The sequence below is a fragment of the Candoia aspera genome, chromosome 4 (genome assembly GCF_035149785.1).
Source record: "Candoia aspera isolate rCanAsp1 chromosome 4, rCanAsp1.hap2, whole genome shotgun sequence".
Taxonomy (NCBI): Eukaryota; Metazoa; Chordata; class Lepidosauria; order Squamata; family Boidae; genus Candoia; species Candoia aspera.
In genome coordinates this window covers 48,822,564-49,339,505 of record NC_086156.1, presented here as the reverse complement: position 1 = coordinate 49,339,505, position 516,942 = coordinate 48,822,564, and the positions used below count along the sequence as shown (strand labels likewise).

At 38.4% G+C, this 516,942-nt stretch overlaps 4 protein-coding genes, 1 non-coding gene and 1 pseudogene across 7 annotated transcripts; 3 read left to right on the top strand and 3 right to left on the bottom strand.

Moving 5' to 3' along the window:
* Nucleotides 1–15,461: 15,461 nt before the first annotated feature.
* On the bottom strand, nucleotides 15,462–15,653 carry LOC134498113 (U2 spliceosomal RNA). The gene has a single exon (XR_010067990.1). It is a non-coding gene; the product is annotated as a U2 spliceosomal RNA (small nuclear RNA).
* A 9,683-nt stretch (nucleotides 15,654–25,336) lies between these two features.
* LOC134496214 (VIP36-like protein) lies at nucleotides 25,337–26,078 on the top strand (annotated as a pseudogene).
* Nucleotides 26,079–100,499: 74,421 nt separating this feature from the next.
* Nucleotides 100,500–101,635, bottom strand: NEUROD6 (neuronal differentiation 6). The gene has a single exon (XM_063301950.1). It carries the CDS (start codon nucleotides 101,633–101,635, stop codon nucleotides 100,622–100,624), a length of 1,014 nt encoding a protein of 337 aa, XP_063158020.1. The 3' UTR covers nucleotides 100,500–100,621.
* A 94,317-nt stretch (nucleotides 101,636–195,952) lies between these two features.
* On the top strand, nucleotides 195,953–232,651 carry ITPRID1 (ITPR interacting domain containing 1). Its single transcript, XM_063302040.1, has 15 exons — nucleotides 195,953–196,103; nucleotides 197,738–197,786; nucleotides 199,469–199,515; nucleotides 201,712–201,763; nucleotides 203,413–203,499; nucleotides 205,787–205,989; nucleotides 207,393–207,955; nucleotides 209,473–209,527; nucleotides 222,931–223,013; nucleotides 224,437–224,929; nucleotides 225,098–225,906; nucleotides 228,136–228,263; nucleotides 228,841–228,952; nucleotides 230,314–230,652; nucleotides 232,595–232,651. Exons 1-15 carry the CDS (start codon nucleotides 195,953–195,955, stop codon nucleotides 232,649–232,651), a joined length of 3,228 nt encoding a protein of 1,075 aa, XP_063158110.1.
* A 14,132-nt stretch (nucleotides 232,652–246,783) lies between these two features.
* Nucleotides 246,784–350,194, top strand: PPP1R17 (protein phosphatase 1 regulatory subunit 17). Of its 3 annotated transcripts, none has more exons than XR_010067976.1 (5): nucleotides 246,784–246,867; nucleotides 247,991–248,143; nucleotides 249,735–249,875; nucleotides 260,558–261,122; nucleotides 350,159–350,194. XR_010067976.1 is itself a non-coding variant. In XM_063304071.1 (4 exons), exons 1-4 carry the CDS (start codon nucleotides 246,786–246,788, stop codon nucleotides 260,635–260,637), a joined length of 456 nt encoding a protein of 151 aa, XP_063160141.1. In that variant the 5' UTR covers nucleotides 246,784–246,785; the 3' UTR covers nucleotides 260,638–263,385. The 3 variants fall into 3 exon arrangements, 1 of the variants encoding a protein (XP_063160141.1); XR_010067977.1 differs by lacking the exon at nucleotides 246,784–246,867 and adding an exon at nucleotides 246,878–247,066; XM_063304071.1 differs by lacking the exon at nucleotides 350,159–350,194 and having other exon boundaries at nucleotides 260,558–263,385.
* Nucleotides 266,439–514,935, bottom strand: PDE1C (phosphodiesterase 1C). Its single transcript, XM_063304072.1, has 19 exons — nucleotides 514,791–514,935; nucleotides 464,789–464,839; nucleotides 462,834–463,005; nucleotides 351,359–351,472; nucleotides 349,199–349,381; nucleotides 348,096–348,162; nucleotides 342,424–342,540; nucleotides 334,484–334,624; nucleotides 328,771–328,871; nucleotides 321,826–321,954; nucleotides 319,525–319,626; nucleotides 316,819–316,939; nucleotides 311,865–311,946; nucleotides 306,110–306,230; nucleotides 304,579–304,754; nucleotides 300,075–300,386; nucleotides 296,359–296,421; nucleotides 276,459–276,521; nucleotides 266,439–266,772 (listed from the first exon to the last, which is right to left on the bottom strand). Exons 1-19 carry the CDS (start codon nucleotides 514,873–514,875, stop codon nucleotides 266,600–266,602), a joined length of 2,373 nt encoding a protein of 790 aa, XP_063160142.1. The 5' UTR covers nucleotides 514,876–514,935; the 3' UTR covers nucleotides 266,439–266,599.
* Between the last annotated feature and the right edge of the window lie 2,007 nt (nucleotides 514,936–516,942).

Sequence of the window (516,942 nt, the reverse complement as noted above, 5' to 3'; positions counted from 1 at the left end):
ATTATTAATATTATTTTTATTAGTTAATAATAACAACAATGTGGTTCCTTTAATAATGTACTCTTCATTCAGTTTGCAAAGCTGTGACCTAGGGTTTTTTTTTTTTAAGGTTTTCTGTATTGCCTTTGTATTGCTCCTCCTCTGCAGTTCTATGATTATTTTTACTTCCAATTATAATAAACAGCTTTGACACTGATATCTACCTGGATATATTAAAGAATACATAAATTCAGTTTTCATTAAACTTTCACAGTTTTTCATCCAGTACCAGGAACTTTTAATTAACACCAGTAGTAACACAGAGATGAGGTATAAGCACGGTGCCTTTAAACTAAGCAAAAAGCGTGGCTGAATTGCATGACTTGAGTCACACTTACTACAGCCTTTGCAGACAAGATTCAGCCAACTTGACAGGTGGGCTTCTTTGGGTGTGTTAATAGATAAATCAGTAGGATCAAGACCCAAGTGTATACTCTTAATATTCAACAATATAACTGAAGTCCATAATTTAATTAGGCACCAGTTATGAAATGTTTGCTTTGTCGTGGCTTACTCTATAATATATACACTTGTGAGTACCTAATTTAAAATTGCCTGATCTTAAACTGAGAATCAAGGAATTAATCAAGTACTGTTACTGCACAATTGTCTAACACGAACAGATACTGCAAGTTGTGTCAGAGTCTCTCCACCATTCATGTTAGAAATCCAAGTGAAAAGGACATTTAGCCCTGTGTTTGCCAGATGCAGCAAGAAAACTGACCATCACTGCTGGAAGTGCCAGATATGAATGGACCCACAGTGGGTCTTCCTAGGATTCCTATACCTCTTAAATCTAATTTGCTTTTCAGCTTTCATTTGCCCCCTTAGGGCTGCCCTTTGTGTATTTATGGTATACACATGCACCTGTACATAGGCATATACATGTATATGGAGTGGCCATGAGAGTCAAGTCAGGTCAAATTTAATGAGTGAACATATGTAGGATTGCTTTGTCAATCTTTTTTTTCCATAGGGAACCAATAAAACATGTTGGCTCTGTGTGATACTGCAGAATATGTCCATCCTTTTAGTAAAATTTCACATTAGAGCAAGAATCCAGAAAACACTGAATAGATTGATAACAGGTTTATTCATCCAGTGAACTATTTGCCTGCCATGTCTTCTTCTGGGAAGTCTTTTTTTAAAGAATTTTTCCAGAGAAACCCTAGAAAAGTAAGGGCACCATTATGTAAATTCCACTTCCATAACTATAATCAACGTTTGTTACACATCCATGTGATTACCGTATGTTTGAATATTCACATGTGTAAGTTCCTTTTCGTGGGGGTAACTGGGAATCATACTGTCTTTGGAACAGGATGTCTATGCGACTCAGCCATCAGACACAAAACGCCACGTGCAGTTTGAACAGAAGAGAGAAAGGAAGGACTGCACTGTATTACCTTTCTGCATTTTAATTAGCTTCCTAATAGAAGTGGATTTTACTGACTGGCAACTTAATAATGAACATTTAGTATTTCTTGAGGAAGGTGTTTGCTAGATTTACAAATAAAACCTATCATAAGAAATGTGAAATTTTCAATGCTCGGGTGAACAGTAATCCTTGGATGATAGTTGGGTTGCTTTTTAATGAAATGCTAAAGGACGTCACAACTTCACATTCGGATGTTTTGCCTTGGTTTGCTGCCCAACAGAGGCGGCATTGCACCGAGCAGGGAGGGCTCCGTATATAACTTAGGTTGCTGAAAACAACATGAAGCGTGTGAGAGCCTCGAGGCACATATTTGACTAAGGCAAGCCATCTGCCCCATTCTCTCTCACTTCAGAGTTCCCTCTCGTAGAAGGATCACCTTTTTTGTCTAGATGTATTTGTGAGGAAGAAGAATGTGTTGTCTGTTATTATCATTGTCACCTGTATTTACTGCCTGTTTGTGCACCTGTATTCTAATATACTTGCACTGTTTTGGAAGGTTCAGGTTTTAAAAGAAAAAGAAACCTTGAGTAAATAAAAAGACAAAAAAACTGTCAGAAATGGTTGAATGTTCTTTACCTTCGCCAAGCCAAAATCATTCTGGGATTGTATGGCTGGAAGAGCAATTCCCCACCGGGGACTATCCAGATTATTAGACCACTCATAGTTCTCACACTGGCTGGGACTGATGAGACCTGTAATTGGGGACAGCACCATTTAGAGGAAGGCTGGTAGATTAATGGAGGTTTTTGAGGCATGTAGGGAGATGGGGGGGGGGGACAAAAAAGGAGGGCTGCCCCATAGAAAAATAATGCAGTCTTGTAATGATGCAAGTCCCTGTCATTTGCTTCTGCTCAGCATTATTCTCAACCCCAGTTTGCTAATTGCTAGCATTATTCTGTTTGGGGATTGCTCAGTGCGGTATACAGAGTGTACCCAAAGTCAGGCCCCATAGACTATTTATTATATAAATTACATTAAATGTTTGAATTGGTTGCCATTTGCTTCTCAATATTTCCTTTCTCATTTGATGCATGTCCTTTGAATATTCTTAGGTAACATTTTTTTTCTGAAAACAATTAAAAAGTTAAAACATCTTGTGATTGGCCTATAAGGTTAAGCCACTGTCTGTGATGAATATTTTAGGGTATTGCTTATATGACAAATTTGGGGGGGTAGGGGAGTAGGTTATTCCTGAAGTCACGATCTTTGCTGGAAGCTCTAATCTGGGACAGATGGGAGGGCAAATTATTCCACGGGAAGGCAAATGGACCCATTAGAATGTAAAAAGTATTTTACCCATTTTATCTTGCACTCTAGGGCTTGATTTTTTTTTTACAAAATATGTTAACGTTCTTAGATTTTTAACTTTCATTGCTGAAAGAATGAGAAAATGGGTTCTTGTAGTAAAAACAATACTTTGATTTGTATGCTTTTATGGCCATCTATACTGTAATACCTTTTCCAATATGTGTTGGGTCAGTTACAGGAATGGAGCAGCATAACAGGATTTTTCATACAATTTTTCACACGACTTTGGGAAGAAAGAGAATATATCCTCTGACCAGAGACACCTTCTCATCCCTTACCAAAGCCTGCCGTTGTGCATGCATATCTGGCATCCATACATTCAGAGTTCGGCATTTGTGCAAAGCTTCTACATGTGACTAAGAACCCTGGCCAAACAGCTCACAGAGGGCTATATGCATATAAGCATTCTTTGGCACCAATGCTGGACAGGTAGCCACTGGTGAGTGCAGGGTACCTAATCCAGGGCCACAACTAGGGGGGGGGCAAGTGGGGTATGTGCCCCAGGTGCCGCACTGGGGAGGTGCCAAAATAGGTGCGGAATCCATGGTTGCCCTGGGTGACAGAGATCCTAGTTGCGGGCCTGGCCTAATCTATTCATCTCTGAACATACGGGAAGGAGGCAGTGTCGTGATAATCTTTTTGATAACTGGACAGATCTCATGCTAAAGAAGAGTGAATTGGAAACTTCTTTTTCTTTCGGTAACACAGTTAATACACAATACATTTTAGAAGCAAACAAACCCACAAAGTATTCCTAATAGATGGCAATACAATTGCCCAAGTAAATGGCTACGAGTGTCATTATCTAGCATCGATTCTAGGCCAAAAGAGTGTGTGAGTTTTGGGGATGAGGCTATACTGGACCTTTGAGTGGTATGCCATGGTGCTCACTCCAGAAAACTCTGTGCAGTCAGGACACATCTAAATTTGATTTTATGTTAATTGAGTTAAACACAGTAAATATGATTGCTCTATGCGTGCTTAATAATTCCCCTTTTGTCACCTGAAAAATTACTATTTGACAGCAACTTTTGAAGGGGCTCGGGGGGTGACACCCTTGTGGCCTTGATGCCATAAGTTGTGCATCCCTGACATCATGGATGTTGTACCTGGTGCATCATGTTGCAGTTCTTGAGAGAAATGTATGGAATGCTTTGGTTGACTATGAACCCCCCATGGTTTGAATAAATGGATTTCATGTCAGGTTGACATACTGTTTTTTGCTGATGCAATTTTTCTACAATGTTGAAAGCTTTAAAAATAAGAACCCCTCCTTCCTTTCCATATAGTCTATGAAATTTACCGCTCAATATTGTTGATAGTATAAGCTGTGCCACAGAAGGAAAGCCCTGTGACTCATTCTGTTCTGGTACTGGGAATGTGTTGGATGTCCCATGACTTCAGGCATGTAATAGGAACTTTGCCACATCATTGGCTCTGGTTAGGTGTCATGCTAGAACACAGAAGAGAAACTTATGCAAGAACTACTAAGGCAGGCAATCCATCATATCTTCTGGATTCTCCTCACAGACATTCATTGAACAGGGAGGTCTGAATGGGCCTTCTGTTGACGTTCAAGAAAACATAAATAATAGGACCCACCCAACACCCTTTGCTGCATAAGGAAAAGGACTAGATTGCACTCTCTCCCCATGCCATGTACATACATCAGGTGGACTGGCAATTGAACCTTTCATCAATTGGGGTAATGCCAGATACTTTGGACTACAATTCTCACTATCCCTCTCATTGGGCATTCTGACCAGGGCTGATTGGAATTAAAATCCAAAACAGCTGCAGGACTGAGTTGACAGTGCAATACCTTTCCCTATATTTGTGATGGAATATCCAAGTTTAGAGATCAGAAATATGCAGCATTCATGCCTAGCTCTGTTCTCAAACTGAAGCAATCAGAGTCCACTCCAATATCTGCCAGTTGAATTGATTGCCCCAGTTTACCCAATGGTAGGGCCAGCACTGCCAAGTAGATGCTCTTTTTAAACAAAGTTTCAGTGCAAGAAGGGGATGGATCCAGTGCCCACTGTTCTGTTCTCTTTCCACATGTTGCACTTCAATGCCTGGACAGGGCAGAGGACCATTGTGTTCCTCTCACATAATTCCCTAGTTCAATAATTGCCTTCTTCTAGAGTAGCTTTCTTCATCCTAGTATCCTCCAGATCTTTAAGACTGACTGCTGGTGTGAAATTCAGGGAATCACTGCACAAATAAATCTGGAGGGTGGTGGGTAGGGAGAAGGCTGCTCTGAAGATAGTTTTGACTACTCTAGTCATGGTCTATTTGAATAGCATTTGCGCGTTCCCTTGTTTTTAAAAATGAACTCTGAAATACCTTCCCAAATCTTGAACTAAGCAATTGACTGCAGTGAAGTTACAAACTGCATGTTAGTTATTGTTACACTTCAAACTATTGACCCCACCAGTCTATATATCTCCCTTCCTTTGTTTGCCAGCAGACTTGTTACCTTTTAAGGCTGTCTTATTCAGAACTTGTTATTCAAAAGCTGTGCACTCTTTTGAGGCACAAAAGATGACTTAAAACCTCACATCTGTTCTCAGTTTTGCCTTCAGTTCTTTAATTGTTAAAATCCTAGTTTGAACCCTAGTTCCTGGTTTGAACTGAGATATTTCACGATGCCCCTTCAGGTAAATTAGTGATCTCTTCCAGAATGCAAGGAGGAAGAATCCCATCACTAAGTGTTTTCTTTAAAAAAAAAAGTGTATCCAGAAAAAAGGATTGTTTGGCTATCTTCTTGATAATTTGATTTTCTATAAACAAGGAACAGATGAGATTGCAGTTAAAGGAAGACTGCACTGTATACCTTTTCTAGATACACACAAGAGCTTTGAATGTATTATTGTTTTTTAGAAACAATTTGTTCATTGTTTAGATTTTTTAATGTTTTTATATTTTACAGTATATTATGAAAAAATATTTTTATATTTCAAAAAAATCTAGAATGTATTAAAATTGCTTTCCTTAATCTGGTGCCCTCCAATTGTGTTGAAACCATATTTCCAAGAGTTCCCAGCCAGGTATTTCAGTGCTGCTTGGAAATGTTGGACGTTGCAGTTCCTACACATCTATAGAATGCCAAGTTAGTGGCATTCTACTTGATGTTTCACAAATGCATGTATATAACACACACACACACACAGTTAGGGATGAGGTGTGGCTTATTCAAGTCTTCTTTTGACTGTGGCTGCAACCATTCAGTGATCTGTGGAATATGAACTTGTTAGAGGTGGACTTTGTCCATCTTCAGCCATGGAAGATTTGGGCCAGTCGTATTATCTCTTAGCTCAATTTACAGGATGTAAAATGAGTAGTACTGTGATCACTTTCCTCATTCATTATTTGGTAATATATATGGTAGTCCAGCAACAGTCACTAGAACTCATAGACAATCATGGCATAATGAAAATGATACATTCTCTCAAAGTTTCTCTAGAGTGTCTGGTTTGACCAGTAGCCTTATCCTACCTTGTGCCTGCAAGAAAATCTCCAGCCACGTGGGGAAAGGATAGTTGCTCTGTCTTTCCTCTGGTGAACAAGCAAATCACTTTCCACTGAGCCAATTTGTGGGAAGAGCCAGATAAGATATTCTTCAAGGTTAAGCTGACATACCTCATTGAACCACAAACTAGCCATTCATATTTTAGAGTAGTATGTTGGGTGAACCCAGCCTATGGGGTTATTTATGGCTTAGTGTATTGTGAACACCAAGAATATTGGGTTAAGTGAGTTAAGTTAGCTATGTGTAAGCATGGCCTACACGGCCACTGAATGCAGTAAATATCTTGGAATTCCTTGGGTAGGGAGATGTCTTTGAAGAAGCCATCTCCTTTCTAAAAGTGTGTGAATAAATGGTTTAATAGGGCTTTTTGGCATTAGGTAAAATAAGACGCTTCAGTGATTTTTCCATCTATGATAAAAAGCTATTATTGTTCCTCTATGGATCTGCCATTTAATCATCAGAAGTGGCAACTGTGGAATTTAAAGGTGGTTTTCACAGGTATAAATAAAACCCAACCTTTAAGAGCCCTAGTCCTGTAAAAAGAGAATGCTGAGAGATCCTCTAATATCCATAATATTGCCAAAATAAGACCTCTTGGAAGTGCTTTCCCCACAAGCAGTAATGTTGGTTTATCTCATTTTGAAGCATGTAAGATAATACACTTTTTCATCTTAAAAGGCTGCCTCCTTCGCAGGATTACATTTAAAGTTATCTTATAGCCACACTTTTCAAACAGATAAAACACGTGCATCTAAGAAGCAAATTTGGTATATTTGAAAAGTACCTGAAACAGCTGCTCTTCTTTAACAGAACAGACTGACATCTAGCATGCTGAGGAATTTGTGCTGAAATCTGATTTATGTATTTCCACACCCAGAACTGATTGTATTAGCTCTTGAACTCACAGGAGACAAGAGAAAAGCACTGTCCTTCTTTAAAAGTATAACTCTTAGGCCTGCAATCTCATGTGTTCAAGCTGAAGTGTATTAATTGTTATTCACTGTTGGTCCACTGCAATCTGCTTTGCACAGGGCTGCCTGTGAAAAAGATTTGGAAGCTGTAGCTGGTCCAAATTTCAGCACAACTACTAATAGGCTGCTGCATTGATTGCCAGTAGGCATCTGAGCTCAAATCAAGGTGCTGGTTTTAACCTATCAAGCCATGTACTTACAGGATTCTCTTTTCCACCCAGACCTAGCCCATCCCATGCATTCATCTCTAGAGCTGCTCCTGAGGGTTCCCAGCCCAGGTGAGGCAAAAGGAGTAGAGGCCTGGAGGTGCATCTTCTCAGTGTCAGGCCCACTTTATGGAACACCTTGCCCCCTTGTGGTCTGGGAAGTATGAAATCCTTTTTGTAAATCTATAAAAACTATACTGTTCTAATGAGCTTTCAGCATGGATAGACTGCCTTTGTAATTTGTAGGTCATGGTTCTATTTTTGGTTCATTGCAGTTGGCTTTACCTTCCTTTGTACTGTAAATCACCCTGAGTTTTCTGAAATAAGGCAGTATACAAATGTTTGTAGGGGGGTGCAATGGCTCACTGGTTAAGATGCCAGGCTTGTCGATCAGAAGGTCGCAAGTTCGGTGGTTCGAGACCCTAGCCCTGAGTGACAGAGTGAGCTCCGGCACTCGCCCCAGCTCTTGCCAACCTAGCAATTCAAAAACAAGCAAATGCGAGTAGATACAATAAATAGTTACCACTTCGGCGGGATGGTAACAGTGTTCCATGCCTGTCATGCCAGCCACATGACCGCAGAAGCGTCTTCGGACAGTGCTGGCTTTTCAGCTAAGAAATGGAGATGAGCACCGCCCATAGAGTTGGACACAACTGTGCAGAGGAAACCTATTCTCTTCCTCCCTCATTGTCTCAATACCTACAAAATGCACTCAGGAATCTATATTAATTGTTCAGGACAAACCTTGATGTTGGGGATGTTTGTTTTCCAAGACAAGAATAGAAAACCCAACTCCCAAGAAGTAATGCACTTAAAGAGCCATTAATTACTGCCTAATTATGTCTATCAGTGTGGCATGGACAGAATAGTGCTCTGAGATGAAGTTGTCAATTAAAGTTGATAATTAAGAGGCCAGGTGCATGTTTAATTTAACAAGATAATATCTACCCAGATGCTGTGTGTCTGGTGGTTCATAATCGAGTAGGTTAGAAGGTTTTCAGGCATTTCACTAACCTGGTAATGATGTAACCTTGTTGCAGAAGAAAGCTATCTATGCCAGTGCATTAACTGAAAAATCATATTTTGCTGTAGAACTGAATCCAAGATGTACTCCCTTTTCTTTATAAAAAACTAATCCTCTGGATGTTGGTACCAGCACTTGCAACAATATTCACAAAAATGTGTCTTTCTTAGCCTTATTTTGATATCCAGACATTTTTGATAGGATCTCAATATTTTATGTCTGACATTCCATGATAATATTTTGTAATCTTCTTAGCTAAAATTGATGTAAGATTAGGAAGCAGATAACGTCGTCACTTTACCTATTCCTTCATATTTTTCCTATGTCCATTAAGTTTATTTAAGAGTGGTATTTAATGAGCAAGAGTCAGAACCTGCAGATTACATGAGATTTCCAGGTCTCTCTCTCTCTGTTTCCTCCATATTGTTTAAAAATAGCACGTTCAGTGTTGCCTGCAAGGAAACCGATTAGCAAGACATTAGTGTGATCATAATTCAGTAAATCATAGCAAGTAAGGAATTCCAAGGACAGAAGCTAACAGGCTTAAACCTGCCTGATCAACTTCTTGAATATGAACCCTTAACTCTATTAGGCAAAAAGGCACTGCTTGATCACATTTCATGTGAAAAACAAGGTTAAGGACCTGCAACAAAATGTGGCTACATGGAGCCTCATGCTCAGGATGCCAGTAATTCAGGCATTTTTTCCTAGGATACTCCATTAATTCCACTAAACATGCTTAATCCTCTCCTCTTTTTTATTTCTTCAAACCTTGGAGTTTTTCTGTGCCTATTGATTTCTCCCTCTTATGGATACCACCCTTTTGGATACTGAGACAACTCCCTTCCTAAATTTTAGTGGCTGACGCTATATGGCAAAAGGAGAGAAAGGAACTAGGAGTTGGAATGAAGCAAGAGGATCTGCCAGTGGTAGAACAGACCATCCAAGGAAAGGAAAGAGGAAAGAGGAAAGAAAGAGGAAAGAGGACAGGAAAGGAAAGGAACTTTGCTGAAATTATAGTTGGCAGGGGTATTTGGGAGGATGTAAAAAAGTCCCTTCCTGAGTGGATTACTGCAATGGAGCTTTCTTTGAAGATGATCTGGAAGCTCCAGTGGGTCCAGAATGCAGAGATTGGGCAGTTATGGGTGCACTTCAGTATGGCCAGATGACACCCCTGCTCCCAGCGTGCTTCTGCGTGGAATTCAAGGTACTAGTTGTAATTCATAATGCCCTTTATGGCATGGGACCAGGTTACTTGTAGGACTATCTCTTCTAGGTTGTTTCTTTGTGTTCCACCAGGTCCAACAGAGGGGCATATTCTGGGACCCCTCAATTAAAACATGCCATTTAATGGGACCTATGAAGCAGGCCTTTTCTGTTGCAGTGCCTACACGCTGCAACACCATATATCTCCCACCCAAGAGTAAATTGGCCGCAACCCTGCCAGCCTTTTACAAACTGTGTGATGACCATAGTGTGTCAATGTAAAAGGTAAGGAGGATGACCTTGACAGAAATATACAAGAACCATTACCTAGGAAAAAGGGGCTGCAACATTTTCTGAAACATAAATCCAGAGCAATAAGACAACATTCAGAAACAGCTTAGGCAGATGTCTACCTGATTCACTGGGGTAATAAGAAGTGGGAGGAGGTACAGCACAGACTTGCAAGATTCTGTTATTATAGCCAATCTCAATAAATGTAGTTTTAGCCTTCCTATGGAGCTGATTTTCTGGTCTGGTCTACCTAGTGGGGCTGACGGTCAACCATCCAGAAGACATCACTTACTATTGTGGATTGGGTCGAATGCTGAAACTAACTAGGAAACAAAATTGAAGGGGATCTCACTGTAAAAAAGAGCATATCAGGAATGTGGGCACATGAAAAGTATGGGTTATTGACAGAATGGAGTACTCTAGAAAAGTACAGGGTTGGCAGGCTGGAATTCTGCCTAGGACCACTGATCCATTTCTTCAGGGGACATTCAATAACAAGGCAAAACAAAGGTTGTGTGTTTTTCAAGGGGCTTCATAAAGTATGGCTTGACCCTTGAAGGATGCATAATTGAAGAAGTCCTTTGTTTTAAATACCTGGGATTTGTGCTACATTATACAGGGAATGTCTGTAGGTTGAGTCATGGCAACTGGATTTCTTTCTTTTTGGTTGAAACTTTTCGCTGCTTATCCAAGCAGCTTCTTCAGTCTGGGCAAAAGTTGGTAGGGGACCCCATATATGTCTTCCAAGGTGGAAGACATATATGGGGTCATTGTTCCTACACCTGAATGTTTTGTTAATTGTGCCATGGAGGTGTGGATTGTCTTTGGGATGTCTTACTCCTAAATCCCTCGCTCATCCCCAAGTGGATCGTTAAGTGTGGCCTTCCTAGTGAATTTGTGAAGTGGTCTTAATCTTCCTGGGGACTAATGAAAAAGCAGCATGAAAAAGGGAGGCAAGTTGTGTCTGAGGCCTCCGCCTCCATTGAGGGAAGGATTTTCTACTTTGGCATGAATGGATTCCTTAACCCCTCTCTCAAACATCAGGTATTGGTCTGCGTGTGGGTTTTCTGTAAATCTCTATTTCTAGGCTCTAAATCAAGGCTCAGGAGGTACAGGCTTTCACAGGCCATATAAATACCATAGATACAAACATTAGGTTCACCAGGGGAGACACCAAGGACAACAGGCTGGCATTCCTAGACTGTGAGGTTCTTATTGGAACCAGTGGCAAGCTAGAAATAGAGATTTACAGGAAACCCATACACACAGACCAATACCTGATGTTTGACTCCCACCATCCACTGCAGCACAAACTAAGAGTCATCAGGACATTACTTCACAGGGCAGAAACCATCCCCACCTCCATGGATGCCAAAAAGAAAGAAAACCAGCACCTGAGGACAGCTCTGAAGGCCTCTGGGTATCCAAATTGGGCCTTCATTAAATCTAAGTCTACCCCCAGACCCAAAACAACAGCAGACAGAGCTGAGACCCAGAGTCAATGGAAGAACCTGGTCATTCCTTACAAGGCTGGCATGTCAGAAAGGATAAAATGGGTATTTGGAAAACACCACATACCTGTATTTTTCAAACCCACTAACACACTGAGACAGAGGCTTGTACACCCTAAAAATCCAACACCGAAACATAAGAGGAGCAATGTAGTATATGCAATCCAGTGCAGTGAGGAGTGTTCTGAGCTCTACATTGGAGAAACCAAACAGCCTTTACAGAAGAGGGTGGCCCAACACAGGAGGAGCAACACCACAGGACCAGAATCAGCAGTTTACCTTCATCTAAAAGAAAAAGGACACTCATTTGAGGACAGTAATGTTCACATTTTGGACAGAGAAGATAGGTGGTTTTATCCTGTCAGATAATTATTAGACTGCTTGGAAAATCCAAATAATTGACAAATTACATAAATTGGGGTTCTCATACTGAATATACCATGGTGTCACTTAGAGGTGGGTGGTGAGTTTTTTTGGTGCCTTCAAGTCAGTGTTGACTCCTGGCAACTAATCCTAACCCTGCAGTTTTCCTGACAAGATTTCAGAAATGGTTTGCCACTGCTTTCTTCTTAGGGCTGAGAGAGGGTGACTGGCCCAAGGTGACCCAGCTGGCTTTGTGCCTAAGGCAGGACTAGAACTCACGGTCCCCTGGTTCCTAGCCTGATGCCTTAACCACTACTCCAAAGTGACTCTTTATAGCTCAGATGGGGCATAGCAAATTTCATTTTAAAGCAGCATTATATATCTGGCCCATGTTAAGAAATTCAGAGGGCCTTTACACTATTCTGCTTTAATATCTTACCATCAGCAGTATTGGAGGGTAAATACCACAAAATCCCCTGCACTGAAAGGCTTTGTCCCTGCAAAGATGGGAGCATTCAATCTTGGGATCACGGCCTGCTATACTGTCATTTTTACCAAGAGAACTGTAGTGAGCTACTGAGACCTCTCTTCTTAGCCCATTTCCAGGTCAGACAGAAGCATTCAATGTGCAGCTTCTTTTGGCAGATAGAGATCTCAAGACAACCCATGCTGTTGCAGACTTTACATTTGTAGTCTGTAGAATTTGTGTGTTGTTGACAGCTTAACTAGGTTATGCATGACTACAGGCCTTTTTATCAGGCATGTTACACTGTAATTTCTATTACATATCATATTTTTCATTTATTTATTTTAATGATCTCTGGTTCAGTGACCTGTAATAAAGTTGGACTTTACTAGACTTGACTCGATCAGATCAGTGAAAACAGCATCATTGAGTTTCAGACCCCATTTTTGCAAGCTGATGGCAAAGACTTTCTCTCATTTGAATCTGCTTCTTAATATTCTCCTTGAAAGTATGTTTTCCTCCAGGTATTCCCTGCCATTTTGATGCTTGAATGTTTGCCTTCATTATTTCCTGTTCCTTCTGGCATAACTCATAGTTCTTTGTTTCACTGTCAACTATTCTCCCAGCTTGTAACACACAACACATTTCTGTTCCTCACTGAACATATGTTGCTGTGGCAGAATCTCTCAAGCACCCCTGGAGGATACCTGTCCTTCAGTTGACAATCAACAATAACAGTAGTAATGAAATACCATGTGTGTGAGAGAGAAAGATTATTGCTTCAGTTCATCCATCTTTAAAACAGGAGTGAAATACACAACAGTTTTAGAGAAAACTGATGCAGACTGGGCAATATGACTGAATCAGGATGCGCCAATCTGGAGTTTAGATTTCAACAGGTTGAAGGGTTACACATACCTGACAGTACTTTTTACGTAGCCCAGTATGGCCAACTTCAGAATAAACACATGTGGGATTGCCTTGAGCATCAGTGTCCATGGGTAGGGATCAAAAAAATTGAGATGGTGATTTGTGGCATCACAATTGAAGCCCACACCTTATGTAGGTCTGGAGCAGGGCTTCTGTTGTAATGCTGCAACTGCCACCTTGACTTTTTGGACACTCTGCTCCTTACCCTCAGGGGCCACTGACATTGGTAGAAACTTCCTCTGCATGCAAAGGCCTTGGGGAAACTAGTTCAGCTGGTCTTCTTTAATTAGGTGCTCCTTCTTTATGAAGAATCTCTGCAGGAGCCAGGAATGAGAAATGCTTCTTCTGTTGATCGGTGCTTAGTAATGGAGTACTCCTTCTGTGGTATTCCTCTTTGAAACTGTTACCTCAGAAAGGACCTTCTTCCCAGTATAACTATACATCCTTTAAGATCACTTCTGAAGCACCACGTATGCAGATAGGAGAGTGACTCAACACCAACGCCACGGCTGTACTTCTCCAAAGTCACGGCTTTCCTCTTTTAGCATCTCTGAACCTGTCCTGCAATCTGCAAAGAGTGCCGGAAGTTTTAGCACAACGGCTGCATGGGTGAGGCTTCTGTGGGGCTGTTTTGCTTTTTTGCATTTTTTCCCCAATATTTCTTTCAGTTCTTTATTTCAGCAGCAGGGTATAAATAATAAACCAAATAATCAGAAGTAGTCTGCTCCAATCAATCACTTTCACTAAATGTAAGACATCAATCTAAAACACACAAACTTTCTTTTGCTTTGCAAAGGAAGAGCCAGTTTTACACGAAGAACACGAAAAAAAAGGATCCCTAGTCAAGTCAACAAGTAAAACAAGAAGCATTAAGAAACAAAATGGCTTTACAATCAGCAGTTGTAACACCACACGGTTAAGGAATCCACTCATTGGCATTCACATGACTCTTAAAGCAGCGGCACTTTTCTTTTCACAACTGCATGGAAGCCTGAAAAAAAAAAATTGGCTACAGGAGTAGCAGGGATATCTGAAGCCCTTGGATGGTCAGATCTGGTAATTGAACTTGGCGCTTGCAAATCAACATCATGCAGACATATCCATAATAAACAGTGGTGGCCTCAGAGCTCTTCCTCACATGTTGATTTGCTTCATTTGCCCTTGAGTCAGGAGGCAATCTATTGACATAAAGTGTGCTGCCCCCAGGCCAGGCAAATGGCTGCTTTTGCACAATTTAATCTGGAGTAGTTTCAGGGTAGCGATTGGTAGATTCCATGGCATCCTTTTCCTTGTCACCCAGCATCATCTACCAGCAGGAAACTGGCATCCAATCACTTTACTAAATTATAATAGGATGGGATAGAGGGTTCAAGCCTTAATCCACCTTTATTTATTTAGCCTTAATTTGTATTGTTTACTACAAATAGTAAATTGTCATGTGAAATAACCTCATTGGTGCTCCCATGTCCAGATTGTCCAGATGACTGCAGGTTGGAAAAAGGGTGCTGTCAGAGAAATACAAGCTCACCACTTCCAAACTGCACCAGCTGAAGATGGCTCTAGGCTGTCTCAGGAGTGGGCTAGGGATGAGTTGAAGGAATCTGTCAAAGTCAGTGGCCCTGTGGGGGAAGGAGGGGAGTATTCAAAAAGTCAAGATGGCTGTTTTGTGACATTTCTTCTCACATTTTTCACAATGTTTTATTTATTTTATTTTAATTTTATTTTTATCCTGCCTTTATTATTTTTATAACTAACTCAAGGCAGCGAACATACCTAATACTCCTTCCTCCTCCTATTTTCCCCACAACAACAACCCTGTGAGGTGAGTTGGGCTGAGAGAGAGGGCCTGGCCCAGGGTCACCCAGCTGGCTTTCATGCCTAAGACAGGGCTAGAACTCACAGTCTCCTGGTTTCTAGCCCAGCACCTTAACCACTAGATCAAACTGGCTATGAAATATTCAGCCACGCAATAAGAACATTTTTTTCCTGGAAAATTTTATTTGTCTACCTTTTAATTTAGGGCAAGCACAGTTAAGTATTTCATGCCAAATGAAATACTGGAAGTACAACCAATATCATACAAATGTTGAAGTGGCAATTTTATGTGTATAAAACAATGTCCACTAACAGAACAGATTTGAAGACATACAGTAAAAGAAATTTCTGCTTTTATTTAAACTTCCTCTACCAAGGCATAGTAGAGGAATGTTGATTTTTTTTCTTTTTGTCAAAAATCGAAACACAAATTAAAATATAGATATATTTCTCAAATGAAGTTTCATTTACACATTGCTTGGGTTGGTCTACATTAAACTGGTAAGAACAGATACTACACTTGATCTTAGCCAAAAGGCCAAGAAGCGATGGCCTACATTTGATATGGAATGAGTACATAAAGTACAGAATGAGCTGTCCAACATGATCAAAGATACAATTTTTCCATCACTTCACCTTGCCTGTAACATATTTTTAGTCTTGTGTGAATCAACCCTGATGAACCTCACCATGTACTTTGTCTCATGGAAGTGAAACACCATCTCCACAAGGCCTTGACATTGCTCCACTTCACTCTGAGAAGGGTGCCCAGAAGCCACATATGTCAAAGCCACATGTACTGGCTCAGCCGGGTAGCAGCTCATCTCAGCCTGGATATCCAGAATATTCCTTTGCAGCATTGCTCTGAAATGACTTTGAATAGCCTGGTAAGTTTGGACAGAAGAGTCTCAACTCAGCAGTTTGGAAAACACCAAATCAGAGGCTGGTCTGAATCTGAAGCAACATTCAGAAACCCAAACAAAATGGGATCAACTACATAGGCATGCTAGACCCTTCCAAGGGCCTGTCCAATTTGAGAGAAATAAATGCAGAGATTAAAAACCTAGACTACTTTAAATCCTGTGGTTTTTTAACTGCCTAAAACTTTCCAGAAAGGGGATTTAATAGGACTAACTTACATTTTTTAATTATGTGCCATCAAGTCATTGTTGACTCTTAGTGGCCACATAAAGTAGATAGATTTTCTCCACAACGATCTGTCCATAATCTGGTCTTTCAGGTCTCCCAACGGTGCACTCATTGCCACTGTAACTGAGTCCACCCACCCTGCTGCTGGTCGTCCTCTTCTTCTCTTGCCTTCCACCTTTCCCAGCATTAGAGTCTTCTCCAGAGAGCTGGGTCTTCACATAATGCGTCTGAAGTAGGATATAAACAATTTCATGACATCAGCATGCAACACATTTGCCACATTTTTCCTTGCAGTTTTAAACAGAGGTTCAAAGATTTAAAATGGTGTTCAAAGATTTAGAAATGTCTACCAAATATGCTACTGAAAGTTGAACCATTTTGTCTATAAATGCATGCTGTAACCCTTCTTTCTTCTGTTGCTTGAAGAAAATTTAATCTTTCATCTGAAATAAACTCAAAGGCATGATCCATTTGGAAAGCCATTCAGCCTCTATGTGAAACAGAATTGTTTCATGATGTACACCCATGAGGTGCTACAAAAATATTTTGTATTTAGAGCACTCTTCTTCCCAAAATTTGCAGCCCTGATGGCCAATTCAACAAATCACAGTGATCATTTGGAATTGTTTTAGTAGCCAAAATTTATCTGAGTATAACCACGAGTCATGATTGTAGCAGTTGTTTTCTTACACCAATGTAAGAAATTTAGCAAAGCATCATCAGCACACCTATGGACACACCAACCAGTTTTTCCCATGAAAGTTTATTCATTTTTTTCAAAGTCAGAAATCATTTTCATATCATCAGAAGTCTTTGATGTGGTCATTAATTCTTAATTTTTTTTAAAAAAAGCATTCCCCTCCACAAATTTCATCAAACATAAATAATTGACAACATTGTGCTACTTAGTAGAAGGAACTACTAAGGAGACAAACAATCAAGCAGAAAACAATTCCCTAATCAAGGAACTACCAAGGAGAAAACCACACCAAGATTGGCAGGGCAAGCTACTGTGTATAAACAGGGAGCAAATCCCACACTCACTCGCACTGATGTTATTTCCTAGTTGGGTAATGAAATGTCTGCAAGCAAACAACCAAGCTCAGGGAGCACCACCAAAAAAAGTTAAGCTCTAACTGTCTCCATAGCTTGAAATGTAAATTCTTCCAGCTGCTCATGGATCCAACCTTTCACTGACTATTCAGGAAATCAAATTTATGATAGTTCCTTTGTGCTTTTGGCCCCTAGCACAATATCAGCAGCTTTCAGCCAGCAAGGCTTCAGACGAGTTTTTTCTATATTGTTTTGTTTTTAAGTTTTACCAAGAAGCAATGATAGTTCATAAGACGCTTATACTACTTTGTCTGAAATTTGATGAAAAGTTCCAATAGAGTATTTCTAACTTCACGTCTTTCAAATTTTGAAGCTGAGCACCCAAAAAATTCCACTGGCTTATCTTTCAGTTTACTGTGGTTTATTGTCAAGTATTGCTCAAGTGACTAGGTTTCATGGCATTGCTAAGAACTAAGTAGCATAACATGCACTGAAGATGGTCAATCCTATTCTTTTCAATGACATAAAGCCATATATAATATATATTCCTTTTATCAATCAGGAAATAAATCAAATAAAGTAAATCTAGGCAGATGAGTGAAAGACGCAGATAATTTACAAGATCACAATACATGAAATGTATTTGAATGACTACTGTTGTGAAAACAGTCCAAACAAACAAAAAAACAAAAAACAAAAAACAAGACACTCAAAAAGCTGGACAATATTTAAGTTTAAGGCTATGCCTAGTGGATGGAGGACATGAGGACAAAAAGAAGGACATGTCCTGCTTTGAAGACATATGGTAACCCTCTACAAGCTAACTTACAAGTGCTGGTATTTGCATTTACTAGTATGAGTACTGTACATATACCTACTATCTTATATATCTTATTCCCCACCAACAATCATGAGGCAAAAACAAACAGTCCCAATTGCTTCCAAACATTCATAAAAGTGCTAGAAAAAAAGTTTAGAAAAAAAGAATGGTAACGTATATAACTTTCTGAATAGCAGCGTCTCCACCAATTGAACATCAAAAAAACAAAAAAATAAAGGCATTTGCAATTCATGGGATGTAATTTTAAAAATTATTCATATGGCGCTAATTTTTTTCTAAAAATTTCACCTCCTTGCAATGTCCCTTGGAATTTCTCTTCTACCCCCCCCCCAAGTCTGGGACTACTGTTCTAGAAGAAAAACTAAGAATGGAAATGGAGGTATTAAAAGTACATCGAAGATTGGTTGAAGAAACATTTGGAAGAATGAAGATTGGTGCATAAAAGGAGAAGAAATCAGAAACATTATGTATAACTAACCACAAATATCTTTTTTTACCCACCACATTCAAGAGCCAGCTCTTTTAATGTGATTAGTACAGCCACAAAAGAAAAGTGGAAAACAGCATGGAGAAATACATAATCTAACACTCAACCTTGTAGAACACCTGGTAAATCATTTCGCGTAATTAGAATAGAAATCTAACAGCCACTCAACCTTCTTCTTCTCCCTGCCATTTTCCATATATAGCCGTAGGAAGGGGAAAGTACAAATTTTGGCAGACATAATGTCTGTTTTTCAATAGCCCTCTGAAATACCAGACCACTCATGAAGTTTTGTGAAAGTTCCAGTTGGGTACTGCTTCCCTTGGAGGAAATCCAGCTTTATTCCAAAGAGTCCTACAATCTTTCCAAAGGACCCCACAATTCAGGATCCTGGCAAATCTGAGACATGTGCATGTATCCAAATAAATTTTCCTTTACATATCTGCAAACATATTTGATATCCAATAAACTTTCCCTCATTCAAATTCACTTATTCAAACCACTAGATATTTTGAGCTTATAGCCTTATGACCCTGCAAACAATATTTGACCCTGTAATGTTGGCTGGACTCAAATATTATGCTAAACCAAATGTAGATGGTTGCTTGTTTGTCACTTAGCATGATGTATGAACTCAGCCAATTTTGAAAAGCCTATTTTCCATAGAACACAACATTTATTCTAATAACATCTACTGAAAAAAAAGATGTTCTGGCTGGATTTTGCTCTTTCAGAATCCAAGATCTTAGTTTATATGACTACTCCAGAATGAGTTCAAAAATTCAAAATGAAGTTTACACGTGGCTCTCTATTAAATATGCTGGTCAGCACTGAACCATTAGTTAAAAATCATAAACAAAACAATCCTAGATGCGTCCACAGGAGCTAGTGCTTTTGTGAGAATGGTGAAAGCAGTGTCACGCCAACATGATACAAGCTCCACCCCTCTTATACATGCATGTGATGTCATTACATGATGACAGCACTGTTGCAGCCATTATCTTGATGTTTCTGCCCATACCCTGCAGTTGCCCTTGGAGCCCTCTGAATAGCTATCCTTGTTAAATGGGGTTGACTAAATGGGCCTTTTTATTTCTTTTTTTCCAGTATACAGCACTGGGTGATTTTCCTCCCCCATAGACCCCACCTATCCACAGACAAGACAGGAAACTTGACTTGAGGATACTGTCCATAAATGCAGATGATTGCCATCACAGAGGATCTGTCAGGATAAGTAAAGTAGTGTTCCCCAACACTGGCCTGCCTCATACAGTATGTCTGAATTTCAACTCTCAGAAATTCCTAACTATTTTCTTTAAGGGATTCCAGAAATGTTCAGGCAGCCACTTGGTTGTACTGTAGTTTTCACAAAAGAATGCCACCATTCCACTGCCAAAGGCAAAAGCCAGGATCCAAAGAGCAATCCGCAGACGTCTATACATATGCGAGGTCCTCTGCAGCTCCATTTATCCTTTCAAGTCCTGCTGGCAGGTTAGGACAGGAATGGTAGAGCAATATAGTGTAGTGGTTAAAGTACTGGGCTGACAGTAGAGAGATCCAGGTTCTACTCCACTCTCAGCTATAGGAGCTCACAGTGTGACTTGGGTTAGTCTCTCTCTCTCTCTCTCTTAGCCCAACCTACTCAGTTGCTGCTGTGGGGAAAAATGGGAGGCGGGAATATTGTGTATATCCCCTTGAATGAAATGTGGCAGAATTTTCACTTTTCCCCCAGATTTTTTTAAAATTGTAGAGCCTTTATTGTTCTTCATGAATTTCTCCCTCAAAAAGACTACATACATTAGTAATTGTTGCATTTTCTTGATGCCATTATGCACAGGTCATCATTTTGACATCATCATGGTTTGCTGCAGATGCTGCTGGCATTATCTTCAGTTTTACAGAATGTGGAGAATAATTGAAAGCCATCCTCTTTGGAAGGACTGACTATTGCCTTACCCAGTCAAGGAAGCTGTTCCATCTCTGATCTCCCAGGTCTAACTAGTAAATCAGAAATTATTTGTGGCTGAACCCACCTTCCTAGTGATTCTGTGCTGATGGTGGGAAACAATAAAAATGTATAGTAGTTTTTGCCAATTATGCCAGTTGTCTTAACATGATTTTATGGGGGAGGATTTTGAGAGACCTAAAACTGAATTCCATCTATTCAAGCCTCTCAAGAAAAGGTCCATTTATCTGAATATCTGATAAATGTCATATCAAAAAGTAGGAGATTGGCATATTTACAATAAGCCTGGGCAGCGCTTTATCAAGGGCATTCTCATAATAACTCCTCTGGCCATCAAGGCTTGAGAAAAATGTGAAAAAAGATGAAAAAATATTGCACTTACTACATTCTAAAATCTATGAGATTGCCAAGGGGTCTCTTCTATCTTTAAGTTTTAACATATTACATATTATAACATACTGAAATTCACTTCTGCTGGGTCCATGGTGGACTGCATGAAAGAGCCAGGACTCCCACAGTAAATGTCTCATGTTCAATCCCTGATTTATTAAAGAATTACCAGAACTAAATGTAGCCAATACTGTTCTAAAGTGACCTCTAGTGTTGCTGTAAGAAATTACCTATTTTTCTTCATCATGGCTGGAATGGAATTTCAGACTGCTGTCCTGAGTCACTTTATGAGCATGAGCATGGTTTTCAGAAAGCCATCATCCAATGCATCATCTGTAACATAAATAAAAATGACTGGGCTTAAAAGAAACCCAATAGAAACTTGTAAATTTTGGGCTAGAGAAATATCCAAGTGTCTGTTCTTCAGTGAAATGATTTGCCTATTGTTGAATTCTTTTAAGATTTAGAACATTTTCGATTTACTGTGTAATTTAATCTGTAATTTAAGGTCATTGATTTTGCAGTGGACCTGCCAGGTGGAACACTCATTCTTTCTCTCCTTCTCAAAAGGCTGAAAATTGTCAATACAGTAAAAGGCTAAGGGCAATGATGTTCTGCCATTTCTCAGTATAAATTATCTTCTTACCTTCATATCTCAGACATGGTTCTAATCTAGTTCTTCAGGTGCTGTATTGTGCTGGCAGACAGAAATAAGGCTTAAGCATGGGAAAGGTGAAAAAAGTACAATTCACCGATCCACTGGGACTGGTCACTACTAACCACTATAATACTAACACTTAATTTGTGTAGCGCTTATGAGCAGCCTATGCTAGCAAATTTCATTCAGCCTGGCCTAAATATGTATGATTTGAGCTTATGCAGACCATATTACAGAGAAGCCTTCTCCAGCCTGACACCATCCAGATGTGTTGGGAGTACAACTTATAGGTTGCTTAGCTGGTATGGCCATCAGACTAAGAATTCTGGCAGGTGTAGTTCTAACACATCTGGACTAGAGATCATCAGGCTGTTATAGGCCCTCAGCCAACCATGGATTTTGGGCCCTCTTTCTCAGTTATCACTCCATGGCAGTAACTGAGTACAGCTACAAGAAGATGTACTTATCCAACTGCTGGAACTAACAAATCTGCACAGTTTGAAACAGTATTCAAAAAGAGGCTCTATCTGTCTATGAATTCAGGCACCCTACTGTCATCCTGAATCTTTAAAATGGTGTTTCTCCTTGTCAGAAATGTGGATATCAATTTGTAAACCTTAAGCTGTTCTTGTTGTTTTACATTAGCACCAACAGCACTGGAGAGTATTCCCTTGCAAATTAATTTTAAAGCACATTCATGTGTGTTTTTGAGCAGAATAGTGACCAGATGTCTTGAAACGCCTGTAGCAATGCAGAATCACTTCCTTGACCCAGAAGAAATCTGGGCCAGGTTTCCAATATGCTCTGGTTTGTGATGGGTGGCTGATTTGCCAAACTGTTCAACTCCCTTTCTCTGCTGCTTCAATGAGCAAGGAAATCTCTCTTTCCCCTCCCCTTTTCCTTTCTGTTATTAATCTCAGTGTGGTGACCAGAAATACAGGGTCATGCAGCAAATTGCCACAGTCAGGGAATGATGGTAGAGACAGAAATAATATTATTTAAGAACAGGTTATATATTCAACTTTTCAGCCTTGGCTCCGTAAAATATAACAAAGTGGAGTAATTCACTCTTGCAAGCATGGACATTGAATAATAGATTGCCCTTGCTTGCTGGCTATAGCGGCTTCCACTGTTATGCTATACATCAAGGAGAAGAACTGATAAAGTCTTATGAGATTTTTTAGAGTTGTGGCTTATATTGCTTTATGTATATCCCAATATGCTCACTTGATCCTAAACTGGAAAACGAGTGAGTCTGCAAATCCAGTAAGGCTGTCTTCCCCAAAAGTCACTTCCAGTTTGCAGTCCAAGGGAAGCAGATGGATACTGGATCAAAAAACAAAACAAAATATTTTTTTTCCAGTATAGGAATATGAATTAGCTACTTGTTTCTTTAAAGTTTAAGACATATGATTCCAAATAGATAGGGTTTTTTTTAGATTGGCCGCTTCTTTGTTCAAAGAACTGTCCACAAATCGTTACCCCAAGCATGAATGACAAGAATGTCAGAATACTTCCTGCTTCTTGTGTAAGCTCTTTTTAAATAAAAGAATCATGATAAGTTGTTTCTAATAACACAGTTGCAAGCTAAGCTGAAGGTATATGGACATCTTTTTGCCTGGTGTTTTTCTTTTAATCTTACACACCATATGCAGGTAAGTCCTTTTGCAGTGGAAAATTGCACATTTTGTCTCTCTTTGGACCACAGATGCAAATGTTCTTTCTACCCCTAGAGGTCACTATGATCCAGCTTGTTTAATTAAATCAATCCTCTCTGGCAGACATCCAATGGAAAAGGAATATATTCCTGAGCACAAGGTAACTTCCTGTAGACTCTGTTTGGGTGTAAAATCTGCAGGCATTTTATAACTCGTCACATATTCCTAGCTTTGCTTCCCTGACTGTTCAAGCTTGCAATTAGGTCCCCAGCAGGTACTTTTCTCTTGTGTCCTGAAGCGATAAGGAGAGTGTTGGGGTGGAGATTTCTTGGCTGGGTTGTAGAATTGTAAAACTGTAGACACAATGATTGGAGCGGGGTGGGGGCACAGTTGATTTTTTAAAATAACCATTGTCTTGTACTGTTTTTTATGGAAGACCTTGTGACTTCTGTGTTGCCAAGAGAAGTGCAGGACCAAACAGGTTTGCATCAGATTTCTATATGTGAATGTATTTGTTAATTTATACTGTACTTGAATATACATCTCGCTGTGAGATGGGGAAGGCAGTAATAGCGTAACCTGCATGGCTGCACTAAAGCAGGATTTCCACTAGTGGCTTCTGGCCTCTAGAGCTATCCTGTACTCTTTCTACCTATATAAAAGTTAAGGAGGACAGGTGTCAAAAATGGTTGTGGGTGATGCCAGAAGACACTTGAAAATGCTGGAAGTCATTAGTGGGGAAATGGCCAACAAGCTGATGAGCAACTTCCCATCTTTTTTCCCCCTTTCTTTATCTATTCATTGTGGCACACCAGGACTCAAGGATGGCGTATAAAAAAATCATCTTTCTATGATAGTTTTCCCCAGCCAGTAACTCTCCTTGAGATTGTCTTTATACAATTATTATGATCATTGTAGAATTATTGCAAACTGCTCAGTATACAATATTTCAAACAAATGATAAATACATAATCAACTGCGTTTGAATGGAAGAATCCTTCAATGGAGGTCTTTTTGGAATGGCCGCTGTAACCAAAAGATCCTTTCCACCATTTTTAAACTCAGGTGAACCCTCAAATGGAAATAGGAGGGAAAATAATGGTGTCTAAACATTCAAATGAAAGTAATTTGACCTCCTTTTACTTCATCTTTGCAAACTACAGGATGTACTTTATCTCACTTCCAAGAATATCGTATTCCTTACTTTTTTTCCATCAGTAGGTTGGAAAATAGTGTTCTAAATTCTGTGTTAGATTTTTTTTATCTCCAAGGGATTTAATAATCCTGTATATACTGTATGTTTACATCTAAAATGCTTTTTGTTCCATTTACACTGCATTGTATGTGGGATTTAATTCCAGCCAAAGAAGGAAATGACTTCCCCTCAGAATAACATTGACTGGCCTCTTCTAGGGATGGGGTAAGTATTAAAAATACAAGGGTTTAAAAAAGCAAGTCTGCCCTGTTCAGATTTTGAGTTTGACCCAGTCCCCTCCAATTCAACCACCAGCATCCCATCTTCGACAATCCTTTATTTTCTGAAAGAAAAAAAAGGAGAAATGACATGTAATGGAAACAGGACAATAGAATAGGAAAGGCCTCAAACTTAAAAGGCCCCATACTTAAATTTCCATAGCATCCAATTTTCTAATGGATGCCATTTGCTTTATGACAAGGAATTACATGTGGAACATTTTATGTAGTGCTGAGAAGAAGGTTGCTTCAAGTGACATGTTCAGTCTAGAGTCCTACTGGAGATCATGGGGTTGTACTGAAGTGCAGAGAGAGGAAGATGGCAGCGGCGGTTCGACAAGCTGGTGGCAGGAATGCTGGGCTCTTGTGGTGGCTACTGCTGCTGCTGCTGCTGCTTTGGGGAATCTGGGCGGAACAGATGGAGGAGCACCTGAAGTGGGAGCACTCGCTCACCATGCCTTATCAGGGTGTTGGATCACCCAGTTTCTCCTTGTGGGAACTTGTGGGCAATGACCCAGTTTGTTTGTCTCAGTTCGGATATCCAAAGCAAAAGGGTGCTTTCTGGAATAGAGTGCCTTGTTACTTGAGAAACTTGGAGATGGAAGTGCATTTCAAAATTCATGGGCAAGGGAAAGAAAACCTCATTGGAGAGGCTTTGCCATCTGGTACACAAAGGATTGAATGCAGCCAGGGCCAGTCTTTGACAGCAAGGATAACTTCATAAGGCTGGGTGTATTTGTAGATACCTACCCAAACAAGGAGAAGCAGCAGGAACATGTGTTCCCATATGTCTTGGCAATGGGTTGCTTGCCTATGACAATGACAGGGATGAGAGGCCGACTGAACTTGGTGGTTACACAGCCATGGTGTGCAACCCGGACCACAACACTTTCCTGGTGGTCTGCTACGTGAAGAGGAGCCTTACCATCTTGCTTGATATTGACAGAAAGCATGAATGGAGAGATTGCATCAAATTCCTGGAGTCCATTTACCACATGGATACTTCTTTGGAATCTCTTCTGTCATGGGAGACTTGTCAGACAATCAAAACATAATTTCTCTGACATTGTACCAGCTGATGGTTGAATGGACACTGGAGAAAGAGAAGTGTGACAAAGAGGTCTTCCTTCCTGTGGTGGAGAACATGAAGCTCCCTGGGATGGAGATACCGATGGAACCCATGAGTGGCCTTGCTCTCTTCTTGATAGTCTTCTTTTCACTGGTGGCCATGGTCTTCTCCATCGTCACTGGCATTATCATTTACAACAGATGGCAAGAATAGAGCTGGAAACATTTCTACTGATCTGCAGGCCTTCTCTTTGATTCCTTGTGCCTTCTTCTGGACAGCCATCAGATTTTATCAGCAAGGGGTGGTCATGGAAACAGGCAGCTCATCTTGGGAAGCCCTGTCCAGTGGGCTTCTGGGTGTCTAGCTCCTAAACCTAACACTGGGCTGATGTTTAGATTGGTGGGCTCTTTGTGGTGGTGAGACACCATTATCTCTGCTCTTTCCTTTGTCTTCTTTCAACTAAATTCTTAGCACTGGCTTTCAGTGGGATGTGACAGGCTTTGTTAGTACCTCCCTGAAGATCTAGCACACAGTGGACTGTCATGTCACTGTTGATTCATTTGGGGGACATTTAATCAATGATTTGGAGCTGCCATCCTCTGTTCTCCTGGTAGAGTTTGTTGGAAGATGGGAACTGTGGTTTAGGGAATCTCAGGATAGCAGCTGCTGGTGCAGTGAAAAGGAAGCCAGGATATGGTAATCAGCAGTAATGAACTGAATGTTTTGGAATACTTTAAGTAGCATATCTTTGTCTGGATGACAAAGGCTGAACCCTTGCAGCTTAAAGAAAACCAAGGCCATTATCTTGTTCAGTAATGCAACACCACTCTTTTCTTCTGTTCTTTGTTGAACAGGGCAAGCATCACAGTGAAACCACTATCCTGCTGAATAAACCAATGTGAATCTGTTTGCTCCTTAAGCACAGCAACTCTCTCCTTCTTCATCTACTTTCTCCCCATATGCCCCTCCCATCTGTTCTCTTGACATTTTTGGCTGCCCCAACAGTCCTTGCTGTTCTTTCCCTGGGTGAAACAAGTTGGCCCTTGGTGAAGAGATGAAAGTGTGGTTTCTACTTTTGAAATAGACCAAAAACATGATCCTCTAGCTAAGGCAATTGTGGATAAATCCTTGAGGCACGGAGACAAGGCTTTACTTTTGGCTATATCAGCAAAACCTGAAAAGAAATGCTTGTTTGACAACAGGGTTGCATTTTCCAGGGTCAAAGTGATTGTTGAATGTTTGGGTCAACATTTGGAAAACTCTGAAGCTTGTTGGCAGCCGGTGGGATTTAGAGCAGGGAGTGTTGTTAGTTAGACTGCTTCAAAAGATGGCTTCACTAACCACGACTGATCATCCCTGCATCATTCAAGAATGAACAGTTCACAGAGAGTAATAGCAGAACCAGTAAGTGATGCCTTGGGCATTGAGCATAACCTCTAAAATCTCCCCAAATGGCATGCCTGGCCTCAGCAGTTGGGGCTGGCGAATCTCAAGGATGTCTCATGGGGGAAAGTTAGCCTGCAAACAGATGTGGCCCAACCTGAGATTTCCCTGATAACAAACACTTGTAAATTATTCTTCTAAGAAAAAAAATGCTGCTAACTGACTTTGCTGATGTTAGATTTTCTGAAGCCAGCTTTTCTGGCTGTTATTCAGAGGAATTTGGCCTCACTTCATCTCCCTGGCTACCTGATCCACCAATTCCTTTTAGTTAAATTCACTCCTGCCTCTGTGCTGGCAGGTTTCCTCCTCCTACAGATCAGATCCTCCCTCCCTCCCTCCCCACGATTTGCTGGTTGGAGGAAAAAAAGGGCAGAGTGATCCTGCTGAATCAATCCATTGCCATATTCTATTCAATTTCCTCCCATCCAATTCTGTTTTTCTTTCTCCATCCCCAGCATTTGATGACCACTGAGCACACCTCATTTTCTTTGGACAATATGGGTTTTGTTGACTTTACAGATTATTTCCAACCTAAAGATTTTTCATTGTTCTGCACTCCTTGGAATCCTTCAAGACCGCTGATCAGCATGGATATATGATGCTATATTAGCAATATAATGAGATGCATCACAAATAGAGGGAATTTATCAAAAAGATAACTGGGTGTTGGGAGAAGATGTCAGATGTTTTAATTGCCTAAAGCAAAAGGAAACATTTAAAAAATGTTTCTTGTGTAACTTTTCTTTTTTAGTAGTGCTTTGTCCACCTAGAATAAGTTTGACCGTGATTACCGTTATGACGTGAAAGTAGATTCAGAGATATTCTATTCTATTCTAGAGTTGTAATAGAAAAGCCAAAAATATTATTTAAACATCAGAACCTGGCTATTCCTCTGTTTCTATTAAGACTTAAATGGACCTTTTATTTTTGAAGGACAGTCATATGTTTTGCATGATATCAGTTATCTGGAATGCTCTCCCTGACCTAGTGCCTTCCAGATGTGCTTTGACTACAATACCCAGTATTCTGAACTGGCATGGGAGTAGCAGTACAAACTCACTGGAAGATGCCAATCATAGGCATCCAAGGATGAACAGAACTGTGAACTCAGGCAGCCTCCTACCAAGAGTAGGATATAGTGTCTCAACTTGAGGCAGAAACTGGAATTTGTAAAATGCAAATAAATAATATGAACTTTTAAAACATTAGACAGCCATGCCAAGTAACAACACACTCGTTAACATTTGTACTCCTAATTAACCTGATGTAGATCAGATTTCCAAATAAAACAATCTCAAATTATATACTGTATTGTCAATATGATTACCTTGTTAAATCTCATGTATCAGCTTATAATTGAAGATGCCATCAGATAACCAGCAGAGCACTTCCAGCATCTGAATATTTAAGAATTCCACAGCAAGGAGGATTCTTATAAAACTTACTTTCCTTTCAAAATCAGACTAATAATTTTGCTTTTCAGTTCTAGTGGAGGCCAGTTTCCATATCACTTCCACAAGCTGCAAACTGAAACAACTCTCAGACTAAAAGGAAGAACTCACCCAAGTGGTCAAGCATCATGTCATTTCTTATTCATGAAATATCTTTGATAACCAAATGTGATCTTTCAGGCCAACCTATCCCGCAATAAGTTTATTGTAGGAAATTATCTGGTGAATGAGCAGGAGGAATAAGGGAACTATTGCCTTCCCTGTTAACATTCTAGAAAGCTGTTATGACCTGCTTATTTAAAAGGCTTCAGCTGGGGAACTGTTGGGATGAGGGAGGACCCCTGCTACAGTATGTATGATAGTTGTTTATTTATTTGGCACAAAGATTACCATAAGTGCAATTTGTTGTTTCACTTTGGTTTTGCTGATGTTATTATTTTTCTATACTATTTTTAAGCCTCTTATGACTCTACGTCTCCATGGTTCAGAGCAGCATGTAAGGCAGCAATGTGCTTGAGCCTACTTGTATTGGGTTGAGAGCCCATCAGTGCCAGATTTAGGCTTGGTGACGCTTTAAGCTCTCTAAAGCTTGGAGGCCCCTTGTTAAAAAGTTACACCAGAAGGTCTCACTAAGGTATGTACCAAAACAGTACCTTGGGTCACCACAAAAAAAAATTGAAAACTTATATATGTTTTAATTATTTAATAGCAAGGTACTTAAATTGAAAAATACAAATTATTTTCAAATGAATGCATTTACTCATTACATATTTATCATTTGGCTGGCTTGATCTCTCTCATAGATTATAATATAGGAAACCCTGAGAACAATAGTTAAATGTAATTTTAAAAATAATTTTAAGATACATTAATATGTATACAAAATGCTGACAAAATAAGTAATCAGCATCACTTTTATTAATATACAGTTGTAATCGAAATTATTCAACCCCCGTTGCAAATCAGGGTGATTGTCAAAATGTACAGACTTTCAGCTGTTTGCAATGAACAAATCAAACAAAAGCAATCGAAATAACTCAACACACTGAATGCTTCAAGTGGTGTCCCCAAAGTCAACTGAAAATGCAACTTATGACTTCTCCAGTCTCAGAATTATTCAACCCCCTGAATAGAATCCATCACAACAGCACACATACAGTATGCAAAACAGGTGTTGTCTCAAGCACACCTGATGCAGCTAATCAAGGGCTTCATTAGTTGTGCCAGGTGTGCTTGAGCTGGAACACATGAAATACCTGAACTGGCTAGGGGTTTGTTGAGTGTCACGTTTGACTGCATGTTAGAAATACAGTATGGCTAAGTCAAAAGAATGGCCCAAAAAGGTAAGAGAAGAGATCATCGCCCTTCACAAACAAGAAACAGGATACAAAAAGATAGCGAAGGCACTGAATATTCTTAGAGACACCATTGGAAGCATAGTTCGCAAGTTCAAAGTTAAAGGAACAGTGGTTATACTACTTGGATGGGGCAGAAAAAGGAAGCTGTCAATGGCTGCAACCAGATTTCTGAAGAGGCAGGTTGAGAGAAACCCTCGAGTGACTGCAAAAGACCTGCAGCAAGACTTGGTGGCAACAGGCACTGAGATTTCAGTGAGCACAGTAAGGCCCATACTAAAGACAGAAGGTTTCCATGCCAGAACTCCAAGACGTACACCACTACTGACCCAAAAGCACAAGAAAAGTCAGCTCCAGTATGCTCAAAATCATATAAATAAGCCACAGAAATTTTGGGATTCTGTTCTGTGGAGCGATGAAACAAAACTGGAACTTTTCAGCCTGATGGATCAGTGGTATGTCTGGAGGAAGAAGAATGAAGCATACAGTTAAGCATGGTGGTGGCTCAGTGATGCTCTGGGGCTGCTTTGCATCCTCTGGCACTGGAAACCTGAAGCATATGGATGGCAAGATGGATTCATTGAAGTATCAGGAAATCCCAGGAGAAAATGTCATGCCGTCTATAAGGAAGCTGAAGCTTGGGCATCATTGGACCTTCCAACAGGACAATGATTCCAAGCATACCTCAAATTCCACTAAGGCTTGGATGCAGAAGAAGTCCTGGAAGATTCTACAGTGGCCATCACAGTGACCTGACTTGAACCCCATAGAAAATCTCTGGTGGGATTTGAAGAAGGCAGGTGCAGCACACAAACCCAAGAATATGACTGAACTAGAGGTCATTGCTTATGAGGAATGGGCTAAGATTCCTCAGGAACACTGCCAGAAGCTGTGTCTGGCTATGCATCTCATTTGCAGCAGGTCATAACAGCAAAAGGGTGCTCTACTAAGTACTGAAGATGGTTGCCATGAAGGGGTTGAATAATTTTGAGACTGGAGAAGTCATTATAAGTTGCATTTTCAGTTGACTTTGGGGACACCACTTGAAGCATTCAGTGTGTTGAGCTATTTCAATTGCTTTTGTTTGATTTGTTCATTGCAAACAGCTGAAAGTCTGTACATTTTGACAATCACCCTGATTTGCAATGGGGGTTGAGTAATTTTGATTACAACTGTAAGTAATAATGAACTCATTTGCCCAATCAGAAAATGGATATTCTGAAGTTTTGTGAGGTCCTGCGGATTGTGAGGTCATAAATTGTAGCTTGTTTAGCTTGTGCCTAAATTCTGCACTGGAGCTAATTGTTACATTTTCTGGAATTTTGTGAGGTGGTTGAAAGCAGAGATGAGCCACAAAATCTAGCATGCCAGTCAGCTGTTCAGTGGCTAGTGGCATGGCACGGTGGCAGCTATGGAGCTGGCAGAGCCAGTTGTTAAACATTTACCGGCACACCATTGATATAAGACCTAGTAAGTAGGTAAGTAAATACTTAAATAAGTAATACATCTGTAAAAAACCAAAGAGGAAAATACACAAAATGTTTAGAAAAGGAATGCATATAATACACTGTGGATACTTTGTTCCTTCATCAGTAATTTAGAGCAGGGATTCTCAACCAGGGCTCTGTGGCACCCTAGAGTTCCACAAGTGGTCAGTAGAAGTTCCCTGGGAGATCACGATTTATTTAAAAATTATTTCAAATTCGGGGACTTCCGGTGGGGACATGGTGGACTAAACAGCTGTGCCTGCAGGCTAAGCAGGCAGAACTAACAACGCAGCATTTTTTTCAGGCTCAGGCAGGTTTTTCCTAAAGCCCAAGAGTGTTTTTCTGGAAAAATGAAAACACCTGGAATCACCCCATCTGTCCTCCAGACAGCTGCTTGCAGCCAGAAGATTGCAAGCAGCGTTTGTGCTTGACTAATAACAGCAGCCTGGGATGTCACCATTTCCAAGCCATGCTATAGACTTAAAGGGACACTAAGACCAACCACCTCATTTCTAAATCACCCAATTTATATTTCTTTAAGTACACGTACCTTAAGAGAGGCTTTCTACAGCAAGGAGAAGCAGGTTCTCTTAGTGCTTCACTTATTTTGGGATCAGTTTTTAAAAAAATTCTTTTTAAGTTTTGGACTTTATTTTCCATCAAATATTAAGGAAGATTGAGAGTAAATAATTGTCTCCCTGTTATTATTTTTGTACTAAATTTGAAGTTATTAGCATTTTCCTACACATTGAATTGGCTGTTTTGAACTTTCAGTTTTCTGTTTCTACTTTCCCTGGGGAACTGTCTGCACATCTCACTTTCGCTTACGTAAACACATTTAGGAATTTTTTCATATCTTTGACTTTCACTGGTTAAGCTCCTGGGGGTGCCAGAATCTACTGCTTGAGACATGGAGGATTTTAAACAGACCTTCTCTGACTTCCAATGAGATTTTAAACAGATTCTTTCTGATTCTTACCAAGTTTTTATGCAAGGCATTCAGGACATTGTGGAAAACATGAGATCTAAAAGGTGTCATCTGGTTGGGGATGTCGTGGATGAAACAGGAATTTAACAGTGACAGAAATATGTCTTCTAAGAGTGAGATCAGGACTTCTGTTGAAATGCTGGATGAAGATTGGATAGTCGAGCTGAAGAAATTAAACGGAGAGATCAAGTTACAAGCCATAAGTGAAATTGATCTTCTGATGGAAAAGAAGGAGTTATTATATATGGGAGGTTTCGTGAAGAGAAGTCAGAGTTTTTGAGGGTGGCAGTTGGGCTGTTCGATTTTTCTAAGAAAAAAGCTCTGTGTACATTGTGGGGATATGTAAATGCTCTGATTTATTTTGAAGTGGGATAAGGGTTTAAGAATATTTATCTGGATTGCTTTTAGGGTTTGGCTGATTTCATTTATCTTTAATGATTTGGATTAAGATTATTACGGTTTAATAAAAATAATAAATGTCTGGTTTTGGGTTTAATATGATTAAGATTATTAAAACTGTTGTATTATCAAGTACAATGGCAGACAGTTTATATGTTTTTTAGTTTGATCTTTATTATTATAGACAGGAATGTATAGAATAGTAGTAGGAAGGAAATAAATAAATGTTATCTTTGGGGGGGAAGTTGATTAGGAGATTTATATTTTTTCTTTTCTTTCAATATAAGAGGAGGGAGCAACTGCATTTAGTGATTTTTATAATGTGCCAATGGAATGATTTACAGAAATAATGTGATTTTGGTTTAATAGAGAGTAAGGGATTGATTATGGAAAATTGTTGTATATCCTTGCTGTTAAAAGTCGGAAATCACCTCTTTTTGTAATTTTGAACATTTTCTTTTGTGGTTTTACACTTTTTTAGTTTTTTCTTTGTAGTTTTTTGTTTTTCTGTAGCTTTTATCTTTGCTTGAAACTTAATAAAATTCTTATTAAAATTATTTCAAATTTGGGCAACTTCCCATTAAAGATGTAAGTTTTATTCTTTATTTTTAGTTTAAGAATACTGTTAATGCATATATACAGGCCTACACATGAAACAAATAGAGTAATTTTGTAACTTCTGGCCTATATTTGAGCCTGAACATGCAGGGGTTCCACAAGTCCTGAAAAATATTTCAAGGGTTCCTCTGGGGTCAAAAGGTTGAGAAAGGCTGATTTAGAGGTATCATATATAATTGAGGATTGCAACCTGACCTTTTAGGGTGTGGAAATAAACTACTTAGAAGGTCATATTAGTATTATAAAACAGAGTATAAGTTAAACAAGCAAGTAATCTGCCTGACTGCTATACCATTGTTAGAGGAAGCCTCAAATGAATACAAGGGCTAGGATAAGGCGAAAACTTTTCAAGTGTCCTTCATTGCATCTAGCCTAACTTCACTGTCTTCCAGATGTTGCATGGCAAAGGCTCAGAACTACACATGGACACTTTGCAAAACTAGCAAAGCCAATTGTTACTAGATTTGAAAAGAACCTGGGTAGCACTATGGAATTTATCCAGGATAGTAATGACTGGATAAGCACTTGACATTACATGGAATGGCATGGACATCAATACATAGCCTATGATCCAAATAAAGGAACCAAGTGATCTTCATTTCTCTGGAATGATTCTAGGTCCAACAAGAGGCTCTGGAGAACACATGGCTCTCTGCCTCACACAATACTCCTCTTTGGTGGTTTTTTTTAAAATGTGTGTGTGTTTGTGTGAGTGTGTGTGTTAATTAAACAGGAGCCTAGCATCCATATTGGAGGGTCCCCTGAATCTGGCATATGCACTATTAAGTTGGGTGCTGACCAGGTCTGATTATTAGGATAGAGACCCTATTGAAAAAGCTACTATTACTACATTTTGGAGAAGGTATTCTTTAAGAGGGTAATTGGGCTTCAAACTTAGTGATTTCTTTATACCCCCCCCCCCCCACACACACATTTTATCCCAGAATAGCTCTGTAAAATAAGTTGCTCTCTTGGCTCAATCTTACCCTGTGAACTCTTTGGTTGAGAGAGGACTTGAATCTGGGTCCAACATATTAAACACTGCATTAACCCCAATTTAAATCCCTGGGAGCTTGTTCTTATAAGCCAGCCAGTTGTGAGAGATAGATAGATAGATAGATAGATAGATAGATAGATAGATAGATAGATAGATAGATAGATAGATAGATAGATGATAGATAAATAGATAGATAGATGATAGATAGATAGATGATAGATAGATAGAGATAATAAATTAAAACAAACATTTAAGAGCAAAACGGAAATATAAACTGAAATGGTCACCTATTTAGTAAGAACTATTGCCTTGGCCTGATTATTCCTAACAGTGATAGACTGGAAAGGAAGAAGTGGTGGTAGTAACTTACCTGTGAATGTTTCTTGCGTAGTGGAGAGAACTGTGTGATGTTGAATCCATAGGGAAGACACATACATGGATATGATAGGGATATTTAACACATTCTGTGAACCATACCTAAACAGATTGAAGATAAATTGACTTCCCATATCTGTGTGAACTTTTACAGCAACCCACAATTGCAGACATTATATGAGTCAGAATTCCTGCATGGAATTGAGAAGAGAGCTCTGTAATGGTAGAAGAAAAAGGAAACAAATATTCTGGAGCACTGGAGTACTTTTAGATTGATCCCCCCCCCCCCTCTTTATTCACATTCACATGTGAATGTGAGAATTATCTCTTTTTAAAAAATCATTATTCAGCTTTTCATTCATTTTTTGAAGGTAAATGAAAACATCCATTTTGATCAAAAACTGATGTCTGATCATTGGTAGCTGTGCTTGATCAAGGTATAGTCTGACAGCCAACATAACAATAGGGAGGGCATCCTGCAACATGTTAACTTTACATATGTGATGTAATGAACCACCTCCAAAATGAAAAGGAGTTCCCAGACAGTTTGATGATTCCCCAGCCCCCATTTCACAATAGCACAGTTCAGCTGAATAAGACAATATGAACATGCTTAGCTTCCTTCCTTCCTTCCTTCCTTCCTTCCTTCCTTCCTTCCTTCCTTCCTTCCTTCCTTCCTTCCCTTATCTTCAGTTTCTTACTTATTTCTTAGATTTATATATTAAATCCCCTGTCTATCAAGTTTGTGGGCTGATGTACAATAAAAATACTAATTAAGATTTATCATCAAACCAAGAATCCCAGAATCAAAGCATAATGCATAAAAGTGGGAAATGACACTAAAAGTAAAGAATGAGGAATCATAATACACTGCTTAAAACTCAGCAGTACAGAACAGTCTTTACTACCCTTCTAAAGTAGAGTAAGGAAGGACAACATTTCTATATAGTTCCCCATTGGTTCCTGAAGCCATTAGTGGACAGCTAGGATCACTGAATGGAGCAGAGCTTAACACAGCAAAAGATGCACACACAGAAAAAGAATATGATCTTAAATAGCATTAATGAGCACGTTAGAGAAATATAAGTTATTGATCTTACACACACAGCCCACCCAAGCATAAAGAATTACACACTTAGACGAAGTAGGTTCAAAAGTAAGTAAATGGAGTCTTACTGATTTATTTGGTCCAGTTACAGTCATTTAGAAGAAAAATGATGATTTTTGTTCTTCTTTCTTTTCCCTAAACTGAATTGACCCTCAGCCCTCATTGCTGCTGAAGGCTGCAAGGAGAAAGGGGAAAACTCCTGAATTCTAGGCCCACCGCATGGCCCAAGAGAGATGGAAGCCTCATGCTCCCTTCCCAGATGGTGAAGAAGGAGGAAGTGAGATAAGGAATATGGGAGGGACAACAAACAGCTTCCTCTAGAAGCACATAGAGAATTTGCATCCTAGAGCAAACTCATCCACATGCTAATGAGGCATGCTGATTTGCTGAGATCTCCAACAGTTCCAAAGAGATGTGCAAGTGACTGCAACCTAATAACTTTACTTCTAGTAAGGTAACCCAGGAAAGACTTTTGGCCACATTCTTGTGTAAACATGACTGATCTTGATGTTAAAGCTTGAGTGGTTTTCCTTTCAGGCTTTTCACCTTGAATCTTCCTGGAATCAGAACCCATTCAGGATCACATGAATGATCGGGATGAGAATCTTCTAGCTTTCAGGGAGGAAACAATCACATGCAGACTTCTAAGATAATTAGTTAATCAATTATTTTGGATGTACTGAAAGGCTTGCCTGATTTTTCTCATAACTATTTTTCTGTGAGGCTCAGTCTCCATTTTGGACAAGTTTACTTACTTTTCCTTTGTTTGCATGTTCTCTTTGAATTCAGTCCTTGTTTCCAAGCCAACACCCATCCATATTTCTCTTTGCTGTGGTGTTTTCTAATAAAATAAAAACTACTTTAAACAAACATTTTGGTGCCAGTTGTGTCCTGAGGATTGTAATCTGGTAATATGCCTCAGTTGGCCTAAGTCTTTGCAAATTAATTAACAATTGCTGGGCTTAAATTATTCATATATTTTTGTTTTCTTTTTTTCCCCAATTAACGACAAGGAGAAGGAATTTTTATTCTCTTGGCCTTGTTAAGTTGCTGGTTAAAATGGTGGGGGAAGGAGGTAGTAACAATAATGCCAATGGAGGAAATCCTTGCTACATTCATCTCAAAGGTATCCACAAGGGGGTTCAAAAAGACAAGATGGCAGCCAGAGCCATGTGATTGAAGCCCTAAATTTTTTTAATGGGTCATGCAAGCAAAACAGCAGGGGGGCTTTGATTGTGTGGTTCTGACTGTCATTTTGAAGTTTTTGACTTTCCATGGGTACCCCAATTCACCCCGGGCTATTATAATTGGGTTTGGCAGACCTGGTGGTGGTGGAAGAGGTGGATGAGAGAGACCAGCTGTCCCATCACACTATCTAGCAAGAGTATTCAACAACCAGGATGGGATTACCAAAAGGATAAGGGCCTGTAAATATTGCCTATCAGCTTCAGGGACAGCCAGCAAGAAATTTTAGGGTGGTTTTAAGAGGCCCCTTAACACGTTTTTATAAGAGAAAAACCTGCTTAATTTATGGGAATGTTTATGTTTTTAAATAAATACATTGGGTGTCTTAAGCTTTTGCAAAACCACCCAAAATGTAAAATGACCCCACCCCAAAAAGTTCAAGAACCTGGGTTGCAAATGAGTGGTAGGAAGGACCATGCAACACACCTCTGATCTAGTTTATGGAACATTTATCCAGATCTTTGATTATGATGAATGTAAATTACAAGCACATATAGAAAAAAGCAGGAGTGTGGTACTGTTAAATTTAGATGATAAGTCATAGGTCCAGGCCCCAGAGCAGAGGATCTCATGTTTAGCACATAACTGGGCAACACACAATGTGTTCTGCCCTCTCCTCTTCATTCCTTTCCCTGTTATGGAGGCTCTTTACAAAAATGTAGGGAGGAGGAAATGAAAACACACCAATCATTTAAATCATTTGAATATATAAAAATTGGAATACATACATTCCTATGTTTTTTTGTAAAATTTCCCTTATTATCCTGAAGTTTTAATGTACTAATACTGGAGGGCAAAACCATGGGGGAAAGATTAAGTATATGTTGTAATGCAAATGATGTGACTTACATTTTTCTGTTAAACATCAGAAAACTAGTACAAAAGGCAGGACTTCCGGTGGGGACATGGCTGACTGAACAGCTGTGTCCGTGAGCTCTGCAGACAGAACTGATAGCAGCAGTTCTTTTTTGGGCTCAAGCAGGCTTTTCTCTGAAGCTCAGGAGTGATTTCACGGACAAAGAAAATGCTCAGAATCATCCCGTCTGTCGTTTGGAACAGCAACTTGCAGCCTGAGAATTGCAAACAGCGTTCACGCTGATCGGGTAAGGGTTGCCAGGAGGCTGGGATGTCATCATTTCCAAGCCACACTGTAGCTTTAAGGGACATTAGGTTGAGCCACCCCATTTCTAAATCACACAATTTGTATATTTTTTTAAGTTATGTACTCTAAGAGAGACTTTCTACAGCAAGGAGGAATGATCTCTCCTGGTGTTTGTCATTATTTTTGGGATTAATTTTCAAAAATATTTTGAAGCTTTGGCTTGTTTTCCCATTTGGGTATTGAGGAGGATTGAGAATAAATAATTGTCTCCCTGCTATTATTTTTTATTGAATTTGAAGGATTTAACATTTTCCTACACATTGAATCTGTTTCAAATCTGTTTCACTTTCTCTGAGGGCTGCTTTTTAGCATACTTTCTCTTATATCAACAACTTTCAGAGATCTTCCATTAACTCATTAACTCCTACGTTCACCAGTCAAGTATCTAGGGAGTGCCATAATCTACTGCCTGAAACATGGAGGATTTCAAGGAGACTTTCTCAGAGTTCCATTGTGAGATTTGCTGTGAGTTTAAACAGATCTTTTATGATACCTGTCAAGCTATTCTGCACAATATTGCAGAAAATATCAGCTTCAAAATGTTTCATCTGGCTGAGGAGGTTGTAGAAGAAGTTGATTCTAGTGAGGATGGACATGTTTCTACTGACAGTGAAATTGAAGCTCTTGTTGTGCCAGATGACCAGATTTTGGTGTTGAAGGAGTTAAACGAGCAGACTGAATTGCAAATCACAAATGCAGTTGTTTTTTTGATGGAATGTTATGGGAAAGAAGAGGCTCTGTTCTGTGGGAGTTTTTTACTGAGAAGTCTGAGTTTCCAAGGGGGGCAATTGGGCTGCTTGATTTCTGTATGAAAAATGCCTTGTGTGTAATATGGAGATACTGTATGTAAATGTTTTGGTTTATTTTGAGGTGGGGTAGAGAATTAAGAATGTTTATTTGGATTGATATTAAGGCTTGTATGATTTCATCTTTCTTTAATGATTTGGATTAAGATTTATTGTATTGCTTTTAAGGTTCGTTTGATTTTTAAGATTTATAAGGTATAATAATAATTGCTTGGTTTTAGGTTTAATAGGGTTAAGATTGTTATAGTATTATTAATTATAAAAGTAAACAATTTAAATGTTTTTATAATTTGATTTTTATTATAGTGGATAGAAATATATAGAATAGTGGTAGGAAGGAAATAATTAAATAAATGTTCTTGGGGGGTTGATTTGGGGGTGTATATATATATGTGAAAGGTGAAAGGTCCCCTGTGCAAGCACCGAGTCATGTTTGACCCTTTGGGGGGATGCCGCTTTCGCGACATTTTCTTGGCCGATTATAGTGGGGTGGTTTGCCATTGCCTTCCCCAATTGTCACCTTCCCCAGCAAGTTGGGTACTCATTTTACCAACCTCGGAAGGATGGAAGGTTGAGTCGACCTGAGCTGGCTACCCAAGAATCCAGCTTCTGCTGGGATCAAACTCAGGTTGCGGGGAGAGTTCCGGTTGTAGTACTGCTGCCTATCACTCTGTGCCACACAAGGCATGCATATATACACACACACATACATGCACACACACACACAGTGTGTGTATGTATGTATGTGTATATATTTTAATGTAAGGGGAAGGAGCAATTGTGTTTAATGATTTTTATAATGTGCTAATGGAATAACTTATAGAAATAATGTGATCTTCTTTTGATATAGAGGAAGGGATTGATTATGGAATTTGCTGTATATTCTTGTTGATGATAGCCAGAAGTCACCTCTTTATGTAATCTTCAAAATACTTTTTTTCTTGTGTTTCACACTTTTTTAGTTTTTTCTTTGTTCTTTCTGTAGTTTTTTGCTTTTTTGTAGTTTTCGTCTGTTTTAAACTTAACAAAATTCTTGAAAAAAAAAGAAAAGAAAACTAGTACAAAAGGCGAGAGGCTGTAGCATGACATCACTATGTCTGTGGTTGGTTGTTGTTGTTTTTTGTCACTGTGATTTGTACTAGACACCTATGGGCAAAACCTAATTTTAATGAAGTATTAATGAACCACGTGGTACTGATTCATAGGTAGTTTACATAAATAGCAGACAAATCATATCATATCATATCATATCATATCATATCATATCATATCATATCATATCATATCATATCATATCATATCATATCATAGTGTGGTAAGGAACTCTGTAATAGAACAATTCTTTATTTCAAAATGATGAAAGCAGTGAGCATGCCTGTATATTAACAAAAGATGTCTAGAAATAGAGAGCTGTCCTTTTTGCTTCTGTGCAGAGATTTTTTTTTCCTTCTGAGTCTGCAGTCTTTCAGCTGCAGTCTGGTAGAATAAATCAGGGGCAATTTTATTGCACTTTATATCAGCTGAATTGAAGAAATGGGAACTAAATTATTTTTTGTACAGTTCTATGATCACTCCTTTGCATTTCAAGATTTTTTTTTCCCATGCAGATTCCCATGCAATTGTCATCAACCCATCATTTTTTATGAGAAAACAAAAGAACATTATTAACTACATGGGGAGTAACCTATTAATCAGATTTATTTAGTTTAGTATTAAATAATTTTAAATTAAAGCAACTTGAGTTTCGGTCTTAGCCCCATTCAATTTGCCAAATGTACCTCCCAGCATGTTATACAAAGGGCTTCAGTTCAAAAATAATAATGTAATTCTGCTTTTGTTCATTGTTACTTAATGGTTTTGGAAATTTCTGTAAAAGGAACAGTGAAAGGTTGGTAAGAAGCTGAGTTTTGGATTGGAGAAATGGAATGGCCATTGTTCTTAATTACAGTTCATTGATGGAGTTCCTTTGTATTTGTGGCAACTATTAATGAGAGCTTACAAAGTCTTAAGAACTGGTGACTGATTGAACTATGCCAGGCTAGATGAGCCAATAATCTGATTTGAAATAGCATCATTTCCCTATATCCAGACTCAAAGCCATAGAATCTGAATCCAGATTTCACTGCACCATCTGCTTCTTTCAGAGAAATATAATACAGAATTGAAAGCCATTTTTAATATACTTTAACCTGCAGTAAGCATATTTACAAAATGCATTTTGATAGGCCTTCTTCTGTCAGTTTCCACATTTCTTCTCTTACTATGGCAATAGAAAATGTGAACAGCTCGCCCAAGAATACCAGTATTTTAATGTTGCTTTCCTTATGTATTCTTTTTTCAATGAATTGCTATTTTTAATTGACATTATACTGCCAGGGCATATCCATTATCCAAAGTAATGCATTCTCTAATTGTTCTTTCTGAAAGCAAAGCTGTGAAATTTACCATCTCTTCTAGAGATTTAAATTTATAGCAGTTGCTAAATATCTAACATCAACAAAGATCCCAACATCGTTGCATTCCAATTTTGCTACTCTTTTGTCATCCAAGATGTGAGTGCCTATGCAAGAGTTTCCTTTTTAGCTTTTTATTGACTCTTTTGAATGGTATGTGAATGCTGTTAACCTCTATGTGCCGTTGATGGCCGACTTGACTGAGTGCCAAGCTTCCAGGAATTCCCTAGCATTTTTAGATTTGACTTGGTCTAGGATGCTCAGTTTCCCAGTTGAAAGTATGGTTGAGTCTGTCCATGTGTTGTGAGATTAAGGAGTTTTCATCGTGTCTTCTGACTACTAGTTGGTGTTCATGGATGCACTCTACTAGTCTTCTGCCTATCTGTCCTACATGGTGGCTGTTACAGTTCTTGTATTTATGTTGTAGTTGATACCTGTTTTTTCTTCTTGGGCTACTGGGTCTTTTGGTTTATGTAAGATGTTGAGGAGAGCTTTATTTGGTTTGTGTGCTATGGTGTTGCTGTGTGGTTGTAGCAGTCTGTGGGTTGCTTCTGAGATTTTTTGATGCATAGGAGTGTTATCCTTTGCATAGGTTGTACTAGCTTCAGTGGGATGCGTGGTCAGGCATTTTTTTGATAGTTGCGTGGGTATCCATTTTGCTGCAAGATGCTGTATAGAGGATCTGTTTCCTTTTTCTGGTGTTCTGGGTTGCTGCAGTGCATTTGTGCTCATCTTACACAGCTCCTCTTGTGGGAGTCTGGGTTGTTACTTTGGTAATGGAGCACTAGTTTAGTGTGGGTTCTTTTGGTAGATTTGTGTTTCTAATTTGCCATCACTTCCTCTACTGATGAAGATGTCCAAGAAGGGTAGTGTGCTGTTGTTTTCTTTGTCCCTTGTGAATTTTATTCCTTTGAAAATGTTGATTGTTTCATGTGTCTTCTCTAGTTGCTCCTTTTTTATTATGATGAAGGTGTCATCCACATACCAGATCCATACTTTTGGTTGTATGCGTGGGAGTGCTATAGGTTTTAGATGCTGCATTATGGTCTCTGCTATGAGTCCTGACAGTGATGATCCCATGGGCGTTCCTCTGATTTGTTGGTAACTTTGTCCATCAAATTGGAAGTAGGTGGTGAGGCACAGGTCGATGAGGTCCATGATTCTGGGCATTTCAATCTTAGTGTATTTGGTTAGGTCAGGTGTGTTGTGTAGAACTGCAGCAATGGATTCTTTCACTAGTGCTGGGTCTATGGATGTAAAGAGAGCTGTGACATCGAATGAAACCATAATTTCATCTTCATCTATTTTTAGGTCTTTGGTTTTCTGGAGGCACTATTGTGGGAAGTTGATAGAGTATTCGCTCCCCTCTGTGAGATGTCCAAGTTTTTTTGGAAGTTCTTTAGCTATGTTGTATGTGGGGATCCCTGGTAATGATACAATTGACGTACATCTAAACGCTTTGCCACAGATATTCTCTTCTAGAGAAAAAGTTCCACAATTAAATGGAATAGAAGAGCCGTCCCACTTGAAGTTTGGCAGACCTACTCTTCTGACATGCAGAAAGATTGCATGTGAAACCTCATCCAAGATGAAGAAGACCTTAGTTTTGGGGAGAGGAACAATTTAAGAGGAGAGTGAAGTGCGAGGAACAAGTACCCCAACCTGCAACTCCTACAGTCTTCCGCCTTGCTCAAAATCTCAGGAAGCTATGCCAACAATTTTCAGGCATAATCAACTCCCCTTTTGCAGAGGGGCTCTGGCATCTACAAAAAGAAGGGTGGGGAGGGTGGGGAGCTGCATATGGCATGTCTTACAACTGTCTGTATTTTCTGTATAAAGGTAGGGTGGAAGCCCCTACTATTATAGTAGATTTTGGTCCTGTTCCAAAAACAAAAGGAGGTCTCCCAGCCAAGGAAGGGAAAACATGTTTTTCTCTTCAGTCTTTGCCCAGAAAAAAGACTTGATGGAATAGAACAAAATAGCTGGATATTCTGCTAAAACTCAGTAGATTTTTATTCAATTGTAGCAGTATTCAATGGAATCTATTTTCTCACATCTACTGAACAAATGATACCCCCACCCCCAGTAAAGCCACAAGGTTTGTTTTTAAAGGGATAACTTCACTTAATATTGTAACTTTTTAAAAGCCTGCTGCTAACATTTAGCATTTCACAAACTCAACCCATATTCATTAAACCAAAGGGGACCATTTTCACTTTTTGGAAAGCAATTGTTTTGTCATTACCTGCCAAAATGCTACCCAGAGAATGGATGCTGTACCGAGTACCCAAATGGGGAGTAAATGTCTCTTCTTTTCTAGTACGTCATGACAGGAATATTAAAGAGAGGAATCTGCTCATAAATGGTTACATGATGTAGAAAGCATGATTTAAAAAAAACACCCACCCACCACTGTGTATGTATACAGATCTCCTTCTATGCTTATACATGTATTTGTGTGTGTATTTGGGTGTGTATACATTGTTCAGATACCATTCACATTTTACCCTCATTATTCCTGGTCAGAAGTAGTCAATCTGATGTTTTCCAGATACACTGGATCACTACTCCCATACTTCCTTGCTATTAGTCAAACTAACTGAAAATGATGGGAGATTATGGTTTACCTATCTAGAAGATACCAGACGGTCTATCCTTGTTTCTAAGTCACTTATGTTTTTCTTCAAAATATTTGGAATACAATGAATTAAATAGCTAATTGCTTTAACTAAACCAGGTGTGAGTATACACGTGTGTTTCAAATTATCTTAGTTCTGACAATACCATCTTAAGCTGCAATTAATAGAAAAGAAAAAAAATGACTTCTTTAATGTCTCGTTAATGATACAGGGATGCTCTGTGCACCAAAGTTTCAGTCAGTTACTAACAGCTGTTGCTGCAAGACTTTTTCCATGTTCCCATAATCACACACATCTGTTATACAGAGGAAGCAATACCCAAACTAAATGAACTTGGTGCAGTTCTAATATGTCAATTGATTTTGAACATCTGAAAATCAGAGGATGGTTTCTTAAGAAAATGAGTCCATGCTTCACTGGAATCTCTTCAGTACTTACCTTGCACTCATTATAGTAGCTCAGTCCTAAGTCATATAAGCCATCTACCATTCAGTTTACCCTGAATTGGGTTTGAAAAGCAATCAGCAATCAGTATAGTTGCTTCAATACAGGGGTTATGTGGGACATTCAGGAGGCACCACTCATCATGTCTGCTGTTGCCTTCGAGGAAAGCTGTAATTTCTGGACAATCTTCAAGGGCCATCCCATAAAAAAACACAATCTTCAATCTTGAGGTTATCAGTGTATGAGTCATTGAAGCCAGGTTTTCTTCTTCAGATAGGGATACAGCTGGTTTGCAACTAAGTTCAAATAAACATTCCCCAGAGTAGCCTGGAATATAGTAGGATCCCTCAGAAGGACCAATCTAGTCTGCCCCCATCCATGCAGATGGGAATATGCTTCAAACCTTATCAAGTAGTGGTTGGTCTATGGCTATACAGCAGTATCACTTCTGAACCCCTGTATATGGACTATTCCCATCCAGCACAAAAGGACTGAGGTTATGACCTGCCTCGTATACGTTCTGAAACAATCCATATGAAGCCATTGGAAACCATAAAATCCAGAGTTGTATCTGTTAAAGGAGTCTCAGTATGAATGTTTAAGTCCCCTAAGACCAAGATTTGGGGTAAATCTGAGCAGGTAAATCTGCTGCTATGGCTGCTGGTGAAGCTATAGACGCTACTGGGTCAGATTAGCATAGGAAACATATCATTTCTGCTTCACTGGGGGATCGTTGGAGGAAGGCACCCATAACACCATCTGGTATCATCTGTGGAACTTCAAAATACATAAACATTAATGAAAAATTGTACATGCCTGAAATCTCATGTGATTTTGATATTGTTATCATCTGAAATCTTGCAATGTTTTAGCTTTTACATGTGGGATCATGTGAGATCTTGGGTAAGTGTTTGCCAAAATCTCATGAGATCTGGTGGTCTTGCAAAATTTCAGCCAGATTTACAAATATGCATGTAAACATTATTTTAGTAAAATATTCTGTGTTGACAACGTTACCTGAAAATAATGTCCTCCCTAAAGGCCAGGATAAAGATATAACATGATGGTGTCATGACTGTTAATTGATTTTGGATGTGGAGGATTTAGAATGCAAATTTGCACTTAATATAAAGCTCTGAAAGGATGCAGTTGATCAAGTTCTTGCTTACCAGCTTAATTGAATTTGCAATGTTATCAGGAAAAAAAAGCTAGATGAATCTAAACTTGATTGGAACATTCCACCGTTCTGAGCTGCCAGTTACATGCACGCAGCCAGCTTCTGATATGAACTCAAGGTACTTAATGACATTGAAGGTACTTAGTGAATCTTTAACTGAAATAACACAAACCATCCTGCAAACTCAAAACAGTGTAGAAAACAGTCCGAAGAGCATACTTTTGCAAAAGAGTCTGCAAAGACAAATCTCAAGTTCAGAAAACTCCTTGTAACAATCCAGAGTCCCAGGTAATCCAACAACAGCATACAGAGAGAGCAATGGATAGGAATTGCCACAAAGAGCTGATCAATCTGTCTCTTTTTTGCAGCCCTGAACGGGGATGTCCTGATTGGGGCTATAAAATTCTCAGGGTGAGAACAAAAATGGACATTTCCAAAATAAGGTGAAACAAGAACATATGGATATTTTTTGTGTATTAAGTAAGCTATTAGTATCTTCCCCATTAAGTCAAGACGTAGTTAGAAAGAAGATCAAAGGCAATAGGGAGGACCTGTCTTAACATACTCACTGATAAATGAGGCCAAGATACACATACTCAGTTTCCAAGATTCTGTAACCTAATCCCTTTCTTGTTACAACAAATCTGCTTTCACTGAATCTGTAAGAATCTTGCTTTCTTGGTTGTGAGCTGTTATATAGGGCTAGACATGAGCTTTATCAGGTTTGTGAACAACTTACATTAGAAATGGTGAAGAGACAGAAGGAGGAATTTGAGATCTTCCTCTGTGGTTCAAGTGGGGAAACTAACCACAATATGGCTCTATGATCCTGGGACCATAGGCCAATGTCCCATTTTGCCTTACATACATTTTCTTCTTTGTGGGGGACATATCTAAAAATTGATTATGACCCAGTGCCTTTGAGGAACTTATAGTCTTGTGATCACAGCTGGGCAAGTGAAGAACCTATCTCTCAAATGTAGATGTCAGTACTGCATAGTTTGGTCACTTCCAGTTGTGGATGCCAGTATAAATAATATTAGCAAGTATTGATAATTTCTTGAACTATTTCACTCTAGACATATCAAGTATCCATAGGGGAAAATACACCTAAACTGGAATTTAGTATTGTATCAAAGAGAGGTCAAGGAGAAAATGGCAATTCTTGTCTGCTTGTAGGCTAGAAACCATTATGAATTTGTTCTTTTACTATGTAAAATTGTGCCTTCTCCAACAAATCAAACCTAATCTAGACCAAACATTCCCTACCCGATATTTCCAGATACGTTAACTGACATGACTTCCTGTCACCATGGACAATGAACACCCAGTTATGGGTAGTGTAATTCAGCAAATCTAGAGGGGATTTTAGTTGTGAAAATCTAATTGTGATTAGTATCATCTTATGTATGTATGTATGTATGTATTTATTGAGTCAATTTATATGGCTGCCCATTTCACAAATGCAACTCTGGGTGGCTAACAACATGCTACAACAATAAAAAAGAATATTAACAAAGGGTAAAAACTTACAGTGGTTGTTGAGGGTAAACCCAGACAAAACAATAGACAAAGACCTCTCAGTGGCCCATCTAACCTTCCAGCCCTCAGGCCCTGGAGCACATCTAAGTCTTCAACACTTTATGAAAGGCCAGTAGGGTCCGGGCCAATCTAATCTCAGGGGATATAGCCCCTTTGTAGGGTGTATGAGTCAGACTTTTCTTCTTGTTCTTGTTCTGTTTTGTTTTTGGTATCTTGTTTCAGGATTAAAGAAATTTACAACATATTACAAAATAAATGTAAATCTGAATCTCAGTGAGGATTATAGGCTTAAGGCTCCTATTTCACTGCTTAAACCCTTCTCAATCCTTCTTCTGTAGGTTGAGTCATGGCAACGGGATTTCTTTCTTTTTGGGAGAAACATTTCACTGCTTGTCCAAGCAGCTTCTTCAGTCTGGGCAAACCTTTGCCCAGACTGAAGAAGCTGCTTGGACAAGCAGAGAAACGTTTCTCCCAAAAAGAAAGAAATCCAGTTGCCATGACTCAACCTACAGACAATTCCACCAGGATGACTGAGAATCTTCATTGACATATTCTCAACCCTTCACTTCCCAAAAAATCAGTTCTTTTTCAGTGAGGAAAGAGCAAAATGGATGCTTTAAACCTAGAGGTTTAAGACACTTAATTTTCCTTTAACCCCACACCAAACCTTTCAAATATGGTTAAAAGAAAAGCACCTGCCCACTCTGATCATATTGTTGATGTTATTGGCAACATTTTATAGAGCCCTTTGAGGATAGCTAGCTAGCTTGTTAGTAAGAGAGTATGGTCCCCAACTGCAATAAAGCAGTTGGAGGTCTTAGAAAATCAACAAGTATTTCTCTTCCATTTACAGTATGCTTTCTTCTGGATTTTTTTTTTTAACTTCCCAGTCTGGCCTACAACTAAGGCAGTCTCTGGAGGTCTCCCATCTAAGTGGGCTGCTTAACTTCTGAGTCCAGAGAAGATCATCCAAGTGTAACTACCTTCTTAGAACCAAAGATACATGACTCCAAAAGTGACTCAAGACAGCCTGTCTTGAATTCTACAGCCTCCTAATCCTCTGCCTCAGGTTCAGGGTGAAGAAACCTGATCTAAGTCTCCATCTAGTGGAGCAGAACTGAACTCAGACAGCTCCTCTTTCCAAGCGATAACAATGAATGGACAAACCAAAATGTTAATTTCTCACAATGCTCTGAAGCAACTGACTTAGTATTATTCTGAAGCACTGTGGAAAATTCATGATGGCTGCTTACTCTCACTTATTGTAGAGGACCCAGAGAGGTCTGTAGACAACTGACCAAGAATGCTAGCTGCTAATTTTAGCTCTGTGCACACATTCACCGTTAAATTTCATTACTAACCAAGATTTCAGCATTAATTTCAAGAGAAGAGATGGGAAATGAAATATTTTTCTTTAAGGCAACAGCACTGGTTGTTATTGTCCTGTTCAGACTATGCACCAGACCGGTTCTCAGTAAAAACTCTTTATTAATTAACTGTTTACAATCAAATAGTCCTTGAAATACAAAGACTAGATGACCCAAGGTAAACTGGCACAGCAAGGCAGCGAAGGGGATCTTCCACTGGAGACAAGACTGGATTCAACTGAAACACAAGAGCTGGAGGCAACAGTTCTTGAACTGGAACAATACTGGAACAGCACAGACACTAGATGACTGGCTCACTTGGCCTGGAAGCAGGACTATGAGCAGCAGATAGGGATGCACTGAAGACTTGGAGCAGGACTTGAACTCAGAGCAAGGCTAGACTTGACTGAGGCCTCTGGACTAGGTTGTATTTTACTACACGAAGGCTGGAAAACAAGGCTTGGAACTTGAGCTAGGCTGGACTCAGCTGGAAGCCCCGGAATAGACTGGAAACTATGAACGGAAGACTTGGAGCAAGATTTGAAACTTGGAACTAGGCTGGACTCGGCTGGAAGCCCTGGACTAGGCTGGATTCTCTGGACAGGAGACTTGGAGCAAGGCTTGAAACTCGGAACTAGGCTGGACTCGGCTGGAAGGACTGTGTGTGCCACAAATCCAAATCCTGAACAAAGTAGGTGAAAATCTCCAAAACTCACTGGAGTCTGCGAAGTGTGGTTGCAGCGATCTGCAATCAAATGGCGGCATGGAAAATTCCCAACTTGGCCATGCCACTGAGGAGAACAAAGGCTTTCAAGGCTTGAAGCACAACACAGATTACTGGGCTCGGGTGACGCTGATTCCTCACATGCAGCAGGCACGAATTTCCCTTCTTCAGGCTGGAAGTCAGGTGCTGGTTCCTCCTCAACTACAGACGCTGCTTCTGATGCTGGTAGGAATTCTTCTTCCGAAGCTGCAGGCTTAGAGGATCAGTTGTCTCCGGCAGCTTGCTCTCAGCGCTGCTGCCATTTATCCCAGTCTTTGGCGCGCTTGGAATCTCCTGTAGCCAATTGGGCTGCCTTCTCCTTTGCGTGTTTTTCAGCCTGTCTCTGGTGTGCACTGACTGGCGCATTCAATTCCTCCTCCAGTTCTCACCCAATCAGCGTTACAACTTCTTCCCGCTCTGCTGAGTCATGCTGGAGTTTTGTTTCTCTGATTCCAGCCCAGTAAGTTTCCAATTCCTCCTCTGACTCAGAAAGTGAAACTAATTCTGAGTCAGAGGCAAGCTTGGTTCTGACAGTTATCCAAAGCCTTTAATATATTTAGTGTATTTCCCGGAGGGAGGGAAATAGGGAAGGGTGGCACCTTCAATCCAATTTCCATACCTTTCTCATTCAGTCTGACTACTTATATATAGTATACAAAATGACTGTTTTTTCTTGCTTTAAAAAGCTTTTCTTGCTTTTGGGCTTGCTTTAAAAAAAATCTTGATACAGTTGGCTTTTGTAACTTTCCCTAATTAAACCGTCTAAAGCAGATGGAATTGCAGAAATTACAATGTTTAAAATATCATCCTAATTGGTTTACGATCTTGGTGACACTACAGTGCCATTCAAGGCTGTGTAGAGTATTGCATATAGGATGCACAAAAGATAACTTTTTGCTAATTAATTCCTTAATTATCCCAATCTTTCTTACCTTTTGTAATCCTCTTCCCACTAGCTTTCTTTAATTGTATCTTACAATTCAAAAGGACAGTCTCTCCCATGTAAGCTTCTTGTGTGTTAGGGGAAGATATGTTTCTTGTAAGTGTTTCATCCCAAGGGAAATCATCTAGGTTATTTTACTGCCAATTGTGGTGCTTTCCATCAGGTTTGAAGAAGTTCTGGTTAAAAGTAGGGATATGTCATATGTTGAGCTCTGAATAAGACATCTAAACTTGAAGGGTTCCTCAAACATTTTTTGAGTTGGTTGTGTTCTAATGAAAGAAGTTTTGAAGTAGTTTGTCCCATGTTCTGTCAAAGTTTTCTAGCCATAGAAAACAAAGGGAACTAGGGATCAGTTGCTGGTCCCTTATTTATCATCCAGAGCCACAGCAGCAGGTAGGATGGCAATTAATGCTGACTGCTACCAGCTAGTCAGCGTGCAGAAAAATTGGCAAAAGAGGTTATGTAAAATTTTGAAAACATTAAAAGAAATCCCCATAGGAACATAGCTCTCTGTGCTAACTGATGGGAAAATTATTTTAAATTAGAATGTTCTCATACAGCTCTCTCAACAAATATTTTTAGCTCTTAAAGAAATTTTGAGACACCAAGCAACACATTAGCAGGACAAAAGGGTCAATCTTTTAAACATTCCTTTCAATTAACATCTGCCTTAACCTGAACAGGCAAGCAAGCAGGCAGAAATTGTACTTCCATTCTAATGCCATTTTCTTAATACTTAATAATAAAAAAAATCTCTTTGGCTAATTTGCCATAGTACTGCCATCCCACTTACTTAACTAGATCAAACAATAGTTGTAGTTTTTTTAAAGCAGCCTGCATGCCAGGAACAAACACAGCTATTACCACAGTAGCAACATGGAGGGGAGCTGTTGGCTAGAAGGAAGGAAGGAAGGAAGGAAGGAAGGAAGGAAGGAAGGAAGGAAGGAAGGAAGGAAGGAAGGAAGGAAGGAAGGAAGGAAGGAAGGAGCTTTTTAATTTAATGAATTACCTTATCATTACAAAAACAAGATACAAGAGTGTGCATAGTGTGTATCTACACACACATCAAATTATGCATAAAATGCACATTAAAAAGAAGCTTGACAAAGCAGCCCAAATCAACAATCTTTGCATTTTAAAATAGAACCTGAAATCAACAAGACACAAGAGCACACACCCACCAAAAACTCAACAAGCTAACACAACTGGTACTGTATGAGTAGTCTTTGCATTTACACAACTTCAACAGTATTAGCAACACTTGCATGTGAAGCACAGGAGCACATAAATGTCTATGCACATGCACATGCACACACACAACTTCATTGTCTGCCTGCAGAATAATGCAAAGCCAAGCCCACATGCAACCTTCCTGTATATATAAATTTCCCATTGCAAAACATTTTTTAAAAAGTATATTGGGAAATTGAAATGGCAGCTAAACCCAGTCTGATGCTACTTAGAGCTGTGGTCCAGGAAACTCTGTTTGACAGGACCTTCAGACAGGCATTGTGTAATGGAGACATTAAGGCCCTGACAACTATCCAAGGATGCTATATAATAACTCCGGGGAGTTGAAATTTCAAAATAAGGAAATCAAAAGGTTGCATTCTTGGGAGTTACAAAAACTAGGGAAGTCATATATTATGGTGATCTTCCTATGCTTGCTTCCCCTTCCTCCCTCCCTTCCTTCTTTCCTTCCTTCTTCCTTGCCCTTCTGTTTCTTCAAAGTATGTCATTGTGCCATTTAGATGCGATTTTAAACTCTGTGTTCCCTTTGGTTGCCATGGTAACCAGTTTTGGGCCTCATGGTGACAGAAAAGTCTTCCAGACCTTGTTCCTGTCTGCAAACATCTTGCATATGCCATAATATGCTCCAAGGCGGGAGAAGTCGAGGGAAAGACTTTCTTACCTTTTGTGGGGAAGCTAGGAAACTATTGGTGTTAAATAAAGTACAGATGGAGGGATACCTTCTAATGGGTTTCGATTTACCTCTGGGAGCTTTTCTGAATGGCATAGCTCATATGCTATGGCGGGGCAGCTTTTTATTCTCTTAGGTGACATTTTTGAAGTTAAACAAATATTTAAATGAAATGTATCATAAGAGATTCCGACAGAGCCAGCTGTAAGTCTCTTTTCCAGGATCACAGGGCTCAATTAAGAGAGCCAATCATTTTGTTTTTAAAACTAAAAAAAAGAGAGCGAAAGAGAGAGAGAAGAAGTAAAGAAAAAAAGTGGACAAAAAGTAATGTTAAATAGCATGGAGCATGACTAATGGCAGAAGCATGTTAAAATCATTGGGAAAATGTCCTTGGAAGACAAATGAATTTTCAGCAGAATAATTAACTTAATTAACAAATTTGCATGCATATTCATCAGGCTATTGAAGTCTTTCCAGCACAGCTTGATGAGCATTGGTGTAATAATTGTCTCATTTACATTCTGCAATCTACTACAATTTGGGGCATGCAAAAAAAAAAAAGGAAAGGAAAGGAAAGGAAAAGAAAGGAAAGGAAAGGAAAGGAAAGGAAAGGAAAGGAAAGGAAAGGAAAGGAAAGGAAAGGAAAGGAAAGGAAAGGAAATAAAGAAAGAAAGAGGAATTAAAAAGCCAGCCTCTTCTCTTTGACATTCTTTAAGACCTCAGTTCTTCTAATGCACACATGCAGACACCATGTCCATTCCCCTTCCATACTTTTCACACACCCTTTCTGTGGCTCTGACATCTTCCCTTCCCTTTTCCCTTTTCCCTTTTCCCCTTTCCCCTTCCCCCTTTTCCCCACCCCTCCTTGGCCCAGGTTTGCTGTTTTGCCTCTGCTTACTCTCCTGGGTAAATTTTGGCACCAGTTCTGACTTCAAATCTCCTGGGCCACCAGGCTGCATCATGTAAAAATTGCCATTTCCCTCTATCTCTGCAGGGCAATCTTTAAAGGCAGTAAGGTGTGACGCTCCAGACTGGCAGCTTGGCAAAAAAAAAAAAAAAGCTTATGGATACCAGCACACAGGAATCTGGAGAGCTCAATCTGACAACCAGTCTGTACTAAGAACAAAAGGATTTTTTTTTTTAATAGAGTAGGGTGGGGGAAGAACATGATGTATTTTTACATATTGCCGACATATGGCCACGAGACCAGCAGAAATAGATTTAATTACCAAATTCATGCATTAAGGAAAAAAAACACACTTAAAACAGCACTATAGACAGCAATATTCTCATTTAATTTTTCCCGTTAGTTAAATCCATTAGAGAAGTTCCAGTATATAGAATGAAAAAGATTCAAACAGGGAGGCACTTCTAAAGCTATCTAAGCTTGTCTCCTTTGTTGGTCCATTGAGGAAGTTGCCATTTGAAATAAATAAAATCTCCTTGCTGGAGTTTTTGGGCCTTGATGAAGATTTAAAATCAGAGTTTCTTAAGATACTTAAAGATAAAGGTAGATCTTCCCAGAAATGGCTATAATGGAAAAAGCTTTGTGTCATGTGAAGATAGTGCATGATGATCTGAAGTGTACAGCTCCTCTCTCTAAACTAATCCTTTGCTGTCTTATGCTCTGTCTTGGCCCCAGATCTTTGATGTTGCAAGAAATGCTGGACTTTGCACAAGGAGCTGGCAAGTCTGCAGAGCTGCTGCTTGGGATGCTTGTGAGTGCAGACCAGGAGTACAGAGTTAAATATTGCTGATCTAAAGTTCCCTGCAGCCCTACCTATATGATCAACACTGAGGGATGCTGGGGAGTGACTCTGACTCCAGTCATATACTTGGAGTTCTTTCAAAGGGTTTAAAAGATTGGCTGGTTTAAGGTAAAGGTAAAGGTTTCCCTTGACGTAAAGTCCAGTCGTGTCCGACTCTAGGGGGCGGTGCTCATCTCCGTTTCAAAGCCTTGGAGCCGGCGTTGTCCATAGGACACTTCCGGGTCATGTGGCCAGCATGACTCACGGAACGCCGTTACCTTCCCGCCGGTTGTTGTTGCAGGTCCTGTTGTTGCAGGTCCTGGGGCAGGGTGGTAGATAAACCCTTGTAAGATTGGTTTGGTATGGCTTTTTTTTTTCTGGATACTTATCATCTGTTTCTCTATATTTATTGTTCAGACTTTTTATTATGGAAAGCATCCAGAATCAGTTAGAGTTAGGGGTTCTCTAAATCTGTGAAACTAATTAATTAATTATGCACTTTGCCTTGGCTGAGGTCATCTTTCCTCTCTCTCTCTCTATTATGTCCATTTTTCCTTAAGATATGGCTGGTTTAGTGGCACACATATTTATGTATAATTTTTCCTACCTGTGTGACATCACTGCTCTGTGAGCTATGCTGCTTGCTGATTCATTTCTGGGTGCAATTCAAGGCTCTTTAAAGCCCTTCATGGCAAAAGGCCTTGCTGACTGAGAGACTGTCTATCTCCAATTGTTTCTGCACATCCGGGAAGATCTGGCAAATTGGGTGCACTTGGGTCCCCTCAAATAAACAATGTCATCTATTGGCATCTCAGAGGTGTTGCAGTGCTTGCTCTCCAGAGTAGCTTTCCCCCAGAGATCCACATGGGTCTCACTCTGAAAATGTTCCAAAAGATGGTGAAAACCTGGCTGTTGTTGCAGGTCCTGGGGCAGGGTGGTAGATAAACCCTTGTAAGATTGGTTTGGTATGGCTTTTTTTTTTCTGGATACTTATCATCTGTTTCTCTATATTTATTGTTCAGACTTTTTATTATGGAAAGCATCCAGAATCAGTTAGAGTTAGGGGTTCTCTAAATCTGTGAAACTAATTAATTAATTATGCACTTTGCCTTGGCTGAGGTCATCTTTCCTCTCTCTCTCTCTATTATGTCCATTTTTCCTTAAGATATGCATTTTTTTTTTAGTTGTGAACTGCCATGCAAAATGCTGAAAAATGTGGATTTCTACATACATGGTCTTTTTAGTTTGGTTGTACATGTAGATGCTTCAAGCCTGCTTGGGTGGAGGAGCTGAGCGGGTTCCTGACTTTGTCCTGAATGCCATGGTGTCAGGAAGAAAATCAGGACGGACATTTAGGAGATGTAAATTGCAAACTGTATAGGTAAAGGTAAAGGTTTCCCTTGACGTAGTCCAGTCGTGTCCGACTCTAGGGGGCGGTGCTCATCTCCGTTTCAAAGCCTTAGAGCCGGCGTTGTCCATAGGACACTTCCGGGTCATGTGGCCGGCATGACGACACGGAACGCCGTTACCTTCCCGCCGAAGCGGTACCTATTGATCTACTCATATTTGCATGTTTTCGAACTGCTAGGTGAGCAGGAGCTGGGACTAGCAACGGGAGCTCACCCCACCGCGTGGTTTCGAACCGCCGACCTTCCGATCGGCAGCTCAGCAGTTTAACCCACAGCGCCACCGCGTCCCCTTGCAAACTGTATACATTTATAGAAAAAAAAATCAGAGCATGTGTGCTTAGTAGGCAAATAGATCTTTGATCCATACTAATCATTAGAAAATTCATACCAGGCTGATATCTGACACTGTACACAGGCTCCTAAACGGAATTTCCTGATGAAGTCTAAACTAGTATAGTAGGCCATGCAGCATTTTAAATTTAAAGGCAAAAGGATGCTTGGAGCACATAGCACCTGCTAGCAATTCCTCATACCTTACATATCTTTTTCTAGCATCAGGCTGCAGCTGCATGAATTGCAGAGATGGGGGGTCATGTGGGGGATCCTGATCAAGTGAATAAAGTATTATGAGAGAGAGAGAGAGAGAGAGAGAAATGTATCCATATATACATATACCCATGGGAATTGGGGAAAGTAAAAGACATGGCAATGGTGTTAGAAAATGGAAAGCTAGAGAAGGAGATAGGTAATCATCTTTGCATTACCAATATTTCACTTTTTCTTATAACTGCTTTACTATTCTTCCCTCTCCAACAATGAGTATATGTGGATGTATATATTTTTGTTTATATCTATATTTACATTGACATCTACATCTACATTCATGAAAACGTGTCCCTAAAATTGAGCAAAAACGAGCCTTTGAAATTCTCCAACAAATCTGTGGACAGAGAAATTAGGTGAAGATGTTCTGCAATATACTCCATGAGAAAGACATATTTTATAAAAAGATCTATGCAACAGTGACAAAACATTGGCACAAAAAAAAAAAAAAGGAAACCTCCAGGAAGAGTTCCTTTGTTAGGTCTTCTCTCTGGATTTAACTGAAGCATTGAAAATGAGTGGAACTACAGACCACTGTTGAAATGAGCGTGCAATGAAACACAGGACATCAAACACACCCACCCACCCATCTCAGAACAAAGTAATAGCCAGAACACTATATTCCACTGCTCCACCCATGAGAATTTCTCCAAATTTGTCTTCTATCTTGAAAGAATATATAAAGCAAACTCTTTCTCCAAACTGAGTAAGAACTGGTTGAGAAAATTGCAGAATTTCTTGTCCAATGCTACCTATACCATAATAGATATATTCGTTCTTATTATGCCATGAGAGTGTGCTGGGATTTAGCTTATTTTTCTGCTGTGTGTGTGTGTGTGTGTGTGTGTATCTACGCATGGGTGTGTCTCTATGTGTCTATGGATAAACAGCCTACTTCATCAATAAAGTCAATAGTCATGTATTAGTTCCCCACCCACCCCACCCCATATAAGTAGACTGTAATTTAGGCTTAAAAAAAACTGTGTACAGTCAGCACAAGCTATTCCGATTTAACAGCTTGAGGTTTCAAGCTAAATTATCAAAATCAATTCCATAAAAGAACATTTATCAAATAAAAATAAAAATCAAGACTAGGCATAATCTCCATTCCATTAAAATGTCTTGCTCCATCTGTAATCACATGGTGATGATGCTGACCTTGAGCTTTTAGTGAAGTTTCTGTTATGCAGAGGTTTGGATAGAAAAGCTTGGCAGGGTGCTGTAAACGAAACACAGTCCAACTTTGCCTTCTGCCCCCAATTTCATACAAACTTTGCCTAAAACCCTCTCAGCTTTGGGTTGGGGGTAGCTTTGGGGACCACAGCTTCTGTTGCCTCTCTTTGCTCATGCTTCTCAGCCAGGTTCAATTTTTGATCTATCTATAGTTGAGAACATTTTGCACCGTCTGCAAACTGTTTCTCCAAATGCTTGCCTTGTTTGAAAGTGCATTAAAAAAAACCCCTATCTGTAGACAAAGATGGCAACAATAGAAAAATTAGCACATTCGGAGGGGGAGGATAATTTCTTTCTGCAGACACACATAACGAGAAAGAACAAACACCACCAACTGTCATGGCTTGTTAAGAAAATTAATGATACAGAAAATTCAGTTTTGTTTTGCTTTATTTTTTAAAAAATCCCTTACATATCTTTAGTGAGAAAAGAGAGAAAGAGAAAGGGAGGGAGGGAGGAGGAATCTAGATTTTGCAAGTTTTCTAGTTTGGCATTATGTAATTGGGAGAAAAGGTCTTAATGATTTGCTCTAGCTTCTAATAGTTCAAAGTTTTATAAAAGTGTCTCTCTGTGTGTGTGTGTGTGTGTTTTGTGAGTTCTTGTCAGCAGTTTTGAACATCAAGATCAGACTGACCAATGTTAGGGTAGGTATCAGTTTAATGTTCAGTATCAGCAGTGGCTGCAAGGAGGCAAATGACAAAAGCTACATGGGACTAATATGATGCAAGCTGTTATGCTTTTGTATATGTGTTGTGATGAGGAACATACATACAAAAAGGTTGTGTGACAACATAATCATGCTGCTTTCATCATTTTGACAAAAGAGGTGGATCCTGCAGATCTCTTTGCCCATTATTCTGACTATATCTGCTGGGGTCATTAGAAGGAACACTTGTCCATCAATCTGCTCATTTTCAACATCTTGCCATCCTCCTCATAACCTGGACACCTCTGTATGTACTCTGAGACCATATCTGTGCCCCTCTTGGAAACCTCTCTGGCCTGAATTGCAACCACCGTAGAACAGCTTACTCTCCTGTTTCAACTGCAGTGGAAATGTAGGAATTGTGGCTTGGTACATAAAATGACCAACTGAAGATGGGAACATTATTATGTACCATTAGATAAAATGATTATGTAACATTAGATATAGCTTTGGTTTCACTTAAAGACCCCCCCCCCCACACACACTTCTTTACATCCAACTTTCTCAACGAGTGTCAGCCCCACTAGGTAGATCAGACCAGGAAATCAACTCCACAGGAAGGCTAAAATGACCCTTACTGAGATTGGCTATAATAACAGAATCTTGCAAGTCTGGTTGTGCTGTACCTCCTCCTCCTTCTTATACTCCAGTGAATTAGGGAATAGCCTGAGCCATTATCTCGTTGTTCTGGACTTAAACAATGCTTCAGCCCCTTTTGCCTAGGAAGCAGTTCCTGCATATTTCTGTCAAGGTCATCTTCCTCATTCTCTACAACAAGTTCTTTGGCCTGCTCTCTCTTGCAGTTATTTTCTTACCCATTAGAGATTTTTTGTAGAGAAGTTTCACCCTCAAGTCTTCTTCCTTTGATGATGGTCTTCACAACAGTATGACTGGGACTGGAACATTTTCTGTTACAGTGTAATTGAATAACAATATGTAGCCTGCCTTGATTAATGAAAAGGCTGGCCTTTCATTTATTTCTGACATTCTGTTCCAGGGCATAGGTGTATTATTCAGAGGGTTCTGCCACTTCAACTGTCTAAAGAGTATGTTCTTACTTCAGGTTTATCTGAGAATATGGGCCGTTGACAGCACAGTAATGGCCCATATGCCTGGCTTTTTTTAAATGTGTCCAACTCTTCTGCTGCCTGAGATAGGGTGCCCTCTTTGTTTTAAAGCATCTATAACTCCAGTGGACTAAGATGGGGCTGAAGAGGATGTCCGATTTTCCCACACCAGCCCACAGGATGTCTGTCAGGACTGTCTGCATCAATCCAATAATCATAAACATTATCCCAGCCATCAAAATGGGCTTTAACTCTGTAGTCATCTCTATCAACCACAGTGGACCTCTGACAGGTCCAGGATTCCTCTTGTCAGTAACTTCATTTTTCATATTCTTTTGAAACCCATCAGAAAGTTTTACTTTAAGAGACCTAGTTCACACCAGTACTGAAAGCAACCTTCCCAGTTGTCAAATCAGTCAGGACATGACTGACCAGAACGTCGATTATTGTAGCCACAGACATGAATTCGGGGTTCTTTTTGTCTACTTCTTCTTATAGTCACTCAGGGTAGAATTTGTACCTTGACAATGACATTTACAATAACATTTGTAAAAATGTCATCTTACAATTTTACAGTAACAGTAAAATAACAGTAATAGCTAATACATTTATATTCATTCATTTATGCCTATTGTACTAGAGTTATCATTTAAGTAGCTTAAAACTGGAGTCACTATTGAATTGCAGTTTAAGTATTTTCTTCCTTTTGTTTGTAGTAATTGATAATTTGTTTAATAACTTTAATAATTTAGCAAATTCACTCTGGATATTTTAGTGACTTTACAATATTTTTAATGTCCTATTTTATTTATAATGATCCATATCTTTTTATCCTTACTGTTTTAAAACTGTATTTAATGTTGGTCCCTGATCATAATAACAAAGCTACTAATACACACACACACACACACACACACACACATAGACATTTCAGTCATTTCAGGATATATAAGATAATAAGATAGTGGAAGACATCAAGACCATTAACCGCCCCAGGTGGATAGTTTATGACAATTCAAAAGATAAGGTTAATCTTGAAATGTAATATTTATTCATTAATCTGAATGAATGAAATTTGTAACTTTTTAATTACAAAAATGTGGATCAAAGGAATTTATACTTCTTACATGACATATGGGTCATAAACATGATCAGAATTACGAGTTTGTAAAGTGCCCAATGTTTTTGTTATGAAGATGAGGTTATTACAATTTGCAGATCAATTATTTTTGCAATTTATATTTTATTTTTAATCAATGATTGGTGAAACACCAGGAGACTATTTCATCTCACAAATATAACAATTAGAGATAGTTAAATAATAAAATCCACTACATTGGAAAAATATTTCTTTTTAAAAAGTGGCTTCTTGTACCAGAACAGAACTGTGAATTGTGTGTGTTATATATATTGCCTTTGCAAAAATAACACTTCTTCCTTGACACTACTTCTTTTACAAAATAGCTTCAAATATATAAACAAGGCTATGAATCATAAATATTATTTGCATTCATAACTGTCTGGTGGAAGCCATGAGGATGTCAAGTACATCATGAAGCCACTGCACAAACAACACAAATTGCATAATTTGTATCATTTGCAGGATGTTATCATGACATGTGACATCACTTGCTCCCCTTGTCCCCTCCCCATGGATGCTAGTTATTGGGCCAAGATATATCATTATAACCAACTTGAATATTTTTAGCCTGAGCAAATTCAGATCTTATAAATTTAAGATCTTCTACACACTCTGACATTTCAAACCATCCTGAAAGATAGACAGCATTTATTTAATTTTTTCTTACTGTGCTATTTATACCACTGTATTTATACCACTGTAATCAAAAAATTGACGGCCATTTAAAATTGATGTGTTTTTTTTAAATCATCAGCCATTTAGGTTTTATTCACTCCCTAATGTGATTTCCAACAGCATTATCTTCTTTTAAAAATTGATGCTGTGCCCTCCCTTTTTAGAAATTCCAAATTTGTTGTAGACGGGGAAAAGTATAAAATGCTGCTATGTGTAGATGATGTATTATTTTTTTCAGATATAAACCTATATCTATTTCATTAGTACAAGAGTTTGATATCTTGCCTGGTTATTGGATAAATTAGGTAAATCAGGCTGATGTCGTTCAGTCTCAGTAAGAATTCCAAAATTGTTTAGGGCCTGTGGTTTTAAATGGGACTCTGCATCTTCTGATATACTGCAATGATTTCTAGAAAGTTTTCTCAGACTGTCAATTTGAATTTGAATTTATTTAAGTACAAATAAAACAAGATCTAGACAGGTGGCTCAAATTTAGTTTTTAAGTTTCAAGCTTTTATTTTTTTCAATTATTTTAAGTAGATTTATATACTTCTAAACAATTTCCGTATGACAGCCATCCTTTGGGTATTTCACTCTATGAATTCTTAGGCCTATCATTAGGTATTTGTTTAGCTCTGGTTGGTGGTTGGAAAAAGGAACTTCAAAATCCAGCTCCCTTCCAGCCTCAACTGGACAGTTACTGAAATTTTGTTAAGTTTTAGAAGAATTATTTTCAATACCTGCCCAAACTGCTGCAAGATACAGTATATAATATATAGGGAAAACGTGGGATCACAGACATAATTCTTATTCTTTAACTATGAAAATTGTACATTGCAGAATAATCTTGTGTTAAGGTTACTGTTTTTTAAAGTGATTTCTAGACTGTGCAGTGCTTTGTGTTACAAGGTAAAAAGTTTCTTCAGAGGGTAGGTGGGTGTGCACATAGCATCTGTGGGCAACTCTTTCAACCAAATGCATCTTTTCCTGGGATTGCACTGTGGCTTTGGAGGGCAACCACAATCCTAAGAAAAGACAGAACTGCCTTGAGGAGTTACCAGTGGGTGCTATGCGAGCAACCCATGTGCTCTGAAGCACCTATTCCCCTTCAAATCTAAATCACTGCCCAGCTGTAGTGAACTAAGCTTCCCATAACATTTTTCTCTTGGATTAGCTTAGCGCTATTTAAGCAGTCTTTAAAACTCTCGTATCACTTTTATAGGACTGAATTTAATTCATCACCTACTGCTTCTTGGTAGTTTATTCAAGTTAAGCATTTGCTATTTGGGCATTTTGTAGTTGATGCTCTTTCTGCTACTAAAGTTCTAAGGTTCTGGTAATCTCAGCTGAGGTTTCCAAGCCATGCATTTTTAGATGATGGAAGGAAGGAAATAAAAGCAATATTAATTGCTTATATAACCTTTGGGAAAAGAAGCTTGAAATGTCTTGTCCTCAAACTGGGCAGAGTGTTTCCATAATTTCTAGGGATCTTAAAATGTGGTTAACACAATGAGAAACATGTGCTAGAGACTGCAGAGGATATTCAACAAAGGCTGGCTATAATTGCTCTGCTACTAGAGATGCAGTTCAGGAGTTGGAATATTAACTCACATAATTTTGGCTTGTTCTGTTATTGCTGATGTTGGGACACAAATACAAAAGGGTGGGAGTTGTATCATGACATCACAACACATTTTCATCTTTATTCATTACTGTGACTAGCAGTGGATGGCTATGTATGGATACCACATTGCCAACTGCTACTCTGGATTTATTCTAAGCCACATTTTTTCAGATCACAGAGTGTGACTGTGAATACCTAAAAGCTGGTCAGTACTGATTTTTTTTTTTACCAAGATTGCTTCCCTGCTCCTGGGATCCTTAGTGTGCAGATGTTAGGTATAGGATTTGAAAAAAGTTTCCCAAAGTAGCATTGTAGAAGAAGTCTATGATAGATTATTTTATAACTTGAAATACTGTGATCTGCCAAAGCAGTCTGGCATGGTCTGGATGACAGTATGAATGGAGCCACCTGCCATCAATTGTTCCTGGCTAGAAAAGTTCGGAAAAATAATCATAGAGAAATAGTGTAAAATTCAATGTGTATTTGGAAATTGAAGCAAAACAGAATATGTTAGGCCTAAGTTGCATTTAAATAAACCTTATAGCAAGGAGAGTTATGTGGGAGAAATATTATAGTTGTGGAGTAGAAAAAAGTTGCGGAATATACATACAAATATAAATCCAAAGGTGGATGTTAGGAACATTTTTTAAAATGATTCTCTGAGAAGTTAGATGGAACAGCATGTGAGAACATGTGGCACTGACTTGGACCAGAGTCCCACTGATTTATGTAGCCTGATCCCGAAAACAGACATTCTGAAAGAAAAAACCTAACATAGAATTACACTATTAATGCCTGCATTGAGGACTTTACATTATTCAGCCTCACAAACTTGAATTTGTCAAAAAATTCAAGAGAGTGGCCACAACCATGAGATGTAACATAAAGGGCTGGGGCTTTGATAGCATGGTTGTGGCTACCATCTTGAATTTTTTGACCTTTGTGTGGATACCCCTGCCACTATGTATATTTGTGTATTTAGATCCTGTAGTGGCAATGTGGAAGACCATTGTTATTTCCAGGGGTTGAATTGACATATTTTGATTTTCTCCCTCACACGAAGAAGATTAGAGTTTATTTTGAGTTATGCTAATGTTTAGCTGGTTTGTTTTTTATTTCTGTTTGGAATGGGCAGGGAGATAAGAGAAAACCCCAAGATTGTTTCTGTTAAGCACTAACTTATCTGTATAGCTTTCCTGGCTCTTGGAAACAGGTGCTCCAGACCCTGGGAACTATCCCGTCAAGGTCATATCTTGCAACCATGGAAACAGGGTCCCGAGGTTTTAGGGCCAGACTTTGATAAAACCTTAGGAATTTTTTTTTGAGTTTGGGAGCTTTTGCTGTGGAAATTAAGCCATCTTGGGGTATCTCCACAGTCTTGGTCAAGAGGCTCCTGACAGCTTAAGGGGATAGTGTTTCAACTTGCTTTGTATGTAATGATTTTTCCTTTCTTTATGCTATGCTTTTTATGCTTTTGTTTAATCTGCCTAAACTATGTTTCTGGTTAAACTGTGTTTCTGTTTAAATTTGTTTGCTTAAGTTTATAATAAAGCTTAAACTCTCTTTATCCACGGGTGTGCTTATTGTCTCTGGATCTAAAAGAACCAATTGTCTGGGCACCTGATCACTGCTTGGTCACTTGGCAGAATAGATCCCTGCTCAGCAGGGAAAGCAGAACATTATTTGAATGTCTATTTTCATACTTTGGCAACATTACAGGAGCTGTGTTCATGTATGTCTATGGATATATGCAAAAGAAAATAGTAACTCCATCCTAAGCAAGTTGCAAATTCTATTTTCCAGAAATAAGATTGTGGTATATAGAATTAGGGAAAAGGATAGAACAATACAAGTGATTTGGGATGTTGTTTGGGGGCTTAAAGTTTGAAATTATCATATTTTATTCCCCTGGAATCAACCTCTAGACAATAAAATGCAAACAGTTATAATACCCAAAGCACTTTACAGCTGTAAACCAAGCAGCCTTATTACTTATTCAAATTTACTTTCCTGCACTATTTAGCTCATTTTAAGAGGGAGATCTATCCTAGCACAAAGTTAGTGCTGCATCTTCTTCCTTTTCCAAATGCTGCACTTTATCATTTATCATGAATGCCAGCCATTCAATAAACAGCAAATGTTTTACATCATAACTCCCTGATCTACCTTTTGACATGCAGCATAACGGCACCCCCTTACCTGTCACTCCAAAGCAGCTTAAAAGTGATCTGCTTGCACTGCTGCAGGTTCTGAAATGCAGGAAAAGTGCTGAGATTGCCACAAGCTACATGTGGGCTTCAACTCCCCGACTTTCCCAGCTAGCATGTCCAGCAATTCCATTTTCAGTACAGCAGGCTTTATCTGAACTATTTCTGGATGCACTGCATTGATAGGACTTCTGATTGTTTTGTCTGCAGGGACCATCCAAGGTGCAAGGAGCCAGGGGGCTTGAGGCTTTTTCCCACCAATAACTGCGATGCAGTGGAATGGCTCACTTGGGTCCAGAAGACAGGGAGAAGCAGTGGGGAAATGGACCACCCATCAGCTTCAATCCTGCAAAGGTAACAGCCAGTTTTGCTCTGGTTTCAAATAACCCACTTCAGAGGTAGGGACAAAACAACGCTGCCAACTCAGCTCTCGCAGTAAGGTGACATCATCTGATCAGACAGGCCCTGACACACAGTCTTTTGTGGAGATGTGCTTAGTGCAGTGGTGACACACTATGTGATGGAGCCAATAAATCTTTTTGGCAAGGTAGCATGGAGATTAGCAAGGAGAAGGCATGTACTGCATGTTAGGACTTTTTAAAGATGAAATGTTGTTTACTTTTTTAGGAACATCAGAAACTGTTGTTCCATCTAGCTAAATATTTGTTATAATGATTAGAAGCAGCTCCTCAGAATTTGGAGGTGCCAGAGACCAAACCTGGGAATTTCTCCATCTGTCCTATCATTGAAATTGAACTGCTACTCTTCACATGAGAATTCAGAGACTCCACAGAAACCTATCTGCACTTTACACAGATTATGCAAGTTAGATGGACACTCAGCTAGAGATCCTTTGTGATCATTTCAATAATTTATGTAAGCCCTAAGTAGCTGGAGACAAGCCTGCCTTTAATTTGCTAGAGATAAGGAAGGCTCAACTGTAGTCTTGTTAGGAGTCAACACTTTGGGAAGATGCCAAAGCCTTATTTGCTAGAAAGGTCAACTATTGCCTGGAACCAAGTGGGAATTGCACCTTGCTGTTCACTCACCTGTCTTCTCCAATTCCCCGAATATGAGATGCTAGCTACTATTTCTTTTCTTTGCCTTCTGTGCTCTAGCTCACTTCTCTATCAAGGAGGAGGAGGAGGAATCACTGTCATATCAGCGTAGGATCCCCCAACAGTGTATTTACCCATGAGCTGGTCAAAACCTGGAGTTGCCTCCATTCAACCAGCACAACATGGAAATTACAGAGTGTTCAGTCAGATGACAACTGCCTACAGAAAAGCACCATGGTCACATAACATGTTTAAATTCTTAAGACTTGGAAGTGATTTCTAGACTAGCCAAAAATGCAGCCATCTTTTGGCCAAGTCAGTATCTGACGAAGACGACCGGTAAAAGGAAATCAGTGTCTATCTGAAAACAAAGGAAAGCTACCTCATAAATCAATTGTTCGTTATAGTTGTTATCCTGTCATATCTTGCATCGGAATGCTTGTTTGTTCTTATTTGCAAGGAGATAAAGGATTTTGAATAAAGGTTAAGACTTCATGCTATGGATAGCATGCATGTTTAAGAATACACTTTGTTAACAGATACAGTCGCATTCATTCATCAGCTTGGCAATCTTCATATAGCTGTCATTAAGTAAGTTCTAATTACTGAACTCATTAATTGATAGCCTGTTTCCAGACTGATTTTCTCAATAAGCTTTTTGTCAGTCTTCCCTGATGGTTTTGTAACCTTTGATTCCTTGTATTAAAAGGATTAGGCCACCTCTTTTTCTTTTGCAGCTTTGTTTTTTTTCCCTTTTGACATTTAACTATATTATATGTGACCTTAAACAGGATCAGATTTGGTTAGTATTTCAATGCAAGGACAACAGAAAATCCCAGGGCTCTAAGTTATACAGGGAAGAAAAACAAATGGGTAGAAATGAATTACAAATTATTTCCATATCATTGCCAAGAAAACTACATGGACATGTCCAAGAAGTCACCAGAAATCAAGAAAGGTGGCTGCTGCAGTCCCCCTTCCTCCTCCTGCCCTCCTTTCCTCTTTCTTCTTTCCTTTTCTCCCTCCCCACTCCCCTTACCCTCTCCTGCTCCTGCTCCTGCTCCTTCCCTTTCCTGCCTATCTCAAACTGGCAACTCCGGGCAGCCAATATAGGATTAAAAATCCAAAGAAGTAATAATGAAAAAGCAACAGTGATTAGTAATAGAGTAATTACATCTGAGGCTAAACCCAAATCAAAGCATTAAAAAACCCACAGAATCTTATTGACAAACAGTCTATGCCTGAAGGAACATCCGGGTTTTCAAAGTCTTATGGAATACTAGCAGGGTGGGGCTGAACAAATAGTAGGGGGCCTGGTGTTTCAGGGGCCAGGTGCTGCAACCTTTACCTTTTTGCATAAAAATGTTTTGTTGGAATCAATATGGAAAGCCATACTGTGGTTTTCTTGGCAAGATTTCGGAAGTGGTTTGCCACTGCTGCCTCCTTCCTAGGGCAGAGAGAGTGGGACTGGCCTACGGTCACCCAGCTGGCTTTGTGCCTAAGGCACGACCAAAACTCATGGTCTCCCGGTTTCTAGACTGGTGCCTTTAGCCACCAAACTAAACTGGCTCCCAATGAATTGAGTACTGTATCATACATCTTTAATGTTCATCTTCACATTTGAAAGCACACAATATTCTCCTTGGCAAACATTATTTCTCTGATCTTTGATTTCCTTTAGTTCCCTAGTGACTTTGTCCTTTTCCCCATTTTATTCTTGCATTCACATTCACCCCATTACCATAATCTTAGGGGAAGGGAAACATTAGAAAGCTAAGATGCTCTCCCTTGAAAACAGAGGCAGACGGAGACCGCCCAATGTTTTTTAGGCGCCTGAATCAAAGTTTCAGAAATCCCAGCATTGTCATGAAGCATGGATTAGCACGGGAGAAACTGTTCTTCCACAGAACGAGATACAATTTTCAGACAACTAGAGTATTATGATGGGCTACCTCATACCAGTTTTTGCAGAAATAAGTTTTTAAAATCCATAGTCTCTTCTCTTAAAAAAATGCGTATAACATAATGAAATGTGCAATAATAACAATAGCTCCTTATAGGGTCTGCTTTTGCCAAATTTCAGGGAAAGAGATGTTTGTGCAAAAGAAAGTGGTGTTCATAACAGGGAGTTGATTGGGTATGTGATGGAAATAAAGTGGAGAAGCTCAGTGCCCTTTTACCTGAACATGTAACAGCTTTGGTTAGATCAGGTCAGCTAACTAAAATGGCTCAGAAATTGCTCAGAAGAAGAGAATGTTCAAGAATTACTATGGAGTAAAATGCAAAAGTCAAATCTCTCCACTTACCCTCCAGGCACAATCTCACCACTCAACCAGCATTTCATTTATTTATGTTGTTCGATTTGGTGTTGCCCAGCTCCAAAGTGACTCTGGGTGGCTAATGTGATCAAGACAAGAATTGGCAATCTGGACATGGAATGACTTCCCTCTGGTTTGAAGGTAGACCCATCAATCACCAAATACTTTGAGACTGAATATAATTCATACTAAGCATCAGGAAATAAGAACACCAAAGAATCTCATGACACTTTAAAGAATTCTTTTTTAGTCTTTGGAGTATTACATTTGGGACTTGTGCTGCAACAGTGGGCAGTGCCCGCAGGATCTTATTTATTTATTTATATAAACTCGCTAAACAAACAAACAAATAAATAAATAACTCTGATTTCCATGTGCCCCTGGATGCTGTTGGCAACAGACTAACATGACTACATTTCTGGAAAACAGGAGAGAATAGGTATACAAACACAAAAGCACCCCTATCCCTTTTCTCAAAGCACTGTAACACTCATAGTTAAATACTTTCCCTTAGAGAATGGAATTTTTCTGGGAGTGAGACAATGATCTAGTAGTGTGTTAGTAATTTTTCCACTCTTCATTCTTGCATCATTCCTTTGCTGATATAAATATGAGTACAGAGTTGTATAATGTTATGCTCTTTGTGCACATATATTCCTGTATTTGCATCTTAACAGAGCTTAAAACATTGATCACCAGATAACCATATTCTATGTCTTACATATCTCCCCCTTCCCCTTGCACACACTTTTGTTCACTAGCTATAAAATCAAACAACTGGTTCTCTTGGGCTTTGGCCTGGATCCCAAACTGAGCTAGATGTATCCATGCTTGGCTTTGTGCCCATAGATATAATACTCAGACGTGACTTGTCCTTAATTTTTGTTTGAATAAAGCCTTCCTATTTTATTTTCTAAAGGGACAAAGGTATCCAGTGGGACTCTACTAGAATCATTAAGCTCTAATAAAGACATCATATCTCTAGATTTCTTTAAGGCATTTTAAACTCCCTAGTTACTTAAGCTTGAAGCCAAAGTCTCTGTAAGTAAGAAATGTATATTTATTATAAAACCAGTGTGGAAAAGAGCTGTGGTCATATCATCCATTGGCACAAAGGACCCTGGTCTTAATATTGGTGATGAACCCACCCTAGGTACCCTCCTTCATGCCCACCATCACCTTTCCTTTCTCCCAAGGTTCAAAGCCCTGGGTGGAGCAGGAAGGGGCTGCAACTGAGGCAAAAATGGGCTCCCAATTTTCAGATATAAACCTTATAAATCCCCAAATCTTCAGGAGGATTCTGTGACTTACAATGTACAGGCTATTGTAAGAACTGACACTTTGGATCCCAATAATGATCTGACTCATGCACAATTGAAATATGCAGAATTCAGATTTATTGAGAATGTGTGCAGATAAGAAGATTCCTGCTTAAACTACCTAATTAAAAGTTAGTAGACACCCTGCTACCCCCTTACATCTCTTCCCCCCTAATTCCAACAGTCAGGCATGCCAAGCACATATGTCTCTGATGGTACAACCTTGACTTCCCCCCTTAGTCCAAACAGAATAGTTTCACAATCCTTGGTGTTCCCCCTCCCAACTGGTTCTTGACATGTGTTGACTCATCATGGCAGACGAACACGATCAGACGATTCATCAATCATTTGATTGTGGAGTATGACAGACTGCCCCTCCTGAAAAAAAAACACAATCTACACCAAAATTAATATCTCAACTTTAACCTTGATTAATTGAGATTGCAGAAAGGAATTTAAAGATTTGCAGAGAAAGGGAAGAGAGGAGTTAGTCTTTGGGTTTGTCAGGATATTTAGCATAGAATTTTTTAAAGAGTTCTGGAGCACAAACATGTTTACTATCCACTGATTCGTGCTCTGGAAAATGCTTCCAACTTATTAATTGTAATTTACTGTAATTTCCCTCTGGTTCTTTGAGCATCTAAGATCTCTTTCACTTCAAAATGTTGTTCCCCTTTGATCATCGTGGGCATGGGAGGAGGCTGTTCTGGGTGCCAGCAAAACAATTCTCACACATGTTTCAATAGGCTGCAGTGGAAAACAGGATGAATTCATTTCAAGTTTTTAGGGAGTTTTAGTTGCACAGTGACAGGGTTTATGATCTTCTCAATCTTGAACAGCCCCACAAATTACAGACCCAGCTTTTTAGATGGCTGCAGGGACCCTAAGAATTTTGTGGACAAATACACTTTTTCTCCCACCTTGGATTCCCATTCTGGAGACCTTTTGTAATCTGCATATTTTTTGTAACTTTCCTTAGCCTCAGTTAGTGCTTTTTGGATCACTGGCCAATTTGAACAAATTTGATCCATCCACTCACTGGCTGAGAGTGATTTGGATGTCCCCTGTGGCAGCTCGGGGATCGGCACAAACTCCTGGTCATACATTACTTGAAAAGGAGACACACCTGTGCTCTGGTGAACCGAATTATTATATGCAAATTCATCAAAGGGCAAAAGGTCTACCCAGTCGTCTTGTTGGTAATTTATATAACATCTTAAAAAATGTTTGAGGGTGGCATTCAGACGTTCCATCCCCCCAGCCGTCTGTGGATGGTTTGACGAACTGAGGGCTTGGGAGGCACCAATTAATTTTAAAAATGATTTCCAGAATTTAGAAGTATATTGGACACTGCAGTCACTGATCACCCTAGTAGGGACACTGTGTAATTTATAAATATGATGAATGAACAGTTTTGCAAGTTGGCTGGCCATGGGCATGCCGGCACACAGGATGAAATGGTCTTGCTTAGAGAAGAGATCTGTCACCACCCAAATTACCATTTTCTTTTTGCTTTCTGGTAGCTCTCCTGTAAAATCCATGGCAATCTCCTTCCAGGGTTGGGTTGGGTCAACTACTGGTTGCAGAAACCCTTGAAGTTTTCCCTCTTTTTTCTTTTCAGTGGCAGCTAGCCACATATTCCTTTACATCCTGCATGAGGTTTGGCCACCAAAACTGCCTATGCAGTAAATGCAGTCTTTACTAATCCAAAATGGCTGGCTGACTTGGCATCATGGCTACATGTTAAAATCTCTTTGCGTAAAGCCTCTGGAACATAAATTTTTCCTTCTGCCCACCACAGTCCATCCCTCTCCCTTAAGAAAGTTTTATTTTCCTGCAGCCAAGTGTTGTTTGGTAGCTCTCGGCTCAGCACTTGTTTTAAATCAGCCAAAGCTTCTGCTTTCTCTAACTTTCTCTGACTTCAAGTAACCACAGCCAGACCTAACTGTTGCTTTGGAAACACTGTATCCACTACCTCATCTCTCTGGCTAGTCTGTTGCAGTAAGCATGGCAAAGCATCAGCAAAAAAGTTCCTTCCCCCAGGCAGATACTTTAAAGTGAAATTGGAACGGCTAAAGAATTGAGCCCAGCAAATCTGCTTTGCATTCAACTTTTTCTGAGTTTTCAGTGACTCCAAATTCTTATGATCAGTCCAGACCTCAACAGGTTCTGAAGCCCCTTCTAACAAATGTCTCCACTTTAGCAAAGCCCACCTCACAGCAAACACCTCCTTTTCCCACACATGCCACCTGTGCTTAGTCTTGGTAAATGTTCGCGACAAGTAAGCACATGGGTGCAGTTTGCCATTTTAACCTTTTTGCAACAATACTTCCCTAATTGCCATATCCGAGGCATCAGTCTATATGATGAAGGATTTAGTGGGGTCTGGATGTTTTAAAATGGGCTCTGCCATGAACAGCCATTTCAAATGATTAAAAGCCTCCTGGCATTCTACTGTCTAGTTCAACACTGCACCGGGGCTCTTTGCTTTTTTTCAGTTCCCCTGTTCCCTTGGTTTTTAATAGATCTGTCAGGGGAAGTGCAATTTGAGCAAAATTTAGAATAAATTGCTGGTAGAAATTGGCGAAGCCCAAGAAACTCTGCAACTCCCTCCGGGTTTTAGGAGGTTCCCACACCACCACATCTTGCACCTTTCCCAGGTCCATTTCAATGCCACGGCTCGACACTCTGTAGCCTAAATAGTCCAACTGTTCTTTGTGGAATTCACACTTTGACAACTTAGCATACAGCTTTGCATCTCTGAGCTTTTTTAACACTTTGCATACCAGGCACATATGCTCCTTCTCATTTTCTGAGTAAATTAAAATATCATTGAGGTAGACTAACACTCCTTTGTACAAATGTTCATGTAAGACTTCATTGATCAACTGCATGAACACTCCCAGACTGCCTTTCAACCCAAAAGGTAAAACCAGGTACTCATAACTCCCAAGAGGGCAGTTAAAAGCCATTTTCCACTCATCCCCCTCACGAATGCGAACCCAAAAGTAACCTTCCCTCAAATCCAGTTTTGTAAAGACTTTCCCCTTTGACAGATGTGACAACATGTCTTTCATTAGGGGGAGAGGGTATTGGTTCATGGTGTATATAGCGTTTAACCCTTGGTAGTTGGTGCATAATCTCAATGAGCCACCTTTTTTTGTTCTAAAGAGTACTGGAGCAGCCATCAGGGAGTTGGGCCAAATGAAACCCCCAACCAAGTTTTTGTCTATAAACTCCTGTAATACCTCCTGCTCCTTCAACGACATGGAGTACAGTTTTGGTTTAGGAAGCTTCACCTCCAGTTCAATTTCAATAGCACAGTCTGTTTTGCGATGGTACGACCTTGACTTTCCCCCTTAGCCCAAACAGAATAGTTTCACACTCCTTGGTGTTCCCCCTCCCAACTGGTTCTTGACACATGTTGACTCATCATGGCAGATGAACACAATCAGACGATTCATCAATCATTAGATTGTGGACTCTGACACCATTAGAAATCTGGGATTTGCAGCCACAATCCTCAGTAAGAAAATGACAATGCTTTCTTCTTGTTGTTTCCTGTTCTGCCACATCTCATTTGTCTAATGTACATGTTTGGGGCTGCTATTTCTGTTTCAACAATGCAGTTGAGCCTTCTGACACAAATACGTTGACATTTTAACAAATGCTTTTATTCGATTAGAACAAGATTAGCATAAAGTTAACTCTGAATCAGCTTTGGGCTTGTCCTATTTGAGGCTGATTTGGGTCATGACAAACTACTTTGACAAGAATGCATTTGCTAGATCACCATGTTGTAGTGGTGTTATTAATGCAAATAAAGCTTAGCAGCAGTACCAATTAAATTGGTGTAAATAACTTATAATATGATTAAGCTTGACAAGTGAAAACATATGTGTTCTGCAAACAAAGAGAGGGCACACTCTGCATGTGAAGACTCAGATGCATGCTGAGATGTTATATTTTATAGAGCAAAGGGAGTTCTTTCAAACAGCTAGATGATAATACATTTCATTTAAAATATATATATCATGTTTAGTATTATAGTAGAAACCCCAGTAAGCAGTTCAGTCATTGGAGAAATTAATTTATCTTAATATTGAATTGGAATTAACCCAAGAGTCCCCAAAGTCTTTGTACCTGCTTTTGTTTTCTACTACTCTTCAGAATTGCTGTTTCAGCTTATTTTAAAATGGAAAGGTATTGTCATTGTTGTTTTCTGTCAAACTTGTTTCCATCACTCTGCAACTCCCCTGCTATTATGAAAGAGTGCCATAGGAGGAGTTCCCAAATTATGCCCTCCCTTGCAAAAAATATTTATGTGCAGGAAGATGAGCAACTGGAGAATAGGACAGTCTAGCATGCCCCTCAGCAGTGATGGCCAGGAGGGGTGGCGGTGGCAAGGTGGGATCTGATTAAAGCAGTGTCACAGGATTGAAAATGCCTTTTCTATGAGTGCTGTGACATCCCATAGCAGATGCTGCTGCCCCTCAATTACCTTATAGTAAAAGTAAGTGCCAGAACTGCACCCACCCACCCCCCAGCCAGCAAGAGATTTCTGCCAAAATGTCTTCTCTTGAAAAAAAAAACATTTTTTTTCCCTAACAAATTGAATGACTGTAATTTCAGAATGAAGAGAGCCAGTCTAGTGTAGTGGTTAAAGCATCAGGCTAGAAACCTGGAGACTGTGAGTTCTAATCCTGCCTTAGGCACAAAGCCAGTTGGGTGACCTTGGGCCAGTCACTCCCTCAGCCCTAGGAAGGAGGCAATGGCAAACCACTTCCGAAATCTTGCCAAGAAAACTGCAATATGGCTTTCTATATTGATTCCAACAAAACATTTTTATGCAAAAAGGTAAAGGTCGCAGCACCTGCCCTCTTGAACACCATGCCCCCTAAGATTTGTTGCTGACTTGAAGGCACAAATACAATACATACAATTTCAGAATAGCCTGATTTTCTCTTTTCTCTCTTTTTGGCTGTGTAAAAGAAATTTTCCATCTGAACTTTCTGGTTATATCTTGGACATTATCATTTGATGGATGCAAGTGATCCTTTACTATGCTTTTTAGTTAAATTTCTAATCATGTTTTATAACTTTCCCCCAGAAGATATTCTGATCTGTAGAGCTCATCCTTCTAGGTTTTATGGTATCACCTAGCAGTCTTTCATCTTTGACTAAGAAACATAAAAAAAGAATTAACTTCCCTAACTAGTTTGTCTTCAGCAGAATTTGTGCTCCCTTTGCTAGAGATAGTAAAACGGTTTAATAACAGTTAAATTGTTGGCAGGTGCCCATTGGAAGTACAGACATGAATAAACCAAAATAATCACTTATGGTATTAAAGCTTCATAAAAGAATGAGTATCACACAAAGAGATATAAACCAGTGCTGCGATGAAATGGGCTGGCAGTTTTGGAAAAAAACATGAGAAAGAATATCTTACCCCTCAATTTTACTTTTCAGGTAAGAAAAGACTAGGAAACTATTTGATTCTTTGATAGCTGACTGATTTGCCTATATGTCCTATGAGCACTGCCTGTTTGAATTATATCAGGGTGGAGTTAAATCTGAGAAGTCTCCTAGGGTTGTTACTACTTCTATTACATGATCAGTGAGTGAGCAGGATCACCCAAGAATAAAACCAGACATTTTAAACAAACATTTAAGGGAGAAAATACCAGATTCATAATTGTCTGAGAGTAGAACCATAAGCAAATGCATGAGTTATTTACTCTCCTTGAAAAGTACATGGGACATGGACCAGCCAAGAAGCCTTCCTGTTGGTGACCTCCCTTATTTATAACAGCCTCTCCCCACCAGCCCCTCCACTATCAGTGTTTTGTAAATTAGGTAAAACTGCGATTTCAGTGGACATTTAGTCCTTAGGGTAGTTTTAGTCACGGGTGCCCATAAGATTTTTCTTTATAGGGATTTTTAGGAATGCATATGTCCCATTATTTGTTTTTGTTTGCATCTCTGATTTTGTGGTGCCCCATCCAGGATCCTTGTCAATCAAGGTGGGCTATACTGTAAATATTGTAAAATTAAAAAAAAATAAAAATAAAGAAAAGCAGAATCCTTCTTCATCCACTCCACCTTTGAGTCAAGATGCACGTACCCCAAACTGCCCCAGTTATTTTAACATCTGAGAAGAAATGTCAACAACTGCAGTTCTGTAGGGTTACAGTCAAGTTCATGAGAGACCAAAACAGAGAAGCTTCTTGGATTTCTATGCTGTCAGTAAGAGCTTACAAAGGAACTCCTTTCATAGGGCTCTTTCAGTTCTGGAAGTGTGGGCAGCTGCAGAGTGAAAGATGTGTAGCAGGCAACAACTGTAACCTCCAAAATGATAACATCTGCTCCACAACATAGCTAAGAGGAAGTCCAAAATCACTCTACAGCACTCAAAGGATGAGGCAGAAAAACATATGTCTCTTTGCAAAGGAAGACAACCTTGGGGAATGAATTTTGGATTTGGAGCACTAATGGTAAAAATCCTGGTTTTAAAGAATGCCTGGTATATTATATTTCAGTAAACTAAAATAAAAAGAGAAGGTATTACACATAAGTGGAAAAGTTTTAAAAAGTTACTGCTAATGAAATATGCAATACATATTAAATTAACAATTAAAACTAAATTTATAGATCAAACTCACTCAGATAACGTTCATTCATCCCCAGTCTCCTGATGAAGATGTGAGAACTCCATCTTATCTTGAATTATCAATAGTAAAAGAAAACACCAGCAAATAATAATTCCAAAATTTATCATAGCATGTTCCTAGTGAATTTTGTTGCTCAGACAGAACTGTACAGTTCATCAGAAAGGAGAGGAAACAGCATGAATACGTTGATGACCAGGGGCCATTCTGAGTATTTTTTGAATGGGTCAAGAACCACAGTATGTAAGTGAGGACATGCTGCATGCATGTTGGATGAACTGGGTTTTTCTTTCTTTTGTGGAAAGGAGTTTAACAGTGTTAAGCCTGTTTTAGGATTCACCCTATAAAATGGCAGGAAATTGTGCAATTTTCATTAATTGCCAAATGAAATTTAACAGCACAGTTGGTTGAAGTTTGAGAGACTGACTGAGGTCTTTGGGCAACAGACAATCTATCCCTGACCAATGTCAAGTACAGGGAATATATATATATATTTTCTTTATGAGGTCTGTGTTCTCTTGGTCAAAGCTGGTTAGAGTCTACCTTTTAGCAGTGGGTAGGGCCAGAATCAAAAGCAGACAGAATCTCTAAAATTAATAAGGTTTAAAAGAAGGCCAAGAGCTGCATGTTGGGTTGAAGGGCTAAAATAAAATGCTGTGCTTTTGGGTTTTCAGCAGGGTTCAGTCCCTGTTTGGGTTCATTGGTGACTTTGGGCCTATCAATCTTTGCCTAAAAGGTGGTGGATATGGAAAAAAAGTCATAGGAGGCCTCACGGAAGGAGCTTGTAGCTCAAAGAAAGGCAGGATAGAAGTGCAGCAAACAAATAAATAAATTTTGCCCTTCAGCTCTGCTTCCAGTTAAAAGGCATTTTAAAACTACTTTATGTGTTGGGGTGGGGTGTCAAGGAAAACTAAGAAGAAATTATGAGAAAACACATGAGAATTATAAATGGAAGATGATGTTATTTGATCCTTCCATAAAATTCTTTGAACAAGTCAATGACTGGATTATAAAGCCACACTGGGAAGCAACTATGGTTTCTAACTTTTAGAACAACAACATCAACAACAGTAATAATTCCAGCGAACCTTTCAATTGAGGTAGATATGAAGTTTTTTTTTCTTTCAAAAAAATGATAATCCATAGTGGAATTCATTGTCATGTGGATTCTGCCCAAACATAGCTCTAAAGGTGTTATGTACAGTAAGGATACTTCAGGTTGAAAGGCTTTCATGGGTTCTTTTCCACAAGATTTGTTACTGCAATGGAGAAACTGTGTTACACTGTAACTACGAGCTTCTTTTATTTGTTTAAAAGTGTTAGTTAAAAAGTCAGATGTACTTAGATTCTAGCTGGTTTAAATTTTATTCATAGAAGTCTTCTTATTCAGAGTTGATGTGATTTGTAATTGCAAACCGTGTGTAGGTGGGTGCATCTGTGCACTTTCTTCTGTTCGGCTTGGGCAGGCCCAGGAAAACAAGGCTGTGGCTTGATCCAAAAGATCCAACCTAAATGAAACTCCATGTGACATTATGGCATGCAGTGTTTCAGGTTGCACAGAACTGTTCATTAAGAACAGAAAACGTTCACATTCCTGGTGCCAAGCAAGAGTGTAGGAGAAAGGGAGAGAAAAGAGGACAGCAGCATCCATCTTTATTAAGGGATATTCAGCTAATCGAAATACGTTGGTTTAGCTCTTACAGCTTGGGAATCAGCATGGCAGCAGCCATCTAATAGCAGAAATGGTACTGAGTGGAAGAAATGTTTAAAATACAGCTCTGCAAGTGTCTCTCAGCAAAAAGTTCTTGATGTAAAGAAAGTCACCAATTCACTGAGGAATTTGATTACCTCTATCCATTATACACACGCAGTGAGTGATCGTGCTACTAACCATCTGTCATCTATTTCATTTGCATCATCAACACCTGCCCTGTTTATCTGCTGCATTCTTCTCGTTGCTGAATTCTTACACTGCTTTAATAAAACACAGAAATGTTATTGTTAAAAACCAATTAATTTACAATCCTCCATAGGGATGGTATTACTTATAATTCAATTTAGCTTCTAATGACCTGCTTTCATGCAAAAATGACTTAATTCTTGTGTCAAAGATCAGTTATATTAGGTACTACCCTTCTGCACCTGTCATGCATGGTGGAAAGGTGGAACAATAGCTTCTTCTTTTCTTGAAATCATATTTTTTCCCTCTAAATTATTAAAGTTCCTGTATTTTCACCCTCCTCCACCTCTCATGCCATTTTGTTCTGTAGAATTTCCCCCTAGTTTATTTATAAATAATCTTTTGGGATCTTAGACTTCTATAAGACCTTAAAGGGAGACTGTCAGAACAACTTATTTTGTAGGCAGGACTATATGGACTGTCTCTTTCTCCTTCTAAAGGATGCAGTTTTTTCCTTTCAGCCAGTAAGATCTGGATTTCTTGTTTCTTATTTCAGAAATCTGAAAAGGAAAATAATTGGATTTTCCTCACAATTACAGCACTGGGGATACTTTCCCTTCTCATTACCAGAGCAGAATTATAAGCATATATCACAGAAGCCAAACCTGCACACGCATTCATAGTTTGGCAAAGCTCACAGTTTCCTCCTTAGCCTTAACAAAAGCTCAACATATGGCAGAATCCGGCAAATTCTAGAAACATCCGTTCATCCCACAGGCATTTGCAGAATGTCTTATCGTTGCAAATTGATTTAGTATTCAATATGTGAAATAGAATATATTTCTCATTGGCTTTGACCTAATTTTTATCTCACTGAGAAAACAGAACATTCTTTAGCACCATGTGGGTCATATTGTGGTAACTTTTGCTTGTTAACAATTTAAAGGGACTTGCTGAAATGGAATTATATTTTAAAAGGAAGACTATCAGTCAATGGCAGCAATCATGACTTTTACGTAACAAAGAAGAAGGACCCACCACAAAATGGTGCAGTTTGGAGTGCCCTTGTTTAGGGCTTCCAACAAGCAGCATTGTCCTCTTCAAGGATACGCTATTCTCCTTTACATTCCTTTCCTTTCCCATTTCCTTTTTGATTTTTTCTCAATAAACACTTCAATAGCTATTGTGATTGTTTAATTCTATTGGACTGTTTTAGGGGGAAAAGCCCCATGGGATTTTATTTATTATTTTTATCCCCTAAAGATTTTCTCCACCAGCACTTGACATTACCCTCAATACTGACATAGTTTCTATTTTGCTTAGTGTGGTGCAGTGGTCCCAATGTTGGACTGTGATTGTGGAGATCTAGGCTTAACATTTTACCACAAAGCTCACTGACTGAATCTGAGTCAATCACTATTTCCAGGCTAAACTTATTTCCTAAGATTATTGTCCAGATGAAGTGGGAGGACCCTACTTCCTTACCTGATTTTTATTATCTACTGTATGGAGTCCTGCCACATTCATGTAAAATGGAATATCTGAAAATAATAGCAGGCCTAGCAGAGGTAAGAAGGGAAAGATTTCCAATTAGGATGATTGTTTAAAAAGTATTACAGTAGTCCTCATTTAGCAACTGCCTCATTTAGTAACTGCTCACAGTTACAACTGTGATGAAAAATTAACTTTACAACCAATCCTTTACAACCTTTGCAGGTCTGTAAAGCAAAGGAAAGCTGAAGAAGGATCATAAGCACAGTCATGGTTTCACTTAGCTTAACGACTAAGTTGCTGGTCCCAGTTGTGATCTCTAACTGAGGACTACCTGCAGTTTGAAAAGAACCTTCTGCTTATAGTTCAGATTTTTCATCATCATCATCATCATCCCCACCAATTTTTGCAACAAATGAAGTTGTTAACAGGAACTAACATTTGCTTATTCTAAATTTGATCTAAATTCCTGTTTATACAGAAGATGTGCATGGCAGCCATGCTGGTGGGTGGAGGGAGGTTTGGTGAATATTTTTTTTTATGTCCTCAATTAAATCTATGCAGTTCAGAGCTCTTCCTTAGAAATGACTGTTCAACATATTAAACAGCGCAAGTGAGGTCTGCCAGTGATTCTGCCTGTACATAAAAGGAGCTTGCTGCTGGCTTTGCAATAGCTATGCAGAATAAATGAAGCTACATTTTAGGAAGTATGTCCTCTTGCACGCCGTCTTAAATCAGCTATAGTACGCTCTGACTTTCTGACAACTGTGTATGGGTTGCTGAAAGTCTATGATACGCTCATTATTTTTTCTAAAAGCACAAGAATTGGCTGTGCAGGGTGCTGCAATGAACCTTAAGCAGCTGTCTTCTAAAGAAGCATTCCCCCGCTCTAAAACACAATGAGACATTAAGGGAGATGTGAATAGTGCACCACACTCTGAAATAACAAGCATTCATATGGAATTGTCAAGCCTGGTTACAAGGCACCTAAGAATAACCTTGGGGATGGACGGCTGAATTGGAGGAAATAGTGTGCCGTTCTCACTTCCCTGCAAATATTTAAATCAGAAGGTTTTGTGCAGTTAATTTTGTCTGCACACTGAGGAAATAAAACATTTCCATTGCAGGGGGGAAGAATCTCTAGAAATTCCAACGTTTTCCTAGGCAGAAAATTGTAATAGACTTTGTTGGAGTATCATGACTTCATATGTACCAATATTCTGCAACGGATCTTAACATTTTTTAAAGGCATTATTTGTTCTGGTTTTATAGACAAAATTTTGAAGAGCCTGGAGAATATCTGCCATTTAGACAGAGCTTTCTTCTCTATATTAAAACATTTTTTTTCCTGGAAGTTTGTTATTAAGTATGAGGAAGGGGGCTAATGATTATTTATAGGTAAAATCTGCAGCAGAAAAATATTTGTGCATCTTTCCATTGCTCTAGAAGCTCAGGACAGCAAATTCAGATTCAAACTATTTATTTATGGTCCCTGACCAATAAAAGCAGCATAGATAATAATCCCTACTAGTCAAATTTTATCCACAGAACAACTGCTCTGAGGTAACTGGACTGCCAAAGCAGACAGGCAGGCAAGCAATAATAGCCATGTTGACTGTGAAAGAAAGAAAAAAAAATCAGAATACATAGAAACAATGATTTTACTAATAAAGTTTTAATCTAGAGAGTTCCTTAAAAAAATTGATGAAAAGTGACATTGTCTGATTAAGAGTTCCTGAAACACAAAAGCTTGTAGCAATTTTGTGTAATTTAAAAAACATGCCAAAAGAAGGCAATAGCAGGCCATTTTCATACCACTGCCAAGAAAACTACAGAAACATGTTCATGTAGTCACTAGGAGTCAAACTTAACCCAAGGGAATCTTAGCTTTTTTACTAGGCTGAATAAAACGATTGCCTCTATGGAGATTGGCTGGCTCGAACTTACTTGGTGAGTTTCCAATAGATTGAGTGCCAGGACTCTTGAGTCTTAGTCCAACACACCTAATTGCTATACCACTTTCCAGACTTGTTTCCCCCCATACAAAAGATGTTGCCCCCAAGTCCTAATCTACTTATTTGAATTTTAGCTACTTTACTCTCATTTATTCTACCAGCTGTTCTAATATAGTAGTCACCTACTTCTTTTAGAAGTCTCATTCCTGTTCATTTTGCTAGGCATTCTCATTTTTGCAGTCTTAAAACTGTTTTCCTTCCCCAAACTTCGACATTATCTTGGTTTGCAGACAGAAATGCAAAATCACCCAAGCAAGCTTCCATGCTGCCATGAACATTTTGGCTGTCTGCACTGGAGCTCTGAGGGTAGAAGAAACCAAAAATGAATGCATTATATATAGAACCTTCAGTTCTACAACATACTCTTAGAATAGGGGGGCATATTAGTCTTGCAGTTCTTGTACTTATCTTTCTTCTAGTGATCCTGCCCATCAAGATTCAGCAGCCCATCCACTCTGAATCTTCCCTTGTTTTTATTCTTTACATTGCTTTGCCTGGGTACAGCACATGCCACCCTGCATAGAAGTGAGTACCATTGAATTAAATGGAATAGGGCTGCACTGTCCAAGTGCAAGATACAGGCAGTTCGGTATGAAAATGTATATATCAGAACATTTCTATCCACCTGTGTTCTTTTAAGCAGCTTATCATTTATTGCCACATCAAACCATTTCAAAAGACCAAATCATTCACTGAAACGAATCCCCAGACAAGAACTATATAGGAAGATGTTCCCAAAAACAACGGAAAAGGAACTTGAAACAAAGTACTCAAAGAAGGATTTTTTGTGCATCTGAATGTGCACACTGAAGCAAAATCTAGTGTTCCCTGGCCCAGACATTGCATCCTTATATTCTGCAACTCATGACTGTTGACACTGGGGTGTCCTTAATGAACATATACATTACTTCGGGTAGAAGAAAGATAAAGGAAATGCAGTCCTCAGGATTGTTTCCAAATTGGAATTGGGTCCTCACTTTTGGTTCAGGCTTTTAAAAGCAATAACCAGCGTCTTGATTTAATCCCCAAAATAGATTATAAAACAGTGCAGCTAATGCATTAAAAAGATTGGTTCCAAATCACCTTCTCATCACTGAAATTTCTACAAACCTAAGGTTCCAAACAGTTTTCAAGGGCAACCTCATGTAGAGAGGTTAGCAGTAGTCTAAATCTTCGATGACCAGTACTTACATAAATGGATTTGGAAGAAATGTTGTCAAACTTAATGCAGCATAGGGCCTTTCTGCTATTTGTTAAAGCACCCTGAGTTTTTTCAGGCTTCTGCATGAGGCTGAGAAAAGGTTGCAGCTGTTTTAAAAGCCATACTGATAATTCCTGAAATGTAACTATGAGAAGATAAGATTCTGGTGAAAGAAAATGCTACTTTACTAGCTAAAATTCTATGGATAAACGTCTGACATGTATACCATCTGTGCAAGAAGCAAAAGCAAATCTATGAACATTTTGAAACTAGGGCTGGTGAGAGCACACTGCAAGGTCAGGTAACAAAAATTGTCCTTTTCCCAGTATGGCTGTGGATTTCACTACATCAGAGTTGAGAAATATTAGTGTAAAAAAATATGGACAGTGACATAGTCATTTTGTAATTCATCCGTCACACTGTAAGAATTTGAAGGAAATAAATTTCAGCTTCACTAAATGCACATAACTATTTAAGCATTCAGTTCAGGTCTGCAGTGAACTGTCTGCAGTGATGGCCACTGGCATCAAAATGGCAGCACAATTAGGTGATCAAAGCCCTTCCCCCTTTTCACATGCATCTAATGCAGTGCATACATGAAAAAAGAAGGGGATTACTTCTTCCTATTATTCGTATTGCCGCATTAAAACTTCACTGAACTCCTGTTTGCTATTCCACACCTTCAGACTTTCACAGATCTCAAGCACTGGTCCTGTGCTGCTCTCCTGCTCTCAGGAATGGTCTTTATGGTATTGCTGTTCTCATCACAGGTCTATGACTAACATTCATATCACAGTGCCTTCAAACAGATGTGCTGATAGCTCAGTGGATTACAGAAGCTCAACTCCTGAAAGGTTTCCCATCAGAGTTGAATGTGTTAGCATACACAGCTTTCACAAAACTACTCAAGTTACAAATAGCTTAGTATAAAGTTTGCTTATTATGAAATAGCAGGTATAGTGTAGTGGTGTGATACTTGGAATATAACTGAGTGTAGTAATATCATTAGAACTGCCCTTGCTAGGGAATCATCAAACAATGGGACTCACCTACAGAAATAGATTAGAGTCAATTTGGAAAAGACTGAGCTACAAATGTAGTTTGTATCTTATCTCTGCTATGAACTCATAAAACAGTCTCAGGGAAGTCACTCTCAATCTCAGTCTCCCCAGTTTGCAATATGGGGATCATATTAGGGTATGTCACAGGGCTGTATACAGTAAGTTGAAAAATTCTTCTGGAATGCTTTAAAAATCCTAGAGTGTAACCCATGCCAAATAGTTATTATGGTGCTAAATTTGGAAAGGAGTGGTGATGGTAGTGAAAAAAAAAAGGTGAAAAAGATTTCTTTACAGTATTTTCAAGAGAGATTGCGAAACTGGCAGATGGGGTTTTCAGCAGTGTTTTGTGAACAGACAGATGTGGATGCGATTAAACCGTTTGCAAAGCTAAGTGTGTCTATGTAAGGGTAAAGGAATGAAAAGAAAAGGAGATTTGTCTCCTTGAACATGCTCTATCATGTGGTAGCAAAAGTAAACTCACTGGAAATTCACTGGGTCTTAGGCCTAGGTAAATAGGAATCAACCTAATTTCTACATTACAAACCTAATGACAGAGCATCAGCTGGCAGAGCATAAGGAATGGGGAACTGACCACATGCAATGGGGAAACTAGGCAATTTTAACTCTGGATTTAAAGCTTGCAGGGGTGCTTATTAGATAGCTTTATATATTACCTACGAATAATACCTATGGAAAAACAGTATGGTCTTTTTAGTAGTATCTGTAATTATGCACATGAACTTCATCATTTGACTATGTTTTTTTAATATATACAATTACGGAAAGCTTCTGGACTTCCTTTGAACTCCTCCAAAACGCTCTGCTCTTGATTTGGAAGGAAGAGGGGCGGGACTTAGAATGGAGGAGTCAACAGCATTCGAAGCCATTGCCCATCTGCCTTTCTCATAGAGATGCACTGGGTGTCATGGCCAGCTCTGAGGAGGAGGAGGTTACCTCAGAAAGCAGAAGGGAGACACCTGAGGCTGATTTGGCTGCAGAGCCTGTGGAGCAGCTAGAAGCAGCAGAAGATGAGAGGTGTGATCCAGGACCTCCTCCCAGTCCTAAAGCATGTAGGGCTGAGTGAAGGGCAGAACAGAGGTCTGCATGGCTCCTGGTGAGGCAAGGGCATTCCCACCAGTGACTGCTTGCACCAAATGGGGCTCTATTTTGGAGCCACTGCTAGCAAGCCATCCTTTGTTGGGAACAATTGGTCTGTTTACTGGAGTCTGTCTGTGGCACCCTGAACTCCTGCTTCTGAAAAAGCACTCTGTGCCTTTGAACTTCGACTGGCTGATGACCTGTGATGCCTCTACGACCTCTGGACTGTGCCCTGACAATGCTTGTGCCTGCTGCTTGGAACTTTTGCTCACAGGGATCTTGCTTGTAAGTTTCCAAGGGATTTGGGACTGTTTGAAATCATGACTACATCTGCATATACCCCCCCACCTGCCACTGCTGTAATTACTCAAATTAAGTAAAGTCTTTGAACTGTACTTGTGTGTGTATGTCTCAGGCCTGGGACAGGACACTGGGGGATTTGCGGGGAGGAGGAATGTTTTTCTCCCAGTCCCCAACCTGATCAGAACCATTTTCAAATTCATCTTCGCTTCCTCAGCTTCACTTCTCCCCCATTCTGCCAAAAATTTGGGCTTATGTTATTCTGTTTTTGTCCTGCTAAAAGATAGGCAGGCAAAGTCTTGAGCTGCCATAATTTCTTTCTGATATTCCAAAACAAGAATGTTGGATGTTGGGATAAACAGGCCTCTTTGCTGCTACAAATATTTCTTCCCAGTGTCTGGCTGGTCATCTCCCTTTCCTGTGGGCTCCCTTTCCTAGTGATGCTGTTGACTACGCAAACTACTTAATGCTGTATTTGAGAAGCTATTTCTTTAGGGAGGATATTTTCTATGACACAGGCATGGACTTCTGACAGAAAGGCTGAAGGCAGAACTCAGTGGGTGAAATTATAACAGGGCCAAAGCCAGTCTTAAAATTTAATCTTGAAATTATCTCCTTTCATTTTAGTTGGTAAAAGTTCATGGCAGCTTTGGCAGCACCTCATCAACATCCGGGTTCGGATTTTTGCCAGCAATTCTTGCAATCTAATATGGAAATGAGCCACCAGCCTTGACAGTGTATCATTTCTTCTGAATGGGATCACCTGCACCCATCTATCTTGGGAGGACATTTCAAACAGAGTTAGCTCCTTAAACCTTCTAATTAAAATGAGAAATCCCCAGGCCTCCATGACTCAGTCTTGGAAAAAAAGATTATTAGGAATTTAATAGGGAAACTATTGCATCTCAGACCATCTGTGACCCAGTGCTCCATGAGAATTTAAAGAAAAACTGGAGGAGGGAGGAATATAACCAATGCATGCCTTAGGAGCACTTTGCTGGAGATGCAATAAATCAACATAGTTAGAGTACAGCCTTTTTCAGATTTAATTACTGTTACATAATTATTAGTAAAGCAGCCTCTGAAACTGTAAAACTCATTACATCAAAAATCCCCAAGCTCGGGAAGGAATTTATGAACTACTTACTTTCTTCTGACTCTGAGAAAAATAACAGGATATACACCCATTTTGCCTACCATGTTTTTTTTTCAAGTCATGATGAGATATTTGTGTGTGTTTATATATATGTCTCTGCATCTGTTTATTCATGTACATACATGGATAATGTATGGAATATTTATGAGTTAAACTAGAGTGTTAACTTGGCAGTCTGTGGCAGCTCCTTTGCTTGAAATAAATCTTCAGTGCTAATACAAGTAACTTCAGATGGAAGGCACCTCTCTTGCTCGCTCGCTCTCTCTCTCTCACACAACACACACATGCTCAAACCCATTGTACACACCCTTTCATACCTTTTCTGTCTTAATAGAGAAGCTATAGAGCAAGACAATGGATTCATCTCAAGAAGTCTTTTAAACCAGGTTGAGCAGTTTCGAAAACCTGCCTCAGGGGCCTGAGCTAGCCACACCAAAGAGAGTTATCTGGGAAGTTAGCCAAATTAGCATGTCACCTAGTAGTGCCAGTTACTTGCCGTTTGGATAGGTGCTCATGTTCTGAAATAGGATGGAAACCATGGGCAATTTGCCCTTATCTCATTCCTGGTTTTTTCCCTCTTGCTATCCTTGATGTTCAGCATGGAACTTAGTGGTACAAAGGGTAATGATATTAGCCTTTGTACCATTAATATTTACTTTTTCCATTGTATACAGGATAATTCTGGGATTCATTAATATGTCTATGTCTATAAAGTTGCACAGGCCATCTAAGTTTCTACTCTTATAGTAATGGATGTGGGCAGTGTGTTATGGCTGGTCCTTTACTCTACAGTGGTGTTTCTCAACCTCAGCAACTTTAAGATGGGTGGACTTCAATTCCTAGAATTCTGGGAGTTGAAGTTCATCCATTTTAAAGTTGCTGAGGTTGAGAAACACTGCTCTACCCTGTAGCCTGCATCCTTTTCCTGGTTTTCTATGCCCTTTTTGGTGTTTTGAGAAGTATACTCCTAAAAAATTATTCTTGGTCCTAGGCTTGTTGAACCTTGAAGGCTTCAGTCACACACCTAATGGTTGCCTTGCATTACAAGTAATACTGTCTTCAGACCTAAAGTAGGGCACATCTGAAGCCATGGGGGTCACAATTGCACCTGTTATCACCTAGAGTCTTACATCTCATGTAAGAGATTTAAGAGATGCATAAATACATGCATAAGTCACTCTGCCTAGCATTGTAAAAAAAAATCTACTTTATGCTGTGGGAAGCTTTCAGCAGCCTCCCTGAGTCAGATGTGTAGAGTCTTTAATTCCCAGAACTTGATCCTATGTTTGAAGGGTCTATAAAATGTTTACCATAGGACCCTTCCAGCATCTCTCCCTCAACCCCTACAAAACATTTTCAAGCTTCTCCAGTTGTTACCTTCATTATCACATTCAAAACAATGTGAAGAAGGGCCAGAGAACATAAAATTCTGCAGTAGATCCTGGAGTGGAAAAAAAAGAGTGCCCTTCGTTTTGACTTTACAGAAGAGGGAAATAAAAAAAAAAAGCTGGGTGGGGTGGAAGGCCAGTACCCTCCAGCTATATCCTTACTTCATGTTTTGTGTGCTTGCCTGGTCACAGTAAAAACAAAACACGAGCCGTTTAGGTGCAAATCCATCCAGTCATCATAGAAGGTGATTTTTCTGATGTGACTAAAGTGACCACTAAGGAGACTACCAGAAGGCAAGGCAAGGCAGGATTTCCCTGTGATGAGGGAGCAACCTACTGATACCTTACATAGAGTGTTGGTATTCCAGAGCATTAGAAAATAAAATAAAATAGTTTAACTACACTGCAACTTTCACCATTCATCTCTTGAATGTTGCCAGCATCATGGGATCAGGGAGACCGGAAGCAGTTTTCAAGCTACTGTAGTGCAGAATCCTCATTTTGAAAACTTTCTGAAATATTTTTCTTAAATGTGTATGGGTGTATTCCAGACACAAACATATACAGTATATGGACACATATATATTGTTGGATATGTGTTTGTGTATATATGTGCACGCACACACACACAAACCCTGTTTTAGATTTTTCCTTGATGTAAGCTTTTTAAAAAATGTAACTGTAAATGTTGTCTCAGAAATATGCAATATTATTTAGATGCATCTTTCACACACACACACACACACAATTTTGTATGCATGGACCAGAGAAAGACAGGCACTAGTGGACTCCATTTAAACTGTGTTGTCTATCATATGTGGAATCCATTCTGCTGGATCTCATAATTTCACTCCTATGGAAAGCAAAGAGCAATCGCAGGCAAAAGCAATATATAAACAGTATCTTTATCTTACCTTTTAAAAAAAAATCTTTTATTTTTCTTTTTTCTCTTACATTGTGAGCTACCCAGGGTCAGTCTGGAGTAAGGCAGCACCTAAATCAAATAAATCACATACATACATACATACATATAGCAAAGGCTAGAACCAAAGAGCTTGGTTTCCCCCAAAGTCAAGAGAATCACAGTCAAAATTTAAGCACTGCAGCCGAGCAAAGCAACTCCCACCAGCCCATGCTCTGGGGCTGGCAGTAACAGCTGTCTCTCACCATTATGCCCTTAGGAAGCGGTGGCATTTGCCAGCAACTCCTTCTGTGTCTAACTCATTTCCTGCATTCTCTGTGTTCATTTGCATAATCAACTGGTCCTTATGCCTCAAGAAAATTGAGGAGAGCATCTGAGGAATATGTTGCTAGAAATGAAGTTTTAAAAACATCACACCAGGAGATGCAGCCACGATGCCTCATTTTATTCCCTACAGGTCTGCACACTCACGAGAACACAGCAGACAAAGGAGAGGCTTGGAACAATCTCTTTGCGGCAGGGGAAACAGAGCACACATCTTCAGCAAATTCAGCATGCCTATAGTTCTACATCCTCCTTGCGCCTTAAAAAAGAATTACGTGTGGAGACTATTATAGGTGACAATTTGGGATTTTATTTTTATCTCCCTTTTCTCTTTTTCTCTTATTTTTCCTTCCTGCTGCTGTGTCTCTTGACAACTATGTTCACACAGCATTCACACAGGCAAACAGTGTTAGTTCCTCCTGCAAAAGTTAATCAGGGGTGTCTGTGTGTGAGTGGGTGAATATGCTCATACACCTTTCTCATGTGCTATTGTTGACGTTCTCCTTATGCTGAGGAAACTTGCAGTATGTACGTGCCTGGATGTTTTCCCTTTGTTGTCCCAAGCTGTTGTGAACAACACCATTTAGAGGTAATCTCAAGTGGTTTTCTGAAGTCAAATGTCCTTTAGAGAAGTTGGATTACAATTCCCATCATCCACCACCAGAATGCCAAATGGGGGTTGTGGGCAAATGCCAGGTTGGAGGGAGATTATCTAGAGGTTTTTGTTTTTTCCTGCTGCAAGGAATACAGTTGATTCCAATAGAAGAGAATATTTGTAGCTCAGGGTTGAACTCTGGAATCCTCGGTGCTCTCTGAGCCTTGTTGTTTTCTTGCAGACATTTCATTACTCAACTAGGTAACATCATCCATGTTAGTGAGTGTGGGGTTTGCTCCCTGTCCATATACAGTAGCTTGCCCTACCAGTGTTGGTGGGGGTATAGTTTTCTCCTTGGTAGTTCCTTGATTAGGGTATTGTTTCTGCTTGACTGCTTGTCTGGTATTAATCCCTGCTTATCTGGATGTTGGCTGCTAGAGAAGATGTATTCTGGTCTTTTTGTTTCCTTTTTGTATATGAACAGGGAGCAAACCCCACACTCACTAGCATGAATGATGTTACCTAGTCGGGTAATGAAACATCTGCAGGGAAACAACCAAGCTCAGAGAGCACCAAGGACTCCATGGATATGGTTAAGCTGAATCACAATTCTGTTTAAACAACTTGGTAAAAATGTTAGCAATTAAGAAGCCCAAGGGAGTTGTGGGTTTTTCAACTTAATGTACTTCAACTGGGCTCAACCCCAGTTCTGCTTTACTCTGCAGAATCACCAACAGAGATTAAAGAACAGAAATTGCAAGAACACTTTGCTAAATTGCATTTTGAGTTTATTGCTTAGCCAGTTCTTTTCTGGACAACTACTGTGGACATTTCTGGGCAGCACCACTGGTGTTCAGTAAGAATCTTGTGGCACCTTCAACAAATATATTTATTATGAGATACAGGATATATTGTCCTGAAATAGGAGTTCATATTAGAATATATATGAACTTTCTTAGCATAATGTTTCCATGCTACTACTGAGGAAATGGTCTATAGTGCAAAACACCACTGTAGGTAGAAGACACTTGATTAGTATAGCTCAAAGAGGACTCTACCTGATTATTTTTCATGGACCAATCCCTTATCTTGTGGTGAAAGCAACTTAAAGGAAGCGTTGTGGAGAAATCAGAAGGGAGAGGAATGTTTTAATAAGTCACCTATCCACTTTCCTCAGTCCTTTCTCCTCACGTTCAAATTAGCTCAGCAAATATCATTTTGGGAGTACACGCTGACCAGAGCAATCGATAGTTCTGCTTTAAGAACAGTCTTATCAATGCATGTGAACACTGTCAAATAAGCAAAGGAGAATGAGGTAACCCATGTGTATATGGGATTCTTTGGGTACCTCTGAGACTCATCTGCAAACTGGAGCTGTTGAATCACGGCAAAATGTAATTGAGAGCCATTGAGATCAGTGGGATAATTTATCAGTGAATCCAGCGGGAGTCGGATTAACTCCAGGATGTCTGCTGCAGTTCCCTCCAAAGTCAATAGAATTCCAACCACTTTGATCAATGGGTTCTCTACATACCACCTCAAATTTCTTTTCGTGGTTTGCAAACATTTATCTTACACCATATCTGCAATAATACTTCAAGCATGACCAAGCCTATTCTGCTGATGGCTCGGCAGAGTGACCAGGATTCTAAAACAGCAGCCATATGGAATCTTACTGTGCTTATTAAATTTTGTACAGCAGTGTTAACAGCGGTTTGATTTGCGGCTGCAAGTAATAAATGAATTATATTAATTTTGTAGCTTCAAGCTAATTTCTCCAGAATTACCTTTTAATAACCAGCATCATGTTCACTAGTAAGGTTTAAATACATTTAGAATCACATGTGTGTGTGTTTGTGCATGTGTGTATATATTATATAGGGGGGTGTACATAATTATCGTTTTAAGAGCTGAGATCTTACTTAATAATTCCCTCACTGTTGGAAAAAAAACAGGCTAAGATAAAATGTTTTACATTTGCTTGGAGACTTAAGGCTAAATTACCTCTGTGTATTGCGAAGAACAGAAGTAAACTATAACGGGAAAAGCTTGAAAAAAATAATATTCTCTGTATTATGAATTGCTGAGTCTTCCGTGATGCCACATTGACTCTAATTGTCCAGAACTAGGCTTTCCTAGAACTAACTTCTTACAGTATAAAAACTGTATTTGGCAGGATTGGTTATTGGTTCTCTATTCACACATTCTTCCTTCATGCAGCTACAATCAGAGGAAGGAAAACAGGGTCTCCATTCATTATTTCTTCTGTGGTCTTTCCATTAATCTACCCCTGGAATTCACAGGTTGGAAGGAAAAGCGTAGGCCAAAGATGAAGCAATTGCAAGAACTTCAGTGGTGCTGAGTTACAATTTCCAACTGGCCCAACCAACATAGTCAGTGATAAGAGATGCTGGATCTATTGTTCAGCGACACCGTTTCTGGTACAGACTTTTCCTTTAATGGAAAAGGTTAGTCAGCCTTTCAATTGTATGAGAACATAATGACTAGGCCATCTATCTAAATGTCCAGTGAATGAATTTACACAACTGTTTGTATGTTAAATTTTGTGCATAGGAAGAAATAGGGCATTTCTACACTGGGGCATTCTCTAAGGAGTTGTCCTTAAGTTTCTTGTTTAAAATGTCAAGAATTGGTAGATTTGTAGCCATTTCTTTTGTAACTTTTTCTAACTTTTCTTCTATTAAGAAGTTGCTTACTCTCAGTCCAAACTCAGAGGAACTTGTCAGGGCCTTTTATACCATGGCTGCCATTTTCTGAGGTTATACAAATATCCCAGTTTCAGCTTCACCTGGTATATCCTATCTGTGTGGTATAAAATGCTATACAGATATTAAATACATTGATTGTGATGGTATAAATGTTACAGCTCTGAGACTGTAACTTAATTTTAGACCTAGTATCTTTCTTTGTTGTTACACTGCATAAATAGTGAAGTTGCTTTTCTAGCAGCTACCAGGTTGAATGCAAACAGTTTAAATTTGTACACTGAATTATATAAGGAAGTTTCATTTTAAAGCCAGAACTAGGTTTTCCTTTCAAAAGTGTCCCCCTTTGGAGGAGATGGGAGGTGACAGAAATTTGAAATATAAAGAAAAAAAGAAAAAGAAAAGGGAAAAAGAAAAAGGGGAAGGATAATAGAAGTGAAAAATCAACCCAGTCTCAATGATGTTGCCATGTTTGAGGGGTTTCCTGGGTTTATCCTCCTTATTTCCTGACTAGACTCCCTGCTTCCTCCCCATCTCTCCAAACTTTTTATTTACTTGGGGCAACAGCCATGGCAATTGTTGTGCTGATTAATGTGGGGAAAAATCCATACCTAATATGTTCAGTTCTCATGTGCTCATTAGAACCAGCTAAAGGATGTGCAAATGTTCTTCAGAATGCTTTTGTTTTGCAATGTAATGTAAAAGCAAAGCAATAAGAGATGGAGCAGAAAAAAGAAAAACCAGTAGTCCATCTATTTCAAATGTGGATTCTTGCTGTTCAGTCTTGAGATGGAGGTTGTAGAGTTAATGTTGAGTTTGAGGAAACATTTGGAGAACTTGAAACTTTGCATCTATTTTACAGTGCTTTAGTTAGTTGTGAGATATGGACATTTACTTCCTTTGCGCTAGGTTTCATTGTAAAGAAAAGTGCTCCTTTCATTAACTAAAGCCACAAACCGTGTATTATTTTAATTTAAGGTATTTCCTCAAGTGGCAGTGAACTCAAATAATCAGATGCTTATGGTTCTTTGAGGCATGGATCCAATAAGAATACCAAGGAATCCAAAGGCCAGCCCCATGTAAGTTCTGGGAGTACTCATTAGTCACATATCCCCACAATTAATTCCTGATTTGTTCAACTTGTCCAGAAATCATAATCATAAGCAATATTTTCAGGCATTGTCCACTTAAGAAAGTCAAATAAAAGGGTGCATCAGTAGTAACTAGGTCCTTGGTTGCCCAGTAGCTATCAGAAAAACAACTCTTGTATCTTATTCAGCAAAGAAAAGGTGATTTGGAAAAAGTCTGGAGAGAGTATTTCTGTCCTAATTTGTTCCCTATGCCAAAAATAGTAACTATTTGTCCTGTGTTGATAACATTGCCATTTAACTAATTAATTGTAGAGTAATCATCTGTGTTTCAATACCATAATATTTTCAGGAACATTACAAATAATAATTTAAAATGTAGGTTGCTAACTATATAAGTGTGTTGCTGACTTCATAGATGACTTCTTGGAATGTGTAACAAATTGGGCCAGATTAAGGAATCAGTTGACACCAGAATACTGTTGTATAACAAGCAGCATATCTTCTAATTGTCCTGGGTAATCCAATCAGTTGTCCATGATAGCCTTATTTGAGGATTATTTTCACAAGGAAGCATCCTACAACCTCCATATTGAAGAAAGAACTCTTCCTGATTAGTTCTTCCAAGGATTATGCGCCCTCCCCACTGCCATTGAAGTCCCTGGCTCTGAGCAGGCTGTCCGCTTCAGGAAGCAAGATGAAGCGAATAGATGCAAAGAATCATCAGTTCCATTTGCAAATGATCAGGGGTTGGTATGAGTGATTTTCTCTGAGTACATTTGGCAGCTGGGGGACATGCCTGGAGAGGCCATCTGGGATCTTTTGCAAAGGAAACTTGTGCCCTGCTATAAAACTATAATCTGGACTCTGCAGGCTTTTTTATCCACTGGTTTGGATGTCGCTCTAGCAGGAGCCTTCAGTTTTCCTTTTTAATTTTCCTGACGCACAAAACATTGTCACATTGTTGGAGGTGATTTGAGTTCACAATCATAGATTTAAACCATAGGCTTTTAAAAAAAAACTAGTTCTCCATGATCTGCCAGTTATGCTTGCATAATAGCTTCATGGGGCAGATGTGAGCTGATTTGGGTTTTCCCCAAATTTTCTTCATTTTAGCAGACAGCTTTCAAATGGCCACCCTTTTTCATCTCCTTCCCCTTGCTGGCTTCACTTCTGGGAGTTGAAGTCCACACATCTTAAAGTTGCCAAGGTTGAGAAACACTATCCTAAACCTTTTCAATGAAGTTTAAAACATGCCTGGGACAGATCAAACCTCTTCTGACTATTTGCAGATTAATTTGAACAAGTCTATGTGAGCACATTCATGTCTATATATTTGCATATCTAGAGATTACAGAAAACCCATCAGCCAGTCAGTGCTGCTTGTTTCTGGGTAATAGCTAAGGTCAGGTAACTGTGGGCCAATCTATGTTCCTTTACTATTATTCCAAGCTGGCCAATAATTTGTTCTGTCCCTAAAAAACATCTGTTCCCCCTATTCATAAATAAGTAAGTAATTTGCTAGCATTTCTTTTCTTTTACGTCCCATTTAAACACATGCATTTGCAAATGTTTGTCCATTGCTTTGCAACAGATCTCAGAGGGGAAGCTGTGTGATGGAGATGTTGATTATTAAAAGAAATGATGAACAAATGTATTAAAAGCTCTCAAGCATTTTCTAACAATAATCCACTGTTGCCTTCTAAATTTCTATTACTTGTAATGCCACACTTTGGGGCATCTTTTCTTAATCATGCCAACATGTTGCTACAACAGGAGCCCAGGAGCTGGGAGACTGGGAGAGGCAAGAATCCCCATCAACAGGACCCCACTGGTGGGTCACCCCTTGAATCACAAGGCATTGGAATCTTGCTGTTTCTGAAGAGCTTTCTCTGTTCAAAGGTTAAAGAGCAGGTGGTAGCCATTCCTGGACTGGGAGGCTCTGCTCGCTGTCACTCATGCCCTCATGACCCCCCCATTTGGACTATGGCAATTGGCTCTACATGGGGCTGCCCTTGAAAAGCATTCAGAAGCTTCAGCTACAGAATGCAGCTGCACGGGTTGTAAACAGTGTCAGCTATTCGGCACACATAACACCACTGCTTTGGGGGCTACATTAGTGAGTTTCTGGGTGCAATTCAAGGTGCTGGTTTTCACCTTTAAAGCCCTTCATGGCTTGGGACTGGGTTACCTGAGGGACCATCTTATCCCAGTTGTTTCTACCCATCCAGTTTGGTACAGCAAGATAGGCACGCTCTGGGTCCTGTCAGCCAAGGAGTGTCAGCTGGTGGGGACTAGGAGGTGTGCCTTTTCTGCAATAGCCCTGCCCTCTGGAACATTCTTCCTCTAGAGCTTAGGATGACCTGACCCTGATGGCCTTTTGTAAGGCCTGGCTATGTGCCTGGGCCTGAGGTCCTGAGTGTGGGAAGGGCCCCATGCCCTGGCTATATTGACACAGATTGATTAGAAGGTCTCTTAGCTGCTATTTGTATTTAATTTCTTTTTTGTATTGTGTTTTAACTGTTCTTATTTTTTTTTAATGATTGTTCACTGCCTAGAATCACTGGTTTGAGATGGGTGGCTATACAAATTGACTAAATAAGTAAATAAAAGATAAGATGGTACTAGCACAAGGACAGGTCATGATTACAAGACCCCAGTAGCAACACTGTATGATTGGCCATACCAATCCACTGCCAGGGCACACTGTAACCTGAAAGGGAGAAAGAGGCTGAGAAAGAGAGCTTTTCTTTTTGTTACTGTTTCTGTTTAACAGTTGTTAAAAAAAAAAAAAGCAACCTTTGAAACTCACTGAAATATCAACTGGCAAATCAGATCAAATAAACAACAACTTTAAACAATACTGACAATATTTGACCAAGCAAATTGTCAACGTTTACAGGATGCTTAAGAAGCCCTCACTAACCATATTCTCCCTTTCTATATTCCAGACTCAAATAGTATCTTGGATGGACCATTCATCTCTTAGATCTTGTAAGCCAAATTATTTTAAATAAATAGCAAACTCTGGAGACAATGTGAAGGAGATCAGAATTGCAGAATGGAGGAAAGTCACTTTTGAGTCTTTGAACCTAAGGTACCTCCAATATAATGGGGGAGGGGCTAGAACAGTTATTTGCAGTTTTGAGGAAAGCTGTTATTGGTTCCAGTTAGACCTCTCATCTCATTGCAAGTGGGCTATATGCCATCCCAAATTATATCTTAGATCCTCTGCCATGCCACAGTAACAAGCCATCCCATCCCCCCTCATGCCAGAGATTTAATTTACATTGCACACACAAGGTTTGCTAAAATGAATAATGTCATATTCAGTTTGCCCCTGAAGCAGTGATTCACTGATTTATTTATTTATTTATATTTTGTACTGACAGAGTGGCAACTAAAACCACACTGAGAATAAGCATTATTGCAATGGTTATAACTTTGCCCAGAAAGCTGAAAGTGGAAAGACTGGAAAAAGAATATATCCAGTGCACTGGAACAACTCCAAATGGCTCAAAAAATTGTGGGTTAAAAGGGCTCTCTTTTTGACTGTTTTTCTCTTTTTCAGAGCTATGTCTCTGGAGATGGTCACAAATATAGAGAGCATTGAAATGAGACAAAGCAAATCCATGAAAGAGGCATCTATCAGTAGTGATTTGTCATGGTGTCTTATCATTAGTTCTGCACAAGATCCAGGCCAGCCTGCTCTTACGTCTGATGAATGTGTGAATGCATGTGTATATCTTTCTGTAGAAACTCAGCATACTTCTAGGCCAGTCATATGAAACTGTCTGTAATTCTTCATGAACGTACAGAGATCCAGATGAATGTATGGAGAGTCAGACTGGGAAGTTCTCCTTTCCTCAACCTCCACATATCCAAGTGGAGTCAGGAAGGAGATGTATATTTGCATTAGTCTGAATATGGTACACCTGTCTGTGTGTTCTCGAACCCTTCTTTAGTAGAGCTTTGGATTTTGCTGAGGGGTATGATCCAGGTGAAGGAAAGTAGGCCTCCTTTTCCACCCTCTGGCTGAATGTGTGAAGACTAGGAAGAGCAGGAACACAGATGCAGTTGTGTCCACAACCTAGCATGAAGTCCTACATGTGTTCAGTTGAATGCCCAAACAGGACTACAATATATTACTTGCTCTGAAGAGCAGTAGTAATTAGTGGTGGCTGAGAAATTCATTCTATGTCTATTTTTTTATATATATTTACTCAATTGGCACCCCTGAATCTTTGATATACTGTATAACATACATGTACACTGAAATTAACACTGTTCAGAATGTTACCAGTGGTTCACAAATAAAAGGAAAGCTTCTTCTGGTTCTTCTTATCTGATACTATTTTTCTCAAGCGATGTTAGTTATTGACCATTTCTCATATACATTATCCCTGATCCTATGAGCCAAGTTCCATGCAAGATTTCTCCAGTTTAAAAGATGTAGTTGTTAACACTTTTTCAGTACTATATTCTGCACATTAAAGTCCCTGTTAGCACTCATTTTCACCATATGTTAAGCACATCAAGGAGTGATTACCCTTACATTACTGATAGATGCTTTTCATCACCTCAAAAGTAATACTTTTTAATGGATTCTATCCAGATGTAATCAAGTTCAGAACTGACTCATTGAAATCAATTGGGCAAATAGGTCATGACTAACAAGTCATATTGACTTCCATATGAATATACTGTAGAAATGCTCAGACATTAAATGCTAGCCAGCCAAGTGTTGAGAAAGTACATAGTCTACATTTATGATGGAACCAAGTTTTAGAGGTACGTTTAGCTGATGACAACTAGCAGAGAAAACTGTTCTTTAAAGGGGGACAAAACCCTAATTCAAAGCACACTACTGAGCCATCATACAAGATGCTACAAACCAACTATGTATTTTAACCTTCAGGACGCCAGATAACTTCCTCCCCTAATTTGTGCTGACTTACAAAAAAAGCACCAAACAGAAATATATAGGGTTTTTCCTGGGTTGTATTCTGAGAGAAAATTCTGAATTTCCCTACTCTACACAAGGTTACTGAAAATGAGTCTCTTATATGGAAATGCAGCATCAAGTATTCTTTTTCAGAAAACACATTTGAGGAGTGCAAATGGTAACACTCAGCTCATCTTCCCAAATAACCCCGGTGAAATATCAAAAGCTGTGAGCTTGTGTTTATGTAAACACTTCTGTGGCATAAGAATTTTGACTGCTTTGAGATAAAGTGATATACTGCCAAAGTAGATAAAAGCCACTGACCCAGAGCACCCTTATCTGAAAGTGAAATCCCCTTTGGAAATCAATAGAAGGTTCTTAAAAGTAAGCAAGTTTTGATGATGGGACCAGGGTGTGCCACAAAACCTTAGATTTCAGATCCAAATACATTTGCTGGGACATGTACAACAGCATGTCCTCATGCTGCTTTTTATGCATGCTTACTTTTTTTTTTTTTACCTAATATCCAAAGGCTAGGTGTGGAAAGTATTTAGATTTCCCCCCACTGTTGCCCCTATTTCATTGATTGAAGCTTAAAGCCCTCAATCGTTTGGAAAAGGTGGGGGAGTACCTTTTCTCATATCAACCTGTCCAAGCTATAAGACCTCCCTCTAACTTTCTCTTTCATCAGAGGCACATTATATACCCACCATAGAAAGGGCTTTCTTAGCAGGACTACGTGCCTATACAATGCCACACTTGCCTACTGCCTCAGTTGCCATCTTTTTAAGATGACAAAAAACATATCTTGATTGATCCAAGTATTTTGATTAATTGTGAAATATTTGAATTTCACAATGAGGGATTAGGATTTTATTAACTCTTGATTTATTGTAATTCTAAAACTCTAATCTGCTGTAATCCCAATCATGCACTGAATCTCTATGCATAATTTACCATACTTAGTGCAAATCAAGTTTGCAGCAAGGATTATAAGAGCAGTCCTTGAAGAATTACATTCACAAGGACTTCTAGTCATCAGTCTGCTTTGTAGAGTTTACTTTTACTACCAAGCCTTGGCACTCTGATTTCAATGCTCTGACTTGATTCATTTATTTCATAGGAACTGACTTAACGGTTGATTTATATTAGTGGATATTAACGTTTTTTTTAGCCTGTGAATATAACCACCCCACAGAAAGAAGAAGGCAGCAATAGTCCACTGATATGACCATATGATATCAGTATGTCATAACTGACGTCATGATCAAAAACATTTAGGTTTTAATTGCATTTAAAGAAAGTCAAGAAAAACACAGTTGTACAAACTCTACATGTGAAGGCAGAATAATACAAAAGAAGTGCAGACGCTATGTGAGGTTTATATTAAAATGATGGATGCAAAACGAACAAAAAAATTCAAGAATTGTAAGTAGCCCCTGCCAGCAATTCTTTCAGATTTTAAGCTGAAGAACGGTAAGTGACTACCACTTATTTTATTTAGATGCACTTTCTTTAGATTTTTTTTGCATAGCTTAAAATATTGCTGCACCATCTCTACTGCATCTCATGATGCCTGCAACGGTTTTTCCTTGAACAAACCCCCCAAAAATTCAAGATAAAAATTTACTTCTTCCCCATTACATAATATATCATTTCTAATTGTTATAAATACATCATTTTAAACTCATCAGATCTGAGCAGCATGCATTTGTATAGTGACTGTACAATTAAAATACAGTTGCAGACTTTCTACGGTGTGTGTTTGATCAGCTCAACCATTTTATATCAACGCCCTGCTTGACAAAATCAAGCAAACAGTGGGGGAAGGGGAAAAAACAATTCTTAAAGGAAAAACAGTGGAAACAGAATTTCACAGTGCTTACCAGGATCCAAATTGGATTAAATATAAATCAGTAAAATTATTCTTCTTATTTATTCTTATTGGTATTACATAGAAATAAAAAAGGCCCACAACAGTTGACACACTTTTGAACCTAGCAAACACATTTTTAATAGAGTTGCATCAATTAACCAGGGCACAAGCATCTGCTTTATCTTAATTAGACAGAGAGGTGAATGACCACTGTTTATTTTCACTTTCCTCATTAATTATGAAAAACTGCATTTAATTCATCTTGCATGGTGAGTGACTGGCTGCGCAGATGTAGGTCGTAAGGGAAGTGACTCTCTGTAGGCAACCTGAATACAGAACTCTGCCCCAGGGGACCCCTGGGTGGCACTGCACAATAATGCATGCCATAATTGTAGTTTTTGCTATAGTCCAAACCTTCTTCTTGCTTGAGGGAAAATATCCCATTATAGTTAATTGGGGGAGGGCTTAAGGGGCCTTCGAACTGTGGGCTGGAACATTCAGGAGATGTGCTTTCATAGAAGGATTCATACGTGCTGCAATAATTGTAGGGTTTCATGGACTTGGAACTGTCAAGCGTTCCATGACCCGGGGGAGTGTTCAGCTCTGGGCTGTGATAGGGCGGGTAGAAAGTAGAGTAGGGAGATCTGGTATGATGGGCCGTTTCTCCTGTCTGACCCATTAAGAAACTTCTGGCATTCAGCTGTAGACATCCTGCCACCAAGTTTGTTGTTGGCTGGGAGAGACCTTTGCACAAGTTTTGCACAAATGACAGCAGGTCAGGCCTCTTGCCAATTCGTAAGATTTCTGAAAGAGCCCATATGTAATTTTTTGCCAGCCTCAAAGTTTCAATTTTAGACAGCTTTTGTGTTTTGGAATAACAAGGGACCACTTTCCTTAAATTATCCAGTGCATCATTCAGGCCATGCATTCTATTTCTTTCCCTGGCATTCGCTTCCTGGCGCCTGAATTTGACCCTATCCATTCTCATCTTGGTCATCTTTTTTTTCCGAAGAGTTCTCCTCCTGGGCAAACCATTTTCGTCCTCTTCCTCTCGGTCATCTTCCCCTTCCTCTTTTTCTGTGTCTTCTGCTGGAGATCTTTTAATACTTGTCCCTTGGTGCATGATCTGTTTTGCAAAGATTTCTGGCTTTTTTATTTGCTTGGGGTCATCGCTTTCTCTGGAAAAGTTTCTGCAGATCTGGGACTCTTGCATTACAACAGATTCGTCAAACGGTAATGTTAACATGATGTTATAATTTTATCTGACCTGAAAGAATGCCAACAGAAGGTTTTTAGAGTGTCTGTTTACATTTTAATACAAGTATTAAACACACACGTATGCACACACACACACTCCAATGCCCCCTCAATACAGAGCAATTTTAAAAGAGAAAATATTATTTCCTCTATTTGCATATTAATTTAATGCAAAGATATACATTCAAAATGCAATATAACAATCAGAACAAAACATGGACACTTTTAACACTTTTTAAAACTGAACTACTTCCCCCCCCTTTTAAAGTTTTTTTTTAACACAAAAGCTCAATATTTAAACAAGGTGGAATTCATTTAAAATAATAAGATAAAATGCATACATTTCAAGTATCTAAATGATTTTGAGTATCAAAAAAGACAATAATTTTAAAACTTAAAATATTTTAGATGATGAGAAAAAAATCAACTTTTATATAACAATGTTTTGCACATATTCTTCTACAAATCATCACAATAAATCTGAATTAATTGAAAGACTTAAAATGGAAAAGAAGGCAAATGAATCATTCAATGACTTAATGAAAGTGGAGAGGCATTTTCTAATGATCAGTATGAAAATGTGTGATACACCGATTATTTATTTTTTTTCTATTAAAGTAGGTCTGGAAAAGTAGCAAAAATATTCATAGAAAGCATTTGGCAATACATTTCTTGTTCCTTTTTTATTTTAAAACGATAGGCTGAACATCCTAAACAATTTTTTCCAATTCTAAAATAAAGGTATTTGGTGTTTTTTTTTTCCTTTATCAATTAAAATAAAAATAAAAAAGAGGCACGCCTAAACCCTTTCATACTTCACTGTAGCATCTGTCTTCTTCAAGGAACAGACGTTTCCCTCCAGCTAATATTTGACAGGATGGTTTCAGGATTCTGACTGCAATTGTGCACGTGTGTTCTGAATCCGGAATGAAAAGAAGGGGGAGAGAAATCCTCGTTACATTATTTCTGCCCCGAGGTCACTTTTTAAAGAGACTTTCAGGTTTGTCTAACGGATAAACACACAGATACAAATTCACAATCAAGTACGGAAGAAACCTTGACGCAGAGGCAGCTTTTTCAATTTAAAAAACTAAGCTAAACTAAGCCCACCATCAAAATACCAACTCTCAGTATTATCCACGACAGCCTCACAGTATTACATAACCGGTGAAAGTATGCAACATTTCAGAAACAGTGAAACAGAAGCAGCAACAAATAACAGCACTGATAAAACACAACCTTTACTTCTCCTGTATCTTTAAACTCTTCCATGCATGCTCAGCAGCACTACTTAAATACACAGACACACGCACACACAAATATTTATTTACTTGCATTACCTTGGCCTTAAAAAAATCTGATTCAATTAACAGATTTCATTTTTTTTTTTGGTGCCTTCCAAATCTTTTCAATCTGAATGTCGCATCGTCTCCTGGAGTCTAGCTCTGTGTATATCTGCACTATCTCATTGATCTCTAAAAAGTGACATTGATGCCAACTGCCAGAGCTGGTACCCATGCCATCTGCTGGTGACGTCACAGGGCAGAGAAAACCATGTGATCTTTTCTCCTGGGACCTTCATTCTGCACTGATCATCTGGCATCTCTCTAAGTGGGTACCAGCATTCATGTATCAACACAGAAGGTTAGGCTGATAGGGGAGACAGCGAGCAGGCGGGGGGGGGGGGGGGAGGGAATCTACACCCTCATTTCACATGCAGAGGTGAATTTCTGTGAGTTTTGTTGAACAGGCAGAAATGTCAACATTTCCCATTTATCTTTACCCACAGGTAACTCTCCTTTTTTACTTGATACTGGGCTGATTTGATCACAGAAAGGATTTTTGGCATGTTGGTGAGACAGTCATGTACTTATTTGCACTGGGTATCCTATTTTTTCAAAGAGGACCTGTAAAACTGAAGAGGAAGAACTGTGCCAAGGCTGACAGAGATGTCAGGGATATTAGAAATAGTTTCTGACCTCGCCTTGTTGGGAGAAATTTCTCAGTGTGAGAGCAAAAACAACTATTGATTCTGAATCACTGTATACTTATTTCCCTTCTGTACAGAAAAATTCCCGTTTCTTCTTAAGTGCCTCTGGGGCATTTCTGAAGGAGGGGAGAAAAAAGGGCTACTAAGACATTTCCCCAAATTAGTCTTTTTCTCAGTACACATATGCTGCCACTCTATAGTTTTTTCCCTTAAGACAACAACACGGTCCACATACCCAAACGGCTTTAATCTGTGTCGAGAGAGGCAAAGCAGTTTTTTCCTGGGGTTTATTTAGGACTCATCTTTTGAAACCATTAAAAAGTGGGCATTTCAGTTTTGCTTCTATTTATTCCAATATCCACAGTTTATCTATTTTTGGAATTTTTAGCTCTCTTTTTTTTTCTTCCTGCTCTTCACACAACCCGTGTTTGCTTTTGTTATTGCTAGCGACTTTTTCAGCGTTCTGTATTCTTCTCTAACTTTCTCCCCCTCTTTGCTTCATTAGATATAGCAGGCAAGAAACAGTTAATTCCGCCATCCAGCCAAACATGCCAGAGTGTTACTGGCAAACTCCACCTTGCTTTTTCATGAGGAACCATCGCCAAGAAGTCACATATAATCAATAGTTGACTTGCTGCTTTACACACACAGAAACGCACACCCAGAAAATAAATGAATATAAATATAATATATAAATATAATATATAAACATATATATGTTTATATATGTGTGTGTGTGTGTGTGTTTATATACAGTATATATCGAAAGCACTGTGAAATCTTGTCATTATTTCCCAATTATTTTGTCTAAAATGAAAAACAACATAATAGCATTTTGTTACAGGTCTGTGTCAGCATTTCCACTATGATTTCAATCATTTTCTCCCTACCAAATATTCATGATTCATTTTTAATTCACAGCGGACCCAAGTTTTACATTAGCATTCTTTGGCTCTGATGTTATTACCATTGCAATATACTATTTAAATTTGGACAGATATTTTAAAAGAAATCAGGGGGGAAAAAACAGTCGAGGCACCCTTTTCTAAACCTCTAATTTACGAATTCCAGATTCTCCACTTTTTTACTTCCGTGGAAAAATGCAGGCTATTATCTATAATCTAAATCAGGATTATGTGTTAGAAAGAAAGATACTGTATCTAAAAGAGGGAACAAGCTTTGGTTTTACCTGGCAAATTTAAATAAGGAATAACTTTATTCCTAGTCCCATTCCCACCAGGTTTGCTCAGACTGAATATTGTTTGTGTCTGCTGCTGGATACTTTTTTCCTAAGTAAGATGTTACAGACTATTCAATCATATTTATTAAAGAAAAAGAAATATGGAAAGGGTTATTTCTAGAAGGCCCTGGAATCAGCTGTTAATTTTTAAAACAGATCTATATTTAGTGTGTTACTAATGCATAGGATTGTAAGTTTACAAATCATTGAAAAATTAATGTTTTTAAGAGTTGTTCTAAAAAAAGCAGACATACTGTAGTATATAGTAAATCAATTACCAGGCTGGGGAGTGTAATGTTCCCAATCAATGTATGATCATTTTCCATCAACCTCTTTCTTTTCCTAAAGGATTTCCTCTACTAAGGTATCACATATCATATATCATCACATATCATATGTCTATGACCCACAAACATACGTATCTACATACCTACATACATATTCATATGTTATTTTTTCACAAAAAGGATATCAGTAAATCATAGAAAGCTCTATTAACGTTAATGTTCACAGTCTTTTAAAGCAATTGGCTTTTTAGCAATTTTCAAAGAAATTGCTGCAATGCAAAATAGCTGGAATGTCAAGATTTTAAAATCATCCACTCTGCACAGCTAATATTTTTGCCTATTGATTTTTCTTCATAAAACATATTCTGCACTACAACCCTATGATACTAACATGCATTCACAGTATTACAAACAATACAGGGCAGAAATATATTTAAAAGAATCAAACACAAAATATCAATTTTTTCTGAGGACTACGTGACCCACAGACATGGGGACAAATATGTGGTAAACTTAACCCATAAGAGTGGGCATGTGCATAAGACAAAGAAATTTTATGTGCAGCCGTCTTCTTTTGCCATAAGGCAGGCTGGTGTGATATTTGAGATAGCAAATATTTAGAAGAAGGCTATCCTTTAGCCCAACGTTTATCAATCTTAGCCATTTTAAGATGTGTGGACTTCAACTCCCAGAATTCCCCAGCCAGCTTGAGAAACATTGGTTGAGAAACATTGCTTTAGCAACTGCTTTGCCATTTTTCTTTACAAACTTTGTTTTCCCCCTGTCCAGGTTTAGAACCATCTTTGCAGCAAGCATGGAACTCCTTGCAGGATTCAGACAATTGTAGCTGGTGGAGTGGGAGCAATGAGGAACTCTGATGAAAGAGTTTTGGAAAGCCCTGATGAAGGTTAAGCAGATGAAGAACATGCATTTGACTTCCGGTAAAACAGCGCTAGCATGTTAAGGTTGAAAAAACAGGGCAGATTTTATAGTAGTAGCCTTCTTAGTAGTTGTGACTAGGGTGATCATTTACATGTTGCCCAAATATTGTAGAGGAAGTGCATCACCCCAAAACTTGATAGGAGTTTGCAAAACATCATTTTCATCTGGATTTATAAAGTCACTTTTGAAAATAAAGCAAAATATAAATAAAAATACCTCAGGCATGTATCTGATGATGGTGGGGAAGACTCTAGGTAACTTTGTGATTTTTTTTTTAAAAATCTGCACAATAATGTATAGGCTTGTTTGTGCTTCCTTTGCTAATAAACACTTTTTTTGCATACAGTTTTCCTTTTTTTTTTTTGCTAGCAATTTCCATTAATATATTTTTGTCATTACCCAAGCTTGTGTATACTTTTCTCTAAATCAAATATACCAGTTGTAAAATTAGGGGAAGGATGGACATCAGCATCTAATTCTGTTCCAATTCATGTAGAGGTTTTGGCAAAGAGAACTGGGTACATTAACATTAAAAATATAAATCAAATAAATCGATCCCCTATCTCTACTTTGAAAGCTGCATGACCATGACATCTTGGCCTTGTATTTTTATTTAGCTTTATCACTGGCTACCAAAACAGTTGGTTTTTTACCAGTATGGCAGGTGGACCATTTTAGACCTTGGTCATACAATTAATGGAAATAGGTGAGTTACTTTATTTATTCAACTAATCTTTTCCATATCACTGTTCCATGCTTTACATTTGCTTGCATATTTCTGTTGTATTAGAACAACAGCAAAACCACCACAACCTCCCTGCACAAAATACATCTATTGCCTCCGTATGCTGTTTAACGTTTTAAACTCATCTAAACTCACACCTAGTTTGACAGCCAGGTTGGCGGAGTGGTTAAAGGGAGTGTGCAAGAAATTGGGAGGTCGTGAGTTCTAGTTCCGGCCTTAGGCACAAAGCCAGCTGGGGACCTTGGGCCAGTCACTCTCTCTCAACCCTAGGAAGAAGGCAGCAACGGCAAACCACTTCCAAAAGAGTTCCCAAGCAAGTTGCATGGACGTGTCCCTGTAGGTGCCAGAAATCAAGGTTGACTCAAAGGCACAACCGCAAGCCCACTCACAGCAAGTGGCAGCAACTAATTACCTTAGCCAATCTTGAAAAAGCTAAGGAAAGTTAGACATGGTTAGTGGACCATTTGCATTTGATAAGGCAACAACATAATACAGGTGAATTAACTGCATTTATTAAGATCAACTTGCAGTCACTTCTGACCTAAACAGGTGACTTGAATCAACCAAGTCATTTAACATTTTGCAGGGAATATAGCATTCCTTCCCACAACACGGCAGGTCCAACATCTGGTAAATACCAACTTCCTCACAGTTAGTACTTGGATGAAAGACCACTACCAGGTTAGACTGGGAACACTCAGAACAGAAGAATGCAAAAGGAACAGGCAAGATATATGCTAAAATTGGAACGATAGCAAGTGGATCGGCATGGCAAAGAATATCATGGATAGTAAAGACACACATATACACATACAACCATGAAGTCCCCAGGAAGCTCAAGGCAGACATCATCTTTAAAATGTGAGTAAAGCTTTAAAATAGGCTATGCTTCTGCTGCTGCCCTAATATTAGAGACCTTTCCCTATAGTTTGCTACAGGAAAGGACATTATTTGTCATTATTTGGGTCAGGACACTTTAGGCTAGCTAATGGGCTTTGAACCTTGCTTCAAATTCACAAATACTCTGTTGATTCTTGAGTCCCTCATCAAGTTCAAGATCTGCACAACTGGGCAGGAATTGGGGCTGTTTTCTTGTGCTGAGAAGTTGACTTTTGCGGGAGGTATGGCAAACTGAAGATAGCTCTGTGAAAGCGGACCCAATGACCAGGGCCGCAACTGGGGGGCGGGGCAACCAGGGCATGTGCCCCCGGCGTCGCGCTGCGGGAGCCCCAAAATGAGTGCTGGAGGGGGGTGCCAAAATGGGCGTGGAATCCATGCTAGCCCCAGGTGACACAGACCCTAGTTGCAGCCCTGCCAATGACTGCAGCAACGACCAAGGAACCAGTGAGTAGACTGGTTCTTTGGAACCTCTCTGGATAAGAAGAGGATGGATAATTGCCCACATGTGTTCCAGATGGCTGCTCCCTGTGTAGAAACAACAGGACAGCATTTTTTTTTTTTGGGTGGGTTTGAGCACCAGGAGATGACAGGATTAGCCATCTTGCTTGTAACAGCAGAGACTTTTAAAGGACACTGTTTGCAAACCTCACTTTCTAATCACTTGCTGATTAACTACTTCTAAGCTATTAGAGACCTTAGGCTGACAAGTCTGAAAACTCTGGGTGAGTCTGCCTTCAATCCTGCATGAAATTTTTTTTAATTATAAGCTTAAGAATTTAAAGAATCTGAAATAAGCAGCAAAAAGCTAAATAAGGTTTTGATCTTAGAAAGTGATAAACGGACTAAGGATCCAGATAAAATTGGAATATTGAAACTTTTACAACAAGATTTCACAATAATTATAAAGTACAAACAGCTTCGTGTGGGAAATAGATCCTGTTTTGTTTTTTATAAGACACAACATAGAGAAGCAATTTTATGATTTCAAGAACTGGACACCAGAGGAAACTAAAGATTTTAGGTATAGGAAAGAGATTCAAGCCTATAAGATGATGCAAAATGTTATGACAATAAAAATATTGAAGAAGACTTTTGAAGAATGGAATCAGTAAATAGCCATAGTATCAACAATGTCAGTAATGAAGTCTGCTTCTATGGATAGACTATGTCCAAAAGATGTCATTGAAGAAATGTTGGATGTAGAACAAATTTTATCTGAAAAGACAGAGATGGTATTGCAAGTGGATTTAAAACTGACAGGCCAAGAGAATGACTTAGAAAAGGATGCTTCACTGGATATAGAAAAAAAACTGGCTGAGGTTTTAAAATTTAAAAAGGAAATACAAATGACAAACCAAGAGAGTGACCTGGATAATTTTTTTTCCTATTGGATTTACAGAAGAGGCTTGTTAAAGCCTTGAAGAACTCTGCGATGGGACAAAGAAGAAGTGAAGAGAAATCAAATCCTATGACAATATTTGAATGAACTAAAGATTAAGACTGTTAGAAGTAAAAAGAAGGAATATGAAGTTGGTTTATTTGATCAAGGTTAAAACAAGATATGTTGTTACTTCTGGCTACCCTTTATGCACTTTCTGCTAACACCAGGACTGAAAAGATGACGTTTTATGGATATGTTTATAAAGATGGGTTATGGGGCGAAGAGATAACTGTAACTGTTGAGAGGGTGAAGAGTTTCTTTGCACTTTTTAGTCCTCTCTATTCTCCTTTCTTTAAATTTAGTTTGTATTAGATTTTACTATTATAATAAAAATTCTCTCTCTCTCTCTATATATATATACAGTGTATGTATGTATGTGTGTATAATATATATATATATATATATACACACACACACTCACACACACATACACATACACATACTATATATATATATATATACACACCCTATATATACTATACAGTGTGTGTATGTATGTATGTATATATATATATACACACACTATATATATATACACTATATATACTATACAGTGTGTGTATGTATGTATGTATATATATACACACACACACACACACATGCATGCACACTATATATGTATATACTTTATATATACTTTACATATATAAATAAATAAATAAATAAATAAAAGTAGAAGTTGAGAAGTTCAGGACCTGATGCCTTCTGTTTTTTTTTCTGCTAGTTGTTATGCATGTGCTGATTTAATTTGTTTCTTAATGGACTAACCCCATATTATTCTTCAGTGAAGGATTCCCCACATATACTTTAATTGGGTACCAAGACTCTGTGTGACTATTTACAGACTTTCAGTGACCACACATTGTCCTTTGGTGTCTGCAAGAGTTCTGATTCTTTCAGGTCTGCGGGATTTGGCACAAAGACTACAACAGTATACAGAGAGTACATGCTGAGATGAACAGTTGGTTTCAAAGCACACAGCATGTTCTAAATTAAGTGTAAGGCACAAAGATATTGAGCAATTAAACTTAAGCTGCATTGGGAAAAAAAGAACAACAAATAAAATCACATCATGGCAGGACGCTTGGAAGATTTGAAAGCAAGTCCCTCTCTCTGCCCCTAAAACAGTGATGGAGTTTGGGAGTGGAAATAGTGCCCTTGTCTGAAATCTGCTAAATGTGAAACTATGTTTTGATGAGATCTTATTCAGTATACATCAGTATAACCATATTCTGGAGATGAACTGATTCTCAGTTGAGGAGTGAAAAAGACATTTGCCTAAGGACTGCTAGAGGAACTTGGTGTGTGTGTGTGTGTGTGTGTGTCTGTGTGTATGTCCCATAACTTTCATTGGATCAGGATAAAGAGACTATGTGAAAAGTTTGATTTCTGCCATGAGGAGTTAGAAGCCAGCATATATTCAGTATTTGCTTAAAAGGGAAGTAGAATATTTGCTGTCGTGGATAGTAAAGACACACACACACACACAAACAACCATTTATGCAGCTGGCTTGACTAAATAACCCTCTTGGCACCATCTAACATAATCATGTCCCCAGAAAATGTTTTACCTTGCAATACCTGAACAGTTTCTTAAAAATTCAGATTATTTGTGGCTTCTTCACATATTCACATATTCTTCTTCCCTGCAGACATTACAGTGGAAAGTAGAAAATTTAGTATAGTATAGTTTATTATTGATTAGCCATTAGGCCATATTAAAGTAGAAAATGTAGAAATGTATCTTTACACACACACAAACACACACATATACATACATATTTTAATTAATATAATACATTTTAATAACATATTAATAGAAATATAAGTATATATAAGTATAAATATTAATTATTGATTAATTATATGATTAATATATAAGTATATATATTAAATATATAGTCTGTTTTTTACTGAGAGTTACAATTATTAATGTACATTTATTTAGAGTAAATCCTTACATCTGTGAGCATTTCTAAAAGGAACCCTGTTTAGGATTGCCAAATCTGGGCTGCAAAAGTCCAGATGACCACTTAATGACTGCAAAGAGTAATGTTTTCTGCAGTCTGATCACTGTGAACTAATTATTTAAAGGAACTGTAAAACAGTAACAACAGCTCATAGATGGCTATGACCTGGGGGTGGAGGATAGAGATGGAAGGTAGAATATTTGAGTCAGAGAACAGCAGCCAAAGTGGACTTGGAGATTCAACAAAGGAATCCCTATTCTGGCATCCACGCATTTGATTTTGTGGGATTCCTTGGTGCTCTCTGAGCTTGGTTGTTTGCTTGCAAATGTTTCATTACCCAACTAGGTAACATCATCAGTGCGAGTGAGTGTGGGATCTGCTCCCTGTTTATGAGTAGCTTGCCCTGTCAATTTTGGTGGGGGTGTGGTTTTCTAGCATCTTGGACTGCACAATTCAACCCTGAGCTACAGATATTCTCTTCTATTGCATTTGATTTTTCCTACCCAGATGCAGGACCTTATACTTGTTACCTCTGAATATCATCCTGGATAGATAGATAGATAGATAGATAGATAGATAGATAGATAGATAGATAGATAGACAGACAGATAGATAGATATAAATAATGAACAGGATTTAATATCAATTCAATTTTAATTAAATTAAACAAAATTGAGTTACTGATGTGATGCCACCAACCCTCAGCCCACTGTTCAAAGGCCTCAATCTTAAATAAGGTTGCATACCCCTGACCCTACACCAGTATATATTGGGTGAAGAAGCAACCAAAACAATGAAAATATGAGTAAAATTAAAAAGTAATAGGTAATAAACATAATGCAGCCAACAGGGTAGGCATCCGCTCCTAATTGTGGTGATGAAAAACGAGATATTGAGGGTGACCTCACAATCTGAAGCCTGCACCTTCATCCTTGGTCACAGCTACAGAAGTCACAGGATTTTTGTTGTGATGTCACCCTGCATGTTTTATCTCTTTTGCTCCCATCCCCAACCCCATGGATGCCTATGACCAACAATAAACAGATACCTTTTCTTGAGCAGATGTCAATCATCATTTGTGTTACGGGCTACATATATATTTGGTGCACTTCTTTCATAAGGCAAGAAACTGCTTCTAAATGATTTTGATTCTTTGATTGATAAAAATGAACATATTTTGTCTATAAATGCTGACCAGAGAGTTATTCTTGATATCCTGTCTTGAAGTTTTGAAGAAACATTCCTTACAAAATAGCATATTTACATGAGGAACTAAAATTTTGCAATCAGTAAGCCAATAGTTTGCAAAAAGTGAGAAATGAGTAAATCCAAATACTCCTTTAAAGGTGTATATAATATAATTACATATTATATAATTATAACTATACTTATATAGTTCTTTGTGAAGTGGGCTTTTTAAAAATATGTATGATGCTTATAGATTCTAGGCATTTTATATTTAATGTTAGTTGTGCAAAGTTTAAATATGATAGTTTCAAAGAGATTGATCTCTTGATTTTTAATTTAATCTGGAAGAAATGGTCTGGTTAGGTTATCTTAGTACTGCGGGCTGAAAAAAACACATTTATTCCAAAAGTTTCATACGGGACATCTAACTTTCCAGTTTTCATAGTCCAACAGAACAAGGCTTTTAAATACATTTCAGTTTGAAAGTTCAGACTCCCTAAAATGACGAAATTGTACTTCAGGTTGTTGTTTATTTGTATTTCACTCATTACTTTTGTTTGTACTCTGCCTTTCTACTCAAGATTTAGTGCAAGTTTTATGGCCTGTAACTCCATTGCCTGATTGTTCAGAAAGAGATTACACTAAAATTAATCACAGATTTCTGAATACCACTCCAAGATGATTTTTTAAAATTTTTTTCCAGTAAAGACATTCCATTGATTTTTTTTTCAAAGAGGGAGGTGAAGGTAGTTAACTATTTAGTTACCTGGATATAAAACTGTTTACTTTGTGTGTATAATCTTTAATTATTCACCAATTACTATGAAATTCAATGTAAATATAGTCGAATTTCAGATTTTAGTTTTTGAGCCTCATGACATTCTTGAACTGTTAGTAAAAAGAATGTGCAAACTTTTTAGAAAGTTTCAATTCAGATTAGAAAATAATATCACAAATTTAGATGACTGTAGCATACTCAATAATTTGCAAGCAACATTTAAGTTAAAATTGCAATTCAATAGATTGTTAGAAGTTAATTATCTCTGAGACAATAATTCTGGCCTGATTAAACTTTCTGGGAAACTACAGTTTTATTTGATAGCCCTACATTTTTTTTCTTTAAGGCCCAGCTAGCACCATCATTTAGCTGGTGAAGCTGCCCTCTCCTGTTTAAAAAACCAAACCAAACCCAAAAACAGTATTATTATCAGTTCCCAAAAGCTCGCATTTTGGGACCATTGGGTGGTGCCATGTTATGGTAGATGGTGCAAAAAGATGACGGTATGTCTATCATCACATCTTACACTGCTGGCCATATTTTTGTGGCTGGTACAGAAGAAACAAGTAATATCGAGGCTGGCAAATCTGTGCAACTATTATTAAGGAGGAATTCCCTTCCTCGTACAATCAGAGAACATTAGAAGTGATAGTAAGAAACCATTTGCCTGAGATAGAGGGGCCTATGCCTGGTTTACACACACATACACAAATACACACACGGACGTAAGTGATTCCGTGGTGAGACATTAGTAAGAATAATACTAAGGGTTTTTTAAAAAATATATTGTTTCCTATTTTCCATTTGTAAAACCTTCATTTTTATTTTTTAGGGCTCTCAATATCTGGAAGACCAGTACATGGCAGAAGAGGATTAGGGATTTCCACACCCCTTTGCTGCCATCTGATGGCTGTCCAGATTTTTGCAGCTTTTATATGTTAGTCCTAGGCATATAAAACTACTCTACTACTCTACAATCCCTAAGAGAAGGGGTTCAGAGCAAGCCTACCCTTCCTGATCTTATTGGATGGGCAGAAATGACTGGGAGAAGGTAATAATCAGATAATGAGATCCTGATCCATGTAGGGGTTTAGAGATGACAACCAGCACCTTGAATTGTACCTGGAAGGAACTGGTAACCAGTGCAGCTGTCAGAGTAATGATGTTTTATGGGAGAACTTCATAATTTCCATCACTACTCAGGTAAGTGCATTCTGGACCAGTGGAAGCTTCTAGGTAGTTTTCAAGGGCAGCCCCATGTAAAGTGAATTGCAGCAATCCAATTCCAATCCAGTGATCCAGTAATTACTGTGGTGCTGCCTGAGGCATCAGGGAGAGCCTTCTGGTCAAGGAATCATCATAACAGGCACACCATATGTAATTATGCAAAAGTCTTTAAGCAGGGGCTACGAGTCCGGGAAGACTCTCAGGATATGAATCCATTCTGCAAGAGAAAGTGTGATCATGTTAAGAACCATAGATGAAATATTCTTGGAGTCAAAAGATTTCTGTACCCACAACCATCCCATCTTGCTGGGATTAACCCTAACCTGTTCTTCCACATCTAGACCATAACAGCCTCAAGGCACCAGGATAGGACCTTTATCACATCTCATGTTTAGCCTGGGGTCAAGATGTATAGCTGGGCATAATTTGCATATTGATGGTACCTGACCCCATACTGATGGATGACTTCACCAGTTTCAACTGGATGTTCAACAGGAAGGATGAGAGTCATGTGAAACAGAGGTCCCTGGGGTGCTTTCCCCCTGCTACTATCCTGATTGAAATCTCCCTCTCAGGAAGGAAGAGGAGCACTGCAAAACTCTGTCACTCCCAACTCTCAGAGGCCACCCAGTATGATACCATGATTGACGGTATCAAAAGCATTGAGAGATACAGGAGACCCAGGAGAATCATACTACCCCTATTCCAGTCATGCCATAGTAATCCACAAGAACAATCAGTATGGTTTTGGTACCATATCCAAGCCTGAAATCCAACTGAAAAGGTCCAGATAATCCATTTTTTAGGGTTTTCCATAGCTGCAAATCTATCCCCTTCTCAATATCTTTCCCTGAAAAGAGGGAAGGTTGAAGACAGAACAAAAGTTATCTAATATTGTTGGGTTGACTGACCCAAGAAGGGCAGGTATCTAAACTACAGGCAGCAGAACTAATCTCACAGAGAAATCTGTCAACTTCCTCAGGGCCACCAGATAATCTCACAAGACCTAGGCTCAGTCACCTCCACAGGATTTGTGGAGAGTTTTACCCTCTAGATGTCTTGACAGCTCTTCACACTGGCACACTAACTGTTCTTCCAGTCCATTCAACCCTAATAAGGTCTGGGTCATTTTTAACAATGCCAGGGCAACAATCTGCTGATACAATTAGAACAAATCTGTCATCTTGCTGGTCTTATAGCAATGTAAGTTCTTATCCATATCAGGTCAAATTCAGTCCTTGTCTTCTGCCAGCATTACTCTAAGCATCTCTCCTGCTTCTTCATTTCATGGAACTCCTCTGTTTATAAGGTTCAGTGAACAAGGGCAGTGTGCTTAGGCACAATTCCACCTAAGGCTATCATTGCCATAGCGTTTCAACTGGCAAGTGAAGCCTTTGAATAACTGCTCACCAGGATCTCAGGAATCTCCCCAGGCACCTTCTGGAAATCAACTGGCTCTATTAGACAGCTGGCATGTTCCGGAACAGGCCATATTTCCCTTTGCCCTTCACTTATTTCTTAATGCTGGAATGCCATGTCATAAGGAAGTGAATGCATCTTGAATAGATGGTTAGCAGATTGCTTGAATTACCAGATTGAAGTTATTCTGAAGCTAATGAGTGGAGAATGCAGGAAATTTTATTTCCTAAGTTTAAGGTTCAATAGATTCAAAGTAATAAGCTATTTTTAAAGAGAGATAGCTGAGAGCAGTTTGGGAAGGCCTTCAATGTAACAAAAAGTTAAATACTGCACACAACATGCTACGTCTTTCCTTGATTCTTCCAATCACTAGGCAATGTAGTATGTAGAGCTGCTAAAGAGCCAGTTTGGTCTAATGGTTAAGGGAACAGGGCTAGAAACCAGGAAGCTGTGAGTTCTAGTCCCGCCTTAGGTATGAAAGCCGGCTGTGTGACTTTTGGCCAGTCCGTCTCTCTCAGCCCAACCCACCTCACAGGGTTGTTGTGGGGAAAAGAGGAGGAGGAAGGAGTATTAGGTGTGTTCCCTGCCTTGAGTTATTTATAAAAAATAATAAAGGTGGGATAGGAATTAAATTAAATTAAATTAAATTAAATTAAATTAAATTAAATTAAATTAAATTAAATTAAATTAAATTACAGGAGACCTTTCTTTCAGAGTGGATTGATGGTGATACTGTTTTCCCTGTTTAACTTACCCATATAAAACAAGGCTCAGCAACTTTATAATGCAACATACATTACATTTCACACAAAATCAAGGATGTCAAAATCTTTTATGTTCAGATTTGGCTACCTCATGAAAATTTGGCTTATTTACACAAATCCTTGAAGTCTGTGGGTGCTTTTATATTGGGTTACTGACCCCAATATAAAAGATAGGCTCATGGCATAATTATTCCTAGATCTCTTGCTGTTACATATTAACATTTAGACTGCCAGATAACTAGACCATACATCAGTGCCTTTAACAACAATTTGATCTACAAAGACCAACAAGGAAAGCTTTTTACTACAAGAAGATACCTTGTATAGGCTTTCAAGATGCAATGGTTATAGCAAGTGCTGAAGGCACATGATCAGGGGCTTGGAAAATAGATGGTAATTCTAGCTAGTGTTCATCTTTCCACTCCCTTTAAAGGCTACTTTAACTCATTCTAGAGGGCTCTGACAACAACTTTGTGAGCTGATTATATACAGTACCTTGGCTCAAAAGCTGGCAGATTTCTCCATCCTCTAGCAACCACCCCCTGAAGGTTTGAGATTGTGTGAATGGTTGTACCCTAATGACCAATTTAGTCCTAATCACCAGTATAATTATAGAGATGAAGACTAAAGAGAATTGTCATCGGGACTCCATAAAGTTTGGATTAAAGAACACATCCAGTGATATAAAGGACTAAGGAACTAAGGAATATTTATCTATGTGTAATCAGTCCAAGGAACCACAGCAGCTCGTCTTCTGTATATTGAAGTCAAAGAGGTTCTGTGAAAGGCTGAAGCCTATTAACATCACTCCTAAACTTTAAGCTTGCTGTGGGCCAGAGATGTTAAAGAACACGGGGCTTTGTCTTTGTATAGTAGGCATGCTACAGTATGTCTGGTCTGCTACCATCTAGTGGATTTTTGGTAGCCCAGATACGGTATGTCTAGTATATAGTCAATGGTGTTTTATCCCATTTTTCTTCTCAAACCAGTTAAATAAATCTTCTGTCTTCTACTCTTCATAATTCCCATGAAGAGTCAAAAATAGGGTCTTTGGGATTTGGTTGAACTATATAATTAAGGATTGCATATCATTGCTTTAGTCAGCTTCCTCCAGATGCTTTTCTACTTCTGTTAACTTTCTCTACAATGGCCAAAGGACAGTATTATGGGATTCCTTTGATTCAAAGCAGGAAGGAAACTTGACTGGGGAAGCTTATTCTCTGCATTCCATCACACCAAATTTGGAAGTGAAATATCTCCAGGGAAAGGGAATTATCTAATCGGGTGAGGTGGGGAAAGGCAAGTAAGAAAATAAATCAGGATTTTTTTCTGGAAAATAAGGGCTGATTTGTATTGAATGAAACAGATTATATACACACACACACACACACACACTAAATCCTTTTGTCTTGTCCATGTAAAGACTGTCCAGAAGAGTGCAGCTAAGATACTACGCAGAACCCTCAAACTCCCAGGCCTCTGGTAGAGGACCCAAGGTTGAGGAAGACACATACCACCCATAGGGGTGAGAAGGGAATTTTTAAAATAAATCCTCAATTAATAGTTCTGTCCAATATAAAAAAACAAAACACCAGTGTGATGGAGGTTGTCAGAAATTATAGACGTGAAGAAAGGGTTAGTTGATACATGTTTTGGGTGGCTGCAGTTCAAGATTTTTCTGAAAGAGCAAGGAACAACACAGTTTAGTTCCAAAACTATCTTCTTCCTTTCCATGACAGTTGTGTAACTTACCTAAAGAATGGGGAGGGGGCACATTTCAATGAGCTGCATACATTCTCAGGGACCCTCCTAAACAAGATCTTGGGAAGAAGTAGAACACCCATTCTCATTTGTAACTGCAAAAATTGCAAAACAAATAAAAAGCAAGAATTATTTGATTATTTATTTATTTAAATATGCTGTGGCCAGCCATTCTGGGAACTCTGGGTGGCTTACAAAATCTAAACAAGCTCTTAAAACAGTTAAAAACATAAATCAAAATGGGCAGCCCAGACTGAAAACAGCCATAATAATAGCAATAAAACCCAACAGGACCCCACATACATATTAACCCCAGGCCCAGGAAGAGAGAGAAGTCCTAAGGGCTTTCTGGAACCCCAGGAGAATGGGTATCATCTGTATCTCTGGGGATTGGATGAACAGGCATGTGTCAAGAAATATATGCAGACAAAAGAGCAGAATGGAACAAAGGGAAAAAGCATGTGGGCAAATGCTAGAAATGCTTGCCCATTTTGGAAGAACAGATATTACTTCCAAAATTATTGGCCTCCTAATACAATTTGCCATACATCTGCCTGACATAAATGTAGAATGGGTTTTCTCCATTATGGGCTGTTCCTTGGACAGATAAGAGAATTCCAATGGAATTTCCAACTTTAAAGAATCATTTGTAAATCCCAGTGTATTGAATTCTACAATATGCTCTTGAAAAACAAAAGATTTGTTAAAAGCAGTGATTTCCATCCCGTTTTTCTGATGTTTTCTGGGGGCAGCTAACTTTTCTTGAAGGGTAAAATCTGCTATGTTTCAGTTTTTGCTTGGAGTGAGATTCTTGGGAAATTGAGTTATGAATGAGTACTGATAAGGATATAAATGTATACAAATCAATGTGTCCCGGTTTTTACCCTCGGACATCTGGTCCCCCTGTTTTAGGCCTAGTTAAAACTAGCAAAATGCCTGAACAAGGTTTCCCTGTATCCTGTATCCTAGGCTGTTCCTGCATTTTTCCTAAAGGCAGTTCTGAGGTTTATGTCAGGTTTTGTACTTAAAGTTAAACATGTGAAGAGTTCCAGTAGGACTGGCATTTGTGCATGTTGTGGTGGCTTTAATCTATGGGGGAAAAAATCCCTTTGTCAAAAATTTCTCTGGACAACTCATCTCTATTTATTTGAAAAGAACAAAACTGAGACATCTGAAACCTTTAAAGAAATCATTACAGCTCAGTAACAGTAAGTGAACCTTCCCAATCCTCCACCCCGACCATGTTTCCAAAGCTATTTTAACACATGCAATACAAAAGGAAAGATAGCCTTTGTTAAAAAGTTTAATGTCCTTAATTAGTAGAATTGTCAGACTAATTAGAATACCAATTAGGATTGGCAGGGCTATCGTTAATTTGGATGCGCTGTGGTCTAGTGTTAATTGCTATTCAACCTATGGTTGGTGAAAGAGCCGGAGTAAGTAGATAAATGCACATGCACACATAGACAAACTATTTTAATGTTAAGGGTCCATAACTATAATGATCTTCACGGTTGATATGTACTTAGAGATTCTTTAATTCAGGGAAATGTTGATGGAAAGTTAACAAATGCAAGTGCAAAAATCACAACCATTCCAAATGAATGCCTCAAACTTTATATGCTGATTTGGGGTTCATTTGGGTGGAGTTGTATCTATTCTAATAACTGGAGTCAGTGCCACACAGTTGAACGTTAACAACGATTGTACCCTGAATATCTCTCAGTAATGTTTCAAAGCCATTTAAAATAATGAGCTCAGAATTGTCAACCATCCTGATTTTATCCTTCAGTTTGGAAACGGTTTGGTGGTTGGGGATTATGGACATTGAAACCCAACATAACTGGACAATACTCAGTTGGGGAAGGCAATGAAAAGAGCATTGTAACATCATGGTGCAAGCTTCACCCTTGCATCTTGATACTGCAGGCAAATACATAAGGGACAGGGGTTGCATTACAACATCACAATGTGGATTTCATCCCGTACTTATGCCTGCTCTTATCAGTGTGTAGTCGAGTGGACCATACACTCCCTCACACACCCTAAAAACGTGAATGGTGAGGTTGTGTGATAATGCTGCTGAATGCATCTTCCTGCTAAGGTACACCCAAAAGTGATGTGTTCAGCAATTGCACAAAGGGCCCCTGTGCACATACTGATGAATATATACAGGCAACCCACATATGGTGGAAAATGCTGAATCTAGGCAAGAGCTAATGCTAGGATATATTTGGTCTTAGTAGCAGGAATGGGATAATCTCTTAATGCGTACTTTCAAGATGTCTGGTAGTCGAGTGAAAATCTTTGAATAATTCTACTAAGTCTCCTCTAGCCTATGTATCCCATGCTGTTGCTATTAGATAATTAGACAATCTCTAAAAAAGAAGGAAGGAAAAAGCTTTATAAGTGATGGATGGCAGGGGAGTATATCATGCAGTCCTTATGTTGATTACTCACCCTGCACTGATTTATAACTTTCCCCTTAACTGTGCAAATCTGCATATATTATTCCAAAGCAAGCTGCTATATAAACCCAGGCAGGTTGAATGAAGCACTAGCATCTCTAATCAGCTGGGCAACTTTTTAAGAGCATCAAGCTGGTGAAGGCCGGTGCAACATTTGGGACATGCTTGATTGGAGATACTCTGAGGCCACCCTTACTGCTTTCTTAGGTTGCATACATCTGTCTTAAGACATATATTGAAGGAAGAAGCTCTCAGTCATGTGCTAGCCCATTTGTAATTCTCATCATGGTGTTATGTTAGATTAACATTGTCCTTTGTCCTGCTTTGTTTGTGTATTTAAATGCTCTAGAAACAAAGATGGGATATAAACCAGAAGACCTCATGCTCCTGAGGCTTTTCAAATATTTGCCTTCAATGCTCGAAGAGCACAAATGCATCTCTAATCAATCCTTGATTGGAGAAAGAATTAATAATAAAGAACCCAGGAAAAGAAAATTTCTTTTAAGGAACTGCCTAAGAAAGTACGTTTGCACAGGGAACATCATCGCAGTCATTCCTGGCCACCCATAACTCTTATTTGTCTAGGACGGAAGCTCTCTTTCTCTTCTGATGTAATTTTAAAGATACAAGATTTGGACCCTGGTGGCCAGGAGATGGCAACCTAATCGTAGGTTAAGAGTGAGGGACTACCATTCTGTTCTGCTCCACCTTTAATCCTGGCAAACTACTTGGATTCAGTCCACAAGGCTGGTTATATATTGCATTAGTACAGAAGGGAAATAGATGTTACCACCAATTGTTTGAAAATATATTTCAGAAACCTAGTGTAGAAATAAAGATAGGGTGACAGATCACTATTCCCTGGAAAGATAAATATTCAGAGGATGCTCAGTGGCAGTTTTTTCCCCCTCCTCCAGAGACTGCACTGGTTGGATGAGATGGATCATCTCTCCTGGGAAGCTTCTGATCACAAAGCTGATTTATAGAGAAATGGGTTTTTCTGTTTTACTGCCATTTTCGCCAATCATTATATTTATTTTTTGCTTATGTAGTCTGTAGCAACCATTTCCCCCAACCCTTCTCATTCCACTGTTTGCCCTCAGGCTGTGTGTGAAAGGTTTTGTTTTGTTTTGTTTTTTTGCATATTTGCTTTTTCCTCTTCCAGTAGACATTTACTCCAACATGCACACATACACACACATATAGACACACACACCAGTTTGAGCATACATGTGTTTTAGAGAGAAAGAGAATATAAAAGGCTACCTCATTTTACTATTATTTAAGCACTACAGTATATTCAATAATAAGTTCGGCTGAATTGAAATTCAGGTGATGGAGGAAGGCTTGTTCTGGTCCAAAAACCTATGCTCTCTTATGGGAATTGTCAGCTGCCACCTCCTGGGTCGGACACCAACTCCCCCCCACCCCTGAAGTGTGCGGTTTGATTCCCTCTTGTGTTCTCAGAAGGTCCAGCAGCAAAAACTATCTGGTGGGGAGCTGGCATCTGATTCACCACCTTCTCCTCAGACTAAAAGGCAGCTTTTGCGCTGCTAGAGCCTTCTTTCCTGAAGAACCTGTCTATATATAACAAAAATATGGCTGCAGCCAAACCCTTGAGAAATACTTTTCATTTTATTGAAGCTTGTGGGATGATGTTCATAGCCAATTGACTACTAAGTTAACACTGTGACTAGGTAACATGTATCAGTTTCCCACCCAAATAAGCATGTGGTTCTTTCTTTATATTATTTATATACCAATTTTCTACCTGAGAGTAGGCCTCCAAAATAGCGGACAATACAAGAAAATTAAAACACAATAAAATAAAATAGATTTCAGTGCTGGGGAGATAATGATATGAAATGTCTTATTCTCAGAACTTCAGTGTTGCTGCTGTGTTCTCATGGCTGCTCTTCAGAGGTTTCACAACAGCCAGAGAAGTGGTTTTCCATCCTTCCCTGAAATGTAGGAAAAATTGATGTTTTGTGTCCAGAATAAAAAATTTGAAGACACATGGAATGCACCTAACTTTGTCAACAGAAATTATTAACTGAATGAATATATTTTTTAAGACTACAATTCAACAAATCAAATCAAATCTTTATTATGGTCAAGGACCAGCATAAGGAGGGTGGGGTACAGTCAGTTAAAAGCCTAGAAAATCATTAAAATCTAAGGAATAGAAAAGCTTTTATATACTGTATATATAGATATAGATATACATGATATAGATATAGATATCACAAAAGTCTAAAACAAAACAAAACAGAACAGAACTAAAAGGAGGGGTAGGAGCATTAGATGGGTGTAGGGGAGCATAAAGGTTAGTATGGCTATCGGTACAGAACACTCTAGTATGATGAATTAGATGCTCATTAAAACTAGTTTATGGCACCGGTCATCGTCACAAATTTTAAGCACTGCTGCGCAGAACCTGGTAACATTGTATGTCCTAGCAGGGTTGGAATCTGACAGCAGCAGGGAGGTGTAAAATTGTCCAGAGTGCCCTGGGTATTTATACAAGAATGGTAAGATGAAGCTAGTGTGCATGTCTCTGTGATACAGGCACTGGAAAAACACATGCTGTGTTGTCTCTATGTGACCAGAATCACAGGGGCCTTGTCTCTCCAGTAAGGCATCTTCCTGTATCGGCCTTCAAGGACAGCTGAGGGGAGGGCATGACATCGTGCCAGAGTAAAGGCCCTCCGATGGTTAGGTACCTCAGGTTTAGTTAAGTGTGTCATAGGGAGGCAGAATACCTGTTGGATTCACTGGCAATAAAGGTTGGGGACTTGGCTAAATCCAGTTGGTGCTCTGTGTCTGCTACACATTGTTTAATGAGTGCTTTGGCCTGTTCATATCCCATGCTGAGTAGATGACCTGGAGAGAAGCCCATGGATGAGATTTTAGTTGCCACTGCCTGTTTCCATGTGGACTGAAACTCATCCCACATAGTTAATGGCCAAGGGAAAAAAGGGGTAATCTAAGCCAATAGTTGAGTATGACCACCCACACCTTAGTCTCCACTTTCATGAGGCCTGTCTCTAGTCTCAGGGTGGCATTAGAGACACATTTTGGAACTTGAAGGGCCAATCTTAGAAATTTGGATTGTACAAGTTCTAATGGTGCAAAATTGGAGAAGGGGTCAAGCTGGGCATCATAAAGGAGTTGTGCTATTGGCTTGGCTTCAGATAATTTGAGTGCTGCAGGTATATAGTGGCGACCTCTTGACTTGAGGAATTTAAGAATGGCAGATGTGCTCCTCTGTGCAATTTCAGCAACATGATCCCCATGGGCTTTCCTACTGCTGGCAGAATGATGGATACAAACCCAGACTTTTAGAAACTCAACACATTACAAAAAGCTGTTAATTAAGTCAAATATAGATAATTTAATTGTTGACTATATAAAAAATCAAATGACATTGGAATCTAATGAAGGAATGAATCAGGGATTAAATAGGGAATAAATAAATGAATTAGGAATAAAGAGAGTAAATGGGATAAATAAAGGGCCATAAGTTTTTTCCAACTCAAAATATCTGGCCAGAGGTACCTGTCCTGTTCAGACTAAGCACCAGACAGGTTCTTAGAGAATAATCTTTATTAAATAACGATTTACAATAATGAAGTCCTTGATATTCGAGACTTGGTTAAAGACACCCAACTGGCCAACTGGAGGCAACAGTTCTTGACTGGAATAGTACTGAAGCTGAATCTCAGACTCACTGGACCTGGAACAGGACTACGAACAACAGACAGGGATGAACGGGAGACTTGGATCAGGACTCGAACTCAGAGCAAGGTTAGACTTGGCTGGGGGTTCTGGATTAGTCTGGGTACTCTGAACTGAAGACTTGAAGACAAGGCTTGAAACTGGAGCAGGACAGGACTCAGCTGGAAGCCCCGGACTAGGCTGGATCCTCTGCACTGGAAAATTGGAGCCAGGCTTGGAACTTGGAACTAGGCTGGACTCAGCTGGAAGGACTGTGTGTGCCATGAACTCAGGTGTGAAACTTTGAAACATGATGGAGTCTGCGAAGCGCGGTCGCATAGAACTGTGGACAAGTGGTGGCGCTGGAAAGCCAAGGCTTGCTCATGCTGCTGAGGGGATTGCGGAGACTCACGGCTGGAAACAGGGCAAAGGCTGCTGGGCACGTCTGACTCTGTTTCCTCACTGGCAGCAGATGCAGGATTTGATTTGTCTTCAGAGTGGGGCTCGAGAGCTGGTTCCTCTTTGGCCACAGACGCTGACTCTGATACCGGTAAGGACTCTTCTCCCGAAGCTGCAGGATTAGAGGATCATTTGTCTCCGGCAGCTCGCTTTCTGCATGGCTGCCTTTTATCCCAATTTTTGGCACGCTTGGAGTCTCCTGCAGCCAATCGGGCTGCCTTCTCCTTCGTGCGCTTTTCAGCCCATCTCTGCCGCGCACTGATTGGTGTATTCAAATCCTCCTCCGGATCTTGCCCAATCAGCATTGTAAGTTCTTCCCGCTCTGCTGAGTCATGCTGGAGTTTCCTTTTTCCAGTTCCAGCCCAGTAAGTTTCCAATCCAAGCCACCCAGAGTCACTGGTTGAGATTGGAGGCTATAGAAATTGAATAAATAAATAAATAAAAATAATAAATAAATAATTAAATAATTAAATTCTTCCTCTGACTCAGAAAGTGAAACTAATTCTGAGTCAGAGGCAAGCTTGGTTCTGACAGTACCTCATACATAATAGATTTATTATTATGGACAAGTTGACATCTATATTACCTATGTTCCTTTTAGGATGAAGCTATGAGGTTGATTAGTGAGCTTTCCCCAGATAAGATATAATAGATAATGTCTCATTTAGTAGTAATAATAATAACAACAATAAAAAACATTGTTTAGCACTGATATTTATGCATAACAATTTGTAGACTGCTTTTAATTAAAAATCATTCCAAAGCAGGATAGAAGAAAACATATTAAAATAAAACTATTCACAATTGAAAGGTTAAACCTATAGTAAATTACAAGAGTTAAAACCAAGGGAAAATACAAAAAACAAAAAAACCCCCAAAGACCATAAAAGAGTACTACAGTAGTTGAAATCCACTGTAAATTCAGCCCAAAGCCATGGTGAACTGCTGGCGGGTTTTTACTTGATGCTAGAAGCAAACTACTGTAGTTTTAGCGCCAGCTGAAATTTGCAAGGAGAAAGCATTCTGTAATTGGGCAGTGGAACTGAGGACACCTTCTTCCAGCTTGCCCCATCTTGACTGCCAGCTGAATGCAACACTCCCAAGAGATCATCCCCATTCACTTTCCACTGCTGGGCAGATATGAAAGTTTAAATGGCTAATATATCAGATGGCCCTATTCTTTTCTTACCTAATTGTTTATCCATTCAGATATGTGGCCACCCAAGTTCTGAAGAGACGGTTATTATCAGCTCCGAAATTCACCTTGATCTGAGGAAAGAGAGTGGTGGCAGTTGGAATGTGATATCGCTGGGGTGCACATGGTTGCCTCATAGCTGGCGTTCAAGATGTTGAAAAACTTTCTTTTTAAGTAGGGATTTGACACTTAGCACCATACTTGTGGGACTACCTTGTTGCTGCTCTTGTTATTGCTGATCTGTATTTTATTTTTATTTTAATCATGAAGTATTTATTTAATAACTTTTCTATTACTATTTGACATCACCCAGAATCACAGACAAGGTGAGCAGTATAAACATCATAGTAATACCTAGCTAAGTAACTAAATAAATGGTGAAGGAAACACGTTTTTTTTTTCCTGGAGCCATTAATAGCTACATTTTCACAGTTTCAATAACAAAAGATGTCATCTAATCCTGCAGAGGTAATCAATTATTGCATTCAATAAGTGGTTATATCTGCTGGATCTTTTGAAGAGTCTCAGCTCTTATTGCTTCTAGAATCAATGTCATGATAGCTTTATAGACTGAGGACAAAAGCTGATGTTAATAAAAAGAGTCTGGGGTGTTTGCTGCAAATTATATATTGTGCATGATTTCAGATGCAACTATTTATTTCAATTCAATAATTTAAAGCTGACTTCTAAAAATCACTTACAAAGTCCATTCCCCATTTAGGAGGTATGAATTATTTATCCAGAACCTATGGAGAATTGTCAAAACCCTTATTTAGCGGATGTGGTAAACCTGAAGTTTCTGAGGGAAAAATGTTTGCTAATAGCTGAGAAGGATCAGAATGCACGGGGGCAGTTAAAATTGGAGAACAGCTTGATCCCTAGTGGTGTTGGGCTCATAGATAAGTTATTTTGTCTTTTAAACATTAAAATGCTTATCTCAATACCTACATCCTTTGACTCATTAGTATCTTTTTCTCAGTTGCATTCAGATAAACCAATCAAGATGTAAGAGACCTAACATTCTGAATGATCTATAGATAAGGCAACTTTCATACAGATTAATTAATCTATAATAGCTGTGATTTGTAATTATTAGTAAATCAATTATTAGCCAATTTTATCTCTCTAGCTTTCTTCAAATATTCTTTCATAATTCTCTCTTTTGTATTTAGCTGAAAGAGCACATTAAGTCTGCACTGCATTCATTCACACAGAACCTGCATCTTTGCTATACCATTTCAGACATTTCAGAGGGTGTTCACATGACATGTTAAGCTTCAATGCACAGTAATCATTGATGAAATAGTAAACAGAGGCCATCCCCTGTTTACTAGCAGCCATTTTGCTCAGTATGTCGGTAAATGTTGTGGTGGCTCAATGACACCCCGCTCCCCCCATTTTTAATGTAACTGATTACTCAATTGAGATTGGAGTCATTGTGGATAAGATGAGAGAATGTTTACTAGAAGCCTACCACCTTTTTTCAACTCATTCAACTACAGTTTTTTTTTTAATAACAGCCACCAAAAATTGGAATATTTTCCAATTTGGATTATCTAGGGAATATCTGTCCCTAGAGAGAGGTTTGGCTGCAAACTTCCTTGCATTCTAGAAGTCACTGAAGTCCATCTTCTTTAAATGCCCTTTTGGTCCAGTATGATTGGGGTGACAATCAGTCATTTGTACTGCTGTATGGTATCATTTTATTGGAAGTAGGATGTTGTTGTGTTATTCTTATTTCCTGTGCACTGCCAGACCCTTGTAATTAGATTAGCAAGCAATTTTAAATACATATACAAATAAATGTCCAGTCACCTAACTCTGTTTCAGAAGTCAGCAAGTGAGGATTAAACCACAGATTAACCCTCCTGTCCATGGCCACTACAATTTGACCCATGCTCCAGGTTCAGACAACATACCAACACAGCAATCTAATAGTCCAGAATTGAATGAGCAAACCATCTTTTATCAAAATATATTTTATAAAAACCCATGGCTTTACCAGGAGCCAGAGCTGGCCTATTCACATAACTAATTTTCAAAGTCATAAAAATACTGCATATCTCTCTGACTCTGTCTCTGTCTCTGCCTCATCATCTATGTTTGTATTCATTCATTCATTCATTCATTTATTCATTCTTGCTGTCTTTTTATTTGACTGGAGAGGTCTGTGATAGGATATTTTTGCTTGAGATACCAAAATTACTTGGCCAGCTTTATTCTTGTGCAGCTCTACTTAAAATGAGTGGACTAGGGTGGCCTTTAAAATAACCTATTAAATGCTAAAAAAGGATGACATAATTGAAGAAAAGAAAGGATAAGTGATTTTAAAAAATTCTAAACTCACCTCCAACTATAACAATAAAGAATTATATGTACACTCATGAAACCTACACAGATTCTCCCCTCCCCAACCCACATTTTCTCTCTCATACAGAGATAACTTTCTCTTTTCTCCCTCCAACATATGTATGCACTTACACTCACACAAAAGCATATGTAAGTCAAATCAAATCAATTGTTCTACATTGGCAATTTAGGAGCTAGATAGGTAGGTCGCAATAATCTTGTTGCTGTTCCATCTATGGGCATTCGTTTTCAAATAGTTTTTAGTAAAATATTTTACATATATAATAAGAAGTACATTCAAAGAAAGAGATATAGTAAATGTGAAAGAGAAAAGAAAAGAAAGGAAAAAAGGGACAAAGAAAAAAGGAGATAGAAAAAAGAAAGAGAAAAGAACAGAACAGAACAAAACACATGAGAAGAAATACAAAGAAATTGCTTCCGATATTCCTCTTAGCAGTTATACATACAATTCTAATCAAACCTCTCTCTCTTAAGATTACATTATAATTCCCTTCTTTCTATAACCTATTCTTTCTAATCATCAAAACCGTAAGTCACAAAATCATTTTCTTTTTTATGCAAAAAGTCCATAAGGGGTTTCCAGTCATTGATGAATGTCAATAATGACCTTTCTCTAATTAAAGAAGTCAGTTTGGCCATCTCATCCAGTCCTGTCAATTTAACCAGACATTCCTCTATGGTGGGTAGTGCCAAATCTTTCCATCTTTGTGCATATAATAGTCTTGCTACAGTAATCATATACTGAAATAATCTTCCCCATCTATGGGCATTCTGATAGATTTCTAGGAGGAGTTGCTTTTTCTGTAGTACACGGAAGTAGTTGGCTGCACCAACTGCTTCTGGATGCCCTGTTGATGTTGAAGGAAAGGCTGCCAGAGTGCCAACGTGGCCAGCTCCTGCTGCAGCTTTAACTCCCTGATTGCCATGGAGGGTTTGCAGATCAAGGGCTTGCTGGAAGCGGTCCATCTTGACTGCAATGCCATTTAGCTGTTACAGTATAAAGATTAGGGATTCTGCAGGCAAAAGGGAGACCTCATGGAAAGGTTGAGTGATGTGGTTGTGGGGTAAGTAGGAGACTAGTTCCAGGAGGTTACCTCCGCTACTCTGGGGAGTGACTTGGACTGAAGATTTGGAGGGTCGGGGATGAGGCCTGTCTTGTTATTGGCTTCTGTGTTTTCATATTCTTTGGGGGTGAAGGGAATCCTGAAGCTGTACATCTGTTACTCACATTTTGTGTTGTCTCTGCGAGATGGGAGTCAATCCTCATCTCTTTCTCTGCTTTATTGGATTTATGGGCCTCAGTATCATTACCAGGCTGGTCTGGGTTCTTTTCTTGCCTCTGGATGGCATTTTTAGGCTGTAGGGACTGAGCCAGAAAGAGTGAGGCCAGTCACAAGCCTCACTCTGGTGAGGCTTGTGACTGGCCTTATTTTAGGAACTATTAGTTTGTTGCCATCTTGGCTCTTCCCCCCTACATGTAAGGTACATGGTTTTTTTATTGGCAGATCATGGCTGCATCAGTTGTCCTGGTACACCAATGGTGGGGGGGGGGAATAAAAAAAATATCCAGATGGCATGCACAACTGAACCCCACCTCTTTTGTATTCATATAAATGTCATATGAATTGATAAAGGGGCAGGACTTCAATTCAAACTTTTTAGATTGTACTGTCAGCAGCCAAGAGAAAGGACAAAGGCTCAAATGCTTCCTTCAAGGCTCAGCCATTTATTTTGCCCCTCCTAATTCCCTCTCCACCATGCAGACCTCTTGGAAGGGGCAGTCTCCTGCCTCCATGAACTTCGATTGCTCCAAATCCCATCCCTTGAGAAGTCAGGCTGCAAAAATCCAGATCACCACTAGTGGGCAGCAAAGAGTTATTGAAGATGCCAAACCTTTTGCTCCCATTTAGTGGTCATCCCAATTTTTGCACCCAGGTATGGTAGCTCTATAGGAGGGGAGATGGAAGCAGAATGGACAAAAACGGGCAGAGAAAAAGTGAATCTGCCAGAGGATGGAGCTCAATTAAGTGGAAACTTTAAACAACTCAGGCTGTCTGTTGTAATTCCAGACAACTGGCTACTCAGGGATGGAGGAGAAGAGGCATTTGCAGCTCTTCTTCAAGAAGCATCTGTTGAGATGGCCCTGTGTCATGGAGCAGGTTAGATAAACCCTCTTTCTGACTTGAAGGGTTTGGTGCATGTGGAAAATTTGTGTATGTGATGTTTAGCTATGTGAGCTCCTCTCTGAGTTTGAAGGTATAATTCTGTCAGCAGTGTACTTGCTCAAGGACAAGACCTAGTTCAGCCTTTCCCTGTTCTTCAGACATGCTGGATTTTATTTCCAGTAATCCTGTGTGTCACATTGGGGAAGAATGGCCTAATTAGTCTTATATATGCAATAGTTCACAAGCAGAAAGAAAGCAGACTGAGGAACAAAAACATTACAATGCCAAAAAGTTCATTCATTAACAAGCACTCTCGCAACAAGTGCTGATTTATATGTTGATGCTTCCATGAAGAAATGTATGCAATCAAATCTCTTCCTTCCTGTGTTATTAATTGATTATTTATTTGCAAACATTTTGTTCCAGTCTTTAGCTGTTTAAAAAGAGTTTTAATCATTAAATAATTAATCAGCTAACAATTAAAACTCAACAGTTTAACGATGTTCTCATTAAAGCAGGCTTCTCTACCCTTCATCCTCCAGTTTTGTCAGACTAAAACTCCTTTCATCCTTGCCAGCATAAAGCCAAACTTTTACACAGTGATATAAACACTGGCCATGTTAAGTCACAGATACATTCTAGAAAGGAGAAAAACACTATCACCATTTTGAAAGCCAGAGCAAGTTGAAAGGACCTTTATTGGCAGAATGTAGAGAGGGAATTCTACAGAGAATAGACATTTTTAGCTGATGACAGTTACCTTTAAATGAAGGTCTTGGGAATCTGAAATCCTTAAGAGCAGTATATTAGCATGAAGTACTAATTGTGTGTGAACAGCACATTCCACCCCACAGAAACAAGTTTTGAACATCATCATTTTTACCAAAGTGATAAAAAAGAGTTCTCTGGATCCCTGTGGAGTATCAGGATCTGCCACCATAAAAGGAGGAGTTATTTTTGTTTAGGAGAATGGGCATATAGCTTTTATTCCATCATATTGACTTGAGTAAGCATCATATTGGTATGACAGAGTAGTAGATTATATCTTTGCAATTATCATATTGGAATTAGTAAGATTGTCTTCCTAGACCTCATCGGCTATGAGTTGTTATTTTTGCTTCCTCATTCACAAGTGCTTTTGCTCATACAATTTATTTGTCTATTTCCAGATGGCTGATTCACCAGTAACACTTTGCACTTTGTCCTGTTTTTGATCACGTGCAGGGTTTTTTTAAGACTCCAGGAAGCTTGGGAACATTTAAGACCCCACCCCATTTTGTTTTTATTAGGCAGATATTTTATTCTTCCCCCCTCCTGTTTTTTTCCCCTCTATTTAAGTTATTGATCTGGAAAGTAGGAGTGTGAGAGAAATTCACAATACTGAAGCACTCTTGAAAAGATGCCCTTTTGTGCCTAGAATGAAAGGCCTCTATCTGATCCTTTCAAGTACTGATTTGTATTTGGATAGAGGCTCATCCATGTGTGAGGCCTGGGGCAACTGCCCACATTGCCTGTCCTAAAAAGACTTTAATTATCTGGTTAATCAGGATGAGGAGATACCCATTCTGCAACAGAAGTGGAGGCTTATGTTACATATTTGGAGGTTATATCTGTCACAATGCAATCTTTGGATGAGTCTAACATGGACATGTGCAGAACTATTGCAGTGTTATAACACCAATTTTACACATCACCAAAATGTGAGAAAATGAACAAAGTTTCCATTTATTAATAACTGATTAACCTGGATCCATAGCATTTTTTTTTAATTGTAGGGAGTAGTTCGCCATCTGGGTCTTCCACATTTGTATTCAGAACATTTAGAAGACTACTATAGCAAACAATTGCAACAACCACTTACCACACTTTGCTGCCACCTTACTTCCCTTTTTACTGCATTTTCATGGCATAAAACTTGATGTCTCTTGGAGCTGGATATCTGAAAAGCACCAGAGATAAAATGACAAAGGAATGTGCCCTGCATACCAGGATGAGGAAGGGCGGTCTTTATCTATTGGACTGGATTCCTAGCTGGTCACAACTCATGCAAACCCATTGCAATCCATATGGTCCCCAGTTTAAGAGAGTGCAATATTTTCTTCTGCCTATTCATCTTTTTGAGAAGTTTTGCAGGAAAATGTGTGAAGCCAGGGAGCTTGAAGTCACAGCCTGCAGCACAGCAAACTAGTTTTTTTTCTGAAGCCCATAATGTGATAATTAAATTGCTAACAGGCACCTTAGTGATGGCATTTGCTGAAGATGTAGAAGCCTCTTCACAATGGTGCCTACCTTAAGGAGCTCCGTCAGCTGGAGCACAGTGATCGGAATAGACTTTTAAAGAGATATTTTCTCCAATGAGTGCATTAAATTTTTATGTGGGGTGAAATGGGACAGGACTTGTTTCCTTTCCACTGCACAATGATTTATTACCCAAAAAGACCGCAGAACTAATTAGCAGAGTAATTAATTAATATAAATTTGCATATTTGCATTTGCAATTAGTGCAGCCGACTGATTAGTCTGAAAATGGGAAGTTTGACTCATTAGATGCTAGTATCTGCTGGACCGGAAAGCGGTTGCCAGATGAGGCGAAAAAGGATGGAATAAGCATGAGCATGTGTGTGTGTGTGTGTGTGTGTGTTCACTGTGTCTTCTTTGTTAGAAAAATGTATGATTAAAATATGTGTTTGTAGACCTCTGAGCTTGGTATAAAATTGGTTTTTCTTACATTGGGCCCACTTTGCTTTCTGTTCCCTTTTCCTTGCAATGGAATTCTAAGATATGAGTGTTTGCATGTTGGTCTGAATTTATATCCTGCTTTCAACACAATGGTGCCCAAGACAACTTAATAGCAGATAAAATATAATGTAACACAAATATTAAAAAAAAGAAAACATCTTGATAGCCCCTTCAAATTGAATTGTGGTATAAAAAAGAAAGCTCTCTACAAAAGGGGTGTACTGTATTTTACTCAGCCTTTAAAAAAAAGGTTTAAATTGTTGGTATGCATTTTATTCTCTCTTCCATTGTCTGCTTTCCAGCTGCATGTTCCATAGGGAAAAAAAGACGTGGTATCTATTTTCCTGACCATTATTAAAAGTAAAATCAATATCAAGTAAATTCTCATTGAGATCACTCATAAACTGTGTCAAAAATATTATTTCCATTTAATTACTGCCAACAGATAATCAAAGAAAAGAGTTCTTTGAACACATTTTGGTTTACTATCTTGCATTAAAGAGTAAAAATGACAAATTACTGTATTTTTAATCATAGCTTCTTGAGATCAGAGATGAAGGTAAGGCTATTTTTTTTAATATGAACCCCAGAGCAATGCAACTGCCAAAATTAAAAGCTCAGGGCAATATGAATATTATTGACAATTTATCTATAATAGGAGTTATACAAAAGTATGGTTGTATGCTTGCGCAAGTTCACTTAAACAATGTCCACTTCTAATACTAAGAAATTGTAACTCAGCTTTACCCAATCATGCATATTTGGCATGATGAAAGTTACAGTCTCATACATCTATAGGGCACTGAGTTGTAGAAGGCTGGGTTATGTTTATAATCAGATAAATAATGTGCTTTAAATACTTAGTAAGAAAACAATAGAAACCTTTACAGTTGGTAATTTGTTGGAAGAAAACATGCTAATTGTCGGTCCTGAATTATTCATTCAATTCTAATGAATGAATAGAAGTTTTTTCCAGGCATGAACTTCAAAATGATAAGTTAAATGAAATTACAACTATTGCTCAGTTTAAGTTTTTTTTAATTGATTGAAAACGCCTTTCATGGATATCTTTGTATAAGCTTCTGTTTTATTCCTAGAAATCTGCTCAAAATATGCAATTTAGTAGGTGAATTCCTTTCTACCTAGTTTGTTTCAAAAAGAAATACTGTCAGTTTGGCTGATACGTTCTAGACAAGATAACTCTCAGTAATTCTCTCAGCTGTATTGGGAGATACCAGGGCTTGAACTTGGGATTTTTTACACACAGAGATATAAATTAAAAAGGGCCAGGGCTTGAATCAATCATGGCAACTATTTCTTGAGCCCCCTCCCTCACCTCAAGATGCCCTGCAAACAAATCAGATGCTATACGACTGAGCTACATCATTTTGAGCTTCTAGTCATTCTTCTTTAAGTCAGCCATCCTAAGACAGATGTAGGATAGAGAATCTTGTCCTAGATATTTTTATATAGCTACTTGTATGATTTCAATATATTTTTGAGCAAGAATTTGTGAGATTCATTTGCCAGCATTAGGGAACATCTGACTCTTGCAACAGAATTTGCAAGTTCCATTTCCACAAAGCTGCTCAATTCCATCATCCAACTTTACCAACTTTACCAACATTAATCAGTAATTTCATATTAGAAGTATGTAAAAAGTAGTCTCATCTTTCCAAAATATGTCATAGTACAGAGTCCATCCCTTATATACTAGCATTCAGCATCCCAATGCAAGTAAAAGGACAGAGACATGATGTTGCAATGCAAGTTGTGTCATTATGGCTAGTTGTGGATGACTTGGCCCATAGATAATGATGGGGGTTCATCAGCAGTAGATATTAAGCAAGGATGATCACAATTCTACATTGCATTACATACAGTATGAGCTTTAGAACAGTGGAAGAGGGCTTCATGATAAGGACAACAGATCCCAAATGCTGCCATCTGGCGACTTTGACATCGTGGCATCATGAACTTCAGATGTGTACCTTTCAAATTAGAGTTACAGCATTATATTATTTGCTTTGCTCCCAGCTTTTCAACTTACTCCTAGATGAAAGATTCATCAAAATGTCAAGCTGATTAGAGATAACAGCTGCATTCACACAGAGTTGGAAATGTCCTCCACGCTCTTGGAAGAGCATTCCTCCATCAAAAGTAGTTTAGGCCACTGAAACAACAATTAAAGCAGGAAATTAATAGGTAACTATTCTAAAAGGTAGATAATTAGTTTCTTGTTGGAGCAGGGATGTGAAGGACTAAGTAAGTCTTATTCAAAGGTCCTTCTCTTCAAAATCAGGAGGAAGATTTCACTTCTTTGGTGACAATGCTGGCAAAGGCAAGCTCTCTGGGCAGATTCTTACAAATTGTCTATAATAAATTGTTGCTTTATGGAGTGCTTCTGTTTAGGGTTCCAGGATGCCCACTATGCTGTCATGGACTACATGAAGCGCAGCTGGTGCTCAGTATGGAGGGAGCACATTCCAAGGAGGGGGACAGGACAAGAGACAACATAGACTAGAGACAGAAGACGGGAAGACAGAGATTCAGATTAGCCCTGCCCTAGAGCCTCCCAGCTTATTTCCCTTAGGTTAAAGTACAGTAGATTTAGACTGGCAAGATTCTGTCTATACGGTATGATCAAATAAGGAACTGAAGTTTGGCTGGACTGATTCCTTGTCATTCTTGGGTTGAGCCTTGTCATTCTTGGGTTGAGCTCATGCCTTTTCAGGAGTTCTCATTCTATTGTGCCCTTTCCCCAGGAGTCATGCTTAAATCTGCATTAGGATGCTTTTCAGATTTGTGCCTTCTAAATATTTCTTTAGGGTTTTTTTTTACAAGCTTTCTGCTAATATATGTGTCTGCTGTCATTTTGGCTACTTTAGGAGCAACATATAAAATGGAAACTGGCATGCTAATGTATGAAGGAGGCAATCTCAGCAGGTGGTTGCACCAAGCTGACTTGGACCTGGTTAGTACTGGGGACACCATTAGGGAATTCCATGGCTGTAAAGGAATGGTAAGACTGGGAAGTCAAAAAACGTTTTCGAAGAAGGTCATGGCAAAGCATTTCTGCCTAAGTGCATTTTTTGCACTTAGCTGTGCTAGACATGATGATTGTGTGCTTCTAAGCCCTGAATGTATTTATTTTTTAAAAATGTCACTATGTAATAGTGTTCAGAGTTGCATTACCATTCCTTTTACTTAATGGAAGAACAAACTGCATATGTGCTATTTCCCAGCTTAATTACAAAAACTCTCCATGTAAAAACTGAAGACTGATGGAAGCAGCAGCAATGCAGAAAACTTTGTGTGGGTTGACACAAGCCACAAACTAGACAAGCACATTTTGTCTAGATGTTGTGTGAATACTGCCAGTGTGGTTAAATTTGTCGCTGAATGTGTCATATGCACCCAGGAAACTGAGTAAATCATGGTTGAATTAAATATCTATATTTGTAATGAAAACACTGAAGATTTGGGAAATTGGCTCCAATTCTAGTTTGAACATTTACATTGTAGGAGTGCTAGATTGTTTTTTATAATTCGGACGGTAGAATGTGTATAATGAAGGATCAGTGGTTAAGCTCCTGTTTTGCATGTATAAAATCCCAGGTTCACTTCTGACATCTCTTGGTAGAGTTGGGAAAACTGCTGCTGAAATCGTAGTGTTGCTTCCAGCCAGTGTTGGTAGTATGAGACTAAATGGACCAGTTAGTATTAGATAGTTTGACTCTGTTCATTTTCAGAAGTCTGTTCACTCAGATTTTTCTAGTTTAGCATACTAGGACTACTTCTAACTGAAGTTTCATTTACAATTCAAGCAGTCTCTCTTATAGATATGTAAAACAAACCTCTAAATTTTAGTGGCTGCCAAAAAACACTGACTCCCGAAATTGAGTCTCTTGTGGCACAGCAGGCAGTAAGGTATGGAGTTTGCTAACATCATCAATCTCTGCATAACCATTTGCACAAAAAGTGTACACAGGGGGAAGTGGAAGAGTGTATTTACCTATTAAAAAGTGTATATTAGGAGTAGGTGCATTAAAAATATGTATTAGAAATAGTTACATTTTTAAAAATGTATTTTTGTGTACATTGTGTACAAACATCCCTGAATGAATAGCATTTCTTTTTTAACTGTAAAACAATTGATGAAACTGAATAAATAAAACAGGTAGTTTGGACTGGATTTACATTGAATGGCATATCCTGACTAGCTACTCAGCCTAGACTTGGTTAAACACTGATTAAAAATTTAGACAGGCCTCCCCTTCAGAGTTTTTTGAACTAAAATCTCCTTCAACCTTATTTCCATTTTATGGAATATGAATAAATTTTACAGAAAACAAAATAGATATGTATTTATAAATCACAGAAGCGTCTGCAGGGTAGCTAAAAATGTCAAGAGGGTGGCTGTGAGAAATCCCACCCTGTTTTACGTGCACTATGATGCATGTAAAAATAGGATGGGGCTTCGACTGTGCACTTGCAGCTGCCATCTTGACTTTTTTGGCCCTCTCTGCAGACACACCTGATATCAGCCACTGATAAAAATGGAAAATTATATGAGAAGGAATTACTTTGCACATGATCAGACTTGGTGTATTCAAACAACAGTAGCTAAATTAGCTACTATCTTGGGAGGTAGTATTGGGCTGGAGTTGTAATAGTAAATCAAAACACTCTAGAAGCCCTCTGTTCTTTTGCTACAAAGGAGTATGAAATAAGAGAAATGGAATAATGTGTTCGTTCTGCCTCCGTTTTCATTTGACGTTTACCCCAAACAGCTCAAGAATGTATCTTTGCCTTTTCAGTTGGATAAGCTGTGGGAACTGGAAATGATCTGGCCTCCACCCCCAGAAATTACTTTTTTAGAATAGCTATAATACTAGTACTGCAATCAGTGTCTGAATTTTAGTTATGCCTGAAATACTGTTTTTTTTTTCAAAATAGAGATAACAAAAGTATTGTAAAAGATAAGAGATTTTGAAAATGTAAATGACGTCAACTGCTCTCAATGCTATCCATTCACATCACTGGTGTTTCTATTATATTATAGGACCAGATATTATATGCTAAGAGCCACAAAAAGTTATTCTTTGATAATTGAAACTCTACATCAAACAATCTTATGTTTCAGTATGCTAAAAGTACACAGAAGATAAAACTGCTGTAAAATCCAGACTGGAAAACCCCAGGCCAAGTCATATTCTTCAACACTGAAACCAATTTAAATTCCAAAAATAAGTAGCTGACAAAGATAATTTTCCTAGATTAACATTTTTCACCTGAGTTTTATATTTCTGGAAGAAATACACACCACATTGGTTATGCATTGATCAAACTTTTATTGTGCCAGCTGTACTTCACAGACCTGAAAAGTGATTCAAGCAAAACAAAAGAGAACATTAAAGCACAAATATAATGATTTTAAATCCCAAAGAGGCAATTACAAGTTTGATTCCTGTGATGCAGCTGGACTACAATGGAAAACTAAACACTTTACCCATATTAAGTAGATATGTAGGCTAAGACTCGGATTGTAAATAATGAATCGACTCTGCAATTATATTGGCAAAGTGCAACCCTTTTAATAAGTTGGGAAAATATGACAGCAAAATTGACATGTATTTGCATGGGAGAGATAGTTTCAGATGGGCTAAAAGAGCTCATCCACTGCTTGATAAATAATGTTACTTGTAAGACAATGACAAATATATAATTGAGAAAAGAGAAAATTCTTTACTTAGAATAATTCAAAATATAACAGATTTTAATTCAAATATTGGGTGTCTGACACGAAATACTACACAAGTGAACAAGCAGGATTTTGAAAAGATGGAGAACAGAATATTCCTAATTCTCATCCCTGACAATTCATTATTTGACTTTCCATGTAGGCCTTACTGTTCATGGAACAGAATTTGGCCCCAGAACATCCAGAAGCACAACTTTAGGGGAACTTTCCGTGTGTGTGTGTGTAGGAAAAAAGTCAAGATGGCAGCTGCGACTATGTGTGAGAAGCCCTGCTCCCCTTTTATAAATGTCACACATAAATTCTGACTTTTTTCATCCTCTCCACCCACGGATGCCCTTGCATAGCTTTGTCTAGGCTTGGAAACAAAATTCATCCATAAGCCTCAGTCTTGAAAAAGGAGTTTGATCTAGCTGATGTTTGAAACAAAAGACATTTGGGAGGAAAGGAAGAAAATATGCACCCGGCAACATACAGAACCTTCTTTTGAATCCAGATCAGCCACCCGTTGTATCCAACTGTGTAAATTAAATCAAGATCATCAGTTAAAAAGAAAAGGTTGAGGTGATTCAAACAGAAATCAATATACCCATTTTTTTCTGAACCATCAGCCAAGCAATACAAATTAATTGCACAGAAAGGTAAATTGAGGCCAGCAAAATTTACTTTTAAGATCCTGAGTGCAAAATGAGTTTGTGTGCTGAACTGTATATTTTAAAAATCCTTCTACCATTTGGAGATACAATTTTCTGCCCAGCAACTGAGCGATGCAACCATGGAAAATAAGCTGAGACAAGACAAGACAAGCTGAGACAGCTTTTAAGATCCTAAAGGGTGCCATAGTTTCTGACCTCAAAACCATCTGGGAGCAGCCTAGCTCCTGGGCTTTTCAATGACTTCGTATTTCCCTCTTCTCTCTTCATCATTCTAATATTAGCAGCTCTTGAACTAGCTTCTGTAGATTGCCTTTTAAAAGGTGCTTGTTATGCAGCAATTGATAACTGATATTATTTAGCTGCATGAACTAATTTCTCTTGCTAAAGCATCGGCAGATGGCCCAGAGGATGATTCTGTGTGGTGATAGCAGCAAGACGTATCCTCAGGAATCTAAGTTGCCTGGTATATCGCTTCTAATTGAATGTAATGGAGGTAGCGCTTTGCTCCCTTTACGACTTTCCTCCCACCTAGCTGATCAGTAATCTCGCATGTGCATGCATGTACATACATATACATCTATCTTTCCATTCGACTTGGTGTCACAGTGGCCCTGCCAGAAGAGAAAAAGATTCCTAATCCCACTAAGCAAACTATGAAAATGAGAGAGAAAGCAGCCCCCACCTCCTTTATCTGCTGCTGTAGTTGAGCTGTTCTTGGAGGAAGGGACAAGTAACCTGAAATTAATTTGCCTTTGCATAACAAGCTACACCTGAGTGGGAAAGCAATATCAGAGAAAACGGGCTGCCTTTCCAATCCTCCAGTACATTCTTCTTCTCACAATCTTAAGACCCAGCTGCTGTTGAAAAAGGTTGGCTTTGGTCCTTGTTGCCTCCAGTGAAGTGGCTGGTTGCATTCTTCGGCTCTGCGCATGGGCTGAACATCTGGCCATTTGGATAAAGCTGATTGGCCAAAAGTGGTTTCCCCTGATCACCATACTCCTCTCTTACCATTGGGGAAGCAGCTATGTCTGAAGCAAGGGGAAGTGAACATAAATCGCCACTTTATTCCATATATGGTATTTCAGAGTATTCAGGGTTCTGGGCAGCCTACGTCTTCCACAGACATAAAGAGCTTGCTCCTTCTGCTCCTCAGTTGAGAAAAATAGCTTCTGAAGCCCTGAAAACACTGTGGATAGGAGCAGGTGTAAGCAGCAAGAAGCAGCAACACTGCTGCTGACAGCAAGAACACCATCTTTTCCTTGGTATGAAATAGTGCACAGTTCATTAGTAGCAGAAGGGGTTGCAGAACTAACAAGCAAGCTTGTTCTGAGGACACAGCCAGATAGCTGTGTTAGCACCACCCTGTAGTCTGTAAGCTGGCAGATAAATTGAGCTACCCTTATTACCAGTCCCTATTCTGCCTGAGTAAAAGGCTAGCAAGTGGTATTGTCCATACTGGTTTAATGAGGGACAGGTTAAGGAAAGTGAGCAGTGAATTTCCCTGACTTCATTTCTCCTGCAAAACATTACCTTCCAGTAAGAAAAACAGCCACAAAACCAAGCACTAATTGCTCCCCATAATATATGGTGGAGTGAGGCTAGTGATGGTAGATGGGTGCTTAGGATGACTGGAACTTGTCAAGTGGCTTGGCTAATATGACACAAGTGCTCCAGACCTGTAAACTTTCACTTGGGCTATTTTGGCAATATGGGTCTAGCGTTCCTCTAAAAGAGCACTAAATGGACATTCAAAAATAGCCTGGCTGATAAGGTAAAACAGGAGGGAGCCATCAGTAAACGCGGAGGGTCAGCCGCTATTGGAACTACAGATGAATTGCAGTGCTGGGAGCAAGTGGCGTGGTTGGCAACACCCAGAGGTAGCCCACTGAATAGGTACAATGATGCCAATCCCTCCCCCAAAGTATTAAATTCAGTAAAAATACAGCAAACGCTTTGTTGGCAGAAGCTGCACTCACAGGTTTCAGAATCAGCAACACATGGCTGTTTACATTGACTTTCTGTCAGAGAGGACTTAGTACTATATCAAGAACACTAGTCCTGTTTGGCTCTTGTGCTCTTTCAGAAGAGTGCTGAACCTGTGTTTAAAACTGGGTCTAGTGCTCTTTCAGAAGAGCGCTAGAATTGTGTACAGATGCAGCCCATATAATGCTTCAGAAGGTGTTGGTCAGGCATTATGCAGACGGATGCCTCTGCAGATGTTAGATGTCTGTTTCTGCTCCAGATGGAGCAGAAACACTGGAGAGGAGGATGAGAGGATAGAAATGCCCACAAGAGCCTAAAGGGCAGCTCCCAATCATGCCATTCTGCTCACCACTGATGAAGAATGCTACATTATGTCACGAGCAAAAAATTTGTCAGGAGAAAGGGAAAACATATTTAGGAGGTTTATATGAACTTTTTTTTCTTTATTTTAATATAGGTCGGAGGAGTAACTGTACTTAGTGATTTTTATCATGTGTTAAAGTAGAATGACTTGTAGAAATAATGTGGTGTTTTGGTTTAATATAAAGTCAGAGATTGATTATGGAAATTTTTGTATATCCTTGCTGTTAAAAGTCAGAAGCCACATCTTTTTGTAAATTTGAAATTTTTTTCTCTTGCGTTTCCACACTTTTTTTAGTTTTGTTTTCTTTCTTTGTAGTTTTTTGTTTGTTTGTTTGTTTGTTTTTGTAGTTTTTATTCTTCTCTTGAAACCTAGTAAAATTTACTATTAAAAAAAGAGAAAGGGAAAACATGACTTTAAACTAGAACAGCTAATATGACTTTCAGCTATGGGCTGGAAATTTGATGAAGGAGGCCATGGCCTAAAAAATGGTTACCAGGGCATATTTTTGCTGCAATTAGAGGAATGTGAAGAAAGCCCCAAGACTTGGGAAGAATGGTTGGGAATGGAGTGGGGTAGCTGGAGTTCCAAATGTAATTTTGGTGCAGGATCTTATTTGTTCCTTGTTCCTGAAGCTGGAGCCAAACTCCCATCTGTACACACAGAAAACATACCATTTTGTAAATATGCAAAAAAAAGGGGGGGAGGGGGAATTACACTGTCTTCCCACACACCCATGACTCAATGGACTGGAGTATCAGCAAATGGGGTGAGCAGGGAAACAGAATGAAGTGCCACCCCTCCACCCCCAATAGAGAGGAAGAGATGTACAGTAAGGATAAGAATATAAGAACAAACCAGGGCAGCATTTGTTTCTCATAGTAGCCAACCAGGGCTATCATAAGCAGAAGATGGAGGCATATCCCTCTCCCACCATTGTTTCCTTGCTGCCCCCAATCCAAAGGTAAGAGGTAATCTTCACGAGCAAAACTCTTTCACAGGCCTGCTCTCCATGCATCTATCCAATCTCCTTTGAAAGCCATCCAAGTTAGGGGCCATCACCACATCTTTTAGCAATGAATTCCACAGGTGAATTATGTACTGTGTGAAGATGTGTTTACTTTGGTCTGTTCTAAATCTCCTTCCAAGCAGCTTTATTTGATTATTTCCAGTCCTAATGTTCTGAGAGAGGGGGAAAACCTTTTCTTTGTTCCCTTGTACACCATGCATGATTGTAAACACCTTGAACGTGTCACTATTCAGTAGCTCTTTCTTCTAAGTTAGTGTCCCAAATGTTCTCGCCTTTGCTCATAAAGAAGGCTTTTACACCCACTGATCTTTCTGGATGCCGCCCTCTGCATCTTTTCCAGCTCTGTTCTAACCTTTTTCATGTATGGCAATCAGAACTGTGCATAGAACCTCAGATGCAGACATGCCATAAGCACCACCGAGCCTTACAATTTTGGAAGTTTTATTTTCAGTTCCTTTCCTGTTGACCCTAGCATAGAATCTGTCTTTTTCAAAACTACCCCAGATTGAGCTGACATCATCATTGGTCCTTCCACTGTGACCTCAAGATCTGTTTCCTAGTTTAATTATAGACAACTCAGACCCTATCAATGCAGTTGAAGGTGGGGGTACCTCAATGTCCTTCACTTTACACTTTGAAAGTCTGCTCTTACATACAGCAAGTCAGTAATGACTAAACAGGTTCACTGTACACAGAACACCAAGGGGCATGGAATTGCTGTTACCTGAAGGCACAGCACACAGCTGAGGGTTTTGTTGTATGACCCTCTTGTACCTAAAAGCCATTAGACAGAGAAAATGAGGCAGACAGAGATTGTATGAATCTCCTTCTTTATAAGATCTGAATCCAAACAAGCATTTTAATTTTATAATTCTTGAGACATCATACATGCTATGTAGTAGTGTGACTTCTTTCGTTTGGCAGAATTGAAAAGAGTCCCCTCATGGTTTCTGGCAAGACAATAAAACCAATGTGATGTATCTTTTGTGGATTGCTGGGAACACTCTATGAATTTTTGGTTCTCTTCTGTCCCCTGCTGCTCAAATGTTGCAAATTATTTCAATCTGCAATAGGAAATACAGTGCTGTAGACATAATTGGCATTAGGGTCAGTGACTGATCATTTGTCAGCTTATAGAGGAAGAGGCATTTGAGAGGCCATTCATTAAGAAAGCTGTTAAACTGTCCTCCTTTTTCATATGAAAACAATATTAGTTATATGAAAAATGTTTCACAGTAATTACTGCATCCCAAGATGGTCCCACGGCTGAAGCTAGAGAATTGGATTTGGTCAGTGTTGGAAGGGGGAAACATTTGGAAGCTTTAGATGTCTTGAGTTTTGTAATAGTCGAATTAAATTAAGCCAAATTAAATTAAATTGCAGCAACCCTTTGTTGATCATTCCCACCAATATCTCTGTATCACTGCAATGAACTTATTTATTCAATATTTCATTTCATTTCTACACACCAGATCAAAAGACTCAGAGCAGATTACAATAATGTAAATTAACAACAATAAAAACAGAAGTCAAAGGAACAATAGCAGTTGAAATTTACAGATAGCAGAAGCATCAGACCCCCAAGGTGTGATGAAAAAGTATGTTCTTCCTTGCTTTTCTAAAGACAAAGCATGAGAGGGCCATCTGAACCTCAGATGGCAAGCTGTTCCATGAGACTGTGGCAGTCTCAGTTGGAGCACATCGCTTAGCCCTTCAGCCTGGTTTTTCCTGATTAACTCTCCATTCCATTCCTTTCTTCACAAATGTGTCTTACTTTTATGCTGTAAACTTGTAATCTGGGCTGGGTTTATTGTTCATGTTATGTTATTAAAGCTTGGAGTGTCACTGACATTTCTGTTGCATAATACACTAAATAATGAAGTATTTAGGTGTGCATCTTTTGTATGAACATCACTTAAACCATTCCTGCCATTGGTAGGTTCCTGTTTCATAATGCCTTCTTCCTGAAGAAAAACTTGGTCAGCTAAAGTAGCACACTTCTTCAGCTTTTTGGAGAAATGAAACTTGCCCCAAGCTCCTATCAGAAGCAAATCAAGCAGAACGTTATAGATTGAGGATGGGGATGGGGACTGGATATTAGAAAGGGTTGTGTTGTTCTTATTCCTTCCCCTAACCTTCAGATTTTTTTTTTAATTGTATGGCATAGCAGTTTGATGTTCATGCTGCTTTTGCTTGCTGGGAAATCCTTGTGAGGTCTAGCAGCCAGATGTGTAGACTATTTAGCTGTGACAAGTCATGTTGCCTGGGGTGCACCAAGAGGAGGCTAGTCTACATTGCACTGAGTTGCACCTTCAGATAGCTGTCCTGAAAAGAATTAGATTTTAAAATATTATTTACAATTTATGAAAAATGACACAAAGCAGTTGTACATGAGCAGCAAAATTGTATACAGATCTTTTCTTTGGATAGGAGAGCATGATATAAAACAGTATACAAATACTTACATAAAAACAGGGGTGTCTGACAGTGTGGTCAAAAAAGTCAAAATGGCAGCTGTGAGTGCAATTGAAACTCTTCCTGTTTTTAAAGTGTCACTTTGCACTGTCATGGGCACCATGTTGACTTTTTTGACCATACCCTGTGGACACCTCTGTATAAAAGTAAATATTTGTGGTTCTCTAGCTTACAGTATATATGAACCTTTTCATTCCTTAACCTGTTTATGGATCTCTTGGAAGGAAAAACTAGAGACTAGTATTTTGAATCTATGCTTCTCTCAAACAGGAAAGTAATTAAATAATAAAAAAAAAGAAACAATTTTACAAAGTACCTTTGTCCTAAGGAGTTACCAAAGCTTAATTTTATGTTTATCCACTTTCTGGTGCACTCTGTGAGTTAGCTACAGTTTCTCTATCAAGGTACCATGAGTTGATAACAAGGAGACCTGTGGGAGTTAATGCTGCCATCATCATGATATATTTTATTATTAGCTATTCTGTTTAGTGGTATGGTTTGGTGCTTGAACAACATAAAAAAACTCACTGAGATGTGGGTATCACTGTTATATGCACTGTTATGTATATAAAACAGAAACAGGGTGCTCCCTTATAAATGTAAGTAAATTGAAGGAAATCTTACTGCAGTGATTTTATACCATCTATGCAGCGACTCCTTATACAAATGATGCAAATTGACCCAAATGAAATCAGAGGCAACATTTGCCCAATAACATCACATAAAGGACATTGGTTGCAGTGGAATTTGGTCTTCTGTAGGTCAAGGCTGTTGCTCTGAGGTCTGAAAAATCAAGGTTTCACTTCAAAAGAAGCATTAAGCATATGTTTAACCATTTCACTAAAAACACTAAAATATAAATGTACATGACCTTGACCATGTCATGCAGAAATAAAACTGTAAGCCATTTCATTCAAAGACAACTATTCTCTATTTGAACCACTAGATGTAAGTTTGACCTTGAAACCATGAGGTCTTTAGTCCATGAGATTAGCCTTTATTTCTTGGGGCCAATATCATACCCATTTCTCCTTAAACAAAGAAAGAAAGAAAGAAAGAAAGAAAGAAAGAAAGAAAGAAAGAAAGAAAGAAAGAAAGAAAGAAAGAAAGAAAATGGATGCCCCTGCAGAATCAAGTGCAGAATTTATCAGCCCCCATTACAAAGCATTTTAGTTATAAGGGAAAGTATACTTTTGACATACTCTATATTAAAGTATTTGTGCTGCTGCTGTTATCTGGAAAACTATTACGTCTGGTACCATTGTTGCATTTTGTGGCATGTTGCATTGTGTTGGCTAGTATTGCTTTGGCAAAGAAAAGGGTCTTGTGTGTTAGAAATCTCTTCAAATGCTTCTTCAAATCTCTTGTTGTTTGGTAACAAGGTGTGTTGGCTATTGCTTCTACCCTGTGATTGAATAGAATTTTTATTCTCAAGAAATATTGATTTCAATGGCAGACACAAATATATGGGGCCTTTTCTGGCACATAAAAATCTACACTTTCCACTGAGGTGAGTCAACAATTCTATATGAACTATCACATCACAGTGTTCAGAAGCCAGGATACTATATATTGTCTTAACAAAAGACAACTTGGCTCAACCTTATTATAAAATTACAAAATTTTAAGGGACTGTTCCCTGATCTGAAGCCAGACATCATTCCAACCAGGTCTGTTTTAAATTGATTCATGAAATGCACACAGAACAATCATGCCTCTGAAGGAGGCCACAATTATTCCATCACTGTTTTAGGCAAAAGTGCCCCAGTTGGGTAAGACTGCAGAAATGGGCTTGAAATGAATGAGAATAAAAGTGGCATTACATATGATCTTCAACATACGCTCTTCAGTTTTCCATACTTTGTGAGTGGAGTTAGTAAGCAAGGTGTGTCAACAGTACTTAAGTAAAACTGAGGCCTAAAGCAATTAAATTACAAGCTAAAAAGATCTGGAATCGTAAAAGCCGACACATTTTAATTGAACATAATTCTATTGAAGACTATTAAATTACCTCAGTGGAATAGCAGCACAAAACACATGCTAATGAGACACCGAGTGAAATTTTTAAATGGGTAAACTGAAAAATTACAGGTACCCCAGTGTAAGACATGCCGAATGCTGATGATAGGAAATATGAATAATTTATGTCTTCTTTAAATGTGGAATGTAAATTTGTTTGGAATTAATTTCTGTGGGGAAATCAGTACACAATAAACATGTCTGTCTCTTAGGGTAGCATTTTTCACCCTACAAAATATTATTATTGTTGTTGTTGCTATTGTTGTTGTTTTATGGTGCCATTTGGGCAAAAGAGGGAAATGACCCTGGCAAGACCAATGAACAATTACGCTAGGGAGATGCTAAAAAGCAAAATAGATTTATTTCTTGGCTAAATGCATTAAATTCTGGATAAATTGGAGCCAGATTCTCAGCATAGCTTGGCATGTTTAGATCATGTTGAAAACATAAAACCATCACCAAAATGCCAAGTCTCCTCAGATGCTATAAGAACTGGCATAGTTTCATCGTTCTGTTACCTTCCAATTTCCCTAAAGAGCAGCTGCTGCAATGAAAAAGCAAATATTTATAGCTTAAAGAAAAAAAAAAGATTGGCCTCCAACACACACATACACACCTATCTATGATATAATTCCATTTAATGATAAGCAACATTAGGAGAGCACATAAAAAAAAATCAGAAATAGCCAGCCAAAGAAATTTGAGGCCTGATATATGAAAAAAAAAAAAAGACAATAGTTCAAAAGAGTATACATCAGCACTGTTCATTATATTTCTCCTTCCCTTTCTATCTTTGTAAAGCATTGGTGCTTCCACCATATCGGTCCACTGCTTCATACAATTCTTTTTGTTCTTTAAACTTCTTATAGCTGCCTTTGGAGGATCTCATCTATTCTAGCCAACCACTATGTTTTTGTTCTTCCCCCTTCTTCACTCTTCATTCATATATTTGTGTTGCAGTTTGATCTACGTTCTTTCTCTTTTTATGATCAAACCACTTGAGTGTCCTTCTTTTAAACTGACCACTCATTGTCCATTTTATTCATTCATTCAGCACTCGTTGATTTTTTTAATCCTTTCTTGTTTTACCACATACACTACTTAAGGAGAAACCCACATTTCTCCTGGCACACCCAACCCAACTCTCATTTCCATATAACAAAGCAGATTGAAGCACACTCTTATGCACAGCCTTTTTGGTTCTCTTGACAAACATTCATTCCTCACACCACCATAGACCTCCACCAGCTTTGTGTGTCTTAACGCTTCTCTGTTTTCCCATCTTTGGTGAACATTCTACCAAGGTGCACACATTTATTTCCTTTAGTGTTTTGCCATTTCTGTATGGCTAGCAATTCTTACTCAATTTTCCCTGTAGAACACAATTGTCTTGGTATCTGCTTTATTAATTTTCAGATCCGTACTCCTCACTGCATAATACAATCTAGCGTTCATTGCATCATTGGTGTTCTCAGCCAGTATTGCATTGCATCTTCTGCATATAAAAGACATGATATGAATAAATGTGTACTTTTGTAAACAAAATATACATGGACTAAGGTATTCATTGTACAAGCATAGCTTATTCATTCATCATAGATGTATTAAACATCCAAGGGACATCACATATTCTTCTCTTACTCTTTGCTCAGAGTCGAACCACTCTCTAAGTATTCTGTTTATTCTTACATACTGTATGCTTTACTTCCATCATATGCTACATCCCAGCCTAAAGTCACACTGCAATTCCCAAATTTTGCTCATTGTCTCCCTTTTCCCCTTTAAGTCTAAATTCTGCCGATTGCCTTCCCAGATGCACTTAAACTAATTCCTGTGTAGTTTTTGCATTCACGCTTGTTACCTTTTACTTTCACTATCCACCTTTCACTAGTGGGACTATAGCAACATTCTTCTGTCAGGCAAAGATGCAGTCTTCACACACATGTGAAATAAGTGGCACAGCCACTCTGTTAGGAAATTGCATCCATATTTTAACATTTTTCCAGTTACACCAACAGCCTTACGATTTTTCAGCATACTTGAAATATTTATGACTTCTTTTTCATTGTTTTTTCTTGGACACTAACATTTGTGGGTAAGGCAACGGGCTAGAAACCAGGAGACCGGGAGTTCTAGTCCTGCCTCAGGCATGAAAGCCGGCTGGGTGACCCTGGGCCAGTCACTCTCTCTCAGCCCAACTCACCTCACAGGGTTGTTGTGGTGGGGAAAATAGGAGGAGGAAGGAGTATTAGGTATGTTCGCCGCCTTGAGTTATTTATAAAAAGCAAATAAATAAATAAATAAGTAAATAAATTTATAGCATTTTCTCCAATTCCATTATTTAACTTATCACTATCATTCCCATACAAATCTCTAAAATTCTAGGCTGTTTTTTGAAGATCTAGCATTTTAAAGGTTTTTATTATGATGATTTTTATTATCTTTCAATTCTTGAGTCCATTTTCTTTACGAAGGTGGACTTATTTTCTGCATATGTTGCAACGACGACTGTTAATGCTGATAGAAATATTAGAAAATGTTAATATTTACTATCACATTTGAAGATAAGTAAATGCCTTTCGTAAAACGTCTACTTCCATCATTTTATTATTTATTAATATCTTTTCCTTACACAATAAACAGTTTTAAAAAGCAGCCATTTAATGGCATATTGTTTGCCAGTGCTGATTGCTAGATGTTCTACAAGCATGTCTGACATTTATCTGCTCAGTTTTGTGCTACCATCTGCATGATACGCCACAACATTACTTAGGTTTAAAATTTCTTAAAATAGTATTTTATTTTGATTTATTTTAGAAGTTTTATTAATGAATTTGAGATCCTATCTTACTGTTTTTCTGATAAATAGATATATTACTATTATTACTAGATATCTTGATTGTATCTGGCCTTAGGGCTGTAATAAACTTGATTTGATTTGAATTTATCTGAAAGATAAATAAAAGAAACAATGTTAACACTAGTTTTTAACTTTCAGCACTAAGGGTTGCTATTTATCATGGCTCTTTTCTAAATACCCGATATATATAAAGCAACACAAATATTTCTCACATTGATTGATAAACTGCACTGTCGGACTAATAAAGATCAGATGCCATAGTCATTTTCACAATTTTTATCAATAATAATCTTAACTACCATTGGCATGTAAATATTAAAAGCAAGCCTAGTAACCTGTTCATGACATATAGCATTTCTCTTTTGTTTTCTGATAAAAGAAACCAGACCATGGGTTCTAGTCCTGCCCTAGGCACTAAGCCAGCTGGGTGATTTGGGGTCAGTCACTCTCTCTGGCTAATCACTTCTGAAAAATGTTGCCAAGAAACATTTATATGTATGGATGGATGGATGTACTGTATGTATGCACAGTGTGTATATGTGTGTATGTGTGTGTGTGTATACACACACACATGCATATATACATATATTTGTGCCGTTGAGTTAGCATTAACTTCTGGCAACTGCCTAGACAAGTCCCTGCAGTTTTCTTGGCCACATTTTTCAGAAGTGGTTTGCCATTGCCTTCTTCCTAGGGCTGAGAGACTGCCCAAAGGTCCCTCAGCTGGCTTTGTGCCTAACGTAGGACTAGAACTCATAGTCTCCTGGATTCTAGCCCAGTGCCTTAACCACTGCACCATACTGACTCTCAATATACATATACAGTCTTACGGAATTGCAATAAGTATTTCTCTGTCATATCCATCCATCCATCCATCATCTTTTGTCACACGAGTTTTCCGTAGATAAAAAACAATTCCATGGAGCTATCTTCTAAAACAAGACAAACCTGAAGACCATTATGGTGAGACCACACAGTTCCAGATTCCAGCTATGTTGGGCCACAGTAACGCTACACAGCAATATAAAGATCCTGATACTTTTATCTTCTAAGCTATGTACAGTGAACATATTTTCTTGGAAAAAATAAAAGACAAACCTGAGAACAGAGCAAATCTGAAAGAGGGTCATAAGGATAAAAACAAAATTAATTGTTTACGTTTATAACTTTGATTTACAAAGGAAAATTCAAGAGCATGGGCAAGAAAACAAATAATTAAATTAAATAAATCTAGTGGACAGCTTTCTGAAATAAAGGTCTGTCCTTTATAATAAAGGCTGTATGATCACTATACCTATTAGATACTTAGTCTTCTGGGTTAGAAATCTAAAACAATAGGCAAGATTAGTCCTAGTCATGGGCAACTTGCTTGAAGGGTAGAAAAGACAGGATTCCTTGCACAGATGAACAACCACATAGCACCAATACATTTCCTTTGTGTTTCCTCCAGAGTCTCTTGTGACCACTAATGCAAAAAGTAATGGCACGCTTTCCCACCATTTTGAGCTAGGAAACAGGAAATTTTAAGTACAGTGCAAACCTTAAAATAGACTGAATGTAGTTTAGAGACAGAGACTCTTAAACTTGGTTTAAAAATAAAAGCAAACATTGTAGCCCTACCCGTTTTGTGTCCTTGCTATTCCCTATGTTTATAGTACCCAAAATATGTTTGTTATGGCTTTCAGCAAAAAAAAAAAAAAATCACCCCTTGGCCATGAAATCTGCCTTTGCTCCTTCCTCTAATAAGAGAGGGTGTTCAGTGAAATTTTCTAATTCTCACTGAAAAATTGCTAATTCTCAGTATATGGCATGGTATCTTCTTATTGGGGAAACATTCCACCATTCAGATCTTTGACTGAAATATAAACTGGTACCATCCAGAAATAAATTACGAGCTAACATACTATTTAGGGGAACCAAGCTACAGAAAATAAATTGCAGCTGTTGGTGAGAGCGTCTGTTACTCAATTTTCATATTTTAAAATTCTTCATTCTTATAGTTTTACATATGCTTGACAAACATTAATGCATTTTTTTTACCCCAAACCCACGATTTGTCATTCTTGAATATCTGACAGCAAAGAATGGTTGAGCACAAAGACGTTTCCCCCTTGTTCTTTATTATTTTGGAACAACCACTTCCCCATTTTCTGCTGTTTTCTTTTCATGGACCATTAGCAGCTTTCAAAGGCAATATCCTTTCACTGTCACACTATGCCATAGGGTGCCATTTGAACAACTTCAGACGAGGGCATTAAGTACAATTCTGGAAGGGAGTCAGAGCATAACCAAATAGAAATAATAAAAGAAAGCTTGTGTGAGCAATTTGGAATGCTGTCCCGGACTGAATTCATTTGCAGTGTAGCAGAGAGCTACCAATAACTGATGATCAGCACTATTCTCCCAACTCTGTAGCACCTCACTTAATTGTAAAACACTTTATCTCCTATGAAGGCTTGCAGTTTGTTTGATGTTCCTTTTCTGGTGTATGTCTGAACTGAAAGCTGAGCCCACTAACCAGTAGGAGGGGAAGACAAATCATGGTTCAGTGCAGACAGAAGTAGGTAATCTCCTCCTTGCCCTCCTCATAATAGGGCTGGAGTAGCTTGCTGCTTAGGGTTGCTGCAGTACAGGGACATCCAGAACAGGGCGATCCTAACAATAAAAAAACTCAACACTCATTAAAAGAGAGGAGAGTGAAATCTTAGAATTTTATCCTGAACTGAGCCAGGATTCCACCTATTTATTGGATAATCTCTTGCTAGGAAGGAAGAAACAGAATGTATACTTCTGACTCACTCAATAGCAAAATTTGAGAAGAAGCCCTGTTTGACAATGTTGCTATCAGAGAGACAAATATATATTCAAATTAGAGGTTGTCCTTGTTTAGTGATTGCCTAAGTAAGCAACTGTTTGCAGTTATGACAGTGATCAAAAAGTAACTTTACAACCAATCCTTGCATTTATGACCTTTGCAGGTCTGTAAAGCAAAGGAAAGCTAAAGTAAAATCATAAGCACAGTCATGGTTTCACTTAGCGATCACTTCACTTAACAACCGAGTTGCCGGTCCCAGTTGTGGTCACTAAACGAGGACTACGAGTACTGCTGGTATATTTGATTCTGGCTGGTTTGCATCAACATATGTTTTATTTCTTATATTAAAATGTTTAATACTTTTAATGGACGAAGTGTGTACTGTATGTGTGTGTGCAGATAGGTAGCATATTATCAATCTGGAGTAAATATGAAAATATAGACAAGAATAGCTACATTTCCAGTACCATTTATACATTTGCTCCAGAGAAAAGATTTCCAACAATTTTCAGTGACCAGATTCTCCCTTGAATGGTATCATTAGCGCTACTAATGAGAAAACCTTCCTTGTGATCATTCTTGAGCATTAGTGTGGAGATAGGAAGCCAGAGAGGCTGCAGACAACGAGAGAGATGACTGTTCCATGAAAGACAAACATGGTAAGTGGGAATTCTAGTCTAATTCTAAGACCCCAATTCCAGCACATATGGAAGATATTACGCTGTAGATGGATGTTTTAGAAGAAAATGTCATCTACTGAGAAAGGACAATGAAAATATAATTTCAGAGAGTCCAAGTAATAGAAGTGGTTCTTGAAAACAATAGGATGCTTTTGTGAGGTTCTGTAAGACTGATACTGCATTTGAATTCTTTAGCTCATAGCTACAAATGTAACATTAGCATGTGTTGCTGCCCCAAATTCTTAAACTTTAACTTCTGATTTTACTTGTATTATTATATGATTTTAAAGCTTGTTTTACACTAATCAGTTCTGACTCTTTTGTTTTCTTTTGCTGGTCCATGGCCAAAATTAAATGGCTGACTGACATGTTTGGCTGCTTACTGATCCCACATGTCTAAGTTATGGTGCTGTGCTTTAAGTATGCTTTGAGGATTAGCAAGCTGCCTTCTTAATAGACTGACTTTTAGTACACCTACAGTATATTCATCTCTTTTGTTGTTGTTTATTCGTTTAGTCGCTTCCGACTCTTCGTGACTTCATGGACCAGCCCACGCCAGAGCTTCCTGTCAGTCGTCAACACCCCCAGCTCCCCCAGGGACGAGTCCCTCACCTCTAGAATATCATCCATCCACCTTGCCCTTGGTCGGCCCTTCTTCCTTTTGCCTTCCACTCTCCCTAGCATCAGCATCTTCTCCAGGGTGTCCTGTCTTCTCATTATGTGGCCAAAGTATTTCAGTTTTGCCTTTAATATCATTCCCGCAAGTGAGCAGTCTGGCTTTATTTCCTGGAGGATGGACTGGTTTGATCTGCTTGCAGTCCAAGGCACTCTCAGAATTTTCCTCCAACACCACAGCTCAAAAGGATCTATCTTCCTTCTCTCAGCCTTCCTTATGGTCCAGCTCTCGCAGCCATATGTTACTACGGGGAACACCATTGCTTTAACTATGCGGACCTTTGTTGTCAGTGTGATGTCTCTGCTCTTAACTATTTTATCGAGATTTGTCTTAACTATTTTATCGAGATTTGTCATTGCTCTTCTCCCAAGGATTAAGCATCTTCTGATTTCCTGACTGCAGTCAGCATCTGCAGTAATCTTCGCACCTAGAAATACAAAGACTTTCACTGCTTGGATTCCTCAAGCCCAGCATGTTGCATGATGTGTTCTGCATACAAGTTGAATAGATAGGGTGAGAGTACACAGCCCTGCTGTACTCCTTTCCCAATCTTAGACCAGTCCGTTGTTCCGTGGTCTGTTCTTACTGTTGCTACTTGGTCGTTATACAGATTCCTCAGGAGGCAAACGAGATGACTTGGTATCCCCATACCACTAAGAACTTGCCACAATTTGTTATGGTCCACACAGTCAAAGGCTTTAGAATAGTCAATAAAACAGAAATAGATGTTTTTCTGAAACTCCCTGGCTTTTTCCATTATCCAGTGGATATTGGCAATTTGGTCCCTAGTTCCTCGGCCTTTTCTAAACCCAGCTTGTACATCTGGCAATTCTTGCTCCATGAATTGCTGGAGTCTACCTTGCAGGATCTTGAGCATTACCTTACTGGCATGTGAAATGAGTGCCACTGTTCGATAGTTTGAACATTCTTTAGTGTTTCCCTTTTTTGGTATGGGGATATAAGTTGATTTTTTCCAATCTGATGGCCATTCTTGTGTTTTCCAAATTTGCTGGCATATAGCTTGCATTACCTTGACAGCATGATCTTGCAAGCTTTTGAACAGTTCAGCTGGGATGCTGTCGTCTCCTGCTGCCTTGTTATTAGCGATGCTTCTTAAGGTCCATTCAACCTCACTCTTCAGGATGCCTGGCTCTAGCTCACTGACCACACCGTCAAAGCTATCCCCGATATTGTTATCCTTCCTATTCAGGTCTTCTGTATATTCTTGCCACCTTTTCTTGATCTCTTCTTCTTCTGTTAGGTCCTTGCCATTTTTGTTTTTGATCATACCCATTTTTGCTTGGAATTTACCTTCGATGTTTCTAATTTTCTGGAAGAGGTCTCTTGTCCTTCCTATTCTATTGTCTTCTTCCACTTCCACACATTGCTTGTTTAAAAATAATTCCTTATCTCTTCTGGCTAACCTCTGGAATTTTGCATTTAATTGGGCATATCTCCCCCTGTCGCTGTTGCCTTTTGTTTTCCTTCTTTCTTGGGCTACTTCTAGTGTCTCAGCAGACAGCCATCTTGCCTTCTTGGTTTTCTGTTTCTTTGGGATGTATTTTGTTGCCGCCTCCTGAACAATGTTGCGAACTTCTGTCCAGAGTTCTTCCCGAACCCTATCTACTAAGTCCAGTCCCTTAAATCTATTCTTCACCTCCACTGCATATTCCTTAGGAATATTAGTGAGCTCATATCTAGCTGATCTGTGGGTCTTCCCTAATATCTTTAGACTGATCCTAAGTTGTGCAAGAAGAAGTTCGTGATCTGAACTACAGTCAGCTCCAGGTCTTGTTTTTACCGACTGTATAGATGTCCGCCACCTTTGGCTGCAAAGGATGTAGTCAATCTGGTTTCGGTGTTGTCCATCTGGGGAAGTCCAAGTATAAAGCCATCTCTTAGGTTGTTGGAAGAGAGTGTTTGTTATGCAGAGTGAGTTGTCTTGGCAAAATTCTATCAGCCTATGTCCTGCTTCATTTTGTTCTCCCAGGCCATACTTACCTGTAATTCCAGGTGTCATTTGACTGCCCATCTTAGCATTCCAGTCTCCCGTGATGAAAATAACATCTCTTTTAGGTGTGTTGTCCAGTAGGTGCTGCAGATCCTCATAGAACTGCTCTACTTCAGCTTCTTCAGCATCTGTGATTGGGGCGTATATTTGGATCACTGTGATGTTAGATGGCTTCCCCTGAATTCGAATTGAGATCATTTTATCATTTTTTGGATTGTAGCCGAGCACTGCTTTAGCCACTTTACTATTAATTATGAAGGCTACTCCATTTCTTCTGTGGTCCTCTTGTCCACAGTAGTAGATCTGATGGTCATTTGATATGAAGTGGCCCATTCCAGTCCATTTCAGTTCACTGATGCCCAAAATGTCTATCTTTAATCTTGACATCTCACCAATAACCACATCCAATTTACCCTGGCTCATAGATCTTACATTCCAGGTTCCAATGGTGTGTTGATCCTTAGAACATGGGATTCGTCCTTTCGGCTTTGAGCTAGCCGCGTCATCACATCTTGGGCTAGTTGAACTCATCCTCTGTTCCTCCCCAGTAGTATTTTGACATCTTCCGACCTGGGGGTCTTCCGATGGTATACCGACATATCTCTGGTTGTACTGATCCATTTAGTTTTCACGGCAAGAATACTGGGGTGGGTTGCCGTTACCTTCCCCAGGGATAGCATTTAGTCTGACCGCTCTGTCATGACCTTCCGGTCTTGGGTGGCCCTTCACGGTTTAGCTCATGGCATCATTGAGGTGCTCAAGCTCCAGCACCACGACAAGGTAATGATCCTTTGCTGAAGATTCACCTCTTTAGCTACAACTAAAGGTACTGATAATATAGTTTGCAATAAAGACAAATCTACACCTCTTAAAAACCTCTTTGCACTGGCTACTCCTTTGTGACTGGTTCACAACATGTTAAACTATGATTTCTTAACCATGGTTTGTTGAATAAACCATAATTGGATGGGTTTTCACATTGCTCTATGCCTTAACCAGGTAAACCAAATTCTGGATTAATATGATGTATTAATCCAGCATGTACCTTCCCCAGAGAGCTAGATTTGATTGCTATTGTCTGTGTCCTCTTGCAAAGCGTCTTGGCCCAAATCTGCTTTTTAGTTTTGTTTCAGAAGATAAATTGAAGTTGGCTGCTGCAATCAACAAATTAAATGGTCATTTCATACATAACTTCTACATTCACATAGACAAGCACCTCCAGCCTTCAATTCAACTACCATAGATTGCCTTAAGCTTGCAAACAGGAACACTTTCTCCAGTTATGATCTTATCAAACATCATTGTACTTTTTATTTGGCTACAGGAACACTAAGGAGCAAAGGCCTACAGGCCAAGTACTACCAAATGTACTAAGAAAAATTGTGTAATGTTCTACATTGTTCATCAGGGACCAAGCAATCACTTCCTTTTTGCACACCTAGAAATCACCCCTTTAAGGATCACCATTCCATATAGCAAAACTGTTGTTTCCAATTTTTCTAGCTCATTCTGAGTGACAAAGTCCCTCCTTGATCACCCCACTTATTTTATTTTCTTCCTAAGTTTGTGCTTACGTTCTTAAAATTCTCAATCCCCAGAATCTTGCTTCCCCTTCCTTAAGTTTGTGAGTAGCTGAATGTCCATTATCTTGAATCGCAGACCTCTTCTCTACAGTTCAGACAGAACCTTGGCTTGCTTGATATTCCCTTTGTTCTTTCTTCCATTCCTAGAGCACTTCCAGATGGTGAGTTTTTCAGTCTTTCAATTCTTCTGAAACCATTTTTGAACACCTGAGATTGATCTGAACTATTTTGATTTTTTTCAGATCTATTCAATTAAGATGCGTTCAGGTGGGCATGTTTCCATTTTTCTTACTTTGTAGAGTTCACAGAGAACTGTCAGTGCTCAGTAGCTGGACAGTAAATGACTGGTATGTTCTACCTCCCTGCCCTCCACCCCAATGTAAGTCCATGCTTAAGTGCATGTGCCTTCCTCCTCTTCACAAAAATAAGTGAACACATTTCTTGTTTGCCATAATCGCAAACTCCATTGCCTTCAAAACGCTTGATGCTAGTATGTCAGAAGCTCTGCATTTGGGTTCTTTATCTAATCATGCCAGCATGGTGCTGTGATGGAAATTTAAGAGATGGGAGGTGAGATGAGCCAAGAATCCCCTCCAATGACTGCAAGGGGTATTCCTTCAAGCACAAAGCATTTATTGCCTTAAGATGATATTGCCATAAGGAGATGTCAAAATTGCTCAAAGCTGTAAGTTCCTGGTCACAATATCATATGGCTAATGGGAGCTTATCTTCTCCAGAGAGTACTTCCTTTATTTGGAAGGCTTCTAAGAGAATATCCACAAGGCCATGCTAACATGCAATCTACCTGTCTCTGAGTTAAGCAGAAAAGTATGCTAGCATAAAACTTGCTGCTGAGATTACTGAGCCTATTCTGTCTAAATGATGAGGTGGTGAGTTGTTGTTACAGCTTTAATGCAGGACAAGAAAAGCAGTTGGTGGATTTCTTGGTTTTGTCTTCACTCCCACAGAATGTTACCTGCCAATGGGAAAAACAACTGCTAATAGCATTCCCTAATATGGGGTGGGGTTGGAGAGGAAGTGGGTTTTGCAGATGGATAAACCACTAGGATGTATCTGGTACAGCTTGATCCATGGACACAGCAGTTGTCCAGTACCCCTTCCAGCTGATCTGTGGGGCAGTAGAGGCTGCCTAGTGAAGCAGGAGAGGCTCTGCTGCTTTAATGGGCGGTCCTCCCCCATTCCTCAGATAGCTGCAAATGGAAGACTTTGCAGGTAGAGAGGGGCTGTGGCCAGATTCTCCTGCCTACCTTCTCCCAGCCCAGGCAGAATGCCAGGGTGGGGAATGACAGGAGAACTGGGGAGTTAATCTACCAGTGCCTTTTATGCAGCCTGAAGGTGCTAAGGGATAGCATGGTAAAGCCAGAGAGATCCTGCTTTACCACATGGCCCCCAGCACCTGTCATCTGTTTCTCAGGCTAGTTTAAACACTTTACATGTTATACTCTTTCATAAAGAGGTCCATATGTTGGACCTCTGTTTAAAAGTAGCCTATCAGTTGACAGCAGGGGAACCTGTTGTTCCATGTGGGAACAACTGTCCTTGTCATGAGTACTGATGGCGAGCAGGAGGGGGCCTCTATCCAGGGGGGAAAACACATGCGTAGTACTGAGGAATTAAGCAGCCATTCAAAGAGACACAGATCAGACCCGCCTTAACTTTTGGGGTTTATCTGTCTGGGTTTTTCCCATGCTTCTTCAGTTTGTTAGGATTTTCTGTCTTATGTAGCAGTAATAAACACTAGAGACCTATTCCTCATCTCGGCGTGATTCCTGATTGTTAGGACAGTCCTCCATGCCTGTTAGCTGTTTTCACACTATTTTAAAACAGGGGTTTCACTGAGATCTTTCCTACTGCACTGCGCTACCTCCAAAGTACCTCAGCTAGGATGGTTGACAGATGTTGTCAGATTGAGACAGAAGACCCTTCTTTACCCACCAAGTCTTCAATCTGACAGCAATGATCCATGCCATTGGGGACCTGTCAAGTAAAGAGCAGTCTCTTCCCTGTTCTGAAATCAGAGTGTGGCAGTTCAATGTTAATGGTACTACTAGTTCAGCTCCACCCAGGCAGGTACAGAGAAACACCCTGATCTGGTCCCTTCTTCTGCCAAAAGCAGAGTGGTCCTAAAAACTGTGTCGGGGGCTGGAGAGGGCTGGGTCTGCCATGGTGTGACTGGGTTCTTTTAGAACTGGAGGTATACTTAAATTTCCAAGGATGGCAATTGGCACAGAGGAACCAAGACAATAAGACGTTTATGCTTCTTCTTTACTATATACAGTATAGCAAAACTATTTACAATAGGTATTGGACAGCGCTGGCTCTTCGGCTAAGAAATGGAGATGAGCACTGCCCCTTTGAGTCAGACACAACTGTGTAGGGGAAACCTTTACCTTTTTATTTACAAGATCCTGGCTTCTACCCGGTGTTGGGTTTCCTCTTAAGTCTCTCTCCCAGAGACTCTTCCCCTCTAGTTGCCTCTCCTCCTAAATGCTTAACTTCCTCCCACTTCACTCTGTCTTCCTCCCCAGGTTCTGGGATCATCAAGTTAGAGTAAAACGAAGGAATGTGCTGGATTTACGAATGAGTGTGCTCAGTGTCACTTGTCTCCTTTCCTGGATCTGCTCAGCTGAGCATTGTCTGTATCTCCTCTGTTGTAGGACAAACCTCTCTTGAGAGCCTGCTGCCCAGTCCTTCCCCAGAGACTAGGGCTTCACCAAAGATTCCAACCCTCTGTCCATAGCCAGCCATCTGCCTCCATCCCATCTTGGGCCTTGGGTGAAGATTCCATCTCTCTGGGACTTTGCTTCTATTCTTTCAGAGAAGCCACCCATCCAGTCAGGGAACTGACAACTGCTCCACACAATCACATCAACTTCACTCTTCAACTTTTCTCTCCAGCTACTATTCTTTGTAGTTTATGTTTTATCTCCTTGTTTCTCCCCTTGTTTTCTCTCCTCTCTTCTCTCTCTCCAATTTTGGGTTAGATTGGCAGCACATCCCCCAACAGCTGAGGGTTCTAGTCCCCAACACCTATGTACAAGGTTGGACCAAAGGGAATGCTGTCTACATCTGCCTCACAACAGTCTTGGCTAGTAGCCATATCAGTTCATCAGCCCTTGTATATCGTACACCTGCACTTCAAGGCTGGAACTGAGCTTCCTATCCCCCTTCTCTTTCTCCTTTTGCTGATTTATGCCAGCACCACAGCAGCCATACCAGGCCACTAAAAAACATATGCAGGAGTGCCTGCAGCAGCCTAAAGTGATGTGATAGGCAAAGCATATTTCAGAAGACCCTTCTTTACCCACCAAGTCTTCAATCTGACAGCAATATGCAGATATGTATCTTGATAACCACTAGATGGTACTACATAGACCATCAGAGAGTAGCAAAGTCCTCTAGAAAAGTCTTTTTGCTGCCCTCTAGTGGTTCTCTAGATATTTGCAACTGAAATACAGTAATCCAACACATATTTGCAGGTTGCCTAATTCTTCTTTAAGATCTATTCCACATTGCCACCATATTCAGTTCCCAGATCTTCAGAAAGTTTCAGACTGGTACATGGTTGTTCTCCTTGCCAACTGGGAACAAGAATAAAGAATGTCAAATAGTAAGCTGCCTTAGTTCCTGAAGTTAAAAAAAAGGGGGGTATCTTGCCCCCACTACACAGAAGAGGGGAATGAAATAAATAGTTTAGACACCAATTCCACCATCCATGTTCTTCAGGCTGTGTTTGTTTGAATGGTCATGTTAAAAAAAATGTGAAGCCATCATGCCACCTTTGCCCATAAAGGTCCTACAAATGAACTGAAATCTAGGAGATGGAATCTGAGATAAGGAAGACATTCTCATTCACATGTTTGAAGGAGTCACAGCTCTTCCAAGTGTTTTAAGAAAAAATATTAGCTTCTCAGCAGTTTCAACTATACTGAGGCCAAGCCATAAATAAGCAACATTATGGGATCATAGACGCCTGATCCTGTTTTCAAACAGAATCCACATATGGAGGTAGCCTAATATTTGTTTGTTAGAACTATGACTGGAAAACACGATCAATCTCATGCTGGCTGTCTTCACAGAACACACTTATCCACAGTTGACTTAACCACACTTTCTTCAATTAGTCCAGTTTGCTGAGCTCACACAACACCAAATCATCATGTCCTACCACTCATGGGGAAAGTTCCACATCTGCTGCTGGAAATAGAAGGCAGCAGCTGCAAAGCAATGTTGACATACTGCAGGTTGGTGAAAACACTCGGTTTTGGCCTCTCACAAAGAATCAACTTTTTTTCTTTTTGTTCTTTCTGCTAAACAGGGAGTTGAGCTGCTTTGCTTTATCAGAGGCATTTTGCATCTGGATGTGCTGAGTATGCTTAAAAGGGGTGGCATGAATTAACCCATTGTCTGGGTTGCGCAATCCATTAGGTTAAAATGTACACGGCTAATTTCTGGTTCAGTATGTTGTACGAATCCAGTTGTATGGTTGTGTAGTCTTTCCTGTGGGGCCACTAGCTAAGCAGCTGTGATGGAAATGCATCACAGATGAAGCTTGCTTGATTTAAAATGACATAGCGGTAATACTGTCCCCATCATTGCTGTACTTATATGCATGTAAACAAGAGTTGTCTAAACCAGCCTTTCTCAACCTTAGCAACTTTAATGTGTGGACTTCATCTTCCAGAATTCCCTGGCCAGCATGGTGGAGTTTAAGTCCACACATCTTAAAGTTGTCAAGATTGAGAAACCCTGGTCTAAACCACTGCTGAATCCTGTCTTCATCTGCTTCCATAATTTATATGGCAACTTTCCTTTGTCTTATCCTTACATTACATCCATTGGAAAGAGGAAGATCCCAGACCTTGCTTGAAACTGATGGACTGAAAACAAAATATGCTGTAGTTTCAAGTGTTCTCTCTCCCCTTTTCTCTGTTTTTGCCAGGGTAATTGGTTCTACAAAAAGAAATTACTACTGTGGCAAAAAATAAAAACCACCACTTTGAGTTTCTGTTTGCTTAGGGTTGCCATAAACTATTGGTAGTAATTAGAAAAGCCAATTGCAGAGCAACTTAATTTGACTTAACTGGCATTTTTAAGAAGAGGAGGGCTGTAATTACAATGAAAATTGTCTGTTTAGAACACAGACTTTGGCAGTCATAGCTTGGTTGTAGTTTGCCATCTTTTAGTCAAGCTGAAAGATTGTGGTGCCTTTATTAAACATTATTATTCACACTAATTGGGAGTTAAAACTGCCTTTCTCTTTTTGAGTAAAATGTGTAAGAAAGCAACATACATTTGGGCTGATTCCCTGAATACCATTTCTGCAATAAAATCTTTTGTATCCCATGTGAAATTCACATAAAAATGAGTACTTTTGTGGCTAATTTATCCCACTGGTTCCTTGTCCTTGATCCACTGTCCCTCTGCTTTGAATTCTGCTTTATCTCTCTATGTGCTACTCTTATCTCTTCATTCTGGTCTTTAGTTTTTCTTTGATCTTGTGTTTCTTCAAAAATGAATGATTCCAAGAACACAACATTTTAAAATGTTAGAATACATTTTAAAAAACAAGGCCAGTAAAAGAAAGCAAATAAATAAAGCCTATTGTAGGCATTGAACTATATTGCCTGCTTATCTTCTCATCTAGGATGGGGTTTCTCAGCCAGGGTTCTGCGAGAGGTCACTAGGGGTTCTCTGGGAGATTACGATTTATTTTAAAAATTATTTCAAATTCAGGCAACTTCACAGTAAAGAGGTAAATTTCATTCTTCATGTTTAGCTTAAGAACACTGTTAGTGTTAGTGCATATATCCAGGCCTACAAATGAAACAAATATAATAATTTTGTAACTCCTGGCCTATATTTGAGCCTGAGTGTGCAGGGGTTCCCTGAGGCCTGAAAATTATTTCCAGGGTTCCTCCAGGGTCAAAAGGTTGAGAAACATTGATCTAGGAGCTCAAAGTGTGCTTGGAAGGTCTCCATTTGTGTTATCCCTGTAACAACTCTGTAAGTAGGTTGAACTGAGAGATTGTGACTGGCCTGGTACAGAATCATCCACCAAGCTGCTTGATCAAATGTGGACTTGAATCTGGGTCTCCCCAAACCCAGTCCAAAACCCTCACTTCCATACTACATATGCTTGACAGATGGTTGTTCTGAACATGGTAAGCACCCCTGCTCCAAGATAATCTATTTCCCCGATAGCAATTAGGCACTCACCTGCTCTGTGATGTTATCACACTGTGAGCTTACCCTTCAACATTCAGCATCATGGCTGCAAATGTATTGCCTTCTTATCCCATCCTTCTGCTAAGTGGGTCAGGGTGTTATATTTGTTGTTAAACCCTCCCCATTTTGTTCTTAATGTCAAAGACATTAATGAGTTTCAGATTTCAGTGGGGGAGTTGATTCCAAAATTTGTGTCCTACAGCACAGTAGCTCATAGTTGTGGGAGATGATCTTTTATTTTTAAAAATAATGCATACTTCTTATTTTGAAATATTTTGTTATATTTTTTTGCTTTTTTCTAATAGTATGTACAGCATCCTGGGATTCCTCTGATATGGAGCTACCATTTTTAATTAGTTTACCCTCTAACCTGTATATCAGGGATGGGCAATCCCTTGGACCTCTCCTTGACCTTGATCATATTGTCAAGATTTAATGACACATTTTCCATTAAAAAATAAAAGCCAAATAAGTACATTAAGCATCCTATAGGTATAATACTCAAGTTTTTGTTTTTATTTAATTCAACCCACCCACCCACCCCAAATGGGAAAGGGCCTAAATGTGCAGTCCATCCATCCCAAAGATATCACCACAATCCCTGCAGCCCTAATAGATGATGACAATGATTTTAAAATTTAGTCATGGCCAGAAACTGATTGCCCACCCTTCTTAGTGGAAAAATATTTGATCCATCTTCAACCCATAATTTGTTTAGCTAAAAAGAAGTTGATTAGAATCAGTTCTGACAAGCTTGGATTTGATCCAGTAGAAATCTATAAAAATCTAGGTGCTTATTACTTTAGATTAAATTAAAGGATTACAAAATAGAATTGTCCACATGATGTATAATCTCAGCCTTAGAGGCACCTGGCATATATGTTTGGAGGCGTGCTTGTTAGTACCAAGCTGTTGACATACTATGTCTGACCCTGTTGATCTCCATCTGTTAACAAAGGTTGAGCAGTACACCAAGTGAGTGCAGACAAGCATTCTTACTCCATCTGTTAGCAGTGCAATTTGCGCACAGATTTTACCTGAGGGGGAAATCCTATTCTTTTGTACTGTGCTAATAGCGTAAGAGCAAAAAAAAAAAAAAGAATAGGAAGGCTGTCAGTTTGCCTCCATTTATATTGGAGCCTGTTTATGTAGCATTTTGCTGCCCCTAGTACATCTTATTGTATGGTGTTGAGAGGCCTTTTGAAAGAGCACAGAGCTTCTGCTGAGAACATCATTCAAGGAGCTGGGGGGACATACAGACCAGAGTTCCATTCTTAATAACAAACTTACATTAGCTGAAGCATACAAACGAAATGGCTGGTTTTAGAAGATGCAGGTAATCTTCCCATATTGTGGGCATAGTGTGACATCATGTGGTGAAACACACATATTATTGCTGATTTATGAGGCTAATATTTAATTAATGGGAATACTGTTATTAAGAGCACAAAAGATTCTCTGTGTGTTTCCCCCCCTTTATTTAAATTTTGTGGGGGGGTTTTTGGCTTATTTTGAAATATAAATAAATCATATTGAAGAACCATCTAAGTGTCCAATACCATAGCAGTACTAAATCAATCTATGTTGAAATAATGTAGGTAATCCTTGGTTAATGACTGCCCTGTTTAGCAAATGTTCAGACTTATGACAGTGCTGAAAAAGTAACTTTATATCCAGTCCTTGAACTTATGACTGTTACAGTGTCTCCACACTCATGTGATTGCCATTTGTAAGCTTCACAGCTGGCCTCTGACCAGCAGGGTCAATGGAAAAGCTGGCAGTAAGTCACAAGTCACGGTCATGTGATGTCACACTTAATGACCACGGGTGATTAGTTTAATGACTGCACCGGAACTGATGTTGTAAATCCAGCACAATCACATGATGTTTCGCTTAATGACCATGTCGCTTAGCAGTGGAGTTGCCGGTCCCAATTGCAGTCATTGTGAGGACTACCTGTAATCACAATACTCTACTGTAGTATTTTGGTTGGATAGCTCCTATTCCCAGTGTCTCATTTTTGAAAAAATGTTGGGTTAGCAGCTGGCAGACTAGAGAATGCCAAACTTTCATGTGAGCATGTGCAAATGATGTACAGAGGATTTCTGCCAAGGAAATATACTATAAGTGTCAGCCTCCTTGCAGTCTGGACTAGAAAAAGTTAATCCAAGGAACACAAGTGATGGTTAACAGTATTTATTAGAAGAAAAGTAAAAATTGTAAGATTTCCAGCAAGTATTCGACTTTTAAACACTTATACATAGGCATTTTAGGGTGGCAAAACTCTTGTACATTTTGTTCCACTTTCTCTCTGTTAATGGCTGAACTCCCCCCTGTTTGCTAAGGAAGGGCAGTCTTCATCTGTCCGTGCTTTTGATAAGTGCCCAGAGATATAGATTTTATATCTTTTCCTTGCTGCTTGGTGACCTATTTCCTACTTCTATTTTATTCAATTTCCCCAAAATGAAGTTTTGGGGTTTTGATCTTGGGGCTAAAAGGGCAGCAGCCAGTAGAAGGTGAGTATTTGTTCTGTTGTTGAATACTGCAGGAGACCTTTAGTTTGTCTAGACATTTAACCTTAGAGGATCCAAAATACTTGGTCATCTCTATTGCAGCTCTCCCAATCTATTCTTCACTAAGCCCAAACTTCAGTAAAATGGCAAACATTATTGTGCTCTCTTGAAGAAAAATACCAATGAATTGTAGGAGAGCCAGTCTTTCATAGGTTCAAGCCAACTTTTAAACACTTCCTTAAAAATTAATAAGTATGTGTATGAGCATGATAGAAGAAAACAACCAGCAGCTTATACAGGAGGTTCAAGAGTGTGTTAATAGATACAATAGATTGCATTGTCAAAATGTCCAATCATATTGACTATTAGGGCATCATTGCTGACTCCGCTAAACTGATTCATTCATGTAGATTAATAGCATGACATAGAAAAATACTAACATTGCATGAAAGGTAGTTCCTATGAAACTATCAGCCCAAATTTGGCTATTTCTGAAAAAAATAAAAGGAAATATTATGTTGAAGATCATGAGGATGGTAAATCATAATGGCTTTAGGAAATCTGTTCACTGTACCTCAAAAATAATCTATGGAGTTGGAGAAAAAGAAAAATATCTCCTGCAGATAAAAATATCATGTTGAAAAAGTCTTATTCTCACTTCTTATAATATTTTTGTAGACTTTTTTCCAGACCATTTAAAATAATAGGTGTGATCTCTCTGAAAAAAAAAAAGAACTCTGAAGAGTACTGCTCAAAAAGCAGAACAGACAAATAAAGAACAAACAGAAGAAAAAAATGTATTCCTATCATAAACATACTGACTCCATTTGCAGTAAAAGGAATCTGAATGAGATCAAAATGTTTTGTATATGCCTATAAAGAAGGTTAAACAAAACAACTATGGGACTAAACAAAATAACTGTGGGACTGGAATGATTCTCCTACAAAGAAAGTTTACAGTATTTAGCTTGGGGAAAAAAGAGTAAAAGGAGGTACAATAGAGATGTATTAAGTATTATACAGATTGTGAATAAAATAGGACAGAGAAATTCTGTCTATTCTCATTATAGTAGTACCTGCAGGCGTCCAGTGAAGTTAATGGTGGGAGATACAACACAGACAGAAGGGAGAATGTTTTCATGCAGCTTGTTATTAAATTTTGGCATTTGTGACCCATAGACTGTAATGATGGCCATCAACCTGAATGGCTTTAAAAGAGGATTAGAGAAAAAATAGAATAAAGCTATCATAAAATCCACAGTACACATTACCTCCAGTATTGGAGGCAAAATACCATACAATTAGGAATGGGCAAATCTGAACATTTCAATTACTCTGTTCTCCCACTTGCAATTTCAATTTGTCTCATTCTCACATTAGTTTGAATTTTAGAAGTTTGTACTAAACTTAGTATGTATTTTTGTGCACATTTTTCTACATGCAATGGAAATAATTAATGGAGGATCAGGCTGACAATGGCTACTGTTTTTGAAGATTGTTTATGATCTCTGAAATGAAGGAGAAAGATGAAACAAAGCATGAGCTGAAAATGGGTATCACCCTCCTATCCACCTTTGGGAATTTGCTGAATACATCTGGTTGGTCACTGTGGGACACAGAATGTTGGCCACACTGCTTTGCAAATTCAGAGAAATGTGGATTTTGAGAGATAACTAAGTCTTATTCGTGTATTGCTACAATGGGTCACAAAATGCAGAATGAACTAAGTTTGCTTTCAAATGAAAAAAATCCTTTCTCTAGTGTATTCTTCTTGATACAGGACAACACACACAAAAAGGGGATTACTATTGCACTCACATCCTATTGTGACTTGCATAAAGCCATCTGGTTGGCTACTGTAGGAACAGATTCTGGGATTAAATCATCTTGTTAATCTGATCCTGTCGAGCTCTCACTGGGTTTGTATTAAAGATGTTCAAAACGTACTGTTCTGGGAATAGGACATTCTGAAGAACTCTGTAATTCTGTTTCTCCTCTGGACCATAAGATCCAAGTGTTTCGGGGGTGGTCCAACATCTTCCTGAAAGTGAATCTTCCAAACTGAAAATGGTGTATGGTGTTCAGAATGATCTTTGGATCCAAGTGGTCCAGAAGGAAAACAAAATGTTCTGGAGGTTAGACATATACTTAGCTCTAAATAATGTGAGTGTGTGTGTGTGTGTGTGTTTTCTGCCTCTCTGGGAAAATCTCTATAAATCAGAGTTAAAAAATCTAATTGCCACGCGATTTCTAATAACACAGTATTAGCAGAATGGGGGGGGGGACTCCTACCTTTATTCAAATCAGTGATACTGTTTCTAGCTTAGTAATGTTTTATTCGAAACAATCGGAATCTGTTTTACAGGTTATACTAGAATGCCAGCTATTGTTCCAAAAGTCTGTATGCTCACTGAGGTGCTCACAAGAAGGAGATGGAAGCAGAACTCTCTCCCACTGCTCTTCCTCTGCAACTGGCATTAGGAGGTAAGCTGTTGGTGAAAGGTGAAAGGTGAAAGGTCCCCTGTGCAAGCACCGAGTCCTGTCGGACCCTCTGGGGTGATGCCACTTTCACGACGTTTTCTTGGCAGACTATAGAGGAGGGTGGTTTGCCATTGCCTTCCCCAGTCATCACCTTCCCCAGCAAGCTGGGTCCTCATTTTACCGACCTCAGAAGGATGGAAGGCTGAGTCGACCTGAGCCGGCTACCCAAGAATCCAGCTTCTCCTGGGATCGAACTCAGGTCGCGGGGAGAGTTTCAGCTGCAATACTGCTGCCTACCACTCTGTGCCACACGAGGCAGTTGGCAAACTGGAAATAATACGGAGTCTTTAAGACCATCATCCCTTGATATTCTTGCCCCCTATGAATTTAACTAATCCTCTTTTAAAACCTTTGAAGTGTCCAGGTTAGTAGCTATCATTTTGCCTTCTGATAATGAATTCCATTCACCACTGAAGTATTTTATGAACAAGTGTTTCCTTTTCTATTTTAAATCTCCTTCAAAACAGCTTCACTGGATTACCTGGTCCTAGGGTTTACAGAAAGAAGCTTAGAGATACAGGCTTTCTGCCAGAACATGTACTTTTCTTAATATACCTTACTAATTATTTTGCATCTGATTCATTAAGCATCCTTAATGGGCTTGTTCTGCTCACACATGTATGTTCTGTTAAATACTGACTAAGGGCAGCAAAAATCTAGACAATTGCTAGAATTCTCCTTATTTCTACACTGCCATTGGGGTACTCTAGGCTTCTGCAACTCAGATATGTTAGCCCTAATATGGACCCCAGTGAACGAACCTGAGGATCCCAGCCAGAATTATCTCAATATTTTGGCTATGAGCTCTGACTTTCAAAGACTGCACAAGAAAATAATAATTATCCAAAGACAGTTGTAGATCAGCTGTCAAGTGACTGAATCAGTTTTGTTTCAGGCCAGTTTCCAAAGCAAGAAGTAACACTATATATGGTTTTCCCAATCAGCCCTTTATACATGTATTTATGTTTAGCTAAGCACTGTATTTAAGTTCTATTTTTATGCTGAGTATGCTTTAAATTCCTGCACTCCATCCTCTCTCCATCCTCCAAAATTATTCTGTAGATCAGAGTGGTCTATGGATTAAAGTGTTGGATTAAGTTCAGAGAAATTTGAAGTCTCCTTTCAACTTTAAGTTCATGAAAAGTTTAAGGATAGTCATCATCTTTCTGTTACATCTGCTTGTCCATTTTGCTGTCATTTAAAGGAGACCAGGAAGGTTTGTTGTGAGGATAAAATGGGTGGAGAAAGAGAACCATATGCACTTCCCCAGCAGTTTAGAGAAAAGATGGGGGTTTTCACTGGTTCTTAATAATACCAGCATAAGTGTGGCCATTTCAAAAGCTATTTAAATTATACCCTTGGGTGTAAAAAGCGCTTACCTCATGACTCAGATCTTCTGCAAGGCATATTGAAATCATTTGCTAATGAAGCCATAGGTTTGAGGAGTAAGATTCTGTCACATGAAAGAGCTGGCTGGTGAATTATTTCTCTGTTTTGCAGGTTGCTGTTATGCTGTAAACAAAAATAAAATTGCATTTGTGGAAGCTGTCATCATCAACAAACCCAACAATGAGGATAACAAAAGCAACAGTAAAAAGATTAAATTAGGAAAAAGAAAACAGCATGCATTTTAGTCTAAATATAATAAGTGTTGTAACAGTATCACAATAATTTCAAAGTATGAGAAAACTAAATATTTCATAATGAATGCAGCATATCGCTTTTAAACAGGGCTAACATATGGGCTTCTAATGTGAATGTGAATGTAAATGAGGCACTTTTCATTGCCTTGAAATAAAGTCAGCAAAACTGGAGCTCCAAAAAGGAAATTGTGCAGATTTAACTGCCTGAGTGCCACAAACCAAAATGTGTTCCTGCTGCATTTTCCCATGAAATGTGAGTAATAAACAATAGCAGAAGCCATTTCTTTTGGGAACCTTATTCTAGATTACACAAAGTCAAACTTGGTCTGTCCTCTGGAAATAACCTTTTTTTTCAACTAAACTTGTATGGCTGGGTTGTAGCATGGAGCTTTAGTGCTACCAAGTTACATCTGCTTGTCCATTTTGCTGTCATTTAAAGGAGACCAGGAAGGGCACAGATTGCCAATGTGTGTCCTGTACTTCAGACTTTACAGCCACATTGGTATTCTGTTCACTGTTAACTCCTCTAACAGGAGAATAATTTGCAGATTTAGTGCCTGACCCTTTTTTCTAACTAGTGCATAATGACTTTCTATGAGTACTGGCTGGACAGTGCAGATATTAAAAGTTAGTATATAAAATCTACTAGTACTGCTTCCCTGATGCTGGATGGAAGGGATATGTCCATTCTACAGAGGCATTTTATGGCACAAATATGAATGTGCATCCCAGCCACCCACCTACCCTCCAAAAAAACATTATCGGATTATCTGGGCTGTCCTAACTCATGGTCCATTGTCCCTAGCTATTGCAAATTTATGGACAGGTTGTGGATATAATGATACAGAACTTTCTAGGGATCTTAGCCATGCTAGCTCAACAAAAGGATTTTCCACATAGGAATTTTGTGCCTCTCTTGGTTTGGGGGCATTTGAGAGTTTGACCCTGTAGTCTTCATTGGGAAGCCTGAGTCATCAACTTCTGGCTCAGATGAGGCTCAGGAGGAATCAAAGGAGAAAAAGAGGTTTGACAAGGTAATGCTACACCTTTGGGCTTGGAAGTTTCCAATGATTGGGCCTCCCCCATGTAACTGGTTAATCCCTGTGGCGCACCAGTATCCTTACACCAGTCTTAAATTGAGCAAAGGGATAACTTTGCTTCCCATCATCACATTGAAAAGTCTTGTTGTTCTGAAATAGCTTAGTGATAAGGGGGAAAATGCACAAGTAAGAAAAAAAATGGGACAGAAATACCAATTTTTGCATTCTCCTATTGGTCAGCTGGAAGAAACACTGCTCCAGAGTTCTTTGCCTTGAAAACCAGTGTGCTAAGCTTAATTATGAGCCATTTTCAGGAGGAGGAGGAGGAGAAGGTGGAAGAAGTTGTTTATTTTGGTCAAGTGTCAAAACTATAAGAAAGCAATCATATGAAGGAGAAGGAGAAGGCAAAAGAGAAGGGGTTGTCTATTGTTTTGGTTTCAAAGGTCAAAACTATAAGAAAGCAAGAATATGAAGCCAAAATAAGGAATCAGTACAATAAGAAACAAATCGTTAATAAAATGAATAATGACAGGAAAAAAATAAATGAATAAACACTTCCAGTGTTAAATCCAGAGCCTTCTTCCAGCAAATATAATTGCTCAACATTTGGTGACCCTCTTAGATGCTACAGAGACAGATCTGCTGGCAAGGAAAAAGCATTTGCCTCCTTTCATGACCTAAACAATGAAGTAACAAGGTTTGTATGAAATCAGAATGCCAAGTTTGATACAGAGGGCAGCACAGCAGGATGTGCAACAGTGTCTCAATCACCCTAATCCAATAGAGCACAGGTGACTATGGGATGGACTGTTATAAAATCTTCCTTCCATAACCATGGATAGCAAAATCCTAAATCTAGCCAGTGATAACTTTTTCACATGCAAGATGGAGTAGTTTGATAAAATAAAAGGACTACCACAGAGACCTCCATTACAATACTGAAGAGCTTTATTCTTGTCACTCAGTAGAACTAGGTCATGGATTTGCTACTTTATCTTTAAGGTAGCTCTCTTAAACCCCAGTATCATCAAGAACTAGAGTGAGAAACTGTGATAATTTAAGTGTATAGTTAAGACTTTCTTCCAAGAAGAATAAGCTTATGGAAGAGGATTTGGAAAGTGAAAATGGTGTCTGTATGAAAATGCCAGGAATTTTTGTGGGGTGGAGAGGGAATGCAACGTTTTTGATCAGTATACAAGACGAATAGATAGATTATTAATTGATTGAAAGATAGATAGACAGACAGACAGACAGACAGACAAATGATAGATAGTTTTCGAACTGCATTTGCCCATAAGGATTCCTCATAAGTTCTCTAAGAATAGGAGTAATGGTCTAACCTCTTCTGTATGCTCAGATGAATTTATCAAAGAAGGAAGCCTGCATTATCAACATTCACTGCAGTTAAAAATAAAATAGATTGAAAATGGTGTGAGCATCACAGAATTGACAAGGAAATGTGGATCAGTAGATAGTGCAGTCACATTCCAGTCAACCCCTTTGAAAGCAGACTTATGAATATTTTTGCCCTGAAGCCATTACTTCCCTGGAGAAAAGCAGTATGTTATGTATTTGGTGAGAAGAAAGCTATTGTTCCCCAGTTTGCTGATTGCAGGCATTTTTAGATCTGTGGTAAGGATATCAGAAGCCACTGATACAATAGATTCTCAAGATAATTTGAACTACAACTTTAGAAACTCTGAGCCCTGGCAATGATAGTTGGCATTTATATGAGTTATTCATATGAGTTATGAATGATAGTTGACACTTACATGAGTTATATTTCAAACATCTGGAGGGCCCAGGTTGCATATTGCCATGGTTTCAGTTGGTCTCCAAAGGAACTGTGTATGCTATTAAGTTAAAAGAAAAGAAGCTATCTCCTTTTACATGTTTAACAAATTTGGCAAACTTGAACTAACTTTTGCCAAATTAAAAATACAGAGATAATGGTTGACTCCCTCTGGTTCATCCCTCCTTAATTTAAATGTCAGACACCACATCAAATACTGTATATCTGGCTGTTTTTGTTGGTGGCTACATACCATCTTCTTTGTAATTAATTTACTCCTGCTCCCTCTGGTATGGCTGCTACAATTAGAAACCTGTCCAGGCAGTAAAATTATACACTCTTAAGTAAGGGCTAACCTGCTTTCCCTGGAGAAGGAGGAAGCAGAAAGGAGAATTACTGGCGTATTCTCATGATTTGTGTTAGAAAGTCATCTTTACACAACTAGCTCCATATATGGTATTTCATTTTTATTCCTAAAGATGACCTGGGCCACTTTTAAATGAAACCACAGTTTGGTGGGCACAATGAAGTCACAGTTTGGTGTACCCAGGTCCTATTGGAATTATTAAGGCATTATCTGCAATCCAGTATATACTTATCTTTGTGGCCTCCCAGTGGGAACCACTTGATAGAATTTGCTGCTAAGTGAGAAAAGAAATACTGTTTGGTCTAGTGATTAAGGCACTGAATTAGAAGCTGGGAGATCATAAGTTTAGTCCTTAAGGATAGAAGCCAGCTACCCATCAGTTTCTCGTGGCCCTAAAAGAAGGTACTGGCAAAGCCACTTCCTGAAATATTGCCAAGAAAACTGCAAAGATATGTCCCTGTAGGCACCAAGAGTCAGGGCTGACTCAATAGGAAAAAAAAAAAGACTGAATTATTATTGCATCTTCCTTTTAGTTGTATTTACTGAGAATTAATGTTTGCTGAGAAATATTGTAATTTATCTGTAATGAGCACTTTTTCTTGCAGGCTTTGAGTAAAAATGAATTGGTAGATTTACTAAATGGATTCCTGGAATCCCTATGAATCACTTGGGGTGAAATGAGTGAACTAACCTACCCTGTTTACTATTGTCTGGTCTAGAATTTCTGAGATTAAAAAAAAAATAGAATTTTTGTCTCTGGGAGCCAAACTTTAACTATTTAAACTTTAATGTATCAAATTATATTTTGAAAGGACAAACAAGTAAATATAAATATGATATGCAGAAGAACTGTGTAAAAATGTTTCCAATATTGATAATTGGCACAAATTAGGGATGAGATTAGCTTCCAGCTACTCTGGTACATTTAGAAGAAAGTCTGACTTCTGATAGCTCTTTACTCCCAAGGAGCCTCACCTTGAAGGCTTGTAGTTCTTCATCACCCTGGGCATTGCCCTGCCACCCATCATCCTCACTTCTCCCATGAACTTGGGTATCAAGAAATGTCTCCAAGGTTGGGTGTCTTGGTTGCACGTCTGAAAAGTGGGTGGCCTTGGTTCAGACCTAGAATCCCTAACTAAATCAGAGACTATGCACAGTCAGGCTTCATCTGACACCAAGATCCTCTCATTCAGCTCTTTTTCCTCAAAACTACTCTGAGAAAGTCATGGTAGCCACCTTGAGCAGTCTGGAGAAACAGTAAGAAATAAATTCAATAAACACACATATAAATACCTTATTGTTTGCCTTAAAGGCAGGTGTCAGAAAAACCAAAAGTACTAACCCCTTCTGAACAGATAATTTGTGCCCTGGACCTAGCTCCCCATTAACATTCAAAATCAGGCCCAAATGGTTGCTTTGGGTTCTGCCCAAATAAGATTTCACTGGTCCTCAAGATGTAGCCCAGGGATAGAATAGATGGGTTCCAAGGGGTGACATTTGTAGCCTTTAATAACAGAGAGAGGGGCGGGAGGGGAGAGGGGGGAATTTATCAGGTCAAATATTTTCCACTAGGGCTCTAACATGGAAAACATTGTCTTCAGATCACATATTTCCTGCCCATTTCTTCTCTAGATTATCTGTCAGTGATGTTTTGCTAAGATCTGGAGGCAACTTTCAGATTCAGTTATTTTCATTACAAGTATTACATAGTTATCCCTCTCTGCCTCAGGACCCATTTTATCTGTAGAACAAAAATGGAAAATAACGTATTTGCCCACAGTGTTTTGGGCAAATAGACTAGCTGGAGGATGGGAAGCAAGCTGGACCAGCTTTTTCCTAGTCATAGTTACACAGATTGGCCCATGTACAGTCATAGATTGATGTGGATTCATTATAACAAGATCAGATTCAGTAATTCTCTCATACAGTACATGAAGTGTGAAAGTACCCATGCAATGTTTCTCTATGTTACAATTAATGAACAACTCTTTACTTGTTACAGCAGGTTCTTCAGATGTCAGGGCAACCATCAACTTCTTGTGACAAGTTCACCCTACAGAATTAATGTTTCAGCATTAGGGGAATTGGGGTAGCTTTTTATAGTTGGATAATAATTTATCTGCTCTGCTCCCACAGTCCTTTGCTGCCTGATTGCTCAGAACGCACACAGTCTACGAGAGAGCAATGAACAGGAATATTTTCAAGAGCAGATGGAATGTACCTTCAAAAACCAGGATTGTCCCAGAGAAACTGGGACATCTGGCAACCCTAAAAATTTTCAGACTAGATGAAATAAAAATTATGAGGTGGAGGAGCAGAAAAATATGTCTTTGCATTGATTAGCAAGCAATGTAATTAATCTTCTTCAATTCCCTTCTCAGTCCTTAGTGTAAAAATGAAAAGAAAATGGGATCTTGTTACTTTGCCAAGCATTAATTTGTGAATCATAATTTCAAAGTAGTACATTTTAATGAATTTAGAAAGTGTGATTCACTATTTTTCTTCCAAATACAATACAAACTAATTTAACCCAACCACCTAAGGGACACTGAGGAGATCAGAGGCTTGGATACAGGGGAGAGCTGTCACTGACATAGTTAGGGTTACCTAAAGAAATACACAAGGTATGCAGATAAGAAAGAACTCCAACAACCTTCCAAAAGGCAGGCCTCCCCTTTTATTAGACTACAATACTACATATAGACTGTAAAAAGCTACCAGTTTGTTAATTCTTTTTGCAACCCACCTGATTGCATTAGAACTGAGGAATAAATGGAGTAAAATTTTGATACCAAATGGTAGGGATGTGCCAGGAGAAGTATGGATGTTAAAACCAGGTGCCAAGAATCTTCTTGTGACCAATAAATCAGAATGAGATGAATAGGATCCTTGGAGATGGTAAGAGGAGCAGAGGATAGAGATTAAGGGAGAGAAAAAGTGGATGCTGTGAAACAGCTTGGAGTCAGTAAGGAAATTAAGACCTGGACCTTTGGATAAGGGAGGCAGTTGTCCTAAGGCAGGGAGAGGCAGAAAAAGAAACTTGGTTGTATGGGAAGGTACAAAAGTGAGCTGAGAAGATGGGTGTGACACAAAGACTTGGGGGGAAGAAGGGATAAGAAGGGGAGAAGTTTTGCTTGGAACAATGGCTGAGGAAAGGAGGAAAAGGGAAATGACTGCCTAAACAGAAAAGGGAAACAAACAGGAACACTTCAGTGGCTCTTTCTCTGAAACAAGAGGAGGAAAAAAAAGATGATTTGGGGAAAGCAAGAAATAAAAGGGATACAGCTTGAATCACCTCTTCCTGCATCACTCTACCCAACTGTGGTTTCACTGGCTGAGCTAACAGGGAGGAGGAGCAGACTGGGGGTGCAAAGGAATTAGATTAGGTCTAAATTACACAAGGGCCTGCTTTAAGCCCAGGCAAACTTGTGTGTGTGTGTGAGAGAGAGAGAGAGAGAGAGAGAGATTTTTAAATTAAAATTTAATTACTAAAAATAAGTGGAATATCTATTTTATTTCTTGTACAGTCCTACCCTTAAAGGAAATAATTCATTTTATTTTTTGGGGAGAATCTGCACAAATTCACGTTAGTCCCAGCAGTACAAAGTCTGAGAACCTGTCTTACTAGGCAGTTGAGAAGGTCACTACAACTAAATAATATGTTATCTATAATAATATATTATCTCTGTAGAGATAGATAATATACCATTTCTATATTATCTGAATGTTTAAAAGTGTTCTATACATACAGTATGGTTAGTCCTCATTTAGTGACTGCCTCATTTAGCAACTGTTCACAGTTACCACAGTGATGAAAAAGTAACTGTGCCACCAGTCCTCACATTTATGACCTTTGCAGATCTGTTTAAAACAAAGGAAAGCTGAAGTAAGATTATAAGCACAATCACGGTTTCACTTAGCGACCACTTCTCTTAATTACTGAGTTGCCAATCCCAATTGAGGTCACTAATTGAGGACTACCTGTGTTTATTATTGCTGCTGACATTGGGATTACAAATATAATAAATAATATATAAATATAAATATTTATTAATTAATTAATAATAATAATATATATAAACTACCCAGAGCCCCTTTTGGGAGAGAGGGAGTGATAAATTTGATGAATAAATAATAAATAAATAAATAATTACTGCTCCTTTGCCAAAGCTTTTCATGAGGAGTTTACATGACTGAAAAAATTGTAGAAACTAAGTTTGTCTATACAGGATGAGTTTAAAGCTTCAAAACAGAAAGAATTAAAAGAAAAACAGTAATGTTATGACAGAAATACTGGGAAATGTTACTATTAGGTTTTAAAATTTGAGCTGTACAACACTAGAATATCCATTTATAGGTATTGAATAAACATTCTCTTAACTGAATGAAATCCTCAGTATTGTTAATCATTGCCTCTGAACTGAATCCAATAAACAGCTTCCTAGCTGATAAAATGTCTGCAGTAGCTCTATCTCCTCATTTCAGAACAAAATAAAACCCCACAATGTGAACTGACAGGTAGTAAATATAACAATGGTGAGTTACCTGATGACAAACTTTTCAGAATGTTGATGAATATCCATCTGGGTGTATGTCCATGTGTGTAAGTGAACATGCATGTAAAGACTGAATCTGTGACAGGTTCTGTTCTTAAGAAATGCATAAAGCCTAAGGGTGATGCCATGGAGGTTATGCAAAAAGGCAAAAACAATTCTGTATGAAAAGCTTCACAGATTCTGGTGGTTGATCAATTCTTGGGAAAGGGCATTGAACAGATGGTTCACATTTAGCAGTGTATTCATACTGAGCTTGATAAATTTTAGCTTAATACAGGCAATGTTACTTCAGCGTATTATTTTTCAGCAAAAATAATCAGGGTGGGCCAGTTGCCTAAAAACACAATTATGACATCCACACATATACAAAAAGCCAGGAATGCTTCGGAGAGCCTGTACCGGGCTTATTTTTAAAAGTGCTTTTCTTCTTACCACCCATCATTTATTGATTGTTCCTGTTGTCCAACTTTTCTCCAGGACAGTTCAAATTATGAATAGGTAATTCATTACAGAATATTAAAAATGGGCATCTTGTGTCAATTCGCTCCTTATTTTTATATGGAGATGACTCCTGGTGGCAGAAGATAACATTTCTGTTCTGCAAATGTGCAAGGTGGCGGTGCTTTGTCTTGACAAGATGCTTCATGCCATGGGTGCCATATATGGGCATGGAGGCAATGCAGTTGACTTCATCAGGACATATTGCAGTGCACCAACGCCTCATCCCAGAGTTTGATTAGCTAAAGGAGGCTGCTCTGCTGACTGAGAACTACAGGACAAAATCTCAGCCATACAAAGCAAAGCAACATAGTAATCTGTTTGGCTTTTAGAAGCACGGGCCAATGAAGACGAACCTTCATTGAAGCAAAGCACCCCTCTGATTACTGGCATACTCTATGAACTGTTATCAGGATTTCTCACCTCAATTTTAGCCACATTTGCCTTAAAATTATCTTCTATGTTGAGCAATGATCACCTCTACTTTCTGCTTCTGATAAAATGCTGCCTCAGCTTTCAGTCAGTTCTGCCACTGGGGAAAATTTGAGAAACTTTTACATTTGACCCTGCTAGGTCAAACCAATGTTGTGTTCTCCCTGAGTAGGAGGCTCATCATCACTCCAAGATGACTTGGAATTGGATGTCCCATGACCTCATCAAGACAGAGATAGCTGAGCCACAGTTCACGTGCAGTCTCCTACTTAGGCTATTAGCAGGTTGTTTACGAAGCTGTCTTTAAAAACAGCAAAGCTGAAATTGATCCTGATCAATCCAGAGTTGATGCCCTCTTTGTTAACTGCATTTGCTCCCATTCTGTTTCCAATCTCAAATAAAAATACTGATTTAAAAATTTAAAACCCAGAGAAGGTATGTTATCAGCAATACAGTTTTAAATCTAAAGCTTTTTGTCACAGACTTTGTTCTTTTCATTCAAGCAGTACTTATTAAATAACCAGGAGCAGGCCTTTCAGGTTTTAGCCCTTGAAAGCTGTGTTTTCAGAGTTTACCCAATGCCTTTACTATGATGTTTCCAGTGTTGGGTGAAAACATTTCTACCCCTATAAGCCTTTAAAATATCACATGCAACCTAAGTCTTGTATTTCCTTGTTCTTTTCTAATTTTTAATATATGTGTTTATACACTATCCATAAAACTTTATATAATTGGTCCTTACACAGCTACCATGTAGAAATGTGTAGACTGGGCTTAAGTTAACTTAAGTTAAAATTCAGGACACATTGTGCTGAAAAATTCCATGTCCCTTCTGCAAAATGTGATGAGGGATACTGTCAGGTGATGATCCTAACTCAGGGCTGCAACTAGGAGGGGCAACCGGGGCATGTGCCCCAGGCACCGTGCTGGTGTGGTGCCAAAATGAGCACTGGGGGTGTGTGCCAAAATGGGCGTGGAATCCATGTTTGCCCCAGATGACAGAGACCCTAGTTGCGGCCCTGTCCTAAGTGTCCCCTGTTACAAGAATTGAAGAGTGCCTTTATTTTCCTTTGTAGAAAATAAGGAATTCTTTATTTAGTGTGCTTTTTCCTAGAGTGAAAGCTGTACTTTGTCCTGCTTATTCTGAACATTTGATTCAGCAAACATTGAACAAATTAATGGTGTTAGGCATGGTGGGGCAGAAGCTTTGTTTGGCTAATTTATTTACATCTGAATGAATGAAAGTGAGAAGTAATGAATGTGGGGGAGGATTCTGGTGGCTTTGAATACTAACTTTATTGAAAGCAGTCCTTATTCATCTTTTAAAACTATTATTATCATGGAGTTTAGTGTCCTAAGATCTTAGGAAGGCTAATGTCATGATAAGTGTTGCTGGCTTACTTACAGAGAATTGAGACTGCACATGTGTGAGCAGTTGCACAGCATATGATGAATGAGATTTGCTTCCAGGAGATCTTCAGCTTTGATCTATGTAGCTTGACCTTCTCCTAGAGCAAAGTTTCTCAACCTTGGCAACTTTAAGGTGTGTGACTTCAGATCCCAGAATTCTCCAGCCAGAATTCTCCAATCCACACATCTTAAAGTTGCCAAGGTTGGGAATCACTGCCCTAGAGAAATACTGTATATGCCAGGGTTCCTCAACCTTGGCAACTCCAAGCTGTGCGGACTTCAACTCCCAGAATTCCTCAGCCAGCTTTGCTGGGGAACTCTGGGAGTTGAAGTCTGCACAGCTTGGAGTTGCCAAGGTTGAGGAACCCTGGTATACGCCACAACAAATCTCCAGGGATGCTCTCAACAGTATTATTTTTAAATAATGTTCTCTCATTTTTGCATAGAGTCCCAGAAGTGATGTGGTGGGAACATGTTTGCTTCAAAGAGTCAGTCACTGTGAACAATGAAGACTAAAACGTGTATTGCAATGCAGACGCCACTCTTTTTCTTTGTGCTGTGTTGTGACTTCATATGTGCACACATAAGGGATTGTGCTTGTGTGTTGACATCATGACATGTGTTTTGTAATCTACTGAAACCTCCGGATTCTATGGATGCCTCTGGACATGGTAGTGAGATAAAGAGGGTATGTGTCCTGATTACCAGGAAACACACTGAGACGAGGACTTGGTCTCTAATATTTATTAGTAGTACTTAACAAGAATCCTAACAAACTGAGAAGGCGTGGGAAAACCCAGCCATATAAACCCCAAAGGTTAAGGCGGTCCCGATCTGTGTCTCTTTGAATGGCTGAACAGTTCCTCAGTGCTACGCATGCGCTTGACAATCTGGGTGGGAGCCCCCTGCTCGCCATCCTTACTCATGACAGTATGGCATCAAAACGTTTGATCGTTTTTTGCTCCTTTGGCAGGAGGAATGTAAAATAATGTGCAGAGCCAGATTTAGGCATAAACTAAACAAGCTACAGCTCAGGGTCTCACCATCTGAAGGGGCCTATCGAAATTTCAGATTTAAAAAAGAAATTGTTACAATTTTATTATAATTTCATATATGAAAAATCTCCACTTAAGCCTTCCTGTATGGTTTTACATGACCCTCATTAATTGTGCTTAGCTTCTGCTTGCATTCACATCTTCTGTTTATTTTTTATTATTATTTTTATTTATTATTCAAATTTAATTACCGCCCATCTCCCCCAAGAGAGGGACTCTGGGCGGTTTACAATAAAATCATGGGGTTTTATTGTTCAAGCCCATCATGGGTTTGTTACACATTTTGGCATTGCTGCCAACTTCAATGGTTACACAGCTTTTTTCTCTGTTAGCGCTTGCCAAACGGAGCCTCTAGAGCTTCCCACAGCTTAAGGTTTAAATGTCAACATTCAGTCCTGTATTTTGTTAAGTCTATTGGGGAATATTTTTCTACTTATTTTGTGTCTCTGAGTCAGTCTTGACTCTTGGTGACTGGCTGGACAAGTCCCTGCAGTTTTCTTGGCAACATTTTCACAAGGGGTTTGCCATTACCTTCTTCTTAGGGCTGAGGCAGAATGACTGGCCCAGAGTCACCCAGCTGGCTTGATGCATTGGGCTGTGTGAGTAACCCTGAGAGACAGGAAGAAGAGCTGCAGCCTAGACAATGGTCTGATAAACAAAATCTGAGCCCAAAGCTGGAACCTAATTTGAGTAATTGTCTCAGAATTGGCCCTCCCTAGTTCTCTGGAACATAAAGGCAGGGAAGGGAGAGGCGCATTCAGACTTGCAAGATTCAGTTACTGTGACCTTATAATCATAGTAGTATTAGTATTCATGCTTTTGGTTTCCTGGTCTGGACTGCCACAAGGGCTGGCACTTTGCGCCTAAGGTGGGACTAGAACGCCCAGTCTTCTGGATTCTAGCCTGGTACATTAGCCACTACTCCAAATTGGCTCTGATTGGGGAATTAAAATACCCCAAATCATGTTGTGGAATTTGTGTGGTTTGCCACCAAATTTCAGTGGGTGATCTGAAAGGGTTCTAGGAGCCACAAAAAAGGGGTGGGCCTAGGGCCAAGATTATCCATCCCTGCAAGAAATATTCACTCTTTTTTATTCTTTATTAATGGACAGGATACTAAGCTTTGCATCCCACTTTTCTTCTTTTGAACTTCAGCTAGCATTCTGAAGTTTGCCAGCTAGGCAGTGACTAATTTGTTTTTCCAGCATCAAGTTTCTTCATAGTATGCCCTGAATTTCAATTGAGGCATTTGCTGCAGTCCTTGTTTCTCTTGCATTTTAGGACAATTCAGACTGAAAACTCATTGATTACTTCCTTGGTCCTTAATAGGGTTTTGGAACTTAACACAAACGCATCTGTGGTTGTATCCGACATGCTACATGAGATTGGGGATTGTCCAAAATTCCAGGTTATCGTCTGACTGAAGCAGTTCCAGAGAAGATTAAAGATAATTAAAAATAAAGCATGTACTATACCTACAGTTGCCAGCTTTTCCTTCAGCAGGGCTTTTGGGCTTTCAGAAAGGAAGGAAGGAAGGAAGGAAGGAAGGAAGGGAGGGAGGGAGGCAGGGAGGCAGGGAGGGAGGGAGGGAGGGAGGGAGGAAGGAAGGGAGGCAGGGAGGCAGGGAGGCAGGGAGGCAGGGAGGCAGGGAGGAAGGAAGGAAGGGAGGAAGGGAGGGAGGGAGGGAGGGAGGAAGGAAGGAAGGAAGGAAGGAAGGGAGGGAGGGAGGGAGGGAGGAAGGAAGGAAGGGAGGGAGGGAGGGAGGGAGGGAGGAAGGAAGGAAGGAAGGAAGGAAGGGAGGGAGGGAGGGAGGGAGGGAGGTGGCAGGCCTCTTCGAAATGAGAAAATTCATTTACAATAATAGAAAGTTTATTTCTTGCCTTTGGATCCCTGTTCCCTAAAAGGAAATTAGAGTGACATTGAAATTACCCTATTTGAAATTACCCTATTTGATCCTTACAGTATATAACTGCTTGCAATAAATGGAGAAAGAAAGGGACTAGCTCAAGGTAACATGACGAGTTTGATAATTAAGCACAGATTTGGTTCCACAGAAAAGTTCCTGCAGTTTATATAGACATACACACTTTCTTCTGTATACAGGGGTACTTTAGGCTGGAGTGGTTGAATCTATATAACCAACAGCTGCCTATAACGGTAATGATCAGCAGGCTCTTCCTCCATTCAGCCTGCTTCTAGCAGAACAGCAGCAGCTTGTGGTCAAAGTGGCCAGATCATCAACTGGTCCAAGTGAAGATGACAAAAATACGCTTGTCCTTGCCCACCTACCACTCTGGCACTGGCACTCTGTAAACTGAATATAGTGGTTAGTGGGGCATTTGAAGTTATCCTAACAGTGCCCACTATATTACAGAACCTGTAAATCCACCATTTCAAGCACCCACCTATACTTCCCCAAGCCTCCCACAAACCATGTTAAGGAGAGTGGTTGGTGGTAAGATGATAGGAAAAAGCAGGGAGAATCCCCAGTTGCTTTCCTCAACTTGTCCCACATCATATAGTCAACACTGCTCATTGCTACTGTGACAGAAGATGGCTCAGCTACTGGAGCAGCACATTTTATATTTGTGTACTTTCTACCAGCTCAGGTACTGTGGATGGCCCTATAACATAGCCATCTGTGCCTTAATTTGCTTTTGGCATACTTAAATGAATAAATAAATAAAAAGATTTTAAAAAACCACTGCTGTTGTCAATATCCGGACTTCATATTACACAATGTCACTAGCCCCCAGCCTTCCACATATTGTATTGATCTTTCTTAAACTTGTGTCATCCAGTTGTTTTAAACCTCACATAATACTAACATCTGTTTGTCTTCTATTTTCCTAAATAAGAAAATTCCCCCTCTCATTCCTCATTCCTCATTTTCAGAGTTCTTTAGAATTGATTTGGATAGTGTTTTTGAGTCCAGTGTTTTGTTTTTTGTTTTACTAAAGGGGCTTCAAATATCTTGGAATTGTTTTCCAAGCTACAGGTTCCTGGATGACCTGAATTCAGTTGTTCAAAGGGAAAATGAAAAGGAATGTAGCTACCATACTGTACCAAGGGAGGTGACTATGTACCAGCTGGAGTAAAAATGTTTGAGGATAAAATAATAGCAGTTTTCTTGTGCTTATCAGGACATGGAGCCATTAAAAGCTGTTCAACCAGGCTTCTTAAGGGACATATTTTTGGTGCCATGATGCATCCCGAACTCAGTTCTCCAGGCCAAGCAGGATTGGTACCAATTAATACTTGAGCACAGATAGCACATGTTAGCTATTGGCTTAAATTAATTTTCAATCCAAACAGCTTGCCTGCTTTGACCCTCCAAGATAAATGTCAATCTTCTTGATGGAAATCACTTTGGTTCACCTTAAGGAACTGTGGACTGTCTCCTAATACATGAATCCTTCCTAATACATTGATACTTTGGGACTTTGAACAGGCCAAATCGCTCTCTAAGCAATGTGCCAGAGATGTACTGACTTGCAAAATTTTTTCAGCCAGATTCCATCTTACTTCACCCCCATAGGACCAGATAAGTGTTGTTCATGCTCATAATTTGTTTAACATTACATCTAAAAATACCAGAGGAGCTTTGTATGTTGGTCCATCATAACATCTTTCCATCTGCTCTTTTGGAGGGCAGATTTCATAATGTTCCTAAAGTGTGTCTGCCCATGTGGAAAGGGGACGATCAAAACCATGGATTATGTATTGCTGTGCTGCCTCTTTTATAATGACATTCAGGTTCTATATATTTCCCCATTTTTAACATGATACTTGAGGATAACTACCTCAGCATCCTACTAGCTGATCAGGTAGCATAGCAAGGTTTTGTATCCTGGTTATGATGGAACACAAATGACTGCTACAAATGGGGTGAGTCTGATTATATTCATGTTACAATAATTTTGTATGGGTTTGATATATTATTTTTTGCCACATTATGCTTTGTTTTGATGTATGTTTTTTCCTATTATTTTACTTTTATAATGTTCTGTTCTTTGGCCATAATAAACTAAACTAACTGAAGGGCAAAGAGCACATGTTTTCTGCTTTACGGATCTCCATCACTCAGCAGCTACCCTGGGTGCCTACACATTAAAAAACACAAGAATTAAATGAAATAACCAAAATTCACCATTTAAAAATGTTTCAACAACCAATAAGTTTAAATGCCAAATATCACTCTGAATAAAAAATATATTTGCCAGTTGGTGGAAGGAACCTTGAGAGAAGCAAAGGAAATTTCAGGTCCTAGGAGCAGTCATTGAGAAGGTCCCCTCTTGAGTTCCTATCAAATGGCCCTCCAGTTATGGTGGACCAAAGAAAGGTTGTGGTCTTGGGCGTTTGAGTGGATTTCAGTCAGGAAAAAAAAAAAAGACTGAACTTACATCGTTCTTGCGAGCAACATCCCTTAAGTACATACTTGTTTATGTAAATTTTATTTATTTGATTGATTGATTCATTGGGCTGCCTTTGACTTTAGGTGACTTACAAATTGAAGAAACATTAAAAATTACCTGAGAAATGATCCTAATGTCATCCTTTATTATATAACTTTCTCTGAAGGAAACTTTCCCATATTAAAATGAAGGACAGGATTATCTTTCACTGTCAATAGGAAATAAACTTCTTTCTCTAGCTATCCATAGGAAATTATGAGACATGAGGACTATTATTGACATGATTGGCTTTTGTCCGAATCAGTGCAGACTACACATGAGCTATGTATTGAGCAGTGTTTCTCCACCTTGGCAACATTAAGATGTGTGGGCTTCAACTCCCAGAATTTCCCAGAATTCCCCAGCCAGCCACCTTAAAGTTGCCAAGGTAGAGAGACACTGGTATAGAGTGTTTTTAGGTGCAAAATTAAGTGCTGGGTAGTTATTAGCTTTGCTTACTCCATGCCTTTGGAAAAGAGGTGAAATAGAATAAAGACTTTCTCCTGCCATCTTCTAAAGTCCTGTGTTTGGTAGGAGATTTGTTAGGTGGGTGAAGCAGTGTTGCAAGAAGAATCTACTAAAACAATTCTCCACAAATATAATCTATTAATATTGAATATTATAATATTAATATTCTCAGTGTTTTGTCCATCCCATATCTAGGAACTGCCTCGTGTTTAGTTTGTTTCTAACACCAACATATGTATTTCCATTTATTGTGGTGTTGGGTTTTTTTGTGGATTTTTGACCAAAGAAAGAACTATGCTAGTGGTTTCTAATCAACCTTGCTATCAGTGCTGTGGCAAAATCCATGCTGGTAAATCTCACAGATCTACTCTCACTGAAATGCATGATAGATTTCTTTGATATCCCTACATTCATATCTGTGCTTGATGGCCACTCAGTTCCCTCTTTCTCCAGTCTCTTCCTTTGGAAAGTAGACAGTAGAGCTGCTCCTACTCAGACATTCCAGACTTGTTAAATTTGTTTATCTCTCACAACTATCTCATTAGATGAAAACCATGGCTACTTGCTGATCTTCTGCATTCAAACTGCCAATCTGGTGATGAATCATGATCCCCTGTGAGACCAAAAAGGAAAAAAAAGGTAATGCACAACTAAGATATTGAAATCCATTGTGCATTGTAATCATGAGTGAAAATCTGTTTATGAGCTTTTGAAGTTTTGAATCAGAGAGGGAAAGTAAAAGAGAAATGAAGAGTGGAAAACTAGACTGGACTGCTAAACTGATTTCTAAATAATGCATTTTCTATAGAGAATTACAGTAAGGTCTAGGAAGAGAAAGCATTAGCAGTAGATTTCTCCTGTGGATTTTCAACATCCCTACACTCTCAACAGTCAGCTGAGAGTGGCTTCAGAAAGGCTATAGACAGCCCAGATCATTATGTAGTCCCCCTTGGATTTCTGGATGACAAAACTTAGCTAGATAATAGAGAAATGCAGGGAGAGGTGGTAAGTTAATGCAGGGTGTATACATCTGAATATAACTGACAATAAATGAATGCATACTTAATGTACTAATGGCTGTACAGTCATGATTTTGATTAGAGGTCCTTTCGACAAGTCCTTCTGTAGCACTACTGTACACATTTGTCTTTGCCAGCTTTGGAATAGAAGTTCCAGGAGCATTCCGCATTCAGAATACCAAGTTGGGTGTCCTTCCTTCCTTTCTGTTGCTTTGCAATGCAAATGTGGAGGGCTTTGTATCATTCAGCACTATATCCATGGCAACCCCTCCCTCCCAAAAAAAGAGGAGATAAGTTGGAAGTACTTCCTTAGTGCAACATTACCCTTCTCCAAGAGGTCAAACTGTTTTAAAGGGGCAGCAGCATCTTCCTTTGGAAGAAAAGTAGAGCGTTCTTGTTTTAGAATTAGCTTCAGCACTATCTCCCCTTCTTCTATCCTGCATTCCTCCCGCCCCCGATTCTCTGCATAACTAAAACTTCAACTAATTCTTGTCTTCTTCCTTTTGCTGAGAAGGCAATCAGTACATTATCTATTACAGCTCCCAAAACACATAAAAGATCCATATTTGGTAAAAAGAGAGAGAGAAAGAGAGAGAGCGTGTGCCTTTTTGGCCTTTCATGGAAGGTTTTTTATCTTATTTGAGTTCGGAAAAACTGTCCGGAAAGAAAAGTTTGGGCATCTTGGCTTTTGAGTTAAGGGGTCTGTGGAAAAGCACAAATACAGAGGCACCAGGCTAGCAAAGTCTCATCCGGCTCTATGAGCACAGCAGCTGCAGAAAGGAACAGGACTGGATTTTGACATCATCTGAGGACTTCTTCCTATAGTGGTAAATTTTCTGATTCTATTCTTTGTATCTTCTATATCTGCCTCAACTTGTATTTTGCACTCCTTAGGTTGTCTACATTCTTTTGAACTCATGTTTGGAAAGAAATGGTTTCATGAATGCAGCAGAATTTAGGACTTGTATTCTACTATTAAGCAGGATGCTTTCTTATAAGCTCTTATTTGGAAGTAAGCAGTGTTATTTTCCCAGATGGCTGGGAAAATCTGGACAATGGAGACAGCAGCAAAGGGTTAGCATTTTCTCCATCTCTATGCTACTACCCAGCTGCCATCTGGATTTTTGCACCCTAGATCTGGAAGCTCAGAAGTAAGTCTCCTTGAAAATGAAGTTTACCAATCCACTAAATTTTGTTAACATAACACAACACAAATGCATTTGCTGTGATAAGTAATATAGCTATTCTTTTGGAAGTTGTGCCAATCCAGAAGCAAAATTATCTGAATTCTTGATTTAACCAAAGATATATATTTATTTTTATTAATTTATTATAGAATAGATATATTGATATTTAATCAAATATGAGGGTCTTGACTGCCTATCATATACAAAATGTACATAAATTATTGTTATTACTTATTTAAGCACTGTTCTTTTAAAATCTTTGTTAGGTATATAAATTCTGTGAAGAAATTACAATATTCTTTATACAGTAGACTAAAACAGCCATATTTTAATACTTGTTTTGAACAAGAGATCTGTCATTCATCTCATAGCACTGCATTTAAAATCACTTGTAGGGGTGATTTTAAAATCAGCAAAACTGCAGTTTCAACTCTGATTCAGTTCTCATTCCAACTTTTGGAGAGTGCCAGTTCCAAGTATCTGAAGCTGGTGGAGCAAAATTAAAAATGGATAAATTTCTCCTTTATTTTTAAAATAAAATGTATATGATTCTTTCTGAGCATGAGCCACCACTATTTTTAACCCTAGCATCTAAAGTTGGAATTACTGAGCACCTACCAAGGTCTTCATCATGGTGGACTCCCAAAACTAACATGCAACGGGCCTTCCTCTTTCTCCTCCTTGCTATCTATTCATCTCTCCTCTCCAAGTATATGAACTGGGACAAGAGCAAGGAGAACTACCACAAACTATGGTAATACAGAATGGATGCATGTAGTGAGGACATGCAAATCAGATATGGTGAGAGCGGTAGGATGACAAGCCATGAAGGGAAAGAACAATGGATGGCATCTTAGAAAACCCTCCCTAAATCCATTTCAAAAGTTTGAGTTCTATCCACATTATATAACTCCATTGACTCTGACCTTCCTCCAAGATATGTAGAATTGCCTACCAAAAGTTTGTTGACTTACTGTCCTATAGAAATAAAAACTACTTAAGTGATATGAACTTATGTCCTATGCAAACACTATAGGTTCAGTTTTGGAGTGCAGTGAGTGCTCTAAGATACAGTATGTATATTTCTGACATGTTTCAAGAAGGGGCTTTATTTTTTGTCTTGAATGCAGGACTGGTGATCCTGTATCCCTCATATGTTGCTGAGCTAGCTATAACTCCAAACATCCCTTATCATACGCTGTGATTGCTAGGGAAAGCTACTGGGAGTTATAATTCAGCAACTTTTGGAAATAAAACTGTTTCCCAACCTTATTTGCAGGCACCTACATATGTCCCTGTGATCCGGTGTGACTGTCTCCATTGGGAAACAGATTCAATTTGTTTCCAACTCAGTTGAGCACAAGGAAATCATTGTGTCAGTGGATTTGCTGGCAGAGCGTTGGGTGGCTGGTTCCCCATTTGTGGAAATCCCAATTCCTGACTATTCCCCCTGCTGTTAGAGGTTAAAACGATTCTGTGCCATGCTTTCCTCACTGGTCTTTCTAACTGAGCAGAGAGAAAGCTTTGCAGATCTCTGTTAATTGCTTATCTTTTTCCAAAAATAATACACAAATGAATGACTTATTTATGTTGCATTTTATATTTGTAATTGTTTTTATAGATTTTAATTGTTATTATTATAGTTTTAATTTTATTGTAAACTGCCCAGAGTCCCCCTTTTGGGCGAGATGGGCGGTAGCAAACTTTGAATAATAAATAAATAAATAAATAGATGTGGCATGGAGTGGCACGCTGGGTGATGCTTATTTTTGCACTCTCCTCCTGGCCATCAGGAGAAATGCTGGAAAGCCCTTGTGATGCTCTCAGCATTTTGAGTGCAGCAGTGTTGACGACTACATTTAAATATTAATAAGACTTGCCCATGTGAATAAGACCAGGAAAGTGCCAAGTTGCTTCCTTGTCTCATATATAATATAGCTTTCTCTCACACATCCATGTGTAAAACAATAGCATGTGTCGCAAGAGGGTCTCCATACATACAGTAGGCTGTGCAAAGACTTACATGCATTGGAAAACATTGTACTATTGGAATTCTTCTGCACAGCCAGCTATACATATATATGTACAGTATATTCATGACTGAACCATGTCCCTATATTGTCACAATTCCAGGAGTGTGGTGTAGTGGTTAAGGTGCTGGCTTAGAAAGCAGGAGACTGTGAGTTCTAGTCCCGCTTTAGGCATGAAAGCTGACTTTGGGCCAGTCACTCTCTCTCAGCCTAACCCACCTCACAAGATAGTTGTTGTAGGGGAAATAGGAGGCAGGAATATTAGATATATTCACCAGCTTGAAATAGATAGATGATAGAGATAGAGAGATATAAAAAAAGACAGGATGAAAATCTAATCATCATAGTCATCATCATCTAAATCAAATAACTAGTACCTGAGGAGGTATGTGGCTGAGCAAGCTGAGGAATGGGAGGTAAAGCCAGCAGGACCAACACATGTTCTTGCAGTGTAAGGTCACTCCTTCTCCCGATCAGGTCTCTGGGTGTTGGGGGCAGTTCCTTGCCTCCTGCTTAGTTTCTGGCACTTTAGCAAAGTGACCTCCTGTGTACATTGCCCTGTCCAACTCTGCGCTATCTGGTGGCTATGATGGATGGGCTCAATTTCTAGGATTTACCACAATTGCCAGGAATATTTAAATAGTACTGAACCAAGGTATTGTGGGAAATATAATTAGTTGGCTGGCTTGAGATTATGGAAATTGAAGTCCAACATATCTGGAAGGTATTGGAATATGGAAGTCTGTTCTACAATCTCAGTAGAAAGAGTGTAGGGAGGGAACTTTCTTGGGGCAAAGGAAGGGAGATGGAGAATTCCTGACCCATCTTGAGATATTAAAAAGATTAAATGGATAATTATTAAAAGGATGCATTTGGTCCATGCTTCATTGAAGTCTTCCCTAAGCATTGGTATGGGATGAATTTACTCCAGATACAAACAAGAATGTATTGTCAGCACAGTACTCCTTCCTAAGTTACAAGTTTTGGAACTGAGCCATTTATCTTTCAGATTTCTCCACTTTCATCTTTCAAGTCCTTCTGCTTATATTAAGGTGAGCCAATAACCTTACTTACACTTAGACCCATTATCGAACTAGGCAGCCTTTCTCATCCTTTTGACCCTAGAGGAACCCTGGAAACATTTTTTAGGTCTCGGGGAACCCCTGCACATTTAGGCTCAAATATAGCCAGAAATTATAAAATTATTATATTTGTTTCATGGGTAGGTCTGTATATATGCATTAACAGTGTTCCTAAACTAAAAACAAAGAATGAAATTTACCTCTTTAATGTGAAGTTGCCGGAATTTGAAATAATTTTTTAAATAAATCGTGATCTCCCAGGGAACCCCTAGTGACCCCTCGCGGAACCCTGGCTGAGAAACCCCGTAATAAGGAGTCTAGCACTATCCATGTTTTCCCACCTGCCAAACAGAGGCCTCTGGCAGCACTTTCCCAGTTTTAATGTCTTAGAGCAATATACTGCCGGTTAACCTAAAACTTTTCTTTAAAATTCCCAGATTTGCTTTTCCAGCTCCAGCTGCTGGTATTTATACGCATATCTTTTTATGATTTTTGGCACATATATGATCATACAGCCTTTCTAAGTTTATGACTTTATGTCTTATGCCTGCATATGCTGGGGTTTTCTTTTGTATCATTTCCCATAGATATGTGTGCCTATACACCTCTTTCGTTCTGCAGCATAATGTTCTCTGATGTCCAATGTCTGAATATTAGAAGGGTTTTATTTTCATAAATTAATGTTCATGGTTTACTCTAAAAATGAGCGTGTAGTATCCTGGCAATGGGGATTTTGCTATTAACATTGGATCAATTCTAGTATACAGTACTGCTGTTTCAAAAAGAAAGTCAGTTTCTTCATATCTGGATGCAGAAACCTTCAGAAATAGACCAGCCTGTCCTTCCAAATTTTTGAGCCGCTTTTCCTCCAGGTTTAATTTCATTAAAAAAACCCACTTCATTGTTATTGTCAATAATGAGCTAAGATTATAGGACTTGCCCCAAATGTACTTGATGGATTTGATTTATATTCCTGTTTTCCTTCAGAAGCTCAAGATGGCATACATAGACTCCCTCATCCTATTCCCCCCCAAAACAACCCTGTGAGGTAGTAACTGGTCTGAAGACACACCCCTCCCCATCCCGGGGGGCCTCTTTGCCTGGGTATAGACAGCTTTTGGCTTCTTGAGGCAGATGTAAATGGAAAGCCCATCTCCAGGTATACTGTACCCAATGCCAGTGTGGTTACTTTGGTAACTAAGGAAGACATTCCTTTAAAATCACTTCTCAAGCAGTAAAATTACAACAAGAACCAACTACATAACTAACAATGTGTTGCCTTTTGTGGCATCCAGAATTTACTGCCTGAAGCAGCTGCCTTACTCCATTACTAAGGCTGACTGAAAATTGCCACTGAACTCCTTGTAAAATAAGTTATCTTACATGCAACGTAATGGTCTTTATTTGCGCTTATAAAAGGAGGCTGGCAGGAAAATGATTGGCTCTGTATATCAGTAAAGTCTGTATTTAGAAACCTATCCACAGTTAAGTGAACCACTGCCACAAAAGGGAACCACTGCCACAAAAGGGAACACAAAATGAAGGAAATCATAGCATTTTAGCGTGCATTCATGGTTGTATACATTTTTCTTGGATGGCTAATTGATAACACTTTTTATTTCTCTACATTTTTAGAACTCCCATTATTCTAAATAGTAAAACTGGCACCTGAAGCATCATCAGTTCTATCAAATTATATTTCCTGAGAAAATTGTGAACATAAATAAGTCTTGAAGGCTTTCCTGAAAGCCTGCAGTGATAGGATTTAATAAGCCCCAGTTGGTAATGCATTCTAAAGATGTGAGACCACTACAGGAAGACACTGCCTCTGTAAAATTCCTGTATATTTAAGTTTATTGTTTTTACTTCAGTTCTGGGCTCCTGATATTTCAGGAATATGAATATATTGGTTTCTGTCCATTACATTAATTGTGCATATTGAAATCAGGGGGTTGGTTGGGATGAACTTTTATCAACTTTTTGCTCACTTTTCCTGGAGCTCTGCTTAATGTGTCATCCTGCTGCCTTCAGAAGTGGAATTACATCCTGTGTTTTTGGAGTTTGGTTACCTTCCTAAGGAGCCTTTCTCTGACCCAGGAAGCATGCCTTCGCTGTAGTGGCCGCTGCCCTATGGAGTACCTTTCCCTCTTTAATCTGGTGGGGCCTCACTCTCCTTGCCTTCTGGAAAGCCTGGAAGAGCTGGCTCTTCCTGCAAGCATTGGGGTAAGCAATGGGAGCCCCTGAAATCAAATCTGGATGTATGGAAGAGTGCTCTTGTGGCACCAGAGGTTTTTGCTATGACTTTATAGTTTTTGATGTTTTTATGGTTGCTGTAAGAACTGACACTTTGGATCCCAATAATGACCTGACTCATGCACAATTGAAATATGCAGAATTCAGATTTATTGAGAATGTGTACCGATTGAGAGAAAAGCTGCGATTGAAGATTCCCGCCCAAACTACCTAATTAAGAGTTAGCAGACACCCCGCTCTCCCCTTACATCTCTTCCCCCCTAATTCCAACGGTCAGGCATGCCAAGCACAGATGTCTCTGATGGTATGACCTTGACTTCCCTCACTTAGACCAAACAGAATAGTTTCACACTCCTTGGTGTTCCCCCTCCCAACTGGTTCTTGACACGCATTGGCTCATCATGGCAGACAAATACGATCAGACGATCCATTAATCATTTAATTGTGAAGTCTGACAGTTGCTTTGTGAGCTGCCCAGAGTAATGGCATATAAGAAGGGTAGTTATCTAAGTCTTTTTAATATAAGAAAAAAGAAACAAATAAATAAAACAAACTATTTTATGGATAAAGATATCAACAAAAGATAAGGCAAAAATAAAGATACAGGCAAAAAGATCAGCAGGTAATCAACTACAGGAACTACAATGAATTACAATGTCCCATTCATTTCAGTAGGTCTACTCTTTAAATATGGCTATGTTTTGGAAATAGCCTTCCCAGTTTATGCAGGTAACACACATTTGATTTAATGAACCCATCTATTAAGTTATGTGGCACTAGGGTTCAAAAAAGAGAAAAGAGAGGGTACCTGCTTGTCTGGTTGTAACACTGCCATCAATTATGTGAGGTACACACAAAAAAGAACCACTGAAATATCTAGTGTATCCTAGAGAAGGCCTTACTTTTTATGAAAAAAATAGTAAAAATAGATCCTTTCTTCCCATAGCCATGAATACATTATTTATCTTATATAATGAATGTTCATGTATTGTATAAAATGATCTTGGTTTATTTTTACAAGTCTTCGGATTCATATACTAAGATGTCTGCAGAGCTCCATCATCATGGAACTAATAAAATGCAAAAAAAGAAGAGAGAACTCATCCTATCAACCAAATTGTCATGGAAAAAATTAGATGATGATTTTCCAGCCCCCAAAATAGCAGTAGACTCTCCTTCTACTCCACAACTTGGTAAGGAATTCTAAAAGGTATTCAAGATCTCACTGTCTTTAAGTAGCTTACAATCTTTGCATAGGAACTACTGTAGTTCAATATAGCTTCTTTCTGCCCCTCTTGAATAAAGTCAGAAGTACTGTGCCATGTAGCAGAACTACTACTTCCTTTCTCAGTATTTCCCCATTTATTGCATGGTCTTTGGGGAAAGTAGATCACTCTCATACTGTAGGGGTGCCCTTATGGACAGTCTTTTGGAGGGAGGCAGTGCCTTCAAGTCAGTCTTGACTCCTGGCAACTGCCTGGACAAGTCCCTGCAGTTTTCTTGGCAGCATTCCAGAAGTGGTTTGCCATGGCCACCTTCTTCCTAGGGCTGAGAGAGAGTGACTGGCCCAGGGTCACCCAGCTGGCTTTGTATCTAAGAGGGGGTCTACATATTCTCTACATAGGAACATATGGATTGTCTACATATGAACAAATAAGACGTCAGACTGTTATTTTAAAAGATACAATCATGGACAGGAACCAAAGAGATCCACATTTAAACTCTGCACAGTCCTAAAGGTCATTGGATAACCTTACAAAATCATTCTCTCTCAGTCTAACCTACCATGCAAGACCGCTGGAGGACAGAATTGCATAAACTGTCCTAAGCTAGGTTTTCCAAAGCTTTTCATCTGACTGAATATTGAAGGGGGAGGAAAGTTTTAGAATATGCGGCTCATCATACAGTTCGCACGTATCATCTATTTCAGTGAGGAAGAAGAATGATTACATTTGCCACAAAAGTTCCAGGATGTATTCTACATTTTATCTAAGAGTCTTTGAACTAAGACATAAAGATGGATATTTTGACATGATAAAGAGGTTTTTATAGTATATGTATTATGAACTGTAGTTGTGGTTCTTGGACAGCATGGATTGAAACTCCAGTTGTCTTTTGAAGAACAGAAAAAAACAATGTGAAGTTCGAGAGTCTCTATGTGTGTCATAACTTATGCAGTGAAACCTCATGATGACATCATCCTACCAATTATGCTAATTGTGTCTTTGTAATGTTCGGCATAATTTGTGTGGTGACATCATCATGCAATGACATCATTACTCAAATGACGTAAATGACAGTGGAAATTTGGCCCAATGTGTAAGAAGCCCATTGGATATGGGCAAATGAAGTTTCAGTGCATGTCACTTGTTTATGGCTCATTACTGATTCCAGCTAGTAGTGGAGGATTCCTACTTAACCTGGCTTATAGTAGAGGATCGTGGCTAAAAATTCTGATAATGTTTTGCAATTGATTCAGCTGTTAATTTTCCTTCTTGCAAAATTCTGTGTTACTAGGTACATTATTTACTAACTTACTCATTGCCATGAAGAACATGCCAACATGTTAATGTATGGTTTTATATTAAAAAGAATAATAAATTAATATTTCTTATGCACCGCTACAACTCTGAGTTTCTCTAGATGGTTAGTTGTTGAGGTAGAGGTTCAAAGATATAGTAGCTGTCTCTCAACCTAAATTATTTCATTATCATTTTATTATAAGGATGAAAGAGAAGGGAAGAAAAACCACATGTTTTGCCTTGAGCTCCTTGAAGGAAGTGTGGGATAGATACGTAAATAATATTATGTCTTGTCTAATTTTTAGTGGACCACAAGGAAGAAAATCTTTACAACTGGATGAATTCTGGTTTCTAGTACGTATGAGCAATCCTCAGTAGGATAGGTTCTTTTTAAACAAAGTCTTATCTACAAGAATATATGGTATGAATATTGGGAAGCCTACTGTGTCTCAAGTACTAGGATATTAAGCATGAGTCCTTAGAAAGAATTTCACTAGAATTAATATGCAAAATCAATCACCTAATAGAAAGGGTTTCAATTTGTGGCTTGTGATCCCCAATAGGATCAAGAGCAAATCTGAAAGGATCACATTCAGTCCTACCCTGCCTGGAAGTGTGTGGCCTTTAACTGAGCTGCTAGTGCTGGATTGGGATGTATGTAAGATCCAGGTTCTGGGCTGTCCTTCAGTGGCCTTGGCACTTGTAGCAATAGCCCCAACTTGTTCCTGAGTGCTGCCAAAGTGACCCATCAATGTCAACACATTCTGGCTTAGCCTCATCTTCCTTCTTTTCTGAGAATGGCTTTTCCTGGGCTTCTTCCTGATAAGCGGTGTCACACTGAGTGCCAGCTTCAGACATCCCAAGTGTTGCCCCTCTCAATAGGAGGCTACTACATTCTGAATACTGTGAATGGATGTGCTGGCTCAGGGCCAAGACCCAGAATGACACCCTCCTGCCCATCCAAGAGGAAGCCCTGGAAGAGCCTCCATTGGAAGTGGAGGAAGGTGAGCCTGGGGGAGAGTCACACCAATTCATTATTTATTTTAGGGTATCTCTGTGTGTTAAGTTTGAGAATCTCTGTTCCAGTATGTTTCAGGTGTTTCAGATAGGAGAAATCCAGAAGTAGAACTGATGTCACATGGCAAAATAAATGTCACGTGTGTGCAGATTTGATGAGGACATTGTACATCAAATTCCATCAGTGTCAGGTGCCCAGTATACATGAAGTTAGGAACTTACTTCTTCCCATTCATCTAAGTGATGTGAATCAACTTTTTTTGCCTGCAGATCTTTGCACAAACCTTCATGGATTATCTCTCACTGACTTTTCTCTTTCTTCCATGCTTTCACAAACTTTGGTTAGTAGGGGCATGCAAATTCTTAGACGAGGTGGTTTGGATCCCAGCTGAAGCACCTCTTCACTTCAAGTGGCCACATCTTATTCTGGGCTCACGGAAGCAGCCCCCAATTGTCTCTGCATCTGTGAACAAGCATTGCATGCAGAGATAGCCAGAAGTACTGTAGCTTCCAAAGCAGTCACGTGAGCCTAGAAAAAGAGGGGGTTGGCTTACAGTTCAAAAAGAGATGCTCTGTGTGCCCTCCTGCATGTTCTGAACCATTCTTTCAAAGGATTTGTACAGCTGAACTAAGGTTTGTGAAAAGTGGGAAAGGGATAAGGCATATGAAAGAGGAAGACTAGTAAAGAACAGCACCAGTGTCAAATGCCAACATTTCAAAAGTCTTTTCCCCTCTTTAATAACTTGTAGCATGTATTTTTAAATTAATTTTATTAATGTGCTGCCTGGGTAGTAAAATATTCCAAAATATTATCTAGGTACATGAATGGTAAAATAAGATATGGAAAAGTATCACAGATTAGTGCATGCACATCTAAATGATCTTCTCCATTTGAGAAATTTCTTGTCTTTGAAGGAGTCTTGGTCAGATATACTTTGTAACTAAATTGATGGGAGTCCTGGCTACTCATGCTTTTCTCTTGAACAATATCAAATCTCCCCCTACCCTTACTTTAACAGCTCAGCAGCAAGCAAAAGACTGCCAGACAGCAGAGACAAAACAGAAGGTAACTGGATACCTGAACTGTATTATTGGGAATAACTTGGTATAAGGAGAGTGCATAGAGTAGATTGGTGGGGAAAACAATCCTTTACGTAAGATTTATACCATTTGTTTAATAATAACAATCATAATTACATATTTAATTACATATTTTAAAAAATAGATCAGAAACAAGTTTGACGAAGTATTAAATTGAGTGTCCAACTAGTTTTATTTCCCATTTATAATTTACATCATTATTATACTGTTTTCTCTTAAAAATGTCTTCAGTGTTCCATTTCTGTCTCAGAAAATATGATATTTGATCTTGAAATTTGTTACTAATTTAAAACACAATTTTATACTTCAGATGGCCATGACTACAGTGAAAATGTGTTAAGTGATTGAAAATTGCTAGTTGGACTTCTTTGTAATAAATTAGTTTTGCATAATAGTATTTTGAATACCACAGCAAGATGCAGTACAATCACATTTGAGCTGCATGATTCTTGTTTGTATAGTCAACTTCTTCATACCAAGGACAGCAGCAGTGAAGTCATTTGGTCTAATATCAGTTCACATTTGATTACATTACACAGTTCACAATTCGCATTGTGTTTCTCAGAAATTTCTGCGGTAAGGTTTTTCCCTTCCATCAAGTACTTTCCCAAGAAGTAGGAAACAGATGTAGATTTTGCTGTACATGACTTACTTTAGAGAAAGGATGGGCTTCTGGGCTCCATCTGAGCAGTTGCTTAGTGGAGGTTTTCTCCTGGTCATTTTGGGGCAGGTAAAAGAAAAGTTGGAACACAACTAGGCTTAACATCACTTCAGTAGCCAGACAGACTTCAAAACCAAAAGAAGGAGAAATTCACCCTGAAAATTTGAAGAACAGACTTCCCCTTATTCTTTCCCTTAGCAGTGACTTGCACTACAGTATTATTTAAAGGGGCCCATGGGAGGAGTCCTCTCACAGCCACTCCTTTTAATTTAATGGAAGCATTGGAAGCCAGACTATTTGTGAGATTGTTCTACAATGAAAGATACAACATTCCATACACATATGTCTGTAGAACGGGGGAAGTGATGAAACATGCGTCACAATGTTGTGATGCAAACTGAGCCCCTTACATACTTGTGTGGGACATTGCAACACAAGAACAAAAGGGTGGAACTTGCATCATGACATTTTATGCGTTTTGTATCTTTTCTGCAACCTTGTGGCTAGCTGCAGATGTCTCCATTGCCACCTCGTAACTAAAAAAATTACAAAAAATGAAACATTCCACCAATAGAATTTCAAAAGCAATTTCACTTTCATCAAATAGAATGAGAACTAGTGGGAAAACTATGGAGTAAGTTCTCCGTCCAAAGTATGACCTTGGCAGCAAGGTCACACTTTGAGGTGCTTAGTTTAGAAATAAGTTTTCCACGAATAAGGATGATTTCTGTCAGCCAGAGTAAGCCCAGTCATTTTCCTTCCCAAGAGAAAAATATAGCCAGATGTCACCTGAAGTAGCAGTTGAATTTTACTTCAACATTGGCAAAAGGCTGGAGTTCTCCATGAGCATGTCAGAGGGCAGTAGACTGGTTTAGGAGGTACAATAAAAACTGTGGGGCACCCAGGGCTCTATTTTGAAAAAATATCCAGGAAAGAGACTCATGAGGAAAGGGTGTAGATCTGCTTCTATTTTCCCCAGCATCTGCCACACAAGATTATTGTCACCTTTCTTAGAGTAGATACCAGCTTGGCTGTTGACCATCACAAATATTTGATGAAGCTCTACTTCCTGCTCTAAAAATAATTGGATAAAATATTGGACAATACCAGTGTTTATCAACCTTGGGCACTGGAAGATGTATAGACTTCAACTCCCAGAATTCCCCAGCCAGCCATCCTGGCTTGGGAATTCTGGGAGTTGAAGTCTACACATCTTCCAGTGCCCAAGGCTGACAAACATTGGACAATACTATTAATATCTATTTATTTACGTGGGATAAGACTTTTACCAGCTCAAAAAGATTATCACAGGAAAATGAATTTCCAAGTTCTCCTATCGTTTCAATCTTTGAATGAATTGTTGTTACTACAACTGTGTCTCCTTTTCCAAAATATTATCCCATAACATTCCAACTTTATTTAAAATTGTCTGGCTTATCTGTACTGTTGAATGTTGGATGGAATAAAAAGAAATAAAAAAATGAAATACATTTTTTGCAGCTCTTTCACCTCCTTTGAGCATGGTACAAATGACTGTGCAAAACTACATGCGGTAGGTTTACACCCTATGTTGAAATGTCTAATAGGAGGTATACAGTTCTATTTTCAAAATTCCAAAAAGGAAATGCAGTTAATTATGTAGCGAAGCTCACGATGCCTTAATGGGGGAATGGCAGGAAGAATATCTGCTAGCATAGTGATGAAATTTAAAATTTCCTAGTATTAAGCTTCATGTGCTATGTATATAATTAGCCAGAGTTATATGTGGGTAAATGTAAAGTTTCCTTGCTAAAATATGGGCTAATATTTGATGCTAATGAAAGGAAGTAACAAGAAGGCTAAGTGATTACTGCCCTGTATGATGCATATCCAGAAGCTTATTAACACACTATGGATAAGTCTACTGTAGGTAGGGCTCTCACGATAACATTTTTCTGCACTTAAGGAGCTACTGCACAATAATTGCATGGAGCAATAGTCACGTATTCCAGATTATACACAGCTGGTAGCCATTTCCACAACTTTTGCTCTGCTCTCTCTAGCTGGTGAAATCAAGGCAGAAATAGCCATGCACCAGTGAGTGTCTGTGCACTTACACTAATACGTGCTCACATATAAATATTCCCACTACAGGACAGGTGGCACCAAGAATAATAGTTTATGTGCCCTTTCCAAAATTACTGAAAACTAAACGATGTTAACGTTCTCATGTGCAGTCCTACCCAACAATGCCAAAATCTTGCCTGTTTTTCATTTCTGATGGGATTGTATTTTCAGAAATGTGGCATGTTGAGGCAGCAAATATTTTTCCAGAGACTGTTGAAAAATAACAGCAGTTACAGTAGCCAGGTTAGGTTTGTCTTCACAGTGTTTTCTTCACTCACCCAGTAGTAGGAGTCAGAGCTGGATACTTCATTTAGGCAGATGTTGTGCAGATGACCTTTGTTTAGTTGTGGAGCATGTTCACAGTGTGAGTTGGAAGATAATTCAGCATTCTTCAGCTAATCAGCCCAGCTCTGCCCTGGCTTTGTAGCAGGCCCCTCCTGGACTCTGGTGGGTGTCATGTTGCTGGTTCTTCCTTGGCAATATACTCCACAAACAAATAAATAGAATAGCGTACATGTGGGATTTCCTTCCATCCCAACTTCCAGACAGAGAAACTGAAGAGGCTTTTCCCACATGATGCTCAAGAACAAGTTGGGTGACTCAGGCCTGTCTGTGAGTTTAAAGGTAAAAGGGACAGAGACTGTTTTGTAACTTCTCAGGGCAACCCTTTTGTCCTTAAATAATAACATCCAGAAAATACAACAAATGATTTCCAATACTGCTCATAAGTGTTCTGCCTAGAGCCTTATGACAAAGAACCATAACTTTCTAAGTGGTACGTGGTTAGAGAAAGTCTTCTCCCCAAAGGATCCCAAATACATGCCATCTGTCAGAAGCAAAGAAGCTCTGCCACCTTTATAATTAGCATTTACCAGTACCTAACACCTACATTCTAACACCTACTGTCACGTACTGTTCCTGAGAATAAATGTGTTTGCATGGTGCCGTTACATGCTTTGCTATGGAACAGCTCCTACAAAGTAATGTTTCAGACTAAAATAAAGATGCAACTGTTTACTCCAGAAAGCAATTATAATGATGTCCCAAAGGGCTTCAAGTGTAAACACATTTCACTGCTGATTTCTCCTGCTCTAGATCCCTGCATCACTTTTCAGAAATGCCCATTCTTTCAAGATGGAACAATGCCAGCTCACCTTGTTCTCTCCTCAGTCCACCAACAAGGTCAGTGCTGGCCTAATTTGTAATGTTTAGAGCTTTTACCTTGTCATCCAGGAGGAGGACCCAAGTAGAAATGCAATATCCTCTGTGATGTTTTCATCCATGTGCATATTGGCAATTTGGTTTCTCTTTAGCAGATGTTCTCTTAGGTATCTGTGGGATCTTTTTATGGTGGCCGGTTCATTGGATTGTGTTCAAGCTCTGATTAGAAATATTCAAAATATGGAATAGCAGTGTTCCAGAATCTGTATTCTGCAGTGGCTACGCTAGTTCAAGGTTATGAGAATAACACAATTTGGCCCACACCAGGTTAGGAAGATTTTTCTATAGCAACCCAAACAACTGTGTTATTTATTATGTAATTTATTTATTAAACAAATATATAAATTACAAATTTATACAAACTCATTTGTGGGTTCATGACATTTCATGTAATTCCATGTGTTCAGCATTTCATTTATTGAATTTATCTTGCCTTTCTATTTATATAAGGATAAGCTTATTTTTTCCCAATATTCTGGCTAGCATTGTAGCCTGCAACTTAGATATTCATGTGTAAAGAAATGGAGGATTATAGCCCTAAAAGTTCTGGTCTAACTTGGATATTAATTTTAAGTTCTTTCTTCCAATCATTCATCTATGGTCAAGGCTCCTACTTTTCCCCTTTTTGCCCATTTTTCCCCCTGCGTGTCTAGATGTCTAGTGGAATTGAGGGATGGAATGGAACAGACCTTTTGTCATTCTCACACAGTGCTAATTGAAGCAAGCAGAAACAAAACTAGGAAATACAGCTTTCCCACTGCTACTGACCTTCATGCTGAAACCAATTTCTCAGATGTCCTAGTGACTGCTCATAACCATAATAATGTGACAGGTCTCTGAGAAAGCAGAAATTCCCTCCTTCAAATCCTTCCTTGCTCTTTCTGCTACTAGAGTAGGAAGTTAGGTGATCCAGTGAAGAGGAGGGGTAGAATTCAACAGCAGGAAGAAGGCAGCGCAGTAGATAGTGAAAAGAGGGATCTGGAGGCACTCCAGATTAAGGGAATCTAATGTGGAAGAATCAGGCCCTATGATAGTCCCAGTGGCATGATTACAAAGGCAGCAGATTGTGATGTCTTTGAATTAACCTTAAAACAAGATTTACATCATCATTACTCTGCAATTTTGGGGAAATATTTTCTGAGCTCAATCCCAATTCTAAGAGTTCAAGCCATCACTCACAATTAAATAAACACATTTCCCTAATCAGTAGTCCAGAAATCTGATTCAGTTACATGAAAGAGATCTCAAGAGCATATGGAATGATACCACTTGGTGTTTTCTCATTCTCTTCGATTAGGGCTTATCATCTTTTATACATGCTTAGAAGCTGTTTTTTTTTTTTTTAAATATAGAGTTTAGTTTAAAACCAAACCCATAAAGTAAAGATAAAGATATTCTTGGTTCAAGCTCAGTTCTTGATGACTACATAGGCCCATCAAGATGGCTTTCTTGAAAAAAATATAGAAGTAATTTGTCATTACCTTCTTCCAGGATGTTTCTTTCAAATTTCGAAGCTAACCTATAATTCTGAACTTTTATCCAAGCAATTGCAGCATTCTATCCAAATGCTAACAAGCCCCAACCCAGTGCTCAGTTACCAAGCTCATACAAGTTGAGCCAGATGCAGCCCTCTGTTGGCACAGGTACAAACAAGCTTATACTATAGCAAATAATGGATCCACAAAATATTTTCAAATATTTTGGGACATAGAAGAGGGTTGGAAATAATTGGCATGTTTAAAAAACACCTTTGCACCATTACATAACCAGAGTCCATATATGAGGAAAAATACCAGCCCGTGTCCTCTAATCTCATCTGTGTTTTTCTGAAAAAGTACAGATTTTTTTTCTGTCAACTCAGTGTTGTATCTTCTAAATTCTCAAAAGCCATTGTGTACTTGTCCAGCTGTAAAACATAACAGTGAGATGGAATGTCTCTCTGTCTGTTTGTTTATCTATCTATGTATCTTGAACAAGTGCTTTGTGACTGTGAGCACAGGATCTCTTTCCTGTTCATTAAAGCAGCCATATCCTTTTCTAAGATTTCACTCAAGTCAATTCCTTAAAACACTGCCATTTATTTATTTATCTAACACAGAAGCCTGAAAAAGGATGTGGCTATTTTAATTAGTAGCAGACAGATGAATCATTTTTGAAGCATGCATATGTGTCCTTTGTATGTATGGACATAATATTCAGTGAAAAGATCAGCCAAGCACAACAATTTCTACTGCTGTTTTCCCTACAGTATCAATGAATGGCTGGATTTCTCCGAAAAGGACCCAGTTGAGATTTTGCTTGATTTGGGATTTGGTGTCGAGGAACCTGACATCTGCACTAAAATTCCTTCTCGGTTCATCAGTTGTGCATCCATGGCTAAAGGAATCAATATCAAAGTGTTCATTGAAGCTCAAAGACAACGCATGCATGCTGAAGCCCCCAGTTTATATGGTGAGTAAACAATTGAAGGGCTGTTTCCAAATATTTTATTTATTTATTTATTTATTTATATCCCACCGTTATTATTTTTATAAATAACTCAAGGCATGAATTTATTATGGAATTGCCATGACCCATTCACAAACATTTGAGATGGAGAATCCATGTTATTGTCCATATTAGCTATTACTAATTTACTGAAGAAAAACCAGTTTTTTTGAAATTTGAAGAACAGCACAATCTCCACTGATACAGATGCCATTAATACTGTCTTATATAAAATCAAAGGAAAAAAGTTCATTGAACAAATGGCTGTTCGGAACAAACTTAATCAGTTGTCCTTTGGTCATTTAGCTCCTTGTTCTGACTTCTGTACAACATGGAGGATTCATGTCCATGTTCATATGCTGCTTGAGTAAAACTCAAGAATGTTGGTCTGCTCATGCTACTATATCAGTATTCTGTTTTGCAATACAATGCAACCAATGCATTGAATGAATCCCAGTGCAAAGTAGAATAGTAAAAAAACTGGAAAGTGCAAGAAGGATTATTTAGTATGTATCAGTTATTTATACTGCTCCATAAACAAGATCAGATATTTTGGAGTGTCAACATCTGGGTGGAAATCTGGGATCGAGTGTTATTTAATAAGTGCCCTTGGAATATATCCCTGCATATATGTTTCTTTGTGAAAGAGGAATAATAGCATAAGGAATGTGTTTGGCAGCTTTTAATGAAGAGCAGCAGTCAAGAATTTCATATATTTCTGTTACATTCTCCCCAGAAATCCCCTCAAAAGAAATAGCAGCACAATCGCAACCACACCATAGAATATGTAACTTGTCAGTATGAATGAGCTTTTAAAAACATAAATGAAACTTATATGTATGTCAATCCGTAAAGATGAATCTTTTTATTTGTGTGTGAGCTCATTTCACAGAAACCAAGACTATAGCCTCTAGCATGGGATTTCTAGGGGTTAATACAGCAAAATATTCATTGAAATTTTGTTACTAAACACTGAAAAAGATATTTGGACAGCAGACATTTACACTGGTATAAGTGCACTAAAGTAAATTATGGCATATAGACATGGAAGTGATACCAAATTAAAAAATCTTTTCCCTTTCATCTATGTAATATCAAAAAATGTTGGATTCTATTTGGATGAGCAGGCATAAGGACAGAGAATATTCATAAACTTTCCAATTACTCATTTAGAAAATCTGCCCCAAAAGTCCCAATCTGCCTAATCATGCTTAGTCCCATGGATTCCAGTCTGAGATGATGATATAATTTAAACATTTATGTTGCATTTTTTCAGAGTCTCCTTTGTACATTAAAAGCCTTGAAGCTTTTGCCATAACTAAAATAAATAATTGTACAAGGTTTGTTTAATCTCTCTCAAATTTAAGGGCACTTTCGACAATTGGAAATATTGGATCACGTGACTAGTGCTTTTTCCTCTTTCCTGAGTAATGTTAGCACCATGCAGCAGAAGGTGGGAGAAGGAAAGAAAGAAGAGAAGGCCAGAATTAATATTCCAAAAGGCAAGCCACAGGCTAAGAAGAGAAGAATGGGTCAGCTCCTGAAAAAAATATCTAGACAAACACATGGATCTCAAGCTTATCAAAATGCTGGTATATGTAAGACCCAAGAAGGCCACTTTGCTGCTGCTGACCTACATTTGGTGACTAGGACAGGATTATCTGACAATGCTGCCTTGATCTCTCTAAAAGAACTGTTCCCAAATGAGGAAGAGGAGGATGGTATGATTATACCTGAATCTCCACAATTCATAGCTACTAAAACTTGGGGGTTGCCTCATCTATCTTTAAAACAGCCCCACTTTCCTTCCAATTCTGAGATTCTCAGTAAAGAAAGACCACGCAAGGAGCCCAATTTGCTTTTAACCCAAACACTCAGGAGGTTATCTGGCCTCAGCTGCAAGCCTTCAGATTCTTTTGAAATGGAAGAGGTAAGACCAAATCTTATATGTTGGCATACTGTAGATAGGAAATGGTGGTATGGCCTATGATGGTTAGGTTATAGAATGAAAGCTAAAGCAAATCGATTTCCAAATGAGTATGGTTATATCTCAGTCTTGCTTCTCAACTACTCCCCAGAAAGGGAGAATAAAAAGTGGTGTGTAACACTTTATTCCAAACCTTTCATATTCTCTGCAAAACTCGTTCAGTTCATTTCTTTTTAGAGATGTTAATTTGGAAAATATCTTCACTCTGTTCATGTATGGAGTATATTATAGGATAAATCCAGTTCGAACGCTGAATGAAAATCTAAAAGTCATTGGGTACATTTTAGTACCCAATGCCACTTTTGGAGCAGTGTGCTATGGCCTGAATTGCTTTGTATAAATTCAGGGGCAGTGTCAGGGGCAGGTGGTCAAAAAAGTCAAGTGGATGGTTGTGACTCTGCAATCAAAGCCCCACCTCTTTTTACATGTATCCCATGGAACTTTGTGTGTTTGTGGCCACCATCTTGACCTTTTTGACACCCCCCCAACATTCATGGAGAATGTCTGAATTAATGCAGAAATATCAGACATTGAAAACTGCTTTCTTAACTTTGCTACTACAGCTGCTGACACTTTTTCTTCTACATACATACCTACATACTTCAAAGCTGTGATCACCAGAACAGCTGCAGTGAAAGCCCATGGTGGGCTCAAAAATATCCCCCTTTTTATTGCATTTCTAGTTTCCAAAAACCAAGTGAACAAAAAGATAAACCTGGTTGAACAAAAAAGATGTATTGAACAAAGATTGGAGAATCAAGATTTATTTCAAGCTCCAATAAAAAAACAGGGGCTGGGGTAGGGGAGCTAGATTTTCCAACACTATGGCTACCTGGATATGTTCAGCTTGCTGACCCCTAATGCTTGGATTACTATAGTAGTGACATTTGAAAAATTATCATTATATATATGTTATTAAGGGGAATTTGTAGCATAACTTTGCAGCACCAATTCTGTCCAAACAGGGTGAACCAGGGCATCCTCCCCATGCAATCATTTTTTTTTTGCAGTGATATTCATCATTCCCATTTACATCATTGGCTGTTTTATTTGTTATGGTTGCTTTTGTCAGAAGAGGGCTTCCAACTTCTTTTTTTGGGGATTTTTAAAAATACCTCTGCAAATGTAAGAGTTCCCTAAACATGCCTTTACCTCTTGCTTCTCAGTAGCCCTGCCAGGCTCCATTTCTGTCAGTGCATGGGGAATTATTTCCATTTGGCATCATTGTGTTTTGACCAGCAGTAGGGAGTTGTGTTTGGAAAGTAAACATGCTATGAATACTAACTTACAACCTGAAACCTGGAATGCAAAATTATTTTTAAAAAATAGGCGCCAACAACAGAGAAACATCTGGAAGGTTTATTGTTGCTTTGACTTAAAATCCTAATGTTAAAGAGAAGAAATATACTTTTAATAATAAAAAACAAGCTGCTTTAAGGAATTCTTTTTTCTTGTCTCAGATCCAGAGCTTTGAAGATGAAAGTTTCTGGGGAAATCCCCTTGAAAACACTTCAGGTAGGTATTAGCAAATAAACTCTGTCTCTCTCTCTCTCTTTCTTCCCCTTCCTCCTATTGCAGGTTTGTCTTCAAGTAGAGCCTTGAGAATATAAATTCCAGATCCATGAATTGACCAGTCAGCTAAGTATCTATTCCATCCATATATCAGTACTATTATGATGGAAGGCTTTATTCTTGCTAGATATTAGCTGGAATGGGCAAGGACTTGAATCGAAGTTCAGAAGAGGGTCTGGAGAGAATCTGTTTGAAGAAATCCCATGCAGGTGTTACAACAAGACTGAATCCATGCAAGAGTCACATTTCTCTTTCTCGCACATAATTTTCTTTGCCTTGGAGATGCAAGAATGTTTAACTGAATTTACTTATTTTTTCTTCTTCATGGAATCACTTTCAATAAGCTGCAGTTTTTCATACTTGTTTGCCTAGAATACTATATTTGAGTAAGCTTTACTTTCTGGACAGGGTGGCCGAAGCTTGAGATTTCCCAGTTGGGATTTGCACAGGTATTTATTATAACAATGGTTAATATCTCCATCATTACCCTTTGCAATATGCCAGCAAAGTGATTTCTTTGCTATACAGGACAACCACTGAGAACTGCTTTTGCTGTGTGCTACATTCATTTCAAGTGGATCCAAAGAGTGTGGAGACTTATAATGCAGCTGGGGCCTACGTTAGGTGCTTTTCAGCCTTTCTCAAGCTGGTGCATTCTGGATGTATTGAACAACAACTTCTAGGAAATATGGTGGATATATCCAAAAATATTTGGTAGATACCAGCATGGATAAAAAGTTAAGGGATGAGGTACAAACTGCTATAGTGTACTGGCTTCAAAATGACTGCATAACATATTATCACATAAGAAAATACTTATATTCCTCCTGTTGAGTATAACAATCATCTGCATACAGTGGTAAAGTATGGATGGCTTATAGGCTTTGCTTAACTATAATTTGTGCGGAAGGTTTGGGAAAGAAGATATTATTTGCACTAAGGTGGTAGCTGTATTACTCCTCCATTTGAGTAAGCTTACATCAAATGTAATATTAATTGTTCTAAACTAACTCTGACTATGATCAAATTGTAGCCAAGTGCAATCAGGGCATTATGGATTAGCAAAGAAAATGGTTGTTTGACTATGATTTTGGTAGGATTGACTCAGCAGGTAAGCACATGGGATTTGTATTTTTGTTTGTATTATTAGATATTATTAGGTATTCTAGTCACAGGCACATAATCATAGGCTATGCATTATGTATATAGATAGCAAGCCAGCAGCCCTGTTCAAGTGACCCAGTCTCTCCTGGGTAGGAATATCTGCAGGATTGCTATGAAGAATATTCAAGGCATTTGTTGAATAAAGTTGTTTGGATCATCTCTGAGTTAGACTTCAGTGGTTCAGGTCTTACGGAGTTTGCTAAGGCATGGTCTGGCTCAGTTATCTGGGAAAAATTCTAGCCTACTGGTCTTGACAAAGTAGACAGGATTCTTGGGGCTTAAAGGGGGCCACCTGTGTATTAGATTCATGTCCCTCCTGGGTTATCAAGGCTTCCAATGTGTAGTTGGATCCAGGTGGTGGTGAATGCATTCTTGAAGGAAGGAGCAGTTCCACTTGCTCTAAAGAGGCAGTGGTCCATCCTCTCCTCAAGAAACCATCACTGGATCCAATGGTGCTGGACAATTTTCATCCTGCTCCAACCTCCCCTTTTTAGAGAAGGCTGTTGAAAAGGTGGTTGATTTGCAGCTTCAGAGAACCCTGGAAGAAATGGATTATCTGGACTCTTTTCAGTCAGGTTTCAGACCAGGATATTGTACTGAGATAGCATTGATTAGACTTATTGATGATACCCAGTGGGTATCAAGATGCACAGCTGTATCCATCCTGGCCCTCCTTGATGTATCATGATATCCTTGTGAATCAGCTTCAGGTTGTGGGAGTGTGGGCCATGATGTGGTGATGGTTCCCCTCCTTTCTCTGGGACTATTTCCAGTCAGTGCTAGTAGGAAAGGAGATATCTAGCCCTAGATACTTGCTCTGCAGGGTTCCTTATGCTCTATACTCTCACAACCCCTATTTAATACCTATACTAAATCTCTGGATAATGTCATATGTTGGCATGGGGTCAAGTATCTTAGTATGTTGATGATGCTGTAATATGTCTCTAGCCTGGATTACAAAGTGATGCCATCAAGGTTCTTTGCCAGTGTCTGGAGACTGTAGAGATCTGGATGGGGAAGATCAAGCTTTAATTTAACCATAGCAAGGCTCGGTTGCTGTGCATTTTAAGGCCCCAGGATCTGGGAACTTTCCATCTTTAGTTCTTGGTGGAGTAGCACTCTCCCAGATGAACTGTGCACCATTTGGGGATCCTCATACCTTGGTCACCTCTTGTTTCAATTATCGCAAGATGTTTTACATGGGGCTGTCTTTTAAAACTATCCAGAAGTTACAACTAGTCCAGAATGCAATAGCATGAATAGTTATGGGGAACCATGGGTCACCCATGTAACACTATTACTTTGAGAGCTGCACTGGTTCCCAGTAGGCTTTCATGTGTAATTTAAGGTGCTGGTTACCATCTACAAACTCTTTCATGTCCGAGGGCTGGGCTATTTATGGAACGGTCTATCTCCAATTATTTCTGCCCATTCTACAGGATCCAACAGGGTTGGTATGTTCTGGTCCACTCTATGAAACATTGTTTTTTGATGGGATCCAGGAACCCCTGCCCTGTGGAACAGCATACCCTTGAGATACAAGGACATTGAGCCAGGATGTTAGGTGAGCCTATTCTGTGATAGATTAGGGAGATGATCTTGGTTGACTGCAGGTGTATTTTTCTTTTTTTTGTGTTGATGTTTAATTTGTTTTAACACAATGTTACCTCAAATATTAAGTTTGGTGACCATATAATTGAGTAAAAGATATGGCAACGTGAATATGGGATGGATGGATCAAATTTTATTTGACTGAATTTCTGGACCTTTAAGATGTCTAGAAGTAATTTAACAGACAAATTTTTCCCTATAAAGGAGATCCTGTTAGTGATCATGAGACAGCTGGGAACTGGAGATCTGCAAGGTCCCCATCCCTGGGATAGCACTACAGCTGGGTAATAGACAAACAAATAAGCAGGATCAAAAAATCCAAGAGCATCTGAGCCTCTACTACAGCATTTCTCAACCTTGGCAACTTTAAGATGTGTGGACTTCAACTCCCAGAATTCCCTGGCCAGCCAAGCTGACAAGGTTGAGAAACACTGCTCTACTAAAATGACCAGTTGTTTGGATGCATAAACTAGACCTGAATCAACTATTATATTCTTTGAAAATCCATTTGATGGTATTCCTGGATTCTATGGCCAGGTCTTCCTTTTTATCTAAACTCAGTGTGTGCGTTCATACATGTACACACACAGCCGTGTGTTTGTGTGTTTGTATGCGTGCACTAAGCTTTGTGATTGCTCTTTCCTTTCTCTCCCTCCTTTAGCAAAACCAAAGAATTAATTCCAAAAGACACTCCAATTCCAAGCATTCCTAAATGGATGCCAGACTGTTTTTGAGCAATGAGCTGTACAGTATATATGTGTTCTTAAAAGAAAATATTACAATTTTTTTATTAGGCAATTCTATCATTGTTATAAATAAGTAATTGTACTGGGGAGAAGGGATAATCCTTATTTAATTAAATTCATCTATACTCCCAGGTTGGCAGCAAGCAGACATATGTGAGACTAATACCCCCAGCCTGCCTTGTATGCATGTGCAATTAAAAATTCACTCTACAGTAGCACTGGCAGTTTAGTCTTGCTTTTGGCATTTGCAAATTCTTTTATTTTGTGACTTTTTTTCCCACCATACACATATGCTGGAGCAGATGTTGCTTATTTGTTGTTTATTCAAATCTGTAAGCTCTGGCAGCAACCACCATTGTTCGGTAATGAAGCTTTGCTCAGTGTCCTGTGTTAGAAGGACCCAGCAAATGTCTGACGGGCAGTCAGCTCCCAGCAGGAGGCTGTAGCTACTTTATTGCCAATTTATATTTGATAAAGCGTTCATTTGAAGATCCCGACTGGGGGAGGATGCAGCAAAGGGGCTGAAGATGAAAGAATGCGATGAAGATTGCAATGAAGATTGCATTGAAAGGGCTTTGGGTTCAGGGCTTGGGAATCAAGATGATTTACACAGAAATACATGCTTCCTATATTCAGTCAGCCTTTGTACAAAATGCATGAATGTAAGCAAAATAGTCCTGGTGTTATTAGAGTCACATCAATATAGCCTATGGCTGAAGTCCCATCAGCAAAAAAATCTCTAATTGCAATAGCAATGGAATCATTTATCCCTCCAGCTCTCTGCTTTAGAATTCTCTTTCCGCCCCTTTTCCTCCAGCTGTGCTCAGGTCTTTTTCCAGGGCGGCATTGGCCAAAGGAGGAATGGCTGATCCTTGAAGCCGCTCTGCCAGTACAACAGCATTCACTGGCTGCAAAGTCCCTTTTGCAGCCCCAGACACTATCAATCAGAGAAGTAACCACCTCCATCTGGCACAGGGTAGCATGGAAGCTCACTTTCACAGTATTTGTGATTCATCTTGTCCCAACAAGTGGTGCCAGGGACCAAACCACACTTGAGTCTTTCCAGCAGCTGGGCACATTCTACTCCAGCTTGCTGAGTTGACACATTAGCTCCCCTGACTTAAGGAGTGGCAATTCTTTTAATTATCACACCTTCTCTCCTCTTCTTCCTCCTTTTTCTCCTCCACGCTGCCATCTCTTCACATACAGTTTGGCAGCATGGGAATATCTGCAGAAGGCGATCGGCATTTTTCTTAATTGACTGTGTTCCAATAGCATGAATCCTGTTTATTTTCCACTGGTAAAGTACATATGGGAACAATTGCTGGATGGCAAAAAAGAGTGTCACAATGGTTTCCGTATTTCTAATGGCATCAGGACAGTTTCTGTTGGATTTCACAGATGGCCATTCCTTGCCAAATGCCAGTGATAGAAGCAAACGGTATTTTGTACTTATCTTGTCATGTTTCTTCAAAACATGCCTCTTAGATTTTATGTGAAATCCTAGCGTTCCTCTGTTTACTGATAAATTAAAACATATCTGAATACGTGTAAAGCAATAACAGTGGGTTTCAGTGAAGTTCAAGGCACATTCCTGTATTTGTATGGGAACAACTATTGGTTTTTTAAAAAACCACAGATGATGTATGCAGATGTGTGTGTGAGATATATAATTTATATCCAACATTTCCTCCAGGACCTCCATGTAGTGCACCTGGACGATGATTCCATAATATTCCTTCCAATTTTTATCCCTACAGCAACAACCCTTTGAGGTAGATTGAACAGAAAAATAATGGGTAACCTAAAGTCAATCAGTGAGATTCCCATTTCTACTCCAATACTATTCCAGCTCATGGCTTTATTACTACAAGCTTCTTATTTATTTCAGGTAGGTGAGATAAGAGATGGAAATACATCATTTGGAGGAATTGGCCTTAGAAATACTGCTAAACTATAAATCCCAAAAACCACAGTACAGCTATGGTGGAAGACACTGGAAGCTGGAGTTTGAAAACAGCTGTAAGGTTATAATTTCCTCATCCATAGCTTAGCCTGTATCTAATATTATGAAAGATAATGGAATTTTATTAAGTGTGAGATATATTCAATTAATACAGTAGAAGCAATACTGTAGGCTGGACCAAATTGAAAAATGATTAAGGGTTTCTTAATACTTTCAAGAAAGAGCTGGAAGTAGGAGGAAGTGATATGCTATAGAGAAGTTACCGAGTAGAAGGTGATTAACCCATTCACCAGCCAACCATTTTCTCCCAAGCTTGATAAATCAGCCAAGGTTCCCGATGAGTTTGCTATAGTGTGGAAAGGTAGCTTAAGGGAGGACAGTGTGGCAGCAAGGGACAAACAATAGAAGTTGTTAACAACAAGCTTGTACTGGAAATTGTCCCCATGTCCCACTTTCCATGCCTTCAGTGGAATGGGAATTTTAAAGTCTAGCCACTAAGGTCAAACTTTGTCAGGTGAAATGTGAATAATTTTTATCTAAGTCTGTCCAGTGCCATAGGTTCCCAGATCAGAGGGCAATGAGAAGATGCAGCTGGGCCAGTGAAGGGCTGCTTCTGGAAGGGACTTTGCACCATTAGCAATGAGTGTTTCATTACATTAGTGAGGGAGGAGAAATCAGCAGAATGGAGGTGCACAACTATTGTGGCAAGGGCAGATGATTACAGAAGCTCATACAAGACACTTCTGGTCATTCTGCATAGTGAAATCCTACAGTGGCATCAAATAATCTTTGTTGGTAAGGATATGCCTCTCAACCGCTTCTTCTCAAAGGCCATTTCATGCATGCTGCTCCTCTATGCTGGCCAGATAATGTTACTTTTTTCTCTGTTGTGCTCTTGTCCTTTCCAAATTGTCCTCAGTTCACAGTGATAACCAGATGGTAGCAGACAGATAGAAAAGAATATATGAGGGAACTATGTCCTTGCTACTAAGTGTTATATAATAATTTGGCAGTAGTAATGTCTTGGGAATTGGCCAACATTAGACTGATGTAGAAGACTCATGCATCATATTCAAACAATTTAATGGGTGACTCTCTTAATGTCACCACAAACCTGTCATGGTGGTCTCTGGCTCTTACCCATTCCATGTGATATGTTGCTTCCATGCTAGCGAATAAGAAGTCTGTCATTTGGTCACTCAAAGAGTCTGATCTGTCAACTGTGCCCCCTCTCCTTGGTTGCAAACAAGCCCTGGCCACTCTGTGAGGTGATTGTAGTCTGGTTGTTATGGTTGCTATGGGATAAGAGAAGAGATAATGACAGTGACATGGGATTCTTGAAAAATCTGAAATAGCTGAAGTGCTTTGAGTGAAACCTTGAGCTACTCTCAGGCATCACTTTGGTCTTCAGCAGGACATTTAAGGATTTGCTTCCTTTAAGAGATAACCAAGTTTTGTTGTTATGGTTATTCAAGTCAGTCTTGACTCCTCCTGGTGACTACATGGACAGGCCCAGGCAGTTTTCTTGGCAACATTTTCAAAAGAGGTTTGCCAATTCTATATTCCTAGTGCTGAGGGAGAGTGACTGGCTGAAAGTCATCAAGCTGCTTTCATGTCTGACGCAGCACTATTGCTCACATGACAGGTAGTCCTTGCTTAACAACCATTGATTTAGTGACAGTTTGGACTTATGATGGTGCTGGAAAAAACAACTTATGACTGGTCCTCACACTTAAGACCATTGCAACATCCCTGTGGTCATATGATCATGACTTGGGCGCTTGGCAACTGGTTCACATTTATGACTGTCACAGTGTCCCATGGTCACATGATTGCCATTTTCAACCTTCCCAGACAACTTCTGGCAAGCTAAATCAATGGGGAACCACATGATTCACTTAACAACCATGTGATTTGCTTAATGCCCACAGTGATTCATTTAAAGATGCCACAAAAAAGGTCATAAAATCGGGTCAGATTCACTTAATGGTTGCTTTGCTTAGCAATCAGAATTCTGGTCTCAATTGTGGTCATTAAGTGAGAACTATCTGTATCCCTGTTTCTAGCCTGTTGTAATGACTGTGTTACTCAGCTTGCCATTAAATTCGATTCATACTTGTCTAAGTTAGAAATCTCTTTAATGGAGTGCAGCATACAGTACAATGTGAATAAAGGTTCCCGCATTTTCCCCAAGTTAAACAATGAGTTCAGCCCCCTCCCCTCATTGGCATGCAGCCCCCCTTTCCACGCCAGCCAGTTCAGTTTTCTGCAGATGTCTCCAACGGCTCAGCAGCTGGCGTGTCCCCCTCCCACTTTTGCAGACTCTCGAGTTCTGACACGTGTTAACTCCATTCATGCATGTGAATCTGATCAGATGTTCTGGGAACATTTGATCTGGGAGCATGACACCTGGTGCCTTAACCACTACACCAAACTGGTTGTCAATCAAGTCTTTCCTTAGATGAAACCAGTATAAAAGAAACTTCTGTGTCAAAAATCTATTGCCTTCCTGAATTAAAAACATAAGTCCTGCTAGATGAGAGACAAATTCCCTCTACTCCAAAACTCTCTTTTCTACATTTGGTGGGAAACATACAGGCAAAGCATACAAAGCACCATGATGTAAGCCCTCTAGGATTCCATTGTTCATATCTGACTATCATGATTAATAGCTATGGATGGGCTCAATCTCTCTAGATTTGGCTAATCCCTTTTAAAATCCATCTACACCAGTGGCTTTTACCACAACTAGTGGCAGTTAGTTCTGTAAATTAAAGGTGCATTTGGTGAAATATTTTTTTATTTCATCAGTCCTAAATCTCATGCTAGTAAGTTGCATTGGCTCATTTCAGTGAATGAACAGACAGCACTATCTCCCCTGTTCTACCTTGCTTCTTGTAAATTTAGTTGTTCTTCAAAGTGGCACCAAGGGAAAGGTGGCAGACGAGAGTAATCCTTTCGCTTCGATTCATGTTTCATTGTCTTTTTGAGGGTGGTTCTAAACTCAGGTCTAAGGGACAAAGATGTATCAACAAGAAACATCAAATCAGAAAGCACCAAATCAGAAAATTGCTCCATCTACACTATAAAACAGGGGCACAGACACACAGACACACTTTTGCCATCCCTGGAACTTCTACAATTGCCAAACAATGAAGTTTGAAACAAAACTTCAAACTACCAAGCACTGATGATGTAATCTTCCATCAGTTTTCAGTGGATAACCAAAGAAATTAGATAAGCTAAATAAAAAGAAACAGGCTGACATTTTATGAGAGGTCTATATTATGTAAATGATAAGAAGCTACGTTCTGGGGTTCAGGGAAACAACTTCCAGGCAAGAAAGCTGGCAAAGGCAGCATATGAATTGACTTTGTTTCCCACTATATAAATCAATATTAGAACAAACTTTGTTGCCTGATGATCCCTGTGCCAAAAGCCAAATATATTTCTTTAGTATTTTTAATGTACACAATGTTCTATCCTATATTAGGTTTGCCCATGTTTTCCACTGATGATATTAGATAGCTTAGTTTCTGTCTTTTTTCCTTTCAGATGTTGAATTTCCAAAAAGTCAGTTCTTCCAGTACCATTTTCTTCCAGCATCCCTTGGAAATTGCCAAAGGAAGAAAAATCTATAGACCAGCCTTTCCCAAGCTAATTGTGCTGCTTGGGGTTAAGGGACTTTAAAGTTCAATACATCTGTAGGGTACTAGATGGCTGGTCTGCAGTATCATCTCTGCTTCTCATACACACAGCTTTGTGTCTCATTTTTATTAGAACTCAACACGGATGTCAGTCGTCTTTTTTTTTACTGTTTGGCAGAGATCAGAAACTGGACTAAAGCCAGTTAATAAAATGAAGATAATATGAACATCTGGGAAGGAAGGCCATTCTGAGAACCTGGCAAAGATGTATCATTCCTTAGGGAAGAAAAGGGGTCAAAGGCCATTGTTAAGGTGAATTGGCATCTTGTGATGCTTTTATTAATCTCATTTTATTCTGAGATTGGCACTTATTTTTATGTGACTCAAAGATGAGCTTATTATTGTCATTTCTAGTAAAATTCAGACTTTATGGGAGTCATTGATCACTGACTTTTTTTTTTAAAAGGCTCAGTTTTATCCATAGTGCTAACTATCTAACGCTGATGATGTGCCATCTTGATTCCAATATGAGTGGAGAGAGGGAGGAGCTTATTGTTAATAAAACTCTAAGGCAGAGGTTTTAGGAAGAATAGTATTTTGAGGGCTTTTATTTAAACAATTGGTTACATCATGGCCAACAGTCTACCAATCCTCCATGAAAAACTTGGTATTAAATAACCCATGATATTATGAAATGTTAATAGATTTCAGTGATTATGTGCAAGGTTGCTCATACATTTTGTGAATTTGTGCATGAAATTTTGTGCAAAGAATTGATAATCTCACCTTGTCAAGTTGCTGAAATTTCATGGGATTTAGGAAACATGCAAGAATATCAAGCAGTCTACCCCTTTAAACAAGGTTTGGTCAGGGCATCCTTTCAGATTGGACATAGATCTTTGACAGCAATTCAAACATATAAATGTCTTCATGAGAAACCTATATACAGGTCAGGAAGCCGCGAAATGGACAGAACATGGCAAATCAGACTGGCTCCAGGTTGGCAAAGGAGTGAGACAAGGCTGTATACTCTCCCCTTATTTATTCAACCTATATGCTGAATATATATTAAGGGAAGCTGGATTGGAAGAGGATGAGCATGATTTTAAAATTTGTATTTATTTATTTATCAAATTTGTCACCACCTATCTCCTCCCACAATAATCTGTGCTATGTTGACACTGCTCTACTAGCAAAAATTTGAAGGCCTGCTAATAAAATCAAGGAGCATAGTGGAAAATAATGGAGTAAAATTAAATATGAAGAAGACCAAACTAATGACAACAGGTACAACTATCAGCTTTACAACATATAATGAAAATATCGAAGTGGTAAATAGCTTCTGCCTTTTAGGATCAACCATCAACAGTAAGGGAACAAGCAGTCAAGAAATACACTGCAGACTAGCACTTGGTAGAGCAGCCATAAGACCTTGGAACAGATATCCAGATGCTGTGACGTGTCTATGCCTACAAAGATCAGAATAGTGCAAGCCATGGTGATATTCTATAGAAATAAAAGTTAGACTTTAAAGAAGCAAGATAGGAAAAGTATTGACACTTTTGAACTTTAGTGTTGGGGAAGACTCCTGAGAATGCCATGGAAAGCCAAGAAAACAAACAAATGGATCACTGAACAAATCAACCCAAGAGTTCTCACTTGAGGTACAAGTGATGAGGCTCAATACTTCCTACTTTGGACACATGTGAAAACTCAGCTCTCTGGAGAAGGCTCTAATGCTGGAAAAAGTGGAAGGAAAGAGAAGAGGACAACCAGCAGCAAGCTGGATGGAGTCAGTTACAGTGGCAATGGGTTTACTGTTGTAAGACCTCAAAGACCAGGTTAGGAACAGATCATTATGGAGAAAATCTATTTATGTGGTCACTAAGAGTCAACACTGACTTGATGACACATAATCAATCAAACAAACAAACGTGAAGTAGAATGGAGCCCTGGTATGAGAGGATATGGATTTTAAAAAATTTCCCCCCTGTTGTATTCTAAATAATGGGCACATCCCTGCATTGGAAAAACATTTTAGAGTGAGTGAAATCTCTCTCTCTCTCCCCTCTCCCTGTGCAAACAGCTCAGGAAGCACATTCCAGATTGGATTCCCAGTAGTAATCCAAGGCTTAAATCTCTCAGTGGTTCCACCCCAGAGTCAAAGTATAGAGAAAAGGCCTCCCAACTGTACTTTTCTTTTAAAAAGCTATTGAACTGCAAATTCTTTGAATGGCATATCATTCTGTGTTGATGGTTTGGTTTGGTTTACTGAACTTTAGTGTATGTTTACAGTCTGTGCATGTTTTTGTGTCTTGTACATGCTGGACTTCTGGGTACATTTAGAACTTCAGAAAAACTGTGTTAGGTTTGGGTGGTTTAATGAGCTTTGATGTATGTGTCTGGCTCTGTGCATGTTGTTGATGTTTAGGTTCAAGATGCATTTCGATAAAGGTTTTTCTGGCTTGTACTGTCAGAGTTGTTCCATGAAGCAGGAGTCTTGGTCCCGCTGCATCAGTTAGTGTTTTCAGGGTTGCTGGGCAGGCAGTGGTGATAACCTTGTATGCTGCCAGCATACAAAAGGAGTCAACTGACTTGGATTGTGAACGTGTCATGACAACAGGACCAATGAGAGCAACGTCTTGAACTTCACCTACTATACGGTATGTGTTTACGTAAGAGTTAGCCCTCTGAATGCACAGGCTTCAGTCCACAATGTGAGCCTTTGTATACATACTAAGAAGTAAGTTCTTACTGTTACTTTTACAACCAACTCAAACAACAACATTGCAGAACAATGATCAGTGCTCCAAGTACCTCCAGAATCTCCAGAAATTCACCTTTTTTTGTTCCTATATTGTATGTTCTGTATTGGATATCTGTCTCTTTCTGCCACCTGCTGGCCATTAGTTTGTGCTATTCTGCTTACTGTAGTCAGATGTGCATGAAAGACTGTTGATACCATAGCTTTTATATGGCATTATTATGTGATGCTGTTGCTGTGCTTATGAAAGTTTTGAGCTGTTACCTCACTAAATCTTTCTCTTCTGTTCTGAAGCTGTGCTGAATAATTGGGTGGAATCATTTTATACGGAGGTTACTGATTTTATTTTTTTATTTTATTTTTTTTCTATCCTGCCTTTATTATTTTTATAAATAACTCAAGGCAGGGAACATACCTATTACTCCTTCCTCCTCCTATTTTCCCCACAACAGCAACCCTGTGAGGTGGGTTGGGCTGAGAGAGCGCGACTGGCCCAAGGTCACCCAGCTGGCTCTCACGTCTAAGGCAGAAACTAAGGCAGGGACTAGAACTCTCAGTCTCCTGGTTTCTAGCCTGTTGTCTTAACCACTAGACCACAACTTGAACATAAGTAGACCTTTGTGCAATGGGAGCTTCTGCACAATGCAGCAGGTTTGGTGACTAGGTAGTGATGGAGCATACTTGTGCAAATTAAATATTCTTTCCAGGCTCCACAGGACTTTACTCCTGGGTAAATGTGCATGGGATTACTAGACTTAATTTATGCTTTATCTTTGGGATTAATCCCCATTGTTTATAGAATAAATTCTTGCATTTACTTTACGGTGCATAAACTTTATGAAGATCAATATGATATTATGGTCTTTGGTTTTATAGTTTTTCCTTTAACGCACGACAGTCATATCATTATGGTTATCATTATTTTGTGCCTTTTGGTTATCTGAATTAATAAGAAACTAAATCAACAAGATAAAGCAGAGAGAGAAATAAAAACCATAACAATATTAGAATGTAATTTATAATATATCAAATAAAATGTAACAATTGAAGTAGATCAATATACTGTATATGCCTAATGTAGCTTACTGCAAGATTGCTACTCCAAGTATACTGTACAACACCTTCAATTACAAGTACAGCCAAAATGAAGTGGGAGAAGCTTGAATGAACACAATCCTACTGCAATGTTTATACTGTCTATTATCTCTTTCCTCAAGACGATCCTATAAGGTTTCAGGGACAGACTCTTGACAAAGCTCTTTTCGCTGGTAGTTAACAGTAAGGAGATTTCTAAGAAACACACTTTGACTTTAGGAGTAAAAAGAAAAAAAGACCCCATTTAACATTTTTAGCTGTTAACATGAGCACTGCATATTGAAACACCAAAAATAAAAAGTCCTAATTTTTCATCTCAATTTTTCCACTCACTTTAATTGTTCTAACAATAGATGCAATAGCAACAAGAACAAACAGCTGCCAGTCAGACAGCAGTGGATTTCTGGAAGATCCTTTGGAGCCCCTACCTCTGCAGGTAACTGGAGAATCAGAAGCTGAAATCGATTAAAAACTATATTCAGTGCTTGGGGGATGCCATTCTGCTGATTTCTAAATGGCCCCATTGTTTTCAGAATAAATCTAATTCTGAGTGTCTTTACTAAATATATATATTTTTGAGTTCAGCATTTTCAGGGTTTCTTTTCACAGTAGAATAGGTCCTGAGTTTCAACAGCTTGCCTGAAAGTTATCCTTGCTATTTTGCAAACCCAGATTTCAAATGTACAGTAACTAGTCCATATTCATCTACTCTGATCCTTTATTATACTGTGGCTATTCTTACTCAGCACCAACTTCTCTCATCAGTTGCAAAACACAGTACACTCAAAGTCAAGATGCCTTTGCTCTCTATTTTCTCAAGGTCCTTCACTAGGCAGCTACTCCAGCTTTTCCTGAGTGACATTGATTCTGGTTGCCTTCTGTGAAGTACAATGCTGCAAGGGTTTGGGAGAGCTGAGCTCCACAAAGTCATGGATACTCCCTTTGCAGTTTCTTCCACCCCCCACCCCAAGTCATTTTTTCTCTCTTTCCTCTCTTGCTCTCCTCTCCCGTACTGAGAATGGCACTTTAACCTCTTTTTCATATTTATAATTATGCAGTACAAAGCTGCAGAAACTCTGGGAATCTCTATGACAAGAAAGAACTGGAGAGCCAAGAAATACTTTTGAGGACTTTCTAATAAAAAACCTGAATAGAACTGAGTTTGGAGGTCCTTTGGCTTGGGGTCCTCTACTTGTGGAACTAGTATATCTGGGACTACAGCTAGAACTACAGCTCTGTCTGGAACTACAACTACAGCAGATTGCACATTACTTAGTGTCCTATGCATTAGTCTACGTACAGTCTTGTACATGCTGGTCTGTTAGTACTATATCTGTATGCTTATATGCTGAAATAATACCAACCCTATTCCATTAAATTAAAAAGGCATGGGGGTGGGTGGATAGACAAATGCTAAGTATGGTAAAAACAATATATTTCTTAGTTTATTATTTTTCTAATCTGCCCAATAACTGAAGTTCTCTGAGCAGATTACAGAGTTGTTACAAACTTAATAAATTATTAAAATCATTTTTAAATATCCAGAAGAACAACAAAATGCCATTAATAACTATCACGTGAATTATGGAAAACATATAACATCCAGTATAGTGGGAACTTAAGATATAACTAACTACAAAACTTTAAAAATGCTACAGCCAATAAGTTGGAACCATTCTAATAGTACAATTCTATATGTGTCTCTTCAGGTGTTAAGATCCACTGAGACTAGTGGCATTTAATCCCAAGGGAATGGAGATAGGATTGCAGGCTAAACTATTGCAGTTTTGTTTTCAGTGAAATAACATTGATTTTGCTTAATTTGAATATTTGTTAAGACTCCTTGATTTTTGTTTCAGGGTTTACCTCTGCCTATAACCATGAGATTCAGCTGCAATTCCCATGACCACCAAGAATTTTCACAGCACAGGAAAGAATGTCTGCTTATGACTCAGGATCAGCAGCCCCAAATAGAAGGGGCTGTTTCTACCAGATCAATAGTCGACGATAATACTGTTTCATTACTGCCCAGCCTGAGTGACGAAAACAGTTTACAGAGGGAGGAAATCTTTTATTCCATAAACGAAGAAGATATGTCATATGAGACTTACAGTGGTCAATCTGGAAATATAGTCAGGAAAGCAGTACATGTGACAGATGAGAATGAAATGCAAGGTAGAAGAGGACAACAAGAGAAAGAAGACGATTGTTTGGTGCAAGACTGTATTTCAGCTCCAGAAAGGAATAACTTTTCTTCTTTTGGTAAAAAGCACCTAAGTATAGGTTCTTTTTCCACAGAGGAAAATTCCGTGCCACCATTAATAAGACTTAGTGGTGGCCAAAACTGTCAGGGTAGAAAAGAATGTGAAAAACTTTTGAGAGGAGGAGGAGGAGGAGGAGGGGGAGGAGGAGGAGGAGGAGATGTAGGTAGGAGAGACATTTTAGAAGATATGACAAGGTGTGTAGAAGGAAAATTGTATGCAATGAAGCCTTATGAAAAGTTGGACTTTCCCATTTCAGTAACAAATGTCACAAGTGAGTGTCAAGATGCTAATTTCAAGGGTGCATTGAGGCATGTAGATATAATAGCCTCCAAAGATGAGTATGACAACATGACTGCATCCCCACAGATTAATGCTATTTCAAAGAGTTGCACTCTTCAAGCCTCCAGCCTTTCCTCTTCCTATTTTAAAAATAGAGAACTTGGTTCTTTGGACCACTTACCATCAAGTCCAGAACTGGATGAAGATAGGTATGTTCCTGACTCTGAAAAAAATGCAAGCTCTTTTAAATCTGTTACGGTCCAGATGCCTTCAAAGCTGATATCAAATATGCAAAGCATAGCATTGGGTGAAACTGCCATCAAAGACCTGTCTATGGATTTCTCATCCAAGATGTTCCAGTGCCCTAGGAATGAGTCTCTGGCTTCATCAGTTCTCGTTGAGTCAAAGGGGGAACATAAGCAAATGAGAGAAGCTTCTGCTCAAACCAATAAGAGGCAAGCAAAGAAAGAAACTCTTCCCCTGTTTCATTGTTTCCCTTCCTTTCATGGGCATGGTCACCTTGTGAAGTCTGCTTCTTTAGATACAGGACTTTATAGGGAGTACAGCGCGCACTGCCATGATGAACCTTTACATACTTGGTGTGCTCAGCCAATGGCTCACTGTTGCTCTTTGAACTCCCATCACTGTTGCTTTATGAGGTCTTTCCCCTTAGCTCCACCATGCAAATATCCCATGATGTGCTGGTCTTCTCACAGCACTACAGAGCTACAGCTTCGGAAAACTCTCAGACTACTGCAGGACTCAGCAGTGAGAAATATCTCTTCTGTGAGTATTGCTAAATGAAATGTGAGAGCCGTTCAGTATTTTGTCAGTTCTGCTAGTAATCAGGCAAGACTATGTTCTGCTAGTAATCAAGCTGGATGTCTGAAATAACAACGAACTCCAGATTATTTAAGAATAGCAACCAGAAGGTCAAAGGATTGAAAGCTATATGAGAAATAGTTGGGAAAATGTGCTGTGTGTTTAGCTATGGGAAATAAGATCAAGAAGACCTGGTAGCTGTCTCCAGCTATCTGAACGTTTCTATGCATAACATGAATCAGAACTACAGTCTATGGCTCTGGAGATCAGAACTAATTTCATCAGGTGGAAATTAGACGGAAAGAGATATCAGGTAAACATAGGGGAGTGGTGAACTTTTTTTTAATTGTAGGTATGAAAGCAGAGGCCAGACAGCCACCAGTTAGATATATTGCAGATCTTGCACTGACCAAGGCATTGAACTTAATGAGCTCTAAAGTTTCTTCACCCAATTCTGCAATTCTATAGGAACTTGTTTCCACCAGGTCCAATGCTGTCCACTCCAAATGGCAGCAATTCTAGAGGGTCTCAGGTAGAGGAGAATCACTTGCTACCCAATGCTTTTTTGTTGGAGGTTTCCAATTTGGCTTCCCCTGCCGTTTTTCACATGTGGGGAGGCTTTCTTGCTCAGCACGCTTAATTATAGTTACCTTCTGTCACCTTATTCAGGCAGTGATTTCACACAGACTAATTGGAATGCAGAGATGGAATGAAGATCTTTTCCATGTTCCCTTTATGAACCTCTGCATAGACTTTTCAAATCTGCAACATCTACATGAATATTTTTATTGTTTTTATATGATTGGAAATTCTGCTTTTTTTTCAGGATTACAAATTGTGTAAGCTATCCATACACAGCTGATTAATATTGGACATGCATTAAATTCTGGTTAAAGGTTTGGCTGATCACATAGAGGTTGGTTGTGGAGTCAGTGGGTGTGATCCTACCTCTTTGAATATAGAGTATATACCTTCAGTGAATATAGAGGAGTTACCTGGTCAAACCAGTATATTGTATGCAGTCTAAGATACTGTATGTTTCTACCCAACAGTGTTCACCCCTATGCAATCATGGTACAAGGGGGGCCCTAAAACTTAGGTTAACGCTGATACTTGAAAACCAAATTGCAACTGGGGAAGTCCAGTGTAAATACCGTTTACCTAGGGGGGAGAAATGGATTTCTCAATACTATTTGCAATACATTTTGTTTTAGGTTGTAACTTTGGGGGATTGACAGAAATGTCCACAAGATGGCATTGTAGGAGGAGTGTCATGTTAGTTTATAGTGGTCAAAAATGAGGAGGAGTCTGGTAGCACCTTTTCCAACTAACAAATTCTATTAAAAGGCTTTTGTCAGAGATACTACCAGACTCCTGATTTTTTGCCACAAGATGGCAGTGTTTCATAAATCACTCACAACTAAGTTGTGCTTTTAAGTATATGGTCCTAGACTATTTTTCCATCTTTTGGTATTTGTGGAAAGCACGATTTTCTCAGTAAACTTAAAAGGCAATGCTTAAAGGCACTGCATTACCTCAAGATCAATAATGTGAGTAAATAAACAATTCAGATGAAATATTATGGTTTTCTCTTTTTTCCTACTTATCTTCCAAATGTTTAGTTGCTATGATTGAAAAACCCCCCCTAAAACTAGGATGTTGCATATATGTGTCTCTTGTTTAGAAATATGAACATATGACCTCAAGATATAATATCCTGAATAACCTGTAATATCCTAATATCCTGAATATAATAGGGAGGTAATAAAAAAGAAAGTCCTCTTTGGGCTCACAGTAAGGGTGGAAATGGGGAATGGCAATAAATTAAAACAGATTGAGACTCTCATGTTGGGATTGCATGATTATTTGGGTCTCCATAAATGGGTAGAAAATGTTTGTTTGTGTGTTTGTACTAGTTTCAGCAGATTCCCACTAACATCCCGGAGATGTTGCAGAGCTACTATTCCCTCACCATTGGCCATGCTAGTTGGGTTGCTGTTGTAATTCAGTGATACATGAATAGTCATACGTTCCCCACATCCTTGCATTTTTCCTGGAAGGTCATCAAGTTGATTCTGCCCAGGACTATGGAGCTTCTTGTAGTAACTGCTCAGCAGAGGAGTCTGCCTACCACTTAACTGTTATACTGTAAATATATAGTAAATTGTTGTCTTTTCTTGGTATTGAATTTAGTGTACGGTACATGAAATTGAAGTTATGAAAAACTCATGCCAGAAGTTTCAAGAAAGGCTGGATGAAATTGAGCAGCACCTAACAGATCAAGAGGCTTTCTTTCCCAATGATCTGTTGAAAGAGGGACGGTAATGACTTCACATGTACACATAGTTGTCATTCAATTGCACAGTATACACTTGTTGTACTTACAGTTGCCCAGAAAAATGTGTCTGCCCTCTGCCTTGCAAAGCACAGTAAAGGGTGTCCTTAAAATAATGTATAAATATCTGCATTCAAAACAGAGTGATCCCCAAACAAAAATCATTATGGCCTCAATAGTAAGTGGAGTCAGTTTTACCCGCTTTCCCATTTGATCTGCCACTACTGCCTCTCTCCACCTGTTTGACCAGCATGGGGAGATTCAATATTCAATATTTAGCCTTAAAAACTAGAAAAGTGTGTTCATTTTTCGTTTTATAAAATCTAAACAGTTAATGTTAGCCATATGTTGTAACTCTAACTGAAGCCTATGGACCAATGGGTATGATTCCATACTGCTCCCAAATACAGGAAATTAATTGGATCAAGCCATCAATTTAAAAAGTTGCATTATTCCTTGACCAACAGCTTTTACCTTTGCATTGTGATTATATTAAGGGAGCTGGTGCTTTGTTGAGGATTGTGTTGCTATCTTCTGTCTTGTCTCCATGCCAGGTTCCACAGAGAGGAAAGGCAACGGATTCAGATCTTGCAACAAGCTGTTCATCAAGAGGTAGCTAAATTGGAATGCCAGCTGCAGGATCAGGCTTGCCAGGCCATGGAGGGAATTCTAATGGTATGTTATATGAGCAGATTGCCTTTGATTCAAGGTGTCATCTTTGAATAACCTTGGGAATACTCTAGTCCCTCAGCCAGAACTAGGTCTAGGGCACTCCAGAGCAGCGTATTTCTGCACTGACTTGCTACAGCTTCTCAAACAGAACTCACAGTTGTGTACTAAATGACTTGTGAGCAATTGAGCTGAGCAATCCTTCAGCTTATTTGGCCAAGCTAAGTAAGAGGAAGGAAAGCATTTCCTTAAGTTCTCTCTTAGTCTATATGGACTCTGGGGAGGGATGAGAGCCAGAACAGGTAAGACTTTTGTTCATTCCATAGAGTAGCAGAGGTTTTAGGGAACATGCATCTTGTACAGTTCTTTGGAGAATTAAAAAAAATGAGCTTTGTGGCTTTTAAGGACCTCTCTCTGAACAGCAATGTCCATTACAGTGAGAAAACATTGGGAAAATATCCATGTCATTTCATTAACTACTTGACAAAAAGTTCTTTTTCAACTATACTATTGTTGCCCAACAACTGAAAATTGTGAAATTCAACTTAGGCTTTTAAGGTCATCATCAAAGAAAGCCATGGAGGCTGTATATACTTGTAAACATTTACAAATGGTGAGAATTGTTTCTAATTTTAGCAAGGAAATGGTATGTTGAGCGGAAACCTATAATACTAGGTTACATTTTGTTATATCCCATGCTCTATTTTATTTTAAAATTCCGTTTTCAAGAGGGCTACCAGATTTGGCCTGCAAAAAAACAGCACCACTGAATTTTGTCTGCATGATCTTTAGTCACTCAAAGAGGTTGTAAAAATGAAGCTGAGGAAGCACATAGAGCCTGTAGAATATCCACCATTATTCATTGGCCACGCATAATTTTACAGAACTATAGTATTTTCCATTGCAAAATATAAAAGGAGGCACATAATACAAATTTTAAAGATTCTAATAATCTACATATATAACTATAGCAGTTCAATAGAAATTATCTCAGCTCCATTTCTGAACCTTACAACACTGTAATATGCATGAAGTGAAAGTACATAAATAAAACAAAATAGCCAAATATTCCATATATTTGAAGATAAGGCTCCCCAACATTTATAAGGCTCTACACTAAATTTCCCATTTCACTTGGAAATGAGACTTGTGGAGTAATTTCTCATTTTTAAACAGAAAGTGATTTTATTGTGAAAGACAAACCAAAGCCCTGAACAAATTATGTGGAGTGGCTACTTATGGATTCTTATCAAATTTGGGCTGCAAACATCTGGACTACAACTAGATGGCAATCTCTCTCTCTCTCTCTCTCTCTCTCTCCTACTTTTTAATATAGTTCAGCCAATCCCCCCCCTTTTTTTTTGCAGCATTTGGATCAACTATTAAGTGCACAGTCTACTCTATGCTCAGAACTTAGAATTTCTGATTCATGGGAAGAAAGTGAAGATAAGACTGGACATTCTTTTCCTGCTTTCTTTGCCAGAGCTGGATGTACAAAGGAGATCCGACACAGGCCTCCAACCAGGAGTGCAACAATCCTGTCAAGTCCTTCAGCTACTTTAGCCAGGCAAAATGAGCTGCGTGCCTCAGCTTTAGCAACTGCCAAGACCAGCTTGACATCAGTTCCCAAAGAGCTTCACAAGAGTAAAAAAGAAATTAAAGGTCCCTCTCAGCCCAAAATAGACTTCAAAGCCATTATGCAGAATGTAAGGATTGCGTCTCAATGCCTCTGGTTCCTAAAGTGGAGATGGATGGAACTTTTCTTCTCAAGCTTACTGTTCTTTGGATATGCAGCAGGGGTAGAGGGGAGGAACTTATTATTAAGAAAGTGAGTGCCTAGATAGTCTGCATTTATGCAATGGATGTGCTCAGGTATAGCATTTTGCAGAATATTTATACAATTAATGTTTGTTACATCCAAAAAACAAACTATAAAAGTAATGTGTGATTGTAGGGAAGATGTAGCAATTGTGTTGCAGTATAAACTCTGCCCCTTTTGTACTTATGTCATGATGTTGCATACAGGTACTTAAAGGGTGGAGCTTGGGTATCATGATACACATTTTATATCTTGGCTTAATCATGGCTACTTTTGTGGATGACTCTGAGAGTGACATACAATTTGAAATCATTTCATTGACATTTCATATTAGTGAAACTATGCACAATTTTTCATTTTGATTAAAATTTTATTTATTTATTTATTCAATTTATATAGCTATAAAATACTGTGTAGGTGCCACTAGCTGAATAAACTACATTGGCATTCAAATCCATCCCATGTGCTACCAGTTGCCCATCCATACTCTAAAGCATCTTGCACAATTTGTATGTGTTATAGTTAACATATTAAGATCTAACATCTTTTTTGTTCCCTAACTGGTATGATTGAAGTGATCCTTGGTCCACTGTGGGTCCTAGAAGTATGTTCAAGAGGCTATAAGATAAATTAGATAGACTGGATTTCGCTTTCAAGATCAATTGCCTGACATCAAAAGGAAACACTTCTCTCTAGTCCTTGTAAAAACTTCCACAACTTCCACTTCTGGCAGCAGAGAGAGAGAGAGAGAGAGAGAGAGAGAGAGAGAGAGAGAGAAAGGAACATTAATGGGAAGTGCCTGAATATGTTAAGAGAGCCTTTCAATCCCAAACATTCAAAATCCTCCTAGCCCCCAGATATATCTCCAAAGCAGTTTCTAATATATGGAGCAGATGCAGATAATTCCTTCACTTGGTAGTCTTTTTAAATTTCTTCACACACTACCTTCAAATTTTTGCAGGCCATTCAAGTAAAAAAATTACTTCTAAGAGCACCCAATCTTATTACAATTACTTAACCCTAATCTTAAACAGCTACACTGGAGTACACTTTCCAGAATTCCCAGCCAGCATGGCAGTAATTAGGAAGCAGAAATAAAGGATCTGACTATTTACATGCTACTATGAACTGAGCTAAATATAGGTTCTATGCAACATAAACATCTATTTTCATAGATAAATGTAATTTCTGCTGCACTTCAGGAGCTCCGTTGTATATTTACAGATTGTCAGTGCAACAGATGCACACTTTGTATATTTCCTAACTCATATTGCATTGAGAACTGTTAAACTTGGTATTTGAATCTTGGTTTGATGTTATTTTTACAGAAAACCTTTCATTTTCTATTTTGGAATAGTGTAGAAGTGGAAGGGTTTGTGTAGGGATCTAGGGAACTGCTCAGCAGTATATTTCCAGGAAAAATGATTGATTCATTTGAAAGCCTTTATCCACTCTCCTCCCTCCCTCCATTATCAGAAAAAGCCTTAATAAATCCTGACACCTTTAGCAGAAGCTGCAATAATCTTTTTTAGGCTTTCAAATGAATCAATCATTTTTCCTGGAAATATACTGCTGAGCAGTTCCCTAGATCTCTACACAAACCCTTCCACTTCTTCTACACTATTCCAAATCAGAAAATGAAACGTTTTCTATAAAAATAATAACGTCAAACCAAGATTCAAATACCAAGTTTAACAGTTCTCAATGCAATATGAGTTAGGAAATATACAAAGTCTATCCCTTGTGATTGTCAGTAGATAGTTACATTTTTGCAACTGTTAATCTGTTCATTCTTAACTTATGGTTTATTGTTTCTATCTTCTTATTAGCTCAAAAGATCTTTCCGAACTTCTTTCAATAATAATGCAGCAGAAGGAAGGGAATGACGGAAGCCATTCTGCTCGAAGCATTATTTTTCTAGAAGAAAAACTTTTGAACCTCTTCAGAAAACTGGAAATAAGCTGCTCTACTATGTGAGAATTTTCCTTAAATATTAATTGATTTCATGAGCAAAAAGAGATGGATGTGGGAAAAGACCTGATAATGATCTTATAAAATAGATTAGAGAGCTATGAGCATAACAGTCAACAGATCTGTACTGAATATGGAAGTGATAAGAAAAAACATCCTTTATCAAAAGCTCTGTTTCAATTGCTTTATTGTTGCTGGATTTTTTAAAAACATTTCACATGTAAGACTGATACTAACAACAAGATGATATGAGATAACTAATCATAGTGTGGCCTCTTCCCAAAATTTTCTATGCTTTGAACTATATTTTCCCCTGATATTAGGCACCATCTATTGGTAGGAGTTTAAAACAGCAGGAGCCAGAATTAACTGTTAATGGGCAGTTGTTACGGCCACTTTCCATCATGAGAAATAAAATGAGAAAACTTGTTTTTGCTTCAGGAATATGGTTCTCAGGTTCCTTTTGAAAACAGCTGTATATTTTGCATTCTTTATTTTAATGTTTTGAAACTTTATTGACTTTATAATTGAATGGATTTTAAAAAAAACAGATTTGGACAGCATCTATGGATTTTAACTCAAAATCGATAAAAGCCCTCTCTCCTCAAAATGTTGGGTCTCCCTTCTACTATCCTTCTAACTTACTCCCTCAGTTTTTAAAAGTTCTCCTTACTGGTTGATTTCTAGTAATATTTTTATGTTGCATCTGATAGCCAGTCAGTTCAACAATATTCCTCAGAATTAAATCCTTCATCTGTTCTTTGGCTGGTATATCACCAGTTGTTACTTGTCAGAATAATACTTCTCAAATGCTAGACATCAAATTTTAGATTTTCACTAGTTAACATTCCTAAGGGTTATGACTGTAAGAAAGCAATGTAAGAAAGCCATTAAATGTTGTGAATGTAGAGCCAACCTGAAGAAAACCTGATTTTTTTTCCCTCACACATGTTCAGGCTATTGTGCCACCAGTTTCACAAATCCATATACACACTTTTCTTCTGCCTCTGAACTGGAGAACTGTGGCTGCCTACCCACAACATAGTTTTGTGATAGCTAATACTGGCTTAAAATTAATGTGTATTTTGGTAAATTTCATTCACAATAACTAATATTAGCTTATTAAAGTGAAAAACAGCTTTTATGTCTTCATTGTTTCTGAGATGCCTAAATACATTACATGTATAGATCTATTCCTGTTACATGGAAATCTCTCTTACCAAAGTGTGAGGGAACTATAATACCGTTGCCTATATAACAGTTTCAGATCATATCTGACTTTGAGAAAGATTTCTTAATTTCCTTATTCCATTTGATGTGACACTTCACTCGGGGTGAGCCACTGAGCATTTCTCAAGCACATCGACCATTTGTGCAGCTTTTAATGGCATATGCCTTTTGACATTAGCAATGGCCCAGCTGTTACTCCATGGCAACCATGAGGAGGGGTGGGGGCTAGAGAAACACTCAACACTGTTTTTGCTGCTGCTGTATAAGGAATGTTCAATTTATATCCATATGCTGCTTCTAACCCACAATAGAGTTCATACATCAGACTAAGCTAAGACTAAATATAGCACGTTGTGGTTTAAAGCAGTATATGAACTTCGGCTCAGTATTAGTTAGCAGCTTTCTTGCCTTCTGCAGTTCTAGCAAAGGGTTCCAGGAACAGAATAATAGAACCATGTGAAACAATCCATTATTCCTTGGAAGAGGCCACCCTTCTCCTAGTACACTCTTAAGGACAGAATCATCTAATATCTACAACATATTGAACATATGTATTCAATGCACATTGGACATTGTATTACTATTACTATTTCCACAGCTTGTGCTTTTATGAGTCCTTATTAAACAATCTTGAAAGACAAACTGGAACTGCTTATATTCAGTATCACTTTATATCGGCAGGGCTATAGATCATATTTTGTTTAAACAAATGGAAACAGATGTCTCAATGCTGATTGAATTAAACAGCACAGGGAGTGAGCTGTGTATGAAACCTGATTTAGGATGGCTGCCAAGGACAGATACTACTAGCTCAAAGGCTGTAAAAAACAAGTAACTTCCTGGAGTTGTCCCCAAGCAGATTCAAAAGAATGTCAAACTGCATTTTCACACTATGGTTATAAATCTAGAAAGTTAAAATAGTAACGGTTCTATCGGCCTTTGGCCTATATTATTCCATTCAGGAAGTTTAGTAAGATTTGATCCATTGAAATTAAACTCTTCCTTTTCCAGTTACTTTCTGGTCAATTGCCATCTCCTAATACTATTTGGACCTTTGGTACAATTTCATTGTTGATTGCTATGTTCAGGGCCGCAACTAGGGGGAGCGAGCAGAGCACGTGCCCTGGGAGCCGTGCTGTGGGGGCACCGAAATGAGCACTGGGGGGAGTGCCAAAATGGGCGCGGAATCCATGTTTGCCCCGGATGACACAGACCCTAGTTGCGGGCCTGGCTATATTATACTGTATCCAAGCCCAATTACATGTAATTGAAATAAATAACATCCTTTCCCTCTCTATTCTTGCTTTTATCACCCTTCATTTCTTTCATTAGAACTTGTGCAATTAATTTTAGGTCACTTCTCCACAGCCTCCAAGTATGTCCCTCTAACTCAAAGTATATTTTTATGGTTGTACAGTCCCTATCTTCTTCACCTTGATCTAGCCAGCACCCTAGGGCTACTGAAGCAAGAATTGAAACCACCACTGCAGAAAACCCTAACTCTTTGCTACCATCTTGTGGTCGCCTGGATTTTTGCAGCCCTGCCAACATTCCCTGCTGTTTGTTCATGGAAGTATTAAATATGGCAGTTAACCAATATCTCATCAAGTTCCTTGCTTTCTCTGATGGTGTTTTCTTTCCATGGTGGAGAAAAATATAAACAACAACAAACCCCCTGAACAACTTGCCACCATGCAGAGGTGTGATACAGCCACCTCTGGAAGCAGCCAGAAAGCATTGGGTGAACAGTAACAAGTACTCTGGCACTTTCACTTAGAGAGCGAGGGGGCAGGAACTGGGAGTTAGACCCAGCCAGGAGTTCCCACCAGTGAGGAACCACCCACCAGACAGCTAAAGCGAGAACATGGGAACACAATCTTCCTTGCATTTCTCAGATCAGCAGCAGACCTGATTAAATCCTGAAGTCAATTGATTCAGTGTGCAGAAACTATTAAAAACTCCACAAGCCAGCTTTGCCCCTACATGCAGAGGGATCATTAGATTGTGAGGTATTGCTTTTTATTTCCTTTATATTTAGAGTGACACTGCATCAAACCAAAGGTTTACCTAATCCAGCACTTTTCCCCACAAAAATCAGACGGCTATGAACATGAGAGTTGTACTCTTAGGCTCATGCTCTCCAATCATTGGCACTGGGAGGCATGCTGCCTCAGATTCTAGAGGAAGCTCACACTGTGACTTTGGCCCAGCCACTCTCCTCTCAGGCCAATCCTACTTCATAGGGCTGATGCTGGGAAAAATTAGAGAGGTGCTATGATGGGTTCCTTGAGCTCCTAGACAAAACTAACAAACATATCTAGTAAGATTATGAAGCAGTTAGGATTTGCCGTGCTTCAATCACTTTTTTTTAAGATATGGTGACATCTCAGATACAATACACAATATTACAAATGTGCTGGTACCATAGAGTTGTATAAAGACATTAAGGTTTATTAATTCTTTTTGTAATGGGCATGGCATTTCTTGTTTGCTTTTTTTCAGCAGCTCCACACTCCTGGTCTGTCACTGTCAGATCAGACTGCATCATCATATACTGTACGTGCAATTAGATATTCCCCTAATATACACCACTTTCCACTTGTTTACACTAAATTGTTTATTTACCATTTTAATGCCAAGTCCTTGAGTATGGAGAGATCCTTTTGGAGCTTGTTGCTTTCCATTCTTGTTTTAACTACCCTAAATCATTTGATATCATCAGAATAGTTTGCCAATTTTCAGTTCATTTATGCACAATTTAAAAAGCATAAATTCTAGTACAAATCCTTGGGGAATTTCATACCCTTCCAATACAAAAAGCAGCCATTTACTGCTTTCTATTCCGTAACCCTTTCCATGACGCTGTGCTTGCTTTCATATACTATGTAAAATGCCATGAATATATATGGAACATGGTTGTATAATCTTAGGGTACTGTATATGACATTTTGAATGTGACATTTTAAATAGCATTCATATCTTTAATTTCAAATCTTTTTATGAATAAATTATTTCCCCAAAAGGATTAAAATAACAATCCCAGTTTAAACCAATAAACAGAATGCTCAAGCCAGAAGAATTCATAGAAATACAATGTAGAATGTGATCCAAAGTCTAGGAAATGGAAACCAAGCCCCAAAGGCACATTTTGACCTGCCAAGTATTGCTGGTAATTATTCTGCAGAGGATGGGGAAATACTATTATATTTTAGACTAGCAGCTGAACTTTAGAGGAAGAGCATCTGGACACTCCTTAGTGAAAAACATTAATGCTGGATTCACCAAGTCATTTCTAAAGCTTTCTTTTCCCTGGAGGCTGTTCTTTCAGACACCATTTTCCCTGAAAATCTTGAGGGGATTGTAATCTCAGCATTCTACTTTATCTGCAGGGTATATATGTGCACCTACTAGACTGCATGCCCAAAGCCTGATTTTTTAAAACTTTGTGCTGGGTGGTTCACCAAATCATGGAGATTTTTCGATGAATATAAAGAACTAGATTTCTTATTAGAATACAGGGCCATTAATTGCATTAGTAACATGGTAATTACAAAATGTAAGTATCAGTGGCAGAGAGGCCTGGGCACTAGAAGATCACATGGAAGGGGAGAGAATGTTTAATACTTTTATAATCTCTTATTGTCCCACAAAGAAATGTCCCTCAGAAGCTATGATTTGCATTGGAATAGTTTGGATAGATGGAATAGATGGAACAGAGAACCAGTTTGGTCTAGTGGTTAAGGCACCAGGCTAGAAACCAGGAGACTGAGTTCCATCTTAGGCATGAAAGCTGGCTGGGTGACTTTGGGTCAGTCACTTTCTCTCAGCCCAATCCACTTCACAGGATTGTTGTTGTGGGGAAAATAGGAGGAGGAAGGAGTATTAGGTATGTTCCCTGTGTTATTTATAAAAATAATATAGGTGGGATAAAAAAAAATAGAAGGCTTCATTGGGTGCTGCTATTTACATTGTTTAATATGTCCTTTAATTACCCTCACAGAATTAATACACAGTAGTCTAATTCATACTTATCACATTTTCTGAATTTGGAGCAAATATGGCAGTTCAGTTCAAACTTCACTGATTTTCTCTTTTCTGCAGGGATCAGTAAGGCTCAAAGTGTTGCATATATTCTAAAGAGAAAGCAATGGGGTCTGGGTGGAGAGGGAATAGTCATATCTGGACTTCTGAGAGACGTAATGGCTATTCTCAGAAACTGGTTACCATGAGAAGAGTTGGCAATTCACAAAATCATCACAGTAATGGGAGCAACTAATACAATATACCCATATCCAGAATACAGATTGGTATAGGAAGGAGAAGCCATCTGACATAAAGAAATTGTTTTCCATTTCACCATGTTCATGCAGAGGATGTGGTACTGTAGGAGCAATCTTTGATATACTATGTTGCTGAGCCCATTTTCATTTAATCTAAGCTGAAATGAAGAGCAAAGACATGATCGGTCTACAGAAGCTTTAGTGATTTTTCCAAACACAATAACCAAACAGTAGTCTACTGATTTCTTATAATACTTCTAGTGTGCATCTAGAATTTGTGAATGCATCCTATTATCATTTTAGGCTCTATGGGCCAGGTACAGACTAAAATCTGCACTACAGACTTCTCTGTGATGATCAGACTAAAGATCAATCTAGTTCATTATATTTCCTAGATTGGCCAACTGATGAGATATCCTCAAGGAAGCTCACAAACAGAGCAAAATAGGAAAAGTATATTTTGTTGATTGATTCCAGCATTATATAATTAAATATACCACTTTTAAGTATAGAGGTTTATTATAGATCATGTGGCTGATTGGGTTGTTGTGCAATGAAAACAAAGCTCCCCATTACTTGCCTTTCTATAGCCATTTGCCATGATTTTTAAAAAAATATATATTTATCCCTTTATTATATTGCAAAATAATAGAAAACCACTTTTGAGTTTATTTTTTCATTATTACTTTGAATGTTACCAAGCAAATGCTGGTTTTCAAAAATCTTTGTGAAACTTGTTCTTATGAAAGGATGACCATTGTTTTCCTTCTCACTCAGTGTGGCAGTAAAATACATTTAATTAAAACCACATACAAGAGGCTTTTCAAGCAGCAACACTCTTTAGGAAGTTCCTTGCAATAGGGTAATAAAAATTTAACCTGAAACATTCATTAAATGCACCTGTGCTTTTCTCCAATATTAGTTTAGTGTTGGCAGTCACACAATGGTTAGGCCCATAGTTAGCACCCTATTTCCAACCTCTTCATATTATATCAAGTCGAGATGGCACTGCCGTGCAAAGTATCTCTTTTAAGCAATATGGCAGCTCTCAGATTAATTTCAAAAGACTTCTGTAATTAATCTGTAAGAAGAGGGAAAGAAAAAAGGAAATGACAGAAAGATTTTTTTTTAGAGTGGCCTACTCACTTTTGGCTCTAATCGCATCAATCTTGCATCAGCTTTGTCTATAGCTTTGGAACACAACTCCCAACCTGCGGTCCTTAACGGAAGAACAATTCCCATCCCTAGTGTATAGGGATAAAAACTATTGCTTACTTTTTTAAAGTGAATTAAAAGTGGCAATAAAGAAAGGATAGGGATCAACAACCGGGATGGCAAATTTCACAGTATAGTTTTTTGTGTTGGGAAATGCTCTCTGAAAGGATAATCAGCCACACACAGCACATTTTCCTCACAGCTTTGGTTTGTCTTCAAGAGTGAAACCTCATTCTACTGGGGAAAAAAAATTACTCCGTAATAAGAAATTGCTCCATAATACAAAATTTCCAAGGAAGGAATTTAATACACTGGGAAATGTTTTGTGAAGTTAGTATTACTATATAAACAATATGTCGGATAGCCTTATCATCTATTTTGCTGAGCATCAAGTATGTGGAATATTTGATCCTTGTAGGTTCACTTCATGCATATTATAGTGCAAAAAGGACTCAGAAGCAAGGCTGAGATAATTCTTGCATGATTGATGGAGACAGATATGAATTCCAGATAAAATGAATATTCAAAATTAGCAAAACTTGTCTTGTTTGGTATCTTGACTCTGAAGAACTGACAACTCTTTAATAGGCCAACCACAGGTTATACGTGCCACCCCAGCCTCATTTTTATGACCCAAACCTATGCTACCAAAAGTTGGTGTTGAAATTCCTTAATGTTAATGTTTAAAGTAGTGTTTCCCAGCCAGCATGGGAAATTATGGTAGTTGAAGTCCACACATCTTAAAGTTGCCAAGGTTGAGAAACACTGGTTTAAAGTAAGCTTCTAAATAGGTGTGAGAAACCTCTACTAAGGGGTCATACACCTAAGTTGCTTTTGAAAAACCTTAATCCCACCAAGATTAGCCCCCAAATGTTGGCCTTGCTCTTTCAGCCAACGTGGCCATATCAGTGCCATTCTTGCTGTGGCACTCAGTGGCTGATTATATTCTCTGTCTCTCTCTCTCTTTTTTTTTTAAAAAATAAAGTCCCTGGAAACCAAAAAGTTTATCACCCCTGGAATGGAGAAAAACCTGAAAGGGAAACAATGACTTGTTAGCAATAACTGAAAGGAAATGACCCAGCTGAAGCCTTTTCCGTTTGAATAGTTAAAGGGCTCCAATTCATAACGCTGTCTGTTGGGCCAAAAGTTTCCTCTAATGTTCCAGAGACCCAGCACATTTGTATATTTTTTTCCTTATTCCTAAAAAAAATTCTGTCAAAAGCAGTGAGCTAAAATAACCAGTTCTGGTCATTACTGGCATGAACACCGGAGCCACAGAAGTCTCCCTGCCTGGGTCCCTAAATGGCACTAGTGTGTCAGGTTTGTGTAAGAAACCATTCCATAAACACCAGCAACCGCCACAGTCGTCAGCTCAGCTTCATTCCTAGATGCGGCGTACCTGGCTCTGAATGTTTATATGTTGCCTTCAGACCAGTTCCCTGTCTCTCCTTACCGCCCTGAGTTTTGCTTAGCAGTTGCCTAGCTTGGCAGTGTTTGGGAAAGACCTTGCTTTAGATCTCAGGGTTTAGATCTCTGAGTTGGCCCCTTTCATTTGATAAAAGATTAGATTTGTGTTCACTTTGTCCATATAAAATTGTTTTCTGGGGAGATTCTGAGGCAGAATATTTTTAAAGCTAATTGTTCTTCTTAATGCTTTTTTTGTTTTTTGAGTGCTTGCACTCCTTCTTATGATACTGATTTGAAAATTGGCAGGCCCCCATAATTAAAATCCACTAGTGCTCAGGCTAAAGGTTACCTTTTCTTTGCCTTCCTGGGGTACTTTGGAAACAAAGCATTTCCATAGCAACAGCTACTGCTGCTCCCTAGATAAGGCGTGCAAGAGCATTCAGTGCCAGCAGAGGAGAAAGTTCCTGCTCCGGTGAACACCGAATCCCTATCGCAGCTACCCCAGCAACCCCGGCTGGTAAGTTTTTCAGCACTCTTGGTGGGTGGCATGGGGGGGATGATTAATATAGTCTTCCTAAAGAAGCTAAACAACTATCTGCCAACTCTATGATAGCAATAAAGGTCACAGATCAGTTCCTCTGTCAGGAAGATTTAAAATGCCCTGGCAGATGAATCAACTTTGGAAGAGTTGAAAATTCTGAGCAGAAAGCTGTGAACTGAGGCAGAAGGAGAGAAGCTGATCCCATATATTTTAGAACCTACACACAAACACACACAGACACACAGAATAGGTATTTGAACGTTATTTTCAACTTGATCACCACTCACACGGGAGTGAGTAATTTTGAACTGTACAGTTAATTCTGAGTATATTCCAGTTCAAGTTAATCACATATAATGCAATCCATGCCACTGTTGTAGTACTAGAATGAGATTTAATTTTTGAGTCTATATTGTTAAGCCAGTTTAGTGGTAAGAATACCAGTTTAACAAGGATTAGGATCAGATTCCAAAAGCATTTAGTGCTTGAAAGCTTTTGTGTGAAATTACTATCTCTGTGTGTGTGTCACATGGGTTCCATAGGTGCATCTTATGTACATATTCCAAGGTGAAGCCTATAACGGTGACTGCCTTTTTTGAAAACTGTTCTTCTTTCAATTCACTTGCTTCTAAAAGCAAGTATTGCTTTTAGAAAATCTTCCACTCTTCAATTGATGATAATATGTAGTCCATGCTATTTTAAATTTCTATTAATAATGGGGAAAAAATGAAGTTTTTTGTATATACTCTACTCTAATGACAGTTTATGGAGTTTAATTTAATGTTGCTTTTAGGTAAATGTATGAAAATAAACTTATTCGAGAAAAGATATTAATGTATATTGAAAACTAGATATCTCAGTTCCTCCCAAATTTCTTTAAGAATCTGGCATTAGCATGTCTTTGTACTTTCCATGTGCTGATCCTTATCTCCAAAAAAAAATGCTATTAGATTTTAAACTCTTTACAAGGAAATGATTTCCCTTGAAGCCAGGGAGGCATTTATCTAACATCACAATGATAGTAACCTCAGAGATGGAATAGTACCTTAGAATATAGAAGTTTGTCATCTTTTCAATTAATTTTGAGCTGGAGCTCACCTACTAATATAGGCAATCTTGCTGTCCAGACTTGAGGTATGAATCTGGTATCTTCCTGGCATGTCAAACGCCACAAGTTTTGCTTTATGAAACCACTGTCGCATAACCAGTTTCAGAGTAATACTCAGTCATGAGTTAGGCATGCCACCATGATGTGACCAAAATTTAGGAATCTGTGGTTCTGACTGTTTTAAGGTTTGCTGTCCTTAAAAGAATTAAATCCCAAAGAAAGTCAGTTGTTCCTTTCCTCCAGTTGAAAGAGTTTTAGTGTTGAGTTTAGGCAGGGTTAATGAGGATAGTCATTTGCTTGTAGTACATGTATGATGGCCCTGTCCACTGAGTAGTGCTTTCAGAGAAAGATACTGCTGCCTTACTAAGAGGTGCTACTTCATAAACCTAAGTAGCATCCAGCAGCTAGAAGCCTTTGCCCTGGTATAACGTCCTTCAGAAGGTTGAATTGGGGGCTCTAATCCTTCTTTCTAGGGCCTCATTTAACAGCCTCCCCCCTCAATAATCTCATCTATATTCTATTGAAATATTTGATTGAGTAAGAGTAAACTATTGGCTATAAGGATGAGGGGGGGGGTGGAATCAGGCATTAATGTTAGATAAAACAGCTTTTATTGAATTGCAAGGGGTCATCTGCATGATTGTTACAAGACATTCAGAAGTACACCATAATTTTTAAAAAACATAATGGTTTTGGAGAATTCAGTTGCCTTTAATATGTAGCAGTGTGGTTTTTGAATGAAGGACATTTATAAGAGGAGTGGGATACTGTAGGAAAATGATCGTGGTAAGAAGCCCATGGAAGGATAAGGCCACCACTACATGAGCCATATATCTTTGATTCCACAACCCAGAAGCCTTTCTGCAGGTACTGTATATTTGGATTGCTTTCCCTTGAAACTCCATAGTATTATGAAGAATTTTTAAAAAGTTACATTTCCAGAAATCCAAATCCCATGACATATATCAAATTATGCAGAGAAACCTATACATGCCTATTGTAGGTTCATGCATAATCTAGCTTTCAATTCAGAGCATAGATTATTGTGGATACATGCAAAGATGACCCTAAAATCCCAGCTCCCATGATCACATGAGCCAATTGCAAACATACACACTTAGCTTCATAATCTACAAATCAGTGACAAAATATATAGGCAATGTGCAGCTTATAAACCACATGAAGATTTGGATTTCCTACCAGCCCTGCTCATTTTCCCTATTGTCTACCTGATCAGCCAACAGCTGGGAATCAGAGAGCAGATGCTGTTTCCTATTGTTAATAGCAGTGGGAAAAGAGTAATCTTGACAAAGACTATGGAGGAGAAAGGACTGTTTCTCCAGCAATCTCACTCAAGACTGTTATCCCCTTCTTACTATTAGCCCTTCCTCCTCTCACCAGCAATCCTTATCAATCCCTGTTTCCCATTTGCTAATAGCACAGAAAAATAGATACCTTGAGGAATTCCCTGGAGAAGGGAACAAGATTAAAACTCCCCCTCCCCCAATAATTATGTCTGCTTGGTCTATGGTACAAGGTGAATTTCTCTGTGTGAAGTGGGAAATGTGATAAGTACATGTAAAAGAAAGAGCAAGTGAGCCTGTTTCTGTGCAGACTGTGAGGTATCCCACCTATCAACCCCAAACACTTCTATGACCCTAGTTCCAAAACTGCTGCCCATTTGGGCATATCTGAAGGTAACTCCCTGTAAACTTACTGAATCTTCCAAGTATATTCCTGTGGATTTTAACAATAACAATCCTGAAGGGCTTGTAAGTCACTCAGAGTTTGGTTTGAAGATGGGCAGCTATATAACTAAAGAACCTGGTGTTTTGTCAGGAGCAATTGCCAAGCACATAAAGGAAGGAAGGACCAGTGTTAAAAGAAAAGTGGGCATAAATTGGAACAGAACTTTAACTCCAAGAATCATAGTTTGCTCTTTGGATACCCTGCTGCTTCCCTTTTCTCTTGGAGACCTCTAGGCTTACAATGCAGATGAAAGCTGGTGTATATGTACCACAGGCCATGAACTCTATAAAATATGCATGGCTACCATTTATAAAGCTTTGATGCCTCAACAGCAGAGGGAAAGTATTCCCTACAGCTATGCAAAAACCGATAAATATCTTTCAACAGTAGCATAACACATTAATGATAATTTACCATTACCAGGGAAATCCTTCAGTAGGATGATCATTTGCTAACTTGTTAGGGAAGATTCACACATGCATCCTAGAAGGATAATCCAGATGTGATTAGATTTTTGCTGAAAACCTATTAAAAAGAAAGGGTAGGAAAATAAGAATATGATGTTGTGAAACCCAATTAAACTTTGGGTGTCATAAAAGGGTAGCACATTGTTAATTATTAAATTTATGGTTGTATTTCAGTTACAAGGGAAGTGAAGAGGTGCCTGTGGTATTTTTGGTATTTTGGGAGATGAAAAGTAAATTACATAGGGTGAGCTTGACTTTCTTCCTAATCCAGAGCTGACAAGACATATACATGCCATCAGATTAAATGCACGTGTGTATACCTGTTCATTTACACATTAATGTCTTAGGGAAAAAGAAATCAAGTGTGAACCTGCTTTAAAGACTGGAATGTGGAGAGAGGCTGAATATGCACTACAACTTATTAGTACTGTAAATTTGCAGAAGTGCTTTCTCCTCAGAAATATGCCCTGGGCATATTTGTTTATATACTTTTTCATTCTTTTTATACTTTTTATACTAAGAGATTCAAGGTAATGCATATACCTCCCACCAGTTTTTTTATTCTTTCCAATCCAAGGAACTGTTGGAAAGAAATTAGGTAAAGGGGCTCAGGATTCTGTCTCTCCATCAGTAGGATTACTCTTTGAAAAGAGGATAGAATGGGACCAATTTGGTGTGATGGGAGAAGATGGATTGTAGTTACTGCCATAAGGTAAAGCAAATAAGCAGTCTATGGTTCAAACTCTATGCTCAACGGTAAGTAAAATAAATTCTCTTTCAAATTAATTGATTCCTGGTGATTTCATCGACACATTTGTGTCATTTTCTTGGTTTACCATTGTCTTCTTCTTTCATTTTTTTCATTTTACTTTTACATTAGACGACACCCTTCAGATTTCCTAGTTGTCTCCCATCCCAGTTCCAACCAAGTTTTGGAGATCATCCAAGGTCAGGTAAGTTTTACCATTAAATGCCAAATTTGGGGCATAATTGCAGAGCTAGTCTGGCTCAGCTAAAAGAGTCAGGTGCTTCAAACTTTGGGTGTCATGAAAGGGTAGCACATTGTTAATTATTAAATTTATGATTGTTGTATTTTAGTTGCAAGGGAAGTGAAGAGGTGCCTGTGGTAATTTTGGCCTCTGATGACAAAATAACTTGGGTATGTACCTAATGGGGGTGGGGGAGAGTGCATTTATTGCTGTCCTGTTGCATCAAAATGCTTTAAGACATCCCTCTCCATTTCTGAAATGTCTCTTTTCTTATACAAACAAAAACACTTCCTGGAAAATGTGGCAAACCTAAAGATGAATGTAAGATTAAATTCTGGCCACTATGTTAGTAAGGGCAGGTCAGTTTTCAGAAGTATTTACTCTTTCTTTATAGTAAGCAATGGAAGAAATGTTGCCATGAAAGGGTACTCAAATATTTAATGACTGGATTTTTAAAAAATATATAATAAGGAAAGACAGGAAGGAGAATGAGATTGAAGAAGTAGAACAGATCTACATAATCCACAATCAGCAATCCACCACTTTGGATAGCAACTGGATAAATATCTTTTTTGTTTTTGTTCTTTTGTTCGTCTCGATGGACTGTGTACGAGGCAGCTTGCCAGGAACCTGGAGGCCATAAAATATGACTGGTTGGCAATGTTGAATTTATGGAGCCATGCATCAAGGACCATAAACTGACATCAGGGAACATTTTTAAATACCAGAAAACATTAGTGGCTCTTCAAGTGTTCTATCTTTGCCAAAGCATTCCACATGTGACTGAAACATGCTTTGTAATATAATTATTTTTGTTACTGACAGATTTTTGGTGGTGGTGGATTTACAAAACCCTACTGTATAGTTGTATTAAAGTGGTTTTTTTTTTTTAACGTATGTACACACAAATGTATGTATGTTGGGATGGTGATAGGAAGACATGAAATGAAATGTTCCTAAATTGGGTCAGAAGAAAAGATGTGGGCATGGGATATGTGTTGTCTAACTGCCGACATATTATGTCTGACCTTGTTTCTGCTTCTGTCGTAGAAAACCTTCGGCGATGTCGACTGAATATGTTAAGACAACACATGATAAGTCTGAAGACAGATTGGATGGGCGAGAGACTTGCTGTAACCATTTGGGTCAGTCTTAGGGAGGTGATGTCATTGCCTGTGGCTGTTAGAGAAAAGGTCTTTGCATTATGAAGTGCTGCCCATTGACGCTCCTTTCCTTTAGCCCCCTCCTTTCTCCCTCCCCCCTAAGCAGAACAACTGTTTCTCATGAAACTTGATAGACTGTGCCTTCTGGTGACACATCTGATGCCAGATGGAGAGGCAACGGGTAGATTTCCTTCCTTCCTTCCTTCCTTCCTTCCTTCCTTCCTTCCTTCCTTCCTTCCTTCCTTCCTTCCTTCCTTCTTCCTTCCAGCCCCAGCATACCCATCTTAGCCAAAACACCAGGGAATAATAAAACTGAGCATTATTATTATTATTATTATTATTATTATTATTATTATTATTATTTCATACAGCCATGTACTGTATGTATTTCCCCCAAACAAGCCTTTCTTAGAAGGTTTTATTAACAATGTGGTCAAGAGAAATGTAAACTTTACTGTGAATATTTTGGGAGCAGGGGTATGTTTCTGTGAAAACTATTGCCTTGGAGAGCTGCAGTGCCCTTTCTTCTGCTTCAACAGGCACATTTAGATTTTGCTAGCTTCTCAAAACTCATATTTGCTCATTTCAGAATCCTTACTTTACCTCAGTTCAGTGCTCTGAGTTTACAAACCAGACAAAATGTTTGCTAAATGTGTCCCAACAAGCCACATGGTAGCAAAAAGATTTCACTGACCCACAAAAATCAAGGTTGCCTTATTTTGGCCTGTTGTTCAAACATATATGAGGCTCATGCCATGTTGTCCTTGGCCTTTGGCACTGTGCAGTGATTCAAATAATAATCAGCTTATGAGAGGAAAAATGGTGACATGGTTTTCTTCCAACAAACCTGAAATTACACCTGAATTTTTTCCTAGTAACCATCCTTCCTTGGCATTTGGAAGTGTTCTGAATGTCTCCTTCCCTCCAGCTCCACGTTCTTCTAATAAATCCTTGACTGTGGCTGTATTGAACATCTATTAAGTTGTATTTTCAGGGCCATGTGAACCCAGTGATTAAGTTCCTGCTACCAAGTTTAAAGTTTATGTGACTGTTTTGATAATGGTTACCTATTCTTTCAAAAAAAAAACAACCCAACAACCCACAGAAGATCTTTCTGAGCAGTTGCTTAAAAGTTGTGAACTCAAAAGGATACCAAGAAAAGGAAAGACTCATCAAGTCTCTCAGAAAAATGATCTGGAACAGAGAAAACCAAAGAGAAAAGACACACCAGCAATAAATACACCTCCACCAATAGCAGGTTAGCATTACTGATATTGCCATTGATATACCTGCATGGAATTCAAACTGAATAACAGCATACCTTCTACTTGCAGTTCCCCAACTTTTATTTATTCATATAATATGTTGTATGTCAATCTGATGGATTGATTGATTAATTGCCGTCAAGTCATTTTTTTACTCCTAGCAAGAGCCTGGTTCAAGTACTTTTCTAAAGAGGATTCCGCAACCATTGGCAGAGGGATTGGACTACCTATTTCAATTTCATGCTGTATTAATGTGAACACGAGCACCATCCTTTACCTAGCTGAGTATCTTGATAAAGCAGGCTTCTGGGTCATGTGAAGGCTCTGGGGAGATATAGAATGCAGGTATAGAAAGTAGAGTGCATGGTAAGGTTGTAGATAGGCTACCGTGGGTGCTGCGGGGCAGGTAAGGGGCAAGATGCCATAATAGCTTCTTGTGGCATTGTGTACCTCAAGTGCCTGTTTCTCCATATAGTATTCTGAATTTCTATCATACTTTTCCCCAGATCCTTCCAAGCCCCTGAGACTACTGTTGCACTTCAATTTTATATGCTGATTTCAGCTACCATATTTAGGCTGCAAAATTCAAATGACTGCTAGATGCCCACAAAACATTAGAGTTGTCTATACCTCTTTGCTGCTGTTTCATGATTCTCCCAGATTTTTGCAGTCAAGGTATGGTAGCTCTACTTAACATTAAATTTGAATATTCATCATGATTATTTTTGAGGGGGGTGTAGAAATTATTTTTATCTCAAGGATACAAATTGGAGCTACTTATAACTGAAATTGTCCTATTGGTTTTGAGAGGCTTGACGTCAGGCAAGACATTTGCAGAATGGAACCCACAGTCAACATTGGCCCCAGATCATCTTTCATAAAAACAGCTAAGCCTGGGAATTTCCAGTCCCAGTTTAGGCCTTCTGGAGTTATTTAGGTGAAAGTTCCTATCCATCAGATTTTGATCCAGAATATTGTTACTGCTGTTATTACCACAGCAGATAGAATTACTAGCACCTAATAAGGTAGGAGAGAGAGTCACAAGAGTTATTTTACCAACAATGCTTCAAGTTTCTGCTCAATATTTTTGAGGAATCATCTATTTTTCAATTTTAAATGCTTTAAGTTAAGTGCTCTAGATGCCATAGTTCTTAAGGTCCTGATGAAAATGAACGGATATCAGACTGGATATACAGTACACATAGTAAAGAGACTTTGCTATGTTTTAGGATGGAAGAAGAGGAGGCATTGAGGCATATACATACATCCCCCAAAATTCAGTGAACTTTAAACTTATTTAAACTTTAAATACACTAAAAAGAAAGTTAACTAGCTTAGTATCAGAAAATCCTGTTTGTGGTTTAAACCATTGATACTGATATCTGGGAATTCTGGAAATCATAGTCCAAATCTATCTGGAGGTCTCTAAGCTGGGAAGAAAAAACGACAATGCACCAATTGTATTTCCTAGATCAAAGCAAGAGATCTTATTTCTTAAGCAGGTTTTGTTTTAACCCATGAATGCATGGCCTCCTGAAGATGGTTCATGGTGTCTTACTTCTCCTCCTTATTATATTTCTGCAGGTATTCTTTCAGACCATTTAATCAAGAGCTGTGACCTCTCTGAGAAATCACCAAAGAATAATGTTCAAAAAACAGAGCATGATCAGAAAAAACCAAGAAGAAAAAATACTCCTGCTATAAACACACCACCTCTACTTGCAGGTAAAGCAAATCTAAACAAGAATCAAGAGGTTTAAAGGAGCGCTCTAGAACTCCTGAACAAAGCATTTGCACGGAAGATTGCTAGATTTGTGTTTCTGTTTTCCTTTTTTGAGATCAGTGTTCAAGTCTACAAGTACTTGATACTGCTGGTTTGAGAAGCTCCTATAGCTTCCCATTAGCTAGGGCTGTTGGAGATTGCAGCCACATGTCTCAGCAGGAAAGCTGGACAGTATTTAGCCATTGGCAAATACACAAGCCTTTTTTTTCCTTCCCCGCTCCGTTAATCCACATCTATCAATCAGTCCCACCCTTTTCTCTATAACATACAGTATAGCATAACACATACTGAATAACATACTAACACAGCTGTTTCTTGCTTCACAATCCTTAGTCTATACATTCCCCAGAAAGCTCCTCCCTCCCTATCTAGGAAACAAAGGGGGTATTCATTAACAGACTATTAAATCAAAAGTTTAATTTTCTTACTAACACACTTGTGTTTCAATGCTGCACAAGGCACACTAAGTTAACTCACTGATTTAAAACACGCATTGGGATAAGACAAAAGGCTCTGAAGGTAAGAAACACTATTTTCATTCAGCTTTTGTGTTACACTGGAATGACAAATGTATTGGCTAGAAGACTTCATCTGGTGTCATGCTTTCTACCAAAGACATTGTCATTGTTGGGGCTGGACGAAGTCCACCTCTTCTGTTTTTTCCAACATTTTAGTCCTTAATTAAGAAAAAGAAAGAAAAGAGAAGCCAAATCTCAACCACTGTATCTGTGTTGGCCAAATTGAATAAAGACATCTATTCCCAGCACTGAAAGAAACATGCTGTATCCACATGTTGTGTAGCTGTCAAAAATGAGCAAGAGAGCGAGACTGAGACTGTGCAGATAGAGGAACATGAGATGAATATTCAGGGATTCAAAATCAGATTTCCTTTTTAGAACTAAGTCAGTCTTCCCCACCTGCAAGTTAAAAGGTGAACTTTAACTCCCACAATTCTCAGCATGATCATTGCTGAGAATTCTGGGAGTTGAAGTCCATACATTTAGAGGATGCAAAGATTGGAGAAAGCTATCTAAACACTCAAAGTTCCTCCATAAGCATGGAGGGTGGGGGAAGGATACAGGGAAGGAGTGACAAATGACACAACATGCATTGTGGCTTCATGACACAAACCACATTATTTATGTACTTGCTTCTGTTGAGACACAAATATAAAGTTGTATAGATTTAAGTTGTGATGTCACAATGCACATTGTGTCATTTTAATATAATCATGGTTTATACCAGTTACCTATGAATGTCTTTGCTTGTAGGAGCAAATCATTCACTTTCACTTAAAAAAAATATTTCCTATGATTTCATTTGCAAAGATGGTAAACATTATTTAAAGAAAATCAGAGAAAAGAAAAAAAAGAATTAAACACAAATGACATCCATTATAAAGTGATACTTAATTCAACGTATTTGTAAAATCCACTGTTTGAACTTAAAGTGAGTGCTCACTTAATCAAAATTAGAAAATACAGATAAAATAGTGTTAAAACAGATTTTCCTACATTCACACTGGTAATTTCTCCAATAATTTAAACATGTTATATATCTGTCAACAATGAATTGTATCAAAGTATATTAGGATCCAGTGAAAAGGAACAGCTTACTAGGATTTCCTTACTAGGAAAACCTCCCAGAGTCCCTCTTTTGGGGGAGATGGGCGGTAACAAAATTTGAATAATAAATAAAAATAAATAAATAAATAAATAAATAAATAAATGTTGAACTCGTCTGCCTAATACTCCCCATGGATGGGTTTCTACCACCATCACTCTAATGTTTCTGTGTCCACCCTAGACATGTATCTGGGGACAGGCCTCAGATTCCTTGCAGATAAGAATAGTTGCAGCTAAGTGAATCAGCACTTGTTTTGGAGTGTTGTGCTATTAAGACCATCTTTTAAAACATTAAAACAGAAAGCAGTAGCAGCTGTCCTAGAATGATAGATGATGGTACTGGTCCTATCTGGTATAAAGAGATGTTACAATTTGGTTTAGAAATTAATTTTAGTTTGATATGAAAAAGAGGATGAGCTGTGTACATTGAACCAATTCTGATTTACATCTGTTGGTGGGATATTGAGACGAGTGATTCATTGACTCAACTTCAGAGTGTTTTGGAATGTTTGAAGATCATTATACTCTAAAAAGAATACTGGAATTTGAGCTGAACTTGATGTGGTAAACCTGACTGTAATCTCAGCACAACACACAGTATTTACAAGTTCAGTTACCATTCCAAAACTATAAGATTATAGCACCATGACTAATCAAACATAGTGTGGTTGAGTAGTGGAACACCATTTACACTTGTGTGATATTCATTTAACCCTCATATAAGGCAACAGTAAATATGAGCAAGAGAATAACAAAGTGTACCACAAATAGTTTGCCCAAATAAGATTTTACTTTCTGCCACCAAGGTAGCCTTCATGTAGCTATTGTTGCAATTAAAAACCAAAGTATCTTTTCAGTAACTCATTTCTATTATTTATTTTCAATTTGGCTCTCACATGGAATTATTATTATGATAATTAGATTTTTATCCCACCTTTTTTATATATAACTCAAGGCGGTGAACATACCTAATACTCCTGCCTCCTATTTTCCCCACAACAACAACCTTGTGAGGTGGGTTGGGCTGAGAGAGGGACTGGCCCAAAGTCACCCAGCCAGCTTTCATGACTAAGGCAGGCCTAGAACTCACAGTCTCCTCTTTCTAGGCCAGCACCTTAACCACTACACCAGACTGCCAAATGGGTACATTTCATAACTCTTCTTCTTTTACTCTTGCTCAGTATATGTTTCTTATTTTCTTTCTCTGAAGCAGCTGCCAAAATCGTAGGAAGGAGATAATATCCCAGAGTGCAAACTATTTCAGCTGCTGTATCACTTAATTAATAGTCCCAATGATGTAACTGTCTGCCAAATGCTTTTCCTCACAAGAAGCTTTAAAAAGTAGACTGTTTCTAAATATTCTCATTTAAGAAAAAGCTTTTGATTTGTTTGTGTGTGTGTCTGAAGTAAAGTGTCTTCAGGAAATAGGCTGAACCATGCATGAAAAGGCAAAGGAGGCAAAATTCTGAAACCAGTCTATCATTAGAAATGAGACAGTAATAGGAAGCCTGGAATTGCCATCCTGCAACACTGGCACTGGTTCCCAGTTTATTTGAGCATTGATTATGGCAAACAAAGCTCTGAATGAGGTAGTCTGGAAGACCACTTTCTTAATATAATACCTGAAATATTCAATTATTTCTTAATATGGTCATTTGACTAATCAATAAAGTTATTCATTCATTCAATTATTGTGTGGACTGGAAGTATGAATAATAGAGCTGTTAATCATTCACTCTTTTCAGCAGCTGAGCCAGATTTGCTTTCAGACTTCTTGCTTACCAAATCTCCTTTATTTTTCTCTTGATGCAAGTAAAGATATTCATATTGAAAAGGTCTTTGATCTGTCAGCTATCATGGATGCTAAATTTTAAAAGACTGATATAAATCTAAATACATAACGCTGTGTTAAAATCTGTCTTGCAAGTATTCTTCCATTGCAAAAGAGGCTTCAGTTTTCTGGTCTTTATCAAGAGAGCATGAGGATTTCTTTTGGATTTTTCTTGGTGGTATTTGTGAACTTATTTTATTGTTGAAGGCTGATAGACGGTGCTAGGTTTGTTTGTTTGTTTGTTTGTTCCTGTCGCACATCTCTCCATCACTCCTGGGCTGCCCATACACTTCTCCATCTGAACAAGCCCAATGTAGGTGTTCTATCTTTATCTTCCCTTGAAGTTAAGTGAACTGTGGAAATCAAGGATGCCGCAGTTGGCTAGAGCAATTGGTGTACAATGAAAGACAGGACATTCATACACATTCCTTTGCCATTTCTCAAATAAGTGCAAGAACCCCACATTCCACCCATGAGGAAGTCGCTGAATTCTCTTTATCTTTAAAAGAACATTCAAATGAATTTTTTAACCATCTGGTTGAAGCATAAATAATAGAAAAAGAATGCAGGAAATTGTTCGACCACAACATAATTGCCCCAAAGGGAGATGAGCTTTATCTCTGAATAGTCACCTATGAATTAGAGTATAGAGTCATTTTGCCTTCACTGAGAATAGAGCGATAGAGGAAGACCCTTTTGAAAGTAAGTGAATGGGTAGAAGGTAAAAATAATGAAAATGGGCGGCAGAAAGCAGGCAGGAGATTGAAAGAAGCTGTTGCCATCCCTTGGCTTATGGAGTGGAGTGTCTGCAGTGGACAGCCTTGGCAACTCTACACACAAATAAGAAAACATGAAAATCAGTGAAACCTCTGAATACAGAGGCGCTCCATTGCAAACACACTGATCCTTGACACATGGAGGGGAATGGGCAGAGAGCAAGCCACACCTAGCAAACGAGGTAAGATTCTCACTTGGGAAATGAAGCCACTCCACTCAAGGGCGTTACATAAAGTAAATATGGACAGGTTTCCTTGTGCTCTCAGCGCACAAAGGTCTTTACCAAATTCTCCTTGTGGGAACTCAAAATCCCAAAGACTGGGCTGGAAACCCCAGCTTATATGGAGCAAATAGAATTAATCAGATCCATGTTCATCACAGCAGCAGCAGCCTATGAATAACAGCCACTGAATTAAGTGGTGTTTACTGAGTAGCATGCACAGGTTTAAGTTTTCTATGCCTAGATTGCTGCAAAAAAAAAAACTTTATTTCAGTTAAGTTTGTAAAAAAAAGAATTTGTGTGTGAGAAGAGGGGCAGATGGGGACCAATTAAGTTCACAAATGCTAGTCATTGTCCTAGCAAATATTTTTATTAATCATTTAATTCAAGCAATATTGATTTTTTTTTCTTCAAGCTCTGCTCTTTCACTTAATTTAAGATATAGAGATAGTGGCCAGCAGTATACTGCACAGAATTCATTAGACTAAATGGTCCATGGCCAATAAAGTTCTTGCTGTATATATTAATCGAACATATTCATCCCCGGGTTAGTATCTGAGGAATATTATTGCTCTAGTGAAATGGCCAGGTGCTATAGGCTGTACTGAATACAGTCTTTTATAGTCTCTGACTTAAGATGTGTCCTCTGAGCCCCACAGATACTGAAAAGGAGAAAGGGAGGAGGACAAAAGGGGTTCTCTAGTTCTCAGCCAGATGTTAATCTCTAACGGGACGGGAAGGAATTGTCTCCCATGCCGTTAAAAAGGAAAGGAGGTTGTTGGGTTTTTTTAAAGCCACATGAAGCAAGTGGGAGAATTGGAATCTAGCAGGGTTTTGGAGGTATCAAAGTCCTCAGTAAGGTCATTGAGGATTTCTCTGTCCAAATCCTTGGACTGAGCAGGCCTTGCCTTTAGGCTAGGGTTGACTTGCTGGGGTATGGATAAAACCTAATAATCATTCGGTGGGTCAAGGGATTAAATCTAATTAAAGTTGCTAGCTTAAGGGACAAAGCTTGACATACTTCAAATGCAGTTAATATCAAAAGCTTTCTGTCCAAGCAGCAATAGGGAGATAGGTTGCTTTCAAGGTTCTGACTTCTCACACCTCCCCTAGAGACCCAACAAATTAAGCTTAACAGCCTGACCTTTTCAGCTGAAATCTGCTGGAAAGATTGATTCCAAAACCGAAGGAGATTAGTAATAAAAAGGGAAGTTAATTTATATGTCAGAACTGCAACTGGCATTTGGACATTTTATAAGTGAACAATAATTCACCTAATAGATTTATACCTTCCTTATGCTCTAATGAAGACTTTCCATTTTACATATTTATGGTACATGGAGGGAGTGGCCTGGTTAGTATGCCTAGCACTAACTTGCTAGTATGCCAAGCACTAACTACGGGTGTGACTAGATAATATTGTGATTACTAGTTGTGTAAACTACTCTGAACCACTATTAGTTGTAAGTCTGTGCTGAAATATGAGAGAAAATACTTATATTCCTTTAATCATGTTCCATGTTGACAATCAGGATAAGTATCTGTCAGCTATTAAACATATGTCCTGTCAAGCACTTTCTAGTCTTGAATAACATATATTCACTCATGTTTCAACTTTAATCCAATATATTCATTTTAAGCACCCTTGGGTGATACCAGCAAAGGGTTGTCACTGATACTCTTCTCCTTTGAGCTGAATGCTGAGGTAAACAAATTCCATTCTGGGTAGAACTGCTTTTTTTCTCCATCTTCTGACTCTATGAAGTGCTTCATTATTTGAATTGTTTTTTTATACAGCAGAAAAGAAGGAACATGGCAAAGGAAAGGTCTAGCTGAATCAACACACCCCTGGCAAGTTAAAAACCCCGACAGGAAATATTTAGAGGCTGATTTATTACCAAGCCAAACTAGCTTGGCCTCAGACTGTGATGTCCCTCAAATGAAGTCAATGAAGACTTTGTGTAATCATTTCTCTGCTAATGTATTAATCTTTATAGCACTGTGATACCTCTAATGTCTTTATCTTGCTGTTCTTTCAACAACACTTGTTAATACAGAAGTGAATGAGGCAAGTCACATTTGCATGTGAAGAATATCCAGGTTTACATAACATATTAAACAAACTAGCTTGCTCCTTCTGTGTTCAGGTTGTGTGAAACAGCCATCCTGTTAGTTTTTGATCTATCATTATTTTATTAAAGAAAATTATAAAATGCCATTCCATCTTGACAGGCCCTCTGGATGTAATCCAACCTAGAGTAAAATGTATTTAAGACTTTTATGCATGGAACTGATTTTTACTTCATGTCTGGAGAGTATGCATAGGATTGCATTCACAACCCTTAAAATTGGTTGGTAGTTTATAAAGACAGGCTTGTAATATGTGCTATCTGTTTTTGGATGGTGATTTAAAAAAAAAAAGTTGGATACAGCCAACTATGAAGAAAGAAGTTCCCAAAAAGTGTCATGGAAAATTTAATTCTGGCTTGTTAAACCATAGCTAAAATTTTCAGGCAAACCATACAATTATGACAGACCAGATGATAGTTAGAAGAATGTCTACATACACCTTGTCTATTGGAAGAGGTTAAATCAGGATAGAGGATTCTTGAAAAAGCCAAATGGTTTGGATGAGGTTTCCCAGGCTTGGAACAGTTTTTGGAATAGTAGGGTTTTAATATACAACTATATTAAAAACCTAACTTTTAGGGAGGAAGTCCACAAGTGGGAAGGACTGTTTTTAAAGCTGAATACTACTCACATGGAGAATAAGCTGCATTTGCAGGTCTCCAAAAATTTTAATCCCAAATAAAAATGTGGGAAGAAAACAAGTATTATAAATATCTATTTACAAATGGTGGAAATAAGGGATTTTATGTCTTCCCAGCCAAATTCGAAAGTTCATTTTCCTGCTTTGTTAACTAATTTGTTAATTAAATCAGTCAACCTTTGTTTTAATTCCTGAGACTTATAGGAAGTACTAAACAGTGTATAGAAATATTAAAATACTCACTTGAAGTAGATAGACAGTGTCCTTTATTTAGGAGGGTATTACTTATTAGTTAAATTTATATCCCACTTTTTGTTCAGGAGTTCAAGATGTCATACTTTAATCATATTATTACAACTTCTGGTGGGGACATGGCTGACTGAACAGCTGTGTCCGCAACCTCCATGGACAGAACTGACAGCAACAGTTCTTTTTAGGGCTTGGGCAGACTTTTTCCTGAAGCCCAAGAGCGATTTCATGGACAAAGAAAACACTCAGATTCATCCCATTTGCCCTCTGGAATGGAGACTTGTAGCCTGAGAATTGCAAACAGCATTTGCGCCAATTGGGTAAGAGTTGCTGGAAGGCTGGGATGTCATCATTTCCAAGCTGCGCTGTAGCCTTAAGGGACACTAGGTTGAGCCACCCCATTTCTAAATCACCCAATTTATATATTTTTAAGTTATGTACCCTAAGAGAGACTTTCTACACCAGGGAGAAACAATCTCTCTTGGTACTTGTTGTTATTTTGGGGATTAATTTTCAAAAATCTTTTTAAGCTTTGGCTTGTTTTCCCATTTGGATTTTGAGGAGGACTGAGAATAAATAATTGTCTCCCTGTTATTAGTTTTTATTGAATTTGAAGGATTTAACATTCTCCTACATGTTGAATCTGCTGTTTTGAATCTTCAGTTTTCTGTTCACTTTCTCTGAGAGCTGCTTGTTAGCATACTTTCTCTTGTGTCAAGAACTTTCAGAGATCTTCCATTAACTCATTCACTTCTACGTTCACCAGTCAAGTATCTAGGGGGCACAATAATCTACTGCCTGAAACATGGAGGATTTCCAGGAGACTTTCTCAGAGTTCCATTGTGAACTTCACTGTGAGTTTAAACAGAGCTTTCATGATACCTGTCAAGCTATTCTGCAAGATATTCAGGACATTGCAGAAAATATCAGCTTTAAAATGTTTCATCTGGCTGAGGAGGTTGTGGAAAAAGTTGATTTTAGTGAAGATGGAGATGTTTCTACCAACAGCAAAATTGAAGCTCTTGTTGTGCCAGATGACCTGATTTTAGTATTGAAGGAGTTAAAAGAACAGACTGAATTGCAAATCACAAATGCAGTTGTTGTTGTTTTTTGATGGAATGTTATAGGAAAGAAGAGGCTCTGTTCTGTGGGAGGTTTTTTTACTGAGAAGTCTGAGTTTCCAAGGGGGGCAGTTGGGCTGCTTGATTTCTGTATGAAAATACCTTGGGTGTAATATGGAGATATGTAAATGTTTTAGTTTATTTTGAGGTGGGGTAGAGAATTAAGAATGTTTATTTGGATTGATATTAAGGCTTGTATGATTTCATCTTTCTTTAATGATTTGGATTAAGAGTTATTGTATTGCTTTTAGGTTTGTTTGATTTTTAAGATTTATAAGATATAATAATAATTGCTTGGTTTTAGGTTTAATAGGGTTAAGATTGTTATAGTATTATTAATTATAAAAGTAATTTAAATGTTTTTTTATAATTTGATTTTTATTATAATGGACAGAAATATATAGAATAGTGGTAGGAAGGAAATAAATAGATGTTGTCTTGGGGGGAAGTTGATTTGGAGGGGTGTGCATGTATGTGTGTGTGTGTGTATTCTTTTAATATAAGGGGAAGGAGCAATTGTGTTATTTTTATAATGTGCTAATGGAATAATTTATAGAAATAATGTGATCTTGGTTTGATATAGGGTAAGGGATTATGGAAATTGCTGTATAATCTTGTTGTTGAAAGTCGGAAGTCACTTCTTTATGTAATCTTCAAAATTCTTTCTTGTGTTTCACACTTTTTTAGTTTTTTTTTTAGTTTTTTGCTTTTTTGTAGTTTTTATCTTTGTTTTAAACTTAAATTCTTATTTTAAAATATCATATTATTACATAAGCATTACTGTATTAAAAACAATACAGTGTATCAAGTTTTATAAAATAATAATAATAATAATAGATTGGCATACTTGGCACTCCTCCTATTTTTCCCACAACCACAATTCTGTGAGATAGGTTGGGCAGAGACAGAATGACTAGGCCAAACTCACCCAGTAAGGTTTTACAACTGTGGGAAGATGAGAACTTAGGTCTTCCTGGTACAAGTCCAACACATTAACCATCACACTGCATGGCTCTCTTTCTCTATAGCTCTTTTCTTTCATACATATCTGCTTCACAGAATGAAAAAGCAACACTAAATTAATTATGTGTTTTTCATCATTAATACTATGAAGGCATTCACTAATAAAATACTCATTTTTTGTTCCTTTGCTTATGAAGGAAGTGGAGAGGAGAGCCCAGAGTAGACTATACTAAGGACTTTTCTGCCCTTCCAGTTCTCACCGCTGCTCCTCTGGCATTTATTCTCCTCCGAAAGGCCAGCAGTGAATGAACTTTAGCTTCAACCAGGCTATCAATTTCAGCACTGCTCCCTATAACTTTCAGATATGGTCCGAAGAATAAAGGGCTTGGAACCTGAATCTGGAGAATGGAAAGCAGCTCTTGCGTTATTGAGGGGAATCTCATTTGTGGACACTCTTGTCGAAACTATTATTTAATTAAATAATTGAGCCCATCCCTTTCATTAGGGCAGAAAAAAAATACTGAGGAAAGATCCATACTCATCTTTTGATATTTCTTCTTCTCCAACCCACTCATATTATTGCTGGTCGGATGTATGTAAAGCTAAGATCCAGGAATAGTTTTCTATAAAAAAAAATTAAAACATCTGGTTTGGAGTCTGAGCCTATGGCTTTAGTTAGAGCAGTGGCACTGATAGAAGCCATTTTCCTGATGGAAATCACCTTCACAGAGTTCCTATTAAACACACTGGTGAAACAGGCGCTTCATAATACAGGTAAATATGTTTTGTTCTTGTAGAGAACTTTTCCCCACAGTAAGATGATAGCAAGAAGAGAGGTATTGAAATCATGAGATCTATGTGAGGAAAAGGCCAAATATGCGTCCTCTATTGCTGTGTCCAATCAAAACCAGATGCTGCCTTGAAGCTTTTGTTTTGAGTGCTTTTGCTTTTTAAAATTCAAGTCCTGGATCTCTTCTAGCCAGTACAGGCGAGCTAAGTACCTCACACTTCATGATCCAAACAGCAGTTTTCATAATAATTTGATTTGTTTCTTTTCCTTTGTTGAAGGCATTAAGCTACTTAAAGAAGATGAACAGACTATGATTGCTGAAGATGAAGAAAAGGAGGCAGAAACATCACCATTTTAAGTTCCAGTCAGATTGTCATGGTTTTGTAAATAATTATCTGCAAAGTCTTTATAAAAATGGAGTAGACTCCACGCAGCATTCTTACATATATTGCTGCTAAGTTATATTTCATTAAATATAGTTGTGGATCATGTTTTTTCTATAGGGTTATGCCTTTCCACCAAAACAAATCTCAGTGTGTCTTCAATATCTTAGGTGGTCAAAAAGCAAAATCCACTAGCCAACAATAACCTTCCTGATAGACCCATAAGACCCACTAAAATACATTAGTATTGTACCTAATCTCTCCCTCTCAGTCCTTTATATGCACAATTATGGATTTATTTTGCCATATTTGAGGACTGTTTTGTAATAGAGTAAAAGTGATCTTTTTTATTTTACATCAAAATATTTTTTCTGATATACAGTAACTATTTTCTCAGTATTACTTTGCAATGTTTTTCTCCCCTTTCTTATTTGATCCTGCTCCTTAAAGGAAACTTTTGGTAATTCAAGGGTACTTGGTATCTCTATCTACAAGCTACATAATTGCAGGAATAATAGTTTCATTATAGTCTCCTAAAAGTCATGCCTGGCAGAATTGAATTCCAATATCTATCACATGTAATAGCCATCATGCACACATCCCTATACCATATATGAGATAGTCTCCATACCAACACTCAACCCACTCAGCTTTTCCACACTGTTGCAATGTAATTCACTTTTCACTGATAAGAAACATCAGACCCCTCCAATGTACAAGGTAATCATAGCCAATATGTCCTTTCATTTTACTCACAGAATCTGCACTGTTTAACAATATTCTGTTGCAGCCATTACCGTCTATTGAACTGATACATGGGGGTTTCTTTCAGTCAACAGTTATATTTTGTACATTACCCATGTAAGCTATTCCCAGCATTGTACATTCTAATTTATTGAACTTCAACCCTCATATAACTGCTTGGGAATCTGACCCATCCAGAGGACCTTATCTTGTAGATGGCTGATCTGTAGGCAAATCCTATTCTGATTTTATGTCAGTTCTTGCCTATTTCTTGAAGGATATAAAGGGGTGAAAGTGCAGTTCTAGATAAGTGACACAGATCACAGTTGTAAGAAATCACCTTGCAACTGGAAGCAATTTAGGAAATGAGAACCTTGCTTGCTATCTCTTAAAATATAATAACGTTCTTGGAGCTTAATGAGAAAGATATGTATCTCTATGGGCTGTTTACACTGAGGTTACACCATTTACACACTACTGTCAATGATAAAGCAAGTCCATAGCTGTTAAAGTTAATCAGGTACTGCAGTTAAACGACGATGTTTGTCTGTTAGCTTCATTTGTGCAAATGATTTGATTGCTTTTTCCCTCATTAGCAAATGAGGATGTAATGCAGCCTTCTGCAAACCACCTTCACAAATTTATATTAGAAAATGCTGTGCCATCTGTAAAGGAGCTCTCTAGAAGTAAAGTGCCTGTAATGTATATATGCTATATAATCTATTAAGATACTAGAATATATGTTGTTTGAGTAGATTATTCTTTTAATCTTCAGATCTGTTTTAGGTGAGAAGAAACTGTTCTTCTGTTCAGCTTTTATTTGCTTTTTTAGCTCAGTGCCATGACTTTTCCAACTCAAGTATACACTATTATAGATGTTGTATATCAATGTTCTATGCCTCTTCGATGGTCTTGGCTTGTATAGTTTATTACATGAAGTGTGGCAATGCTATGGCTTTGTGTATCCTTATTCAAGGCATACAGAAGAATCTAAGCACTCTGCCAATTCAGACCAAAGATTTTCCAAGTCCAGCTTCCATTTCAGAAGCAGCCAACCATATTTAATGCTATTTTGTTTGCTGTGTGTTGACTGGCAGTAAATCTGTGTAGTCTCATAAGAAGCCCCCTTTCCCATTCCGTGTAAAGATTACTGTGTCCAAAATGTGAGTTAAAAATCAATCAGAAAAGTAATTTTATCCCTCCAAAAGGGCACATGGTGAAATAAAAAACAAGCAACACAAATTTCAGTGGGGTCCTCTTTCCTGTCTCCCCATTGGATATGTATTTTTAATAGTTACAATTTATTTCTGGGAATTACAGTGAAAAAATAATTATAATGAGAATTAAGTTATTGATTTTTGCAGTACATATAAGATTCCACCCCTTACCCCACTACCATCCCTGTCAACCAACTGGATACAATATTACAATTAAGACAAGAAAAGCATTTCTAAGTTTGGTTTTAAAAAAGAGAAAGGAACAGAGAAAGTAGGGACCAGACTCTATATGATATAATAAAAGATAGTGCATACAAGTTGTGAAAATGTCCTAAGTTCACCAATTTTGGTCTCTGAACTTCAGATGATCTCCTGTAAATAATTTGTTGAGGTGATTTACAGAGCTTTAAGTTCCTGTTACTCTATGTTTCTTCTTCATGCAAATAAACCAAATCTGTAAATTATTTCTTCTGTTATAATCTAGCAAAAAGTCTGTTATTTTCCTGTGCTTCCTTGCCTTCTCATCTTCAAAGCATTACTCTCACAAAGGACAAAGGAAAACATGGCTCAGTAACTGCACATAAATAATGCAATGACTGTGTTTGTATTATTCCTGAAAATTCTCTTCTGTCTGTTCTGTTCCAGAAGAATTACATGTATCTTAATAAATGTCCTGAATTAACAGATTTGTTGGATGTTGTTTCATGGGCTCTGGTTAAAATGAACAAACTGTTCACATTAAAACAACTTAATCAACACTGACACTTAATCCAATCAATCAATTTTTTCTTTCTTTTCTATTGTGTTTTACTGTTTGCTATTTTTCAGAGCAAATCACTTCATTCAGACCTCACACCAAACCATGGGTTGTACTAATCCAGAGTAATATCCACATTATATTTAGAACTTCCAGTTGTACTATAGGAAAATCTACCCAATCATCTCACAGCAGGTCAGGAAGCCTAGAAAATGAAGTCAATACCCCCATCTACTGCCAGGAAGACTGTCCCTAGTAGCTGCCAACCTACAAGGACCAACTTGACCCAATATTTCATTGGGTGGTAGAAAGTATTTAATTCACTGGGATTATATTGGGTGGATGTCCACTAACAGCTTCCCTGGAGCACAAATGTCTTTTCAACAGATGCCAGGCCCAAGGGCCTCATTCTTGGAAGCGCCTCTTGAAGATTTTTCCTCAGAATGAGACATTGTGGCCTATGTTATTCTAAAGACTTCCTGTAACACAGCATGTGCTGGCAGAAGAGGAAGAGGGAGTGATGGAAACAGCAGCATGTAGGAAATTAGGGATTTGCTTTCTAACCCCACTTTGTCACTAACCAGGTTGTCTTTTTAGCCTTTGTTCCTAAGGCACAAACACACAGAGCACTCTGATTGTCCACCTCCCTGCCAGATAGGGTGTAGCGAGCTCAGAGTTTGGCTTTGTCCATCCTATATTGTATTTCTAGCTACTAAGTCAGAATTAAACCTTGCAAGAAAAATAACCTTGAATTTTTTTTCAGGAATTCATGATCTTACATAATTTTTGGTTTTATTTTGGAACTGTTGTTAAGAAAAAGTTTGATTTCTCCTAAGTTCTGTTTTCTTGGCCTTTTGGGTAAGATCAAGTGTAGTTTTCAGATCAGTGATAATTAAGACACATGTTCAGGTTCATAACTAATGTAGGAGTTTACTAAATTTGCAGTGTGTAATTAAGGGTGCATTGCGGCTGATACATGCACCCTTAGTTACGAAGTATAAAATAAACTGTAAAAGTAAAACAAAAAGAAAGAATTGTGATAGTGTCTGCTTCAGTTAAGCACTAGATGGCAGTGTTGGGTTGGTAAAATTAATAACACCCTGAAATTCTATCAGCCTAAGGAAAATAATTGTCCTATATTATCATTCTGGAGGCTAGTTCTGAATAAATAAATAAATGATGACAGGAAAAGGAGTACGACATACACATTTAATTAATTTGAAAGAATAGAATATTTTATTTTATTTTATTTTATACAGCAATTTATGCAAATAATCTAATGGCACTTTACAAGCAACACATTGTCAAAATATATCTTCTCTTTGAGTCATAAAATTCTGAGAACAAACCACATCCCTCCCCACCATACCCCCAATCTGATAAGCCTTTGTGTGGCATAAGATGGTAAAGCAATCTGTAAACTACAAAACTAGAGAGAGCAGGAAAATACCTTCAACACATGGAATCATTCTCCAAAAATATGCATACTGCCTATGTGTGGGCTGAGTTTCAATGCCCAGAAGTTACACACTTGGGAGGAAAAATCTTTAGACAAATAAAAAGGTCCTATTCTAACATTCGTCAGAGTGAGGTAGCTACATCAGGTAGCTGGTTTAAGATGGCATGAAAGGGAAGCCAATGGGCATTTTTACACTGATTAATGCTGGACTTTTATTCTTACGGAGAGGTATTTGTGCCCAGTCTTGGCTACTATATATCTGGATTTTGGGACCTGTTTTCTTGTACTGATCAGGGAACAAAATGTCTAAGGCCCTGATTTCTACCTGAGAGTTGTTACCTGAAGTGTCGTCACAACTACCCATCCTTTCATCTGAATTTATGACATGTGGTTCATTTTATAGGCATTCTGTTCTGCAATTTATAAGATAAATCATGTTTCTGAGTTATCACCAGGGAAGCATGAGTCTCTGCTTGTCTCTCATCTTTTTTCTCACTCAAACTCAACATGCAGGAAAAGAAGGGAAGGGAAGAAAATCGCCAATGTTTATAAGCAAATGAACTCAAGCAATGGATTGTGTCATTAAATATAATATTCAGAAGAATATTATTCCAAAGACATTGGCCTAGAGAAAGGGATCCTTCATTTTGCTCTACATATGTCATCTTCTGTTCTCTAGTTTGACGGAACTGAGTTGTATAGTCCATGTGATACTGTGGTTAAGACAGTGGACTATGAGTGGGGAGGCTCAAGTTAAGTCCACCCTTAGCCATGGAAATCCACTGAATGACTCTATCTCTGTCAGCCCAACCTACTTCAAGGGTTGTTGTTATGGGGATAAAATGGATGGAGAACTCATGAAAGTCACCTTGAGCTCTTGGAGGAAAGGTGGGAGATAAATCTGACAAATAAATAAATACACACAAACACACCCAAGTCATAAAGAGAGACCATATAAAGGACAAAGTACAGTAATGAAATGGAGGTGGAATCCAAGAGGATTCCAAGAAAATGTTTCTCCTCTTTCAAGAAACTGTTATATCCAAGATTCGGAGAAAGCTAGATGTCTGGGATAAATAAGTCTTTGGCCTTTCTAGTCTATATAGAGAGAGACTAGTCTACATATACAGAAGCCAGTATGTGTAGTGGTAAAGGTTAAGTCCTGGACTAGAAGCTTGGAGACTGTGAATTCTAATCTTCCGTAGGCATGGAAGCTGGCTGGTATCTTAGGTTAGTCACATCTACCTACCAATCCATGTTGAATCAACATGGTAGATTATGATCTATAACCTTCAGTGAAGAGGCCTTCATCCTGCAGTGGATTGATTCAGATCATCATCATCATCATCATCATCATCATCATCATCATCATCATCATCATCATCATCATCATCCTATACTGCTTCATGTTTAACCCCCAATCCCACCCCCAACACCAAAACCCTCCATAAATTGAATTCAGGCATTCACCAAACAAGTTATAGACTGGCGTAACAGACCATGCCATTCCTCTATTAGGAGGCAGAAAGCAGCAGCAGTCAACCTGCATATAGTTATGAATGTACATGTAGATTTTTAGTCTTTTGTATAGACAGAGGAAAGCATTTTCTGCTGCTACATTTGCAGCATCTTTGATGAACTGGGGAGAATGCATCTAAAGAGAATGTTTCCATTATATTTGTTGAATTATATATTTGCATGTTGGTTGAATAATTTGTATAACTTTCAAAGGGTCCTCCATTAATAAGTGGAAACCTGGCCTATTTCCTATTCCAGTGCTGGGAGATGTGCTGAATCTTCTTCATTCTGCCCCTCTGGTCAAGCAGTTTATATTTCACCAAGTAGTCCTCAGTTTTCTTGTGGAAAGGTGGGAAGGTAGTACTTGCAGAGGCAAAATTAGACTTCTTGGACTGATGTATTGCAGGTTTGATGACTAGAGCAGAAGATAAAAACAGAAGTAATGGAGATAAATTAACTGCTGAGCTCTGGAGTCCCATTAACCCCCACCAACTATTCCATAGCCACATAGTAGATCACATATGTGAAAGTCTGAACAAGATATTTGCAGATACTGAAGAGAGAGAGGGTACAAATGGAGAAAAGCATAGCTAGTAGTTACTTATCTTAGGATCTTTCTAACTTTCCAATTCTAACACAACCAGAGACCATATTATTTATTTTAATCATTCTTAATATTTGCATTGGACCTATAAACCGTGCTAACACAAGCACAGATATATGTATTGACGTTCAAAGGTAACAAAATCTTGATTGTCTTTATTTAAGCATTATCATGAGAGCAGTGAACATCACATTAGATCAAGACCTTGGATATTTATTCAATAAATGTAAAACAAAGTCTGGAAACACCGAAGAGGAATTCATTTTGCCTGAGCAGCTACAATCTGGATCTTGAGTCACAATCACTAAGATGTTGTGCCACCTTGATTGACTGAGGTACAGCTCTTAGCCATGTAAAACTCAACTTCATTAGATCTCAGACAATTGGCAGGCTGATGCAAGGTCTTTCCCCTTACTGAGTTCAAGGGCTACCCAGCCATTTGTAAGTTGGCATTAAGCATCAGCGTAACAACTGGTCTCTCTTATTACCAGTCCCAATCCTGCTGGGCTGTGCCTAACCGGAGACACTGGCAATGGCATTGTCTGGATTCATTAGTGTCCCCATTATGATAGGAAAAATGATTACTTTTCTCATCTGAGTTCACTGTCATCCCATCTCAACATGTTATCAGCCAGCAGTGAAAACCTCCTCTAATCAGGACACAGTAGCAGGAATGAGAACCAGTTTGGTCTAGTGGTTAAGGCACAGGCTAGAAACTGGGAGACTGTGAGTTCTAGTCCCTCCGTAAGCATGAAAGCCAGCTGGGTGACTTTGGGCCAGTCACTCTCTCTCATCTCAACTTACCTCACAGGGTTGTTGTTGTGGGGCAAATAGGAGGAAGAAGGAGTATCAGGTATGTTCACCACCTTGAGTTATTTATAAAAATAATAAAGGCGGGATAAAAATTATTAAAAAAAAAGATTGAGAAGGTCCAGGACTCTGCCTATTTTCACTACACTGATATATCTGCTCCTCATCTCACATCCTGTTTGGGCATCTCCCCAGATTAATGTACTGTGAAATAAAGAAATGTATGGAGAAGCATCAGGGCAGAAATAGTCCAGAGAAAAAGGATTGCACAACTGGCTAGGTGTGATAAAGCAGAAGAACCAATGGCCAGGAGGGATTAATAATCAATAAATACAGGGAAAGTAGCAAAGAAATACTATCCAGTGTTTCAGATTTGAGCATAATGTAGCAACTGTCTGCAAGTCTTTAATGCATCAGCATGAAGAACAACTGGAAAAGACACTGCTTATTTCAAGAACTGTAAATAGGCGCTATGTGGGCCACCCATGTGCTACAAAGCACTTTTTGAAGCACTGCATAACCCTAGAAACAAGCAAAAATATAGTCACTCTTCTTCCTTCAATGGAACAGTAGAGGACAGTTTTTCTGTCTACAACTGTGTTGGAAGCTTAGAAAGAACGAAGGAAGGAAGGAAGGAAGGAAGGAAGGAAGGAAGGAAGGAAGGAAGGAGTGATAAATATGAAAGGGACTTAGGAAATGAAGTGCTAATAGAGAGGACCAAGCCTTGGAGAGAAACAGCTGGTATTTGGGCTGGGCAGTGAACTGAAGAGGAGTGTTCTGCAGCTCCCAACCCCACTGAAATACAACTCCAAACACACCCTGGATGGGTTACATGACTTCACTTCCAAGGTAATTGGTGGTTTTACAATACTTACACTATTAAAATTGGAGATTTTACCCTACCTGAGACTGTCTTAGAGTTGGAATAAAGGAAAAAGCTACTTTTATACTTACACAGCTAATGATGTTTTAAACCTGTCTCAGCTAGGGGTAAAACAAGGACATCATTAGGACAAGGAGAAAAATTATGTTGCCAAAGCATGACTGTGCTGTGGTTTAGTGCAAATCGGAACTTCTTCAGGCAGCCATTAGGAGTCAATGCTGACTTGAAGGTGCACATACACACACATGCACCAGCTAACCATTTGCCAGGTTGTAAGAAAGAACGGATATTCCTCATTTTTTTCCTCCTGCTTCTTCCTTCCCAATGAATTCTGTGTGTCTGTGTGTGTGTGTGTGCGTGTAAAACTGTAAGCCTGGGTTAGTCTCTTTGTTTCTCTACTGGACTTCCTCATGGGAGACACTCCAGAGATAAATAATTGCATAATAGAGGATAAAAATATGCTAAATAAACAAGTAAATAAACATAATGAATAGAAACACCAAAGTCTAACATTGTTTTGAGAAACGTTGGTCATATTTGACAACAATTTCCTTAAAAGTTCCTAATTAGCTGTAAATGAAAGTATAAATAAAATATGAGGCTTATTGCTATGTATATTTTATTAAATTCAGTGGAGCAGATGATCTCCTGCCAGAACACATGTACTATATGTACTAATTAAAGCTTCAGGCATCTTTCTCACTAAGAACCACCACCTCAAAACATTTACTGTGATGAATTAACCACTTCAAATGGGGTGGCAGGCAGAATTTTATGCTGCTTTTTTTTCCTTGTGGGCTAAGCTGCAGAAAGGGTTAGGCAATTTATAGAACATCCACATTGGGGGCAGGGACTAGCATGCTCCCATTGACCTCCTGAGGCTAGTGCAGGTGTCCTTCTGTTGCCTTCCCTGTGCCCAAAATCCATCTCTCCCATTTTTCTTGCCAAGCCTTGGGTAGCAAGAAAAGCAGGAAGTGAAGGAGAGGGAGCAGATCTTTGGAGTTACAGTACACCTGGCACCAAAAAGACTGATTTCCTCCTAGAAGGGAGAAGGGGATTCAAATGTGGAATCAGAGAACTGGCAGTAAAAAAGTGTTCTCCCACCTCAAGTACCAGGATCAGCAGGGTTAGAGAAGAAGTGGGTTGATCTTATTGTAACCATCCCCCTGGCACCAAAAATGTCTGCTTCTCCTCATGGACGGTTCACTTAATCATATGGTTCCAGCTCACAAGAAGCTGGAATCCAGCTCTACACTTGATAGCCATCTCCTCCTCCTGTGACTTAGGTGTTGTAGTTTGCCATTTTATACATATGTTCAGCAGTTTATTGTTTACACTGTTGGACACATGCAATAAAAAGCCACCTCTGAAACTTAGATGCTGCAGCACCTAACTGTAGCGGGGTGACAATAGCTACTTCCCCACAGGATTGCTAGCATGAACATGGATTGTTCACCATAGAATATTGAAGGGAAAAACCATCACTTGCTAGGTTCACACGAAGTGCTATGCCTTGAACCAAGGTTTGCACACCATAATGGCTGAGCCAGAACCAAACCCGATCTGTAGACTTTGGGATGAAAACAAAATGAAGCCAAATTACAAAACAGATTATATTTGATTGTTTTTAAAAGGAAAATGTCTGTAACTTGTGTTTTTAGATTGGATTAGCAACAGTTGCAATCAAAGCATTCAATAATCTTCCACAAAGCAGTATGAACCTTTCCCTGTAATTAGAAGCTCAACCTGTAAGTCACTCACTTCATCTCCATTCTTTCTCTCTCTCTCTCTCCCCCCCCCCCACTTTTTAGAGAAAACAAAATTAAAAAGTTTTGTTTTGTTTTGTTTTGTTTGCAAGCAAGCTCCCTGCAGTTCTCAGAAACACCAATTTGTGCAGGAAGTCTTCTGAAGATCCTAGTTAGTTTGGGGATATTCTGAGGGAATTCTGCTTTGCCTCAAGATTTGGTATGAAGTGTCCAATGTGATTTGGAATGTGTGAATGAAGTTTTATTTTTACTCTCTTTGAACCTTTGTGTTTTGTGATCAAGTAGAAGGAGAAGCGATATTTGTCCTGCATTTAGCCCAGAGCTTTCTCTTCTGAGCAGACACAGCTCTTCGGATCAAGGCTTCCAGATATACTAGAGACTAAGACTACAGCTCAGTGACCTCCTGTTCAATTGGTCCAGATCCAAAACATGATAACTACTTCCACATAGTTATGCAAATATTTCACTTTTGGGTCTCCCTTTCTGATTCTCAGCCTGACTCCATAATTAACATGTGGGGAATTTAGAACATCCAACTCAGAAAACTACAACATGGGACGCTGAGGGGCAGAGTGATGGGTTGCTATGCCAGTGGCAGAAGGGGTTCAGGCTGTGAAAAAAAATTAAATAGTTTTCTATATCTTTGACCAAGGAGGAAATTTAGGTAGGTTATTCAATAAACACGTTCACATATACTGACCTCACAATTTTAATGAACTGCTAACCCTATAGAAATAAACTCTTTGTTTCACAAACATGTTTATGTCAAACTGCACATTTGTGTGGTAGAACTTTATTAAAGAAAACAATATAGTACAGTTGGCTTCATACTATCATTCATAAATATATATAAATTCTTGGAGTATTAAGAATCAAAAAAGCGTAAAATATACTTTTTCAAAGTCAGTGACTGTTTTCTAGGAAAGTTTGATTTCTACTTTGTTGTCTTTGATTCCATAAAATGGATGATCAGTGTTGCTGGTTTGTGAGTTCAGGTGATCTAGTGGAAAAAGTAAATATTAATACAAATACACATAAGAAACATTGATGCTAGCATGCAAGAAAATAACAAGTGTATATTAGCTTAATTCTCATTTTCTCCCTCTCTCCCCTCCACCTTCTCTCTCTCCATCAGCTTAGTATTAGCTTCAGGCTGCTTTCCAGGATACGTCTTATTTTGTTTTTCTGTTTTGTTTTTCAATAAAATTAGTTTTCATTTTTATATTCCTTTTTAAAAAAAATAAATTAAAATATTGTGAAAAATTCTCTTGTAAGCCACTTCAGGAGTAAGAATATATAGAAATAAAATATATAGGAAGAATACATAGAAATAAATCTATATTGAATAAATAATATCAACATAGTATTAACAAGAAGAATAAATTATATACAGGAGGCCATGAAATTATCTGAAGTGCTATTTCGGAGCCAGTGTTATTAAGTTACTGATGAATAATAGTTGAGGGTAAGCAGTAACACAATATATGAAATCATTTATAATTAAAATGAACAAACAAAAAAGGTGAAGAGCTTCAAAGGGTATTCAGTCTGGGAAAATGGATATTGAAATAATTCCAGGTGGATTGGGGAACTGCCTATTAAAACAACACTACAAGTTTAAATCAGCAAGGATTAAGATTTCATCTTGTTTTAGTTTAGACATTTACATTAAGATGCTGTGTAGATGAGTCATAAAGGCTAAAATTTTACCAACCTGGAACTTTTTAGATGAAAATGTATGCATTTCTTTCAAAATGCTTCCTAAGCAGTTGGCTGGCATGATAATGCACTTTTCTGAAGAATTTCTTACTTTTCTGAAAGGACAAATATACAAAAGGATGTCAATCATAACGAGATGCATTAAAAATAAGAATAAATACTAAAGAAACTGAAGCAGAAGACAGCTACCTCTAAAACTACAATTTATTCTAGGCAGTGCTGCTAGAGCAAGGCTGAGCTGGAGTAGAGTACTTGTATGCTACTGACTATACGGTACCTTAGTGTAAGAATTGCTGCTGGCATATGGCATAAGACTGATCTTCATAAGGTGCACCTTGACCTGGTGCCAGAGAATTTATTTTCATTCATGTCCACAAGTATTTGATGATATAAGCATGTGTGATGATTCGAAGTAGCAGGAAAAAAATATCCTTGGATCATTATGGCTTGATTGCTGGATTGTCTGGAAGAAACATCTGCTGAACTTTCTGTTACCTTATCAAACCTCACTGTTTGCCACCATGGCCATAATACAGAACTTAGTTCTTAGAAATTTATAAGAACATCAGAGTATGTTAGCAAGTCCATGCAGAACTATATGGTGTTTATGATAAAGCTTATGTATTTCTACTTGATTCTACTGAAAATTGAACAAGAAAGGTAGAAATATATATTTCTATATACAGTATAGTGATTGAACCTCTGGCATTTATCTCATAGCCATCTTGTCCTAAAGATTTGTCTTCTTAGATGCCACAGGTGCCACCATATTGAGAGACCTTCAACTGAAGTGAAGTCAGATTATGACATTCTATAACTATAAAAATGGGCTTGATACAGTTAATTGTCAGCATGGGCTTATCTGCCCTGCCCAGTTGCCCCATCACTAGAATTGGTTGGCAACCATTGCTGCAGGGGATAACGCTGCCCTTCCTGAACAGAAAACGTTGCCCTCTATTATTCCTCTGCTCACTGTCAAAGTGACCTCATGGCATGTTTTTCTCTTCTACTTTTCACTGTTATGTTGCCTTGAGTACTCCTGTTCAATGGCTACTGTTATTCAGTTCAACTTTAACTGAGCCAAGTTTACCATACTCTCTAATACCTTTTAGTGCTACCTTTACCATGAATGCTGTAACAATATATTGATCAGAACATTGTCCTTGTAAATAGAAGTTTCCTGACTTGAAATCTGGCCATTAAAAAAAAACCCGCTCTTCTTTCCCTGTGCTTCCTACTTTTCTCTGTGATATTTTAAAAAATATGTCCATCAGTGCATGGATGTATTAAAAAATAGGAAGCTGAGAAAAAATAGAATTTAAAAAATACTTTTCTACCAGGTTTCAAACTAGGAACCTTCTGTTTACAAGACAAATGTTTAAGCCCTTGTGCTACTGCAGCATCCACAGTAAAGAGACGTCTTAAAGACATGAGGAAGCAACCAGGTAATAAGAAAATATTTTTTAACAGTTGCTTGTCATGCCTGTTTATTTGTGCATGTTCATGCTTTAATTCTGCATATATAAGTGTAATTTGTGTGTGTGTGTATGCATGATAGAGAGCCAGTTTGGTGTAGTGGTTAAGGCATCAGGCTAGAAACTGAGAGACCCTGAGTTCTAGTCCTGCCTTAGGTACAAAGCCATCTGGGTGACCATGGGCCAGTCACTCTCTTTCAGCCCTAGGAAGGAGGAGGCAACGGCAAACCACTTCTGCAACCTTGCCATGAAAACTGCAGGGATTTTCCAGGCAGTCACCAGGAGTCAACGCTGACTCAAAGGCACAAATGCATGCACACACAAGACTGCATGTGTATAATATATAGGTGTGTATATAGAGAAAGCCATAGAGATAATCTGAGGAAGCCAGGCAGGGGCAGTGATTGTTACATGAATAAAACATACTTTACACCTGGGCAACAGTGAAAGCATGAGAAAGAAGCTCAGATTGACACCTCCCTAATTCACTATAGTATGAGAGGGAGGAAGTGAGTCAGTCAGCCTTTCAAGATTCTATTACTATAATCTACATAATCAGATTAGTAGAGTATGTTTTCTGAGACCCAGTTTGGTCTAGTGGTTAAGGCTTCAAGCTAGAAACTGGGAGTCTGTAAGTTCTAGTCCTGCCTTAGTCATGAAAGCCAGCCGGGTGACTTTGGACCAGTCAACTCTCACTCAGCCCATGACATCAAGCTCAGGTGACAAGCTGATCGGTCAATTCCTGTCACAACAAACGGATCAACATTTGGCTGATCTGAAAAAAGTGGACCCTGTGCATGTGGGAAAAATGCTAGGAAGAAAAAAAAAGATAGGGTATGTTTCCTGACCTGGCCTGACTTGATGGCACATAATCAGTCAAAATCACACATTCTCTCTCTCTCACACACAAAAGTCTATATGTCCAGAAAGAACTGTCAAAAAAGAAAAAAGAAATAAAGTAATTGGTCATAGCTTTCTTGAAGATAAAGGTGGACGAACACAACAAGCAGGAGAACTATCCAATGGAAGGGCACTGTAGCCTGCTGTTCGGACTGAATACCTTGCAAGCTGTTGTCAAAGTATTTCATCCACGCAGGATTCTTAAACTAGTTTAAAGTTAAGTCACCATGAGCACAGGGCAAGAGTGCCTTAAATGGTACGCGCCGATATTCTCTGTGTAAGAATAAACCCAGATGAATAAACAAGATGTTACATCTCAATAAACATGCATAAAATTTATGCTGCGAGCCCCACCTAAAGCAATGATAAATATACACAACTTGTTCCACTGAGAAACCAGAGAGGTTTTTTTCCTAACAAACTGTGCGTAGGATTGTAATCTTCTAATGCACTTTTCCTCCAACGTAATCTCCCTGCATGCACTGGAACTTACTTGCAGGTAAATACAATTACCACTATATTCATAACTGATTTTTTGCAAGTTAATTGCCACTGAATAGACTTACATTCGGACCCCATGGTTCATCTGATAGAAAAATTAGGTTAGACGTTCAGGGCTTTTTCATATTTCACTATGTAAGTATATTCTGAACCAGCATTCCAGCGAGTGACATGGAGAAATCAAGAATATAAAATGGACTTGATATTGTTTTATTACTGTTGTTTAATCATGACTATATTATAGAGTAAGCTTTAGCAGAAAATAAAGAAATGTATGCATACAAAATATGGACTTTCTGAAGGACTATACAGGATAACAGAAGGAAAAAAATGGTTCCCTCAAGTTGAGCTTCACACAACAATTAAGTTCTGCTCTGCTGAGAACCAGAGATAGAGACATCATCCATGTCTGATATGTATTACTTTCAAGAATCGTCATTAAAAAGCAAAATAAACTTTCAAACTATGTATTTAAAAGCACACTTTCTATAGCAACATATATTCAAATGTATAATTTCTCTCAGACACATTTATTATTTGGATACATTTCAATTGTCAAGAAATCCCTCTCAGCATTAGAAAAAGTACAGAATGGACAGCTGAAACCCAATTTGTCTGAGAATGAAGATCGGATCATTTTGTATGATCTAATATGTTCACTGGGTCCTGTGTTGTATGCTGTGCTTGTAAAAGTTGTAAAAGGAGTATAAAGAGCAAACAATCAAGAATTCATAATTTATAAAAATAATAAAGGCAGGATAAAAATTAAATCAATAATTCAATAATTCAATAGCGAAGTTGCCTGGTATTTTTGCTGAGCGTGCTTTTGAGCACATCTGGCTGATGTTTAAAAGGCACAGGGAGCTGAGTCACCTAAATAACAAAAAGTGACTTTCCCAGACACTAGGAATCAGAGCCTCTATCTTTTACTTTGTATTATTCAGCAAAACTGGTTTCAGACATTTTTTTTAATGGCATAGGCTACAGATTCATGATCGAAAGCCATTTTGGTGTATGGGTTAAGGCACCAGGCTAGAAACTGGGAGACCGTGAGTTCTAGTCCCACCTTAGGCACAAAGCCAGCTGAGTGACAATGGGCCAGTCACTCTCTCTCAGCCCTAGGAAGGAAGCAATGGCAAACCACTTCCAAAATCTTGCCAAGAAAACTGATTCATGACATAGTGGAAAAGCATTAATCATTTCAGTACTAATCCACAGGAAATAAACTGTTAAGCATTATTTATGGCAGCTTTTCTTAAGCTGGCATCCTGTTCATTGAGAATTGTAGAAGATGAAGTCCAACACATGAAACAGGAAATACTTATTTATAGGCAGTGTTGATAATGTAATCTGAACTGAAGGAGTCCCTTTTCACAATTGACTAATATGATTCTGATGCTTGTATATCTGAACAGGCATTCAAATACAGCTGGAGCCACTAACCTGGCAAAGTCAGCTGATCTGTGGAATCAGGAACAGATGCTGGTTTCATAAGTTGTTTTGAACCTTTAAGAATAAAAGCAGATGAATTATTGTTATGGCTTCCACCAACAATCATTTCCTTGTATGTTAATGCATCTGTATTTGTCTCCCCTCCACTGCTGCAACCCCAGATTAAAAAGCCGAATTGCTGATGTGCCACCATAGTCACCATGATTAAGGTGACATGAGCAAAACTCTAATGTGAGCAAACCTCTGGATTATCACTAGATGGCAGTGATTATCTGGATGTTTGCAGCCCTGAACTGGTACCCCTAACTCTATGTCTACTTTCAGATATTTTCAGATAATACCACAATTTAGTGCCTTGGGCTATGCACTCCTACCTATTGCCCTCCTGGAAATCAGAAGCATCCAGTCCTGGTTTGTACCATGTCAGGATCGCAAACCAAGATCCAATTATACTTTGGTTTGTTTGCATGCAAATTGTGGTTGTTATACAGTGTGGTTTCCTGGGTTTGGATAGAATTGCAATCTATAGTTTGCCTCAGAGCAGGATGTGTAAGCTTTAATCACGGTGCTTTCCATACGGGGGAAAGTGGGAGGAGGGCGCATGAGACCCTGAATAAGGCTTTTGCTTGCTACAGAAGAACTCCATGGAAGCCATGCTCCAGTCTGTTGAAGTTATTTGGGTTATCTGGGTTTGCTCCTCCTCACTTTTTTCCCACTAAGTTGGTTGCAATACCAAATATAGCAACTCAGCAGGCTGTCAAGTTTTTGTGCAACCACAAAACACCCACTACATAATGAAACCATGATGACCAGGGACTAGATCTTATAAGCATTCTCAGCACGTGTGGCCAATGGTGAGCAATGTTAGAAAATCTGTTGCCCACTCCTGTCTTAATGAAGGCAGTTGAAATGAATTAAGTCAAGATGTCTCATTATAGTTTGCATTGCTGGGTGCTTTGAGAGACCCAGATAAATCCAGATAGGAGATATCTCTCAATATTTTCCCTCCACCCACCCCCCAAAAAGATTTTGAAAGTGGAGCAATGCTAAGTTGAGAAAAATGGCTTTTAAGGTTTTTCTCCATCCATGGAAGTTTAGATCTCACTACTACTAATAGTATGAGAAGGATCCATCCTGCTAAAAGTAATAGGGAAATATAAGGGTTTCCTTTATAAAGAACCCTTCCATACTGCCAATGTTTTTACTCCTAAAACCTCAGAAACAAGTTCAAGGTGACCACACTACCTCTACCTCTGAAACACAGAGAATAGTCAATACAAATAGTCAGTGAGCTCTTCAGTTGGCCAATAGGAATGTGCTAAAAAAAATAATCAAGCACTGTCCTAAGCCCCTTACATATTCTGTTTTGGGGGTTTTTTCAGCCACCCTGACAACCAAGTCACCATCCCTCTGTATTTTTATTAAAACAGTAGAAATGACAGGATGAAGTGACAACAACTTAATCTCTGCAAGGAAGAGGGACAGCCCAAGAACCAGGAACGAAGGTGAGGTAAGATTTCCCACCAAATCCATATTACTTCAGTTCCCAACCTCTGACAAGCTCCACCAGTGCTCCTGGAAAACTGGATTCACTGTGCTGAAAGTCAGATGATTCAGCTGCTGCCACTATCATAAACTCATGTGGGTGCAGAGCCAGTCTGGGAGCATTAACAACACCAAGTTTAGATTGCCTTAAATCCCATTACAACACTGATGAGCATTCTAAATCATCTTCATTATTTCCTTAGATATAGATAAGCAGAGCTGGGATTCAATACAAATGGAGATCTCATTGCTTTTATTTGGTAATAACATGAACATACAGGAATTCATTTACAGAGAAATCAAAAAGCTGTGAAACTGATTTATACATTTAGACACAACACGCCTCTTCTTCCCAGTTTAAAAAAAATACAATAAATATATTTTTTCTAAAAAAATACTCTCACAAATGTTGAAAATAATCATTGCTGCATGTCTACAAGCCACTTATATTTTGAACCTAAGCTGGATCAAACCAAGGATTTTTACTTGGGATATTGATTGTTGACCCCCTTGTTTTAGCAATGAGTTCAAATGAGCTTTCTCTTATTGGATGGTACAAGATGTTCATTGTCCCCTCCCAAACATTTTTCTTTGGAAAATTATGGTAGATGACATGCATCCACAGTTTCCTAAAGCATGATCATATTTAGGTGTACAGTACATGTCAGATCAACCTTCCCCAATCTTATGCCTATAGAAGCTTTGGGACCATAACTCCCAGAATTCCTAGACAATATATGCAAAGTTCATGTTGGCTAGAAATCTATATGTTAACCTAAAATATCTGGAGGGCATCAGGTTGGAGAAGACTAAGTAAAATATTCCATGCATATAATAATTAGGAATACGATAAGCACATATTAGAAACCAAGTGTATCATATACTCAGTTTCTGTTACATATATGAAATCTGTAAAATGGCCCTGAGTTCATTTCAGTTGAGATATCTCCATTGTATATTCTAGACAATATGAAACAAAATGCTATGTATGCATTTGAATCCTTCTTGAGGATTGAAGGTGAAAAATAGTATATGAGACCAGAGTACTTAGATTCAATTCATTTTTTCTCTCTCTCGCTCTCTCCTTGACAAAAGGTCACTGAGTTCATTTAGTTTAAGTGCTATTACAGTAATTTTAGGATAAGCATTAGGTAATACAAGGAAAACATAATGCCTAGCTTTATATAATATCCACACTATCTTGCAGCTTCTTGCAAATTGCTACTAAAATGATGCCTCAGTCATTGTTTCCATGCTATTATATTAAATAACATTATGGAAGAATGGCATCTGAATGTGGGAACATTAGAAAAACCTAGCTCTACAAGTCCAGAACCAGTTTTTCAAAATCATTAACTAGATGTTTCTGGGAAACTCACAAGTAGGACACGAGGGCGTAGTATTCTTTTCTTGCTGACCTCCATTAGCTGGCAGGGAAAAGTTCATATAGTTGCCCTGACTAAATACCCATTGACAGACAAATTGTTCAGGAATCTGGCTGAGCAGCTATACTGATAGCTATCATCATATTTTGTGCCAGCAGATTCTCTAATTAAATTATATATTGTGTGGTGTGCTTCCTTTTGTCTGTCCTGATAGTAGACAACATGTAACATGGTGTTACGCAGAATTCCTATGGAGTGTCAGAGTTAGTTGCAGAATTTACAAAACTTTTGCAAATGTTGTCCTACCCAAACATAGATGGGCAGGCCTTCCAGTGATAATTGCTGAAGGCAACATTTGTGTTTTCCCAAGATACAATTCACCAGAAATTCTAGTTCCTCAATTGTAATGTAATGTAATTGGATTGAACTGATTACATTTAAGCCCAACTACAATTTGACTCTGGGTGGTGTACAATGAAACCAAGCAAAACAAAATACTATACCAAAAAGGCGTTTTAAAAAAGGGAATAAAGAATAAGAACTGATGGTGAGTCCAGCTAACCACACCCAAACTCCCAAACAAATCTGTCAGGGGGACCCAACCACCCTCACCCAAGGCCTGGGAGAACAGCCAGGTCCTTATGGCTTTCCAGAATGCCATCAGGATGGGAGCCACATGGATATCAGTGAGAACCTAATTCCGGATGGCAGGCACTATGACAGAAAATTTGTACTTCTGGGGTCCCAATAGATGACATTGTTTAATTGAAGGGACTCAGAGCATGCCAACCCTGTTGGCTTGTACTAGGCAGACACCGCAGAAGATGGGCAGTCCCTCAGATAACCAGGCCTTATGCCATGTAGGGCTTTATTCATGCAAACTGTGCTGTGGATTAAAAAACAGACACCATCACAAAAACCTCTTTTATAGCAAATAATACAATTCTTTGATAGGAGCCACAAGTTGCTGAAACTACAATTTCTATAGTCTTGAATGCTAGGAAAGCAAACATGGTGGCTGCAACTGTACTTGCTAAGAAGCTTGGAGCAGGCAATGTCCTTTCCATCAATATCAACAGTGGGGTATTCCCTGACATTTACCCAATTATATGGCGGTGTAAGATTTGTCTGGTGTCCTCTTTCAGCAGAAAAACAAAGGTTCAGAAAAAAGTTGGTTAGTTTCCATCAATGCTTGATTCTATAAAAATTGGCCAATGCTGCCAAATGCATAGTGAGATCTGTTTGGATCAGGAGTCTATTGTTATCACAGTGAAGATGCTAAAAATGGCTTCCAAAAACCAGGGAACTGAATATCCATCAGCAGTGGTTTGAATTTATACATCCTTTATAGCCAAGGCAGAGAAAAGACAGATCAGACTGGCCAAAAACTGCAGGCTCCAAGGCTCATCAGCTCTTAAATCTGGGCACATCCGCTGACAGAGCCATCTATCTTTATGGTTAAACTCAATGCATTAGGATAGAGTTTCAATATTAATCTGAAAACAGACAGAGTTGCTTTGTACTTCTGGAAATCTCACAAATGTCTTACTAATACTCCCATATTTCTCTCTGTATAAGTCAGATGCTAAAAGGCAATACTAAGAGAGGGAAAAGAATCCCCTTTATCCAGGTAGTCAAAATGGGGGCTTCTCCCTTTCTCTCACATATAACTGGTAGTTATTTTGGTTAAAATGAGGTTAAATTGAGGGTGAACTCCTGACATGTTAATCTGAATCATGTTAAGCAGCCAATGACCAGCTATACGGTATATTTTCAAACTAGGCAAGCACTGATTTATCACAGTAGGTATGTTGGTAACTCTTGTGAAAGCTAGCTTAAAATCTGTAATAGCAAACAAACACGGATGCAGCAGATATACGACATCCCTTCTATTGAGGAACAGCATTTATAAAACTAAATGCTAAGGAACTAGAATGTTATGTTCTGCCAGGGCACTCCTAAAGATGCCACTTGTTCGTGAAGCAATCGTTTTCATTCATTTTCCACATGACAATACAGATAGAAAAACACATTAGAAACACATTTAGATTCTTTCATTCCAACAAACAGAGAAGCTTGAAGGAAGAATAAGATGTGCAAAGCTATGCTATTTCAGACTGTTGGAATAAGAAGTCTAAAACAGGTATCTTAGAATTTCAGTTTTGTAGATTAGGAAGGACTATTATTATGGCTGGTCACACAGTCAGCCACATGCTTAGACTGGATTTGGCATTTTTATCCATCTATCGAGTCCTTCCCAAGGACCTGGGATAGGGAGATGTTATTGTTTAATAATATTAAAGGTTATTATTATTATTATTTTGTTAATGGTTGCTGACAGAAACTCGAATGTAAATTTTACCCGTAAGTTATTTTTCCTCATTATGTAATAAAATTTGAAATACAGTTAAGCTGACTTCAGGTGAGAAGAAAAGGATGATGCGTCACATTTTTAGTTCACCTAAAAATATATTATTTGGGGTTTTCTATTGTAGTACAAGATACAAATCATTATTTCAATCGATTACTAGTACTGGTAGCCATATTCTGCCACTTTACCCAGTGTTTTTTGTATATTGGTATTTCAGCTCTGAGCCAGTTTGGTGTAGTGGTTAAAATACCAGGCTAGAAACCTGTGAGTTTCTAGTCCCGCCTTAGGCACAAAAGCCAGTTGGGTGACTTTGGGCCAGTCACTCTCTCTTAGCCCTAGGAAGGAGGCAATGGCAAACCACTTCTGAAATCTTGCCCAGAAAACCAGGAGTCAACACTGACTCAAAGGCACATACACACATTTCAACTCTCTTGCTATACATAAGACATTTCCTGCCATTCTGAACTGTCTATACACAGTTTATGAAGAGATAATGTCTAAGGAAACTTAAGTGACTCCAGAGGGGAGCAGCGATCAACCCTGTAAACAAAATATTTGATTTAGCTGGGACTTAACATTGCATCAAAGAATCTCACCAGAGAGATTCAAACCCTAAAAATGTACAAAATATTAAATAAGAAAGAGACAGAAGCCAACAACTGCCTTCTGCATGAATGGGCTAAGCTATATGTGCAAAAGCTGCAAACTGTCAGAAACAGAAGTAGGCAGCCTGAATGTTTAAAGTATACCTCAGTATAGAATTGTGACAATCAAATAGTTTTTTGAGTAATAAATGCAATGAGGGTTTCCTGTGTAGCTACAGATCCTGCTCATTCTTGATAGGAAAATCCTGAGAAACTGCAATTCTACAGCCACTTACATTTTAAGCCCCCAAAAACTCAATAAGACATTTCAAAATTGGATTGCACTATTAAACAAGCTGTGCATTTAGGCTATGCAACACTTCAGACACTAAGACAAAAATATACCTCAGAACACATAGTACCTGTCTGCAACTCTTAAAACAGCTGTATCTTTTCTTATCACATGGATGCCCTCTGCAGAGACAACAATCCCAGAAAAGTCTTTAATGAGTTGCAGAGGGGTGGTATGTGCATGCCCTCTAAAGCACCCTTTTGCCTTTGGACCTTACTCTCCATATGTGTGCATTACCTAATAGAACTATTTGTGATTGCAGTTACAAAACCAATAGAATAGCTATTTTAAATTAAAAATTAGCACAACTTTTACCTTACTTATTGTGAGGGTCCTTAGGTTTTATGTAATAAAACAAACATGTTCTATTTTTCATTTCATAGAGGAGGAAAATAGTACCACAGTGGATAGAACAATGTTTGGAATTAATATGAATTCTGTCCAGAATCCTAATAGTAGCAAATGTACTGTATATATTTTGCTTCCAGTAGATGCTAGGCCAACATCTGCTAGCCAGAATGAACTTTAAATAGTATTTCCCTTCCCCAGAAATACACCCATGATGGGATAGACAGGGATTGTACTTGTTTAAGAATATTAAGAGGTGGATTCCTTTTTTAATATTTAAAAAGGCTAGGACACTCAGAAGCACACCATGTTCATCAAAGAGGGCAGTCTGGAAACATATTCCTTCCAATTGTCCTGTTCAGAAATTTGTTGGACCATGAATCTGTTCCTATCAGGAAACTGCAGAATGAAGCTGACTTACCCTGGATTGCCAGTCCCTAAACTAAACCTCTGTGTTCTTGCTATATTTCATATTCTCTGCCGTTTCAACTCAATACTCTGCTTCTGTTTCTCACCCGTTAGAAGCACAGAGCACAATGGAATTACATTTTCACAAACTACAGTGCTGATGCCAGTATTTGCTATGCTTACCTTTAAAATATCCATAAAATATATTATCACAATATTATTCCCATACAGAGAGGTGGAAGTAAGGCTAAAAGGTTCTTGCACAAAACTAGACAGTGAATTCTTGGCAGACAAATTGTCTTAAACATGCGTGCACATACACACACATACAAACACACAGACCATGACTTCTCATTATGAAATTAATTTTACAAATAAAAACTACACTATGAAAAAAATGATTTGCCCTAGACCAAATCCCACTTTGGGATTGATTTTAATGCAAAGTAGGATATAAAAAAAAAAATCCCTTCTCACTTCTATGGGTGATATGCATCTTCTTCAACCTCAGATCCTCTACCAGAGGCCTGGGAGTTTGAGGGTTCTGTGCAGTATCTTAGCTGTTCCTAGCACTGCACTCTGCTGGACAGAGAGCTCTGATGCTGTTCCTGGGATGTGTTGGAGCCACTCTCCCAGCTGAGGGGTCACAGCCCTGAGTGCTCCCACCACCACCGGGACTACTTTGGCCTTCACTTTCCACATCTTCTCTAGTTCCTCCTTCAGGCCCTGGTACTTCTCCAGCTTCTCATACTCCTTCTTCCTGATGTTGCTGTCACTTGTCACTGCTACATCTATCACCACCGCTGTCTTCTGGTACTTGACTACTACCACGATGTCTGGTTGATTGGCCAATACCTGCCTGTCTGTCTGGATCTGTCATTCTCCACAACCTTCTGTGGAATCTCCCGTTGGGACTTGGGAGGGTCTAGCCCATACATTGTGCAGATGTTCCTGTACACAATGCCAGCTACTTGGTTGTGCTGTTCAGTGTATTCTGTTCCTGCCTGCATCTTACACCCTGCCACTATGGGCTGGACTGTCTCTGAGGCCTCTCTGCACCTTGGGTCCTGTATATATCTTCAATGAACCCATGGCAGAAACAAATTTAAGCACATTCCCATCTACCACACAAGTTTGTAAAAATGTTCACTCTCAAGCATACTGAGGGGAAACTAGTAACCTGAAAGTCAGGGAAAGTCAGGTGACTTAGAATAAGGGAAGAAGAAACACAGTGTTCAGGGTGGCCTTATTATTGATCTCTCTGAATCCAGGATGAAAAAGAAAGTCATATTTTTTTTAACCTGAGCTTTAGTGAAAAAATATTTATAACTACAAATCACTTCACCAAAAATACATTTTATATGGGTCTAGCATGAGAAATTGGTGGGTGTGGTCAGAGAGAAGGATTCCACTAAAATGTCTAGTGGTGCTTTGAGAAAAGCATGGCAGGTTAATCAAACAGTTTGAAAATCAAATAGGTTTGCAATCTTACACACATTACCATTAGAATAAGGACTGATTTATGCACGGTTCAGGACATGCAATGAATCACTATCCCAGCCAGAATTTCATAAGGCTCAGTGTCATGAGTAAGGATGGCGAGCAGGGGGCTCCCATCCAGACTGTTAAGCGCATGCGTAGCACTGAGGAATTGGGCAGCCATTCAAAGAGACACAGATCGGGACCGCCTTAACCTTTGGGGTTTATATGTCTGGGTTTTTCCCATGCTTCTTCAGTTTGTTAGGATACCTGTTATGTACAAGCAATAAATCATTAGAGACCAGTTCCTTGTCTCAGCGTGGTTCCTGGCTGTTAGGACACTCAGCATCTAAATTATATTTCTGAACTATTATGTGTCCCTTTCTTAAGAATCATTATGCACTAGTGATTTATCAGAGGGAAGTATCTTGGTTATACTAATGCAAAAGAGCAAAGGTCAAGTGCTTATTATGAGAATTTTTAAACAATGCTGTCTACTCAAAGAACTTCCATCAAATTCACTTGAGCTTAATTCCATATAAGACTGCAGCCGGAGTGTAATGCCAGCCACGGTGCGTGAAATTCTGCATGATTTAAGAGTTTTTCATGCAACACTCTGGATAAACCTTAGTCCTGTCCTTAGTCTTCCTGAATTCACCAGGTTTTATTTCCAAATACATTTCCATAGGACCAGGCTTTCAATCAATAGTCTAAAAGTAAATAGCAAGGAATTCTACTAGCAGAGGTTTAGGTCAGCTTTGTAATCTGGAACATACATAATGGATATGGAGGAACAATTGCCCCAGGGTAAAAGGTGACTAGTAGTTGTGCTGCATCACCTGGAAACCTTAGATGGCAAGATGAGGCTTCCCACTTCCCCTTGTTTCTTATTAGGAGGCAAACAGGTGAGCAAAACCTGTTAAGTCTGATTGATATAAAATTGGCATTGCATTCTGTTTGATACACAATATTGGCCAATTCATTTCCTTAGCTCATTCAGCAATAAAAGACTATATTGCACAAGTATAAAAGGAGGAATTTAGATTGCTAAGAAAACTACTTGGCCATGTTCAGGAGTGTCCACAGGGGAGTGAAAAGGTCAGCTGTGACTGCATGATTGAAGCTCTACTCCTTTTTCACAACGCATCACATGTGCACCACTTGTAAAGAAGGGCAGGGCTTCAGTCTCAGGATCTCATTTGCCATCCTGACTTCTTTGACAGTTCCCTGAGGATATCCTGGATTTGTCTATGAAGTCACCAGGACACATTACAGTTTTTTTAGTGTTTTTCAAATCAGCTAAAAAGTCAGATATAACCTTTTTTAAGCCTTCTTTAAAACAAAAAGAAGAAGAAGAAGTTGTTCTAGAAGACAAGACAGCACATGCACTACTGGTTTCAGTAACATTCTTTCAACAATAAATGCCAAACAACAAAATGAATGGCATTCAAAGATAGAAACCAAGGAGATATCTAGCAAATGAAATCTACAGGCTTTTTAAAAAAAAAAAATACTATAAAGCTGCCTAGGAATTCAATAATTCACTTATTTGTAAAATAGCCAGATTTCTTTTTGTAAAAAAACAAAACAAAACCCATTGCTCTTATTGACAGACAGTTCAATGCCTCTTCTTCTTTTTCCCCTTTCTTTGGACATTAACATAGCAATGCTTTTCAAGGCTTTTTCCAGGAATGTGTCAGTTCTCTGCTTCATTGCATCAGAATATTGTTCACAAGCTGGCACTCTTATTACCATCAAAAGGTTTCACATCTGCTTGTTCTGCAAGTCCAAAAAGAGTAGTCATTTTGCTAGAGGGAATTCATTTTTTAAAAAAAGACTCAAAAGAAATGAAAACTTTAAATGGAAAAAATCCTGTAGGATGTGCCCACCTCCCAGTCATTAATGGCAAAGTTGCTAGTGGGAGGTGGACAGTAGCTGTGGCTTGGAAAGCTGCATAAGGCCCTCCCCAGAAATTGGTCTTTGTGGAGGGAGGAAGATAGTGAAGATCAGTTAAAATGATGAAAGAAACTCGCAGTCCCTTTTTGATTACATATATGTGTTTTGTTTTGTTTTTTACTCTTCTGTATCTGGAAAAAAAGAGAGAGAGAAAGAGAGAAAGAAAGTTGTCAATGTTCCTCCCTACTATCCAAGAAGTGTAAAAAATTGGAAGGACAACAAATAATATTCTCTTTAAATATCACACTGTCCTACTGATAAAAGCAAATTCCTTCCCAGAGTGCCTTATTCAGCCAAAGAAGGAGCTATAAGCAAACTTAGGGAAACCCCATGATTTCCAGAAATACTTATAAAACCTTGGAAAAGAAAGCCTTCCCAATATGAAAATGCAGATTAAGCATACCCACAGAATACTAACAGTCTTTGGATGCAGGGCAGAGCAAGGAAGAAGGGAATGGAACAGCCTAGATGATATCATAACTAATAGTCAGCAGGAACCCAAATAAAAAAATCAGGTTGCCAGTTCCTGTTGTTCTTTTGCTTTCTGGAATATGTTATATTTGCCATTTTTGTTCCTGTTGTTAAAATAAAAACAATAATCTAAATGGAACTAAGACGTTGCACTAATTTGAGCCATGCTTGTTTTTTGTTATATATCTAATAGCCCAAAGTGAAATTAACTTACACAGATATATAAAAATCTGACTTAGACCACGTCAGACCATCCTCATCTTGCTCAATATTATCTCCTGGATCTGAAAAAGAAGTTCTTCCTATTCCTATTTACTGAACCTAGAACTTCCTTCAGCAAAGCTGGTACTCTATGATTGAGGCACAGTGACTCCCTTAAAAATTAGACAAGCAACCTGAGACATTTCAGGTATTCCCTTGTGGAAGAAGTTCTCCATCTTTTTGTAACAGTAGGATGGACCTCGGAAGCTTCATCAGACACAAAGTTGTATAAAACAGGAACATGCCTCATGGTTATTGCATACAGAGGAATTGTCACAGCTTCTCAACTTGGTGCCCTCTGACTGTGTTGGCCAAGTTGGCCAAGTTGAGGGAAGTGGTTGTCATGCATATCTAGAGAACCCCAGCTGTGGGCAGGCTACATTCAGTAAGTGCATAGGGTAGTTTGAATTCCAACCAGCTCTGGTGCTTAGAAAAATATATGCAATTTGCTTCTCTTACTGAATAGGTTTTGCCTTGTTGTAAAAATACTTTTGCTTTTTTCTGGTATCTTGTTTTCTTCTGATATATGTATAAGCCAGAGCATTAAAATTAAATAAAAACAATTTGTAATATTTTAAACAGCTAGTCTTTAGCTCCAGATCCTTTAGTCTTCTGCACAAAAATTTTAAATGAGAAATTTAGTCTTTAGCATCAAATTCTTAAATGAGAAGTTTAGTCCTGAATGGATGGGGATTTCACTCACCATTATAGATCTAAAAAATGTGTTCCCTGTTAATATGAAAATGAATCTGGGGAGGAGGAACATTTTGATCAAGTGAAATGTTAATTGAAGAAAATCAACACCCCATCTCAGTCCCAAAGCATATAGTCTAGCTTACTGATAATGACTATTAAAATTTCCAGCAAGGCAGGCATACTTAATAGAGTTAGGCAAATCCAAAGTGTTTAAAAACTGCCATGTATTATATTACATAACCATGCATTCAATTTACCATTTAGACATTTAGACAGGGGACCAAGTGTTAAACTACATAATCACGCATTCAGTTTACTGTTTAGACATATATTTCCAACCTTCAGTTCACAAAAGGGCCCTATAGTGGGTTCCACTAATTAAAGATTCACATTTATTTTTAGATATCTTGGGTGATTTCAGTTATCCTATGTTCATTAGAGTTGTGCAGCACTTTGGATTCAATTCCAGATGGATGCTTTGGAGTGCACAGGAGAGTTTGCAACTCCTTGAAGTAGTTCTATCTTTTCCTGGGATCACGTAGCTGCTTTCAAGAGTTGCAGACAGGAGCTACATCTGTGCCCCAAGGTATGAAGTATGATTTTGAAACAGAATGAAGTACACAGCAAGCGCTAATATTTATTCACTCCAGAGTAAGCTTCATTAAGTTCAGCAGGGCGTACTCTCCATAAAGCAGTTGCAGGAAATGCAACAGAATGTTAGGGCTTGAAATAATACCATGAATCCAGCTTAAATGGATAAAGAGCTATTTTCCCCATTAAGAATCCCCTACTTCTGCCATGCCTACCTGGGAGTTGCAGTCCTCCTCCACTGCAACTGGAGTTAAGAAGATATTATTCTTTCAAATGGGAATCACCTTGGTGTGTAATAGGTGTAAGAAATACAAGTGCTGCTTCTCCATGGCCGAAGTTTACCCATTCCTTGTAATTTGGTTCTGCCTGTAGAGTTTGTTAAACTTGGAAGAGGCATTTTGAGTTACTTGCATCATTACTAGGTGGTACGGTAAGACAGATAATGAGGCCATTTTTCTGTGGCAATCATGTGACTCTCATGCTAATCTAGTTCATGCAAAGAGCTTTTATTTTAGAGCCAAAAGAGATACAAAGGAAATTCCTTTGCATCCATCACAGAAATCTAGCTTCCTTTCACAACCCTCAGCAGCCAAGTAAAATTATTGCAAACCATTAACTTTTGTGTATTTATGTATTAACTCTTGATACAGTGTTATGTTTTCCACCAAGTTTTAATGAAGCCCAAAAGTCCATAGAGGACTTTGTTAGACCAATTTAAAGATTACAAAATAACTGCAAGATGTTCAGGAACTCTTCACCTGAAAACATTAAAGTTTGCACCTAATGTAAACTTTCAGTTGGTCTAACAGTTATTGCCTCTGTAGAATTTTTTTTCCCTCAAGGTCAAGAAATTAATTTGAAATGATACTTTCTTTTTAGAATGAGAAGGATATTCGTTGTCTCTGCTGAAACTCAGCACACCAGAATAAAAATTTTCAACCATTTTTTGTGATGACACTTCAGTGACAGGTCAGTTGTTCAATAATCCCTCCAGGTCCAGAGAGATCTTCTTGGGGAGAAGTTAAATCACCAATAACTTCAAGTCTGTCCGCATCATTATCTTCCTTAAAGAGGCATTCACCATGCTCTCAACCCACCCCAACATCCCAGTCCAGCTGGCTTTTAAGAGATATGAAGGGCAGGCATGAAGAGGGCAGGTGGTCAGGTGAATAGAACCCTATCTCCTTGGGCCTTAATGGCTAAAACTACTCCCACAATAAGTAATTAGAAGGCACAATTGACCACCTTCCCCATTTCAAGTTCAGTTTCAGTTTTGGTCCTCAGATTGATTAATTTAATTGGGCAGAAGAAAATCTGTACCATATGTACAGATGTACAAATACAAGCCTCTCCCTAAACATAGCCCACTAAAATAAGCATTTCTCCAAGAAAACATCAGCTGCCTATCCTGTTATTTGGAATAGTGTTAGCTTAAGAGAAAACACAGCAACTAAAAAAGTATTCATTATGGTGTCTCTCAATGGACTCTTGAATGGAGGCTGAGCATCAAGCCTAGGGCAGGGGTGTTCACAGGGTGGAGGTCAAAAAAGTCAAGATAGTGGCTTCAGTGGTATGAATGCAGCTACTATCTTGATTTTTTTTTTTTGACATCCCAAAGCAGACACCCCTGCTTCAAGGAGTAATAAATAGCACATATGACATAATTCTATGTTATTCAGTGTATGGCTTTGGATAAATCATCCTCATTTACCCAGTATTGTTTCCAGCATTAGTGCAAAAACAACAGTATTCTCCTATAGATTGTCTCTAAAACCTTCAGAGATCAACATGAAGGTTTAATTTCATGCTAAAGATTGATAAAAAGAGCTTCCACTGGCAGAGCTAAAGGGAGTAGGAAAAAGTTTGGATAGGTGAACATAGAATCTTTTTTTTTTTTGCACCAGTCATTCCTTCCCTTTGTGGTTCTTGCCCTGCATCATCAGTGCACCCTAATGGACTTATTATTTCTAATAACAAGGATGTACAATAATCTCTTCATAAAACTTTAGAAATATTTTGCTCTTTTGCTTTAGAATTAATTCATTTAATTCTAAAAACCAAATGGAAGCTATACAATTATTAATGTTGTTGCTTTTCTTCTTATTAGCTAATTTAGAAGCCAGAACCCCTTATTAGGGTAGAGTACTCTAATCCAAACCACAATATACTTCTATTAATGTAGAATGCTATGATACCATCCTAATAGTGTTGTAAACAGCACCTTCAAAACACCCTTGGAAAAGAATTTGAGTGTGCAAATCACACTGATTCTTTTACAAATTTGGAACCAATGAGGATCCAAAAGCAACGAGTGCCCTTTTAAGGTGATTATGGAAAGAAGAAAGAAGGAGGGAGGGAGGGAGGGAGAGAGAGAGAGAGAATAGTGAAACTAAAAATTTCAAGTAATACTATACAAATAAAATCTATAATGTATAGTGTGGCCACTAGGTGGAAGCATTTTCTATGATAAATATATATTCCAGCTTTTTTTCAGCTTTATCTCAAAGTATGGATGCATATGAAGAACATAGTTTGCTAACTGTTCATCAGTAAATAAATACTTCTGACTTATGGACAACTGTACTTTTAGTCCAGCAATGTGCCAGTAACATTTATGAATTTATGTGTATCACTGGAAATAGGGCCTCTACCGCCTCACCTCCTTTCTTTTCTAACTGTTCCTACTTGTTTAATTATCTTTTCTTTTCTTTTTTTGCAAGCATGAGCACATTCATTTTCACTTATGGCTATTTTCCAGAATCATATTAGACTCATGCAATCAAAAGGGAATAGAAAATATCCCATTAAAAACTGTGGTGCTAATCCCAAGAAGGGGAGAGGGGAGCTTGTTCTAGTTCTCTCCCATATCCTCTCTGTATTTTCTTGAAAGTTAAGGCACAGTACATACAGTGTAGGAGCATTAAACTAAAAGTTGTATAGATGACTGGATCAGTCTTTACCTGGTCCATGTCTGGGCCTCACATCTTTTCTCATTAGGGATTACTGAGCATCTCACTGGGGGTGGGGGAGTGCTTAGAACTTTCCAAATGGCTTTAATAATCACGTGGGAACTTAAGATCTTAAAAACAATCCAGTGTAGGAGAAAGGGAAACCAATTGCCCTTTGCCCAAAGGGCTTGGAGTGTGAATTTATTCAGCATATTTCAGGCGTTGATTTGGGGTTGCCTTCTTTTAAAAGCACAAGCTGCTCTTACACAATTACATAGCAGGCTGGTTGTTTGAAATAGCTATACTTACTAAACCCAGCAAATACAGATAGGCAGAATGACATTTGTTCTCGTTTGTTATAAGAACCTAGCAGAATTTGCAAATTTTTCATTATCTGGACAGAAATAATTTTTAAATTAATCTTTAAAAGATTAATTTTTAAATTAATATTTTAAAATATCTCTGAATGTAAGAGAAAGCAAATCTGGGTGATTTGTCTTCCCCATCTGTTACAAATTTATTCTGCCCTATTTTCTTAGAATTAAAAAAACCATAGAAATGTCAGTTTAAATTGTAACGTTCTAAATCCGTGTTTCTCAGTCTCAGAGCCTTTAAGATATGGACCTTGGGAATTGCTGGCTGGGGAATTCTGGGAATTGAAGTCCACACAAATTAAAGGCTCTGAGATTGAGAAACACTGTTCTAAATTGTGTATATTTGCAAAAGTATCCTCCCCCAAATATCTTTTTCATATATACCTTCCCTTCAAATAAACATTTTTGTAAACATTTTCAAGCAAAATTTGCGGTAGTTGTAATCTAAAGGTTCTAGCATGTGTATTATTCTAGGAAGTGTGAATTAAATCAATCTGCTTAAAATTCTCAAACTTCCCCAGCAAGTTCATATGTTCGCTTCTTGATGACTTCTGCACATACGGCCATTATTCATCAATGCTATCTAAACAGATTGGATGAGTAACATTCACCCTACGGGTGTTTGTTTAGCTATTCAATCTGAATTCTTACAGCATGAGCTTGGTGTCCTGTTATTGATAAGACTTCCTGCAGGCTAAACACTCCAAAAGACAATCAGGAGCAAATCACATTGAATGATGACCAGTAAACAGAACCAAAACAAAAAGAATGTGGGTGGCTGGATGGGCATTGCATTTCTGATTCAGACAGAATCAGAAGCTTCTGATTTATATCCTGTTCCTATAGATGATTAACAGGGTTGCTCTAAAAAGCAGGGAAGATACGGTAAGTACATGTTAATTATTTTATTTCACTTTATCTTTTGTCTTTCCAACTATAGCACCCAAGAATGAATAATAATTTTCCTAAAGACATCAAAACAATTATTTTATTTCATTGATGAGAATATGAACACTTTTCTCACCTGAGCTCTCATACAAGATGGTGTTGGTTTTTACACCCATCCCAGTATAACTGATAGTACAAGGAGAAACTGAATAGCTTAGATTTATTTTACAGAGCCATTACACATTTCATAATTAGATGCACCTACTATAAAAAATTAAATAAAGCAGAACACAAACAAAATGCTGCCTTATTAATGAAGTTTGAACTCACCACATACACACATGCATGCCATATTGATCATGCTATACTACCTAGTGCTAAAGGCAACAAGCTCTAATGCTTCTCTTGACAAACTACAGAATGAATTTTTACCTCCACACCTAAGACTACCATATCTGGACTGCAAAAATCCAGATGAGAACCTAAATAGAGGCAATGTTCTAACTTTTTCATGCTGTCTAGGCATTGTTGCAAGCCTATGCTTGCCCAGATATGAGAGATTTTATATTCAAAGAGTCTTGTGAATATCTGTGTGCCATGCAAAAAGTAAGGCCAATGCCTACTGCAATAGTGATCTGCAATAGTGATCATTTTATTCTTAACTATATTATAGGTTCTAAAATAATCTCGTAGGCACACAGTAACACTTTGGGCCAGGGAGGACAATCCTCAGATCTAGTTCCAGCACCTGGCATTTTGGGGCAATAGCAGTAGTGCCAGTCCCATAGCAAGGCATTTAATGTAGGTATTTGCATTGGGTTCTATTCCCTTTCTGGAACCTAGGATTACAAACCAGCAACAGGGTTGCAGATAATTTGTTTTAGATTACCCATAATGTTTTGAATTACTATAATTAGTTGAATTATTACTGGAGTTGTTTTCTTGGCGTCAAGAATGAACATTGTGCTGGAGAAGTGATTGTTCATAAGAATATTTCAGTATCAAGAAAAATCAGACTACTTAAAGCAATGCTTTAATGGGAATGTACAGCTGTAAAATATGGACATGGGATATAGTAAGAGGCAGAAAATAAATGCGTCTGAATTATGGATTTGGAACTGTTACCAAGACTGCAAAAAGCACCAGTCAAATTGATCCTGCACTACATAAAGGTGGATGACTCCCTTGAGGTAAAGACCAATAGAGCAGAAATTCATATATTTTGGGCATGTAATATAAATCCACTTAGAAAAATTATTACAGTTGGCAAGGTTGAGGGAAGGGACAAAAGGGGAATACAACAAAGTAGGTGGACAGAATCAAAGAGGCTACTAGAATATTTCTGAAAGAACTACACAGTGTTATCAAAGATGGGTCAAGATGATGAGCATTTCTCTTTGCCATCATGACTGACTTCACGGCATCTAGCTAACTAAAAGTGATTAATCTTACAGCCTTCAACTGCCGATGACAACACTCCTACCACCTCCTGTATTATCTGAGAAATTATTTCTAATGAACTAGACATCAAAGGAACATTTCTCAAATTATTTAAAAGACACAAATACTATCATTCTTAGCTTAATCTCTAGTCATCTCATTGGCTGTCAATTCCACAGCAGCAAAAAAAATACGTATTTGTTTAGTATAATGAGGCACCCAAAAAAGGAAGTTTGTGTAAAATTAATGCCCATTTATGTTTCTATTAATATTTAATAATATAATAATTATTGTACATGAAGGAATTCCAATACCTTATAAGTAACCATAAAATGAATAACAATTAACCTGAACTTTGCATAGGTTACAAATTTCTTAATTCCTTCCCCCTTCATGCCCAAAGGTATGCAAATGCTGCAAACATTTGAAGCATAGAATGCATTGGCACAGCAGTAGGATGGACTTACCTCCAACAGTACTATGTGAACATTTCAAATTTTTGTTCTAGTTGCTCTAAAATAGTTTCTACCAATTATGAATTAAAGGCTAAACTAAGCATGGCTTCATTAAAGCAATTAACAATTTTGTGAATATTATGTCTGGAAAATAACATGATAGAAAATAACTGGTATCAAGAGCCTGCTGAAGAGATGTTAATCCTTGCCTGTATGGCTCTAATCTGCATCAGGTATCTGCTGGCTGTCACCATTAGGAGAAATGTCTCCACTGGCTCCATCAGCAACTTCCTCCTGATGAAACAGCAGGGCAGATGGGGTGATTTGGATTGGGACTACAGAAAGGGCAAAACCATCTTCGCCTAGTAGGATTCTGAAACAGATCCTCTCTTCCTCCACTCCCCATAGCTATTCACATAGAAATTATGAATGATGCCATGACTTGTGTCACCCTTTAAGGCACCCCTACAATAATTAGGGTGTAGACCCTTGTCCTGAACTGGTGAATATATTTGGATATATGCTTATGTGAATTTTCCTGTCATGACAACTGGAGTCAATGGTATCTAGTAAGAGAACTGACAAACAAATAGTATTTGAAATCAAAAGTGTGGAACTTAATATATGATAATAAGATGCAAGGAAATGTTAGCTGTTTTTAAATTAAAATAATAGATTTATTAATTTATAAAGGATCCAATATGAAATATGGTGATGTGATGACCACAGTAAAAGCTACCTAGAAATACAAATATTAGATGTGCAAAGGATAACATTTTTTAAAGAGCAAATGGGTGTGTGTGTGTGTGTGTGTGTGTGTAGGAGAAAATTAAAGAATCAGCAGGAGTTACACAGTTTCTCTTAAAAATATCTAAATTAGATTTCTCATGTTCCATCTGGAAATTTCAAGGTAAGTGCACTCACATTTTAGAGCTGATTATGAATATTGTTTTAGTTTTATTACACTTCAACTGAATTTACTTTATGTGTCTATTTCTCTTCCAAATGCTGAACACAGAAGAAGTTCACAGGGGAAGTTTCAATGGATTGTTCATCTCCTTTTCTGGACTTCAAAGGGCTTATTATTTGGACTTTCCAATAAGCTTATGGGAGAATTAATCTTTAACCAATAATGAACAGAGAAGGTACTTCCATTTTCATATAATTTATACAGCTCTAATGAAAAAGTCTTCATATATTGATTTTCAAATTTTGGCTCTGCTATAGAAATGACCCTGTACAGTTCACTGCTGACCCAAAGCAGTTCATAAGCCAACAAGACTGCCTACTTGAGCTACATACATAGAGGAAGAAATAGAAGCAAATATTTGTTCCTTACCCTCCTTCAATTCATTCCCCTGATCCTTCTTCTCTGACTTCTTACTATCATCCTTTAATTCACCTGGAAGTTACAAATCATATGAAGGAGAATGTTAAGTGACTGTAAAATGTCTCTCACCCAACGTAAGCACCTCAAAAAAAATGCAGAGAGCAGAATAAACAAAAAATACATAATCTTTTTGTTACTGATGCTTTTCAACCATTTGGCTGTTTGGGAGATAATGGGATGGGTGGCCAATGCACTGGGGGAGGGAGAATTTCATTCAAAAAGGTTGTACTATATGTTTTTATACGTTGTGAGGCTCGTTCACTTGTAATGTTATCAGAATAAGCTATATACACATACACACACACAAACACACATAGAGTCATTCATTCTGAGGCTTAATTCACATGCTGAGGCCTGTAATTCTCAATCCCATCTGTTGACCCAAAAAATATAGTAACATTTTTTTTTCATTTTTTTCTCCTGAAGAACTAAGGTTCTTAAGTTTTAAGCCTCATCAAATTTAATAAACCTATTTTGCCCCTTAACCCCCTTCCCAAATATAAGGCCATTATCATCCATGACATGATAGTGGATGAGGCAACTGACCTGGCATGTATAACTGAGACTTGGGTGGGCCTGGAGGAGGGACAAGTTGCCTGTTAAGAGATATGTCCACCTGGGTTCTGAATTTGGCATCAGCTGTGTGACCAGGAAAGAGGGGCACGTAACTGAAGAGACTTCTAATGATTCTGCAGATAATCAGATGTGAGACTCTCTGGCTAAAAGTGGACTAAGGAGCAGTTGGATTTCTTGCTGTTATAGTGGCTTCCCTGCTGTGCAGTGACATTCCTGTCTCTATTGCTGGGTTGGCAATAGAGTCTACAAGGCTTACAGTTCTGTCACATCAATTTAATAATGTCATCTGGTGGGGCCCAGGAAGCAGTCCTTTTCTGTCTAAGTACCTGCCCTCTGGAACAAAATCTCGCCAGAGATTCATATGCCCCTCACCCGAGTTTAGTTACATGAGCCTTCACAACCTGGCTCTTCCCCCAGACTTTGGGCTAGAGCAGATGGCAGACCCCTTGTGGAATGGCTGGTCTGCTAGATATTTTCTCTGAGTGTTTCTTGCTATATTGTTCTGTATTGTTTAATATCATACACTGCCACTGGAAATGAGCAGCCAAATAAATAAGGAAGGAAGGCAGGCAGGCAGGCAGGCAAGGAAAAACCCTCTGCTCCCAACTCCTGGTGACACCAGCACATCATTCCTATAGCTCCTGGAGGCACAAAAAGAAGTATCTATCCTTCATTAAGCCCAGATTTGCTAACCATGATGTGATTAAATAAATCATAACGAGAATCTTTTTTTAAACTTTCCAACGTAGGTGACAAGTTGGGGGTTCCTGATGATACGCCATCTAAGTACTAATATGAGGTTCAACTCTGCTTAGCTTTTCAGGATCAGTTAGGTGCTACCATGACACTTTGTATATGCAATCTAAAATGTATATGTGTATTCAATCTGAAATCTCTTTGTATATGCAATATGAAATCAAACCATGGGAGACATCTGTGCAGTATGCTTTATATACATCATTTTTCAAACAGGGCACTATGTGCTCTATCCTCCCTAGGCATCAGGGTGGGGTGGGGTGGGGGAATAAGAGGAAGCAAGTGATGAAAATTGTTATCACAGCATCACAACATAAACTCTGCATGAAACATACTTGTGTGCAATGCAGAGATGAAATACAAAAGGACAGAGTTTGAAATTGTCACAAGGTATCTTTTGTCACTTTGGCACAATCATGATTAAGATCAGAACCCTATGATATCATCTAGAAGCCTATGGGATCTCAGCTGATTCTCTGTGTAGGATAGAGTTATTTTTCAGTTGTTAGCACTATGATTAAGACCAGAGCCAGCTTCAGGCTAAGGCTGAGTAGGCACTGGCCTAGGGCACCAAAGCTTAGAGGGTGCCAGTGATGCCTCTCCTTCCAAATCATTCTAAAAATGCAGATCTGCATCAGCTAGAGGTGGTGCTATGAGACCTCAGGGTGTCATATAGCTTTGAGCTGGCACAGATTAAGACCCAGTCAGGATTATTTCAGTTTCTCAGTTCAGTTAAATACTCTGGGAATTTTTAAAGCAATCACAAGTGTCAATAATAAGAATTGGTTTAAATAACAGGAAGCCCTATACGATTTATACAGAACAATTCAAAAAAAGCATTCAAATCACAGGAGCAAACTGGATCCTTTTGGCCCTGATTCTTTTATGCTACTGAAATATAGAGAGAGCAATATAATAACATATAGCTATACATACACACATAGAGAAAAAGAGATACTGGAGACAATATATCTGAAAGGATGGCTGATTTTAAGAAATACTTTGGCGCTTACAAAAATACTTTCTTTCAGTATTTTTGAGGTAACAGATCTAAGACATGTCAACAATGATTTCCATTAAAAGCCACAGTAATGCTGAGCTAGGAACCAAAGCTCTCATACGGAGTTGGTTATGTAATATTGTTAAATGGCCAACATTTATGGGTTATGTAATATTATGTGATCCCTTACTGATTGGGACAGCCCATGTTACTATGGCTCCCCAAAAATAAAATCCTAAAAGTATGGTGATTAAGAAAATATGCAATGAAATGAGTAAACATGCAGAAAATGTCTTTTTGTACCCTTTTGTACCCTCCCCATAAAAAAAGGGAAATGCTCAGCACACCCTTAGTGATAACAGTATTGCTAACATGAAAGTTCCAAACTGACCTCTCTCAGTTCTCTAAACTATTCAATTTATGCCATGTAAAAATTTAAGCTTAAGATTCAAACAGGTTTTGATGGCAACAGGGCCACAATGAAAATATGGTATCATTTTTTGGAAGCAAATAGCAAGGCTTCCATGAATATCAACTTGCAAAATTGTTGATGTTCTCTTACCAGCTATAGCTCAGCATTTGCTTCATGATTTTATTTAATGAGCTGTTAATATTTCCCTTTACCAGATGAAGATAAAAAAAACTGCAAGGACAAAAATTCTGAATATCCATATGACTTTTATAATACCCATGAGGCTAACATAGTATCTGTCATGAAAGGAAACAGAGGGTTTTGCTAAAATAGATTTTAGGCTACGGCAAGAAGACTGTTCTTGCTTGAACATTCACAAATTGAATTCCTTAATGAATAGGATCATTTGAGGGACATATAGTAGCTGTTATTCTGTACTGCTGACTGCATGGTAGAATAATGAGTGTAATGAACTCTGGAAGGAAATGATGAAACTACTCCCAAATAGCAGGAACATTCTTCCAGAACAAGATAGCAGAAACTTAACAAAGGAAAATGTTATGCATTGAAAGACACTGATGTTATATATCAAATTCCCCTTGTCTGCTACCCTCCAGAATTGTTGAGTATATTTCCTGAATTCCCAGAGAGTATGGCAGTTGTAGTTCAAAAAGTTCTGGAGGGCACCAAGTTGGGGTTCTCCATTCAAATTCTGTTCTTCTAAAATTGCTAAAATGGGTAATCCAGTCTATAAGACAGCAGGAAATGATCAATAGCAGGAATACATTTAATCACTACTGTGCTACTTTACAGTTAACACAAATATCCAACCAAATGATTCATCTACCAGTCTTAGAGCAGCTAAGCAATAAGTGAATTTGCCAGTAATTCACTTTTCCATGAAACTACAGAAGTACTTACCGTTCTGTACATGCCGTTTTGACTCTCCTCCTTTAGGTTTTGACTCTGCCCCCTTTTCCATCTCAGTTACATTTTTTCCTTGAGAAGCTCCATGTTTGCTACCACCAGTTGGGCGAGTCCCATTTATGTTGCTTTTATTGACTTCACTGCTCTTACTGTCTCCTAAGTTCCCTTCTTTATTCCCTTGTTTACTCTTCTCTGACTTGGTGGTAATATTATCCTCAGCTGTCTTTTTTCCTTCATTATCTTCTGTTTTCTTGTCATCTGTACCCTGTTGAGAATTCTCCTCTGCTTCTTTCTTTGCTTTTTCTTCTGCATCCTCAGCAAAACCAAGACAAAACAATAGGGGAGGGGAGGGGGGAGGATAAAAAACAATTAATGGACTTACCAAAATGCCAAGCTTCCTTTGTCTTTAGTTGCTGGAAACAGGTCTTGACATAAAGCTTAAAAAAGAAGTACCACTCTCACTTCTGAAATCTACTTCTTCCTTTCCTAAAACTGAGCAGAACATGCTATCTTTGCTCATCATAAATGAAGGTATGTGAACTATTAACCATTACCATGACATTTTGCATGCCACTCAACCTATTTGCAATATGCATAAGCAATTTAAACACATATGATTTAGGAAAGATATGTATCAGTTACAGTTACACATGAGAAATAAGTGAAGCTTCTACATTCAGAGACTGAATATTAGATGTTGAAGAAATAAGCCAGGGAGAGCTATTGCAGGTGTATATTTATCTGGGCAGCTAACAATAATTAAAACTGTAACAAAACCAAAAATTCAAATAAAAAGTACATACATAAATAAGTACAACAATAACATTAATACAATGCTGCCAAGGTCCTCAAAAAAAATCCTTACATCCCACCAGATAGCTGGGATCATTTAATACTCTGGCTCAATGCCTGAGGGAGTAACCACATTTTTACAGCTTTCCAGAACACCAGCAGGGTTAGGGTAATCTAAATATTGCAGGGAACGGGGTTCTATAGGGCAGGTGTTGCAACAGAGAAGTTACACCTGCTGGATCCCATTAGATGACACTGCTTCAAGAAAGGGACCCAGATCATGTCCATCCTGTCAGATCTGGTATGATAAGTTGAAGTACTTGGAGATAGGAAGTTCCACAGGTAATCTGGCTCTACACCATGTAGGGAAAACCAGCCCCTGCAATTGCACTGGGAAGACCACATGGACCCAGTATACGTCATGGAGCAAGCATGTTACAGGGGCATACGTTGGTGTGCCCCAAACTGCCCATGCCATCATACTCCCAAATAAGCACAGAAAAGACTGCAATCATATAAATCATTGATTCAATGTGGATGAAGTTGCTTATGAAAAAAAAAATGAAAAATGAAAACAAACAACAAACATTTTAATAGAGAAATATCGCAGTACGCCTCATCTTCACCAAAAAAGTAATGCCTGTTATAATGAGGCACTGATAAATTGTTAAGATACTTTAAGATACACTGTATTTGTAATTAATCTGGACAGTTAATTAAATATTGAAGCCCCAACTACCACAATTACCAAAAAAGGTAATGCGCAAAATAAAATCCTTTAACATGTATAAAGTTGTGTGTGCCAAGCAGAGTTCACAATACACAGCCTCCCTGCCATTCTAAATGCCAGACACCATCTGAGTTTAAATACACATCTTCTTTCAGGTGCTGGCTTTAACACAAATGCTGAGAAGACTCTTTCAACTTTATTCCTCATATTCAGGGGAAAAAAATATTTTGTTCTTTTAAAAGACAAAGGGAATAGATCTATGGACACAGAGCAAGAAGCTATCAAGGGTATGTACCATCCCAACAGCTCTGCTAAACAGCAGGTAGAAGCTGTGAGACAGCCAAGAAAAAGGAGAGAACTTTAGATAAATGTTTTAGCCAGGAATCTGCTTAGACCTTCATATTAGTTTGCTATGTCTGTGACAGAGAAGCCTTTCTCTGCTTATATCTCCACAAATTAGGGGATAGTGCACAATTTCCATAATCATCACATATTTTTGATTGCGTGCCTGAATGCAGCTTTACAGTTTTGAGGGAATCACTTTTCCTTGGTAAGCTTGGAGCTTGGAAAGATTTTGAGCTGAATAATAAAGAAGCAATTTGTGCTCTGACAGAATCCTATATCCTGGTGGTTGGGTGCCCTTCCTCTCACTAGGGCTAGGTTAGAGGGAGGATAACAGGTGAGGCACCTGCAAGATTAGAGGTGGCAACTGTAACTACCCAAATGCCACTCCAAGGCAGGAAGGCAGGCCCAGGTCGTATAGACCCAGAAGTCATCTGGAAGAGGTTTGTGACCCCCAGAATTTCACCTTATGGACACAGCTGTGCTGCTCCAAATGTCCACATTCAGGCTGTTGTTCAATGGACACAAGCAGAGCCAGCAAAACAAACAAACAAACAAAAAGTCCTTTCAGTGAGTCTGAGGTGTGGACTATACAAAATTCATAATGCCATTTTCAGTTTAAAAAAAATGAACTAGTGAAAGCCCCTTTAAGACAGTGTGGAAAACCCCTTTAAGACTGTGTGGCAAAAGTTTTGTGAATGTTTTACAGCTTCTGATAGATTTGCTATCCTCAAACAGTTGTCTACTAGAGAAAGCTGGTGTTAATAGAAACAAAATGAGGGGAGGGGATCAGCTATGGTCTCCCCCAGAAATCTAACCTGCCTGTTATTGTCAAAATTAAATGTGAACTTACATCATGCTTTAGGTTTATTTTTTTCCTTCTTGTGTTCTTTGGGGCATATGTTTATTCTGGTTCCTAATTTGTTTCTATTGAATAGTGACACTTCAAGCAGAAGGAGCTTGCAACAAGCCCACTAATTTTGCCCACACATGAGAAGACACTGAGTACAAAAACAACACAGAACTTTCTAATGGTGCCATGTTCAAGGGAAAAGCACTGCATTCTACATGAATAGAGTACCTTAGATGAAAGTATTTCTGGTCCCAGGCAATTATCATACCCTTGATTCTTAATCAGATGTCAAAAGACTATAATGCTTTGATGTTTGCCATTCATTGCTGATTCATAATACTATGTTGCAATTGATAGTCTTCAGCAGCTATTTATCTAGTTATGAGTGAGAGGACCCATAATGTTTCAAAGATCTAATTATATGCTTGGAGAATCAAAAACGTCAGCTGACACAGGCTTAACACTATCACTTTGACAGCACAGAAGTAGTTAGGAGCAGGCCTGGATAGGGTCTCACTATTGATTTTCTGATTTGAATTTCAATGGTAGCTGACATGCTTTTATCTCCTCTCCCTTCCTATTAGCAGTTGATTACTAGGGTCAACTCTTAAAAGTTGATGGTGATGCCAGAAAATCAAGAGTACAGTGACGGGGAGGGCTAGGGTGGAGTCTGGAGACAAAAAGTAAAACTTAGAGAAAATAACTTTTGTAGGTAAGACCCTTAACAATATGCTTACAAATTTCCTGACACCGATATGCACACTACATGACATCAGGATCCTTGAAGTCAGAGGAGTCCCTCTGACAACAGCACAGGTGTCTGCTCCATCCCTATTCCCTCTCCACAAATCTTTGCCACCAGCTGCCCTGTGGGAGGGTTGTTTTTCAATAATACTTATAGCATTTTTACTTACAGAGTCACATTCATTGTTAGCCACTTGAGGACTACACCAAAAATGGGCAACAAATTAATTGCATTAATGAATGCATAAAACATAATTCAGACTCTAACTGGATCACAGACACTGTGCAACACTGTGACAACTAAAATACAACTGACTGAAAACATATTTGCAGCATGTTAAGGAAGACCCACAAGGAAACAATCACTATATACAGTATATTAGAAATACATAGGTTTAAAGTTTCATTTTGTCTGAAAGACAATTGTGAATCTATAGTGATCAGCTTAATTCCCATGAAAAGCAGGTTCCTTGAAATTAACCAAGTTACAGTCTGTGTATCCTATACATTCAATGCACAACATTCAAAGAATTGAACCAAGCCACAGACTGTAAATCAAGTGACTTCGTAGAGAGGACTTGACTCAGGGAAATCAAATTACTCAAAAAGTGAGAAAACTATATGAAGTCATGGTTTCCTTATAGAATCCTGGCAATAAGCTACTGTATTAGTAAATATTTATCCTGACTTCCATAATACAGAGAAACATTTTTCCCCAGTACTTTTTTCCTCTATTATTGTGATGGTTGACTTGAGTACATATATATAGACAGTTTCCCCTTAGTGTTCCACTTAATGTCCTTCTCCTATATCACTGCAAGAACTAGATATGGAAAGATGTGATTTAGCATGTTCCTCATTGTTACTCCATAATGAGAAAGGAAGCCACTGAATCCTTTTCACTGTGGTCCACACAAACTTCTCACCAGGAACCTCCAAGGGTCTTCAGAAATCCTCCCTCTCCATGCATGTTCATAAGCATGCCTACATTAGCCAACATTTCACTGAACATTATTTGCCAGTACTGTTCTTGTTACCTTTGGTTGCTTGGGCTTTCCACTTCTCTCGGTTTTGTTGCACTACTTCTGTCCAGGTGGTTTTAAAACAATTGAAGTCCACAGTGAGGATGGAACAGTTGAGTGAGGCACTTCCTTCTGACCCAGTGCTCTTGACACTTGATCTTTTGACTTCTGAGGGGCTAAGGCTATTCAGACTGGGATAGCATAATATAACATTAATTATTTTTTCACCACTAAAGAAATGTTAAGTGAAGTGACCATTTCCTTCTCCCTTTCACTTTTTTGTTTTGATACATGTGAATATTCCTTGCTCATTTTTTTTCAGTCGGAGCCCCCTCCCATGTTACTATTCTTTTCACTCCTTGAGAAATACTTCTAAACTGACTCACATCCACTCTCCTCACTCTGTTCACAAATTAAAATAACTGAATGGTGAAATAATAGCTGCTCAGTGTGATGTCACTGCAATGGAACTTCTGCAGGGACGGAGAAGAGCTCAGGAGGAGGCACAGAAGTTCCCACCAATAGCAAAACAGTCTGCTCCCAACTCTATCCCATTTTTAGTGGCATGACAGCTGAGCTGGAAATCAGCTGAACTGCTGACATTGTGGGGTCATAGAGGCACAGAATTGATGCTGAGGCAGTCCAAACACTCCATGTTCTGATTTACTCAGATTTTAATTTGTAACTGAAGGCTCATTGTTGGGCAAAGAAAGAAAGTCTGGGTTGGAGATGGCATCTAGCCTTAAAGTGGTGCTTGTAGTAAAGAAATCAAGTTGCTTTCATTATGAAAAGTGGGAATGTGGATTCCTCCAACATATCTCTAGATGCTACTGTCACATGAATTAGTCCAGTGTTTCTCAACCTTGGCAGCTTTAAGATGTGTGGACTTCAACTCCCAGAATTCCTCAGCCACCATGCTGGGGAAATTTTAAAGCTGCCAAGGTTGGGAAACACTGATTTACAGTAGACATTATCCTAAATCTTATCTGGATTATGACTACAGCCACATTAAAGCCAGTTTGGTCTAGTGGTTAAGGTGCTAGGCTAGAAACCAGGAGTCTGTGAGTTCTAGTTCCACCTTAGGCATGAAAGCCAGATGGGTGATCTTGGGCCAGTCACTCTCTCTCAGCCCAACTCACCTCACAGGGTGGTGGTTGTGGGGAAAATAGGAGGAAGAAGTATGAGGTATGTTTGCCGCCTGAGTTATTTATAAAAATAATAAAGGCAGGATGAAAATTAAATAAATTATATGGAATATCTAGAGCAGATAATATGTACTTGGTCCAGAAAATTACCCCAAAGAATTCACCATAATCATTCCAAGATGTTTCTCTTCTTCCAAGTATTATTGTAACAGTCTCATGGATTGTCAATCTGGATAATTTCCTGGTCACTATATCACATATGGTTTGAACATTGTAAGATTCTTTCTTTTCCCCAGGAAAATGATTATTATTATTATTATTATTATATATATATATATATATATATATATATATATATATATATATATATTTGAGTTTCTACTGCAAATCCAGTTACTGACCTGGATCGCCTAAACCCTGTCATACCAGAGTTGGAGGCTTCCTCAATGAGAGGTGTTACAATCTTCTCTGTCATATCAGTCAGCACAGTGAAAGTGGGCTCCACAATAAAATCAATAAAGCCTGGAAAAGACAGAAAGCAGAATCAAATGTAAGAGTATCAACTACTCTGATGTCATACATTCTGATAGATAAATATACCAATACTTGCAACAACATGGTAAAAGATCTATGCATCCTGGTCACAGGCATTACTGTTCCTTACTATGATATGAGAATTCCTTAAATGATCAAAATAGAGCGTTGCAAACAATTCAACATGCAACAGATGGGAATAAGCTTGCTTTGTGTGGGTTTTTGAGAATCTGAGCCAAATTATTAATACAGCTGATTATGATCCAGCTTGAAGAATGAAATATATAGAAGTAATATAATAATGAAGCCATAATACTACTTTAATTGCATCTGTAAAGAGAAAGGGTAATACAGTAGATCCCTTGAACCTTTTAATCCTAATCACTGCATTTGACTTACAAGATAAAAAGAATTATCAGATGTATTTTTGGATGTTTTCTGTAAATCAGATCAAAAAAATTAGGCACTACAATAATGCCAAATTATAAGTTATCTTGTAGTATATGATCCCTATTTCACAACAATAAAACTGGAAATTATTATTCACTGTTTGCAGAGCAAATTGGGCATAATGTTACAGAAATATCTAGAGAAACAACAGCATTAAAATAAGTCTACTAATGCAAAATGTAATTATGATTCCACATAATCCTCTTAATTAATTTAGTTGCATGGAACACAAAACCCATTCTGCATCAGCTAGGATTCCTTACAACTTTGCTTATATCAAAAAATGAGAATAATCAACATAACAGTTGATTAACAATAAATCACTTCCCTTGGATTACTGCTCATCTGTCAAACAAAGTACTCACTGACAGACTGGTTTGGTCATTTTTTTTCCTAATTTCAAAGGATATCTGGAAGGGTAGAAATACTCACCCAGCAGATACTAATGGTTGAGTCACAGTCATGCACACTCATGTGGGAACTTTTCAGTTAGTATCATATCAATTGCATTATTATGGCAAACAAAAGTTGGTTGCTACTTAATATGTAGATTACCCGAAGAATATAATTTTACACAGATTTATCGAAGTAAATTCCCTAGCTTAGCAGAATTTATTTCTAAGCACATATGTAAAGGATTGCACTGTACATAACATAGACAATATTTTAGATTGGATTTATACACAGAGGGTAGAAGCATCCACAGGAAAGTAAATAAAGTCAAGACAGCTGCTGTAACTGTTTAATTGAACTGTAATTTTCCCCATACATCAGGGGCCAAAGAAAGAGGGACAAAAGAAGGTTTAACTAGATGTATGGCAGCTTCAAAAAAAGGCAAGAGCTATATTCCTATTACCATCACTCCATTTTCATGGAAAATTGGTAGTGGCTTTCCGAATTTAAATCATACACAATGTGTTTGTATGTATGTTAAATGTGTGTGCATGGATACACACAGCCCAATAAACATATAATGCATATGTATATAGCATTTTATCTTTCCATCTATGCCCAAACAACCTGAAATTTAGTGAAATAACTAGTGAAATTGAAATGTGTGTTACAGTCACTGTGCTCCATTTCTTTAGGAACTTTTTAAGCTTCAGACTACAATACTCTAGCTGCCCAAAGTCACTTGCATAATGAGATGCGTGGTGTATAAATTTGATAAAACAAATAAATAAATATTTTTAATAGCAGACTCAGACAAAAAGCACTGCAGTAGTGCTTTTGAATATAACATCAGCATTAGTATCGTTGGGAAAGAATGCAACTGTTGGCACTCCTGACTGGTTCTGCCTCCTGTACAACTAGGGATAAAGCTAGGTGAAGAATTATCTAAATTGCAAATACATTCCATCAGCATAATCTCATCCAGGACAGGTTATATTCCCTCTTCCAGACTTAATATTTTTAGCTCACTAGAACCTGTCTTTGTTCAATTTCCTAAGGAATTAGCTATGTCTCTTCTGTTTGTTCGTAGGACAATTCAGTCTGTGATTGAAGCCAACGGAATTACAGAAGAGTAGTAACAAAAGCATGTTGTTGTTGTTTTTGCAAAACTTCAAGTGGACCACAAACTCTGACCTATTTTTCTATAGGAGCTCATATGAGATCCTCCCTCCCTTGATGTTTGAATGTCTCTGTTAATGAGACTCAAAATGGAAGGAGCAAGCCATTCCCAGCTTTCAATCCAAAGTAGGAACAAAGAAAATTCAGCCTTTCTTAAATTGGTCCTTACCAGATGTATTGGATATCAATTTGTGGAACAACCAAAATGGCCAAAGCCAACAAGTTACCTACTGCCTGGAGAACATCAGGTTGGGGAAGGCTGACTTAAAGAAATGAAGAACAGAGACGAAGCCTTTTGTGTCACTGGCAACCATCAATTTAAAAACAGTGAAGAGCTCAAACTGGCCTATAAAACCTTTAGGTAGCCAATAATGTGGTTCTCAGAAGTGACTATCATTCAGTAAATTAGTGGCCTGTGAATTAATGCATAGAGGCTTTAGACATCTGCTGTTTGCTTAGCATGTTCTGAAAGGGTGGACTTCCTCTTTGCCAGGCAAAGGGCAAAAATTAAAAACTGTTACTTCAACGATCAGCAGAAAGAGACATTGATGACAACAAGGACAAAAGTCTCCTATCAAACAAGCCTCCTACAGCCTCAGACAGAAGGATGCGCATTTACATCTTCTAAGCCTCCTGTTGAACAATTACAATTTCTTGGCTTTGCATTCCACTGCAGTTTGGCCTGACTGATGAGGAAGCAGATCGGTTTTCAGATATCGGCACTAGGCTGATGGCAAAAATTGTCTTTACAAAATAAATTGGTTTAAAAACAGCTTTGGCAGTTAAATTGAATCACATCATGCTCCTTCACTGAAAACTTTTCCTTATTATAAAAACAAAGTATCGAACTTCAAAGCCAATAAAAAATATGAGTAAAGTTATGCTCACTCTAAAGACACTTAAATCAAAAATTACTTTTGTGAGTTCCACATTTAAACTTTTTGAGTTCCAGATTTTTTTTGGTTGGATTTTTGAAGATTTTACACTACCAGCACTCAGCTTGTGATCCACAGAATTCCATGTATTCATAATATTACGCTTCTCATTTTGATTTGCACAGTGTAGCAGATACACATTCCATGAATACCTAATGGAATCTCTTTCATCAAAAGGAGTAATTCAGCCTTTTTTAGTTTTATTTTCAATTTTTTTATTATTAATTGTTCAAGATATAATTAAGGCACATAATGCAGGATATAAGAAAGGTACATAAAATCACCTAAAAAAAAAAGGAGTAATTCAGCCTGATTAACAGTTGAGTTCGTTGAAATAATGTCCAGCTATACATATGCAATACATATAATTGATAAATCTCTGATTTGCATATGAAGTTAGAGGAGGTATTCTGTAACTCCTCTTTGGTAGCATTGGTAATGATGAGAACTAGGCCTTCCTAGTGTCTTCTCAGAACATCTTTGAGAAAAAAACATTATATCTATGCATAAAAACCAAAAAGCAGTTGTTCTCAGTACATGAAATTATTAAGCAATTGCCCAAATCAGCAGCAGAGAGTAGAGAAAATTTTATAATGTTATAGTGTGAGATTTATGGAGACAATGTGATTATTAACACCATACAATGCAGTAAACTTCCACAAATTAAATAAAATGCTCCAACAGTGAGGGCTATATCAATTAGTAGTACTTTGTAAGTGCTTGATTTATTTGCTGTAATTATCTCAGCTAACAGTGTAGTTCACTATTAATCCTCTAGTTATTTGTGCAATGAATACAAGCCTTTTGAAATTAAAAGTCAAATTCTGTGACAAGTTCTGTCCAGGAAATAAGACCAAAGAATAAATGTCCATAGTTATAAAGGGAACCCTACAACAAAGCAATCCAGTCAGTCCTCCAGGATCTCAAGACATGGAAACCTTCTAATTAAAGATTATCCATATAAAAACATGGTTCTGCCATGGGAAACATGTTTCTACAATTAAACTATGATCTAATTACAAGCATAATCAGCTTCCCTAAAACTCCTTTAGATGTTGCAGGCAAGCAAAAACATTCAGAATTGCCTTGATATTATACTTCAGACAAGGATGACATGCCTTTTGCATTTCCCTGTCTGGTGTTTATATACCTACTAATCTAACCTTTCACCACACTGAAGGTTTGTTCAACAAACTCTCATTACATTGACGTTTTCATATTTCAGTTCTTTCAGCCAAGATGATGAAGAGCTTTAGCACCTGTAAACTCCTTCCCAGTTTATACAGCTGTGGGGGCTCCTCTGACTGCCCTCAAAATGTATGCATCATATATATCACATTCAATAAAGCTTCAAATCCTGGAAACCACATTTGTTTAGGAAATAGACTTAAACGGCCTTCAGAAACCATGAGCAATTGGAAGCAATTCCATATGACAAGGAAATGTAACTTTGAAATTAAATAACTTGACTGTATATTTGTCCTTTTTTATAGAGGGTTTTTTGTTAATGTTCTTGCCTATTCTCTTCATACAAAATTAAGAACTTCTGTCCTAGCAGATGAAAATATGTTCTGTAACTTAATGAGTGCATTGGAAAGCTGAGAAAACACAGAAGCTGATAAGTTACCCAACAACTTTGTCTCTTTTCAACCTTAACAGACCAGTAATAAGAAACTCTGAAGTCTTCACTGAATCGTTTCAGTCTTATTGCCAATGACTAAACTACATCATGACTTTTTCTATTCAGTGGTATGTAAGGTTAAATACTGTATATACAGGATTTGGAGAAAATCTAGATAAGTAAAACTTGGGAAAAATATAAAATCATTAAGTGGAGCCAGGTTGCTATGAAATCATCTGAAATACAAAAGGTAAAGAAGGAAAGGACTTAAGACGGGGATTTGCTAACTGGCATTTGCAATCTTTGTTCTTTCTAGTTAGAGATAAGAGGATGGAGGGAACAGCAAAAACACAAATGGCTTTCGGTGTGGCTCTGCCTCCACAATATTAATAAAGGATTACACCAGAGAACAAGCCAAAACCAAGCAATAAGAGGTGCTATAATGTTTGGAACACAAGTGGAAAAGAAAGTGAGGCATATATCCAAATGATGCTTTAGCTGTCATGTGAGATTGGCTTGAACATTAGGAATCAAAAACAACTTAAGCAGATGAATCTGCAGGATCCAGTGCTTTTGTCATAATGACCTTGCAATGCAGGTACAGAAGGGCAGAGCTTATATCAGAATGACACAGTGCTGCTTTCATCATTCCCACTGACCCCCTCCCCTTAAATGGCCTCTGAATTTAGAGATAATATTAACTGAATGGTTAATCTGCAAAACTATCAAGATATGCCCATTACTCAAAACGTATTAGTGAACATGGTTGGAGAACTTGCACAGTTATACTGCACATTTATCATTTAATTCAAGCAACCAGGAGATATATAGAAATAAATTGGAACCTATTATATTAATTAATGCAGTGAATTTAAAAGTTACCACAGTGTGGTGCCATTGATTTGGTTAGATTTTGGTGACTTTTAAAGCTAACAAACACAAAATTATGATTTCATTTAGCATATAATATTATACAAAATAATACCTTCTGAGTACTGTATTCCCGCCAAGATACATTTTTCTGATCTTCTTGGATTTACTTACCTATTTGAGACTGAGGGACCATAGTGGATTTACGATCACACAAAGGGGAAAAAGGAAGGCCTAGTTCTGCTTCCTTGTCACCCTGAAAAGAAAAAGGAGAAAACAAAAAATCACAAGAATGTAAACAATGTAAGCCTCATTTTCATTCTCTTCCCTCTCATCTGAGTGAGACTTTAACACAAGAAATTCCTTAAGTTCTGTGATTTTAACATCTCATGCAGAAAAGAAAATATAATTTGGCCCAAACTTTTTTGGTTCTTGTAGAGCATTACCTAGAGAAAGTTAATTAGTTAGACCTTCAATTTTTTTTCCTGCAAAATAGCAGAGTTTTTTCCCCCTCAAATTTCCCCTTAATATTTGGGAGAAGACTAAAAGTAGAGGCAAAGTTTGCTAACCAAAATGGTCTGTGTGTCTGTGGGTGTGTGGAATCTTCTAGTTTGGTCAGTGTCTTGCCTCTCTTCCCAGCTAGGTGTAAAAGCTGCAGTTTTTAACACAAAGACAACCATTCTGAGGGAAAGTTGGCAGTAAGCATTCTATTTGTCATTTTTATATATGTTAGTTTCCATCAACAAGCAGACATCTGACACTAAAAGAATTAATTAGAAACACAATTTAAAAATGTGATTAAAGTTCAGTAACACCACAAACACAAGATAGCAGGCAACCTACTTCCCCAAACTCAGCAGCAAAAACTATGTAAAGCAAACATGTGTACTTAGACACCACATTTAGGACTTTTGCCACAGCTCGTCATTTCATAACACATGTTTTGTTAGATAAGATTGACAGCTAACTAAGAGAGAGGGTATCTTCTTTTCTTTTTTGCAGGTATTCTTGACAAGCCTATGGAACCCCGGAGGGAGGGAGGGAGGGAGGGAGGGAGGAAGGGTTCTGCTGCTGCTATTTCTGCTTGTCAGCATGTAGAAATATGCTTTGGAGAGAGAGTCTGCCCCAAACATTCTGCTGCCAGGATAATACCCCCTTCCCCATTACATATATACAGGCAAGTTGGAGCACAAACTGAATCAATACTTCAATATTGCTCCTGAGGCAATAGGCCAGGTTGCATGTCACATATAGCTTTGTCCCTCAAAAGAAAGGAATGGCCAACAATGCTAATAGTCTTAGGAGAAATGGCCAAGGGACTGTCAACGCTACACGTTTATGGGTTTCCATAAGGCAATTGCCTCACTGTGCCTAAGGCTGAGGCTATTCCTGGCTTTAGTGGATAGGTCCCATTGTGGACCTTCCATCACAGATGGAAGAAAACAACTGATCTATTTGAATTTATTACACTTGTAAAAAATCATAGCTTGTCATGTGTATATATTATACCTGTGTATATATTAGCTTCTTAAGAGCTAAAGAATTTAGTATTAATGTTCCTAACTTCAACCTCACACTATTACAAGAAAAAGTCATTTTGTGGAGTATAGAGTATGTTGTTGGCCTTGTTGTTGGAATGTTGTTGGCCTTGTATGTTGCTGAAATATATAATGCATGCTTGGAAAAAAATTCTCAAAGATCAACTTTCATTCCCTTCCTTTCCCCACACACATATGAATTGCTTAAAATGGAAGATAGCAGATGGATTAAATAATTTACCTACTAAAATAAAGCATTAAAATCTGTAATTAAAAGCTGCTGCTTAGTCAACCAGAATTCCCAGTAGGCACAAGGCCATATCATATTATAAAATACATTAATGCTAGTACCAAACAGGAGTAATGAGATGCACTTAAAAGAATTAAACAAAAGCCACCCTCTTTTATTCTCTCATTCTCTGCCCCCCCAACAGATGTTTATGGGGATAAATGCTTAAGATACAAAAATGGGTGTGTAAACATCTGCATGACAGCTGATGATCAGACAAGCTAATAATTAATAGTCTCTTATGCCCTGAAAAAGAAAGCTGGATGGTCCCATACTCTTTGTTTCTCTAATCAGATTTTGGAGGCCATTTACTGACAGGGCTGTTTATAGAATATATTTCAAGGGATTGATATAATTGCATTAGTTGGCTGTTTGTTGTCAAGCCACATTCAGTATGTTAATTCTGACCAGCCCTAAACAGCATCAGCCAACATGAATTTTTAAGAGAATGTTTCTTCTATATGAACCATCCCACTTTGAAAGATCTTTGAAAGCAGACTTCTTCTGGGTATCTTTGCCATATGAAGTGCTTTTAACGTTTAGGGCAGTAAAATTTTATGCACCAGTACTGCGGCATTGAAATCAGCTTTTCAAGGAGGTCCATTAAGCCCCCTCCATCTTAAAACTCAGTTGTAGGATCAAGACTTCTCTCTGCAATTGTTCTTGTCTTCAGTCTTCTTTGAAACTATTGTTGCTGATTTTTATTGAGTGATGGGATTTTTCAGGTATCCTATGATTAAAATATTGTAAAATAGTTATGCTATAGAGATATTCAATATAGACTGTATATCATAGGAAAAGATCATGAATGAAGAGCCATCTGACTTCAGCTTTGAACACAGCAGCAAGGATGACAGGAGTTCAGTGATTGTGAGCTCAGGACATCTGACATAAAGGCATCTTTAAGAGTAGTTTAAAAGGCATTGATAGCTTTGTAAGATTACAAGTATATTTGAAGTATCTAAGAGAATTTAACAATGAAAAATAAGAGTCATAAGAAAAATACCAACAATATAATCTTCTGCATGTCAAAGTGTAGGTATATCCTACTGGAATGATATATTCTCATGTAAGTGGGTACTGAATTATTGCTTAAAATGTTTATCATAGTTCTATTCACAGATCATTTCATGCATCATACAGAACTGAGTAATGATTGGTGACAGAAAATAGGAGATGGAATTCTCATCCCTATCTTCTTCTAAAATTATGTTAGTAAAAACAGCAATCTGTATATCAGATATATACAGTATTGTATATCAGTATTTATACAAGAGTTGAGAATTGTCCAAATAGATGATTGATTATGTGCCATTAGTTGGTGTCAACTTTTAGCAACTATATAAACAGATTTTCTCTGGGACAAGGTGTCCCCAGCTCAGTCCTCCAGGTCCTCCAATGGTGCACCCATCACCACTGTAATTGTGTCTGTTGATGGTTGATCCTAAAAGGCATAAGCTATCCATCACTTCAATATCTTCATCATAAAGTATATGGCTGCTTGAGTATTTGTTGTCATTAGTTTGGTCTTCTTTATATTTTAGTCTCATTTTTTCACTGTGCTCCTTGACTTTCATTACTAGAGGTTGCAGATGATTTGCATTTTCAGCTAGCAGAGTAGTGTCATTTGCATAGCGCAGGTTATTGTTGTTTCTTCCTCCCATTTTAAAACCATGCTCATCTTCTTCCAGTCCAGCTTCCCTCAATATATATTCTACATGTAGTAAGCTGAAAATATACAGATGTGTCTTACTCCTTTGCTGACCTGGAGCAGTCTGTTTCTCCATGTTCTATCCATACTATGGCTTCCTGCACTGTGTATAGATTTCACATGAAAACAATGGGAAGTTCTGGGACTCTCAGTTTTCTAAGCACATTCCTCAGCTTGAGATGATCAACACAATCAAATGCCCTTCTATAATCAATGAAGCACATACTGATTTTTTTTAATATGATTTGTCTTTTTCAATTATCCAGTGTGCATCAGTAATAATGTCTCATGTTCCTCTGCCTTCCTAAAGCCAACTTGAATATCTGGCATCTCCGTTTCCATGGAGAGTTCTAATCTGTGTTGGATAATCCTAAATATCATTTTGCTAGCATGTGAAATTAAGGATATTGTACAATAGTTTGCACACTCTATTAAGGCTCCTTTCTTTGGTATGGGTATGTAGATGGACCTCTTCCAATCTGTTGGCCACCGTGTCATTCACCAGAATTGCTTGCATAGTTCAGTTAGAACCTTTAGTGATTCTTCTTTTGTTGATTGCCATATATATGTAGATATTCCATCAATTCCTGTAGCCTTCCAAAGCGATAATGACCAGAGTTCTGATCTAACTTCATCTTCTAGTACTGGAAGTTCTTGTAAGTAGGGAATATCTTCTAAGGTACCTTGGATATTGAAATCTCTACTGTACAGATTTTCAATATACTCCTTCCATTTTTGTTTGGTCTTCTTTGAATAGAAGTTACTATTTCTTTGAAGTTACTATTTGCCCACTAACATCCTCTAGCATACCAATTAGAAGTTGGAACCTCTTTCTGAGCCCAGAGATCTTTTGGAAGACTTTCCTTACTTTGCTGTGTCTGTTTCCATCTTCAATATCTTTACAGATGTTGTTATAATACTGTTCCTCATCTCTTCTAACAGCTGTCTGAAATTCTTTGTAAAGTTCCTTTCTGAAATCTTTGCCCTCTTGACTTTGGCATCTCATCTCTTATTGGTGATTTCCATGGTTTGTTCTGACTTCTTCAGTTTCTTGTTCTTTGGCAGTCTCTTTTCACATTCATCCTTAACAACTTCTTTAAGCTGTTAAATAAAGGAAGAATTGCACAAAAAAGTGCACCCCAAATTAAGTTTTCCTAGTATTTGCCTTGTTTAACAGCAGTAACAGAGGGTGGGACATCATCAAGTCAGAAGAGGATACGCTATTGAGAGGATAAAAGGTCATGAGAACCCGGGTTCTCAAGACTCATATGTAGTCTTGAAGCAATGAAGATAGCTCTCAGCTGGCTTCAATTCTCTTTGGTTCTCAAGATCAGTATTACTAGTTTGAACTGGGTCTGGAAGAAATCTGTATAATAGATAAAATGCTAATATCATGTGACTTTATTGAGAAGTCCCAATAAGTGACACAGTGGATCTGTTTTAGACTAACTAAACTTTCTGAAGCATAATCATTCGTAGACCCATAAACTATGTAAGGGGACTATCAGTGTCTATATTGGTAGCCAACACCAAGTTTTCAGATAAAAATGCAGCTGCTCCTTCAGTCTGAATGGATCTTTTTCAAGTTACCTGTCTGAAAAACTCTTCTAGTAGTGACATGGTCCAGCGATGATGGAGGTTCCATGCCTTGGCAGGGTGACTGATGTCAGCTGTATGCAACATCAGGGATAAGGCTTTTGGTTTGTCAATTCTGAAAACCCAAAAGAATGGCACAGTTTAATTGTCTGTATCAATAGATTTTTAAAAGACCACTAATCAAGAAAATGAGGGTATGCTAACAGTCATCTTATGGATTAATATCAATATTTGGTCCCACTGACCCCACATCTCTTCTAAAATATTGAAGAATAGTGGAATAATTTGTGAAGCTGTGTCTATAACATAGTTGTAATACAAGGTCAGTATCTAGACTCATGCCAGTAAGAATATTAGGAAAAAATTCAGACCTTAAACAAGTAAAATTTAGTATTTGCCTTATCTGGGTCTGAAATATATGACTTCTCCATATTTCCTTCTAATATTAAAAAAAAAAATACTCATGGCTTACAATACAGAAGCTAAGGTCAATAGGTATGCATGGATATGGCCAGCTAGAATTACCTTTCTGTGACATTTGTCATAATATGTTTTCAAATTCCAATCAAGCACTTTCATCTGTTTTAGATGCTCTCCCCCCAGTAAGGTTTCCAGCAGTGACATAAAAATACATCCTGCCTCAAAAAATATAATACTTTGTCAAGCCTACCTATTTTAGCTGTAATCAGTTCCAGCAGATACTACTTAAGGAAGTTTGGGGACTGACATTAGAATTCATTCTTTTAAAAAGAAACAAAATCCAAGAAAAAAATCTGGAGTAACCAAAAAATAAGAAAGCAGGTTTGTTTCTAAAAAGAAGAAACAAATTCTACCCAGAAGCTCCTAGTTCTGATCCAAAGCAAAAGACTGTATTTTAGCAATGGAAAGCAGATATATGATGCTTTTATTGAAGTGAGGCATATGAATTATTCTTTCATTCATATATACATATACATCATATGCAGTAATTACAGTAATAATAGCTAAAAACATATCTCACCTACAAAATAAACAAAATCTCATTCAATCTGATGAGAGAGAAGTTGATGAGAAATTCTTTCAAAGAAGATAATAGGTGGTATTTGGTATTCTTGGACCTATTTAGTTATAAAATGGCTAAGTAGGGTATATGAATGTCCTAAATTTTATTGTGCATTCATCTCTCCAGTGGTTTGCAATTTCAGCCACATCCTAAGGGAAAACCTAATGAAAGAAGTCTTCCCACTGCTGGGTGTTTCCCTAAGACATTTTTGGGATAATTTCTCCTTCCTCTGAAGAAATTCAGACAAATCATCAACCTAATTTTCTGTACTTTTGTTAATGGATTTCAAAAGGGCATTTCTGCCTTTCTCTAGCCTATATTGCCTCTTCTGTGCAATCTTCTTCAATAGGAAAAGAGCCAGCAGCAACTTGTGTTCCTTGGTGGGAGAGATGTTTTGCTTGCCCCAGTAGAGCAGAAGAAAGTGTAATATTTAAATGTTACATATAAGGCCCACTCTTCATAGTGAAGTCTTCCCAAGCCAGATTGCAATTTAATTAGTAATGCAAAAAACCCAATCCAACCCTAAAAACAATATTCAGCTTGCAAATCTTTAAAATAACAAAAAAGAAAAAAAAAGAGTAGCAGCTATAGGATATAAAGGTATATTTACCTTTATATTAAGTATGTTCACCGCCTTGAGTTATTTATAAAAATAATAAAGGCGGGATAAAAATTAAATAAATAAATGAATGAATGAATTCTTAGTTCAAGGCATATATAGATTAGAATAATCCTCTTAATTGCTGCAGGAAGAATTCCAAACAGTCTCTGCCTTTGGTACTCATCTGTCTTGTAACTCCTACTAGTGGAACATGGAGCAGTATTCATATGTTAGTATTAAACCTTGATTAGGATCATGTGGGTGCAGATGGGTCTTCAAATAAGCTGGGTCCAAACTCTTTAATATAATATCAGCACCTTGAATTGGCGCTGGTAATAAGTCTGCATTCAGTGTAAGTAGCATTGACTAATGTGATCTAGACATTTATCTCCCACAAGTGTTCTATTAGCATTCTTGATTACTTTAAGGGCAGACCAATATAAAGTATATTACATTAATCAGTAACTATGGTGTTGGAGGAAAATTCTGAGAGTGCCTTGGACTGCAAGAAGATCAAACCAGTTCATACTCCAGGAAATAAAGCCGGACTGCTCACTTGAGGGAATGATATTAAAGGCAAAACTGAAATACTTTGACCACATAATGAGAAGACAGGACACCCTGGAGAAGATGCTGATGCTAGGGAGAGTGGAAGGCAAAAGGAAGAGGGGCCGACCAAGGGCAAGATGGATGGATGATATTCTAGAGGTGATGGATTCGTCCCTGGGGGAGCTGGGGGTGTTGATGACTGACAGGAAGCTCTGGCATGGGCTGGTCCATGAAGTCACGAAGAGTCGGAAGCGACTAAACGAATAAACAACAAGTAAAGCAGGCTTTATCTGATGCAGCAGTGCTACAATCAAGATAATGTTGTCTTTGCTCTTTTGAAGGGATGCATCTGCATGTGAATCCAGTCACTGGGAAAGAAATAGCCACAATTATCAAAGGCTGTTGGCTTTTTTTTCAGTGAGATATTTTTGAGGCTCATCTAATGAAGTGGCAAAGTACCAGCTGCAATGGAGCCCTTTCTTCTCCACAGCGTCACAAGGTCTCTTACCCTTCTGGCTGCTGCAATGCATTCTTCATGGCTTTGATTTGCTGGAAGTGACAGGACATATCTGTAGCCAGCACCATCTCAACCACCAGAGTCCTGAATTCTCTGTTGGCAGATATCCAGAGTGAGGAGGGATGGAGGAGAGAATGAAAAAAAGAAACATATAAGAAACACTTTTTTTATTTCTGTCTGAACATTCTTTATGACATTCTCACTCTTCATTCCCATGTGCGTCACTCAGCATTTCACGTTATCTTTTTTACTGGGGCTTCAGGGCAGTGAGGAGTGTGCAATTTAGTCATGTGCTAGGGTCTTGCTTGCTAAGAGATAATAAAGTGCTTTTCTGAAAGTGACCTTAGGACACTGTCTTCTATGAAATGCAACTTTCCAGAATCATCAAGCTGAATATGACACTAGGCAGGCAAAATCACTCAGAGAAGAACACATGCATAAGTCACCTTGTTGAGTGTTTTTCTGTTGGAGGGTTCACTCACTATAGTCCAACAACACAGGCCTATGGCTGCAGAGATGAAGCAGCAGCAGCAGCGACAAACATCATGCACCAGCAGGATTCATTGGGGAGTGTGGTGGTTAAGATATTAGACCAGGACCAGAACGACCCAGATTCAAGGTCTCATTTATTTATACAGCTCCCTGGTGTCTCTGAGCCAACCACTGTCTCTCAGTAAAATCAAAGTTGCTATTAGAGGAAACAGTGACTTCCCCCATCCCCCACCCCTTGATACACCAGAGGAAAGATGGAACATAAATGTAATAAACAAGCTGTCAGTCCTTTGATGTAGGCAAGGTCAAGAAAAAGGAGCAGCAGAATGTTCATTATTGTTGTAGGGTGTTATATCAATTTTTTGAAAGCCTGTTGTAAATTCTCTCTATTAGATCTCATACCAACAAAATCAAGGCAGGGTTATTTTGAGTTTCTTCCTCATGTCTTCTTCTTTCCCAGGACTGAGTAATCTTTTCTAAACTCCTCTCTTAACAGTGTTCATCCCTTCTCCATTCCCAGGGCCAGGTTTACATTCCATCACACAAACAAACAGGGACATGATATTAATCAACATGACTATTATCCTCAAAAACAGAAAATATAGCAGCTAATAACAGCATATGTATCTGGATGCTTGCTCTTGCAGACCATATAGACACAGAAAATATAAATAAAAGTGCAATTTCTGTTGAGAAATAAAAATATTCATGTTCACTGAATGACAGTCCAGGTTCATTATATATTCAGGAATGATGATGCTACTTACAAATTATCCAATGAATTTCAGGAGAATCCCTAATGAAGCCCCAAGCTGAGATCTTTTTCATCAGTTTGCTATTACTAGATAATGCTTATATGAAAGCCCTAGATCAGAGCAAGTATAATGGTATGTGGGAATGACCTCGGGAGATAGGGGAAGAGCTGAAGCCAGAGGAATGGTCGGACAACAGGCAGCTTAGCCCACAGAAGGAATGTGGGCATGGCAAACGTCTCAGAAGAGACCCTCCCTAGTTTCTTGGGCTGTAAAAGCGAGGGGGGAGAAATGTACGTTCAGACTTGCAAGATTCTGTTAGTGTAACCTTACAATAAAGTAGAGCTAATATTTCTGGCTGTGCTCTTTGTCTGGACTACTTCGCAAGGCTGACAGCAAGAATCACTCTAGCTCAGGTTCCTGTTGCCAGCAACAGGCAGCTAAAAAACAGCTAAGCATGATTGCTACAAAAGTATTTTAATGAAGATTTACAGAGAAACCAGCCCTGTAAGTTTCAAGATGAAATTTGCACTCATGTTGAAAAAGCTTTTTTCCCATTTTTTTCTTTGCCTTCCATGTAAACTAGCATACTGAGAGAATATACAATTTTCCATGTTTGATCTTATTGCTTTTTACCTATGGCTGTTGAAGAATTGCACTTTTGCACTTTTATAATTGGGAAATAATTGAACGAATTTTGGGGCCAGTATTGTTTAGGATAGTTCAACATTTTATCTCTTTAACCAGATGTAATATTTTTGTCCTGTTTTGTTTTCCTGCCATTCTTTGGGAACAGCAACCCTACTAAGGTGGCATTCCATAGAAGCCACAACAGCAGCAAAGGTTCATTGTTATGGCATTCTTTAAAATGATTTATATTTCAACTGAATAACTTCAGCCCACATTGCCTCTCCTCAATAGCTTCTCACATCAACTGCTAACAAACTATCCTGTTCTGTGTCCGTGAATCAGGATTCCCACTGAGTCCATTTAAGGAATACCTAGAGCAATCATGTTGACAACCGTCAAGGTCAACAGGCATTCTTACCTCCAGTCATCTTTGGAGAGGTTAGACAAAATGTTCATCTCTTCATCATCTTGCAAAAGACGAAATGCCGCACTGAGGTGATGATTTTCTAGCACAGACCGATCATTGTACAGAATGGCTGTATCTGACCTACAAAGCAAAAGACTCCATGTTTATATGCAAAGATTGGTTTTCTTCTTCTAGATTTAGCTAAAAATATTTTGTACAGTACCAAACTATTCATTTTCACTATTTATGAGAATTTATTATTTTGAAATAAATGGGAAAGAGAACCAAGTGCATCCCATTTGGTTCGATTTTCATTTACTCCAAACTCTGTCCATATAAAGAACATATCTTTGTGATTACCAATTCAAGTCTATCAGGCTGGGGAAGTTTCCCCCCACTCATGTGTATTTCAGTGTCATTAAACATTCTTGTGGCTACTATTTCTAGAATTACCAATTCTAATTAATTTACCTACAGTGTTAATTAATTAATTAATAATTAATTTACCTAGAGTGTCTGAGGTACTAAACTGTTCTGAGGTGTTTCAGGAAAAGCACAATGGCAGCTGATAAAACCTAAAATTTTTATGATTATTGCCCTTTTCCCTCAGAATGCTGTGAAATAAATCAAGTTGCCAGATTACAGCAAAAAAACCGATCCAGGACTATACATATTTATTCATAAGTAAGTCCCCATCAGCCTTAAGAATGTCTACTTCTATTTCTAGGTAAGTGGCTAGAAGGCAATATATAACGGGATTAACAGAATAAATATTAGTGTGCTTATTAAATGTTTTTGTTAAAACGATCTATGTCAAAAAGGAATACATCATTTTTCATTGCATTATGTTTTGTTGTTTATTCGTTTAGTCGCTTCCGACTCTTCGTGACTTCATGGACCAGCCCATGCCAGAACTTCTTGTTGGTCGTCAACACCCCCAGCTCCCCCAGGGAGAAATCCATCACCTCTAGAATATCATCCATCCACCTTGCCCTTGGTCGGCCCCTCTTCCTTTTGCCCTCCACTCTCCCTAGCATCAGCATCTTCTCCAGGGTGTCCTGTCTTCTCATTATGTGGCCAAAGTATTTCAGTTTTGCCTTTAATATCATTCCCTCAAGTGAGCAGTCTGGCTTTATTTCCTGGAGGATGGACTGGTTTGATCTTCTTGCGGTCCAAGGCACTCTCAGAATTTTCCTCCAGCACCACAGTTCCAAAGCATCTATCTTCCTTCTCTCAGCCTTCCTTATGGTCCAGCTCTCACAGCCATATGTTACTACGGGGAACACCATTGCTTTAACTATGTGGACTTTTGTTGTCAGTGTGATGTCTCTGCTCTTAACTATTTTATCGAGATTTGTCATTGCTCTTCTCCCAAGGATTAAGCGTCTTCTGATTTCCTGACTGCAGTCAGCATCTGCAGTAATCTTTGCACCTAGGAATACAAAGTCTTTCACTGCTTCTACATTTTCTCCCTCTATTTGCCAGTTATCGATCAAGCTGGTTGCATAATCTTGGTTTTTTTGAGGTTTAACTGCAAACCAGCTTTTGCACTTTCTTCCATGGTCTGTTCTTACTGTTGCTACTTGGTCATTACACAGATTCCTCAGGAGGCAGACAAGATGACTTGGTATCCCCATACCACTAAGAACTTGCCACAATTTGTTATGGTCCACACAGTCGAAGGGTTTAGAATAGTCAATAAAACAGAAATTGATGTTTTTCTGAAACTCCCTGGCTTCTTCCATTATCCATCGGATATTGGCAATTTGGTCCCTAGTTCCTCTGCCTTTTCTAAACCCAGCTTGTACATCTGGCAATTCTCACTCCATGAATTGCTGAAGTCTACCTTGCAGGATCTTGAGCATTACCTTACTGGCATGTGAAATGAGTGCCACTGTTCGATAGTTTGAACATTCTTTAGTGTTTCCCTTTTTTGGTATGGGGATATAAGTTGATTTTTTCCAATCTGATGGCCATTCTTGTGTTTTCCAAATTTGCTGGCATATAGCCTGCATTACCTTGACAGCATCATCTTGCAAGATTTGAACAGTTCAGCTGGAATGCCGTCGTCTCCTGCTGCCTTGTTATTAGCAATGGTTCTTAAGGCCCATTCAACCTCACTCTTCAGGATGTCTGGCTCTAGCTCACTGACCACACCATCAAAGCTATCCCCGATATTGTTATCCTTCCTATTCAGGTCTTCTGTATATTCTTGCCACCTTTTCTTGATCTCTTCTTCTTCTGTTAGGTCCTTGCCATCTTTGTTTTTGATCATGCCCATTTTGCCTGGAATTTACCTCCGATGGTTCTAATTTTCTGAAAGAGGTCTCTTGTCCTTCCTATTCTATCGTCTTCTTCCACTTCCACACAAGGCTTGTTTAAAAATAATTCCTTATCTCTTCTGGCTAACCTCTGGAATTTTCCATTTAATTGGGCATATCTCCCCCTATCACTGTTGCCTTTTGCTTTCCTTCTTTCTTGGGCTACTTCTAGCGTCTCAGCAGACAGCCATTTTGCCTTCTTGGTTTTCTCTTTCTTTGGGATGTATTTTGTTGCCGCCTCCTGAACAATGTTGCGAACTTCTGTCCATAGTTCTTCCGGGACCCTATCTACTAAGTCCAGTCCCTTAAATCGATTCTTCACCTCTACTGCATATTCCTTAGGAATATTAGTGAGCTCATATCTAGCTGGTCTGTGGGTCTTCCCTAATCTCTTTAGTCTGATCCTAAATTGTGCAATAAGTAGTTTGTGATCTGAACTACAGTCAGCTCCTGGTCTTGTTTTTACCGACTGTATAGATGTCCACCACCTTTGGCTGCAAAGGATGTAGTCAATCTGATTTCAGTATTGCCCATCTGGTGAAGTCCATGTATAAAGCCGTCTCTTAGGTTGTTGGAAGAGAGTGTTTGTTATGCAGAGTGAATTGTCTTGGCAAAATTCTATCAGCCTATGTCCTGCTTCATTTTGTTCTCCCAGGCCATGATTACCTGTGATTCCAGGTGTCATTTGACTGCCCACCTTAGCATTCCAGTCTCCCATGATGAAAATAACATCTCTTTTAGGCGTATTGTCCAGTAGGTGCTGCAGATCCTCATAGAACTGCTCTACTTCAGCTTCTTCAGCATCTGTGGTTGGGGCGTATATTTGGATCACTGTGATGTTAGATGGCTTGCCCTGAATTCGAATTGAGATCATTCTATCATTTTTTTGGATTGTATCCAAGCACTGCTTTAGCCACTTGACTATTAATTATGAAGGCTACTCCATTTCTTCTGTGGTCCTCTTGTCCACAGTAGTAGTTCTGATGGTCATTTGATGTGAAGTGGCCCATTCCAGTCCATTTCAGTTCACTGACACCCAAAATGTCTATCTTTAATCTTGACATCTCACCAATAACCACATCCAATTTGCCCTGGCTCATAGAACTTACATTCCAGGTTCCAATGGCGTGTTGATCCTTAGAACATTGGATTCGCCGTTTACCACCAGCACCGTCAGCTGCTAGCCGTCCTTTCGGCCTTGAGCTAGCTGCGTCATCACGTCTGGGGCTAGTTGAACTCATCCTCTATTCCTCCCCAGTAGCATTTTGACCATCTTCCGACCTGGGGGTCTCATCTTCCGATGGTATACCGACATATCTCTGGTTGTACTGATCCATTTAGTTTTCACGGCAAGAATACTGGGGTGGGTTGCCATTACCTTCCCTAGGGATCGCATTTACTCTGACCTCTCTGTCATGACCTTCCCATCTTGGGTGGCCCTTCACGGTTTAGCTCATGGCATCATTGAGGTGCTCAAGCTCCAGCACCACGACAAAGTAACGATCCTTTGCATTATGTTAGTCTCGCATTTACATTGTATGGAGGTTTATTGAGAAAGACCTCCCCAAGGCCACACTGTGTATCTCATGACTGAAGACGGTTTCAAAGTAGCTTCCTTACATCCAAGCTCAAAACTGTAACCACTTCAACAACAGATACACTTGCTCCCTAGCTTTCTTGGTAACTAGGAGAATGTGTAGGTTATAATGTGAATGCTAAACCTGCTCTATCAGAACTAGACATTTACAGTTCTCACCTTTTCACTAAAGTACTCACACATTCTCCTGAACTCATTCTCTGATACTCATGTGCATCACGTGAGTATGTGCAACTCATGTGCATCAGTTCATTAGTCTCCTGACACGTTCAAGTGTTACTCTACTCCATTCATATGGAGGAAGCTTGTATGAAGATCCTTGACAACAATCCTTGACAATGGTATAGTTCCCAAATGTCTGTCTGTCTTCCTTACACACATTTGCTCCAATCACCTGGTCAGGTGGGTAACAATTGAGTTCCTGTCCTGCTCACCTCCCAACTTTTACAGTACCCTAAATGTGAGCTTTTCTGAGCTTTATCTATAATTCTTATTGTAGAATCTGATAGATAATATCTCCTCCACCCTATTTCTTGGCATTTACGCTTTGATTTTACTCTAGCTGTTGTTTCCTATATTGACTGCAAACAATTGTATAACCAATTTTTGAATATTCCTCTAATCCATTCTTGGCTGCACTAGCTTCTTAAATCTTGATGTGCAACTTTTCCTGGTTTAGTTGGGGTATTGGATAGATTTAGAATATTATAGGTTGGCCATCCCAGTGCACTGGAAAGAATAGGACTTCACAGCAAAAGGTGGGAAACAGAATTGAAAACTTCCACATTTGCTCACATAAGTTCTTGATGAGCTGGGAGAGAATTAGATTCTGGGATTGACAAGATTCTCCTGCAGTCAGGGAGTCCCTTACAGTAAGAAACCCCAGTCACAGCTTTTACATGGTCAGTGAAATCATAAGATAGAGCAGATAGATTTGCATTCACCCAATTCACCCAGGATACCTTTCTGTGGGCTTGGGTATGTGAAAGCCCTCTCTTATGAACAGCCAACAGAGTTTTATTTTTATCATCTTTTCTTGATTCTCTTTTTGTTAACCTCTCACTTTATTATTCAAATTCCATTCCTTCTCCTCTCCTTTCAAACCCAATGCCATCAGTTCAATTGGACTAGGATTTTTTTAAATTTAATTCACCTTCATTCATTTAGTATCACACAAATAACTCATCATAATTTTAGCTTCCATTTTTAATACGTGTAAACAACTGTAAACAATATTGTTGTGTGGACTTTGTACTCTTCCTATCTTTTTATTATTATTTATTTATTTATTTATTATTCAAAGTTTGTTACCGTCCTTCTCCCCCAAAAGAGGGACTCTGGGTGGTTTTTATATTTTCTAATCAATTCCTCCCCTCCTCTGCCAGTTCTGTTTTGGTCCTGTTGATAGGTGTGTGTGTGTGTGTGTGTGTATGTCCATATAAACTGAAAACTGTCCATTTCAAATCACACTAACACAGGAAAAACTGTGGAAGTGTCCAAGCAAGTGACTGGTATAGACAAAGACAAAAGACCACATAACTTGAAAAGCCCTACACTATTAAATTTAGCACACCCATGATTTGCTTTTTAGTACATTTTATCTTTCTTCTGGAGAAAATAAAAAGAGATCCTTTAATAGCTTACACTGTAAAAAAAAAAAGTATGACTTCAAAACCTCTGCCCTATTTTGAATGAAATTTGATGGCTTCAACTGCTCAGAGATTAATTTTCCTGCAAATTTAGTAGCATTTGATTTTGCCTTGAAATTACTGATATTCAATTAAAAATAAGCCACTTACATTTGGATATAGAATAATGGATTGGAGGGGCCTTGGGACCATCGAGCCTAATGCAGAAAATCAAACTCTGCAACTGATGGCTCATCAGCATCTACATGATAGCCTTAAAAAGCAATTGATTTCATTCCCAAACTGCTGTGATAGTTTTTATGTATATATCCCTTCCATTAAAACTAAAATTGTTATGGTTTATTCATTGTTTTCTTTTTAGACCATCAAATATAAACTCAGTTACAGCAGTAGGGATGTTTCTGAAATTGTCCTCATCCAAGCTGTGGCCGACATTATACATTTGCAATTTATCTGCTATTATTTCTGAATGAAAGCTAATTATATATTTTTATTTTTAATTATGCATGTTATACACAGCATAAAACCTTTCATTCATCTGTGGCTGTCTGTGCTTTCTACATCACTAATAGGCATATAAAAGACTACACAAAAGCAATTAGGAGTCTTTTTTGTGCATTTTTTTTTCCCAAAAGCCAAATACCAATATGTTGAAAAAGAAGTACTATAGTATAATGACAGAAAGGTGTTACAAAGCTGTTATCTAAATTTCATTATTGTGCCTCTATACTTATCAGTCCGCTAAACAAAGACATTCATAATGTAATATTATTTCATTACTTTTAGATTATCAGATATAAACTATTGATTTAATATTTGTACTAATTGAAAAATGAAAATACAAATTCAGAACAAAGCTCACAGCACTCAATAGAGAAAAAAATATAACATCAAAAAGAGGAAAATCCTCTCAACCAGATGCCACTGGAAGGGTTGAAGAAAAGCAAAATGTTGTGATGTCAGGACATGAATAAATTATATGAAATTAGACATTATGAAGAAGAAGCAGAGAAGTAGATATGAGGTGGCCATATTTTTCTAGCAGCTGTAGATATAATATATTATAAACTTTCATTCCAGCCTCTAATTATTTTTAGGCACAATAGTTAGTAGGGCAAAACTCTATCTTTCTTACATACAGAGAGATTGACATATTTAAAACCTCAACTACAAAAATTTTATGACCTGATTAGAACCTTATTTTGATGCCCATGGTCAAATTGTGAGAAGCAAAACTTGAACTATACTGATGAAATTTAGAGTTAACAATTTAATGGCAAATATACACAATGTTTGGTTTTGTTTTCTAAAACTATTAAATCAAGATTGCAAACTCCAGTTCAACATTGCTCCAGTTTTGTTTGATCATAGCTCTTCTTTTAGCACTCACCGTGTTTGAATATGAAAGTTGTTAGTAGTTCCAGTGTGTTCATAGTCATGGATAGCAGCTGCAAAAATCATAGCAAAGATCTCCAGTTCTGTCAGCCAGTGCTGAAAAAGAGATTTTGAGAAGTCAGATAATATAATATATTGCAAAGTTTAAAAAGATATTGTTTAGTAAGGCAGTCTTTTTTCGTTGCCCCAGAATGTTGGAGTCTAATATCTTTTTGTTGAGATTGTCACTACTATAGCTCCTGCACAAGTATGCAGAATTTAAGAAGTGATTAATCCAATTGCTGAGTTATTGTCTGTAGGTAATCTTGATCTTTCAGAATTTTACTATTGAGGCACCACACAAACTATTGCAGACCTTCAGATTCTAGCCAGACAGTAAAATAAACTCTGAATATTTTTGTCCATTTTCATCTCTAACCCATCCACAACTATTGGAAAACCGTATACCTGCATACTTCGGGTAAAATTTGCAAGTTACAAGAATAACAATTAATAGTTTTTAAAACTTTCTTAGATTTGAATTGAAATGAAAAGCAAACTTGTGGGTTTTTTTAATCCCGCCTTTATTATTTTTATAAATAACTCAAGGTGGGGAACATACCTAATACTCCTTCCTCCTCCTGTGTTCCCCACAACCACCCTGTGAGGTGAGTTGGGCTGGCCCAAAGTCACCCAGCTAGCTTTAACCCTTCCCAAAATTCCTATTAAAGGAGCAAAATTCACTTTGCTATATTCAGTCTTGCATCTTGCAATCTACCCATGCGACATGGCAAATGTCTTTTTCAAATGGTTTTCACAAAATTCCTGAGACTTCACTTCATTTTTTGAGGCTGACACATTTGACATTTTACCTTGTTTTGGTTTTGCATATCAACAAGATTTCTATTTTCTATTAGCTAACATCAGTCTAAATAGTATCCAACCAAATTTACAGACTACAATCTTCCTTTCTTAACTAGTAAACCCAAGCTAGTATACCCAAACAAGTAAATAGAATTAGTAGAAATAGAAATAGAAAATATAGGAATGTGTTGCACGTCACCCAGAGTCACATGTTTGTGGGATGGCTGGCTATATAAATATGCTAAACAAACAAACAAACAAACAAAATAAAATATATAAGAGATTCTATCAAAAAGTAAGTTCTTTCAGCTGTCTTATCATCATGATCATCATGATCATCATCATAAAAAAAAAAGTCACTGTCCTGTATGGAAAGAACATTAATCTGAACTCAGAATTTGCTGTATCTGAAATAACCTTTCTTAAGAGAGAAGCAAAACAAACACAAAACTGACAGGGCACTTCCAATAGGCTTAGCCACATCCTGTTTCTCAATGGACACTTTGAGAACTCCACCACACAAATCATTACGATCTTTTGTAAAACCTATACTTAAATTCTAAATGTAAGTTACAAATGTAACTGATTTGTTTACACTGTCTCCTTTTTTGAATACCTTTCACAGACGTAGCATGAAGCTACGTAGTCAAATCAATTTCAATAGATCTGAACAAGGAGGAAACCATTTGTAAAGAACAATAGACCAGAAAAGTATGATATTCTGATCTGAAAGCAACATGCTGATATCACAGCAACTAAAAAATCCATTGTATAAAGCAGGGTTCCACATCTAATAATAATCAAAGCCCCAACAGCCATCTTTTATTGATTGTATGTACTAATTTGGGTAGTATATTAAGTATCTTTAATTTCTCCGAGCTTCAGTATGTGGCTTTTGTAAACTCAAAGCCCTTCTCACACATGCTGAATGCACAGAATAAGATAGAACAGCAAGCTTGCTTTCTCCTGCTACGTGCATAGAAATTACATCTTTAGAACTGCATGCACACAGGGATCTCTCCCTCCTAGACTGGTTGGAAGAACGGTATTCTCTGCTATCCCTGCTTTTTCTCTTCAACATACTTGAGAGATGTCCACAAGCCTGATTTTGGTTTCTCACCGTCTCTTTTTTTAACTGGCATTTCCAATTATCTACTAGAAGACAACAACAGAATCAGAAACTCTTTCCCGCTATGATGTTACTCATTAAAATAACGTAAGCTTCCTGCTGCCTCTCTGATTTCTTGCTTCCAATAAGCAGATAACTACCAATCAGGAAGTCGACAGCTGCACACCTATGGCTGTTTTACAGAGCAAGATCATGTAGCTGTTTACACTCAGCTTTAAAGCAAAGGGTTTGTTTCGGTCAAAATGTACTGACAGAAATGGCTCCCACGTAACATTCACAGTTGGGGTCTTTATTGCCCAGTTTAATGTTATATTCTGTATTAATTAACTCTGAGACATATAAAGAGATGTTGAATGCAGGGTTCTTCTGAAACAGGAGAAAATATTGCTTGATTAAAGCTTTGCTTATATTTTTGCCCCTGTGTGATTTTTATGAACACATTTCTGAAACTATTGCTTGGCACATTCTAAATGCATTGACTGGAAATAATTTTAGAATCGTTTCATGAAACAGCAATTGCCCTGGGATATTTATTACTAGTTTGAATAAGTGACTTTATTTTCACTGTATTCTTTGATTCACAGCTATATTTTATATATTTTATTACTGAATGTTTTTATTCTCCTTTTCTGCCATGCAGAGACATTCAGAAATGGCACAAACTGCTTGTATCATGGAGGTCATTATGAAACCCAGAGAAATAGCCAATATATTATTTGGTTGTTGTAGTAAAAACAATAAAGGGTTTTGTGATATCTTAAAACATAAGAAAATACATTTTCCAAAGATTTCTATAGATTTCTTGATTTCTGCTACATCTACCTGGTTAAGTGAACTATAATTCATGAAAAAATCTGATACTTTTGTAAGGTTCTTGAAGCCATTAGTGGACAGCTAGGACCACTGAATGGAGCAGAGCTTGATACAGAAAAAGATGTGCACAGAAAAAAATATTATTTAAAATAGCATTAATGAGCACGTTAGAGAAATATAGGTTATTTAGCTCACACACTTAGCCCACCCAAGAATAAAGAATTACACACTTAGACAAAGTAGGTTCATAAGTAAGCAAAAAAGAAGTCTTACTCATTTATTTGGTCCACTTACACCCATTCAGAAAAATGATCCTTGTTCTTCTTTCTTTTCTTAAACTGAATTAACCCTTGGCCCTCATTGCTGCTACAGGCTGCACGCAGAAAGGGGGAACCTCCTGATTCTAGGCCCATTGCATGGCCCAAGATGGAAGGAGCAGCAGCTGCATGCTCCCTTCCCAGATGGTGGAGGAGGAAGGACCTAAAGGAATGTGGGAGGGACAACAAACAGCTTCCTCCAGAAGCAGATAGAGAATTGCATCCTAGAATGAACTCATCCACATGCTAATGAGGCATGCTGATTTCCTGGGACCTCCAACACTTCTAAAGTACTATCAGATCTTTTATCACTAAAGTAGGTAGTAAAGGTAAAGGTAAATGTTTCCCTTGACATTAAGTCCAGTCGTGTCCAACTCTAGGGGATGATGCTCATCTCTGTTTCAAAGCCAAAGAGCCGGCATTTGTCCGTAGACACTTCCATGGTCACGTGGCCAGCATGACTAAACGGAACGCTGTTACCTGCCCGCCGAAGCGGTACCTATTAATCTACTCACATTTGCATGTTTTCAAACTGCTAGGTTGGCAGGAGATGGGACTAGCAACGGAAGCTCATCCCGTCACACGGATTTGAACTGCCGGCCTTCCAATCGGCAAGCTCAGCAGCTCAGCGGTTTAACCCGCAGTGCCACCACGTCCCTGCAAAGTAGGTAGTAGAGGTGTGCAAAACTTTCTCAACTTGAAACAATTATAGTAAGTGTCCTTCTTACCTGTGTTTTGTTCCAAACTATGACAAACTGGTTTTGTCACATTCTTGAATCAAAACACAGTCATTTTTCATAGTATTGTTTTGATGCTCCTACTATTCTGACACCTGTGATTATTGTTTCAAGAAGACCCCAACTGTCAGCCTTCCAACATAGGCTGCATCAGGAAGCAGATGTCATAAGAACTACTGGAACTCTACTTTATTGTTGTTGGGTACAATAACAGAATCTTGAAAGCCTGACAGAATTTCTTTCTCCCTCCTTGTATACCAAACAGAATCAAGGCAGAGCAATCTTGAGTTTCTTTCTAGCCTCCCTCCCCTCTTTCAGGGCCAAGCTGATGTTTATATAACCACTTTTGCACTCCTTCTTCAAGGTTATCTTGCTATTCCTCTATATCAACCTAACCGGTATTGATTTCATTCTTGCTGATATTAGTGGGATTGGAAATGGTGAGAAGGTGGGGGTAGTCAGGGAAAAACAGTAGTATATGTTTTTATATAAAAGCATATGCACAGAGGGAGATATTATTGCTGCTATTGGGCTCCATTCACTGATTCACCTGGGTCAGAGTATTGCTGAATTTATATTCAGGCATTATTCTGCGTGGTTGATCATCAACAAAGTCTTGCTAGATTAGAGGAGCATATAAACCCCAATACACAAACATAAATATTTAGCAGGAAATATCTACCATGTAGATATGCATGTAGAATTGCTGTGTACACTTTGTGTCTCTGGTGGACTTGTTTATGCTGAGTTTTCAGAGTGTATTTAAACACTGGTTTGTTGGTTTGTTGAGCTTTGCTTCTTGGCAACTACAATCCTGCTTCTTTTTTAATTGCTGTTGTTCTAATTTTAATAGTATTCCTGTAAGAACCCAATTTTTGTAGCTATTTATACTAAAGTTAGGCACACATACGTAGGTTACAAAAGTTAAAGCTGCTTCTTCCACAGTTTGTTATTGGAATTTCCTTTAATTTTTTTTAAAATAATCAATCCTTTGACCAAATTTTCTGCTGGTTGAGTAGCAACAGGCATCATGTACTACCCCACCACTTTGGTGATTTTGTTCCAAGCTCCCATTGTTTCCTAAGGTGAAGCTATTTTAAGTTTTGTTCACTGAAATACAGGCTGTTTTGTCCCAAAACCGAAACCAAATATATTTTCTCCTCTGTGTATATCCATAGCATACCCTACAGCAAGTTGTTCCAAATATGAGTCAATACTATCATAAGGATTATCAACATCCGTTTATGGGAAAGTCATATTGATGAGACAAATTAATATAGAAAGAGATATAGACTGCAAACTCCGAGAGAGTAGGACCGTTTGTGGTCTGAGTTCAGACTTACATACCTAAGTCTTTGCTATACTACGTTACTGACTGCAGTTTAACAGATTTGCGATAAAATTACATTAAAGCTTGTGTATGTGTCCTGTAAGAGACTTTAATATTCTGGTGTTGACCATCTACCCTAACTAGTAATAAACTAGTAGTTAATTAATAAATTAATAATGTTATCTTCATCTACCTAAACTTTTAGCTAATTCTAGAACCCGACGGCCCTTACAACCCTAAGCTCAATAATATTCTTAGAAAAATTTCTAAAGACACCTTACTCCTAACATATGTCTAAACAACGTATTATAATCCAAATAGTCTCAGTTAATAAAAAGCTTGTGGTCACTAAGAGTCGAAAACAACATAATGGCACATAATCAAAATAAAAAGCGGAAAGAGGAAAGAGACTTACTTTAGCATACCTAAATTTTAGTATATGCCATAAATATCTTCAGACCTGCCTATTTTATTGCCATGATCAATTGCATAAACCATTTCCATATTGGTCTCTTAAAAAAAGTGATTTATCTACTTACTGCTACACCCGTCTTAAAAAGGAGGTAATGAACAGTCTGTGTGACATCTGCTGCGTGCATTAGATTGTGGTATGGATTTTTATACTTGCTATAGCCCACTTCCAGAGCTTCCACAAAGGAGACAAGAGCAGAAATTGGAATCTATACATAAACATAGAAAAGAGGGTAGAGTATGAAAAACAACTTTAGCACAATAGATTTGTTTTAACCTTACCAAAATTTGCATTAACACTGTTCCATGTGCTTGGAAATTCTAGCATCCTTTGAAGCAAATGCCATCACCTCAACTGTATCTTCTTAGTTACATAATGTGCCCTATATCTCACTAATATTAATAAAAATTAAAAACATTCTACCTAGCCAAGACAAATTTAAATTTTCACATCTGGAGAAATTTGCAGTTACGCTTTTCCAATATGATAAGTAATTGTTTTAAAATAAATTCTTGATACGTTTTTCATGTAAACTCCTAAATATTTAACCTTTTCTACAGCAAAGTTAAACTCCAATACAAAGTAGAGATGCCACTTTTCTTCCTCTGCCAAATTCCATGTCAATATTTGAGTTTTTTCTTTGTTAATCCGATAACCTGACACAAGACCATATTGCTGTATACCTTCCATTAACAGCATTAAGTAAACTTTCAGTTGGGGAATTATAAGTACAACAACATCAGCATATAATTTCAATTCATGTCCTTGAGTTGGTAATTTAGCTCCTGACTTTTTAACTTCATGATGTATTTTCATTGATACTGATTCTAATGCCAATAAAATGAAGAAGGGAAAGGGGGCAATCTTGTGTTTTTCCCTTCAATGTATTATTATATTGTTGTGCAATTCTTCACACTGTGGTTGTTAAATCAGTTTTGCAACTCTCCTAGAAATTGTAATTGATTCATTGCAACTGTTAAATCAATAATAGTTTCCAGGAGAGTTGCAAATTTCTGCTTAATTACCATTGCAGACAGAGACCGTATTTCATTCTTTTGCTTTATAGCTTTAATATGGACATTATTGCATGAAGTGTTTCTTTTATTATTGAAGGTTCAGATTCTGTAGAGATATATTGTATGTGACTAATCTCCATAAATAAAATAAATAAGTGGTGAATTCTTACCTATACATGCTAATAGAGAATGGGATGGATTGGGCAGGGGAGGATAAACAGTCATGAGCAAGGATTGATTCTTCACCTAGGATGCTTACAGCAGCACTTGTCTGGGATATTTGAACAAATGAATGTATTATTTAATCCTATTTATATAACTGTAGCTTTTGCACCTCCCCATTAGAGAATGTACAATAATTCTATTGAAAATGAGATATCAGTACAGAGAATGACAGGTGAAAGACTGTACTCCCTGTTCCCCTCAAATCATCATCACATCATCACCAAGCCAAGCCAAAACATGAAAACTCATTAGTGTGATGGAAGAGTCCGAAATGGAATAAGCTGCTCAGTATGCCCTGTATGAATACTAGTTTCAGAGGGAGCCTAGCAATCAAGCATTAGAGACTGACATGACCAAGGAAGTCAGCTGGAGGCAATAAAATGTGAGAAACTGGATCCAGGACCTCTTCCCAGCCCTAGAGCACAGATTTATTAAATCCTATGTAAAGTTCCTTGCAACTACTCCTTGTAATGGTTGCCTATTCTAAAACACTATCAGACTCATGAGCAGGAATTCAAAGATATCTGATTTATTAAAGAATAGTATGCAGGATCACAGAGAAAGCTGAGAATGATTAAAGCGCACCAAATTCAAACTGAAAAACCCTTGGTGCAAATTCAAACTGAAAAACCCTTCCCCCATAGAATCTTCTCAAGTTCACAATCCCAGGTGCTCCTAACGGTTTCTGATGGTCTGCGGGAAAAGGCCTTGAAGAGATAACATAATTCCAAACACATTCCATTGTACTGATTCCATATACAGAGCTTGGTACAAGGTCACACAGCAGCTCCCTCCCAAACAGAAACGCACGTCAGCGCCATGGCATGTGAAACGTTACAATGTATAAACTACATTGAATCAGTGAACATGACATACTGCCCCCCCAAAATAAGAATACATCAAGCAGCAGGCTTTAAAGGATAAGCAAGGTGGAAATGGTTAACTAAATCAGGAGCGTTAACATGGTGAGCAGACACCCATTCAGGATGAGGAAAATGTTTCCATCGGATGAGATACTGCAGGGTGCCTCGAAGTTTGTGGGAATCAGCGATGTCCTTGACTTCAAAGTGTTGTTGGCCGTCAATCATAATGGGAGTGGGAGGAGGAGGTTGAGGGTGCCAGCGTGAGGAGTGGTGCACAGGCTTAAGCAAGCTGCAATGGAAAACAGGGTGCAAGCGTTTCAAATTGTGAGGCAGTTCCAATTTAACAGTAACTGGATTGACAAGCTGAACAATAGGAAACGGACCAATGAATTTGGGAGCAGGTTTTTTAGAGGGTTGAGGTGATTTGATAAATTTAGTGGAGAGATACACTTGATCCCCAACTTTGAAGTCGTGTTGTAACGAGCGATGCTGATCAGCTTGGGATTTGTAAGCAGCCTGGGCATCAGCCAAAGCTTGTTGAATAACCAGCCAGGAATCAGACAGTTTAACAGCCCAGTCAGATGCAGAACATGTTTGGGAAGGAGGCTGTGGCAGTTCAGGGATGGGAACAAAGTCGTGACCATAAACCACGTGAAAAGGGGTTTGTCTGGTACTTTGATGGACAGCATTGTTGTAAGCAACCTCAGCAAAAGGTAATAACTCAACCCAATCATCCTGATGGTAGTTAATGTATGCTCTAAGAAACTGTTCAAGAGTGGAATTCAAAATTCAAAATCTCAGTAGAACCATCAGTCTGGGGATGGGACAATGTGGACAGCGCTTGTTTAGTGCCAATCAATGTTAAAAATGATTTCGAAAACTGGGAAGTAAACTGTGTCCTGAGGTCAGAGACCAAATGGGAGGGGCTGCCGTGGAGGAGGTAGATATGGAGGAGAAATAGGCACGCCAATTGTGGGGCTGACGGGATGGATGCACATGGAATGAAATGCGCTTGCTTGGAGAAAAAATCTTTTACAACCCAAATTACAGTTTTCTTCTGACTGGGAGGTAGATCCACAATGAAATCCATAGAAATCTCATCCCAGGGATGGGTAGGACTGGCCACTGGCTGTAAAAGCCCCTGTAGTTTCCCTCCTTTTCATTTTGACATGGCACAAACAGGACAGGAAGCAACATAGTCTTTTACGTCACGTCTTAAGGTTGGCCACCAAAATTGGCGGCAAACCAAATGCAAAGTTTTGACAAAACCAAAGTGTCCAGCAAGTTTATCATCATGGGAACGCTGCAAAACAGCAGCCCTTAACATTTCAGGCAAATAAAGGCGGTGTTCCACCCATGCCAGACCGTTTTCAAAAGAAACATTGTCTCTATTAGTTAGCAACCAAGTGTCGGATTTCAGAGCCTGGAGAAAGTCCTTCTGTAACTGACAAGGAACTTGCACTTTCTGTTTCCCAGGCTGGGCTGGGGGCGGGGCTGCTTGTGCCCAGGTCTGGCTCCGAGTGACAGCAACCAAGCCCAGTTGTGGTTCAGTGAGAACAGTCCCAACCACATCTGCCACCTGGTCAAGGTCCTGAGGTAAATGTGACAAAGCATCAGCCAGAAAGTGTTTTCTTTCGCGGGATAAATTTTAACTGGAAGTTAAAGCGACTGAAAAACTGAGCCCAGTGAATTTGTTTAGGGCTGAGACGCCATGGGGTGTGGAGGGCTTCCAAATTCCCGTGATCAGTCCAAACCTCGAAAGGGCATTTAGCGCTTTCAAGGAGGTGATGCCAGGTTTCCAAAGCGGCTTTTACAGCAAACGCCTCCTTTTCCCAAACATGCCAATGGCGTTCGGTTTCAGAAAATTTCCTGGACAGATAAGCACAGGGTTTTAAGTGATTTTCAGAATCCCTCTGTAACAAAATAGCCCCAACTGAGGAGTCAGAAGCATCAACTTGGACCACAAAGGGGCGTTCAGGATCAGGGTGCTGTAGAATAGGCTCAGCAGTGAAAAGGGTTTTCAACTTTTCAAATGCTGCCTGGCATTCAGGTGTCCAATTCAGCACTGCCCCAGGGTGTTTTACTTTGCGTGTCTCCCCCAAGCCCTTGGTACGGAGTAAATCAGTGAGGGGCAAGGCAATCTCAGCAAACCCCTGGATAAATTGGCGATAATAATTACTGAACCCTAGGAAACTTTGTAATTGCCTCCGGGTGCGCGGACCTTCCCAACTTAGAATCACCTGAATTTTTGCAGGGTCCATTTCTATACCCTTGTCAGACACTCGATAGCCCAGATAGTCAAGTTGGGTTTTGTGAAATTCACATTTGGAAAGTTTGGCATAGAGTTTGGCATCTCTAAGTTTGCGTAACACCTGTTTGAGGAGGCATTCGTGTTCCTCCTCGGTTTCAGTGTAAATGAGAACATCATCTAAGTAAACCAGGACCCCTTTAAACAAATGATCATGTAAAACTTCATTAATCAACTGCATGAAGACTCTGGGTGCCCCTGCTAACCCAAAAGGGAGGACTTTGTACTGAAACGATCCTAGTGGGCAATTAAAAGCAGTTTTCCACTCATCCCCAGCTTTTATGTGAATGCGGAAATAGGCTTCGCGAAGATTGAGCTTGGCAAAAATCTTGCCCTTTGACAAATGAGCTAACATGTCCTTCATGAGCGGAAGAGGGTACTTGTTGAGAATTGAGATGGAATTTAACCCTCGATAGTCCGTACAGAGTCGAAGCGTGCCATCTTTCTTTTCCTGGAATAACACAGGGGCCCCAAATGGGGAATTAGCAGGTTCAATAAACCCCCTTGACAGATTTTTGTCAATGAAGTCCCGTAATGCCTCGAGCTCCTTCTGAGTCATCGGATAAATTTTTGGCTTGGGCAATTGAGCATTAGGGACTAACTCTATTGCACAGTCAGTTTTCCAGTGGGGGGGGGGGGTAACTGATCTGCTTCCATCTCCCCAAAAACGTCAGCAAATTCTTGGTATTGAGCAGGCAAACCTTCTAATTGTGGTAAGTCAGGGCGCGGTGTGGCAATCACTGCCCTTCCAACCCCTGCATGTGCAATCATCTCTGCTGTAGGAGCTTGGTAAAATCCATCTGTAAATGTCACAGTTCTGTGCTCCCAGTTTATATATGGGCTTCGATAGGTCAACCATGGGATCCCCAGGATTACCAAGGGATTGCCAATGGGTGCTACCATGAATTTCAAAGTCTCACGGTGACTGCCCATTTGCATTGCCACAGTTCCAGTGAAATGGGTTGCTGCCACCCCCCCCCCCTGCTGTTGAACCATTCAACTGTGTGAAGATCAAAGGATGCTGGAGGGGGAAACGAGGCAGCTCCAAAGCCGCAACCAGATCAGGGTGGATTAAACACCTGGCACACCCAGAGTCAACTAAAGCCCATACCTCTGTAGTTTTTGTGCAGGAACCCAAGTGCACCTTTACTGCTAAAGTGGGACAGTCAGCACTCACCCTAGCATCTTCGCGCCCGTCCTCTTCCACCTGCCCGGCGGCGCCCTTCATGGCGTTTCCCGCTGGTTCCTTGTAGTCGTCTTCAGCCTCCCCTGAGAAGTATAGTACTTCTTCAGCATCAGCTGTCCCTTTGGCCGCTGTCATCTGCCACGAGGGGGGGGACAATTTGGCTGGCGGCTTTCCAGCTCGATCTCCAGCCTTGGCTTTTGGGCAATCATCTGCCTGATGGCCCTCTTTTCCGCATCGAAGACATTGACCCCTCACATAGCGCCTCTCTCTCCTCATCCCAGGCTCTATAGCTTGGCCAGGTAGCAGTCGCAGCACTTTGGGGTCCCCTTATGGTGGTGGGAGGTTTTTCAGATTTTCTGGTTTGCATGAAGGTATGCTGAGCATGCTCAGCCTTTCCTGCCAGGCAGATCCAGTTGTACAATGACTCTGGGTCGTCTCTACACAACGCCCACCGTAGGACATCCCGGTTGAGTCCCTCTTTAAAACATTCTATTAGGGTTGACTGAGACCAGTCAGGGATTTTCCCAGCTAGAGCCTTAAACTCTAGGGCGTAATCAGCTACAGACATTTGGCCCTGAGTAAGATCCTTAAGCGCCTTCTTAGCTCTTGCCTTGGCCAGAGGATCTTCAAAATGCAGCATTAACGCCCACATGAAATCATCGAAATAATCAAGTGCAGGGGAGTCAGCATCACTTAACTGAACATACCAGTCAGCTGTGCGACCCTTCAACTTGGTGGCAATGGCAGTTATTTTAGCCTCTTCGGAAGGGAAGCATGCTCCAAACTGCCTCATATAACTTTTAGCATTAGTTAAAAAGAAAGATAACTTTGTTGGATCCCCATCAAATTTGACAGAAAAGTCTCTCACCCCCACTCTGGTTGGAGTGGAACCGGCAGCCACTTGAGTGGTTGGGCCCCAGGTTACAGTAGCTTTCCCTTTTTGGGGTGGGGATGCTGGTGATCGAGCCCTGCAGGGTGGAGATTCATCCCGGAGCTGTCTCCGGCCCTGCTCCGCTGGCGGTCTGGATGGGAGGATGGGGGATGGTTGCAGGAAGCTGGAATCTCCTCTGCACCTTCCCTGCCCCTCCAGTGACAAAGACAGGTTTCTTAGCATGTACTCTATCGATTCTATTTTGGCTTCCATCACTCTTAGTCTCTCAGGGGTTTGAGAGTCCTCCCTCCCTCGCATGTCCGGTTTTCTCTCTGTTGACATCGTAGTAGATTCTTTGTCTGGGGTTAGCGGGAACCGATACTTCCAGGACGCCACCGACATCCCTGGTTGGGGTTCCCCTACTTCATCCAAGGTGATCAACTCTGCGAGCGATTCACTGGGTGCCGGTTGCTTTGGCTCTTCCCCATCGTCAGATTCCTCCACATCAGAATTGGAACTCGATTCATCCTGGGAGTCTGAAGGTTCTTGGGTGAGGTTGAGTTCTCCACTCTTGACTGTCGACTCGGGCATCAAGCTAGCCGTCTTCTCAAGTCCCCCGGTCGTGAGCTTGGACTCAGCCATCGTTAACTATTTTCCCTCACAAGAAACTGATCTTGGTAGGAGCTAACGGTACAACTTTGGGGATTCTCAGCTTTATGTAATGGTTGCCTATTCTAAAACATTATCAGACTCATGAGCAGGAATTCAAAGATATCTGATTTATTAAAGAATAGTATGCAGGATCACAGAGAAAGCCGAGAATGATTAAAGCACACCAAATTCAAACTGAAAAACCCTTGGTGCAAATGAAACCCCTCCCCCCGTAGAATCTTCTCAAGTTCACAATCCCAGGTGCTCCTAACGGTTTCTGATGGTCTGCGGGAAAAGGCCTTGAACAGATAACATAACCCAAACACATTCCATTGTACTGATTCCATATACAGAGCTTGGTACAAGGTCTCACAGCAGCTCCCTCCCAAACAGAAACGTGCATCAGCACCATGGCGTGTGAAACGTTACGATGTATAAACTACATTGAATCAGTGAACATGACACTCCTCAGAGTATGTTCATGTCTGGCCCACAAATAGAATTCAAAGACTTAGAATGGAGGAGAAATAAGCCACAAATAAGCTGGATAGGAATTGGAAGCAAGGAATATTGACAAATCATAAAGCCAGAAAGCATGATATAGATGGGCCATAGTATCTGGTGGGAAACCTTCCTTTGGAGAAGCCTTTTAATGCTACTAATTTCATTCCATATATCCAATGGAGTGAGGGATTTCTGAAATCGTCCAACTCTAGTTTGTTGCAATAATAAGAACATTCTAAGTAAACCAAGGGCAAGTGTGTTGTAATCAGCAGCCAAAATAGAAAACAACAATGACAAAAGAAAAACAGAAATATAAATTACTGATATGTCCCTTTTCAGTAAGCTATGGAATAGGAGAAAGGAAAAGGTACTGAACTACTGACCTTGAAACGGCTGATCAAATCATAGCGTGTGAGCAGTTCATAGAAAATAAATTTCAGTGCATGATCCCCACTAGCATCATTTAATGCAAATACATCAAACGACCACTTGTCTACATTCTGTATGAAGGAAAAAAAGGTATTAGTATATTCTACTTACCATCTGCACAAAAAGAACACACCCACACACCCTTTCAGGAAGTTCAACGTATGATATTTACCATTTGTTTCTGATTACTTTAATATGAAATGGATAATATGCTCTGAGTTTGACATGATAGAATTCTGGTAATTTAAGAATTCACACTCAACTCAGGGTTGGAGTTGTTGTCTTTCCCCCCTACATTTGTGTTAAAAACAGAGTTCTGTTTTGATTCTGATAAGGCCAGAAAGTCATCTCTTTGGGTTTCAGAATTTACTATTTTGAAACACCTGCATCAGTGGTGGTACTATTGTGGCTTATGGATGCCATTGGATGCCACACTCAAGCCAGAACAGCAGGCAGAATTTATGATCCCAAGGATCATAAATGCCCCCACCCATACTTTTCTATACCTCCCACCTGCAAGAAAATTTAAGCGATTCGCTGTCAACTGTGGGATGTAGGCAGGGGGGAATCAGCAGATAGACAAATACAAACACCCTGCTCTGCAGTTGCCATGACGTTTATTCTAACATGGTGCTCAATCACTGCAGTGTTCCACTTAAAATCCTGGCTTTCTCTGCCAGTGTTTCATTTTGGTTTTAATGTTTTGAAGTATTTTTTAATTTTTGTGTGCATTTTTTTTAATTTGTTGCATGCTGTCTTGATGACTATGTAGCAGAAATACAACATGGAAGCAAGAAATAAATATAAAATTCTTACTGTTTAACTATTAAATGAATAATGGTAACTATTACTTATTGCAACCCACGATGATGTTATCTTAATCCTTTAAATCGAATCCTTTAAAAGAATCCTTTAAATAATTTTTCTATCTTTTTAATCAATATGAAGAAAAGAATGTAAATGTAAGAAACATTGACAAGAAAAAGGAGATACCCTATTGTGTTACAAATTACAAGGAAACTTACAATTTCATTTAACGTTACTCGTATCATATATTATATAATGTAATTTGGCTGTAATATTTCCTGTTGTGTTTTCAGACTAAATGAAACTACCACAAGCAATCAGAAAAGCAACACAGTGGGAAGGACCCATGCTGTCATGGTATATATCACCTAATATTTTCAAATAATGCTTTGAAAATAGAAGTAAATACCATCACTGTACTCTAAAATGCCCCTATTCAGTTCCACCAATGTGTAAATAGAAGAAACATAGTGGTAGGTGAAAAAAAATGGTTTGAGATGATAGCTTTTGATTCTCTGTAATGTTAATATTAGGAAATGGGACAGTCCGCAACATGTTGAGTTAGAACTTTCCTAATTCATATTCAGATGAGCTGAGCACTAAGTACCCTGCGCAATCATTCAGTTAGTATTTAAGCAAACTACCAGCCCCTGGGCCTATTTAAAGTTTATTCATTTCAAGATTTATTTGTAATTTAGTACATTAATACATGTGGGGCCAGCTTAGGTATGAGGGATCTCTTTGTAAAGTGCTCCTTAGAAATTATTTTTGAATAGATGTCATGATTGTCAGTTTAACAGTAGGTATGTAATTTTTATTTACTTATGGGTACCTATTTTGGAATAAGCCACTACCATATTTAATATTGCTGTGTTCTGAATTGATTGACCAAATGCATTCAGAACCATCCTAAAGATAACTGTATCACTGTAACCACAGCCCTAATTTCTAGTGTTCTAAGATTTTTATCTAGAGATTTTTATCTGGGCTTTCCCATATAACTTGCTCTAAATAAGACTGTAATGGTGGAAAAGACTTGTGTCAGAAATAAGGCCAAGGGTGAGTCTATCTTCGTATAAAGCCTGGGCAGGGAATATTTTAATATGGGCCCATAAATTACATTGTTATCTTGCCTTTTCTCCAAGAAGCCCTTTTCTTTACCTTAAAAGACCCCTGTGGGGAACATTAAGGTACAAGAGAAGGCAATAAAAGATTGCAGGCTATCTCCCATAACTCACCTGCTTTTTTCTTTTCTTTTTTAGTGAAAGCATAACTCAATCTACTTAGTCATGAGAACACATTTAATAACTAGCTTATCTATCCCTTATCTTCAGTAGGAAAAAAGTATCAGAGCTTTCAATTCCTTCACCTCTAGAATTCACAAGAACTCGAAGGGAAATATCTGAGAATTGACTTCATTTTGTCATTTGCCATTTTATTTTGCACCTAACTATAGACAGTGAGCCTATATCTGTAATAATGCATAAAAGATTTAAGATTGGAGTGTTCTGGTGCTGTGTTCAATCTCTATTGCAGATTAGTTCCTATTTCCCCAAGGTATTCTAATCGTGGAAAACAGATGACTGAATTTCACACATGCATATGTATGTTTTGGCTCCAGCTATGAAAGATGAGAAAAGGGCAATTCTTCTCAGGCTATTTGTAAACAGTAAAGTTGTCTTAGACTAAAATCTAATAAGAATATTTTGACAGTCACTTAATTTCAGACCCACACCTGGGGAGAAATAATTTGAATATGTGTTGAGTATGGGTACATACATGCACATATACACACACTTTATGAGGTCAACCAGACTCAAAAAGGTAAAGCAAGAATTTCAGAGTCTGGTACAAGGATGTCATTTAATGACCTACAAAAAATATCTGCATTCAAATCCACAAGAAAACTGTCTTGGCAGCATCAGCTTCTAGAGCTAGTAGGCAATATGAAGACTCAAAATCTGTGATTGTTCCAATCTACCCCACGACATTCCAAGTGATAAGAACAATGAGCTGTCTTCTTGGAAGTGCAAATTCATTTATTTATGTTTACATTTTCTAGCCTTCTTTCTACTAATAAAACAATCCCACCACAGTGGGGTTTAATTTATTATCCTGAACATATAGTTCAGTTCCAATTGAGCCGAATAAGAAAAAGAAAAAAATGAAGGAGTTCAAATGGAAAAGTTAACTTTCCCTAACAGGAAAATCTTCTCTGACAAGCAGAGGAATTTTCTTTTGTCATAGAAAAGAAGATTTTACATCCAGCTGGATAACTGCAATTCTGTTAATACGGGTTACACTAATATTCCTTAATATGGATACTTAGCCAAAATCAGTTCCAAATGTTTCTAAAGCCACATGTGATTTTTAGCATCTGTCCTACTAATTACAGTGAATTCAGGTCACTATGTGAAATAGTAAAATTTCATTTTACTCTTCTATCTAATAAACATGAAACCTACACCCAGAATAAGATGTAACCAGGGTGGGGACCTTTCTGATTTTATACAGACTGCTAAGGAGGTGAAACAAGGATGCATCTTAGCACCATTGCTTTTTAACATTTATATCAACTCTCTGATTAAAATTGTTCAGAGAGTTGACATTCATGCACCTAAATTGGCCGATAGACATCTCCCAATTCTCCTCTATGCGGATGATGCTGTCTTTCTGTCCTTGTCTTCCATAGGCATGAAGCAGGCACTAAGAACCTTGGCATCCTACTGTAATGAAGAGCAATTAATAATCAATTATGACAAATCTAAAGTCCTAGTTTTATCTAATAACAGAGAAAGGCAAAAGTGGACAATTGACTTCCATGAACTAGAACAAGTTAAATGTTTTAAATATCCGGGCATAGTACTGTATTTCAGGCCTTCAGGAAATTAACAGCCCAGGTAAACTATGCCACTTCCACTGCCCAGAAGAGCTCACAAGCAATAACAAAATTTTACAGGCAACAGGGGGCAAATTATATCCCAGCAGCAATTAAACTGTTCATGGCCAAAACAGTTGCCCAACTACTATATGGGAACTTGGCCCATACACAAACCTAAGGGTTTATGAAACTATCCAATCAAATTTCCTTAGGTCTTTGTTTGGTACCCCAAACTGCACCCCCAATGCAGTTTTGAGGCTTGAAGCTAACGTGCCAAGTATTAAGGCTCAGGCCTGGATCAGGATTTTAAATTCAGGACTCAAAATCATGATCGACCCTACAGGCCTGATGCCTTTGCTGTTGTCAGACAGCTACCAATCTCATTGGCATCATTCCTGTACAAAAGAACTTTGCAGTCTTGGCCTCTCTCCTGAATAGAGTTAGGCCAACTAACTCTGGAGAAGGCCAAATCAATAGTAAAAGAAAGAATTAGGGACATTGATCACCAAAATGATATAACCAGTGCTCCTGAATTCTATTGTCAAATTCTAGATAGCTGCAGACCCTCTACTGCAGGGTAACTATACAATCTCTCCTTAAGCAAATATAGATGGGCCTTTTCCAGAGCCCACTTCGATGCCCTCCCCTCAGCAGTGCTGGCAGGAAGATTTCATGGGGCTCCTTATTCACAGAGACCTTGCCCTTGTGGATCCAGGGAGGTAGAACCCCTTGCCCATGTCTTCATACGGTGTCCTTCTTATGATGCCCCAAGATGTGCTCTGATCTCCCCAATTATTTCTAAATTTGAGGGTCATACTGATAGATTTTACATTTATTTCTTTTTAAGGGATGCTGATTCTACACTCACATACCAGATGGCCCAATATTTTTATCAAGTTATACAATTACACAAAACTTTTAATTAGATATATTGTTTTACTGTTTTATTGTTTTCATTTTTCCTGACAATGAATTGTTGGATTAAACTATTTTCTTTTATTGTAAAGGCTGGTCAAAGACCATAATAAAGATATTTATTCATTCATTCATTCGTTCATTCATTATTCATTCATGAAACCTACACTTGAGTTTTCAGTAAGGGTTTTTCTCAACTCTTTAGGGTCAACACACGATTTGAAGGATCACTCCGTGGAACGTCTCCTGTATACAAATTCACTGCCAAATGTAGCTGACCAAGAATACCACCTATAGAAATGATGCATTGTAATTTTAATTCCCTTATGTAGAAAAACAATGTACTGAAATCAGGAATTCAGGCCTGATCTACATTTGCTAACGTTAATAGTTGTGATCTGGAACAGTAGTTGAATGGGAATACTTCCACTGCATTTGCTGACTCAAATAATATTTCATACCTCCATGTAAATGTCTGTAAGTGTATGCAAAGTTTTGGTTCATTTTGAGGAGAAAGAACTACTAAAATGTTGTAATTGCACTGATATGCATGTGAAAGAATACCCACTTACACGTGAGATCTGGTTGATTGCAAAGTGACATGCATTGTTCCTTCACTGCACAAAACTGTCACCACTGGTAGAGCACTTATGCTCAAGTAAATATGCATAGGTAAGGTAACTTAACATAGGTGTCTTCAAGAGTGCAGGGGGAACAAGTGACAACATTTCCGTAATAATGCAAACTCTGCCCCTTACGTGCAATATTATGACACAAACATGCAATATTATGACACAAACTTGTACTGAGAAGTCAAAATGCATATTTCTTCATTTCGGCAACATTAAGGTTAGGAATGGATGCCTATGATGATCAAATATATTGTTTATATTTGTTTCTTTAAACAGATTTCATTTAATAGAATTAAACTTTAGAGAAAACAAAAGGTATACTGCAGAAACTCGATCAAGAACATAATATTGTTTCAATTTTTTAGAAAAGAAAACCACTCATTGGCATTACCTTTAGCACTGCAATTACAGCTGTGGGGTAGCTAAGTCCAACCATATTGGATGTACGCCTGTACATTCTGTCATGATAAAAATAATTGTAGAAATGTAAGAAATGAAAATTAAAGCATACCTAAGTTCTTTACAGTGGATATGACTCATCCAAGTAAAACAAATTGCCCTTCTTTGTTTATTCCCCCTTTTGTTTCTCTTTTTTTCATTCTTTCTATTAAAGATTTTAATTTCAGTAGTAAAAATGAATACAAACTAAACTCAGAAAAAGAAATTGAAAAAATAAAAGGTGCAAAGAAGGAAAAAGGAAAAAAGAAAAAGAAGAAAGTAAGATAAAGAAAAAGAAAAGAAATATGTAAAAAAGTTACTTCCGATCTTCACAGCAAGTAAAGACAAATTTGATAACTCTTCACCCCCTAAAAAACAAATATCTCTTCTTCCTATAACCCATCCCTTATCTATATGCAGATCCATAAATCATCAACTTTTCAACCCCCCCATTTTAATAATTTCCTTTTTTCTTTTCCAAGGCCCCATAAAACAATGGATTGGATTCATGTTTAAACCAACAGTGGCCCATTGAAATCAATGAGACTTAAATTATTATCTTAAATCTAATTCATTTTAACTTATTTAAAGTTAAACAAGTTAAAGTCTCAATTTAAATAAGTTTAAGTCTCAATTCAATTTATTATAAATGAAAAATAGTTCCAGTATAGCTGTATGTGGCCAGGGTATGTGGCCATGATTTTGCTAGTGGTTATTTTAATTTTGTGGATCAGGCTAGAAACCGGAAGACCGTGAGTTCCTCCTTAGGCATAAAGCCAGCTGGGTGACCTTGGGCCAGTCACCCTCTCCCAGCCCTAGGAAGGAGGCAATGGCAAAACACTCCTGAAATCTTGCCAAGAAAACTGCAGGGACTAGTCCAGGCAGTCGCCAGATGTCAACACTGACTTGAAGGCACAAATCATCATCAGATCGTTAGAACTTACAATAACTGTTCGCAAGTTTCCATTCCCAATTCAGCTTGATTTTTTTCCCCTCAAAACAAAAACTATGTCAAATAGCCTCCATGCAAGGTTAAAGGTGAAATCTGCCTGTTACCTCTCCACAAATATGCCAGCCTGAACTGCATGGACAATGCTTCTGAACCGTGGCTTTTCCTCAGTTCTTCTGAGCATCATCCCCATCTGTCGGGTGAAGGTAGAAGCCAGCCAGTCCCGTACCTCTGAAGGCACAGAATCAGACTGGATATCACTAAGCTCATCTTCTGTGTCCAACAGGCGCCTGGGAGAGAATAGAGAAAAAATGCTAAGTAACAATTACCTTGGAACAAGGCACGCAGAACCCACAATTGAATCTATTGGTTGGGTGAGTTTTTTATTTTATTATTTTATTTTATTGTGCAGAGGGGTAAATTTAATGAAAAGTACCACTGACATTGTGTTTTCTCTATGGACAACAACAACATTAGAGTGCAAAGTACCTTACTTCTAGAAGACAGACCAATCATATAGTGCTGCATTATTTTATTTATTTAATTTTTATCCCACCTTTATTATTTTTATAGATAACTCAAGGTGGTGAACATACCTAATACTCCTTCCTCCTCCTATTTTCATTTTAGGGTTATTTATGATTAAAACTGCAATATATCCAGAACTCAACTGCACATTCCTACTTAGCATGTTTTCAAATGCAAGCTGTTCAGCCAAAATGCTTGTCTGATGGCTGTTCCATTCTTTTGCCATTTCAAAAGCTCAAGATAAGTTATTCTACAGTAGAGAGATTTCCATAAGTTGAAAGGCAGGCAAAAGAAAACATGAAGTCCCCCACGCTTGAGCCAGTAACAGCTTCTCAGTACTTAAAGAATAAAATGGGGTGGGACGGGCAGGAATCACTCCTGGAGATGGTTAGCGCCCTAAATGGCCTCTTAGACATATGTAAACGATTTTCCAACTTGCACCATCATCCAGATCTCATACTGTACTTATTTGAATATTATATTTGTATTTATATTTTTAATGGTATTTTAATGTTTTATCCTGGTTGTAAACCGCCCAGAGTCCCCTCTTTGCGGGGAGATGGGCGGTGGCAAAATTTGATAAATAAATAAAATAAATAAATAAAATATTATATTCCTATACTTCTTCCAAGTCTTTCAAGGCTTCTGTAAAAGCAGACATTAACAATGAACTAGAATGCCCTCCCTAAGGAGTGCCTGTGTCCTCCCCTTCTCAATATTAGGCAAATGGTAAAAATACATCTTCTTTATCAAGCTCTGACCTGTTAAATGATATTAGTGGTAATGATTTTAATGTTGATTTCAGTTGAATTGAATTGCATTTATTTATTACATTTGTATACCACCGCTGCATGGAATTGCATGCTGCCCTAATGTGCAAGGACTCCTAGCAGTTAATAAACTATAATGGTGATACATAACCTAAAATGTTCATGGTAATCATTAACACATCCTTGATATATAGAACAATAAATTATTATTATTATTATTACTATTATTATTTCTTGAGTTATCATGCAAACAGAAAAGTGAAGAATAAATTGAGTTATAATTTTTTTTAAAAAAAATAAAAGGTAGCTAAATTGTCAGGAACTAGGCAAATGTTTTAAATAATTCTGAACTAAATGCATACCCTCTGCCTCTGAAAAATACAGAAGAAATTCAGTTCAGCCTTGTGCTTTGTGGATGGGGCCAGACAGATTAGGTTTCATTTCTGTATTTTTAACATACCATTTCCATCTCACAAAAAATTAGAATAGCTGCAGCTCTTAGTTTGGTCTAGTGGTTAAGGTGCTGGGCTAGAAAGCAGGAGACTGAGAGTTCTAGTCCCTAAGGGTGAGCTTGGGCCAGTCACTCTCTCTCAACTCACCTCACAGGGTTGCTGTTGTGGGGAAAACAGGAGGAAGAAGGAGTATTTGGTATGTTTTCTGCCTTGAGTTATTTATAAAAATAATAAAGGCAGGATTAAATAAATAAACAAACAAACAAACAAACAAATAGGAGAAAGTGATTGATGGAGCCTTGGCATAAGGCTACTGGAACAGTGCTAACATTTTCATTTCGTAAGATAACATGTATACTGATCGTTCATAATATTTTGAGGATCATAGACATGCCCTTTTAAACCTTATTAGAAGTAAAATGATTTTTATATGTATGCAATACTCACTACACCCTAAAAACATTATGAGATCTAAAGTTAAAAACAAAACATAAGTATACTGAAATAATTATCTCACCTCGTTTCATCAATGTATACAGACTCCAGCACAGTAGCTGCATATTCCAAGTTCTTTTTTAAATCAACAACAGAAGCCTCTCCTCTCTCCAGCTGTTTTACCAAAGATCGTAATCTGTGAGAAGAAAACAAGAATTTGATTCATAGAATTCCTTTTCTCAAATTCTACATACTGTAAGTGAAATAAACTTAATATCCCCCATAAAATCCTTAACTTCCTTGTAATACACAGTCATACTATTATTACATTAAGGCTACCATATCATATGTAGCATTGGGAGACAGAATCCATAAAAGGCGCTATCTAGGCTATCATAGCAAACCTACAGACATTGTATTGTCTAGCTTAATCAATACCAGTCTCATAGAAGATTTCTTTTCGTAAAAGCATTTTCAAGATGCCTTATAGGGTTATTTAGAATATGCAGGCATCAAGAATTGTTTTATAGCCAAAGAAACAAAGGAAGGAATTTGAAAGGATGTATTACAAGACCAGGTTTATTAAAAATATGGAATCTACTAAAAACAGTAATAAGTCCTGTGACCTCACTATTACCTTCACCATTAAATGCCTTTTTTTTCAGCAAGAAAGATTTCCAGCACTACAAGAAAGATTTAATCATATATGCCAGTATGACACATCCAGATTCAGAAAATAGACTAAAGACACAGCAAGAACTGCTCATTATAGATAGGAATAAAAAATAGTCTCCAAAAAGAAGTAGAGACCTTGAGAAGGATGACAGAATTTGAAAAACTTATACAAAACCAAGATCATTTATTAGGACATATATATTCAAATCATTTTAGAAATATGACGTGCAGATAGAACAAATCAGAAATTATATGATAAAGTGCATGCAAAACTTCAAAGAAGTAATTACAGGTAATCCTCACTTACTGACAGTAATTGAGACTGGGAACTCTGTCACTAAGTTAACGTGGTTTTAAAGTGTGATGTCACGTGATCATGCTGACTATGACGGCAGTTTCAGCAGTCCCAATTGCCATCATTAGGTGAATCCTGCATGGTCGCAGCATCCTGTGGTCATGTGATCAGCATTTGCTACCTCCTGCTGGCTTCCCCATTGACTTTGCTTATTGGAAGCAGGCAGTGAAGATCGCAAATGGCAATCACATAACCACGGGATGCTGTGACATTGTAATTGTGAGCTAGTCACTGAGCACCTGATTTGCAATCACGTGACCTTACTTACTATAAATCTTACAATATCATAAGTTTTATCAAAAGTTTTCAACCCCATAGAATGAACAGCTGACAACCCCTGTTCTTCCATCCTACTAATATATCCATTCTATAAAAATATTCTTCATGGCAATGATACCAACATGAAAAAAGATAGCACTAAATATATCACGGTATTTTTCAGGGACCAAGGAGATGGATCATTGTCTAAACAGGTTACAAATGATTTGTCAATTTACATGTTGCTTGACTTTTATTGGGACACATCTGCATTGGGAAAGAGCTGCTCTGAAATAATGGGTTGTTTTCCCCATTGCAGAATTAATGATCAATGTGTCAGCTTTCCTGGCCACAACTTAGCAGTAAACCACAGAGTCCTGACTTTACACAGCTTAATTCAACTCCTAGTCTAGGACTTGGCAGAACTCCCACATATACAATAAAAGCATCTTTTATTGCAAACAAGATTGATGCCAAATGAAACAGTTTATTGCCTATTGGAAGTGCAACAGTACAGTCTCTCTCTTATATCCACAGATGTTTAAATCTATTGCTTTTCCTCCCCATTCTTTTCATAAATAAATGGACTCTTTGCTTGATGCTTGGTGGCCTTGAAGCCATGCAACATTGAATGTTTACATATCTGCCATCTCTGAATTGAAAACCTCCAGCTTAACTCTCATATAAAGGGGGAGGCAGGAAGAAGAGATAGAGTCATTGTTTCAGTTATAGGGAGTGTGCTTAAATGACAAGAGGGCCTGGAAACTGGAAGCTTGCACTAAAGGCCTGAACAAAAAGGAAGAATTGAAGGAAATAAGAGTTATCAGGCAGGGGTTATGGGGGACAACAAAGAGAAAACAGTGGAAGCTTTTAAGGGATTAGGAAATATTCAGATGACATAAGATGATATACTTCAAAGAATGAAAATCTCAAGAGATGAATTCTAATTCAAGGACTGCAAGACTGGGAAAGATCAGGAAGAGATCTGAAGTAAGAATAAGAAGCTTGCACTGGATATGGAAGCAGACAGGAAAGGGCTTTGTCACTGCCCTGTGTAAGAATCCCCATCTACGATGCACTAGGACTTCAAGAACTCACTGGTAGGGGAACAGTAGGGGAGACTATGCCAGAGCTATTCATGGCAATGTCTAGGGTTTCAGCAGCCAAGACTGATCCAGAGATGGAGATCCAGCTGAATCCCAGGGAATGAAGATCCAGGGGCTGACAGATGCAGGACTACTCAGTTGAAAGGAAAGGCTTCATGGGGGAAAGGGAAATAAGTTTTGCCTCCTGAATAGTCCTTCTGGTCTTATATGAAAGCTTTCACTTGGAAGTAGAACAATATCTTCATTTACCATGAGATTCTTGATTGCTCAGTGTTTGGTTCTTGGTACTTTTTCTATGTTGTTCCTGTACTAGATGTACTATAAACTCACTGATCACCCTACTAACCTGACCTGTGATTACTAACTAACATTGCCTTCATGTTTGCCAGGTTGAACAGGAATCCAGAGTAGCAAAGGTAAGGTTGTGTACAATGTGACCAGAGAAATGACAAATGAAAATTATGTTGGCAACAGTGTGCTGGATAGATGTCACATTTGTGGCAGATTTTTTTAACCAGGCTAGGATCATGCAATATCCTGAATTAATCACAGATTAGGCTGTAAGGATATGGGGAGTTTTGGAAAGAAAAACTTCCATGCAAGAAAAGTTGTGAAAGTAAATTATACAACAATTAACCCAGCAAGTGGCTGTTCTGAGTAAAGGCAACTTCATGCTGGATATCATTAGGAAAGGAAGCGAAAATAAAACACAGCTTTATGCAAACCTGTGGTGTCAGAATATTTAGCACAGAGGAACTATACATTTGGGGGGAGAGGAGTTACATATGACCAGAGAATTGCACCCGGTTTGAAATAAGGATGGGATGAGATTATGCATGCAAACAATTTAAAATATCACCCTTTTGCACTGAGGGGAGGTAAGAAGGTTTTTGTTATTGCAGGACATGCAGCACCTTGGAGCTCCTTGTTCTGAGCATCTGGATTGTCTTCAGACTGCTTTTGAGGGATTAGGGAATGGAAGCAGTGGGGGTGTGGAAGTGCCATTGTGTTTGGAATGGCGAAAGCAATATCCGATAGGCAGTCTAAAGAGGCTTAGGCTTTCTTAGGCTATCAGTTTATAACCCCATAAAACACAAATCGGCACCAACACTTTCTGCTTATTTAATTTATTAAGATACCCCAAAGGAACACGAATCAGTGTTAAAGAAAAAGGATTAGAATCCTAAAGCAATATAAATGGTAGATCCATTCTTTGATCCAGGCCAGTATTTTACAGTATCATGAATTAATCACAGCTTTTGCCACAGATTATGCTGGCAAGGAAAACAGCTTTGTCAGGAATTGGGCAAGGCTTTGAATACTCCAAAATAACATAAAATAATGACTTTCTCCATAAATGCTCACTGCATCTAGAAATCCAGTTTGTTCAATTCCTTCCTATGTCTTAGAAGACTTAAATCTCAACTTGGAGAAGTCCTAAATTCTTTTCTTCCCATACAACCAGCTGCTGTTCCCCAGAAAGATTTAAATAACAAAAGCGTCCACCAAATTTTTCCTTTGCTATTTAATCTTACAGGGAAATATTCACATTACTAGAGGTAGCAGGTATGCAGGTATGATGCACTGATAAAGGGACCCATTAGAGTAATATTTTGTCTCTTATTGATTCCATGAAACTGAACAATTGGAGGTATCAAATAAATGGACAGAAGACTTCTTCATAGAATGCACAGTGAAACTATTTCAAAACATTGTGATGACTCTTAATTTAGATGATATAAGGATGGAGAGCATAAGGTCTGAGGTTGGTGAAGTGGGAACCAACAGTTCCCAGGTTACAAAGAGCAGCGCCCCAAGACCATCAAGCAACCAGCTAAGTATCCCTTAATGCAGCATGGCAGAAGGAAGATGCCCCAAGTACATTCTAAAACACAGCTATATAAAGCTTCTGATTTCTTTGCATCACAGTGGGCAATCAACCTTTGCGTTTGAGGCTTCGTTATTGTCTGCAGGAAAGATTCTTTTCTAGTCAAGACATACCTAGAAGTCTTCTATGAACTCTAGCTGAGAGCTGAATTAATAAGACTTGTGATTTCTGCTCAGCCTGGATATGAAGCCTAAAGATGCCTTTAAAGGGTATGCTGTCAGTGGCTACTAGTCAGGATTCTATTACCTGCAGTGTTAAAAGCTATACGCTCTTGATATTAGGTGATGGACCAGAGATAAAGCTGCCATAACCATCTTATTTTCTTGTTTTATTTATTTATTTAGAGAATTTATATGACCACTTATCTTAAATCCATATCCCTGGGAAGCTAATAACAATTCACAAATATATATATATATATATATATATATATATATATATATATCCCCTCAACAAATACAAAGTAAATTAAAAATAACCATAATACAATATCCAGGCACCACAACAAATTCACAACACTATATGTATCTTGGGCTCAACCAACATACCAGTCCAACACATGAGGGGAAAGCCAGGTCTTCACAGCTGTCTGGAAGCCCAGCAAGATTGGAGGTTGGGATCTTGGTAGAGAAGCTGTTTTATAAAGCAGGCACCATGACAGAGAAGCCATGTCTCCTAGATCCCACCAGATGACATTTTTTAATAGAGAGGATCTGGAGATGCCCACCCTGTCGGATCTGGTGGGATGGGCAGAAAACCCTTGGGGACAGACGGTCCTACAAGTGACTTGGCCCTGTGCCTTGCAGGGCTTTAAAGGTGATAACCAGCACCTTGAAATGCACCAAGAAGCATACTGGAAGCCAGTGGAGCTTGCAGAAGAGTGGCGTAGCACAGGCAAACCTTGGTGTATTCAGAACTGCATGCACTCTGCATGCATTCTGTACAGTGGAAGCTACCTAGTGTTTCTCAAGGGCAGCCCCATCTAGAGCACATTGTTGTAGTCCAATTGGGAAGTGGCTCAGCAGGAGTGACCATAAGCAGGGCCTCTTGGTCCTTCACATGTTTTTATGCTTATAATTCTAAATGGCTTATAAGCAAGAACATACAAATACATAATAATAAAAAATCAAAATATTCATTATAGTCAGCAAACATAATATTAGAATTGTAAAATCAGAATTTTTGCTGTATTATCAAACAACAAAAATTCATGACACTCTGCCCTCAGTCCCTAAATGCACATTGAAAAAGCCATGATTTTAAAAGCTTCCTAAACATTAAAAGCAAGGATGTGGTTCTTATAGTGGTTCTACATGTGGGGAGCAACTTTAGGAAATGTATGAGTCTGTCTTCTGTCATTGCACTTCACACCAAGTAGGGAGTATCAGCAAGCAAACAATAAGCATTGTTATTTGGAAATCAAGCTTTTCAGGATACAATTGATCATGGTTCTGTCTTCTTTACCAGCCTTGTTAGTATAAACATCCAGCTGCAAGCTCCCCCATTGTCACTGAAGAAATCATCCCTAGATCACAGGATGAAAGAAAATCAGAAAATCTCCATCCTAACGTACATGGGAACATATTGGTTCTAAATGGTACATAATTCAATGGCTGGCCTTTCATCTCAGTGAATCTTGTTAAGATAATTCAGTTTTGCTTTTAGACAGTTGTGAAAGCGTTTGGTCCAACCAGCGGTGCTGTCTGGCAAGAATCTGGTAGAAAATCCAGGACTCTATTCAATTAAGTCCTTCCATTTGTAAAATTATGTAAGGCTGCAACTCTAAGCATAATAGCTAATAAGTATCCCTATACTAAGAGACAATTATTCTTTGAGGAAATGGGGTTAGGAATGCCTTGCTTCTCTATGCAAGGTGATGGTCTCATGGCCTAACCTTAAACCCACCATATGACTAGAAGCTCTGCCTCACTAATCTTAGCTTTGTGTGATGAAACTGATGAGGGAAAACATCTTGCATAATTCATTGATATATTAAAATATATTTGTATTATTCATCCATAGTAGATTCCAAAGAAAAGCTCTTTAAGAAGCACCATCAACATAAGGGCTTGGCAGAGCAACCAGTTCTGATCTGCCAAGGCCAGTTGCCATCCGCCTGGGTGCTAAAGCCCAACTGCTTTCTGCAAAGCATATTACACAGAGTGGCACTAGTCCAGCATCTGTTTTCAAATTATGCATAAAAACAAGAAAAATTCTATTTTTCTTTTTGCATTGGCTACATTCTCATATTCCCAGTAGACATGGATTTGTGCTTCTCCCCTTCAGACAAGCAATTACCTATATTTTGAGGGATGCCTACTAAATGCCATTAGTAAATATTATATTGTCACTTCCAATGGATTGTACATCAGTCACCATCTGTTCCCTTAAACATACATCCTGGACCTGTAGATCCTAGATGCTTTGCTGAAACGGAGCCAGAAATGTCTCACAACCTGGGCCATAGCAACAGAATGTGCTCCAGAGATCAATAAAAGCAGGCAATTAAAAGGACCAAAAAGAGAGAGATAAGCCTTACCAAAGCCGAGAGTGATTAAAAAAACCTGAAAACATTCAATTACTTTTAAATTCAAAATCAACTGTATCAGAATGTTACTATGCACCCTGCAACCAATGGATTAAAATGTGCACCATTTTGGATAAGACATTTATCCAAATATTAAAGCCTAAATATATTGCTTGTGATTATACCTTTTTTCTGCACAGACAGAAATTGGGTTCTGACGAACACAGCTATGTAGGTTAAGAATGCCAGTTAAACTGAATGTGGGAGCTGGTTCACTTGATGGTTATTGTTGTTGTTGTTTATTCGTTTAGACTTCACTGACATCTTCGGGGAGGAGGAGGCGGACCAGTTACCCCCCCCATCGCAAGACAGACTGTGCCATTGAACTGCTCCCTCATGTCCCATTGCCTAAGCCAAAAATTTACCCAATGACACAAAAGGAATTGGCAGCGTTGCAGGACTTCCTCGATAAAAACCTTGCTTGGGGCTTCATCAAACCGGCAAACTCGCCGGTTGGAGCGCCCGTTCTGTTCCGTGATAAGAAGGGCGGTACCCTAAGACTGTGTACAGACTATCGTGGGTTAAATTCAGCCTCCTTGTCAAACAAGTACCCCCTCCCCCTCGTCAAAGATATGTTGGCACACTTGTCGACTGGAAAGGTTTTTTCCAAACTTGACCTCCGCGAGGCATATTACCGCATTCGCATCAGGGAGGGGGGCGAATGGAAAACAGCTTTTAACTGTCCCTTGGGCTCCTTCCAGTATAAGGTACTGCCTTTTGGTCTATGGATTTCATCGTGGATTTACCGCCCAGTCAAAAGAAAACAGTCATTTGGGTAGTCAAAGACTACTTTTCCAAACAAGCTCATTTTGTCCCCTGTGCCTCTATCCCATCAGCACAACAGCTGGCGAAGCTCTTTTTGGTGCACGTGTACCGCCTTCACGGCTGCCCCTCTCGCTTGGTGACCGATAGGGGCACACAATTTACCTCACGGTTTTGGCGGGCTTTTTTGAAATTAATTGGTACTGAGCAAGCATTGTCAACCTCCTGGCATCCCCAGACTGACGGATCTACTGAGATCCTCAATGCCACCCTTGAACAATTCCTCCGCTCCTACATCAACTACCACCAGGACGACTGGGTGGATTTGCTTCCTTTCGCGGAGGTTGCATACAATAATGCTGTGCATCAAAGCACGGGACAAACCCCCTTCAGGGTGGTGTCGGGTCGGGACTTCGTCCCCATTCCTGAACTCCCACAGCCCCCGTCTCCAGTAGTGGCGGCCTGTGATTGGGGTTCTAAACTTGCAGACTCCTGGCCCGTCATTAAGGACGCTCTCAATGAGGCTCAGACCTCATACAAACCTCAGGCTGACAAGCACAGGCACCAACAGCCGCCTTTTTGAGTAGGGGACCTGGTTTATCTCTCCACTAAATTTATCAAGTCACCTCAGCCTTCCAAGAAACTGGCCCCCAAATTTATTGGCCCCTTTCAGGTTACACAAATTGTGAACCCGGTCACGATGCGTTTGGATCTACCTCATAATTTGAAGCGGCTGCACCCTGTGTTCCACTGCAGCTTACTCAAGCCAGCCAGTGACCCCTCCCGGTGGCATCCACGCACTCCCCCCCCTCCACCCGTCATGATCGACGGACAGCACTTCGAAGTCAAGGAGGTTCTCGACTCCCGCAAGCTTCGTGGCTCTCTCCAATACTTAGTGCGCTGGAAACATTTTCCCCACCCTGAGTGGGTTGCTGCCCGCGACATTCAGGCCCCCGAGCTAGTCCGCAACTTCCATGTTGCATATCCCTCCAAGCCCTCGGCTTGATTTTCTTCAGGAGGGTGGTATGTCATGATCGCTGTTGCGATGTTTGCGACATCGTAACAGCTCGCATGACAAAGTGCGGATGCGTGTCAATGACTGGAGAGTGTCATGAGTAAGGATGGTGAGCAGGGGGCTCCCATCCAGACTGTTAAGCGCATTCGTAGCACTGAGGAATTGGGCAGCCATTCAAAGAGACACAGATCGGGACCGCCTTAACCTTTGGGGTTTATATGTCTGGGTTTTTCCCACGCTTCTTCAGTTTGTTAGGATTCCTGTTATGTACAAGCAATAAACATTAGAGACCAGTTCCTTGTCTCAGCATGGTTCCTGGCTGTTAGGACAGAGAGGTGCGGGCGATAAACCGGACAAAGAAGGTAATGGGGTTGGGAGATCTATTGAACAACAAGGCCACATCGCCCGGTAATCGATCATTGACACCATTGTCAAAGAAATGATCAGGGCGAGGTTCGGAAGGGCGCGTCCGGGCTTTCAAGGAATATTGAGGTCTAATCGCCTGGTAATGGACCATTACCTCGCAGGAAGATAAACAGGGCGATGCCCGGGGCGAATGGGGCTGGACGACCTCTCACCTATCAAGTCTTGATGACCTGTCACTCCGTGGAACTCGTGGGGCACACCCGGGGAGTGTGGGGGTGGAGCGCTGTTTGGCGCAAGACTATTTAATTCAACTTTTGGTGCGCTTCCATCACTCTCAGCTTTTTACTGGTGTGCATTCTATTCTAAATAAAAGCCAGAGCTTAAACTTGATTTAGAGTCTGAGTCTTTTATTTAGTCTTAGGCATTCCTTACAACCATTGCTTTAACTATGCGGACCTTTGTTGTCAGCGTGATGTCGGAATGAAGGGTAGTCAAATAGAAAACATTTTACTTGTTGCAGAAACCCTCTCTTCCACACAAGTATTAAAGTCACTGGAATCCTCTCCTGCATCACACACAGTGAGATTGTCGTGAACTGTGTGGAAAGGGTAGGCAAGTATTCTCTAGCACAACTGAATCTTATGACATATTAGCAGGGAACAAAAGTTTAAGGCTCTGTTTCATTTATTAGAAGGTTGTCATTAGGTTGATGTGTACCCTGAAGCCTGCTGTAATCTATTATTCAAATACAGAGAACCTTGTATTCAGTACAGCAGCCAGCCAAATACAAATTTAATGGGGCATTACTAATGACCAAAAACTTAGCACAATGAGATTGAGAGCAATCTGGGGCAAGAAACTTTGGTCTTAAAAAAACAATCACTGCTTATTTTTTAAACCTTGCTATGAATTACTTTTTTGTTTGTTTCAGTGACAGTATTAGTACTGTACTAAATGAGCAGCTTAAGGGAGGTTTCCCAGTAAATCATTCTACAGTCTGTTACTGGATTATTCTACCTAAATACAAAGCTATCCAAAGTAAGTGTACTGGAGAAGGCGCTTGTGGATTTTGCTGAAATTTTAGCTATAAATAAGCACACTATCATTTACTAACCTGTGAACAGATCTCAGTTCCCACAAACATACTTTAAATTTCAAATTTAACCATAGTGAACTGTATATGTATCATACACACACACACACACACTGTGACCCTTACACCCATTCTTGGCTACTGCAAAAAAAAAACCAAACCCAACCCTCTGCGCAGCTACCCGTGCAGAAAGAGTCATTGTCCAAGACATGTCTATCTGCTGATATTGAAGAGGGTTCTCTCCTGTAGGTCTCCCAGGCTATGGAATGCCCTACCCAGGGCAGGATATTAGGTCCAATTCTCCCAATATGTAGGAACATGGCAAAAATGCATCGCTTTCACTAAGCGTGTTCACTGATTTTACTGTAGTTGATTTTAATGCTAATGGTAGTTGTACTGATTTTACCATCATGCTTTATATTTAATTTTCATTATTGTAAGCTGCTTTGAGTCCTTATCTGTAAAGGTATGTGGGAATGACCTTGGGAGACTGAGCCCAGAGACGCTGCCTAGGGAACGGCCAGATAAGAGACAGCATAGCATGCAGCTGGATAGTGGGTGGGGCAAACCTCTCAGAAGGGACCCTCCCTAGTTTCTTGGGCTGTAAAGAAGACAGGGGTGAGGACTGTACTTTCAGACTTGCAAGGTTCTGTCAACGTAACTTTACAATAAAGTAGAAGTGGCTTATCTGATTGTGTTTCCTGTCTGGTCTACCTGGTAAGGCTGACATTATCAAAGCATAAAAGTTGAATAAAAACTTAATACTACACTTCAAATAAATAAATCAGCCAAGCTCTTCCACTCTCTTAACTTGACAAATATTCAGGGAAGAAATTCTAACCTACCAAGAAATGTGTCTTCTTGAACATCAAATAGATTCTAAACACATTTCTAAGCATCTTTTAAAAAAAAAAAGGCTGTTGAATGACTGTGTACAAAAGCAGGCACTCATTGTTCTATTCTCTCAAATTCATCAGGTTAAATTGTGAGAGCCTGTGGCCAACTGAATCAAATTAGGTTTAATAAATAAGAGTTATTATTAAATAAGAGAGCATTTGCTTACTGGCAGAAGAAAGGAAGGCCACATTAAGAGATTCATTAATTAGATTTGTTCCGGAAGCATACTGACATGCAAATTATCCTTAGATTTTGCTTTAACTGAAGAAAGGGAAGAAACAAAGAAATTTATTATTTTAAACTTTTTTCCCTTGTATGTATGTTTCCAATTTACAGGAAGGGCAGTGCAATATTCCACAGAGATTATTTACAACTGCCATTGCAACACATGATAACATAATAAATAATATGGTGGAACAGCCATAGCAAAAAATATCAGTGTCAACCCAAAAAAGTAGATCAGACTAAGAAACGGGACTACTTTTATTCTAACAGCTATAGTAACAGAATCTTTCAAGTCTAAATGTGCTTTCCCCCTTTATCTTCATGGGAACTAGGGAGGGGCTTGTATGAGATGTCTTCACTAGTTATTTTCTTGCCTGTTATCTGACTGTTTCCTTGGAAGCAACTCTTCGTCCTGCCCTCAAGGCCATTCCCTTTTCCCTCTGCAATCAGTCTGCCATGTAAAGCACTGTAAGAAGAACATATTTAAGTCAAATCAAAGAGATCTTCCCTTTATATTCTTTCTTCTTTCTTCCCTTATATTCTTCCCTTTCTTCTTTCTTCCCTTTATATTCTTCCCTTTATATTATTTGGCTTATGTTTGGCTAAGAAAGTATATATTCTTTCTTAGCCAAACATATATATGTATATTCCCAAGTATTAAGTACAAGCAACACCACAGAGTTGGTCTCTTTAAAGCGTTATGCTTTCTAAGGAGAAAAATGAGTTAAAATATTTTAAATAAGAAATAATCTGGTGAATCATGAACATTGTACTTGCAAAGAAAGGAATTAATACACATAGTATATCTCAAAATTACAAAAAATGTTTAATGTTTCATTGGATTAAATTTAGACCCTGTTATATGAACATTGAATATCACATTTGGATTAACTAATTCAAAGTTCTCAACTCATGCTTCACTGGTTTTTAATACTAATGCAGAGACCCTTCCAGTGGTTCTGCTGAATTGCTCACTCTCCAGCAATGTCTATCTTTTGGTTTGGTTTTGGCAAGACTCTGGTGAGAAAAGTGCTGTCCTCCAGGGCTGTAGATGTGGGTTAAAACAGATTGCTTATAGAGCCTTCTGAACAAATACAGGGTCTCAGTATATATTCTAGTAATAGTATATATTCTAGTACAAACTGTTCAAGTTAAAATATATAGGGTCATGGCAGGGAGTGACAAATTAGTCTATGTTTAATCAGATTCTGTTTTTGCTAAGCAGTAGACTTTGGCAGATCTCAAAAAGCTAAACCAGTTTACACCTAATTGATAGGTGAATGGAGCTGTATACCAGCTTGAAAAGTAAAACAGCCCTGGAAGCAGGAAAGGATATATTTGGACAAATTCCTTAGTTTCCTTTGCAGAGGGAAGAGCCAAGTTAAAATGATGGAGCACAATAATTGTCTATAGAGAAAATATGTTGGCAAAGTAACAGGAAAAATGCCTTTCTAAGTGACAATCTAATGAAACTGTGTGCCAAGGGAAAATCTTCTGCTTATCTCCATGATTGTTTGGGCCTTTTAAGGATTCACAAGACCGAACAAAATTTCACAGCCCAGTTCGCTCTTAATTATAACTGTATGCAAGACAAATTACATTAACTATCTTAGTCTTATATGTGCATACATATCGACAATCTGTTTTTCTTTGAGCTGGTCTAAGACTGTAATAAATGTGTTCCATTCTTCTAATCATTTTTTCTTACTAATTCTTTCCAAGAAAACTTGTATTAACAACAATCAATACTTTCCTGTCATGTTTTTAATTGATACTTTAATGGCATCAAGTAACAAAGTCCATTAGATGTACTGTCCACAATCCAACATTGACAGTGATTAATCTTTTTAGAGAACAAAGTGAAAAAGACTGGCATGTTTACATAGACATCTTTTTCAGTAGCTTTTTCTTACTTGAAGCTATAATCTGCTTAGGGCTGTAGCAAAATATTGGAAAATTGTGTACTTTCAAAATACAGCTCCTGATTGACTTTTAATAATAATTTTGATATGTTATATGAACAAAGTTCCTATAAAAGCTACCAAATCATTCAACTACCAACCAGTTACCAAACACTTTCAAATACCAATTGTTATTATATATCTGTGTTAGTTACCTTCTTATGCTTAATATTGCCAAAAGCTTGTGGGATTTTTTGCAATTATTTTTATTTAATTATAAAGCTAATTATTACCAAATCCTACAAAAAATTAACACACCCATCATAGAAGTAATTAAAACATAGTGGATGCTTATGTGCACCCCAATATGAGAAAAGTTAGTAATGAACTGCTATATCGATCATAAATAATTACTTTATGTTGGATCCAGACTAAGCACATTTGACTTAAATTGCATTGCTGATATCAAAACTAAATTAAGTCAGGAGTAAGTTTTCATATTACTTTCTATGCAATTTGAAAGCAACTAATTTGTTCTGCATCCAGGTAGTGCTTAGGCCAATAAGCAGGGGCATCCACAGGAGTGTCAAAAAAGTCAAGATGGTGGCTACTAAAAGCCTGTCACTCTTTAAGTGTGTCACAACATACATGAAAAAGGGGTAGGGCTTCAATAATGCAGTTGCAGCTACCATCTTGTATCTTCTTATATATTTCTTGACTTTTTGGATTGTCTCAATGGATGCCCCTGAAGATAGCACTAAAATCTTACTACTACTTGACAATATTGTTTGCTTATGGTCCAACAGTGTGAAATGTTGATTTCTATTGCAAAACCTTCAGAGGATATGCGACAATGCCAACTGTTCTTATTTATTCCAGGACCAAGTTATTCAGTATTATTGCTGGTTAATTAAGAACAATATTTCATTTGGATCCATGCTCTGTTTGGATATGTCAGAGGAAATGAACTGGCTTATTCTTCAGAGCAGATAAGAAATTGATTTTATTGATTTATATGCTACCCAAGTCCAAACCTTTATAATTTATAGTACTTTTATTTATTTACTTAGTTATAGTTTGGCACACTTCAGCAAAGGATCGTTACCTTGTCGTGGTGCTGGAGCTTGAGCACCTCAATGATGCCATGAGCTAAACCGTGAAGGGCCACCCAAGACGGGAAGGTCATGACAGAGCAGTCAGATTAAATGTGATCCCTGGGGAAGGTAAGGGCAACCCACCCCAGTATTCTTGCCGTGAAAACTAAATGGATCAGTACAACCAGACATATGTCGGTATACTATCAGAAGATGAAACCCCCAGGTAGGAAGATGGTCAAAAGGCTACTGGGGAGGAACAGAGGATGAGTTCAACTAGCCCCAGACGTGATGACACAGCTAGCTCAAAGCCAAAAGGACGGCTAGTGGCCGACGGTGCTGGTGGTGAACGACAAATCCGATGTCCTAAGGATCAGCACGCCATTGGAACCTGGAATGTAAGATCTATGAGCCAGGGCAAATTGGATGTGGTTATTGGTGAGATGTCAAGATTAAAGATAGACATTTTGGGCATCAGTGAACTGAAATGGACTGGAATGGGCCACTTCACATCAAATGACCATCGGAACTACTACTGTGGACAAGAGGACCACAGAAGAAATGGAGTAGCCTTCATAATTAATAGTCAAGTGGCTAAAGCAGTGCTTGGATACAATCCAAAACACGATAGAATGATCTCAATTCGAATTCAGGGCAAGCCATCTAACATCACAGTGATCCAAATATATGCCCCAACCACAGATGCTGAAGAAGCTGAAGTAGAGCAGTTCTATGAGGATGTGCAGCACCTACTGGACAACATGCCTAAAAGAGATGTTATTTTCATCACGGGAGACTGGAATGCTAAGGTGGGCAGTCAAATGACACCTGGAATTACAGGTAAGCATGGCCTGGGAGAACAAAATGAAGCGGGACATAGGCTGATAGAATTTTGCCAAGACAATTCACTCTGCATAACAAACACTCTCTTCCAACAACCTAAGAGACGGCTTTATACATGGACTTCACCAGATGGACAACACCGAAATCAGATTGACTACATCCTTTGCAGCCAAAGGTGGTGGACATCTATACAGTTGGTAAAAACAAGACCTTTGGGAAAGGAGTATGGCAGGGCTGTATACTCTCACCCTACCTATTCAACTTGTACGCAGAACACATCATGCGACATGCTGGGCTTGAGGAATCCAAGGCTGGAGTTAAAATCGTTGGAAGAAACATTAACAATCTCAGTTATGCAGATGATACCACTTTGATGGCTGAAAGCAAAGAGGAACTGAGGAGCCTTATGATGAAGGTGAAAGAAGAAAGTGCAAAAGCTGGTTTGCAGCTAAACCTCAAAAAAACCAAGATTATGGCAACCAGCTTGATTGATAACTGGCAAATAGAGGGAGAAAATGTAGAAGCAGTGAAAGACTTTGTATTTCTAGGTGCTAAGATTACTGCAGGTGCTGACTGCAGTCAGGAAATCAGAAGACGCTTAATCCTTGGGAGAAGAGCAATGACAAATCTCGATAAAATAGTTAAGAGCAGAGACATCACACTGACAACAAAGGTCCGCATAGTTAAAGCAATGGTGTTCCCCGTAGTAACATATGGCTGCGAGAGCTGGACCATAAGGAAGGATGAGAGAAGGAAGATAGATGCTTTGGAACTGTGGTGTTGGAGGAAAATTCTGAGAGTGCCTTGGACCGCAAGAAGATCAAACCAGTCCATCCTCCAAGAAATCAAGCCAGACTGCTCACTTGAGGGAATGATATTAAAGGCAAAACTGAAATACTTTGGCCACATAACGAGAAGACAGGACACCCTGGAGAAGATGCTGATGCTAGGGAGAGTGGAGGGCAAAAGGAAGAGGGGCCGACCAAGGGCAAGGTGGATGGATGATATTCTAGAGGTGACGGACTCGTCCCTGGGGGAGCTGGGGGTGTTGACGACCGACAGGAAGCTCTGGCGTGGGCTGGTCCATGAAGTCACGAAGAGTCAGAAGCAACTAAACGAATAAACAACAAGTTTGGCACAAGGAAAAGGAGTTCTGCTTGACAATATTGGAAACAGAAATTTGTTCACAGAAAGGGATAGAAGACATTTCTTTAAACAAGATGAAGCAATCTAGGTTTTAGCACACACAATTCTCTCTGAAGTTTATGAAAGAGAAAAGAATATACTTCAATCCCTAAAGCCAGAGATTTCATTGTGAAGCATGGAACTAAGTTGGAGCAGGATGCAACTGAAGAGGTTGCATCTGGAACTGAACAAATGGATTCCACAGTAACGAATTAATTCTACAAAAAGAAAAGGTTGTGGAGGATTATAAGAGGAAATTAAATGATTGTTTTGACATTAACTTGGACAATGAAATAGATCTAAAAAATGTTTGGGATACTAGTAAAGTGGTTATGAGTTATCTATTGTAACTGTAGTCTTAAGAAGAAATCTTAACAAAAGTTACAAACGCTTTTGGATCAGATCAAGGTGAAAGAAACTGAGCTACAGAAAAAAACGACAGATAACAATATTGTGTACCAACTTAAGTTACTACATCAGCAATTGTCACTGTTGACTGTGAAAGAAATAGAAACAAAGTTGAAATATGCTAAACAGAGACATTTTGAATTCGCTAATGAACCAGGAAGATGGCTAGCATATAAATTGAGGAAAGAGAGAAGAAAATTATATTAAAGATTTAAGAAGGAAATGTGGAATTACTGAACAATGAGAAGATTAAGAAAGCATTGTATAGTTTTTTCTCTAACTTGCATAAAAAACAAGAAGTCTCATTGGAGAAGATAGGCAAATATTTGAATAAACAAGATTTACCAAAACTTTCAGTCATAGAAAGCAATATTGAATAATCCTATAACTACTTTTGAAATAGCCAAAGCCATAAAAAGAACTAAATTGGGAAAAGCACCAGGTGCCAATGGTTTACCTGCATTGAATTATAGATGTTTTGAAGATTAGATTCTTCAACCTTTTGAAAGACTGATGAACTCTATTTTGTTAGGTTCCGCAATGCCAGATTCATGGAAAGAAGCTAACATTGTACTTTTACCAAAGGAAGGACAAGACCCTTCTCTAATTAAGAATTACAGACCAATTTCATTGCTGAACAATGATTATAAAATATTTGCTTCAATACTGGCTGAAAGAATGAAGAAAATTCTACAAGAATTTATTCGTCATGATCAATGTGGGTTCTTACCCAAAAGACAGCTAAATGATGTAAGAATTGTTTTGGACATTATAGAATACTTACAATATCATAATGAATGCCAAGCGGCTCTTATTTTCCTAGATGCAGAGAAAGCTTTTGACAATTTGAACTGGCATTTTATGTTTAAAGTCTTGGAAAAAATGGCCTTTCGAGAGTATTTTATTCAGGGAATTAAGTCAATCTATACACCTCAAAAGGCAAGCATCATTGTGAACGATGAGTTAACTGAACCATGTAATACACAAAAAGGGACAAGACAAGGATGTTTTTTGTCACCTTTGCTTTTTATTTTGGTATTGGAAGTTTTTAATAGAGATATTATACGAGACAAATAAATAAAGGGATTAAAGATTTAAAAAGAGTTCTTTAAACTGAGGGCTTTCGCTGATGATTTAGTTTTGATACTTGAAGACCCTCTGGATACTGTGGAGCATCTGATGAAGAAATTGAGAGAATTTGGGTCATTGGCAGGACTTAAAGTAAATGAACAAAATACAAAGATGGTGACCAAAAATATGACTTTGTCCAATCAAGAATTGTTGATGGGTAAGACTGGTTTTAAGATTGAAAAACAGGTTAAATATTTGGGGGTGATTTTATCAACCAAGAATAGTATGTTGTTTCAGAATAATTATGTTAAAATTTGGAATGATGTGAAATAAGATCTGTTAAGATGGGAAAAATTACTATTGTCTCTTATGGGGAGAATATCTGTGATTAAGATGAATGTTTTGTCTAGGATGTTTCTTTTTCAGACTATGCCGATTTTGTCGACAGATTTACCATTTAAACAATAGCAGAAAGACATCTCTAAGTTCATTTGGCAAGGCAAGAAACCAAGAATTAAATATAAATTGTTACAAGGTGCCAAAGAACAAGGAGGTTTGGGTTTACCTGATTTAAAATTGTATTTTGATGCCTGTTGTTTGCTTTGGATGAAGGAATGGATAACTTTGAACAACAGGAAGTTACTGCAATTTGAGGGACATGAATTGAGATTTGGATGGCACACTTATTTGTGGTATGACAAAGTTAAGGTTAATAAAGATTTTAAAAACCATTTTGTTAGGAGTGCCATAATGAGGGTTTGGAACAAATATAAAGCAAGACTGTCTCCTAATGTACCATTATGGTTCTCAGTGATGAAGCATTTGTTAGAAGAGAAAATGTGGGGGGAACAAGCTGGTTAAATTATAAAGATTTGTTAAATTTTGGGACCAAATATCTGCTAATATTCAAAAGAACCTTAAAGTGGACTTACAGAAAAAAACCCAGAACGGTTTCTCTTGGGCATGATGGAGAAGCAGCTCGAGAAACAACATGGGACTTTGCTTTTATATATAATTACAGCAGCAAGAATTTTATATGCACAAAGATGGAAAGATCCATAAATACCTACGATGGAGGATTAGATTATCAAACTATGGAGCTGGCCCAAATGGCCAAGTTAACAGTGCTGATAAGAGAAAATACTGTTTCTGGATTTTTTTCTACTTGGCAACCACTTTTAGACAACTTGCTTGTGTCAAAAAAAATGAAGTTTTGATTTTGGGTTTTAATGATTAAACTGTTTAATTTGATAGAAATAATGATACTAAGGTTCAACTAATGGTAAGAGATTATATTTGTAAATGGATTTATATCTGTATTTGTCATGAGTACTGATGGTGAACAGGAGGGGGCCTCTATCCAGGGGGGAAAGCGCATGCGTAGTACTGAGGAATTAAGCAGCCATTCAAAGAGACACAGATCAGACCCACCTTAACTTTGGGGTTTATCTGTCTGGGTTTTTCCCACGCTTCTTCAGTTTGTTAGGATTTTCTGTCTAATGTATCAGTAATAAACACTAGAGACCTATTCCTCGTCTCGGCTTGATTCCTGACTGTTAGGACAGTATTGGAGAAGGTCGGAAGTCACTTTCTGTTTCTGTTCTCTCTCTGTTCCACACTTCTATAGTTTTTCTTTTTCCTTTAGTCCTGTATTCTATCTGTTCTATATTCTATATTTTGTATTTTAATTATATTCTGAAAATTAATAAAGTTCTTTAAAAAAATTAATTCTATAATGGTTGTTGGAGAGGTGTGTGAAGTAGAAGGGAGCTGGTGGAGGTGATCAGGCATGGTTGCAACTAACAGTTTGCTGTGTTCATATTTTGACTGAACATAGTGTTTGTCAGAGAAGATGGACACAGCTCCCCCATTTGATATGAGACAGTCTAAGACATCTACACTTCCTCTTTCACTGCTTTATCTAAATTCCAAAGGCCAAAGTAAAGATTATGGAAAATCAAGTGATGTAGAGGCATGAGTAAATTGCCATTAATAATACATTCTATGAAAAAACAAGAAAACATGGATATTTCTCCCAAATGTTGCTGCTTATACCTGACTTATTGGTACTCATGTACAATGATGACAAATAGATGGGAGAGAAAACTACAGAGTTTTGCAAAGCATTCAAGCCACTTTATCAACAGTCCCAGCAGACATGTGGCCTGTACGTGCATTCGTGCACAGACCATCTAAAAACACTGACCAAGCAGCCATGCCAATGCAGCTACTGGCATGCTTTGAGAAGGAATACTTAACTCGCTTATGCCAGGGTGCTTTCTGAAGTACTCTTTTCCAATGCTTTACAGAGCACTAGAAATTGCTGTCAATGTTCAAAAGCACTTTTCACATTAACAAGGTTATGTTGCAAAGAGCATTTTATCATCGTAATAAAGACCAATTAATGTGAAAAATATTTCCAAACTATATAATTGGAAATAGTGAAATAACTGTGGTCTCTAGTGCTATTCTATGGATAAGAGAATGTAATACAGAGATGTAAAGATTTTCAGTTTCTGGAAATACCTGATGAGTTTGCTGTCAGTAACCAGTTACTGCCTTAAAAGAGAATCTGTAAAAGCAGTGGCTATCATTGCTCTTTTACTTCACCTCTATGGATAAGAGAATTGTTAAGATGAAGAACTGCAGCCTACCTAAACTATCTAGCAAGCTCAGTGGGAGTAAGCTGAGATAAAATGCCCAGTCTCCCTGGGCAGTTTATCTACCTAAAATAAGATGTGACTTAATCATGATATAAGAGGAAAGCATTTTTTTTAATCTCTGAGCAGCTCATAGGATTATATGTGCTTTATTTTTAACAAGTTGCTTTCTAGATGATAAACAGAGTACTAAACACATTTAATCTTTGCTAACAATAACATTTTTTTTGTATTAGTGGTACCCTATTACTGAACTGTCTTTCAAAGACTGAACAGCATGATGTATTTTTTAGCAGTAATTTCTGGAAAAATGCTAAGAAGGAGCACTTATAAAAGCAATCATGTTTAGAGAAATATTCAATATTGCTTGCTTGCTTGCTTGATTGATTATGTGCCATCAAGTCGTTTTTGACTCCTAGCAACCATGTAGATAGATTTTCTCCAAAATGATCTATTCCTAACCTGTTCTTTCATGTCTCCCAACAGTGCACTCATGCCTTTGTAACTGAGTCCATCTGCCTTGCTGCTGGTCATCCTCTTCTTCTCTTTCCTTCTACCTTTCCCAGAATTGGAGCCTTTTTGAGAGAGCTGAGACGCATAATGTGTCCAAAGTAGGATAATTTGAGTCTGATCATTTGTGCCTCAAGTGAGAACTCTGGCTTACTTTGTTCAATGATCCATTGGTTTGTTTTCTTGGCTGCCATGATATTCTCAGGAGTCTTCTCCAACACCAAAGTTCAAGGCGTCAGTATTCTTCCTATCCTGCTTCTTTAAAGTCCAACTTCTGCTTCCATAGAGTATCACAGGGAATACCTGATCTTTGTAGGGATAGACACATCAAAGCATTTGAGTATCTTTTCCAAGGTGTTCATGGCTGCTCTACTAAGTGCTAGTCTGCGGCATATTTCTTGACTGCTTGTTCCTTTACTGTTGATGGTTGATCCTAAAAGGCAGAAGCTATCCACCACTTCAATATCTTCATTGTCAATTCTAAGACTGGTTGTTCTACCTGCTGTCATTAATTTGGTCTTCTTTATATTTAATTTTAGTCCCATTTTTTCACTGTGCTCTTTGACGTTTAGCATTTGGCGTTGCAGATCCTTTACATTTTCAGCTATCAGGGTAGCATCATCAGCATAGTGCAGGTTAAATATTAGGGCTAGCAGTTCTTTAGTAGGCCGACAGTGCAGGAAGAAGGGTAACATCTCCCCAAACTCTCACCCATTCTCAGCTGAATGATGTTCAGTTGGATTACTCCTAACACTTTTAACTATCATCAAATAATCTGCAATTTATTTTTTTTCCTATAGAAAAAATCCATGAAGCAAAAGATAGACTTCACACATCAGCTCAATACCAGGAGGATATATTGATCTGTCCAATCACTCATTGCCAGTGGCAGGTTAGTATGGGATTTTTTAAAATAGAAAAAAGAGAGAAATCAAAGATGTAAAGATTTTCAGTTTCTGGAAATACCTGATGAGTTTGCTCTGTCAATAACCAGTTACTGCCTTAAAAGAGAATCTGTAAAAGCAATGGCTATCATTGCTCTTTTACTTCACCTCTTTGCAGCCTTTTGTTGGTTACCTTTTATACATCCATCAGAAATCTTGTCCAAATAGCTTCAAAGAAGGAGGGAGGTAGTAGCAGTTATGACTAAATATACTTTGATATAATCTCCTTTTGAAAAAGGAAGACAAATCCTATCACCAGAATAGTTTTGGAAGAGCAAAATGGTTGGTGTTCACAGGGGGTGTCAAAAAAGTCAAGTTGGCCCCTGCAAATGTGAAATTGAAGTCCTGCCCTTTTATGTGCATCACAATTTCATGGCTGCCACTTAGACTTTTTTGGTGCTCCCTGAGACACATCTGAGTATATGCTCTGCAAATGGGAAATAGGCTTTCTTACCAGGGAAGCAACACACAAAAGTCCATTTCCACATCTCACATTTTACACAAATTGCTGTAGTAAAGCTGAGACAATGTCCTACCACAAGCATGTGAAATGCTATCATAGGCAGGCAAGAGTGGACACCCTGATATACAGCCACGATATAATGAAGCTTAATTCAAGATTGAATCAAAGTTCCTAAAAATGTAATAGCAGCTTGGTGGATCAAGAAGGGGGGAAATGCTGTGAAAGCTATGCGTAGACACACACACACACTTTGACACATGTAGCAATTATTGGGGAGTCAGTTGTTACTGAAACTGCTGCTCATACAGAGTGTTAATAGTGTAACTGTCATCAATATGCCTACTTTGTGACACTGAAAGAGAAGCGGGAGGAGAAGAGGCATTTGTATTTATGTAAACACATGATACCAGCTTCCTATCAGAAATATGAAAGAATTATCAGCATCCTGGATTCATGTATTTTTAAAACTTCCAGCAGCAATAAAGGGCAGGTTTATCATTTATGTGGCTAAGGCAAAACAAGCTTCTCACACACAGTAAAAAGGTCAGTGTGGCTTGTCAGCTAAAAGCCAGGAGAGTACCGGCATGTTTCTATAAATATCTGTAAAAAGAAAGAAGTGTCTTCCCTAGTGTGTCCCAACCCATGCTTGACACCCTTCTCTGTGATAAAATATAACCCGGCATTAGCTGCCAGATGCTACTTCAACAGGTTCTTCTGAAAATTGCTTCTCATTCTTTTCTAAGTGTGAAAATCAATCTCTGTATTACAATAGCAGATCCTTTTGCAAAGCACAAGCAATTATGTACAGAGATGATTTGTCAGATGCCAGTTTAATAGACCATTTTTTCTCCTCATAGTTCTAGCTATCAATCAAGAAATGGGCACAAACAGAGCAGCAATCATGAACTAGCACACACTCATTACATGGCTATTCATTTGTTCCCCTAAATGCCAGCAATTTTAAATACATTTTAGTGCCCCCTCTTCCTTTACTGAAGAATTGTATTATAATTCTACACTCACAATGACACACGCACATACATATTCTATCATTTCAAAATCCAATATAATAAACTGGTTAGGGACTTGGCAATGTAGTACAGCAACATGATATCTGTCTAATCCATTAGAAAACTCGAACGCAGGCACTGTCCACCAAAATTAAAGTCAGTTCTTCTTCCAGTGTTAATCCTACTCAATGACTTCAGGACAAAAATGTCAGCTAGGAAAGAGAAGACAATCTAATGACAACTCTGTCTTAGATACCTAAGGTAGGTACAGGCGGTAGTCTTTAGGGAGGTTCACACAACAGACTGAATTACAAATTACCCAACCCTATTTTAGGATTCAACCGTACAGATGGATGTAGTGGTAAACTTTTGAGATACTGGAATGCACTTCAGACTGTAGACAGTGCAATACATTTGCAGTAAAATGTAAAACATTATTTTAAAAAGCAGAAACATCAGTCCTTGTTACTAATCTAGGAGAAAAGTGATAGAAAGGTTCTAGCTTAGTTTAACAGGGCTGGACCAATAGATAGGATTAAAAATCTAGCCAAAAAGCAAAAACCAAGAGGTACAACAGTATTATGAGGAAGACACCAGAAACAAAAAATACTCTGGAAACAAAGAACACACTCCAGTTCAGAAAGATGCTGCTGCTCAGATGAAACATGAAACCTCTTACACTTCATTCATCCAGAAAGGTATGTGTTGGTTTCTTACTATGAGGAGAGAAAATAGATTAAATTGTCATAATCATCTTCACTGCTGAACAGGTTTACAGAAACATATTTCTCTTTACCTTTGTACTATTGTCCAAATCTTTTTGAGATTTTCTGAAGTTGTTAGAATAGAAAAAACATACTGAGTTGCTCACCAGTTCTAAAACAGAACTGTAAATTTACAGTATTCTAAGTCCTGAAAAAATGGTGAATGTATTCTGTGTCCAGATCTAAGGGTATTTCACAGTTGGCCCTGCAAACACAAGACACAGATCCCAGCAGCACTTGAAGAGTTTTGTTTTCAGAACATGTTTTAGCATTTCAATAACATATTACATATGCAAATTAGTTCACAATTAATTTTAATTCTCTCTGATCCTATAAGGCAAGCAATTACTAATTCTCTCCTGCTGACTAAAAACAAAGAGATAGTGACCTGCCAAACTTAGTAAGAGCATTTTCAGACATTACTATGAGATCCTAAACAAGCCCTCATATTGGATCTAAACTATTAGAAAAAGAAGGTCAGTGTGTATGTACAACCTTTAATGTGATATTTTAATATTTCCTATTGTAAAATAGGCACATTTTGCACACCATCCTCATTTGAATTTTTTATAATATGATAAACTTTTCCAAGTTTATAACAGAGCTGCAACTTTAGCCCAATTTGCCAAGTACTGAGACAGGTTGCAGCTGCAATTCTTTTCTCTGTTTTGTATTTCTTTGTGCCACTTCTTGCCCAAAAACTAGGAGCTCCAAAATCTAGGACTCCAGTTAGAGTCAGAAAAACTGAGGTTAAGTGATCAAACAAGAAGGTTCAGAATTCACAAATATACATAGACATATCCACGATTAAACCTTTCTTTTGTTTTCTTCAGTGTGTCGTAGTTCTCCACAGTGGATGTGATATTAAGTTGGAACATTGTATTACAAAAGTCCCCTGAATTCTGGTCTTTTGGCTTCTTGATATGATAGACCTGTTACACACACATGCGTGCACGCACACATGTGCGCACACACACACACACACACGGAGACTCATTTACAAAGTGACTGCTCACATGCAGAAAGTCTTATCTTTGTGTAAGTCAAATTACAGTTCACAAAGAACCACAGCATTTCAGTTTTTCATGCAATGTTCTATTCCAGAATGAAAAAAAAAACCATTAATTAAAATCAGGGAGTGCAAATTCAAGAGGGAAAAAGTAGCTTTATGAGAATATCGGAGGGACAGTATATTTCTTTGCACAAATATCATTTCATAAGAGCTGACACTCATTGAAATCAAACAATTACTCAACAGACCTCATGAATCCCCAAGATCTTACTCAGTACTGTTTCAAGTACTGTGTCCATTTTAGGACACCACATTTTAAGAAAGATTTAGAGACAGTGAAAAAGGAAGAGACACAGAGGCAACAAGGATAAAGAAGAGGCTGAAAATTAAGTCTTACAGGAATGACTGAGAAACTATATATATGGTTAGCCTTTACTTCATATAACCAGAGCCCACAGCTCTAATGCTCCTTTATGAGAACTTGAAACCATTACAAGCCTTAAAGTAGAATCATTTTATCAGTCAATCACTAAATGAGAACTGTTAATTGAAACTGTAATAATCTAGACCAGATAGTATAATTTTTTTCCTTTGATACTTTGTGTGGTATAATGATATGCACACAAATGGTATGTGAGAACAGAAAGGCTTTTGCTTTGCTTTGCTTTGGTTTGGTTTGGTTTGGTTTGGTTTGGTTTGGCTTGGTTTGGCTTGAATGAAGGACAGCATTCAACAATGTGATATATCACTTCCAAAGTAAAGTAGTACATTGCTTATAAGAACGTGATTTAACAAAATCTCAACAGGGGGCAGGGTTGATACTTAACAAAGAAATGAAATACTGCACAAAGACAGAAGGAGGAATAATAAGAGAAAAAGGAGATACAAAGAAACATATTTATTGAGCCAAACATATTTCTAATATATTTTAGAAATTTTATGCAACAGAAGAACAGATTATTGGCAGTTCCTGAATCCTGTAAAATAAATTGTATTTGAAGTTTGTTACACTTAATAACTAATTTTATTTATTTGCTAGATGCTTTCCCCTTCTTTCTTTTTCTGGATTGGGTTACTTCCTTTTTTTTTTTCCTTCACAGCCAAATACTTTAAGTTAATAATCAAGTATATAAAACATTGCTTTATATAAAACTGATAAAACACAGCAGAATAAATACAAAATTCTCTTCTTCTAGCAGATGCAACTATCCAGACTCTCCTGAGGTTACCCGTACCAAATCATACTGAGGCCCCTTTTCACCATGATAAATGCAGGACTGTCTATATGTTTGATTCATTCTTCCCCATAAATACTATTTTCTTATTCAGTTGACTAACCAAATGTGGCCTGCTGGAAAAGGGAGAATCTCTCGGGACAGAGTAAGGTAAGAGTAACATTAGCTGCTTAATGAGATATGTGTTTGCTCATAGTCTAACCCTAACTCTAGCCATGAAGCTCTTGAGTGTGGGATACTGTTATTTCCCCTAATAGAGGGCGTTCAAAAATAGGAGCCTATTATATATATTTATATTAATATAATACTATACTATACTATACTATACTATACTATACTATACTATACTATACTATACTATAATAAACAGAAAGTCATGCAGCACTAACACATCTATTATAGTGTAAGTTTGGTGGGCTACAGAAATTTCCTGAGTTATACATAAATATACATATAGTAGAATGCAATCACACAGCATATGATAATATACTCATGAAATGTTAAAAGTTTCTTTTTCAAGAAACTGGAGAATGGGAATGGGGAAAGTTTCTATTTTTTTTCTGGGTTGCCACTATCCAAGGCACAATCCAGCAAAGAAATTATCAGTTTGTTTTGTTGAATAAAACCCTAACAGAAGCTTCAGATCTCAAGTACTCAGTGTAATTACACTGAATAAATGTGATAGGGAAGACATCTGTGTTATTGTTTAAGTATAACAAACTAATGAGACTTTATTTTTGCTTATTCATCTTCATTATATTTCCATGCTGATGCCCTTTCTTAAATGGCATTCAAAACAAATCTCCATAGAGTTAGACACTATAATATACAAGATTTGATCTTCCATTTAATAATCCATTAATTAAAATACACAGTCTAATAAAAGAAGAAATACAATTTAAATTTTTATATATACAAAACATGCTGTGGGCCTTGAAAAGATCTCTGGATGCTCTCAACTTCAGAATGGCCTAACAATATTGTCTTCTCATTATATAGGTCAATCACAATAATAACTCCTTTATCACAGTTGTCATCAGCTTCCTTGTAAAGAATTTTTATAATTAAGCATGCGAATAGTCTGGTAATCCTTTACAATAAGAATAGAATTCTTGAACTTCTTACAACTTGTATCCCAGCCAGCTAACAAGTGGGTCTGTTCAATGACAATAAAGGACTTTGTAGGTGGCTATTATAAATCTGTCTCCTGAGTCCTTACCAGGATGGGAACTAGCCACTACATATACTTAAGAAATCTGACAACTTTGTAAGCCCTCTCATTTGAGGAAGAAGAATTATAAATTTCAAGGGAAAATAAATCCATTATACATATTAATGTTTTCAAAAATTGGATGACTCATAATTCTCTGACAGCACCTAGATACATGGGAGCTAATTGCCTTACACTGGAAACAGTCTTATTTATAATCCTCCTAAAACTTTACAAAAAGTGCCCCTGCTATCAAAAATAAAATACTGAACAATGTTCTCCATTCAAGGAAAAGGATTAAGGTAAACTAATTTTGTGAGATACAAATTCTGCTGCAAAATTCTAAATATAGGTTTAGGAATTTCACAATAACTCATCTGATGAAGTGAACCGCAGCTCACACAATCTTTTGGCTTAAAATTAACATTGGTTAGTCTTAAAAGGTGTTACTAGAGGCTTTCTGATTTTGGGATACCCTAGAGTAACACAACTCTCTTCCTCCACCATCTCATTAACAACTTCTAGAGACTTTTGGATACTTCTGCAGTAGAACCCTTTAATGTTGCTGAGGATTTTTGTTTCTTACAAGGTGTTGGAACTGAAACTAAAACTACTTTGCAGCAATGCACATTCTGATGGCCAAGATCTTTCTAAAACATTTAATGTTTGCAATGTTTAATGCAATTAACACCACGAAGAAGTCCATTGGTGAAACGGTTTTTTGAAATGTTAATTTTATTTATATTAATTAATGCTAATTTTCCATGAAAGAATATCATGGAAATAAATATAAAAAACCCTTCCCATATGTAAAGTTTGAAATGTTGATGAGGAAGCAGCTAAATGTGTAGAATTTGCAGTGAAAATCATGACCTCCCCGAATAGCCTCAGCTGTACTTTATCAGCCAAGTGAACAGGTTTTTTTTAACTGCATATTGTAGTCCCAGATTCTTTTAAAAGCTATAATAGATCTTAACACGGAAAAACTGGTGATGCGGCAGCAAACTACAATGATGCCAAGATGATGACATGCATAGTAGTGTCATCATGCAAAAGTACTAACTTCTTAGCATCTGACACAAGTATGAACTAATAGATTTATTGCAGGATTAACAACAGGCAACTTATCAAGTGCAGAAACAGTTGTCTAAAACCATGTACATGCTCTCTGTGCATAGAGTCGCCACATGTAAATGTGGCAAACCACTTCTGTAACACTGGAAAGCAAATTGCATGGATGCTGTCACCTGGAGTTGACCTCATCTTGAAGACACTTCAATTTTGTATTGTTTTGTTTTGCTAAATATAGACCAAGAAATGTATATACATATATAAACTGGAACAAACTAATTTCTGGCTTCCTTTCTTTCCATTCCTGACAAGTTCATAACTGACAGCATGTGCTGATAACCTTTGCTGTCCTCCTTTATTGACTTTTCTTTATGGTCTTCTAGCTTGTGGTGCAATATGCCATTGTCCCTAACCTTCAGTATGGCCTCACTACAGATAAGCTGAAAATCATCTCAAAACAAGATGTATTCTGCCACATCAATGTTTGCAAGTCCTTAAACATGTTAAATTGGTATTGATGGGTTTGAGACTAAAACCGATTAGTCAAAAAATAATCGGACTCTTTGACTTCCCAGAGAATATATTTAAAAGGATGGACATCAGATTTTCTTTGTTGGAGATGATGTAAAAAAATTGAGGGTTCAGATTGGTCTTGTGAAGTATTGGTATCCTTTTGGAACAGAATTTCAATATACATAAATAGATTTGTAGAGAAACCCCTAAATGTTAAAGATGTTAATGTGGGATAATTATATCCCAAAAGTTTAAAATCTGACTGTCTTTGGGGAATTATATTTGTAATGGGCACCAGGGTTACTAAAAGATTTAAACTGAGAAATTGTAAAAGTGATATTATTCTAGACATTAAGGATTGGAAATGTGTAATTTACACATTTTGGAAAAGTCAGTATTTTCAGTTACTCAGAGAATGAAGCAGTATGTTCTTCTTTGGTATAGATTTCATGATATTTTATAACAATAAAGGAGCATTTTCAGTTTTTTTAATCCTTTTCATATTGATAGTAATATAGTATTAGAAGATATTTTTGTAAACTACTGATTTTAATATCATTAGTTTTTATTATATTTAGCATTGTTATTTTTTATTTTTTTCTGATTTTTTTAATTTTAGGGGTTTGTCATTTATTGCCTTTAGTATTATCTTGCTATAAAACAACAATAAAATTAAAATTAAAAAAGAAGAATGCAGAGATGCCCTTGCAGACAGTATGCAGGAACAGTTAAGGCACAATAAGAGACAACCCAGTCCCAGGAAGAGAGAAGGCATGAGAAAGAAATGCAAAATAATCCCACCTTGAGTTCTTTTGGTATAAAAGGGAGCAGAAAGAAACTTTGGCAGGCTTTCAAGATCTTGCTGTAATAAAGTTCCTGTAATCTTTGTTATGTTTGTTTCCTGACCTGGCCTACCTCAAAGGGCTGAAAGTTTGGAGCATTAGTTGGGACATTTCCAAGCAATGGGGGACATTGGGGGAATAGTTATAGGCACAGATGCATGCATTCTGAGACTATTTAAATTGCTTCTCATGCTAAGACAAACACATAACACATGCACATACATAATATAAACACATGAAGTCAACAAACATCTGGGTAAGATGTCAGTTTAAAAGGAAACTTCTTATCTTCTAAAGAAGGACATATTCCCTTTTCAAACAGTGATCTTATTATATTCAGTTGGACAGATTATATATGGATTTACTAAATCAATGTTTCAATGTTTCAAGAGAAATATAATAACTGAAGGTCAACCTTTCTTTCCCTCTCCCACTCTCATCTCTGTGAAATTAGTCTGTGGAGTGATAAGAATAACTACAGGACTGCATTCCATCTTTAGCTGCTAAAATGCAACATGAAGCTAATGATTGCAGGATAAAGACCAAAAGTTAACCAAATGAAGTTGTAGAGCATAAGAGTATATTATCAAATGAGATAAAACTCACAGTCTTCTCCTTTTCTTTATCCTTCTTCCTCTTTCACTTTCCATCAAGTGAGGAATGTTAGTCTACCCATGGACACCTCTTTGAGATTAATCTATTTTAGACCACTGCCCTTGAAGTAGACCTATGCGAATATAACCAGTCACATAACCTGAACTTACATATATAACTTATATATATATAAGCATTCCTCTGGCTGGTATCCACACTGTTGAGGAATCATGGGAGTTGGTCTAACAGATCTGGGGGGCAAGCGGTTGAGGATTGCTGAAGAACATATTTATAATTAATTATAAATTATGGTGAAGTAATATTCTCTGTGTATGTTTCCTCAAGTGAAGTAAACACTTTCTGCAATAATTTGATTTCTTGGTGGAAATTTAATCTTTTCATTGTAAACTTGTATAATTGATTGGAACCTTTCATTTGTATTAACATTACAGATTTCTATTCAACTGTAGGTTTTAGGTCCTATTATCTATTTTAAAAAAATAAGGGAAAATATTTAAATTTGAATTGTATGCCTTGACCACTGCTTTTATCTCATCCTGGTAAACCTAAATAATACATTATTCAGTCAAATTCTTGTGATAGTTAACTCCAAAGGAGCTCTAAATTAGGAAAGACTTGTAATATAAGAAAAGAGTACTCTGATGTTCATACTGCATTATTCATTGTGAAAGCACTTTGAAACACAATCTTGTAGCAGTGAATATATTGGCAGTCTGTAGGCAGATGTCAGCCATTATGTCTTCAGGATGAGCTCAAATAAAACTCATTCTGAACATATTACGATTGTTACTTACGTCAATGGAAGTTTTGCAGTTAACTGTGCTGAAAGCAGAATTTGGTCCCAAACTCTTTTACACATTTGCTGTTAACTTTTTTTTTCCAGCTTCCTTGAAAAGTCCAGGATACAAAGATTTTAGATCTCAAAATCAAGATCCAAATGCATTAATTCTAGACCCAAAATAAGCTTGAGAAGGCTCAGTGAGACCTTTCATGTTGTATACTGTATATTGTTGTGCTCTCAATCACAAACTACTCATAAAATCTAGAGAGAAATAATACTAGTTATACTGAAGTTGTAATGGCAGGTAAGATTCCAGTGTCTACTTACAAAACGCACCAGGGGACATTGCACAAGGCAAACTCACAATAGAGGATTTTCATGGAGCTATCCGTGGTACTGATTTGCTTCATGAGTTTCTGCTGTGAATCGATCTAGTTTTGAAATGACAGGCAGATATTCAAGAAATACAAATATTTCCCAGCATAGAAATAGAATGATGGGGATTGTTTACATACTGATTCATCTTGGCTATTGCTACAATTAAAGGCACAAGGTTTCTAGCTGTTTTTTCACATGTTTGAGACATGTGCCTCAGGCAACTTTGCCATAGCAAACAGATAATGTTTGACAGCACAATAACTTCAAGGAATAAATAGCTACAAAAAGAATGCCTAACCAGCAAAGAAGTTTCCTTCCAGTAATAGCTTTTTTCCCTCTTTTTTAGCAAAGGGAATAACAATGCATGTTACAGCGAAAATACAGGCAGTGACCCAAATATCTTACCTAGCTTAAAATACCAAGAATAACTCTGCTGTCATCACCTCAAAAGCCACTTTTCTTTCAGGATAAGCTACTGTGTTCAGTCACATTCTCTAAAGAGTGAATTTCAGAAAGGGCAGCTTACATGAAATCTAAGCTAGCCCATTGGGATGAATAGGGCATCACCAGGGTTGGGTTTCTTAGTAGAACTTTTATAGTGAGCCTGAACACAAGAGTTAAACCTTTAAAAGATCCAGGATCAATGGGCAAAAGAGAAGGGAGAGATAAGAACTGGAACCAAAAATGTAAGAGCTCAAATAGTTATTTTAGTTCAGGAGCATGTCTTATGTACTTTCCTGCCAAAGACAAGCCAACGGTTTTCATAGAAGCTGGACAATATTTGGCATCCATTTAATCAACTCTAAAGAGTCTGGCGCAAGGGAAGCAATCAATCCACGTTCCAGAGTTTTGAAAAGAGAGCAGGTAAATCTTTCCAATTACAGTATCTAACTGATGAAACATATATACTGCTGGGCCTGTGTGTGAGGTGTGTAAAGGCTATGCAGGTGTACAATCTCAATCCTCCACTTTATCCATAAGTCTGCCCTTTACTTCTATGGAATGATGACCTAACTCACAGATATGAATAGCTGGAAAACACAGGGGAGAGGGGCTCCTCAGGAGAGAATCATGTATATCTTGGTTTAACAGACCTCCCTGGTAAGAGATTATTCTTCAGTTATATGTTAAGTGTTAATGGAATATACTGCAGTGCTGAAGTGGTAAGTGTTCTTGCAACTGAGAAGGATGGGCCAAAACCTGAATTCCAAATCTAGTGTTGGTGACTCTGTTTTCAGCCTACCACTCCCATTAGGTAACCTCTTGCATGACAAAATAACCTGTTCAAATTCCTATTCAGTATGCTGACTTAAAAGTGCAGGATCCATATGTCCTTTTGCATTTGATCGTTCCACTTGAATGTTCAGTCCTAAACAACACAGCACTTTTTTTTTTGCCCTTTAAACTATATAACGGTGTGCAGACCATATCTGAAGATAATTAAAATTCAGAGCGTTTGAGTAGCTTTCCTATTCCTAGTTTTAAAGAATGTCAAGAAAACAGACACAGAAATAAACACCCACGTACAGGGCTAATGTTGCCAAAGGAGTATGACATTCTTTCATTGGGCCAGAGATAAACTGGACATGCTACAATCATTTTATGTGCTTTGTGACTCCAGTGAGATGACAGATAGCAATACTGGGCATTCAGTAGAAATGTTGCAGGCAGGCAGGCAGGCAGAAAAGATAATGAGGGTGGGGTGGATCAATGCATAACTGTGAAAAAATCAGAAATTAGTAGATTATCAGATTAAATTAAAAACCAGAAGTACTGTAATTCATTGCTAAACAAAAAGATTTATGACTGTCATGATGGCTGGCAGAAGATATATAATGGCATGATTAAAAAGAGAAAAGGATTGGAAAATAAATAGCTGGCTGTTACTACAAGCCCCCTTAATGATGATTAGATAGGTTTATGACCTTTCTAAAGAAATTGATTGATTATAGAATATAGACAAACAAGGTCTTGTAAATTATAGGAAGCAAATTAAGTGGACAGAAAGAAAGATATACAGTATCTGAAGAACATCCTTTATATAGCAGAATAATCCAAAAGGGGTAGAATGATCTAGTTTAATTATTCCTCCACTGAGAACATTAACAATTTGCTTTTAATTCAATTGATGCATTATCCAATGCATTTCTGGGCAAATAAAATGAAATGGTGGTGAGTAAAAATAATAAAACCTTGATTCTTTAAGGGAGTGATTTTCAACAAACTTAAAATATATATCCTTGAATTCTTGGGAATTTCAAGAATCATTTACATAATTTTAAAATTATTTTTAGTTTGCCTCTAATCATAAAAGAAAACAAGGCAGTTTACACAACAGTAAAAATAATATGCCACAAAATATCAACATTCATCAGCCTGTACAACATTATATATGGGAATGTCCACTATATACTTTTTGCTAGCACACCTTATCAAATCATATGGGAATTAATATGTCACAACCCAGAGGCTAGCACTTTCCATATTGTCACCAACATATCTCTGCAAAGCATACTATAAATAAACAGGGTCCTCCTGTGACTTCAATAAGTAGGCCAGACCATATTGAAGGAAGCATTGTGGAGGAAGCCAATCACAAGTTATTCAGGGATATATGTATCAGTACTGAAGCCTTAAACTTGATTCAGTGGTGCACAGAGAAACACTGGTGTAGACTGTGCATGATGGGATGTTTCATTAAGCATTCTAGCCACTGCTTTTTGCTCTCCATTACTGCAGATGCTAAACTGGTCCTAAGAACTGTTCTACAGAGAATACCACAATAATGCATGAGTCACTGTATTAAGATGTCCTAATGACTTAGTCAAAAGTAGTTCAAGGTATGGCAGGGGAAGTATGGAGAACTGAAGATGGGTCTGCGAAAGCAGAGCTGACAACCATGGCAAAGACCAAGGAACCAGTGAGTAGACCAGTTCTTTGGAACCTCTTCAGATAAGGAGAGGATGGGAGATTGCCCACATGTGCTCCAGATAGCTGTTCCCAATAAGGAGACCACAGAACTGTGGTTTTCCATGGGTTTGAGAGCCAGGAGATGAAGGGATTAGCCATCTTGCTCTCAACTGCAGCAGAGACTTTTAAAGGACACTAAGTTTGCAGACCTCACTTTATTATGTATGGGAAGTCTCCTGAAGAGAAGTCGGAGCTTTTGAGGGGGGCGGTTGGGCTGTTCGATTTTTTTAAGACAAAGGTTCTGTATGCATTGTGGGGACATGTAAATGCTCTGGTTTATTTTGAAGTGGGATAAGGGTTTAAGAATATTTATCTGGATTGCTTTTAGGGTTTGACTGATTTCATTTATTTTTAATGATTTGGATTAAGATTATTCAGGTATAATAAAAATAATAATAAATGTCTATTTAATATGATTAAGATTATTAAAATTGTTGTATTATCAAGTACAATGGCAGACAATTTGTATGTTTTTTAGTTTGATCTTTATTATAGTAGACAGGAATATATAGAATAGTAGGAGGAAGGAAATAATTAAATAAATGTCATCTTTGGGGGGGAAGTTGGTTAGGAGGTTTATATAGGTTTTTTTTCTTTTAATATAAGGGGAGGGAGCAACTATAATTAGTGATTTTTATAATGTGCCAATGGAATGATTTATAGAAATAATGTGGTTTTGGTTTAATATAGAGTAAGGGCTTGATTATGGAAAATTGTTCTATATCCTTGCTGTTAAAACTTGGAAGTCACCTCTTTTTGTAATTTTGAAAATTTTTCTCTTGTGTTTCTATGCTTTTTTAGCTTTTTCCTTTTTTTCTTTGTCCTTTTTTGTTTTTCTGTTGCTTAAACCTTAATAAAATTCTTATTAAAAAAAAGTAAATTAGCTTAATGAATGGTTTCCACTATCAGCATTCACATGGTAAGCTAATAGTACTGGGTTAGCTGCAGTATCAACCAGATACTGGTGATTTTTTTAAAAAAAATAAGCCACAATTAAACAGTATAGGAAGTAGAAGGATATTAATGTCATTAATACTAATTATTTACATGTCCCCTGGAGTAACAGTCTTGAATGGCCTGTCCTGTTAAACCAATGGAATTTTGTAAATGAGATTTAAAAGTTTAAATAAGAGGAATACAAAGAATAATTTTGCTGTAGATTAGAAACTTCAGAGGTTGTTTAATGAGGATTGGTGTGCAATTGCCACGCTGTTGGAGGTGTCATTCAGGAGTGGGAAAATTAACTCACAATCCAGATAAATCACTGTATGTTAAAAATGCTTAAGTTCTTGATAATTGAGTTTAGAGATAGTCAAGTTATCAATTATATCAAATATATGGGATGCGGTGGAGCTGCGGGTTAAACCGCTGAGCTGCTGAGCTTGCCGATCAGAAGGTTGGTGGTTCGAATCCGCATGACGGGGTGAGCTTCCGTTGCTAGTCCCAGCTCCTGCCAACCTAGCAGTCCAAAAACATGCAAATGTGAGTAGATCAATAGGTACCGCTTTGGCAGGCAGGTAACAGTGTCCCATTTAGTCATGCCGGCCACATGACCACGGAAGTGTCTACAGACAAACGCCGGCTCTTCGGCTTTAAAACGGAGATAAGCACCGCCCCCTAGAGTCGGACACGACTGGACTTAATGTCAAGGGAAACCTTTACCTTTACCAAGTTATCAAAAATTGAGCTTTGGGGTTTTGTTATTTTTGTTTTATCCTTTACTTGCCACTAACAATTTCATAGTGTAGGCAAAGGCATTCCACAGATGATCTACAATCCCTGAGCATACAATGTCTCCTAAACATGCCATAGCTCAGAAGAAGCCTTATTTAGTAACGGAAACATTTTCTTTTGATTTTTGAAATAACTAATCTAGTTCAGAACCAGGATTAGCACAACCACATTCTCTTTTTCATATTTTAGATGCCAACTCTTATAACAAAGAGGTATTTCATTTTCAAGCTATAATTTTGCTCTTGTTTATTCATACTTTCAGTCCTTGCATATATTCCACCCAATCTACATCAAGGGCGTGTACTATTTCACAGCATGGTTTGCTGGTTCCTAATAATGAATTCACCACAGAGACAAATCCAGCAGATGTGGTTTTTCTTACCACAATTATGGAAGGAACTTTACCAGCTAGCCAACTATTTTGGCAAACTACAAAGCTGTTCCCCTCTTTGCTTGTTGCTTGTATTAAAGTTAGAGGAGCACTGTAAAAGTTTCACTGATAATCGTAATTTGTTTGTTTGTTTGTTTGTTTGTTTATTTATTGCTGGTCTCTAAATAGCTAAGCAGTTGTGCTTTAGTGAGGAAACTGCCCTAAATAAAATGGTTTATTAGTCTTCATTTCTGCAAGGGATATTACATTCTTGATTTAACAACCTACATAAGCACAGATTTCAAGGTTGCCTACTCCAATACTTTTTTCATTTGCAGAAGGAATGTACAATAATAACAGGGCTTAAAGGCCCCTTCCAAAGACCACTGGGATCAATTGAAATGCTTCACTAAGAGATGGATTCACTAAGAGATGGATCAGATCAATAAAGAAGACAGTAAAGTAATATAAGAAGATACAATTAATCTTGTTGCAGGTATGACCCTCACTACCATTAAAATATATATTTATGTAACTTGTTTGATGTGATAATGAAATTACCAGTTTTATACTCTCCCACCACAATCCTGGGAAACTATGACAATGATGTCATCATTCAAAAATACGGGCATATAGAAGAGATTGTATTTGCAAGGTAGCATTTTTCCTATGGCAATTGTTTCCTGTTGCTCAGCTTCATATTCTCTCTCCTCTGTCCACACTTCATTTCTAACTACCTTCCGGTCAGATGAAGTTCACCCCTGTAATAACACAGAATATACAGTAACTCACTACAGAATACTGAATATCCACTACTCACCACTCTATATTATTACCAATATCTCCCTAGATGTCCAACAGTAATCCAGTGTATTTAACATGATTGATTGATCGATTGATTGATTTAACATATGTTTATGCTGTTGCAATCAAAAGAAACTCTTGGTGCTTTATATAGAACAGTGAATACTGTACCAGTCCAATACCACATAAGAACAAAGTTTATTTAGTTCCTTAAGAACATGGCTAACAAAGGGTCAGTTGTTAGCCATGCTCATTTTTCTGTGGTCCCAAGAAAAATTTGGTGATATGGACAAATAGTCATCTTCTGAGCAGTTATGTATTTTGAACAATGTATATCAGCATTAGTATAACAGAAAAGCAGTGTGATGCAGACTTTCTGTCCATTATCAAACTCCAAGTCCCTTATCCAATAGAGGAATGTATTCTGTTTGAAGTTTCATAAAGGCTAACAACAGCTGTATTCTAAATAGCTCTAAATCTCCTGACTTTTTTTTCCTGAGCCTTCTACTTAGATTCTAAACTTTAGATTAAAAACAGAATGTCAAATCAAGGCACTGGAATTAAAGCAATAGATGAATTAGACTCCACAACTGTATGATAATAGAGTTCCTTGGTTGCCAATCAGTTAGCATATACAGCACATTAAAATGTGTTCTAAGAAGCTTATCCAACAAATGACATGACAGACTCAAGTAGGTGAAATGAATAAGAGAAGGCACTGGAATGTTGTTAAAGCTGGTTGTTGAGATAAATCACTAACTGCTTCCTTCAAGTCATTACTGTGATTTTTTATAACTTTTGTAGAACTAGTTGTTCATCATTTCAATTCTCTATAATTCTCTATTTTTTTTTATTTTGTAAACTCCTTTAAGGAGGTGTTATACCCAGAAAGTCAGCACACAAAGCTAAAATACTTGTTGATTAGGGTGATCACATGCATTTACTAATACTAATAAATTACAATAAAAGTAATATATTGCTATATGCATTTTCAAGGACTGTGGTAATTTCACATATGCATCTTTGACCTTTTCTGCATTGTGATGTTCTCCATGATATAAAGTGAAATATGTGCAATGAAGGATAACATAGCTATTTTTAGCACATACCCTGTAACACTAGAGCTTAGTGTGAGGCACGATTTATAATGCTGATAGACTCCAGCTATGCACACTTCAGTCTTAAGCAGATTTACTAGACAGTAAGCCCATTTGCTTAGGGGTTGTAGTTTTTCAAATGTATTATAATATTAAATCTATATGTATAAATTTGTTTTAGGACACTTAAAGAACTATCCCACTCCTGCAAAACAAGTGGCAAGTGGTCCAATCAACTAGTTTGCTTGCTTATTTGTTTGTTCATCAAAGCTGTAAATCCAGCTAACTTTTTGATGACTCTGGGCTCCAAATGCTACCCATATGAATCAGCCATCCAAAATGAAAAGAGAGAAGTCCCTGGCCCAGGGTCACAAATGCAAGTGAAATGACAAAGAAATGAGGGGAGAGAAAGAGAGGAAGAACAGTAGATCAGAGGAAGGATATCTAATCGTATGAAAACTTCTAGGTTGTTTCCCATCCCAGAAAATTATATACATACATACATACATACATACATACATACATACATACATTTAAACTGAACCTGAAGTCTAAAAATCAGTAACTGAAATAATTGCACATTCTTGTTTTCCTTTCTGTCCCTTTTCTGATACTTCTGTCTTGAATTTTAACTAGTAAGCCCCTTGGATCAAATACCTGGGTGTTTGTAAGACCTTGGAGCAAGGAACTCTTATCATAGCCTAAAAAACCATTGTGCATAATAATGTGCATTACAAATAAAGTTAACTGAAATAATAAGTATTGTGCAGAATTTTATTAGTCTTAGCTGTAACAGTTCATTTTAAGATTTCAGAAGTTTATTTGCTTTATCAGATAAAGGGTCCATCTAGCTAGCCTTCAACAGTATCCAGCCAGGCATCTCTAATAGCATTAGTAATAGAGTAGAAATATTTCTACAAGGGGCTATCTGATGGAATGCTTGTCTGGAACTGAAAAAAGACAGGTTTTTTTTACAACTCTGGCATGTAAAATTATAAAGAAGAGGTAGAAGCTAATGTTAATGATCTTCACCTGAGATCCTGGAAAGCTACAGCAAAATAAATCATTATTATTATGAACTAGTATAATGAAACTTTCTAAATAAGTTTCTAAAAATTGCACATACAACCATAGCATTTTAATTCAGCCATTATTCAGGGTTTGGCAATCTTTTCAAAGCCCCCACCCCAAATATTGCTCCAAATCTTACAAAGTCACTAAGTCTCATGCAACTTTGGTTACTTTATTCTGAGTTCTTGCATAAAACCATGAAAATCTAAAAACATGTATAACATTTCAACATTCTCATGCAAGATTTCATAATATTTATGGGTGAGATTCTTGAAAAATGTGGTAATCTTACAAGATTTTAGTCATTAAAAAATTAGAATAGTACACATTCAGTGTTGTTGGGATTATGGGTATAATGGCTTTTTAGATATGTTGGAAGCTTGTTAACCAAAGTATAGTATACTGAAACTTCAGTGAACAGATTTAAATTGTTCCGGACTATTACCATCTGCAGATTAGCTACCTTAATGTAAAGATTCCTCCCAGTCATCTGTGAAAAAAGTTTACAATGGAAATATTACCATTATATGAGTCATAATATGAGATAGGTGGCCATGTAAGTCTGCAAAATAAATAAATAAATAAATAAATAAAATGTTATATGGGAGGTGTTTGAAACACAATATTTACATAAAAGAAAGCTTAATTTTAGATTTATTAGTATGTTTGTTTGAAATGCCGATGCATCCATGAATGCTACAATTATTTCTTTCTTCAGTGCTAAATGCATATAATTCCAAAAAAAGGACGATTAATTTATATCAGAAAATGATGATATAGGTAAACATATGCTTCTATATTGTTAATTTTAGCATTATGCCTGTATTCATTGTTTTTCCCAAGTATAAACTATGTTTATGCCCTGTGTCCCCTTAAACTCACTTCCACTTACTGGAATATACTGGAAAATATACTTTCCAGTAATATACTAGAAAAGACTCCTGATTTTTTGCTACAACAGACGAATATGGCTCTCCTCCTGTAATATCTTTGGCGTCAAGTACAAACACATCCTTCCAGGAGCACACAATCACCTTTTCCACAACAGTCCAGACATGGTATGTCCAAAGCTCCTCATAAATTTGGGAAATAGGAATTGACAATATGTCTATATCTTTAAAACTTAACTTCATCCAAAATCTTGGTGCACCATAATAGTGATGTCTAATCAAAATGGAACTATCACAAAATCACATGGACTAATATGCTTCTAACACAATATGGACAATAACCAACCTTTTTAAAGCATCCTTTGGAGATTCCATTCCAAATTTGTTTTACATTATTCAAAGTTATTTCTATGTATTTTTTCAAAGGTTGATAATATTGAATTTTTGGTTTAGCCTCTATATAAATCTTTTCCAATGCTTTCAAAACTACCAGAGTTTCAGAGGCTGCTGAGGCTTCCAGACCAACAAAGAGCAGAACAGAAGTTTTGATTGAAAACCTTGCCACTGAGCTGTTTTAGATAAATTGTATTATTTTTGTAATCTTATAAAAGCTTTTAAAATGTTATTAACAAACTACGTAAGAGTCCCATATTAAAAAGGATACCAGTATCTATTTTTCATAAGAGTTCACTTCAAATCTCACCTAACAGTGCCCAAATTTTAGTGATGAGATTATCTCAGAATACCTACTGTACAGTAGTTGGAACCAAATACTTTCCCAGATTTCAAAGGTGCTAGATTCCAAAGGTACCAGACATATAGATAGAAACTTTAATTCGGTCATTGACCAATAAAAATACATTCAGTAAAACAAACATAGCAAAGTTAACCTCTAACATCAATTATTACTGGCAACCATTTGTGGGTGAAGCCTACATGTAATGTAGCAAACTCTTTGCTACTTTTAGAGAGAGAGATTTATCCTGGTTATCTAACAAATAATGCAAATAAAAATTATTGGAGTGCCCTGGAAATTTAGATAAAAAAAGGGTAATCAGCTGGTGGCAAATGTCCCTGTAGAACTGGCAGTACAAAAGAACATGGGCTGTGGTTTCTATAGCACCCGTATCACAGGGGCAGTGCTGAGTTTCATAAGGGGTTTTTCTATATTTCCCTTCCAAAATTTCTGTGGGAAGAGTATTCCAAAGGTACCAGATAATTGTGCAGAGCCCACAATGGTACATACTTGATATAATTTTTATTCTAACACCTAGCTGAATTTAAGAGACAGGCCTAATGGTGTATTTTGAAATCAGGAAAATGAACATGGTCATTAGCATATGAAATCCCCAGCCTTAAAAGAGAGATCCATGTGGTTTGACCATTCCATAAAAAGTTTACTATTAACTAGTCAATTTGTTTATTTTACTACATTTATTCTTCTCCACCTAACTCATAGAAACTTCTTCCACCTTTTTATAGCCCTGTTTATCTCTGTTATAGAGGTATTTAATAGATTCATCCACAAACAAATCCTAATTTCTTACATGATTCCAGAGGAACCTGGATAAATAATAGATTTATTCCAGTGCATTCTGCAGAGTATTTACAGTACCATACACTTGATCTTGAAAGGATCATTACATACAAAATATGGTGCAGCAGAAATGCATATATCACATTTCTTCTGTATAATGACATAATTTGCCCAATTTCTTCCCTCACGGATAACTGTATTCAATATAATTTTTATGGACTAAAAATCATTTTGGTTATCCAGGCATTACTTCTCTTGAACTTCTGAGCAGAAGTATAGACGGTTGTGCCTATTTTTGTTTACTTCGGTTTTGTTAGATCTTCGAAGTACTTAGCAGTAAACAATTAAAGCAGAGATCTCCTAGAAAGGTGATGATTTCATACACTGTAATGGGCAACAGAGGGCAGGTGATGAATTCCATTAGGAAAACATCAAGGTGAAGATGAAAATCTATGAACTGAAAGAAAAACAATTTGACAAGCATATCTGTTGGAGAGAGGAAAAGGTGAAAATAACTAGGAGAAAGCAGTGTAATAGAACAAAGAAGAAAACAGTAGCACCAGAAGTCTGCATCAGGGAAGGCTTGGATTCTTCTTTTACATAAGCCCCGAAAAATGAACATACACATGCACACATGCACACACACACACACACACACGAACAGCATCTCCCTTAAGAACCTGCAAATAGTGCCCCTGAGCACACAGGAAAAGTCAATACATGAAGTGAGGCCTTTGGGGATTCACTTAACAACCACATGGTTTGTTTAACGACTGTGATAATTTGCTTAATGACCGCCACAAAAAAGTCATAAAATTGGGTTGGATTCACTTAATGACTGCTTCACTTAGCAACCAAAATTCCAGTTTCTATTGTGGTTGTTAAGCAAGGACTACCTGTATCCAAAACCTAATTCAGTATTAATAATGTTTAGATTGAGCCTTTTTATTGAACGTACAAGAAATAATCTGTGTGGGGCCAAACATTTTGGACTTCCCTGTACTCTCTATCACTGAGCCTTCCATCCTGTTGTTTGATCTGCAGAAGTAATCTACACATGACCAACTAAGTCACTGCTTCTCCTAGTTTGGCCTAGTTGGAGGATGCAACAATTGAATGAACTTTCCATTCTCTATCAGCAACAAATTCTTCCTGGATCAGCTCAAGTTCATCACAGGCAATTCTGATTTTTTTTCCTTTTCAAAGTTCAAAATCTATTACCCAAAGTTGAGGAGACTGATGACAATGCAGTAGCAATACAATGTAGTAGCAATTGAATTAAACCTCAGGGTCTGTGGGGAGGAGGTCAAAAATGTTAAGATGGGGGCCACAGGGTGACCAAAGCCCTGCCCCCTCTTACTTGTGTATCTGAAGGAGAAAATGGCTTCAGACTCATCATTCTGAAGCCTGGGACTTTACTGTAACTGCACTTTTTTTTTCTGTCTAATCATGTCCGATTCTCAGAGGCTGCCTGGACTAGTCCCTGCAGTTTTCTTGGCAAGATTTCAGAAGCAGTTTGCCATTGCCTGCTCCCTAGGGCTGAGAGAGAGTGAGTGGCCCAAGGGCACCCAGCTGGCTTTGTGCCTTAGGCAGGACTAGAACTCACAGTCTCCCGGTTTCTAGCCTGGTGCCTTCACCACTACAGCAAACTGGCTCTCCTAATTGCACTAACCCTAACCAGTTAAGCTATCTATCTATCTATCTATCTAGCTAGCTAGCTATCTAGCTAGCTAGCTAGCTAGCTAGCTAGCTAGCTATTTATCTATTTATCTATTTATCTATTTATCTATTTATCTATTTATCTATCTATCTATCTATTTATTTATTTATTTATTTATTTATTTATTTATTTGATCTATATGCCACCCAACTCCCAGCAACTCGGGGCAGTTGGCAAATTGTTTAAAACATTAAAACAAGAAAAACAACAAGAAGCAAAGAGAAGGATAAAGATGGCAGGATGACAAAACCAGGTGGGAACAAAGGAAAACGGCCCAGGTGAAAAAGGAGGCTTCAGTCATCCTCGCCAAAGGCCTGGGCAAAGAGCCAGGTTTTCAAGTCCCTTCAAAACACAGTTGCTTAGCTTGCTAAAAGAACAGGGAGCTGCTGCTAGACTAAGAAAGTGAAACTTTAGAAACTGCTGCAATGGGCTAAATTAACTGCTGAGGTGTCCTGAATTAACAGTTTCTAATACTAAGAGTAAAGGTATACTAGAGTTGCCAAGGGTTGCTTGGGGCTAACTTGGGGAAGCTAGGAACTTGACTCAATATAAAGATGTGCTGACTTGCATATAAAGGATGCAAACAAATATCCTATATGAACCTTCCCTCCACCTTCAGAAGGTAGGCAGAACTTTGCATTCTCCCCCTGCGCAGTGCTACAGTAAAGACTGGCTCAAAGCTAAGAGTGTGGTTCTCACTTATTAAAAGGGGAAGGGGCGATTTTTCCCTTCACCACACAACATACATAAAGAAAATGTGTGTGACTTCACCTGCACCATCATAGCTACCCTGTTGACTTCATGACCTACCCACAGACACACCAGCATTAAACACATCTTAGAATCACATACCTCACCAGATACCTCACCAATTGGACTTTATGTTTTGAAGTGAATCAGTTACTCCCATGGCTGAACAGTGAAAATAACTATTGTCCCTTTTCCCATTCCAAACCAAGTGAAAACAGTAATTCAGCAACAAAAGTAACAAACTGGACCTTCTATCACACCACAACCTCCACTTTTCCTGTGAAGGGTAAAAATCTGGGATAGGGAATCTGAAAGACTATAATTCTGCAATCAGACTTAGTTCCAGTTATTTTTTGACACCACCAGTTGTAAATGAAATAGATTTTAGTTCATAAACCCTCTTGCTACAGGAAAACTGGTAGTTCTTAAGGTGGCCCAGATTTTTCCCTGTATTTGCTGCAACACAGCTACCCCTGAGGGAAGGTCTTGTTTGGCATCTAGTTGATCAGCAGCTGCCTCTGGCTATGCTGAATTGGGCAACAGGCAAAAAAGCAAGCAACAGAGAATGCATAGTCTGCTTTGGACTTAGAGTCCTGCAACTGCCTCACTACTGGGGCTGATAAATGAAATTTTCTTCCAAATAGCATCTAACAGGGATGCTAATCTGTAATGAAAAGTAAATCACTATCTTTTCTTGCTGCCAAGAAAAGGAGAAAAAGATTATCATTTAAAAAAAAAACTTGAATAAAGCAAATTGGGACAATACAGGTACTGGAACTTACTAAAAATGTCAGAATTGTGTGCAAGTTTTCCAAAATTAAGAGTGCTGCAGAATTCTTCTTCATGTAACCTGTCCGGAGAGATAAGAGATGATAGCATTTAAGTTCCATGTGAAAGAACTTCTGACTGTATCTGGGATAAAAGCGGGCCAGGAAAGAATGGCTTCCATGTTTTATATTAGCTTATGAAACACAAAACAGATGATCATTTGCAAGAATCCTCCACTTTGCATATGAAACAAGCATTCAGATTCACTAGACTACTTTCTTCATTATGAGATTAATATAGAGACGCTTTGAGATTATATGCATATTTAGCATTGTTTTACAAACTGAGAAAAAAATCACATTGATACAGGATTCAGTACAGAAGAAAATGGCCTTAAATGACATTCTGGTCCTGTCTTAAAAAAGCCCTGCATGAAGGTCAAAACCTGTTTTGCACTGAATAAAAAGGTTATAAACTCAGGAAAAGATTATGCCAGTGAGTCATCCTTCTGAGTTCTTTGCTTCTTCTGTGATGTAGAAAATTAGACTTGTGGATGTTTCTCCCAGTGAATCAGAGGAGACTCGGGAAAGTCAAACTAACCTTGTTATGTTAAGGCAAACTTTTAGCAAGCATTGACACAATATGCAACTTTGCACAAGTGAAAGTCAATATGTCTGCTACCTCATCCTCTGCCCTCTGTCGGTGAGTCACTAGATGGTTGTCCATTTGGGTTGAGAAGTTTGAGACAACTGTGATCAATAGAAACATCATCCAAGGAAATCCCTAGATATTGGTGTGGGTCTTTATACAAGAAGGGCTTTTACCTGGCACTTTATCAATGACCCATATTGAGGATGCTGCTTGTATACTAGGTCCAGCTTCTCTGACTGAGCTGGCTGAGGAAGTCTGCAATATGGTGCTAGAGAATGTGACAACAGGGAATCTGAGGTAACTGAGTGTCCTAACTTAGCCAGTTTAGGATTTCAGGACCTCAGTGATAACCAGAAGGCTGTCTAAATTTATCATTGCCAAATGTCTTTGCCTCAGGCTATAAAGATGAGGTTGGGGATCAACAACTTGTTGAAAAACATAAATCTGGTAAATTTCAGCTTCAGGCTTTAGGCTCTTTCTTGTTGTTGTTCCATTATTACTACATGATTAGGAGATCTATTAAGATTGTCTGGGCCCTAGGACCCCTATGTAATCTTATGTGTTCTGGAGGCATTTCCAACAGTTAGAACGGCCAATCCTATGGAGCAGTGAAAAATTACAACCTATTGAACATGGTCATTCCAGAGTAACCTCTCCTGTGCTGGGATGCTCCCTGTTTCTCAGGGGAGTTACAGGTGATTAAATAAACCAGAGGATACCCAGAGCTCAAATGGTATACCGTAATGGTAACACATAAGGTTGATCAGATACACAGTGCCCACACATAATCATGTTTGCTGCATGGCAAATGAGGTTAGCAAAATGGGAGGGGGAGCATTTTTTGCTATCTGGAAAAGCACAGATTTTCTATATGGCTATGGATTATTGTCATCTAATCAGGAAAATCCAATGATCTAACACTGGAGTCTTTGCACATCTTCTGTAGCAAATTTTCAGTGCTAAAATTGTCCATTTTCATCCCACTTTTATTACAATATTACTTGACATGTTCAGTTGTATAGGATCACAAGTTTTGAAGGCCTGACAACATAAAAAAGTTTGTTGTTGTTGTTGTTATGGTTAGTCAGCCAGATGTTTAGACTGGATTTGGGATTTTTGTCCACCTATCAAGTCCTTCCCAAGGACCTGGATAGGCAGATGTTGTTGTTCAATAATATTAAAGGTATCATTGCAGTGTAAGCTGTTCCAGGTAAAGCTGTCTTTTGCAATTGACTGATGTTGGTCAATGCCAATGGTGTTCAAGTGGTGTTCCAGATGTTTTAGAATTGAACCCAAGGTACCTATTACCATTGGTACTATCTTTGCTTTCTTCTGCCATGGTCATTCTACTCCTATTTACAGGTCTTTATATTTTGTGTTTTTCTCCAGTTCTTCCTTTTCTATTCTGCTGTCTCCAGGTACTGCAGTGTTCACTATCCAGACTTTTTTGTCTTTCTTACCAACAATTGTTAAGCTTGGTGTGTTGTGTGGCAGGTGCTTCTCTGTTTGAATTCTAAAGTCCCATAGCACTTTTGCTTCTGCATTTTCTATTACTTTGTCTATATTGTAGTCCAACCAGTTCTTGCTTGCAGGCAAGTGGCAAATTATTATTATTATTATATAAATATGTAATTATATCATATTATATATTACTATTATTGTTATTATAAATTATTATTATTATTTATTGAGTGTCCTCTTGATCCTTGACCATCTTTGTTTATTCATGCTGTCTGAAAGTGGTTAACTATGTTGATTCAGGAAGAGGTGAATGCATAATTCATAAAAGATTGATGCCAACAGCTTGGCATGAATGTCCATTCCTAAAAAAACCCTTCCTTGGATTCAATGGTTTATACCAACTACTATACAATCACAAATACCACTTTTGAAAACAGGGTTCTCCAGTAGATGATGGCTGTATGCTGAATATATTCTTCAAGAATATGATTAGCTTATTCCGTTTCAGTCTGGGTTCAGACCTGGTTTGGGGGCTGAATTATCCTTATCACTTTAATGGCTTATTTTTTTGTAGAAAAGAGAACAATGCCCACATTCAAAATACGGCTTGACCGTTAGAACTGAGTTGTATATACTGAGAGAGTAATCTCACAGATTACTACTTTTTTAGAAGTAGGAATATAAAATGGTTAACATAAATTAATAACACTTACCCTACTTTATTGTAATAAAGATGAAAGTTTAAAACCATAAGGTTTTTTTTTTCTCACATTGCACAACTATAACAAAGGCATTACTGTTCAGTATTATTTTTTCCCATTTTTTAAAGAACAAGAATTGTTTCCTTTGTGTCTAACATTATTTAAATTAATTGTGGGAGCTGAAAGAATTAGATAATTAACATCACTCTGCAAGGTCAATAGATACGATGTGAAAAGGACGTTAATCCAGTGTTAAAGAAAAATATAGAGAGGCTATTTTAAATAGGACAAAATGCCAGATGCTAAAACCTGATATCATGTAGCCTCCGTCCTCCCACCTGGCTCTTGTCTCTCCCAATAATCTTAACAATAATTATCACTGAATTTGGCAATGAAATACTGTGGCTTTGGCAATCAGCTAGCTGTGCTCTTCCTAATTATTCCAAGCATCTTTGTTATATTAAGATTTGAATTAAGTAAGAGTATTTCCCCCAAAACAGCAACATACAGCACTGTAATAGATCCTAGCAGATGGAAGAGTTAGATCTGTTGCTGTGGTAGCAGCTTATGATCCTGGGAAAGGAAAACCATAAACAGCATTTAACTTCTTGAATGGGGAAAATAAATTCATAAAATCATGGAAGAAATGGCAGATGAAAAACAAGTTTTATTTGACAAGATAGAGACACATCAAAAACACATCTACAAATGACAGGTTACAAGAATGATACAGAAAAGGATGTCTCACTGGACATACAAAAGAAATAGTTTGGTGCTTTAAAAATCAAATGGAAAATCCAAATAATAAACCAAGAGAGTGACCTGGATAATTCTTTTATATTGGATTTACAAAAGGGGCTTGTTAAAGCTTTGAAGAACCTTGTGAGAAGGGACAAAGAAGAAATGAAATCAAATTCTATGACATTATTTGAATGGACTAAAGATTAAGACTGTTAGAAGTAAAAGGAAGGAATATAAAGTTGATTTATTTGATCAAGGTTAAAATAAGATAGGTTATTTCTGGCAGCCCTTAATGGACTTTCTGTTCATATTAGGACTGAAAAGATGATGCTTTATGGATTTGTTTATAGATAGGAGATGGGATATGGGATGAAGAGATCATTGGTTGTAAACATGTAAACTAAGAAGGGGTGAAGATTTTCAAAAGTTGTTCATACTTGTTGTGATGAAGATTGGAAGTTACTTCTTTATATATTTCTTTTCTCTCTCTTCACCATATTCTTACTTTCCTTTTCTTTTTCTTTCTATTTTCTGTTTTTTTCTTCTCCTTTGCACCTTTCACTTTCTTTCTATTCTTCTTTCTTTTAGTTTGTATTTGATTTTACTACTATATTTAAAATCTTTAATAAAATTATATATATAGGAAAATAAATTCATATGAATTGTACTGATCTGATACTAAATGCTCACATGAACAGATAGGAATCCCAATGGAGAAGGCAGGGGGGAAAAGTCTTTTTATTATACCTAATGTGTGGGAAAAGATGCTGAAAAGTTGTGCTTATAGAATTTCCCCCAAAAGATGCAAAGTCAAGGACACATTTGAACATTTACCTGCTCCTTGGCTTAAATATTCAATTCAGTGATATTAAATTCATTTGTTTTTAAATGCATGTTTGAATTATATTAGTTTTTAGATCTTACTATTAAAGATATTTGATATATTCTTATAAGCTTCCTTTCATTAAAGACAAGCAAGGTATTTATTTTTATGTCAAGCTTTAATTACTTCATTATGCATAAGTGTTGATTAATTAACACAATCACTCTTACAAATACCCTCACAGGAATCACTGTTAATTGCCCTTAATTACTGTTTTTTGTCTGCTTTTACATTTCATTTGGCACGTAAGCTACTGTCAGTCCTTGAGGTAGGCCAGGCCTTGAAACAGGTAAAGCAAAGACCACTGGAACTCTTATTGTTAGAGGCCATAATAACAGAATCTTGAAAGCCTGCCAGAGTTTCCCTCTGCTGCTTCTTTTCCCAGACAGGATTAAAGCAGGGTTACTTCAAGTTTCTTTCTCACACCTTCTTGTTTCCCAGACTTGTCTTTTACTTAATGGTTCTTGCATTCTTTCATCAAGAACTTAATGGTTCTTGCATTCTTTCATCAACTGAACTCCTCTGCAGTTACCCAGAGAATCTCTGTTGATAGACAGTAGTATAAATTCAATAAAGCAAAGCAAAGCAATGATGTTGTGATAGTTACATATATTGTGTGAATGGGCCCTGATTCCTTGGTAAATATGTTGATGTATGAATTAACAAAGGTCAAGTGTCCCTGGCATATTTATTTATACTTACACATATGCCAATAATAAAATTACTGAATCAATATTGTAAACGATCACCATTTCAAAATGTCAGAAAATATATGGTGATTATCACTATCAAAGAAGATATTGATGATATAAGGATCACCATTTCCAGTTTTACAAGAATTATGGCAATTAGCATCCCAGTCTTATGAAAACATAGGAATCAACTCCACAAAGACATTCAAGGTCAGATAGCTGGTGCTTCTAATTAATTAGCACTGGTTTAGTCAGTCACTGGACTGTCATTAATCCCCCCTGTTTGCAAGTCAACTTGTCTGGTGATTAATGCTGAAATTCCCATGCCAGACAGCTTTAGGTCATTTTAGTCACTACCCTGCTATATGAAATATACTACAAAATTATAGCTAAGCAAACTTCTCTCACTCAATGTTACCTGGATGTGAAAAATGGGCAACCCCGGTAAGATACTTTATGTTACTAGGCACTGCAATGTTTACTTGGCATTATAAGTTGCTGATCAAGAGCTCTTTCAAAGCTGAGATTAATGAAGCTGGGGTTTGCCTACCAAGCTCTGAAATGCCCATGTTTATGATGAACAAGTTCAAAAGCATTAGCCAACAGCAGCAAAAAGTGTCAATTCCAATGTAATTATATTTGTCCTGATAACCTAACAAAATATTAATCAGCGTGTATATAAAGTTTGTCCACTGTAATGTAACATATTTTTCTGCATATATTCTGCCTTGAGTATGTTTAAGTCCACATTTCTAAGATTTTAAAATACACATTTTATTACATGCCCTAATCTTCTAAAAGAAGGTGAGCCATCAGGGATGTCCATGGGGTGGGAGGAGATATGTCAAGAAAGTTGATGGTGGCTGCAACTGCACAGTCAAAGCCCTGACCATTTTTTAAAATGTTGTTTGCATGACACACTTAAAAAGAGGGCAGGGCTTCAACTGCACAATTGCAGCTGCCATCTTGACCTTTTTAACCCACCCACCCCTGCAGTGTCAGCCACTGTACTAAAATATGTTTCTGGATTGTAGACCACTGTACAAAGGAGAAAAAATCCCTGAAGAATACAAAACTGAGTAATGTGTTAATATGTTTTCATCATGGCAGTTGTTTACTCCATCTCCATGCACTCCCTAATCTAGGAGAAGACTTAAAAAAAAAACATTCAACAAAATATCACAGAGATTCCATTCCCTAACACTAATCTTAACTCTGACCCAACCAGTGATGGAAAAACCTGCATGTTTTGGCCAGTTCTAATGAATACTGAACACACTGATCATTCTATTTAATGTATATTGAATAGCTATATCCAGGATACTGAAGAAATAGAGATATTCTTTCTGTGAACAACCAGTGAAATAAGATAAAAATAAGGGATGGGAAAATCTGTCAGTGTTTGTTCTTTCCATTTCTGATGTTTAGGATCTATCCATTTTCATTTCTCACAATCTTTCATTTTGCCGTCATAACTTTCAGATAATGCTTGCAGGGGCAAGTGGTTAAAATTTGGCCTGTAATTGTACAGTGTTATTACCTAGCTGGTTCAGTCCAGTACATTAGTCCTACTGACCATATCTCCCTCTATTCTGCTACCCTGTCTACCTGGAGATTGGTTGGTGCTTAAATTAGGCAACACCACTGAGACTGAAGAGTTCCAGGTTCAAATTCCTGCCAACCATGGAGCTCACCTGGTGATTTTTGGCCAGTCCCTATTTCTTAGCCCAGTGTCTCTGATGATGAAATTAGGGAGATCTCTATAGTACTGTTTTGAACTTCTAAAGGAAAGGTGAGATATAAACGTACTAAATCCATAAATTGCTTTTGTGAACATTTCTCCAAACATACATATTTGTATTTACAAATTTTGCCTAATATATACTGTATAGATGTGGCAAACAGATGTCTCAATATATTAAGAATATTTTACATATTATATTCATTGAGCAGAAGCATCTTTATCATTTTTCCCTTAACATGCATTTTTGTTGGTTTACTGCCCTGCAGAATTCAAAGAAGTGTGAGTTGTAAAGAATCACTGGAAAGAATAAGTGTGAATTGGGAAGAATCCATGTACAAAATAAGTAGGTTTTAGAGGATAAATCCATAAAGGAGTCATACTTTTTTTTCAGGGATTATTTAAATAATTCAGATTTACAAGACACTGTAGAGTGTAGTCCTCCGTTTGCTAAAGCCCACCTGATGTTCCTAGAAGAAACTGCTTTCTCTCCTCTCCCATTGATCCCATTTTAACAGAAAGGAATCCTTTTCGGTAAGAAGTATGCTTAGAATCATACAAGGGTTGGAAGGGCCCTTGAACATCATCCAGCTGGAAAGGATCTAAGAAGTCGCACAATTCTAGTGCAGGAATCTTCATTTGTTAACCAAACCCAGTTGAGACCCAGTTTGGTGCAGTGGTGAAGGCATCAGGATAGAAACCAGGAGACTGTGAGTTCTAGTCCCACCACTGACATGAAGCCAGCTGGGTGACCTTGGGCTAGTCCCTCTCTCTCAGTCCTAGGAAGCAGGCAATGGCAAGCCACTTCTAAAATCCTGCCAAGAAAACTGCAGGGATTTGTCTAGGCAGTCTCCAGGAGCCAACACTTTCAACACAGACTTGAAAGTACACACACATTTGTTAACCACAAGTGGATTTGTGACAGTACAGGAATTAAAAATATTTTGAACTACTTAGTTTTATGGTCAAATATTGTGAAATTACTGTTTGTTCCATTTTATTCACCAATGGAATTGCCTTATGGAGAAAGAGGTCATGATAAAATTGCTAAAGGTCGGGAACTTCTTTCTTAACTAAGCACTTTGCAAGTATGTATGTGGGTAACAGGCAGGAACCTGCAAGAAATGAACTAAATTTCTGCAGGAATTTCAGTTCATTTCAGATGAAGAGATGGCTGTACTTATTGGCATTTATTCAATTTAGGGACGCGGTGGCACTGCAGGTTAAACCGCTGAGCTGCCAAGCTTGCCGATCAGACGGTCGGCGGTTCAAATCTGTGTGACGGGGTGAGCTCCCGTTGCTAGTTCCAGCTCCTGCCAACCTAGCAGTCCGAAAACATGCAAATGTGAGTAGATTAATAGGTACCGCTTCGGCAGGCAGGTAACGGCGTTCCGTGTAGTCATGCCGGCCACATGACCACGGAAGTGTCTACGGACAAACGCCGGCTCTTTGGCTTTGAAACGGAGATGAGCGCCACCCCCTAGAGTCGGACACGACTGGACTTAATGTCAAGGGAAACCTTTACCTTTACTATTCAATTTATGAGATCAACTCAATCCTGAATTGCAGATGACCCCATCCAGCAGAATGATGAAACAGAAGAATTTGACTGATCCCATTATCATATTCTTGGCAAATCCAAGATGATTCTTTTTTTTTATAACAATGAATTATAGCAATGGGAGTGGGGGAAGCTAAGCTTCCTTTTAAATTAATATGGTACACCTTTGGAAAAATTAGTTGGTATCTTTTTGTGCAGCCAAAATGAACAAATTAGCATATTCCTTAATGTCCCTGTTCTCCCCATCACATTCCATACTTGGGATATTTGTTCTGCAGATATACCAATTTTATTTGACTGAAGCAAATAAAAAGTGAGTAATAATTCAGCACAGATCACTTGGAGCAATAAAGGCTTACTAGAACACTATGTCTGCCACAATGTAGAGCCTCTGGAACTCAGTCCCTTCCATGAGCTGAGTATCTTCAGCTCTCAGAGGAGTTGGAACCCAAAGTGTTACTTCAGTAACACTGCAGAAGTGTTCTCAGTACTTAAGGAGGATTCAGATAATGCCCCCAGAGGAAAAACTTGCCCTAAGAATGATTAGTGTTGAGCCTTCATTAAAAAGTTAGGCAAGCCTGTGAAAATGGCAAGAGGTCTGTGCAAAACACGACTGAACGTACTTCCCCATTAACTTCCACTTCAAAATCAAAAGCAATTAGCACTGCAAGAAGGCTTCAAAAGCAATAAATCGGACTCAGAATCAATCAGAGCTCTCTTTATAGTTCTTGTGGCAAAGACACAAAAAAGATAATCAACAGCTCAGTCCTGTGAGTGTTTACCGAGTGTTTTATAATGTTTAGCCCGCAGGCACAATGCAGAGGACCAAGACAAGCCTGTCCTCTCTTAAAAGATGGATTTGGCTGTTAAGTCAGAGTAAATAAGAATTAGGCAACAATATCTCATTGAAACAATAGGCCAACATTTTATGCCTTCATAATATTAATCAGAGTCATCTGTTACCTGCCTACAGTTTATTGCATAGCACAATTTCAGAACATCAAACAAATTTCTCAAAAGAAGATGATTGATTGAGTTATTGAGATTCATACATCAAAGTCAAAGACCTTATTTTTTACTTGGTCAGGTATCTTCCAGAGCCAGTAAGACATTTAAGAAATACGTATCAAATTCTACTGCTTCAACATCAGGCTGGGTAATAGAAAAGTCAGCAGTGCAAGTTCTAGGTATCTGCCATAGTTTTTCTATCACTCCATGACTGAGTTTCATTAAGAGACCACAAAGATTAGATTAGTGTGGGTTAACATTGCATTTGCCTGATGTAGAGAGTTTACAGCACCAAAACTAGTAATAAAAGAATACATAATTCCAGCACCATAATAGGTGATTCTTTTTCAAATGCCTTTTAATTCTTCTGCAATCTGTTCTTACCTCTGTGATGTTTTCTTATATTTTCTCCTGCAGGAAAAGAACATAAATAAAAATGAGAACTAAACAGGGTCAGCCTGTAGCATAGGTGGAAACAGGAAGTGGTGATGAGGCTGGATTAGAATTAAATAATATGAAGTGGTACTTTTAATTTGAAATCCAAGAGAAAATATGTTGCTAATAAGAAAACTGATAATATTAGCTGATACAATTGCTGTGAGGGTGTATGGGAAAAGTAGGTGTCTGTTCCTTTATTAATGATTGATGCAGCTAAAAATACGAGAGACCCTTTTTTTAGCAATTATGTTCAAATTACAATTATCATGTTGGAAAACACTGGCTTCTCCCAGTGCTCAGCAACATTTAGAGGGATTGTTTTTTCTGAACATAGCAATAAGAAATGATTAGTTCATTTAGCTATATGAAAATATAGATGGACTTACTTACTTCTAGTGTGAGTCACTTCTGCATTTTATCCATAATTCCATTCCATTTTTATGATAGCTGATTTGTTTTAAAAAATCAAAATATCTGTAATTACCAAAATACTTTAAAATTAATGTATATTGTATCTCAGAACACATATTCTATTTTGTTATAATAGAATAAAATGCCTCATAACATTTACTACAAATTATAAATCATGTGGATAGTTTAAATCTGCACATTTGTCAGAATGATGTGGTCAGCATAAGAATTTAAAATTCTTGAAGCACTGCCATATTAAAATTAAAAAAATGTAATGGTTATGTCCCAGTTTTTAGATATGTAGTGTTTTCTTTCCAACATATTTAGGTGATTTAAATTCTTTAATTCTCTAACAAAGTTGGTCTCTTACTGTTGATTCATTCACTTTTTTAATCATTTGCAGATTAATGAAGATCGATTTGATATCCCTTTTTTAAAAATAGTTTTCTTTCAATCAGGAAAATTAAATGTTAAAAAAGTATAAGAATTGTGTGAGAAAATAAAGTTAGGGAAAGTTTCTGTGAAAGGTCCAACATATTTTCAATGGAATTTGGGAGCAAGACTACATCAAATGCCATTTCATTTCCACACCCTGTATATCCATTCCAGTCACCATCAACAGGCAAAATAAATCCTTGGTTTTATAGACTTCCACTTGCATGCCAAGCTAAAAGGCAATCTAGATCTAAGAGCAGCTGCTTCTTAGATGTTCCTAACTAACTTGTTCAGCACCACTGCTTCTTAAGTTTGTATTTATTTCACTGCATTTTCAGTATAACTCATAAAACCTATTCTTGCCAATCACAGAAAGAAGGCAGCTTGAGTGTTCCCATCTGAATAAGAGCATTCCTGACAATCAGTTTAAAATCAACCCAGAATATCAAACATTTCAGTAGATAAGCACCTCTGGTAAAAAGCCAAGAGAATTAAACTAGCACAGGTTCACTCTACTGTAATGTTACATTTTTAGGAGCTGATTTAATACGTATATATGCATCATTCAGTACACATTAGCTGAACTAGAGGAGTGAAGGATCAATCATAACTTAGTAACAGAGCACTTAGTTTTAATCCAGCAAGTTTTGTTTTAATTTATAGAATTATAAACTGTTTTATTCCTCAGGGCTCTAGGGTTTCAGGGTTAATCCCCACAGTCTTCAATCTCAGGCAAAAAACACTAAATCCTGAGATCAAGAACTATTTGTGACAGTAAGTAACTCTGAGCTTCAGAACAGATTAGTGATCTGACTCAATATAAGACAGCTTCATACATGATTTATATTTAAATGAAGTGACCTAAAAGCTCAGTGGCCTTTGAACACCATCAATTTTCATAAATGCAAGTCAGATAATGAATGTACATTTTATCCTCTCTTCCCCCAGGCATAATATTGGCATGAAGTTTGTACATTTTGCACTTTCAACCTGCTCTACCCCTTAGGGTGTGGGATCATGACTCCTTATTTGTGTTCCAAGGTATCATCCCAAATTGCTAATCCTTAAACAAACAATGTACCAATTTTTGGAAGGTCAAGTAAGCAGGACAATAAATCAACTTTATGGTCAACAATGGCAACCTACTATGTGCAACAGTAAAAGAAACCTGGAAATTAAAACAGAGAAAGAAAGATAATTTCACTGTGGTTAATACAGATTTTATAAAGTTGTATTAATATTCTTAGATTGGAAGTAGCCAATATCAGATATCTATCCATTACTCACTCTCATCAAATGATAGACTTTGGTTGTACATCTCTATAGGAAATAACTGTTTGTGGCATTTCATTCTCAGGCAAAAAACACTAAATCCTGAGATCAAGAAGTCTATTTGTGACAGTTTAATGTAAATTTGTGAAATTTATGTTTCCTTGCATATAATACTGATAGAAATACAGCAGTGGGTTTCTAAAAGGTAAAGTATATAAGCAGGACAAATCTGTCTATGATTTCTAAATGAATCCTTTAGAATTTCTCACAAGATGTACATTAATTTATGAGTATATAGCTAAACTCTTCAACTGACCAAGAAACAGAAATGGAAAGATTTGGGCATTGCTCTATTTTTTCATACCCCAAAATTATGTGGAATAGAAGTAGATTCCACTGCAGCATACCACTCCATTTTTTTCCTCATGACTAGTTTTTTCAGTCAAACAAATTCCTTCTTCACTCCTACTCATATTTTTAAAATAATCTGAATTGCTTTTAGAAATTCTCTTTCCCTCTCTCTCCTAGTTCATCCCTAGATATCTTGTCAATAATTGACATTGTACATCCTCACTTATTTTAAATAGTTCCATAAGTCATCCAGAAAATTTATGAGAATGGCTTTTTTGATTTTCCAACCAAGCAAGCTCTACAATGAATCTGTCATGTTAAAAAATTAACTTGTAAAATAATATGTCAAGTACCTTCAGGGAGTAAACTCTGTGTGTAAGAGAGTGACTGAGATAGAGAGAAAAAAACCACCCATAATGAAGAATTCCCTCAGTATTCTTCTTTATGATCAATTTTTTATGTGTTGTTATTATAGTAGCTTACCAATTCTCTACCCTATTGTGTTTCTGACAGGTTCTCTACTATTGCCTTATAGCATCTTCTAGCACTAAACAACTATCTTTGATGGTACATAAAGTGCATCATTACTGTTATTTTGACACAATGATGACTAAATGACTCTAGAAGCTGCTATTCACTCGTTTCTGTTTTTACCTAACTATATGGTAACCATGAGGGAGATAAGCTTAAATTGCCCTTAGCTCTATCAGTATTAAAATAGAGTTTTATTTTGACGCTATCTAAAGACATCTTTAGGTGTGTAAAATAAGCTACAGTTTGTCATCCATTACCTTGTAGGTAAGCCATGGAATGGGTAATGACTGGAAACAGATGCAGTTCAATCAAGTTAATGGTCAGCAATAGGGATAACAAATGTCATGCCATTATAATTTTCTGCCTGCTCAAGGACTGGTGAAGAGCACTGTAACTTGGTAGGAAGGTGGTAGGGAAAGGCCTACTAAGTCACTGGTGGGAAAACTTACCTACTGTATGTGAAATATGAACTATTTTCTCATGTCTCTTTCTCATTTAACTGTGCCTTACCATATTTCTGTAGATCTAAAATCGTGCTTATAGGCATGCTTATTCATTTTAAACTTATCTAGAAGCCATAAATCTGTCTTTTAAATGATCCACAATCTTTATTAGGCCAATACTGAAATTTAAGGCATTGTTACTCCCAGCTACCCTATAAGAGCAGAGAAAAGATTTAGCTACACCAGATATATTTATGACACCAAATATTAGCTTCTGTGAATAAGAAGTATTTGATTACTTTCTCTCTTAGAGAAAAACTGGGGAAAATGGTTTAGAGTACTGGAATGTTACTGTCCTAACAGTGAGACACATGCTGAGACGAGGAGTAGTACTCTAATGTTTATTACTGCTACATAAACAGAATCCTAACAAACTGAATAAGCGTGGGAAAAACCCAGACATATAAACCCCAAAGGCTAAGGCGGGCCTGATCTGTGTCTCTTTGAATGGCTGCTTAATTCCTCAGTACTACGCATGCGCTTTACAGCCTGGATGGGAGCCCCCTGCTCGCCATCCTTACTCATGACAGTTACTTACGGAGAGGGGGAGTAAAGATGTTCAGCCCTTTCTCCTCCCACTACTCTCCACTCCAAATTACTCCCCTCAGACCTTTGTTCTTCAGACAAAAAACAGAAGACACAGATGTAGTTGGTGGGGATAATGTTAAGGGCCCCTACCCTCAAAGTAGCACATTTTGAGCACAGAACTAGGCACCAGGGCATGCATAACACACTTCCTTCCCATCAGTTTCTGTAATTACCTTGTCTAGGGAAAAGCTTCCATGATTTAGATTGATATGCAATGTGTATTTAAGCTAACACTCACTGAATTTAAACTTTATAGATGTGACCTGAATATACGCCCACAATATGGAATGTGTCATGAGGGCCCAGAGGTAATTTTTTGTATGGTGCTGTGCCCCACCTTGGGGAATGGCCTTACCTCAGTGACTCAGATAGCACAGCATCTGCCATAGGGTGTTTGAAGCTGAATAATTATTATTAATGACTGGGGCTAGTTCCATGATTTTACATAATATTATTTTATTGATTTTTATTCTTGATTATTTTTTTTTTGTAAATTAGAAGCTCACTTGTAAACTACTGGGAGTCAGTCCAGACTTTGGTAGTATATACATGCAATAAATACATAAATGAACAAACAAGTAAAAGACTCAGTCAAACCAGGGCCTTTAAAGTAGAATAGAACAGAACAGAAGACTCCTAATTTTTTCTTTGGGGAAATTCAATAGGATATCATTTAGCTAAGAACTGTGCAAATTTTCCCTCTGTAGACAGCAACACTGTAATATAACATAGTCCATCCTTCATTTTAGGATACTGCCTCTAAAGTACTCAGCTTTTTATTTCCTTTAAAAATCCTTCCAAGTGGCAATGCAAACCTTTTAAATAAGACTGATCATGGTATCATGAGAACATGAACATGAGACTAGCCCTGCTGAATTTGGCCTATGCCCATCTAGCATCATTCCATGTCACAAGATGCATCTAGGAAGCTCATAAATAAGAGATCAAACAAGAGACCTCCTCTTGTATTGTTACTCCCACACACCTAGCATGTAGAGGCAGACGGTCCTTGTGCTTGTCCTTACAGCTGTTGTTACAATGAACTATGCACAGGACATGCAGAGTTAGGAAGAAGATAACAAGGCATCCCATACAGGTCAGGTTTTACGGTAATGTGTATTTAGCAGCCACTTTCTCAGGTCAGGATTGTCCATTACCTGCAACTTGGTTCTTTTCAACTGCTAAACACCAGAGACTGAGTCTGGACCTTTCATGTAGAGAAGCTATGGTCCCTTCTCTAAATGAAATAATGACAAGGAAATAACAACAAAAAGTGCTGTTGAAATCAGAAAGTATAAAAAATGGTATTTTTTCATCTCTCTCCCACCCTCCCTCTCTCTTTCTTTCTTTATCTTTCTATTAAGCCAAGGCAGGTGACAACCAGCTGAAAATCCCCCAATCCAGAAACCTATTATAGTGCTAATAAAAAATACAACATAGCTCCACCTGCTTCCAACCTTCACAAGTTAGAATGCCAGCAGTCACCTGCAACTTGATTTATGGTGTTTATTAATAAAGGTAGTAATACTGTTTTGTTTATGTATCATTAATCCTATTGTAATGGCAGTTACATTAGTAGAAAATGCATGGGGAATTGATTTCACAATTTGAGCTGACTTGCAGAGAAGATTTCAATTTATTTAAATGACCCGATTAGTCTGCAGAGAGTTTTAACTCTTGTCAGAGTGGTTGTAAAAATAAGACTAGGTGTTGTTGGTCAATTGCATAAAATAACCACTGTACAAATATCTTAAGTTTCAGCTCCATTATTACAGGATCACATTCAAAGAACTATATAATGTGCTTATCAATGTTTCAGAAACCTTTACTATTACCAGCAGCATTGCCACCATGCTATTCTAGATAAGCTCAATTACCCACCCTCAAATCTTATCAACACCAGAAGTTACTTCTAAAAGAGGAACTATTTCATCACCATCTCAGATAAGATTTTAAAAGCCCTGTTTGATGTGTACATATAGCACTGTGCATGTGGCAGAGAAGACCCCTGTTTCATATTCAATTTTTCTTTGTTCTTACAAAGAAATGGAAGAATGATAAAGCCATGTCTCCTTTATAGCCTTCTGTCTGTTAATTTTCCAGACAGAAGGATCTATGTACCTAGATATAGATATAAAAGTTACTTAGAATGCTGGATCCTTGGCAAGTCTCCAAGATATATGACTCTGATACACAGAATGGTTTATTTGCTTCCATCTCTCAAATTCCAATGAACAATACTTTCCCAGGACTCTCAGTAACTACCTCTTTGAGTTCTTCAAAACTTGTTATATCAGTGATAGTGTCTAGCCATTGTGTTCTTTGCCAACCTCTTTTTCTATTGTCTTCTCTTTTTTCCAAGTACCAAGGTCTTCTCAAAAGATTCTTCCTTCTTCATTATGTGTCCAGGATAGTTAAGCTTTAGCTTCATTATTAGTACTTCCCATAAGCTATCTATTTTTACTTCTTCTAGTCCTGAATGATTTGTTCTTCTTACTGTCCAAGGTATTCTCAACAATTTACTTCAGTATCACAATTCAAAGGCATTGTTTTTTCTTCATTTAGCTTCTAATGGTCCAGATTTCATAGCCATATATTACAACAGAGAGACACTGCTGGACATCTATTAACTTGTAGATATTTAAATGTCAATAGATGTTGTAAAACATTAATTTACAAGACTCTAATTATTTAATCCAATTTTATTCTGCTGGTCTCATTTTTTCTCGGTTTTCTTTGAGAATTGGCAATGTACGAGGGATGTAGCTAAAAGGAAAGTGATGTGTAAAGGCTTTTCAAGTTCACATCCTACTGAAAGGAATTTGGCCAATGCCTCCAGGCCACAACTTCTACAGATCAAGCTTTCACCTTAATACACATTCTAGAAAATTGCGTATTATCCTTCTAAAATTAAGGTGAATTTGTATTATAATTTGCTTAGCTTTAAACACTGGAGATCAGAAGGTATTAACAACAATGCATAAAACTACAATTTAAAAAATTGAGGATACTGAGATAGTTCAGAATGCTTTATGTCTCTCAAACAGAGATATAATTCACTTGGTGCTGCTATTGTACATTACTGGTTGCTGGCTGAGAACATCATGCTTTTACTTTATCTGTTGGATTCCAGCAACTGCACATCTGATCTCATCCTTAAACAGTAAAAGAGGATGGAAAGAAACCAATTCTTTGATAATTGTTTCACTGCATTCTGTCTACGTGCCTAGGAAAACAAAACCTAGTGACAGCCATTGAATAGGAAGGCAAAACTGCAATGCTTCTTATTTGGGTATAAAGGAAAAGAAGAATCTACTAACAATACAACTAATGATAATGCTTTATTTGACTACCTATTTAAAAGAAACTTCCCCATATCATTTCATCTTGTCCTAGCTTAACAAACAATATTTTTCATGCATTTGCTTAGCCAGGGCCCTTGTGTGGCATTAATCAATACACAAAAGTTCCTCTGATACCCACTGGCCAGTTGCCTGATTGTTATTTGTTAGGGTTGTGGGGTGAGCTAAAAAATGAGTGAGAGATGAATAAAGGGAGATCACCAGCCAGTTTCAGATTAAATATTGAGAAAAGAACCATAATATGGAATTGCATCAAAGTCTGGCCACAGCTGTATTCAAAGACAGAAAAGTACTGTAGATCTTCATCTTGCTCTAAGCTCTAGTAAATCTATCAGATGGTTGTTTTTCTGTCACCCAGCACCCACTATCATCAGCACCCACCTCTCTGCTTCTAGACAGCTGGCATGATGCAGAATTTAAATCTCATGTTTCTGGCAGACCCTCACCTCACCCTGTAATACAGGCTGAAATACTTAGATTACTGTTTAGCAAGCCTAAACAAGGACTGTTTGCCTATATTGCATGTATACATATACACACATATCCCATATAATATTCAGAGCAAATTTGACCAAACAAGGTCATTTAAAATAAGTATTATGTTACTTTGAACAAGATGAAGTGTCCAAAGGGCATTTGAATGCACTTCTTATGCTCATCTGAACTTGCATTCTTGTAGAATTAGCTGCATATCATCATGAGAATGAATGAACATTTTGAATAACAGCCCTGAAGCCACACAGCTCCCATAGCATATAATCTAACCACTAAACTTATCCTAGCCAAAGTGCTGCACTTTGAAATCCTATAGATTTCAGTGGGATAGATTAAAAGTGCTCTACTTTTCAAATCTTGGGGATATTAAAAAATACTTCATTTCAGCTGAATCAATTTAATGCAGGAAAAAAATGTTGGTCTTAAAATAAGGTGTAAAAATATTACTACGAATCTAACTATATGAGTGCCAGATTTATGGTTTTATTTGACCTTGGAAAACGCATGAAGAATAAGCGGCTTTCATAGCCTGAATCAATAAGGAAGAGTTTCCATCTTCTCCCAGTCTTGTTAGCAAATAGATGGGAGGTAAGAAACATTTATGTAACATTACAGAAAAAGCAGTCAGAGTCAATGGTCCTCTTGAAGTATATGATTTGTCCTTTTTCATCCCCAGGTGTAATTTTCTAAAGAAAAGGCAAGTACAAGGCGCAATATAAACTTGAGGAATCATATTTTCTTAAATGAATATTTGCTACCAACATTTAAGAATTAAACAGGGGCTTTCTGATTTGCCCCTGTGCTTTCATCAGCATTGAATTAAGTATATATAACATGACACAACTGAATAATAAATGAAACAATGGGCATAGTTTATTATTCTTTCATTTCCATTATCCTGCATTTTTTAAATTTTTAATTAATTAACTTTGCCTGATATATTGACAATTTAATAAGGACTGCTTTGTGCTTTCTCCATTGCTTCTTTAATTGATGATCTGAATCAACACCCACTGGATTCAGGCCGAATATAAGTGTTCACCAAAAAATGCCACCATGAGCAATGTCTCCTATGTTCTAATTTAACAAAATCAATATATAACTATTGTAGTCAATAGAAATACAATGGTAGTATATTTGTTATATATATATAACAAATAATGGTGGCGCTGCGGATTAAACCGCTGAGCTGCTGAGCTTGCCGATCGGAAGGTTGGCGGTTTGAATCTGCATGACGGGGTGAGCTCCAGTTGCTAGTCCCAGCTCCTGCCAACCTAGCAGTTCGAAAACATGCAAATGTGAGTAGATTAATAGGTACCGCTTCGGCGGGCAGGTAACGGCATTCTCTGTAGTCATGCTGGCCAGATGACCACGGAAGTGTCTACGGACAAACGCCGGCTCTTTGGCTTTGAAATGGAGATGAGCACCACCCCCTAGAGTCGGACACGACTGGACTTAATGTCAAGGGAAACCTTTACCTTTACTTGTTATATGTTCACAGAAAAGCACAAACTGAAATACAGAGAGGCTGAAATGAAGTTTTCCAGTTTGGAAAACAGTGAGTAATTATGAAATAAAGCCAATCTTTAAATTATGGGGTTTTATTTATTTATTTTATTTTATTTATTAGTCAAATTTATATAAACACCCATCTCAAGAGATTATTTTTCTCATAATAGCTGAGAGTTTAGAGCAGCATCCAGGATTCACCTTTAAAACCTATATATTTTCAAAGTATTACCCAAAGCACACTAAAATGACTTCTAGGGAACCTAGGCAATCGAACTATTCAATACATTTGAGTTATGCTCAACTGAAAACTTTACTTTCATGGAAATTTGCTTCACAATCATTAGGCTGAAATCTTACACATTAATACATACAAATCCCTTTGAACTCAGTTCAATTTATTTCCATATGCAGCATAAGATGGGTGCAATTCTACAATTATTGAAATCAATCAATAAATCCTATGCATATTTATTTTATGGCTTATAGTTATTTGGGAATCAGTGTAACTAAGTCTTCATAAATTAAGCTATGAATTATTACAGTTGTTGCTGTAAAATTGTTTGTATGGATAGCACTTGCAGAACTGGGTTCAAAACCGTAATTGAGTGTGATTGTTGCCAAAAGACACAATTTTTCTCGTGCAAACAGCATGTTAAACTGCCTCAGAATGAATTAACCATATTATAAGAGCTTCATTCTTTTTCATATCCCAAAGGTATATTGAAATGTGCAAGTCATATTGGTCATTCCATTCAATATATTGTATAGTTGATTTCATAGATGAAATGCCCATTGCCTCTTACAAAGCAAGTTAAAGTGATCAAAATGTGTACAATTTAAATGGGTGACTGTTACATAACTAAATTCTGCAGAGTGATTCAAGAAGATATGGAGTAACAACACAGGAGGCAATAGCAATTCTTGCACATAATAAGAATTTTTTTTTAACCTGAACATTGAATAATTTAAAATTTTCCAGGCAAAGGAGTACTTTTTGAGGGATTGTGAAAACCTCCATTAAATGATGCCAACTTAAACACCTAGGGAACAATGCTCACTATGTAACTGACTTCATAGGGAGCTCTCCTCTCCTTTTTATTAAAAGAGAAAATTAAAAAAGAGGATGCTGAGATTGCTAATATTTGTGATATGTCCTTTTTGAAAGAAAGCAGATAGTTGAACTTCCAAATAATTGCTTTTTTCATACACTGCAGTGGTAAATTCAGCAAGATACCTTCTGGCAACTGCTTCATTAAAAGCAATTAAGAGCCCCTAATTTATTTCTACAGAACCTAGCTAGATCCTAACCAAGCATCTGCAGTGGCCAACTGTCAGCCCGCAGATTTCAAGCAATTCCTTGAATAATGGAAAACATTATTTGCACTCATTCTGTTTTGCCCCATATAATAAAGGGGAGGGAAGAATCTATAAATCCTCAGGGGCTGATAAAATATATATATATATCTTTTCTGTATTATCATTAATAATTGACAGGGCAAAAGGAAGGGCGGTCAAGACATTTGCATTTTCTTTTCTGGTTGTATTTGAGGATACATTAGAAATGGAGGAAGGGTCATTGAACTGAGCAATTTTGCACTGTAAACCCACAGGGAGACAGGCCGGCTGATTAAGCACTGTTTCTTTCCAGCCCTGAAATGTAGGAACAGGATGGGCAAGGCTAGTGAAAACCGACATTATCAAAACAGAGTGGAAATCATTAGAAAGGGTTTTCTACATTCACTAAAGCAGGAAAACCATTAGAGGAGGAAGAACTTTGGTGTATGTATGTGTGTGTGTGTGTCTCTCTCTCTGTGTACATATATACATATATACATATATACATATATATATAATGCATAGGACTTTATATTTATTATCTTATTTATGTTTTTAGATTGTGATTGAGGTTTAGATGTTTTTATTATTGCTTTTATTGTAAACTGCCCAGAGTCCCCCATTGGGGGAGATGGGCGGTAATATAAATTTAACTAATAAATAAAAATAAATATATATATAAGAAAAAAATCATCAGACAAATAGTACATGTGTAACATCCTGCTTAATTTTTACTTTGATCAATCCTGAAGAAGGTTCAGGCCTACTGTCAAATAATGCCCTATAGTCTGGAAAAAGGTTCTTCTAATCTATGATATAGAGGGAAAAGTCTGGTTAGGATATTTTGATAACTTTGGTGAAGAAATGCATTCAAAGGGCATTGTCTTTGCACCTCATAGAATCCTTGGATTTGCCACTCCTTCTTTCACCTCCTATTCACAGTCCAATCTAAGGCAGTGAATGGACTAGGGGAAGAGAGTTGTGCATGCTATCAAACAGAAATTCTCTAGGGAAACAGAGAAAGCAAATGTTGCAACAAATACTATATTTGGGGACCAGAATTAGCTAAGTGTCAGTCAGATTCAACTACTGGTAATTCTACAGAAAAAAACTTGCCAGCTTGCCTTTTCTTTAGTAATAATGCTTAGTTGTTTCATGGACATTCCAGAACTCTCTTTGATCCCATCTTTTTTATTTATTGTCTGCCCCTTCTGTTGCTTCCCTCAGCCTGGCCAAGCATAATCATTTTTTCTAGTCTACCATCCACTCACGTAACATAGTCAAAGTATGTGAGTTTCTGCTTGTCTGATTTTTATCAGTTCTTAAGACCAATAAAATAAAGCTATTTATCACCTTTTTGCTTTGCACTAAATGTGCAGGTGGACTGTATCTTCAACTTCTTAATATTTATTAAGGAGAAGTAAGAGGTTCTAGAACGATTCATCATGGCTGGTTTTGGGATCTCCAGTGTGACATCTTGGCACACCAGTGTGTCCTTAGACACCTTTAGGTGCCTGGCCAGCAATGTCACTTCTTTCCTTTCTGATAATTAGGCATTTATCAGTAAGGAATGTAACCTCCTCTCTATTTGTGCTGGGCTGTGGATCGAGATTCTTCACCTCAGATCACTGTAGCTGACTATTTGTTCCTTGGAAGATAATAATCAAGACAGCATAAGGAGTAAAATGCATAGAATTATGTGGCTGGGGCTTACTGAGCTGTGACAGAGATGAAGATGATACTCAAGTGTTCTATGCCTGTTTCTATATTGTACAGTAGAGCATAGGATTAAAATAGGAAGAGTGAAGTGCCTCATACAAAGCTGGTCTCAGATTATTTATTTATTTATTTATTTATCATTCAAATTTAATTACCGCCCATCTCCCCCAAAAGAGGGACTCTGGGCAGTTTACAATAAAATAATGGTTTTCCTTCTAGAGAATTGCTAAGTTTTAGTGAAGAAATTCAAGTTGCAGAAGAAAGAAGCCCTGAGTTGATATATTGCTTTTGGAAACACCAGGAAAAAAATCAGAACCAGTTTAAACCTTGATAATTCCACACATTATGTACCTGCAACCCTGTCAAGATATACCAATTATCTAGAAAGTCTCTGGTTCAAAAACTGGGCCTAGAAAATGTATGACTTAATTCAGCATCAAGTGGTGATGCCATAAACAAACACCAGAGTTGGAAACTTAATTCAAATCATTGCAAGTCCTTCCACACGTTCAACCAAGAATAATTATATGCTGGATGACTAAGGAAAGGGTACAGTTAAACATGTCAAACTGTTCTTGGAAATGATTGGTAATTGCTACAGATTATAGCACATTTGAAGATGTGAAAGCTAAATGGAAAAGGTCATACAAGGACAAAAGAATGCAGGGATCAAGGAATTGGCGCAGTTGTTTCTGCACTAGCAACTTCTATTATGTCTGTACAAATTTGGGAGGGGAGGGGCTGTAGGGTGGATGATGATAGTTCATTTGCTCATTCGGCAAACGCTTAATGGCTTGGGGCCTGGGTACCAAAGAGATTGCCTTTTTCTGATTAAATCTGCCCCCAACCCAATTCTTTGTCTAGTCAGAGAATAACAACTCTACCTGCAAGAAGGAATGATCAGAGGGTGCCCAAAGGCAGGTATCCTCTGTAGAAGTTTTCGCCTTTGAAATAGGCCAGGTCAAGAAACAGACCTTCCAAGGATTCCAGGAATGCTACTTTAGGGTAATATTAACAAAGTCTTGAAAGCCCATCCAAAACTTTCATTGCCCGCTTTAAGGACAACAAGGTCAAGGCGGGGTTGTCCTGAGTGACTCTTCCTCCTGCTGCCCACTTTCCCAGGACTGAGAAACTAGTTTGCCTGTCTTACCTCTTTCTCAAGGCCAGAGGTAAATTCCTCTGCAAGGGCTTTCCTTCTATGGAACAGTTAATCTCCCAAGGTGAAGAAGGACCATACTCTCATGACCTTTCAAAAAGCTGTAAAATCCTTGCTTTTCTTCAGTGCCTTTCAGGATTGATTTCGGAGCCATCAAGGTCTAGTAAGTGTCAGTTTTATTATAGTTATACATTGGTCATACTGCATATTATTGCATTATTGTTGTTTTTATTATATATGTTCTAAACTCTAGATGAATTGAGGCACTGCGTACATTTCATAAATAAACTACTATTCTACTATTCTACTATTGACAGCTCCCGTTGTTCTCCCATTTGTAGAACATCGTGGAAAAGAGCCATGGGAAGTTTCCAGAGAGCAGAAAAATTCATAATCCAAAGTTATAGCCTCCATATGTGCATTGATGCTACTCTTAGATTCTTTCACATGTATCCTGCATGGGAAATAGGCATTTTATATTATCTATAAAGCCTGAAGAATACTGTATTGAAGAAAGGTTTTTTGCTATGGTTACAATACATCTGAGTATTTCCCAGACAAAGATGGTTTTAGCTTCTGAATGCCTCAACTGGCTAGGAAGATAATATCCAGGACCACCAGGCTGATGCATCTTCTGAGGTTCTCCCCTACCCCGGCTTTCCTCTTTCATATCCCAGTGCCATCCCAATCTCTCATTTTCATCCCTCATGTTCTCTCACAACCCATGTCCCTGGTCTTCTCATTTTCTTTTATCTTATTTGGTCCACCTCTCTCCTCTGCCTCTGTGCAGCCATTCTGTTCCTTCCCACCCCATCCCCTTTGCTGCTAACTTTGCCACATGTTCCCCACTGCTAGCTCCAGGCTTACAATGCAGCCCTCTTTTGGTTTGGGGTTGTTGTTGTTTTTGTTTGTTTTGTCCCCCAAATCTGGGGTCTTCCTTTCCTCAGCCTTCCCCAGTTGGCTATCACTTTAGGAGGCACCAGTGAGGGGTTGAATACACATGTGACTACACTGGAGTGTGACTGGCAAGACCCAGGTTCAAGTTCCCATCATGGTACATGGAAAAATGAGGAGAAGCTCCAAGCATAAATACCTATTGGGTGGCACATTAGAGAAAGCAATCATCTCTCCTGTGCCCTCTTTCTAGAAAGTTTAAATAAAGTAACTCTACTAGAGAGATAGGTGGGCAGTCTCTCCAAAGCTAACTGCAGCCAAGAGAAGCTGAGCCAATGATACATCAGTTGTCTACCCTGATGGCCACCAGACTACATGGAACAGGTAGACCATGTATTCTAAACTGGTGGGATCCACTAGAACTACAGTGCTTTTGATTCAAAGGAAGAACAGTGCTTCAAAACACACAGGAGCATAAAAGTAGCACCTGTCTGTGACTCTGAAAGCAACCATGCCAACCCTGAAAAAAATATGGCCACTTTAAAACACTGCAGACAGTGCATACTCTCAAACACCGTTTTGCCTTCACATCCAAAGCACAGCCCAGCCCAGCCCTGGATTCTAGGGAGTTTGAAATGTGTACTGGAGTCAAGATTTTTTAAATCCAGGAGTGGGAATTGACACTTGAAAAATTGCTATTCAAGATAGGCACAACTAGTTTTTAAAAACTTCAGAATCAGTGGCTGCAACTCTGTAATTCCTACATGGAAAAACCTACCTAGTCCTTTTGTGCTGTCAGGCCAAAATGTTTTTGTTTTTATTTCAGCGGGCCTCTGACAACATGTAATCGTTGGATTTCTGTTCCACTGCATTATGTGGGGTTACCATTGAAAAGTGTCCAGAAATTGCAATTGGTGCAAAATGTAACAAACAGATTGCTAATTGATTCAAAGTCCAAGAACTGAGTGACCATACAAACAGAGCGAAGTGACAGCTGTGGTGAAATGGTGTCTGTTACATCATGAAGACCTGGAATTGATGACAGAATGAACATCATCATAATATGATGTGTATACTGAAAGATCTGCAGTGGTGGCCACCTGCTTAGTGGGCATAATTTATGATGTTGCCATAAATGGCTTAGGGACTGATTATCATGCTGGCTGGGGAATTCTGGGAGTTGAAGTCCACATTTCTAAAAGCTGCTGAGGTTGAGAAACACTGATGTAAGGGACTGCTTCTCAAATGACAAGCCTTTGCAGCTGTTAAAATGTACAGGAGAAGCTCTTGACCCAGTTGTCAAATTATTAGCAAATGAGGAAAGCTCCTAAACTATATAATGTATTTGCCCCCCGCCTATCTCAGTATTTAGAAAACCTGTAAAGATGCTTATTTTCTGCCAGACCTTTAACTATGAAAAGTTATTCAGAGCTATTGGACTGTTACTTATTATCTATGTTTTAACTTTGTATACTGATTTTTTGTTTTTAAATTTTACTAGCCACCATGGATACTCACCATAGTATAAAGGAGGTGTATAAATCACATCAAATCAATAAAGAACATGCAGGCACACCTGAGGCTTCAAGCGTTCTAGCAGACCACAGGAAGCCATCAAGTAAAGGGCTGACATCACTGGAATAGATGCAGCCCAAATATTTCAGCCTCTTTCTGGCCATTTTCTTAGGGGCAGGAGGGTGGTTAAGGGTAGAATTGGGAGCCAGAGTCATCTGGAAGACATACCACTGGCATTCTCACCCTAAATTCCTCTCCCACCCCCACCCGCCAAAACAGATTGAAATCATGCTGTATATTTTCTATTTTAAGCTTTCCACCAGATGACCCTTTATGATTAGTTTCCTTGCTGTGGTTTACTAGTTTTACTATATACAATGTAAAACACGGTGGCCATTATATATGAAAAAGTGGGCATAAAACTGCATTAATGAGCAAACTTTGAGTATTATTGAAGTGTTCTCCAAATCATCACAACTGCCTCATGAGGACTAGCTCATTACCCAAGGAACACAGTACTGGCATTTTGGTCCTCAAAAATCTTAATGGAAAAACTAATGATTTTATCATCATTAAATAGTAAAGTAATGTTGGCATTAGAAGCAGACATGCTGATAATCGTTAATTATCAGGGAGCCAAAGGCTTTTAAAAACCCTTTTCTTGTACCCCCAATGTTCCACGAAGTGTTCTCAGTTGGGAAAATCAATCCAATAAATTTGACATTTAGGCAAGCGGTACAATGTTCCTACATCATACCTACATAGAATATGAGATGCATGGATGCTCTGCAACATATGATGGAATGCAAAATTCTCACAAGGTACCTGTTTCAGCGCCACTGAATTTCATAACTTTAGATTAACTTGCAGCAAGAACAGTTAGTTACTATCCTGCTAATGTGTTGATTAGGAATATAACCCGGAAGGTCTTGACACATGCCTGTTGCAAAAACCCAGAAAGTTCAAGATAACATTACTCTGCAAATGCATGATACTTTCATCCAGTGTTCTTGTACAATCAAGAACCAGCATAGGAGGAGAGGAGGTGAACTGCATTCTTTTTCAGAATGTTCCTGACCAGTTGCCCCGTCATGGTGGAGGGCCAACAGGATTTATGATCAAAACTCTACAAAGTCTGCAGAGAGTCTAAAAGTTTCCCTTGTGTTCTCCTCTAAGGCAGGTGCTATAGCCCACTAGTCCTGAGTCAAGTATTTAATAGGATGGCTATATAAATTGATTGAATAAACAAACTATATCTGCACACAATACTTCTAAGTTCAATTTCTGGCATTTCCATTCCAGACTAGGTTGGAAAACCTTCTGCTTGAAATCTTGGACAGCCACTAAATCAGCTGCAGGCAATATTGAGGTAGATGGACAATCACCAGAGGCTGCTTTCTATGTCATCATCATAAGTATTTTTCACATTCCCCAACCTCTCCTATATACTTCATCACTGAGAATAACCGAGACCCAAGGAGACGGAAGAATGTACCCTGCTGCATTAGGTGTATTGACAGAAAGGCAATCTATACCGCACTTCTTACTAAAAAAAAAAGTGCAGAGAGGAGTTGTGGCTTGCTCATTCATTTAAATAGCTTGTTGTTTGAGTCATCTGAGAACAACTGACTCAATTTGTCTGTTAGGCAAACTGAGTCTGGCCTTGATGCACATTTCCTTCCTGTTCTCGTTTTATAATGCCCTAATGATGAAAAGAGCAGTTGTCTGATCACCAGAAGATGCTGTGAGGTGGGGAATCTCATCTCCATTCCATTAGGGGAGTTGGACTGCTGACTGAGAGCTGGAGCCCCTTCTAGGCATGCATTTCTGTAATCAAGAATAGATTAATAATGTCGTTGCTATACGAGATGGGCAGTGAAGAAACATGATAAATAAATACATAAATTATATAAATTATAGCCCACCACTCACTAACTAGTACTGTACCACTGTGAACTTAACAGCAGCCTAATAAGCTATTTCATCCCTGTATCAAGCAGGGAGTGGAATGTCACCCTGGTCTTGCTTCTTCAGTATGTCTGATTGAGGCACATATATGGTGAATTCTCAACTTTGAGCAGCTTTAGGTCATGGGCTGTCGTAGGAAAAGAGGAAAGAACTAGGCACACAGGGCTCTGAATTCTGCCCACTGTGTGTAATTAGTCCTGGCAATCCAGTATCCTTTATTACCTTTTCCAGTTCAGCCCCAAGATTAGACTTCTTGACAGTAATCTAACAGGAGGCTGGGTGGAACCATCTCTTGCACTATTCTGCAAAGCAATCAAGACGGAGCTATTCTGCCTTTGAAAGTTGATGTTGCCCAGTATTGGAGTGGTTCCTATGGTCATTAGAATGGTTACTGGTTTTTTCCCCTAATTATTTTGTTATGTTATGTTTTCTGCTTTCAACTGTATTTTGCTAGTTTGTTTTTTATTATTGTAAACCGCTGTATGTCACAAGGGTACAAACATGAATAAATAAATAAATCATCTTTAGGATACAGTGAAGAAGCATTTTGCATCCCTTTTGGGCAAGACGCACAGCAACAGTAGCATCAGAGGCAGGAAGGCATCAAGTTATTTGGTATACACTGCCAATTTTCCCATAGATCAGGTTTGCATAAGTGTGCTTTCTACTAAGTATAGTAAGTAATTATTACTTTTTTCTAACAGCTTTACAGATTGTACTAATGTTCCTTTGCCAGTGTGCTCTGGTACACTGAATTGTTTTACTTTCTATTAAATGCTTTGCAAAGGTACTGGATGATGATAGAACAATTCCCATCACACTAATGGATGGATACATTAAATTGATTTAAATAGAATTATGTACCTTTCTGAAAAATCCTGCTTGTTCTTTTCTGCTGCAACTCTTTCTATAACTTGCTGTTTGTTAAAATAAATGGATGATTTGCTTCCACATGGAGGATACAGTTGAGAAAATCATAAGCAAATGAAAGTACTACTGTGAAATATTCACTGTCTTCAACACAGCCAGAAAACTGGACTTGCAAAGTGTCAAGTCCACATACAACCCATTACCAAGAAGGACTACAATTTAAAAAAGCAATTACCTTTCAAGCACACTCTTTCTCACTGAAGGAGATGGTAAAGCTTAACCATTGAAAAGTACACTATGTTCTGTTGCACATTGGCCTGTGCATCCTGACACTTCTTAGAGAGGGACAAAGAGATTAACTATTAACAGAGAGATCACGCTCTGGAAATATCCGGAAGTAAATTGTGGCTGGGGCATAACTCTGTGAGAAGATGCTACCCTGAATAGAGGTAGACCGTCTGAATTAACTTTGTTATAACTACGCAAGTGATTATATAGCTGTAATATAGAACAGATCATTATAATATTGCAAATTGACCAGAGGATAGACATGCACTTCTGACCACCAGGGACAGCCTGAATTTGTACCAATACCTATTTTGGATAATCTTATACCAGACTTAACAATATTAAGCACACCCTGAGAAAATCAAGCGTTTTTTTTCCCCTATTGTGCTTGGAATGCTTATGTGATAGCTGTTGTTTGGCTTGATTAGATTTCTTCCTGGAACTGATTGCGCTCATTTCTAGTCTTAGTACAATACTGCCAAGATAACTTTATTTTGTACATTATGCACTATACCAAATGAAGACTTACACTCATCTACATATACATAAGTAAACATGCTAAAAGAATGTTGAAAGTGTATGTTGAGATTCGTGAGTAGAAAGAAGGTGAGTTAAGTTACTTTGAGCTAAGTCTTCTCTTCATATACATCACTAGTGAACTTATAGCCTGCTCTTTTAAAATGGGGAGGGGGAAGAAATCACCATTCTTTTCCAAACATCTGGATGCGCTTAATTTAACACACTGGCAATTTTTTTAAGGCATGATAAAAATTGTGTGAAACAAGTGCTGTACTGAATAAAACAGATTTAAGATTTCTACCACTAATTTCCTGGCCATACAAAGAGAGAGAGATGAAAAAAACAGATAAAACATTCCTAAATTACTGAACATTATTCCACAGATACATCACCTTTCTTGTGACATGCACTGCTAGGATACATTCAATAGAGCACGAAGTAAGCTCATATAAAGTTGAATCATGGGCATAAGTATTAATAAAACTAAATGTGAACATCTTGACCTTAGAAGTGACTTTCAGTTGTGTTTCCCTCCACATGGCAGAGCACTGGGGGAAAAGTAGGGGGGGATTGTACAAGTAAGTATTGAAATAAATGGATCAATATGGTTAGTTTTGATACAATGTGGTTGTTTTTCATTCATACTTGCCTGTTAAATAAATAACTCTATGCTGACATAAATGACATTCTTCACTGTAAGATGCAATTGCAGTTTATAAAACAAGAGATATGAGTTCGTTTACTCTTGCAAGTGACTGACTGGAAACTACTGGATATACAGTAAGCAGGTGTGGAAAGTCTTTGGATGTACTGTAAAGTACATGAAAAAGAAGTCTAAAGCAGTTCCAGAAAAGCTAGGGAAAGATACAGGAAAGAAATGATCAACATCAAGAATTACTTACAGTCCTCTGAGGCGAAGCCATATTTTCTCTATTTGTTCCGGTTGTAAGTATTTCAAAGAGTTGCTCTCAAATTCTTCAATTTCCTTTGTTGGAGACTCCATAGCTCTGTGTTTTTTCACTTTGGTTAAAGCTTAGAGAATGGATGCATCCCCCGAAACATGCACACACTCGTTTTTTGTTTTGTTTTGTTTTGTTTCTTAAGACTGACCAAAAGCAGCAAACATATTTTTCCTGCCTTCAAATATTCTCCACCCCTGTGTTCCACACTTTGGTTAGAAAGAGGGTATGCAACCAGCAAAAATTTCAGGTGTTCTCTGAGGAGGGTCTTGGTGGCATGCCATGCTCCTCAAAGCAATAGATGGGATTAGAGGCTGAGCTCCAGATGGAAAGCAACCACAGATACTTCTTTTGATTTGTTTACTTAGAAAGCCAAGGATTCAATCAGTAATACCAGCTGAAGGATCTTCCTCAGGGCAAGGGAGGATTGAATAGAAAAATCGTTGCTGACAATTCAGATGCTTGAATAGAAGGCCTGAAAGTATTTGCAGAGGTACAGCATTCAGTTCTCTGCCTTGCAGTCTTCAGGACTCTCTGCCTTTGCTCTCTGCTCTGAAAAGCAGCCTTCATCCCTTCCAAAGCTGAATCCTTCACTCCCTCTAGCTCTCTTTGCTTCACACACCCACAAATGCCCTCCCCTTCTAGTGTTCTTCCACTTACCAGCCGCTTGCTTTGCTGACAGGCAAGGAAACCATCAACTGAGGAAAAGTCATCTGTCAGCACAAGCCTGCCAACGTCTCCCTCTTTCTCCCTTTCTTTCTTGTTACTGTATTTCATAGGTAAGAGTAGCCCACAGAACTATAGGAGTGAAGTGAGAGATGATCATCGCCAAAGAGGGAAAGGCTGGCTTCAGTTCAAACAGATCACGCAAGTGAGTAAAGCATTACTGCCCTTCTGGAGAAGTCATTTGTTTTGAGGGCAGCCTGCATTGCCTTCGTAAGGGAGTAATGGACGAAGAGAAAGCTGGGTATAAAAGCAGTTTAACATTTTCAGGGAAGCTAAAATCAAGTCCTGATCCACTAAACAGGAAAGTTAACACTAATTGCCCCCTCCCAAATTAAGCAAGCTCGACAAAATAGAATTATAAGAGCACTAAGGAATGACAAATAGTCACTTCAGAAAAATTTCCATCGCTGAAAGTAATCAGGCCTCTACTGAGTTTGATTCCTTACAAGTTTTTTTTGGGGGGGGGGGGATGTTTCTATTGCATTAGACCTGTGACTTTCTGTAAAAGTGTTTTTCTGTAGATTAATGATAACTGTGGTTTGTCCTTCATACGATTATTTTATAACAAGATAAAAGGTTTTAAAATCTTTAAAATTATTATTAAAAATGTTATTATTAAAAATGGTATGCATACCTTCCTCTGAATTATGTGTTCATACATGTATCTGCCAGCTGAAAATTTTACATTTTGTGCATTTGATTAAATGGATGGGCTAATGAAAGCTTATGCTATAATACATTTGATAATCTTTAAGATACCTCAGAATTATTGTTTTTGCAACTACAATTCACCATAGGCTCATCCAGAGGTGCAGTTCACAGAAATTTTATTCAAGAACCTGAGACAATTCTCATTCAACATTTTGAAACCCCATATATCTTTTTCCCAAGACTCTCATGCTCCCTTAAATATATAAGGAGCATACGTATATTTCATCATGTCCCAGTTGAAAATATCAGACAAGAATCTGCTTACACACATTTTCAAATAGTGTGCAATAAAACCATAGATGTGTCCCTCACTCTTGATAAGATGTACAGATATTATGTATTTTCAAAAACCAAAAAATCATGAGAAACAAGATGCAGCTTTATAAATCTAAAGTACTCTCTCAAGTGTTTTTATTCTTATTTTATTTTTATTGTATAAATTCTGTAAACCTACCTACTCTCTCAAGATGCATAAACAACCACTTTGTGATAGTTAATATCTGATAAACCATATAAACTATCCAGCTGCCTGATTGAAGCTAAGGAGATTGCATCTTTGAGCTACAGTACATCCACAGCAAGAAGCCACATTATATAATGTGTGTGTGTGTGTATTCATTATGTTCCATCAAGTCATTTTTGACTATGGCCATAATAAAGGTTTGATTTGATCTGACCTGATTCCCTCCCACAAAAGTGCATCCAGCAATAATAAGAGGACTTCTGCTCACATATTAGGAATCCCCCTTACTTTCCATTGCCAAAAATTGGGGGGGGGGGCATGACAAATCTGTTCCAGAGAATCTTCCAACTCTCCACAGTAGATCTATGACTACACAGAGGGTTGAAGGTCAGAAAGAATCTGTTCCTCTGGCTGATGCAATTCTATCAGTGAATCATACAATCCTGTAAGAACAGAAGTAAAGCAACTGAAATACCTCTAATATCAAATGCTGCTATCTAAATCTACCTTAAAGCCACACATATATACTAGGAGTCCTAAAATAAACAATTGTTAAGTCTTTTCCAATGCATAAGAACAGGTTGGAAAGATAATACATAAATTAAAACAGAGCAAAGCATTATAAGGAGAAGGAGATTTTAAAGATTTTAAAACAAAAGTCAACTAACAAGCAATTTTACACTTCCTTTCTTCAGCACTCCCTTTTAATAGTTTAATTTCCCTTGCAGTCCTTTGTTGTGCCATATGAAAAAAGTGCAGCGTGGTTTTATAAAATGTAAGAAGTGGTAGCCTTTTTTGAGTTTGAAGTAATCTTGAGAGAATAGACAGTCATGGATCTCAGTCATACTCACTAGTTTCATTTTTTCCCACCCTGCTGGATTAGGGTCAGAGAGACTAAGACTGAAATCCACCATCACTCATGGAAACTCATTCAGTAATCTGAAGCCAGTAGCTAGCTCACACCCCAACTTATTACATGGGGCTGTTATTGTGGGGGGGGGGAGGATTGGGAGAGGGAATGCCTTGTACATTGCTCTGACCACATGAATGAATGAATAAAAATTAATAAGGGAAGGCTCCCAATTAAACCAGGTCTTTGGTAAGAAAGGTGCCAAATAGGGATCACCTCATAATATTACATTCTGATAGATAAAACTTTTTCAAAGAGGAGTTTCCTCTTTTTCTTAAATAGGAAAAAAAATTGTAAAACCTCCAGCAATATAAAATCATTATTTCCCTTTGAAAGTTAAATTATACTTTCATTTTCTTATGCCTCAATTTAATGAGAATAAAAGCATGACTCATTCTCATTCTCCCACAGATATGCTAAAGGAATAGTTGCTCTCTATTACAATTTTAGAAATGTTGGGGATGTGGAAAGGTTGGGTTGTTGTGGTTGTTTGGCCTGTTGAAATGGTTATGAGATGAAAGGAAGGAAGGCAGCTCCATTGAGAAGAGAACATTTGCCCTTAGGATACTGCTTCACTGCAACACATCAATATACCAACTATAATAATACACCAGGGAACTTCTGGTAATAAACTGTTGGAGCACATTATTACCTGAACAGCTGCAAATCAAACAACAAGGCAACCAGAAACAAATTAAAAGCACAGTTTAAGAAACCATTAGCAAGAATATCAATCACAAACAACACCAAATGTGCATTCACACATGCATGGGGCTGAAAACCGAACAGGGAACTTTTAGCAGCATCCTGGAAGAAGGCAGCGCATACCTCCTCCATAGTGTTGCCAAGAAAACTACACAGATATGTCCATCACGATTTAAGCTTAATTTTACCTGTTTCTTTTTTTAACACAGCATAACTCTGTGGTTATAAAAGTTCATCAGCCACTACAGTTTATCCATATGTGAAATATTTATTGCATATTTTTAAAAATCCTCCTCCAAAATATGCTTGTTGAAAGCCAAGTACAGTGCAATTAGAATTGGATGAGAAAGTCTCCCTTTAAATATGCTCTCAGCAATAGAAATTTTTTAGACTAGCACTATCTCTCAACCTAACCTCCTTCAAAAGTTTGTTGAAAATTGAATTTATTCATATCACTCTGACCAGAGAAAGAGATAAAGACAATAATGTGCAATACCTTTCATAGAAATGTGCAATTTATGTATCCAAAGATCAATTGATTCAACACACATCTTTTCCTTTAAAAGCTCAAGTCTGTAAACATCAACAGATTACAATATTAAAGTTCAAAAACTATCAACATTTCTAAAAAACAGCCAAATACTTTTTAAAAAGCAACCATTAAAAACGTGAATTCAGTTATAAACTATTCAAGGCAGTGCATTAAAGGATACAACTCAAGAACAGTACAGAAGATTAAAACAGTCCATTCCTAAATGTCTTCCTAGACAGGAAGATTTTAGTTTTCTGGAAAACCCATTAGAGATGAGGCAAGAAGGTCGTTCCTTCAGAGTTCAAAAGTCTGGCTGAACAAAATCTCTCTTTTGTGCTAAGTGTATTTCTGAAGATGTTGGATCATGCAAGAAGGCCACTTAGACAGAATAATAGATGATAGAAATCATCTATTCACTTGAATAGATGATAGGTGATAGAAATTTGAAATATAAATAAATAAAATAAAATAAATAAATAATACCTAAATAGGTGGGCCTTCAGATATCCTCATTCTAAACCTGTAAGAACCCAGAAATCATTTCAACTGGCCTAGAACCAAACTGCAAATATTTCAATAATATGGACCTTCCTGTGCGGCCCAGCTAACAGACACATTACCCCATTCAGGACCTGTTATATATTTCCAGATACTATGATCACACATACCTGCACATTGTGTGATATAATATCATTCCCCTAACTAGTTCAAGGCAGCATACATACTCATTCTGTTTGCCTCACAACATCCCTATTTGGTAGGTTTGGCAGAAATGGTGTAACTGGCCCAGGGTCATCCAGAGATCTTATTAGGGTGAGTGGAAATTTTAACTGGGGACTAAATATGGCCCTGTATACCCACATGACCCATGAGATTTCCCACTGTCATGTTAGCTTCATCTGTATAAACAAGTTTTAATAGGGTTGCATTTTTAATAGAGGCCCTATGGGTTGCATCACTTTGGCTGATGGTGTATATATTTATGTTTTTGTTTTATTTAACATTGTTATACCCTCAGTCCATTAGGATTTGGGCAGGCTATAAATGCGGAAGGAAGGAAGGAAGGAAGGAAGGAGGGAGGGAGGGAGGGAGGGAGGGAGGGAGGGAGGGAGGAAGGAAGGAAGGAAGGAAGGAAGGAAGGAAGGAAGGAAGGAAGGAAGGGGCAAGCAAGCAGGAGATCAGGAGTGGTAAATTGTCCCAGTCCCTTCCCTATTTCTACTGTTTTTTCCCTTACATATGCTTGCCAGTCTTCCTCCATCCCTCTTTTCCAATAGTAAAATTGGGGTGTCTGTTGTAGATCCCTTCTTGTGGCTTTTGGAGGACTTCCCCAATTATATCAGCCTGAAACTAATCAACTTTGGCTCATCTCCAAAAGCTAAGAGGGCTGGCTCTGGTTGTATTTGGACAAAAGGCCAGCCAGAAATTCCATGATTGTAGATTAGCCCGGGAAGTCAAAAAGCATCCCAGAAAAATGCAATGGCAAGCCCTTTCCATACTGATGCCCATTAAATCACCAGAAATCCAGCTTAACTTGAAAGAGTCCATCTTTCATTCCCAATGATATCAATGGGACTTAAGTATGACTAAAATTGTCTGGATGAACCCTCTCCCCTTTACGTATTAAAATATATACTGTGTGACACACATGCAAAATGTAAATATGTAAAGTCCAAAACATTCAATTCAATAAAAGTAATCATGTCTAAACATTCAGTAACACAGCTATTCCAATACATGCTTTCTCACTGTCAAGCTTATTTGTATGCTTACATCTCTAAAATCAATGTTTCCAACTATGTTGCATTAAATTTGCACTCTTGCCAACAGCATTATAAAGTGCACTTACCTTCTTCTCCAGCTAAATCACATTTGTCCTCTTTCTAATACATCCTAAGAACTGAGGGACAAAATCAAAATACACTTAACTATGCTAGCAGTTAATTTTCAGTAATGAAACTCAGAAGCTAGCCCCCACCCATCCCGAAGTGCCAAAGTCAATAAAAACAAAACCAACCAAACTTAAGAAACAGCATGTCACAAAGAAGCAAATTCTGGTAGAATTCAATTATAAACACTTCAGAGATTTCTGAGGGTACCTGTAGAAATACAATGTGATCATAAAAGTGTTACAGCAAGTATATACAGTACATGTGGATGTAAATGCATGTTGTTCTGTATTTTGAGTTTAGTTTAATTCTGTATTTTTGTATAGTTCAGCAAAAAAAGGTAATAGAGATGCAAACATAGGGGCTCCAGAGCAGATTATCCATCAGCACCCGTCAGCATTACACGGTGGACAAAGATCTATCTCTGCTCCCAAAGACTTCCTAGTTTAAAACACATAGCAGGGAGCTTGACAGGAAAAGCACAGAGAGTGTTTTCAGCACATAGGAAGGAGAGGTTTAAACTTCTGTATCCCCATGCATTTAGATGAGAGAAGGCAAGAGTGTACAAGCATGAGTGCCTGCATGTATCAGCACCTGAGTGCATATTCATGAGTGTATACCTACAGAAGTGGGTGCATATCTGTGTGATTACAGGCCCCCGACTGACTGTCTGTTGACATATACATCACTCAGAAACAAAAAGGTTGTTCTCCCCTAACCCTAACCCTAGCCAATCTTTAAAAGCTAAGCAGGGTCAGGCCTGGTGGGTGCTTAGATGGGAGACTACTAGGAAATTGCAAGGCTGTAGACTAGAATAGAAAGTTCCATTCCTCCGAACCCCAACCCCATTAACAGATGAAGACAGTGGGAAACCACCTCCATTTTTGCCAAGAAAATAACCTGGATATATTCATGAACTTATCAGGAGTCAGCTTTGATTTGTGTTTTTTTTAATAACTTTTTAAGAAGTTTTCAACAGAGTTAAAAACAATACAAATTTTGAATTCAGGAAGAATAAACAAAAGTAATAAGAAAGTGAAAAAGAAATATAGAAAAAGAAAGGGAAGGGAAGGATTCTAAAGAAGTGGATTCCAATCTTCTTGACAGCAGTTATAGATACATTTACTGTATATTTTACCCTTTCTCTCTCTCTTTTCTAATATTTTTTAATGAAGAAGTTTTTCGACAGAATTAAAAACAGTACAAATTTTGAATTAAAGAATAAAGAAAAGTAATAAGAAAGTGAAAAAGAAATATAGAAAAAGAAATAGAAAAGAAAAAAAGGGGGGAGTCAGGCTTGATTTGAAGGAGACACTCCCATTAATACAGGCATCTCACTGATAAAGGGTATGTGCCAACCTAATCTTTTTTACTCAATGAGTCTTCCCATTCATCCACACTAAGGATACAGAAGGCACTCTTCAAGCATGCCAATAATGTAAGGAAATCTGGTTGTTCACAAAGAACAAGCAAATTAAAAGAATTTCTCAACACACTAAAGTTTAAGAATCACTGACGTGGATCGCTTTAAATACAGTAATACAATTTTCAATAGGTGATGGTCTGAAATATAGTTTCATATGGGGTTTTCTTCAACCCCTAGTGGCAAATGTATACAGTGAAATCAGCTTGTTGACACAAAGTCAATTTAAAACAGCCAAATAAAAAAATCTGGCATTGATTGATGTCTGTTTTCCTGCTATGCAAAGTAGCAAAAAGAACAGAGAGTACTCCACAGAACGGAGCCAATCTGCTTTGGGGTGGGGGGGCTTTTCCCCCAGTAAGTGGAGGCTGAACAGTTTGCAGCACACAGCTAAGTCAGATATTTTAATCATTATTATGACAACGTGACAAGCAAAAAACAATATTGTGGTAACAAGAGCATGTTGCCTATGATTTACTAATTAAATATTTCAGAGTATAAAGTCAGCCTTCCCTACAACACCCTTTTATCACAAGGCCCTGTGATTTTTCTGGATGAAGTTGTTCGTGAACAATCAGCCCATTTGCGTGAGTGTTGAGAGATCAACAGTACACAGAACTGGTTGCAACAGAGTGTTAACAAGCCGTGTACAGCGTGTGCAGAACTTACAGACAGTCCTTTCATATCTATCCTATTTTCCACAGTCCCCAGCCAGATGCCTCTAACAAGCCCCTTATGTCTATTCCTGAGCTTTATGCCATCTTCATCAGTAACGGCTACCCGTTGGCCACTTTCCTGAATCGAAGCTGTTATATCAAATAGCCACTGATGAACCTATCTCCATAAATGTTGTCCAATCCTTTGAAGAGCCACCTGAAGCCCCCTAAGGTAGGGGCCATGTTTATCCAGCAGATGAATCAACGTTCTGGCTCATAGCCTACAATTCTGCATTCTACTGATTTCACTAAAATGTAAATACAAGGAATCAGATAAAAAAATAAAACATGTTGCTCACAAGGGGACTTTAGCCAATACCTTTATTGGGGCAGGTGAAGGCTTATAAAATAGTGTGCAGTCTTTTGAGCTTCCAAACTTTCTTTATCAGACAGGCTAGTTAAAAAGAAACAAGCAAGGGAAAAGTGATAGATGTTCAAGCCTTGTCTACACCAGTATTATGTTGGATGGAATGCTGAGCACACATATCAGCTGGGTCCTACTGGGTTCAAAAGTAGCATTAGGTTGTATTAAGGACAAACTGTACTATGAAGAAGACCCAAGCAAATGGTTCTGAGTCTTCTATTGCTGGCGATATAGAATTTAGCTATTTAAGGGGGGAAAACTCTTAGACGGAGTCATAGATTTAAGAGTTAGTGGGTTCAAAGGGTCTAAGGCTTTTAAGGGAAGTCCAACACTAAAGGCACCCCTGGCTATATGGAAGATTCATAATAGTTCATAATAATAACCAAACCAAGTTTTCTTTGTGTAATTTGTTTTTTATACTGAGGAATTAATATCAAAGATGCAAGAGACACATATTTTAAGAATTAAAGAAATCAAGGATTTGTATTGTGTAACTAGAAAAGCTATATGAAAAGTTATTTTCAAAGTTGCTTGAAAGAATGAAATATATAATCAGAGATGAAGAGGGGAAAAAACATGGACTTTGATCACTAAACCTAATACCATGTTTCTTCTTATTTGTAGTAGTCCTTTATTTCAGTCATTGACCAATTTACATTCAATGCTAAAATTAAAGCCATCCCATTATGCTAATAGTTTAACTCACATATCATAAGAATAACTAGGATTTAAAGTGCTATCACAAATATAGAAAAATAGTACCAATACCATTAGGGGGGGGTGAGAGAGAGAGAGAGATTTGCGATTTCAAAATCAACATTCAGTACAACTACATAAATCTATATAAGAAGCGTACTATTATACAAATGGGTAGACGGTATATAATTCATTAAGTTACTATAATCTATAGGTATTTCAAACTATAGTGTGACTGTAATATCGTGGGGAAATTTAGATAGGGCATAAAAGGGACAATGAAGAATCTAAAGACTGAATCTAAAGACTGAATACTCTTTAGATACACTCCAATACCTAAGAGTGTAAATTGTGGCGAATAAACATAACATACTATATAAAATAACATTTTAAAAAAGTAAAATTAACACCTGTGTTAGAAATTATCAGAGTGCCCTGGAAATTGAATTAAAAGGGGGGTAATCAACTGGGAACAAATGTCCCTATAAAATTTAAAATAAAGCAGAACATGAGGAATGGTATCTATCACACCCATGCTACAGGGACAATACTGTGCTTCGGAAGGAATTTTCTTATGCTTCCCTTCCAAAATAGCTGCGGGAAGGGCATTAAAACGGGCTAATGTTAAAGCTTTCCAGAATTTAGGGATTGAAATTTGGTATAAGTATGAAACTGGTCTGAGAACTAAAATTCAATTACTACGGGAGGGCATTAGTTTCTATTTGACCTTCTATATCTAAAATCCTCTGCCTTAAGGCTCTTCTTATTTGTACATGGCTAAATTTTAGCCTTTGTTGGGGTTGAAAAATGTTACACAATAAAATTATATATGTATGTATTACCCATTCTCCACATCCGGCTTTTTTACTGTATTGAAATGACAAAAGTGCAGTCTCTCACCTTTGCTAGTTCCCCCTTGATTGTGGTGAATTAAGAAGTTTGACATCATTTCAAGTGCCCTCAGGCCATGTGCAAAAATGAAAGACCTTCAATAGTTTATAATTCACTTTATGAAATTATAATTGTCTGTCTGAAGGCTGATCATTCCACACAATCAATTCATTAAAATAGTCATAAAATCCTAATTGCCAAGTGTTTTCCTTTTTTATTAGAATTTTACAATATAATACAAGTATAAAAATGAAAAGAAAAAGAAGGAAAAAGAAAAGAAAAAGAATTAGAAAAAAGAAAAGGAAGAAAGGAAGAAAACTTAGAATTGTTACCTCTGCCCTTCTTTCTATTGAGTAGTTGCCATCTTACTTCTTCTCCTCCCTCTTTAACCCTTTCTAATCCCCAAATCCATTAATCATTGGTTCTGTCTTTTCTTCTTTCGACAAAGACTTCTTTCAACAAAGCCTTTCATATAAGGCTTCCAATCTTAATCATTTTTTCCTGACCATTAATTGTCAAATATTTTTCAATACAATATGCATTAAAGTATTTCAGAAGAACATTCCACAATTTTGTCAAAATCAGGCATAAACCAGATCTGTACTTATCCACACCTGCTCACCCCATCACTAGTACAACTCACCCACCAATGTTGGAACATTGGGACAATGCTACAAAGTTTCAACAGATGCTGCTTCTTTGCTTCTATGAAGCTGAACCATAAATCATTTGTTGCCACAAAGTCCCTATGGTTGCACAGTGGAATGAAGGAACAAAATGCTCCCTTTGCTTTAATCAGTGTAACATCAGAGCATTAGCTGAGAGACAACCTCTCCCAAGGGCATCTGCCCATCCCATCAGATCGGATAGGTCGGACCAGGTCCCTTTCATGAAATGATGCCATCTAGCGAGGCCTAGGAAGGGTGCCTTTTCTGTGACTGTTGTGGCATACCCTCCCTCTGACAATCCAGCAGGCCCCTACCCTTTTAGCCTTCCAGAAGGCCATTGAGACCTAGCTGTTTACCCAGGCAGTGGGGTAGAGTGATGGGAGCCTGTGGACGGTTGTTGGGCATCCTAGGAGGATGACTGAGGTGTTGGGGTTTTTTTGTTTGTTTTATGGTGTTACAGTTTTATAATTATATTGTTGTTGAGAGCTGCCCAGAGTTGCACTCCAAGATAGGCAGCCATACAAATCTTTTAAATAAGTAAACCAAATAAAAAACAACAACAGTACAATAATGGGACCAAAAGGGTTCACATTAGCATCAAAGGAGAGCGTGTGAGAAAGGGTGTGAAGACATCCAAGTGGACAAACAACTGGGAAAGCGAAGAAAAAGAATGGGGACCAATGAGGAAGGAACAGTATCTAAAGGGAGAAGGGAAGCACTGGCAGGCCCACCCACACAGAGGCCAGGCAGGGAGGTTTGCCTCCCCCCTGCATGGATGGGAAGAGGAAGAAGCAGAAAACAACCAGTCAGGGCTTGTGGAGACCATCGACTGGACTGAGCACCAACCTGGGCCCATGGCTAAACCACTGCAATGCAGACCTGAATTTTTTACGTTGGCTTCAGGAATAGCACAGGAGAAAAGCAGCCATGTGGAACTGCACATGGTTTAGGAAGGAAAATGCCTGCCATTTTTCACAAAACCAAATTCCTTTTAAACGAAAACTGCCACAAACTGCTCTTAGTGATCCCAAATCGTCCTAACAGAGAAGCACCATCTGACTATACAAAAAGCAGTCACTTTACGCTGAGTTTTATTTTCCTTTAAATCCTGGAACTACCTTAGCTTTCAGCTCAGCAAGAGGGGGAGTATTCTCAAGGGCTGAGTCAACCATGTAATTGCAGTTAATGGCATTTCAAACTTACCCATAACATTATTTTAAAAATTAATAAATTCAATAGTACTTCAGAGTTGGATCAGTTCATATACCAATACAAAGTTACTGATTTATACCTCTTGGACTGGGAAGCAGATCAAAATCTAGTTGCCCTCCTCTAATCTGCGGTGCAATGTTACCACTTGCTGTCATGTGCATTTACATGTGTGTCTATATAAAGAGAAACATAGGAATAAAGTGATCTTTTCTAGATATGGGAGGCGCAAATAACACATTTATGTACTGCACTTCAAAGTCAGGAGAGTTATTTTTTAAGTGGGGAAATAATCACTCAATCCTTCAGGGGCCAAATTTCAGGCTTTGGTGAACAGAAATAAAGATAGATTGGTTAAAAAGAAAGAGAAAACAGATAGTATATCCACTCCCATAACTTTTAAATAAGTAGCTGATGCCTTCCCAATTTGTAAAGACCATAAGTCCCAGAATTCTGATCCAGCATAAATGACAGGTTGAAGAAGTTAGCATTTGTCAAATCAAGTAGGCACCATGTACAATAAGTGCAAGTGGTGGACTAAATGTCTGGAAAGCCTGAGTGCTGGTAGAAAATTATAATCTTTGGGGCATGAAGTACATAGCTTTCAAGAGAAAATAGGAAGAACTAGAGCATAAACTGTTACAGGTACCTGCTCCAGGACAACAGAAACAAAAACAACTTCTGTATTGTTTATGGGCAGGTAACTTTTTCATTACTCAGGCTTTAATTCTGAATTCTCATGGTACAAAGGTGCTCTAATGTTCAGAAATAACCAATATAATCAAATGTAGCCTTGGCACAAAAGGTTCTCATGGCAAATGATGGAGACTGTATGGAATTCTTGCTATTTTTAGGGATCCCAAAGTCATGTTCATTAAGCCCAAAATACAGTTTTGAAAGGTGACTTAACAGTAGTGCTACATTTAATGTTTTTGACAGCCACTTCTCTAAATGCTCTCATTCCCTGAAATGCTCAGCATTCCTTGCTCAAATATCACAACAAAAGGGAGAATTATATTTATTTATTCATTTGTTGGATTTATATTCTGCCTGAATGCAAGGAGCTTAAGATGGCATACACATCACTCTCCCTACTGGGTTTTCTGCACAATATATAATTCTGTGAGGTTGGTTGAGATGAAAGAGCTTCCATGGCTGAGAGTGGATCTGAGCTTGGGTCTCCCTTTACCTAGTCAAAGAACTTAAACTCTATATCACACTGGATCTTCACAAATAGAGAAGCAGCACACCTGAACACAATGAGTTATTTGGAATGCCAAGGGATGATTTTAAAATAGTTCCCCTAATTCTTTTTTCTAGCTGGTTAGAAAGCTCAACTATCACAACATCCACCCCATACACTTTCAAAATGGGTCCATAAATCCCCTTGGGAATGCCCCTTTCAGGAGCTTGGGATAGAACAAAAAAGATGGTTGGGACAAAAAGATGTTTGGGACAGCCATCTTTCTTTCTGTACAATCTTCTTAGGAGGGACCTCTGATACAAGAGGTCTGAGAGGTATCTATTCTTGAGTTTTGAATGTAGGCTAAGCAAGGCAGAAAGGTGAAACCATCATAGTTCCCCATAGTCAACTCTGCCACTCCAAAGGGAGGCTTAGTTAGCTAGGTTTAAAAGATGGGGCAGAGGGAAGGGATGCTGTACAATCTGATCATAAATGCAATCAGAGATTCATATAAGGATTCAGATCATACCTCTGGTCATGAAGCAGAGGGAAAGATACCTTCATAAACTTGCATTTGAAAAAATTGTATGCCACATTTTTTCATCACCAATGATCAAGGACATGTATAGAAAACTGTGGTGAGTTTTGCCAACGAGATATAGTATATATGTGTGTCAGAGAGAAGGGCACACACCTACATACACACAAAGAAAGATACTGATACTGATACTGATATATAGATATATGAAAGCCAATGTGGTGTAGTAGTTAAGGTGCCGGAGTAGGAATGGAGAAACACCGGTTCCACTGCTCCACTAGGCACAAAAGCCAAGTGGGTGATTGATTTTGGACCAGTCACTCTCTCTCAGCACTAGAGTGGGAAGTCAAAAAACTTCCAATCCACACTTGACCAGGGTGATAGATTATAGCCCATAACCTTCAGTGAAGGGCCTTCATTTTGGAGTGGATTCAGTCAGGCTTATAATAATGAGAGATAGTGAAGATAAATCCATTTGAATTGTCAAATGTAGAGAAATAGTCAACCTCTTGACCACCATTTTCATCTTCTGGCTTTAAAATATGAAAAGATTGGGTACATGAATCTGTCACAATTCATCAGATTGAGGAACTGCACCTTTGCTCCTTACATACAGTACTTAAAAAGAACAGATTGAAAAGTAGTTTGCTCAGAGCCAGTTTTTGTAAATAAAGGAGAATAAGCCAGCTATGAGCCTTCTGATATATCCCTTAAACTCCCCTTATGATGGCAGCACCAGAAGCAGTAGTACAGCTTAGGTGCCCACTTTCAGGCAATGGGCTGGTCATGTAAAAAGGCTCCCCCAAGTACACCACACCCCTTGTTCCCTGTTAGTAGAGTTGGTGGTTACTAGAACAATGAAACAGTCTGGGTCGCTGCCTGCATCCTGTTTCCTGGCAATGCCTATAGACTCTAACATCTATCCTGGGTTATGAGTTTAACTGCTAATGCTGATGGTAGGAAGCCATTTTAATTTCTTACAGTGCACTAGTGTGATGCTATATTATCCACTGAAGGGAAATTTAAATGATTGTCTCTTACTGTTACTAGCAAATAAATCCACAAACAAGGGCCCATCAAAGGATGCTTCCCAGAGCAAATACAATAAAAGAAAATTTATAGTAAGTCCATTCCAATAAAATGTTTTTTTAGCCTTGTGCACATGCCTGAGCACAGTTTGATTTAAATTATATAGCTTTGTCTTCCTTAGCCTTGTTCCCCTAGATGTGTTCAACTACAATTCCAAAAGGGCCCTTCTTGCTGGAGATGCTGGAATTTCTACTTCAACAGATCTGGAGGGGGTAGGAGGGATATAAAGTATTTTAATGTCTTATTTTTTCCAACTAGTTAAAAAATTTGAGCTACCCATAGATCCTACTTTTGTCATGATTGTATCACCAACTCCCTTTCAAGTACATATCAGTATCCTTTATTAATGGCCTCCACACTATATTCTGGGGATACCTCAGGTCTATCAGAATTGTTCAGTGAAATTTCAATGGAAGAAAAATTTTAAATTTACACCTAACATTTTGATTATGTGCTATCAAGTCGGTGTCAACTCTTAGCAGCCACATAAATAGATTTTCTCCATGAACAACTAACATTTACCACTAGGAATATTACTCCAGTATTGCTTGCTAAAATAGGACAATTCAGTTTCTAAAATTGTTGGAAATGTAATTATCAGATTGTAGCATTTTTCCATATTTGATGGCAATGTTGCAAAGCTCAACAATTTTGGAAAATGATTTATAATAGAATGGAACGAATTCTAAAAGCTGAATTTCTTTTCCAACCTTTTTTTAAAATTAATATTACCAAACCCCACAAAGGATATCAAACTAGCTTTGTACATGATAACTGCTATAAGATGTCCTCATTAGAAAGTATACCCAATTCCTTTGTAAAAGAATGACTAATTACATTGTGGGAGTATGCCTCAATGTCTAAAATAACTTAATCTTTCAATAATAATCTAACACAGAATTTAATTCAACTTGAAACCGTTTTTGGATTATAATTCCAGATATGGGCTTGTACTAGATCCAGAATTTGGGTTGCCTAATATTCTAACTTTCAATGTTCTGTTAAAATTATTGTAATTTTCTGTCTTGTTTTCTGATCTATATTGTACTTATTATGACCTGTAGCTTTTAAAATAATATAAGATATTCAGTTATGTAAAACTAACTAATAAAATATTGAAAATTCTTATCTAACCAATTTAATCCTATTTAATTTTAAGATGCTTGTAAATTCCCTATTCCCTATTTATTCAATGTGTCTTCTTTCTCTTTTTTTGCCTCTTTTTTTCTTTTCTCTGTTTTTTCTTTTTTTTTCCTTTCTCAAAGTGTTTAATAAAAATATACTTTTTAAACATGGTTCAATAATAAAGATCTAGGGTGTACTTGAGGGAGCTCTGAAATGATAAGTGGCAATTGTGACAATTAACTAAGTCTACAATAGGCACCTTCAGCAAAGGATCGTAACCTTGTCGTGGTTCTGGAGCTGGAGCATCTCAATGATTCCATGAGCGAAACCGTGAAGGGCCACCCAAGACGGGAAGGTCATGACAGAGATGTCAGACTAAATGCGATCCCTGGGGAAGGTAATGGCAACCCACCCCAGTATTCTTGCCGTGAAAACTAAATGGATCAGTACAACCAGAGATATGTCGGTATACCATCGGAAGATGAGACCCCCAGGTCGGAAGATGGTCAAAATGCTACTGGGGAGGATGAGTTCAATTAGCCCCAGACGTGATGATGCAGCTAGCTCAAAGCTGAAAGGACGGCTAGCGGCCGATGGTGCTGGTGGTGAACGGCGAATCCGATGTTCTAAGGATCAACACACCATTGGAACCTGGAATGTAAGATCTATGAGCCAGGGCAAATTGGATGTGGTTATTGGTGAGATGTCAAGATTAAAGATAGACATTCTGGGCGTCAGTGAACTGAAATGGACTGGAATGGGCCACTTCACATCAAATGACCACCAGATCTACTACTGTGGACAAGAGGACCACAGAAGAAATGGAGTAGCCTTCATAATTAATAGTCAAGTGGCTAAAGCAGTGCTAGGATACAATCCAAAAAACGATAGAATGATCTCAATTCGAATTCAGGGCAAGCCATCTAACATCACAGTGATCCAAATATACGCCCCAACCACAGATGCTGAAGAAGCTGAAGTAGAGCAGTTCTATGAGGATCTGCAGCACCTACTGGACAACACGCCTAAAAGAGACGTTATTTTCATCATGGGAGACTGGAATGCTAAGGTGGGCAGTCAAATGACACCTGGAATTACAGGTAAGCATGGCCTGGGAGAACAAAACGAAGCAGGACATAGGCTGATAGAATTTTGCCAAGACAACTCACTCTGCATAACAAACACCCTCTTCCAGCAACCTAAGAGATGGCTTTATACATGGACTTCCCCAGACGGACAACACCGAAATCAGATTGACTACATCCTTGGCAACCAAAGGTGGTGGACATCTATACAGTCGGTAAAAACAAGACCTGGAGCTGACTGTTGTTCAGATCACAAACTTCTTATTGCACAATTTAGGATCAGACTAAAGAGATTAGGGAAGACCCACAGATCAGCTAGATATGAGCTCACTAATATTCATAAGGAATATGCAGTGGAGGTGAAGAATCGATATAAGGGACTGAACTTAGTAGATAGGGTCCCGGAAGAACTATGGACAGAAGTCCGCAACATTGTTCAGGAGGCGGCAACAAAATACATCCCAAAGAAAGAGAAAACCAAGAAGGCAAAATGGCTGTCTGCTGAGACGCTAGAAGTAGCCCAAGAAAGAAGGAAAGCAAAAGGCAACAGTGATAGGGGGAGATATGCCAAATTAAATGCAAAATTCCAGAGGTTAGCCAGAAGAGATAAGGAATTATTTTTAAACAAGCAATGCGCGGAAGTGGAAGAAGACAATAGAATAGAAAGGACAAGAGACCTCTTCCAGAAAATTAGAACCATCGGAGGTAAACTCCAGACAAAAATGGGCATGATCAAAAACAAAGATGGCAAGGACCTAACAGAAGAAGAAGAGATCAAGAAAAGGTGGCAAGAATATACAGAAGACCTGTATAGGAAGGATAACAATATTGGGGATAGCTTTGACAGTGTGGTCAGTGAGCTAGAGCCAGACATCCTGAAGAGTGAGGTTGAATGGGCCTTAAGAAGCATTGCTAATAACAAGGCAGCAGGAGACGACGGCATCCCACCTGAACTGTTCAAAATCTTGCAAGATGATGCTGTCAATGTGATGCATGCCATATGCCAGCAAATTTGGAAAACACAAGAATGGCCATCAGATTGGAAAAAATGAACTTATATCCCCATACCAAAAAAGGGAAACACTAAAGAATGTTCAAACTATCGAACAATGGCACTCATTTCACATGCCAGTAAGGTAATGCTCAAGATCCTGCAAGGTAGACTTCAGCAGTTCATGGAACGAGAATTGCCAGATGTACAAGCTGGGTTTAGAAAAGGCAGAGGAACTCGGGACCAAATTGCCAATATCCGATGGATAACGGAAAAAGCCAGGGAGTTTCAGAAAAACATCAATTTCTGTTTTATTGACTATTCTAAAGCCTTTGCCTGTGTGGACCATAACAAATTGTGGCAAGTTCTTAGTGGTATGGGGATACCAAGTCATCTTGTATGCCTCCTGAAGAATCTGTATAACGACCAAGTAGCAACAGTAAGAACAGACCACGGAACAACGGACTGGTTTAAGATTGGGAAAGGAGTACGGCAGGGCTGAATACTCTCACCCTACCTATTCAACTTGTACGCAGAACACATCATGCGACAAGCTGGGCTTGAGGAATCCAAGGCTGGAGTTAAAATCTCTGGAAGAAACATTAACAATCTCAGATATGCAGATGATACCACTTTGATGGCTGAAAGCAAAGAGGAACTGAGGAGCCTTATGATGAAGGTGAAAGAAGGAAGTGCAAAAGCTGGTTTGCAGCTAAACCTCAAAAAAACCAAGATTATGGCAACCAGCTTGATTGATAACTGGCAAATAGAGGGAGAAAATGTAGAAGCAGTGAAAGACTTTGTATTTCTAGGTGCGAAGATTACTGCAGATGCTGGCTGCAGTCAGGAAATCAGAAGACACTTAATCCTTGGGAGAAGAGCAATGACAAATCTCGATAAAATAGTTAAGAGCAGAGACATCACACTGACAGCAAAGGTCCGCATAGTTAAAGCAATGGTGTTCCCCGTAGTAACATATGGCTGCAAGAGCTGGACCATAAGGAAGGCTGAGAGAAGGAAGATACATGCCTTGGAACTGTGGTGTTGGATGAAAATTCTGAGAGTTCCTTGGACTGCAAGAAGATCAAACCAGTCCATCCTCCAGGAAATCAAGCCAGACTGCTCACTTGAGGGAATGATATTAAAGGCAAAACTGAAATACTTTGGCCACATAATGAGAAGACAGGACACCCTAGAGAAAATGCTGATGCTAGGGAGAGTGGAAGGCAAAAGGAAGAGGGGCCGACCAAGGGCAAGATGGATGGATGATATTCTAGAGGTGACGGACTCGTCCCTGGGGGAGCTGGGGATGTTGACGACGACAGGAAGCTCTGGCGTGGGCTGGTCCATGAAGTCACAAAGAGTCAGAAGCGACTAAACGAATAAACAACAACAATAGACACATTTGGGCTATAAAACCACATGATCACCAGGTGGAAGCAAAGAGCCTCTTCTGTATGTCTTTGCTGCCATCTAGTGATCATGCGGAGTTTTGCAGTCCAGGTATGGTATGCATAATATACCGCTTGTGGGTCAAACCACACATTTAAAATGTAAATAACAGCTTTCCTTTCATTTCGTAAGGAAGCATAGAAATCCTGAACCGGATGGTGACCCTAGTTGAAGGGTAAAGTAGGAAAGGTACAGCATAAGATTTTCCCTCATTGTAGATGTGATCCAGCTACAGTATTCATGTTACAACATACTGTACATAACCCTGCCCCCACAAAAAATCCTGTGTCACAAATGGATCTTCAGGGGAGGGTAATGCTGTTTGCAGAGTTTAAAGGCTCAGTCAACTGAGGCAAAGAAGTAAAGAAACAAGCTCCTCTATGTTGGTATGATCTGAATCAAATTCATCCATGCTTATTTTGAGAAGGGGAAAAATATATTTTGCAAAATATAAAAGATTTATTGAATGTGGTTATGTACCAAACTAAAAAAGCCTTGCTGAAACTGGAATATTTAAAAGTTATTAACAGTACAGCAGTCTTGAGATGCCAATGGAAGCTTCAATTTATCTCCATTCCCAGATTTTTGGTTTTAAATGTGTTTCTTGTAAGAATAGGAATAGCAATCACTTTCTGTGGCAAGATGGGGAAATACCTCTTCAAGCGTGCAAGAACCTAATGTCCACTATCAATTTCCTCAGCCACTTATTTTAAACGCATTACCGTCTGATTATTTTTTTATTTTTTTCAGAATAACTTTATTCTCCTTCTGTACATTGGTCAAAAGTAGATAATTTGTCCTAAGGCAAATTGTGTTCCACTAAGGAAAAAAAAAGACTTATTAAGTGCCCCCACTCATATTTGTCCTTCCAGGAACAAAATAAATGTTTCTTTTCTTTTTCTCTTCCTTTCTACAAAAATGTTAACAGATGGACACATTTGACAACTTCCCTGTAAAATTATAGAAAAGCAAAAAATTTTCAGAATTTTTTTTAAAAAATGTCAAAAGTCAATTGGAAGTGCTTCTTCTCATGGTCTATATTTAACTTAGACAATCTGCAGTAATGGCCTCTAGCTTGTAATTTGATTGGACAAATCCACAGAGGGTATGTCTCAAGCGCTCCTAGTCACAATGACTCTATGTTATGTCCAGATTCAGAGACAGTATACCATCTGTGAAAAGAAAAGAAGAAGCTATTGACTTTGTATTGACTTATGGGCTTTCCAATGGCTTCTGGCTGGTAATTACATGGGATGGAATGTGGAACTGGATGGCTCCTCTAGATTAAGAAAATTCTCATAAGTTGTGGCAAATTTCTCCAACCAGCTGTCCTTCAGCTTCCAGAATGTCCAGCTTTTGTGTGTGTGTGTGTTTCAGAAGCACCTACCAAGGCGCTTCTGTGTTGAAAGGATTTGCCGGTGACATCACCGTTACCTGGGGAATGCCCGGGGGGGCTCCTTTCATGTCCCTGTTATTTTCCCACCAAATATTAATTAATATTTATTAATTCCCAGCTGCAGGGTTCTTTCAAGTCTCTGACAGATCCAGGCCCAGAACACTCATTTGAGCCCTTCCCATCAGCAGTGTTGGGAAGGTGTTAAAAATGCAAGTTGGCAATCATAACTGCATAAAACCTACTTGTTTGTACATGCACATAACACTGTCACACATACAAGAGGGGTGGGGCTTTGATCACCTAGTCATGATCCCCATCTTGACTTTTATTTATTTATTTATTTATTTAATAATCAAATTTATCACCGCCCATCTCCCAAAAGGGACTCTGGGTGGTTTACAATAAAACATAAATAAGAAAAATATAAAACTATAAAATACTATAATACATAACAAAATAAATATGATAAAAACCCCAATGGCTGAAAGTTCTCTGTGATTTGCAAAAAGAGCAGGGTCCTTCTAAGAAACTAACCATCCCCAGGAATGACTACTCTCTCTCCCGCCCCAGGCATGATAACAAAACCAGGTCTTTAGTTGTTTCCTAAAGTCCAGGAGGGAGGGAGCCAATCTCACCTCCAGGGGAAGGATATTCCAAAGGGCAGGGGCTGTTGCAGAGAAAGCCGGCCTCCTGGACCCCGCCAGATGGAATTCTCTTACAGATGGGGTCCGTAGCATGCCCTTTCTGCATGACCGGGAGGGACGGGTTGATATGATGGGGAGGAGACAGTCCCTTAAGTAACCTGGACCCATGCCATGTAGGGCTTTATGATACCTCCTGCAGATAGTCCTGTTTCTCATATTTTATTTATTTACTGTATTTTTATGCCGCCCATCTCAAAATGCCTCTGGGTGGTTATATAGTTTCTTCTTGGTAAATCCTATGTCAGTGTAATTGCTTTCCATTTTTTTTTTCTTTTGTTAAGGTCAACAATTCAGTAAATGGAGAAACTAAAAATTCTATAACTCTTGGGATTATATTTTGTTTGCTTTTCTTTTAATTCAGCCAAAACTCCAAATTTACTAAGTACTAAAAACATACTTGCAGCAACAGAACAACAGAACAATCAATAGCTGAGCCTCCATTCTGACTTATTTTGATGGCTGCAAATACCTACTCAACTGCATCCTTCATTTTGTTTGCTTGCCTGTTCTGGACATAGTCCATTCCCCCTCCTTCAAAGAAAGGTCAAGGTGTATGGTGCTCATCATCCCTTGGTTTATTCACCATTTTCTCTCTCAAGGAGAGTAGATAAACAGGCAACAGCAGCAAAGAGAAACAGCAAGGCTGGAAAGTTCAAGGCATGCTCCCTTCCCCGGAACCTGGGCAATTACATATGTCAAACAATATCATGACACCCTCCCTGTCTGTAGACATCTGGTAAGGACATGTTGACATAATGCATAATGATGTCATTGCTCACATCATGCAAATTATGTAATTTGCATGTGATGTTGCTAGCCCCCTTGCCCTCCTATGGATGTCCCTTTCACTCTTTAATATAAGCAATTTAATACTCTGTGCCATGGAGAGTTGGGGTCTCACCACTAAAAATGATCTTAAAAACCCAAAGTCCAGGTGACAAAATGGGGACCTCATCTGAGACTGATCATTCTTGATGTAACCGTTCACTCCAATTGCAAAGTAGCTGAGATATCTATCATGGTTGCAGGAGGAAGCAGGCATAGAATTAGATTTCACTCTAAACAATGGCAGATGAAGAGGAATGGAACAATATAGCAGATGAAACATTTTTATTGTGATAAATTGATTCCATTCCAGTTCACAAAATACATTTATCTGGATTAAATCATCAGAAAAGCAAATGCAGCTATTATATGCAATCTGACGCCCACATAACATACCAGTGTCAACCCCAGTAGGTAGACTAGACCAGGAAATCCAATCCATAGGAAGACTAAAACTACTTTTATTGACATTGGTTATAATAACAGAATCCTGCAGGTCTGATTGTGCTGTACCTCCCCCTCCTTCTTATAATTCAGTGAATTAGGGAGGCATCTGTCTGAGCTGCTTCCTAATATTATCTTGTTCTGGATGTAAAAAATGCTTCAGCCACCTTTGCCTAGGCAACAGATCCTGCATATCTCCATCAAGATCATCTTCCTTACTCTACATAGTTCTGTCACAGTGCTCTCGCTTAATCAAGAGTGAGCCATACTACAAAACCAGTTCCTTGTTTTTTGTATACAGTACTAGTCTTCCATAACCTGAGTCCCTTTAGATCCACCTTTCTCAACTTTTTGACCCTGGGGAACCCTTGAAATATTTTTCAGGCCTCGGGGAACCCCTGCACATTCAGGCTAAGGCTCAAATATAGGCCACAAATCACAAAATTATTATATTTGTTTCGGGTTAAACCGCTGAGCTGTCAATCGGAAGGTCGGCGGTTCGAAACCGCGCGGCGGGGTGAGCTCCCGTTGCTCGTCCCAGCTTCTGCACACCAAGCAGTTCGAAAACATGCAAATGTGAGTAGATTAATTGGTACCGCTTCGGCGGGAAGGTAACGGCGTTCCGTGAGTCATGCTGGCCACATGACCCGGAAGTGTCCTATGGACAACGCCGGCTCCAAGGCTTTGAAACGGAGATGAGCACCGCCCCCTAGAGTCGGACACGACTGGACTTTACGTCAAGGGAAACCTTTACCTTTACCTATAGGACTATTTATGCATTAACAGTGTTCTTAAACTAAAAATAAAGTACGAAACTTATCTCTTTAATGTGAAGTTGCCAAAATTTAAAAATAATTTTTAAAATAAATTGTGATCTCCCAGGGAGCTACCAGATCTGGACTACAAAATTCCAGAGGACCACAAGATGGCAGCACAGAGATACAAATGAAATCTAATCATCCTGTTGCTCCTATATATTGGTTGTATCAGGTTTCACCACATAGATCTGGTAGCCTTAAGCTCTTCTGTTTATAGCAGTGGTTTCTAATAGCAGGAGAGTAGTAGATGACAAGGTTAAAAACAGAAGCTGATAATACTGTAATGCTGAATGTTAATGGGAAAGCTGAATAATGCAGCTCATGCAACTATGCTGAGTTTCCATCTCACATTGGGCTTATATGAAGAAAGTAAAGGATTTTCACCTGATTCTTTTCCAGTCTGATAAATAGATGAATTAAACTTTCAGATTAGTGTTGATTTTGTTGTTGCTGATTCTAGACTTGTAATATGCAACACTTAGTTTTTGAACAAGGGGTAGTGCACAGAACTTGTGATACTTACAGATGGCTCTAATCTCTGCCTGCCAGAAATATTTGTTGACAGCCAACTGATAACAATGTCTAAGCCAGAAGTGCATGTAACCTCTAAATTTAGCATCAGCAATGTGACATGCAGATACTAGTTATGCGAAAGAGTAAAAGATAATATACAGCATAATCTTACTGCAATTATATTATCTAATAGAATGTATTAGGGCTTACTCCTGTGAAAGTGTATAAGCTTCCAGGCATATTCTAGAAATGACTGATTCCACTGGATAGACCACAATTTTCAGAGATCAACCGCCCATCCACCCCCCTGGATTTTGAGAAAGGATATGGCATAATTTTCCCCACATTTGGGGGTAAGGGGGATGCAAAACACATTGGATGGCAATCAATCATAGTAATTCATAATTTCTGCTATTTAGTTACATACTAAAACCTAAAGTAATTTTAACAACCGGTTATTTGCATTTTATTGCAAGCAATCAGAACTAGTTTTGTAACCTACTAGGAAGTCAAATATATGACTTAGGAGTACCATTTCTATCAAGGATGGTAAACTAAAATGCTTTTGAAAAGTCACAGGTCAAGTAAAGCCATTAACTGTAATTTAGAGACTTTAAGTCATTTTACTACCAACTACAGGTTACATTATGTTCCTGACTTAACACTGTTGGCAACAAAAAATGGCTTGCCACCAGTCCCGAACCAGATCTGCCATCTTCTGGACCTGTGTCTCAACACCACTTACTTCTCTTACAGAGGTGACTTCTACAGACAGAAACATGGCTGTGCCATGGGTTCCCCCATGTCACCCATTGTTGCCAACCTATACATGGAAGAAGTGGAGAAGAAAGCACTCAGCACATTCCAGAGAATGGAGCCTACCCACTGGTTCAGGTAAGTGGATGACACCTGGGTAGAAATCAAGGCTCAGGAGGTACAGGCTTTCACAGACCATATAAACACCATAGACGCAAACATTAGGTTCACCAGGGAAGACACCAAGGAGAACAGGCTGGCATTCCTAGACTGTGAGGTTCTTATTGGGACTGGTGGCAAGCTAGAAATAGAGATTTACAGGAAACCCACACACACAGACCAATACCTGATGTTTGACTCCCACCATCCACTGCAGCACCAACTAGGAATCATCAGGACATTACTTCATAGGGCAGAAACCATCCCCACCTCCATGGATGCCAAAAAGAAAGAAAACCAGCACCTGAGGACAGCTCTGAAGGCCTGTGGGTATCCAAATTGGGCCTTCATTAAATCTAAGTCTACCCCTAGACCCAAAATAATGGCAGACAGGGCTGAGACCCAGAGTCAACAGAAGAACCTGGTCATTCCTTACATGGCCGGCGTGTTGGAAAGGATAAAACAGATATTTGGAAAACACCACATATCTGTATTTTTCAAACTCACTAACACACTGAGACAGAGGCTTGTACATCCTAAAAATCCAACACCAAAACGTAAGAGGAGCAACATAGTATATGCCATCCAATGCAGTGAGGAGTGTTCTGAGCTCTACATTGGAGAAACCAGCCTTTACACAAGAGATGGCCCAATACAGGAGGAGCAACACCACAGGACCAGAATCAGAAGTTTACCTTCATCTAAAATAAAAAGGACACTCATTTGAGGACAATAATGTTCACATAGGTGGTTTGAGAGAGGGGTTAAGGAATCCATTCATGCCAAAGTGGAAAATCCTTCCCTCAATAGAGGCGGAGGCCTCAGACACAACTTGTCCCCCATTTTTCATGCTGCTCTTTCATTAGTCCCCAGGAAGATTAAGACCACTTCATAGGTTTACCAGGAAGGCCACTCTTAACAATCCACTTGGGGATGAACAAGGGATTTAGGAGTAAGACATCCCATAGACAATCCACACCTCCATGGCACAATTAACAGCCATTCAGGTGTAGGGACAATGCAGCTACCTTGGAAGACATATATGGGGCCCCCTTACCAACCTTTGCTCAGACTGAAGAAGCTGCTTGGACAAGCAGTGAAACATTTCAACCAAAAAGAAAGAAATCCAGTTGCCATGACTCAACCTACAGACAATTCCACTGGGATGACTGAGAATCTTCATCAACACTTTGGGGGATAAACTGTGCAATGCAGGCACATCCTTATAAATAATATATGAAACATATACAGAAAGTTAATATGACCATCATTATTGTAATCTCCATCTTAACCCAATTTAGTCATGAAAGGTTTAAAATTGTACGTACTTATAAGGCAAAAATTGCATTAGTTTAGATTTTGGCAATATTCTAAAAACTTTCTGCTAGGTTCCAATCTCATTGCAATCATCTAAGGGTCACCTTGATAGTTTACTCTGTCACACAGAAATATATATTGGACTCAATACACATTCACTGGTCTTTTCAGTGAACTCACTAATTAGTAAAGTACTGCTGACATTAGGAGTAATAAAATTAACAAATTTGCTAAAGTAATTAAAGAAAAGCAGCCACTCTCAAAAGACATTCTTTAATAACAATCCAATATACTCAAGCTTTCATCTCTAGAATAAATTTAAAATTATGCCCAAGAAATAATTTATTTAAAAGTGCTGTGGCAATTCATTATCATTATATGATGGCTGACTCGAAAGAAAATACTTCTTTTGGGATCAAAGTGCAGATATTACTTCTGTTGATTTGTGTGCTAGATTTATATCTAGCCTCTTCTCCAAAAAATTCAGGGCTGAAGGCCTGAACATATGACCCTGTTTAAATGTTTAGTAGAATGTACATACATGACGCTTCACACTTCTGCTGTGTGCTGTGTGCTGTGTGCTGTGTGCTTGGAGTCAGAGCTCCAGAAGAAAGTATTCACATTTGAACTGAAGTTCTTACATGCAATTCGACTAGTTTCATTTTTTTAATAGGGCTCAGCAATTCCTGTTGAAAAATATATACAGTAGACACCCCACTTTCTCTAGGCATCACTCAGTGGCCACATCCAACCTACTTATTTATTTCCAAAACACACTGTATGTGTCCTAGATAAAACTACCATGCTAATGAACATTATTGGAACAACTGCACTGCATTGTAGCTGAAGCCAGGATACATGCTATGTTAATTTCCACGTTCCAGGTACGATCATCAGATTTCAAAAGCCTTAAACCAGAGATTTTGGTACTAGGAATCAGATATTATTTACATCACCCAGACTTCTTTTGGTAGAAGGACAGCTATATACATTTGATTAATAAATAAATACTTGATTTCCTGCCCACTGCTTAGCTCCTGGAACAGATGACAAAAATTCTTGAAAAGGAAAGCAAAAGTATACAGATCGTTCACAATTCAAATAGTGGTGTGTTTTTGTTTTTGATTGGGAAGCTAGCATTAGGAAGCATCATGTAATACAAAGCCATACATTTAAAGTTAAATTTTATTCTGAAAAGATTTACTAACAGATGTTTTTTGTTAGCTTCTCTTCCTTACCAGCTGAAAACTGTCTACTCCTGGTTCAACAACCAACCCAGTTGATAAATTATCTTCAAACTGGAAGCTTTGTTCAATAGAATGATGAATGGTTCTCCATAACAGACATAGCATTCCATGCAAGGAACAATCCTGATCACAAAATGGGAGTAAACAATTAAAATCTTCAGCATTTTCTTGCTGCCATCTAGCAGCTGCCCAGATTTAGGCAGCCCAGATCTAGTAGTCTTAAAATAAGCTGGGGAGAAGGGGATGGATCTTCCTTCTGCTTGCACAACATTTGTTGTGAACTTATACCAATGCCATCACGCATCCTTTTAACATGTAAAGGTGGTAGTATAGACCCTGTTATGATGATTCAGCAAGTATTCAAGATACATCTGCTGTAGAAACATCCAAAAAGCATTCTTCTGCATTGAGATCAGTGTATGCTGTCACCATTCACCTAGCTTTCGCTATGCAAGATATTCCATGGCTGAAGGTCAACAGACTAAACACACAAAAAAGAAAGCAACCCCCCTCTGCCACTGCAATAGGCAATGCAAATGGACTGTCAGGATCAGTGTCGCATGCAAACTCTTCTTTTAAAAACATTTTTCATAAAGCTGCCAAGAAGCATATGATTATTTTTTGTTAAACATACTCTCTTTGTTCCTACTGTTTTATCAGTTTCTCTCCAAATTACAGTTTGGAAAAGATACACTAAGGAATGTATGAAGTTAATCTGTCATTTCTTTCCCCCATCATCACTCTGAAATTGCTGTCAGACTGAGAAATCTTTTCTTCTTACTTAAGAAAATAAAATCACAAAGGTATTAACATTAATGTGGAACTGAATTTGGAAGAGAAGTTAAATTATATCACCGTGTCGTAGAATTTTAAATCCTGACTGTAATGAAAGTACCCCAAAGGACTATTGTGTATAATTCTCCTCCCCATTGGGGGGGGAGATAACAGAAAATTTGGGAAATAAAAGGCTCTCAGTTCTACCATTATTGACTACTTATTCTTGAAACCTGTATACCTTAGTTCAACTTAACTTTAATTTTCTTCTCCCAAACCTGACACTCTCCAGTATCCTAGTTATTATGGCTGGGCTAGGATGATGGCAGGTATATTCTAGCACAAGATAATTTGCAGCTGGAAGTACCTTTCCTCAAAGTATTTAACCCTCCACCACTACATTTCCTTTTATAATAATCTTATGAAATTGATTAGGCTGGAAACATCATGAATGAATAGATATCTGAACTCAGATATCCCTGGTCCAAGTATAATGTTCTAACCATTACACAACATAGAGAATATAAACCATCAATTAAAAAGAAAAAGCCCTACATCAGTGAAATCCTGGGAGGCTTGGAAGATTGGAATCTTTCTCTTTCTGCCAGATAGTCATCAAGTTTGGATTGTACTTAGATGTTCCTTTCCCAGGAGATAACGTTGTTGTTGTTAGTTGCCGTTGAGTCATTTACGACTCATGGTGACCCTATGTATAACAGAACGAAATGCTGTTCGGTCTTGCGCCATATGCTTGACTGTTCCAATGTTTGCATCCATTGTTGCAGTAATTGTATAACATAGAACATCCTATAATGTCCCATAACATTTTCTTGCCAGTCACTAACTTCACATGGCATGATAAATCAAAGAAGAATGTCCTTCCCTTGGTCTTATCAATTTTGAAGGCCTGATCTGAGTGTGTTAGTATACTACATATACCTCCTGGCTGATCAAATGCAGACAACAGTATGTTGGCTTGCAAAATAATCTCTAGATTGGAGGTCCTAGCTTGCATAGAACAGCATGAGCCTGCTTGGGTAAAAGTAGCCTTTGGTCATGCTTGTGTTACACTATCCAAAATGTGCCAAACCTGACCATTAGCAGGAAATGCTGCCATTGCCTTTGACTAAATCTGATTGCTTAATGCTTTAAGAGAGAGAAGGAAATGACTATAGCTAAGGCTGGTCTACTCCTTCTCTCTCTTACTAGAAAGCCTTACTGTAGTGAAAGTCTTGACCAGTTTGTGCAGGTGCACTCATCTGATGATGACCATTGCAGGTAGAAGCTTACAACCTGAAATGGAAGAAGAGTAAATGATAAAGAATATGATGAAATGAAGGAACAAAAGAAAAATAACTTTGTTTGTGAAACTAAAAAAGTGGGGAGTGGGGAGAATGTAATAGATTTGAATAGAATGGTCTAATCTTGTGGAACGGAGTTAATGAATACATGTATGGAAGTGAAGGTGAATTATTTATAATTATTTATTAATGAATTTGTTTATAAGTGAAAGGGCTAAAATGTATCTCAGAAATCTCTAGTGTTGTGGATGCATATGAAAATAAGCATTCATATGTTGGTGGTAGCTGCATGTTAAATACCAGTGAATGGTACTAAAAGAAAAACCAGTAATGAGGATTGGGAATAAATGTGTGGTCCAGACAAATGTGATTAGGTGGAGGGAATTACTCTGTTAGGAGATATGAATGCATGGGTGTGAATGAGACACATGAGGACAGAAAAAGTAGGCCATTTGGAGATCCAAGAATGAATGAGAATGATAATTGTGTGTCTGCTTAGAAAGATCTGTTCGTTTGAGAAACATGGTTTAAGCATAAGTCTAATCACATGGTATAGAGTGTGAAGAAGATGACCTTGATAGAGATACACAGGATTCATTACCAAAGTGACAAGAAGAAAAACATGTCTTAAGCCCAAAACATACAGAAGGAATGCAAAAGTGGCTCAGACAGAGACCTCCCTAATTCACATGAGTTTAAGGAAAGGAGGAGGTAAAGATTATGCTACTATAGCCAATCTTAATGAGATTAGGTTTAGTCTTCTGGTGGAGTTGATTTCTTGGTCTGGTCTCCATAATCAAGCTGACATCTGGCTATTTGATGGATGCTGATGCTAGGGAGAGTGGAAGGCAAAAGGAAGAGGGGCCGACCAAGGGCAAGATGGATGGATGATATTCTAGAGGTGACGGACTTGTCCCTGGGGGAGCTGGGGGTGTCGACGACCGACAGGAAGCTCTGGCGTGGGCTGGTCCATGAAGTCACGAAGAGTCGGAAGCGACTAAACGAATAAACAACAACAAAGGTGAAAGAGGATGTACATGAGAAAAAGTATAATGGGATTGCTGTAAAAAATGAAGAGAGAAAGTATATACACATTGTATAATAATGTATATACAGAGAAAAAGATAGTCGCCATGAAACCAATGAAAGGTTTAGATTAAAAGAGGCAGAGAAAATGCAGAACAATCTTAGTGGGGGGGGGTTCTAAAAATTGAAGTGTGTAAAAAGGAATAAACAAGGAGACTCCTGCAGAGTAAACTAAATTAAATGTGATGACACTGTAGAGAGGGGATGATGGAAGGCATATTGTACAGACTTGTATGGCATTGAGAGTGACATGTGAAGAGTATAAACGAAAAAAAAATGCTGTATATGTTTGTGTCCAAAAAAAAAGTCATTCAGAAATATATAAATGTGAGAAAGAATATTTATTATATATTTATGGATTTAGAAAGTGCCTGATACAGTGAACAGGTCTGAATTATGAAATGCTATGTGTAAGTACAGAGTAGAAGATTTGTTGCTAAATATGATAAAAGCAGTGAATGATGGAAACAAAGCATGCTTGAGAATAGGTTGAATACTTACAGAATGGCTGAACATGGAGCTGGGAGTAAAATAATGCTGTGTGATGTTCCCTTAACTGCTGAAAGTATCAATGGATAAATGTGTAAGGAATGCTGATGGTAACTTTAGAGGTGTTTTGGTTGGTTAATATACAGTATATGTACTTTCATATGCAGATGATGCTGTTGGAAGTTATGCATAAATGGTGAAAAACTAAAGCAAATAGTTTTGTCCTTATAGGATGTTAATTAAAGACAAAGAAATCGCAAAGAAATTTTAAGATGTCCACATGCTAATAGAAAGGCAGTGGGTAGCAGTCAGTCAATCTTTATTTCGATCAGTGACCAGTGGGTAGCATGCTGCCTGTGGTGAGAAATGAGTGTTAGTCAAAAGAAGCAGTAATGACCGTATAAAAGCGTGCTTCTCTCCGTTTGTCATATGGAAGTGAGAGTTGGGAATGTCAGAAATTAGCTGAATGCAGTGGAAATGGGTTACTTGAGAAGAAGGATGTCTGGTGAAACAAAAAGTTAGAGAGTAAAGAATGTAGATTAAATACAAAAGCAAGTGATCAGTACAAAAGGTCACTGGTGTTATTTGACACAGAGATAGATAGAATTAATGAAGATCTATTTGCAAAACACACATGTAAAGGAAGAGTAACCAGTTGAGAAGAAGGGGGAAAAAGAAAAAGATGGTTGGATGGAATTGATGAAATCCTGAGAAAGAGAGATGGGAGAAGTTTAAAGAACAAAAGGCAGTGTATCAGTTGTTATTCAGATGTGGTAGAAGAAAGGCTAGAAAGATATGGACAGATATAATGAATGGAGGTGGTGTAAACTAGATTTTTTTTTCTTTTTCTCATGCCTTTAATTTATTTGGCTATTATTTCTTACTCCTCTTCTGCACTTTACATAACATTGCTTACCCCAAAAAGGAATAACATGTCTACATATATATGTATGTAGATCTGGATTTTTGTACATTACTTGATTCACTCTGGATTACCCCAATGGTTCAGTTTAATTTGAGGCTTTGCCCTCTCATTATCAAGAAAAAATAAAAGAAATCAAAGTTCTCATCGAAACAGGATCGAATTTTCAGGAAATCTAGACTATTAGGAGTGAAAAAGCTGTTCCAGATTCCTTATAAATATGTATAGGGGGTCTCAGGTTAGATACCTTTAAAATCTTAACACATTCATAACTTTTTTACTTCAGGATAGAACTCATTGAATGTTGCAGTCAGCATATACTGTATGAAAATTGCAGCAAAGATATAATAAGGAACATAATGGCCAAATTTAAAACAGGTCTGTTGAGTGGCAAAGCAGATCATAATGAATTACAGGTAGTTCTTGTTTAGCAACTGCCTTATTTAGTGACCATTTCAAGTTACAACGGTGATGAAAAAGTAATTTTACAACCATTTTTGACCTTCTCAGGTCTGTAAAGCAAAGGAAAGCTGAAGTAAGATCATAAGCACAGTCACAATTTCACATAGCAACTGATTCACTTAATGACCAAGTTGCCGGTCCTAATTGTGGTTGCTAAATGAGGACTACCTGTATTATGCTTCTCCCTGAATGCAGTGCACCTGTTATTTGTGGTTGGACCAGAAGAATAAGAGAATGGCAGACTATCTTTTCCATAAAATAAAACTATGTCAGCTAGCTTACATAGTTTACATAGCATCATGACCCAACAGCTCAAGATGAGAGACTTAGCAATACTGAGTTGAAGCAAACATTAAAACTAAGATTTTCCCATCCACACCCCTTCCATCTTCCTCAAGACAAGTAACTAGGACAACTAGCAGTTGTCTTATCCCAAGAGTCACGCTGGTTTGAAGGCAGCCTGTTAGACACTGATTCCAATAACCGTCTTTCCTCCCCAGGGCCGCAACTGGGGGTGGGCAAGCAGGGCATGTGCCCCAGGTGCTGTGCTGGGGGTGCACCGAAATTGCGTGGAATCCATGTTTTCCCCGGGTGACACAAACCCTAGTTGCGGCCCTATTCCTCCCCTCCCCACCAAGGTCTTCTACATAAAAAATTATGCTTTTTTTCATTATTGGCAGAATGCCACATCTTTATAGAACTAAGCTAGAAATGGGACTTCATAGAGAGTTTTGAAGCAGAAGAGCAAGAATTAAACACATCAGCTCCAGATGAATGAAAAGCTATTCTGAATCCATACTGTAATTCAAGTTTCACACAGATCAAGAGTGCAACCTTGAGCATTTTCCTGGCCAGACAGCCAGCACCACCACTGTAAATTCTTAGCCTTCTAATCCCCAATCAATGTGCTGTAGTCTGAGCAGAAGTTACATTGACATCGAAATGCTAAATATTGATTGGATCATTACATGCTTTAGGAACTCTTTAAGTGTAAAGAGGGACAACCCAAAATGCTTAATACCAAAGTGCCCTGCACATCCTCAATGTCTCATTTAGAAGCGGCTTTTCACAGATTATATGTGAATGTTTTTTAAAGGTTCTAAAATATCAATTTAAAATATTTTAATTATTTGATCTACAAGACTCTTAGTTCTGCAGCTTTATACATCCAGTGGGTCAACTCTGCAAGTCCACAGCTAGGCAATGTATATCATACTAGTAACGCTAATGGTCTCCTGTTCTATTTAATTTCGACTCATTTTCAGGAGCTCGTATGTGCAAAGGAAAATTGAAGAGGCAACACCTCTTTCTGGAACTGAAGGCATATCTAAATAGAGATTGTGCTTCCAGCAAATGTATTGAATTTTTCCCGTCTAATAATTGGGGTGATAACCAATACAGGAACCGACGTCTAAACATATCATTATCAGAATACATTTCCATCATCATTCATTAGTGGCTTCATCATTTTTCTCTTTTTTGCTGTAAGTTTCACTTCACATCTTCTGCATATTTAGTCGAGATAGGTCCTTCTGTGTTCAGGTAACCTTTCTTATTTATTCATTTAAAGAACTTATATGGCTACCTTTGTCATAATGATCCTAGGTGGCTCACAACAACCAGTAAAAACAAGAATAAAAACAACAACACCCCTCCCACCCAGCCTCCTGACCCAACCCTCAGCTTAGCCCAATGCTTGGGGAAGAGCCATGTCTTCACAACCTTCTGGAAGGCTAAAAGGGTAAAGACCCCTCAAATCTCAGGGAAAGCACAGCAGCCTCAATTGACTAAGAGCATCCAAAGTACAAGGAGATAAAATAGTCCTCTTCTCTCTAAATGGCAAGAACATCCTTTCTTTAGCTCCCAGGAGCTCTTCCCTGGAGTAACCAGACCTGGTTACTATTTGGATGAGAAACCTCCAGGCAATACCAGGTTTCTTGATTAGATTGGTAAATTTAAAAAAAAATTCCAGAAGCAGTGGCAAAACCATATGAAATGTCCATAAATTGCCAGAACATCAGTTCAACTACTACTTATTCCCATAAAAACAATGTTAAGGAAGCAACTTAAACAACAAACTATTTCAGATCTATTTAAATATTTTACTTTCTCAAAAAAATTTATTTGCTTTGGACCACTGATGCTCTATTGCATTAAAACTGATGCTAAAAGGATGTTAAATAGTACCAGTGCAATAAGAAAGTTTGATATTTTAATGAAGATATGTTGATTCTATGGCTATAAAATTGTAAAGGCAACAGAGGAATGATCTAACTCTTGTCTTCATCATTACAATATCACCATGCACCATATACTTCTAGTGGCAAAATGCACATACCAAAGCAAAACTCTGTGTCTGTGTGGATGGATGGATGGATGGATGGATGGATGGATGGATGGATGGATGGATCTCCACACACACACACACACACACATAAAAAAATCATCAGATATTAGGTGTTTCTGAGCCAGAAATCAGCTATTGACAAAAAAGAGGGAAAAAGCCAGGGGGAAACATACCAAACTTGACAGTATGACTTTAAAATTGCTTTGCGATCAAGGTTCACAATAGGCTCTCATTCCTTTCTCAGTGTTATTACTGCATTGCTTATTTTTGCCATCAACAAAGCTGTCAGGTTTAACATCATCATAATAGTTCTCCAGTAAAGATACCCTCTTACTTTCCCAACAGAGCATCCTCCAATGGCCATGCTGTCTGAGAATTTTGGGAAGTGTAGTCTCATTTTTTTCAAAGGTACCAGGCTAGGCCAGCCTGATGAGGGCTTATAAAGATCAGAAGTGACCACAATAACACTTGCATTCTACATTTTAACTAGAAATATAGTCTTCTAGCATTTGTATATTAGCACTTTTTGAAAGACTCTAGAGAGTAACCTCTACTATCCTGGTTATCCCAGAAAGTTAGGAAATTCCACCTTAAGATCTGTACATCTGTATTATCCACCAAACCTGAATGCAGTTTTCACTAGTGCTTCAGGACTTTCCACAGGGGGCAGCTCATCTGCCAAGATTTCCTCAGGAGGTCTTGGATCATGGATGATCGTTGGTTTCTGTTTTTCCTTGAGGTTTCCTGTAAGCCCACCAATAATGGCATTCCACAGGCAGTTCTGGGATTTTGATCCTGGATAGATAAAAATGAAGACAAAGCAAAGGTTAATAATTCTACATGAAAGGTTATCACTTCTGGGGCCAAAGACTACCAGTGAAATTGGCTGGATTGACCAACAGATTTAACTTGGTGAATAAATTAACCCAGTTTTGGAGTTCCCTATACTATCTAGCCTCCTTTTGTCTTTTTCTTGGGCAAGTACACCTAAACAAAACATCCATAATTGCTACGGAGCTTATGGAGCCATTGGCATGCTTGGAAATAAGGAGATACCAGTGACTGGTTCTTTGCTTTGCAGCATGCCAGCTTCCTTTTTATAAATTTCTATTATTTTTATTATAAAGTAAAAAGTCAGATTGAGCAGAGACCTTGGCACAATGAAGATACATTGGCAGGCCCCAGCATCATTTTGAGGATTCCAGCCTAGGAGAACCTATGAAAAAGGCTTTGGAAAAATTATTCAGCTATAGAATTTTGATTTTAATGTGCTATCTTCCACATTCACAGAACTTACAGAATCTTATTTTCAGATTAAGTGGATCAGTATGTTGCTTATCAAATGTGATTGCTGTAGAAGGAAATCCAGAGAACACTTGCCTTTGGCCTTATTATTCCTCTGAGTGACAATTTCACTATGTAGTATCTGCAAATTTCAAAAATAAATCTCCTCAAATCTTAAAGGGCTACAGAATGTGTGTCTGAGTCTGTGTGTGTGTGCGCACGCGCGCACACACACACACACATACACGGCCTCAGTGAATTTCTAAAGCTAATCATTTGTTTATCTGTTCATTTGCCTTATGTTAACAATTTAACATGCCCATAGTGTTTAAAGTGAAGTTACACTGCCACCACGTGACTTTCTGGGAATATTGCATCCATTTGTATAAATCTATTGATCGCTGAGCTCACACTGAGCACACTGGTTACTATGATCATTTACACATTGCCAAAAGAATAAAATTCATTATTTTAAGCAAAAGGTGGTGAATTTACCTCATCATTTTGTTTAAAAACTGTTTCTAAATAACCCAGTGAAAGTTACATTTGCAAATGCATCCTTACTGGTGGAAAGTTAAAAATATTTTTTGCAAACTAAAAAGAAATACAGCAAATGTCTCCATATGGGGAAAGGCTGCAATCAGGTAACCTGGCACGTTTCATTCTCATTCTGTTATGAAGGGGCCATTTTGAAGTCCAGCTTTCCCTTCTTGTTGGATATGGATTAGGCAGTCTTTCAAAGAGGAAAAAGTATGTTTTACTGAGCCCCAAATGCCTCTCAGGATGTCTTCTGGGAGAGCAGATAATGTAAAAGGAATGTTCTAGAACCTCAACTCCTTATCAACCCCCATTCTTCCAACCCCTTTTCTCTGGGACCTGAGCTGTATGGAACATCTGCACACAGTCACTTCATGAAATTCCATGGCCAAAGACGGAAATCCTAGAGAAGGAGGCTTAAAGGAAAAACAGGACCTTTCCCTTGGCCTTGGTGAGCCAGACTGAGAGATCTCATGGGGATCTCCACAGTCCAAGACCCTTAATGGAAAATACCTTCAGTCAGGGGACTAAATTCTTCAAATTATCTGTTTTGTAAAGCTGGACAGTTGACTTCTGCCAACAGGAGTATTGGAAAGACAGCAGGAATCACCATCATCATCACCATTATCACCCCTTAAAATATCAGGAGAAAGGTTTTTCTTCCAATATTTATGGCTTTGTTTCTAAAAAGTCTGGACTTCCAATATTTATTTATTACTAACATTCAGGAAATAAATTAAAGGGCTAGACTACTTACGAGCAAACCGCGACAGAGGACGAGCATTCTTGTCTCCCGTCTCATTTGCGACTAAAAGAGAAAATACCATTCTTATTAAATTCTATCTACTTGATAAATATGATACATTTCCCATTCTTCCCAATACTGGATAATAAGTAGCATTTTTAAAATAGAATCCTAGACATTTTTACTCAGCAACCACATCCTCTGCTGAATTCACTGAGGTCTATTCTCAAGTAAATGGAGATTATATTTTAGCCTATTTCTCCTTTCCCAGTGTTCTTTGTTACTCTCCAACTTATGTTTCTAAAAGCTTGCAGAAAAAAACATATTTTGGGATGTTTTTGTCTTGTTTCTTTGTGAACAAAGGAAAACTAGGGTCAGATTAAAGAGAAATGCAGTGCCAGCAGAATATACATGTCCTGACTGAAAAATCGATATGCATGGTTTGGTAAAAATGCAATGTCCTTGTTCCATACAGCTACCTTACCATACATACAGCACTGACAGTCCCAACCTTCAGTACAAGAGAGGAGGAGGGTGAAGAAAATTTCTGCAGCTATTTTTATTTACTAAATGTATATCTTATTTTCCTCTATAACCCAAGGAAAAGTGCATGGTTCGTTGGTTCTATTTTATCCTCACTACCCTCCAGGGAGATAACCTGTTATAAGCTTATGTCTTACCTCAAAGCCAAGTGGTGATTTGAACCCAACCCTCTATATTTCTAGTCCAAAATCTCAACCACTCCATAACACTAACATGTTGAGTTTGGATTTACTTTGGAGCACAGATCATTACTGTAATACTTGATTTATTCATAAATATAAAGCAGAGCTCAGGTGGAAAGAAATAACTCAAACAGGCCCAGCAGATCTTCTAGGCCCACCACAGAGCTCTGGAATACTTTTTTATCATGGACTGTCTTCCTCCTCTGAAACTGCTTCCATTACTATCTCATCTACAAATGCATAATGCATAGTTCAGCTGGACAGAATGCCTCAAAGTGATAGTTTTCTGCATGCAGGACTTTCCAAGAAAAGAAGGAATAAACTGTTTTGTTATGTCTCACCACAGGTTCCAACAATTCTCAAATGTTAGCACCATGGATGGAACATTGTCTGACACCAGCTTAGGCTCTCTTGGGAAAAGAGAGGAATGATGTTTTCTGGAGCCTCCAGCGACTTTCTCCTTTCTAATGTTACTACTCTCAGTGATTCTACATTGGCAAAATTAAAGTTTATTTAGGAGTACCTTTAAACTACTTATGGGAGTTGGGGAATGAAACTGAGACTGATATGGAAGAGATGATGGTATGGTTTTCGATGTGGTCTAATTGCCCTGCTTCATTCATGATTTTTGAGAGAGGTGGGAATACATACCATCATTTTCTATTTGAAACCCTCCTGTTTTTCTCTGCCATCCTTTCTATCCTGGTTCTTTAGAACTATGTAGAAAGTTCTTCTTTTTTCTGGGTTTGCTATGAAATTCTCATGTATGATGCATGATGTTCTTGTATTTTAGATATAAGGGCACCTTGGGGTTCTGTGAGTGTCTTTGCCTTTCTTTGTACAATCTTCTGTTTAGTGGTCTGCAGCCTCCCTGGATTCCTTCACCTTAATCTAGTCCTAAAGAGAGGCATCACAAGCTTGGGCAGCAAAGACACTGTTAAAGGATGAAAAGGTGTTAGTGTAAACCAGCAGATGTAGCACCCTCTGTCATTTCTTCCCCCATCCTTACAGGGGAGATGGGCGGTGATAACAATTTGACAAATAAACAAACAAATAAATAAATAAATTTCCTTTAATAGTAAGCTCAAAACTACTATAAGAAGAAGTTTGCAAGAAATTTTTCCCCTGAAGGGCACTAGAAAAGAGACTCAGAAAAGGTCCTTTCCCAGGGATAGAAATTTTTTGTGAAATTGCAGTGCAGTCTTATTCTTCTAGAAAAAAAAGTTCATACCATATAAGTGGAAAAACTGAATAAAGTGGTGGTGCAAGGAAGAAGCACCCACAAAATGAAGTAAGGAAGGTTGTGGAAGGCAGACAAAAGTGTCCTAAATGAAAGTCCTGTGGAGCTTCAAATCCCACTGGGATTAGCTTTTTAGTGAAGAAAGAATAAGGTATCTTTTACGAATAATGCTCTGAACTTCTTGAAGAATGGGGGACAGAAATGGAAGAATTTATAGCACAATCCTGTATTTTACTCAAATCTTAGACCTATTTGTTCCAATAGGACTTGTTGCCAGAACCAAATAAATGGGTATACGACAGCAGTGCAGCAATAGATTTATTGTGGCCTATCCAGTGAGCACTTGGAGGCTTATGAAATGCATCACCCAACATTGTTGAGGATTTTAGGGACAACTTCAAAACAACTTCTAGTCTATTCCTCACAGGAGGTGTGAGGACAGGTTAATTTAAAATTTTTAAAAAGTTAAGCTTTTGGGAAGGAACCAAGTGAGAAAGTCTATATTTCAAAAACTAAATAAATAAACAAAAGTAAATAAATAAATCTTTTTTCTTCTAGGCAGCAGTTCCATATGGTCTAGTATGATTGCTATTTTTCTGGTGATCTTCTCTCATTTTTAGGTTATCTGCTTTCATGCACAGGACTCCAGCAGGATTCTGGAGAAAGAATTTGTCTATCTGCTGACACAAGTATTATTATCACATTGCATTCTGGGTAAACAATGCAGGACCTTTGGGTGACTCAAATTCTTTGGTTTTGTTTATTCTCAAGGTGAGTCCTAATGGAAGTCTACTTTTATTAGAAGTAAACCAGTAATCAATCAATCTTTCTTTCTCTGTATTTACATTGTATTTTAGTATGGTGTAAACCATAGCAAGGCATGAAGATTCAGTCGCATTACAAATTTGATACATAAATAAATATGATGCTAGTGATCTAAATGGCCTCTACAATCCTATGATTCCCCCATATTTTTCATATATATATGTAGAATGTGTACATCACATTCATTTCATTTTCCTATACACACATTTCATCTTTAAACATTAGTTCTGAAGAAAAATTGGCAGCTGGAAATATGATATGAATTTGCCCTTTGAAATCCAGGTCAGCTTTTTTTAAGAAGTGCTCATACTACCATTCCTGAAAAGAGGGGGCAGAGGGAGATAAACTTTGCACAATCTGTGCTTACTCTCCAAAACATTTCATATCATATGGCACTTTTTGGACAGTTTGCTTTTCACAGACGTCTTAAAATCTGGTTTAAGTACAAACACAATGCTGAGTGCCTCTACTGAGACTTAAATCCCATTAGATAGAGAACCTGCAGCCCTGAAGAGGTTGCTGAATTACAACTCCAACAGCCCCAGCCAGCATGGTAAGTGGCAAAGAATCGTGTAGTCCAGCAATATTAGGAGAACCCTTATACGTAACTTAGTGGGCTTATTTCCTCCCAAGCTTACATAGAATTGCATCCTTTGGAATTAAAGGTCCAATGATTCAACAAGTAGTATTAAAGAAATGTCCGTATCTCCAAGCTCTATCCTCAGATAATATAGTTAGACTGACTATTAGACAGTTCACTAAATGGGCTGTCAACTGGCCAGAATTGTTTTCTTGGCCTACTGCCAGCATTGGAAAATGGAAAACTAGCCAATGAAAGACTGCATTTGTCATTTTTATGAGGCTCCCTCCATGATATGTGGATTGCAAGTTTTTGGCACCACCCTGTGGTCCATGTGTAGCATCTTTCCCTACAGAAGATCAAAATACACAAGTGTTGATCATATATTCAGACTGTGTGTGTGTGTGTAACGATGAATGTACTACTGAGCAGTATAAAACTGTGACAGAACCGAACTCCATGTAATGCTGTTGTTGATATGGAAAATCTTTCTGCCCTTTCTGGTAATAAAAAAACCCTGTGGGTTGTTCTTCCATTGTTTCCCAAAGGAAACCAGCACTAACTTTAAACTGCACCAACATCACATCAGCATCATCACTGTGCTAAACTCAAATATGATTTCACTACCGAGAGGAGATATTTTTTCCGGTTATTAGCACCATTTGCTCATTCTTTTTTCCTTTGAAAATCCAGACATTTCTCCCGAACAAGTACAGTCCTGTTTTTTCTCATGTGTCATCCTATTTATTTGCAATCATCAGTCTGCAGTAATTCACTGAGCTCTCATGACCATTACAGCAGACTCTTTTGAGGTCTGAGATCAGTTAATGCTATGGAAGTTATACAGCACCTGCTATTGGCACTTGGCTGGTAACATTTGTATTTATGCCGATTGATATTATTATTTCTGCTGACAAAGACATAAAATGTCTCACAAGCATTGTATGTAGATAAGCATAATTAAAACAAAAAGTTTCATACAAGATAGATGATGGTTTGTAATTAACCCTCCATTTCCTGCTTCTTCTCTATTATTACATGACCTGCTGTACCACCTATCTTTCATGGGGCACATAGAGAAATCCCAATAATTTTTCCCAATATACTTCATGAAATCTCCCTGTTCAAAGACAGTATATTTCAAAATGCAGCTTGCTGAAGGGGTGAGACCAGAGGAAGGCTGTTCCCTTCGTATTCATATTTCAATAATAGGTTATCTAGAAGCTGACCGTGCCACATTAAATATTTTCAAGCCATCACAACTGTTTGGTGCTCTGATTAAGGGTAAGATGCCATCCACTCCATTAAAAAGAGAGATGTAAGTCATTGCACACTTCACACATTTGTTGAGGACAATATTAGTGGAATATCAGTGTAACTACTTGCCCCACAGTGAAAGGAACTGTCATTTTTTTGAACTTATTTTGATTTTTGATTCATTCACTGATTATGTGAGTTGATCAGAAATTGAAACTCAAAGTCTGAAAAACAGAAGAAGAATCAAAATTACAACGTACCATTTTATACTGCTTCCATCATATCTTAATGAGATCAAGACATTGTGTTGTGCATATGCTAATTTATATGTATAAATACACAGTGGAAATATAGTACATTTGCAATTGAAATAGTTTCCAGAAAGGTAGCAGAGTTAAGTCTTTCAGCAAATACAAAGAAAGCTTTTTGTGATACTTTAAAATTAAAATTAAGACTAATTTATTATGCTATATACTTTTGGGGATCCAGTCCATTTTATCAGATGTGATCATTGTCATTTAGCACTATGAACCATAAATCAACTAGTCCATGTGCAAAAGAATACACCAATATGGGCAAACATCTGACATCTCAAATGTCAGTATTCCAAAAAACAGTGAAGAAACATTTTAGCTTCTTGTTATATTCTGTCATCTGTAGTATGTAAATAAGCATGACTGATATTTTGATTATATTACTGTTACTGTCTATTTCCTAATATTGGCTTTATTCTCTTAACGCCCTCACAAAAGGTAGGAACTTAAATATACTGATTTCTTGGCAGACCACCTCAGTGTAGCTACACATACATGTTTCTTTTCCAATACTCTACTTACTATAAGCAATAAATGTTGATGATAATAATACCAAATATATAGCATGTACATTCAGTGACTTCTAGGATATCTGGCAATAGAAAGACACACCTAAAAAGGAATAATTATATTAATTCTCTCCCTTATTCCCATTGAAATGTCATTATTAGCTATAAGTGTACCTTCTCCAACCATTAGCTGTGTAAGAAATTCTCCATAAATTGCCTTCTGTGGGTGGGATAGGATAATTAGCATTTTATAATGGTTAGCACAGTTCAGTCAGTAACTTTTTGTTAAATAAACTCTTGTTATGCTAATCTTAGAAGAGAACAAGATGTATTCCAAGCAGAGAGCTGCCCTTCCTTCAGAGGAGGTACTAATGCAGTGAAATTATGTCACAGTGAGAAGCAGGGAGCTGTGCAGAATTACCAGTCCCAGAGATTCTTGTGTTTAGATAGGAGAGAGGGATAGTTGGTGGGAAGAAGAAAGGACCATAATAATTATGAGTATTTATCCCAGGGACGCTGGGTTTCAGTGCTTTGTTGTTTATTCGTTTAGTCGCTTCCGACTCTTTGTGACTTCATGGACCAGCCCACGCCAGAGCTTCCTGTCGGTCGTCAACACCCCCAGCTCCCCCAGGGACGAGTCCGTCACTTCTAGAATATCATCCATCCATCTTGCCCTTGGTCGGCCCCTCTTCCTTTTGCCTTCCACTCTCCCTAGCATCAGCATCTTCTCCAGGGTGTCCTGTCTTCTCATTATGTGGCCAAAGTATTTCAGTTTGGCCTTTAATATCATTCCCTCAAGTGAGCAGTCTGGCTTTATTTCCTGGAGGATGGACTGGTTTGATCTTCTTGCAGTCCAAGGCACTCTCAGAATTTTCCTCCAACACCACAGTTCAAAAGCATCGATCTTCCTTCGCTCAGCCTTCCTTATGGTCCAGCTCTCGCAGCCATATGTTACTACGGGGAACACCATTGCTTTAACTATGCGGGCCTTTGTTGTCAGTGTGATGTCTCTGCTCTTAACTATTTTATCGAGATTTGTCATTGCTCTTCTCCCAAGGATTAAGCGTCTTCTGATTTCCTGACTGCAGTCAGCATCTGCAGTAATCTTCGCACCTAGGAATACAAAGTCTTTCACTGCTTCTACATTTTCTCCCTCTATCTGCCAGTTATCAATCAAGCTGGTTGCCATAATCTTGGTTTTTTTGAGGTTTAGCTGCAAACCAGCTTTTGCACTTTCTTCTTTCACCTTCATCATAAGGCTCCTCAGTTCCTCTTCGCTTTCAGCCATCAAAGTGGTATCATCTGCATATCTGAGATTGTTAATGTTTCTTCCAGCGATTTTAACTCCAGCCTTGGATTCCTCAAGGCCAGCTTGTCGCATGATGTGTTCTGCATACAAGTTGAATAGGTAGGGTGAGGTTTCAGTGCTGCTGGAGGCAAATGCTGGCCTAAAATCCGTAGCACTAAATGTCTTTCCTTGCTCACTCTCTCTTTCTTTTCTTTCATGTGCCCATGTGCAAAGACTATGCTACCATATTTGGCTATAAACAGAAATCACAGAACATTGATCTTTTGTTTAATGTTTTAGCCTTCAGTGCATCAAGCCATTGTCTTAATGTTCCCAAGAGCACCTTTTTTTGCCAGTCTCCATTCAGAAGCCTTAGAAACAGTCATGGACTCTATTAGTTATCTATTGTCACAGTTATTTGGTATGCAACCAAATAAATAACTAAATAAATAAATAGTTCATGTTATCAGTACTACCATAGAAAAACAGGAGACGAAAGAGAATGGCTTAATTCTTACAGCATGGTAAGCCCAAAGGAAATACAGAATGGCTTACCATGCTGTAAGAATTAAGCCATTCTCTTTCGTCTCCTGTTTTTCTATGGTAGTACTGATAACATGAACTATTTATTTGTTTGTTTATTTATTTATTTATTTTCTATCCTGCCTTTATTATTTTTTATAAATAACTCAAGGCAGCGAACATACCAAATATTCCTTCCTCCTCCTATTTTCCCCACAACCCCTGTGAGGTGGGTTGGGCTGAGAGAGAGAGACTGGCCCAAGGTCACCCAGCTGACTTTCATGCCTAAGGCAGGACTAGAACTCTCAGTCTCCGGGTTTCTAGCCCTTTGCCTTAACCAAAAAACTTAACATTTTCATAGTCAGACTCACAATTCATGAGATGGGCATTTACATAAAACACTATCCTAAATACCATAAATAAATCTATGTTTCATGCATGCAGATCACTTCCATGGAAAACAAATGCATATGTCTTTCTTCCTCTGTGACTTTGCTCACCTGGCATACTTAACTGCATCAAGAATTGCTTGGATTAAACAACTTCCCTATAGTTAGCCATACTGGGTAAACGATGTTGTGAGACCTTGTATAATTCACTTTCCAAACCAAGTTGAAACCCACAATAACAGAGCTTTTCTAGACCATCTCATTCTCCTTTTTACTTTTTACCCCCAAATCCAAGCAGACTAAGGTGAGTGTAAAAGGGGCAGAAGTGGTTGGGTAGATAATTTCCTTGCATCCAGCCATAGTGGTGCTAACCTTGATCAGGATCCACTGATTTTTGGTTGCTTGGTTGGTTTATTTTTTGTTCACAAAACTCACCAACACTCCACCCAGCTTCCCAGTATTCTTTGCAGTAACTGGTCATACTTTAAAAATGGTTGTCCCATGATTGGCTAGCTCATCATGATAGTGTTGATTATTTGGTGGAGTAACTGACCAGTCATATCCAAACAGAGCTTGTCTGCATACATGTGGAACATGTTGATCAGCCATTAGGATATATCCTTCTTGCATTGTTTTATGTATTGTAATAGTCCTCTGACACTGGGATGCCAAAGCATACTAATGAGAAAGATCTCAGAACAGCTTGGCAGTATTGCTCTCTTTGAAATATTTATTTATTTTACCCAACCCAATATAAATCAACAATGCACTTAAGACCCTGCTGTCCTTTTCCCACTTCAGCATTTAAGCAGTGACGATAAACATTGAAATAAAATATTTCTTTAAGGGAGCATTGCAAAGCCTCCCCAGTGAGTTGGGCTTCGGCTACCACAAGTGCAGTATTTCTCAACCGTAGCAACTTTAAGATGTCTGGACTTCAGCTCCCAGAATTCCCCAGACAGAGTTGAAGTCCAGACATCTTAAAGTTGCTAAGGTTGAGATATACTGCACTAGTCAAACAAAGGGAACTGTAGTTGCAACAATCTAAAAAATAAAGACTCCCTCGAGTTGAGCTTGACTCTTGAGGACTACATAGATATGTCCATGTTATTTTCTCTGCAAAAATCCAGGAGGAGTTTGCCATGCCCTTCTTCTGGGATGTTAATGCTGGAATTTCCAGGAAATTTCCCACCCAAGTACTAACCAGGTACAACTCAGCAGTTGTTTTTTTTAGATTGGCAAAGATTGGCTAGATGCTTCCATCTGCTGTGGCCCTCACGTATTTAGAGGATGCCAGGCTGGCAGCTGCTGTTTTAAAAACTCTTAGCAAATCTCATTATGAATTTCTGTATCACTAGGCAGGAAGATGACAAACTAAATGGTTTCTTCAGCTGCCCAAGTAAATGTCATAAATTAGCCTGCTACCAACACTGTTATATAACTCTATACTTAAGGTACTTTGTTTTTAAAATCAACAAGGAGTTCAGCAAGTCCCCAGAGCAGGAAATGTGGGCAAACATTACAATGCAGATAGGGCATACTTGCTCCTTGAGGGATTTCATTTGATTCAGGGAGTTGTTCTGTTTTTCAGAACTCTTTGAACTGCATTTCTGGACTGAATATTAACACCCAAACAATGATAATAGGTCTCCTTTCTATTTAGCTATTGATACTTCTCTCTTTTGCTGGAAATATTTTTGTAATTTTCATAATTGTGTCCTGCAGAAAAATAATAATGCGGTTGCAAGCAGAGAAGGAAAGTGAGAATCCCAAGCAAGTGGCAAATGGGAAATTCCAAACCAAGATTTCTCAAATCCAGACATACAGGGATACCAGGATTTGATTTATTTTTAACAGAGTCACAAAGGCTTTTGTGTACAGAATCTGAAGTTCTAAATAACTCTTAGCTATTACGTGTTTTTCAAATAGAAGTATGTTCATATGATGCAGAATAATTTAGAACGATCAGCAGAGATTACAAAGGATTCCCACATTGACCAAAACAATATACTTACATGTTTCATCATTGCCTCTCTGGAAACTTGACTGTATAGTGTATATAATGTAGAGCCAGTTTGGTCTACTGGTTAAGGTGCTGGGCTAGAAACCAGGAGATTGAGAGTGCTAGTTCCGCCTCAGGCATGAAAGCCAGCTGGGTGAGCTTGGGCCAGTCACTCTCTCTCAGCCCAAGAGCCAATCAGGCATGGTAGGAGAGTTCTAGTCCCGCCTTAGGCCTGAAAGCCGGCTGGGTGAGCTTGGGCCAGTCACTCTCTCTCAGCCCAACCCACCTCACAGGGTTGTTGTTGTGGGGAAAATAGGAGGAAGAAGGAGTATTTAGTATGTTCGCCACCTTGAGTTATTTATAAAAATAATAAAGGCAGGATAGAAAATAAATAGAATATTGACTATGACAGTCTTGCTCAAGAGTGCCTAACATCAGAAAGTCTAGGTTTTAAAGGATGGCATAATAATATATCTAGAACAATCAGCACAGGAAACAGGAAAGACAGCTGAATGTCACAGATTATAGGAAAACAGCTTCCACAGAGAGATTCAATAGAGCAGTGCTAGCTGGGAAATTCTAGGAGTTGAAATCCACACATCTTAAAGCTGCCAAGGTTGAGAAACACTGCAGTAGAATAATGTAGCGACAAAGCTGGAGGAATGGATAGATAGCAGTAGAGCTGGTAGAGAAGAAGCAAACTAGTTGCAATAAAAACTGAGTTTTCTAGAGTTCCTAGTTGATTCTTAAATGGTTACAATAATCTCTTGAAACAGGAAGGAGGGATGTACTGTCAGGAGAGAGGGAAAAAACCAGTCCATGCAACCATTTCCATTACGTCAAATTCTTTGTGTTCCACCAAATGCCTGAAGAGGTCTTGACTCCCAGAGAGGTATAAATATTATAGAACTAGGCAATTTTTGGTGTGGGGGGGAGGGAAGGGCTCCCTTGACCTTTCAGTGGTATGCCAGGAGCCATGATCCAGAAAGTAGGCAGAAATAGAATGAAAACTAATTGTGATTTAATTAGAATTAATTTAAGCATGTGTGTGTTCGTGCGTGCCTGTGTTCCCCTTTCTGTTGCATTTTAAAAGTTATGATTTGGTGGCAGTATTTAGGGCACTACTCTTTATGGAGAGAGGTACAAAGCATACACCCCAGATCTGTACCCATCTCCACAACATCATAGTGTACTGTATTACATCTGAATCACTTTATCCCAAATCAGAAAGGGTTCCTTCCATTCCCTCTAATTCTTAACTTTCTATAGAAGGTGTTCAAACCAAGGCAAAACAATGCATTTAATCAAGAGAATTCCATTTTAAATGAATATATAATGAACACCATCTTTGGCTTCCAAATCATGGTTACTTAAGTATATAGAAATCCATTAAGAGTGCATTTGGATAACAGCACTGTCATGCTGAATGGAAAACATTTAGTATAGATACACATACTACACATCGTGTTTCTCAGATTTATGAATCACAGTGTAACATAGGCCCCATGAGTATGGCCTCTGATTTAAATGTCATAGCATTAGTAAATGAGTTCCCACGAGCATTTCTCAAGTAGTTTTCCATACCTTGCTGGTTAAATGTTGTTGAAACACTAAGGTTAACACTAAGGTTGTTCCAAATACAAAAGCCTTTAACTTCTCCAATGTGTCCACTCTTCTATTTGCCTGTATCTAAATCAGCATAACTTACGCATTATTTGTTGGTTCTGGTCACATCATGGAAAGTGGATATATATTGTAGGAAGTATAGTGTATATTAGCCTCGTGTGCCACAGAGTGGTAGGCAGCAGTATTGCAACCGAAACTCTCCCCACGACCCAAGTTCGCTCCCAGCAGAAGCTGGATTCTCTCTCGGGTAGCTGGCCCAGGTCGACTCAGCCTTCCATCCTTCCGAGGTCGGTAAAATGAGTACCAACTTGCTGGGGAAGGTGACGACTGGGGAAGGCAATGGCAAACCACCCTGCTCTATAGTCTGCCAAGAAAACATCGTGAAAGCGGCATCACCCCAGAGGGTCCGACGTGACTCGGTGCTTGCACAGGGGACCTGTCATGAGCACTGATGGTGAGCAGGAGGGGGCCCCTATCCAGGGGGGAAAACGCATGCGTGGTAGCGAGAATTTGAGCAGCCATTCAAAGAGACACAGAACAGACCCGCCTTGACTTTTGGGGTTTGTCTGTATGGATTTTCTCACGCTTCTTCAGTTTGGTAGGATTTTCTGTCTACTGTAGCAGTAATAAAACACTAGAGACGTATTCCTCGTCTCGGCGTGGTCCCTGCTTGTCAGGACAGGACCTTTCACCTTTCACCATAGTGTATATTAACTAAACTTCCAAATCAAAGTCAATCAGCTGACAATAACCATCCAGTAACAATGAGTACTGTACAACGCCTTGGGAAAACTCTGCTTTGAAGGGTTTGTTGCATTTTTTAAAAAATAAAAATAAATCAATAAATGTATTGGCATCCTGGACATTTTTTCCATGGTAAAACATCATTATGCCACCACTCCCCACCCCACCCCCCATCAAGATCTTAGAAGTGTTTCTTATTTCTTTTCCATTTTTAGCCACATGCATTACATTTTCTTCTTCCAACTTGTAAAGCAATATCCCAAATTACAAAGAGCTGTTAATTTGGATCCTTTCAAATAGTTTGGATAAGCAAATCCAATTCTCTAAGCTCATAATGGGTATTTATATACAGTAAACGGTGTTTTCACTAAGCACTGGCACCACATTTCAGCATTATGTGAGGGAATTACTTTACATCATAGATCATGGCCAAGGAAGTAATATGTTCAACAATTTCATTCTTAAAAATGAATCAGACCTTGGAACTTTCACTATCTATTTATCTCTTGGGATGGCAATTTTTTCCTTTGGAAATGTTTCCCATTAGAATCCTTCATATTCTTATAGTAGATTTCATATAGCATCTGTGGCACACAAACAGCTTTTGAGATCCTTCATGACTAATAATTCTATACTGAGATTGTTTTCTTGAAAGGTAGCCTAACTAGCATGTTTGAAAACCTACTTTTACCTTCGGCAAATAGTCAGTTTTCCTTATTTATTTTTTAAAAATTTAATGAATGGACTGGGTGTAACCTACAAACCAGCCTAGATATTATGCTAAAAGCTGCATGCAAATTGCCAAATCTACAAACAGTTTAATTTTCCAGAGATTCTTGTCATATACAGTCCCCCAAAAGCTTCATTAACATAGAGATGATGCTCATTAAGCACTATGCCAAATTGCTTTTTGAAGACCAATTACATATTTCTCTTATACCTCTATTTCAGTCATGGATTTCTTAAAAGCAGCAGTTCATCCAGGGGAAGAATGCAAAGTAGTCATTGTCTCCTTCCTTACTTCCCGCACACAATGGCCATTTTTGCCTATTCTTGTTTTAAAAAAATGTTTTTAACAATATAAGAAACAAAAGAATTACATCAGTGATATCACTGTTGTAATTCTTTTGTTTCTTATACTGTTAAAAACATTTTTTTAAACAAGAATAGACAAAAATGGCCATTGTGTGCAGGAAGTAAGGAAGGAGACAATGACAAATTTGGACAAGATTATGAAGGGCAAGGAGGTTTGAAAACTAAAGATCAAAATAGTTAAATCAATGGTCTTTCCAGTAATAATGTATGGAAAGCTAGACACTGAAAAAGGGCAAGAGAAAGAAGATAGAGGCTTTTGAATTATGGATTAGGAGACCATGGACTGAGATCAATCAATCCTGGACAATTGTTGCTCTCTTGAAGCAATGATCAGAAAGCAGAAATTTAATTTGTTTAGGTCTGTGATACAAGCAGATGAACTAGAAAAAAAATGATTATGCTTGGCAAAGTTGAAGGAAGTAAGGAATGACAATTGATAAAGCTTACTGGAATGTCCTTGGAAGAGCTGCAAGTTCCTATTAAAGCCAGGCAAACTGCTGATCATTTACCTATTCAGTCACCAGGATGACAACTCCTGTTTCATGTCTCCTATTTTGTAATACATGACATGCTTTCAAAATTCCAGATGTATCCATCATTCCCCAAAGTTTAATGACTTTCCTGGAAATATTTAAAAATACAATAGTGTTGGGAAGGGACAAAGCTGAAAAGGTTCTACAGTGGTGTCCAATGACCAGGCATTAAGGAGGAGAAGACTTTCCACAATGGCTGTAGAAGAAATATGAAGGCTAAAGGGAGACGATGGGCAATTGCTGGCCTATCAAGAGCAACTGACTCAGCATACAGAAATTTGGAAGGGCAACCAGCCAGATAGGCACTGGAAGTAGCAAGCAAGTGAATGGGGGTGGGCAGGAAGGAGATAATAAAGCACTACTAAGTGGAGTAATAGCAGTAAGGAAGATGAGCAGGAGACAAATAAGATAAGTAGAGTGATATTATATAGAATAAAATAAAGTTCCCAAAGTTTGGGGAGAGAAAAATGCCAGTAAGTAGAAAGTAGAGAAAGTTCCAAGGAGATGTGAAGATAACATATGGTATAGAAATATAGGAATAGGGTTTAGCTTTGCACTATAAAATACAGATGAAAGTAGATGAAATATAGTAAGATTCAGCATCAGGAAATGAAACTATAATATAACTTGTTTATAAGTTTCAGTGGAGATCTATGAACAGACTATGAACTAAGTCAAGATAAGTTACATTAAGATATAAGTTATAATAAAGAAACACAAGTCCTCAGAGATATGGAGAGTTGAGATATGAGGGTGTAACAAATAAGAATCCACATACTTGTTTATAAAACACCAAGTTTATTCTGTGTGCACTTCTGTAATAAAACACTCTATTTCCAGTGGAAGCCAAATGTGTCCTGCCAGATGTATACAGTCGCTAAAAAAGCCATGATAGCCAGTAACCACAATGAAGAAAATGGTGATTTTACAGTATTATAATGCAAAACCCATGATCCCATAGTTGTGTCCAGATGTGCATAAGACCCAGGCTTTGCATCATTATGGACATTTCATCACTTGCCTCTCCATGCCTGCCTGAGATCCCTATGCACAGCACTAATGCCTTCCATCCACATCCAAGGCCAAGAAATGAGTTGCAAGAAGCCCATGGTCATGTAAGGATGTTAAATCCTAGGGCACTTATAGAAATAGGGTTTGATGGCTTGATTTTGCAGTACCTGATTTTCTTCATTATTCGGGCTTGTATCTGCAATAAGGGATGGAAATGGGTGGTGCTTTATCTCATGACAGCTCTGCTTGTAGCCAATCACCAGAGACAATTTATCTACAGTACATTATCCCAGGAATACTTTGATGAATCTTCAAAAGAAAAAGAGACGTTCTTAAGCAGTTGTCTGGATCCAATGCAAAAGCAATGATTGCAATGTTCAGGTAAGTCTCATAACAACCATGTATATGTACATGTCAAAAAGTTGCTGTATAATAGTTGATCTATAATAAATAGATATTTATTATAGATCAGCAACTAGAGATTTAAGCAAGCCTTCCCACACCTGATACCCTATAGACTTGTTTAAACTCTTGGGAATTCTGGAAATTGTAGCCCCAGTACAATGGAGAGAATGACAGCTTAGGAAAGGTCACCCTAAGCGACAGTAAGTAAATCTGACCAGTAAATATAACCCTATTTTATTTATTAGCATTTATGATTTCTGTATCTCATCCTTTCTCCTCTAAGTGATTATTTCTCCACTTCCCCTGCTCCAGTATCTTCCCTGATCCCAGGAAATTCTTATTCAACCATTCTTCCCTATTCAATTTTTCATTTTAAAAAAAAGTGTACATGTGACTATAGACCATGGTTTGCTTAACTATAGTTTATTGAACAAACTGCTGGGTCCACATCACAATCTATAACCCACAGTGGCTGGGTTCTTATTATAGGCTATGCAGAAGCAAATAGACCACATTATGGTTTCATGTGATGTGTGGTCCTGGCCAATGTGTCATCCCTACTTCTACTACTTGTTATAATTTTCCAATTCTCCATCTATAAAACAGATTCATGTTTTGATTAATGTTCCATAGTTCACTGGCATTGGTTTGACATAAGCCACAGAAAGTGCCACAGAAATTATCATAGTATTATCTTTCAGAAAATGCATTAGGCTGTTTTAATACCATTATACGTCTATTTATCTTTCCACTACAGGTTTTTCTGGGGGGAGAGTGGGAGGGGGATCCTTGTTTGCTTTGTGGTTCTGTATTTTAATGATATTTAAAAGAATTGTTCCAGCAAATAACACAAGGTGGAACAATGAACAAGTTAAATGCATTTTATTAGAACACAGCTATTACTTGACCAATTAGAAACTGATTTCTGCTTCACCAAACAAATATGCCAGCACTTTTCAGAGTTTTATGTAAAGCTTTATACTCTCCATAAAAGACCTATTATACTCAGATGACCTTGGACAAGTATTTGTGTGTTTGTTTTAATGCTCTTGATTGTTAAAGTTTCAATGTTTGCTGCTCAATGCTGGGAAAGGGTACATTTTGACCCAGAAAATCAGCCCAGAAGATTTTGCATTTCTTTTGTAATTAAATTTGATGATTCCTCCATAAAAAAAATAGAAGCATCTCCAAAGTTGCAGTTATTTCCATCTGCAAAGCTACACATATTAATGTACATTAGCAGACCTAAAATTGCAACAGTTATGAGTACAATCATGCTCTTTTCTCCCTTTGGAGATGAGAAGAAAAAAGATGGTGGCAGCAAGTTCTAGTGAAAGCAATTATACTGCATTGCCATGGGCTGTCCTGGTTGGATGGGGCAGGCCCAACACCCCTTTCAGCATTGCGGCAAAAGATCATCACAAATATTTTATCCCATTTGTTACAGGAATTATTTTCCATGTATACAGATCAACTAAGATCTGCCTTCTCTCATTCAATGATTATGTTAGATCAAGAGCTACATGAACAAGAATCCACATCAGTTTCAGTACTTGTCCATTAGGTTCAACCCCCTAGACCCAGACTCAATATCGGCATGCTCCATTATTGAGACTAGACTTAAGACACTAAGGGTGGTTAAGTTTGCAAGCTTTTTCCCAATTTACCCATAATGAACCAATATAACCAACTCACAAACAGCCCACCATTTGCACTGGATTTCAATTCCTATAATCCTTAACTATATAATATATCTGGAAGAGAGCAAGCTAAGAAAAGCTGCTCTATAGCATTACCCTATTGAGGAGCACAATTTTCTCACAAAACTCTGGAGTACACCAGAGGCATTATTGGGATGAAACTCCCAATCAACACCAATCCTGGACTTCCAGTGGGGACATGGCCAACTGAACAGCTGCGCCCACAAGTTCTGCGGGCAGATCCGACAACGTGGCTTTTTTATGGGCTCAGGCAGGCTTTTCCTGAAGCCCTGGAGCATTTTCATGGACAGAAAATGCTTGGAATCATCCCATTTATACTCCAGAACAGCACCTCACAGCCAGAGGATCACGAACAGCGTTAGCAATAATCCTGTAAGAGTTGCCTGTAACATGGAGGATCTTAAGCAGATATTCTCAGATCTTTGTTGTGAGATCAAACAGATTTTCTCTGATTCCTGTCAACCTATTATACAAGATATTCAGGCCATTGTAGAAAATATCAGCTTTAAAATGTTTCATCTGGAAAAAGTTGATTGTAGTGAAGATGGAGATGTTTCTACCGACAGCAAACTTGAAGCTTTTGTTGTACTGGATGATGATGACCAGATTCTGGTGCTGAAGGAGTTAAAGACACAGACCAAATCACAAATGGAATTGTTTTTCTGGTGGAATGTTATGGGAAAGAAGAGACTTCTCTGTGGGAGGTTTTCTTCTGAGAAGTTTCTAAGGGGGAGCAGATGAGCTGTTTGATTTTTTTTATGAAAAATGCCTTGTGGGTAGTATGGAGATATGTAAATGCTCTGGTATATTTTGAAGTGGGGTAAATTTAAGAATGTTTATTTGGACAGCTTTTAAGGCTTGTATGATTCTATTCTTTTTTAACAATTTGGATTAAGATTAATTGGATTGCTTTTAAGGTTTGCTTGTTTTTATTTCTTCTTAATGATTTTTTAAGATTTATAAGGTGTAATAATAATTATTTGGTTTTAGGGTTAATAGGATTAAGATTGTTATAGTATTATTAATTATAAAACTAGACAATTTATAAGTTTTTTTAGTTTGATTTCTATTATAGTAGACAGAAATGTATAGAATAGTGGTAGGAAGGGAATAATTAAATAAATGTCTTTGGGGGAGGAAGTTGATTAGGAGCTTTATATATTTCTTTTTCTTTTAATATAAGGGGAGTATTTAGTGATTTTCATAATGTGCTAATGGAATGATTTATAGAAATAGGGTGATTTTGGTTTGATATAGAGTAAGGGTTTGACTGTGTAGACCATAACAAATTGTGGCAAGTTCTTAGTGGTATGGGGATACCAAGTCATCTTGTATGCCTCCTGAAGAATCTGTATAACGACCAGGTAGCGTCAGTAAGAACAGACCACGGAACAACGGACTGGTTTAAGATTGGGAAAGGAGTACGGCAGGGCTGTATACTCTCACCCTACCTATTCAACTTGTATGCAGAACACATCATGCGACATGCTGGCCTTGAGGAATCCAAGGCTGGAGTTAAAATCTCTGGAAGAAACATTAACAATCTCAGATATACAGATGATACCACTTTGATGGCTGAAAGTGAAGAGGAATTGAGGAGCCTTATGATGAAGGTGAAAGAAGAAAGTGCAAAAGCTGGCTTGCAGCTAAACCTCAAAAAAACCAAGATTATGGCAACCAGCTTGATCGATAACTGGCAAATAGAGGGAGAAAATGTAGAAGCAGTGAAAGACTTTGTATTCCTAGGTGCAAAGATTACTGCAGATGCTGACTGCAGTCAGGAAATCAGAAGACGCTTAATCCTTGGGAGAAGAGCAATGACAAATCTCGATAAAATAGTTAAGAGCAGAGACATCACACTGACAACAAAGGCCCGCATAGTTAAAGCAATGGTGTTCCCCGTAGTAACATATGGCTGTGAGAGCTGGACCATAAGGAAGGCTGAGAGAAGGAAGATCGATGCTTTTGAACTGTGGTGTTGGAGGAAAATTCTGAGAGTGCCTTGGACTGCAAGAAGATCAAACCAGTCCATCCTCCAGGAAATTAAGCCAGACTGCTCACTTGAGGGAACGATATTAAAGGCCAAACTGAAATACTTTGGCCACATAATGAGAAGACAGGACACCCTGGAGAAGATGCTGATGCTAGGGAGAGTGGAAGGCAAAAGGAAGAGGGGCCGACCAAGGGCAAGGTGGATGGATGATATTCTAGAGGTGACGGACTTGTCCCTGGGGGAGCTGGGGGTGTTGACGACTGACAGGAAGCTCTGGCGTGGGCTGGTCCATGAAGTCACGAAGAGTCGGAAGCGACTAAACGAATAAACAACAACAAAAGGGTTTGATTATGGAAATTGCTGTATATTCTTGCTGTTAAAAGTCAGAAGTTAAATTCTTTTCTTCTTCTGTTTCACAGTTTTTAGGGGGGGGTTCTTTTTCTTTTTGTAGTTTTTTTCTTTTTTGTAGTTTTTATCTTTGCTTTAAACTTAATAAAATTCTTAAATATTAAAAAAAACAATCCTGATGATGAGATGAGTTTCCATTCAAGTCTGAGATGAATTTAGCTGTGTTACCACAGAACCACAGAACCATATTTTCACCTGGTTTTGCTCACCATCAAATGTTATTTGATTTATGAAGTCTTCACAACACTTGTAATTATAATGAGCTGAATTTAATGCCCCAGGTCACTAGAGCCAGCCCTCAGAAATATCTATCTTTCCCTGTATTTTTCACAAACATTTCATACTATGTTCTGCATTCTAGCTTTTTTACCATAGAATGGAAGGGGACTCTGTTATTTCTAGTGCTTAATCATTACATTCTTGCTGCTGAACTTTCCCATCTGGAAAATAGCACAAAACACAACAGTCCTTCACATCTGGCGAAGTTGCTCAACACCTCTCAAAGCATAAAAGTGACATCAAGACCAAATCCACCTATGGAAAAATAATATAATTGTGGAGGTTTTTCCAGGGCATATGCCTTCTCTCATTACATTTTTGACATGGTGTTTAATTTTATAAAATAATCTATGTGTGTTCTTCCTTTTCACAAAACAGACATCAGACACAACGAGCTAAGGATACACATAATCAGGTGTCTCTGAATGGGAATCATTTTTATTTATTTATTTATTTGGATTTATAATTATAACTTATAATCATTTGCACATGATTTAATTGAAATCTTAGTATGGAGAGATAATAATGCAAAATAAACTAATTCATGATTAATTGAACAACTGCAACTAAATGATGATGCAATATTAAAGGGGCAGCATCCACAGAGGTGAAGAATTTTAATTAGCAGAACTAGAATATAACTGCTGGAGAATAAACATATTCTCCTAAGAAATAATGTTTATTCTGACAGTTATGCCAGTGGAATAAGTTATTTTTCAGGAGAAGCTGATCTTGGCGTTTAGAGTGTTATAATTGACATTTTCAGTGCTTAAGCAGAACTCACTTCAGACACAACTAAACCACCTATATTTGCCAGAGATTTGGGAATAGGCATATAAATCCAATAAGCAAATTTAGTAGTATATTAGTGGAAAGGGAAACCTCAACAATGCTAGAAAAGTATATGTAATGACATTAAGAGTATGGTGAGATTTGGATGTCACAACATAGTATCTCATATAGTTACATCAAGCTGATAACTGTAATATTTCAAACTATAGATAGGAGAAATAGTAATCTAATGAACTCACAGAAAAATTAATAAGATAGATATGAATCTCAGCTGTACAGTAGATCTTAAATGAATTCAAGAAAGTGATTCCTGTTTTAGACCATTCACATTTTAAGACATCATCAGAGTCCATCTCTCACAATAAAACAGCCTAGATACCCTTCAGATGCATTGGATGATAGCTCTGTACTTCCCAGCCATAATGGAATGATATCAATTATATCAATTTTATTTATATTGTGTCAACATATTTTCATCAATTATTGGCAAGGAAAATTAAAAAATCATTATATCTTTCCAAACTGTTGTTACCTGGAGTATCCAGAGTATATAACTCATCCAAAATAAGAGTTGGCTCTCAAAGACATGAGATAAAGCTTTAACAAACAAACAACAAAAATACTGGGCACATTAAGTTTAGAATCACCTTTACAGATGTTTATAGACTAGAATGACATTGTAATAAAATGTGAGATGGAATCAGAAAGTATTTGAATTCTAACCCTTGTGAAATTAATGGAAATCTGTTGAAGAATTTAGTCATGAGCTAAAGAGTATTGATTTCAACAGAAACAATAGTCTAGATCTAGCCAGTTATATTAGAGGATAAACTGAAAATAATTTCCCTTTCATTTTTTAAAAATGCATATTATCTTCTTCACATTGATACTTCATAACCCTTCACTACAAAAAGAATATACATAACAGAATTAGATAGGCACCATTTCTGCTTTGCAAACCAGCATTGCAAAGACATCATGTGGTCAGAACAGAAACTGTTTTTAGATCTAAACTGGTACAGTCAAATGTCTCCAACCAAATGTACAATTTATGTAAATGAGCAAAAGAGATAATGAAAAATAGGATAAATTACACCTTTTCTTTAACAGAATAAAGGAACTGAGTCTTATTGTTTCTCCATGCAATATTATAAGAACACTGCCAGAACATTAGGGGACATAGTGTACATTTATAACATATCAACCTGTGCTAATGCTTTTGAGATACCTGGGTTCATATTCTGGCTTGATCATGAACTTCTTGATGGCTTGGATTTCTTTCTTCTCCATACAGTTTCCAGGTTTATGAGGGTGTTGCTCTTGGGATGTTAAATATACTTTTAAAAATTATATTTTAAAAAGTCCATTTACCTTCACTGTAACTGGAAACTGTGGACAATGTGGTTTAGATAAGCCATATAGAACAAGGAAAACTTTACACATAGATCAGAGAATCTGTACAGAAGACACCATTATTTCAAAGAACTTTTGATCTGTAGAAAGCAAGATGGTCAGGTGTCTATAACTGTGCTGGACAACTTAGCTTTTTTTTAAAAAAAAAATGCCTCTGTATACCTCCATGCTCTGGCAAACTCACCTTTTGTCTTCTTTTTGTCTCTCCTGGGCTGCAAAAGTCCAGACAACCACTACATGGGTTAGCAAAGGATTAACATATTCTGTATCTCTTTCCTGTCATTTAGTAGTTGTCTAAATTTTACAGCCCTGATATGGTAACTCTAGTCTCCCAACATTTCATGGGGCAAGACCTGGAGCCATTAAGAGTAGACAAAAGTGCGAGACTGACTTGGCCATCCACCAAGGAGTTCATGCACTGATGAGACAGAACCATATGGATGGGAAGGCTTCCATGCCTTGCTTCATTCTTTTGGGGGCTACCGGTGTAAATTTTTAAAAAATATTATTAAGGCAGCTCATGCTGCCATGACCTGGAAAGATAATAGTCAAAAAATCCACATATGTGTATAGGAATGTAAGAGAGGGAGGGAGAAGCAGAAAACTGTGTCTATGTGTGAAATAAAGAGGATGGGAGAGGCTGTATAAGTTTGATGAGTACACATCTTCATAACATTAATCTTGTAAAGAAAAACCTTCAGCACTTCATCATGTCTTCCTTTCTTACATACATGCATACATGTCACACTGTTCCCTTTCAAAGCAAGCAATATTCTGCAGAGCACAGCAAAGAAATAGTAACACAAATTAAAGGCCTGAGATAAGAAAAAGAAAAGGACATGTAGCTACAACTAGTTTACACTAACATCACTTGCCATACCTTTCTATCCTTCCAAACCATCCTTGTTTCTATCATGCCATACATCCTAAGTGTGTGTCAGGCATGGCATGTACCTCCTAGTTCATAGGATTCAGACTACAGTAGACTGCCCTGCAATGGAATCTTGAAGTTAGAGATGCTAGCTTGCAGGCCCGCAACTAGGGTTTGGGTCACCCAGGGCAAACATGGATTCCACTCCCATTTTGGCACACACACCCCCAGTGCAGTGCCCGGGGCACACGCCCTGCTTGCTGCCCCTAGTTGTGGCCCTGCTAGCTTGCATGGCTAGCGTAAACATTTTTATGATAAATTGATTGAGCTTGTGGCATAGTACCCCAAATGTGCTTGAACCGCCCAGTAGAGTCCATACTATTAATTCGGATTGTTCAAGTGGCAGAACAACTCAATAAATGGAATTAAATTGGTACTGGTACTGCTACTTTCTCTAAGCATTACATGAATACTCTTTGGTATTAGTACTGGTACTTTCTCTAAGCATTACATGAAAGCCTCTTTTTAGGGAATACTAGCTACTCTTGTAGAAAGAGTGGAAGGCAATAACTAGGAGGGAAATACTTAGTGGATAACCTTTGAGACAAATTAGGGTGAACAGAAATGCAAACACACATACACACACCTCCAGCTTTACTGCCTGTAACCTGTTTGAGAGCTGAAGTGGTCTATTCATGTACTCACACCCTGCTTACCGTAGAATTTCCAATACTGGCTAAAACTATGATACGTGCAGCCCATAGTACCAATTCTTCAAGAGGTCAACAACAGAATATTTTCATTGGAAGAAAAGACTAGAATGTTTGGGAGTCCTTACTTTAGGAAAAAAAGGCAACTGAGAGGAAACATTACTGAGATGTATAAAAAAAACTTTGTGACAAGGAAAACATGGGCAGAGGAAGTTTTCATCCCCTTCGGGAAACATTAGGAAAAGAATAATCCAATGAAGCTGATATGGGAGGAGTTTTAGAACAATCAAAGAACATAGTTCTTCACACAGCATGTAATTACCTGTGAAATTCATGACCACAAGATGTATTGGTGGCTACCACCTTGGATGGCTTGAAAAGGGGACTGGATAAATTCATGGAGGATAAATCTATCAAGGCTATTCTTTTTACTCAATAATCCTCTGTTGTTGGGGCAGCATTCCAGCAAAATCGGACTTGCACTGGAATAATGGCATTGCACATAGATAGCTATATCTCCATCTTCTAGCTCTGAGCATCCCAGGGGCTTCTGACCACTGTGAGAACCAAAATGCTGGATGCTAGGATTATGTAGGCAGATGCATGAATGTAAATCACATCTGCATGGATATTATAAATGTGTGTTACCATTTGCACCTCCCTTGCTCCCCCCTGGAGACTCGGATGTTCTTAAGTTCGCATAGCTCTTCTTGGAGAAACAATAAAGACCTGTAGCACTCTAAAGACTAATTAATTTTTTAAAAATAATAAATGTTAATTTTTATATATTCCAGCACACTTCATGTATTCCTCATCAGATGCATAAGGGAGAGGGAGACAGAGAGAGAGAGAAGCATTTTATGTTTGTAAAGGAAAGAGAAGAGAGCAATATAAAAGAAGGGCTCAGGTAGTCGCAAGGTTGGGAACAGGATTGGATCTTTCCTAGATTTTGTCCTGAGGGTCACAATATATCATTGGAAAAACCCAAAGCCTCACCCTATGCACAAAAAGCCAGCTTACCAAAATAATGAGCTGCTTCAAAGAACAATCTTTCTTTACCGCCAACGTCTGAAGCTCTCATGGGGAGAGCTTTGAAGTTCTGGGACCTAGAGTGTTGGTTCTGCCTGCCTTCGTACTGTTCTCCATTAGCAAGTGGGATGTTGATCTGTGTTCTTCTTCAAACTCTGAAGTTGGGGCAAGGGACAGAATTTTAAAGTAATTTGGTCACATGTCTGTGACTTACTCTGTTTATGATTACACACTGCCAGGAAATTCCAATATTTCTCCTTTTTTAAAAATCACAGACTATATTTATAATGGTCATCAAGGGTAATTAAAACTGTACTGTTTGACAATATTCAAAATGTATAATACTTGACAATATATTTATTTATTTAAATTTATTAGCTGCCCAACTCCAATGGACTGGGGGGAGATGGGTGTAACTAAGTTATTATTATGTTATTATTACTAAGTTACTATTATTAAGTTTAAAAGGGCAAGGGGGAGCTGGGGACAGAAAAAGCATTTGACAATGGTCTCCACTGGATCACCGTCAAGGGTTGTTGCTGTTGTTAGTTGCCATCGAGTCGTTTATGACTCATGGCGACCCTATGTATAACAGGATGAAATGCTGTTTGGTCTTGCGCCATATGCCTGACTTTTCCAATGTTTGCATCCATTGTTGTGGTAATTGTATCCATCCATCTTATTGAAGGTCTTCCTCTTTTCCGCTGGCCCTCGACTTGACCAAACATGATGTCCTTTTCAAGCGATCGGTCCTTCCTGAAGTTGTGCCCGAAGTATGAGAGTCTAAGCCTAGTTATCTTCGCCTCTAGTTGTATTTCTAGTTGTATTTCTCTAGTTGTATTTCAGAATTGTAATTCTGGTTGTATTTCTTCTAAAATTGATTTGTTTGTTCTTCTGGCAGTCCATGGTATTTTCAATAATCTTCAACAACACCACAATTTGAATGCATCAATTCTTCTTCTATCGTCCTTTTTTAATGTCCAGCTATCACAGGCATATGTGGCAATTGAGAAGACCATGGCATGAGTCAGACACACCTTTGTTTTTAAGCTGACATCTTTACTTCTGAAAATTTTAGATAGGTCTTTGATGGCAGATTTTCCCAGCGCGATATGTTGTTTGATTTCTTGGTTACTACTTCCCTTGGCATTGATCGTTGATCTGAGTAGAATGAAATCATTGATGACTTCAATTTCTTCTCCATTTATTGTGACATTGTTTATTGGTCCATTTGTGAGTATCTTCACATTCAGGTGTAGTCTGTATTGCTGACTACAATCTTTGATCTTCATCAGCAAGTACTTCAAGTCTTCTTCACTTCCAGCAAGCAAAGTTGTATCATCTGCATATCACAAGTTGTTAATGAGTCTTCCATCAGTTCTGATACCCTGTTCTTCTTTGTACATTTCTGCTTCTCAAATTATTTGTTCAGCATACACATTGAATAAGTAGGGTGAAAGTATACAACCTTGCCGTACACCTTTTCCAATTTTGAACCACTCGGTATCACCGTTTTCTGTTCTAACGACTGCCTCTTGATATGTGTACAGGTTCCGCATGAGTACAATTAAGTGCTCTGCAATTCCCATTCTTCGTAATATTAACCATAACTTGTTATGGTCCACACAGTCAAATGCCTTTGCATAATCAATGAAACAGAGGTAAACATCTTTATGGTATTCTTTACATTCAGCCAAGATCCATCTGATATCAGCAATGATATCTCTCGTACCGCGTCCTCTTCTAAATCCAGCTTGGACTTCTGGTAGTTCTCTGTCGATGTACGGCTGCAAATATTGTTGAATTAATTTCAGCAAAATTTGGTTGCTAGCATGTGAAATTAATGAAATTGTTCTATAATTTCCACATTCTGTTTGATCTCCTTTCTTTGAAATGGGTATGAATACGGATCTCTTATAGTCAGTTGGCCAGGTTGTTGTCTTCCAGACTTCTTGACATAGAAGAGTAAGTGCTTCCACTGCTGCATCTGATTGTTGAAACATCTCCATTGGTAATCCATCAGTTCCTGCAGCCTTGTTTTTCACCAATGCCCTCGGTGCAGCTTCAACTTCTTCCTTCAGTACCGATGGTTCTTGATCATATTCTACCTCCTTAAATAGCTGAGCATCGAGTAGCTCTTTTTTATACAGTGATTCTGTATATTTCTTCCCTCTTCTCTTAATACTACCCACGTCATTTAATGTATTGCCCACAGAATCTTTAAGGATAGCAACTCGGGGCTTGAATTTTCTCTTCAGCTCTTTCAGCTTGAGAAATGCTGATTGTGTTCTTCCACTTTGATTTTCTAACTCTAGGTCTTTGCATATTTCATCATAGTATTTTTCCTTATCTTTTTGAGCTGCCCTTTGAAATTTTCTATTTAGCTCTCTTACTTCACTCTTTTTTCCATTAGCTTTAGTTACTTGGTGTTTAAAAGCAAGTTCCAGAGTCTCATCTGACATCCATTTGGATCTTTTCTTTCTTTCCTGCCTTTTTAATGATCTTTCACTTTCTTCACATACTATGTTCTTAATGTCTTCCCACAACTCTTCCGGTCTTCGGTCATCAGTGATTAGTGCATCAAATCTATTTTTGAGGTGATCTCTGAATTCAGGTGGGATGTTTTCTAGATCATACTCTGGCACTCTTGGACTTGCTTTAATTTTCTTCAGCTTCAGCTTGAACTTGCACATGAGCAATTGATGATCTGTCCCACAATCAGCTCTTGGCTTTGTCTTAGCTGATAGTATTGAGCTTCTCCATCGTCTCCTTCCACAAACATAATCAATTTGATTTCTGTGTAATCCATCTGGCGAGGTCCATGCATATAGTCGTTGACTATGTTGTTGGAAAAAAGTACTGCAAATAAAACAGTCTTACAGAATTCTATCATGCGATCTCCAGCGTCGTTTCTGTCACCAAGGCCATATTTTCCAACTACTGATCCTTCTTCTCTATTTCCAACTTTTGCGTTCCAGTCGCCAATAATGAACAAAGCATCTTGACTGCATATTCGATCAATTTCAGATTGCAGCATTTTGTAAAAGTTTTCAATTTCTTCATCTTCAGCATTCGTGATTGGTGTCAGCACCTGATCATTTGAGCATTCACAGTCTGGGATTCCTTTAACTGTTTTAATGAAGCATAATGAATGGTACAGAAGGCAAGCTGCGAATAAAGATTTCCTGCTCAAACCTAACTTAAAAACTACATTCTCTTAGTTAGTCCCCTTTCCCATGAAACCATGTCATCCCCCCTCCCATCCAGATGGTACTCCTGGCATATCTCAACCCCGTGTCCTTGATGTCCTCCATAGCCATAATAAACCACTTCACACTCCAACTTCACACTCCCTCCCATCTGGAGACACAGATTCCATTCCTTAGAGAAGGAAATGATGGTAGATGCTCCGATAAGGGTTTCTGTGAAAACTTTGATTGGGCGGATCTGATGGTGCATAAATTTGAATAATAGTAGTATTAACTGGTCTTCCTTGTAGGCGTATAGATATTAGTCCATCACTGGCGGCGGTGTACTTTAGAACTGATCTTGAAATATTCTTCTTAATGATGAATGCCACGCCGTTCTTCAATTTTTCATTCCCAGCACAGTATACCATATGACTGTCAGATTCAAAGTGACCAATGCCAGTCCACATCAGCTCACTAATGCCTAAGACGTCGATCTTTAGGCGTTCCATTTCATCCTTGATTCATACTTCGTACATTCCATGTCCCAATTATTAATGGATGTTTGTAGCTGTTATTTCTCATTTTGAGTCGTGCCACATCAGCAAATGAAGGTCCCGGAGGCTTTACTCCATCTGTGTCACAAAACTCGGCTCTACTTTGAGAAGGCAGCTCTTCCCCAGTAGCATATTGAGTGCCTTCTGACCTGAGGGGCTCATCTTCCAGCACTATATTGCAAAGTGTTCTCTTGTAATTGGCCCGTTTTCAGGAGTAGATTGCCAGGCATTGCTCCCTCGTGTGTTCTTTGTCTGGAAGCTCTGCTGAAACCTGTCCACCATGGCTGACCCTTTGGGTAGTAGAACAACTGGTGGCATAGCTTCCAGCATCATAGCAACACGCAAGCCACCACAATGTGACAAACTGACAGACGGGTGGTAGCCATCAAGAGTTAGCTCTTGAAAAATCAATTTTGTCTTTCTCATACTTCTTACCAAGCAGAAAGATATGAGGCAGATGAAGCACTAAACAACTGTGGTCCTCCAAGCTAAATATGATGATCTATGACAGGGTTTCTCAACCAAGATTCCGTGGAATCCTAGGGTTCCAGGATAGGTCACCAGGGCTTCCCCTGGGAGATCACAATTTATTTAAAAATTATTTCAAATTCGGGCAACTTCACATTAAAGAGGTAAGTTTTATTCTTTGTTTTTAGTTTAGTTAGTGCATATAATTCAGGCCTACACATGAAACAAATATAATAATTTTGTAACTTGTGGCCTATATTTGAGCCTGAATGTGCAGGGGTTCCCCAAGGCCTGAAAAATATTTCAAGGCTTCCTCCAGGGTCAAAAGGTTGAGAAAGGCTGATCTATGAGCTTGATGGTATGATCTAGCAGGGCAGATTAGGGAGATTTCTTGCTTTAGTTTGTGGACAGGTAAAAATCTTCCTCAACCCAAGACTGTTTCTCTGCAAGCCTTTGTATTAAACAATATAAACTGCTGTGTATTTCATTAGTACCCCAATGCCAAGCTTCACATGAGAACAATTTAAGGGGAAAATGAGAAGCAAGAGCACAACCCCCTGAAACCTTATTTAGAGAAACATGATGAGTTCTTCCTTCCCAGCTGGAGATTCCAGTATTACAGCTACTGAAACAATAAAAGTGGAATGTGATATCACACAATAGTTTGATGACCATAATCATACAATTCTTGTACTTTGCTCTTGATGCCTGATGGAAATCCAGTAAACACTTCATTAAGTGTAACTTTCTGGTAATTGCTACAAGTTTAATTTTATCTTGAATTAACATTAAAAGCAGCCAAGCCACTATCTGTAGTTATTAATGAAATAGCAAGGAGTCAGCTCCTAAATTATTTGCAAGTTTAAAGCTCCCAGGAGAAACCTTAAGCAATTGGTTACTGGAACACCAGTCAACACACACACACACACACAGACACACAAAACTTTGCATTGACACTGAAACATTCAACCGTGCTCACACAGCTACCTGAAAACCACTCTGCATTCATTCTCTGAATGCTGGGTCTCCTGTAACATTCATTTTCAGAGTATTCCTCATTGCTCTAGAACAGTGTTTCTCAACCTTGGCCACTTTAAGACGGGTGGACTTCAGTTCCCAAAATTCCCCAGCCAGCTCTAGTTGTGGAGTTCTGGGAGTGGACGTCCACCCATCTTAAAGTGGCCAAGGTTGAGAAACACTGATCTAGAATATAAAATGGTCCCTGCAAATCAAATCGTGATTTGTGTGGTATGCAACTTATTCCACTTCGGAGGAGTGAGATGCTGATCGGAAAAAAATAATAGCAAAAGAGCAAAATTCAGTCTGTAGATAAATTGCAAATGTATCTGCTACAGGAAGGGGGGAAAACTTCACACATCTTTTTTATTTGTCTTTGCAAAGCTTCAAAATTTTATGGATTCAAAAGTCATCTAAAATAGGCATCTAAAGTTCATGCTTTAAAATGTCGGCACTCAATCATCAAACTTCATAGAAGGACAAGAAGAATTGGTTGCTGTTGTTAAATTAAAATAGTTTTATTGCAGCTGGCTAATAACATATCTAATAAAATAACTGTTCATAAAAATTTTCTCGCCTGCTTTCCTATCCTTGTTATTCTCAGAAACAGATGCCATTCTTAGAAACTCAGCCATTTTCATCACTTTATGATTTCTCCAAATAAATAGATAACCGTATGGAGGAAAACATGTAAGAGCTAGTGTTATATAAGAAACACATATTGAGCTAGATACAAAATATGAACTATGCCTTGGTAGTTCTGTTGTAGGATCTCTTTCAAGATTTCTAAGATTCAAGATCTAGCTTTCTTATTCTCTTTGTGTAATGAATTTCTAATAAGATAATAAAGTATGTTTTATACACAGAATGCTGCCATTTTTTGAAATGGGCTAGGCTCAGCAACATATCACATCAGTTAACAGCACTTGCTCATATACAATTGAAGTAAAGAAAGCTTGTATGAAATGCTCCTTCATTAGAGACTTTCCTTGGCTTCCTCAGGATTCTTTCAGAATAAACTCCCCTAATGCCATATTGCTCTGCTTTCTTCATTGTATTTTATGAAGGAGCAGGCACCATTTTGCACTAGAACCTCTCCTGTTTTCCACTATTTATTTTATTTTTTCAACAATAAAGGAAATTATTGAGGCAGGGGAGGGGGATATCCATGCAATCCTGTCTATGTGTCAATACACTGCATGTGACTCCAAGTTGGGATGTAAGCATCAGTATGTTGGCTTGCAAGATGATCTCTAGATTAGAGATCCTAGCTTATATAGAATGGCATGAGCATGCTTTGAGTAAAAGCATGGCTTTTGGTTGCACTTGTAGCACTAAAACTGACTGGTATCCTAACTGTTAGCAAGGAGTGCTGCACATAGTGTAGATTCAAAGAAAACTGGTAACCTAGTCTACTACATCTTCTTTATATTGCTAAAGGCATTATGTGAAAGCTTTGATTAATCAAAGCCACGCTGGGTGACAGAGGTTCATATCTATGGGATCATCTGGTGAAGACCATGACAAATAGAAGATTGGAATACTGGAGGATTAAATGGGGAAGGAAGGAAGGAAGGAAGGAAGGAAGGAAGGAAGGAAGGAAGGAAGGAAGGAAGGAAGGAAGGAAGGAAGGAAGGAAGGAAGGAAGGAAGGAAGGAAGGAAGGAGTTGGGTATGTGAAACTAAGAGGAAGGAGAAGAATGTAATAGATCTGAATGAAGTGATCTGATCTTGTGGAAAGGAATTGGTGAATGCATGCAGGGAAAATAAAGGTGTAGGTTTAGTTATGAATAAAAGGACTCAGGTCTATTTCAGAAAGTAGAAAATGGTGTCATTTATGAAAGTAAGAATTCATAGGCTGGTGATAGTTGCATGTTATGCTCCAGTGAATCTTGAAAGTAGAAGATTCAGAAAAAATGTGCAACCTTTTTAATAAATGCAACTCAGAAGGAGTATTCTGCTAAGTGGCATTAATGGATAAGTAGGAACAAGATGAAAAATACAGAAAAGTTATTGGACCATCTGGAGCCTCAAGAATGAATTAAAATGCTGATGGTGAATATCTGCTTCAAACAAGGTTTATTTTGAATATGTGGTTTAAGCAAGAGTCTATTCGTGCCAATGGCAAAGGAATGATTATAAATCCAAAAGCATTATTGATTTTATTAATTATGATGAAAGATTCAGAGAATTAATGAGTTAATGAAAGATACAGGGTGATGTGAAGTCCCAAACATGGAAGACAGGTAATCCAAGAGCAGATCTCAGGAAAAATGAACATAAAAATAAGGAAAGAGAAACAAACAGATGATGTTATGTTGCTGACTGAGACACAAATGATTTGCAGCAAATTTTAGATATATTGTATGACACAACAAAGAGTATCATTAAGAAAATGAACATATCAAGGACCAAGCTAGTTGGGTTTGACAGGGAAAATTCAGGGAATGATTATGAATTAGAGCAAGTAGATGAATCTGGGCATCTCAGTAGAAAGTTTACTAATGACTGGAAAATGGATGGAGACATTTTACTACATGCAAATGGTCTGTGGTCTATTTTGAGGAATGGATGTTTGTCGAAAGAAGCAAAATAAGACTGTGCTTCTGCTCATGTCACACATAAGTGAGAGTAAGTATGTAAGGAAAACCCATAAAGGAAAATTGAATGTAGTGGGAATGAGGTAGTTAGGGAGGTTTTGTGTGGGTTTTTTATGTTTTCTAAGCACTTCATTTTGGTTTTTAAGCTGTCCAGGGTTATGGTACTTAAGATGGGCAGCTATATAAGTCTAATAAATAAATAAAACACCTGAGTATGCCAACCTAACTCCCTACACCAGGTGGCTGACCTTGTGATCAAAGTTTTGAGGTCACTCTATCTGATATCATTGATTAAAGATCTGAGATGAACACTTATGTCATGCTATGCTGATATTGTGTCCCAAAAAGCAAAGGCATAAATATTAAAATTTGTATTAACCCATCAACTACTAGTTTACAATCTGTACACACTTATTGACCAAAGAGGGTTGCCCATAGGAAAATGTCCATTAGCTCAATGCCTTTCTTCCAGAATCATTTAGATACTCAATCCTAAATCATTTAGTGGATTAAAGGTAAGTACTAGAACCTGCAAGTTCTTTTATCATAAATGTGATACATTGCTTGCTGATAGTGAGAAACATTTCTGATTAATATTATGCACCAATTACAGTTTTTAAGGTCTTCAGCCATAGCCTTATTCAAAGCTTAGTGCAATAGACCAGCCTAGACATTATTAGGGAACAGATAACCATGGCCAGATCTCATTTTTCCTGGGGGGGCGGGGGGGACAGTTCACGAATCAGTCAGAGCTAACTATAGAAGTACTGTCACTACAGACAACACCTGAATGTCCGTCCACAGAGTTTAGTTCAGCCCATCCTTCAGAAGGAATGAATCCTCATCTAGAATGGTTTGGGCTCCCAATTTCTATATTAGTGTTATCTAGAATACATTTCAGTTTTTGTTGTGCTTTACCCAATCCAGAACTAATTTGAGACAACTCTTTAGGCTGTATCCTACAATATTTGGATTGATTCACTTCTTGTTAACATTGAGCAAGAAATAATCTAGCACTCCATTATGAAGCTCCACTTGAAATCCATGCTTCTTTATAAAGTGGTCATATATTTTTGGAAGTTTCCTCTAGTTGAGCCCTTGGGAAAAGAGATTTTGTTTGGTTTTTATTATACTGTATTTACAAAATGCATAACCTATTTTTCATTATTATTTATACACTATATGTTATTTTTATCACTACAATTATAAAATTGAACTTCAACTTCAAAGCATTTTTAAGACAGTTTGAAAGCACACAAAAAACAGACTGGAAAATCAGTGTGTAAAATCCAATCAGTTCTCTCCACTCCTTGCTTCAGTCAACTCTGCCTGAACTGTTCTCTTCGTCCAACCTTTCATTATATCCCAGTATATTGGGGCACTGCATACTCTGACTTTTATTCATATATCTTATTTCTTTTTTCCCCTACTTCTTCACATGCTTATATTGGAAGATTTTCCCACCACCCACCCAAAAAAGCTATTTCTGTTCTTGCATTTTGCATTACATTTAATCCCTTCTAAACTTGCCACTTTTCATTCCCTCACCCTGAACAACTGGACAGCAAACATTCTGAGATCTTTCTTCCCAGAGCACTTGGAATGTTAGGAACATTCTATACCAGCTGCAAAATGAGCTCATAGGTCCTATCAGACATATACACTCATTAGTATCTGGAAGACCTTTTCCTAAAAAACCCCTGAGATTTAAGTTTTAGCAGTTTGATGTGCAATAACATTGCTTATTTTACTGTTGTTCCCTATTTTATATGTTCTTGGTTTTCATTCTTAAATCTTATATGAAGAACGAAGATGGCAGGCCAGGAGGTAAACAGGAGGTAGTGTCAGTGGAAATCCCTGAGAAGCACATGGATGAAAATTGTTATTTCTTTATGGTGCCTCCTAAATTATAAGATGATGGTACACAGCACATGATCCAAGTAACTCAGCCAAATGTCAAAATGTTCAGTTACAAGCATAATACAACTTAGATATTAAAAGTACCCATGTTTCAGAATGAATCCAAGTTTCCTGCATTGCTTTTCCCTTCTGGCAAAGTGTGCTTTTCAGTCAGCATGTCCTCAATTTGAGAGCCTTGAGATATTTTAAAAAAATCTGTGCAAAACAGAGAAAGCCTTCAGCAGTTCAGCAATGTAGCTAGCAATTACAATAGCCTTGCAATTACAAATGGAGCAACTGTACATGGAGGTGCACACAGGTGGCTGAGTTCCCTCTGTGCAAATCAAGAGCCATGTGCCCATTGCAAGGACAGATGGGATCACCATAAGGGTGCTCTCATTTGGAAGGATGCAGAATAGCCCATGGAGAACAGGTGCCAAGCTGGACAGGTACAGCTATACTTTCATGGAAAGGTCTATGCATATATTCCTAGCACTGCTAATGGGCTTTTGTGATAGGAGCACATTTACCGTGGATTGAAATAGTCAGAATTTGAGTGGCTGCCTACACAGCTGTCACAAGTTAAGCACCACTCACTTGATTGATCATCTTTTAATTCAATACACACAAGGAGGGAATCTGATTGCCTACTGCTCTCTTTGGTATGACAGAGACGGAAAGGGAAAGAAAGGGAAAACCACCACATTTGTGTTTCACATCATCCACCAAATGCATGTGCAAATAAAACCCACCTTACAGGAACATTTGAAAAACACTCTGTACTCCTAAAGATGGCACACCATCTGTTAATGAGTGGCTGAAATCTCCTGCCTCCTCCTACACATGGCCAGGATTGACAGAGCTTATATATGTGACTGTGACCTCAGAGTCAATCTCCAAACTTTGTGCTCTGAAAGAGACAAGAACTTCAAAGAGGCCAGTAGTCCTCCCCCATTTTTTTCCCTTTTATTTAGTTCTGGCAGCAAATATGAGATTCCAATGCCTAGAAAAATAAATGCATGGCACAATGCGGATGATATGTGGCTTGGAACACATGATATCTACATGGGACCAATGGACTCATACAAATGCAGTCATGGCCTTAGTTTGTTTGGTCTTCTCTTTTCATGAAATGTAGTTTAGATCATGAGAAGGCTAAGCTGCAAGTTCAAAGCTCTGGGGTTCAGATTTGGGGTGCGAGGGCAGGAGGTGAAAGAAACTGGGGAGGCAATCTCAAGGGTAAGAAAAGGTTGGAGGGGGTTGCTGCATCTGCTACTCCTTCCTTCCTTCCTTCCTTCCTTCCTTCCTTCCTTCCTTCCTTCCTTCCTTCCTTCCTTCCTTCCACAAGTGGTGGTAACAGCAGAGTTCTTCTTCTTTGGACAAGCACCCCCTTCCAAAAAGTGCCCATAAGAATGATGATTTGACAAGACCTAAGTTCACTGACACCCACCAGGCATAAGCATCTGGCTATCTTGGCTGATCTTGAAAAGCTAAACAGGACCAGATCTGATTAGCACTTCGATGGGAGATTACTAGGAAATCTCAGAGCTATAGGCTAGATTGGGAAGTTGGAGAAAACATTCTGGAATAAGGCAATGGCAAACTATTTTACCTAATGTTATTCATGGGACTTAGAAGAGGTGGGTAATGACTGTGAAGCAATGGCTATCAAGAGCCATTGGCAAAATTAAGTTTAAAAAGAAGTTTAAGTTTAAAAAGAAAAAATGCTTCCCCTGACAGGAAACTGACGCAAAAAACTTACAAACTTTCTGCTCCATTGGAAAAATTGCAAAAATGCATATTAAAATAAGTAAAATAAGATCTATGGAAGCTCACAAGAACTTTGGTTGGTTTCTGAATAGGTAATCAAGATGTAGTGAAATCATATGTTAAATAGCAGGATCAGTTTATAAAGAAATAGAAAGTGAAATCCACTATGACTGCATTAATAAACAAGCTTCAGCACAGTTATCATCTCCTTCTCCCATCGTCACTCTTTTGGGGGTGCTTAAGATGTTTAGACTGCTGTTTGTGCAGCCTGGGAGAATAGCCAAAGGGCCACGGGATTTTTGGCATCCTCTTCTTCGAAAGAAGAGAGAAAGTAAGGCCTTTGAAGGAGAAATCCAATTTCAGATACCCTCCCTCCAAGCCCTCGTTGAGGCTTAGTGATAAAAGCTACCCCCCTCCCATACACATGTAAACTGCATTCACTACCAAACTTCTGAGATGCCCCACCCACCCCTGCACATGCGAACTGCTGAAAGTGCCCTTGTAGGAAAACATTCACAGCAAGCTGAATTGACCCTGAGCGATGACAGGGGGGAGAATCAGTCAGGAACCAGTGGCCCAGTAACACAGATTGTTTATATTCACTGACCATATCTCCAGGATAGTATAGCTAGCATGCTGACCTAGTAGGAAGGGAATAATAATAATAATAATAATAATAATAATAATAATAATAATAATAATAAGGTTGTCCAGATGGGTTTATCTAAAATATTCCAATGCCACACTGTAATTTCCACTGTTTCTGCCTTTTCCTTTGTTTTGCCTTTTCCTTTCTTTGCCTTGCAGTGTAGTGAGCCAAAGGTGTATCCGCCTGGTTCTGCCTTTGCTCATGGCCACTCAGCCAAGTATCAGAGCTTTGCTGGGGGTCCAGTATATACTGCATTATTGCTTGTACGCACGCAAATAAAACTGTGCTGTACCTTCAAAGTGATTTGGTTGCTTTAGATGAGCCAGGTTTTGGCCACAACAAAACCTTCAAAGCCCGATGTGAAATGTGGGGGAAAGTGGAAATGCCATTCACTTCCACCCTGCTGGACTCACACTGGAGAAGCTTTAGATTTAGTTGTGATTCGAATGACCTAGTTCTCCAAATGCATCATTCTTTCCAGCTGAATCAGAAGCATTAAAAACCTGTAGACTTAAATTATTTGTCAGAATTTTTGTACTAAGTTTTGCACTGTTTTGTAAAGATTTAAAAGAGAATTGCCAACATTTTATTGTCTGCAAATGCAGCTGAAAATTTGGGTGCATGAAAGACAGTTTTCACTCAGTTGTAGCAGAAACTGTGTAGGTAACTGGGTAGGCTGACCACCATCAAGAACAAAACCAACACCCCACTGGAAGTACTAACATAGTAACTTTGTAACCCCTGAATTGTGGGTAACAAAGGAATGGAGTCCACAGTGTGTTCTATTGCTTCCATTTATGCCCAACAGAACTAGCAAAATAAAATTTCATCCTGTTTACTTCAATGGGGAGGGAAAATTTTTAAACTGTAAAGCGCTGCCATACCCATCAGCATCCCTGGAGCAAGAGAAAATTCTGAGAATCATTCCATCACCTCCAACTACAATGTAAGATCAAAAATACCCTCAAGAAAACTTTGAAGGGCCTTTGGAACAGCACCCCATTCCCCAAGATCTGGATGGCCCAGATTTTGCTGGCTTTTAGAACAGCCCTGAAGGATGCTGTGTGAGTCTGTCTATAATAATGTATATTTGGAAATTGTCCACTCCCAGTGCACTGTTTTTCATGGATATGCTACATTTTTATATTTTATTCTTTGTCAGAGCTTCAAGGGGAGGGGAGGGGAGATACAATACAAAACAGAAGACTTTTTTGTTTTCTGCAAGGAAAGAAGACTTTTGAGCCATTAAGGAAGATTTTGGTACATCATGGGAGACTAGGAGAAAGACTAGGAGACTTTACATAACAGAACACTTTGAACAAGATAGCCCAGCTTCACAGCATGCACAGGGAACTTAAGCACCTTGGCAATGTATCACTGCTTAAAACAGAAGAGCACCTCACCTCAGCATTCAAGGCCCAGCCAGAAGACCCAGCCACCCACTTCATTCCATTCTGCCAACACAGACAAGCAAGGAAAAGGGGAATATGCACAGCTAATGTTGCATCTTTCCCAGTGCTGCACTTCGTTCCAGAATAAGTGTTTTACCCATTAGCTAAGCCTGCATAAAATGAAGCACCATTCTCCCTTTGCTCAGCACTTTCGTTTCCTCAGAATGCCATTCAGCATTTGCAAAGTCATTGGCCACTTAGTAAAAGGAGGAGATGGAAGGGGTGTAAAACAGAAAAGAGGTCAAAGATGAGGAAGAATGCCAATGCTAATGACCAGTAAACATGGGAAATCAAAGAGGGCAAATGAGTAAATGAAATACATATGGAAAGGCAGCAGAATCAATTGAAGAGAATATCTGTAGCTAAGGGTTGAATTGTGAAGTGCTTGATGCTCTCTGAGCTTGGTTGTTTTGCAGATGTTTCATTGCCCAACTAGGGCTAGCACTGAAGATGTTGCCTAGTTGGGCAATGGAACGCCTGCAAGCAGGCGACCAAACTCAGGGAGAACCAAGGACTACGCAGGCAGCAGAATGTCTGGGTTGGGAGTGAGGAGGAGGAAGAGGTAGAGAGAGATAAGCGTGCAAGTGTGTGTGGCTGAGAGTGGGTGGGTGGTACCTGGTATATGGATGGATGGATAGCAAAGAGATGTGTCTCAACAATAGAGAAGAGGAAAGAAATTTGAGCCAAGAAATCTGAAGATAGAATGGTTTTGGAAGAGATGATTCTGTGGCTAAATCTCTATCATCATAAATAAGGAAATATGTGATTGAAAAAGGGCAGAGATGTGACTGATGTCTGCAATTGTTTCACGTGCTCATTTTTTATTATAGAGCACATTTAGAAATGGTCACTATAATGTAAATAGAAACATCCCACATCCCTCCATAGTGGTGAAGATGGTGAGCTGTTGGCCTGGGCATTTGCTCAATCTGTAAGCCAGGTGCTATTTTTGATATGCAACATGGATTCTTTACCTTTACCCTGGAAGTGGACTGAATAGCCCTTCAATAGAATATGGTCCTTTGTCACTCCTGGAATAGAGTACCATACTCAGTAAAGTAGACTATATGACCACCTAAAGCTTGGAAGAAGGGAAACCTTGGGACAAATGATCTTCAAAGGATGGGATAATCTTAAAATAAACATTTTGTGGTGATGCTCACACTACCATTTCAATGTCTCTATTGTGCCAAAGACAGTGTGTTTCAGAAAGGGGGATCCTGAGGGGAAAACTCTTTGGTGATATAAACTGGGCTGTCCCTGAGTTACCAGAAGGATCCCTGCCTATTGCTCTGGGCAGGGACTGAGAGCCGGTATCATTTGGAGTCTCTGACTTGGGATCTTTCTGCAGTTCAGAATCAGATCAAATCTCCAGTGTACCCATGATGTCATTGGTATTCAAGAGCTGAGTCTTTTTTCTACCATTGTGCTGGTTTGTCTGAAACCAAAACAAAGGTGGTGTTTTTCTTTGCAATGCTGCAAAGCTTATAGGCAATTTATTTTTCCATTGGCAGAAATTTTTACCTCATTCACTTGTGATTCTGAGCTTTAGGGTCCTGTTTCTAGTGCCTGTTTATAGGTATTGTTTAAAATTGATCTCCCTCTTTCCTCAACTCCACGCACCATAACAAAAGTATACAATCATGGTTAGTGATACTGCAGCAAGTGACTGGCTGAACAATGTAAAAATACTTTCCTGTCATCTTTTCAGCTTGCAAGAATAAGCTTAAATGCAGGATGAAAAGCAAATTTTCAGCCAGAAAGGTTGTCTACTAAAGAACCACTCCATTTTGGATTTGGGTGCAACTGCAAACAATCAGACAAGTGCATGCAACATGAATAAGACATATAGGTGGAAGTGGGGTGAAATGAGAGGGAAAAGATCTTTATTGCTCCAAGATCTGCAGTACCTGAGGGCACTGATGTAGTGTTCTTTGTTCTTTGTTGGTGTGTGTGTGTGTGTGTGTGCATGTGCGTGTGCGCACTCCTCTATTTATCAAGGGAAATGGGCACTGGTTGGCTCATAGTTTTCCAGGCATGCTCTCATTGTTTGGTGGTCAGCAGAGCTGAAGATGGATACAGGTTACTTTCAAACAACTTTGTGAGGGATTGGGGAATACAAATTTTAATTCAGAATTAAACGTATAGGTTCATCCCCACTGTTCAATTAAAGTGCTATCCTCCCATCTGAGATCCAGCAGAAAACTAAACCAGCATAGATATTGTTATCCCCATTGCCAATCCCTCTTGCCTCTGTCCTAGCTTGCCAAGACTATTCTCATTTTCTGCATCCACCTTCTAAACATCCCCAGAGGGAAAATCATCCACCAATCACAGCACTCCTATGAATGACAATGGTTTTAATATATGGCTAGGCCTGTGGGTTTCACCATCTTTCAGGATTTGCTTCCCTACTCTGCCTTCCAGTTATCCCAGCCTAGACTGGAAGAGATAGTAAGTAACCTGGAAAAATAGACTCTACTCCCCAAGTCTTCAAACTGATCCCCAGCTTTGAGACTTGGATCAGAACAGACAACTGACTGCCTGAATAATAGCTGAAAGCCAGATCCTGCTGCCACTTCATGGTGCAACTCCATCACACCTGTCAGCTGTTATTCAGGATGCCTTTGAACATGAATAAAGCACAGTTCCAGAGCAGCATGGGTTGGGGACAAGATGAAGGCAACATCTGAAGACACATAAGAAAAAAGAAACTGCCGGAGCATGTCCTTGCTATGGATAAAAGCCCTGTGTTAATGCAATGCCAAGTTTATCAGTTAGAACAGTCAGTTGTCTGTAGGAGCTCTTATTTTTACAAGGCAGTTGACTAGGTAGTGTCAGCTCTTTGAGATAGGCCAGGTCAGGAAACAGACTCCACAAGTCTGGCTGCAATTATACTTTATTGATATCAGCTATAAAACATAATCTTGAAAGCTTGAGTAAGTTTTCCCTTCCCTCCCTGTGATACGCCAATGAATTAAGGAGGGGTCCATCTGAGCTCCCTTCACACACTTTCTGTTTCCTGGGCTGAAAGCATATTTTTGCAGCCATCTTCTCTGCATTTCTACAAGGTCATCTCCTTGGCTCTCTGAAAGTAATTTCCAGAAGTTCTGCACATTTCCCAATCAACAGTAAATTATCTAACCTTGTGGAGAAATAGGCACACTGAGCACCAGAGCTGTTGAAGAGGCAGGCCTGGATATAGGAAATTGAAGCAGAAATCCTTATCTCCTTTTAGCTTCCTTGGTGGGGTTGGCCAAGTCATTACCTTCCTCACCAATCTGCTGGGAGATTAAGAATCCACCTGGACCACTTTGGAGAAAGGGCAGGATGCAAATGAAACATGACAAGCCCAAGCCAGAGTTCTTCTGTGCTTTTTTTTTCCCTTTTAAAACAAAAATCCCATGTGAGTTTGTATTTGTTTTCAAACTGTCAAATACATTTGAAAGTTGCATGTCTTTTAGTCTCCAGTGTGACAGCTTTGCTCAGAACTGATTGCCTTGAAAGTTCAGAGAGATGAGAGAAGAAAACATGCAGACATTTTTGGGCTGCAGGTAAGAGTGAAGTTAGATAATATTAAACTCAGGCCTTAAAGATCTTACGTTCCTGCACTCCACTTTAGATGGCAAAGGAGATGACTTTATTAACTTCAAAATGTGAGGCCCTTCCACTCATTCTATAAAGAGGGATCATAAACTTCTCTCCAAAGTCTTATCCTGATGGCAGAACTATTAAAGAGCTGAAGATCCTATTGCAGAATATTTAGGCTTGATCTAAGCCAGCAGGAAGATCTTATATGTTTATGCATACAAGTGTGCATGCATCTTTATACATGCTTGTCCATATGCATATGTGCAGGCCTGAGCAGCCAGCACTTTCCACAGATAATCCTTAAAGCTAAAAAAAAATGCATAGAGAGTTCCTCCTGATTTAAATAGGTTATCATTAAAGCTGGGTGCATTGCACTTCAATATGGTCCTTCAGCCCACAGTCTCAGCTTGCTAATCAGACTTGAGACTGGTCAAATTCAACTCAATCAGCCACTTCAATTTGATACAGGGTCTGTGCATGCCTTGTACCCCCTGCCCCCATTATTGTATGGATGAATACATAAGAGAAGTTCCTTCTGCTTTGAAGTTTAGAAATGGGGCACCATCCTGTCACTTCACTTCAAAGGGATATTTTGATTGAATTCCAACAAATCAAAGGAAAAAGAGGGGCTAGGCCTTTATGTTTAGATTGCGCTTATCTGAAAACAAATGGCATCTAAAGTAAATCTTTCAGAATGGGAATATTATAGAGTAAATAATGTATACCAGTTAGTAGTCTGGCTGCTGCATTTTATGCTAACTGAAATTTTGTGATGTTCTTCAGAAGGCTAACATGCCTGCAAGCAGCAGCTATCACATTCAAAAACTCTAAGTTACAGGCCCTTCCTTTACAGTAGGTCAGTACTAAAAATTCTGTGCACCCGTTTTTCTAAAACATGGTAAGCTTTACATGCTTAAAAAATCTGCTGTGTCTTCAAATGTTGTTCAATTCTGTTTTTAAAAAAGAAGAAAAAAGTACAGCCATTTGAGGATTATCCATGAGGGTCAAAGTTTGGGGTTTCTAAATTCCACCTTGGTTTTAATTCTGATTTGACCAGAAGCACCTCCAAATCAGTCCTAATCAAACTAGGCTGATTTCCAATCACTTCAGCAACCGACCCCAATCTTGAAAAGGATGAATCCTCACCATTCATTATTTCTATAGTGTGAAGCAATTCATTGCTGCTCAACCCCAGTCATCCTCTGCCTTGTGGGCTGAGGGGAGCAGTAATACTGAGTACTACTATCTGTAGGGTTGTTATAAAAACTCCTGAGATAATGTAAACATACATTTGTACAGCTCCAAAATGATATGTAAGTAGTAAATATTTAATCACAATTATTATATGATATATCTCCAGCAAAGGATCGTTACCTTGTCATGGTGCTGGAGCTTGAGCACTTCAATGACACCATGAGCTAAACCATAAAGGGCCACCCAGGACAGGAAGGTCATGACAGAGAGGTCAGACTTAACACGATCCCTGGGAAAGGTAACGGCAACCTACCCAAGTATTCTTGCCGTGAAAACTAAATGGATCAGTACAACCAGAGATATGTCGGTATACCATCGGAAGATGAGACTCCCAGGTCAGAAGATGGTCAAAAGGCTACTGGGGACGAACAGAGGATGAGTTCAACTAGCCCCAGATGTGATGACGCAGCTAGATCAAAGCCAGAAGAACGGCTAGCGGCTGACGGTGCTGGTGGTGAACGGCAAATCTGATGTTCTAAGGATCAACACACCATTGGAACCTGGAATGTAAGATCTATGAGCCAGGGCAAATTGGATGTGGTTATTGGTGAGATGTCAAGATTAAAGAGAGATGTTTTGGGCATCAGTGAACTGAAATGGACTGGAATGGGCCACTTCACATCAAATGACCACCAGATCTACCACTGTGGACAAGAGGACCACAGAAGAAATGGAGTAGCCTTCATAATTAATAGTAAAGTGGCTAAAGCAGTGCTTGGATACAATCCAAAAAACGATAGAATGATCTCAATTCGAATTCAGGGCAAGCCATCTAACATCACAGTGATCCAAATATACGCCCCAACCACAGATGCTGAAGAAGCTGAAGTAGAGCAGTTCTATGAGGATCTGCAGCACCTACTGGACAACATGCCTAAAAGAGATGTTATGTTCATTACAGGGTACTGGAATGCTAAGGTAGGCAGTCAGATGACACCTGGAATCACAGGTAAGCATGGCCTGGGAGAACAAAATGAAGCGGGACATAGGCTGATAGAGTTTTGCCAAGACAACTCACTCTGCATAACAAACACTCTTCCAACAACCTAAGAGACGGCTTTGTACATGGACTTCACCAGATGGACAACACCAAAATCAGATTGACTACATCTTTGCAACCAAAGGTGGCGGACATCTATACAGTCGGTAAAAACAAGACCTGGAGCTGACTGTAGTTCAGATCACGAACTTCTTATTGCACAATTTAGGATCAGACTAAAGAGATTAGGGAAGACCCACAGATCAGCAAGATATGACCTCACTAATATTCCTAAGGAATATGCAGTGGAGGTGAAGAATAGATTTAAGGGACTGAACTTAGTAGATAGGGTCCCGGAAGAACTATGGACAGAATTCGGCAACATTGTTCAAGAGGAGGCAACAAAATACATCCCAAAGAAAGAGAAAACCAAGAAGGCAAAATGGCTGTCTGCTGAGACACTAGAAGTAGCCCAAGAAAGAAGGAAAGCAAAAGGCAACAGTGATAGGGGGAGATATGCCCAATTAAATGCAAAATTCCAGAGGTTAGCCAGAAGAGATAAGAAATTATTTTTAAACAAGCAATGCGCGGAAGTGGAAGAAGACAAGAGAATAGGAAGGACAAGAGACCTCTTCCAGAAAACTAGAAACATTGGAGGTAAATTCCAGGCAAAAATGGGCATGATCAAAACAAAGATGGCAAGGACCTAACAGAAGAAGAAGAGATCAAGAAAAGGTGGCAAGAATATACAGAAGACCTGTATAGGAAGGATAACAATATTGGGGATAGCTTTGACAGTGTGGTCAGTGAGCTAGAGCCAGGCATCCTGAAGAGTGAGGTTGAATGGACCTTAAGAAGCATTGCTAATAACAAGGCAACAGGAGACAATGGTATTCCAGTTGAACTGTTCAAAATCTTGCAAGATGATGCTGTCAACGTGATGCATGCCATATGCCAGCAAATTTGGAAAACACAAGAATGGCCATCAGATTGGAAAAAATCAACTTATATCCCCATACCAAAAAAGGGAAACACTAAAGAATGTTCAAACTATCAAACAGTGGCGCTCATTTCACATGCCAGTAAGGTAATGCTCAAGATCCTGCAAGGTAGACTCCAGCAATTCATGGAGCGAGAATTGCCAGATGTACAAGCTGGGTTTAGAAAAGGCAGAGGAACTAGGGACAAAATTGCCCGTATCTGCCGGATAATGGAGTTTCAGAAAAACATCTATTTCTGTTTTATTGACTATTCTAAAGCCTTTGACTGTGTGGACCATAACAAATTGTGGCAAGTTCTTAGTGGTATGGGGATACCAAGTCATCTTGTCTGCCTCCTGAGGAATCTGTATTACAACCAAGTGGCAATGGTAAGAACAGACCACAGAACAATGGATTGCTTTAAGATTGAGAAAGGAGTGCAGCAGGGTTGTATACTCTCACCCTACCTATTCAACTTGTACGCAGAACACATCATGCGATGTGCTGCGCTTGAAGAATCTAAGGTTGGGGTTAAGATCACTAGAAGAAACATTAACAATCTCAGATATGCAGATGATACCACTTTGATGGCTGAAAGCGAAGAGGAACTGAGGTGCCTTATGATGAAGGTGAAAGAAGAAAGTGCAAAAGCTGGCTTGCAGCTAAACCTCAAAAAAACCCAAGATTATGGCAACCAGCTTGATTGATAACTGGCAAATAGAGGGAGAAAATGTAGAAGCAGTGAAAGACTTTGTATTTCTAGGTGCAAAGATTACCTCAGACGCTGACTACAGCCAGGAAATCAGAAGACATTTAATTCTTGGGAGGAGAGCATCACAAATCTCGATAAAATAGTTAAGAGCAGAAACATCACACTGCAACAAAAGTCTGCATAGTTAAAGCAATGGTGTTCCCCATAGTAACATATGGCTGTGAGAGCTGGACCATAAGGAAGGATGAGCAAAGGAAGATAGATGCTTTTGAACTGTGGTGCTGGAGGAAAATTCTGAGAGTGCCTTGGACTGCAAGATCAAACCAGTCCATACTCCAGGGAATAAAGCCAGACTGCTCACTTGAGGGAATGATATTAAAGGCAAAACTGAAATACTTTGGCCACATAATGAGAAGACAGGACACCCTGGAGAAGATGCTGATGCTAGGGAGAGTGGAAGGCAAAAGGAAGAGGGGCCGACCAAGGGCAAGGTGTATGGATGATATTCTAGAGGTGACGGACTTGTCCCTGGGGGAGCTGGGGGTGTTGACGACCGACAGGAAGCTCTGGCGTGGGCTGGTCCATGAAGTCACGAAGAGTCGGAAATGACTGAACGAATAAACAACAAAATTATATGGTATACAGTATATATATATATATATTTGTATTGTGGTATTTTTATATAAATCTTCATGGCTTTCATGACTATTCTACTCTTATTGTTGAAACATTTTATAAGCACTTTAAGGCTGTAGTGCAACTGACCAGAATACAAGTAGTAATAGTAGTAGTAGTTGTACTCCTCCCAGAGTCCCTCCTTTGGGGGGGAGATGGGCAGTGATAAAATTCAATAAATAAATAAATAAATAATACAGGTAATCCTCATTTAGCTACCACAATTAGGAGCAGCATGTCGATCATTAGGTGAAACAGTCACTAAGTGAAACCGCGACTGTGTTTATGATCTTACTTCAGCTTTCCTTTACTTTACAGATTTGCGAAGGTTGTAAATGCAAGGATTGGTGGTAAAGTTATTTTTTCATCACTGTCATAACTTTGAACAGTTGCTAAATGAGGCAGTCACTAAAGAAGGACTACCTATAATTATTGTTATTGTTATTTATTAAACTTGTATGCCACCCAACTCATAGTGACTCTGGGGGGCTCACAACAAACAAAGAAATTACAATAAAATAAATAAAAGATAAAAGTTGGCACTGAAGCAAGGAGTCTCACTCTCCCTCACCAAAGGTCTAGGTGAAAAGCCAGGTCTAACAACCTGGCTTTTCACCAGGTTCTAAACAACAGCAGAACGCAACTTTTAAGTATAAAGGGATAAATTCAGGCTGCAGCTCTCATTGATTTAAATGGCAAAATTAGGCAATGGCTTAATTTTTTTCCCGCTGAAATCAGTGGACTCTAATTGTGTCGATATTCACATCCCATGATGGTAATGGGCTTTCAAGAGCTTAAAATCAGAAAGACCAACTAATACAATTAACAGTATGTCATTTAAAAAGTTGATCATTGATGGGCATTATTTATATGTCTATCTTAACGTTAAAAGGTGAGGGCAGATCCCAATGTAGAGGAACCAGTACTTTTAAACCTGACAGTTTCCTACTTACATGCTAAGAGTTGTGTGTTAGCATTTATCCTTTTCTCTCTCTCTCTCTTTCTCTCTCTCTCTCTCCCTCCCTCATTTGTTTATTTTTTTTCCCATTGGCATCAGTGTGATGGAAAATAACTATGTCAGCTATTGAGGACTAACACCTGCTGCTATTATGCTAAGATTTGGCTGGCACACACACCTTGTTGATTACACGACACTATATTTATGTCAGCACTGTTGTAAGGCAAATTACCCAAACACAATCTAAGAGTTTCAGTCCTAGGCTTATAGCCATTTCTCTTCTCCTTGGACAGAATACTAGCTACATACAGTACCTGCCTGTTCCTGTGCTCAACCCAGAGAGGTTCAGGGTTAGGTAAATTGCCTAGAAATTCTCTCTTTTCCCTTCCCTTCCCTCAAATTACCCTGTTTAATAATATGGTACTGTGTTTGGAAAAATCCCTCCAATGCAATTTTGCTTGCCTGCTTCTCTAATAGAGTGTGCTGGAAAATCTCATTCACAGGGTTGCTACAATGCCATTTTCACAGTTTGTCCTGCAACAAAGATCTTGAATCATGATGAACACAAAATTTTGGAGGATTTTCAGGATTTTCATTAATACTTTCAGCAATTGGTCTTTCCCTGAAAGCATCTCCTGCTTATTCTGTCAGGAAGAGTAATTACAATGGCCACACTAACATATCGATAACTCCATGGATTATGTGTGTGTGCTTGGGCTGGGCAGGGGGGAAACTCAAGAAGCTTATTAGCATTTCTTTTTGTGAATGGAAAGGGAAGGAATGCTTGTTAATTCATGGAATGCTGCAGCTACGGGGCAGGACATTCAGCAGCTGATCAGTTTGAAAGAGTGAGCTCAGATTGGCTGGTGTTTTCTGTGCTTATCTAATAGTTCAGATGAAGAAACCACAAAGAATGATTGTATGAAGGTATGCTTTACAATCTCCAAACTTGCAGCTGTATGACAATACCACACCAAAAGTTTTTGAATTCTGCAGTTCATGAATATCATATAAGGGAAAAAAAACACCGTTTGGTTTTAAAGACTGGAATATTGAGTATGTCCAGTTGGGCAAATAGGGAGGCTTTGGATCTTGTCAATCTAAAAGCTGCCCCAAGATGGCCATAGAAAGTCCTGTTTCATGTTTTATTGCCAGTGGGGAAATTGCAACTGTAAATTATCACCAATGAGCTTTCTGAGGCCACAGCTGAAATGCCTCTGGTGTAGTACAGAAGTGCTGGCAAAGCACATCTGAAGGGCCCTTCAGCCTTTTGACTAGCTATGAATTTGCTCTCTTTGTCTTCTGTCCATTGCAGAAATTTAATCTTCACAGAGATCCAATACAGTGCAGAGTATTCTCTGAGTTGTTGAGGTAAAACCTGGGAAACCCAGATTTAAATAAATTTCAGCCACAGAAATGCACTGGGCAATTTTGGGCCAGTCGCTTTCTGTCTGCACAAACTTTCACAGGTTAGTTGTGGTAGGACTAAAACTGGATGAAGGAGTACTATATAACTGCCCTGGGTATCTGGAAGAAAGGCAGGATATAAATATACATATAAATATGAAAGCTCACAATTCCTGCTCATCTGAAATCCTGATATAAGGAAGCAGCAGCTAATTCCATGTGTCTGCAACTTTTTTTTTAGTACCACATATTCTAATTTCCAAGTGGCTCTTTACAAACATTGTACATTTAAGATCTGTATAGTATGTGTTAGAAAGTCAGAAGACCAAGACAAAGTTCTTCTCTGCCACAATCAAAATCTTCAAGCTATCTGTTCAGAGTGATATGCCTGAGATTGTTATTCTGGTTTGAAGCTGATGTAACTAAGAATCAGAGTAACCTAATCAAACAACTGGTACTAATATATTGGAGAAAGCAAACAGAAAGAACTTCACTTCATTTGTTCCTTGCAGTTTATTCACTTAGTTTACAGACTAAAATTAAATCAGCTGGAGAGCATGTTTTGTTAAGTATGCAAAGATTGGCACAGTAGGGTTCAATCAGTTGCTCAATTTCCAAAGAACAGCCTGCTTCATTTACCCGAGGAGTCTAACCCTTGCACTCATCGAGCTTGATAACAAGAAAAAAGAACAAGGGGGAAAGAGTGGCACCTGCTGTTTGAGCAATTTTCTTCCTTCTTTCAGCAAGATCATCAATAGATCAGGGCAAACTAATCTTAGGTTTGAAGAATTTACAAAGTTGCCTTAAAGGGATAACACTGGACACCTGGCTCAACTCTTGAACTTCTTTGCCTGGCTCCTAAAAGAACACAGAAATCATCATAAAGACAAGAGTGCCCACGAGCATGTGCAAAATGTCTCCAAAAACTGAGTGACCTACCTCCACAACCATCCTCCACATCTTGGGTAATAGGGTAATCAGGGGTATATTTTCCAAACAGACCTGAGCATCAATCTTTACAGAAGTGACATGATGAAGAAGAAAGAACATGGGTCAAGACTTCCCTCTTCCTTTCCTTCTCTCTGGCTCTATCTCTCTCTCTCTCTCTTTTTCCTGTTCACACACTATAGGGGCAATTTCAGGAAGGGTTTGGTTCAAAATGTCAGATTGGAAGGGGTTGTGAGCTTAGATGCTTTGTGAATTCTCCAGAAAGAAAAACAACTTTGGGGCACACCAGGGCTTCTGCATTCCTGAGCTTGACAGAGGGAAAGGCAACAGAAAAGCTGGAAACGTGTCATCCTAAAAACCACAGGCTTTCCTGAGATAAGGGCTCTCAGGGTAACAAAAGGGAAGCCCTGCCAAAAAAAACCGCCGGAGGGCCTTTCCGAAAGGCACATTTCCTCCGTAAAAGAAAAAAAGCGCAGCCCCAGCGGAGGGTAAGCAAAGCAGAAGTTCCCGGACCGGGACCCTGTTCAAAAGGCAGGCAGATGCGACACACACCCTCCTCCCTGAATCCCGGTTTCTGATTTGCGAACCCGAAGGATTGCAAAAATACACACCCCACCACCAAAGTGCTCACCAATGGTAAAGCTGTAGCCGTCGATGCTGAAAGTGGCACTCCGGCATTTTTTAAATCCTTCTTTTCGGTTGCTGGGTTCTGTCATGCTGGAATTGCCAGCCAACCTTCGAGCAGCCGCCGCCGCCGCCGCTCCGGTTCTAGCGGCAGCAAATCTCCCCTGGTGGGATGTGAGCTTTTCTGAGCCGGCAATTCACTGCCCTTGAATCTCTCCTGCTGGCAGTCCTCACTAGTGACTTCACACCATCTCCTAATGCGCGGCACTGGAGCCAAAAGAGAGCGAGGGAGAGCGACGAGGGAGGGAGACGCACCCGGCAGCATTTCTCCACCCCTAAGACCGTCACTTGCCATACCGACTCGGCGATGCTGACTGGAGATGCGAGAATCCCAAACCTAACAGCAATTAATGTAATGCTCCTGAGCCACGCAAATCAGCAATATAGGCTACTACAGTATGTCTCCAAGCAGGAGTGCCAACTATAACGCTGTGGAATATTCAGGGCTGCCGAGATAGAATCCGTCCCAAGCTTTCTTCCTTCTTTTGAAAAGAGCAGGCTTCACCGGTCCTGACTTTTACTTAATTGAAGGATTTATAGGCCCCTCAGATCTTCAAACAGTTAAAAAAAAAAAAGTTCCCTTTTCTTCCTAAAGATGTCCTTCTGAACTTTCGTATATAGGTTTAAGGAAAAAAGGTCACTAAAAAAACATACTTGGCACTGTTACTGATTAACATGATCTTGGGATTTCTTGGGTGCGTAAACATCCAGGTCCAGCTGTGAGAAGTTTCCTTTGCTTCTGAACTTGCCCATCACAGTTTGAAGAGGGCAGCTATACAAACTGTTCTGTGCCACCTGTTCTACGCAATCCTTAGGAATCCTGGAGCCCTCATGTAAGAGTTCCTGGAGAGCACAGCTGGCTCCTTCAAAGAGGAAGAACATTATGGCGCCTGGTCTATCCTTGTCCGCCTTCAGATGTCTTCCACTCTCTGCTGAAACCACCTTTGTCTTTTGACAACAATGAAAGCTGAGTGATTCTACTGATTCTACTATATGTAAAATGCATGCTTTACCTCCAGTGACTTGGCTTGTTGCACTTTGCCAGACATGCCCTTTGCTCACTGCAACTCTACTTAATGGCTTTTACTGATGTAAGTCTGCTACTTTCCCCATAAGCCTCAGGTACTGCAGAAGAGGATTCATTGAGCCTTCACCTATGGAGAGAATATCCCTAATTTTTACACATATGCATGCGGACATCCACACCCACACCCGTGTGTGTGTCTGTGCGTGTGTGTACTCTGTGTGTGTGTATATGTATGTATATTTGTGGGTGTATACACACACACAACGGGACGCGGTGGTGCTGCGGGTTAAACCGCTGAGCTGCTGAGCTTGCCGATCGGAAGGTCGGCGGTTTGAATCTGCATGACGGGGTGAGCTCCCGTTGCTAGTCCCAGCTCCTGCCAACCTAGCAGTTCGAAAACATGCAAATGTGAGTAGATTAATAGGTACCGCTTCGGCGGGCAGGTAACGGCGTTCCATGTAGTCATGCCGGCCACATGACCAGGGAAGTGTCTACGGACAAACGCCGGCTCTTTGGCTTTGAAACAGAGATGAGCACCGTCCCCTAGAGTCGGACACGACTGGACTTAATGACAAGGGAAACCTTTACCCTTTACCTATACACACACACACACACACATATCCCTGAAAAGCAACCAGTTGTTGTTGAAAGGCCTATACTGGCTGCTGGTTTCTTATCAGGCACAATAGCCTAGAGCTTGACTATCTGAAGAAATAGTTCTCCTGTACAAACCTGCTTGAGCATGTAAGACCTGCCAGACATGCCCTTCTGAAGATGCCCCTGCTGTCACAGATGTCTTATTGGCACAGGAAAATGGGTCTTTTCTTTCATTGTTCCCAGTTGTAGAAGGCCTTTCCTTGGGAATTGCATTTGGTCCCCTATTTTAGCAGGCTGTTAGTATTAGTTTACAATTGTTTTTCAACTTTTTGAATTGTCATCTTTTAATTATTGTCCATCATCTTGGTGCAACTGAAAGGCAGAATATAAACCAAATATATGTAAAACAAACAAAAATATATACATATTTTTATATACTATATAAGAAGCAAAATTCAGATGAAAGCCAGGGAAA

Coding starts and splice junctions, on each gene's coding strand:
- NEUROD6 (XM_063301950.1), bottom strand. CDS start 101,635: ATGTTAACATTACCGTTTGACGAATCTGTTGTAATGCAAGAGTCCCAG.
- ITPRID1 (XM_063302040.1), top strand. CDS start 195,953: ATGTCTGCAGAGCTCCATCATCATGGAACTAATAAAATGCAAAAAAAG. Junction 197,787..199,468: donor TGGATGAATTCTGGTTTCTA/GTACGTATGAGC, acceptor TTACTTTAACAG/CTCAGCAGCAAGCAAAAGAC. Junction 230,653..232,594: donor TCAAAGCCATTATGCAGAAT/GTAAGGATTGCG, acceptor TCTTCTTATTAG/CTCAAAAGATCTTTCCGAAC.
- PPP1R17 (XM_063304071.1), top strand. CDS start 246,786: ATGTCGACTGAATATGTTAAGACAACACATGATAAGTCTGAAGACAGA. Junction 246,868..247,990: donor GACTTGCTGTAACCATTTGG/GTCAGTCTTAGG, acceptor AACAACCCACAG/AAGATCTTTCTGAGCAGTTG. Junction 249,876..260,557: donor CACACCACCTCTACTTGCAG/GTAAAGCAAATC, acceptor CCTTTGTTGAAG/GCATTAAGCTACTTAAAGAA.
- PDE1C (XM_063304072.1), bottom strand. CDS start 514,875: ATGACAGAACCCAGCAACCGAAAAGAAGGATTTAAAAAATGCCGGAGT. Junction 349,382..351,358: donor GTATACATTGATGAAACGAG/GTGAGATAATTA, acceptor ATTCTCTCCCAG/GCGCCTGTTGGACACAGAAG. Junction 348,163..349,198: donor GCTGGCATATTTGTGGAGAG/GTAACAGGCAGA, acceptor TTATCATGACAG/AATGTACAGGCGTACATCCA.